Consider the following 576,716-nt stretch of genomic DNA (forward strand, 5'->3'; position numbering starts at 1 on the left):
GCTTTCAAATTTTAGTGAGCATAGCAGATATCTAAGGAGCTTGTTCAAAATACTGATTCTCAATCCCCTCTTATCCTTCCCACCCCTGGCAGTTGACTCATTAAGTCTAGGACAGCATCTGAGATTTAGCATTTCTAGGACCTGTTCTAGGTGGTTGTGATGAGGGTGGTTTGGGGACCACCCTTCCAGGATGTCTGCTCTGTTCAATGGCTCACCACCTCCAGGAGCTTCTCACCAGGAAAGAAAAGAGAATATTGAACAACAGTGCAACATTTGAATAATTCCTCCCAGAATGGATGTTATTTCACAAGGCATTACTGATTAGTGACCAGATGGGTGATTTCAGGGAGGAGACTCCTCAAGCTAGAGTGGCCAGACAGATGACCAATGGATTACAAAGCGCCCACAACATGCAACTCTCAAAGGAATCCATAGTGAGGCCATGACCGTTCCGCTATGTACTGTATTAGTGTCCTATGGATGATGTAAAAATGACCACAAACTGAGTGACTTAAAATAACCGCAATTTATTTTCTCACAGCTCTGGAGCCCAGAAGTGTGAAATCAAGGTGTCAGCAGGGCCACGATCCCTCTAGAAACTCCAGGGGGTGGTTTCATTCCTTGTCTCTTCCAGCTTCTGGTGGTGCCTGTCATTCCTTGGCTTGTGGTTGCATCTCTTCAATCTCTGCTGTCATCTTCACATGGTCTTTTCCTCCGTGCATGTATGTTTCCCTTTGTGTCTCTCATAAGGACACTCGTCATTAGATTTAGGGCTTGCCTGGCCTCTTCTGCAAAAACCCTTTAACCAAGCAAGGTCATGTTCACAGGTTCTGGGGATTAGGACATGGACATATCTTTTTGGAAGCCACCATGTGGCCCATTAAAAGTACACACTGCGGGCTTCCCTGGTGGTGCAGTGGTTGAGAGTCCGCCTGCCCATGAGGGGGACGCGGGTTCGTGCCCCGGTCCGGGAAGATCCCACATGCCGCGGAACGGCTGGGCTCGTGAGCCATGGCCGCTGAGCCTGTGCGTCCGGAGCCTGTGCTCCGCAACGGGAGAGGCCACAACAGTGAGAGGCCCGCGTACCGCAAAAAAAAAAAAAAAAAAAAAAGTACACACTGCATCATCCTTTACAAATTGCTTCCTTACATACAAGCTTGTTTGAAACTAACCTCACAGCAACCCATGAAGCAGCTAAGGTAGATACTGGCGCCCCCATTTGTCAGTTAAGGGAAGTGAGGTGAAGCCCAAGGTTGGGTTGCCAGTTAGTGGTAATTTCCTGACCTAACCCAGTGCTGGGAGATCAAGTCCCTGGTTAGTCTCATCTTCAGGCTGTAAAGTGTGAGGGACATGGAGATAAACATACGTGATCTTACAAACCTCTGCGGGAACGACAGACAGTACTCAATTACAGTTTAATTTGCAAATCGGTGACTCATGGGCCAATTGGGAAGCGCAGATGGGATTTATTCCCCCTCCACTGTATTTTAGAAGAAGTTTTGGATAGTTACTAAATTTTAAAAATCAGAAGAAAAATTTTGGATTTTTAAATTTTTCAGTTCTTTTGAAAACATAGAATATTCAGCTAATCTAGGCACCCTTTTCATTGGGGGAAACAGAGGGAGTTGAGTAGTAGTAGCATGTTTTTGTTGTTTGTAAACTGAGTTATAAATTGTCTCCAAACGTAGTGACATAAATCAATCATCTCATTAGGCTGAGATTTTGCAGGTCAGGAATTTGAATAGGGACGCAAGAGGGGATGGCTTGTCTTCGCTCCTTGATGTCTAGAGTCTGAGCTGGAGGTAGCTCTAACATCTGGGGGCTGGCAGAGCTGTGGATGGAGGTCCACTACCAACATGGCTTCTTTACTCACATGTTTGGTCCTTGGTCAGGGATGGCTTGAAGGTGGGGCTCAGCAGGGAGACTGTTGACCCAGCATCTCCATGCTGTATCTCTTGTGGCTTGGGATTCCTTTTTCATGGCATGACAGCTGGGTTCTGAGAGGGAGTGTTCTGGGAGGGGAAATCCCTTTGATGGCCTAGTGCTTCTAAAGTCATGTAGCATCACCTCTGCTGCATCATTGGAAGGGGTGTCAAAGAATTTGAGGTCTTTCCCCCCCAAATCTCCAAAGAGCATGTGCTACTTTTCTTCTTAACCTGATCCTCAGATGCAGATGGTCGAGTTAATTAAACTCTTTAGTTAACTGCACACTGTCATCCTAACACCATTGGCTCCTGCAAAGCCGCTCTCATTTATCTTTGCATCTATTTATGTTTTTATTTGCTTTTCCTTTCGATGCCCATCCTCCTCTCCCCATGGGCAACATTCTAATGTATTTGACATTTATCTTTCTGCTTGTAGGTGTTCTGGTATGATATACAGTGCTTTGCATGCACAGAACTTAATTTACATAAACAGTGTTATTTCAGAGATCTTATTCTGTGTGTTACTCTTTGGACTCAGCCTAGAGTTTTTTTAAATATTTGGTATTGGTCAAAGAAAAGGAGATGTTGTTTTTCATTTGGCATTTTTTTAAAGCATCTATTACATGCCAGGCACTGTCCTGGTGGATAGGAACATAAGAGTGAATGAGACGCAGTCTCAGTGATCATGGGTCATGTCAGGGGCGATCAGTACTATGGAGAAAATAAAGTAATGCAACCAGGATGAGAAGTCTTGGGAAGGGGAATGGGATTGCTATTTTATGCAAGTGGTCAGGAAGGAGTAATGTGAGTCGTTATGGCAGACTTTCTTCACCACCGAGCTGTGTGACCTTGGGCAAGTTACTTACCCACTTTGTGTTAATTTTCCTCCCTCTGCAAAAATGGTGTGGTGGTTTCAAAACATGGCTGCAAGTTCTTTGAGAGGTCCGTGTCTCCCTTGAATTTGCATGGAGTTGAATTGAATTGGGTGAATTGAATTTGGATGAATTCAATGTGACTGCTTTGACCAACATAGTGCAACAGGAGTGATGTGGTGACTTCTGAGATGGGGTCATAAAAGGCCAGGCAACTTCGGCTTCATTTGTTGGTACTTTTTTTCGTGGAGCTCTGAGATGCATATAAGAAAACTAACTACCAAGAATGATGAAAACGCCAGTTTGGCCAGGCCTCTGGTCCACAGCCTTCAAGTCATCCCATCCCAGGAGCCAGACACGTGAATGAATAAGCCTGCACATGACTGCAGCCCCCAGGTCTTTGAGTTGCTCCCAGCCATTTGCATTTTCCCAACTGAGGCCCAACAGACACCACAGAGCAGAGACAAGCCACCCCACACTGTGCCCTGTGTGTCCTGACCCACAGATTCTCTTTGTGTGATAAAATAGTTGTGGTCTTATCCCTATATTGAGGCTTGATTGTTACACAGCTGTAGAAAAGGGGCAACAGTTATCTACATCTCCAGGCTCTTGTGTGTCTTACATGAGTTAATGGATGTAAATTTATTTTATTATTTTATTATTTTTTTTAGTGCTGTTTCATTCTTTTTTTCCCACCTGTTATCTATGTTCTATCTACCTATCTATCCATCCAACTATTATCTACCCATCCATCCATCTATTATCTATTTATCTATCTACCTATCATCTATTTTAGAGCAGTTTTAGGTTCATGTAAAATTAAGAGTGGGGTACAGAGATTTCCCATTCACACACAGCCTCCCCCATTATCAATATCCCTTGTCAGAGTGGTACATTTATTACAACTTATGAACCTACATGACACATCATTATCACCCAAAGTCCAAGTTTACAGTAGGATTCACTCTTCAGGTCATACATTCTGTGAGTCTGGACAAATATGCAATGACATGTGCCTACCATCATGGTATCTCACACAGAATAGTTTCACTGTGCTAAGAGTCCCCTATGTGCCACCTATTTATCCCTCCCTTTACTCCCAACCTCTGGCAACCACTAATCTCTTTACTGTCTCCATAGTTTTGCCTTTTCCAGAACGGCATATAGTTGGAATCATACAGTATTTAGCCTTTTCAGACTGGCTTCTTTCACTCAGTAACATGCATTTAAGATTCTTCTGTGTCTTTTCATGGCTTTATTTTTTGTCGCAGAGGTTAGCAGAACCTGACATATGTACTGATTACCTATCTGCAACCGCTGTATTATAAACCCCCTGAGGGAGAAAGTGCTTGTTTAAAACTAGCTGTATCCTCTGCGGCTAGAACAGTGACTGAAACGTAGCAGGCGCGCAAGGGGAATCCGTTGAATGAGTAAATAAGTCAATCAAGGAAAAGATTCCTTTTTGCAAAAGTCCAGGTTTGCAGAGTATTCTTGTAGATGATATATGAAAGAGACGTGTAAACTGCAAAAAAGCTTTGCAAATTCTGATAGTTTTTGCTGCTGCCTACTGACAAAAGCCCATGTCACCATGTCAAAGGATGATGGGGTCTTAGATTTGAAAGCAGTCTGAGAGGTTACCTAGTGTAACTCTTGAAAATGGCTCTGCAGATCCAAAAAATCTCCGAATGCTGCACGACCACCAGGAAGTCCATCCCCCACCCTTTTTAGCAGCTCAGTTCCTTTTATTTTTATATTTTGGGTTGAAATCTGCTGCCCTGTCACTTCTATATTTTTATCCTAACTCTGCATCAGGAGCCACAGAGCACTAATTGAATACCTTGTTCTCATGACAACCCTTCGATTATTGAAGATAGCTGGCCTGGTCCCTTTCGGATTCAGTTCTCTAAGGAAAACACCTCTCATTCCATCAGCTACCCCAGATGTGACATGATTCTGAGACCCTGACCTCTCTCCTGAATACAGCTGAGTTTGTTATTGTTTTCCTCCATATAATCACTCCCCAGAAGCGAACACAGCACTTAAGTCTCGACCTGATTGCTGCAGAGCTCAGGGCTCCTGCCTTTCTTGTTAAGCGCTTGTACGTCTAATAAATATCATTGACATTCGTTCAGTTTCGGAGCTTTTGTGTCACGTGGTTGACGTGCACTGGGCACACACTTGAGCTTCCCCAACTCTCCTTCTCTTCCTCCTCCTTATTCTTATTCCTCTTTCTCAGTGAAAATTGCTGTTAAGCCCTTTCATCCAGACATTTCCCAGTCTCCGTTTTCAAAATCTGTGTGCAGGACTTTGATTCCTGAACATTCTATCCTTTAAGTTTGTCCCTCTTTCCCGATCTGAAAAGTTATGTCCTTTTGAGGATTTATGTCGATCATCCCATATATTTGCTTTCTTTCCTAGTTTTGAGTCACCTGCCTACTGGACGAGCATGCCTTCTTTATCTCCTCCGGAATTAGTAAGAAAGCCGATGGTTGGTTTAAAGCCCCATCCAGTGATGACACGGATCCATCAATGGACTTCTACAGGTGCATCCTTCTACCTGTTGTGAATCCACTGCCTGCAACACTTGTCCAGATCACAGTGCTTCCTGTTGCTACCAGAATATCATAGGAAACCTCAAAGCTTTTTTTGCTATGCTTAGAACATTCCCAGTTTGAAACCCTGTTAAGAAAAGGAAATCCATGTATTTCCAAGCCTTACTGTAGGTAAACCAATATTATCATCTTCCAAATCGCCATGGCTCCTTGAAGAAGCTCCTCATGAGTCTTGACACTCAGCTCCTCATGAGTCTTGACACATGAGTCTTGACACCTAGCCTAGCCCACCCACCTTAGCAATGATAGTAGCTAAAATAGCACTGGGGGATGCCAGATACTGTTCCAAGTACTTCGCACTCTATTCACTCATAGATTCCTTACAACAACTTTAGGAAATACTTTGCATTTTTATTCCCATTTTATGGATGAGAAAACTAAGGGACAGGAACATGAAGTAACCTGCTGAAGGTCACTTAGATAACAAGGAATAGAGCTGGGGCACTCTACTTCCAGATCCTAATATCTTTTCTCTCTTTTGACTGTTGCCCACCCACTCTCTATTCATATCTTCATCTTGGCTTCCAGTTTAGCTCTCGATCCTCTAATATGTGCAGAGTATCATAATGATTACGAATATGGACTTAGGAATTGGACAACTGAGTTCAAATTCAGGTTCTACCACTGCTAGCTGCGTGACCTTGGGCAAGTCATTTAATGCTTCCGTGTCTTGTTTTCCCTATCTTCATCTACTGGTGATTAAAATATTCACTCTGATTGTGATAAGGATTAAGGCGACTCACATATGAAAAGTACTCTGTATAGCGCCCGACACACTCTGAGTGCACCCACACAGCAGGTATTATTGCTGTTGTTATTATTATCATCTTTGTTGTTATTAGCTAAGTACGCTATGATCTGTTTGAAGCTCTGAGGCCCCAGTGGAGGGGCTTGAGGATATCACCTGCCCCACTGGCTCCACCAGACCCTTGGGAGCTCTTCTCCCAGCCTGCCCCAAAGATGTCCAACCCTTGGGTTTGCCCATCTATCCTGGCCTCATGGATTAGACCTAGGCAGCCTAATACCTGCCATCTGTATTCTTCAGTGTCAACAATCTACTTTAAATAATGTATTCTGGAATGTTGCTAGAATTTAGTATCCAGGTCACTCTTGCTTTTGGTCCTAGTGTCAGATGAAACAAGACTTGAGTCACCTCAAAGCCTACCCCAGCCCTTCTCTGTTTGCTTTTCCAGGTCAGGGGTGGTTTTTTCTTTGAGGTTTGGGCTTTGTAAAGTTAGGGGGATGCTCTCCCACAATATCCTCTTCTCTTCTGGCCTTTCATTCTCTCCTTAATGTTCTTGTTCTACTTTCAGTGGGAGGAACCTCTTTTTTTTTTAACATCTTTATTGGAGTATAATTGCTTTACAATGGTGTGTTAGTTTCTGCTGTATAACAAAGTGAATCAGCTATACATATATATATACCCATATCCCCTCCCTCTTGCATCTCCCTCCCACCCTCCCTATCCCACCCCTCTAGGTGGTCACAAAGCACTGAGCTGATCTCCCTGTGCTATGCGGCTTCTTCCCACTAGCTATCTATTTACATTTGGGAGTGTATATATGTCCATGCCACTCTCTCACTTCGTCCCAGCTTACTCTTCCCCATCCCCATGTCCTCAAGTCCATTCTCTACGTCTGTATCTTTATTCCTGTCCTGCCCCTAGGTTCTTCAGAACGTTTTTTTTTTTTTTAGATTCCATATATATGTGTTAGCATATGGTATTTGTTTTTCTCTTTCTGACTTACTTCACTCTGTATGACAGACTCTAGGTCCATCCACCTCACTACAGATAACTCAATTTCGTTTCTTTTTATGGCTGAGTAATATTCCATTGTATATATGTGCCACATCTTCTTTATCCATTCATCTGTTGATGGACACTTAGGTTGCTTCCATGTCCTGGCTATTGTAAATAGAGCTGCAATGAACATTGTGGTACATGTATCTTTTTGAATTATGGTTTTCTCAGGGTCTATGCCCAGTAGTGGGATTGCTGGGTCATATGGTAATTCTATTTTTAGTTTTCTGAGGAACCTCCATACTGTTCTCCATAGTGGCTGCATCAATTAGCATTCAGCGGGAGAAACATCTTGATGGAAGAAATGGACTTGAGCCTGCGGGGGGTGACCTGGCTCTCCCGAGTCTTTTGGAAACCTTCTGCCTCACCCCACCCGCCTTTTAAAAGCACTTCCCAGATTTCTAAGCATTCTCACCCATGTGCTCGTCTGTTACTCTCCAAGGGCCACTCTCCACAGGATGTGGTCCAATCATACTCCTATTTTCCCATTTCTTTAGAGATTTTCAACAAATATTTTGATCCCAACATCACTGATTTGTTTTTAGTCAAGAAAGGAGAATTCCTAATTGCTTTTAGCTTGGGGGCTAAAGTATGTTTGCTCCTAGAGACCTGGCACCGTTTCTCATTTGTTTCCTAGGGTCTCTAAATGGAAGATGATCCTTTATTAAAGATGCATGAGGATGTCAGGCTGACAGACAGCAGCCTCTGCAGAAAGAGAGATGTGCCTCTGAATCCCAGGTCTTTCTCTCGCTAGCTTGGTGACTTTGAACAAGCCACTTAACTTCAGTTCCTTGTGCTACAATCAGGCTCACTTGCTCCCTGTCTTGTGGGCTTTGTATAAGGATTAAATGAAATGTCGCCTAGAAAGCATTTGACACAGTCTCTGACCCATAGCAAGCACTCAAAGATGGTTTTTAAATTGTTACTGTGACTATGTGTCAATCATTTACTCTGATAAGCCCTGTGGCAGGTGCTTTGTACCCGCTGTTTCCATGAAACTTCATATCAACCTTACCGGTTAGGAATGATAGTATTTATTTTGCAACAAGAATGCTGAGAGTCACAGAGGTTAAGTAACTTGCCTCTGGTCTACAGTTAACCCAAGTGGCAGAGCTGGGTCCACCTGCATCCATAAGTCCCTGATGTTCATGCTGTTTCAGCTCTGCTCCTCGGTTTCCAGTCTATAGTTCTCTGTGCTCCAAATATTTTTTTCTTCCCAACTTAGCTCCCAATCCTTCCCTAAACAAATTCTCTTCTCCAGCCAGGTTGATGTCTTAATGTTTGAGGAACATGCTTTGTATAGAATTCTCCACTATCTATCAGTTCATTTGTTCATTCATTCAACCAACAACTCTTGAACCGTGTGTCTGGGGCTGGGCTACAAAGATGAAAAGGTCGGGACTTTGCTTGTGGGGAATTTACAGAAGAGTAAAGAGTTATATAGAAGGACATTAACATGGATGTCTTGGCTTTGGTTACGATACATCATAATGTTCTATGAGATGGACCATCCAGAGGAATTTGTAAAAATTATGCAGTAAAGAGTCAGTTAGCTATCTCATAAGCTCCTGACCCCACATCAGGATGTGAAAGTGTTGGAAGAAGAGGTGATTTAGTGGAAAGAGGACTTCCTGGCAGAAGCAGCTTGTGTGCTGGGCTCTATGATGCTCCGAAGTGATGGGGCGAGGTGCTTCCCCTCACCTTATGTCTTTGGAGAGGAACTTCAGCAGGGCCACCAGGACAGTGGTTAGAAGTTAGAGGTTGCATCATTAATCATTAGAGAAATGCAAATCAAAATTACAATGAGGTATCACATCACACCGGTCAGAATGGCCATCATCAAAAGTCTACAAACAAATGCTAGAGAGGGTGTGGAGAAAAGGGAACCCTCTTGCACTGTTGGTGGGAATGTAAATTGATACAGCCACTATGGAGAACAGTATGGAGGTTCCTTAAAAAACTAAAAATAGAACTACCATATGACCCATCAATCCCACTACTGGGCACATACCCTGAGAAAACCATAATTCAAAAAGAGTCATGTACCACAATGTTCATTGTAGCTCTATTTACAATAGCTGGGACATGGAATCAACCTAAGTGTCCATCGACAGATGAATGGATAAAGAAGATGTGGCACATATATACAATAGAATATTACTCAACTGTTAAAAAAAAATGAAATGAATTATTTGTAGTGAGGTGGATGGACCTAGAGTCTGTCATACAGAGTGAAATAAGTCAGAAAGAGAAAAACAAATACCATATGCTAACACATATATATGGAATCTAAAAAAAAAAAAAATGGTTCTGAAGAACCTAGGGGCAGGACAGGAATAAAGATGCAGACCTACTAGAGAAAGGACTTGAGGACATAGGGAAGGGGAAGGGGAAGCTGGGACAAAGTGAATGAGTGGCATGGACATATATACACTACCAAATGTGAAATAGATAGCTAGTGGGCAGCAGCCACATAGCACAGGGAGATCAGCTCGGTGCTTTGTGACCACCTAGAGGGGTGGGATAGGGAGGGTGGGAGGGAGACGCAAGAGGGAGGGATATGGGGATATATGTATACGGATAGCTGATTCATTTTGTTATACACCAGAAACTAACACACCATTGTAAAGCAATTATACTCCAATAAAGATGTTAAAAAAAAAAAAAAGAAGTTAGAGGTTGCATTGGACCCAAGTCAGACTCCCATCTGGGATATCTGAGTGGTTAGAGATGGGCCGGCCAGCTGCTGACGGCTGATGCAAAGGAAAGGTGGCTGCATTGGCAGCCTGTCTTCTGGGAGTTTGTCAGGGATAAGGGTGCATGACTATTCTCATGGATCAGACAGGGATACATGTGCAAGACAGCTGGTGTGGGACTGTAACTGTCTCTGTTCCAGAGGGCTGCCTAGAGCTGAACACAGATCTCAGTTGGCACTATGGCCACATTCCCGGGACATGTGGAAGGAGTAAAACATTAGTGGGAACTAAAGCACTCCATCCCCTGCATCAAGAGAGCTGTGGGCCAGAGCTCCTCAGCAACTGGGGAGAGGCCTCCAAAGGACTCACAAAAGCATCCCTTAAGAAAACAAGTCAGCTTTAAATGCCTGCTGTGCTCGGAGAGCATGAAGCCAGTCTATAGAAATACCAGACAAGCAAGAACTCTCACGTACCTCTCACCTTCCTCTCTCCTCTTTCTGACTCTGGGTAGGGGCTGTGTGGCAGAAACCACTTAGCAAGTTGACGGAAGAGAAGCCCCAGGTCCAGGCTTCTCATTTAGCGCAAGCCTTACCTAGGGATGGAGAAACGATTTAACCTGGAGTCAAATTGGGAGCAAGGATTATTGTATGAAGAGGCATTCTAATATCTGAAGGCAGACTCTGGTGGCATAAAGGGACATCAGCTTTTATGAACTAAGAGTGATCAGAAAACTCACTGGATCGTATACGCTTTCCTCCTAGGGCGTGAGTACCTTCCCCAGCTGAATACATTTTAAAGCGACAGTGAGAGCATGGTGAAGTTGCTTTCTGCTTGCACCCCATGAAGCCAGCTTGTTCAGCATCCATGTCATAGCTGCCACAGTGGTAGAGGAGGAAGCTGTACCACGCGTGGCAGGAGTATTACAGAGCCGTGCATAGCACTATCTTAGCTGCCTGGAATTTTCTCTCTATTCTCTGCTTTCCTGAATGAACTCAACCTTCAAGGCTCAGGTCAATTCCCACTTCTTCCAGCCTTGATCACAGCCAGGTCTCTCTCCTCTGATCTCCTCTACCACTCACTCAGCCCTGCTTTATGTTTGTTACTGGTCCTCCTGACAACTACGGCCGACTCAGGGGTCCTGATGAAAACTTTTATGAATGTACCATTTTTCCTTCAGTGGGGATGCACCTGAGACAATGATGTCATAGGACCACCTGTGTTCTTTCCTCATACCCTGGGAGTCAGGCACATCCAGTTAGCACAGTTTATTATGAAGCTGAATTGGTAGAAAACAGAGTATAACAAACATGGTCAGTGGTTGTAGGTAGCGCTGCTTTGGTCTTTTCCCAGCATTCTTCACCCCTCACCTGTCGCAGGATGGCTAGAGATGGTGTCCACCCTGCGCAGCGCTCACCTCCTCTGCACTGACTCTCTTGCTGTTATTTCTGCAGCATCATAGGGACTTTGTTTGCTGGGGCTGCTGGAACAAAATACTGCAAACCGGGTGGTTGAAACACCAGAAAATTTTTGTCTCACAGGTCTGGAGGCTAAAAGTCCAAGATCAGGGTGTCACCAGGCTTGGTTCCTCCTGAGGGCTGTGAGGGAGACTCTGCTCCATGTCTCCCACCTAGCCTCTGGTGATTTGCTGGCAATCACTGGCATTTCTTGCCCTTATAGAAGCCTCATCCTGATCTGTGCCTCCGTCTTTACATGGCATTTCTTCCTGCATGTGTGTCTGAGTTCAGATTTCCCCTTTTTATAAGGACACCAGTCACATCGCACTAGGGGTCCACCCTACTGCACTATGACCTCATCTTAAATTCACTAATACATGTGCAATGACCCTATATCCAAACAAGGTCACGATCTGAGGGACTGGTCGTTAGGACCTCAATATGCGAATTTGGGGGGAAGCTACAATTCAGCCCATAAAAGTCAACTATGTTCTCCTCTTGGTACTCTTCCCAAAAGTTCTTGTTCCTAGATTTTTGAGCCAGTCCGACCTGTGTCCACACTATACAGCCACTGGCCTCTAACGATGGCCCAGGAACCTCCATTAGGATTTGGGCCAATTGTGCTTGTACCCTTCCCCGCTTTTCCCTTCTGAATGGCTCTCATTTCTTCTCCCAACCACTACCCTTCCTCTTTTCCTTCTGCTTCTCCTCTTTACCCCCCACCCCCCACCCCCACCCCGTCCTCTTTCTTCTTCCTGTTTTTTGATCTTCTGGCTTTGTAACTCAACTTGCAAATTCCTCCCTCTGGACTCTGGTCTTTTGGGGATTCAATTTCAGCTTTCCCTCATCCAGTAGCCTTTGGCTTGGTTGTTCTTCTGGCTCCCAGTTCCAGCCTTATGGAATCTAACCTTGACCTCCATCTACTGGCCAGAATCCTGACTGGGCCAGCCAGGAGTCCTCTCAAGGCTGCTTAGATCATTTGGCAGACTCTCACTGAGCCACTCTGAAAGTCAAGGACCAGAACACCAAGCCCCTGGGACAGAACCTGCTATATCCTCATGACAATGCATTTGCTCTTTCTTTGGAGCACACAGCGAGATTACATGTCCCAGGCTCTGGGCAGTTTGGTGTGGCCAGGTGCCTAATTCAGGCCAACGGACTATAAACACAAGTGATGTGTGTCACTCCCAGACCTGCCCAAGCCTCCTGTGCAACCCTCCCCATTCTCCCTGTCTCCATTTGCTGGGCACAGAGGACTGGAAGGCTCTGCGTGGCTGTGGAAGGGGAGAGGAGATGGGCTGAGGGTTGTGGAGCCATGAGATGGGAAGGTCCTGGGTCCCCGAATCACAGTGCCAATAGCTGCCCACTGAATCCTTGCACTGAATTGTTTCACTGAAGAAAAAATAAACTCTTGTGTAAAGGCATTGAGATTTGGGGGATGTTTGTTAAGCAGCTAGAAATAATTACCCAAACTGAGAAATCTTTAAGGAAGTAAAGGAGAAAACCTGAATTTTTTTCTCTCCATGTTGCATTTTCCTCTCATTCGTTCCCAAATCTCTATCCTGCACCCCCTGCTAGCTTGCCTGTTCTGAAGAACAGAGAAACAATTACCGCCCCCATCTTTTCCCCTTTGTTGATTAAACGCTCAAGGGTCCTCCTCATGTGTGTTGGGGTCATCTTTCAGGGTGTCAGGGCTATGTTGAAATCTTTATCGTTAATTATGTACGCACTCTGACTTTACTTCTGTGTGTGTGTGTGTATATATACACATAATAATTTATACACTCACACATCTATAAATTATAGTATACTATACTATTAAATATAATATAGAAATATATACATAATATGACATAGTCTATGTCTATAATATATTATAAATAAGTTACAATATATTATTAAAATATATATTATAAATATAATTATATTTTAGCCTTGGTTAGCCCATATGTCATTTTTTTTAACATCTTTATTGCAGTATAATTGCTTTACAATGGTGTGTTAGTTTTTGCTGTATAACAAAGTGAATCAGCTATATGTATACTTATATTGCCATATCTCCTCCCTCTTGCATCTCCCTCCCACCCTCCCTATCCCACCCCTCTAGGTGGTCACAAAGCACTGAGCTGATCTCCCTGTGCTATGCAGCTGCTTCCCACTAGCTATCTATTTTACGTTTGGTAGTGTTTATATGTTAATACTACTCTCTCACTTCGTCCCAGCTTACGCTTCCTCCTCCCCATGTCCTCAAGTCCATTCTCTATGTCTGCATCTTTATTCCTGTCCTGCCCCTAGGTTCATGAGAACCTTTTTTTTAGATTCCATATATATGTGTTAGCATACGGTATTTGTTTTTCTCTTTCTGACTTACTTCACTCTGTATGACAGACTCTAGGTCCATCCACCTCACTACAAATAATTCATTTCATTTTTTTAACAGCTGAGTAATATTCCATTGAATATAAGTGCCACATCTTCTTTATCTATTTATCTGTGGATGGACATTTAAGTTGCTTCCATGTCCCAGCTATTGTCAATAGTGCTGCAATGAACATTGGGGTACATGACTCTTTTCGAATTATGGTTTTCTCAAGGTATATGCCCAGTAGTGGGATTGATGGGTCATATGGTAGTTCTATTTTCAGATTTTTAAGGAACCTCCATACTGTTCTCCATGGTGGCTGTGTCAGTTTACATTCCCACCAAAAGTGCAGGAGGGTTCCCTTTTCTCCACACCCTCTCCAGCATTTATTGTTTCTAGATTTTTTGATGATGGCCATTCTGACTGGTGTGAGGTGATACCTCATTGTAGTTTTGATTTGCATTTCTCTAATGGTTAGTGATGTTGAGCATCCTTTCATGTGTTTGTTGGCAATCTGTATATCTTCTTTGGAGAAATGTCTATTTAGGTCTTCTGCCCATTTTTGGATTGGGTTGTTTGTTTTTTTGATATTGAGCTGCTTGAGTTGCTTGTATATTTCGGAGATTAATCCTTTGTCAGTTGCTTCATTTGCAAATATTTTCTCCCATTCTGAGGGTTGTCTTTTCATCTTGTTTATGGTTTCCTTTGCTGTGCGAAAGCTTTTAAGTTTCTCTCTAGGAGGTGGATCAAATAGGATCTTGACGTGATTTATGTCATAGAGTGTTCTGCCTATGTTTTCCTCTAAGAGTTTTATAGTTTCTGGCCTTACATTTAGGTCTTTAATCCATTTTGAGTTTATTTTTGTGTATGGCATTAGGAAGTGTTCTAATTTCATTCTTTTACATGTAGCTGTCCAGTTTTCCCAGCACCGCTTATTGAAGAGGCTGTCTTTTCTCCATTGTATATTCTTGCCTCCTTTATCAAAGATAAGGTGACCATATGTGTGTGACTTTATCTCTGGGCTTTTCTATTTCTGTTCCATTGATCTATATTTCTGTTTTTGTGCCAGAACCATACTGTCTTGATTACTGAAGCTTTGTAGTATAGTCCGAAGTCAGGGAGCCTGATTCCTCCAGCTCTGTTTTTCTTTCTCAAGATTGCTTTGGCTATTCGGGGTCTTTTGTGTTTCCATACAAATTGCGAATTTTTTTGTTCTAGTTCTGTGAAAAATGCCATTGGTAGTCTAATAGGGATTGCACTGAATCTGTAGATTGCTTTGGGTAGTATAGTCATTTTCACAATATTGATTCTTCCAATCCAAGAACATGGTATTTCTCTCCATCTGTTTGTATCGTCTTTATTTTCTTTCATCAGTGTCTTATAGTTTTCTGCATACAGGTCTTTTGTCTCCTTAGGTAGGTTTATTCCTAGGTATTTTATTCTTTTTGTTGCAGTGGTAAATGGGAGTGTTTTCTTAATTTCTCTTTCAGATTTTTCATCATTAGCATATAGGAATGCAAGAGATTTCTGTGCATTAATTTTATATCCTGCTACTTTACCAAATTCATTGATTAGCTCTAGTAGTTTTCTGGTAGCATCTTTAGGATTCTCTATGTATAGTATCACGTCATCTGCAAACAGTGACAGCTTTAATTCTTCTTCCGATTTGGATTCCTTTTATTTCTTTTTCTTGTCTGATGGCTGTGGCTAAAACTTCCAAAATTATGTTGAATAATAGTGGTGAGAATGGACAACCTTGTCGTGTTCCTGATCTTAGTGGAAATGGTTTCAGTTTTTCACCATTGATGAAGATGTTGGCTGTGGGTTTGTCATATATGGCCTTTATTATGTTGAGGTAAGTTCCCTCTATGCCTACTTTCTGGAGGGTTTTTATTGTAAATGGGTGTTGAGTTTTGTCAAAAGCTTTTTCTGCATCTATTGAGATGATCATATGGTTTTTCTCCTTCAATTTGTTAATATGGTTTATCACATTGATTGATTTGCATATATTGAAGAATCCTTGCATTCCTGGGATAAACCCCACTTGATCATGGTGTATGATCCTTTTAATGTGCTGTTGGATTCCGTTTGCTAGTATTTTGTTGAGGATTTTTGCATCTATGTTCATCAGTGATATTGGCCTGTAGTTTTCTTTCTTTGTGACATCTTTGTCTGGTTTTGGTATCAGGGTGATGGTGGCCTCATAGAATGAGTTTGGGTGTGTTCTTCCCTCTGCTATATTTTGGAAGAGTTTGAGAAGGATAGGTGTTAGCTCTTCTCTAAATGTTTGATAGAATTCGCCTGTGAAGCCATCTGGTCCTGGGTTTTTGTTTGTTGGAAGATTTTTAATCACAGTTTCAATTTCAGTGCTTGTGATTGGTCTGTTTATATTTTTTATTTCTTCCTGGTCCAGCCTCGGAAGGTTGTGTTTTTCTAAGAATTTGTCCATTTCTTCCAGGTGGTCCACTTTATTGGCATATTGTTGCTTGTCGTAATCTCTCATGATCCTTTGTATTTCTGCAGGGTCAGTTGTTCCTTCTTTTTTCATTTCTAATTCTGTTGATTTGAGTCTTCTCCCTTTTTTTCTTGATGTGTCTGGCTAATGGTCTATCAATTTTGTTTATCTTCTCAAATAACCAATTTTTAGTTTTATTGATCTTTTCTATTGTTTCCTTCATCTCTTTTTCATTTATTTCTGATCTGGTCTTTATGACTTCTTTCCTTCTGCTAAATTTTGGTGTTGTTTTGTTCTTCCTTCTCTAATTGCTTTAGATGTAAGGTTAGCTTGTTTAGTCAAGATTTTTCTTGTTTCTTGAGGTAGGATTGTATTGCTATAAACTTCCCTCTTAGAATGGCTTTTGCTGCATCCCATAGGTTTTGGGTCGTCGTGTTTTCATTGTCATTTGTTTCTAGGTATTTTTTGATTTCCTCTTTGATTTCTTCAGTGATCTCTTGGTTATTTAGTAGCATATTGTTTAGCCTCCATGTGTTTGTATTTTTTACAGTTTTTTTCCTGTAATTGATACCTAGTCTCATAGCACTGTGTTTGGAAAAGATACTTGATATGATTCAGACTCTGTCAGCTGAAGTTGTGTTTATGGTCAGGGAGAGGAAAAAATAAAAAGTGAAATCAACAAAATAAGTGAACATTCTTATGGGAGGACAAAACAGGAAGACTATCTAAGGAAACCCATTCTTCTGTGTGGTCTCTCAGAAGGGTATTGAATGAATAGAACATGGACAGTAGGTGAATGCAAAGCGGGACATGACATCTAAGCACAGGATAAGGACAGCTAGAGACTTTAATTAGCAGAACATTTCAGACTTGCAAAAGTTATACAAATAGCTTTACCGAGTGTGGTTTAGGATATTCCAAGAAGGGACGAGGCAGATGTGGCCCAGTAGAAGGAGCACAGAATTCAGTCAGGATTCGGGAAGCAGACTCATAATCTAACCCTAGTTCTGTCTTCTACTATCACATACATCCTCAAAGTCAGTTACACACTTTGGGTCTTGGTTCCCTTTCCTATCAAATAACTGTAAGACCTCACTTGTAAGCTTGCAACAGGTAAGTGGCCTGAGCATTCAGAACCATTAAATACCAAGCTTAGGCCTCAAATGTGACTCCTCTCATTTGGGTTGCTCTCACCTTGTGACCTGACTTTTGCCATCATAATATCTTCCCTAGATTTGGGTCAGATTCTGAAGGATTTTGAAAGCTTGGCTGAGGAATTTAGACCTGACTTTCGAGTTAAAGAAGAAACTTCAGACAATGGAGACCATTAAAACCTTGAAGATTGGGTTTGTTAATCCCCGTGCCTAGAGCATTTTCTGAATTTGTGTCCTTCATTTCATAGCGTTTAACCTCACTGAGTAGTATGACTAGAGTCAGCCCCCCTGGTGGGTTGTTCTGAGTGGCTGTGACCCTCCCCTAGTCCAGGGAGGGATTCTTAGGTAAGGGGATCTGAAAGCGGGAGGAGGGTAGAGCCAGCAGGCAGGAGCCCAGGGCTATCCTTTGGGACCTGTCAGTCAAGAACTGTGGGTGTCAAGATGTCACTTTTCCTCTTAAAGACTGATTTGAATGATCTGCAACCTGATGTTTTTCAAGTTATCATCTATTAACAACTTATCATGTGCCAAGAATTTAGGGGGTTACAGAGCCTGTCCAGGAAACCCAGGCACCTGTTCATTGTAGCATTGCCCAGAGATTCCAGCACAGGGTGCTTCATACATACATAACTATTTCTCAAAATCATATGGATGGAACTTATGTCCACACAAAAACCTGCACATGGACGTTTATAGCAGCTTTATTCATAATTGCCAAAACCAGAAGCAACCAAGATACCCTTTAGTAAGTAGGTGAATGGATAAATAAACTGTGGTACATCCAGACCATGGAATATTATTCAGTGCTAAAGAGAAATGAACTATTAAGCCATGAAAAACATGGAGGAAGTTCAAATGATTATTACTAAGTGAAAGAAGCCAATCTGAAAAGGCTACATGCTGTATAATTCCAACTATATGACATTTCTCGTATGAGCAAAACTGTGGAGACAGTAGAAAGACCAGGGTTTGCCAGGGGTTGGAGGGAGGGAAGGCTGAACAGGCAAAGCACAGAGGATTTTTAGGGCAGTGAAACTACTCTATAAGATACTATAATGGTGTGTGCATGTCATTATACATTTGTCCAAACCCATAGAATGTACAACACCAAGAGTGAACCCTGATGCAAACTATGGATTCTGGATGACTATGATGTGTCAACGCAGGTCCATTGATTGTAACAAATGTACCACTCTGGTAGGGGACATCGATAATGCAGAAAGCTGTGCATGGGGGGGAGCAGGGGGTATATGAGAAATCTCTCTACCTTCCTCTTAATTTTGCTGTGAACCTTAAACTTCTGTAAAACTAAAGTCCATTAAAAGAAGGAAAGGAAGAAAAAGGACATTGTGATGACAAAACCACAAATTCATTTATACTTTACATGATTAAAAAAAATGCCATAATGTGCCAATAAAATGACAATATAAAGAAAAGCAAAATCATGAGGAGACTATGTTAAATGGGGTTCTCATATCTGGAAAGTTGGTGAATCACTGAAGTAGATAGTCTTGGAGACCTCTCCCATCTCTCCCATCCTGAGGCCTTACTAAAACCTGTAAGGCTGCTATCTATAAATATAGTGGCTGTTGGGCAACCTGATGAGGGTCGCTGTCTATTTAGCTTCATCTACTCACCTCGTTTTTCTTAAGGGGGAAGAGCCAGCACGTGTGAGCAACTGCACTGGGTCAGGCACATACTTCATCTCCACTCCAAATCTTCACATGTGAGGTTCTCGCTACTTAAGAGGTTTTCCTTCTCAATTTGTCAAATCATGCCCACTCTCTCCTGTCCTGGGTCCAGCTCAGGTGCCTCTGCTCCTTGACTCCTTGTATACTTTCCAGTCCACCGGCCTGACCCCCTTGGAGGTACTCCAGCTCTCACTGCCAGCAGCACTCCCTCTGCCCTGGAACTAGAGAACTCAGCATCCCCTGGGGACCCCTGAGCCCCTTTTCTTCTTTTTCAGAAAAGCCAATGGAGGCGACTTGCCCAAACAGTGCTGGTTAACTGGGCAGAGCCAAGATGGCATGTGGTCTCTAGACACCATGAACATGTGTCCTCTCCCACACGAGTGTGTCAGCTCTTGTGGAACAGGAAATACATAGACCTCACTTTTCCTGTACCCTCTTTAGAAACAGAGTGGGATTTGGGACCTCTTAGGAATGCAGATACTTGAAGATTAAAAAGTGGCAGGACAAAAATGCCATGATAACTTGTCCTTTATTAGTAGAAAGATCTCTCTTTCCTTTTCTTTTTCTTCCATTCTATAAAGTTGGGTTTCTGAACCTCAGCACTATTCCATTTTGAGCCAGAGAAGTCTTTTATGTGGGGTGCTGTCCTGTACATTGTGGGATGTTTAGAAGAATCCCTTGGCTTCTACCCACCAGATGCCAGTGACCTCTGTCCCCCAATCTGTAACAATCAGAAATTTCTCCAGACTTTGCTGAATGCCCCCTGGGGAACAAATCACCTGTGTTGAAAACCACGGTTCTGAACTCACAATGAGTACCTGCTTTGTGCCTCGTCTTCCATTCTTGAAACCTGCATGGGGTCCCCACTCCATACCAAACAGTACTCTAATTGCTAGGAAGCCACTTGGTCTTCCCTTCCCAATCCTGGACCCCTACTTTCTTTCTCTCGCATCATAAGAAATCATGGCTTTGGGGAAGGCTACTTACGGGAAGCCATAAAGTCATTCTACACTCTCTCACCTTGGCTGCAAAGATAACACAATCACATTACAGAGGCAGAGTTTGGGGAACTTCAAAGCTGAGCCAGAGGGAGTGGAGGGACAGGAGCTGGGGAGCTGAGGTCTTATCTATGGCTTGAATGTTCTCACCCTTATCAATCCAGAAGGAGGGGTGCCTAGGGGAGAGGAAGGGGGAATTAAAAGACCAGATTGCTTTCTTTCTCCCACCCATCATTAGATTGAAAAGGACCAGGGAATAAGGAAGGACAGAAGGAAGAAATGCAAAGTAGGAAGAATGCTGACAGGAGAGTGGATTTTGGGGGAGTGTGGAGGGGGCTTTTCTGACCCTACGCTAACCCATGCTGACCTGGATTGGACACCAGGGTTCTAGAACCAGAGAACCTGAGAGTTAGAAGGTCTTGGCAACAGCTTCATGAGTATCACCCAGATGACAACTGGGCCTCAAGCCCAGTTGACAACTGGACCTTCACTGGGGTAGGTGTGGAATGAGGTGCAGCTGCTTTGAGAACATTGGCCGTAGAAAATGAAGGCCTGAACACAGAGAGCTGCAACTGGAATGCAGAAGCGAGAATCTAAACGGGATGAATTTGCTGGAGTTGAGGGCCAATCATTTGTAGGGGTTTGAGGGAGTAGGAGGGATCTAAGATAATAATAATTGCAAACCCTTATATATCACTCCCTGTGTTCCAGACACTGTTTGATGCACTTTTTATAGATGTTAACTTGTTTCACCCTCCCAACAAATTTATAAGATAGGTCCTACTAAAGTACTCATTTTATAGGTGAGAAAACTGAGGCACAAAGATGTTTACGAATTTACACATCACAGAGCAAATCAGGGGGAGAACTGGGAACTAAACCCAGATAGGCCAGTTGCTAGCACTTGTGTTTTAACCAAGTTAAACACAAGTTTGTGCTCTCTACCACTTGGTTAAGAAAACTTGGGCAGCTAAATGGACAGTAAAGTCATGAACCTGGGTATGGCCTGAAGGAGGAGTAGGTTTGAAGGAAAAACAATGGATTCAGCCTTGGAGATATTGTGTCTGGCATGTGTGTAGGGCACCCAAGCATTGTCGCCTGGAAGATGGAGTGGCAGTTCCATTCTAACCTCAGTATGGAGGTCCAGGTAGCTGTCCATAGACTTGGAGCTGTGGATAAGGAGCTATGTGCAGTGAGAAGAAAAGAAGATCAAAGAACCCTGGGGAAAACCAACAGTTAAAGACATGGAAGAAGAACCAGGAAAAGAGGCTGGAAAAAAATGCATTAGCATAAAGAGTGGCTCCCTGGAAATTAAGGGTGAAGTGAGTTTCAGGAAGGAGGGCAAGGTCACCAAGGGCAAAAGCTATAAAGAAGTCTAAGATAAGAAATGAAAAGAGGTATTGTTCTTCAATGGTTTCATGGGCTTCTGATTTATCTCCCCAACCAGACCGGAAACTTCTTGAGGTCAAGAGCTACATCCAACACTTTGCTGTGTTCTTCTTTGGGCCTCCATCCTTTCTGATGCAGGGCTAGGCAGGCAGAAGGCAACCGCCGAATACCTATGTGCTGATTGCTGTTCAGGCTCCTGTTGGTTTTTCTCCTTGTTAAGTCAATGCCACTATTTATAAGCCGCCCTCATCTGACGAAGAGGTTGTATGGTGTTCCGAGTCTTCCACAATGTTGGGTGGCCCACAGCCCCTGGACTTGGCATTGCCAATGCCGATGATTCGCAGGTGCGGCATCTTGGTCTTCTGTTCTTCAACAATAGGGATAAACATAAAAGCTATCGTGCATGCACATGGAATCTAGAAAAATGGTTCAGATGAACCTGTCTGCAAGGCAGAAATAGAGGCACAGACGTAGAGAACAAACATAGGGACACCAAGGGGGGAAAGGCACGGTGGGATGAATTGGGAGATTGGGATTGACATACACACAAATATGTATAAAGTAGATAACTAATGAGAACCTGCTGTACAGCACAGGGACCTCTACTTCACTTCGCTGTACAGTAGAAACTAACACAACATTGTAAAACAACTATGCCCCAATTAGAGAAAAAAAGCGATTGTGTGTGGAGGACCTCCTGCGTGCCTGACTCTGCACTGGACATTTGACATTTGTAGCTCAAATCCTCACAATCTGGCAAGCTGGGCATTATGATCTTTTTCCAGATAAGGTGCCGGGATTCAAAGCTGGTTGCCTTGCCCAGGGCCACACCAGTAGGCAGAGCGCTGCCAGGATAAGTATCCAGGTCCATCTGACTCCAAAGATGCTCTTAACTAAGCTCTGCTCCCTTCCCTCAGCAGCACTGCCTTATTCCAGGTGTCACCGTCATTTAGGTGGGTTTTATCACAGCTCCTTCTTTGTTCTCCAATCTTCCATCAAACCTCCTTCCCCAGAATCCAAACTACAGCTGAGGAATTTAGCTGTTTAATTTAAATGCATTTAAATGCAACCCTTATCACTTTTAAAGTCCTTCAGTGGCTCCCTTTTTAGGATCTAGGGGATATGCCCCTTTGTTTTATGACATCAGCCCCAACCCTTCAGCACGCCCTCCTAGGCTTTCCTTGTCTGACCCCATTCGATTTTCCCAGCCCTCCTTGGCTGTCGCCTCCTACTCACCCTTCTCTCAGCCAAACCAACCCCCTTCACTTCCCTGAAGATGCCCTACTCTCATTTAGCTCATTCTCTTCTCTGGGGTTGCAGCGCCCTTCTTCCCTTTTGTCCTGAGTTAACACACACTTGTTCTTTAAGACTCAGTTCACCCCCTCCCGTCACGTGCCTGCCTGGACCTTCTGAGGCCTTCCTGCATGACCCTCCTCAATTTTCCTCCTCTGAGCACCTCGGTACCCCAGGAATAGCTGCATCACCCTGCTTCCTGCTTGCTATTTTCTTGTTTCTCTTACTTGACTCTGGGGTCTTGGAGGGCACCATCACATACGTTCCCAGCTCAGAGCAGAAGCTGAACCCCTGCTTGTTAAATAAGTAACTGGATTTGGACGTTTGGACCGCACTGAGGTCAGAAGGTAGGAGAATGCAGGGCGGCAGCTGGAAGGGCAGGCAGTTGGGTTGACTGGAGTGTGGGCGTCGTGGTAGGGAGCTGGTATCATGCTTCTTCCACATTTCCTTCTTCCCACCACTGCTAAAGGCACAGGGGATACCCCTCCTCTGCTTCCAGGCAGTGATCATACTGCTCGACCAGTCTAGGCCAAAGCTTTGCCTTGAGTCTTATCTTTGGAGTCTAGTTTTCTTTTGGCAGGACTGCAACAGGAAACACTTGCACGGTGAGGCTCTTCTCGCATGGAATGTGTGTTGTGTGGGGACTGAGAGCCAGATGGAAAAAGCCTCCGAAGTCCTAAGCCAGCCTGGAAAGATAGGTGGATGACAGTGAAGGCCATTCCTCCACTTAAAGAAGAGATGGCCGTGAAAGTAATCCAGGATCCTGCATCTGAAGCGTTGCAAAAATTAACAGGACTTGGGGGCTGAAAGGAAGGAAGCTGAGCAGAAGAGAAAGAAAGCTATCTTCTCCTGCATTATCTCTACCCTCCTGTCTTCACACCGAGGGAAGCATTTCTGTTTTAGTGGAAACACGATGCCTTTACTGAAAGGAACGTCTAACGGTGGAATTTTTAGACAGTCAAACAGTAAGGGAGAATCTTTCTGGGGAATCGGGGTCTTCAAATCACACTCAAGGGGCAGCCACTGACTTTCTCTCCTTGTAGGACCAGCCCTATGGGAGTGTTATGGCACCATAACCATGAGCATTTGATGAAGTTATTAGCTGGTGACGTACTTCCACAGACGTCGTCTGAGTTGACCCTTACAACAGCCTGGTGAGGAGGGAATTATTGTCCCCTCTCCCCATTCTACAGAAGAGGACAGCAAGGCTCAGAGAAGTTAGGTGATGTGTCTAAGTTCTCACAACCACTTACTTATTCTTTCATTCATTCTCTCATTGCTTATTAAGCACTGCCATTGCACCAGGGCACCATTTCAGCCCTGGTGATACCACGCTCCACAAAACAGGCAAGGTCCCTGTGCTCACAAAGCTTCTATTCTAGTGAAGCAGACAGACAGTAAACAAGAGACTAAAGAGGTAAACAGAGCCATGTGCTGTAAGGAAAATAAAGCTTTGGACCTGGATAGGAAGTGCTGGTGGATGGCGGGTAGCGGTGGGGTGTTTGTGCTGTTTTGGGAAGGAAGATGGGGAAGGCCGGTGGAGAAGATAAAGACGGAATTTGGAGGAGCACAAACACTATACTTCTTTCATCACACCCACACTGCAGTGGGGTGGGGTCCTGAAGGGACCTCCCTGCCCCACACCTTTCTCTTTTTCTGTTAGAAGTCCCCCAAAACCTCTCATAGGAAGTGATACAGCCAGAGGCATATTTCTCAGGGACCTGTAAAGAGGACACTTGAACCCTTACCAGTGACAGCTCAGAGATGGGAACATGCAAGTGCCAGCCTCACCCTGGCAGTGTATTGGCAGCTGTTCTGAAAAATAAAAACACAGGCTGTTGACCGATGCAGGAAGCTGAAGTGTTTTACAGGCACAGTCATCGAGGACAAACACAGCCACGTTTCTTGATGACATCTCCCAGAAGCCATTCATCTGGACAATAGCAGGCTGTGAGGAAACTTAACAGTCTTCAAATATTTGAAAGACTCTCAAGTGGCAGGAGGCAGGAGGGAGGTCGGTGTCAGCCTGGTGCTGGGAAAACTTTTCTAACAATCTCCACGGCTCAACAAGGGAACCAGATTTCCCTGGGTGGGAGAGGAATGCTTCCCTCCACCACCAGAAGTGTTCAAGGAGGGGCTCAAAGATCCCCTTCCACCAGTTCAAGGAATGATTTGTTGACTGATACATTCATTTAGCTAGTATTTATTAAGTAGCTTCTGTGTGGTTGGTATACGGATGCAGTGCTGGAAAAGACATAACAAGATCCTTGCTTTCATGCAGCTTCTATTCTTGTGGTGGAGACAGTCAAGAAAGAAGTGAAAAATAGATACGAAGATAGTTGCCGTTAGTCATGGGTGTTATAAGCATAAAAGAAGGGGGTGTACGAGAACAACTGTGCGTGTGTTAGCCTGTGCATGTGTGTGCTTGTGTGTATGGAGTGCATCGTACTTTATATCACGCGGTCAGAGAAGGTGTCTCTGAGGAGATAAATTTTGAGGCAAATCCTGAGTGACCAGAAGGGCCAGCAAGATCAGAGGCCCAGACTGATGGGCTCAGGGATGAAAAGAGGCCAGTGTGATTGGCTTAGAGAGCAGAGGGACGGGGCAGTAGGAGGTGAAGGCAGGGGCAGATCACACAGGGCACTTGTAGACCATGGCAAGGCAGGTGGGTGCTTTATAAAAAGGGCCATGGAGAGCCACATCAGGGACATGTTTTTTGGAAGAGAGCTTGGACTAGATGAGTGGTTTTCAACCCTGGTGGTACATCAGAATCACCAGGAGATCCAGAGTTGGAATCCAATGGACTAAGTGAGCTCTACAGTTCCTTTCATGAGGAAGATGTAAAGTACCAATGTGAGCTTCCCTGTGGGATCACACATTTTGCTGAGGACATATGAGAAGGTCATGGCCCAAAGGAATTTTGCTAACATATTTTCTGTCAACCACTTCATTAGTGTGGCTGGGTTCTAAATAAGTTTAATTCACTTCAACAATTACTTGGTGGATCATCTTCTGTGTGTCAGTTTCTAAGCATGCACAGGGGGAAAAGGGCTGTGTCTGGCACACAGCAGGTGCTCCATAAATACTTATTGAATAAATGAATGTTTGAACATGTCTGATATTCCACTGGGCACTGGGGAAAAGAGATGGGGGGAAAAGACATGGGGAAAAGATAGAAAAGATGCCTCTCCCTTTACTATCTCATAAGAGGACTGTAATAGGATTATTTGCAAATTGCTACAAGAAGGATGAACAGGTAGAAAGTGCAAAGGAAAGACTTTTGGTTTGAGTTTTTGTTCTAGCAGCAGGATTCCACAAGGTGCTCACAGGGAAGGCAAAATGCAGAGTCAGCCCTGGGACCATTTGGAGAATCTGATTTCTTCACTTCCCAGGCTAGTGGGTTCTGGCTCCTGTTTCCCCAATGGAGTTTGCCTCCCAATTCATAGGGACAACACATAAAAACCCCTGGATGGTCAGAAGCAGGGACGCTGAGGCCCCTCGGGAAGATCAAGCAGCTTAGAACCAGAGTCTCCCGTTTCTCTGCTTCGGCAGGAAAACGAGGGTTTTGCCAAGGAGCTCAATGCTCACAACATTAGCAGCTGGTGTAGCCTGTCACAGGGCCAGACCTCTGTGTGCTGCAGCCTGTGTTAACTTAGTCAAATTACCACCAAGTGGCTGGAAGCCATAGCCAAATCAGCCCCACTGTTCCCTGACCCTATTTTAATCATCCAGGAGCAGATTTCCAGAACTGCCCCTAAACTAGTGAACGCATGTTAAAGAATCTAAGCTAAACAATTAACCCCTTTCCAGGGCTAAGGAGCCATTTATAGAAGGTACAGTTTTGGTTTCTGCAACTGGATTTAAACTTGTTGCAAATTCCAGGAGGAAGGGAAGGAGAAGGGCTTTTGATCGCTCCTATGATGGTCCAGAAACTTGCTAGATGTTAATATCCATGACTTACACACACCAGTTCTAAGATAAGTATTACTATCTCCATTTTAAACACAAGAATCCAGAGCTTCAGAGAGGTTAAGGGTCATGGCCAAGACTATGCAATTTAGTTAAGTGGCAAGATTTGATCCCAAGACTATCATCAAAGCCCAGGCTTTTCTCATTATATCCCTTTCTGGTCCAGGAGTGTCCAGTGATCACAGACCCTTTCTTTGCTTTTCTTTTCTTTTTTTTTTTTTTTTTTGCGGGGGGCGGGGGCAGTGGTGCGTACATCTTTATTTATTTATTTATTTATTAACATCTTTATTGGAGTATAATTGCTTTACAATGGTGTGTTAGTTTCTGCTGTCTAACAAAGTGAATCAGCTATATGCATATGTATATCCCCATATCCCCTCCCTCCCACCCTCCTTATCCCACCCCTCTAAGTGGTCGGAAAGCACCGAACAGCCCTTTTCTTATAATGCCTGCACAGTGGATTGAGCCCTATGGACGATCTTGAGGATTTCAAGTGCTTGTGGATGGGGCAATGCCATTCTTGAGTACTTACGCCCTACAGTAGAATGCCTAGGCTTTACTCCTAAGAAATTCTGATTTAATTGGCTTGGGGATGCAGCCTGGACCTTATATATATATATTTTTTTTTTTCTTTCTTTCTTTCTTTTCTTTTTTTTTTTTGAGGTACGCATGCCTCTCACTGTTGTGGCCTCTCCCGTTGCGGAGCACAGGCTCCAGACGCGCAGGCTCAGCGGCCAAGGCTCACGGGCCCAGCCACTCCGCGGCATGTGGGATCTTCCCGGACCGGGGCACGAACCCGCGTCCCCTGCATCGGTGGACGGACTCTCAACCACTGCGCCACCAGGGAAGCCCTGGACCTTATATTTTTATAAGCCCTACTGTTAAGGATCGGAGGCATGCTGGTCCCTCAACTGCAACCAGGAGAAAAGCGGGAGCCTAGTGGAAAGAATGGGACAGAGGAAGCTGTGGGACTGCAGAGGGTCAGCTCTGTAAGGGCATCAGGGTGGTCTAGGACATGGGGTCCAAGGGATGAAACAGGATCTGGACCCCAGGTCTAATATCTCAATAGTTGGTGGGACCCAGAAATGGGAGGCTTCAAGCGGCTGGTGGTGATGAAGGAGAAGAGCTGCAAAGGTCCAGTGAGAATCCAGTTAGGAATGGGAGTGGAGAGGACAGGGCACACCAGGGGAGCTCCAGCCTCCTCACAGCGGAGGTGGCCACCAGTGGGTAAGGGAGGGGGAGGGATACATCGGGAGATTGGGATTGGTATATACACACTACTATATATAAAATAGATAACTAATAAGGACCTACTGTATAGCACAGGGAGCTCTACTCAATACTCTGTAGTGGCCTATATGGGAAAAGAATCTAAAAAAGAGTGGATATATGTATATGTACAACTGATTCACTTTGTTGTACACCTGAAACTAACACGACATTGAAAATCAACTATATTCCAATAAAAATTTTAAAAAATAAATGCTATCGAATGCATTAAAAAAAAGATAATAGGACTTCCCTGGAGGTCCAGTGGTTAAGATTCTGTGCTTCCACTGCAGGGGGCGTGGGTTTGATCCCTGGTCAGGAAAGTTCTGCATGCTGTGTGGTGCCGCCAAAACCAACATACAAAATACATAATAAATACAGTAAAATATGTGGGAAAAAAAAGGAGGTGGAATGTTTGTGGCCTGAAAGGAGCTCCTGTGAGTTGAAGATTTTAACCGGCTGCTGTCCTACTGTCCTAGGACATGGCCTAGCTGATAATGAGGATGACAGCCGCGACAAGGATGACGACGATGATGATCATGAAATACCTGACATTTACTAAGTGCCGAAAAAGAAACCTACCTGGATTATCCCCTGCACTAAGTTGAATGATGACCCTTCAAAAGATACGTTCATGTTGTAATTCCCAGAACCTGTGGATGTGACCTTATTTGGAAAAAGCGTCTTTGCAGCTATAATTAAGGGAAGATCATCCTGGATTATCCACCGGGGCCCTAACTCCAATGACAAACATGCTTATAAGCAAAAGGCAGATGCAGGTTGAGACAGAGAAGGACTGGGGGAGGACCATGTGAAGAGAGAGGCAGAGATTGGAGTGAGAAGAAACATCTGGAGCCAATAGAAACTGGAGAGGCAAGGAAGGACCCTTCCCTATTGCTTCTAGAGGGAGCACGAACTTGCCAATACCTCGATTCCAGATTTCTGGTCTCCAGACTGTGAGGGAATAAAGTTCTGTTGTCCGAAGCCACCTGGTTTGTGGTCATTTGTTATGGCATCCCTAGGAAATGAATGCATCTCCCTTGAATCCTCACAACAACTCTGAGGTTGGCATTATTATTCTTTCCGTTTCAATGGGGAGGATTCTGATGCTCAAAGATTTTGAATGTGTTGCGCAGCGATCACAATGGCACAAGATGCATGCCCAGAGAAGCTAGCTCTGGAATTTGGGAGTACTGTGACCATCTGTGAACTTCACAGGGTAGGAACTGTTTTCTGTATTTCTGCTGGAAACTGAAGGCTAGACAGGTGCCCAGGACTCCTGCCTGGCACTGTGGTTTCTAGGACTAATTTCATGCCAACCAGGGCCAGGAAAAAAGTGAAACCTGATTTATGAAAAATTCACATAAAATAAACCATTTTAAAGTGAAAAATCCAGTGGTATTGAGTACATTCACAAAGCTGTTCAGCCACCATCTCTATCCAGAGCATTTTCCCAAAAGGAAACCCTGTACCCATGAAGCATTTGCCCCTCATTCCCCTCTCCTCCACCCCCAGGAACCTCCAATCTGTGTCCTGTCTCTATGGATTTACCTATTCTGGATATTTCAAATTAATGGAATCCTACAACACGTGGCCTTTTGTGTCTGGTTCCTTTCACTTAGCCTATTGTTCTCAAGGTTCACCCATGTTACAGTATGTGTCAATATTTCATTCCTCATTATGGCTAAATAATATCCCATTGTATAGATAGACCACAGTTTGTTCATCCGTTCATTGTTGATGAACATTTGGGCCACCTTTTGGCTGTTGGGAATATGCTGCTATGAACACCCATGTCCAAGTCTCTGTGTTCACATGTTTTCATTTCTCTTTGGTATATACCTAGGGGTGGACTTGCCGGGTCATATGATAACTGCTAACTCTATGTTTACCTTTTTGAGGAACTACCAAACTCTTTTCCACAGTGGCTGAATTTTTTCTTAACCGCTTAAATTGAGTCCTTATAACATGCCACACAGTGTACTTGAAGTCTTATTAAGTTGGATCTTTGCAACAAATCTATGAGGAATGCATTATGGTCTCCATTTTACAGGTGGAGAAACTGAGGTCGAGAGAGAGGTGGAATAACTTCCTCGAGATCACACATGTAAGGAACAAGGATGCAAACTTAAGTTTGTCAAAGCCAAAGCTTGTATGCTTGGTCATGATGTCCTATTGTCCCCTGTGCTGTGCCCACTGAGGCGGACATGTTTAAAGTAAAGGACAGGATTGAAGGCTGACTTTGTATTTTCTGCACAGAGTTGGATATTGAATAGACTCCCAGCAAACATCTGCTAAAAAGGGCTAAGAGTTCATTGGCTGTGTAAAATAGCATCTAAAAGTGCAACATTTTGCCTATAAACCTGTGGAAATCTTAACAGAAATTAGGACTTAGCTAAACCTCCTTGCAGGACGACAAATCTGGTCTTCTAGAATAGTTTTTTTTTTTTAAATAAATTTATTCATTTATTTATTTTTGGCTGTGTTGGGTCTTCGTTGCAGTGTGTGGACTTCTCATTGTGGTGGCTTCTCCTGCTGCGGAGCACGGGCTCCAGGCACATGGGCCTCAGTAACTGCAGCACACGGGCCCAGCAGTTGTGGCTCACGGGCCCAGCTGCTCCGCGGCACGTGGGGTCCTCCCGGACCAGGGCTCGAACCCGTGTCCCCTGCATTGGCAGGCGGATTCCCAACCACTGCACCACCAGGGAAGCCCTAGAATAGTTTTATGGCCAATAACTTTAGGCTATTTAGCAGGATTGTGGGGCTCTGCCTACCATTTTTAAGAAACTGTTGGAGCTTTGAGTCCAGGGTTCCCCCTCAAGGTGTTTAAATGTTGAAGCTTAAGATGTGGATGAGATCCCCAAGAGATAGAATAGAGAGAAAAGGAAGGCACTTGGCTTTTGGCAGAAACTTGGGAGACATTTACATTCAAGAATTCCAGGAGAAAGAGAAACTGAGAAGGCAGAGAAGACAGTCATGGAAGCAGGTGATTGTCAAGCTTGTGGTCAGCCCCAGAGCACGAGCAAAGAAGGAGAGGTGGCCTCCAGTGACAAATGCTGCTGAGAGCAAGGATACAGAGCACAGCCTCATTTGAGTGGGTGTAATGAGTTCACGCTTGGATCAGAAATGCTCAACCTGTTCCTAAAACACAGAACTAATTGTATCACAGCCCTGCCTAAAATTCTTCCGTGCCCACAGTTGTCCTCAGGATGGAGCAAACTGCCCACGAGGCTTGCTCAGCCTGGCCCCTGTGCCTCCTCCAGGCTCACTGCTCCCAGCTCTTTTCCCAGGTCCACCATCACTGGTCTTAACGCTTCCTGCTCAGCCGTGCCTCTGCGCCTGCTTCCCCTCTCCTGGGGACGCCCTTTCCTTCCTTGTTCACCCAGTGAAGTCCAGCCCAGCTCCAGCCTTTCCCTCTGGAGGAAGTTCCCTCTGATCCCCCTTCTTGTTCCCAAAGTAGCGAAGACCTCTCGCTTCATTATCTCCCAGGGGAACCTTGGGCAAATCTCCTTTAAGACCTGCATTGCTTTATACCAGGATTATTTATTTATAGGTCCATGTTGACTGGTGAACTGTGAGCTTCAAGAAAGCAGAGCCTGAATCTCTTTACTTTTTGTCTCCTCTGTGCCAGGGTTTGCAGTGAATCCTCGATGAATGAATGGATGAATAGATGAACTACCAGCGAAGATATTCCAAAGGTTAGGGCTGGTAACGCGGGGCACCTCAGATGATGACAGCATACCAGGTGCACCTGCCTGGACCTGCTCAGTAACGTGAACACACTCAGCCCTCTTCACCCCTCAGACAAAAGCCTGCCATGACCTTACCTGTCCCTCTAAATCATTTCTGGAAATGAGGCAGCTTAGGGTAGCTGTGGCTTAGTGAAAAGTCACGGGCTGGAGGCAAACAAACTGGGGTCACCTTGTTCCTCAGAGCCTGGCAGTTGTGATGACAGGGATGATTCCAGCTACCTTTTCATCTTCAGTTGACATCGAGTGGGTGCTACAATGTGAGATGCTGGGACTGCAAAGAAATCAGAAACCAATTTTGCCTTTCGGGTGCTCCCATTTCTTGGAGAGAGCTCAGAGGATAGCCGTGCAGATGAGCATCAAAAACGAAAATCAGGGGCTTCCCTGGTGGCGCAGTGGCTGAGAGTCCGCCTGCCGATGCAGGGGACGCGGGTTCATGCCCCGGTCCGGGAAGATCCCACATGCCGCGGAGCGGCTGGGTCCGTGAGCCATGGCCGCTGAGCCTGCGCGTCCGGAGCCTGTGCTCCGCAATGGGAGAGGCCACAACAGTGAGAGGCCCGCGTACCGCAAAAAACAAACAAACAAAAACAAAAAAAAAACAACCCGAAAATCATAATAGCAACCGCTTATGGAGCGTTGCTAGTGAGCTGGGCAGTGATCAGTGATAAGCACCTTCATACATTACCTCACTGAAGGCCCACAGTAACACTATGAGGACGGCATCATTAATAATCCCATTTTGTGGATGAGGAAAGTGAGGCTTAGAGAGATTGAGAAACTTGAACCCAAGTCTGGCATGTACTCCTGAGCCAGGGCTTCCTTACATGTTCTATGGGGAGCGGCACTGCTTGGCTGTTGTATTTGGGGCTCAGGAGGGTCAGATCTCAGCTCCCCTGCTTTTAGCCATGGCTATCGAACTTGATGGGTTGCAGTGACGTATACGACTCAAGCCCTAAATTGGTGTTTCTTAGCAAAATTTTTATCTTTCAAGTCTTAAACCTTCTCTCCTGTGTGTGTGTGTTTTCTTCTCTTAGTTATCCCTGGTCCTGCATGAGAGTAGCTGAGCTGATTCGCCTAATATGGTCCTCCAACCCCGCCCGCTCCAGTGTCCCTCTATTTGGAGAGGGGAGCTTCTCCCTGCTGGTTTATAGGGAAAGGGAAATGATCGGTGCTGGCTGTGAACCAAAATTAGGGAAAGACAGGGCTTGGGGAGTAGGGAAGAAGAAACAAGTTCACGGAGAGAAGGCTGGACTGTTGGACTTGCTGTCTGGGAGCTGCAAATATTTAGGTAAAAGGGCCTCAGAGTGCATATCTTATTTGTATCCAGACACTTGCCTGTTTCTGTTGAAAAGACCTGGCAGCCAAGAAACTTGGGAGAGGCATGCAGGAGGCCGGAGGATGGCTAAAAATGAGGCAGGCCGCCAGAGGACTGGAACCCACTTTGTATCTGACACATAAATACTTCCTCAAACTTCTGCTAATGGAGGGGGAGGGCGGGAGGGGGAGGGGAAGTGGAGAGGGGCTGTGAGCGGGGTTTGGTGGGGGAACAGTTGGGGCGCTGATAGGAGTGCCTGGCCCACAGCAAGCAGCTCAGGCTCTCGTCTGGGTGGAATGGGTGCAGTTCAAGAAGGCTGGGAGGTCGGAGCTTTCGGTCCCAGTGAGGGCTCCTGAGGCTGGTTCTCTGCAAGGTGAGCCCTGGGGTAGGATGGAGGGGGTGATGCAGGGAATGAGGAAGGGCTAACAGGAATCCAGCATCCACTATGACCAGGTATCATACTGCCCAGTCCTGAAGTCAAACTCTCATCCCGAGATGCCATCACTCCCCCGTGACAGCTGCAAACCCCGACGTTTGAAAGGTCTCATGACTTGTCCCAGGCCCTGCAGCCAGGTGGCAATTGGGACTTCAAACTCTGGATGTCACCGATACAACTGGTAATATGAATACTTGTGTAAATACATGCAGGGACCTCTGGAGCCCAGAGGAAACGTGCCCGACCTTATTGCAAAAGCACAGCCTCTCTGCTGGGAATGCTTCTTTCCTCTTTGTCTGCTTGGGAGCACCTGCTCATCCTTGAAAAGTCAACTCAAGCTTCACTTCCACCTTGAAGCATTTTATTCCATCCCCAGGTAGGTTCAGGTGTGAGCTTCCCTGCACAGATTTTAGACACAGCCCTTCCTGTGCTTCTGTAATCATCTATTTCCATCTGTCTTCTGCCCCCAAGACCGTGAAGCCCTTCGGAGCAGGGCAGAGTGGCCATTTCTGCATCTCTAGCACCTGCCATGAGTGATAATCATTAATAATGGCTGACAGTCCTTGGGCACATACTGGGTGCTAAACAGTTTGAGTATGGCATCTCTTTTTTTGGGGGGCAGGTGCTCAAATAATTTATTTTCTTTTTCTTGAAAAACAGTAGATTTATTAGAACGTTGCTATCTTGGGTCTATTTTTCCCAGGCACGTGGGTCTCTTTCAACAGCTGGTTTAAAAATTTTTTAAATGAAAGCTTTTATGAACTGTAATATTATTCTGATCATTTACTCTCCAAAAGATTTTTTTGCAGCTTTATTGGCAGCAGAATTGACAACCAAAAAAGCTGTACAATTTTTTTTAATATTTATTTTATATTGGGGTATAGTTGATTTACAATGTTGTGTTAGTTTCAGGTGTACAGCAAAGTGGTTCAGTGATACATATACGTATATTCATTCTTTTTCAGATTCTTTTCCCGTAGAGATCATTACAGAATAAGCTGCACATATCACAATCAAATAGCATCTCATTCAATCATCACACAACTCCCAGAGGGAGATATTGTTTCTTATGTTCATTACGGTGAAGCATAGAAACCCAGGAATCTCAGTGGCTTAACAAGGAAAAAGTTAACTGTTGCTCACATAAAGTTCAGGAGGAATCCCTGACTGGGAGATGGGGCCTGCTGTAGGCGCTACTGGCTCCCACTCCGTGCCCATCCCCTGCTGCTGTGTTGGCTGCAAATGACTCGTGGTTGCCCCCTTTTCCAGAAAATTGACTTCTGCAGAATGGTGGCGGAGGGGAGAGGAGGCTTCCTTGCCTGGGACTTTATACTCCCCACCTCCTAGGGTGCTGGCGGCTATCCTCGGTCAATGACAGGTGCAAAGGCCACACCCCCGAACACACATCCCCCAAGACGGGACCAGATCTGTGGTGTAATTCATGCTTCAGAGGCCCCCATACAATCAGGCCAAGGCTAGTCCCCTGCTGAAACCTCATCCTTGCCTATGTCCTTTTCCTGTCCTAGCCTGCTTTTTCCTGCTCCCCTTCCCCTGAGATCCCTTCTCCAGGGAATCATATACACTCTAATCTCTGTCTCAGGCTCTGCTTCAAGGGAACTTGACCCAAGACAGGAGCTCTCTGATGCACGCAGGTGATCAGGAATTCCAGCTGATGGAGGCTCTGTGTTCAACACAGACCTTCCGAAGTCACCCCGGGTCTCAACATCCTGCCAGCAGACTAGGAAGGCGAGACAGTGGAGGATGGCGATAGAGGGTGATGAGTCAGGCCTGGAAGTGGCACCCACTGCTTCTTCCCACGTTCTATTGGCCAATTCTCAGCCACAGCCGTACCTGATTACAAGGGAGGCTGTGTAATGTAGTCTAGCTATGTGTCAGGAGGGGAGGAAAATGGGTTTTGGCTGGTTAAACCAGTCTCTGTAGTGATCTCTCAATTTAAAGGTGAGAAAACTGAGGTTTAAAGGTTTTAAGCAATTCACCCAAGGTCACAAAATCAAGACTGAAAACATGGTCTGATGCCAGAATGTGTGCCCTTGACCGCACCTCTCCATCATCACGTGCAATCAAAGCTCACGGGATGCTGTCAGTGACTGAAGATGCTGAGGTTCCTACTTGTGGCAGAGCCCTTGGCCTCACAGCTGTATGGGCAGGTCCTTGCATTGCCAGTGTGTGGAATCTACTCTGGCTCGCCTGAGACATCTCTCATTTGAATTATAAATCAAATTATGGTAAAATGCCGCTCCTCTACTTCTTTCCAGGGACCACTTGAGCAGAAAGTTCCCAGATTTCAAAGATGAAGGAACAAGACACTTGTAAAGATGAGGGTGGGAGCAAAGAGGCAAACTAAAGAGAGCTTTAACGCGGCACCATTTATCCCCCTTCAAGGCTCTGAAATTCCTGCAGAGACCTTCGCAAGGCTCGAACCTCTGGCCCCATATCTTACCCCCCTTCACGTTAGCCTCCTGATGGCTCACTCCACTCCAGCCAAAGTACTTTTTCCTGGGTGAGAAAGCTGAAGGATTTCCATAATGGAGTGGGCATGAGATTGCCTGGGTTCACATTCTAGCTCTGTCCCTTCGTGGTTGTGTGACTTTAAACAAGTGGCTTAATCCGTGTCCTAGTTTTTAATCTTTAAAATGAAGATAATAATAACTGCCTCATAGGGTTTGTGGTGGGGATGAAATGAGTGTCTGTTTCACCGAGCACTGTGCTCTCCCTATTAGGCTTATATATATTTGCCATTATTGTTGTTATGCTTTAATGAGATTCTTCCCAGATCACACCTTAACTGCAGGCAGGACCCTCTCCAGACCTCACAGTCTCACTCCCTCTACAGGTCTTAGGTTCAAAGTCACATTCTCAGGGGAGACTTACTTAACCCCCAGCCTAAGACTGGCTCCTCTAATCTTCTTTGGCAAGGCTGGGATTAGGGTAATGTGAGTGAGGCACCCGCTTTGTGTACAAAAGATAAGTGAGAGCCCCCCCAAACCCCTCAGTAACCGAGATAAATAATATTCTAATGCAACACTTTAAGATACCAAACTTAACACAAAAAAAATCCACGGTGAACAAAATAGCAAATTCTAAATAAAGGTCTATTTTGTGCTGAGCCCAGCTGATGCCTGAAGCCGGAGGAAAAATGTGTGTGCTCCTGGCTTTGTTGAAAGTAAAACTCTCTGGGACTTCGCTGGCTGTCCAGTGGTTAAGACTTCGCCTTCCAATGCAGGGGGTGCGGGTTCCATCCCCAGTCAAGGAGCTAAGATCCCACATCTCTCGTGGCCAAAAAAACCGAAACATAAAACAGAAGCAATACTATAACAAATTCAATAAAGACTTTAAAAATGGTCCACGTCAAAAATAAAAATCTTAAAAAAAAAAGAAAGTAAAAAAAAAAAAAAAAAAAAAAAAAAAAAAAAAAGAAAGTAAAACTCTCCGTAATATTTTCAGTGTCTATTTCTTTGTTTCTCTTGCTGTCATTGGAAAGGATTGTCACATGTGACAACTTCTTGTGACCAAGTGACAACCTTAATGATTTTTTAATTAATGCAAGCTGAAGTAAAGTGACAATATATACTGTTTTGGAATACATAAAGTATTTAAACATAAAATAATGTTGTGAGTTTTAATACACCCACTTTTAACATTTTCAATAGTTTTCAACCACTTTAATGTTCTATGGAAAAAATAACCATTAAAATATGCAAGAATATGGGTACAGGGCTACACATTTTGCTTTTCTCTTATGTTCTAACATTGCTTGGCATGGCACTGGTCTATGTTTACATTTTGGATATTTTGTTGTGCATGGATGTTTTGGTATCAATTTTGATTAAAAAATATTGCATTGAAGTAGCTATTTTTTTGTGTGTGTGTGGCAACTCCTTAAATTTTGCAGCCCAGGCAAATGTACCTCTTGCTTCCCCCTCATCCTGGCCCCCCTCTTTGGTGGCACTAATCACGGCGCCGTTGAAGTAAGTAGCTGTGCCATTGTTTGTTTGATTTGCCCGCACATAATCATCCTGAGGGCAGGAACAAGGCCTGTTTGCTCACCACTGTGTTCCTGGTGTTGTTTCTCTGCATACCCCTCAGGTATGCAAAAACATTTGCTAAACAAATGAGTGAAGAGATTTCTAGAAGGGACCGCTCTGGATCTGGTCTGTAGATTCAGTTCATTTCTTCACGTTGTTTAATTAGGGAAGCATTTATCGTACATCTCCTGTGGCTGAGTGCCTGCCATGCAGCTGTAAGGATGGTAAAGACAAGGCCTCTGCTATCAGCGAGCTTGGCTGGTGGTGAAGACTGGTCTGAAGCAGTTTCATTCCAGAGGATAAGTACTGAGAAACAGAGGTCACGGTGGGGGAGCTGCAAGAGCACAGAAGAGGGGTACAAGCTCACCTAGAAGATTCAGGGGAAGGTTGGCTTAGAGACAATGTGTGAGCCAAGTTATGGAGAAGGAGTAAGCAATAGGCAAGTGGACAAGCAGGGAAACAGAGTTTTGGACAGAGAGCACAGCACGTGCAAAGGCCCAAGGACATGCTATGTACGTGTGGGAACTCCTAGCAGCTTGGTGCTCTTGGAGCAAAAAACAAAACCCTAGAAATCATCTATGACAGCCTCCTAGAAATGGGCTAGGCAGACTCCCACAGTCTGCAATGCAGGGTCTTCAACATTTCTCTGTGGTGGGCAATGTAACTCCTTTCCAGAAGGCAACAAAATAGGATTCCACAGTCTGTCAGGTCGAATGCACGCCCAGTTGTTTTCTGGAATGGTTAGACCCACAGCCAAATATCAGGAATTGCAGGGAGTCATTTGTTATGGAGAATAGGAAAGCCGGGAACCAAATCTCTGTGGAAGCCTGGTTATAGAGCTCAAAGTGGAGGTGCCCCAACCCAGAACTCAACCGCAGCCAATTCAGCTGGTGTCCCTTCATCCCTCTGACATGTATCCAGGGCTGTCACCTGCCACTAGGTTGTCACTCACACCAAGTAGGGATTTAATAGTATCTATTTCCCTCTTGAAGCAATCTCAGCCTGGCCCTAACATCAGATAGAATGTTGTTACCGGCCCATGCCTGTTACAACTCTCTGGTCCAAAGTCACAGTTGAAGCAGTGGACACCACCCCTTTGCCAAACAACTGTCAGTCCCCGGCCATGGGCCTGGAGAGCTTATCGCAAGGGCCTGGTGGGGCTTCCTGTCATAACTTTGCACAAGGCGTGGGCTTATCTTTCGGGAACCTTTGGAGCTGTGGGTTGCAAACCCTTCCCTGCGGCCCATTTCATCCTGGGATGAGTGTCCTCGCTCACAGGGAGATGAAAAGTGCCCTGCCTGGGTTATTAAGGTTTACATTATCAGCTCCTTGAGCTTGTATCAAAAAGACATTTGTGGTGGCATTTGACCTCAAGTAGGAATCTGGGTCATCCGATGGTAATTATGGCACTTTTATCTGCCTCTGTTGAGCATAAACTCTCCAGGGCCGAAGGCTCCCCCCAGTAATCTGGTTTCAGCCATCAGAGCTAGACAGAAGGTGTCCTGAAGACATTCTGCCAGGGAGGCAAGGTTTGGCCATGTCTTTCAAGCTAAGAGGAATCCAGTTGGTCCAGGCGAAAGAAGTCCTTTCTGTATTTACCCACTGTAACCCTCCTCCAGTACGGAGGCCTCTGGAGCTTGTTCTTTCTAGATGCATGACTGGGTGGTTATACAGTCAACCTCAGCCTCAGTTTCCACATGAGTAAAATGGGAATCATTTTGCCTGTCAGGATCCTAATCAGGAGGAGAGATGACAGTGCACCCAGGGAGCCCGATGCATAACTGTTGCTTGCTCTGGGGTTGGTGACCTCTGCACACGGCTCTCTTCTCTGTCCTCCACTCTCCGATTCTCTGGTCAATCAAAACTGGAGAAGGAAAGGGAATTCCCTGACAGTCCAGTGGTTAGGACTCCACACTCTCAATGTCAAGGGCCCGGGTTCAATCCCTGGTCAGGGAACAAAGATCCCATAAGCCACGTGGCGCGGACAAAAGAAAAAACAAAGAAACAAACAAAAGAATGAGAAAGATCTTTATAGCAGCTTTCTCCATAATTGCCAAAAACGAAATGAAACTCAAATGTCCTTCATACAGGGAATGGATAAACACATGGGCACACACTCATGCCTTGGAATACTACTGAGTGTTAAGAAGGAAAGAGAATCAATTATATTTCAATTAAAAATTTTAAAAAAAACTGGAGAAGAAAGTACAACTTGCACAGAGAAAGTAAGTGGCTCTCGGGCTCTAACTGCAAATAGTGGGCTCTGAAGTTGGGTCCTTCTCATAACATTTCCTTTCCAAACAGATCACAGTTTTATATACACAATTTATTTCACAAATATTATTTCACTGGTCAAATACTAAATTTATTTTATCTTCTGGAAATTTGGGGAAATAAGGGCAGTGGATCCATCTCAGTTTGGCCTCTGACTCACGGATTATCTCCTACTTTGCCCAAGTGGAACTGGAATCCACCGGCCAGAGCTCATTCCTGCTAGTGAATTGTCTTCTGGCTCAGTTTCTGCAGCAGCCCCCAGCTCCCATCTCTTGGGGTTGATGATGTGGTGGTTTCGACATCTCATTCTGACTGACTGGATAATTTTGGGCAAATTCTCTCCTATTTTCCCTCTCCCCTCCTATAAAATGAAGGGCTTGCATGGAGTATTTTTTAATGTCTCTTTCTGCCTTTGTTGAGTTCTCTTCTCCTGTTTGTACATTCTACTTTATTTATTTTTTCCTGTTTGTACATTCTACTTTATTTATTTTTTATAAATTTATTTATTTAATTAATTTATTTTTGGCTGCATCGGGTCTTCATTGCTGTGCACAGGCTTTCTCCAATTGTGGCGAGCGGGGGCTACTCTTCATTGCAGTTCGTGGGCTTCTCATTGTGGTGGCTTCTCTTGTTGCAGAGCATGGGCTCTAGGAGCGTGGGCTTCAGTAGTTGTGGCATGCGGGCTCAGTAGTAGTGGCGCACAGGCTTAGTTGCTCTGAGGCATGTGGGATCTTCCCAGACCAGGGCTCTAACCCGTGTCCCCTGCATTGACAGGTGGATTCTTAACCACTGCGCCACCAGGAAAGCCTCTACATTCTGCTTTAGATTCCCATTGTTCACTGATTAAAGGTGAGTTGTGTCTCAGGCCTGTGTTCTTGGTCGTCCGTATTTTTGCCCCCACCCATCCACTCACCTGAGAGGCAGCTTCTTTGCCTCCTTCAAGATGAAGACTTCGGAGCAACTAAGCCCGTGAGCCACAACTACTGAGCCTGTGCTCTAGAGCCTGCGAGCCACAACTACTGAGCCCATGAACCACAACTGGAGCCCACACGCCTAGAGCCCGTGCTCTGCAGCAAGAGAAGCCATGGCAATGAGAAGCCCACACACCGCAGCAAAGAGGAGCCCCTGCTCACTGCAACTAGAGAAAGCCCACGCGCAGCAACAAAGACCCAAAGCAGCCAAAAAAAAATTGTATATAAATGCATATATATTTATGTATATAAGTATATATGAATATATAAAATATATATATAAATATTTATATAAGTATATATAAATATACATAAATATATATAAATATATAAAAAATATAAAAAATATATATAAGGGTATATATGAATTTATATATAAGTATACATATAAATATATATAAAAGTATATATAAATATAGATATAAATATATACATATAGATATAAATATAGATAATAAATATATATAAATATATTACAAATATATATAAGCATATAAAAATATAGATGTAAATATATAAATATAGATAAAAATATATAAAATATATTGAAAATATATAATAGATATAGATATAAATATAGATACAAATATATAAATATATAAATATATAAATATAGATAAATATATAAAATATATAAGCATATATATTAATAAATATATGAATATGTATAAATATATATAAGTATAAATAAATATATATAAATATAGATATAAATAGATATAAGTATATTAAAAAATATAAATACACATAAGTAATATTAATAAATATATAAAATATATAAATAAATATATAAATATATATTAAAAATATATAAGTATATATAAGTATATTTGTAAATGTATGTCAATATATATAATTATAAAAATAAAAAATATATAAAAGTATAAGTACAGATATAAATATGTATATAAATATATATAGAATATATATAGAACTATTAAAAAAAGAGAAAGATTCGTCAGAGTTACGATGTTTCTGTTGACGGGTAGATCTGGGCTCAGCCTATCTGGGGATAACTTATTTATTTCACTTTCCTGGACCTCAGTTTCTTCATCTGTAAAATGGTGAACAGCCATAGACAAAACAAAAACGAATGGCCTTGGCTGCGTTCCAATAACATTTTACTGATGGGGACTGAAATTCGAATTTTGTATAATTTTTACACATTACAAAATCTTCTTTTTTGAGTTTTTTGATCATTTAAAAATGTGAGAAATGTTCTTAGCTTGTGGACTGTACCAAAATAGGTGGCAGGCCACATTTGGCCTGCCGGCTGTAGTTTACTAACCATGTTCTAGTCTTTTCTCTCTTCTTGGGGCTCTGTACCTGGGACTGCAGAAGCTGATCCCATCCTTTGAGAATTCCTTGTCTTCACAGCCCAGCGCTCGAGGCTGGCAGGAAGGCAAGAGGCACTGCTCTTGGTCCTGTTTACGCAGCTCTGGCCTCCCTCTGCTAACAGTGCAGGGACAGGTGCATCTGGGTGTTGCTTTGCTCCCAGCCTCAGCTGCCCCCAGCTGGTTAGTGCCACGTCAGGTAATTACACTAACCAGTGGCTAGTCCCCACAACCTCATTTACACCGATCCCTGCACATCTAGAAGCAAATCTCTAAAGTGAGAGGCCTCTGTGGCTATTAGCCTCTAAAAGTTTGTGCTTCTGAAAACAAATTTGCAGACAATGCATATACACATCACCCAGAATCACACCCACCTACCCCGTTCCTATCATACACATCCCGAGAACATGAAAAGTTAGATGGTTAAAAAACAACAACTTGGAAAACCCCAAACTTTATTTCAGTATTAAAATGCAACTTCCTAAATTTTTTTTTTACATCTTTATTGAAGTATAATTGCTTTACAATGGTGTGTCAGTTTCTGCTTTATAACAAAACGAATCAGTTATACATATACATATGTTCCCATATCTCTTCCCTCTTGCATCTCCCTCCCTCCCACCCTCCCTATCCCACCCCTCCAGGCAGTCACAAAGCACTGAGCTGATCTCCCTGTGCTATGCAGCTGCTTCCCACTAGCTATATTTTACATTTGGTAGTGCATATATGTCCATGCCACTCTCTCACTTTGTCCCAGCTTAAACTTCCCCTTCCCCGTATCCTCAAGTCCATTCTTTAGTAGGTCTGTGTCTTTATTCCTGTCTTATCCCTAGGTTCTTCATGACATTTTTTTTCTTAAATTCCATATATATGTGTTAGCATATGGTATTTGTCTTTCTCTTTCTGACTTACTTCACTCTGTATGACAGACTCTAGGTCCATCCACCTCATTACAAATAGCTCAATTTCATTTCTTTTTATGGCTGTGTAATATTCCATTGTATATGTGTGCCACATCTTCTTTATCCATTCATCTGGTGATGGACACGTAGGTTGTTTCCATCTCCGGGCTATTGTAAATAGAGCTGCAGTGAACATTTTGGTACATGACTCTTTCTGAATTATGCTTTTCTCAGGGTATATGCCCAGTAGTGGGATTGCTGGGTCATATGGTAGTTCTATCTGTAGTTTTTTAAGGAACCTCCATACTGTTCTCCATAGTGGCTGTACCAATTCACATTCCCACCAGCAGTGCAGGAGTGTTCACTTTTCTCCACACCCTCTCCAGCATTTATTGTTTCTAGATTTTTTGATGATGGCCATTCTGACTGGTGTGAGATGATATCTCATTGTAGTTTTGATTTGCATTTCTCTAATGATTAGTGATGTGGAGCATTCTTTCATGTGCTTCTTGGCCATCTGTATATCTTCTTTGGAGAAATGTCTATTTAGGCCTTCTGCCCATTTTTGGATTGGGTTGTTTGCTTTTTTGTTATTGAGCTGCATGAGCTGCTTGTAAATTTTGGAGATGAATCCTTTGTCAGTTGCTTCATTTGCAAATATTTTCTCCCATTCTAAGGGTTGTCTTTTGGTCTTGTTTATGGTTTCCTTTGCTGTTCATCTAAATTTTTTTTAATTTTTATTTTTTAATTGAAGTATAGTTGACCTACAATGCTGTGTTAGTTTCAGGTGTACAGCAAAGTGATTCAATTATACATATATATATTCGTTTTCAGATTCTTTCCCATTATAGGTTATTATAAGATATTGAATATAGTTCTCTGGGCTATAGAGTAGGTCCTTGATTTTATTAAAATGCAAATTCTTAAGAAGTTTGCATTATTGACAATAACTCCTATGGTCCTGGGGCACGTGAAGGCAGGACAATGTGTGTGCCTTTCCAGGCTGGGAGGGAGCAGGAAGGAAGGACTCAGCCCAGACAGGGTGTCATCATTGTTTCCTCCAGGAATTTTTCTTGGCTCTCAGAAGGTGAAGCGTTGACGGGGACAATGAACTCAAGGAGCAGGTGGCAAAATCTAATTAAGCTCATTAACAGGGCAGCCTTGCCTTGGGTCAGCTCTGGAGCAGGACGTGGGAGAAAGAGGAAATGCCTTCCCATGCCCAGGGCCTCCGGTTCCCCATCGGTATCTAGGGAAGCTGTGCGTAGGGCATTTCCAGGTAGGGCGGGGCTGTGCCCTCACCTGGAGTCTGTGCTGCAGGATCTAGAACTAAGGTGGCCAACTGTCCTGGTTTGCCCAGAACTGGGCAGGAAAGGGGTCTTCCCTGAAAAAACCAGGGAAGTTCCAGGCAAACTGGGACAAGTTGGTCACCTTAAATCATGCACTGGGGTGGGAAAAAAATGAGGTCTGTAGTGTCCTTGAGTCTGGGATATCAGTGATACTTTACCCTGGTCCTTGAGGACAGACATCAGCAAACTTTCAATAAAGGACCAGATAGTGAAGACTTCGGACTTTGCGAGCACGTGGTCTCGGTCACAGCTACTCAACCTGGCCACGGTCATGTGAGAATAGCCACAGACAACACGTAAAGAAATGAGCTTGACTGCATCTCAGTAAAATGTTATCTATAAGTGCAGGCTGGATTTGGCCCGTGGGCTGTACTTCACTAACCCTTGCCGTAGGAGGTATATATTTTTTCTACACTTCCCTCCATGTCACACGTACATGTACCCTCAGCACTTTTGTTTAGGAGGAGAGATACACAAGTGGTTATGGAGGGCTTGGACTTTGGAGTTAGACAGACTTGGCTCAAATCTTGGCTCTGCCCCCTAATAGCTGAGTGACCTTGGGCAAGTTCCTTCACATCTCCGACCCTCGGTTTCTTCTCTATAAACTAGGGATAACAAGAATGACATCTGCCTGCCCAGACTGAAGGGAAGGGGACATAGACGCCCCCCACCCCGCAATGGGAGAAGTCTCAGAATACAGGGCCGTCTTTCATCAACAACGAGTGGTCCTGGAGAGGTGATGTGGATGCCCAGCACACACTCCTTTACACCCGGCTCCGAGCTAGTTACTGGAGCCGAAACACTAAATAAAATGACACACAGCTCTTCTCCACAATCTGGTGGAATATATAAGTAGGTAAAAAGGCAATTAAAATAAATAGGGTTAAATTCCAGATAGAGAGGAGGCAACGAGTGGAGGAGGCGTCAACCCTCCTTTCATGAGAAGGAAATTTCAGCGAGGGGAATATATATCTTAAACTGTCTGGAAGAGCTGAGAGCAGCCACCACTTGGGAGCTGCTGGGGTCTGACACCGATGCTGGTAGTTTCTCCTGGTGTGGGAGCCTGGGTGGGGCTGTTTGCTGCAGGGGGGTGGGCTCAGCATGTGTGTGTGAAGGTGTGTTTTTCTGTCTCCCGGTGGGTAATTTGTGGGTGTGTGGCTGTCTGATGACAGATGAAGGGCGGTTCTGATGTAACAAGGGACATGTCTGTATCTGTGACTTGAAGAAACACAGAAGTTTATGGCTGGAAGGGTCTTAGAGATGCCTACTCACGTTCCTCAGCCTCTTCTCCTGGTGCTATGGGTGGCTAAGTGGAGGCTGGTCCCAAGACGCCCTGCTAGCTAGTCTCCTGACTCCTGACCCAAATACACTGCACAACCTAGGTCAACTAGATTTTGGGTGAACTTGGCCGTTGAGTTCAGACAACGCTGTCTGGCTCCGCCTGGTTTGGGGTTGACAGAGGAAGGCAGGGTGAGTACTGGGAAGACAGAAATGCATATTTATGGCAAAGAGCTAGGCACAATGCCAGGCACTGTTCTCAGTAAGGGTCAGCTGAATTTGAACCTACATTTTATTTATGTTTCCTTGAAAGCAAATTCAAGACCTGCTATTTAAACATTTCAACTTGCATTAAAATGATTGCATTTCCCTTTCTGTTAATAAAAACTCCAATTTAAAACTTCATAAGCTAGGGGTGTGATCTCAGGAGAGATGCTATTGTATTCTAAGAGGCCCTTAATGCGTTTAAAGTATGAACTGGTTTATGAAAGTCTTGGAGGAGTTTCAGAAGATAGAAAGGACCTTTGACCAGCATCAAGTTTCTTCTGTCAAAAGAGGTAGGCAGTATTTTTGACCTGGGGCTTGTGGTCACAGTTCTGTACACCAAATGCCAAGGCACAGTGCTCGGTGACTTCCTGGCCTCTTCATGCCCCCACCTGTGACGTGGCACATCCAGGAACTTCTCAGCCAATGTCAGTTCCTCTGCTTGGCATGATGTCTGATTCAACCCCACAGTGTGGGAATCTCCTCTCTCAGACAAGGTCATGCCAAGCACGCAACCCTTGGTACGTGCCTGGCAGATATTTGGCTTGTGCTTCCATCCAGGAGATGACACCCCTGGGCTTGTCCTGAAAGAGGTCAAGTCCAAGGGCTTATTAAGGTGCTTTGAGAAAGCTTTATTAAAAAAATACTTTTAATGTATCAGCAATGCATAAGATGAAATCAAAGCACACGGATAATCTAATAAAGTTAAAAAGCACACTATTCAAAGACAACTACTTCTAAGACTTCGAAATGTATTCTTCTAGACGTTTGTCTGTATGTGGTGTGAATGGATTTTTTACATGAAATTGAGATGGTGCTGTAAAACTCTGTAGAACTGAGAAAATGGCTGAGACTTCCTGAGCTTAGGTTTCCCGTTGCGGAGCACAGGCTCAGGACGCACAGGCTCAGCGGCCATGGCTCACGGGCCCAGCCGCTCCACGGCATGTGGGATCTTCCCGGACTGGGGCACGAACCCGCGTCCCCTGCATCGGCAGGTGGACTCTCAACCACTGAGCCACCAGGGGAGCCCTGTCCCTGGCTTCTTGAGTCACCCTTAGCTATTGGAATCATCCCAAATAAGACCCCAGACACTATGGAACAGAGACAAGCTACCCCCTCTATGGTCTGTCAGAATCCTGACCCACAGAAGCAGGGAGCATAATACCACCCTGTTGTCCTGCACTGCACTTTACATTTGGAGCAGCTCGTTTTTGCAGCAATTGAATCTATCACTGGGATATCAAGTATTTCTGTTTGAGAGGCACTTCAGGGAAACCCCTCACGGTGCGTGGCCTCTGCCTCTGCTCACTTCTCGAGGAATTTGTCCCCGGGTTTGTTTCCTCTCTTTCCTGATGCTCTCACTCACTCTTACTCAGCCTCCAAGCCTAGTTGAGGCATTTCCAAGGGGAAAAAGCCCTTCTTCTTGTCTCCACCATTCTGGCAGGTTACTAGTCTTTCCCTCACTATTCTTTATCAACTCCGTTCATTTTTTTTTTTTTTTTTTTGCGGTACACGGGCCTCTCACTGTTGTGGCCTCTGCCGTTGCCGACCACAGGCTCCAGACGCGCAGGCTCAGCAGCCATGGCTCACGGGCCCAGCCGCTCCGCGGCATGTGGGATCTTCCCGGACCGGGGCACGAACCCGTGTCCCCTGCATCGGCAGGCGGACTCTCAACCACTGCACCACCAGGGAAGCCCCTATCAACTCCGTTCTTGAAAGGACTTTCCTTCCTTCCCACCTTGACCCTGTACAGTCTGGCTCATTCTCTGTCAAGTTCATCACAAGACTGCACCCAAAGGCCACTCCATTCCACTAGCTCCCTCTCAGCTCACTGAAACTCTCCTTCGCCTCGGCTTCCAGGCTACCTGTGTCTGCCCTGCTACTTCTCTTTGCTTACTGAGTGGTCTTGGGAAGTTTCTTAGTCTTCTGTGTTCATACATTATCCCTGGATAGTTTCCTTTTCCCTTCATTGTGGGGACAATTCCTGAATCTTGTGAGGAATTTCCTCTAGCTCCAAAATTTAACCTGCCCATCTGACCTCTCCAATTGCCTGCCGGATGCTTCAAACTTTCTTCAGTGACTTTCAGGTCCTTTTTATGACAGCACTGGGTATTCAGTCAGATCTTAGTGTCTGAGTCAAACAGATGATGGGCTCCAATCATGACTTGGCTGCTTAATAGATGTATGTGGTCGAGAAGGTTACTTCACTTCTCTGAGCCTCAGCTTTTCCTCTGTAAAATGGGGATAATGTCCTTACCTCATAAAAATGTGAGGATGTAGTAGTTGTTCAAAAATGTAACTATTATTATGGGTAGTAATTTTAAAATGTTACCGTTTCTGATTATAATATTGATACATGTTCATTTTAGAACATTTGGAAATTTCTGGAAAGTAGTTTGTCATTCAAGGCTAAGTACAGCTAACACGAGGGTATGTTTCCATCTGTCTCGTGTTATTGCATTGTGTGTGTGTGCTTGGGTGTTTGAGAAATTGGGTGTTCTCAATGACCCTACTGGTTTCCCAGCCTTTCAAGGTAGAAGGCTTGCTGTCACCTCACATAACCTCATCCAATTCATCACTAATTTCTGTTCATTGCAGCCTCAGATTTCTCTCAGAGGCAATATCCTTTCTGTGCGGTTGCTCTCATCATTTACCTGAGTTTTCAGTTTCCAGACTCCTTCCCCACTTCTTATCCCAAATCCCACATGGCCTGTCTCCTCAAATCGCAAAGTGGAATGTGGCAGCCCCTTGCTGGAAACACTTCCCTGGTTGTCTTTGCTTCTGTTGTCAAGTCCAGCTTCCTCCTCCCCAGCTTCCTCTCTCATCTGTCCCCTGTCCCCGCTCCTAGCCACATTCCCTGGAATCGTCAAGCCTGGCCACATCTGTGCTCTTGTCCTTTCTGCCTCAAATATTTGCACTTCTTGGTTGGCCTGGAAAACTCCTCCTCTCCGTCACGTCTTAGCCCCGGTGCCAGCTCTTTTAGGGAACCTCCCCATTTTCCTATGCCCCCATCACCCAGCCTTTGCTGCTGCTTCCTCGGAGTACCCCAACCCTTAGCATTTTGCTGCCACCCTGGTTATAGCCCCGACCATGTGGTTCAAGAATGAATCAGGGTGTTTGCTCCTGTGAATTCCTTAAAAGAATTACATCTCCAGTTCTTGGAAGAGTGCTTGGCACATAGGAGTTGCTCAGTAAATATTTGTTGAATAAATGGACTAAGGGATAATGTGATGGGGTGTATCAAAGAGAGGAAGGGGTTCTCTGGAAGAACACCTGACTTTTTCCTCCATTGTTTTACCTGAGTAGCTTTGGGCAAATGACATGTCTGAGCCTTGTGGGGTTCTGTTGCTGTCGTTGTTTTTTCTGGTTTTTATAACAGAGTTGTTGAGAATGCTTCAATGAGATAATAGAAAGGAGAGTGCTTTGGAAAATAAAAATGAAACACGAGGCAAGCATTCTTTATATGGTTATTATTAACTGAAAAATAAGTAGCAGGTGAGTTTCGGTAGCAGCTTGATGGCCGTGGTCTGTGTCTGGGGCCTTGGTTGAGGGTGGAAAGTCCCGTATCTAATCCCAGGAGCTGGGTCCGTCTGGGAGAGCCCTCCTGTCCGGCCCCTCTGGGTGAGGTGAGGATATTTCTGGCCACTCCCACCTCCCTGTTGTTTGTCATGAGGCTCAGATGAGATAATGCATGTTAAACATCCGTACTTAAAGTGTCTGGAAAAGGTACTGGAGCTACACAAATGCACGGTGCTTCTTCCCCGAGCCTGGCACCCTCCTGGGAGTTCTGTGTTCTTGGCCCTGGTCTGAGATTTCCAGTCGCAGCCCTGTTTTGAGTCTCACTTGATTGATGCCACATCTTCTGGCTACAAATGAAGCTGCAGGCTAGTTCCTGCTTTTGATTTCATCCCGGTGCTGGGGCGGCTTGATTCCAAGACTAACCTCCCTCAGGAGCTGATTGTTAAACTAATGTTTACCCCGTATCCAGGAGGGGAGAAGCCCTATTCTCATACTCACTGTCATTCGCACAGATTCTATTTCTAAGACGCTTTCCCTGTCCTTCCAGACAAGGCGAGCCCCCTACGCGCCACGATCTCGTGTCCTTGCTTACTAACTTTGTAATTTTATCACAGCTATTGTGATATCAAAGTGTTTGTTACCAAGCTCCCTCCTGGACCGTTTCTGATTCTTTGCCCTTTCCCTTCTGCCTGATACATAGACGATGTCAATAAATATTTGTTAAGCAAGGAAGTGAAAGAATGTTCTGAACTTATTCAGTCTTCTTTACATGCATTGCACGTTCCTACCTCAGAACATTTGCTCCTGCTGTCTACCCAGCAGGAATGTTCCCTCTCTGTCTCTCTCTTTCTCTTTCACACACACACACACACACACACACACACACACACACACAAACACCTATTAAATGAGATAATGCACGCAAAGCAATTAACACAGCAGCAAGCACGGTAAAAGCACTTAGTAGGACTTAGAAGCACTGCTGCACGTCTTCTTGCTGAGCCTCTAATTATTCCCATCTCCCTAATTGTCTGTGCACCGCTCACAGACTAGCACCCACAGCTGTGCTCACTCAGCCCTTGTGGCATAGACGTGCAGGCCTTGTCTTCTCTCATGGAAACAGAATGGAATTTGTGTCATCATGTGGTGGGTGTTTTTAAACTCCATTTTCCAGATGAAGAACTGGTGGCTCAGAGTGGAGAAGAAACTTGCCCATTGTGCCTGGTCCACTGCTTGACTGGTGGGTGGATGGGGAGTTTGTCAGATAAAATGACAAGCAGGACAGGACAGAGCCCCTGTGCTTAAGGGTCTGGAAGTCTGTCCCTACAAGGACCAATGCACTGTGGTGAGTACCCACACCAACCCTGGAGTCAGACAGACGTGGCTTGAACCTTGAACCTCAGTGCTGTTGCTCATTATTCTTGGGACCTCAGGGACTTGCTAAACCTATCTAAGGCTGAATTTCCACCTACCTAACAATGGGATAAAAGTAGCCCAACACCTCCCGGTGGGCGTGGCATGGGATGTTGTGCAGTAAGGGCTAGAATGAGGCCAGTTGCCTATTGTTAGTGATCCTTCCTGCCATCCTACGAAGAGGGGCGTTGCATTCCCTCTCCTACCCAAATGGAAGTGGAGGAAAGATTCCCCTGTGATCTCCCCAGACTCGCTCCTCTCTCCATCGCTCAGTGGGTGCTCGAGTTCTTCTCCCCGGTATTTCGAGCACGTCAGTGAGTGCAGCAGGGAGAAATCACTGTGTGTGAACCTAACTGAGACGCTTTTGTTGGCAGCGGCCTCGGCATACAGGTGCCTCAACAGAACTGCCAAATGGCTTCTGGGGTTTAATGGTCCTCTCGGGGGTAATCTAGGCCTCCATAAGTTCGTATCTTTGAGAACTGTCCCTTGCTGCCTAACCAGCCGTCTGTTGCTCAGAGCCCAAACTAAAGTCTGTGCTATGGTGCCAGCATGGAGATGGGAAGGTGTCATTTTTGGCATTTGAAAAGTAGAGTTTTGACTTTAGAAAGGCCTGAGCCAGGGGACTGAAGGCATGGCAGGGAAGAGAACCCCTCCATGATTAAATATTCATTGAAGAGTCATGCCATTAGTGTCAGAAGATGACAGATAAATTAAAACGATGGATGCAGAGGCTCCAGGAGGTACCGAGGGAACCTTGCTTCCCTCCCACTCCTGGTTCCCGCCCCTTTCATCTGATGAATATATTTCTCCCTGAGCTAAAATATTCTTGGTGTCTGAAGCAACTTTTCCAAAGGCTAACTCCTGACTTTTCAAATTATGTCTAAGAGACAGCTGCATGCTCGTTGTGTCCCGATGAGCTGAGTTCACTGGCTGGAGGGATGGGTGGAGGTAAGAGGCAGTGGGGAGGTTTCCCTTGAGCAGTGGGTTTGGGCTGAGCCAGACCATGCAGTGTGGCTTCTGCCGCCACCACCCCACCCCTGCCCATACCTCCCTCTTGCTAAGGTTGCTGGTGGGCTCCCACATGACATGGCATCCCTCTGCCCTCTCCTAAGTTCTGAGAATTTGACTCTGTGCCTTAAGAGTTTGGAAATTTTCTCTTTGAAGGCTTCTGGGATAGAACTCCCACTTGGTTTTTCTGCAACTTCTTTTTCTTTCTCTGCTAACCCTTCATTTATATGCTTTCTTTAAGCTCTGTTTTCATCTCATGTCTCTTTTAGATCCAAACATCCCCTCTAGATGATCTCATTTATCTCCTGGATTGTAATCAATAATTGTAGTGGGCAGAGAAATGGCCCCACAAAGATGTCCACATCTCACTCCCTATAACCTGTGGATATGTAGCCTTACATGGAAAAAAGAGCATTTGCAGATGTGATTAATTTAAGGATCTTGAGATGGGGAGACTACTCTGGATTAGTGGACCCAAAGCATGAGGGCCACCAGGGTCAGGCCTGAGGTTTTTGAGTTGTTTTCACTGTTGGCTTGGTGAATCCACTGGCATCCTCAACCGTGCTGGCCTCCTTTGCATCTAGCACTTCCATAATTAGATAATAAAATCAGCCTCCCAGTGGATCCATGTATATGCATGGCTGAGTCCCTTTGTATGATAAAAAGTGTCTTTGCCAACTTCCTCCAAGCAGGGAAGTGGGCGTGGATGATCAGAGATCAGATTCTTGGCGATGTCAGGTCCTGTGGGAAGAGGCTAGAGTGAGGTAGGGGTGAGCAAGTGAGACCTCTCCCTCCTCTCAACATACACATTTGGAGCTCCAGACAGAGCTGGAAGTGACTTTCCTCTTCCATGTGCCCTGAGCAGTGGTGTGGGGATGGGATAAGTTCAAGCAAGACGAGCCAGGATGTTGGCTTTAATCACGTAGCCTGGTGACCTGTGACATTCAAAGAAGAAGAATTTGTATCAAGGGCTTCTCCTGATGGGCCGTTGCCTTGGGCTCTAGGACACAATGCCTCAAATACTTTGGTTCATCCTCTCTACTGACACCCATGAAAGACGTGTTGACCTTTTCGGAGCTTCATTCATCAGATAAAAATGAGCATATAGCTGATACGAATTTACTGCTCACTATTTGTCAGACTGTGCCCATCACTTAGCACCTCCTGAAGTCCTCATGACAACTGCCTTACAGATGAGGGAACTCAGAGAAGGAGCTTCCCCAGGGTGACAGAGTTATGAGATGATGGAGCCGGGACCCAGACCTTAAAGTTGGCTTTAAAACTCATGATCTCAACCAGGATTACTTTGTTGTTTGTTTAGTTGTAGCTCTCAGAGAGGGAAAGAATAAGCACAAATTGGAGGTGCAGACCTGATCCACAAACCTTATAACAAGAGCGAGTGCTTTTAGCCTCGTTTTACACATGGTGAAATGGAACATTTTACGGCCATGCTGTGATGAGTGGCCGTGGTGGTACTGCATTGAAGAAATTCCCATTTGTCCACTGAACCCCAATCATGCAGAAGAGGCATACACATCCTTGGAGGGAACAATAATGAGAGTGTGATTTCTTTTTTGTTCCCTCCTCTGTTTATCTTTCTCATAAGTGCTAAAAACAAGCAAGATGTAATATAAAATTACTTTATAAGAAAATAGCTTTTCAGTGCAGATATCGCCTGTTAAATAGTTATAGCTTAGGGCCCAACACCATCAATCTGAAAATTGTTGTCCAGCTCTGCAATTACTCTGAGCTTTACGTCTGAGCTCTTTCTGACAAAACAAGGAAAGAGAAATAGCTCCAGATATGGTGGTTCCTGACACTCTTATTTCAGCCTGCTATTCGTGATGGATTTAATTGGCTTCAGGTTCTTGAAGAACCCACTGAGCATTTTGTCCTTTTCACACTACCGCACTATCCTTCAGAAGAGAATTCTATCAACTCGAGATAACATGGTGCTTTCAATCTTTTCAGGAGCTCTGTTGGGCAGTTAGTCCCGTCTCTAAGTAACACATGATACTGAGGTCTGTAATTATTACTTAATAAGGATTTATTGGATACATCATTTCAAAGTATGTTGTATAGGGGAAAGAAGACCCAAAAGGGTTATGGAGATGGGGAAAGATTGTGATCACACTAACTTAAAAAATGTGAGAGCCCATCGTATGTAAAGTTTACTTTCTTTTTTTTTTTAAATTAATTTATTTTATTTTTGGCTGTGTTGGGTCTTCGCTGCAGTGCATGGGTTTCTCATTGCGGTGGCTTCTCTTGTTTCGGAGCATGGGCTCTAGGCTTGCGGGCTTCAGTAGTTGCAGCACCTGGGCTCAGTAGTTGTGGCATATGGGCTTAATTGCTCCACGGCACGTGGGGTCTTCCCAGGCCAGGGCTCGAACCCGTGTCCGCTGCATTGGCAGGTGGATTCTTAACCACTGTGCCACCAGGGAAGCCCACGGTTTACATTCTTAATAACTCCTTTCTTTGGTTTCTTGTCCCTTCATGCCTTCGTTGGTCTTCTTCATAGTCTACCAACATTTTCTACTTCTTTCCTTACTGTAGACGTAAGAACAAAATCTCATCACTTTCATACAATTGGTGGGAAGAGAATGTGTTTTTGAATAGCGTTACCCTAGTTTTACCCTGTCTTTGTTGCATATACTGTAACAGAGCTACCTGCTGAGATAGCCCACTAAAAATGATGATAAGATTAATAGCTACCACTTCGACTGTTGAACACACATTGTGTGTATGAACTTGAATTAAATCTCATAATGACTCCATGAGACAGAGAGCATTACTGCCCACATTTTCTAGATGAGGAAATGAGATACATAGAGCTTGATTTATTCAAAGTCACTTGGATAGCAAGTGGCAAAGCTGGGATTTGAATCCCAACAACCAATACCCCACATCACCTTTTGTTAGGTGGGATTATTGTGCTAACCAGGCCACCAGTGAACCAGCCCGTATTCAGTTACACGGTCTAAGCCTCTGTCACTGTTGTTTTTTTTTTGACACATAGCATGCATTGTCAAGCACACAGTGTAAAATGTTTCCAAATTAGAGTTCTTCCCTGTTCTCTCTCTGACAGCCTGGTGTCAACACCCCCTACCTCCCGAAATAGCTCTTGGAAAGTTCTTGTAGCAAAATTACAAAAATATTCTTTTCCTCCCTCCTCCACTGTCTGGTTTCCAAGTCTTGGGTTACGGGTTTGGGAGTCTAAACAGCGTGAACCTATGGGATGGGACCCATTGTGGAGTCACAAAGGCAGTCTGCTCTTTAGCAGTTGGACCCAGAAGGGTGCAGAGTCATCCGGCCTGTATCCCTCTGGATTTTCCCTCTATAGAGAGGATGTGGGTACTTACACAACACCTATCCCCCAAACACTCAGACAAATTGCTCTGTACAATAGTCAGCAGTATTATCCAAAGTAGAAGCTGAAATCCTTGTGTGGAGTGTTTCATCATGGAAAATTTCTGAGCTTTGAAGTCAGGCAGACATGATCTCTTCTCAGCCCCGCCCTCTTATTAACTGCATCAACTTAGGGCAGTTATGTAACCTCTAGGACCTCAGTTTCCTCATCTGTAAAATAGGAGAAGGTTAGCTTTCTTAAAGGGTTTATTTTAAAGCCCATGTCAGCTATTATACATTAAGCACCCAGCTAAGAGCCTGATGTATAGTAAGCAGTAAATGTTCCTGCCTCTCTCTTTGATAATATCCCTGTTTCTATTCCTTCTACATTCAGATCAATAGGCTTTCTCTACTATTCAGATACTTGTCCACACAGAAACTGGTTCATGGGGAATAGGACCTAGATAAACACGTGTTGGAGTCACATCCACTTCTACAGCCATTCCTTCTGTGCCTAGGGTTGTAGTAACTTCTGGGAGGTGGTGGTGGGTGACTGGAAAATGGGAGACAATGTCATCTTGTGCACAAAGAATTTATCCTCTGATCTAACCATATGTAAGGGAAATAGAAAAGGGTTAAAAAAAAACTTGGCAGGAAATGGATGTTGTGGAAACGATGTGAACTGTGTAAATAAGTGATGGCTATACTTTCCCCTCTTGGAGTGCTGCCCCTCCCCCCATGATAGGGAATTGTGTCTAGTTCAATATGTGTCATCATTTGACTAGCTTTGTGTGTTGATTCCATGCCCACCTTGATGAATTGACCAGTACTGTCCAACAGGAATAAAATGTAGGCCACACATGCAATGTGAGATTCTCTAGTAGCCTCATATAAAAAAAGTAAAAAGAAATAGATGAAATTAATTTTAATAATATTTTTAATTTAACCCAATATGTTAAAAATATGAATCAGTTCAACCAGTAATCAGTGTAAAAATTTCACATATTTTTTTCGTCTTAAGTCTTCAAACTTTGGTGTATATTTTACAGCACATCTCAATTTCAACCAGCCACATTTTAGGTACTCCTAACCACCTGTGGCAAGTGGCTTCCATGTTGGCTGGTGGAGAGCTGGACAGTGAGTTCCTTAAGGGAAGGGATAGGTCTTCTATTCTTCTTTATATCTCAATTCTGCTCATCTTTGTGCCTAGGACATGCCTTCTTCTTACTCAGCATTTGATGCTTTTGTTGCATGGGTTTGAGTTCCATGTTCACACTTGTGCCCAAGACAGCTTACCTCTATCTACCTTTCTTGCGAGTGCTTGAGTGGCACTCTTCACTTCTTCAAGGTTTCCCACATGCTCTCTCTTTTTACCTTGAACCATTAATTGACACCTTCTCATTGCTGGAATCAGTGAGACACGTGTTCACGATGCACCAGGTAACAGCTCAACTCAATGCTGGCATGGCTTCGGATCTCCTGGCAGACAGCCTTTGGTCCTGGACACTCTGGCAGACGCTGAGAGATTGGAACCAGTTAAAAGGAGAGCAGTAGAGAGTGATAAAAGGTTTGGGGAGTTGGATTTATGTGAGGAGGTTGAGAAAGATGGGCCTCATGGGTCTACAGAAGAGACTGAGCCAGGTGAGGTGCTCAGACACATGAAAGGATGTGCTGAAGGGGATGAGGACCAATTATTCTCATTAGCCAGGAAGCAGGGGCTTGGTCTTTGACAGGACAATTGAGATAGTGAAGGAGACAAAATTCAGCTATTCTGTGGTAGAGAAGGAAGAAGAGAGCTGTGACATCAAACACACTTCTGTCCAAACTCTACTCTGCCCACTACAAAGTCTGTGACCCTGAGTAAATTACTTAATATGTCTGGGCCTTGTTTTCTCCATCTCTAAAATGGGAATAAAGTTTCAACCTTATTGTTGAAAGTTATCTTGAGTATTAAATAATACAGAATATATATAGTCCCTAGAGCTGAGCTTGGCCTACACTCAAGATGCAAAGAAATATTCTCTTTCAGTCTCTTAGAATTCCATGAGGGTGGGCACTGTGGGGTGGTCAGAAGCAGTCAGGGATCCTCAGACCCAAACTACAGAACCCAGTCTCGTAACTGGACAGCTTGTGGAACGTGTAGGGAGAGGGTTTTTGGATGTTTTTGCTTGTCTCAGAAAACAGCTAAAGCATTTTCAAAATTAGAACATGTCTCATTTGTTAAGGGCTCTAAGAACAGGTAAGGAAAGATAGTATTGAGGGAGTTCAAAAACAGGAGAAATCCATTCTGGCTGGGAAAGCACAAGGGAGAAGGAAGGAAAATTACCTTACTGGGTGCCACCTATATATCAGGCACTTTCTCATATGCTATCTATTTAATTCTGTCTAATAGCTATCGTTAATTACTCCTGCCTGTTTTTTCTTTTTTTATTATTACTTTTTAAATTTAATTTTATATTGGAGTATAGTTGATTTACAATATTGTGTTAGTTTCAGGTGTACAGCAAAGTGATTCAGTTATACAAATACATATATCTATTGTTTTTCAGATTCTTTTCCCACATAGGTTACTGCAGAATACTGAGTAGAATTCCCTGTGCTATACAGTAGGCCCTTGTTCTTTATCTATTTTATATATAGTGGTGTGAAAATGTCAGTCCCAAACTCCTAATTTATCCCTCCCTCCTTGCTCCCCTTTGGTGACCATGAGTTTGTTTTCTATGTCTGTGAGTCTGTTTCTGTTTTGTAAATAAGTTCATTTGCATCATTTTTTTAGACTCCACATATCAGTGATATCATATGATACTTTTCTTTCTCTGTCTGACTGACTTCACTAGGATAATAATCTCTAGGTCCATCCATGTTGCTGCAAATCTGCCTATTCTTTTAATACACAAGAAAACAGACTCAGAGAGGATACATAACCCACCCAAAGTCATGCAGTCAAAAAATGGTAATCAGGACCCAAATTCAGGTCTGACTCTGATATCCAACTCAAGTACATACAGTGCCATTTCCATTGGGGCTAACAAATAGCGATCATGTGTCTGCTATGCATGAGACTCCAACAAGGAAACTACAGGGATTTAATCCCTTTTAGGAAGGGGATCTTTCTTTCTTATTTTCTACCCACTATGCCCAACTCTTTGGCTGGCTTTGTAATTCTCATGAAATCAGATTGTCTGGTTTTAGTGTTTCCCAAATATCTGGGGAGACTACTACTAATGGTATGAGATTTTGAGAAAGTTACTCTTTTTAAAATTCTCTTTCTATCCTTCTGGAGAGAGTCTCAGTTTGGTGTTGTTCCTAAAACCTTTCCAACATTTGCTCCATTCTTTCTACAGGAAGAAAGAAGAGGGTTCAGGAACAGGGCGAACCGTGTTATCTACCTCGAATTGAATAACATTGTTATAGCCACATAGTATTTTCTATTTAGGGTAGCTGACACTGATTTTCCATTTATGGAAATGGTATAGTTTCTTTGTACAGTAAATTAAAACAAAAGTGACTCAATTAAATATATGAAGTCAATGCTAGTATGTGCAGGCCACAGACCCGTCAAAATTGTAAAGGTGTTTCAGAAATGTCTGAAGGTTGGGAAACACTGATCCAGGCTTGTATTGTCCTTTTAGGGCAGAGATCAGGATGCCAGTGAGAAGTCTCTTGTTCGCTCACTGCTCAGACTCACACTGGAGCAAGATCTGCTCTGGGCTTTGGGGACGTGGGTGATAACTTCTGTCCCATCATGGCCACATGAATTTGGGCAAGTCACTCACCTTCTCAGAGCTTCTATTTCTGCTGAATGATGTTGATCTCTGGAGTCCTTCAGTAGTTCCATCCAACTTTGATATCCCCCCTTCCCTTGCACTTTGATCTCAAGACTTCTAATGAAAGGCTTCGTGCTCCAAGCTTGCAGGCTGGTCGTGGGAAGGAGGGTGATTGGGCAGTGGGACACTTACCACTGATTCAGCCTCATCGGCATTTTTTCTTGCCTTAGTGACTGGTTCAATTGCCACACAGAATGGGTTGGGGGGCAGCTCTTTTGAATTAATATGCCACTGACTCCTTCAGGTCTTGGTGTGAGACTTAACGCTTCGGAGAGTTACTTTACTTACGATGGCTCTCCACTTAATGTCTGGTTTTAGTTTACTGATAGCTTCAGCTCTATTAGTTGTTTCCCGAATACAGGAACTATGGCTGCCCTATTTGTCCTGAAAATGGATGTTAATTGTGAATATTATTTGGTAACTTTCAAATTCTTTTTAGTATTTTAACAAGGCTCTCTAGAAAGTTTAATTATATATTTCTAGTCTCAGACCTGCAGTTGCAATAATACCTTATATTACCGTGGCCTTATAGAGCAGGAGCTTACAAACTTTTTCTCTAAAGGGCACGATGGTCAATATTTTAGGCTTTGCAGACCATATGGTCTCTGTTGCACTAGTTGATTCAAGTACGGTAGCATGGAAGCAAACATAGACAATATGTAAATCAATGATCATGGCAGTGTTCTAATAAAACTTTACAAAATCAGGTGGCATGCTGGATTTGGCCCATGGGCCATAGTTTGCCAGCCCCTGCTCTAGAATGTATTTACTTTTCTACCCTTTCCTCTATGACACATGTATACACACACATGCACTCACGCCCTCAGTGACTCTGTTTAGGAAGCAAGATAGCCTAGTGGTGAAGGAGGACTTGGACTGGGACAAGACCATTCTGGGTACTCGACCCAATGTTCTGTGAATCATAAAATGAATTAAAAATATGCATACCTTTCAGGACTCTTAGAAGAATTAAATGAGATACAGGTGAAACATACCTGATAAAAGGCAAGTACTCAGCAAACATTAAATACCCAGCTGCAGTCCCCACTGTGCTCTCCCAGCGTAATATGAAGCCAGAATGGTGGTCTCTTCTTCCCTTTGTTGCATTCACCAGGTCCTTGCAGAGCTGCCCCTTCCGCTCCCACAAGAGCCTGGGTCGTACAGATGCCATCACCTCGGGTGCAGCGTGTGGTCGTTCTTGGCTTTCTGGCCAACTGGGCTCCTCCGAGTCTTGGGCGTGGAGAAAATCAAGGAGCCTCTTCCAGGAATTCAGTGCAAAAGAATTTCTAGGCAGACTGCCTAAAAGCTACACTGTGTTCTTAGAAAGCAGCTGTTGTATCTGTTAAGAGCTGACTATGTGAGACCATTGGCAGGAGCCTTTCTCTGAGGACTGACCCCGAGACTTAAGGCTGCAGAGACTGTGGATGACCATACCACCACCATCTCCATGAACAAAGACCCACACCACCACCAAAACAATCCTGGGATGGTGGCGTGCTCCAGAGCTCTGACAATTGTCCTGACAGCTTCTACCTGCTCCCTAAGGACTGGAGACCTATCAGCTCTGCCCAATCTGAGAATGAAATCCAGTCCCAGACAGGATTTCAGCAGGTGGCATAGTCTTCCTTCCTCGGTTCTATCACAAAAGGCCCCTGGGTAAGCCAAGCTGAGTTCCATTCCCACCTTGCTCTGTTTGTACCAGACCTTCGCCAAGCTCACTATCTTGGCATCATTGGAAGTTAGAGTTGACAAGACTTTGAAAATACCTTAGTCTAACTCCTTTGTTTCCTACACAGGAGGCTGAGATCAAGGGAGGTTTTGACACTTGCCTAAAACTGTGCTGCTCTAATGCTAACACCAGGGCTCCCAAACTTCCCAGTTTGGGGCCATTGTCACAGTGAGATATTTGAATTCTTACTTGAGAGACGTATAAGGACCTAAGTATTGAATAACTTAGAAGGAGTGTTTCTCCTCTCTTATTTCATAATCCAAATGATCTGCCAGCCCCTACATCTGTATATATTTATGTATATATATACACAGAGAGAGAGAATTTATATTATTCATTAATTTACTAGTTAGCCATTTTATAATGTTGAGGGCCTTCTATGTTTCCAGTGCTTTAATTAGGATCCTTGTATTGTGTGTGTGCATGTGTGTGTGTGTGTGCGTGCCCTATGCATGTGTGTTGGGGAGAGTGTGACACAATACCAAGCAATTCAGTTTTCAGGAATTTAGAGTCTCATGGTTTCTGTAGGTTAGAAATTTGGGAAAGACTCAGCCGGACAGACTTATTTTGTAGCCTCCCACTGGATTGTAGTCAGATGCTGGCTGGAGCTTCATTCTTCTGAAGTCTTAACTGGAGGATCTCCGTCCACGTTGGCACTCTCACAGGGCTGGCAAGTTGGTGCTGGTTGTTGGCCAGGCACCTTAGTGCCTCTCTGCAAGGATGCTTGAGTGTCCTCATAGCATGGTGGCTGGCTTTTCCCAGAGGGAGCAATTCAAGAACCTAAGGCGGAAGACCCAAAGCCTTTTATGGGCTAACCTTGGGAGTCACATATTTTCACTTCTGCCATATTTTATTGGACCAACCATGATTCAATGCGGGAGGTGCTACAGAAGGACATGAACACCAGTAGGTGAGGGTCACTGGAGGCCATACTGTAGAATGGCCTCCATTTATTCTAAGTGGGAAACATATGGATAACTATTATAACTCTCTGTGTTAAATACCATAAAAGAGGAAGTATAGAGTTTAAGAGAACAAATAATAAGTATAAATAACTTTCTTATAGGGGTTGGAGGGCAGTGACAGTAGTGGTTCTGTTAAAGGCTTTCCGGAAAAAATAATATTTAAGCTGAGGCATGATGACTGAGTAGTAATTGGACAGGCTTGGGAGTGAGCATGTGGGGATATATTCCAGGTAGAGAGAAGAGCATTCTTTAGGTTGCAGCTTGAATGACACTTCCTCCAACACTCTAGTCCCAGGAGATGTAGGATCAAAAAAGAGTCCTGTGCTTAAATAAGTTGGGAAAATACAGTATATTTCAGCTTTTGTGAAAGATCTACAGTTCTTACTGATACACTTAAGGTATGAGAAATTTTGCACTATAGAAACCTTTTAACAGTTTTACCCTAAACTTGTAGGAATATGGGAAAATTTAATATTCTGGGGAGCATATTTTGGAAAAAGTTTTTTTAGACAAACAGATCAGTGCTTTCAGTTGTCACCATATCCTTCTCAATAATTTCGAGGGCAAGGGGAGAAGCCATGCTTGTTTCCTTTAAGTTTTCTTACTTGAAGAGTAAGGAGCAGATAATTCATTCACTTGTATATTAGTGAACACTCTTTTGACTATACGAGTTGAAATCTGATTCAAATAGGCTTATGTCAAAAGTGGAAAATTATCAACCCACATAATGAAAGGATCAAGAGTAGATGTTCAAGCCCACCTGGATCAAGTTGTTCACATCAGATCATCAGGAATCTACCTCGGCCTTATTCTCAGCCAGAGTATCCCCAGTTGATGGCTAATAAGTCCACCAGCAGCCAGCAACTCCAAGTTACCATATGTCAGCTGAGTAACCAGGGGCAAACGTGATGTCTGATTGTTCTAGGAAAAGGTTACGATGGACATTAACTGGCCTGGCATAGGTCATAGGCAAAGAGTATATATACAGTGTTACACATTAGCCTGATCTGGGGCAGGTGACATCTTTTGGAGCCAAGAGGTGGAGGGTAACCCTATCAAAAACCACAAGGATATAGAGAGAAGGAGGAAGAGGTGTTCTTCAAATGGTAGAGAGAATTCTTGGAAGAAGGGATCCAGGTAAATCAAAGCAAAATGTGTTCATTCCCACCTGCATTTATTAACTGATCACTTATTTAGTGTCAGTTTCTTGGCTACGCACAGAGAATGTGGAGATCGATGTGAATCCCTTCTTCAAAGGGCATGGAGTCATGGATACCAAAGAATCACCCAGGCTGGGTCACTCGCTAGCTGATGACTTCGTTTCTACGCTCAGGCTTCCAATTCAAGAGTTCCAACTCACGCCTTATAGAAGCTACAAATGGCCGCCTGACTCACATAGACAAAATGACAAGGATCTTTCTTGTAGGTGCCAAGGGTCTCCTATAATTATAATGAAGTGTTCTAATGAATACTCTGCCAAGAGCAGAGGGAAAGGGCGATTCATTCATTCCGGACCAGTGGTACTCAACTCTCTCTAGTAACACACTCATTTAGGGAGATTAAAAAATACAAGTGCCGGGGTCCTACCTTCATAGATTTTTGATTTAATTGGCCTGAGGCGGGGTCACTGGGCATTGGACTTTTTAAGTCTCTCAGGCCATTGCAGTGTGCAGCCAGGATGGAGAACCACTGCTCTAAACAGACATTGAGCTGCTTAAGAGCTGTTTGAAGGTGTGTTTTACTCACCAATGCCTCCTTAGCACCTAGAACAGTGCCTGGCATATAGTAAGTGCTCAAGAATTGTTTGTTAAATGAATGAATGAATGAATGAGAGGCTTATGCAAGCAAGAATTGGTGACAAACCTTGGCTTTCCCTTTCCTCTTACACCCCACGCATCCTGATAATCAAGGGGCAAGTTTTTTTTGAAGGGAATAACATACCTCCGAAGTGCAGTGTGTAGGTATCTTGTGAATTCTCACAGTACTGTGGTGAGGAAGCTTTTTCCCTTTTCCCCACTTAACTAACAGGGCACTCAATCAGAGAGCACACAAATGATTTGCCTCAGGGCCTCAGAGAGAATAATGATAGGTTTGTGGGGTCTCTGATGCAATTATTAGTAAGCTGATGGAAAGAGATTAAGGTTGCAATTTGGAAACGTAAAAGGTTAATATAGGCTAGATGTTTTGGACCTGAATTTGACTTCTGGGACAGTTGACCAGTGCTAACTCCAGTTCAGAATTGTTATTTATGTTGATGCTGTCTGAGGCCCCTGTCAGGACCAGTCAGCTGCCCCTACCCCAACCATTTCTCAGGAGCATCCAGTGAGATGCAAGTTATTCCAGTGTTTTCCAGATTGACAGAGGGCACTGTATCAACGGTCCTGATCTCATGAACTGTTGGGTTCCGAATTAGGATTTTGTTGCATTATTCCCGAGAGGATGGCTGTGTGCCCCAGGACCAGTAGGCACAGCAAAATGTGCTGGTCCCCAAACTGAGAGGAGGGATGCTTCTCTTAGCCCTTCTCTGCTGGACCACTTAGGTCCTTGGTGATTAACTCTCCCTTCCCAAGGCACTTTTTCTCATGGACTCCGGAGCTAAACTTCCTGGTTTTTGCCCAGCCCCATTCCTAGCTATCTGACCTTTGGCAGCTCATTGTACCTCTCTCAGTCTCAGTTTTCTCATCTGTCAAATGGGGATAAAATAGTACCTATTTTATAGGACCGTTATGAAGATTAAATAAATACTTCTACACACACAAAAAAATGAATATCTATTTTAAGATACATATGTTGAATGTTTTATTCTAAGATATATGTACATCTTAGAATAAGGTGGGCACATTGTAGGTGTCAGGAAATCTTAGCTGTGTTATTGTTGATTTTTGTACATGACTACCCACATATAGGCCAGCATAACATTCATGGAGCTCAATTCTGTTCTCCCCTCCATGCCTTATCCTAAAAAAGCCCCCTTGGCTAACTTAGCACATATCTGCTACCCCTGTCTTTTTGGCTACAAAGCCATGAATGGAGGTCTCTGGAGCTGTACGCACTGATGTGGCCGTTCATGGTGGCTCTGCTCCCGATCACCCTTTGTAAGCTGAAGTCTCACGCTGTTCCCCAGAGAAAATCTTTCTTAGCTCTGATGACTGGATTGCAGCTTGACTGCACTTGCCATGCTCCTGAGGGCTGGGGTCTCTACCCAGGCTCTCCCTCCAGCTGCTACCTCTGTGTCCATCAGTCCCATCCCAGTGAATTGTCTCCTCTTTGTGTCCACTCTCCCTTCACTCCCAGCGCTTTACCAACAGCAGTGTTTTGAAGAATTACTTGTAAGTGCCTGTCTTCACAGCCAGCCATAAGTTCCGTGAGGGTAGAGACTATCCCCGTCTTTTCAGCTCATATTTCCCTTGCCAAGCTCAGTGCATGGCACACGACAAATCTAAGTTTACATTTATTAACCTTCTGATGGGGGCTGTGCTTAATCCTGACTCTGCACTGAGTATCACAGTCAGAAAGAGGGAAGGGCAAGAAGAGTAGTTAAAATTAGAGAAATTTGAAGTCATATGCAATCATGCCTCTAATCTTTCATGCAGTCATTCAAATTGAGTCTCGTGGACCTTTCCTGAGCTAGGGATCTACAGAAAGCAGTAATGACTCTGAGAACTTGTTCTTAGTCACCTGAGGGCCCTCAGTATCCAAAGGTTTAATAACTCAGAGAGGTTCCAAAGCTTTCCCAAGTCTTGAGGACTTTCCTCTCCCTTCCAGATTCACGGTGTCTCTTGTCATCTAGCGGTCCCTGGTTGTAACGCATTCCTAGCTCCGGGTTATCACCGGTATGGAGTGTATGTTCATTCCTCCATCTTGATCTGATTTCCATCATCAGCTCATGTGTGCTGCACCGCTGACCCTCATTCATACCTGCTAATACCTTCTTGTCTAAGACTCTAAAGTTGGCTTCCATTCCTGGCCGTACTACTCCTAGCTACATGCTCAAATCCATTCCTCCATGGCAGCTTGGCACCTGCTTTAAAGAGGATACTGCAAGAGGATGGCTACTTAACTCAAAGGAATGTACCTGGTATTCGGGAATACTTAAGATCCAACTCTGAGGTTCTGCATCAGAAGAGTGAAAAATAGACAACACTTGTCACCTCAATACACTACTCGTAGCAAGCCCTTGATAAGTCATTTAAAAATGGTGTAATAAAAAAAATGGTGTAATAGTGTACAGTTTTCAAACACGTACGCATTTTTTTTCCATTTGGTCCATATGTGTAGTAGACATTTACAGTCCCATATCATGGATGAAGACGGAGTCCCAGAGACACTGACTGATTTACTTAAAGTCAACAGAAGTAGAAAGTGACGAAACCTCAGCACGTGAGCACAGAGCTTCTGTTTCCAAAGTTCATTCTCTAACGTTGTTTACACGGCAACATTTGAAGAGAAGGGAGGAAAAAGATAATTTGGGAGGGGAGAGAGTGATCCCCTTTATGACTTTGCTAAAATGTAAGAAAATCCTTAAGATATTGTATCGTTTCCCAAGAATTGACACCACATAAGTTCCACGTTTAAATGTGGGGAAAAGTCTTCATAACCTGAGGCCAAGAAGCCTTGCTTACAGAAAAAATTTCTTCTTTAATTATGCTGTTACAAAAAAAAAAAGCATATATTATTACACTTTTACCTATACTGGCAATTAAGATTGTAATCTGGATGACTACTAGAGCTTGTAATGAGATTATATCCCCTATTCAAAGTGATCCAGTAGTGTAATAATGAATGTTTCATTTCTACTTAGTATGCTCTTGGCCTTGGGGGGGAGGTGCTAAAAGGCATTGAAAGGCATCATATATATACGTATCTCTTTCCAATTCAGTTGTTCCAGATTTGGAAACTTTTACTGTCTCTTTTTTCTTTTTCTTTTTTTGTTAGTGTATTCCTGAAAGGAAGTACTATAATTTTTAAAAATAATCACCGGAACCAGTAGAGAAATGTGTTCCCCTTTGATGCCTGGGGAGGTGCTTGCTAAATTCTCTCAGTACCATTATGATGAAAGGTTTCTTTGTTACTATTATTGTCCAGGTTTATTTTAATCTTTTTAGCATGTCAAATATTATTTTTTATTTTTTTAACCTAAAGATGTCCAATTGTTATAAAAATAGACTGGTCTCAAAGCTTCATTGACATTGTTCTTTTGTCTAGAAACCACCTCTCATTTTATGCTTGAATTTCCTATACAGCGTCCATGTTAAGGATTCTTTGGTCGGCAAATGACAATAAACCTATCTCAAACTGGCTGGCTAAAGATCAAAAAAGGTTTTTTCTTTTTAGATACAGAGGTGAACTCTTGGGGTACAACCAGTCTGAGGGATAGCTATACACGGGGTTCCCTTGAAAAAGGTCTTTAGATTTTTCTCTCTCCCTCTTCTTCTCTCTCTCCCCTCCCTCTCTTTCTTTCTCTCCCTCTCTCTTAACCTTTCTCTCTCTCTGATTCTCTAATCTCTCTTTCCCTTTGTCTCAATCTCTCCTTCTCTTTCTCTCTGTCTCTCTCTCCTCCCCTCCACTTGGCTTTCCTGTGTGTTGCATTCATTTCCAGGCCACTTTTCCTAGGTTGTAGCTGGCTGGCCCCCGGGGTACCTCCACACTTATTTTCTGTCTACCACAATAGCGGTTCCACAGGAAGAGTGCAAATCTTCCTTATGATTCCTCCACAGATTCTGATGAGGACCCTTATATGCCTGGTTTGGAGTATGTGCTCACTTGATGGCCACTTTTCTTTTTTCTTTTTAACATCTTAGTTGGAGTATAACTGCCTTACTGTGCTGTGTTAGTTTCCGCTGCACCACAAAGTGAATCAGCCATACGCACACACACATATCCCCATGTACCCTCCCTCCTGTGTCTCCCTCCCACCTCCCCATCCCACACCTCCAGGTGGTCACAGAGCACTGAGCTGATCTCCCTGTGCTATGCGGCTGCTTCCCACTGATGAGGTTCACGGCCATTTCTGAGACTCTCCACGGTGCAGACTTGGACCGCGGACCACCCTTGGAGCAGGAGTGTGGAGCATCTCACCTGCATCCCATGGATAAGAAGCAGAAGGGGTGTTTCTCCAAAGACAAGCAGGACGCTACCAGAAGAAGTGGGATGAGGGGGGCAGTCAACCTCTATAGATGTCCTCTAGGCTAGCCACCCAGTGTCACCCTGGTTGCTGTCTTGATGAGCTCACCACCTCGTGCAGAACACTCATGGTAGTTTTTGGATAGCAATGCATCTCAGAAAATTCTTCCTGCCATGCAAGAAAATTTTTCTTAACTTCCAACCCTGGTCCTAGAGTTAACCTTTGGTACCACACTAAACATACCCAGCACGTTTTTCATGGGATAAAGTCCTTTATACATGGAAACAACAGGCTTACCTCCCCGAAGTCTTCTTCCTGAAGCCAAACTTCCCATGTTATCTCATCCATTTCTCACGTTTTAAGCTAGGGTTATCCTGGATGTCTTTCTCTCCCCTTCCTCTGTCATATTTATCCAATCACCAACTTCTCATGATTCTACCTTCCAACTGGTTCTTAACACATCCCTCCCCTCCATTTCCGTTACCACTGCTTTAGTTCACGATCTCACCACTTCTGTCATCTTTCTAAAACATAACTCTACGGAGGCCCAGAACAGCACCCCTAACTCAGGAGTCGCCCCTTTATACATTTTTGTTTGTTTGTTTGTTTTGTTTTGTTTTGTTTTTTGTACACGGGCCTCTCACTGTTGTGGCCTCTCCCGTTGTGGAGCACAGGCTCCGGATGCACAGACTCAGCGGCCATGGCTCACGGGCCCAGCCGCTCTGCGGCATGTGGGATCCTCCCGGACCAGGGATCGAACCCGCGTCCCTTGCATCAGCAGGCGGACTCTCAACCACCGCACCATCAGGGAAGCCCACCCCTTTATACTTTTTATTTTGTGCTTCCCTAAACCTCATACAACACAGACCTGTTATTCAAAATAACCCTTTATGTTTTGTGATACTGTTAGCACATTTGCTCCCTTTACCAGAATGTCAATTTCTAAAAAGAAGGGTCAATGTCCCATTTAGCTCTGTGTCCACATGCATGGGCCATAGCAGGTGTCCAGTTACGCTTCTTGGATTATTGGAGAATGGAGTGGACCCCATCCTGACTGCTCTCCTTTGCCCCCGTTACTCTTGAAATGAGATTACCAGAACTGAATCCAGTATTCCCTGGTGTGCTCTGATGAGTATAGAACAAAATACAATGACCACCTCCCTCTTTCTGGATTCTTTGCTTTTACTAAAGTAACTGGAGATCAAATTAGCGTTTATGTCAGAATCATCATGTAGTTTCCTTATACTGAGATATTTCTATGCTCATGACTAAGGTTTTTTTCCTTCCTCCTTGTGTACTCCAACTTTCACACTTTTTTTGCATGGCTGATCCCTAGTTGTTTCAGACTAGTTTCTAGAACACACTATCTTATTTTTAGGGGAAAAAATGAGACTGAGGGAGAAAAGAAATTTTAACTTTGGAAGTAGATTGTTTTCCATAACTAGTAACTTTGTCTGTCTCTGTCAAGGGGTCTTCACTGATTTTTATGGTATTCTTTTATTTAAATCCACTTCCTTCTTGTTCTATAACAGTTGTTTCCAACTGTGTTCATTTGTGGTGGGGATAGGGGAGAATTTTATCTCCCAGGGGACATTTGGAAATGTTTGAGGACAGTTCTGATTATCACAATATGTGTGTGGGTATGTGTATGTGCGTGTGTGTGTGGGGGGGTGCTATTGGCATCTTGTGGCCATCATATAGTTCTATGACAGCAGTATGCACCAATTCTTACGATAACTCAGCAAAAGGTACCTAACACAGCCAGGAATGTTAGGAAGGATGCTTGCAGAAAGTGGTATTTGAACTGAATCTTGGCAAGGGGAAGAAGGAGCAAGACAAGATTTTGGAAAGAGAAAATTGTACCATCAGAGATGAGGAGAAACGGGTTGCAGAAGGCAGTTAGCACTTCCTGGTCCCTTAAAGGCTTTAGCAGAAGCTTGGTTCAAAGACAGGCCATTCCCTGACTCATCCGTGCCCCTGGGGAATCTGGATCCCTTTGCATATGTGGGTTCTAGGGGAGCACACTCCCATTACTCTTTAGAGCATTCAAGATTCTCAGGAACTTTCTCTTTTTGTCCATCAGATTCAGTCAGCGGTTACCGAACACCTTCTATGAGCCAGACATTTTGCTAGCTATGTTACATCCATTACTTCACTGGCCTTCCATAACAACCCTTTGAGCTATATCTTGGATTAGAGATAACCAGGTATCCCCCAATTTCCATTCTCCATTTTCATACAGTGGTAAAGCCTCCCATCCTGTCCAGAATAACACTACATTTTCCAGCCTACCTTGCAGATGTATGTGGCCACATGACTAAGCTCTGGCCAATGGGATGTGAGCTGGAGTACTGTCTAGAAGCTTCCTTAATAGAGATCTGGTGTAGATGCTTTGCTTCTTTTTCTTTATGCACTTATTTCCATTGGATTGAATGTGGGTTTGAAGGCTGGTGTTGGAGCAGCCTTTTTAGACTATGAGGCCATCTTGGAATTAGAGGCTTATTGCACAGAAACAAAAAAAGATAGAATGAACCTAGGCTTGGAAATTTCTGTGGAGCTGAGCTACCATCAGTCTTCAACTGTCTACCTCTGGATCTTTTACAAATTAGAGAAACAAACTTCTGTCTTGTATAGACCACTCTTATTTTTGTGTCTCTGTCACTTTCAGCTGAACTGATCATCTTCATTTTACAGAGGAGAAAAGTGAAGCTCAGGGAAATCAAAGTATCTGTCAACAATGTCCATAATAATAAATGTTTCAGACATAGGTATTCTGATTTTAAGACCAAGGCTCTTGTCACTATTGCAGACTGTTTCACTTGCTGTGATTTTTTTTTTCCTATTCTGCTTTAATTAAATTATGATTGACCCAGAAGTCCTTTAATGTTGATCTGATTTAACTCTAATTTTCAGAAAATGGCTCTTGGGTTTCTTTACTTCAGAAATCAAGGCACTGAAAGATTACTAGGACAATAGGATAAAGAACATTCATTAGGCACCATGACAGTAAATTTCACTATCTTCATTTTGTAGTACAATCTAATGTTTATCCAATCATCTCTTAATTAATTAGCAATTAAGGTTACTAAGAATGTGAAGATGCTCATTAATAAAGCTTGGCAAATTACTCTCATGGTCTGAGGAAAGTTGAATTTCAGTCATCTCTTTTTTTTTCAGTCAAAATCAATTACTTTTCCTATTAAAATTGCTGTTCATTTTTGCCAGTAATACTCAATATGGCAAATAACCTTGACAGAGAGCTTCACCCATGTCTATGTCCTAGCTTATGTCATGAGTATCCTTCATGACCTTGAGTCTCCTTCATGACCTTGAGTCATACGCTAACCTGAATTGCTAGTTCAGATGACACCCAAAATAACTGGGTAGTCAAATGAGATAAATTATTTTATCCTATCTTAGGAGAAAATCATATTTACATAGAATAATAAGGACCTAAGAGTTTGTTCTCCCCAATGTCCTCATTTTGGAGAAATACAAAACAACAAACAAAAGACACAAAGAAAGAAAATCAGAGTGTGTCAAATATTTTAAATGGCTGGCCACCCAAATTGGCCTCTATTTTAGTTAAATTGCATAGACATATCTCTGCTTTCCATTTTATTTAAATAAGCTCTAAAATGCAGTCTCCACAGGCTAATGGAAGCAATGCACCACGGGAAATGAGATTAAAGTTTGTTCCATGACATCTCAGCAGGGGTCCTTATGCAAAGTGTATTGACCAAAGCACAGATCTTTCCTCTCAACTCTCTTTGATCAGCCATGTGGACTCTGACCCAGTTAGACTGTGTTAGTCATGATCCAATTTCAGACTAGACAAGCTAGAGTCTTCTTTGACATTCTCGTTCCTCATCTTCTTGTCCCAACAGCAAGCCTTTCTCAGTGTCTTGGCTTATGTGACTTTCTCCAGATGGAAACACTTCCACCCTTGCCCAATCCGAATCTGACTCTTACTCTGAGGGTCTCTCAGATGAAATAAATGGAAAGTAGGTGGCTGTGTAATTCTAAACTTTTGCCACTTTTTTGGCTCTGGGCATGGTCAGACAGAATGTGCCTGCTGATACTGGACAAGGATTCTGTGGCTAGAGTGGAATTACAATGCCATCGACACAGACTGGCTAGAAGGTGAGATAAATATCAGTTGGTTATTTACTCTGTAAAATTTAGAGGTCAGGGGTTTATTAATATTTGAGGGTATTTCTGCCCTCTATCTCTTACCTTAATGCCAGTCTGTTTGAGATTTTCAGGTTGATCTCCTTGTATTTGTGATTCCTAAAAAGAGAATGTACACACCCATTAGGATGCCAAAAATCCCAAACACTGACAACACCAAATGCTGGTGACGATGTAGAGCAACAGGAATTCTCATTCATCACTGTTGGGAGTGTCAATTGGTACAGCCACATTGGAAGACAGTTGTGCAGTTTCTTATAAAGCTAAACATACTCTTACTATGCAATCCAGCAATTTTGCTCCTTGGTATTTACACAAAAGAGTTGAAAATATATGTCCATACAAAACCTGAAGAAGGATGTTTACAGCAGCTTTATTCATTATTGCCAAGACTTGGAAGCAAATAAGAAGTCCTTCAACATGTGGATGGATAGACTGTGGTACCTCCAGACAATGGAACATTATTCAGTACTATCAAGAGATGAGCTACCAAGGCACAGAAATACATGGGTGTGGGTGGGGGGACTTTAAATGCATATTGCTAAGTGAAAGAAGCAAATCTGAAAAGGCTACATACTGAATGATTCTAACTATATGACATTCTGGAAAAAGCAAAATTATGAAGACAGTAAAAAGATCAATGATTACTAAGAGTTGGGGGGAAGGAAGGATGAATACGTGGAACACAGAGGAAATTTAGGGCAGTGAAAAACTATTCTGTGTGATACTATAATGATGGAATACATGTCATTATACATTTTCCAAAACAATGAAAGTGCAATACTAAGAGTGAACCTTAGTGTAAACTATGGTCTTTGGGTGAGAAAGATGTGTCAGTGTAAGTTCATAGATTGTAACAATGTACCCCTCTGGTGTGGGAAGTTGATAAGGAGGAGGACGTGGGTGTGTTGGGCTGGAGTATATGGGAGCCTTCTCTACTTTTCACTTAATTTTGCTGTGAACCTAAAACTCCTCAAAAGAAAAAATTTTTTTTTAAAAAGAGAGGAAATTAACATTTTTGTACCTACAATGTTTCAGGTATTGTGGTGGGCACTTTACACACACTACCTCATTGATCCTTTCAAAAGCCTTGAGTAGCAGATTAAGGATTTCAGGCTCAGAAAATTTAAGTGATTTTTTTCAAGGTCATAGAAAAAATAAGCAACAGAAAAAAGATATGAATGCATGACTGTCAGGCTCCATTCAATCATAGTAACCCCTCAAACCATGAAGCTTGTAAAAAACAGCCCTCATCTTCCACTCTGCTCCCCACGAGTAAGAGTCTGCTTCACTACATGACAGCGTGGATCCATGGTCCATTGTGACTCACAAACAGCAGCCAGAAACTGGTACCTGAGAAATCTTATAAAAATCAGTCTGGCTTTTTCCCTTCCTCATTATTGCACCCAGGATAATTATAACAGCACTTTGCCTGTGGAAATTGACATCAAAGGTCCTGACAAAGAGTATCTCTGGTGGGAACTATGATTATCCTCATTTTATGACTGGAGAAACTGAGGAATGGATTTGCTAAGTGGATTGCCCAAGGTCAGCTGGTGAGTCAGGGAACTGAGTCGACATCTGTTGGACTCCCAGGCTACATACAAGCCATAATCCTGCTCTTGGCTCCAAACATCTGTCATGTTCATTAGACTAATATTACCATTCCCTGGGTAAAAATTAAGGGATCAAATGTAGCCAAATGACAGCATCTGTATCGCTGTGAGGTCCATAGGAAAGAAAACTCTGTCTCTCTGCAAAACAGGTCACCAGACCTACTGTTTTGCTTAAGATTCTGGAGCAGGGATTGTGGGAATGAAATCACACCAACTCAAGAAATCCTCAACCACAATCATCAGTGGCCATTTTTTTCCTCCAGAGGGGGTCAGCTTTCTGGACATGTAGGAACCCAAGACCACCTTGCTTTTGACCAACACTTTGCTTTTGAAGCACACCAAGTTACACACCACCGTGTAGAGAGGAAGAGGCAGAAACTTCAATGTGTTGGAAGATTGAGCTGGCTTTGTAATCTTCATTCACGGTCTGGAGTTGTGTTTGAGAGAGGGCAGTATGACTTGCCCTAAGTGGAATTTGCATATCTGAACATTAATGAAGCATGTATATGTTGAGTGGTTTAATGTGTTAGTTAATGCGGAATTCTAGAGTTTTGGTCACAAGACAGGTTATACGACAGAAGCTTGTCTTTAAGACTCAAAGCTATATAAAATACATTTGCTAGTATTCTGTTCCCAGCTGGGGAGGGAGACTGCCAGGCAAATAAATCTCACTGTGCAGAGAAACTAGCCTCCTGTAGCCCTGGGCCAAGGAGTGAGAACAAGGCTGTCATAGTCAACCCATGAAGTCTGGAGACTTAAATGTCTCCTTGAAAGGGAGCTGGAAAAGGCTAGTCTGAATCGACCTAGATGTGAGATCCCAGGTGGCAATCAACTCTTTTTGCTACTTACTAGTTAGACGCTATTTCACTCTGCCTGCAAAATTCTCCTCATCCCTCAAATGTCATCTTCTCTGAAGTCTTTGCTTTAAGGTGGAATTAAATTCTCCCTCTCCCATGCGCCTTTCAGCACTTTGTTATTTCCACAGTTGTGGTACCTGTCACAGTCCTGCATTGCCTGTTTATGACATCTCTGTCTCCACCATAAGACTGTGAGCTCCTTACATAACACACCCCATTTAGACTAGAGCATATGGAATCAATAAATCTGTGTGGTATTGACTTGGCTAAACAAAAACCACGTGGGAGATCCCTGGTGCTGTCTTAGGTTCTCACCCAGCTCTGGTTCTACTCTGATCTCTGCCCATCTTCTATTTGGATTTTCCTGTCACTTGTATCTTTAAGGGTCTGCACAAGTACCCAGTGGCATATGCTAATTCTGTAATTGGGGAGAGTTCCAGAAAGGGACTATTTATATAAATGTGTGAAGACACAGTATCCCTGTGCAGTATCCTGAGCTAGCACAGTGGGGCCGTGTTATCTCATGGCCTGAACAAGTGAGGTGTGCTTTTAGGACATGGAGAGAGAGCATCTCCAGACAGGAGCTGCTGGATGCAGCCAGCACTTAACCCAATGCGTTCACTTCACTGTCTCCTCCTTCTGGTCTCTTGCTGCCTGGTAGCCAGATGGCAAGAGATCCATTGATGCAGCCCACACAGGAAAGCCTAATGGGCTGAGAACAGGTAGAGAAGAGGTTGAGTGGAGGTGAAAGGGCACACAGGAGATACCAGCACATCATCTAACCACAGGTAGTCTCACCTATGACCTCTCTCCTGAGCCTACACTCTGGGGAATAATGGCAAGAATTCATAGTGGAGTGAGTTAGATAGACTTAGTCAAGGCATGCATCCTTAGACACTTCACTCGAGACTAACTGCCTCAGAGCCTCAGTTTCCTCCTCTGTAAAATGGGGATAGATATAAGTGTCTCATAGGGTAAGTGTGAAGACTGTATGAGAAAATATATGTAAAATGCCCAGGACAGTGGCTGGCACACAATGGGTATTCACAATTCATCGATTATTCCACATATGACTTATTCTGCCCCTTCCTTCTTTTCTTCATTATAAGTCATTCTGCAATGAATATTTCTGTGCAGATTTCCCCCTATATTTTGGATTTTATTGTATTGCATAGTGGATTTTATTCTAAAGAAAGAGTTGTACAATAGGACTTGCTAGGAATATAGACAAGCATCTACAGCACTGCATCCTCCCTCCATTTCCCCCTCCTATTTCCTAAGACAAGGATATGACCTCACTGGAATTAGACACGGTGCTCAGTGTAAGTGCGAATCTGATCTTGCTTTGGAAGGCAGTAGGTTGCAACAATCTTTGTCATTTCCCCTTAGATATCATCTGCTGTTTTTCTTCCAAAGGGGAAAGGAACCACCCTAAAATTTTATTTTGAGACCCCAGAATTTAAGTGTACATGATTGCCCATTTAAATTGGTCTAAGCCAAAGATGTCACAAAAAAAGAAAACCACAGGCCAATATCACTGATGAACATAGATACAAAAATACTCAACAAAATACTAGCAAACAGAATCCAACAGCACATTAAAAGGATCATACACCATGATCAAGTGGGGTTTATCCCAGGAATGCAAGGATTCTTCAATATACGTTAATCAATCAATGTGATGAACCATATTAACAAACTGAAGGAGAAAAACCATATCTCAATAGATGCAGAAAAAGCTTTCAACAGAATTCAACACCATTTATGATAAAAACCCTCCAAAAAGTAGGCATAGAGGGAACTTACCTCAACATAATAAAGGCCACATATGACACACCCAGTCAACATCGTTCTCAATGGTGAAAAACTGAGAACATTTCTGCTAAGATCAGGAACATGACAAGGATGCCCACTCTCACCACTATTATTCAATATAGTTTTGGAAGTCCTAGCCATGGCAATCAGAGAAGAAAAAGAAATAAAAGGAATCCAAATCGGAAAAGAAGAAGTAAAACTGTCACTGTTTGCAGATGACATGATACTAAACACAGAGAATCCTAAAGATGCTACTGGAAAACTACTAGAGCTAATCAATGAATTTGGTAAAGTAGCAGGATACAAAATTAATGCACAGAAATCTCTTGCATTCCTATACACTAATGATGAAAAATCTGAAAGAGAAATTAAAGAAACACTCCCATTTACCACTGCAACAAAAAGAATAAAATACTTAGGAATAAACCTACTTAAGGAGACTAAAGACCTTTATGTAGAAAAGTATGACACTGATGAAAGGAATTAAAGATGATACAAACAGATGGAGAGATATACCATGTTCTTGGATTGGAAGAATCAACATTGTGAAAATGACTACACTAGCCAAAGCAATCTACAGATTCAATGCAATCCCTATCAGACTACCAGTGGCATTTTTCACAGAAATAGAAAATAATTTTCACAATTTGTATGGAAACACAAAAGACCCGCAATAGCCAAAGCAATCTTGAGAAAGAAAAACGGAGCTGGAGGAATCAGGCTCCCTGACTTCAGACTATACTATAAAGCTACAGTCATCAAGACAATATGGTACTGGCACAAAAAAAGAAATATAGCTCAATGAAACAGGATAGAAAGTCCAGAGATAAACCCACGCACATATGGTCACCTTGTCTTTGATAAAGAAGGCAAGAGTATACAATGGAGAAAGGACAGCCTCTTCAATAAGTGGTACTGAGAATACTGGACAGCTACATGTAAAAGAATGAAATTAGAACACTCCCTAACACCATACACAAAAATAAGCTCAAAATGGATTAAAGACCTAAATGTAAGTCCAGAAACTATAAAACTCTTAGAGGAGGGCTTCCCTGGTGGCGCAGTGGTTGAGAGTCCGCCTGCCGATGCAGGGGACACGGGTTCGTGCCCTGGTCCAGGAAGATCCCACATGCCGCGGAGAGGCTGGGCCCATGAGCCATGGCCGCTGAGCCCGCGCGTCCGGAGCCTGTGCTCTGCAACGGGAGAGGACACAACACTGAGAGGCCCGCGTACCGCAAAAAAAAAAAAAAAACTCTTAGAGAAATCATAGGCAGAACACTCTATGACATAAATCACAGCAAGATCCTTTTTGACCCACCTCCTAGAGAAAGGGAAATAAAAATAAACAAACGGGACCTAATGAAACTTAAAAGCTTTTGTACAACAAAGGAAACCATAAACAAGATGAAAAGATAACCCTCAGAATGGGAGAAAATATTTGCAAATGAAGCAACTGACAAAGGATTAATCTCCAAAATTTACAAGCAGCTCATGCAGTTCAATATCAAAAAAATAAACAACCCAATCCAAAAATGGGCAGAAGACCTAAATAGACATTTCTCCAAAGAAGATATACAGATTGCCAACAAACACATGAAAGGATGCTCAACATCACTAATCATTAGAGAAATGCAAATCAAAACTACAATGAGGTATCACCTCACACCAGTCAGAATGACCATCATCAAAAAGTCTACAAACAATAAATGCTGGAGAGGGTGTGGAGAAAAGGGAACCCTCTTGCACTGTTGGTGGGGATGTAAATTGATACAGCCACTATGGAGAACAGTATGGAGGTTCCTTAAAAAACTACAAATAGAACTACCATATGACCCAGCAATCCCACTACTGGGCATAGACCCTGAGAAAACCATAATTCAAAAAGAGTCAAGTGCCACAATGTTCATTGCAGCTCTATTTACAATGGCCAGGACATGGAAGCAACCTAAGTGTCCATCGACAGATGAATGGATAAAGAAGATGTGGCACATGTATACAATGGAATATTACTCAGCCATAAAAAGAAACGAAATTGAGTTATCTGTAGTGAGGTGGATGGACCTAGAGTCTGTCATACAGAGTGAAGTAAGTCAGAAAGAGAAAAACAAATACCGTATGCTAACACATATATATGGAATCTAAAAAATAGAAAAAAAGTTCTGAAGAACCTAGGGGCAGGACAGGAATAAAGATGCAGGCGTAGAGAATGGACTTGAGGACATGGGGATGGGGAAGAGTAAGCTGGGGCGAAGTGAGAGAGTGGCATGGACATATATACACTACCAAATGTAAATAGATAGCTAGTGGGAAGAAGCCGCATAGCACAGGGAGATCAGCTCAGTGCTTTGTGACCACCTAGAGGGGTGGGATAGGGAGGGTGGGAGGGAGACGCAAGAGGGAGGGGATATGGGTATATATATATACATATAGCTGATTCACTTTGTTATACAGCAGAAACTAACACACCATTGTAAAGCAATTATACTACAGTAAAGATGTTCAATATATAAATAAATAAAAAATAAATAACTTGGTCTAAGCTTTTTTGCTATCTGTTTGCTTTTTTATATAATAAACCATTTGACACACACAAAACCCCATAGATCAGTGGGGCAGGCATTGTGTATGATGATACAGAGGGGCCGTTCCCTTCATTCGTTTGCCCAAAGTAACACAGTTGCTGACTTACAGTGTTTAGCCTAGCACTCACTTCTATTTCCCCTTCTCTGTGCTATGGCCGGCATGTAAAACTGTTAGAAAATATTAACCTATGTCTAATAAATATAGAATTAAATGAGTTTACCCAGTATTGAAAAATCTGGCATATACCTAACTTCAGGGAGCACATAAATCATCTATAAATTGGTGATTCTTCCCTCTGAGGACTTGTTGTATATGGAAAGTACATTTCATTAGGTTCTCTAAAGGCCCATTTATCTCACAGCTTTCTACCAATCTAATATCTCCCGGCTAATGACCCTGGTGCTGTGGTAATAGACATTGTGGAAATGTAGAGCGATAGAAAGAGGTAGATGAGTATACCGGTTTATACGGGGTAAGTTATACATTAGAATTGTCCTTTCTCTGTTTACTTGGAAGTTCATTTCTTTACTTGATTCACCTCTTAAATGCTGTTCCCATTTTAAGGCCATCTTTCACATGGCAGAATGTTTGGATGGTTTGGGGCAGAATGAATATTGGTAACAGGCTTATTCCTCTAAAACAGCTCTTTCCCTTTAGAACAGTGTGCTTTGAGGGGGTCATTACCAACATGTGAATTGAAATCCCCAGAACCTAGGGCAAAAGTGATTAGAGCTTATGTAGAATTCAGTAAAGAAGACATTAGGTACTTTAATCTAAAACAATGAATGTCAATGTGCTTATCTATTTTATTCTCTCTCGCTCTCCATTGCTTCCTCGCCAGCCACTCTTCCCCTGCATCCCTCCATCCTCTGCTCCATTTTTTTTGTATGTTTAGCTTTTATTCTGCTCCATTTTTATTTGACCAAATTTTTAAAAAATTTTATTCTTTATTTTTTACAGTAGATCCTTTTTGGTTATCTATTTTAAATAATATTTGATCAAATTGCAGGCAAATGCAACAGCCTCTATTTTTCTTTGCTTATTTAGTTATTTAATTAATTAACACACATTTTTGAAATAATAAAGAACATTTGTGTATCGACCCTCCAGCTTAAGGAACACACCATGATTTCTTTAGAGGGCAGCTGCCACCCCTCTCCTATTGCACGCCTCTCCTTGCCCTGTGTTCACCGTTCCATTGTGTTTCTTAATGACGTGGCTGCCTACATGTAATTCCCTAATGATTTAATGCTTAGCTTTTTCTGTTTGAGGGTTTTAGTGACCAGAGTCATACTTTATACATTCTTCTGCAACTTGTTTCTCTTTCTTGTCATTGTGATTTTTGAGATCCATCCATAATCATGCACATAGTTGTAGTTTGTTTCTTGTTACTACTGTGTAGATTTCAGAGTGTGGCTAGACGACCATATATTGTGCTGGTGGTGGGCAGTTGGATGAGTTTCCATTTTTTGCTATGATGAGCAATACCGTGAAGAACATGCTTGAATGTGTGTCCTGGTGCGAAGTGCAATTCCTATCCAGTGGGGATTCCTAATCCTTCTCACCTCACAAAAATGATAATACTGGTAGTGGAGCACAGGGGGTAAATTAGAAATTAGGGATTAATGCTATATCCATGAATTTTATGTAGGGTATATAAATATGATAGGAAAAGTAAGTCAAAGGAAGTATTTTCAAAATTTTAATGAGGAACGTGAGCCTGTTTCCATAAATACAATTTCTTTTTATCGGGCTTTATGCCTGAAATAGTTATATATAATTTCCCATGAAATCTTTTAATGGCAGTCTCTTCAAATTCTTGATGGTCACTATATACAAGAAACTGCACAGGTAGGTGATATAAAATGAACAATATATTTTCAACTCTAAAATTTTACAACAGTGACAGGACCTAGTAACTATCTTACTGATCTCATTGCTTGTCACAATGCAAATAAGTTTCAAATCCTAATAACAGTTTCTTATCAAGTACTTCAAAATAATGGTGAACTCTAGTTTTAATGTATGTGGAGGTTCAGGATGAATGCACCAGTTAGGGTGCACGTGCAGCTGATCTGAGCTGGCTTGGGTACTACTGAGAAGGCACAGCAGATGCAAACGGACATGAGTATGTGATGTCTGTAAGGAATGGTTGGAGATGTGGAACCACCATTGGAAGCTGTTCCCAGTGGGACTTCATTCCCAGCCTTCCTTATTCCAGTCTCTGACAGCCAGTGGCCACATGTTGGCCACGTGTTGCTGGACAGTGGCCCTGAGGCACAGACCCTGTGTCCATGGTAGCATCTTTGTCCTTGCTAAGCATGTCTTTGTGGTGATCACCAGCTGTCACTTATTTGCTCTTGTGCAATATCTATAGGGATCTCTCAGAAGGAATATGGAGCACGCTACTGGAGGGGGGTGGGCTGGGGGGGGGGAATTTATGGCTACCCCAGGCCTCACCTGGTCACCACAAGGTCTCAGGGTATCAGAATCTTGTAGTACATACACTGGGAAGCTCTTTTCAACAACGTACAACCGATCATAGAGTTACTAAGGAGAAGAGAATGCACATGCTCAACTTTACTGTTTAATGCCAAAAAAAATTCCCAAATGGCTGTAACAATGTGCCCTCCCAGCAGCAATGGGATAGAGGTTCCATTGCTCCGTAATTTCACCAACAGTTGGTGTGGTACACCTTTTAAATTTTTGCCACTTTGTTACGTGTGAAATGGTAACTTGTGGGTTTTATTTGCATTTCCTTGATGAAAATTTCCCTCAGCCAAAGAGACTGAGTGTCTTAGGTTTTTGGATCATTTCTTGGTCCTCTTCTGTGCAATGCTTATTTTGAATTTTTTCTCATTTTCTGTTTGGTCATTCATCTTTTAAAAAATTTTGATTGAAGGAAACATTTATATTCACTAGATACAAAGCCTTTATTGGTTTGTTTCAAAAATCTTCAGCCAGATTAAAGCTTTTTCTTTTTTTTTATTGAGTCTTTCTATGAACAAAATTCTTGATTTCAAGATAGTGATATTTATCAATATTTCTTTTAAGGTCTGTGATATTTGTGTTTTGTTAAAAAATACTTCTTTAAACCCCAAACTGCAAATATATTCTCTCATATTGCTTCTAAAAGCTTTATAGTTTGATTCTTTACATTTAAATCTTTATTCCACCAGAACTGATTTTTGGCTAGGGATCAAATATCATTTTAGTACTTATGAATAGCCATCATCACAATATAATTTATTAAATAGTTTATCATTTCCCTGCTCACCTGCAATGACTATTCTTTGATAATGAAGTTTCTGCTTTTGTGAGTATGCCTATTCATAGGCCCTCTATTTTCTTCCTTTTTGTTAGTTTTCTTGTTTTTTGTTCATTTCTGCACCGGTACCATGCTTGCTTAATTAGTGTACCTTTATAACAATTCTTTTTTTTTTTTTTTTGCTCTACATGGGCCTCTCACTGTTGTGGCCTCCCCCGCCGCGGAGCACAGGCTCCAGATGTGCAGGCCCAGCGGCCATGGTTCACGGGCCCAGTTGCTCCGCGGCATGTGGGATCTTCCCGGACCGGGGCACGAATCCGTGTCCCCTGCATCGGCAGGCGGACTCTTAACCACTGTGCCACCAGGGAAGCCCTATAATAATTATTGATGTCCAACAGGCAAAGTCCATAACTTTGTGCTACACCCTCAGGAGCGTCTTGGCTATTCTTGGACTTCTGCTTTTTCATACAAAATTTAGAATCAGTCAATCAAGTATATGAAGAAATGCTGTTAGGATTTTTGGTGAAATAACATTAAAGCAATAGATCAGTTTGGGGAGAATTAACATCTGTAAGATATTGAGTGTCACTCAGAATATTTTATAGCTCACATTTATTTGGACTTTAATGACTTTCCATTAAGTTTTATAATATCCATAAATGGCATACACATTTTTGTTAATTATTGTATACATTACATTTTATAATGCTATTGTAAATATCTCTTTAGAATTATATTTTCTATCTCATTTTTACTGGTAAAAATTGATTTGCTCTTTTTCTGTGCCTTTCAGACTCTTTTTTGTTTATAATTCTGACCAAAATATTAACCTTTCCATAGTAAGGAATGATTTAATTTTAGTATATCACATGTAAATAACAAATTTACATCGTATTTTTTAGAGGATAGATGATAGGATGCTTTTTCTTTGATAAGCAACTGAGTATGTCCCTCCCAAATTAATATGTTGAAGCCCTATTGGAGATAGGGCTTTTAAGAAGATTATTAAGATCAAATGAGGTCAGAAGGGTGACCAATTCCAATAGGATTGGTGGCCACAGAAGAAGAGGAAGATCAATCTCTCTTTCTCTCTCCAAATGCATGTACCAAGGAAAGGCCGTATGAGCACACAGCAAGAAGGTGGTCATCTACAAGCCAGGAAGAGGGTCGTCACCAGAACCTGACCAGGCTAGCACCCAGGTCTCAGACTTCCAGCCTGCAGAATTGTAAGAAATAAATTTCTACTGTTTAGAAAGCCACTTAGTCTATGGTATTTTATTATGGCACCCAGAGCCAACTAAGACACTGATATCTTTAGATTTATGTTTATAATTTGGGTGTCCACTTGCAAATTGTCCTGTCTTTTATGTTTCATTTTTTTCTATCTTGAGTTTACTGTGATTGATTCAATTACTTTTCTTTTTCTCTTTCCATTTTTTCCTCTACTCATTTTGCAGTTATATGCTCTATGACTGTAATTTTAGTAGTCACCTAGCTCTTTTAAAACAAATGTGATGTTAACAAAGTCGCAATTTAGTATCTTTACTATACCCTAGAACAACATAAAAATATGTAACACTTTAATTCTGGTAAATTCCCATCCAACTCCTTTGTCATAGCTGCACTATGTCTTAATTCTATCTCGTCCATCTCTACTTGGCTCTCCTCCTTCTCCTCCTTTTCTTTTGCTAGTATATAAATAATAGTGTGACGAACATTCCTACAGAGACATCTTTGTCTATGGCTCTAATGTTTCTGTATTGTAGATTTCTAGGAGTAGAATTATTGGGCCAGAAAGTAGAGATACTTTCAGGGCTTTTAATTGTACTGATAAATGGCCTTTCAGAAAGCTTAACACATGTACATTCTGACCAACTGTGAATGGATTGCCTCATTTTGCCGTACCCAAGCCATCATAGAATGCTATCAGTTTAAAAATCATTTCAATTTGATGGTGAATAGTGCTTTTAGTCAGCATTTATGTTCATAGAACTGTGGGTTCGTTGAACATTGTTTTGTTCATATACTTTTGGGGATTTCAAATTCCTCTTCTCTGAGTTTTTCTTTCAATCCTTCGGCAATTTTACTATTGCAGTCTTACCACTATATACATACTTCCTCTACGTGAAAACTTGTTTTATGCAGGCTTGTATTCTTAACATCTACCTGTGTCGTGTATTAAATTTCTTAACAAATTTATTTACCTAATCATTCAACAAAATGTCCTGAGCACCTATTAGATGCCAATCAGAGAATCTGGGGAAAATCTTGAATACTAATAGGATAACTATCTCCTCAAACACTTCTTCCAGTACACTAAGATTTTCAGGTTGCAGGGTTTTCATTTTTATTTTTTTAAGTATATCATACTTGATCAAGTTGGGAACCTGGGAACTCATCTTGTGCATCAAACTTTCAGGTGGAGGCGTAATTTCAATAATAAGTATACTATGCTGGGCACATGCTAAATACCGTGCTGTGCACTTAAAATATGTTACTTAACTTTATAACGTTGTATAAACATAAGAATCATTCTCCTCATTTTATAGATGAGGAAAGTGAGGCTTAAGAAAGTTTGGCAAGTGGGCTAAGGTCACACAGGAAGTGGGGCTTGAGATCTAGCTTTGGATCCCCGTCTGTCTACCCGTAAGATCCACACTTTCCTATTTGAGGACGCAGCCTCTGAGTGGCAATGAGTCCTCCTTGGACTTCTGTGCATGGCAGACTGCAGCCTAGTTCTGTTCCCTCCTCCATGACACTTGGAGGTTTCAGGAACAAAAGTAGAAAACTGCCCTCCTTGGTCAAGTGGTCCCATTAGCAGAGGGGTTATTCAGGAAGAGAGTTTGGCATCGTCTCAGAAGACAACCTTCCCTCAGCAATTCTTTCTATATTAATCGCTTCCTAATCCCCTTTTTCTTAAGGTGAAGTAGATACCACGGAGGTTTTGGGAAGTGAGAAAACAATACAAACCCTGACCCACTGCGTAAGCCCACATCGGAAAATTATCTTTCTCTTTCCATCCTCTCCTGAATAACTTGATTATCTCTTCTTCTGCTTGACATATATTGGCTGCACATATCGTGTTTGGAGAGGATCCAGGCTTGGGGAATGTGAGACATGGCACTGATGTAGGCATGTTTTCTTCTCATAGGTGGGTGTCCCAAGGTCAGAGATCACATTAGGGGGATTATTCCAGGGTCTTTCATGTGCTATTATTCTTGTCTCTGGTCCAGTTGCTTTTCTGCATTGGCTGCAAGGACCATGACTATGAGTGGTGATCTTGGGTTGCCTGGGACAAAGAGGCCACTGGAAGCTCTTCCATGGGCCATTGTCACACTGCAGTACCTCATTCTTACACAAAAAGAACAGCTGGAAACTCACCTAATAGCCTGATCAATTGAGGCGTTCAAGCCGCAACTCTGACCAAGTTCTTTCCGGATATCAAATCCTTCAATGGCTCTCCACTTGCTATGGATCAAGTCCAAGTTCCTTATCACAGCATATAAGAACCTGTTACATTCAACTGCATTTTTCTGCCTCATTTCTGTTTGCATCCACAATCAGCTCCTAGGTGCCGCTCATGTGAAACCACGCCGGGCCTTTGCACGTAGGTTTTTTTTTTGAGAGTTGTGTTCTATTCGATGGAAATTTTTAGGACTTCAAGCCCAGCATGCAGCATCTCAAGTAAACCTGAGAGAACTGCTTCCAGGAGGCAAGGCGGGGAGCCAGGATATATAAGAGTTTTGCAACAAAGGGCAGGTAGTCTGAACATCAAAAGATTATTGTTAATTAAAGAAAACCAGCTATGTCAAGTTAAGGAACTCAGCGCTTTTCTATGTATGGGAAGATGCAAGAGTGCGCTCACTGAAATCATTCCTTTGATAGGCGCCTCAACTGTGTGGGGCCAGTATCCTGTGTTTCCTCATGGCTCACCTAGGGAATGGCTGCAGTCTGATGGCTGCTAAATGGCAGGTATTCTTTCTCTTCCTGAGTTCCCTCAGGGTTCACCAGCTCTCCCTCTGCCGGAAATTAGCACCTGAAGTGGCATATCAACAAGAATTTTCGCTTGACCTGGGATGAGCCTCCCAGAGCTGTGGGACAAAAATCAGTCATGAAATGTCTCCCAAATATCGTTCAAATTTCGGACCAAGAGGAGGAACTGGTAAATGGAGTATTGCCTCCCACATCAGTAAACAAAGGATGTCACAATCATCAGCGATTGCACGTGTTTTTTTATCTCCTTCACGGTGGTGAATTTTTTCTCCTTGTTAGAAACCCCTCCTTGTGACCCTTTCTGGATAGCCCACTTCCTCCTAAGCAGAGTTGGTTTCTCCCTACTTTGTATTGTATGTGAACTCGTGACAGTGCTCTGACACTCTTGTTTGCATGTCACCTTTCCTTCTAGACTGTGGATCTTAACCTCACGTGTTTCTGAATCCCCGTTCACACAATACACTTTTTGGTTGAGCAAATGAATGAATAATCTCTGATATTTGCAAGGGATTTTATTCATGTCACAATTTTTTTTTCTCTATTCTCTAACATCATTCTTCTCAACAAGCCTAGGGGGGTGAGATTATTTCCTGCATTTTGGACATAAGAACACTAAAGGCCAGAGAAGTGATGCTCTAAAATGGCAGACTGGTGACCAGCGTACAGTTCCTGAGTCTTAATGAATTGAGGTCAGAACAGAACTCTGCTGTTTAAACATGCGGTGACTCTATTGTAATACCACACTGGTTGAAGTGGTTGAACTCTTTGGGTGACTTTGAATGATGCTTATGTAGAGCAGAGTTTTGTACTTTAGGCTATTTGGATAGGTCTCCATTGCCTGTAGAAAAAAGTTCAAACTCCTCTACAAGGTTTCAAGATTCTGGCTTCAGTCAAGAATTTCACTTTTATCTTGAGCTACTCAAGTGACCAGAGCACAATGCTCCTTTACTGTAAACCAGAAGTTGACAAAGCTTTTCTGTAAAAGGCTACATAATTAATATTTTAGGCTTTATTTTAGGGCCAGATGGTCTTTGTTGCCACAACTCTGTTGCTGTAGGGTGAAAGCATCCATAGACTTGACTTAAATGAGTGGGCATGGCTATGTTCTAATAAAACTTTATTTATAAAACAGGCAGTGGTCCGGATTTCGCTTGTGGGCTGTAGTTTGCTGATCCCTGTTATAAACCTTTCCTGAAAATGCCCTATATTATTTCTTTTTCACCTTCTCTTCAGAGTCCTTCCCTGATTTGTGTTCCTCACTCCTACCTCCTTTCCTTCCCTCATGAAGATAACTACAACCATTTCAGCTAACACTGAGTTTTGTCTTATTTCTAAGAAGTTAGTAAACAAAGGCCTAGAGACTAGTACATTTATCTCTTGACTATATTCTGTTGTGTGGGCTATTTCATTGAGTTAGATTCAGATAGACTTGGGTTTAAGGCCTTGCTCTGTCATTGTGTGGCTGTGTGGTCTCAGATAAGTTATTTAATTTCTCTAAGATTGTATTTCCTCATTGGTAAAAATTAGGCTAATAATTTTTCTATTACGTAACATAAAGCCTCCTTTCAGTTCTCATTCATTATCTAATGTGATTACTGTTTGTCTGTCTTTCTTTTAACATCAGTAGGCAATAGTTGATAAGAGATCAGTGAGTTTGCCTAGTGTGTTCGCTGCTATACACCGGGTGCCTAGAAGATCTCATTGAGTATTTGGTGAATGAAAGATAGTAAATTGCTTACAGGTGGGTTGTGGGTTGAACGACTACCCAGTACTTGGCCACCAGTGAGTTTCCAATAAAGGTGAATTTCCATAGCACAAACTTTGCCACGGATTTCTACCACTACCATTGCTATTGCTAGAAATAAGGCAGACATAACACTCTCCACTCAAAGGCAATTATGCTTGTTGGGAAAAGAAAACCCATCCACAGAGGAACGAACCTTGGAGCTGAGAGAATGCACCATGTGGATCTTTGAGTGAATACAAATGTTAATAAACTAAAGCGAGCACCAACAAACGGTGTGATTAAACAGCATCCAGAAGCATCAGGAGAGTCAGAGAGGCCATGATTTCATTCAGTTGGTTCCCTGCCTTCTTGTTTCTCTGTTCTTTATCATTCTGGAACCAAATGACCATTTGGATCTAAACCTGAATGTACCACTCAGCTCAATGACTGAGAGACCCTCCTCTTATCCTATCAGTTGATACCATCTTCTTTTCCTCTTGATTTATCACTTTGTAGCAATGGATTAGTGCAGCTAAAAGTACATGTTGGAAATTACTTTCATGTCCTTATCAGGTCACCACTGACACATTAACCAACTAATCCCCCCAACTTTTCATCATTTAAATTTGACTTTAGTTATATGAGATAGACAACATACTCCCACTGTCTAGATGGGTCCTGAATACTTCAAGCTTCAGATCTAGGCTTCCTTCACTTCCTCACAGTTTCCTTCCAGCCAGATTTTTGTCTGGGATTTACCATCTTCCACAAACATTTATTGAGAGTCTACAACACAGCAGGCAGTATGGTAAGTGTGAGGAGAAAACAGAGAAGAATTAGACATCATGCCTTCCCGTTTGACTTTCCAGACCAGTGAGGGAGACAGACAAGGACACATATTATTTCAACGGAATGTGACGTGTGCTATAGCAATGAGACATATAAAGCGCTGTGGTTGCAAAGTGAAGGGAGTGGCTTCCTGATGGCTGAAAGGACAAGCTGAAGAAATTATCATAGATGAACTGTGATTGAACGTTGAGTATGGAAGATGGATAGGAGTTTGTCAGGTGGAGGAAGTGGGAGGGGCCTACTAAAGAGTGGAAACTGGGATCATGTGCAAGCCCAGGTACACGGTGAGTGATGGGTTGAGAGGCTCCTATTGGTGGAACATGGAGAAGGAGGAAGTATAAAGAAAGATTTCTGAGGTGGACAGGGACGAGGACAAAGATAGCCTATATGTCATGATGAGGGTGTGGACTTTATCCCTTAGGATCAAGGCAAACTGGACTTCATTCTGTTTCCCATTTCCATTGGTAGCTTCACCCAAAGAGGAATCTTGCCCAACTGGTCCTTGTGACTGTTGTAGTTCATCCCATGGAAATGCTTGGCCAAATAGGCCATAACAGGTCTTTATTCCACCATGATGTGGTGTTTCTCTGCTCCACTGACCTCCTGGGAGAGCCTGCTGCAGGTGTGGGCTGTGTACATACATATATGTCACATACTCAGATATCTTCTGTTTTTCAGGAGCTTAATGCCTTAGCTGCCTATGAGTCAAGATGACAAATAGAAGGGGCCCTGGGAGTCGGGGAACATGACCCCAGGTAGGAGCCAAAATACCTCCGAGCCATCCACAAAGGGCCGCTCTATTCTTGGTCACCTATTCTATGTCTAATTCATTTACTGAACCTGATGGAACTGACAGCCCTCACAGTTTCACTTCCTTTACTTGTCGGGATGGTGGTGTTTTAACTTCAAAGCTGCTTTCCACCTGAGAACTGGATGGAGCAATCCTCGGGGAGAGCTTTCATTCTGTGGCTTCCTTTCTCTTGCCCCTGGCTGGGTTATCCTTGAGCCAATAGAAATTTTACTGTCTTTGTGTGGAAAGGTTTCTCCCGACTGCTGTTTGCTTTGGAGTGCAACATGAGTTCTCTGTGACTACCTCAGTGTCAGTCTTTCAAAGGACACTCTTTTTTAATTTTTAATGGCAATGTGGTAGAGTTGAAAGAGCCCAGGATTAGAAATCAGGAAAAGAATAAAAAGTAAAAGAAAAAGGAAAAAGATAAATCTAATCCTTGTTTCAGGCGTACTGTTCCCCTCACAAGCTGTGTATCACAGAGCAAGTCCCAACCGCTTACTGGTTCTCGTTGAAAGTGAGTTAGTCCTGATGACACCGAATTCACAGGATTTTCATGAACATGAAAGGATATTGCACAGTGAGAATGACTTCTCAGTTGTAAAGCGTTTTTCAAATTTTATCAACTTTCACTCTTACTTTAATTCTTACAGAAATCACACAAATCATAGTGGCTTTTTTTTCTTCTCCAGAAAGTGGATCTCAACCACCCCAGTCCTCATGGTCTATTCTTTCTCTGGGCTGGTGAAAAGATAAACCGCTACCCTTTTTCAACTTAGAAATAACGCTTCTTTTGTTATTTCTGTATTTGTGTATTTCATGCTTAAGATGGGGTCCTGGCAGGTGCCTGGTGTGTCTTTATTTTCCTTTCTACTTAGCACAGCACTGAGCATAAAGCAGGCATTCATATTATTGAGTTACACTGAACTTCCAGTTAGGCCCTTATTTGAACTAATAAAGAGTATATAGCTCTGAGAAAATTCATTAATTGGGGTCATGTTTATTCTACTATTATCAACTAACATAATACATTTGTTTAAACTGAGGGCTCAGTAGTTTATGTTGGTCATTAATGTGTCTCAGTGAGATATGGTTGTTTACAGCACTTTGCAAGAATATGTGGGTTTACCATTCTAAGGAAACCACAGGATGATAATCAAGCAAGAGGAAGTTTTTCCAGAGCCATGGATCCATGGCATGGACTGGTAGTTCCCACCCTTAGCTGTGGACTTCTCCATATCTTCCAGCTTCCCTTGCATGGGAGGGCAGCCATGTAACAAGTTCTGGCCAAAAGGTGTATGGCCCCAGAAATGTTTTACACCATGTCTAGGCCTGGCTATAAAACCTCTTGGGTGATCTTTCTTACTTTCTCTTATTAACCATTGGTTGATTGAAGGGAATTCAGTAGAAGATGCCAAGGAGAACTTTTTTCTGTAAAAAGACAGTGAGTAAACATTTTAGGCTTTGCTGGCCATATGGTATCTGTAGCCATTATTCAACACTACCATTGTATGTGAAATCGGCTATGGATGGTATGTAAACAAATGAATGTGACTATGTTCCAATAAAACTTTATTTATAAAACAGGCAGTGGCTGGATTGGGTCCATAGGCTGTAGTTTGCTGACCTCTGACCTAGAGGATGATGGCATCACAGGATGCAAGGGCTTGGGATCCCCAAGTTACTACATCTAAGTCTTCCGGCCAAACACCTGATTGGATGACGATGTGAGTGAGAAATAACCTTGACTTTGTTAAGCTGCTGAGATATCTGGAATGTTTATTAAAGCTGCTGTTGTAACTATTGTGACTAATGCTGGATCATTCTAGGATCCTCCGTTCTTTTTTCTTTTTTGTCCTAGTTTAATCAATCACCAATCCTGAAAATTTTGTCTTCAAACTATTTTCCATATCTTCATCTATATCCCTACCCTCAGTGGTCAAGTGCAGAGCCATGTCACTTATCATCAAAATGACTGCAGTAGCCTCTGGACTGCTGTGTCCCCTCTCCAGCTCATCTTCGATAGCACAGAGAGAGAAAGGGCTAGAGAGATGTTCCCACAGACGTTAAGACCAGTCCTCTCTCTGAGTCTCAGCTCAATAATCCTATCCTTTGAAACATCCTCTGCTTGAGGCATGATGTCAGACAGGTTAAAACACAGCTTTGGATGAGAAAAGCTTGATTTATATAGTGATGCTGCCACATCCAGCTGTAACTTGGCTTTGCTCCTGTTTCTTTATCTGTTCACTGAGGATAATGGTTTTTTCCTGACCCAGCTGCTGTGGGGATGGGGGTTGTGGGTGTGTGTGTGGGTGCTGTTCTCTTGGGTTGTTCTTTGCTATTGTGACATCTTGCACTTCTTTCTCAGGTGGTGGGAGCGGGGGCCTATTTTGCCCCCCAGGGTACATTTGGCAACGTCTGGGGATGTTTTTGGTTGTCACAGTTATGGGGGTGTTTATGGCATTTGGTGCATAAAGGCCAGGCATGTTGCTAAACATCCTACAAGGAACAGCCTCTTGTAACAAAGAATTATTTGGCCCCCAATGAGAGCAGGGCCCAGGCTGAGAAACTCTGTTCTAAGGAGATCTGTGTGAGGTTATGAAAATTCACCACCCAAATGGTGTTTATTTGCCAGTCATGAATTTTAAAATATTTCTGACATTGAGGACCTTTAAAAAGGGTGTTCACTCTCTGGTTTTTCATAGGTCCTCCCAACTTCTTAGTTACAATTTATATTATTGCAACTGGAGCCCCTGAAGGCATTTGAATTTGTTACTCCTTGTGGACTTTCATTCCCCCAGTAGAGGGTACCTTACTCAAGGGCGGAGACATTTTTTTTTTTTTTGCAAAATTAGCGTTGGTTTAACTGAAGCCACTGTGACTCCATAAGAGGTCATTTCCTACCCATGAATGTCAATGTGTTGGCTCAGAGTCCACTGCCTTCCCAGTGTTCTCAGCGGAACTCAACCTTCTCTGACTTTCTTTGGGTTTAACTTCTGAATATCTCTACTCTGTCCAGTTACACACAGGAAAACTCAGACTTGCAAACACTTGGCTTAAGAGCATCCTCATCTACGGATGGTGTTGAGCTGTATTGGGAGTCCTAGATGGGTAATGCAGCTTTTAAGGTATCTGGTTTCATTCTTGATGCATCTTAGGACTTTGCTGAACCTAAGGGTCCATGGCTGTCATTCTTTTGGGCTCCTAGGATCTCTGTGTTTCTTTATCAACTGCCTGATGCTTGGTGAGCCTATGTGAGGATGATTAGGAGGACAGAACGTTCCCCTAAAGACCTTCTGGTCTTTCCAACACTGAAGTCTAAAATTTCCCTAAAGATCTGGAATTAGCTCACTCTTCTAAGTCTTCACCCCTTGAGCTGCATCCAATAGCAATCCTAACCCCATCATGGGCCTCCTGGCACCTAATCATGGGTTCCGTAAGCCAGCACCTTGACTAAGAGTCCCAAGAGAGGCAGGGAATACAGGTAAAAACCCTGTTAGGTTGGCATTATTATTTTAGTTTTTCAAATTAGGAAAGTGAAGCTTAAAGAAGTAGTGTCATTGCCCAAGGTCTCAAATCTAGCAAGTGAAGTTGCTATAACTAGAGCTTCCATCTGTCTGACTCCAATCCCAGCTTTCAGCCCACTGCCGTCCATGTCCTGAAAGGGACAATCTGAAAGTTCAAGTCCATGGAACCAAGTCAGGGATGAGCCTGGGAATGCTTCAGATATTAGATACAGGCTGGCTACCAATTTGGGGTGGACAGCTTTTGGGTAGGTGGGTTTGTCTTTTAATGGCTCTGGGTCATATCTTTCCAGAAGAGTTAAAGGACTCCCAATCAAGGTAGAACAAGAGGATGAAGAACAGGAAATGCATCAGAAGGAAGGGGAAAAATATCAAAGAAAAAACTCTTTCAGATAAGGGTAGAGGACAAGTCAATGTATTCATTTTGGGTATATGGGCTAAAGTAGGCTAGTTTCAAACAAGTGTTCTGCACATGGAATTTTATCTCCCAGCCTGCCGTACTGAAAATTACTATGGACAATCTTATTTCTAACCAATGCTTAGCGCTTTTACAACCTGACCATTCCCAGCATAACTGCAAAACTGCAAAAGATCCCGGGAAACAAAATCGATTGTCACTTCTCATGAACTTGGGAAAGTTACTTCCCACCTCTGTTCTTCTCTCTTAGCTTCTCAGCTTTTATTTATACATTGGGTGATTATATTTTATTGTGCAAGGCTAGACACTTTTTTTAAAAATTTATTTTATTTTTGGCTGCGTTGGGTCTTCGTTGCTGCGTGCGGGCTTTCTCTAGTTGCAAGTGGGGGCTACTCTTCCTTGCGGTGCGCAGGCTTCTCATTGCAGTGGCTTCTCTTGTTGCAGAGCACGGGCTCTAGGTACGTGGGCTTCAGTGTTTGTGGCACCTGAGCTCAGGAGTTGTGGCTCACGGGCTCTAGAGCACAGGCTCAGTAGTATGGCACATGGGCTTAGTTGCTCCGTGGCATGTGGGATCTTCCCAGACCAGGGCTCGAACCTGCATTGGCAGGCAGATTCTTAACCGGTGAGCCACCAAGAAAGCCGCCTAGACACTTTTGACAGTAAGATAGGGAGCTCTTAATGATTATTCCAGGACATTTCCTCTGCCTTTGATAAACAATCCTCGGAAACACCCTTATCTAGTGTCTAAGCACTCTCAGATTAGAAGCGAAGCAGCACAGTTGGAGTTAAGGAACCAGTTTTAAGGGGCAGGTGCATGGAGCCTTGGGAGAAGTGACAGTGGACAGACTAGCAGTGTGAAAAATGACAGAAATGCGAAAACAGCAGATGTAAGCACACGGCCAGTGCGGGCCTTTGAGAGAGGATAACCTTGCACCATATTTAAATATAGTGAAAAATTAATGTTTTTAATGATGCATCACTAAGATAAAGTAAAATCATGACCACATCTTCTCCTTAAGACGGCAAGGATGGGACTTCCCTGGCGGTCCAGTGGTTAAGACTTGGCCTTCCAATGCAGGGGGTGTGGGTTCCATCCCTGGTTGGGGAGCTGGGATCCCACATGACTCCCAGCCAAAAAACCAAAACGTAAAACAAGCAATATTGTAACAAATTCAATAGAGACTTTAAAAATGGTTCACATTAAAAAAGAATCTTAAAAAAAAAGACGGCAAGGAAGTGTTTTGTACAACTGAGAAGGATTTTAAAATGTTTAAGAATACAATTAACTTTACCCCTTAAAGATTTGGTAAAAGAACAAAATCCAAGGCAGGGAAGTTACTCCAAGTGTATAACCAGCTTTCAGCATAATGCTGGGAACTGAATTAATGGCTGTTCACTAATGAATCGATTAATATAACCAGGACTATAATTTATGATTTAGTATTTTCAGTAGCCAAGATTAGCAAGGTTTGTTTTGTCATCCACCCCGACAAGTTTAGTCTTTTAGCATTGTAAACTAGCTTCTGCTGACAAAAACAGACACTTTAGGAGACTAAGCTAGATCTGAAATAGATGGGGCTTAGAGCAAGAGGACACATGTGGTATTTGCCTAAGCAGAATTGTCCTTTTAGAACCTGATTCTTCTCTTTGTAATTTTGGCGTCCTCACCAACGTTCTGGGACATGCTGTAAGGCTTTGATGAAAAGGTTGCGGCTGTCACTTTTTCTGCCATGCTCACTCAGACCTTACATGACTGAAGGGATCAGACCCCATTCTGTGAATCACAGCCCTTTGTTCCTATCTCCAGGATAACACTCATCACTTCTCATTTTTTGTCTCTGTTGGTTTTCCCTGTTTGAACCCGAGCTCCTCAAGGAATCCTTCCTACTGTTGACCAGGTTCGAATCCTTGTCTCCAATATCTGAAACACCCAATCCCTATGAATTCTACTTCTGCATTGCCCTGTTGATCCATCAGCTTATTTCTGTTCACAATGGCCCTCCCCTGGCCCAGCCTCGTTACCACGCAGCTATGGGAGTCATTAGTCTCTTTATTGGTCTCCGTGTGCTCAGATTGCTCCTTGTAGTATATCCTGCTATTTCCAGTGGCAGAACTAAGAGCTTTTTCTATTCTGCAATGCCGTCGACATGGTTAGAATATAACCACAGTGATGATAGCACTGGCCATCACCTCTATAAAGCTTCTCGTGTACCAGGTACCGTTCAAAGCATTTATCGCATCGGCATCAAACTCTATAAAGTAGGCATTTCTATTTCTTCTATTTCCTCTATTTTAGAAGCGATGATCGAGCCACAGAGAATTTAAGAGACTTGTCCAGAATCGTAGACCCAGTGGTGAGAGTGGGATTCAGAATCACTTCTTTAAGAAGTTTTTCTTCACTATTTGATGATCTGGGATGAAGAGGACGTTACACTTAGTAATAGATTAAAGAACAGTAGCTATGGGATGTTGGCTTTCGTGTAAGCTTGAGTCTTGTCCTTTCATTCATTCACTTAGGAATACATTAAAGAAATACTGATTGACATTGCCAAGCAATGTAGTAGGTTCTGGGGATAGAGCTTTAAATGAAGGTGTCAAGGTTTTTGATCTCTTATGAGTTTTGTTTTCTTACGGAGGGAGACAGGCAATATAAAATGATACATTTAAAAGCTAGTAATAAATATCGTACAGAGAATGGAACTGGGTGATGTGTTAGAGAGTGATGGGATGGTCAGGGAAAGCCTATTTGTGGCAGAAAGCAGAAAGCTTAGTACAAGCCAGATAAGAGAAGATCGAGGGATGGGAGGCAGGGTGGGGAGCCTTTTGGGCACTGGAGTCATCAGTGCAAAGTCCCTGAGGTAGAAAGGAACTGGGTATGTTTGCAAACAATGTGGCTGAAGTACAGCAAACGAGGTGAGTGGCTCAAGAGGACGTCAGGGAGGCAGGGCAAGTCATGTAGTCCTTGGAAGAGAGTTTCGATTTCGTTCCCAGGAAGCCATTGAGATATTTTAACATAGAAGAGTGACGTGATTATCTCCTGCCTGTTTCTGCAAGTGCACTCTGACTGCTGGTGGATGATGGACTACAGGGACAAGGGCGGGGACCGAAGTGCAGGAGAAAGGTGGGGAATGCTGGCACCTTAGACCCGAATACTAAGAATGGATATGGAGAAAAGCAGGACCATACGTTTGAGGTGTGAGGGCCAGCACTTACTGAAAAGAAGCCAGAGAAGATTCATAGCTTTTCCTCAGGGCAAAGTGGCAAAAGGGGTGGTCCAGAGAAATCATGCTCCTTTTCTGTACATTGTCATTTCTGTGGATGCTAACCCAGTCCTAAGAATGGCTGTTTTCAGTTGCAGAGGTTCAGACTGTAAAGTGCTGGCACAAAGTCATGTTAATAAACCAGAGCAAGGCATGTGGAAGAGATGGGAGTAGGAGGCTCCAGACCATTATTTCAAAGGCGAGCATCACTCCGTGCACTGATGGAGCCTACAGCATTCCATCACTTTTATGAAATAATCACCCTGAGTATATCTGCATGTCTCTATCTTCTCATTCATCCACGCTCAGCCCCATCTTCCTATCCTCTTTGGCCCCATGCAAGATGTATTGGGGATTTCAGATATGTGTTTATTTATATAATATGGTAACAAATTGAAGAGGCTGGTGATGGAGACACAAAGTGACTGCACAAGGAGCTTCTAGGTCTGTGCTTTCCTTTAGATTCTGGTTACACGTGACACATAATCACGGCTGTGGGGTTTAGTGGTCATGCAACTGCAGCTCTTGTCACATTCCTGACAGTGCCCTCCCTCCCGGCATGGGTCTCTGGAATGATCTGCACTGAAGAGGCAAACGGAGCTTTCAGCAAGTGTGTTGTGCCTATTGGGGAGCAAGGGGTTGGAGAAGGCAAGCACATGTTCATAACATGGCTGGAAAGTAGGTCCTAGGACTAAGCATCCACGCTAAAGGCAGGAAGTGGGGCAGCTCACGGCTAAGATCCCTCTCTCTGCTACTTCTGTGCTTTACGTCTGTTTTGAACTTTGATTCTTGAGTGGTTTGGGGAAGACTCTGAAACATTCAGCTGAAGACTCACAACCTGGCAGGGGAGACAGGCATGGAAAGCAATCATACATTGGGTTCTTCCAGGATCTTATGGATGTTCCAAGAATTATGGGGCCAGGAGCAGAGAATGACTGGGTTTACCTCGGTAACACCACACAATGAGCGCTGTGAAGCTATCACAGAAGAGGCAACATTTGAGTTGGGAGATGGGGAGGATTTTGTTGGGAAGAAAAGATTCTGTGACACCAAAGAAGAGTTTTGGAAGGAATACTGGGGTATTTATTGTACTCCTGCTGGGTTCACTCCTCCTATTATCCTACGGGTCTAATACATATGCTTGCAGGTTTGTGCTGGAAGCAGCAGACCTGACGTTGACATCATTTCTTATTTCATTCTTTAGGAGAGACCACTCTACAGGTAGGGACCTGGGGCTGGGGAAGGGGAAATACACAGTGGGGGCAGAGCTGGCTGCAAATTTCTGGTTTTGTACTCCTGCCCTCAAATGTAGCTGCCTCTTGTTGCCTGTATTCTCTTGCCAGATGCAGTCTTGGAGTTTCCTGCAGGCGCAGAGAGGATTTCCTTTTGGGTGATGCTCCAATGGGTCGGGCATGTTGCTTCCTTATCTACTGCTGTTGCTGAAAAGAAGCCAGCTGGGCCCTTGGGTTTCCAAGATACATCTGAACAGCAAGAGAAGACCTAGGAGACCTAGTCTCCCCTAATAATAATCTCTCTGTCTCTCTCTCTCTCTGGTTTACATTAAGATTAGACAATCCTAGACTGAGACCAGAGCCTTAGTATATGGTCAAAGAGATAGGAAATGAGGAGGTTCAGGATGGCTATAACAGGGAATTGTGCCTTTTGGTCAGCTGTTTATCAGGGTCATGTTTGTCCTGTCCCCAAATACACACCTTACGTCACTCACTCACGTGCATAGGCACAAACGTATGCTGCATCTGGGTTTGGTCCAGGGCTGTTCTTGGGAAGTTAATATGCAAATTAAAATGCAAATTGAACTGTACAAACAGATATGAAAATAAGACAGTAAGAAATAATTTAGCCTAGCACGCCCCACCTCCCTTTCTTTGCAGAGGTGTCATATTACACAAAGCAGCGTGAGCAAAGTCCTTTGATTCTTACCAGACTCCAAACGAGAATCTTACTTTTGAGTCTTTCCTTATAACATCGCTGCCCTGTCCCCTCCTCTAGGAGCAGGGCAATGAGAGAAAGCCTTCATTAACTGAGCACTTACTAATTGTCAGTTCCTATTCTAGGTGTTTGACAATTCTTGTCTAATTGAGCACTCACCACAACACTATAGGAGTATATAACTACCTCTGTTGTACAGACAAGGAAACAAAAGCTCAGAGAAATTAATGGCCATTTCCGAGTTCATTCAGCCATTAAAAGGCAGACAGGGAATTTGTATTTGACTTGATTTTAGGCTAAACTGATATGATCAATATCCCATTTCTCTTTCCATTTTTTGGTTTTGCTTCCATGGCACGTGGGCTCTTCTCCTCTCCTCCACTCGCTGTTTCCAAGACCTCTGTTAGCTCTGGAGGTTCCAGCTGTCCATCCTCACATCCAGTAGGAAGCAGAAAACTTTGCCAGGGAAGATGAAGGTCACTTCTGTTCCCCAGAAGCTCTGACAAATGTCTCATTCATTCTAATTGGCTCATGCACTTATTAGCTAAAGGCTGTAATTAAAAATTAGAAAGAGTGATGGTCCCACTTGGAAATCAGGATCCTGTTACAATGGGGAAGGGAGCAATGCCTGTTGTGTAGGCAACCACAGGTGTCTGTTACAGAGTTTTTGAAAGATACCAACAGTGGGGATACATTTGGGGAAATAAATTAAAAAGCAGAGGCTGATAGAGTATTTAGCTTTCTGTAATGACACCATATTTAAACTAATGTGAACAAATTAACCTCTTTTTACTAATGTATCAATATTAGGTTTTTCAGGTTACAAAATATTTTTATAACGCTTACTTTGAGTCTCACAGTATCACTTTGATGCAGGTTTTGTTTTCTCCACTTCATATGATAAAGTCAGGAAGCAAGGCAGTAGAAACTCAAATTGAGATTTTTTTGGCGGTACGCGGGCCTCTCACTGCTGTGGCCTCTCCCGTTGCGGAGCACAGGTTCCGGATGCGCAGGCTCCGCGGCCATGGCTCACGGGCCCAGCTGCTCCGCGGCACGTAGGATCTTCCCGGACCGGGGCATGAACCCGTGTCCCCTGCATCGGCAGGCGGACTCCCAACCACTGCACCACCAGGGAAGACCCTCAAGTTGAGATTTTGACTCCTTCTTACCTGGTCTCTACCCTAACACACTTGACTCCCAAGTTTAAATACTACAACTGTTTCCAGTCAGTCCAGAACCATGATGACTGGCTGGTCATAAAACAATCCAGTTTAAAAGCAGTCTGCACCTCCTCTTCCTGAGAATGTTCAGGATATATTGGGAGTCATGTGCCGGGCAAAGCAGAGACTCTGGATTCAAAGCACCCTGGGTGCTGACTCCAACACATGTTGTCTGTGTGACTTGGGACACGTGATTTTGATCACTCCGAACTGGGTTTCCTCATCCTGTGAAGTGGAAATAATCATACCTACCCCACAGATTTTTTGGAGTGAATAGGAAGAATATGAGTACTCAGCAAAGTGTCTGGCACAATATAGACATTCAGTGAAATGTGGAAATTAGGGTGACTAACTGTCTCAGTTTGCTTGGGGCTGAAAAGCTTCCTGGGAACTTTCAGGGTTAAAAGATGGAAAGTCTTAGACAAACTGGAACTAGTCAGTCACTTGAGTGACAATAGTAACTGTAATTCTGAGAATGAGATGCTGGGGAAAAGAAATACTCCAATGCTTTGGTTAAGTGATTTGGTTTAAAGTAAAAAAATCATAAGCCTGGACACTCTGAGGTTAGCCATCTAGATGTTGACTGCTGGGCTTGAGGAGATTGGCCCCCCAGACTTGAATTTGACATCTTAGATGAGCGTAGTTCCATTGGAGGGGGTTTGCATAATTGGAAGTTTCTTTGCACACTTTTGTGTGAAAGATTCCTGACCTGGGAGCAGACCTCTAGATGGTAGTCAGGCTGCTGACTTGAGTCCTTTCCCCTCCTCTGGGTCCCTCTTCCTTTTCAGAAAGAAGGGGGTGAAACTGGGTACCAATAACAAGATCCATTTCTGTAGTTCTTTACAGTTCACAACTACCTTTTTTGCATCTCACACGATCTTCAATACAATTCAGTGAGGAAAGTAGCATATTACCCTTAATGTTTGCTGTCCCCAATTTACAGATGTGGAAAACGAGGCTCAAAGGAGACAAAGCATCTTGCCCAAAGCCACACAGCCAGGCAGTGATCTCAAGCCTAGAACTGCTGACTCCAGAGCCCATCTCTTTTTCATGACACCTCTCTGCCTAGATGAGCACAACATTCTCTTCTTGCTTCACAATCTGATGACATTGAGACTCAAATGCTGTGGTTTTAGTCAGAGGAATGAAGAACCACAAAGTCAATGTCTTGAGCTTAGGTTCCTTGGCTAAACATCTTTTATTTGAGCACTCTCTTTCTACTGTCTGTTCTTTACAGGCACAAGAGAAAATTGACAAACTTTCCTTCCACCATCAGAATAAAAAAAAAAAACAAAACTTCTCTGTGGAATAAGAAAGCAAGATGGTTTTATGGTCAGCGGTTGCTTTAAGCATAAGTTAGCAGAATGGAAACAGATTGTCTAAGTGAAGATTGTAACTTCAGCAAACTTTTAATTTAGCAGAAATCCAATTTCTCATGTATGCATGATACACTTTCTCTTTCTTCCCCAGCATGTGCATTTGTGTGTATGTGTGTGTGTGTGTGTGTGTGTGTGTATACACACACACAGAACAGAAACAAAGGAAGCTAACTATGATACAAAGAATCCTCTGGAAAGGATAGTTAATTCATTCTAAAAATACCTCCATCAACAAAAGCAGTGACACACTTGTCCAAGGCTCTGAGAAGTCAGCAGGAAGCCTTGCCCATGAATTCTCAGTTGCAAAGTAAACCTTTCTTTCAGTACAACATGCTTTATAGTGCCATAAAAGAGAGTCAATAGCTCTATCTAGTATCAGTGGACCCGAGAAAATACTGATTCTATATTGTTTGAAGGGCAAGAGAATATATTCATATATCCATACTTACCCTTGATAAGGTACTTGAAAATCTTAGTGCTTTTGCTCAAGAAAATTGAGGTGGCTATACTGAAACATATAATGGCTGATTACTTCCTCCAGTAACACCTGATTACTACCCTGGGAACCAAGACAAAATTTTTTGTTGAAGAGTTTTGACAGTGACTTGTTTCTCCAATTCTCCTCAACTACCAAATCTTTGAGCTTCATTAATTAAACAAGTATTTATTTGCGCAAGAATGTTTTCCATACTCTAGTGATTTGGTGTGAACAGGGAAAGGAGACCAAGCTCAGATAGTATTTCTGTCAACAGGACTCCAAGCTCGACATGTGGGAACCACCTAGATATATTTCCAATACATCAGATATATTGCCACTATCATGGCCCCAACTAAAACATCAGCATTGCTTCCTGAGTCAGCTTCCTGCCTTCAGATCTGTCTTCCATTCTCCCTATACAGGCAGAGTGATCTTTCCAAAATGAACATGCAATCATGACTCTCCTTGTGGATTGAGACTTTTTCTGGTTCCTCAATGCCCTTAGAATAAAGCACAGAATCCCATCCAAGCCTGTGCAGCTTAGCCAGTCCCCATCTTTCCTGCTTCCTGCCATTCCCCTCACTTCTCTTCTCTCTCCATTGCAACCCTGTTGATCTCCTTTTAGTTCCCAAAACACATTGTTCCCTCCAGGTCTTTGCTTCCGGATCTTTGCAGGTGTATCTTCTAAGAAATGTTCCAAGTGTATCTATGCAGGTTATGCATAGATGGAGGGTAAATCAGAAAGACTTTGCAATTGTGGTCGTGGACGTGTGGTGAGGAACAATGACACTCTTTGCTTATCAAACTATTTTAATCCAACCTTCTTCTCCTTCGGAAAAGTATTTATTGGTTCCTGTAACTAGGGAGGCAGCTGACTTCATGCATAGTTAAATCCAGGGCCCTCATTAGGTTGACCATGTCATTTACTACTTTTGAAAATGAAAGAAAATCCCATCAATTATCACATCAGAATAACAGGTAAAGACTGAGATAGACCCAATGAATGGGAAAGTATGTCATCAGAATGCTCTCTTGGTCAACACCCTCAACTCCGCCCTCTCTCTCTCTCTCCTCTCTCTCTCTCTCTCTCTCTCTCTCTCTCTCTCTCTCTCTCCCCCCTCCATTGTGTTGCTCTTTGACTACATTCTCAGTTGGCTGTCCCACAAGGTAAAAACAGTTCTCTGACAGCTTCTTGATTACTGAAGCCATAGTGAGGGGTGCTCTGATTAGCCAGGCCTGGGTCACCCCACCGGGATGACAAGATGGTTCCTCATACTGGAAGTCAGCTGCTTGTACCCCATTAGAAGAAGGTGCTGGGCAGTCATAACAATCTACTGTGTACACAGCTTTGGTAGTTATAGTCATGGATTGGTGGTAAGAACACAAAAAGCCATGATAGCAGTACAAAATAAACATTGCACATTTTGTTGACTTCTATAAATTGAGAGAGTCTTCTGTTTCAAATAAAATGTTGCAATATTACATCAGAAAGCCAGAAAATGGCAACGATAGGGGGAACGTGGTGTGGGGTATGTGGGAACTCTTTACTATCTTCATGAAATTTCTGTAAATCTGAGACTGTTATAAAATAAAAATTTATCTTCAAAATCTAGCAACCAATAGGAAAGTGTGTCTTATTACAGCAACTCAAAGGCATATCACACAGCTGTCAGAGAAACAAGGTAAAGTTATATGCCTCGTAGGGGAGAGGAAGAGAGAGAGACTCCATCCTTGTTGATGGTAAGAAATGTATAGCAAATATTCTTATAGAGGGTAGTGGATATTGAAAGAACTTTTAAAATTTGGTTCAGATGGCTGAAGTTTAAGAAAGGCTCTCTTCTTATTCTGTACTCCTGTGTTTGTCAGAGAAGGCAAGGTAGATATTTGGGACTTAATTCTGTACTTGGTTGTGTTTGTGCATACATTTGTTTATGTCAGCTGTGCTATTTATTGTTATTATATCAGTTAGTTATTACAAAAACTGATGAAATACGAGTGTAAAAAGAGAGTTGATGTGTCTGTGAAACTTAAGCTAAATGTTCTGGAAAGCCTTGATAAAGATTTGCTGATAAAATTGCCATTGAATTAGGTGTAATTGAGACAACAGTAAATAATTAATTAAACAATCCATACAAATCTATAAAGAAACTTATAAGAAGTCTGTACTCAAATTTATTCCCAAGTATTTTAACTTATCCTCCAATCCAGGGAAAGATTAAGACTAGTAGACAAAGCAAAATGGGTATATTTTACATAAGAAACATAATTCAATCTCCAATCGCTAGACCCATAAAGGGAAAACTTGGCCCTTAAATTAAAAGATTGGTGACTACTTGAACATTTATGTATTTTCAACTAAAATAAAACATATACAAGATGTTTACCCATTTTAACAAATTTTTCAATTAACCGACCAACTTTTGGAGGCATTCATATTGAATAAAAGGGTTCTATTGTGTGGTTGAATTGCAATAAATAAGGAAAACTTAGTTGCTGAATTTTTCTAGTTTGCAAAACCTCTTCTAGGTGTGGTGTATTTTCTCTGACTGCAATTAAACTAGGATCAGTGTGTTGCTCTTGATGGCATGAAGCAGAAATTTAGAGAGATATAGAAATTGTTGGTTTGTAAGCAATAAATGTCCACCGATGTTTATTCTTCTTCTATCCTTATTATCCGGAAAGTGTATTGTTTCTCCCCAATGAATTCACTGAAATGAGAAATATAGATTATCTGAGCTGATGTGTATGACATAGGGGTATGGAAATTGACAAAAATCCCTCTGCTTTTATATTTTTCAGAACTTCCTGCCATTGGCTTTGTTCTGGACTGGAGCCACCTTGTCCAAAATTTGTTTTGTGACTCATTCACTCTGCAGATCACCCATATGGACCCCTCTTATGCTACCTCCTCACCTTCCTGATTAATAATTGTGCTGACTCTCTCACCCTCTCTCTCTTGCCACCAATGAGAGGTCCTTAGATAACATACAGTTCTTTGAAGATAGGTCTGTATTTGCTGCTGCAAAAATAGCAGCACATTACCAAGGCTATTTCTACGTATATATACTGTTTGGCTTACAAGTGCTTGCACACACATTATCTCATTTGAGCCACATAACATTACTCCCTTTTTATAGGCAAGAAAACTTTAATTCAAAGACTGGAAATAATTTGCTTGAAATTCCTTAATCAGTCATCAGTAGACCTGGTGTTTGGATTAGAAACTTCTGATTTCAAAGGCAAAGCTCCCCCTGAAACACCAACACAAACAAAAAATATTTCAGGTTTATTTGTTCCTTTTGGATCACTCACATCACACAAGTCTTTTATTAACTTTTATTAGTTCATTTAACAGAGTTTATTGAGCATTAATTGTGTCCTAGGCAATTGGTTAAAAATAGACGTACATTATTAAAAAGGAGAAGCTGCCTTCTGGGAATATTTGGGGACTGGAACGTGACCACAAAAAGTGCTCACACACATACTTGAGGTTCACCCTTGAAACTCCCCATATGTGCTTTTCACATGCATCCCACATAGCTTACGAAGCTCGGAGAAGAATAAATACCCATTTTAGCATGCTGCCATGGGTTAATCACACAATTGTCAGTAAGCAGTATGATGGTGTGAACATGTGTTCTTGATAATTGCCACCGCTTCCCACGGAGTGAGCAGATATCTATTTGCCACATTATTACTGCAAAAAATGTGTGTGGTTTTGCTGGTAACTATGTAATTAACTTGTACCTCACTGTGTTATTTTAGCTTGAACTGCATCTGGGAACTTCTAAAGAGCTATTAGGAACGATGCAGAGCGCTCCTTGTGATCCTGTCAGGGAGAATGCTTGTATATTGGACGTACTTGTAGTTGATTATTTTTGAGCCAACTGTTGGTGTCAATTTCAATTTATTGTGGGTTTGTGCCAGAGAATAAGTGCTTGTTTCTCTGCTGATTCTGTTCAAGTGTTTTCCACTGACCATATTACTCTCCTCATTCAGATACCTGCTGATTTGGTCAACATAAAGCAACCTGCCATACCTGTCTTTATGTAGCTTTATGCCATGCATAAAGCAACCTAAAGCCATACCTGTCTTTTATATACTTCAAAAAGGGTGAGGTTTACAATGGAGTTTCATAAATGTGTAACACAGCCACCCTGGAAGGGAGCTCTGTGCAGGTCCCATTTTAAAAGAGCATCTACTTTACATGTGACTGAATCATTTTTGTTATTCTTTTAACTTACATGTTTAATGTCATATTGCTCTCCTATAGCACATTGGAAAATAGAGGAGAAAAGCTTCTCTTTCATTCCCTTTCACTAACTCATTATCCATTGACATTTGGTATATTTCCTTTCAGTCTTTTTTCTTGAAGATGTAATTAAAAAAAATAGTAACCACAGTAGGCAGAAAATCTGGAATCTTTTTTCTTCTCTTGATGTTACATCTTTGTTTTCTTGTGTTCCAACATGGTCTTATAAAAAAAAAAAACTTTTGAAATGAAATGTATAGATACTTTTCCCTAATTCTCTGGGTAAGTACAGATAAAAACTCTGGACATTATATATAAGACAAACATAAGAGGACTCTAAAAGGTGGAGAAAAGAAGAGACTGGCAGAGACCTCAAGACTCAGTGAAAGGACTCACTGGCAGTGAGTTCTCCGGATTTTCTTTTTGCTTCATATATCCCAGGGAGCTGGAGAAGCTAACATTCGGGAAACCCCAGTGGTTCACTCCAAAACACAGCCCCAATTAAAGAGTGTGCTGTCTAGCCAGAGGACCAGGAAAGGGCAGCCTAGCAAGAAAGAAAACTTTTAGACATTGATCATCACATACCACAAGGAAAAAAAAAAAAAGCCCCATGACACCTTTTTAACTAAGGCTATGTGGGGAGCTGAACTTCCACTCTCACCAATCCCGTAGCTGGAATGGGGTTAGGGAAGGCAAAGTAGGGACCCAGAATTTTCATCCTTGCTGGGCTGGGTGGTAATTAGGCCTTTCCCCACTGCCAGCCAGAGTGGTATCAGCAGAGACCTGGAGGGAGCCTGAACTGAACTCTCACCCCCAGCTGGCAGTAACAAGGGGGCCTCCCCCTTCCTGAGTGTCAGCAGAGGCCAAGTGGGGCACATAGATTTCCACCTCCATCTGTCAGTAATGAGGTGGTGTCTGTCTTCTCTCTGGCCTGGTATCAGAGGAGGCCTGCTAAAACAGAAGATTTAAATAAGACCCAGAATTTCAGAACCCTAAATGTCTGGGATTCAATAAGAAAAACATCACTCATCATTCAAAGGACCAGGAAAATCTTGAATGGGAAAGACAATCACGAGACATCAGCACCCCTAGAGCACAAAGACATTAGCTTATCTGGCAAAGAGTGTAACAAAGTCATTATAAACGTGTTTCCATGAACAATCATGAATATGTTTGGAAAAAGTTAAAAAATAGAAGGTCTCAGCAAAGAAATCAAAGATGTAGGGAATGGTTAGAACAGAAAAATATATCTAAAAGAAAACCCTCAACAGTAGAATAGAGGGATAGACAAAAAATTAGTGAAACTTTAAGATAAAATGATAGAAATGGCCCAATCTGAACAACAGAAAGAAAATAGAATGAAAAAAAATGAGCAGAACCTCAGGGATCTGTGAGACTAACATAAAAGGCCTAATATTTATGTCAAAAGAGTCCCAGAAGGAGAGGAGAAAGAGAGTGAAGCTGGGGAAGCATTTGAGGAAATAATGGCTAAATTTCCCAAATTTGACAAAAGGCAAACCTACAGAGTTAAGAGACTGAGCATATCTTGAACAGGATAACCCCAAAGAAACCCATACCAAAATACATCATAATACAACTTCTGAAAACTAAACAAAGAAAAAATCTTGAAATCAGTGAGAGAGATATGACATTTTCCTATAGGGGAAAAAAAACGACATGAATGACAACACGTATCTCATCAGAAACCGTCTCCATGGCCAGAAGGAAGTAATAGAATATTTTTTAAGTGCTGAAAGACAAGAACTCTTAATCCAGAATTCTATATCCAGAAAGAATATCTCCGTAGAATGAAGTTGAAATAAGATGTTCTAAGGTGAAAGACCACTAAGGAAATTTGTTACCAGCAGAAGAAATTCTCTAAAGGAATTCCTCTAAACAGAAACTAAAAGACAAAAATAAATAAAGGAATCTTGGAAAATTAAAAAGGAAGAAAAAATAATGGAAAAAGTAAAAATATGTCTAAATATGATAAGACTTTCCTTTTTCTCCTGAGATTACTAGATTATGTTTGGTTGTTGAAACAGAAATTGTAACACTGCCTGATGTGGTTATCGAGGATGTCACAGCAGGAAATAGTTAAAAGTATTGTTTTATCGATAAGAGAGGGCAAAGGAAGTAAAGGTGGCGGTGTGTTACCATGAAGGGGAAACAGAAGGGAGGTCATGGTGGTGATGGAATAGTTCTGTATCTTGATTGCAGCGGTCTTACAGGGATCTACACATGTGATAACACGGCTCACACATTGTCGGAACGCTGTACACATGCATTGCACTGCTGCTACTTTCCCGGTTTTGATGTAGTTTGATATAATTATGTAAGGTGTAACTATGGGGGAAATCTGGCGGAAGGGTACAGGAGACCTTTTCAGACCTTAATGTATTGATAGATAATTAATAATTATAGATTGTGAATCTGCAATTATTTCAAAAATTTTAAAAGTTAAAAAAATGAAATGGATAGTGAATGAATACACGCATTTCAGCGCATTCATATAATGAATTGCTACTTAGCAGCAACTTGGATGAATGTCAAATACATGATGCTAAGTGAAAGAAAGCATACACAAAAGTTTATGCACCCTCTGGTTCTGTTTACATGATCTGGAAAAAGCAAAATTACAGGGAAAGAATCATATCAGTGGATCACGGGGGTTGGTACTGGCTACTCGAGGGACATTTTAAGGTGATGGAAATGTCCTATATCTGGAGAGTGGTGGTGATTGCACAACTGTCTACATTTTTCAAAACTTATAAAACAGCATGTAAATTCTACCTCCGTAAACTCTGTTTAATAAAAACAAAAAAGAAGCATCACACACTACTTAACTATACCCGTAATAATGAAATGTTTATGTTGTTTTTCATTTTTTACTATGCAAAGCAGTGTGGTTACAAATACCTGTGAGCAAATAACTTTCATTTCTCCGGGGACCTATATTATTTCTGTAGACCGTATTCCCAGAAGTTATATTGCGAGAGTAGATAGAGAGGAGTCAAGGGATAAATGTTATGAACATTTTTACAGCTTTTGAGAAATAATTGCAAAATTACTTCCCAGAAGTGTGCTTTCTTTTAACTGGTTTATAATGCCACTAAGAGGGTATGAAAATACCCTTGCCCTCGTGGATAACAGGAGTTTGGCTGCTCTGGTTGGTTGCTTCCATTTGGTTCAGATACCTCTTCCTGATAATCGAAGGGCTTATATTTGCTTGAGGCTTTATAATTACGTCATATAGGATTAGCTGGGTAGAACAGAAGCCGCACCATTTACAGCTCACTAAACACCTCTGAAACATTCACACTCATGTATGACAAGCTATAAATGCTATTTGTTTATAACTAGAGTGTGTGGTTATGGTAATTACCACCAATTTTCTTCACCAGAACTTTGGTGACATTCGTAGACAGGAGAATTAGGGAGGTTATCTCTGCTGGTTCTGGGGTGGCCCCCTCTTAATAATCTTTATTCTCTGTCCTCTACCTCTGTTATTCTCTGCTGAATGTCCCATTCAATTGCATATACCTTTCTAGTCCACATTTTAATAATGCCTTGATTTTGCTTTGGGTTTGAGGTACTGGATTAATTGTCCCTCTGTCACAAATGGGATGCAATCTTTCATAAACTGCTGAAAATACACATTTTAGGATCTAACATCTTCATCTAGTCTTATTCTACAGTTGCAGTGATAACTTTTTCTATTTGCTGTTGTTGGGTACGTGCAACACTTTACCCCAAGGAGAGGTGGCTTCTCCTAATACGTTTATTGCAAAATATATCGGCTGCAGTAGCTGCATTTTAAAGTGCCGGGGCCTCCGCACTGCAGTGATGGGCCATGTTTTATAGCCTCTCCTGGCTCTTGCCTGAATATTGAACAATTTATTGTTGGGCATTACCCTAAAAGATAATCCCCTACTTAATGAGAAATCTTCTGCTCTTTTTTCATTCCTCCTCTGTTCTAATATATGGGTACATTTTCATTTACTTTACCCCATTTAATTTTCAGATCACTCTTGGAAAGAGATGTTACCACTCCCATTTTGCATGTACATGATATGATGACAAAGCCCTTCTACACAGGCAGTACAGCCGGAAGTTGTCCCCTAAACAAGGTGCGATCCAGCTCTACGGACAGTCAGCCAGGGGGTCTCCACCTGAGCTCAGGGGAGATCTCTGCTGCTGTTCTGCTCTGGCCTTGCCTCTTTCCCATGCTGGATTTGAACTTATTCCTTCCTTTTTCCACTGGAACATCTATGAAGTGCTAGCTCCATTCCAGGCTTTCAGGTCCTTTAGTGAACAAAATAGATTTCTGCTCTCATGGTTTTACATTCTAGTGCAGAGAGACAAAGATAGACCCTAACTCATAAACATTAAAAATTAGTAAATGAGGGAATTCCCAGGCAGTCCAGTGGTTAGGACTCTGTGCTTTCACTGCCGTTGCCTGGGTTCAATCCCTGGTCGTGGAACTAAGATCCCACGTGCCCTGTGGTGTGGCCAAAAAAAAAAAATTAGTAAATGATATTGTATGTGAGAGGTGGGAGGCTGTAGGAAAAATGAAAGTAGAGGCGCATAGAGGCCATTAGGGGTGTTGGAGCTTTTGGTGCCTGCAATTTAAATGCGTTGGTAAAGATAAGCCTCGTGGAGAGAGTGATGGGCGAGCAAAGTCTTGAAGTCTGTGCAGAGAGCATTCCGGGCACAGGGGTCAGCTGGTGGTGAGGACCTCAGGTGGAATATGGGTTGTTTGTGGCTGAGTGATGAGCTGCAAAGAGGTAACAGAGGCCAAATCACAAGGGGCTCTGGAAGCCACTGGGGAATGTAAATCCAGTGCCATTTCTCCAAGCCGGAACCAGCAAGTCAATTTTCACCAGCAGCTTCATTCAATATACTTTATAAGAATACCATCACTTAACCAGTCAGTGTGGATTCCACTGGCCAAATCTTGCCGTACAAATGTGCTAGAAACATTCAATCTTGTTTCTAACAAGACTTGGCGTAATTTTGAAACTGTTCAATCAACCCAGTAAATGTGAATTAAACATTTATAGTTGTATTAAATATTCGAAAGATAGGAACCAAAACAGTCTATCTAGTAATTGTACATATTTGTGCATTTACAAAATGCATATTCATGAGAGCTATGTAAATATATATTTAGTCATTTCCTCTTCCATGTGAAGAGCCATGGCTGAACTACAGATGGTAACTTTCTTGCATATCGTTACGAGAATTGCACCGTAAACCATTTTGAAATCGATCTTAGGAAAAGATCATTGTCTCTTTGGCCATTCCATGAGTTCAGTGTTCTTAGAACTGGGGAGAAGAAAGTTCTATTAACATGCCTGTCCTTGTGGCAGGCATCTGAGAAGGAAGTGGCAGTTATCCTGCAGCTACGTACCCTCCTGCACCATCTTGTTCCCCACGGAAGTCGCTCTCACACTATTTTCCACCGAGAGTCACAAGAGGGAGCACGTTTGTGTGCGGGACACCCCTGGGGTTAAGTGCAGCTCTGCTAGCCCAGCCGTAGCCCCACCATCTTTCTCCCACTCAAAAATGCATGCTGGAATGCTAGGGAGTGAGAATAATGATATTTGGGGGTTAATATTTAATTCATTCTAATTTATTCAAAAATGTGTCCAACTTCAGAATGGCAACTATTCATAGTAACATGACTGGCACCCCTCACAACTGCTTGTGACAGCACTTGTGGGTCCTTCTGCCACATCTGAGGACTCTCTGGATAAGGAGATTGCCGAGAGTATACATGTTCTAATTTTGTCTTTGTGTGAAGATCTGATGTGAAAATCTTTCTGAATATCAGAACTTTCCAAAGGCAGCTCCATTTCCTAAGGTCCTGATGTGCTCGCTAGCACCTGCCAACTCATTCCCTCAGCAAAGATTCTGTGAGACCCAATGTTTGCCAGGCATGGGCACTTTCTTTCAGAAACGAAGTATTTTCCCATGTGCTCCATTGTTCCTCAAGTATTCTGAGGAGTTGGAGGAGAGGAAAGATAGAGGTAGAGTGAGAGAGAGAGTCAGAGAGAGAGAGATTGATTAAGAGCTATAGCTGGGTCTCCATATCCCCATATGGAGTTCCATGTCCCCAAACTCTGACTAGATGATCCCATTGCTCTGCATTCTGGAAAGGAACAGGCAGAAATGACACACTCATATACAGACCCTGGCTATCACCAGATGGGGCTTTAGTGGGACTGATGTTTGGGTAAGGCTTGAGAGCTCAGGATGACTCTGGATGCAGAATGGACGTGAGCCATTGTCTCTTGGAGCCTCACTTTTGAAGACAAAGAGGTTTTGATTCTGGAATAAGTTATCAGTAAGAAACGACCACTGGATCGGGTGGGCCATGGAGTAATGCAGCTTGAGTTAGCCTCTCTGGATTTTCCCATCTCACTCAGAGTAAAAGCCGAAGTCCTCACTATGACTTACAAGGCCTTTTGTGATCTGTCCCCCAGACCTCTCGCTTCGTCTCTCAGTAGTCCTCTTCTACTCATTTGTCCCCTACTACATGAGCCTCCTTGCTGCTCTCTGAACCACCTCAGGCTATTTGCATTTGCTGTTTCCTCTGCCCAGTGTGTTCTGCCTGTCATTTGTGGGGCTACTTCCCTTCTGTCCTTCAAGTCTTTATTAAAACATGACCTTGTCAGTGGGTTTCTCCTGTGACCAATCTATTTAAGACTTCAACTGCCTTCCCAGGCTTTCATTTCCCATCTCGATCTTCTAAGCACTTACTGCTTTCTAACACACTTCCACAAGGGCAGGGATTTTTGTCTATTGTTTTCATTGTTATATCCCCAGCATCCTGAACAGTGCCGGCCACATGGTAGGATTCAATGTTTACTGAATGAATCAATGACATCATGCTTCAAAGCAAGAAGACTTCATAGGGAAGCAATGCACAGGCAGGAGACCATGTATTGAGACAGAGAGAGAGAGGAGATGCTGCTGATTTTCTGAAAGCTTTCCAGTTCCCACTTCCCATCTCTAATGAACTTCCTGTCCATGCCATATCCTTGTAAAATCCCCCTTTCCTTAAGTGATCTTAAGTGCATATGTCTTTAAGGCTACCAAAAAAATCTCTAAGCAAAAAACACAGAGTCAAACGAGGAAGGTCTGTTTTCTCAGCATGCAGGGTGCCTTGGAGGATGGGGTTCCCGTGCAGTGAACAGTTTTGTGAATTCCCTTCCCTGCTTCCTCTCCCAGATAACTAGGTCACAGACAACTGGTGTTTCCCCATGTGGCCAAAGGGAGCGGGCACAGAAGTCCCCGCCTCCTCTCCCTTTGCTTTGCAAGCACTGCTGAACGCCTCCTAATGATTTCATCCGCTTGGAGGTCTGCTGGCTTTTCCCCTCTCCCAGAAGGTGACGGTGCTGGGGGCTGAAGCATGCTCTGACTACCGACTTGAAACATGCTTTGATGAATTAGTTCAACCCGGCCAGCCATTTACTTTAAATTTTACCCTTGATTCTTTCTCTAGCAAACAATTAAGGAGCAGCAGTGGCTTCCTACAGCGGAGACCAATGCCTTCTGTCCTCTGCAGAAACAGCTTGGCATCTTTCTAAATGATGAATGGCATGGACCAGGAGTGCCAGTTTTCCTCAGCTTTCAAGCGTCCGAATAAGTAAATATATAACTGCATCCAATACAGTAACATGAATTCAAATCACAAATGGTGAAACCAGTTGAGGTTACGGGCAAGTCCTGCGACTCAACTTGGGGGCTGGGAGATGCATCCTTGAACTTGGCAATACAGCAAGCCAAAGGGCAATGAGAAGCCACAAGAATAACTGGGCCCACTGACAAGGCACCACTGCCTCTTCCTCCCTGGGTGAGTCGCCCAGTCCAACCTCAAAAGCTCCTGAGTAAGAGGAAAATGTCTCTTTAGCAGTATTAAGGGACAATTTATTATGTGTATCCTTCCAGGGAAGCACAATGTCAGTGCAGGCCCATTGCATTTGCATTATTTCCAGACAACAGCAGCAGCAGAAAGGGACACTGATTTATTTCAGAGCGAGCACAGGTGAATTTAATGTCTGTTGGGACCGAGCCAGGAAGACTTAACCCACTCTGGGCTCCTGAGTGCTTGAGGGGCATCTGCAGGCTTTGGGAGTGGTCCTACCTGCTTCTTTGGTTGAATTCAGCCTCCCTGAGCCTATGCTTCTCAGTCTCTTGGTCAAAAACTGCTCTTGCAGGGTGGAGGGGATGGAAACATTTATGTTTAGAAATAGAAAATCTGGTTTTATGCTCTGGTCCAGCTAATTTCTTTCTCAGCGACCTAGGCAAATAATTTAGTCCTTTTAAGGCTCAATTATTTCTCTTGTAAATGGGTTTAAGGATACTATCATGCAGGGTGGAAGTGAGGGTCCAGTAAGCCAATGCATTAGACAGTGCTTTGTGGATTGTATAAATGCCATTGTTTTGGGGGTATCATCAGTTTGGGATTCCTAGCAGAGAGCTTTACCTCAGAAGAATCTTCCAAAGGAGGTAATCACAGTTACGCTTTGAACCCTGGCACTAGAGAATTAGATGAGAAAGGTCATGGTGGAAAGTGTCTTGGCGACTGCTCTTCCAAGCTTCTTATCTGGCACACAGAGAAAGCAGGCATAGGGGAGGAAGTAGACTGAGCATCACAGGAGATGAGATGCATCTTAATTACCTTTGCTCTCTGTTCCTTATCAGTAGGCTTCTGAATGCCCCATACACAGTAAATGCTCCATGTTGGTGGAAGTGACAGAATTCACTCACTGTCAAACACAACCAGTGTTGCTGTAGACAGTGGTATGCTGGAGTTTTTCTCTTTGATCCACCCTCCAAACATCTCTTATTTAGGTATCACACCTTGCAGGGAACGAATTTACTGCTCACCTAGGTTGTTTTGAAAAGAAACATGGTGCATCTAAGCCAGAAACATCCTGGTAAAGCCTCCAGTGTTAACTTCTGACAGCAATTCCTTGAAGTCTTGAAGAGTATTTCATTCTAACCAGACCATCTTTCAATAACACTTTTAACATATACAGTTGGACAATTTTACAAAACGTCATCTAATGCATCTTATTTAATTCTCCAAACAACCTGGTGAAATAGGTGCTATTATTTCCCTTTCTCAGAATAAAGCATTGAGGCTCTTAGAGTGTGAATGAGCTGCTCTGTGAGGTACAGGCACTGCCAAAACTTGAACCCAGAACTCTTGAGTGCATTCCATTAATATTACCTCGTAAAATATCAAATAGATACCCTCTGTTTCTGTTCCTCCTTCCCTCCTTTTCTTCTCTCCCTCCCTCCCTTGTTTCCCACAAACGCTTATCAGCATGGTGTTAGGTGCCATGCTGGGCACTGATGCAGGTGAAAAATTAACAGAGCAGTCTGTTTTTTAAGAGTTGGCATCTACCGAAGAAGAAGATTTACAGGTGAAAAGTGCCGGTGATCTTTGTTAAGCACTAATACTGACTGAGTACAGCCCAAAAGGGTTAACTGACAAGCACCTAACCTCCTGGAAGATAGGAGAGAGAAAGAAATCCCTGTGCAGGGCATTGCTGCTGCCTGGACAAAACATGGTCCTGGAAAAAACATTCACTGGAATCCCAGATCCCCCCCTTCACAATTTCTAGTCTTTCAAAGTCTATGCCTTCACTTTTCCCTGCTCTCTTTGGTGTGATGAATGAAAGATGGGTGTGACGCATCCAAATGGAATCTGCAAATCACTGATCCTTTAAAACCTACTTTTGTAAATACCAATAAAACAAGTCTCGACACTCTGTCCTCAGTTCAGGGAATTCATTCAACCAGGAGACCCAGAGGAGGGAAGCTACTCCCTAAGAACTATCCTCTTTTCAGAGCTCTCACCTGAAACTGAAACTTGCCTCCCCACTCTTCCCCTTTTCCTGCCTTCCTTTGATTCTGAGTCAATTAGTCTGTAATCCCTTCTGTTTTCCCTCTTTAGTCTGCCTTCATTTTGTCTAAATGCAGAATTGGTATGTTTGCCAAATGAATGATTCCACCCCAAAGTGTCGAAGTCTGGAAGAAATACCTCATAGGCACTCAATAAATACTTGTTCAGTGAATGAATGAATGAACGAACATGGCCAGGTTCAAATACTGGCTCTGTTATTTACTGCTTGCTTGACTTTGAGAAAGGTATTTAACCTGTTTGTGCCTCAGTTGCTTGTCTTTCCAAATTGTGCGTGGGAGATTACAGTAATGCGTATATTTACGTACTATGTAAGTATCTGTGATTCATTCTCATACTCAGAACTTGTAGCCACGATGATTATCTTTATCACTGTCAAAGAGACCTGTATGTGACCTGAGAGGAATGTTCCTGAAGGGTGAGGAGGGTCAGGGGGATAGTTTCTGTTAGCTGTGAGGAGTATAGGATTTAAAGGAGCAGAGGAAAGGGTTCAGGGGAAGACATTTCAGCCAGTAATACTAGAGTAAGAGAGTAAGGTCTGGAATCATCTGAAGGTAAGAAAAATTAGGTGAAAGGTGGGAACTCAGGCAAAGCTGTAGAAAGAGGTGAGGGAATGTAAGAAAAGTAGATGATCAAATGGGTGCCTAAAATTAAGTAGTTAATGATTATGTATTGGATGGTTATTATCTGTTGCTGATACAGAAATATGGCACAGACTGTCGCCAAGAAGGGAGGCTGGCCCCGAATGCCATGTGGGGTGATAAGGTGACAGCAGAGGGGTATTTGACGTGGAAGCACAGGGGAACGATTGTGACACTATTCCTAGAGATCCAGGAGTGGCTCCTAGTGAAGGTATTGGCTCTTCAAGGATTCCTTCCTTCTCTCTTGCTCCCTCACTCATTCAGCATATGTTCCTGGACACCTGTTTACTTGCTAGATACAGAGTTGGTCCCTGGGGACACAGCCAGAACAAGACAGCCATAGTCATGGAGCTTTGTGTTCAGTAGATCTCCCGGTATTGATGGAGAAGTTGCCATTCCGGGCAGAGAGAATGGCATGGATAAAAGCATGGTGGACTTAAACTAGGCATGGGCTTGCCACCAGCAGCCCCCTGGGAATTGTGCACAGCCCAAGTGTCACTGGCAGTTGAAGCTGTACAGCATGCCAAGCTGTAGGATACAGATGCATGCCAAGCAAAGGATACAGATGGAAGAAGGCAGGCAGGGGAGACTCACAATTTAGAATGAGGCCTCCGGTGGCAGATGGGTTGAAGAGATGTGAGATAGCTCTCTTAGAGAAATAATGATGGGAGACAGTGCAGGGCTTCTGTGGGGAGGCGAGGAGCACGGCAGAGTCAGATGGCAAGATGAAGGATGTTTCTGGATGCAGAGCTCTCTTCACAGCCAGGGGTTAAGGAGAAAGCACCAGGAACTTACCGGAGGCTGCAGAAGGGCCTGAGTGTGAGAAGGAGGCAAATTTTTGCTTCCCAATATTTGGGGTCAACACTGAGTAGCAGGACTGATGGTCCACTTCTTTGAGGTGCCGACCCTAATGCTTCCCCTCCACGGGCACTCACCCTGGCCCTCTGGGAATGAGGTGTGTGTTTCTCGGTGTCAGTTCCATTCTTTTGCAGTGAGGTAACTTTAGAATATCTGAGGAAGAGTCAATTGGTCTACCCAGGGCTGAATTTGAGATGGAAAATGACTTTGGGTGGAAAAAGGTAGGGATAAAGAGCTCATCCTTCAAAATTCCATGCATAAAAATAGACACTTCTTGACCACTTTTGTGAAATCTCTTCTATCCAGTTCTTGTCTTCCCGTGCCAGGGAAGAAGCATGAGGGGAAGTCAATGCGAAGAATTCTGCAAAGTTTCTGCCCTTCACTTGAGTTTCTTTCCCACTCAGATTCTCTTTTGGGGCCCCCAGGCCCCATTCTGAAGAACACAGACAGAAATTCCCCAAAGATTTCTTTCTCTCAAACTCTCCCTCTCTCCCATAGCTCCTCTTACATATCTCCCCAATTGTAATGCCGTCATTATTATTTTATTTTACTTGGAGGAGGCACTGTAACTCTTTTTAAAAGTAGCTCCATCATCTAAAACAGGGTCTGGCATGCATCTGAATAAATGAATGTTTACTGAATAAGCTGAATTATTGGTAGCAGTTTATATGTGTTTGTCATCCTGTGGTACCTGCCTTTGTGAAGGATACTAATGGAGGCCAGGGGAAGAGAGGGTTTTAGGCAAGGCCTCTCTGCAGTCTCTCCTGCACACTGCTCATGCCATTGCCCACCCCGTGTGCTTGAAATGAAGAATTTGTTTCAGAAATCCTCCATTTGTTGTCCTGTGGTGGCTCGTAAATTCCAGTTGGCAGAAGCAGCTGGGATAGCTGCCTAAGAATCTCTAGAGTTTCTGATTCAGTAGTTTCGGGGGGCGCCTCTAGAATAAAAAAATATTTATCTCTCTATTTCTATCTATCTATTAATCTATTGATCTATTGATTGATCAATTGAGACATTGAGAAAGGAGCCCTAGAACTGGAGTATGGAGACTTGGGTTGGAATCATAGAGACTCTGCCACTGATTAGCAACTGGGATAGTAACTTTCTTTAAGCCTCAGGGGACCCGTCTGTAAAATGACAACAATAATCTACCTCCTGGGGCTACCCGGGGATACAATTAAATAATATTTGTAAACATGAGAGACATATAGTCGGTTCTCAATAAATGTTAGTTAAATATGGATATACATGATGGTAGAAAATGCAGGGAGACTGAGGTTTTGGGGTCAGTTTGTAACCAGGAAGAAAAAAAAAAAGAGGATTTGGATGTAGATAGAATGTGATGATTCATTCGCTGTGTTTTCAATTGCTCTGGCTATGGCAATGTAGAAAGAGGCCCTAGCCAGTGGATCTGTTTCCCAGGGGCATGAGGAAATCCTTTTTCGGCAGCTCTTGGTCCAACCCAGGATGTAATAGGATTAACAACCAGAGAAGTCAAGAGCAGATAAATCTATCAATCACAGTGTGGAAAAAAGTTCTTTGCTTGAGCAGGAGGGAGATGGCTCCTGTATGTGCTGCCAAAGGGTGTGTCCACGATGTGAAGTGGCAGGAGGGGCAGATGGCAGACTGGGCTGCCTTGCAGAGGAACAATTCAGACACCTGGGTCCAGAGAACAGACCTCCCGTGCCTGTGTCTTTACATTGAGCTGTAGGGCTAGCTGTAATCGTGTCCTTTGCAAGAAACAAATATTCTACAAGCTTATGGCAAAATTGACGTGAACCTATCAGTGAAAAACATTTGTTGTGTCCTTATAGTGTGCAAATATGAAAGGAACCCGGAACTTAATTAACGTGGGCTGGGTATCCGCTCTTTTCCTTCCCTTGGTCCCCTGTGGTGATTTTGGGCCTGGCTCTTACCTCAATGGATATAAATCATTTGAGTTTGCCTTCTCCACGATACCATGCTTTGTTTTTGTTTCTCCAGTGCTTAGCACATAATAGGTACTGAGGACATTCAATCAAAGCAGCCTCGAAGGAAATGAACTGTGACTATGGATCAGGCATTTTAAATTGGGCTTATATCCTGTGATATAGTTTGGTGTGCTAGGAGTTATTCATCTCAAAGTCTCAACAGTTCTGAGAAATTGGTGAAGAAAAGGCAAGGGACTTAATTGTTGAATTATAGGGAAATATATAGCAATCTTAAAATGGACCTCAATATGTTATAGAGTAGGATGACAAAGTTGCATGAATTTTGAGGTAAAACACATGACATCAAAGTCCTCCTCTTTTTCCTGTGACTGCCCTGAATTGTTGGATGTGTCGTGTTTCTAGGCTTATGTTGGCAATCATGGGCACCCAGCTATGTGAAGGCAAGGACTATATTTTTGCTTCTTGATGAATCACTAGCATCAAACTCAGTGCCTGGCACATAGGAAACACTCAGGACAAAGTTGCTGAATAAATGAAAGAGTGTTTTCTGAATTATTTTTCATGTGCTTCTCTTCTCTCTTTAAGTAGAGTGTAAGCTTCTGTAGTGGTCCCCAGTGCCTGGCACATAATACGTTCTAGCTACACGTTCATCCCATGCTTCATTGTATATCCCCTGTGTCTAGAACAGTGCTCTGTAAATATCAGATACTGTGTGGATTTTCATAAATTATGCCCGCTTTGAGGTCATGGAAAACTGTGATGAAATCATGCCTCTGCAACTTACCACTTTGAGCAACTTCTTACTTAATCTTCCTTCAACCTCAGTTTCCCTGTCTGCAGAATGAAAACAACAATTCTTATTTCACAGGATGGATGCCAAGTATCAATGCTACTTTATATGTAAGACACTTGACACATAGCAAGTCTGCAACAAACGTTAGTCCTGCTGCTTCTGTCTCATTACTAAATAATTGTTTATGTACATTAGGATGGGATTTGAAAGGGCTAAGCTTTGGTGTTAGTTTTAAGATTTGCCTCTTGCTTTGCAGAATGAGGTTCTTACTTTGCCTAGTTCTGAGAAAATCCCTTACTGCCTTTGAGGTTTAGTTTTCCTAAAATTCAGCAAAATGGGTATGATGCTTGCAAACATTCTCTGCTGGTGTTCTGGGAAGATGAGATAATGTCTGGAAGGAGCCTTGAGCGTCAGAGATGAAAGGTGCTGTATAGATTCAAAGCATAGAAGCTCAATGTTATTACTCTTCTGTGGCTTGTTGGATTCTTTTAGAGCAGGAGGTCGCCTGACCCACAGACAGAGTCGTTAGCTCTCTCCTTCCTAAAAGCCCTTTGAAATGATTTGAAGGCACCTTTGAGTGTGGTGTTGCTTTGCTTTCTCGTGCTTCCTGCCCCTCCTCTACTTTAGTTGCTTGCTCTAAGGTTGAAAGTAATTGCTTTTGGGGTGGGAGGAAGAGTGAAGCAATCCCAGGGATAATTGTCTGATGGTGAGAAGATCTGGGTTCAAATCTCGACTCTGATTCTCATTAGCATTGGTCACAGCAATGACTGTCTCTGGGTCTGATCTGAAAACAAAGAGGTTGGACTAGATAACCCCCAAATTCCTAAGCAGCCTTAAGAATGTGAACCAGATGCCTGCCAAGAGCATATTAGGTGTGGACAAAGAACTAATAATAGTGGAAGATCAGAAAGAGGAGAGAATCTCTTCACTAGGAAGGTCATTGGTGAAGACTGGAGAAATTAGAGGGTGGGAAAGGCCATGAGCAATCAGCATTCAGGGTCTTGAAATCCAGGGAGAGGAATTGAGAACTGGTGCCACATATAGGTTTTTGTTCTTCTGAAAGGCAATGTGGTGACTCAAAAAGAGCAGCACCATGGCTTTGGAGACAGGCTGACCCGAGTTTAAATCATGGCTTTACCACTAATTAGTTATATCTTTGGGCATGTTATTTCACCTTCAGAATCTCAATTTTTATTTTTTGTGAAATGGCAATAAAGATACCTGCCTTATGGAGTTGATATGAGAATTAGGTGATGAAACACAGACCAGTACAGTGGATCTTCATTATTCATGGATTTCATTTTTTGTGAACTTGCCTACTTACTAAAATTGACTTGTAACTCCCAGGTCAATACCGGCTGTGCTTTCACGGCCATTTCTGGACAGGCAGAGTGTTGAAAACTTTGAGTCACCTGACTGAGGTTAAACAAGAAGACCCTCTGCCTTCTTGTTTTAACTCTTACATTATGAACAAGTGTCCCTTTGGCAGTCTATTTAATGCCATGGCTTTTGCATTTTTATGCTTGCTGGTGATTTTGCTGTATAAAAACGCACAGGGCTGAAATGCTGTCTAGTGTTCCTAAGTGCAAGAAGGCTGTAAGGTGCCTTATGGAGAAAACACATGTTAGATAAACTTCATTCAGGCATGAGTTACCCTGCAGTTATCTGTGAATTCACTGTTAATGAATCAACAACATATATTAAATAAGGTGTCTTTAAACAGAAACAAACATAAAACAAGCTTATATATTACTTTGTTGATGAAAATGTCTTGACCGGAAGCTTGAAGGAACCTAACCTTGTATTTACCCTAAGAGCAATGGTCTAGTATTTGCTAATTCAGTGTTCATAGCAACTTTATAGAACACAACTACTGTGAATGATGAGAATCGACTGTATCTGAAATATAATTCCTTTATCAGGCAGGCTTCGACAGGTTATGCTACAGTAACAAACAACTCCTAAATTTCAGTGGCTTAACATCTAAAAGTTTTATTTCTTATTCATGCTATATGTCAACTGCAGGTCAGCTGTAGCTTTGCCTCAAGTGCCTTCTCACTATGGGGTCAAGTCTGATGTTCTATCCAGAACACGCCGGTTCCCTGTCAGAGATAGATCTAAACTAGGCAGTTATTTTATGGCTTCTGCTCAGACATGCACACAAAATTATGCTCACTCACATTCTATTGGTCGAAGCAAGACATGTGACCAATCCATTATTCTCCCAGGGAGGCAACGCAAGCACACGTCAGTGGGTGGGGGTGGATAATCCTCTTATGTATACAAAGGAAAGAGAGACTAAATACTCGGGGAAAAATACAAATGCAATTTACCACAGTTCCCTTTTCTTGGCTCTCTTAGCTCTTCCCTATTGCCTTATGATTAGGCAAAGGAGATGATGAACATTTGTCTACAGAGAGAATGTTTGTACCAGTTTTTCAGAGGGAGAAAATTTTTATACATCGAGCTAATGGATAAGACCATTAGGTAAGGTTAGTGTGTATGCACATGTGTGTTTCTTTGGGTGTGTGTTTGGAGAGTATATCAACACAATTAGTAAAAAGCATTTTATCAGACAAATAAACTTTAAATAAACTATCTGAAGGGACCCTTCAAGACTTTTGTTCCAATACCCTTGTTTTACAGATGAGGAAATTAAAGCCTGGGAAACTGGAGTATACAAAGTACGTATGTATTTGGTTGTGTTTGGTGCCAGGGCCAAGACAAGAAACTGGATCTCAGTTGACAAGCCCATACTGATCTTTCATTGTAGTCAAAGGATTGTAGTCACTGCTGAGGTGATAGAGAGATGATTGTCTAGATTCTTTGACTGAAACTGTGATGCTTTCATTTAGTGGGTAAGGAGAGGATTTGGTAGATGAAGTTGGGAGGAAGAGAGATGAATCATGATATAGCAAAAGAATAATTGGCTGTGAATTTAGACAGACTCTACTAAGATATTGCTGTGAGATCTGAGGCAGATCATGTATCCTCCTAGAGCCCCAGTTTCCTCACCTATAAAATGGTGCTGCTATACATTATCGGGTTACCATTGGAGATTAGAGAAAATGCAAGGAAAGTATCAGGTGCATATGAGGCATAAGATAAGTGGTTGCCATTGCTTTGTGTATAATTGTGATTTTAGACCCTATTGCTTGGGTGATTGGATTGTTGCTGTGAAACTAACCGCTCAGATCCACAGCCTCTGTGATTATCCTAGTTCTGCATGGACTATGGCCAGAGTTCTACTCCCATTCTCTCTTCTAGCAAAAGGTGAGCAGGTGAGCAGAAGATGAGCTGGAGATTGATATGTCAGCCCTCCCCCAAAGTAGCAAAGACAAAGAAAGTGGTGCATCTTCCATGGGTTGGCTCTCCTCCTTTCCTGTCGTAGGGCAGATTCTCAGCAAGCTGGGGGTTATAAGCCACTTGAACTAAACTTCAAGGTAGTTCAAAGACAGTCTGGCTTTAAAATCTTTATGGAAGTTTTCTTTTTCCACTCACCCTTTCATTATCTTTCCCTCCCTTCTTACTAAATTTGGTATGAAAGGTTGAAAGGCGGTTTACAATTCCTACTTCTTGTGCTTGCAAAATAGAGACATAAACACGTAGGTTGTATTTAGGGAAGATTCCTGGCTGGATGGAGCTGTGGGCTACTTTATAGAGCTGAGAACAAGGTTTCTTCTTTTGCTGTTGATGAAGTTATTAAATCTCTGCAGTGGTTCTTTTTCCCCCCCATGCAATGCACAATAGGGTGTTTTGCTGTGTTCGCAGTCAAGGTGATTCTCACCTCAAAATAAAATGATTGGGTGAGCCTGTGAATGAGATCTCAGTAAATGCAAGAATATCCCTTTTGGATCATATATCGACCATGAATATTTTTCTGTTCACTATTATCAGACAGTGAAAATGATAACAGAATCATTTTAGTGGAGTTAGGGGAAAAAACCGAACTTACTAAACTATATTCGATAGTCTTCTGGCCCTCTGAGAGGCTAAAGTCACACTTGGAGGCTCTATGGACAACGGTCACTTCCAAACCATTATCATGGGAATGTACCAGCCGAGACCACATCACTGCCATTGAGTGCAGAGACTACAGCTCACATCCCGGGCTCAGAATGCCAGGAACCTCACTTCTGCTGCTCTTGAAAGTCAGCCATTTCTTGCCAAAAATGGTTTCCACCCAGCACCTGCTTTCTCATCTCTTGGTTCTCAGTGAAGCCCTTAGGGGCATGCAATTGGTGGGGCTGAGGTTGAACATTGCAAGGGAGGATGGGACAGATGTGGGACATTCTCAATCATGGGAAACTCCAAATGTTTACTATAGATTTTTAATGCTGGATAACACTGGGAGAAAAAACCTAGGAAAGTAGAAATGCTGCTTGGATCTGCTATTAGACCTAGACTGTAGACCAGGGCTTCTTAACCTCAGCACTCTTGAAATTTGAGACCAGATAATTCTTTGTTGTTAAGAGCTGTTCTGTGCGCTATAGACTGTTTAGCCTCTTCCCTGACCTCTACCTAACAGCACCATTCCCCTGTTGTGATCCCCAAAATATCTCTGGGCTCTACCTGGGCTCTACCAAATGTCCCCTGGAGGGCAAAATCAATCAGCTGGTTAAGAACCACAGATGTAGGCCATAAGATGTTTTGTGCACTGTGTGTATGTAAGCATGTATGTGTGTATAATTTTTATGCTAAAAGTATTGGGGGGAAGTTGATTAAACCAGGTATGAGGGGCTGTAGGGAATGGCACCGGGGGAGGGGGAGCTCTATTAAGTCTTCCTCTTGAATATAAACATCACAAGTGTAAGGATTTGTCTCTCTTGTTCACAGCTCTGTTCCCAGCCCCTAGTGCATAGTTATGCTCAATAAATATTTGTTGAATGAACAGAAAACAAAAAGAAATCCAAGATTTTTTTAAGACAGTCTCAATTTAGATATTCTTTCATTAAGCTAGGATTTTACTTCCAAAAGTATAGCCACTCTACCCTTAAGGTTTGTACTAGCTGAGGGGAGCAGCATTCAGATGGAAGAAGCCCAGGTATCAAAACATCCTGGATGTTATACACTCAGTACCCACGAGTGTAATAATGGGCACACCCTCACTCTTCTTGCTTCTCCATAAAATATGCATAACGTGTCCTGATGCATCCTTTAGCTGAATTTTGGCAACCTTGTTCAAGGAGGATGCTTGGCAGCCCTAGTACAGTCAAGAGCCACAAGCTGCCTTTTAAGGTTTATATTCAGGCTGAATTGAAATTTCCTGAGGACCACTGGGGTCCCTTTACTAGTTGATTACATATGTATTGAGTCAAGTGCTGAGGGTTCAGCCATGAGCAAGATAGACCAAATTGTCGTCCTCATGGTTCTTACACGCAGGTAGTAGACAGAGATAGTACATAAGTAAATGCATAAATAGGGTGATTTCAGATACCTGTGAAAAAGAGCACTGGAATAAATTTACAGGGGGTAAGGGGTGATGATGAGTGGGCATCGAGGAAGAAAGGCTGGGAGACACAGCCTCTCTGAGGAGACTTCTCAAGAGCAGTGACATCAAATTTGTAGCCCTCAACCTTGGCCTCTTCCTCCTTCTCTGAATTGTTGAGTGTAGGAAGAGGACGTGTGTGTGGAGGGTGAAGAGGACAGAGAAGAAGCAGGTGACATGCTCCTGTGGTGCCCCAGGAGTGGGTATCCCTATGGGTGCACATGTCTTTCTATTAAGAGTTTTCTGGAACTTGCCACAGTTGATATAATTTTGAGCCACAGTGGTTCTTAACATTTTTGAGTCCCATGGATCCATTAGAGAATCTGAAGTATGTTAAGGAAACTCTCCCCAGAAAAATGCATATTAAATTTAAATTTTACATGCAGTCTTAGATGTCCTTGAGCCCACTGAAGCCCATCTACAGGGGGGCTCTTTTGTCCCAAAGTTAAGGTATTCTGGGGTAAAAATAATAGTAATATAGCCATTTATTGGAGCAGAGTATGTGCAAGGTAAGGTGCTAATTTACTTAAGTACTTTACATATACTATCCCAATCAAACCCCACAGTGACCCTATGACGTTGATACCATAGTCAGTCCCATTGTACAGATAAGAAAATGGAGGCACAGAGTAGGTGAATATTTTTCCCAAAGTCTCACAGGGACTAAGTGTCTGTCTGACTTACCCTCTTTAGCTAGCTTTATAATCTACCAGAAAATGGTTTTCTTGAGAACTTAGTCCACCTAAAGACTTGGATAGCTCTTGATGCATTATTTCAGGAAACTTCGGTGGTGAATCTCCAGGGTGAAGACGGCATCTTCTACCATTGTATTTGCTTCAGCACCTATCCTAGTTGTTGGTGCCTTCTGAGTGCCCAGGGCATTCGTGGCCCTGATTGACAGGCCATCCTGTGCACACTGCCACCCACATTACACCACACGTATTTCCCATAATATGTTACCCATAATCAAGCGCAGCAGTGGAAGAGTTTGATGATGTCATTGTTCTGCTTGATAGTAAATGATTTTAGTGCTGTAGGCTGCCGATTGTATTTGTGGCCACATGGGATGATTTCAAAGTTAGAGAGGAACAATTTCACAGTGGTTGAGACACTCAAGAGCAGGGAACCACAAACTCTTTCTATAAAGGGCCAAAGAGTACATATTTTAAGTTTTGAGGGCTAAGAGGCAACACTGAGAAGTTTTGGTAAATACTTACTTGGCTATTTAATATACATTCATTTAAAGATGTGAAAAATATTTTAAACTCATAAGCCACACAAAATCCAGAAGGCTGAATTTGCCTCATAGACCAATTTGTAGTTGGCTGACTCTGCTCTAGAGCCAGGTTATCTGAGCTCAATTCTAGCCCTGACGTTGGCTGGATGAATTAACTCAGTCAGGTTTCTTTGGTCTCACTGTGCCTCAGTTTCCTCTTATGCAAAATGAAGATAATCATGGCACTTACTTTACAGAATTACTGGGAGGATTAGAAGAGTTAATATATGTAAAAAGCTGAGAAGAGTTCTGAGTCCTTCGTAAAGATTCTATCCGTTTGTTATTATGATTTCTTGATTGTTTGATAAAGTGTGTATCTTTAGACACACCAGTGCTTTGGAATCCTTGCTGGAACGCTGAGTGTGAGAATTGATGTAATAATGACACTGGATGGTTTCTTTTAAAAACTGTCTCTAACTTCAGAAAATGATACACTAACACAGTTTGGTCCCAAGAGTTTTTCCTTGTTTTTTATCTGTCTATGTACAAAAGGAAAAATACATTCAAGTATAGGTGGAGGAGCTTGGTGGGTAGGTTATTCCATGAGAAAATGACCTCTTCAGTCAGTTCCCCATCTCAGTCTCCTTCCCCTCCAATGTTTTGAGAGCTTTGGGGCAGAGACAGGAAAGATGTGGAGGGCAGACACTGTAAGTAGGGGTGGAAAGGGGGATAACCTTCTCTAGCACCTATTACTTCTTGCAGTTCTGCTAAGTGCTTTAAGTATGCAATCTTATTTCTCCATTACTGTGCATGGCTGCTGGGTGAGGTGGGCTCAGTTACCTCTATACTACTGATGGAGAAGCAGAGGAAAAAAGAAAAAGTAACTTGACTAGGGTCATCCAGCCAGTAAGGGACAGAACTGAGATTCAAATCCAGACTTGCCTGACTCCAAAGCACCCAAGTCTATTCTTTCTCCAGGACATTCTGCTCCCTTCCTGGGCAGCAACCACAGGAGTGTGCTCTGGGAAGGCAGTTATCTCTGAGTGTCTGACCTCCCAACTCCAACCACAGCGCTTTAATCAAATTAGAGCAGAATCAAATCCTTCTGCTGCCTTGTGCTGTACAGAGGTCGCTGAGATTTCCTCCCTGGGGAGGATGTGTTGTATTAGAGAAGCAAGTATGAGAAAAATTACAGCAGCCTGAAAATCCCTAGAGTCTTTGGGGAAGTGTTAGGCTAGGGCAAGAGGAGCAGAACAATGGCAACAAATTGGTGAAGCCAGACTGAGAGGCTGGGATGGTCAGTGGGTTTCTCTGCCTTCCCCAGTCCAGGGTCTCCTTGTAGCTGGGCTAGATGCTATGAAAATACAGACTGTCTAGTAAACCCTGTTCTTAAGTAACAAATTCTCTGTAAATACGGCATATACACAAAGTTCTGTGCAGAGGCCTCTTGATTATATGCAAAATAGGTTGCCATTAATACTTCTATTGCAATTTGCTGTTCTACCAATGCAATTTTTAAAATGTCTGTTATAAAACCGCCTATGGCAAAATGTCCTCCAGTGAATAAGACCAAAGCCATGATAAGAGGGATTCACTGGCTGTCTCTCCCCACATCTCCACCCTGTATACCCAGAGGACCCTCTCTCTCTGCTTCTTTTGCCTCCTTATCAAACTTCCTGCTACTAACACAACATCGTAAAGCAATTATATTCCAAAAAAGATGTTAAAAAAGAAAATAACAACATCCTTCTAGCTTCAGTTGCGAGGGACAGCTCTATGCTCATTGGAAGGTTTTTTTTCCTAATAATATATTTTTTCTCACTATATACATAATGATACACAGTATAGGAAGTTTGAGGGGAAAAATCAGGAAAAATATAATGAACAAAATATAAATTAATTCTAGCCCCATTGCAGAGAAATAACCATGGTTAGGGTTTTCATGACTAGCCTTTCTGATGATCTGTTTCTTCTTCTATAGACCTAATATATAATCCAGGGCTCCATGTGGTCCAGTCTCAATTCATGTCATACTCAAAGAATCACCATTCCATTAGCTACAGATAAATATTAGAGAAAATACAGGATTTACCTCTGGTTCTCAAATAGTGTTAAACTGATTTCAACTCAAAACCCACAGTGAAACTTCCTTAACCTTCATTTCTATTATTCTCCTATTTTTCCATACCCCAAATCTACATAGTAACTTATAGATTCTCCCACATCCCTGTCTACTTCTCTTTGCAGCTGGTTTTTATATAGTCTTATGCAGTTTCTCTGGCATCCTTTTTACTTTTTTCTTTGCTCATTACCTGGAACCTCAACAAGAGAAGTATCTGCAACCATATCCAGAAAGAATGAAATATATCTAACGTTTCCCTACATTTTCATCCCAGATTTTCTCTATCCTTTCTCCTGATGTTGTCTTACAAAAATGCCAGAAATCATGCCTGGGAAGAATGGGATTCCCCTCAGAGGGCAATGGAGGGAATAGTAGGACAGGAGGTAGAAAGATGGGGGAGGGTGAGAAGAGAGTAAGTAAAGACAAAATTTACTTTACAAGGTATAAGCACATAAAAACAAGCCTCAGTTTATATGCTCTACTTTGAATACATTCATTTACCAAGGTGTCAGGAGCATTTTCCTTAAATCTTTGAGAATGACTTTTATTGGATATATAATATTCTATCATGTCAGTATAACAAAATGTACTTAAACAATTCTTTTTTGTTGGCCACTTTGACCAGCTCCAATTTTATATTAATATGAATACCGCATGATAAATAACCTTGACTGTATTTTGTGTGTTTTGTTATAGGCATGTATCTCAAAAATGGAAAAGTGAGGATTTTGCTTTGTTGACCAATTTTGACAGTCTTTGCCTTTTGCTAGATGTTTTTTCTGTTTAAAGGATGCATGTTCTCATTTACAATTTGCATTCAAGAATAAACAAAAATTCCCCAAGTTATTTTTCTCCAAGATACCCTTAAAAAACAGATGATCTTTTATTCTCTGTTTTCTGTGAGGATATGGGGATTTAGTTCACTCCATTGCCTCAAGCTACAGACTAAATGTGAGTAGGAAGGAAGAAAACAGAGCCTTTCAGAAGGTGCATAACAAGGTTTTACAACTTGGCAATTTACTCTGAGCCTAGAACTTTCTCCCTAATTTGTAAAACCACATGAATTTCGGGAAAGACTAATCTGTTTTTGAGTCATTGGCACTTGACTAACATAAATGTGGTGTGGTAAGAGTTCAATAAGCTTTACAATCTTTTAAACACTCTTTGCTTAAAAGGGGAGATATGTTGAAACTGGTTGGTGAGTTATGGAGGAGGAAAAGAGAAAGGGGAAGCCAGAAGGAAGAGGATGTGGGTTTTTGCCACCCTAAAATTTATCTGAAATCTGCAGGAAACTCAAGTAGGGAAATTAAAGTGGTGGGGTGAGTTTTTGAAAGAAACAAACAATGTTGGGATCCTTCAAAATTTAAATGTCTTGAGCAGACAGATGGGATGAATCGTGAGAACAAATGCTGGCCGGTTGGCCAAGAGCTTTAAAATATCATGTTTTAGTGCTTCTTCATTCCCTCCATCTTTCTTTCACAACTCCTTTTCCTTCATCATTCATTCATTCATTCATTTATTGAACACATATTATTGATAGGGCATTAAGTGTCAGGCTCTGTTTTAGGAGCTGGAATTCAGCTGTGGACATATCAGAGGAGGTCCCTCTTCTCATGGAGTTTTTATTATGATGGAGAAAACAGACATACCAGTAAATAAATAAAATTTTACAGCTAGTTGACAGTGGATAAATATAATAAAATCGAGTAATGGGCTAAGTATTGGGACAGCCAGGGAAAGAATTCTGAAAAGGCGTCATCTGAGCTAAAAGTCTGAACAATGAAGCCAGGATTGGAAGATCTGGGTGAAAAGAGAATTCCTAGCTGATGGAACAGCAAAAGCAAATGCTCTGAGTTGGTGTCTTAGTTATTTATTGCCGTGTAACACATTGCTCCATAACTTCATGGTTAAAGCAATAAACATTTATTATCTCACAGTTTTTATGGGTCTGGAATCTGGGCCTGGTTTATTTGGATCCTGTGGCTCAGGGCCCCTTACCAAGCTACAATTAAGGTGTTGGCCAGGGCTGTAGTCATCGTATGGTTGAACTGGGAACTGATCTGCTTCCAAGCTCACTTGCATGGCTGTTGGCACAATCCGCATTCTCCTGGGCTGTTGGACTGAGGGCCTCGGTTCCTTGTTGGCTGTTGGCTCTGGATGAAGGGTGGCCTTCATCCAGAGCCACATGGACTCTCCATGGGGCAACTCACAACGTGGCAGTTTGCTTCTTGAGAGTCACTAAGTGAGGAGAGAGAGAGAGAGAGGGAGAGAGAGAGAGAGAGAGAGAGAGAGAGAGCTAGCAAGATGGAAGTTACAGTCTTTTGTAACCCAATCCTGGTTGTGGCATCTCATCACCTTTGCCTTGTTCTGCTCTTTAGAAGAAAGTCACCAGGTCCAGACTACACACAAGGGGAGAGGATTACACAAGGGCATGAATATGATGGTAGGGGGGATCATTGGGGACATCTTAGAAGCCTGACTACAACAGGGAAGAGGAAGCCTGGCATATTAAAGACACAGATAGAAGGCCAGAGAGGCTAGAGCTTAGTGAGTGAGGGAGACAGCAGTGCAAGAACTGGTCAAAGAGGGAGGTGGGGGACGGATCATGCAGGGCTTGATAGGACCAGGTAAGGCATAATAGGAAATCATTGGTGGGAAGTAAATGTATCTGGTTCAAACTGTGAATAAATCATGCAAGCTGTCACATGCCTATGGGTAGTAGGAGGTCTAGAAGTGACAGTGAAGAAACCACTTAGAAACAACTGTAGCTGTTCAGTGAGAGATGGTGATGGCTTGTACTGAGATGACGGCTTAGCCCTGGAAAGAGCAGGACAGAAAGGGACATATTTTGGCAGTAAAGTCAGCAAAATTTGCTGGTGGCTTAGACGTGGGTGATGAGGGAAAGAAGAATCAAGATGACTCTTGAGTTTTTGGTTATTATTATAATTCCCTTCCATCGTATCCTGCATTTGCCAAGGAACTCAAAGCATGAGCTGGGAGGAACCTTAGAAATTACTTCGTGCAATTCTCTCATCTTACAGATGAGAAAGCTGCAAGCCATGTCACCTTTCTAGTCCTCAGCTTCCTCTTGTAATGTGGGGAGGCTGGGCTAGATTTTCTTCGAGCACTAAGGGATGTCCTCTGAAAAAAACCAAAGCCCGAGTCTGCACTGACTTCCACCTCTTGCCTTTGTTCACATCCCATGTCTTTGCCTTGATGGAGAAGCTGGGAGGAAAGAAGGTGGGAGTGAAGAGAGAGCAGCATGGGCAAAGATGCACTGGTGGTGAGCTTAGTGCATACCTGACGGGTCAAAGGGGCTTTGGGTGGCCAATGGGCTTTGAAGACCACTGTGCTACCAAGATTCTGTAGTTCACTTGTTGAAAATAGCCTGGCCATGTATTTTCTGAGAACGCTTAGATGTAGGGCAAAGGTCGGCAGAAATATTTAACCAGTTGGGGCAGATTCAAGACTGTTAATAATATCTAACTGCTATGGAACACATGTTCTGTGCCAGACACTGTGCCTGGAGAAAATGTACGTTCATTTCTCAATTCATCCTTACTCTCCAGAGCTGCTCTTCCCTTCTCAGTGAAAGGCAGCCCTTTCCTTCTAGTGACTCAGACCAGGAAATGGTAACGTTCCATTCTTGACTCCTTTCATACCCCACATAAAATCTATCAGCAAATCCTGTTGACTCTATTTCAAAATAAATATGGATTCTTGCCATTTTTTTCCACCTCCATCATCACCACTCTGGTCCAAGCCACCATCCTCTCTTTTCGGCTACGCATAGTAGCCTCCTCACCGGCTGTCCTGTTTCTACTCCTGGCCCCTCCACTCTAGTCTGAACACAGTAGCTAGAATGATCCTGGTCAACTGAAGTCAGATTATAGCACTGCTCTGGTGAAAGTCCCCAGTGGCTCCCAATTACTTTTAGATGCAAAAAATCTAAGTCTTTATAATGACCCCATAAAACATGACATAATTTATGCCCCGCCCTCTGGATCTCCAGTTACATCTCTGATCTTCTCTCCTACTTTTTTTCTCCCTTGCTCACCCCAGTGCAGCCACGTGGACTCCCTGTTCCTGGATCATGAAGGCACTCTTCCATCCTCTTGCCTCAGGCCTTTTGGCACCTGCTGTTCCCTCTGCCTGGAGAGTTCTTCTTCCAGTTATTTACAAGGTTTGCTCCATTGTCCTTTTGAGATCTTCACTGAATCTCATTTTCTCAGTGACGTGTTCTATGGCTATCTTGTCTTGAACTGAATCCCAATACTTCCTACTCTCTTTCCCTATTTCATCCTCCTTAGCACTTATTACCTTCATACACAACATATTTTATTTTATGCACTCCCCTCCGCCCCTAGAACATAACCCCACTAGGGCAGGGATCTTTGTTTTATTACTGTATCCCCAGAGCTTGGAACATAGTAGACGCTGAAAGAGAACGAATGAACTTCCCTATGAGGCGGGTACTCTTTTCCTCTAATTATCAGATGTAAAAACTGAGATGAGAGAAAATATGCATCTTTCCTGAGGTCACAACATTGGAAAGTGACAGTTGGGACTTGAAACCAACTTTGCTTGACCCCAGAGCAGCCCAAGGGCTGTGGGTTCTTGGCCATCTGACATGTTACATGAAATGTAAGCCTCGATTTTTTATTACTAAAGAGGGGATGACTATTTACCCCACAAGATTATTGTGAGAATCAAGTGGGAAGATAAGTGTGGACGTGTTTGTAGGGTATCTAACAGTTTCCTCATATGCCCAATGTTATTATTTCTATTATGAATGCTGTATAGATTATATGGGTACCTTGAACTTCTGTATAGATTATATGGGTACCTTGATATTCCCAATCAGAAAGCAGTCCTGCATCATAAAGAGAGAAGGACTAGATGGAAAAAAATAAGAAAATCTGGCTCTGGTCAGTTTCAGGCTTGGTGGTGATACTCAGCCTGTTTCCTCAGCTCTAAAATGAGGTTGCCAGTTTGCAAGGCAGAAATAGAGACACAGATGCAGAGAACAAACGTATGGACACCAAGGAGGGAAGGCGGGTGGTGGGGGGTGGTGGGATGAATTGGGGGATTGGGATTGACATGCATACACCAATATGTATAAAATGGATAACTAATAAGAATCTGCTGTATAAAAAAATAAGAATTTTGATTATCCTAATCATTTATATGTAAAAATAAACACTTTAATCAGAAAAATAAATAAAATAAAATGAGGTTGCCTACCCTTTCCTGGAGGACGATTGTGAGGCTCATTTGGGACAACGCATGGGAGGTGTGCAGTAGGTCTTTTGTCTCTGTCATTATGATCTACACTGCCCTGTCCCGAGGCACGTTCAGAAGTGATTTCATGTTTTTCCTCAGCTTTCATTGGAGAGCTTATGTGTCTTAAGGAACAAGGCTGGTGGCCCTGGGGCAGTCTGCTATGCACTTGTGTCCTTCCTAGAGCCCAATCTGAATGACCAGGATGATATTATTTCTTGTCTCTTTCGTCTGAGGGAGTTTTCTCATTTGTAATCATTTCTCCATCAAGTCGTTCTAGGGATACATTCTATTTTTTCTAGAATATAAGCCCATCTTGGAATAGATTTGAATCTTTATTTTTCTGCAACCTCTACCTACTCTTTTAGTGAGAAAATTCCCCCAATTCCAGTTGCATAAATAAAGGTTTTTTAAAAGCCTTCATAAAATGAATACAATAAAAAATTTGCAGCAATAATAAAAATCAATGCCTGGCAAATTCTCTAGTGTAAGGCAGACCTGTTTCTCCTGAAAATGGAAATGATATTTTCCTGAACACTAGGAGAGATGAGAAACTCACGGTAATGAGTGAAGCAGAAAGCCAGTAACGGGATTTGGGTCATTGACATTCAGGCTGGGCCCTGGGAATAAGGACATTGGTGCAAAGCAGGCTGCCTGGTCACCCGTGTGACTGCTTCTTGAGATGCATGAGGTCCCACTGAAGGTTGAGGGGATACTTGAGATTACTTCTGATTGTGCTTCCAGACCGGGCAGGCAGAAACAGACTAGAAGACAAATCCTTTCCACAGAGATCAGAGCCTAGATTACGCTCAGCCTAACCAGGAAAAGAATAGACAGCTGGCTTCTGACTGACTTGTTAGGGAGCATCTTTGCTGTCCTTTGAGATATGAGTGGGGATCAGTAGTGAGGTGTGTGGAAGATGCTGCTCTGAGCCTAAACCTGTGGGTTTACATGCTAGGATTTCTTCATTTTGCCAGTTTCTAAAGCCTCATGCAATCGTATTTATTGTGGTGAGGAATTTTCATCTTGGCCTCGTAAAACTGCTGCTTCTTCTTCCTCCTCTTCTTCTTCTCCTTCTTCTTCTCCTTATCTTTTTATTCCACAAACCCTTAGGCTATAATTATAAAATGTTAAATTGGAAAGGACACCAAAGCCTATCCTGTGCAATCTTTCATTTTGCACAGGAGAAACAGACCAAGAAGGGGGAGGTGACTTGGATGTCCTAAGTTTTGTCTGATCCTGGCTCTAACAGTGGGCCCAGCTAGGAGGGAATTTTATCCTGATGGAAAGAACTGGGAACCCCCAGAGGGTGCATACATGTTATTCCTTAGAAAGAAAGGAGAGGAGATCTATTGTCAAGGTACAGAGGATACCTGAGGATGTAGGCAGGCCCAGGATCTTATCTGGGCTGAGTTCAAATGAACCAAGGAGTGAGAGCCAGGACAAAGGAAAACAAACGATTCATATTTATCATTCCAAATCTAATAAGGTTCCATCACGTCAACAGCCACCACCCTGAACTTTGTCACCATTATTAGTTTTTTTGTTTTCCTGGGCCACCGTAGTAGCCTAACTGATCACCTTGATTCTCCTCTGAAATTCTAAAGCCTATTCTCCACACAGCAACCAAAGTAGTCCACCTAAAATTACATATAACATCATGTTACTTCCCGCTTAAAGCTCTACTGCTGACTTTCCTGTACACCTAGAATAAAATCCCAAGACCACTGATCTAGTTTCCTAGGGCTGCAGTAACAAAGTACCACAAACTGGATGTCTTAAAACAACAAAAGTTTATTCCCAATTCTAGATATTAGAAGTCTGAAATCAGGGTATTGACAGGCTATGCTGTTTCTGAAGGCACTAGTGGAGAATCCTTCTTCACCTCCTCTTAGCTTTCGGTGGTGTTTCACAATCCTTAGCATTCTTTGGCTTATAGATGTATTACTTCAGTCTCTACTGTGGCCTTCACATAGACTTCTTCCTGTGTGCCTACGTCTCTGTGTCCAAATTTCCTTCTTCCTATGAGAATACCAGTCACTTCCAGAAAAGATGAAAACTGTATACAAATTATATATTTATTTGCATATTCTTTTAATCTGTCTCTCCTATTATATGTGAGCTTCATTATGTCCGAGATTTTTTCTTTTTCAATGATAGAACCCAGAGCCTAGTAACATGCTTGACACTTTTAAAGAACTGAATGGACATTTGTTGAAGGACTGAATGGATGGGTGAATCTCCCAGATTTAAAGGCCCTGGATTAGAATGCATACCTCGTGGAAAAGCCTTCTCAGCACACCAAATCCATACTCTACAACCTGGCGGTCTCATTGGTTTTAACTTCAATTCTGCGTCATCTACTTGATTCCTTTTCCATTACCCACTGGTTTGCAGATGGCAGAGCAAGAGGCCCAAACCAGAGGATTTGGGAAATAGTACCCTCGTTGAGTTAGAAAGTCAGGGCAGCAGTGGGGTAAAAAGCTAGTAGGCCTGAAATCAAGAGTCACAGATGTCACAGAGCTGAGCAAATTAGGGTTTCTAAAGTCACTGAAGACACATTACTGGTATTTCCTTGGCAAATGGATGAGTAGATCAAGGGTAATAACCATGAATACTAAAAGTAATAACGATAGCAAGCATTTTTATGTTTCCTTAAAGTCTTGCAAGCTACCAAGCCTTTTGGCATCTAATAACTCATTTGGACCACATATGATCTCACCCAATTCAGCAGTTATAATGTGCAATGCCCCTGCTAGGCACTGCAGCATAGGAAAAGACCTCGCCTTCAAAAATCTCAACGAAAGGAGGGATACAGGTACAGTAAGAGATAATTATTCAAAGAGAGGTAATTGCAGTGTTAGACGCATGCCCAGTTATTATGGGATCACAGAAGGTGTGACCCTAACCCAGCTCTGGAGGAAAAAGAGGATCAGGAGAGACTTTCTGGAGGAGGTAACAACAGAAATGAAGGAAAGGAAGCTGCTAGAACTGCACTGTCCAATATGGTAGCCATTAGTCACATGCAGCTAGTGGCTACTGGGTAACACAGATATAGAACATTTTCATCATTGCAGAATGTTCCATTGGAGGGTGCTGCTACAGAGTTTTGCTTTTCCAAGGTCATTGTCCAGTTAGGAAGCTCTCTCTTGCAATTGACAGAATATTCTAAGTCAAACTGGATTAAATACAAATCAGCATGCATTTGTGCATATAACAGAAGAGTCCAGAGGTAGCGGGTCCTTTAGGTGAGATTTGATGGAGATTCTGGCTTCCTTCCTATGATTATTTCGCCTTTGCCCTTCCATATGTGACAGCTTCACTCTCATGCTGGCTTTCCTCACAGTAATAAAATGGTTGCAGCCGTTCCAGGCTTTTCGTTTTTATTCCATACCCTCTGGAGGAATCTGTTTCTCTACCCATGGATCAAAATGCACGGGTTTCACTCTGGCCATGTGCGTACTCTGGAGCTAACCACTGTGGCCAGGGGCAGACCATCTGTTGACTGGCTTAGGTCTGAGTTAAGTACCTAATCACTGAGGCTAGAGATACGGAATTACACTGATTTGCTTAATTGAGTCAGGACAGGACCTTATCCTGGAGCTGGAAGTGAGGTGCCAAGCTCAACCTTTTGGCTGTAACCCAGTGGGGGATGGATGCAAAGATGCTGGGGTGGCCTCTGTAGTCACTCAGATAAGTAGATTTTTGCCTGTCTATATCTTTCTGGGATTCAGTTTCTTCTAGGCCAGATTAAGAGGCCAGACAAGCTCTGTTTTTTGTTGATGCCTTGATGTGAGGTTTCTAGCAGAGCTAGGACTAGAGAGAGGCAAGTGAGGCTACAAGGATGCCAAATTTAAGGAAGCACTCACTCCCTGGGTCATGCAAGTACAATGTAAGCACCTACAAGTGAGAGCTTTCTTAAATCTGGTGCCCTAGGTACCACATTTGCCTCACCTTAGTTCCTGCCCTGTTTCTTAGGAAATGAATTTATCAGAAAAGGTGGATTCTATCCTTCTCTTTTAATTCAGATAAGAAGAAACTCTTCTTTGAGTTTATAGCAATGATTTTCAGATTCAAAAAATCATAGCAATGATTTTCAGATGCAAAAATGCATACAGCTTGTTCAAAAAAAAAGGCATTGCTGTTTGCACCAGGCCAGTCCGTCTGTCAAACGGTTGTTCTGATGAGTTGGATGACATCATGACACAATAGAAAAACATACTGCCCATTACAAATGGCATTGCATTTTAAACTATAAATAATTGATAGGCAATGATATAGAATAATAACTTTCCCCCAGAGCTATTTGTCTGAGGTCTTAACAATTTCAGTCTGTTGAGTCATAGACTGACCCTGGAGTGACAGGTATAATAATAATGTTAGGCTGAGCAGATGTGGAGAAAGAGGGATGGTGGGGACTCAGGGGCTAGGTGAGGAGGGATTAGGTTGGTCAGGTAGGCCACATTTAGCAAATAAAAGTACAAGACACACAAATATTGCATAGAACACATTTATACTAAAAAAATCATTTGTTGTTTTTCTGAAATTCAAATCTAACTGGGCACCCTGTATTTTTTGTGGTAACCCTAGTATATTAGTTTCCTGTTGCTTCTAGAAATTTAGTAGCTTAAAACTATACAAATTTATTATTTTTAAAGTTCTAGAGGTCAGATATCCAAAATCAGCTTCACTGAGCTAAAATTAATTTGTCTGCAAGACTGTGTTCCTTCTGGAGGATCGAGGAGAGAGAATCTGTCTCCTTGCCTTTGCCAGCTTCTAGACGCCACTTGCATCCCTTGGCTCCTGGCCAAGTAAATGGGAATGGGTGGAGTGGGCACCTAACAGTCATTCTAGACTAGGTTGTGCTGTGTAACAAACGTCTCCTAGATCTTGGAAGATTTAAGTTTTATTAAAGATAGACTAACGTTTCTTTCTTTCTTGTGGTAGGTCTACAATTGGTCAGTTGACGATTTTACTTCTAGTCTCTTTACTCCAGAACCCAGGCCAATGGAGAATTTACCAACTGGAAAGTGGCAAGAAGAAGAGAGAGAGTGAGACAAAAATAAACATTGGGTCTCATGGCTTCTGTATGAAGGAAGAAACATTGCTTTCACTTATATATCATTGACCAAATCAAATTCCATGGCCATAACTGAGTTCAAGTGGATGGGGAGGTGCAATATAACCATATGCCTGAAAGAAAGGGAATGAGAAAACTGGCGAAGAGCCCTAATGACCATGTCCAAAATAGGAAAAGAAGGAGCACATTCCGGACCAGAGATCTACATGTGGAAAAACTGGAGGCCAAGAATGCCTTGTTCTTGGAACTGCAGTGTCTCAAAAAGTCTTCACCCAAATATGTTTCCCATTTTAATTATTCTTAGCATCCTCATATATAACCCATCATCATCTCTCTCACCAATACCTAGCACAGGGTTTGGCACAAAATCACTGAAACAGACTTGAGCGTCTAAGTCAGAATTGGTTATGTCTGAGACCAAGCATGGAGGTCCTGCCTTTGGCAGTGAGGCCCACGTTTCTTATATAGGCCTCTTTCCTATCCCCATGCTTAACTAAGTCAGGGCAAAAGACATTGACTTTTTGGCCAGACAGGGTGGTGGAATATAATTATTATTTATTTAAAACTCATTACTTGCAAGCCTTTTGCATGGAACCAATTTAGAAAGCTCTTAAAGAAAAATAAAAATATTATCCTTGGTGTAGCACAGTTTTGGGGGGCCCTCCTAATGTGTTAGAAATCCCCATAGGTACTGATAATTTTTTCATCTCTCCCTTTTAAAAGCAAGGCTGCTGCCAGGGATTTGGCTCCTGGTGATACGTACTGGTTGTGGTCCCCCCTCCCAAATAAAGTTGTGGACACGTTGAAGGTGGGGTGAGGCAGGAAGTGGGAATTGAGAGGGAGTGTCGAGCACTTATGTCAGTTCAGGTGTCAAATTTTACATGTCTGGGTTCTGTTTCCACCAGGCTCTGCTCTCTGCCATCACAGCTCTGTTATGTATGCTTACTGGAAGGGCTGTCTCTGTTTCCAAGAAATCTCTCTGAATTGGAAACATCAGAATGTAAAAGCAACGGTGGGAGGAAGGGCCAGTTTTAGATGGAGCCAGTGAAGGTGTTATGGTTTGTAAGGGCAGCGTGAGAATCTTCCTTCTTGAGATTCAGCAGCCTGGAGCTGGAGGTCCAGAGACAAGGCTGAGCATTTGCTCGACCACCTGGCCACCGTGTTATATAGAGATCTGTCTCTGAGCTTCAGTTTCCTGGTAATGGGTTAGACTCTATGACTTGTAGGGCTGAAATGTCCCTTCTGCCTAAAACAGTCTGTTCTTAGACTAAGAAAACCCTTGTAGATGTACCAAAATGTCAGCATTCCTTCACATGAGACTCATTTGTGTGGATTAAGACCTCTCTTCCATGTAGAGACGTGGATGGACCTAGAGACTGTCATAGAGACTGAAGTAAGTCAGAAAGAGAAAAACAAATATCATATATTAATGCATACATGTGGAATCTAGAAAAATGGTACAGATGAACTTATTTACAAAGCAGAAATAGAGACACAGACGCTGAGGACAAACATATGGATACCAAGAGAGGAAGGAGAGGTAGGATGGATTGGGAGATTGGGATTGACATCTATACACTACTATGTGTAAAATAGATAACTAATGAGAACAGGCTGTAGAGCACAGGGAACTCTACTCAGTGCTCTCTGGTGACCTAAATGGGAAGGAAATCTAAAAAAGAGGGGATATATGTATACACGTGGCTGATTCACTTTGCTGTACAGCGGAAACTAACACAACATTGTAAAGCAACTATACGCCCATAAAAAAAAAGACCTCGCTTCCATAAAGAGTCGCATTTATTAGCAGCCTTTAGCAGCAGAGTGTAAACCACAGCACGCTATTCCTTAGCAGAGCTCTGTGGAAACACTTTTAAGCTTTGACTGGAGAAGAAATGTTGTCAAGGAAATGTGCACACACAGGCCCATGACTGGTGTCCCTCTGTGTTTCCAGAATTTTTTAAATGTCTGCCACAATACAGGTGCTACTCCTTTTCCCCATCTTTCTAGCTGTTTCGGGGCTTATCTTCTAACAGGAGCTGGACTCTGTACAAATGGCGGGGGGTACAATGTGACTTGTTTCTACCTTTTCAGAAACCTACAGCCAGAACGAGAGATAGGTCTGTGCATTACGAGTTACTGTCACAAGGGTTTTGGTTGTATTGGGAAGTAATATTACATAGTGTTTCCGAGTTCTGGAACCTGCTTGAGTTCAGTTCCACCATTTGCTGGCTGTAAGGTCTGGGTCAAGGTGCTATGACTCAGTTTTATCATCTGTAAAATGGAGAAACTAATAGCAACTATCTCAAAAGTGTTGGTGAATATTAAATGAGAATGCATGTGCCTTGCATACCTACTAGTTAACATTTACTTATTTCTTATTAACATTAAGCCAGGGTCTGAATTAAGCATTTTATATGTTAATTCATTTGGTTCTTCCAACAATCTCTGAGTTGGTACTAGGACGATCATTCCCCATTCTACAGCTAATGACACAAAAGCACAGAGAGCTAACTAACTCTGAGTTGACACAGTCACTGAGAGGAAGCTTTGGGATGAATCTAGACAGTCTGGCTGCAGAACCTGTGCCCTTAACTTCTAGCTCTGACAAATGCTGGCTATTAATGTTAATATGTGTGTTATCTTATTTGAACCTCATTATAGCCTTAAAGAGTGGTTACTATAAGCCACTTTTATTGAAGGGGGCACTGAGGCTCGGAGAGGTTAGGTGTCTAGATTCAAGTCTCTCTGTGCATGGCAAGATGGGTGAGATTGCCATTGACCCTGATTTCATGGACTGCCTATCAAACGAAGCAGAGTATGCTAACCACCCAAAGTGTTATTCTCTTGAATTGGGCCAGATATGCACCCTTGGGCTGTGAACCAGAGTGTTTCGTACCTGTTACCTTGTGGCGCTTCATAGGAAGGCAGGAACCTGGAGGACCCACAGCTACCCAATGCTGACCCTGGGACTGGTCTGGGCTGGAAGCAAAAGTCCAGACCCTGGGGCCCATGCCACACCCATGGGATCAGAACCTCTGAGGTGAGGCTTAGAAATCTGTGTCTGAGAAGCTTCTAAAGTGATTCTGATACGCAGCCAGTTTGGAAACCACAGCCCCAGCAGAGATAAACTCAGATCTCTGAGTGGCTTTCCCCACTAAGTGGTGCAGAATGGGGCTGTGGGAGAAGCCTGGTCATCGGGGCCCGAACTCTGATGTCAACTGTTGACTCTGTCCCTTCGGACTTGTTGACAATAAGCAACTCAGCCAACTTCACTGTTGGTTTCTTCATCGGTAACAGGAAGGTCATAGTGCACAGGGTCATAGCAAGGAGTATATGTGTTAACACATTAAAAGCCTAAACGTGAAACCTGGCTCCTGAACACGAGTTTTCTTTTCCTGCCAAATCTTTGGGAAAGCACTTTCTCAATTGTGAAGGACTATGCAGAAAAGAGAGATTGACTGTGAACTGTTCTAGACGCTCAATACAGACTTTTTGGGTTGAAACTTTGCTTTCTTGTGGCCTCTCTGAAATCACCATGGTTTCTAAATGCTTCTAATGTTTCTTGATGTTGCTGATGATAAGGTATTTTCACTCATCTCTGAAACTAGGTATCTGAAACATCGTTATCTATAATAAAGATTGGTTTTTTGCCCACTCTTTTTTATTTTTAATTAATTTATTATTTTTTTAAACATCTTTATTGGAGTGTAATTGCTTTAAAATGGTGTGTTCGTTTCTGCTTTATAACAAAGTGAATCAGCTATACACATACATATATCCCCACATCTCCTCCCTCTCGTGTCTCCCTTCTTATATAGGACAGGAATAAAGACTGTTGTTAGAATACACAGGTCCTCAGTTTCTCCTTCTAGAGTCAGAAATCAATATAGTGGTAGATTTCCTCCCTACATCTGCCTAAAAGAAAAGAGAAACCTAAATTAGCCCCTTTAGGTTATACACAGTGCAGGGAGAGCCTCATTGTTCAACATTGTTTACTGAGCATCTTTTTCAGCTTAAAGAGACTAATCTGATAAGCTCTAGGGGGTCATAAATCAACTCCAGTTAGCAGGAATCTGGATTCCGTAAAATACACGGGAAATGGCAAAGGTTACCCAGGTTGGAGAAATAAGTCCATTAGTTATAAATGGCAATTTATGATTCCTCTTACAGAAACTATACTATATTGTAAGGAGTTAAGTTATTTCCTCGTTCCTGCAGAAATGACTTTTTATAACAATAAAATAAAATAATAGAATAAAATAAAATAATAGATAAGATAAAATGGTTTCCGATCATGACTTAACTGCCCTGTGATTTGGCTCCAGGGAAGGAATCATACCAACTCAGAATGGCCAACATGAACATTTTGGTCTATTTATTTTTCTCACTGGAAATGAACTGACTTTCTAGTATGCCTCTAGGGTTCATGGGTACAATGATTATAGATTGAGTCAGGCTGAACTCTGGGTACTGATATGACTTTGTTTCCAAACATCTTCCTTTAGATGACGTCAGGCAAGGTCTTCAGTTCACAGTCTCTCAAATGATCTCAGTGTCAAGCACTGTGCTGTCTTTTTGGGGATACAAAAAGCAGAACAAGGGATCGTCCTTGTCTTGAAGGAGTTTGCAGTCTTGCTGGGAAATAAGCACTAATATGCGAATGAGCTAAATCAGTGCTAATAAGTACTAGTACACTAAATAAGCATTAATAAGACATATTTCAGAATTGTACGAGGTGAGCCATGATCAGATGCTGAATGGAATACATCCAGATGGGGTTGGAGAGGTAAATTGGAGACTGGAAGTAGGGTTTCTGCAGAAGTGTGGTGGTCAGAGGATGAGGTCCTTACAGTCTAGAGTTGAGATATTTCCTATTGGATAGGCCCATTGGGGTAGGGAGTCAGGGAGGAGAGAGGATGGCTGGTCATGCCAGGAAATGGTCCCTAGCAGGGGTATGAGAGTGGAGCTGAGCATGGAATGCTTGGACTCAGGGCTCCTCTTCCAAGGATAGTGAGTATGTAACAGGCCTGCAGCATAATGGGTGGCCTCAAATCTGAGTCTTGCCATGATGGCCAGTCCTTGAAAATAGCTATCCTCTCTGCTCCAGCCCAGTATAACCTTCCCTAAGAAGCTTGAGGGGCAGTTCTCTGAGATTACATCTAGGGATATGCCCTGTACTTCTCCACTGGTAATTAAGTAAGCAGTTGAGTAATTATTTGTTTAATGGCTGTCTCCCCGACCAGACAGTAAGGTTCATTAAATGAAATACTTAGCACGGTGCCTGACTCTTGGTAAGAACTCAGTAAATGTTGTCTGTTTTTCGCTCCTTGAGTTTCATGAGTATGAAGCCTATTTTTGTCTAGTCATCACTGCATTCCCAGTGCTTAGCATGGTGCCTGGAACAAGAGAGAGCCTCCACAACAAATATAGTAGATGAGTGAACTCTTGATTTCTCCCCCCAAACTACTTCTCCTGTAGTCTTTCCAATCTCAGTAGACAATAGTTCCATTCTAGGAGCTTCTCAGTTCAAAATCCTCATGGCCATCCTTGACTTCTTTCTCTCCCAGTCATGCCTGTCCCAGTGGCAACGTCTGTCAGCTCTGACTTCAACAGTTATCATTAATCACTGCCCTCTCAAGACTTCTTTCGTGACCACTTTAGTGCAGGCAACTACCGTTTCCCAGCTGCATTGTGGGTAGGGCCTTACTAACTTTTCCTCTTGCTCCTGTACTTGACCCTTTAGTCTCTTCTCCACAGAGCAGCCAGAGTGAGTCCTTAAAAACACAATTCAGAGCACAACAGATCTCTGTCCACACATGTCCATCTGGCCTACAAAGTCCCTACCTCTCCGAACCTCTTTTACTGGCCCCCTTGCTCTCTCTCTTTTTTTCTTTTTTAGTGTTTATTTATTTTTACTTGTTGACAGTTTGCTTTATTTATTTATTTATTTTTGGCTGTGTTGGGTCTTCGTTTCTGTGCGTGGGCTTTCTCTAGTTGCAGCGAGCAGGGGCCACTCTTCATCGCGGTGCGCGGGCCTCTTGCACGGGCCTCTCACTATCGCGGCTTCTCTCGTTGCGGAGCACAGGCTCCGGACTCGCAGGCTCAGCGGCCATGGCTCACAGGCCCAGTTGCTCTGCGGCATGTGGGATCCTCCCAGACCAGGGCTCGAACCTGTGTCCCCTGCATCGGCAGGCGGGCTCCCAACCACTGCGCCACCAGGGAGGCCCCCCATTGCTCTCTCTTGTCCTCCTTACTGTACTTACTCTCCAGGCCAGGTGGCTCCCCTCCCCTCGGCCTTTGCACTGCTCATCCCTCTGTCTGGAAGGTGCCTCCGCCATAGCCGCAGGGCTCCCTCCCTCCCTTCTTTCAAGTCTCCATGCACATGTCCCCTTCTCAGAGAGACCTCCTCTGGCCACTCTATCTAAATTAATACCTTAGCCCCTTCAGCACTTGTTACTGCCTTTCCACACTTCATTTTTCTTCACAGCTCATGTTGGCACCTGTCAACGTGTATGTTCATTTGTTTACTGTCTGTCTCCACTCTAGAACAGGAGATTGAACTTTATCAATTTTATTCAATGTTTATATATCCAGTACCTCAGTTAAGTCTGTCCTTGTCAGGATGTCAAGGCAGGATGTCCTTGTTGAATGTATATATGTCCATTAAGGCAGGATGTCCTTGTTGAATGTATATATGAATGAATGAGTGAGTGGACATATATGTCTGTACACAGACACATGCACATAGTCTACACACATTTCTATGTAAGGCATTTTTAAATATTACTTACCATGTCCCAGGAACCCTTATAGGTGTAAGCCCTTTACTTACATATTTTCAAATCCTTACAACAATCCAATAATGTGGGAGTTGTCAAGCCCATTTTGCAGAAGAGAACGAGAAGCTCATTGAATAACTTGGCCAATATCCCAGAGCTGGAAAACGGGGAGTCTAGATTCATTTGAATGACTCCAGAGCAGTCGACTTTCACTGCCCCAGAATGTCTGTCCAAGCTGATCAGAACACGGAAAACATGGGTTGCTGCCTTGAGGTTTCGGGAGGGAGGTTCCAGAGAGTGATGTTGAAACAACACGCTTGTATGTCAGTCACAGAGAGTGGGGCTGAAGCAGTATTTACTGTCAACAAGTCAAAACGGCTCACCCTGGGTGACTAAGCTGAACACCTACCTTAGACTTTCCCTTTAGGAGGAAAAGGGAAGCAGAGGACAGCCAGAGGAAAAAAGTGAAAAGATCCTCTGGCAGGTGACCACACTTTCCTGTCAGGACACTTCTGACTTGCCCCTGTGATGAGTCACAGGGCACAGGCTCTTGGAAGACCCCCAAGCGAGAAGCTGAGGGAGGAGGAGACAAAGTCTCCAATCGGAGGACCCAGAGTTGGCTTTGAGAATTTAGCTTTTGTATTAAAGCCATCCTGAGAGGTTGCTTGGCAAATGCCAATTTGCTGGGAATCCACAACATTGATGTACTCGGTCGGCTGTTCTTCATTTGGGGTTTGAAATTCTTTTCCTAGTCTCCAGTTCTCAGAACTAGAAGGGGTGTGGACTGCAGTTTTGCGATGACCAGATTCTGCGGCTTGGCTGACGGCTGAACTGGAGAGCTGCTTGGGATAGAATTTAGTATCAGTGGTTGGTAGACTTCTGAGCCCTAGTAAATGGCAGAATTCCACGGCTTAGTGAGTCACAGAGTTTCATTATAGGCCACTGAGGACCCAGGCATGGGGGGAGGGGGAGTGTGAAATCTGACAGAGCATGATGTTTGGAAGAAGTCCCAGAGCGACTGAGCCAGCCTGGGACACTCACCTCTAGACATCTTGCTAAATACATAATATCTTTCCATTAGGTTTAAATTATTGTTCTGATTTCTTTTAGCATTTTTTCTCCCTCAGAAGCTTCCTCATCTTCCGCGTGAGGCTTATGTAAAACAGCTGTGAATGTGCCAGTTTCTGCTGGGAACTGGAACAGGTTAAGGGTTAGAAGATTTCCAGATCGTGGATATTGAGTGGCTGGGAGTCAACTCTCTGAAGCCCAAGATGGCAAAGCACCACGCATTTACCTTCCCTCTCAAACTCAAGCTCAAACAAGGTTAGGGAACATTGCAACTGGTCACTTGATGGGTTCAGCAAAATCTGCTAGACAGTGAGATATTTGTGGGCAGGAACTGTGCTTTAATCATCTCTGTATTCACTGGCCCTGGATCATTAATACGTGCTCAGTAAATGTTCACTAAGAGGCACTGGGTTGGGTATTGGAAGGTTTAAGTTTCAGTCCCAGCTTTATCATTAACTTCCTCCACGACCTCAGGCAAGGCACTTGACTCTTCTGGGCTTTACTTAGCTTCTCTAAGGTAAGAAGAGAGTCTTGGGTTAGATTATCTCTGTAATTCCATGACTACAGCTAATAGGGAATGGGGATGGGACAGGTGCTCATCTACTCTAGACTCTTACTCTCCAAACCATGTAGAATAAGTGGATTAGAAGTCAAATTGAGCAAAAACTAACCAATGCATTATAGGGTATACCATGAAGATCTAAGAGTATAACGAATCTTCTTGAGACGGTGACCCCTGCTCAAGAGGCTTACAGGTTAAAGTGAGACAAATAACACATTTGGCAAATGAGGAAACAGGCATGATCAACCAGCTTGCCCAGGGGCCACACAACTAGCAAGAAGAAGGGCCGAGATTCCACTGTTTGACCCTAGTGCCCACACACAGTACTGCAATTAATATTACATGGTATGGTTTATTCCTATTTTCTTTGGCTCAGAAGTTGCTGAAAATTTCTTCTTTTATTGTTTGCTTTGGTAAACTCGTGTGTGTGTGTGTGTGTGTGTGTGTGTGCGCGCGCGCGCGCGCGCACGTGTGGTGGGCCTGTATGGTGTATGTACGCTGGGTACGCACATATGTATGTGGTGGTATTAATCTTTGTCGAAGCAGCAAAAGAAGAGTTTTTACAGATCTTTTAAAATATCAATAATTAAAACAAACTTGTTTTCAGTTTTTTGATAAGTTCTAGTTTTTATGACAATAAGCATGATGGAATTACCCAAATAGATAGTACAGAATGCATATGTCACCTTCCACTTTTGCCTTTATAGCTCGTCCTGGGGAAGTGCATGTGCTTTGTGGGCCTGTTGTTCCAGCCCTCTGCTTTTGCTCATGGTGTCTGTTGTGTGTGATTGCCCTTCCCAACCTCTTTGGCTTTTATTTATCTTTCAAGTCTTATCTAGGTGTCACCTCCTCCAAAAAGCCCTTTTGAGTCTACACTCTGAGTTCATTGTCTCTCCCTTTATTCCCAGAACACCCGTGGGATCTCTCTCTCAGCATGATGGTCTGTTTGTGCATCCGTTTCTCCTTGCAGCCTAGGACTCATTGATAGTAGGGCCCACGTTTTCTTTGAATAGACACTCATCAAATGCCTGGTGGCTAGAACCCGAGAAGCTCTTTGAAAGTAATGAGCTGGGCAGTGGTGGATTTCCCACCGCTAGTGGGGAACAGCCCTCCCAGTGTCCTCCATGTCAGCTACTGGCACCCCTTTTGCTAACTGCCAAAGCTCCAAACCTAAGAGTTATCCCTGAGTCCTCAATTTCCTTTTCGGCCCATGTCATATCCATCAGCAGATCCTGAAATGTATTCTCAATCCCACAACTTTCACCACCTCCAAATCTACCTGTATAGTCCAAGACATTGTTTCTTATCTCCTAATTGGTTTCTCTGCTTCTACTTTTGTCAATTCCCCCAAAGTTTATTCTGCACAGAAAGAATGGAGTGATTCTTACAACAAAGTAAAACAAAACCCCCCAAACAGACCATAACTCTCCTCCACTCACTCTCCTCCCCCAACAGTTTTCTATTACACTTAGAACAAAGTTTAACTCTTAAAGTCCTGACTTATAGGCTCTAGAGGCAGTGGAAACACCCCGGCCACCTTTCCACCTCATGTTCAACGTTTCCATTGCAACCCCACGGGCTCAGGTTATTCCCTGAGTTTCCCCAAACCATCCTGATCTCCAGGTCATTGCCTGGAATACTGTTCTGAATACTGAATATTGATCTTCATGTCTGGAATACTGTTTACCTGGCCCACTCCTTCTCATGATTTGCGACTGTTTCTTTTCTTTTCTTGTTTTCAAGTGAAGTACAGTTGATTTACAACATTATATTAGTTTCAGAGGTACAACATAGTGATTCAATATTTTTATAGAATATACTCCATTTAAAGTTATTATAAAATATGGCTATATTTCGCTGTGCTGTACAATATATCCTTGTTGCTTATTTATTTTATGCATAGTAGCTTGTATCTCTTGAGCCCTTACCCCTCTCTTGCCCCTCGCCCCTTTCCTCTTCCCACTGGTCACAGTCGGGGCCTTTTCTGACCACCTATCTAAAGAGCCATGTCCCTCTCCCATATCAGGACACTTTCCAACATGCCACCTGGATTTGATGTCCTTTCCACCCCTTTTGCCTTCAGTATCTATCTTGTTTTTTGGTTGATAATGCATGCATTGTCTGTCGACCTTGAGAGCCATCCTTGAGGGCAGGCACAGCGACTTCCTCACTGCTATGGCCACAGTATCTCATACTTAGTGAATGACGAAAGATCAATAGAATCTTACGATGATAATCTAATAGTGCTTGGAACTCTTTTTCCTGCATATTTTTTTTTTCATCTGGGCAACATGTGATGAGAAAGAGAGCCATGGAGGTGATCAGTAAGCTGAGAGTTTGGAACTTTTTCTTTCTTTCTTTTTTAACTTTTTATTTTATATTGGAGTATAGTTGATTGACAATGTTTTGATAGCTTCAGGTGTACAGCAAAGTGATTCAGTTATACATTTTCCTACTTAGGGTGTTACATAATATTGAGCAGAGTTCCCTGTGCTATACAGTAAGTCCTTGAAACTTTTTACTTACTGAGGCAGGATTCAAACACATTGTTTTTCAGTCTTGAAATGACATTTGTGTCAACCTATTTTTACATGAGTCCCTCAGGTTACTTGTGTAGGAAAATGTTAACTTCAGGAGACACTTTCTCCAAATTCCTGGATCACTGGAAATGCCTTTAAGGTGGAAAAAAAAGGCGATGTCGACAGGTCAATACTTATTGAGTAGTGAATCTGCAGATTTACAGAGCAATGCAAAAAGTTCCACTGTCTGTATTCTCACAGGGTGTGTGCTGACACTATAAAACTCACATGCAGGAGAGAGAAATCCACAGAAGTGCGAGTGGGGAGAAGGACCTGCAGTCTGGGTAGAGGCTCAGGAGACACGGGACAAGTTCTAAATTCAGAGGATAAGGCAAACAGGGTACTTCATCAAAATTACCCTTGAAATTTCTAAAAGGGACTGTAAATCACAGAATGCATATTTTTGTTCATATCATCCCGTGACTGTAACATTGCTGATTAAAGGTATAAATATACGTGTGTGTGTAATAAACAGGGACTGAGTGGTAGAAAAATGTGTATCATTAAATGCTAGAATCATAGAATCATGTACAGTGAGACACTTAAATTATGAAGGCAAGTGCTCGCTGAGAGGGGCTGAGGCAGGTGTTGTTCCCATTTTGTTCTTTCCCAAGCAGATGCTCCCTTGACCAAATCTACCAAATTATGCAAATTGTTCTCACTCGACCTCTTTTGTCTTCTGAACTCACAGAGTTAACTCTTGTTATTTGATGCACATCTTATATATACACAGTGTATACCATGAACTAGAAGTCTTTTAAGTTTGTTTTTGTTTTTGTTTTTGTTTTTTTTTGCGGTATGCAGGCCTCTCACTGTTGTGGCCTTTCCCATTGCAGAGCACAGGCTCCGGATGCACAGTCTCAGCGGCCATGGCTCACAGGCCTAGCCGCTCCATGGCATGTGGGATCTTCCCGGACCGGGGCACGAACCCGTGTCCCCTGCATCAACAGGCGCACTCTCAACCACTGTGCCACCAGGGAAGGCCGACTTTTAAGTTTTGAATGAGAAAACTCTGTATTTGAGCCTGCGAGGTAGACACTGACCAGCTCTTCCCCAAACCCTTTCTTTTATCCTCTTGGACATGCTTCTCTGGGCCTGTTGTAATTGGACAGTCACGTGACTGAGCTCTGGCAGACAGAATATAGGTGGTAGAGATGGCTGCCACTTCCAGGCCGGGCACACCGCTTCCTTATTCAAGCCCCCATAGTCTTTCCCTCTTTCCATCTGATGCCAATGACCAGGGCCACCTTGGAAATCATACGTTGCTTATGGTAGAGCCAGAAAATTGAAGGAGTTACGTTCCCTGAGTGGCCACTTGGAGGAGAGCCATCTGCCACTCAGGGTCCCCCATGCTGGACTTGGGTGAGTGAGAAATCAATGTATCTTGATTGAAGTCACTGAGATTTGGGGGTTTGTATGTTACAGCAACCAGCATTGCTTTAATTAACACCCTGCTTGTGTGACTTTGTATCAGTTACTTATCCTTTCTGTGTCTTGGATTCAGCGTCAGTCAGGGCCCCTCCCAAAGTAAACAGCGCGTACACTTAAAAGAGGCAACTGAGGACGTTCAAACAGAAGACTATTTACAAAGATGCAGGCAGAGCTAAGGGAGCCGCACAAGGGATGGTGAAGCATCTCAGAGCTAGTGACAACACAACCATTATCACTGCAAGCCTGGGATTGAGGGCAAGGAGAAGAAGCATTTAACAGAGCCTGGAGAGATGTTACTGCTGTAGGAAAGAGCTGTCTGAAGGGAGCTGTAACTTTCAATGGAAGATTGCAGCCAATCCAAGTTCCGGCAGGAAAGGAGTTGGAGCAATAAAAAGCCAGATGTCATTCTCCTATCTTCCAATCTTCCTGCCGATGGCTCCCATGGACTAAACCCTACTGGAATCCAGAAGGCGAGGAGCTCATTGATGTAGTCCATAAATGTCAGTCTCCTAGGGTAGGGGCCAGCTGGAGGAGGGCGGAGAAAAGATGTGGAAAGGCAAATGAAGGCTTTGAAGATAAGTTTCCTTATCTACACATTGGGAATCCTAACCACCTACCTTACAGAGACAGTAGTGGAGTCTAGGGGTATAGATAGTAAGTTATGAGTAAAATACAGCTCTTGTTTGTCACACGCTGCCGAACAATTGTCCACTGATGTCTCTTTTTAAAAAAAGTCTTTCGCTGATTTTGTTTTTTTTGATGTTGTTATTTGGTTTGTTTGAATCTCCCAGAAATGTCGACATGCTCCCTAATGCATAGGAGATTTTTCAGCATGAATTTAACTCTGGTGCTTCCTTGAGGCTGGCATCTTCACTACATGGTTTGTTTTTGGTCATAGGTGAGGCTTGAGAAAATATCCAATTTCAGGGTCCTTGGAAGATTCTTCCTTCTCAGTTTCAGCCACATTTTTATTTTCAGGGTTATGTTGCCAGGAGCTCTTCTGTTCCCCGCTACAGACAACAGCCATGCCTGAAGTACTGTGTTTGCTGCTGCCTGGGTTCCATCATTTCATATTTCATGTCTGCTTCTGGGTTTGTTAGATAAAGTTACCTTTTCGTGAATGGGAGAGGAGCAGACCCTTCCAAATTAAGCAATGGGAGATTAGCATCCGTGTGAAACACGCTTGGTGTAATGAAGAGAATCCAGCAGTCTTAGGTTCTAATCCTTTTCCTGTCTCTTACTTGCAGTATAACCTTGAGAGATTCCTTCTCTTTCTCTGAGCCCTATTTTCCTCATTTGCAAAATGAGATTGCATTGCACCTGTCTCACTGGTTAGATGTGGAGAGATAATGAAATATGCATGCATAGAAGTCCAGACACGTTGCTTGGTACATGGCAGGCATTCAGCAATTTTTGTAGAAAAATCAAAACCTCTAAGGTGCAATGGGGATCCTCAACTTCTGATTATACTGGAGCTTAAATGGAGCTGACAAGGTGCTCTGGGCCCACAGGTATTGAGTCCTCCCAGGTGAAAAGTGTGCTCTCTATTCTAACTGACAGTTTTTTGTCTGCTGTAAACATTACTAAAATTTTTCTCTGGGGCAAATTGAGTCCACAGATATCAAATCTGTTTCTTAAGATTCTGCAATGGTAAGATGGGAGGTGGAAAAAAATGACATCAAAATTATACAAGAAATCTTAATAAATCATGTAAAATCATATTAAAATACTTTTGGCTGAATATTATTTTTTATTTTTATATTCTTCATGTGTGACATATGATACCACCCTTTCCCTGAGTATTTCTGGAATAACTTGGTAAGTCTGGGATCCAGAATCTCTTAGGTTAGAGCAGCCCAAGACCTGAGTCCAAACTCCAGTCCTGCCTCTTTCTTTGGGGAGATCACTCACCAAAACTTCTGCGCTTATAAAATAAACATCATGATGACATTTATCTCAGGGTTTTTTTAAAGATTAGAAAAATAAGATAAGGACTTCCCTGGAAGCCCAGTGGTTAAGACTTTGCCTTTCAATGCAGGGGGTGAGGGTTTGATCCCCGGTCAGGCAGCTAAGATCCCCCATGCCTCGCGGCCAAAAAACCAAAACATAAAACAGAAGCAATATTGTAACAAATTCAATAAAGACTTGAAAAACGGTCCACATCAAAAAAATCTTAAAAAAAAAGAAAAATAATGTAAATAAAGTTCAAAGCAGTGGGTAAGGAAGAGGGCTCAATAGTGATAGCAATTAGTGTTGAACAGGGACTATTATCATATCATTTCAGATCTAGGAAAAAGGCTTATGGAATCCATTGCCTTTATTTTATGTCTGGGGAAATTGACACTCAGAAAGGAGAAACGTAACTCACCAAAGAGCAACCCATTAGTTCATAGAACCCGAGTTTCCTGAGGTCCACTGTAATTTCCTGGCCACAGCACCACCATTTCATATAAAAGCATCACCAGCAGACAAGCAGCAGGAAGCCATCAGGAGATGTAGAACAGTCATCTGATTTAGATACTATCAGTAGAACACTGCAAATTTGAACAAGTCTCCTGATTGCCAGCAGTATTGTGTTTACTACTCCACGTCAGGTTTCAGAATAGCCTCAGGATTTTGTTGCCACTTGAGTCACATCCGTTGGAAAATGTCTCAGTTTCTCATGAAGCAATTTCAGAGCAAATTCGGAAAGAAATGGTTCTCACCCTCCTTCCCATGGCCTTCTGGGAAGCAGGTCTGGAGTGAAGTTGTGCACATCCTTGAATCAAGGATTGTGCATAGACCCATGATTACTGTGCAGACTTAAGTTCCTAATATTCATTATGAATAATGGCTCTCATGTCAAATCTTAGTGAACTGGAAGATAAATATTATGGTCCCTTAAAAATAAAGTATCTGGATCAGGAAGAATGGTTAATGCTCAAATTTTTGTGGAATATGCCAGAAATTGGAGGGAGACTGTGACCATGGTTTCAGGGGTCAAATAAGATGTCTTGAAGGAAAACCACCACCATCATGTGGGACTCTAGGAGGAGGTAAAAGAGAGGATAAACCAAATGTTTAGTGAGTACCTACAATGTGCAACACATTTTACCATACTTTAAAAAATTATTACTTCATTATGTTTATTTTCCACTGAAAGATCTGTGAGGATATGACTATATCTTATTCTCACCAGTAATTAAGTGCCTAAAACATCATTAAGTGTTTATTGAGTGAAAAAATGTGCTAGGAGATCTCTATAAGTGATCTTTTCAAATAATTATAATCACTGTGTGAACTGGAAATTATCCCCACTTTCTGAATGAGAACACCGAGATTTAGAGAAGTTAACTGATATAGCCATTGTGCCTGCGGCAGATCTGGAATTCAAATCCAGGTGCCATGACTCCTGAGTCCATTCTGTCTCCACCATGACACGCTGCCAGATTCTTCATGGGAGACATCTCTACTTGTGTTTTATGCTATAGAATGGTGGGTGTTCTTTCCAATTGTGATCTCCTGTAGATTGAAGGGAAATGGCTCTACCATGGACAAGCACAAGGCACAGTGGCTAGAGACAAAAGGAACTCCTTGGCCTGAGTCTTTACTCTTGGTGGCCAGTGTGGAGTAGTGAGGGGAAAGAACCCTGCATGAAGATATAAGAGTGCTGGTTCCACCTCCTTTCTTGACTGCTGGGTGCTATATTAGTTATCCATCATGTGTAATAGGTCATTCCAAGCTTAGTGGCTTAAAAACAGCAAACATTTACTATCTCACCATTTCTTTGAATCAGGAATCATGGAGTAGCTTAACTGGGTGGTCCTGGCTCAAGGCTCGTCATGAGGGTGTGGTCAAGATGACCACTGGAGGTGTGGTCATCTGAAAGCTTGACAGGGGCTGGAGGATCCACTTTCCAAAATGGTTCACTCACAGGGCTGTTGGAAATGGCCTCAGCTCCTTGCTGGAAGTTGACAAGAGACCTCAGTTGTCACCACACAGACCTCTCCACAGAGGTGGTGAATTCACTCATTCACTTCCTCTTCACATGTCGTGAAGACACTCAAGACTCAGGCTGCTTGAGTGTCTTCACAATATGTCAGCCGTTTTACCCCACAGTGATCTAAGAAAGGGCAGGAAAGAAGCCACAGTGTATTTCATTACATAGTCTCAGAAGTCAGACACTTTTACTTTTGACATATTCTATTCATTAGAAGTGATTCACTAATCCAGCCTACACTCAAGAAGAGGAGAATTAGACTTCACCATTTGAAGGGAAGGATCTCACAGAATTGGTGGATGTATCCTAAAGCCACCACAATGGGTTAGGTAGACCATGTGTTGTAGCTGACTGTCAAATACTGTATTTCCATTCCTCGTGGGTGTTGCCAAAAGATATGGGGCTTTGAAAAGGGGGCAGTGTTGGAACCCTGGGTAAATGTTCAATGTCTCCAAGCCTTGTTTCTTAACCATACAATAAATTTCATATCAAATCAACTTCCCAGGCTTTCTGGGTGGATCAGAGGTCATAGAGATAAAGCTGTTAGTACAACGTCTGGCACAAAGTAAGTGTTCAAGCAATGGGCTCATTTGTGTTCTTTTATAAGGCAACACTCCCTCTCCGCAGTCCTCAAATATGTCTGAGTCAGGATACTGAAGTCACACACACCCACTCACTCACACAGATTTCTGAGTCCCTTCTGTTTCCACCATGCCATCCTGCCAGCTTCTGCATGGCAGTCATTTTTGCTTCTGCACTATGAAATACAGTTACTGGTCACAAAAATGAGATTCCAGAATCACGATACGAGTTGGGAAGGGAACTTAGATGTTCTCCAGTCTTGCCCACATTCTCATGCTTATTTGCTGTTCTTGACTATTTCCAATAAGCTAGACATGGGATTAGATCCAGACTCTCCCACTTGTTATCCTGAAAACCTTTTCTATCTCTTCTCAGGGTCATGAGCTCTCTCTCAAGTGTGTTGTGAAGTTTTAAGTCAGATAATGCGTATAACTTTCTCAATGAATGGTAGCTATTACTCTCACCATATTTATGGCTAGCTTCAGTTCCTTTAAGGTCTAAAATATTTAAAATACCACCTGGAAAAAGTGTGTAAGTATTAGGGAGTGGGGCCGGGCGTGCTAACTCTTCGTAAGAACCACAAAATGTGCTTGGGCTAGATATTGGAATACAGAGAGGTAAAGAGGATTCTATAGGAATACTGAGGCAGAGGAGGGGTGTGAAGCCCGCTGTAATGTTCCATTTTTGTCTCCAGATTATGACAGACAGACCACCCTGGCGAACTGGCTGATGAATGGAAAGCCAGCTCATGCTACTCAGGTACATACTGGTAGTAAACACAGAAGACTGGCAGCCTTGACATTGGTGAAATTACTGATGAAACTGTGTTGGATGACTATGAAGTCAATCTGCTTGAAATCAGGATATCACAGTGGAACAATTTCCTTGGTCCTGTTGTGTCATTTATCACCATTGTTCGTCTTCCTTGTTGATATTAACATCAATAATTTATCATAATGCACATTTTCCTTCCTAGCCCTCTTTCCTGTCTGACATGTGGAATCTCTTGCTGTTAACTTGAGGGGCAGGTGGAAATATTAGTCCTTCTTACATCATTGTTCCTTCTGAACTAAGAGCTTTTTCAGGGGGACAGGCAAATTGGAAAACTCCATTCCACGTTGGATAAAGACTGTTTCCCTTGCTCTGTACCCATTTTTCCAGTTGACATTTAAGGTGCTATTCTTCTGGGGTTGGTGATGTAGGGAAGCAGGCAGGTCTGTTAAATCTAAATCAGGTAGAAGCAACAGTACTTGGGATGGCAGAAACAGCTAGTTGCCTCCCCAGATCTGTTCTCCCTTTTTGCCTTAGTAACATAACCTCATTTTTTATGGGCTAACAAGGCACATAGCTGAAAGATTATATTTACTAGTGTGCCATGGCACTAAGTTATGGCCGATGAGAATTAGCAGGAGCATAATGTGAAATCTGGGGGGGAAGGCTGATTAAAGGAAACAGAATTAGCTTGAAGCGCCCTGGCATTCTACCCCATTACCCTTTTCCTTCTAGCCTACAACATGGATGTGACGGCAAGCACTCCAGTAGCCATCCTGGACTGTGAGATGACATTAGGATGGAAGCTGCAGGTTATAATGGTAAACAAAGTGAAGGAGCTTGGACCCCTGATGATCATTTTACCAGCATAGCAAGCCCAGACTTCCTACCTCGGGAAGATATTAAACAGCTGAGTTATTTAAATCATTGGGTTTGTTTGCTTAGGTTTTCTGTTCTATGCAGCCGATTTTAATTCTAAGAGAAAAATTTGGGAGTGACTAGATGGGAGGGAGAATTGGAGATTGGGAGGGAGAGGGAAGAATCAAAGAGGACTCCCATGTTCTTGGCTTGGGTGACCGTGTGGGTGTCGATCCCATTCACTGAGAAAGGATACACAAGAGGAAAGACAAGACTGTAAGAAGAGGAGTGTGCGTGGTCTTAGACATGTTTGTTAAGTCAGAAGGGGCTGTGGGACATGAAGGTATAGGGTTCTCATAGGCAGCTGGATATGGGTGTTAGGGGTTATGAAGAGATAGTAAGGGAGGAGATACAGACTTGGCCATAACTAGGATGAGTGAGATGTGTAAAGCTACTGGAGTGGATTAGATTTTTCAGGGAGACCTAGATGTGTTGAGAACTAACATAGAGAGCTTGAGCGAGATTCCTGTGGGGACAGCTGAGGGTGGGATACAGATACACAAACATGTAATTATGATTCAAGGCAGGATGTGGTACATGCACCACCAATCCATTTTATTACTCTTCCCCACAGGTAGTCATATTTTGATAAGGTGCCAAACAAACAGAAATCTTAAAGCGATTAGTTTCTGCTTCTAATGAATCAAATACTGCTGCCAAGCACAGGTTCTCATCAGCATGAGAGAACTGGTGTTGCCATAGTAAGTTGATACTATTTCCGCCACATCAAAGCCTCATGATGTCTGAACCTAGCGCCCTAATCACAGGCAAATAAGTGATTTCCAGTAGGGTTGCACAATATTCAAATAGACTAATGGATTCCCCTGAACACCTTGAAGGAATCATCAAGCAGTGGACAGAGCATGGATGTGAGACTCGGTGAAGACTGTGTGAGTGTGTTAGCTCTAACAATTTCTACCAGACTACCTTAATGTCTCAGCTCCACTTCCTCATAGGGAAAATGCAGGAATACTTCCCACCTCATGGTACTGCTGTGAGAAATATGAGATGACATATTTAAAGCATTGGGAAAGTAGCTGACATATAGGAGACCCATAATTCTTCATCTCACTTGGTTAACAGGAAACTGAAGCCCTGGGAAACGGGATCATCTTACAGAGGCCTCCTGTGTGAAGGTTCCATTCTCATGGGGTTTTCTTGACCAGAAGCAAAAGAACTTCAATGAAAAATTTTTAAAGGATGAAATGGGGATGAGCTGGTACATTGTACAATCCCATGGGTTGCCACTTATGTATATTGCAAACAGCTGCTCCTGGAGTTGAACAGCACACAGCCTCTGCAACTGTAGACCGGCCCTGTTTGGGAGACACCTCTTACAATGTCTTCTCAATAATAATGGCTGTTTTCTTTGGAAATAAGAGGTATAATCACCACTGTGGTTTGTCATTTGTTGTCCTTTGTTGAGGTCCTACTTCCCAAGGCCTCTTTGAGTCTCACTTTCCCTGCTCTCTGCCACACACTTAATGTGCTTCCCTCTCTCATTTTTGCCTTCTCTCTTTGGCACATTCTGTTCCCTTTTTATGGAATTCTCTTTCCCTGGTGTGGCTTCCTGGTGAACCTCTACTCGTCTTTAAAGACCCTGCTTAAATGTTACCTCCTTTGGTTGCCTTCCCCACGAGCTCCAGGTGGTATTAAGGATTCTCACTTCTGTGCTGCCATGATAGCTTGGACTTTGTCACTGACTTTGGGATAAAGCCCAAACTCCTCAGCCTGTCCTAGGAGGCCCAATACAAGGATCACCTCTTCATCTGCATTTCTAGCTACTTCCCTCCCACGATATACCCAGAGTCAATAGGTTCTATTCATGTTGATTAGGAGCTTGGGCTTTTGCCAGGAGGAGAATGCCTTACTGTGAATTGGGGCTATTCCCAGAGGGGATTCCATGTGATCCTGCGCATGGGTATACAGTACAAACACCCTTTCTTAGCCCTGTCATATGCTTCATGTTTTAAAACCTCTTGCCCCAGGTGGCTACTTAAGTTAAAATTAATTAAAATTAAATAAAATGAAAAATTGAGTTGCTCAGTTGCACCAGCCACATTTCAAGGGCTCGATAGTCCCATGTGGCTAGTGGCTCCTGTACCATATTGGACAGCATAGATAAAGGACACTCCCTTCATAGCAGAAAGTTCTTTGGGACAGTACTGCTATAGACTTTGCAAATGCTTGGGAGAAAAAGTACCTTAGAATCTTGCTCCTCAAAATATTTTCCCAAGACTAGCAACAGCTGTATTATTAATACCTGGTTGCTTGTTAAAAATGCAGCATCTCAGACATATTAAGTCGGAGCTACTGAGTCAGAATCTGCATTGTAACACGATTCCAGGTGACCTGCATGTACATGGAAGGTTGAGAACCACTGTCTTAAAGATCACCGATTGCAGTCACCTCACTTTGGATGTCCTCAAGGTTTTCAACTGCACCTTGAAGCCTGGGAAGCCTAAAAAACTGGATATCTGGATCTCAGCCCTGGAGTTTTGATGTAATTTTTCTGGAAAGTGGTCTTGGTACTGGTAGCTTTAAAAACTCCCCAGGTGACTCTAAGGTGCAGCCAGGATTGATAACCACTGCTCTAGAAACAAGGCAGGAAGTCTCAGAGAAGGAAAGTGATGGATATAGATCTCTAGTTATGGGCTCACTTCTTTTCTGACTCCGAGATCAGTGCTCACTGTGCTATACTATCTAGCCTCATTCTCGTCAGACGGAATTCTAGAGCAGCACTCTGGACGGATCAAGTCTTTTTGTTATTGTTGTTTTGATTTTTTCTCTCTCCTTTTAAAACAAGCATCCTGATATCCCTGAGTGAAGGTAACACAGACACTGCAGTATAATTGCTTGTTAATATCAAACTGATGGCTGATTGATTCACCAGCTGCAGAGGCTCTGCTTTTAAGGTCCAGTGCCTGGCGTACAGGTCTTGCAACACTCCTGATGGAGATCAATACTCTATCATGGAAGCAGCCGCTGGCAAACACCACGAGGGCCTCACCTCCTGCCTTTAGGCATATCGGCTCTGCAAAGAACTCAGATCAGATCTGTGAGGGCTATAGGTGAGGGAGCCGCTAATGAGCCCATCAGAGCCCTATACCAGCACTCCGACGGGTCCTCGTACAGGGACACAGCTGTGCAGCCATTGCCCTGCACAGTAAGAGGGCCTGCAGACCTTCCCGTCATGTCCAGTCGGCCACATCTGCCACTGTGGTCAGCCTTAAACTAACCTACAAGAGGCAGCTGAGAGGCAAAAAGAAAAAAGATAAAAAGAAAGAGAAGTCACAGACACTGCCCATTCCCTCTGCCTACCTTCCTCTCTCTCTCTGATTTTATCTCATTCCAGGTGAAGTAGAATCGAGGGCAGATTAGCAGAATATTGATAATGATATCAATTTAGAGAATTTTAAAAGTGCCAGAGAGTCTGCTGAGTGCTTTTATTCATTTTCTCATTTAATTCTCACAACAGTGCCCTAAGTTGGGGCTTGATTTTACAGATGAGAAAGTTCAGGATCAGAGAGGTTATGTGATTTGTTCAAAGTCATATCAGGAAGTGGCAGAGCTGGGATTTGAACCAAGATCTGTCACTCAGCAATGCCCATGCTCTTTAGAGCCATGCAGTTTGGTCTCCCAAAACATGTGTGTGAAGGCTCCCAGGGTTTCCATGTGGCAGAGGAAACTGCTGGGAGGCCAGCATTGTAATGACTATGTGTATTTCACTGTAACAATTCCTATTTGATTTTTTAAAAATTGGGTATAAGTTATAAGCATACGTTGCATCAACCTTAAGGATACCACTTGATGATTTTTTTTTAATAAATGTATACACCTGTATAACTATAACTCAGTTCAAGGTATAGAACGTTCCTATCATCCCAGAAGCTTTTTCACCAACAGTAACTAACATTATAATTTCTATAAACATAGTTTGCCTGGTCTTGAGCTTCATATAAATCAAATCATACGATATGTACTCTTTGTGTCTCGTTCCTTTTGCTTGATTTACTTTTGAGAGTCACCCATGTTGCAGAATGCATCAGAAGTTTGTCCACTTTTACTGCCGTATAGTATTCTATTGTGTGGATACATCACAACTTGTTTTCCACTATTCTGTTGAGCATTTGGGTTGGTTCTGTATTAAACTGTAAATTCCTGTAGGGCAGGATAGATTTTATCTGATATCGTATTCAGTTCAACCCAAACTCTTCACTACTTCACTCCATCCTGTTGCTAGTGTGGTGTCTCTCACAGAGTCTAAAAAATATCTGTTGATGGATGGACTTGCTGAGTGAATCTAGAGTCTATTTTTCAATATTTTTATTTTTAAATTATTTTTTTTATTGAAGTATAATTGATTTACAATGTTCTGTTCGTTTCAGGTATACAGCTCAGTGATTCACCCCCACTTTCCGTTTTGGTAACCACAAGTTTGTTTTCTATGTCTGTGAGTCTCTTTCTGTTTTGTAAATAAGTTCATTTGCATCTTAATAAAGTATCTGAAACTAAAGCTTAAGAGCTTCCTATAAGTAGTTCCTCAGAGAGATTGTCTTAGTCTGTTTGGGCTGCTATAACAGAATACCAGGGACTAGGTGGCTTATACCCAACAGAAGTTTATTCCTCACAGTTCTGGAAGCAGGGAAGTCCAAGATCAAGGCGTGGGCAAATTGGGTGTCTGATGAGGACCCTCTTCCTGTTTCACAGACCGCTGTCTTCTCAGTGAGCCCTCACATGGCAAAAGGGGTAAGGAAGCTCTCTGGGGTCTCCTTTAAAGGGCACTAATCCCATCATGGGGACTCCATCCTCATGACTTAATCACATCTGAAAGGCTCCCACCTTCTAATACCATCACACTGGGGATTAGGTTTCAACATATGAATTTTGAAGGGGGCACAAGCATTCAGTCTATACTAGAGATCTTCCTATTTTCAAATTGATTCCTCCCAAGGCAAGCTAAGAGGTGGAACTAGACCACTGGCATTCAAGGCAACGATGTCTAAGGACCTTAAGGGAGTCCAGGGACAAGTTTTTCATGGAGCTTTGTGAACTAGGTTGAGCAAAAGGATTTTTTTGTTTCCTCATCTGGAAGGTGAAGATACTATAAACCATCTCTGCTCCAAACCACAAATGTTTGTAGGATAGTGAATGTAAAGCAAAATTATTTGTAAATCACAGTGGACCTTTGCCAGTCATTTGTATGATAGACCCAGTCCTCAAACCTGCCATCACAGCAGCACTTCTCAAAGCACTTTCTTTGACTTGCTCAGTAAATGTGCCTGCTGTCACATCAGCTGGGAACTGCTGCCTAGTAGATGCAGCTCTCAAAGGATCCCAACACCCACTAACCAGTAGTTAAAGAATGTGAGGCAATTGAGCTGTGTATCTTCCATTCACCTCTCTGGATGCCAACTCCACCCCTTCCACCATGAGTTATTCCCCAGGAGACCGACCTGAGCAGAATAAATCAACAGGTTTCTGTGTCTCCAGTGTCTAGAGACTCAGACAGGGGTGAACACCAGCAGGAGATTGGAGAGAGGTAGAAAAGTGGAGTTGGTGTGATTAATCCTCAGGATCCATCCCTGCAGGCTCGTCTTGACCAAAGCCCTCCACTCCTGTCTCCACCTAGCCCTCTTTGACTCCAGGTTTTAGTAAATATTCTATACTTGTGCCTCTTCCGACATTAGGGAGTTGTCTATAAATAACCCTAAGGTACTGCAATATTCCTTAGGGTTTCTTGATACCTTGCTCACATCTTTGTAAGCAGTATCTTTTTAAAACTAACTTCGAATTATTCTATTTTGAGTGTGCCCTCTGTTGTCTGCTGGGACCCTGATTGATGCATCAACATGGACAAATTTACAAAGCCCTGTGTTTCCCAAACATACTCGATGATAGCTTCCCTCTCTTTACTTTTCTTTGTTTATTACATAAGAGAACCCTGTTGAATTAGCAGGGAATTCTGGGGAATATGTTCTCTTTTTTTCTACTCAGATGTTTATCTTTCAACTTTGTGCACAAGCACAGACGTTTGTGGAATGCAGAAGGGAAATTCTTGTTGGAGGTAGCCATGCTGGTTGACCTATCCAGTTCAGAACGAATATTTGAACTCATCTTAAGTTCAGAACTTTCAGATAAGGGTGGTTTCAAGAGGTGGGGATATCAAAGATAATGTATTTCTCCCCTAGGGAAAGAAAGGAAAACACTTTTCTTCCAATTTCCTGTTCTTGTATGGTTTCTTCATTCACTGTACATTGAATGTATACCAGCCTGAGTGCTGGGGTACAGAGATAAAAGTGCTCATTCATGTCTCTGAGGAACTTTTTAGTTATCTTGTGAGAAAGATGCAAACAAATTACTGCAATACAGTGAGACTGGCACTGTAATGGGTGGGCATGTATGATTCTCCAGAGTCCAGAGGAAGTGGGGAGGAGGGGAATGAGTAGTATTTCTGGAGTGTCTATTGAGAAGCAAATACTGTGCTCCTTGCTTTATGGATGTTCTTGTTTCATCTTCACACCCCTCCTGGAGGGACAATATAATTTTCCCCCGATTCTCAGAGAGGTAAAGCAGTCTTCCCTGAATCACACAGCTAGGATTAAGAACTCTTATTAAAGTTGCACTTGTCTGGTTCAAAAGCTTTTGCTCTTATGGCCCAGCCTTGCCAGAGGGTCTGGGACTACAGCCATTCACATGGAGACTGTGTGCTGAAGGCTAAGGTGGGATTTGCCAGCTTGGGAGGGGTGACGGGCATTCCAGGCAGAGTGGGTTCTGACTGTGAGAAGTCAAAGAAGCCAGGAAGTATGGAATCTTTGGAAAATGACTTTCAAGTCTTTCTCTCTGGCTGGAGACTAGAGTCCATTGGCGAGGGATATGGGGGGAGGGGAAAGAAGTTGGAAAGGAGAGGTGAGAGGAAGGACAAACCATGTAGGTGGTGTCTGTTTGCAAAGGGCTTTGCATCTGCCATGGCATCCTTCTTGTGCTAAGACTCCAGTCTTGGGATTTTGGTTTGTTTTGTGTTAGCAGTTATCTTACTATACATCCCTCCTAACATTTAACAAACTGAAGGATATCATGAATGCCTGGAGGCCAATGAGGCAAGAATTCAGTGCAATAGAAGGGAAAGCACCCAGATTTGGATTCACAGGATGTGGCCTTTTTCTTGACCCACCGTTTAGACGTGGGTGAACTTTGGACTGCTATTTAACCCCGTGGAGCTTCCGTTTCATCATTTGTGAAGTGGAAACAAGCTTCAGTCCTACTAATAGAACCAGGGTTTCAAATTGCATCATAGAGAGGAATCTGCCTTGTAAACTATAAAGTATTGGGGCAACGATCGTTTGCCAGCTTTCGGCATAGCAGTAGCTGATGGTATCAAAGGCAATGATTTTCTCCGTGGCTGGATATCTACCAGAAAAAGAATACAAATGGCATTTGTGTTTCATTGTTTTTTGTTTTTTTTTTGCAACTGTTTTGTAAAAGCTCTCTTCTTCTTGGGCCACTATTAGACTGCCTTGTTCATCCTTTGAAAGAAGGCCAGCCCAGGAGGCGTCTTGGTCCTTGTGTGGCTGAGTCATTTGAGATGTAAGATGTAAACTTGCATGTGCCTCACCCTGTCATGTGAGGGACATGTGAGAACGCTCACCCTGACATACTGGCTCATGGATCAGGAGACTGAGGCTCAGAGATGAAGGATTGTAACTGAGTTCACATGGTGAGGATGTCCCAGAGCCAGATGCCAGCCCAGGTTTGCCAGGTTCATATGCCTATTCTTTTCACTACTTCGTGTTGCCTGCAGCAAAAGCTCCTCTGAGCAAATAGGTAAGGCTGTCAGTTAAGTTCGAGCCAGGGTTGAGGCAGAAGTATGCACAAGGGTGATGAGTGCTTTGTCGGAGACTTTGCTGTGGCTTTTACCAGCCAGCCACCGGAATAAAACCCACCCAGAGCCAGTTGATATCAGCCTGGGCCATAATGAGCCAACACCTTCCAGAGTGAGAAAGCCTCTCTTGTTGGCTTCAGTTGACATCAAGAGAACAAGTCAGGAATGAGGAACCAGGAAGCCACTGGGGGAAGACTTTGCCACCTGGACCATTTCCTGCAATATTATAGTCAAATAAGGCAAGCCCTGATAACGCTTACAGATTTGTGTGTGTGTGTGTGTACAGTTTTAAAGGAAGCCTATTCAAGCACATCAGACTCAAGACTTAAGCAAAAGATGCCTTCAGTTTTGATGAGATCATCTTTGTGGACAGTGGCCACCTCTTCTGTTGGAGACATCTGCTAGTAGCACACCTGTCCAGCAGGAATGCTCTGTCAAGATGCATTAGTGTCATCTGGGAGGATGTTGCCCGTGGCTCCCTTCCCAGATTAGAAAGAGGGAAGCTGAACACCTCCAGGATATCTTGGGGAGTGACATTTAAAAATCCACAGCTGTCCCAGCTGAGCCTGGAGCCTGAGAGCATTTGGAGTACACATTATTTATGTCAGCAATCTCTTTCAGCGCCACATCTGGGGATAAAGAATCAAACCCCGACAAATTTAATTAAGGCTCATCACGTAGATGAAATTGAGATGCTAGACTAGGCAATTTGTAATGGTTAGAAAATGCCCTTCTAAGTTCCATCAATGCATTGGCTTCTTGGCATCTCCCAGAAAATGCTCTCACCAGATACACCCCAGAGAGATGACACCTTTTAGAGGTTCAGGGACCATATAAAGGTTGGTGATGGATGTTTTCCTCAGAGGCGATTATGGCTCTTTAGTCTAATAGCTTCCCTATTCATACCATATTAAGGGCTTAATAAGAACTGAAAAGGTGCTGGTAGCTTTAAAAGCTGACAGATTCAAGGGCTCTGTAGAAAACATTATATCCCTGGGAAAATATATGGCATAAAACCATAAACAAAACACAGCTCACCAGTGCATTGATAAAAGCCACACTGGCATTACAGCCTGCTGAGAAAGAAGGCTCACTCCTGGTGGGGACACTTGTATATTTTGGGGGTAGGTTGGAAACCAGGAGAGAGAGAGAATGCCTTCTTGTTGGGACTTGTGGTAGAACCTATGTAGGGCATGCCAAACCCTTCCCTCATTAACTATTTGACTCTCCCTGCAGGCTCAAACATATTACCTGGGCAGTTGCGAAATGAGAGCAGTTGTGGGACAAAGAACACATTGTTAAACTGCAGAGTTGCACAGTTATTGCCTGGAGCACCAGGTTAAAGGAAACTGAGCTGGAGGATTGGCTGGCTCTGTCAGTATACACAGCTCAGTCTAAGGCCCTGATCCTGAGAAACTTGCTGGGTTCCTGCCCTTTGATTCAGAGAAAGCAGCTTTCCAGCTGGGGCAGACTCCCTCCCCCACAGAAAATAAAATAAAGTCAAGAGCACATAAAAATTCTTTGTACTTTTTTTCATGCCTTTCATCTACTGAGCTCAAAGGACCATGAGGGTATTAACTCTGACTACATCCCTTGGTGGTAGGTGGAGAGTCTGCTCGTCCCTCTGTTTTATGGGTGGGGACCTGAGATATGGAGAGGTTAAACAGTTTGACCAGGGTCACACAATTGGTCAGGGGTGGAGTTGGGAAGAGAAATCAGGTTTTCTAATTCCTAGTCTAGTGCCCCCTGCAGGCTATATTGAGAGATGCAGTTAGTAAGAAAAATAAAGGCAAAACCTGGAAATAGGATCACACATTAAGATCAGGGGAACAACAACAAAAAAAAGAAACCATTTTTGCCAATGTCCTCATTTCCCACATGAGGAGATGAGGTTTGGGAAGTTTATGTGATGTTCCAAGGTCCAACATTTGGTTAATTACAGAGCAGAGTTTAGAAGTTGGACTCTTAACCTCCAGTCTGAGGTGGCTTCCACTTCATTGTGCTGTAGTCTCTCTGTCTAGATCACCTTTGCAAACTTTAGAGTACCTAGCAATTTAATTGGTGTTCAAGAAATGTTTGATGGTGATTTGATAGTCTTATACTAGCTATCCTCTTCTCTATGCTGTTGTATTCATTTTTTAGCATTCAGTTCAAGACCTAGCCATCCAAGAAGCTCTACCTGATCACCTCCAAACAGCTCTACCCTCTACCCTTTGAATCCCACATGTGCCCTGTGCCCTGGGATCAGACTTAATTTCCTACCCTAGTTGTCCCTGTGCCTCCCCTTGATCTCCAACCTCCACAGGCTATGTTCCTGCAATTCTTTGTATCTAACTCTGCCATGTGAATCATTGGTCATGATTCATGATGCACTTGTCTCTCTTCCCCACCAGACCTTTTCTATGCACTGTATCATACAATCTTACAGCAATTTTGAGTTGCAGATTCATACTCCTTTTTAAGAAGTGAAGAAAGAGACAGGTAGAATAATTTTACTGCTGGTGAGTCACTTAGAAGCCAAGTCTTTTCCACTACAATTCCGTGCTCTTTCTACCTCACTGTGCTGCCTCTTTTGAGGGCACTAACCATGTTTTTTACATCTCTCCCTCTCCATAGGGACTAGTATAATGATCACTAATGACATTCTGATTGCTCTGAAAGGAAATGGATCAAAACACATCACCTGATTCTACTGATAATGAACCACAATTTTTGTTACGTCTATACCTCTTATGCCCACACACATGGGTGACTGTGTGTGTTCCATACATCTGCTAAGCTTCTAAGCTAGTCAAATATATCTTTAAATCCCTGCTTTCATGGTAAACCATGGGAAATGTGTAGGACAGTGATTATAATGGGGGACATGGAGGTGAAAGTGTCTTAGTCAGTTGGGAAGATTTTTTCCAACCATTCCTTCTCCCACAAATTATAATATGGCCTCCAAAGTCTTCTTTAGTTTAATCACTGGGAAGAGGTGTATTAGTTCAAGTAACACTAACTGCTGTAACAAATAGGTTCCATGCACATAAAGGCTCACACTTATTAGAGGTTTATTTAGTCCTCAACATAACAATTCTGGAAATGGGTAAACATGTTGTCAGGGTGGCTGTACCCCATGTAGTTACTGAGGGACATTCTTAACACTTGCTTCCACGGTTGCCGTGATAATCCCCATCCTAGCAAGCCACAAGGAGAAAAGAGCTTGGAAAAGTATGTGTTGGAGATTGTTACAGGCTAGACCTGGAAGTCATGTTTCATTGGATTGAAAGTCACATGGCCACACCTTAACTGCAGGTGAGTCTGAGAAATGCAATTCAGCTGTGTGCCCAGGAACAGAGGAATAAATTTGCTCTGAGCTCAGATCACTGATACCATCTTGTTATAATGCCTGTGTTATGGGCACCTTTTTAATTCACTTGTTCATTCATTTACTCATAAACTTAACAACTATTAATTGAGAGTCAATTGTATATTTGGTATGAGAGTCACTAGACAGAGGCAAAAGCAGACAAAAGACCTGATTTGGGGGAGTTTACAGACCAATACAGAAAATAGGCATAATTCAAACAGTAATGAAATCAATGTACACGTACACTTCTGATAAGGGCGAAGTTTGAAAGGAAGGCATATGGCGCTTAGGAGAGCTTATAACAGAGGCTCTTATAACAGAGCCTGTGTGGCCAGGGCTGACTTCCCTAAGACATGCTTTCTGAACTGAGAATAGGAGTTAACCAATCAGTTGAAGCATAAAAGTCAGGAAAGTAGCTTTCATTGCCAGTCCATAAAACTGTGTGTAATACATAAGGCAACTTCTATACTGGGTAGGTGGAGAGAGATGCTGCAAACATGTGGCTTAATTCAGTCACGCAACTACCAAGCCTTGAATGAAACCGGTTGCCTATCTTTAGTCAGCTGGCGGCTTTTGCAGTGACCAGTGGTGAAGCCCTCCAGGTATGGACAATTGGCTTGAGTCCGGAGTGGGTGAACAATCTCCCCGACACTCTGCCTGAGCATATGCTGCCAAAGACCCCTTTGGGTTTAGTTTCTGCTCAATCTCCAGGGGTAACACTTGGCTAGGTGTGGTCATGAGTCTTGGGTGTGCTAAGAGTTAATTAAATATACATCACTGCCTGGCTTCAGGCTGTTCTGCCCCCGAATTAATATCAAGAGTCTTTAGTTTGCTCTTCTTATGCACATGTTTTTTCCATGATTATGGCACTTTGGTTGTGTCAATATTCACTGAACTGTACTACATGTCAGGACCATACCCTACAATAACAGGGTACAGGAAGTCTGGCACAATAAGAGGGAAACATAAGCCTGAGAAAAAGAGAGAGAAGAACAAAGTCATTTATTTGTAAGATAATGAGCAGGTTGGACATTTTTCTCTTTGGAAGCTCCTGGTTTCCCAGGGCTAACACCCCACAGAGAGCAGAGACCCAGGTACTGTTTGAAATGAGGTGCCATCCCACCATGACTATAACTTGATATATATAATGTACAGGTGTGTCCTGCCAAGATATTAATGAGGTATAGCATTATTTCTCTCCCTATCACTTAAATGGAAATGTGGTGTCCAGTGAGATTCCTGGGGGTTTGAAATTTAGGCTAGAGAAGAATTACCCTCACAAGCTATTTTCTGATACAAGTTCTGTGGTGGGAATGACAAAGCTTACTTAAAATGTGTACTTGTCAGGCTACCTTTTCTACAGTCAGATTTAGTTTAAACCAGTGAAATATTAATAACTAACTTCACTCCTCTGGATCTCAGTCTCTCCGTCCAGGAACTAGGATGCTTGTAGGTGAGACTTTAGAAGTCTGTAGACCCAAAGCTGATGAAGAAGGCCTTTCTAGCTGTTGAGTGTGGGGTAGATGTATTAGAAGGTACTGGTCAGGCGGGCTGAGGGACAGGTGTACTTTTGGCTTCTGTATCCCCAGATTTTAGCTGTCCCCCCTCCTTGGTGGGGTCACTAGGCATTTCCTCCTCAGAAGCTTCTTCCTAAATGAGTCCTGAAATCAGAGTGCCCCGATCCCATTTCACTCATATGAAATTTGTTTAAACTCACTCTAAACAAAGCAATAGTATCTGTGAAAAGACAGGTTTGACAGGCTAGAAATTTAGCAGGAACACATGTTTAAATGTAATTATTTGCATTGAAAGTATTCATCCGTACACTGTGGGCAACTGCCTCCCATAGCCTGTGGCCATTCCTGGGGAAACACACGGTGTTAACGGCATTGGCAATAAGGTTTCTTCAACAAAGTGGAAGTGATTTCTTTTCATAGCGGTAAATATACTCCAGTGAAACGTTTGGCAATGGAAGTATTTCCACGCTCTCAATTCACTTCTTTCTTCTCTCCTCCTTCCCTTTTTTATTTCCTCCCTACATCCCTTCCTTCCCTCCCTCCCTCCCTCCCTCCCTTCCTCTCTCTCTCTTTTTTTTTTTTCCTGGCCTTTCTTCCTTTCTTCACTGACTTCCTAATAGCTGCCAAGGACTCTGATAGGGGCAGGAGCTCCTTCCAAGTGCCAGCATACTACTGCATTTATTACAACCATAGATTTTAAGATTATTTTCCTGTCTGCATCTTGAGGGCAGGGACAGTGAGAGGCATGGTATCCTCAGTGCCTGCCGCAGTGCCTGCCACAGGGCAGGACTTCAGTAAGGCTGGGCTGCACGTGGGGACACTGTCCTGGGCATCGTGGCACCCTGGATTTAATTGGGGAAATGGGCACTAAACCAGACCCGGTAAATTCCGGTATCAGGGCACGCACATGTGAGACAAATGGGACAGGGGCCAACTTTGCCTGGGTGAGGAGCGGTCAATGGTGGCTTCATGAGGGAGACTTGAGCTCTATCTTGAAGAAGGAATAGACAAAAGAGAAGGGCATTCAGGGCAGTGGAATAGCAGGGAGACCTCAACAGGAAGGATGAATTCAAGGGCTATGAAAACCTTGATATCATAGAATAGATATGGGGCTGAATAGAAAATAACAACAGCAGCAAACACCTTAGCTATCGCGCGACGGTGTGGCAGCTACTGTTCCAAACACTGGATGTATTACCCTCCTTAATTCTCACGACCACCTTGGATCCGCTTTATGAAGGAAGAATGGAATCAACACCTGGTTGCTCAGGTACAGCATCAAAGTCCGTGACTGAAGACAGGTACCCTAGTTTCAGAGTCTATGCAAGGATGACATTATATTGGCTGAGACAGTAAAAGGCTGGAGAGGTTAAAAAGGTGGTGTGTGCTAGGAATGAAACGTGTCACGGTGCAACCTCAGGTACTGGGGTAGAGGGTAGTGGTCGTAGTAAAATTTTGTCACGAGAGAGACCTCTTAAATGTGTTTGTGTAGGTAGTCACTGACCTTGCCCAATGCCCAGAACAGCTTGGAATGGGAAAGTGGCTTTTTTGGGAGATGTGGACGTAGGTGTCAATCAACAAACATTCAAATGTACCTCCTATGTGTGTCAGGCAATGAGTTAAGGATACAGAAAATAATTTATTGCTCTCCTGTCCTTGAGGCTGTTAGAACCTCCCTTTATAAGAGAAACAGATAAGCCAACAATGATTCCCTAACATGGTATAAGTTATTGTCAATCTGTGTACAAATGGTGGGTAGGTGGGCGAGGAGAGAGCTCTCTGGGACGTGTTTGTGTGTGTGCACGTGTCTAGGTTTCTCTTACGCAGGCTTCACAGAGAAGACCCCATGGAAACCTGATCTTGAAGGATGGATGAGAATTTGATGGAGGAGGGATGCAGGATTTCCAGGCAAAGAGAACATCATGAGAGAAAGCAGAGCTGTGCAGGGGCAGGGAGTATTTGGGAACACGAAGCTTAGCATGGCTGTGTATACAGCATGATGGCTGGTGGAGAGTAGGTGCTTCCTGTTTTTAAATGAATCAGTGAAAAGATAAATGAATGGTATCAGTGGTAGGGGAGGTAAAAGTTTGTGAAGGGTCCTAGTATGCATGTCCAGGGAGGATGGTTTTTATCTTGTGGGCAATGGGGAGAGCCCATTGTACTTTTTGAACAAGGATAAAATATAATCAGATTTATGGATCAGAAAACACTAGAAACATATTCTTGCAACTGTATGGAGGGTGCACGAGAAGTGATTACTTTTGCAATTGTCCAGGCAAGAGAGGCAGTGAGGCTTAAGAGCGGGGGTGGGGAAGATGTGAGAGATACCTGTAAGGAAGAAGTCAAAGGAGAGGCATAAATACAGAGGATAAAGGAAATCACAAGTAGTGTTTGACCTCATTAGGCAGTGGTTTGTAAAGTATGACCCAGAGCACTTAACATTTGACCCTGTGTCTTACATATGTACCCACGGGAAGCAAAAATTTAGAACCTTTCCATGTGTCACCACTTATCTGTTAAACAGGAAACCTTAACTGTATGCTGAATTTTAGAAAAGGAGCAAAGTCAGGATTTAGAAAATACCAAGAGATCGTGTGTGTTTAAAGTTAAAATACTTAGGAAATACATTTTGGCAGAAGTAGACGGACGAGGAGTCTAGGGAAATAAAACTCTTTTTACCAGAACTTACTCAGGGCTGGAGTTTATTCATAGGAAGTGAAATTCATATGAATAGAAACAGGGACCTCTCACTCACAGGTTTTACTCTATCCAACTTGCCTGGCTTTGGGCAGTGGGTGGGAAAGGGCTAATCCTGGGGGTGGTGGTGTGTATGGGATCAGAGGTATCACCATCTATCAACCATGGTCCATTGATCTTATATTTTTACTATATCCAGGATTTCTTCTTTTCAAATTGGCAGCTACAAGCAGCAGAAGGAAATTGGAGTCTCTGTGATTTTTGCTTCACTGGTTTAAGCTTTGACTTTATTTATGCCTTTAATTTTCTATTTAGCGAATAATTGTTGCCTTACATTCTGTTTCACGAAACGTCCTGGAATTGAAATTAGATTCTGCCCTTGGCTGTGCATCTCTGATTCTTGACAGTGCCCATGATATCGGGCTTCGAGCTGAGCCCTTTCCAGAGCAGGTCAAGCTTCCAGGCGTGGAGTTTTTCACATTTCCCCCTTTGCTGCTGCAATGCTTTTTTGGAAGAGTCTCAAATTGCTCACCGCCTCTTCCGTCATTGTTCTTTTAACACCTGGGCTAAGTCAACCGCAAGGGAGGCCATATTGCAGGGGAAATAATCTGAGCACCGGGTTAGCAAACTTGTTCTGTCAGTTGGGAGCAAGATGATGTTGAGAAATTATTTAACCATCATGGCCCCAGTAAAATGGGACTAAAAATCCACTTCCTTGAAAGATACTTATGATGGCTCAAAACACAGAAAGGGTTTAACGTGGTGCCTAGTACATAGTGAACACTAAATGTTGGCTATTTTCAATTTTATAATTACAAGGGCTTCAGACAAGAGAGAGAGCCCTGGGAGCTAGGGGTGGGTGGAGTGGGTGTTTTCACTAAAGAGGAAGAGAAATTTAACTTATGTCTCGAAGGATGAGAAGACTTCACCTGGCAGAGCTGACTCCTCGGCTGGGACTGACACCTTCAAGCCTCCTCCTGGACTGAGGGCTCAAGGCACCGTGTGCTCAGAGGCACCAGGTGTAGGTCTGTCCTCTCCTGGGAAATGATTTCCACTGTCAACTGCTGTGATGTTCAGCATGCTGGGTGCTCCGGGTGAGGCTTGAGAGGGCTGGGATGCAGTTCTGTCCCATCTCCACCACTTCTTTCTTCTCCCAACACACATCTTCTCCCAGTAGGTTGCCCTGTCTTCTCTCAGTGGGTTCAAACACTAAACTCTTGGACTTTAAAATATGGGTATGAGTTATTTAGTTTGTTTTTGCCATAACTTCAAGTTGCTGAATTAGAGCTGCCTAAAGGATTCTCTTTCCTTGTTTCCTCTTTTTCTCCCTCCCTCACTTCCTCTTTTCCTTCTTCCGTCTCATCCTTCTTGGGATAGTGAACTTTAGAATACAATGAGCCACACTGGCTTTGAATTCCAACTCTGCCCCTTAAGCAAGTTTAAATTCCACCTCTGCCACAGAAGCATGTGTCATGTTTTCAAACATCAGTTTCCTCTTCTGGAAAATAAGACAAATAATTATACTTGCATCATAGAAATCTCAGGGAGATTAAATGCACTGATGTATGTCAGGGCATCCATCAGCATTTCTGGCCTTAAAGAAAAGCTCAGTAAATGTCTCCTTTAGTTATTACTCAAAAGGCATTTGTTTGTTGAAAAAAATATGCATGTCTGTGTGTGTGTGTGTGTGTGTGTGTGTATACACACATATATAAATGATATAAATATATATAAATGTAATTAGGAAGGTATAGGAGAAGAGTTGTAGGTGCTAAGACCATTGAAATCCTCAAGCAACAAGCTCTAGCGAAGAGAACCTCATGTGTTTGTTAACTCTGTACCTTCCCTGTGGAATGCCATATTGACACTGCTTCTTTTAAAAATACTACTGATGCTCTGTGGCCACAATCACCCTGAAGCATTGCCTGAATCTCCCCGTCTGCTCCTCTTTTCCACCGCAGAGGTCCTCACAGCGTCTGCAACGAGAGAGACCTAACGCAGATTTCCCCAGCTGCATGTACTTAGACAGAAATAAGTAGGTGTCAAATTCTACAAGGCTTTGTTCGGTCCCCTCGGTTAGAAGGCCGAGATCAGAGCATTGTCTTCAAATTCTCCAGCATTCACTAGTAGAACTCAATCAAAGCTACCCAAGCCTGTACAATGCCTATGGTGGTCCAGCTGGAAGTACAACCAGTGAAACCTTTTAGCCACACGAACGGTGAGGTCAAACCAAAATCACACTAAAATCATAAAATGGATAACTAATAAGAACCTGGTGTATAAAAAAATAAATAAAATAAAATTCAAAAACAAAATCACCATTGGAGAATGACCCACATTTTGTATGAATTAATTTAATAATAAGAAATAAGATACATTCCATAAATAGGAATGGCCTTGTCTGTCTTACTCACTGCTGTAGCCTTTCTGGACAGCACAGCCTATGACACTCAAGGCTGTCAATAAGTACTAGTGAATCAATGAATTAACCAATGGGTGGCTGTAGGAAAAGGAACTGGCCTAACAAGAACTTCTAAACTTTATTGAATGTTTATTTGTGTGCCAGAAACTTTAATGTACTTTAATTTATTTAATCCAAACAACAAGACATTATGGTAGGCTCTATTTTTATTTCCATTTTTGAAATGAGGGAACTAAAGCTTAGAAAAGTTAAATCCCAAGGCCAAGACCATACAACCAGGTCTAATGCTTTTCATGATCATAACACGTGGTCTTCAATGCCTTTTTTTGGCTTTCACCAAATAGTAATAGAAAAAACATTCAACTTTGACATTTTAATTTAGCATAAAGCTCATTAAACAATCCAGTGTTTCCACAATCAGGTAGAACATGGCTTCATATTCCATAGGGCTGTACCTCAGTTTATTCATTCATAAGGTAGAAATGATGAAGCCTGCCTCTTCTCTGGGAGATTATGAGATTTAATGAGGGCAATGGTTATTATGCTTTGAAGTTAGAAAGTGCTTATTAATATCAGGGATCATGATTATGTTTCCCAATAAGATATCCTTGTCTTTAAAGCCAGTTGCCTGGGATGAGCCCCAAGGTTCCCCAGAGGGAATGGTAAAGGGAACATACACGTTGGATGCCTAATTCAGCCCATATGGTTTTGCAGTGATTCTGTAATGAGGAGGAGAGGAAATAATCCCATCTTTTTAACTTTCAAGTGTGGGAACATTAGAGTTTGCTCCTTAATGATCATAACATTCAGGAATGTTGGCACCTTTTCTTCCTGACTTCACGTTACGAAACCCAGGGAGTGTTGAGTAACAGGATGTACGTTCATGCCATTTTCAGTTTCTTTGGGGGTTCGTTTTGGGAAACCTTCCTTCAAGCAAGAGCTTCAGTGGTTAGACACAGAACAGCCCTTTAACCTCAGGGCTGCTGTCTCCAATGTGGTGTAAAGGTCCTGAAGTGTGGAGTAAGAGTTGGATTCTGTTCCTGATCAGTTAGGAGCCATTGTTTGCAAATATGTTCCCCGATGGAAAAGGATCAGATCCCGGACGGTAGGGAATATTATGTTCATATTGCAAAATCTTGGTACGATCTGGTCTTGGGGCTGATGGGAATTTGATAAAGAATTCTTCTTGGCTGGAAGTGTCATCACTGGGCTCAGCGTGTTACCGTATCCCATCCTACCCCACCCCACCCCCATTCAGGCTGCAAGGCAAGATTTAGAGAAATCCCTTTGGCTCTGTTGGAGTTGCCGCAAGGATGTGAGAAGACCACAGGACTCTGGTCAGAAAACTGATTTTGCCTCCCTAATACGTTACTTTGGGCAGGTTGTGTTTTCTCATCAGAAAGTGGGGACCGTAATACTTGATTCTCTTTATCACCCAGGGTTTTGTGATTATTAAATCAATCTATCTCTACCTCTAGCTATTACTCTATCTATTGATCTACAGTAGATAGACAGATAGATTGATAAAAATATAGGAACATATGGAAATGGGAGGTGGTCTAGCATGGTAACCACGACAGAGATTCTAACTCTGCATGGCCCTGGGAAAGTTACTTAACTTTTGTCTTAGTTGCTTCCTCTGGAAAAGAGAGATTAAAAATGACAATACCCACCTCAGAGTGTTATGAAAATTAAATGAGATGATTTATGTTGAAGCACTTAGCCCCAAACCTGGCACATGGCAAGCTCTTAACAAATATTAGCTATGGTCAACAGCCTCAGTGTTAAGAGAATGATTAGAAAATTATAAAATGTTATACACATGCAGAAAATATGACTATCTTTTAAATTTGCTCTTTATTTTGGCAAAAAGCAATCCTGAGGCTTACAGATTGTCCTTTGGAAAAATGAATTATTCACCAGGTTATTGGCCTCAGCACGTTTCTTCCTCAGCAGGAACAAGAGAAATGCAAAATCTGCTGGCTGCAGCTGTGGCCCACTTACAGGGGTGCACTTGAGGAAATTCAGCACAGTGAGAACCTGGCTGTGACTCTTTCTTGTGAGGTCAATGTCTTTTGCAGAATAGGATCAATGTTGAAGAGATGCCTGGAAAGTGAACCTCTGCAAATTGAAAGCTATCTTCTTATTAAGTTTCCATATAAATGTACAAATACCTTCATCCAGAAATTGGGACATATAATCACACTGGGAAACTTAGCAGATATTTCCAGTCACTTCTTCAATAGAAAAATTATAAGTATGTGCTCATAAGATGACCCATAATTGCAAAAGAGCTAGGTTTTCCTTTCAGGGTGGTATCTTGAAACCTGAGAGAGATAATTCGCACTGAAAGAACAGCAGAGTCACCTGTGGATCTTTAAAAAAAAATGTAAGTGTCCAGCCTTACCCCTCATGCTTCTGATTCCTAGGTCTGGGTGAAGCTCAAGATTTTTATTTTCTGGTTTGTTTTAGCTCCACATAGAATTTTTATGTGCAACGAGTGAGAACGACTGGAAGGAAGATTGTAGCATCCTGACTAGAGCCCAATCTCTAATTTAATAATTCAACTCTTATTCCTCCGCCTTGATTTATACCCACAGTTGGTAGAAAACAGATCCTGTTTTCTAGCTCGTATTTTAGGACGGACTTTTTCTTCCTGTATAAACCTATCTGAGCTAATGAGAAGGAGATGTGGTGGGCGGAAAGGAACAGGTGACAGGTACACAGAGGTGGAAAACACAGAGAACCTTAGTTAGAATGCACAGAAGAGTTTAAAGAAAGTGAAACAAGATTGTATTTTTGGAACAAAGAAGAGGTGAGGATTTCTGAAGACGGAGATTTTAGACAATGACTATGTAGCCACTGAGTTATAAAGGCTTGACTTTTGAAAGATCTCCTTTTACTCATTCAAGATCGGTAAAATCTAATCCACTTAAAACACATAGATGCACATACTCAAAGTAGTTTCCATAAAGAGTAGGGAAGGCTCTGTATCCAGTAAATGTGATCTCCCTGGAGAACCAAGCGATCTGCCTGTTTACAGGTGTGGTAGACAGTATCAAAGATGGCTGCCGTCAGCGCTGCTCCTCGCTTCAAGAGGTGGAGCCTTAAATCTAGGCTGACGTTAGCGATTGCTTAACAAATGGAATGTGGCAGAAATGATATTCTGGGACTTTCAAGCCCAGGTCAGAAAAAGCCTTAAATCTTCTGCCTGAATCTCTTAGAACAGTCACTCCTGGGATGCCTCAGAACCCAGCTGCCATGCTGGGAGAAACCCAAGTGACATGGAGATGACAAGTGTAAGTGCGTGCCCTGGCTGACAGCCCAGCTGAACTCTCAGCCGACAGTCAGTATTAACCACCAGCAAGATGAGTGAGCCGTCTTGGATGCTCCTTTCTAACCTAGCCCTTGGATGACTGCAGCCACCCTAACATCCTAGGCAATACCAGGTAAACCAGAAGGGTCACCCAATCAACTACCTGAAGATGAGAGATAATCAACTAAGTTTTGGGCTGTTTTGTCATATTGCAATAGATAACTTAAAAAAGAGAGAAAAAGAGCATGATTGCCACTCTATATTTGCCAGTAATGGGGAGATATTAAATTGGTTGATTTTATATATTTATCTATCTGTTCATCCATGCATCCATTCATTCACCCATTCTTCCACCCACAGTTCCGTCCATCCAACTAACCATCTGACACTTACTGAACATCTACTGTGAAAAGAACAGTGGGAGACAAGAGTTTATTTTTTCATTCAACAAGTATTTAATTAGGCTTTACTATAGGGACTTCCCTGGTAGCACCATGGTTAAAAGTCCACCTGCCAATGCAGGGGACACAGGTTCGAGCCCTGGTCTGGGAAGATCCCACATGCCGCGGAGCAACTAAGCCCCTGCGCCACAACTTCTGAGCCCATGTGCTGCAACTACTGAAGCCCATGTGCCTAGAGCCCATGCTCCGCAACAAGAGAAGCCACCACAATGAGAAGCCCACACACCGCAACAAAGAGTAGCCCCTGCTCGCTGCAACTAGAGAAAGCCCACTCGCGCAGCAATGAAGACCCAACGCAGCCAAAAATAAAAATAAATAAATAAATTTATTAAGAAAAGAATTTACTATTGCTAGATATTGATCAAGGAGTTGTAGACAGATGAGAAAATGAGTGAATATTGAAATAAAAGAAATCAGAGTGATGTGGTACCTGCTCATACTCCAGTGGGGGAAGATGGAAAATAAAGAGGTACCTAGATAGCCACATGGTGTAACTTAGAAGAGTACTATAAAGGAAATAAAACAGCATTATAGAATAAAGATTTTCTGAGGTACCAAATTACTGTGACTGTTGTATGTGTAGGTAGAGGAGTTCCTTAAGAAAGTGGTATTTGAATAGAGACTTGAATGGCAAGGAGACAGCTGTATGAAGAACTGGGGTGAGGGGAGCAGTTTCTCATGAGAGAAAACTGAGCAAAGGCTCTAAAAGGGGAACAAGATTGGTATGGAGGAGGGACGGCGAAAAGACCAGTGTGGCTGGAACATCTGAACAAGAGAGAGAATAGGAGAAGAGAGGATGGAGAAGTAGGAGGAAGCAGGATCATGTGGGCTATAATGGGGATTTTGAATTTAATTTAGAATATACTGGGAAGCTCTTGCAGGATTTTAAGCAGGGGAAGAGTATGATCTGAATGTAGATGACTCTCGCTGCGATGTAGAGGATGAACTGCAGGGGAAGTGAGGAAGCCATTAGGATGCTCTTCCAGTGGTCCAGGTGAGGACTGGCGGTAACATGAGTTAGGTTGATAGCAGTGGGGGTGGTGAGAGAAGGTCCTATTCAGAATGTGTTTCGGAAGCAGAATCAACAGAAGTTGCTGATGGTCTGGATGTGAAGTGTTAGGAAAAGCAAAGAAGAAAGGGTAATTCCTATAACTACAGTCTTAGCAACTGAGAGAATAGTGGTATCATTAAATGAGATGGGGTAGACTGGAGAGAAATCAGTGTGTAGTGGGGGCGGGTAAGTTCTCTTTCGACCCTGGTAAGTTCAAAAATCTCAGGCATGCTAAGGAAGGCACTGAATAGGCAGATGGAGACACAAGCCTGAATAAAGAGGGAGAGTTCTGAACTAGAGTAGTCAGCATCTAGATTTTACATAAAGTCATATTTGTGTTTCCCCAGCGAGAGTGTAGAGTGAGAAGCTAGCCAGGCACATTACTATATTTGAAAGTTGTGAACAAATGGAGGACCCAGCAAAGGAGATTCAAAAGGAGTAGCCAAGTAGGTAAGAGCAAAACCAGCAGAATATGTCGTGACAGAGCCAGGTGAAGAAGAAGTTTAGGAAAGGAGTTGCGTGCAATGAAGTGTCAAATGATGCTTAGAAGTTAGTCACATGAAGACAGGGAATACCCATTGGATTGGGCAAGATGGAAGATGCTGGTGAGCTTGACAAGAGTAGCTTCAGTGGGGTGGTGGAGACAAAATCCTGATCAAACAAGGTTAAAGAGAGAAGGGGAGATGAAGAATTGGAGACAGCAGAGTTTACCCTTTTAATAAGTTTGTCTAAAAAGAGAAAAAAATGGGGCAGTTGTTGGAGGGGGACATGGGGTTAAGGGAGGTCCATATTTTGTTAAGATGGAAGAAATTTTAGTATATTTATATGTTAATTGGAATAATCCAAGAAGAGGGAGAAATCCTTGATATAAGAGGCAGGTGAGATCATTTGAAATGGAGGGCATGGGGTCTACAGCATAAGTCATGAGGCTGGCTTAGATAGCAGCAGGAATGATTTATATATGTTAATAGGTAGGAAGGCAATGTACACAGGAACAGAAACAAGCAAGCTTATGTTTTGTTGATGAGAAGAATTAGTTATTCTTATCTGATCTAATCTGCAGGTACTCAAGGCTTCGTAGGGGAGTTCAAATGAGTTGCCAGGGAGATAAATGGTATGAAGGGGCTACAGATGAAATGATATGGAAATCAGAAGAAAGGACAGATGTTGCTTCCAAGAGGGGACTAAGAAAATAGATTTTTAATTTCTCAAGTTTAAAAAATTTCACTTCGATTCAAAGTTCTTTATATTGAGCATATCTGCAGTAGTAGTTACTGATTTCTTTCCTCCGCCTTCCCCACATAGATACACACACATGTGCAAACCTTACTACAGTCACACCCAAATTGCCTTTCTGCTCCAAAGGTGGGCACCTGACCCTGCCTGGGCCAATTATAATACCCCATACTCTGGGCCTTTGAGATTGAACCAGGAAAGAGCATATGACCTAAGGCAGGCCAATCAGCATCTTTCACTGTGGTCATTTCAAATAGAACTGAGGCAGGGATCTGTTTCTCTCTCTTTACCCAAGAATGCAATTCTTAGTCAGCCTCTGGCTGTGCTCTCTACATCATGGAGGAAGCCCATCTTAGTGGAAGTGAATGTGGTCAGCACATTGATAGAAGCAGAAATGAGACATGAAACCAAAGTCCTGTTATAATTTTGGTGCTGCCAGAAACCCATCATATGGTTGAAGCCCATCTTCTTACCTTCTATGTTTTATAGGAGCCAATTGCTTCCTGTCTTTTTACTGAAACTAATTCAAGTTGAGTCTCTGTTGTTTGAAACTTAAAAAATCTCAACTAACAACCTATCCCCTAGCACGTGTAGGGACAGTCACCCCTCCTGTTCCTGTGACAGTCATTACCCCTCTTCTGGCTTTCTTTCCCATGAGCCTTTACCCATTCCCATTGTTGTTATCAACACAATGAAATGCCCTGTTCAACTTCGACTTGTTAAAGAGAGTTGGAACATGGAGAAAAGGTAATTCCCGTCCCTGATCTCATATTTGGGTGTGAATTTCAACATGCCCCTTAGATTTTAAGGACTTTTTGCTTTTACAACTTCTCCCTGGCTCTAGTACATGAGCCAGTAGCTATACGTACAGAAGAAATAAACTCTCTGGGTAGCGCTTACTCCCGGTCTTCTTTCTATGGAAGTTTCCTTTCATTAGACATACTGAGATAGGAGCCTCTGCAGAGAATGCTTTGAAACTGTGACGGTCACTATTCTTCCTGAGGTACCTATTGGGATAACCCAATCTGACCTTTCTTTTAGGCTCTCTTTTGGCTGCTCATAGCATCTGACATTTGGGTTTGGATTAGGAAATTCTGTCTGAAAGCCACCACTCACGAGGAGGCTGTGGTTTAGAGAAAACAATGACCCCAACATTCAACCTCGGGCAAGTGTCAGAGGGATAAGTGACAGCTCGCATGCTTGATTCTCTCCTCATGTTCAGTTCTGGAAGGGGACCTTGGGAGCCAGCAGTGCAAACTGGTCTGGGAAAGCAGACATTCCTTAACTTGGTCTAAGTGTGTGTGGGTTTGTTCCTCTAGGACAGGGGTTGGCGTGGGTTCTACAGTCACAACCAGGGTCCTTTCAGAGGAGCTCCAAGAAACTAACCTCCCTGGGACACAGGGAGGTACTGGACAGCTCGTCTCCTTGGTTCTGATATTAAGCTCTCATTTCTCTGTAGCCTAACACATACAAGAAAGAAGTTCCTCTTCTTCCCAATCCAATCCTTGTGGTTGGAAAAATCAGAGTAACTTTTTGATAAAACAGGAAAGTCTGTGCCCCTTTTTGAAGGGGAGTGTGGCTAGAATGTCTGAAGAGTTGCTAGCTGTTGAAGGGTCACCATAGAGCAGCCCAGATATAAGCCTCAGAATCATCTTCTAAAATTCAGTCAACGGATCCTGGTCTCCTTTCGTCTGAATCTAACCTGGTCCAATTCTGATCTCTTGCCACTGTCTGTTCTGTTTTGTACATCCATGAAAATCTGTATTTTTGTATCGTTCTTAATATGTTGGGCTGTTTTCTAGCACAGTGTGCATTTGTTTTGGAAATCAGTTCCTGATTCTCCTCCTGTCCAGTCTCCCATAAACTTTATAGGGCCAACTTCTGGTCACCTTTCATTATGCTACTAATGCTTCACCTCCACCCAGAATGCCTCCTTTACTGCCTCAGCCTGGGTCACATGCTTTCTCTAGGTTCCCATGTAACCTCACCCTGATTTATTATGATCATCTACTTATGGGGTTGTCTCCTGGTGTTTCAGTTTAGGCTTGATGAGGACAAAGTAAGGAAAAATGGATTTGCTCTGGACTGTGTATGTCCCATGTGCCTGGACACAGGAAAGGTTCTGATGTCAGTCATTGAGTGAATATTTTTCTGGGGACTCAGCATCAGTTTACATCCCTGTGATGGAAGCCGAGATTCCCGTTCCCATTGCCAGTCGTCCTGGAAGTAGGTGGCTCCTGAAGTGAGTGTTGCTCTGGACTTAGAGGAAAGCATCTCCCTTGTGTGAGCCTTGGGTGCAAGTAGGGGACACAGTTTGGACAAATTTCAATGAAATGGACTTAACTAGAGAAATTCTGGGGGCAGAGCACTCCACCTCAGGTCCCATTGATAGAGGCTAAGAGAGAGACTGAGAGCCAGCCCAGGCCTGGCCAGGGGCAGTCAAGGCAGGAACTGTCGGTTACCCTATTATTATAATTCCCTGCTAGTGTCCTTGAGCTCTCAGTAAAATCTAATCAACAATTATGTTTGCTTCTCTGACCTACCGTGTGGAGTTAGACAGGAGGGCATGGCATATGCTTGAGATGAAGCAGGTGAGGAAAGAGCAGTGGCATCTCCCAAGGCCAGGGTGGGGACAACAGCAGCGCCAGCCCTGGTAGCCTGGAACCTGTGCCTGGGGATGCAGCTGTTTCTCACAGGTCACCAGTAGCAACCAAAAGGCAAGAGCAAATAAATGAGAGCATTCTATTCTTTCTCATATATATAGGAGGCAACTGGGAAATTCTAGTTTCTGGGAATAAAGTCGTTAGGAGTCCGTGCCACCATAATTTGAGTTATAATATTCTGACTTAAATTTATTGATTTAAACCCATGGTTCTCAGTGGGGGGTGATTTTGTCCACCGGGGGACATTTAGCCACGTCTAGACACATGTTGGGATGGGTGAGTACTATTGGCATCTAGTGGGTAGAGACCAGAGATGCTGCTAGACATCCTATAATGCACAGGCCAGCCCCTCGACGAAGAATGATCCAGTCCCAATGTCAGTAGTGCTGACTTAAATAGTGCCTGACTTAAGAGAAATAGAATAAAGAAAGCATTTGGGTTAAAGTCATTTTATTATTTACTTTTTAAAAGTTGAAATATAGTTGATACAATATTATATTAGTTTCAGGTATACCACGTAGTGATTCAATATTTTTATAGATTATACTCCATTTAAGGTTATTATAAATTAATGGTTACATTTCCCTGTGCTGTACAATATATCCTTGTTGCTTATTTATTTTACACATAGTAGTTTGTGTCTCTCAGTCCCGTAGCCCTCTCTTGTCCCTCCCCCCTCCCCTCTCCCCACTGGGAACCACTAGTCTGTTCTCTATATCTGTGAATCTGTTTCTGTTTTGTTATATTCATTTGTTTGGCTTTTACTTTCCACGTATAAGTGATGACATAGAGTATTTGTCTTTGTCTGACTTATTTCACTCCTGTTGATCTGTTCAGTATTATGACTGGTTAAGGCTCCCCCTACAGCCCCTCATCCCCGGCGGGAGAGTCCGCTTTCTCAGGGAATTCGGCTTCCTGATGGCCGAGCTGAATATAGAACCTGCCAAGCGGAGATTCAACCTTGTTTACATTCTTGCTGGCAGCTCATGAAGAAGCGGCTGTGTACTCCAGCCATTATCTGAACCAAAAATAACACAAGAAAATGATTAATTTCATCTAAAAATAGTCAGGCGCTAGCTCCGTCAGCCATGATAATCAGACTCTGAACTGACTGTACCGCAGCGCTGGGGTGGAACCTGAGAACCAAAGTGAGGCACTAATCCGAGCCCATAGCCATTATCCGCTTTTTCTTTTCTTTTTTCTCTTTCTTCTTCTGTCTTTTCCTACCTTGCCCCTATTTGTCTCCTTCTCCTCTTCCCCCACATTTCTTCCTTGTTCTGCATGATTCTTTCCCCCTCTTTCCTCCTTATCCGCCTTCTTTAAACACCCTCCACGCCCTTTTCATGGCCACTAGTGTCACCACCGCCTCAGTCTACAAGGGATCCATTCAATTGTTTAGAGCACAGTTTCTGACAGCAGGACCTGTGTCTGTCCACTTGTGGCACATGATATAATGGTAAGTGGTGTACGGATGAGTGTAAGTTGTGAAGAATCCATTGTTTCAATGTTTTAATCTTTTTTTTTAAGAAAAAAAATTAGTACACTTAGCCCATTATTTCATGGATGTTAGTGTTTAAGATGGGACCAAAGTTAGGTATTTAAGCTAAAAAAGAGTATCTCAATTGAAAGAGAAAGTTAAACATATATATGTATAACCAAATCACTTTGCTGTATACCTGAAAGTAACACAATATTGTAAATCAACTATACTTTTTTTTTAAAAAAAGGAAAAAACAAGAGAAAGTTAAGTAAGTACTGCCTTATATTAGGATGAACTCTATGAAGCTGTTAATTGGCCATTTTTGACTTACAAAAATGTCGATTTCATATGATTTCACCTAATAGAATAAAACCCACGTTCTTCAGTGTATGCAAAGTCCCTTACTGTCTGGCTCCAGTTTATCTTTCAATTTTGAGTTTCCAATTTTGCCCTAGATGAGCCTTCTGCTTTAATTAGGTCAGCAAATATTTACCAAGGACCAACTGCAAACTCGGCACTGGGCTAGGTCTTAGCAGTGCAAGGATGATGTGAGATCAACAGTTCCCGTCCTGAAGGAGCTTACCATCAACAAGAGGAGACAGATACATGGTTTTAGGAAAAACATAAGTATTAGTATGTGGCTTTCAACTGGTATTGCCCACTTAGAGACATTGGGAAAAATGTGTGGAGATTTTTGGTTGTCACGATGACTGGGGAGTATATTTAGGATATTTAGGGAGTGGGGGTCAGACATGTGAGTTTTCCTACAATGCATGAGGTAGTCCTACTGGATTGCTCAACGACGAACAGACTCATCCCAAATGTCAATAGCAACCCCACGAGAGACACTGATGGGAACTACAGGGTCCACAAAGGAACAAGGAGAAGGGGCATCTCGCCAAATCTGGGAGTTCAGAGAAGTGTTCTCGGAGGAATTGGAGGCATCGCGCTGAGTCGGGAAGGAGGAAGATCTGGTTTGTGAATCCAAGTGCGAAAGGCCTTCCAGGCAGAGGGAAAATGCAAATTACTTCGGGAGATTTGAGTCCGCTTAGCTCCTGTTTGTTCCTCACCTGGCTTCTACTGTGTCCTGCATTCGGACATATCCATTCTCTAGGAGATTTTATCTCCGTCTTCAGAAACTGTTCCCATCCTTCAGTAAGTAGCTCCTATCCTGTTTTCTTATGAAGTCCCCTTATTGATTCAATTGAGGGCAATTTCTTTCTAGGCCTTTTTGACCCTTCCAATGCTTCTTGCCTTTGCCCCTTTCTTCCCTCCCCTTCTTGGTTGTGAATTTTTTGAAAGGAAGAGATGTTTTATGCTCTTTTTTTGAACTTGGCAAGCAACAATTAATAAATGATATTAAATTTGTCTTGTAATATATCGGCAAATGCATTCTGTTTCTTTCTTAAAGATAAAAACATATTTATCAAATTCGTTCCTCAGAATGGCCCAGTGAAACCGTTTTGCAGGTACTTTAATCCTATTGTGTAGGTCAATAATTCTCAACTGGGGACAATTTTGCCCCCCCGGGGAACATTTGAAAATGTCTGGAGACATCTGTGATCATCATGATTGGGGAAGGGGTGCTACTGGCCTCTAGTGTGTAGAAGCCAGGAATGCTCCTAAATACGTTACAATGCACAGGACAGCTTCCCACAAAAAGACTTATTTGGTCTGAAGTATCAGTAGTGCTGAGGTTGAGGGATTCTGGTGTTGATTAAGAAATGCGACTAACTTCCCGAAGGCTGTGCATCAGATTGGTGACAGATCTACCAGACTTTAGGACATGAGTACCGTGAAGGAGTGGAAGACGAATAAACGAGGAGCCCGGTGACCAAGCTCACAGTTTGACCGACTTACTAGAAGGTCCCTGACTCATATCTCATAGTCCTGCTTTGTCTTCCATTGCCTCCTTCTTGCCTCAGTTGTATCTCTAGTCGCCATGCTGTTTTGGTTTTTTTAAATTTTTTTAACATCTTTATTGGAGTCTAATTGCTTTACAATGGTGTGTGAGTTTCTGCTGTATAACGAAGTGAATCAGCTATACATATACATACATCCCCGTGTCTCCTCCCTCTTGTGTCTCCCTCCCACCCTCCCTAACCCACCCCTCTAGGTGGTCACAAAGCCCTGAGCTGATCTCCCTGTGTTATGTAGCTGCTTCCCACTAGCTATCTATTTTACATTTGGTAGTGTATGTACGTCCATGCTACTCTCTCACTTCGTCCCAGCTTACCCTTCCCCCTCCCTGTGTCCTCAAGTCCATTCTCTACGTCTGCGTCTTTATTCCTGTCCTGCCCCTAGGTTCCTGCGTCTTTATTCCTGTCCTGCCCCTAGGTTCATCAGAACCTTTATATTTATATATATATATATATACACACACACACACACACACACACACACACACACACACACACAATGGAATATTACTCAGCCATAAAAAGAAATGAAATTGAGTTATCTGTGGTGAGGTGGATGGACCCGGAGTCTGTCATACAGAGTGAAGTCAGAAAGAGAAAAACAAAGACCGTATGCTAACACATATATATGGAAGCCATGCTGTTTTTATTTTGTCTGTGACATTGGACATATTCTTTAACCTTTGAACCCTCAGAATCTTTATTCATAAACCTAATAAAATCTCCATCATGGAATCAGTAAGAGATTAAATGTGATAGTGTGCATGGAAGTGTGCAAGTGATATTTATTATGTACCTACCATGTGCTGGGTACAATTCTAAGCACTTTGTAGGTATTAAGTCATTTACTCCTCCCAATAACCCCGTAGAGTAGGAACCATTATTAGTTCCATTTTATAGATAAGGTAACTGAGACTCAGGGAGGGTAAGTAACTTATTGTAGCATCACAGCGCATCCAGTGGTGTAGCTGGGATTGGAACCCCGGATCCACGTGCTGAGTCACTATATACACCACACACTTCGTATTTGTGTCCGGGCACCATATTCTCCTGCCTCTTCCCACTGGCCACTTCTGCCCTCTGCTATTAAATGCTTGCATGCTGCTATGCGGGGGAGGGTGCCTGGCTCACAGCCCACATTTCTGTTCTGCCCACCGTAAGCCTAAAGTGGGTGTCCAATTGCCAGGTTATATCTACTTGTTCCCTACATCAGTAAGACCCAAGCTGTAACCAGTTCTAACAACCTAAAAGGTCACCAAGGAAAAGTCACCGGCTCAGATCCACTCAGCTCGCCACAGCGGGTTTTAGAGTATATTAAGTTTCTAGCTAGGACTACCATAACAGAGTTCCACAAACTGGGTGGCTTACCACAACAGACATTTTGTCTCACAGTTCTGGAGGCTAGAAGTCTAAAATCAAGGCATGATCAGGGCCACGCTCCCACTGAAACCTGTAAGGGAATCCGTCCTCAACTCTTCCTGGCTTCTGGTGACTCCCAGCTTTGGCACCCCTTGGCTGGCAGCTGTATCACTCCAGCTCTGCCTCTGTCATCACATGGCACTCTGTGTGTGTGTGGCGGGGGGGCTTGCTTCTTTTTGTAAGGACACCATTCACATTGGATTAGGGCCCAGCCTATTCTGGTATGGCCTCACCTCATCTTGACAAATTACATTTGCAATGACCCCATTTCCAAGTAAGGTCACCTTCTGAGATATTAGGGCTTAAGACTTCAACATATCCTTTGCTCTCAGTGGGGGACACAATTCAAACCCATAACATAGGACAAACTTCTTTCTGTCTCTGTCATCCCAGAGGATGGCTCTGCTCATGACTTGGCCACCTGTGAGCTTCCCTCTGCCTCCCTCAGTCTCTCTGAGGCAGGTAGTATGTTTGTAGCTTCTTAATCTTCAAGGAAATGAGGTATCGCGTGTCCTTGTCAGAATACCTGCCATTTCGTATGTTAGTTGATCCAAATAAATGAGCTCTTGAAGAAATGCCATCTGGCCCTGCTGAGTTACTTTCTCAAGTGGCCCCCGTCACTGCCTCCCATCAGGGGCATCCGTCTCTACTGATGCCATGGTTACCAGAGCTCGTGGGTAGAGCCCAGACTGTTGCCCACTCAGATCCAGTTCTGTGCATCGTAGGCTTGAGAGGTAACCCCAGGAGGCTATGATCCAACCTTCCTCAAATAAAATGTTGCTCAGTGTCTCTAAAAGTGATGTTACAAAGATCAGTCCTCACTCCTCCTTTCCCTTGTCTTCTTTTATAAAAATGTGGGTTTAATAGTAAAACAAAGAGTTTATTACAATAACTTTCATGGAAATTAAAACAGAAAAATGTTCACCCCAGGTCTACCAGAGAAGAACTGTTAGAAACTTCATTTCCCAATTTTAGTTAAAGGCATGCATATTTTTATATTAACTACAACATGTATAAAATGTTCTGTTCTATTTTTTCTACTTTAATATTTATTTTTAAATGGAAAATTTTACATGGCAACATGGTCATTCTAATGACTGCAAGATATATCCATTGGGTTAGTTTACCCAATAGATATATCATTTAATTTAATTAATCAAGACATTTTATCAGGCATATAAAGTTTGGGGTTTTTTTAATTATTAAATAGCAAACTGTAAATATGCTGCAATGAGTTTCCTTGTACAGGGTTTTGTGTTTTTTTTTTCCTTTTTTTAATTTGAATCTGTGCCTTGGTTCAAGTTGCCAGGGAAATTCCTTGGTCAAAGGCATGACTATATTGACTCAATTTATTTTACTGATTTGATCTCTGAAATTATTTTTTCAACATATTTGTGTTCCTTTCCCCCTATAATCCTACAAGCACTGGGCTTTATAATTTTCTCCAGAATTATTTTAGGGGGTCAAAATTGATACCTTAATACAGTCTTAATTTGCATACCTTTGGTTAGCAGTGAGAACAAACACCTTTAAAATGCATCTTACTGTCTCTTACTCCTGATGCATGTAAGAGACATTGGTTGATGCTTCTGTCCAGGTGACCTCTAGCGATGAATCCTTTCTAGCAATCCACACCTGCACCAAAGAGAACAACCATCGTTTCCTCCTCCTCTTTCTGCCCTTCTAGCAAGCTGTTTGGGACCTCAAGTAGCTGTGAGGCAGTGGAGTTGTCTATGTACTTTAGCTCTGCTCCTTCTGTAACCCAGACTTTCATGGCCCAAAGGGACAGGAAAGGTGCAATGCTTATCATCTAGCATATGCTACCTTTGGGAGCGGTAAGGTATTCACTCAAGTTCCTTCTGCTGCACTGACTATATATAGGATGCCGTTAGAAAAGCAGATAGGAGTTTGGGTGAATCGGGAAACTGACACCATAGTATTAAGTCACAAACCAAAACACACTAGCATCGAAAAGCAAACCTGTGGTCTCAGTTAACTGTATTCTAAATACAAACCTATAGTAAAGTTTTGCTGGGAAGGAGAACGGGGACAGAGAAGAGAAGGAAGACGTGAAGGAAGAATGAAGGCATACATCGGACTCTTGGATATACAAGAGTCAGCAGACATTTCTGCAAAGGGTCAGATTGTAAACATTTTAGGCTTTTGGCCACAGTCTGTCACAGCTACTCAGCTCTGCCATTGTAGCAACAAAGCCGCCGCAGACAATTCTTAAAAGAGGGTGTGGCTCGTTCTAACCTTATTTATGGACACCGAGATTTGTATTTCATCTGATTTTCTTTTGTGGCAATATATTATTTTTCCTTTGATGTTTTGACTTTCACCATATGCGAATGGAAAAACCACTCTTGGCTCACACATCATACAAACACAGGCAGTGGATTGGACTGGGCCCATGGGGTGGAGAGGCTGGTCTCTGGGCTGTAGTATCAGAGAAGAGAGCATGGTGTTGTGAAGTAGTTTTCAAACTTCTTTTAGCAGGAGACCTATTTAAAAATCCTACGTATAGGGCTTCCCTGGTGGCACAGTGGTTGAGAGTCCGCTTGCCGATGCAGGAGACACGGGTTCGTGCCCCGGTCCGGGAAGATCCCACGTGCCGCGGAGCGGCTGGGCCCGTGAGCCATGTCCGCTGAGCCTGCGCGTCCGGAGCCTGTGCTCCGCAACGGGAGAAGCCACAGCAGTGAGAGGCCCGCGCACCACAAAAAAAAAAAAAATCCTACGTATGTAGTAAATGAAAGCATCCCTGCTCTGGTAAAGAAAAGGAGGGCCTGGAGGCTGCTTCTCTTCCTTCCTCTTTCTCTGCTCCCTCCCACACCTAAGGCGGCCTCTGGATCGCCTCTGGTTACAGAAATGAGGCTGATCTAGAAATCCTGAGGCCAGATCTTAGTCATTCTTCTCCTACTCTGAGTGCGTGCAAGTGATTAATCCACTGAGTGGATGGAGGACGGGTTTTGTGAGCTCACTGGTTTCAGTTTCCTTTTTCTTAAAAATCAAGTCAGAGTTGAAGAGGGAACAGTGGAAGGATCTCTGCGGTCTATTCCAGCTTCAGTTGATTCTAGGTTGTATACTCTCCAATACTGCGAAGGGCCTCATTGAATTTGGTGAATATAGATCGTGGACTTAGCTTCACTCAATTAATTGTTTTTGGTTTTTTTTTTCTCAAACTCTTGCTCCTAGGTTGATTAGATAGAATTGGAAATCATACAGGAGGAAACGGTGGGTGTGGTCATGAGGATGTATTGATCGTGAATTATCTAAATTTTTTTCGTGTTCCACTAATTGAAAAACATGGAGTGCTCTTCAATGGAAAGACCAGTTCTTTGAAATTTGGAACAATGCATTTTCTTCATTGCCAAAAAGACCCTGAGCACCGTAGGTATTTTAAAAACTGTTTCTGATGCTGTTAGTAATGATGGCGACCCTTCTGACTACTTGCTGGTTCTGCTACAACCACACTAGCTTACTTTCTTTTTTTCAAATACGCCAAGCTCATTTCTGCCTCAGGGCTTTTGCTTTTCCTCTGTCTGGAAAAGCAGACCCCTATGTCTTTACAACGGTGACTGTTTATCTTCATCTAGGTCTCAGTTTTCACAGCAGCTCCTCGGAAAGGTCCTCCCTAGACATCCTGCATAAACAGGATTACCTCCTTTCCCTATCACTGTCCTGTGTGGTAGCCAGCATTCAATGAACCTAACCTCTGGGTGACACACCCACGTTGTAGTCCCATCTCGCGCTGAGCTGGCGTTTGTCTGTGTGACTGATTGCATATGTCAAAAGTGATGGTATATCACTTCTAGGGTTAGGTTATAAAAGACCATGGCTTCCATCTTGGGTATGTGCTATCTCTTTGGGATCATTTGCTCTGGGGAAAGCCAGCTGTCATGTTTTGAGGACATTAATGCATCCTATGGAGTGGTCTATGTGGAGAGGAACTGACAGTGACCAGTGAGGAAGTAAGACCTACCACCAACCATGTGCGTGAGCTTAGAACAGCTTCCTCCCCCAGCTGAGTTTTCCGATGAGGCTGCAGCCCCAGCTGACTGATTGACTCTAATTTCACGAGAGAGTCTGTGAGCCAGAACCATTTAACTAAGCTGTTCCCAGATTCCTGACCTGCAGAAACTATGAGCTAACATTTGTTGTCTTAAGCTAAGTTTTGGGGTAATTTGTTACACAACAATAGCTAACTAACACATTGTGATTTACTTTCCTTGTAATGCTTTTCATTATCTTATACTGCCTGATTAACTGAGTGGAGGAGACGGAATTACAAACACGTAATTTATAACATGCTCTAAGTTCGATGAAAGACTTATGGTTGAGGTAAGTGTAGGCGAGTAGTTCTCAAAGTGTGATCCCTGGCCCAGCAGCATCAGTATCACTGGGAATGTAATAGGATGAAAATTCTTGGGTCCCACATAAGACCTACTAAACCAGTAACTCTGGGCATGGGGACCAGAAAATTGCATTTTTACAAGTCTTCCGGGTTATTCTGAAACACACTAACATTTGAGAGCTACTGGGGTAGCATTATGGGAGCATGAAGGAGGGCAGCTATGCTGGCCTCAGACCCAGGATAAAAAGCAAGGACACCAGGAAGACATCCTGGAAGAGGAGGCACTTGAAACAGCATGCAGAGATGAGTTAAGCCCTCAAGATGTGTGAAATAGCAATAGCAATCAAATCATAAAAGTAAAGAGCAGAGGATTTTTTTTTTGAAAAGTTTATAAAAGTGACTCTATTCCTCGGTACACTGGGAAGTGTTTGTAGCAGAGTTGACAACTGTGCAGGAGTTTTCCAAGAGAAGGAAGGGCAAAGAGAATCCCAGGCAGAGGGGCCTATGTGAGAGAAGGCCCGGAGCTAAGGGACCTGCTGTGATTACATCAAAGGGTCATTAGCTGCAGGTCATGGCAACTGATGAAGCTGAACGTGTAGGTTGGAAACAAATTGCTCCAAACTAGGCAAAGGATCCGGGGTGTGGCCAAAGCGAGATGAACACAGAATTGCCTGAATTTACAGCCCGATGGTGGGATGGCGTGCATCTCTGAAGAGGCAGGGATGCCTCTGTACCAGGAGGCTGTCAAGGTGAAAGGGGGGAAAGGTGGCTGTTCTCTTCCCCTTCAGTGACTGCACTGCCTCGGGCACTGGCTGCCTTGTCTGGGGAGAGGACAGCCTCCCCCCAGTCCTCCAGGAGCAGCTGGCAGGTTTGATCACAAGGGGTGAGTTGTTCTTGGGACCAAGCAATACAAAGACACTCCTTTCACTGCGCCCAGGAGGTAAATCTTGTTTCTCCACCAAGACTGCCTTTGCCCTTCTGTCTTTCCCAGGTACTCCTTCCCCAAAAGGAAACCCTACTTGCCCCTGCCTCCTAGGCTTTAACCAGCTTAGGAGGAAGTGCTTTCCCATGTAGCTTGCCTTTTAGGATCAGAGGGGCAGAATGGACTGCTCACAGCATGACTTATATGGCATGTCCTTTTGTGAGGAGTCACAGGGACCATGCTGTGCCCAGAACAAAGAGGTGTGAATATTCAACCACTGTCTTTGCAGCCTGGGATGGCTTAAAGCTGGTTTTTTCCAGAGGGATTTGTTCTTCACACGCAGGCCCACGTGATTGTGGTCACTATTAATTTCTGTAGATACTCTGTGTTCCAGGAGCTAAGCCACACACTTCCTCTAAACACTAACTGAAAGAATAACAGACCAAGTGACAATTAATGAATGGATGAATGAATGAATGTTGTGATAAAAAGAATGTGGACTTCGGATACATAGTTTACATCATAATCTTAAGGGAAATTCAACATAAAAATTACTCACCTGAACACATGCACGTTTCAGAATATTGTACCATTGTGAGATGCAGTTGCTGTTGATGAAGAACAGTATTATTTCCAGATCCTTCCTCATCACTGCCTGGCGAGGGAAGCCAGAGACACTGCTTGGTTCTAATGTCCACATAGCAACTGTGTAAGAGATAAATCCAGCCAGCCAGCCACCTGTCCACCCATCCATCCATCTATCCATCCATCCAACAAACATTAATGTCCACCCTTTCAACAAAAATTACGTGTTTTAAGTACTTAGCTTTCTGAGACAAATAAGACAAAACTCCTCGGCCCCCAAAAGCTCTGAGTCTCAAAGGGACAGGCATCTGTGAACTACCCATAACAAAGCATGATAAATTCTTTGCTTGAGGGGTGAGCAAAATGCTGAGAGAGCACAGAGCAAGGGGACAGTGCAGTAAAGCAATGTGATCCTCAGGAGAAGAAAACCTGCATTCACAGGTGCAGATGCATGCCACGTTCTGGTGCTTCTTCAGATCTGAGCAGTCTGTGGCTTACTTTCATAGGAGAACAATAGCCTTCCTTATCCCACTTGCTTTGTCTTGTCTCTGCAAAGCCCAACAGCCTATGTGAAACAGCCTGAAGGTTGCATTCTTTACCAAAAAAAAAAAAAAAGAAAGAATAGGCAGCCAGCAAACAAGAAATCTGTGCCTCAGACAGGTCGTCTCTGGGCAAGTCACATAATAAATGTGTTCCAGGGGTGCACCCGGATGGACATGGACATATACAATAAAATGTAAGAGGCGTGGGGATCCTTCTTTGCTGGTGTGCCGACTCAGGGTATGAATTTGGAGGACAAGGAAGGCTGACTCTCTGATTCCACTATCAACACTATACCTTTTCCTAACATTTTGATATAGTCTCATATCTCCTATCTGCATGTAAGCTGCTAGCAGTCCTTTCTACCTCACTGCGGCTGAGATGACTGGTCAGAGGTGAGTCTGGAAAGAAAAAGGTATTTTTATTCCACTCAGTTAACATTTATGGAGAGCCCTCTACGTGATGAAGCTTTGGAGATGTCAAGATGAGTAAAATACTCAATGTGTGTTCTCAGGAATTCTTGGTCTGGTGGGGAAATGGCAGGAAACAGTCACACTGCAGGATGGAAAAGGGCAAGCTAGAGGTGACACAGCATCATTTCATGCCGGCTGGTGGGGCTGGCCTACTGAAGAGTGGAGTGACCCAGGTGCCTGCAGGTGTTGGCATCTCTCTAGAATTTTGCTGAGGTTGAGCCTAAACTGGGAGCCTGAGCTAATTGCAGTATTTTGTATGATCCTGGTATTTTTCTAGAGGAGTGAATTCAGGACTTTTTCATGCTTTATTCAAAGAAGTGCATCTCTCAAGAATAATCCTGAAAATGACATCATGATGGATAGAAACAACTGAAGATTAGTTTGTTGGAAATTTCGACTAATGAGGTTAAGATTCAGCAGATGTCAGACATCAACATAGAAGAATTTCAAAAGAAATATCTGGGAATCAGTTTTATTAATTTAAAAAGCCTTTTCTCTCCAGTGGAATTTAAAATGACCAGGAGCAAACTGAGAGAGAGAATTACACTAGGGCGATTCTGGAGAGCTGTTGAAAGGCTGTGAGTCCCTCTCTAAGAAGGGGATTAGGGGTGTCTACCCCTCATTTCAAGCTAAGTGAGAGGGGGCTTCCGTGAGACCATGCAGAAAGCTTGATGTGTGTCCCTAGGAGTTGTGGATGAGTTGTGAGTTGATGACTGACTCCCTCCAGAGAACTCCAGCATGAAAGGGGAGTGACTTCACCTTCCTGTACACAGCTGATGTGTCAGGGGCAAAAGATACATGAATGTCCTCTGGATCAGATGTGGGCACAGGGGAGAAAGAGCTGGTCTCAAGCTCTTTTGCCACCTACCCATGGGACAACCTGGTTGTGTGTGTGTGTGTATGTGTGCATCATGCGTGGAGTAGGAACAGGTATAGAATTCTATCCGTGGGCTTGGATTAATCTGTGTCCCGTGTAACTGAGGTGGCAGTGGACAGGCTCAGTTACGGCATTAGGTGCATTTTGGAGATGACCTTCTGAAAAGTATAGAGTTCGCAGGGTTTGTCTTTTGCACCCAGCGGGAACAAAGCTATTTTGCAACAGTACCAGCTAAGTAAGGACTTTCTTACCCCCCTCACCTCTCTTTCCTCTTCCACCTTCATCTGAAAGGGAAGCAGGATCAAAAATAACAAGTAGCCAGTAGAGAAGGTGACCAATGAGAGAGTGGGACAGGTTACCTGTGGACCACAGACTCTAGATATTGGGGTGAACCGGGTGGAAGGGGAGTCTTATCCTTGAATAGAAGCAAGGCTTTTGATTAATGTATTTGACTGGATATTTTAATTTCTGAATGGAGATTATACATTTGAGACTTATGATAATTATCAGACCACGGGATGACCTGAAATTTCACCCAGTGGCTGAGGAAGGCTTATTATCCCCACTGAGGAGGTTTAAGAGAGCAGTTGGGGACAAAAGCAAGAAAACTAATTTTATGACTAAACCCTATGTGTTCTGCGTGTTAAGTGTTCTCATTACACATGTGTCCTCATCCATTAAAAGAGGACCCATAAGAGAGGAAGTAAAGTTGCCCTGGGAACACCCACTAGAACGCCCATGTGCAATGAGCAGTGGGTGGGAATCCATCTGGACTAAATTAGCTGCAGTGTGGGTTTGGGCATCGGAGCAGGAAGTGATTTGAGAGCAGCCTCATGAGACAGCTGTCTGGAGGAGGAACTCTTTAGGTTCCCAGTTTCTCTCGACTCCATTAAAAGCCAGAGCAGGTCTTTCTTGCCTGAAGGGATTTCTCTGACAAGAGGAGATTCATAATTCATACCACCAGCTCTCATCAGGCTTGTCACGCATGGTGTTGGACACAAATTCCCTGTCTCTTTCGGAGTCTTTGTGACACAACGTACAGAAACAGGGGGTGCTATCCCTACAGCAGCAGTTCTCAAATTTTAGGGTTCATCAAAATCATCTGGGGATCTTGTTGAAGAGTCCATCTGGGGAAATCTGATGTTCCCCCAAGATCAAATTCTGTTTTAGAAAGCCTCGGGTGAGGGCTTGGAATCTGTATTCATAACAAAGCCCAGGGTTTTCTGAACCAGGTTTCCTGGCGATCATACTTTGAAGAGCACTGTTCTGGAGTTTAGATTCTGAAATAATGACATTGGCCACATCCCACCAGACCTGGCAGAACTTCTGTGTACATAAGGCGTTTGTACCGTTTACTCTTCTACTTGTCTTGTTGGTCATTGCCTCCCTTTATCCTCATAATACTTTGTGAGATGGGTCTTAACGTTCTTCCCATTGTGCAGGTGAGAAAAATGAGGCACCACAAGGTTAAGAACTTCTTAAGTCTCTTTCAAAAGGCTTCTTTTGAGTCCTACCCCTTGGTGTCTCAGAGGATGGAGTGGCCCTGAAAGTCATTCCAGGAAGAGAAGTGGGGCTGGGGACAAGCTTCATTCAAGGCCGTGCACACTCCACAGTCAGGAAGTTAACTACCCCAAAGAAAGTAAAAAGTGGCTCCATCCAGCAGAAAGCTTAGTATCACATCTCAGCACATCTGGAATCAGATGAAAAGTGGGGATTATGGCAATGATTTGTAGGCTCCGCAAATATTGAAATGCCTTCTCAAGGGAGAGGAAATCAGGTTCAATAATAGTGTGCATTATTATTATTATAGCTAACTTTTATATAGAGCAGTGGCCTGCAAAGTTTTCTTAAAGGGCCAGATCATAAATATTTTAGGCTTTGTGGACCATATGGTCTCTGTTCCAGCCACTCACCACTGCCATCATAACGTGAAAACAGCCATAGTTAATACATAAAGAAATGGATGTGGCTGTGTTCCAATAAAACTTTATTTACAAAAGCAGTTTGCCATAGTTTACTGTCCATGTTTCAGAGCATTACAGTTTACAGCACACTTTCCAATCTCTTACCCAGTTGGATCTAGAGGAATAGGATTCCTAGGGAAGTGTTCAATAAATGACTCACTTGAGGTCACCAGCAACCCGACGACACACTTGCAAATCACGCCCAAATGTGATGCTTCCAGGGCTAGTCCTCCTTCAACTGCAATCCCAGCTACCACCAGAGACAGGGTATTGCAAAGAATTTGAAAATGGTTTCCTGCATATGGTAGCCATCATGACAGATACCAGATGGCTTTACTGTAAAGAATCTTTAATAATCCAGAAAGCCTAATTTTCCTTCTTTGCTAGAAATTTAGAATTTACTATAGTAAACAGTTATACTACTGTGAGTACTTTTAAGGCAGGGCCTGGAATCCTATTTTCTCACGTGTGTGTCTTCAGAACCTGAAACAGAGATCTCAAACTGGAAATCCTACAGGGCCCAGCTAGTTCACAGTAATGAATGACATAATGGAATGGTAGGGATGGGGCAAACTTGGGATCACATGGCCCATTTCCAAGAGGCAGCAGCTACCCAAGTCGATGCAAACGCTGACCTGCAGAAATGCTGGCCCAGTGCTGCCGAGTACTGATTTTTCCACGAGATGCTAGAAATCTAGATTTGAATGTACAATATTCTGATTTTAAAGATTGGCAATTTGCTTCTGATTGTAACAAAAGGATGGTGCAGATTAACTAAGCAGGACACCCAGACAAAGGCTGAGGGTCATATTCTACTTGGAAATCACCAGTTTCTGACCTCTGATCTTATATGTAGTAGGTGCGCCACAAATGACCAGATGAATCGCATTTCCGTTTTATATGTGGCCGTATGGAGTTCAGTGATTGTCTATAATGCGGTTCAATGCTCCTGCTGTTAAGTAAAATCTAGCTCCTAGGAGCTCCAGCAATCTCTCCCCCTCACCTCTCTTTTTCATTAGAAAGCTATTGACAAATGTTTTCTCAATCAATTACCATAATCAGTCAGCTGCAGCGTTTACAGGTCAGGAGAGCACATCAACAACTGCCAGGAGGCCAGACAATCATGACTCCCATTTGCCAAATATGTCATCTCTCCCTATCACTATGCAATGCCATCCACAAGTGCAGAACCTCACAAATACTTGGCTGCCGCAAGGCCCATGAAGGGAACAGCCATGAGAAACGACGCCATGATGGACATGGACCCAGCTGAAAATCCCGTGGTTTCTCAGCCACTTAAAACAATGCCCCGTAATGGAATAATTAAAACAGGCACTGGGATATTAGAGGAGCAACTGAGCTGTCTTGGACACAAAAGAGTAATATCCAGTATAGGAGGCATTTATCTTTTACAACCCTCCTAAATTCACTGCTCTCTAAACACCTACCAGGCTGTTGTGAGCTGATTCCCTCCGTTTCATGGACCACCGACAGTAAAGGAGAGAACAGGAGAACGGAGGTCTGCTTTTTATCTATTTCAGTCCGTATTCCTCGTTGAGTGACAGAATTTTCAGGGAAACCATATGGTGATTATTAAACATTTATATAATGCCATCTGTATACTCAGGGCCTCATGAATCATAAATGCGACAAGAGCCCTTCTCAGCAAGCTGAGGATTTCTGTAAAAAATAAGCAGAGAAAATAGAAGGGAGGCAAGTGTGCCAACTGTGTAAAAGCAAGAAGTGACTCGGACTCCTGAGAAAATCTGAAAACACCAGCAGCGGATCGGCTTGGGGATTAGCGGGGCCAGGGAAGCTGTGCTGGAAAACTTCTAGTGACAACAACAATAACAATAATAGCAACTCTTTATTTTTGGGGCACTTATTATGGGATGGATAAAAAGTTAAGTGCTTTATAGCCACAGTTTTACTCAATGCTGTCTACCACCATAAAAAGTTGGGATTACCACTTTATTCTATAGCATTTTGAGCATCTCTGAGCTCAGAAAGGTTATATGACTTTCCCAACCCCAAGACCTGGTAAGTGGTGGAGAAGGAATTTGAGTCCAGGTCTGTGGGATCTTAGTTTCCAGTGTCTTGAGGGCCCTGAAGACTCAGTATGCTTCTTAATTCCCTTTACCACTTGCTGGCTCGGACGCTGTATGATTGAAATAGATATAAGGAAAGACTCTTGCTTTGATGTCCTCTCCTCCCTGGAGCTTGTGATATTCATTTTTTTCCCTTTAATGTCAGGTTATTGTCTAGCAGAATTTCTAGCATGAAAATGTTGGTAATAACAATAATTATAAAAATAATAATGGCAACTACTTTTTACTGAGTACTTACTTTGTGCCTGGAATTGTGGTGAGTACTTTGCGTATGTTACCTTGTCTAATCTTCCTGATAGTTCCATGTAGTAGGGATAATTATCTCCAAATTATACCTGGGAAAATTGGGAGTCAGTGAGAATAAATAACTTGCGAAAGGGTTTGAATTTAGTTTGCTGCACTCTAAACATCGGGCTGTAATTGGCAGTGAAAGAAGGGGATTTAGGAGTCAAATAGGCCAATGCCTTCAACGTAAAAATCCCAGAGAGGGCAAGAACTTAGCACAAGGTCACAGGGCAGGAAGAGGTAGAGGTCAAACTAACTATGAGTCAACTGATTCCTCTCCAGGTGCTTTTTATCATTATCGTGCATCATTTTTCTTACCTGCCTCTGTTCTTTTATTTTTTGAGAGCACTAAGCAAAGCCCAAAAGCAATTGTGTCATCTGTACATATAAACAAAAAGCACAAAGAACCCAGAATAATACTTATGTCAAGACTTTGGAAACCACCTGATTAAAAATAGTTGATCTAGACATTAAAAAAACCACACCAGGTTACCTCTACAGCTGAGCTGATGCAGGCGCGTCTGACAGCGGTCACTGAGATGGGAAAATGAATGATTGGACAGAAAGGAACAGTAACTATTGATTAAGTGGTAGCAGAGAGACACAGACCTAGGTCTGGTTCACTCAGTGCATTTTTGCAAGGAAGAAAGCCATCAGTCCTGGAGATTTCTCCACCCAATATGAGGATCTCTAATTTATTACATACATACATTAGGCTGGATTTTTAGAGCAATATGATTTTTTATTTATAGGGGAATTTAAATACGGCATTTTTCAAAGCGTAAACTTCAGATCTAGTCTATCAGCTAGAGTCATAAATCATGGCTGTTTCATTTCCAAATCATTTAGGGAGACTGAAAGCTTAAAGTATTTAATTTATCCAAACCACATGGGGTAGTTTATCATTGTGCATGATGTACCTTTTTTTTTTTTTAAATTTCGATGCTGACTTGTAAAATTTTGAACAAATCATGCTGAGTTTTGGGGGTGTATGAAGGCAGTGCAAATCTTCTCAATCTCTAAGGAGTAGGTAACATGGGAATCCCGATGAAACATTTGCAGAAATGGAAGTTTATATAATACTATGATATCTCCCTGATGTGACAGGGTAGCTCATATTAGAACCCGTTCTTCATGGAATAAGTTGAATGTTTTTGTCAGAGGGTAAAATGTAGTGGTTTGATTGAAATGGATGACATGACTGAATAAGATGGATGCAAAATGGGCTAGTCCCTTCTTGGTCAGAAAAGACATATTTTTTTCCCCTCACTTACAAGCCTTTCCCTGTAAATAAAGTGAATCCTACAGCACCTGCCTTGAAAATTATCTTGCATTAACAAGAAAGCGTCTTGGATTCCTTGATGAGTAAGTCTTTTTTTAAATGACTCAGAATCTCACTCAGCCTCAAGTCCAAGCCTGGAGTAGTTGGGTTACTTATCTCTTTGTAAGCTTAGGGGATAGGTATTTATTAGGATAACAAAGATTTAATATGCTAACAACACCCCAATCTGGGATTTAAGCCCAGATCTGTTTTGGCTCCAAAGCTCCCAAAGTGAAGCAATCCCAGTGGCACTCAGTACTTTATCTTTTAGAGGACAACAGACAGCTCCAGGCGGGAGTAAGCTGATGTGAATGTAATTTTCTCCGTAGTTTAAAATGGGTTAGTTTGTCTCCTGAGTGTGACTCTGTATTTACCCATTGTTTTTACTTTTGCATTGCAGCTTTCATTTGTATCTGCACTCCCATATTCATGGCAGCATTATTCACAGTAAGTGAGATGTGAAAACAAAACCAAGTGTCCATGACAGATGGGTAGATAAAACGTAGTATATATTACGTACCATGGAATATTATTCAGCTTTAAAGACGGAGGAAATCCTGCCATTTGTGACAACATGGATGAAATGGGAGGACATTATGCTCAGTGAAATCAGTCAGTCACCGAAGGACAAATACCTCCTGATTCCACTTATATGAGATTACATGTAGTAGTCAAACTCATAGAAGCCGAGAATGCAGTGGTGGTTGCCAGGGACTAGGGGACCATGGAGATGGAAATGTTGTTATTCAATGAGTATAAAGCGTAAGTCATGCGATGAACAAGATCTAGAACTCTGCTGTACAACGCCGTGCCTGTGGTTAACACACGGTATTGTGTGCTTTAAAATCTGTTGAGAGTAGATCTCGTACTTGTTACCACGAAACAAGAACAACAACCATAACAAGGGGACATAAAGAAACTGGGAGGTGTTGGATATGCCTATGACCTTGACTGTGGTGATGGTATGAGTGTTTGCATATATCCAGACTCATCACATTGTACACAATTATTATGTGCAGTTTTTATTATGTGGAGAATCAATTATTCTTCAACAAAGCTGTTTAAAAGAGAAGCAATTCTAGAATTCCTGCAATAAACTTAGTGTTGTGTTAGGTGACGGACATTCCATCCTAGACTTGCATGTGTTAAGATCCAAATTTGGTGTGGACAGTACCTGAAGTTACTCCCCGGGCTCATACTGTAACTCGAGGCAACTCTAAAGCCTTTACATGCAAACATCTTCTATCTGTTTTCATCACTTTTGAAATTGAGGAAGTCAGGAGGCAGATCTGAGCCTCAATTTCCTCAGCTGCAGAATGGAGATAATAATAACTCCTTTCTAATTTGGGGAGATTAGAGGAGATAGGGTAATGCAAAATACAAGGAATAACTTTAGTACTAATTACTGGGCTTAAAGTTAACAGCTAAATTTGAGTACTTAGCGTGACCTAAACAATCCACGTTTTTCATTTCACATAATCTTCACTACACCCTAAAGCTAGAGGTAATAATATTATTCTCATTTTCTAGATGAATAAACTGAGGCTTCAGAGAGATTAAGAACTTGCCCAAGATCACGGTCTATCAGACACCAACATCACATAATTCTCATAATTCTCCATGACTTGGTAGTACAGCCTGAGAGTCCTGAAGAGCAGAAGAAGGCTGCAATCTTTGCACCAGCTTTGAAACAGGTTGGGGGATGCTCCTGTGTCTGTGGGATATTTTAAATTTGGCTACATGTTCCCATGCCTCAGAGCTGACACATCTGATTGAAAATGCTTCAATGGACCATACATGGCAGCCAACTCTTTTCAATCTCAGCAAGGGAAGGGGAACACTCATATTTAATTAGGCATCTTCCATATTCAAGGCTGTGCTAAAAACTATGTATTTGATCTCATTTTGCCCTTATAATAATGCTATGTGGTAGGTGCTTATATCCCTATTTATAGGTATGAAAATGGAATGCAGAGAGATTATTTATTAATTTATACTATGCTACTATGGTTTGATTTATAAAGATTCAAAAAAACACATTTCCATGCTCATTTAATAAAAGAGGAAATTATGAATATAAACATAAAAAGTCATAATCCTGGAAAATATGAATAGGGGAAAAGATAAAACCAGAGAGTAATTTAGGATTGATGTAGATATCATTGGTTCCTATATTGTTATTTAAATAGAGTTCCAGACAAACCTGTGAGCTTTCTGGTGGCCAGGGCAAAATGGAAAACATAATTTTGTTACATGATTTGCCTTGTCCTACGCGGGGGTATATTTCAGTACCTGGGAGCGGCAAAGCTTTTGCTGGAAGACAAGATGCTTGTTTGCACAGAATCACAGAGTTAGGAAGAAGAGGGAATGCTGGCGTTGGAACCCACGTCTGCCTATTTCCCAACCCTACCCCACTGCTCTACAAAAAGCTGTCTCCTACTATGTCTTGCTTGGGAAAAGGGTATATTTGCTCTGGTTTCTGTCAATACAGCTTTGTCTTCAGCACTCACCTTGCTCCAGTATAAAGTGCTTTGTTATTGGCAGGAAGGAAAGATGTTAAATTTTAATTCCTTGTGTGGCATAAATAATGTGGGCAGGTGTACTCCCCCCTTTAGTTAACACAGGCATGTGGAAGGATAGGGCTGAAGGACAGAGAAGGGGAAAAGGAAGAGGTGGCACCTAATGGCAGGTACCTTTATAAAGGAAATGGGCAGATGTGTAGGGATGTCAAGGGCAGTGAAAGGGGAACGTGCACTACGGAGAAAAAGGGAAGGAAAGAAAGAAAGGTAAATGAATGGTGGCTTCTGCAGTAGCCCTGCTCTAAGGAGACAGAAAGATTACAAGCAGGGAGACCTCTAGATGTAGATTCCAAATGAGGATAGCTGCCCACTCTGGGGATGGGGGAGGGGCTCAGCCCTCTGCCCTATTGTTCTCCATTAGCTTGAGAGCATGGTCACCAATTTTTCTCCAACACATCCTTCCCACATCCCCAGCAGAGAATTCTGGCTGTCTTACCACCACTTGATGGCTCAGGACAGAATGAACTATAGAGCTGGACACATCTAATTTGATTCGAGCCCCAACTTTATTATTCTAGCCTTGTGCAAGTCCCCAAATCACTGCCCCTCTTGGATCTCCCTTTCCTCTCTTGTGGTGTGGATATAACCATCCTTGGCTTCCAAGAAAGGTCAGTCAATTTATGTAAATGGAAGGCTTTGGGAAGCTGCATGTCGCGATGCCAGAGTAGTATAAAGAATTCACGACTGAGCTTTCTCCAGGATTTCTGCTTTCCATGAGGACTCTGCAGAGCAGAATTAAGCCTTGTGACATTCATGCAAGGAGTAAGCAAAAAATAAAAGAAAAAAAGAGAGGCAAGTATTAATATGAAGGAGAGAGCCAGTCAGTAAATATGGAGTTGGTGAGCACAGCAGACTGATCTCTTCTCTCCGGGACCTTGCATTCAAGTGAGCTGAGCTCCATGTCAGGTGTCTTACAGACTTCATTCTTACAACCCAGTAAATTACCTACTATGAGGTACGTATTGGGATTCCCATTGTACAGATTAGAAAATGAGGTTTAGAGAGTTGACATGACTTTCTGAAACGAGTAAATGACAGAGTCAGGTCCAACCCCAGTCCATGCTATATTTTTCACCATCTTTCAATCCAGGAAGTTATTCAGAGATGCAACCAAGCGCTAGCCACTAAGCTTCCTTAAATAGGGCTTGAGCTCTGGCGGGAGTTAATGTCCGAGTATACAAAGACATAATAATGAGAAAAGACACTGACCAAGATAAGATTTGAAGAGCCTCCTGTCAGAGTGTCCACTACTGTTCTAGGAGGAATAGAGAAGAGTATACAAGACCTAGAATATGAAGCTGGCTGGACTGCCTGCCCGCCTGGGATGGGGCCACTGCTAGCACTAAGAGTGGCAGGCAGATGGAGGGAAACTGAGAATAACCCTGAATTTTCTATTGGGATTCCTTATGTTTCAAAATAACTTCTCACATATCATCCCATTCAGACCTGCCCCTTCCTCCACACACCCCTCCACTGCCCTACTTCAACCCTCATTATCAGTCCCTGGGGTTCCATTCATAGCTCAGCTTCCTACCTCCTTCTCTGGGGCTGAGAGGGAGTGATCTCTGGAAAGGCAGGTCTGACCATGTTGCTCTCTGACCAAATTCCTTTGATGACACCCCATTACTGTCAGGAGAACAAGAGTCCAAATTCTTTTCATGCCATCTGAGGGCTCGCCTTACTCTTTCTGCCTCTGTTCCTGCACTTTCTCATCACCTACTCAATGTTGTTTCTACTCTGCTGAGCTCCTCACGTTTCCTTGACATTCTTTTTTTTTTTTTGAGAAAGAAAAACTGATACTTATTGAGCCTTTTTATGTGCCCGGCTCTGTCCATGCATCTTCTCAATACTCCAGTGGAAGCGCGGAGTCCTAACCGCTGGACCACCAGGGAATTCCCACCCTCTTCGTTTCAATGTAATCTACAGGGCTCAGGTAAGTTAAGCAACTTGCTACAGGTCATACAGCTGGTAAATAGCAAAGGCAAGTGTCAGAACCAGTTCTGTCTAACTTCATAACCAGCGCTCTCTCCTCTACACCTTCATTTTTAGTTATGTCAATTCTATTGAGACATATTCATTCCCTTGACATTCTAAGCACTCCTGCTCTTCTGGGCTTTTGCCATTTCCTTTGCCTCCATCCATTCTCCACTTCTCTTCTCAATTAAATCCTATTTTCCTTTCAAATAGTGGTCCCATCACCAGCTGTTAGGATTCTTCCAGTCAGAATCAGTCACTATCCCCTCTGTGCTGCCACTACACTTTGTTGACAGTACTTGCATTTTAACTTGTAGATGGGCTGTTGGTTTATAGGGACTGAACGTGGAAGCATGTGTCTGTCTAGCTCATTAGAATCCCTGAGGTCAGGGCCTCGGTCTTGATCACCTTTATGTCTCTAGCACTTGGCGCGTTGCCTGGGACGTGGCAGAGATATGACACTGCGGAAGCAAATGGGGATTCACTCTATGAGTAGAAAATAGAAACCACTTTAGTTATTTCAACAGGCAGAATTTAACAGAGTAAACTGGTGACGTGTGAGTGAAGTGTGAGGGCACTGCAAAGGCAGAAAAGAAAAAAAAATACGAGTGAAATAATCACAGGAAGCAGTTATTAATCTGAAGTGTGAAGGAACAAAAAGGAGGTTGGGGGTCATCAGATTTCAGAAGTTTGGAAGAAGGAGGTGAAGAGAAAGTGCTACCCGGCTGGTACTGGTAGGGACATGATGAGGCCTTAGAAAAATAATGCCTAACTGGTGGAGTTGCTTTGAGAATTATATGGGAAAGTTAATGTAGGAAGGTTTAGCACTGTGCCTGGCACATGCTAAGTCCTTCATAAAAGTAAACTCTTATTGCCCAAGGTTACGGAGGTGCTACTGTGTGTGACACAGAGGGCTTTGGGGGCAGGCAGGATCTTGTTGATTCTCGTGGTTCCACCATCTTGCCTGCAGGGTTGGGCTGACATGAAGATTGTAGATAATTTGCGTAAATAACCCAGAACAATAACAGTCCTGGAATAAATGGAAACTCCATTCTTTCAGTGGCTCAGCAATCCCCACTGCCACCTCCCCAAACAAAACAAAACAAAACAAAACCCTGGAGTCACCTTTGGCTTCTCTTTCTTTCATACGTCACAGATACCAACCATCAGCAAATCCGTTTGGCTCCGCCTTTAGAATATGTCCACGATTGGCCCACTTGTCACCACCTCTGCCGTTGTCTCTCTAATCTCACCTGGGTTACTGCAGTTGCCTTCTCCCTGGTCCCCTGCCTTCACTGTTGCAGCCTAGTCTCCACCCAGCAGCCACAGTCAGTTTGGAGAATGCCAGTTAGATCAAGTCACTCCCCTGTGTCCTCCCTTGGCTTTGCAATTCGCTCCAAATAGAAGCTGAAGTTCTTATGGGGGCTTATAAGGGCCGCTGCGAGCTGCAAACCACAGCCAGCCCCAGTTCCAACTGATGCCATATGTGGCCTTTACTTACTGCCCTTCTTTTTGCTCATCAGACATCTTAGAACACCTCAGAAATTTTGTGTTTGCTGTCTCCTCTGCCTGCAAGCTTCGCTCCTCTGATATTTGCTAAATTAATTCCTCATGTTGCTTGAGTCTCTGCTCAGGGACTACCTCGTTGATGAGGCCTTTCCTGACCACCCCATTAAAGACTGTGTGTTCCTCCACCACTGCCACTATCACTGTGCTGAGCCCTGTGCCTCCCACCCCTTCTTTGCTCTAATTTGCACTGACCATGACCTCACCCATTGAATATATCAATAATGACTTGGTGACAGATACAATTTATCGTCCCAAAGTCCTGGGATTGAATCCCGCATTATTGCTTTACTAGCTGTGAACATTGTGCTTAACCTTTCCTTGGCAGAGAAATACGGACAAAAATACACACTTATAATGTTTTGCCTACCTTTATTTGGCTGGCTGTCTTGTGAGAAGTAAATGAAACACTGTTTCCAAACAGTTTAAACAGGTTGCCTGGCATACACCAGGAATCAATTAATGTTAAGTATCCTCCATATGATTCAATGACTTCCATTCTATTTGGTTTGACAAGCATTAACTGAGTTCTATTTTTAAGTTAAAAAATAAATTTAGAGGCTCCCTTTTAAAAACCTTACAAAATCATGAATACAAAGTGTGAAAATGAATATTTTACTTAGAATGAAAAAGAAATCACAACAAATCACACAATAAATCTGACATAATTACTGTCAGAGAAGTCTACAAGAAATAATATTTTAAATAATTTTTAAATACAACTTTATACTTTTTCAGGCTGTCTACCTTTTGATACCCCCTGCTGATGACAATGATTTCTCAATATCATTTTCCTTTAGGGCACTGGGAGCTAACTGAGTCTTTCCTCTAGCAGGGCTGACAGGAATTTGTTGTTTATTTTTGATAGTTGAGACGCATAAGACATTTGACCTCACTCACACGGAGACATACTATTTGTAGTACGGCTGGAGATTTGTGCCCTAAAACATTGAAATTGCTGATATGTTTTATTTTATGTGATTTTAATCAGAGAAGAAAAACATGCAAGATGCAGTTATAACTGTATCTGCTGTGAAATCTGTATACCGTATCATAAGAGTTAGTCTACTTTGACTGGGCGTCTTGATGGTTCTCCACGACCACCTTGTCTTTCATGGTTGAACTACTGCCAATTTACCAAATAAAGGCTTGTCTCTCATGGCCCAGGATTGTACTATAAAGGATTATCCTGAGGTGTGGAAACCTCAGAGGGACTATTTGAAATATTGTTTTTTGAAAAAGTTTCATACAATGAAGATGCCACGATTTGCTCTCTCTCTCTTCCCATCCATAACAAAGAGATGTCTTTTCAATAAAACTTGATTTTTCAGTTTAAAAATGCTTATAAAATGTATAATATTTCAGCTCTATTGCTCACTTATATTAGTAGTATTAACAATTCTGATATAGAAGAGTGAAGGAATACTCATTCATCTCAAATCTATGTAGACAACTGTTTGAAGTTTTTAGAACCAAGGTTATCAAACTTTAGCAGGTACCAGACTCACCCAGAAGGCTTGTTATAACAGAGATTGCTACACCTTATCCCCAGAGTTTCTGATTCAGTAGGTCTGGTGTGGGGACCAGTACTCTGCGTTTCTAACAGCTCCCCAGGTGAGGCTGATACTGTTGGTCTGAGGACTACACTCTGGAAACCACTGATCAAGAAGTAAAGGAACCACTGAAAGAGAGACATAAAAGGCTTCTTGAAGTCAAACCCGTGTTAGGAAGTTCATACATGATTACTTATATGCTTTATTCACAAATGTGTCTCTTTAGCCCTTACTCAGAGCTCTGAGTAAAAGAGTCCTGTTTTTAGACAATTATTTTATTACCAATTTTCCTAGCTTCTAGATTATCAGAATACATGAATAACGGGAGGCACTGGCATTTACTGGAGAAGCACATTTGTGAAAACACCAGAAGAAAAAGGGCTGCCTGAGAGTGAGGGGGAAAAGTGAGAAACAAGGTGAAGCAGACTTATGAAGTTAAAATATTTAAGTGCCTGCTCTGGTTTAATAAAGGGACAATTAATCATGAATACTTTATTAGCTCTCGAATTTTGATGTCCAGAATAAAAGCCTCTGGCCACATGTGTCTATTGAGCATCTGAGATGTGACTGGTCTGAATGGAGTTGTGCTGTGTATGTAAAATGCAAGCGGGACTTTGAAAACCATGAAAAAATGTAAAACGTGCCATTCATGATTTTTAAATACTGAACACGTGTTGAAATGATAACATTTAGGATATATTAAGATCTATTATTAAAATTAATTATAATCTGTTTCCTTTGACTTGTTTTAATATTAATTATTTATTTATTTATTTTCCATTTTTTTTTCCCTTGACTTTTCTTAAACATGGCTTCTGGAAAATTTAAAATCACCTAAGTGGCTCACATTCGATTTCTACGGAAAAGCACTACTTTGGAAGGCATCAGTATATTACAGCGTTTGCAGTATATCGGTACTAGCCTGAGTAATAACGGCAGGATGGGGGGCTGCTGGTTCAAGCCCGCTGAATTCCTTGAGAGCAGAACGACTTATTTGCTGGGTCTACCCCAGGGCCAGAGCCTTTCAGTGCGTGGTCCATGAGAAGTATTTATTTTATATTTCTTGAAAGAATGAATATATAAGTGAAGGGAAGAAAGAGTAAAAATGTTTGAAGTATTCTGCTTAAGAAAGTGGGAGAGTGCTTTCAGAAATATTTCCAGCAAAAGTGGGTAGGATTTTAGAATTCTTAGTCTTGTTACAGTAAGCTTCGGTTTTCTGAAAAATGCATGAAGGAGAGGTGCCTCATTCTCTAACAATTCAGGATGGATGATCTGCTACGGTCTTTAGATTTAAAATGCCTCTTTCCCTCCAAACAACACATAAATATTTAAATAACAATTGTACTGTAACTTAGTAGCTCGTGAATCATTTATTGAATGTACTTGGATTTGACATACTTATCATACTTGAATTAAGAAGTGGTAAGATACGAAGTGAAAAGTCCTGGGCTTAAAGCTCAGAAGGTTTGAATTAGAGCCTCTCAAATCTCCCATTTATTAGTCACGGATGCCCCAAAGTCGCGCAAGTCTTACCTTATACAAATGGTATCTTAGGTGCATTGTTCCCTAAAGCACATGCTATGGTTTTAGGTGTGCAGGATTTTTTTGCTCAGTGCGTGCAAGCACAAAATGGTCTTGTGTCCAGGTGCAAACTAAAAACATGAATGCAAGGTATGAAGAGGGAGGAGAAGCTGTCCTTTGTTCTGTTGCTGTGAAGTTTCTTGCTGCTTCAGCCTGTATAGTTATTCAGGGCTGTTTCTGGGTGAGACCCTCCTTCTTACATGACAGTTAAGACCGGAGAACAACCAGAAAAATGTATGTAAAATAGTTTTGCTTAGAACTAAATCTGTAAACAAGAATGAAATATGGAGAAAGTCAACACACTTCTTTCATTATACTTCAATAGTGAAAAATACTTTGAATACAGTATATTAAAAAGATACAGTGTCCATTGCTGCTTTGTTCAATATGGTAGCCACTAACCATATGTGGCCATTTAAATTCAAATTAGATGCAGCAACATGGATGGACCTAGAGATTATCACACTAAGTGAAGTAAAGTCAGGCACAGAAAGACAAATATCGTATGATATCACTGATATGTGGAATCTTAAAACAATGATACAAATGAACTTATTTACAAAACAGAAATAGAAAACAAACTTATGGTTACCATAGGGGAACAAGGAGGGAGGGATAAATTGGGAATTTGGGATTAACAGATACATACTATTATATATAAAATAAATAAACAACAATGACCTACTGTATAGCACAGGGAACTATATTCCATATCATGTAGTAACTTATAATGGAAAAGAATCTGAAAAATAATACATATATATATATATATATATATATATATATATCACTGAATCACTTTGCTGTACACCAGAAATATTTTAAATCAACTATACTTCAGTTAAAAAGAAACTTAAAAAATCAACTCAAGTTGGAATTCATTAAAACAAAAATAAAATAAAAATTCAGCTTTTTAATCATATGAACCATGTTGTAAATGCTCAATGACTGCATGTGGCTAATGGCTACTATACTACACGATGTGTGGAATGTTTATTTCCAGCATCAAAGAAAGTTCCACTGGACGGTGCTGCTTTAGGGTAAGTGATTCTTTTAACTTAACTAAGCTCTGCTTCCTTATCCGAGAAAAGGGAGGAATAATAATTCAGTCTTTCGTTACATCACCAGAGTCCTGTGAGTCAAATGTCCATAAAAGTCCTATACGAACGCTACACAAAGGTGAGTTTCGATCATTATTGTAATCAGTGGAGGAAGGTTGGAGTGAGAATTGCGGGTAGGCAGCTGGCTGGCTGTTCACTATGTACAGAGCATAGATCTTTCCTTGGTGCACCGGCTATATTTTGGCTGACTGTGTATACATGACTGGACTTGACATCTCTTTTGTATCGTCTTACCTCCTCTTGGTCTACATTTCCTACTCTACCCATTGCTGCAGTAACCAGCTACCATTCAGGTCAAACTTAACAGGATCTGGCCTCAGCTGCACCCTGTAGCTCTTACTTTCTGCCCTGGAGTGTCTATCACATGGCCAAGGTGAGGTTCCTGAAGGCACCTGCTCAGACATTCTGGAGCATATGCATCCCTGAGAGCATGAGAGAGCTGGCACCTCCTGGGATAAGCCTTGGCCAGTGGGGGATGGGAGCAGGCGGGTAAACATTCCCCCATCTTCCCCTCAGGTCGCTGTTACGAGCACACTGCACAAGGCTGCCCTGGAGGGAGAAAGCAGGACTGAGCTGTGGATGCCCACCGTGCTGACCAGCTCAACCGGGTGCCCTGGACAGGCTTTTCTTCATCCCTGTTTCCCTCTTCACAATCCTTCTTCTGTTCCTCGGGGCCACTTCTCCAAAATAAACTCCCTGAAAGCCCTTGTCTGGCTCTACATTTCTTGTGGGGTTGAGAGGGGGGACCTAGGTTAAGATAAGGTTTTGAGGTGATATACTGTTTTTCATCAAATTTTCTCAAGGTCATTTGAGTTTCAGAATTTGAACGAGTTGCCTTAGTATTGCCTATGGCCTTGAAACCAAGGACAAAATTAGTCATGTCAGTTAGCCTGCCCCTTTACACTACCTGTGCAAAGAGAAAGGAGGTTGTAGTGATAGGAAAACGCAGGGATATTCAATAGTCTCCATGACAACCTAAATCCCCTACTGTCACATTAAAGTCCGCAAGTTCTCATTGATGTGATTAAGATGTGCCCGGTACTGTGCCTGGCAAAAAGATTTAATAGGAATAGAAGATTTGTTTCTCACCCTCTGGGAGCTTATAAGCAGTATTAGTTCTTGACCTTTGATGTTAGATTGTTCTTTATCTCAAACCACATTTTATCTCATATTGCTTCTTATTTTGTAAATACTTATTTAGAAAGTAGACTGTAAACTTAGTAAGGGTAAGAACTATACCCTTTCACTCAATATTTTGCCCCAGGATGGGGTCTGGCGCATAGAAGGTGCTCAGTAAATATTTTTAGAATTAATGACTAATAATAGTATTTATTGAGTTTTTACTTTGTGTTAGGCCAGGGGGTGACAAACTACAGTCAGTGAGCCAAATCCATTGAGGGACCCATTTTTAATAAACCAAATTGTATTGGAACACAGCCATACTCATCCATTTCCATCTTTTAAGTGGCTGCTTTCAAGCTACAGGGGCAGAGTTGACAGTTACAACAGAGACCACATGGCCTACACGGCCAGACATATTTACTATCTGGCCCTTTATTGAAACTTTTGCCAATTTCTGTGTTGGGTCATAGGGTCTTAAGAAGCTAGATTTTCTGTGTGTGCCAAGACATGGAAAATGTTGGGAAGGTCTGTATTAAGCCTCCACCGAATGGAAGACATTGTTCTAGAATACTACGTACGAAGGTGCAGAAAGAATAGCCTGTATACATAATTTTAGCTATGGAGGAGAGAGAGCTAGGAACCTTTTCAGCAGGCCCCAAACAGGGACATAGACAAGCCTTCTACTGCTCTTGGGGTAGTGTCTTCCTGGCCTTAGCAGTGGGTAGGAGGAATCATTCTTTGTTTCTTCCACAAATCCCCTTCTCAAAACATTTGAGTTCTAATTAAATAAAATAATCATAGTTACCAATTTACTGAAAGGGAGTAAACTCCATGTGTCTATTTTGCGTTGTATCTGTACTGAATCCCCAGATTGTGCACAATAAATGTCTATGGAATTCTCACCATATTTCAGATGAGGAATATTTCAGTCAAGAGAAATAGTCCTGTTTATTGAATGTACAAAAGCCATGGTCAATGTCACACAGCTAGTACATAGTGGAGGTGGATTCAAACTCAGGAACACCTGACTCAATATTTGGATTCTCTGCCCTATAACCTGTCACTAGGTACTGGGCTCTTGGACCAGCTCCTTCACCATTCTAGGGCTTTCTTTGCTCATCCAGAAAATGGGTGGAGAGTTGAGAACTAACTGAATGATTGCTAAACTTACTTCTTAATTTTGGAATGTACTGAAGCCATAGGCTATTGTCTGTAGCGGTGAACTGAAAGACTAGGTTGGTTTAATTGAGGTGGGAAAACCATTTTTAAAAATAGGGAAAAAGTGAAGGAATTGCACAGTGGCCAAGCAATGTAAACAAATGAGTTCTGTTTTATGGAGCTTCAGGTCCCCATGCCACAGCTAGGTCAAAAATCACTTGAGTAAGACTCAAAGGTCAAGTTAACCAGAAAATAAAATATCAAATTGACCAAGTGGAAGAGACAAAGCCCCCTTTGCTTTCGAACTAATACCCTCTATTCGGAGCTGGAAAGGGCTTATCTCAATTGCTTCATACCACAACAGCACTTTGCATGGGTTCTCTTTGGTTTTTCCAGGGCAGTGAATCTTATCTTTCTTTAACCCATGCTGTGTTTTTTTAATTATATTATTTTGTCTTTTAATTCTAAGAATCCTTTTCTTTCTCTGTTCATTTTGAAGTTCAAAGACAAGCTCTTTAAAATCTTCTACAGTCAGGTCACCTTATCTGTGACCTACCATCTCATCAGTTTTATTGTCAACGCAGCAGTGTGGCTTCAGATCACATAGTTTATTTTATTTATTTATTTATTTTTGCGGTACGCAGGCCTCTCACTGTTGTGGCCTCTCCCCTTGCGGAGCACAGGCTCCAGACGCACAGGCTCAGCGGCCATGGCTTACGGGCCCAGCCGCTCTGCGGCATGTGGGATCCTCCCGGACCGGGGCACGAACCTGCATCCCCTGCATCAGCAGGTGGACTCTCAACCACTGCGCCACCAGGGAAGCCCCCACATGGTTTATTTTTACTTTTATGTCTTGATTTGCCCTGGGCCATACGAGTCATTCAGAAAAAGGTGGCCCAGGGACATGCAGGCCATTCTCTTCCCTTAATTCCCATAATTAATTGCTTTTTAATCGGTGGCAATGACTCTGGTAAATGAGCCTGCCAAATATTTGCTACTCCCCTTATGAATCGTTCTGCTTTGGCCAGTGAACCCACACACTTAGTTGCAGATGTAGTGTGATGAGCTGGCTTGGAAATAGCAAGCCAGATCTTGATTTTGCTGGGCTGTAGAGGGTTGTTCTGAATTATGAGGGCTTTTCTGATATACCAGAGTTCTTATGCTCAAAAATTGTGAATGAAAAAAAAAATCGTGAATGTATTTCAACAAACTTTTTTTGAGCAGTCATTAATGCATTTGTCTTCAACTAACATTTACTGCGTTTTTTATTTTAAGTGCTAGGGCAGAAGGATAAGGCAGACAGATTACGCTTCTGCCTTATGGGCACTTTAGTACAGATAGAAAATATACAATAAATAAGTAATATGTACATGAATAAACACATAAGTAAACGGTGATAAGTGAAATATGAAGGAAGTAAAACAGGATGATGAAATTGAGCTGGGATGTGATGTTCAAGGTAGACGGTCAAGTGAGGCATCGATGAAGTGATGACATTTGAGTACAGATTTGAGTGATAAGAAAGAGCCAGGTATGTGAGAAACTGGTCGGGGGTAACTTGGGGGTGTCCAGGCAGATAGCATGGTGGGCATATAGATTCTGAGGTGGGAAGGAACCTGGTGGGTTTGCGAAACACAACAGAGCTCGGTGTGGTTGGAGCTGGCTGAACACGGAGAGTAGTAGTTTAAGATGAAGTAGGAGAGGTGGGCAGAGGAAGATAATCCCTTGTGTAGCATAGGCTCCAGCTCTGTGTTGGAAACCAGGCTGGGTGCTAGATGCTGGGGCTATAAAGACCAAAAACACATTTGTGGACCAGATCACTTGCCCTGAGGGTCTCCCATCATTGCAGGTATAAAGCTCCTCCCAGATCCAAGACTCCTGTCACTGATGCTCCAGGACTTGTCCAATCACACCCCCCCATCCTTTTCTCCTTAGTCACCATCATAGACAAGTGCTCCCAGCTAGCTCTTTATCAATGGACATGCCTCTAGGCTTCCCAAGTCTGATCTATCCCCGCCTCTCCTGTGCTTTTAAACCCCTGTGCTTCCCTGGAATTCACAGTGAAGAATGAACAAATCCTCTAATGTCCCAAACTTCCTCTCTAAAAGGTCCCATCACCTTCTGGATCTACATAAAGACTTTCTGTCCCCCAGTGAAGCAGCTTCCCCACAAGCCTCCCATTGGTGGATGTTTTAGCTTGCACACCCCAGATACCTCAGGGTCTGAGGGTGAGGGAGTTATCTCCCTTTGCCCGTGGTGTCTTTTTCCTACTTCAAAAATTCCAGCTGCTTTGAAGCACATCATTAGACTTTTTTACCCCAAATTATTTGGCACAGAGGAAGTATTTCCAAAGTGTTGGCTTTAATTATATATTGTATCATTTTATTTTTGTTTTTTTGAGCAGTGGGGGAAAGATGTAGTTAAGGGCATAGACCTTGGAATCAAATTGCCTGGGTTGGATCCAGGCTCTGTAATTTACTAGTTGTGAGATTAGAACAAGTTAACTAATGGCTCTGGGACTCAGTTTCCTCATCTTTAAAATGGGGATAGGGTAGATGTGAGAATTAAATGAGGTAATATATAAAGTACTTTGAATGGCAGTTGGCATATTATGGGTGCCATATAAATTTGTTATTATTTTGTTATTAATTGAGTGATGTCTTGGGCATCTGGGTTGCTTCTTTTCTTCATGTCTGCCTTATATAATTCTTGGCAGATTCAGCATCCATGAAGGTGGGCCATCTATGCATGACTCTGACCTTTCAACCTTTGGCCTCCTCAGCTCTAACCATTTCTTCCTCCATCGCATCTCAGCCACCTACACATGGCCACACCCTAGACTTTGCCATCTCCAGCGGTTGCCTCCTCTCCAAAATCATGATTTCACACATCCCACTTGTATACTGTTATCTCCTCTCCTACTAGCTTATTCACTCCAGCATTTGCCCGCCAGAGACTGACATCATTGATCTTAAACCCACTTACCCTTCTGCAGCTTTGTCACTATCTCTTTCTCCCCCTCTCATCCTCACTTCTCTCATCATCCGGCTCATATTTTATGGTCCATCATTAAAATTACTCCCTTGCAAAACTCCCTGTCTTCCTTTCCTTGCTCTCCTTTGGCCACTCCTGCCTAGAAAAACCCCTGGATAAGCCCAACAAGTCACTTTGTCTGAGCTTGCTCCTGAGAAGTTGAAAAAAATCACAATGTTGCTTAGAAGACTCACTTAAACACGTGACCACGAAGTTCAGATGTGTACAGAGAATACCTATCAGAATCCTACATTCCTCTATCAAATTCACTTGATCATTCTCTGAGATGACTGTTGTACATCTTCTCTCCCCTCACTGGCACCCCTCCCTACCAGCTGATGTTTTAGTTTCATACTTTACTAAAAAGTTAGACAAAAACAGACATTCCCTCCAATATTCCCTCTGATTACCTCCACTGATTCCACGACCCTGCCTTCATTTGTACCTTCCCTCCTATAACAACTGAAGATCGGTCTCTACTCTCCTCCAAAACAAACCATTCCTCTTGGTCTTTGGATTCACCCCTCTAACATTTTCAAATACCTCATTCTTCTAATTATCTCTACTGTCAATCTCCCTCTGTGGGATCAATCTCCTTGGCACATAAACATCTTTTAATATCGTTTATCTTACAAGAAGCGTAAAAACCTTGACCTGAGCCTGGGTCATCTTGCCAGAGAGCTTCTCTTGGCTCCGCTGGATCCATTCTTGACCTTTCTCCACACTGCACCCTGCCTCAATGGGTTCCTTGTGTTTGGGCTTCTAGTTGGATTTAGTGACCAGGCAGCCTCTTCAGGATATCGGAGAAAGACAGGTGAGTAGGGTCAGAGTACTTCCTACCCTAGAAACTGCCTTTTAAGTAGAAAGCTACTGTACCATCCCTTGAAGTTACCATGCCCTGTATATATCTTCATAGGCAGCACCTTTATAAATAACCTCTCCCAGGATTAACCTAATTTGACTGTGCCATCTATTTTCTGTTGGAACCCTGCCTGATAAGATCATCCTTTAGCTACAGCCCCATTTCTCTGATGTAACAGTATTCTGGGTTTTCTCATATTTTCTAGATGTACCCTCTCAGTACCCTTGCTGGATACTCCTCTTCCTGAAATCTAACGACCTCTACATGTTGAAATACCCCAGGACTTTATCCTCACTCCCCTTTTCTTTCCTCTATCCCTTTTCCCTCATGACCTTATCTAGTTCATGGCGCCAGATACCATCTATATGTATTAATTATTTTCAAATTTACATCTTTAACTACAACTCAAATTCTAAGTTACATACATTTATGTAACTACGGAATGGATACCTTCACTGGGAAGTCCAGTGGGCATCTCACACTTCACCTGGGCAAAATGGTACCAGTAATCTCATTCGCTTCAGTCTCCCCAACAAATCTGCCTCTCCATAGCCTTCCCCATCTAGAGTAAGACTACTACAATCCACCCAGCTTCCCAGGCCAGCAGTCATCCTTAATTTCTCTCGTTTCTTATATCCCACATTCAACCCATCAGTAAGTCCGATCTCCAATATATCCTAACTGCAACTACTTTTCACCATCTTCACTGCAATACCTGGAGTCCAAGATGCCATCTCCTTTCTTCCAGACTCCTGAAACAGCTTCATACCTGGGATTCCTGAACTACTTTGTATCAGTCCAGTCTTTACCTTGCGCTAGAAAAATCTTCCTGAAGCATAAGCCACACCCATGCTTTAGAGCTGTCTCACTGCTCTCAGGATAAAATCCAGACTTATTATCATAGTCTGCACAGCCTTGCTTGACATAGACCCTGCCTTCTTACATGGCCTCACTCTCTCTTCTATCCCCACTCATTCACCAGGTTTCAGATACGCTATCTCTTTGTCTATCCCTTGAACACTTCCAACTCATTCCCATCCCTGAGCCTTTGCTCATGATGTTGTCTTCTAGAGATGCCTCTTATGATCTCCATCTGGTTTGCTTCTTCCCTGAACTAAAGCAGTATTCCCTTCCCACTTACTCTGTCACATCACCCTATTTTATCCTCTTCATAGCATGCCTCAGTGCCAAAAAGTATCTAATTTATTTATTTGTATATTTGTTTATGATCCATCTCTTTCCACAGCTGAGAAGACAGTCACTACACAAATACCCCAGCTTTGAAAACTGTACCTGGCCCATGACATTTGCTCAATAGATATTGATAGAATAAATGGATGAATGTAATAACTCAAAGAACATAGAATTAAAAATAGTGGTAAATGTTATGAATGAAAACAACAGGCGTCATGAAAGCAGTAATTGAAGAAACCTCCTTAGGACTGAGTGGTTAACACATGACTTTCTGAGGAAATGACATATAAGCTGAGACCTGAAATGTGTGTCAGGTGAAGTATGGGCAAAGAACTGGCTAAGCAGAGGAAAGAGCATGTGTGGGTGACAGAGGCCATGAAGAACTTGGTGCTTTAGAGAAATGAAAGGTCAGTATGGCTTGACTGGAGAGAGGGGCCATGGGATGATTTTGAAGGTGTAAAGTAGAGGCCATTTTATGCTGGGACATTACAGAAATGTGGGTAAGTGCTGTGAAATACAGGCATGAACAGAGGGGGAAATGTCCAGGGAAGGGCAGCTGCTGAGGCTGGAGGAGTGAAATTCAAGGAGGACCTCTCAGAACCCGTGATATAGAGGCTGAGACATAAAGAATGTGTAGGAGTTCATCTGAAGGATGGGAATGGAGAAACAAGGGGAGAATACCACGGAGGCATATGCAAGGGCAAACAGGCGTGAAAGGAGAAGCATCTTCAGGGAACCACAGGTATGATGTGTCCAGAAAGGCAAGTCTAACAGGAAAGTTCTTGTGACTGTCTTGCTCTACCTTTATATCTCTAACTCACAGCCTATAGGTAATAAATATTTGTTGAGCAACTGAATGAAAGAAGGGGAGTGTAGGAGATGAAGAGAATTAGTATGAGTATCTAGGTCATGAGTATCCTTGTGTACTTGCTAAGGATATAGAGTTTTATCCAATAAGAAACAAGAAGTAATGAGGACTTTTAGGAAATAATTGACATGATGGATTGAAAATCAGTAGATCTAATATTTTCTCACAATTTTAAAGAGGAGCTCACTTACTGATTGACTAAGGAGAACTTTAGCACTAATCTACTTGATTCACACACTCACAATTGGCTGAAAATAATGTTACCATGAATCTTGAGCCTTGTGATAATTTTCCAGAAGATATTGGGTTCTATATTCTAGGATTTGGACTTGGAGTTCAATTTCAAGCAAAGTTTCCCTTTGGGAAAACTGGGAATTAAAAATGGTCACTTTTATAGAGTGGTAGTGTATATATGGACATATATACACTACCAAAGATAAAATAGATAGCTAGTGGGAAGCAGCCGCATAGCACAGGGAGATCAGCTCGGTGCTTTGTGACCACCTAGAGGGGTGGGATAGGGAGGGTGGGAGGGAGGGAGATGCAAGAGGGAAGAGATATGGGAACATATGTATATGTATAACTGATTCACTTTGTTATAAAGCAGAAACTGACACACCATTGTAAAGCAATTGTACTCCAATAAAAATGTTAAAAAAAAATAACTACCCCTATTCGGTTCTTCTTTTCAGGATGCAATTTTTTGTCATTAAAATCCTGAACAGAGACATGCCTCTGCAAAAAAAAAAAAAAAAAAAAAAAGGGTCACTTTTAAATAGAGCATTGTTTCCTAACATGAATTCTTTTGGTCCCTAAGTGTTTGTCACTGCAATAAGAAGGGTTTTGAGCTATTTTAAGTATTTCAAAAGCGCAACACACTTAGCAATGATTAGGCTGTACATACTAATTAAATTTCAAGGTTCTTCAGTATTTGCCGACATTATACCAATTCACTACGGTGACACTGATGAGCAGGAGTGGCTGTTCCATGTGGTGATAACCTCTTTGCTGAGTAGTGGCCCTGTGTTAGGACCCACATCTCCCCAATCATCTTTGGAGGACCTGAGATCAATTTGCATGAAACACTAGCCACCAGTCATTTCTGGGAAAGAACTCATCCCAAGGAAAGTTTTAGTTAAGGAGGTCAAGTTCAGGCCGATGCAATGGAGGCGTTTTGAAGGGAAGGCAGGATTCAGAACACAGGGCTATCTGGGTAGTTTTACAACTTAGTGATTAAGAGACAAAGCTCCGAGATGATACATATTTGGACTTGAACCGTCGCTTGCCAATTCCTTTTGGGTGACTTTGAGCATTTGAGCAATTCTTTAGAGCCTCAGTTTCCTCATCTGTAAGACTGAAATGACCATGAGAACTACATAAGTTTGCCCTAGGGAGGAGACTATACATGAAAACTATTGCTGTAAGTTCTCCAGGCTATAGCCCATCTTGCCCTTCCCAGCTCCTTTCAGAACTTCAACCCTTGTCCACATCCACAGCCTGGTCATCATCACATCATCACACTTAGTTGCAATATGACTACACAGATGCCCCACTCACTCAACCTCTGTGCAATGCAGCGTAGATCCTGGGTGTAACACGGATTGCTAAAGGCAGTGTGTGGTAGGCAGAATTCTAAGATGACCCCCATTAACCCTTGCCCTTTGCTAATCCTCTCCTATTGAGTGTGAGCTGAACTTGTGAGAACGATGATATATAGCAAAATGAACTTAACAGTTATAATCAGGATCCTTATCTTTTGAATTAATCAAAAGGGAGATTATTCAGGTGGGTCTGACCTATTACAAGAGCCCTTTAAATTTGGGTCTAGAGGTTAGGGACAAAGTCAGATTCAAAACATGAGAATTATTTAACATAATGGAGGCTTTGTTGTTGTCTTTTAAGATGGATGGTACACGTAGCAAGGAACGTGATTGCCTTCTAGCTGCTGAGAGTGGCCCTCACATGACAGCTGGCTGAGAAATGGGAACCTCAGTCCGACAGCAGCAAGGGACTGATCTCTGCCGAAGTCTAAATTAGCTTTTGGAAGAGAACCCCAGCTCCAGATGAGATGAGATGAGCATGAGCTTGGCCGCACCATGATTTTGCCTTTGTGAGACCCTAAACACAGAACCCAGCCAGGCCACACACAGACTTCTGACCCACATAAACTGGGAGCTAACGGAGTTGTTCTAAACTGCTAAATTTGTGTCCACTTGTCATGCAGCAATAGGAAACTAATACACGCTATTCTTCTACCTAGAGTTTCAGAGTAATTAGAAATATAAAATAATCTCACTGGGGGCTTTTTGGCACCTGGCAGGACTTCACTGTGGACTGAGAATACTGTAAACCCTCATTTATGGGAGTCTCCCAGAAAAATGGGGATCCATGAAAAGTTCTATTCACAGACTATCCCCAATCTGATAAATCCTGGTAACATTTGTTAACTATGCAATCATTACACATATCAAACATGTATTAATCATGCAGGGGACAGATACCACCCTCACCTCAGGTAATGGGGAAGTTTTGTAAAGTGACTCGATGCAAAGGTTTGGAGAAATAGACATGAAAGAGTGTAGTATCCCAAGGGTTAGCAATAGCAGTGAGCTGTCAGTATCCCCAGGTCTGGAGAGCAATTCCCTGCACCCAGAGAGAGGATCTGAATAGAGAAGGCTGCTTCAGTAGAGAAATGAAGCCAACAGAGCAGAAAGCAGTGGGCATGGGTGCGGTAGTGGCTGGGACTCAGTAGCCTGAGCTCCCTTCCTCTGTCCACTGACCTCTGGCAGCTCACAACCAGAAGTCAGAGGGTGATGAGCTTGCATCCACATTGGCCAGGTTAGCAGGATGGAAAAGTGTACAGAATGAATCTAAAGGGGCAGACAGAGAGTATCTGATGGATGAATTAAGCTCTCATTTCTACACAAGATGCATGCCTCAGAAAGCTAGTTTTTGCCAAGTCTCCCACTTGGTCTCCCATGACTTCTGCAGGCAGTACTAGATCCAGGACACCATCTTTGTCAGCCTGTGACACAGAGAACTGCACATGTCGGACTGCGAATGTCCCAATGTCCTTTTCCCTTGGAGGATATTCCTGGAAGACTTTGGCAGGCCCTGTTTATCATGTTCCTGAGAGTTGAAATTGTAGTTAATTTTTCTTTTTAGAGAGTTTTGGATAGTTTGTTTATATTTTTTTTCCTTCCCACTCTTCTTGTCATTGTCCTGTTCCAGGTCTCCATAAGAGAACTTCTTGGAAATTCAAGATTATGAGAGCTGGGAAGACAAGTTGGTGGAACATAATATGAGAATTTAAAGTCTCATGTTAAAATTAAATATTAAATATGAGAATTAAAATTGTCATTAACTCTTTTGCTAGGTCCATAAACAAGTGAATTAAGCTCTATTCAGAATTAACACTCAAACCCCCTTTAAGTATGTTCAACTTTGTTTTCTGTACCTGTAGATTGAGTTAACCCCACCTTAGCAATTGAATATTATATTTTCATTCATTCATTCATTCAATAACTATATTTTAAATACCTATTTTTTGCCTGTTCTCTGTTACATTGGAGTGGTGTTAGGTAATGGTATATCAGGAAAGAGGAGAAACATGGTTTCTGTCCTCAGGCAGTTTACTAAAAACCTGGTATCTCCTAGGTTCTGGATTACTAATTTTCCTGACAATGCACAGCTAATTCTGGGACTTCTCTCCTGAAATATATTAACAAGAATGATAATAAGAGTTAATATTTAGTGAGCATTTTCTCTATGCCAGAAACTCTATTAAGCACCCTATATTTCATTTTCTTTTAAAAATTCAAATAATTCATATAGATAGTTTAAACATTCATGTAACACTATAGGCTTATAAAACTCAGGGGCCACTATTTTTAAAATCACCTGACCAGGTCTTCTATTTATCTCCTTATTTCCTGATAACAAGTTTATATTATCATTTCTTAATTTTTCAATTTTAGATTATATATCTTTGGCTTCCAATTTGGAAAATAAGGAATTAGGTCTCTTAAATGCCACAGCACTAAACCCCTCTCCTGGTTCTGCTGTACCAAAATCCAGTGTTTAAATTTGTATATATGATATATTCTTCATGGGTGAGCCACAGTGTGCTATTATGACATTTTCTCTCTTTTCTCTTTTTTTTTCATTTTGGTGTGTATTACTGGAGATAAAAATTGCCCTACATTTTCATTTGTTCCATGTAACCATCACAAATTCATCCACAAACTTCCTTCCAGGTGGCAAAACTCTGCATATTATTGTCAAATGCATTAAGTAATATGTCAGTTAAATTTTTTTCCCTTGGAGACGTCCTCCTGGAGCCTTGTTTCTCCTGATTCAGTCTCATCGTGTTGCTTTCCATGCTGGCTACATCAGTGACCTTGGAGCTTGTCTTTAACATCATCTTAGAATAATCTCCCCCGCACCGCCCCCCACCCAGGCTGTTTCTCCTGTTTCCTCCATCTTTTTCCCTGGCTGACTTTCTCACTTTGATGGAGTATGGCTTCCAACAGCTTACTGAGTAAGGTGGTCTGGTAGGCAATATTTTGGGACCTTGAATGTCTAAAAATATCTTTATCTCCTTAAACACTTGACTGATAGTTTAGAGGGTTTTGGGATCCTAGGCTGGAAATCACATTTGCTCTGGTGTTTGAAGATATTATTCCATTGCCTTGCAGTCTTGAATGTTGTTGTTAAACCCAATGTCATTCTAATTCCTCATCCCTTTTGGGTGATTTTTTATTCTTTTATTGCCGCTAACTGGACTTTTCTGTGCTAATATTCTTAGAAGAATGATCTCACTCACTCCTCACACCAGCTATAAGAGACAGGTACTGTTATTGCCACCTTCTTAAAGGTGAAGAAATGAGACAGAGAGACGTCAGGCTAATATCATCCATCAAGTAGGTGCGACGACTGGCATTTAAACCTGGACCAGTTCTGACTTCATCACCTGTGCTCTTCATTATGATGTCCTAAGACTCTGCATGGAATTCATGCTTCAAACACCATGCTTTGTCTAAGACCATTTCAGTTCAGTTTGGACCCTCCCCTGGGTCCAAATCGACTGCTAGGGCAGATCTTATGCCCAGTCAATGCCTGGCTCCCCCCATGTCTCCTATTCACCACTCTGTTGTCTCAGTATTCACTGGGGCCCACTGTGTGGTGACCACGACGTCCCTGGAAGCGGACTCCGTTCAGAATCTGTGTTTTCCACCTTTTAACAACCTCTCTTTTCAGACATCTGATATTTGAAAATGCAGGAGTCATGCTTACAGTATTTTCCTTGAGCTATATTTGTGTTTCATATTTCTGCCACATTCTATAAGCGGACCGTGTTTATGCTTCAGTGATTTGTTGTCTTTTCCTTAGCTATAGATCATACTTTTTCTTAATTTGACACACATTCAAACAACCTGAGATGAATTTTTAAAAATGTCTCTTCATTTTACTCATGCGTCTCTATCTCACATTTATATCTTGAGTTATGAAGGATCATATTTAAGTACATATGGAAGGAAAGAGTGTCACTGTCAGGAAGTGTAAAAAGTAATCCAGGATCTACCAGCTACTTGCTGTTGACCTTGGGTAATTCATCCAACCTCTCTGAGTCGTAGCTTCCTCATCTCAACAGTGGGTTAACTAGCCCTATCCTCCCTGCTGTTATGTCTCAGGGAAAAATGAAAAAAACATATATGGGAAAATATCCTGAAATTCTACAGTAGTCTTTGTCACACTGTCATACATGTACAAGCATTAAAATTTTGACCAAATCCACATTATAACTACACTATTTAGTAAATACCTTTGAAGTCAGCTTACTTTTTGCCTTAACTTACATACATTTATTTATAAAGGGAAATTAGTGGAAAGGAAATAAAGAGAGAGAGAAATGTAGGATGGATCATGGCCCAGAGAGAAAGAGTTGCTCAATGTGTGTTCTAGAGAAGAACAGACAGGAGTGAATCTCTGACCTAGGGACCAATTTTCCACTGTATTGGATCAAAAGGTGGGATGAGTAAGGACAAGGGAGACCTGAGGCAGTGGGTTGACCCATTGAAGGAAGCGAAATCTAACCTGAAAGGGGAGACTGAGGAAGGGAGGGACAGGGACTGAGAGGTGTGGGGTGTCTGTGGCTTATGGCTGAGTGGTAAGATGAGGCAGTGTTGGTAGGAAGAGGCCTTGACTGAGGAAGAAGAGTTAGGGGGTTAAAGAAAAGTTTGGTTAAAGAAGGTCATATAAAGGTCAAGGTTGAGGGACTAGGGGAACCTGAGGAGACCTAAAGCTGGTTTGGTAATGAGGGGGTGTTGAGAGAGTTAAGGGAAGGGGTGCTGATGAGGGGTGGTGAGGGATGCTGAATAGGACTTGAGAGATCGAAGTTGCCACGGTGATGCTGCAGCAGGATAAGCCAGGGTACCTGTTTGGAAGTGGGCAGGTTATTGAGGAGAGGTGGTAACGGAATATGTGTCCTCATTATTTCAAGTTTCATAGGTTTTCTTCCTGGGACTGGACTCTAAGAGCAGGGGTGGCCGTGAACAAGTGCTAAAAACACGCAATGTATCACACATGTCCTACGTTAAATTGTTTTGTATATTCGATACTACCATAGGTATATGTACCACACTTGGGAAATACCTCTTTTAAACATTCCCCAAATATTTGGAATTATTTATAATTAGCTCTTCAAACACACTTTGACTTTGCCATTCTCCTTCATTCTTCCCTGGTAGACATATCCTGGTATCTAGCAACTCAAAATGATCCCATGGGCGCAGTTGCCTAAGTATCGATATGGTGGCTCAGGGGGCAGGTAGAGGATTGGCCTTGGTAAAGTTATAAACTTGTTGAAGTTCAAACTCAGAATACCTTTTAACATCTGGTAATCGGAAATCCTCCCCCCTTTGGATTTGCATTTGGGCCTTTCTCAAAAAAGTGAAAAGTTCTTGTTCTCACAACTTTGGCTTAGATAGGAGAAGGTTTGAAATAAATGCAGTGGAAACAGTTACATCATAAACTATTTCAAGACCTGTCCTAAAATGGGAACTCTGGGAAATTGCTCGGTGCTCCATCTTGCTGGATTCCTACACTGGAAAGCTGAGGACAAAAGAGGATTAAGTGTCCTAAGCATTACCTTGGGATTTGCGTTTCATGCCTGGGAGGCCCACGTCCACAGTTCTGCCCAAGCACAGGAAGATAGCCCCAGCTCTAAGCCTGACCTATACATCTCTGGCTAGAGCAGGGTCACGTAACAGGACATTGGTCATGGATGATTCTGAGCTGTTGCATCAACAGGGGGAAACAATGAGAACATGGTTTAACAAGAGAGAAAAAAAACACTCCTGCAACTCTCCCTATTTTCCCCTTTTTTCCTTCTCTTCCTTTCCTTCTCCCAAGGCTAAGATTTAAATTTAAATTTGGGCTCCTTTGCAGAATCCTGTAAAAGTCTGCTTATTTAATATAAAACTAACCACTGTGCTTTTGCATATCCATGATCAGTGCTTGGGCTGAGATGGTAAGGTTCTGAGGCTGGAGGGGAGGTCAAAAGTCATCAAATTCAGTCCCCTCACTTTGAAATGAGAAACTTACAGGCCAGAGGGGTGCAATAACGTGCCCAAGGTCACCCAAATGGTTTGCAGCAGCATCAAGCCTGGGTTGCAGTTCCTTCCCTCCATCTGTTGTAAATCCTCTTGGACAGGCTTTGTGGCAAACTACCAGGGAAGCTTATTGGAAAGCAGTTAAGAACGTTAGACAGTCTGCAGATGTGATTTTAAAGGTTATTTATTTGTTTTACTGCAGATCATGACTTCCCTTCCATCCGTCTTCTTGTTCCAGGGCCAGATTCTGCCCTTTGATGTTCTTTGTGGCATTCTCGTTGCCTTTGGCCTGAATCAGAAGTAGGGCTTGACCCAAAGCTACTGGTGCCTTTATTTGCCCTCAGAGGACTTCCCCTCCCCCGAGGAGGCTCTGAAAAATCGGCTTCTTAGAATTACTTTCTACACAAGATGTGTTTTGCTGTGTTTGTGTCATAGAATCTTGGAGCTGGAGGAGACCTCTAAGGTCATTAATCCAACCCCCAACCCAGTTCAGGCATGTCTTCCAAAAATTTCCTGGCATATGGTCACACAGTCTTATGACTGGGAGGTACCTTGGGGACCAAAGAATATCTTGGTTTCTCTTTGTAGGTAAAGAAGCTGAGATTCAGAGAGGTGAAGTCATTCATCCCCATGCAGGCAGAGGAGCTAGAATTGTAATTCTGGCTTCTGACCCTGAGTCTGTAGCTCTGTCTATTGTGTCATGCTCCCCTTGATTAAATGCTTCCAATAACTGTTCAGTGAGTCATCTGTGTATTAATTTGTTAATCATCATTAACGTACTAAGCCCTTATTTTGCCCAGTACTAATAGTTATAGGCAGATTGACAGGGCAGCGAGAAGAAAAACCCATACATTGATGTCTTTATTCCCTAAGACAGTCATTCTTTTGGAGGTTGTACTAGTTTTCTTATGCTGCTATCACAAATTATCACATACTTGGCGTTAGACAACACAAATTTATTATCTACGGTTCTGGAGATCAGAAGCCTGAAATGAGCCTCACTGGGTCAAAATCAAGGTGTTGGCAGAACTGTGTCCCTTCTGGAGCCTGTAGGGGAGAACCTGTTTCCTTGCATTTTCTAGCTTCTAGAAACTGCCTCCACTCATTGGCTCTTGGCATGATCCCTCTCTCCATCTTCAAAGTGCATCACCCAATTCTGACCCTTTCTCTTTTGCCTCCCTCTTTCCTTTATAAGGCTCTTGTGATTACATTCAGCCCACCTGGATAATCCAGGCTAACCTCCCCAGCTCAAGATCCATAAGTTAATCACATCTGCAAACTCCCTTTTGCCATGTGAGGTAACACAATCATAGGTTTGTAGGGTTAGGATACAGCCAAATGTGGAGGACTATTATTCTGCCTACCACAAGTCACACACAAAGCAGTCCAGAGATGTCACCAACAGATATGAAAAAGGGAAGCCTTTGTGGAGAACTGATCCTTGAGCCAAGTTGTGAGGGATGTGAGAAGTTCACCTGCCAGGACAGGTGACATTGAGTGTGACAAGTTGAAAGAACAGTATGTTTAAAACTGCCCAGATATGACACTGAGCACATGGCACTTCTAGGGACTGCCCGGTCGCTCAGTTTTCCCTATGAAAATCTCAACAACTTGCAAACATAAGCCAATTAGGATTAGAGGTGCAATGTGATAACCCAACTAACTCAAGGTAGTATTGTAAAAGGTGCATATTTTCATAAAGGTTGAAAGAGGAGGGATATAATGAGAGAAGGAGGTTTGCATTTCAAGTCTGTCGTTGAGGGACTTGGATAATCAGAAAGGGTCAGGTGGTCGGGACTGACCAAGTAGATTGACTAGAGAGAAAGAGAGAGAGAGAGACAGAGAGAGAGAGAGAGGAGAAGCCTAAAGGATAAGAAATAGCTATTTTAAGAAAAGGGAGCATCTACAGCAAATACAATCTTTTTTGGGTTTCGACTATGTGATTTCACAAATCATACATGTTCATTGTTGCCAACCAAACCCTAGAAACTGCTTGGTTTTGATACATCCAACAATGATTCTCAAACTTCATCATTATTTGAAAAATAATTATTTGAAAAATCCCTTTGGGTGGTCTTCGGCTATACTTAATCATTATGACTTTTTCTCAGTTCACAGCAAAGAAAATAAACAGATTGAAAAGAATTTTTTTCAATTTAAAAGTTTTCTCTCATAATTCTTTTTACCTTCCTTCAACTTTCCTGCTAGCAAGTACATCCCCAAATGAACGGATGGTAATAAATGGAAAAATGCTGCTTTAGTGCTAGGTTTTGGGATGTGAAGAACCACAATATGTACGAAAGAGTCCTATTTCTGATTTGCTGTGAAGAGATGTGCCCATAATTCTTTGGGCTCCACAAAGGACATCATGATTCCCACATGTTCTGTTATCACAATTTGGATGACTACTATATTTTTATCTAATTATGTTCCAGGTTGTCATAAAATCAAGGGATTTGAGAACATAGAAAATACTCTGAAAATACAGTTTCAGATCTGGGACCTAGAGACAAATTAGATGAGGTTAATTTTTTCAGCATCCTCCAATTTACTACGAAGTGATTTACTTTATCCTTTATCTCTTTTAATTCTCTAGCCCAATTGTGTACAAAAAGAACCAAGAAGAATGCATAGCACACGGTAGTAGTTCAGTCAATGATTATGGAATAAAGAAGGAAGAAAATGAAGGGAAGAGCTTGCAGTAAGTTGTGTAGAATCACAGAGCTACTACGGACAGAGCTGAACTTGAAGTAATGTCTAACTAGTTCCAAAGTCTTTGCGGTTTGCACCCCAAAAAGCTGCTGATGCCTGGAGAAGAATAATGGCTAATATTTACTAAATGTTTACTGTGTCAGATACTGTTCTAAATTCTTCACATACATTAAATTATTTCTTCCCGCTGGAAAAAAACAAAAACCTTTGTGGTAGATACTATTAATAGTATCCCCATTTTCCAGATCAAGTTACAGAGACTTTGAGAGTTATGGAATTTTTCCAAGATTATAAATTTTGTAAATTATTGAGAGGAATTTGGACACAGGCAGACTTACTCCAGAGCCGTCCTTGTTATTCAGAGTGAACCTGGCTTATGAAACAAGGACTACAGAAGTTTTAAGAGTGAGGGCACAGCCAGCTTGATGAGTGGAGAATGGTGGTCGTAGACAATCTGAGTTGGAAAGTATTTTAGTGGTCACATCCCACCCAAACCCGCTTATCTGGTAGTTTAAAACCATGTTCAGTGGAGCCTTAAATATCTCCTAATGGCACCTCAGGCCTCCTGCAGAGTCCAAGGGTACATCAGTTATGCCCTTGCCCATCCTGGTTTTCCTTTTGTCTGCTATACATTTTATGCTTTTCTATATGGTTTAATTTGAATAATGGTTCTCTAGCTTTAAAAGCTTGAAAGTCTCTCTCCTATTTATGACATCTGGGTGTGGTCATCCAGCCATCCTTCAATACTTCCACTAGTGTGGAATTTATTACTTAGTAAGGTTGTTTATTCCAATTTCTGATATATTGGAAAGCTCTTTGCTTTATAAGCCAAATTTTGTCTCCATATAAGACCCATATTTCCAAAGCAAATAGCATTCATTTGATGGCCTAAAGTGTGGTCTATCTTGATGAATTTTCCATGCTGTAGTATTCTGCTGTTGTTGAGTGGAATGTTCTATAAACGTCAATTAGGTAAAGCTGGCTGATAGCGTTGTACAGCTCTTCTGTATCTTTATTAATTTCTTGAACACTTGTCCTAGCAATTAATGACACAGAGGCGTTGAAGACTCCAACTTTAATTGTGGATTTGTCTATTTCTCCTTTCAGTTCTATTAGTTTTTATTTCACTTATTTGGAAGCTCTATTATCAGCTGCATAAACATTTAGGGTTTTTGTCGTCTTGGAGAATTGATCACTTTGTCATCATGTAACGCCTGTTTTTTCAACCCCTGGTGATATTCCTTACTCTGATCTTTGATATTAATATAGATACTCCAACTTTTTAAAATTAGTGTTTGCATGTTATATATATTTTTTCATCCTTCCACTTTAAACCATTCTGTTTTTCTATCTAAACTGTAGAAAACATACATTGGGTCTTGCTTTTCTTTATCCAGTTTGATAATCTGTCTTTTAATTTGTGTGTTTAGATCATTTATAGTTACTCTAATTATGTGATATAGTATGATTAATATTTACCATCTTGCTGGTTGTTTTCTACTTGCTCATGTCTTTTTTACCCCCTATTTTCTACTTTCTTTTAAATTGAGAAATTTTAAATGATCCTATTTTTGCCTCCACTATTGCTTTATTTTTGCTATTTCTTTTAAAAAATACTTTTCGTGGTTACACTAGAGTTTGTAATATACATTTTTAGCTAATCTGCATCTACGTTCAAATTATATGACGCCACTTCAAGTGTAGTGTAAGTACCTTAAACACACTATGCTCTTCGTTCCTCCCGCCCATCCTTTGTGCTGCTGTTGTCAGGTATTTTACTCTTACGCATTCTACATATACACAATGTATCGCTATTTGTTATATACTTTATATATTTTTTTATATACTTTAAAAAGAAAAAATGAGCTTTATATTTACCTTTATTTATTCCAATTCCAATCCTTTTCCCTTCTTTATGCAGACCCCAATTTCTGTCTGATGTACTCCTTCTATAAAGGAGAATTAATTCCTAGAGAATTAATTTCATTCAAGATGTCTTATACTTCAAACCTGCCAGCAATGAATACTTTCAGTTCTTATTCGACTGAAAAGGTCTTTATTACACTTTAATTTTTAAAAATATTTTCACTGGGGATACAATTTTGGTGGACACTTTTTTTCTTTCAGCATTTAAAGATATTACTCCATTATCTTCTGACTTGCATAGCTCCTGACAAAGTGCCTTTACTCTTATTTATATGTTTCCCACCCCTCTCGCTGCCTCCAAGATTTTCTCTGTCTTTGGTCTTCACAGTTTGAATATCATATGTACAGATGTGTGTGTGTGCGTATGGGTGTGCGTGCGTGTGTGTGTGTGTGTGTTTTGTATTTATCCTGCTTCATATTCTCTGAGCTTCCTGGATCTGTAGTTTTGTATCTTTCACTAATTTTGGAAAATTCTCATGCAGTATGTCTTCAAATATTCCTTCTGCTCTATTCTCTCTCTTTTGCATCTAGAATCTAATGACATATATGTCGGGCTCTTAATATTGTGCTACAGCTCTTGGACGACCTACTATTTTTCACTTTGTGTTTCATATTGTGTGATTTCTCTTTATCTACCTTCAAGTTCTCTAATTCTTCAGCTGCATCAAGTTTACTGATGAGGTCATCAAAGGTATTCTTCATCTCCATTCTAGTGTTTTCTAATTGATTCTTTCTTAAAGTTTCCATCTCCCTGCTGAAATGATCCATCTGATCATGCATCTTATGTATCTTTTCCACTAGACTCTTTAACATCTTAACCAATTGTTTTAAAACCCCCTGACTGACATTTTCAACGTTAGGTTTATTTCTGAGTCCAGCTCCATTGATTGCTTTGATTTTTGACAGAATGTTGTTTTATCTTGTTTCTTTGTATGCTTCATGACATTTTATATGACAGTAGAGGCAAGTATATAATCTTTACCCCTGGAAATTGGTATGCCTTTTCTTTTGCCAGGGCTTTCAGGGAGAAGGAGTGTTGTTTTGAGTCAATCAGGTCAGGAATTGAGCTGTAAAATGTATTTACAGTTGCTATCCTTACCCTTCCTGCATCACAGGCTCAAGTTCTAGTGTTACCTTGTGTCTAGGGTGGAGGCTGGTTTGCAAGATGGTTTCCCTCAAGGTCTGCTCCACTTTCAGCTTCAAGGCTTCTCTTTTCTCGGGTTCCTTGAGGTGTTCTCTTCCCGTTCTCTTGTCCTCTCTTGGCAGTAAATGGCTGCTGGTTGGTGTGAAGGCAGAGGATGTTCCCTGTTGTTCTGATTGAGACTCGGGTAGGTACTCTGTCCTTGACTCTTGGAACACAAGACTTTTGCGTGATCTTGCCCTTCCTTAAGCTGTAAGGGACCTCTTGGTTTGGGTCCCAGATATATTCCTGCCCTTCATCCAGGGATAGAGGGTCTTTTTTGTTTCCTTTCCCAGCTGCAATGAGTCTTCACCACTGTCCAAAGCCAAAACTCTTTATTGCTCTTTCCTACAAGCTTAATGTTTTTATTCTGTAAGGCAGGGTAGATGGATCTAGGAAGGGCTCATGTCTTTCCCACGGTGGCTGCTGGCTGATTCTCGGAGGCCTGTGCCATGAGGAAGACTTTCTTGGGATTCTCACCCTGCCTCCAGTCACTCCTGTGAGCACCTGATGAGGTCTGTTGAGGACAGCCAGTTAGTGGGTGGGAATTACCATGGTGCCAGGGGTTCTGTAATCTCACGTTAGCCCGCACTTGGCCTCTAGCAATTTGGTAAAGTTTTAGCTGAATTCTTATTAACAGCTGCTATGGCTCCTGGTAGCATTTGTCCTCAGTAAGCAACTGTTCATGCCCTGGCTTTTCTTGAAGGCATCTTCCTTTCTTTTGATTTGGGGTTAGTCGGTTGTCCTGTGGCCTCAGTACCCTGGTTCAAAAGACATTGTGAATTTGCAAATCTTTCAGCATTGTGTTTGTAGTACTTGTGGCAATGCCACTCTTTCCCACTTTCTACATCCTAAGTAGATGCCAAAAGTCTTTCACAGCATTCTTCTGGAGGAAGTCACAGACACAAGTGAGAGTTTTACTTTGGGCTTTCTCTCTGTCATTCATGGAGTTGAATTCAATAAGCACTTTTGGGCATCTGGAACGCCCAAATCTTACCTTCAAACAGTTCATAGTCTACTAGGAGTGATAAATGCAACAACAGATTATTTTTGAATAGCACATAGGTGCTAAGGTAAGGGTAATCTATGCTAGCAAATAAGGGGGGTGGTAAATGAGGCACAACCCAGGTAAGAGACAAAGGAGCTTTCCTAGGGGAGATGACACCTACATTAGTTCTTAAAATAAAAACATTTTCCCAGTGTAGAAAGCTGGGTAAGGCCTTCTAGGCAGAAGGAGCAGAATGGTCTGAATTATAGAGTTAGCATAATTTGTGCCTGAAAAAGATGAAATGAAATATTCCTGAGTCCTATTCATAGAAATTTTGATATAGTTACTCCAGGGCAAGGCTCAGGAATGTGCACAACACGTCCGGAGGACTCTGATCCATCAGCCCAGTTTGGGAAGCCCTGCTTGCTTTTCAGGCTTCATTTGCCCTCCCTGGTTATCATATTCAGCCTCTTAGTTTCTGCTCTTCACCTGAGAGTAAGATGGTTGAAGGCTACATTCCAGGGGATGAGCATGGAGAATACTGGAGAATACAGAACACTGTCTTTTCAGTCGGGTTTAAATCCCAGCTGTGGCACTAGGTCACACTTGGCTGATTTTAGTTTTCCTCATTTTTTTTTTTTTGTTTTTTTGCGGTACGCGGGCCTCTCACTGTTGTGGCCCCTCCCGTTGCGGAGCACAGGCTCTGGACGCGCAGGCTCAGCGGCCATGGCTCACGGGCCCAGCCGCTCCGCGGCATGTGGGATCTTCCCAGACCGGGGCACGAACCCGTGTCCCCTGCATCGGCAGGCGGACTCCCAACCACTGCGCCACCAGGGAAACCCAGTTTTCCTCATTTTTAAATGGGAAGAATAATATTATCTATGATTACTATTTTACTACTAAATTAAGGCTACCATTGAAAAGACTTTTGTAATGGTTCTGGGATAAGACAATAAGGGTCTGAGAAGAAGAAAGAAAAGATGGCTCTAAGAGACATTAGGATGGCAGAATTGAAAGGTTACACTTTAGTCACTTACTCTTGCTGAAAGCTAACTATGGCAAGTACTGGGTTGGCGAAAAAGTTCATTCGGCTTTTGGTAGCATCTTACAGAAAAACCTGAATGAACTTTTTGGCCAATCCAATACTATGAGATGCATTTGCCTTATGTTATCTCATTTGATCTCTGCACTGACTTTGAGATGGGTACAGTGCCATTTTACAAATGAAGAAACTGTAATTCAGAAAGTGTAAGTGACTTGCCTAACGTGACATAACTGGGAGAATGGAGTTATCATTTACTAGGATGAGAAAGACTCTAGAAGGAGCAGGTTTGGGGGTGAAGATCCGCAGCTCCATTCTGTATACGGTAACTCTGAGCTACCTGTTACACGTCAAGTGGCGATGTTAAAGAAGACACATATCTGTGACTGTGGAGCTCGAACGAGAGGTCTGAGCTGGAAATATACATTTGGAAGTCATGAGCGTGTAGGTCAACCCAATGGGAAAGAATGACCTCCAACCTCGTGGTGAGTACAGATGAGAAAGAGAAGGGGTACAAGGTCTGAGCTCTGGATCTGGTGTTAAGAGATCAGGAAGATTAGGAGAAAAACTGGCAAAGAAGATTGAAAAGAAGTGGCACATGAGGAAGAAAGAAAACCAGGAGAGGGTGGCATCTTGGAAGACAAGTGAGAAAGAGTATATACTTGGCAAGTATTTGTCACGTGAATGAATGCTGTTTTTAGACAGAATTCAAATCCAGACCTTTCTGACCCAAGAGCTTATACATTCTTATCCAATATAAACAGTAGTATACATATTCAATATAACGCGGTCAGCAAATTTTTAAAGGGCCAGATAGTAAATATTTTAGACTTTGTGGGCCAACAGGCAACATCAAGGCCAAAAATGTAAAATTGTAGCTCAAGGGGCATAAAACAAAACAAGACCAAAACAGGCTGGTTTTGGTCCATGGCCTCAGTTTGCCGACCTCCGCGTGCACTGTATTATCCCCTTTAATTCTGGGACTATCTATTACCAAGATGATAATACTCAGGCATCGTCCTCTTAATCAGCAATCTCGGCATCATATAAGACTCTGCAAAAACCCAAACAGACTCTCTTCAGCGGTACCAAAGTTTAACTTTTTTTCCTCTATATAAAGGTGGCCTGTATCTAATCCAGCAGTATTATTTCTCCCAAGACACTATTTCTTGTTCCATTTTGCTTAGCTATATAGCTGGTAAGGAAATAGAGCACGAAAGCAAGCACAGAATTTGCATGAGCGTATTTGTCATAGACTACGTAACCTCTCAAGTGGGTTTCTGGCTGACAGCATAATAGGAAAAAGGGTACTTCCGTCTCCTCTTGTTTGCTCTCTGAATGTCAAAGGAGACTCTGCTGAGAACTCAGTGAGGCACAGATATTTTCCCTGGGGTCACACCAAGGGTGTCATTATGATGCATTACTCCAGCATATGAACTCTGCCCACAGAAGCACTGTTTTTAGGAAGATAAAGTTCAAACTTGGTAACATTGCTTTCTATTTTTGCTAACGTTCTTTCTCTCCCAAATCAATCCTAATGACCTAAAATCATTACTGCGTTTACTCTCCTCTATCTGCAGTGCCTTCTACCAACGCTCTCTATAACCCCCTAAATCCTAGAGCCATGGAACCCATTCGTGCATGGATGGCGCTTCCTAGATCCCCGGGCTATTTGTGTTTCCTCAAAAATGTTTTCTTCCTCAGTGCTACTCTCGCCTAAACAGTTGTACGAGGGAGACTGTTTCCCAATCAACCCATTGGGAAAAAGCAGCAACACACACCCCTAATTCACCTGTCAGGGCGTGTGTATCTGCAGATATTTCCAATCAGTCATGAAGCGATTGCTACGAGAAATTCTCCCAGAGGTCAACCCACCTTCTCGGAATTAATCCTATTTAAAAAACCAGTTTAATTATCATAACCAACCACCTTTGCTGACCAGCCTCTGCATACAGAGGGTGGTCAAGGGTGCTAACCTCCTGGGCACAGGTGACAGGCCAGGCCTTGTCTGCTCATTTCTTGGGTCTTTCTGCAGCTATACTGTACCTATGCTCGCCTTGGAATTGGGAATGGGATCTTTCTCCCCTCCCTCTCCTCTTGTTGCCTGGCCGATGGGGCAGGCCTGGGAGTGATCAAGGCTGCACAAAACTCCTTCAGTCACTACTTTCTTGAAGAAAACCCTTTTTTTTTTCTTTATTCTTGGTTACTTAAGGTTTCTTTTGCTCAGATTCCTCATGACCAATTCATCTGAGATTTGTTATTTGTCCTGAAACCTTTGGGACTTAAGGAAAATGCTTTGTAAACTATGAGATCTGTAAATTTGTAACTTTTCTTCCTCAGGACCCAGAACTGTGCTTAGAACAAAGTAAATAATCAGAGAATGTATCTTAAGTTACCCTAAGGAGGTGGCTTATCAATATCGTCTCCTTGGTAGATTTGAAACAAACCAGAAAGAGGTGGGAAAGCCAGTTTAAAGCCCTGAATAATCGATTGTAAACTCCCTGTAGGCAGGGGATGAATGTTTTCTGATCCAGTAAATGGTGTCTACAGAGCTTGGCTTGCTGCGTTGGCTGTGGGAATGAAACAGAAAGAGACATCTCGAGAAATACGGTGGAGAAAGCAATGCCAAGCAGGGAGCTGGCCTCAGTGGACCAAGATCCTGGAAGGATCAAACCGAACTACAGATTGTTGGTCTAAAGACTGGCAAGCAAACTGATAGTCAAGAGACACAGGTTCTAGGTCTGCTTTCCTCTCTTCTGTGATGCTGCTGGGCCAGCCACTTCTATCTCTTGACCTCAGCTTCCCCATCTTCAAAATAGATATAAAAGTCCTCTGCACAGAGTTATTGCAAGAATTATTATTACTATTGTTATTTTGCCTGATAACAACTCTCTTTAGTGCACAACTCAAGGACTGACAAATATGGAAACTTCTCGCCAAAAGGCAAACTGAGAGGTAAGCTAAATTTGCTGGGAGAGGAGAAGGGCCATTCTTGGAACTCTGAATCCACAGTGTGCGCAAGGCTCGTCCCCATGGGACCTGAGGGCTGTTAACATGTACAAAAGAGCATTGTCTTCTCCGAATCTGCTTGTAATCTTGCATAGGCTCGTGTGTCACTTTAAAGGGTTAACAGGAAACGAGATATCATCTTGTCAGCCTTCCTGATCTCTTCCAGCTGGAAGTCATCAGGCTCAGCTCTGAGCACCCACAGCGCCCCATCTGTCCTCTTCTTGTAGCACCTTTCCCTGCAAAGCCTGGATATTACTGCACGCAGCTTGTGTCCTCCCTAGAAGGTAAGCCACATGGAGGCAGGAGCCGTGGCTTGGTTACGGATCATCAATTCTGCAGAGTCCTGCCAACATGTCTCACAATAATAGAAATTCAGTAACTGCTTGTTGAGTAGATGGGCGGGTGGATGGACTAATGGAGGGACAGATGGACCATCAGTCTTATTCAGTTCTGGAACCTGGGCCTCACACACAGCTTCGGCGTGTGATGGACAGTAAACACACGCCTACTCGTGCAGCGGACAGAAAGAGGCCCAGTCAGTCTTGTTCTCACTGATTCTCTAGGGCCTAGCACAGGGCCTGGCACGTCGCAGACACTTCAGAAGCAGCTCTGACTGGCTTACTGTGTTTCTGAACCGCAAGAAACCAACTATCGTAGAAAGAGATGTTCTCAAGGTGGTTTCTTTTAATGCATTCTCCAAAAGAGAATAACACTAGGGTTAGTATACATCACATGCTTATTCCTGAACCTTCTATCGACACTCTCTATGTATGCATTCTCCTCCAAAAGAGAATAACACTAGGGTTAGTATACATCACATACTTTTTCCTGAACCTCCAGTCTGTGGCTTAGAGCAGGGGTTGGCAAACGACAGCCCACAGGCCAAATCTGGTCCACTGCCACCTGCTTTTGTAAATAAAGTTTTATTGGAACATGCTCATGCGTATTCGTTCACATATTGTCTACACAGTGAGAGTTGCCGTGGAGACCATCTGACTTGCAAAGCAGAAAATGTTTATTCGCTTGCTCTTTATAGAAAAAGTCTGCCAACCCCTATTATAGAGAACTGGTTATCATAACCCAGAGAGTTATCCTGCTCATGAGCTGCTGTTGGCCCACGAACTAATAGTAAGTGGCTGGTATTCTTGAGTCTTTACTATGAGAGGAAAGGCCCTAATGTGTTGCCTTCTTGGGAGCAGTGCCAAGTGACTTGCCTAATGTGACATAACTGGGAGAATGGAGTTATCATTTACTAGGATGAGAAAGACTCTAGAAGGAGCAGGTTTGGGGGTGAAGGTCCGCAGCTCAATTCTGTATACGGTAACTCTGAGCTACCTGTTACACGTCAAGTGGCGATGTCACGAGGCAAGGCGCGTTTTAAGTTTTCACGTGCCCCTCCCCTTTCCTTCCACGGGCGTTCTCAGCTCTCGCTCACAGTCAGCTGTTCGTCTCTGTAAACCATCATGGCCTTCCTATGCAGGTTTTCCAAAAAAAAAAGGAACTTTAGTCCAAACCAAATATAATTTTCAGAGAATCCAGAGAAAGGTCATATGAGGTTGTGAAATGCGACTTGGCATAAAGCTGGCCTCTTAAGAAATGGAGAGAAAGAAGACATGATCCCTTGTCTTAAGGAGCTCAGTCTCCCGCATGAACCAGGCATGATAACCCACAACTACAGTCACGGCCGGATTGACAGTGCAGCTCCCAGAGGTTAGGATTCAGGATCCCTCACACCCATGGACCCTTTCCACATCCCTATTAATAGGTTCACATGATCCATATGTACTTATAAAATTTGCAATAGAAAGATATTTTAACCCGAATAAGTTGTGTCCAATTTTGTAATTCTGTTCTTGTCCTTAAAGAGAAGCCCCTAAAATTGCATAAAGCTTCATGTCCCACATCACCTGGATCTCCCCCTGATTCTCTTACAACGTGACATTGCGCTAATGTGGGTTTACCCAAAGTACAGGGCAAGGAACCCCTAAGGGTAACTGGAGGAATTTGAGCAAGGTGACATTTGACCTAATGGTAAGCAAGATTTCTCTAGGCAAATAGTGACACGGATGGAGGAAAGGGGTGGGGTGCGGACAGAGTTTTGCTCCAGGCATGAGGAACAGCATTCGGGGGTGGGAGTGCTTGCCATGGTTTAGGACATAGCATAGAAAAAGAATAAATGCTTTAGGACAAAGTCGATGGAAAAGTAAGTTTTTACATTTTTTTTTTTAACAGAAAATGAAGATGGGGAAGCAGTAGTGGCTAGATCAGGGGTTTGGATTTTGCCTCTTTGGTGATGAGGACCTACTGACGAATACTGGCTGGGGGGATGGTGTGATTATATCCTATCCTTAGAAGGATCCCCTGAGTAATCTTGGGAAATTCCTGGTGACCTTCTCAACACAAGATACACTGAGATGGGAAGAAAGACGTACTGCTGCTTTCATGACTGCAGGGATCGGGGCCGGGGTTGCGGGGCATGAAAGAGCCAGGGCAGCGGGACTCCTGGATTTTCTCAGTTTTCAGTTGCCTGGGCACAAGGGGAGAAAGAAGAGACTGATGCCTATTCCCTTACATTTCTTTCCTCCAACCTTGCCATTGGCAGTTCTTTCCAGGAAAGCCTTCCAACGCTACACTTTTCCTCATACCATTGAATCCATCTCTCTCACAACTGCCTTGCAGTTTAGCCACAAGCCACAAAGAATAAAGAGCATCTCCACCATTGGTCCCCGCTGCGGCTAGGAGTGTGAATGGGTCCTGCAGAAATGAAAAGCTATGAAGCACTAAGTCAGTAACAACAATGCAGATCAGATGTGTACTCAAAAGACCTTCAAGGAAAAAAGAGGTTTTTAAGTTATGTTTTTAAGCCTAGAGAAGTCTGAGACGTGATTCTTCCATGAACAGGAGTCCTTGTTTCCAACTTTGTCCCCTCAAAGCCATCAGGAAATGCCAATTTGTCCTAGTCTCTCTCCCCGCTTCATCCACAACTCCACGGAGTGGTCTCACATCTCCGCCCTCACCACCCCAGCTTCATACTCCTGCCACAAGGATCAGCTTACATCTCATCTCATCCCCCAGGTCCCTGTCACCTCACCGACCCGGCCAATTCTCCTTTAAGAATACATTTCATCCTGCCTTCTTTACCTGGCTCAGGTGCGGCTCTTCCAGGGAATCTTGGACTCTGGTATCCCTCCTCTGTGCTCCCATCACACGCCCCACATAGCTCCCTTTGCATTTATCACTGCCACCTCTAGTGTCCAGGTAGGGCTGGCCTTCTTCCAGGGCACTCACGTGGGCCATTCCCACTGCCTAGAACACCTGCCCTCCTGGCTTCCTTCAGTGGCCACTCTTACCCGTTAAGCCTCATTTGCAATATCCTGACCTCAGAAATGGGCTTCTTGAACCTCCCGCCTATACTGTCACCCCCAACCTATGTCCCTGCTCTATGTCCTCATAGTCCTTCTCCAAGAGACTTAGCCCAGTGCCATTTAGGTTACTTACAGCGTGAGTATTAATGTCTTCCTACCCATTGGACTAACAGCTTTATAAGAGCAAGAAAGACATCTGTCCTATTGATCAAGTTATCCATCTAACATGATCACACTAGGAAATCAGCATCTGGTCAATGAATAGACTTGTCTTCACTCTTTAAGTTAAAATACAGTAAGTCCGCTACACACGAACCTTCAAGTTGCAAACTTTCAAAGATGTGAATGTGTGTTCCGTCAACGACAGGCATGAGTGAGACTGCAGCTTGCCCTCTGTCTCCTATTCCTGACGATCCTTCAGCTCTACCATCTCCCACCTCCCCTCCCTCCTCCAGTCAGTAACTCTTCTCGCCTGTTCCCTCGATGTCAGCCCCTCTACGCCAGCAGTTGTACTGTTCTACTGCACTTTTTTTTTTTTTAATTTTGCGGTACGCGGGCCTCTCACTGCCGTGGCCTCTCCCGTTGCGGAGCACAGGCTCCGGACGCGCAGACTCAGCGGCCATGGCTCACGGGGCCAGCCGCTCCGCGGCATGTGGGATCTTCCCGGACCGGGGCACGAACCCGCGTCCCCTGCATCGGCAGGCGAACTCTCAACCACTGTGCCACCGGGGAAGCCCTCTACGGTACTTTTCAAGGTACTGTACTGTAAGATTAAAAATGTTTATTTTTTGCGTGTGTTTGTTTTTTATGTATTATTTGTGTTAAAGTATTATAAACCTATTACAGTACAGTACTACAATATATAGCCAATTGAATTAGTTGGGTACCTAGGCTACCTTTGTTGGACTTACGAACAAATTGGGCTTGAAAACAAATTGGACTTACAAACGTGCTCTCAGAATGGAACTCGTTTGTATGTAGGGGACTTACTATAATCAAACTGGGGATGGATAAGTTTTCTAAGACAGAAACCAACTTCTCCGCCAGTTAGTGGCACAGAAGATGGCTGTATTAGGCTTTCCTCTTAGAATAGGACTATGTCCTATTCAAGACAAATGAGCAACACCAAAGAGGAGGGAGTTTATCCAGGTGAAAGTTAAAGTACTCGTTTGTTTAATCAAGAAGAAGTCATTTGTCCCCACTTCTCCCCCAAACAAGAGAAGAGAACCCAGGATATTTATTGCCAACCAGCTTACATGCCTAATCACAGCCCTGGAAGCACGCCATTCTCTAATAGACAAAATTAGGTTAAAAGACTAGGGTTGGTCACATGGTTTCAGAAAATGGCCCTATATTTAGGAGTTTTGTTCCAAATATAATCAGATTCCAAAGGCCTGCGAGGGTTTATTTATTTATGAAAATGAGGACCCAGTGCCTTCTGAAGTCAGTGCATTAGCAGCCCCCGTGCGCTGGAGTGGCGTTTCTCTGAAAAAATAACAAGGCTGCTTTGACCCAGGAAAGTCACAGCCTGAGAGGCTTATTTTTGAAGCAGCATTTATTTTCTGCTGGTTTAAAACATGCTCCCCTTAGGAATACCCTTCGGAGTGCCCCAGAAATGTGGATCCGCTGACTGTGTAACGTCAGCCCTCCTGTGCACCCGATGGGGATCTCATTCCCCACAGCAGGCAGGCATCCAGCCACCCCTTCTCATTCCCCATCTTGCTTTCTTCTGAAAAATGAACGTTTTTCCTGAGAAGAGAGGAATGGAATAGACATAGAACATGCTCTCGAGTGGATGCGGAGGAGGGAAGAAATCTAGCGAAGATTAAATTTTAAAAAAAAGGATTTTTTTTCTGCCAGCCCCCCACTCCCAAACCCTTCCTGCCCAAGTTCATGTTTGCTGAGGCCTCTTTTAGTCAGCCCTACTTCCTGGGCTGCTTTCAGTAATGGAGAGAGGGGAGCTTAACAAATGTTTCCGTGTTTGCTTTTGAAGCAAAGACAGGTAAGAAGGGACCCATTCACAAGAGCATTGGTGAGCCAAAATAACAGGTGGCCGCTGGGCGGAAAGAAATGAAACCCTAGAACATTTCAGTCCTCAGGACCCTGTTATCTGCCCTTCTCAACAGAACGTGACTCCTGATTCATTTTGAGGAAAGTTCCAAAACCCCAGGCTATTTGCATCCTTCCCTTTTCTCACAGAGTTCTCTCAAGTGTGTCTGGTCATATGGCTTCTGATTTATACTGACTCCTAGTTCCTCTTTCTCAGGTGAAGACCTTCCTGACCTCTTGTAAAAATTTCTACTTCTGAGGAGTGGTTGGAGTTAACCTGTTTGTCCTGTGCTGAGCATCTCACATGTGTTAGCCCCGGGGTGGAGATGGGGGCCATTCAGAGAGAAAGGCATGGCCTTCCTTTCATCCTAACTCCATGTGTATATCTATCGTCAAAACCCGACAGGGCAAGTCAGAAGCTGTGGGTCCACGGTTGGTGCAACTTGGGCACGGTACCTTACCTCTCTGGGACTCGGTTTTCCTATATGTAAAATGGGGTAACCATCTCTCACTTGATATTTTATAGGGCTGATGTGGGGATCCAATGAAGTGATGGGAGTGGAGGCATTTTGTAAACTCTACATGTCTGTAATGCAAGCTACTAGGATTAAGTGAGTAGTTTAAGATTAAACAAGGCTCCCGTTTTGACCCTTGCTGTACGTTGGAATTATGTCAAATGCCATGAAAAAAATGCTGACGTCCTGGCATCATTTCCACATACTGGCATAGGGACTGTTAAGGGCCATTTTTTTCAAACCTTTTTTAAATGTGCAGTCACGTTCGGGAACTGCTAGTAAATAAAAGAGCTGTGGATGTTGAGAGAAAGGAGAACGTGTGGAGCGGGATGTACAGAAAGGAAAAGCCTTGAAGGAAAACATAGGAATTTGAGTGGCTGAAGGGATCTTTTCCAAGCGAAAGTGGTGACGGGGGTGGCGGGAGGGGGGGTGCGGTGTGGAGTGAAGACAAGTGAGAGCAAGGAGCTGGTAAGTCAATTAATCATGCAGTAGTGCCCTGCAGGGACTCAGGAAGGCAAGGCCTCCCCCACACCCCACCACGGGAAGCGCTAAGTGTCTCTCACTGGTGACTTCACAATGCCCTGTACTTCTCTATGTCACTGCGCTGCTACATTGTATTATAACTGTCTGGGCCTGTGTGTGTTTCCCCCAGTGGACCATGCATTCTCTAAGGACACAGATAGTTCCAGTCGTCTCTGAATCCTCGGCACTGAGCCAGGTGACTGTTACAGACGAAGAGCTTAATACATGATGGTTGACGAAACGACAGGAACTGGGCACCTGCTAAGGAAGTATTTTAGGTTTGACTCTGCCACTATTTAATGGGATGCCTAAGACCAGCTATTTTGCCTCTTTGGGTTTCAAGGTCCTCCTGTTGTGTGGTTCTAAGGCTCTAGGAATTCAAGTATTTGAGTAGCATGGGGTCTAGAAAGAGGTCGACATTCAGCGAAGTGCCAGTTTCAAATAATTAGAACCTTTAATTCAGGTCAGTGCTTCTCAAACTTTAATGTGTATACTAAGTTACCTGGGGATTTTGTCAAAATGCCGGCACTAATTCAGTAGCGATGGGGCAGGGGGGTGCTGAGATGCTGCATTTTTAACGAGCTCCCAGGTGATGTCAGCGAGGTCAGCCGGTGGACCCCACTGGAATCATACATACTCCCAGGCGAGGTGGAGGCTGCCGGACCATGAACTGCACTTGGAGTAGCAGGTCATTAGGCTACGTCTGTGTGATTCCACAATGACCTTCTGAAAACTTTTCACCCCATACCCTGAAATAATAGATTAAAAACAATTGTTTTTTGGCTAGAAAAATAGGATTTAGGACCACCAAACCTGGTCTCTAATCCTGTCTCTATCACGTCCTAACCATGTGATTTTAAGCACGTCACCTCAAAACTCTTCATCTCAGTGTTTCAATTTATAAAATGGAAGAATAAAATCGATCTCAAGAAGGAAGACTCCGAGGATGTGAGAATCCAGTACGACAATGTGATGATGTATGTACTGCAATTAGTATGCAGCCAGTGCTTACCACATGCTAATTCTCTTCTTACTGACTCAGCAACATTGCAAGTAAAGAAGTTTCAGGAATTATAGGTTTTCCTCTTCACATAGATAAGTTAAGCTTTGTAGGAAATGCAGTACCTTTCACTTCCTTTCTTTAGGGGGCATGAAACCCCCAGCTGTGTCTTAGCACAGAATCAGTGGGAAGAAAAGAGTAAAAGTGAAAAGCTCTCAGAGAGGCTGACTCACACTCCTTAGGGAAAAGCAGCCAACGTGTGAGGTTTTGTAGGGAAGATGCTAAGGCCAGTTTGGTGGAAACATGAAGTGAAAAAGACAAGAAAGACACAGGAACTTCCCCTATGATTTACCACTTTACAAGACAAGCCTTCTCCCTTCAACTCTCTGCTTTCAATACTGAACCCTGAGTCCTGCTGGGTTTTAGATCTTTAGAGCTTTAGACACATTTTATTTATATAATTAGGATGAAGGGATCAGGACCGCTTCATATTTTGGCCTCCTGGAAGGTCAGATGGGAACACAAATATTCCTATCTGGATCAATCTGTACCATGGTCCCATGTAGTAACTGCCATAATCATTTCTCAGGCTTGTAAATATCACACTTCAAAGGTAACCCCTGGGGGGAGAAAAAAAAAAGGTAACCCCTGGGGTGATTTTTAGTGACTTCCAATCGGTGTGGGCGTAATCGGCATTGTCAGCTTTCCATTGTCTTCTTTGTACTCTCTTCTGGTTTCCAGGTATCTGCTGGACACAAGCTGACCCTAGATTATTCACCTGGCAGCTCTGGGGGACCTGAGCAACAAACATGCAGCTCAGGTGTGTTCATGCTGCATATTTAGCTCTCTCATATGCTACATTTGCTAATCTTAGCCAGGCGTTAGGAAAACAATCTGATTAGGGATATAATCCTGTGACCATCTGCTTGATTTATCACTCCCAGAAGGAATTTGCATTTTAAAAGAAGCGCTTCTTAAAGTAAATGAGTCTCCCATTCTGTGGGTTACAGTGACTGCTCATTGCACAAATTTGGGGAATTGAAAAGTGTACAAATGTACAAGCTTAAGTTTTGCATTCTGAATATCTATATTAGGCCTTGAGCATCTCTAGTTTAGAAAGGTTTCCACGTGATTCTGATGCCAGTCAGAGTTGCAAACTCCTGTCTATTGGTGAATTATTATGCAATATTGGAAGGTTTTCCTCTGCCTATTCTTGACTTAAACATCCATTCAGTTATACATTTCTGTGTAATAAAACACCCCAAGACCTAATGAATTAAACAAAAATGATTAAATGTTTCTCATGATTCTGTAGATTGCCTGGGCTCAGCTGCGTGGCTCTTCTGCTCCACATAGCATTAGCTGGGTCGCTCGTTTGACTGCATTCAGCTGATGTCTGGGGCTGGCTGGGTGATCTGAAACGTCTTCTCTCATGTCTGCAGGGCCTGTTCTCTTCCATGCAGCCTCTCCACGTGAATAGTTTGAGTTTTCGCAAAGCATGGTGGTCTCAGGATAATGAAAATTCTTACAGTGTTGCTAGCTTCAAGAGTGAAAGCAGAAGCTGCCAGGCTTCTTAAAGGCAAGGCTTAGAACTGATACATCTATGATATGCCTCCCCAGGCTTAAGGGGATGTGACATAGATAGTACATTTTGATGGACAGAATGACAAGTGCATATAGGGAGGGAAGGAACAGGTAGTGTCATCTTTGGAGACTGCTTACCAGGACGTCTTCCTACCAATTTGCTAAAGAACAGGAATCTGAAGCATAGCACCTTCTTCTGAAGACTGTCAATCCTTACACTAAACAAAACAGCACAAAATGGATCAGATGAGCATCTGAGACTGCAAATGGCTGTCTTAAAGGGATTAGAGAGCTAATGGGATTCTTCCCTCTGTTATATTCCTGGAAAAGAGGCTAACTGACCAACTCTAATTACAGTAAGTCCCCTGCATACGAACGAGTTCTGTTCCAAGAGCGTGTTCGTAAGGCTAATTTGTTCGTAAGTCCAACAAAGTTAGCCTAGGTACCCAACTAACACAATCGGCTATATAGTACTGTACTGTAATAGGCTTATAATACTTTTCACACAAATAATACATAAAAGACAAATACACGCAAAAAATAAAACATTTTCAATCTTACAGTAGAGTACGTTGAAAAGTACTGTAGTCCAGTACCACAGCTGGCATACAGGGGCTGGCATCGAGTGAACAGGCAAGAAGAGTTACTGACTGGAGGAGGGAGAGGAGGTGGGAGGTGGTAGAGCTGAAGGATCGTCAGCGATAGGAGACGGAGGGCAAGCTGCAGTCTCACTCACGCCTGATGCTGATGGCACAGGTTCTGGTTCCTTGCTGGGTTCAATTCCATCTACCCTCTTGAAAAACGGTCCAGTGACGTCCAGGTAGTAGCTCTGTTTTTCTTGTCATAGCTGACACGTGCCACTGGATTGCATGCTGAACGGCTGCGGCAACTTTTGTATACCATTCTACGTTTGGGTCCTGTGCCTCAAACACTAACAGTGCCTCCTCAAATACAGAACATCCCCTCGCCATTTCTTGCGTCATGAATCTCTTCGGTTCTTCAGTTACTTCTTCTTTCTCTTGTCTTCATCCTTTCTTGGCTCTTGGCGCTTCTTAGCGGTACCAGCTACATCACTGCTGCTTTTAGGCTTGCTTACAGTACTGTACAGTAAAGGAAAACCACTTGTAGAGGATGCACGCACGGGGCAATGTATGCCAGACACATGAACTAACTTATGTGATTGGACATGCGAACGCACATTTGTATCTTTGAAAGTTCGAAACTTGAAAGTTCTTATGTAGGGGATTTGCCAGAGAGGAAACTCAGGCTAACACTCCACATTCGCTTCGCACTCCCCTAAAGCCCAAGGGAGCTTTGTGGGAGGATGGCACAATCAAATGGAAAGAACATGGGTTTGAGCCTAGCAGAAAGGGTTTAGGCTCCTAGATCTGCCGGGTGAGACTCTTGGTGGGTTCATTTCCTGAGCCTCAGATTTGTCTTCAGAACGGTGCACACGGTACCTTCTCTTAGGCTTTTTGTGAAAACTCAAGGTGGTGATATATACAGGCACCAACTGAACTGTTTAGCAAGTGTTGTATCTTTTGTACTAAGCAACATTTCTCATTCTTAAGAGACCTAACATTGTGGAGGTATTTATAGTCACAGGGAAGAGAAAACACTTATGGGAGAAGGAAGGAGAGAGAGCAAGCAGCTAAATGGATATTTAATGAGCAAGTGTGTATAATTTAAAATGTAGAGGTTCATTTGTTGGGTGAGTCACCAAAAAGAATTTCTCTGATATTGATAAGCATTGTGTGTAGTTTCATTTCATTTTCCAGAACAGTGATTCACTCTCCCTTGGAACAGTCATATCTGCTGGGAAGTTTAAGGAGGGAACCTTGTGAAAAAGCATCAGTGCTCTAAGCCAGGTGGGCTGTGGAGGTAGAATCTGAAGAAACCAGAGGAGAGAAGAAAGGAAGAATGGATTACAAAAGATGGGCAAGATGCCCGGAATTTCGTACCTACGTCATCTCTTTTGTAGTAAAGGGGAAATTCCAGGATGCATCGCTACCCCAGATACTCCAGTGCATCCTTTACCTATTGGAACAAGGACGGCATTGTTTCACAAAACACCCCTTGATCCAGCTTAGAACACCCGTTTTCCTTGCTTCTGTCTAGAATGATGTAATGATACTCTGCTTTCAAACCCATAGCCCGGTAATTAATAGGAAAGAAGAATACCAATGATCTGGTCTCTAAGGGGCCGTAAATAGAAATCAGAAGGGATTTTTCCATTTTCAAGATTTTATTCTTGGGATTAAGAGAAAACTTACAGGGCAGGAAGGAAGAGAGCTAAAACGAGGTAATGTGTACTGTGCAGTGGCTGCTATGCTGGCTATCCGATCATGTTTCTCTCATTGTATATTTTTACAGCAACATTCCAATAGCGGCACTATTAGTCCTAGTTTATGGCTGAGTAAATTAAGGCTAAGAGTAGGTAAATCCAGTGAAGATGAATTCAGAGTCCAAAGTGTTCAATCAGAGCCTTGTTATGTAAGAGTAAGATGAAAAATCAAGGAAGAAGATGTGTCACGCATCTTTTTGCCTGAAACAGAAAGACATCCTAGAAATATCACTAGATAAAGCTGCCAGTTTCAGAACGTGACAGAAAATTTTGACAAAAAATTTTAGAAAGATATGGATAATCTGAATGATTCAAATAGGTTTGACTTAATATATGCAAGGAGCCTACAAATAGATAATCCTAACCATTCTATCCATCCAGTATCAGTTGTAAAAACCCAGTACATATTTTGTCACAATAAAAAAAATACTACTTTAAAATTTTCCCAAAATAGAGATTTTTGAAGTTGCAATGTTCTGACCATAATTCAGTAAATCTGAGAATCAAGGACCAAAAGTTCATATGCCCAACAAATAGAAAACCAAAGCAAATATATATATTTTAAAAGTTTAACCACTGGAAAAGTATAGAATACTGTTCATTATAAGTCCAGGAGCAAAGAAGTAAAAACAGAAATTAAATCTTATCTAGGAATCCATGAAAAGATGACTACTTGTTACCAAACCCATTGAATATAAACATATAATTAGAGGGAAATGTATAGCCTAACATGTTTTAATTATTTCATTGAGAATAAATGAATAATTCCAATTAAGAGTCCAGAAAAAGACAGGTAAATCATGGGGGAGTACATGGGAATTGACAAATGCAAAAGGAAAAATTCACGATATAGAAAACAATACGGTAGAAAAGACAAAGAGGAGCAAAATCTGGTTCTTTGAAAAGACCAATGAACAAGATTGAGGTTAATCGTGGTGAGCCTGCTGAATGGAAAAACGACATTCATTTCCCTTGCTCCAGGGCACAGAGTGGAAAAGTGGAAAATCTATAATTAAAACCCAGCCTGTCGGGCTTCCCTGGCGGCACAGTGGTTAAGAATCCACCTGCCAATGCAGGGGACACGGGTTTGATCCCTGGTCCGGGAAGATCCCACATGCCACGGAGCAACTAAGCCCATGCGCCACAACTACTGAGCCTGCGCTCTAGAGCCCGCGAGCCACAACTACTGAGCCCGCGCGCTGCAACTACTGAAGCCCGTGCACCTAGAGCCCGTGCTCCGCAACAAGAGAAGCCACCACAATGAGAAGCCCATGCACCACAGCGAAGAGTAGGCCCTGCTCACCACAGCTAGAGAAAGCCTGCATGTAGCGACAAAGATCCAATGCAGCCAAAAAAATAAAAAATAAAACAAAACAAAAACCTGCCTGTCTGCATCCAGAGCCCTGTCTAACATATCATCCACTATGAAAAGGATCAAGAAAATAGGACATTAATAAACTGACTTGAAGATGGTAAATAAAGGTTTTTCAACATTTCCAAGATACATGGGCAGTAAGAAGTTCAGATAGCCTACATCCTTATTCCTTTCCCTTCATGGTCACAGAGCAAGTCATGCTTGGTTAACATCAAGCTATAGCTGGTGCCCAATGACTTTCCCATTTTCAGAACACTTCTGCAATTTTTCCATCAATGTTGAATATATGAGATCCAGGGAAAGGTGAGGAAACTGACACTAAGAGAACTAAAATGGCCAGGCCAAGAAGAGAAGTCAGAATTGGACCTCAGGGGCTTTTCTGAACTTGATTCATGTATCAGTCACACTTTTATATAGGTTATATCGGAGTAGATTTTATGATCCCCATTTTGCCAGTGACAATACTAGGGCACAGAGAGGTTCAACAACCTGCCCAAGGCCACACAGCCAGTAAGGAGCAGCATCTGACTCCAGGCTGCCTGACTCTGGAGCCCGCGCTTGCAAGCGCCTCACTGAGCCACTTCCTAACCCCTGCTGAGTGACTTCGGCTCTCTTGGTGTGTTCCCCTCCTCCGCATTTACTCCTGTGATGGTCCTTCACATTTCCTGGCTGGCCCAGAATCTGTGATAGGGTGTTATAAACTGATTAGGCCAGGAGGGGTGCAGCCGTGTGAAAAGAAAACACACAGCTGCACTGTTCTTTCCTTCAGCTGATCTTTCTCCTGTTACATAAATGGAATGTTATACAAATGTTTCCGCCATGAGTTTCCTTTCAAAGGATGAATAAAAGAATGAGGCGTTTTGTTTTCCTTTGTTCCCTGGTAGCACCTATGTTAAGAATTTGTGCTTAAAACATGACTCACTAATTCTTGGAGCAAAGCACAAGGAAGTGAACAGATCTAATGCTTCTGTGAGATGTAGGCTTGAGCTTGTGTGGGAAAAAATCAACTGGAAGCGCTTAGGCAAAGTTTCATTCAAAAACAACAATTCTCCCATCCCAACATGACTGTTGTGTTCAAGTAGCCCTGTTTGCTTTCTTGTATCATGGTCAAATATTTCAGGCAAGTGATGTCTAGTTCCTTTGCATGTGGGTGTGTGCTGAATTGTTCGAGTTTATAATTATTAACTGAATCATTGCTTTGTTGTTCGATAGGCAGTTTGGATTTGGGAATAGTTATTTACAGAACAAAAGTGGGAGGGACGTGGTTTAAATACAGTGCAGGGTAAAGAAGCTTGAAAAGTACCGAATTTCTGTGGACGTAAGTCCAATAAGCTTTCAACTCAGCCCGGTGCATTTTAATTCCCTGAGCCTGTGTATGCTGTGGGCAGAACATTTCCTGCTGGAGGAGTGAGGTCTGAATCTTAGCACACAGAAAGACATTCTCAGAATCTGCTTTCTAGAAAGTGACAGACATGGGCAACCTCCACTTCCCACCCCCTCCAGCCCCGGGAATTTGATTGCCTGGAATGTTCTCATTACAATTCCTTGGCTCCAGGGAGCTGCGCGAATGTCGGTGAGTCAGCTTGCTGGCTACTGAGGATCCAGAGCAGGCTGCCTGGGTGCCCAGGATGTTTTCTTTGGAAGAAACCCTCTTCCTTGAATTTCTTTTCTTCGCAGGAGATGATGAGTGGGAAGTCACTTTGGGTGTGACTGCTGATCTCTCTTCTTTCCTATTCATTGCTCAGTACCTTCAAAAACATAAGTCCTGGGGCAAAGAGGAATTTGGAGGATCAACTAGAAGAACACTCCAGAGACCATCTTTTCTGATGGTTGACAAAATTTCTCCCAATAGCCTCTGCTTGTCTATCCATCAGATCCCAAAGTGTGTTAGCGAACGTGTAATGTTTCCTCCCGAAAACTGTGGCATAGACAGAAAAATCAGGGCCATCACCAAGTTTTCCCTCATTATCAAAATGATATCACTCCTGGATAACTTAGCACCCCTCCCTCTGATCCAGGCTCGAAAGTACCATCACCTGTATTACCACGATTGCTGGTACTGCTACAACCACCATTGTTGAACCCTGACGCGCACCCCCTGCATCACTGCCATACCTCCACCATCACTGCCACTATCCCCACCATCAGCACCACCACCACCAGTAACTCATCCACCCAAAACTACATCTTAGCTGCTCCACATACACCACTACGCTAACAATGGCACCATCATCACTACCTTCATTTAATTCAGCAGTTTTCAATTGAGCAGTTATTGAAATAGTTATTAACTGAGTACAGCCTGGCACTCTACTAGGCCCTAGAGATATCAAGAATACTATACCATGATTCCTGCCCTGGAGGACAACAGTCTATTAGAGGAACTTAGAAAATTATATAAATGGCAATTATGCAAGATATAAGGAAATGCATGCTGTAGGAGAGATATAAATAAGATGCTGGGTTTACTTAAGGAGTAGGGTAGAGAGTATAGTAATTCAGGAGGATCAGCTTAAATGTCACTTTTTCTGGGGAGCTGGAAGCTGGGAATGATTTTAACTCCAAGTAACACAATAGCCAAGCTAGAATAATTAAGACATAATTATTGCACGTGGCAAGATGTCTAGTGCTGGCTCAGTGGCTCAAGAATATCAGGGCTCTAGGCCACCACTGATGTAATTCCCCTTCCTTTTCATTCATGGCTGCAAAATGGTGGTCTCCTGTGGCCAACTGAAGTCAAAGTCAGCAAATGAGGGGAGGCAGAGCAGAGGGAGACCTCCCCTCTCAAGCCTATCTACTTTGACAAGGTAGAGAAAACATCTCCCATAAGACTAGCAAAGGCCCTTCAACGTGTCTTTGGTTAGAATTGAGTCATATGGCTACCCCTCGCTGCACGGGAGGCCTGGGCTAATGACCTAGCATTTGCAGCCCGAGGCCTGGGCTAATGACCTAGCATTTGCAGCCCGACTAGTTAAGGCAAAAAGGAAAAGGAAGAAATGGACTGAAATCGTTGGTTGTTACGAAGCCAAATGACATGCTGCAAAAGAGAAACCTACAGTCCTGCCCAAGGAAGCCTTCTGTGATCCTCTAGAAGGTTCTGGTGTTCTTCTTATAACACCCTGCACCACTGCTTGACAATTTCTTTGATAAATCACACCCAAATAATGACAAAAATTATAATAAAAATTTGCTTAAACATTTGTTTAACTTCTGTCTACCCATTAGATTTTAAGATCTAGGAGAATGGGGTCAAAGTCTGTATTGTTCATCGTGGTATCTTCGGCATCTAGCACAGGGCTTGACATGTAGGAGACAATCAACACTATTAAATGAATACATATAAGAATGAATGAATAAGCACAGTCCTTGGGCTCTGTTGAGATTGATGAAGAGGACTTCAACAATGGTAAATATTGAGATGTATGTGTATGTATGTATGTATACATGTATGGGGCATATATATATATGAATGCATGCGTATTATATTCTGGTATTTTATTTCTACAATGGTATTCAAAGCATGCTTAGAGTTTTTGTTTTGTACTCAGGCTTTATGCTAAAAATTATTTTGTGCTTTCTGTGTTTTATTTCTATAGTGTTTCACTTCACATGATAGGGAGTGAAAAAGCAAAAGTAGTTCAAGGTTAATTTTCTGAATAAGGGTTTGAAAAATGGCAAAGAATTACACAATCTTATTTATAAGCAAGAACTTCCACTCTAAATGACCTTCCTCTTCTTCCTCCTCTTTCTTTTTCTTCTTTGGGTTGATTATTGCTAATGATAAGGGAAATAGATAATGTAGCCTTGGGCCTCTTTCAAATATGACAAAATTATTCTCGATTTGAATGTGTAAACCTCCATAATCAATTGCAAATTATAAGCAGCGGGCAGAGTTTGGTTAAAGAGAAAAGCTTAGAATAACAGATAACAATCTACACTTGCTTTTTTAGGAGCATCTGAGAAGGAGAAATCATCTTTATTATAAAAATTAATTACAATGTTTATCATGAAGAATAAGCAATAATGATTCTCTTTTACATTTTGTGAAACAGGCTGTTCGATATGGGGTCATTTGAAGGCTTCTCTGTTCAGGGCATGATTGTGCACACTCATTCCTGGACTTCTAACATGATAACACCGTTTCCTCCTATTACCATTATCCCAAGAATATTCTATTGCCCACGCCTTGCCAGCTCTACACATTCATTTATCACGAGATACATAAAGGCATCACATGCTTGAAATACTCCTTAAGCCTGTCTTGCACCACTTAGTATCAATGAAAACTTCTTGTCCATAAACTTTTAAAACTCTGATTGAGGAGAGAGGAGGAATTTTTTTTTTTTTTTCCTGCGGTACGCGGGCCTCTCACTGCTGTGGCCTCTCCCGTTGCGGAGCACAGGCTCTGGACGCGCAGGCTCAGCGGCCATGGCTCACGGGCCCAGCCGCTCCGCGGCATGTGGGATCTTCCCGGACCGGGGCACGAACCCGTGTCTCCTGCATCGGCAGGCGGACTCTCAACCACTGCACCACCAGGGAAGCCCGAGAGGACAAATTTTGTCACAGGATTTCCTTCGGGAACTTGGCCTTACTTTGGCCATACAGCTATGTTCAAATTACCTCCAAAACTTAGTAGCTTACAAAGTAGCCATTTTATGATATCTATTTTGTGCAGCTGGAATTGAGGAGAGCTTGTCTGCTCGCGTCTGCTCAAAGCAGCACTGACTGAGACTGAGGTCACTCAGTGTGGATGGGGCCGGTGTCTTGGAAGGATGGTTGAAACAGCTGGAGGCTGGCTGGGCATTATTTCTACTTGCATCTACTGCACAAGGCTGGCTTGGGCTTCCTGACAGCATGGCAGCTGGGATTTGAGAGAGAGTGTTCTAAGAAAAAGCATCCTCACAGCATACATTCTAAGAAGCCCAGACAAGCTGCAAGGCTCCTTATCGTCTTGCCTTGGAAATCCCAGAAATTTCTTTCCCAGTAATGTACTTCTGCTGTACTCTATTCGTCAATCAAGTCATCACGGCCAGCCCATGTTCAGGGCAGACTTCCCCTCTCAATGGGAGAAGTAGCAAAGGATTTGTGGCTATCATTAATCTACCATAGAAGGAATATCAAGAGCAAAGTCAGGACATGAGGAAAAAAAGGGAGCCTTTTTTTTCAGAGAATTGAATCATACAGTGTGGATAGATTATAAAGTACCTGGGAGTTAAATCTGGGAAGGTAAAATGGAAGGCCTAGAAGGGCAAGGCTGAGAACTTCGTACTTAACAGACTGGGCGATGGGGAGCTGATGAAACGATGTGAGAAAAGGAGTGTCCAGGTCAGAAAAAAATGTGGGTATTGGTGAGAAGAGCTGAGTGGGGCAATGAGGAACGGAGTGGAGGTGGGAGACACTGGGATTAACTCACCCAAGGGGAGGCAACTGGAGAAGTCTTGGGGGATATGTAGCCCAGGTCTGAACCAAGTGTTACTGGAATATGTGGGAGGGAGAGGGTCCAGGACTCCCAGCTGACGGCCTCAGCTGAGCTCAGTCATTGCCCAGGACCAGCCTGTTCATCACGTGGATGAACTGTCTTGAAAGTGGATCCTTCAGCCTTAGCTGAGCCACCCCAGCTGATGCCACATGGAGCAGAGGCAAGTTGTCCTCACTAAGCCTTGCCCAAGTTGGAGATTCATGAGTAAAATAAATCATTGTTGTTTTAAGTCACCAGTTTTGAGATGGTTGTTATACGGTGGTAGGTAATTGGAATAAACCCTATTGCAGTGATACATCTATGTCACAGCCTCCAACAGAACTTTTTTAGTAATAACACTGATGTCTTGATTTTCAGATGCAGCTTTGAAATTTTTGTTTTGATCAGCCAGTTGTTTCTAAACTCAAGGTGGAAACTCAGCCTGTACATGTACCACAGACTATCAGAATAGTGTTTGAAGACACACAGTTGTGAACAATCTTTGAAAAAACAGAGTAGTGTTGGGGTCCTGGGATAATGGCAATTCTCTTTTCATAGGAGGAGCCTTCACAGAAGAAACAAAAGAACTTTAACAAATACCCAACTGGTGAAAATGGCCATAAAACCTTGAAAGCATTTTCAAATTCATCACTCGTTTATCTGTCTGTCTGCCCTATCTGTCCATCCATCCATCCACCCATCCATCCATTTATTACTAGCTCCTCTCTTAACAGAAAATCTAGGAATAAGCCTGACCAGTGAGAGTTTCATGGGATATGGGAAGAAGGAGAAAGTTCTCTTACTTGTAGAGTTCTGAAAATTAGTGAATGATGGATTTACTTTGGATAATATTGATAAGAAAGTTCAAAGGCTTTTGTCAAATGCATAGGCAGACCTAGAAAAAGTGTTGGGACCAACCAAGACAATAATGTCAAATGAGCCAGAAAATTAAAAAAAAAAAAAAAAAAGGACGATTAGGTCTTGGAAGGGTGGTATAGGCTAATATACCACCAATAATCCATCCAATAAGCATTTACTGAGTGCTACTAAGTACCAGCAGCATATTATGGATGGACTGAGGGTTCAATAGTGAATAAGAGACGCTAATATACTGCCTTAATGGAGCTGATATTCAAGGGGGAAAACAGATAACATATGCATAAACTGACAAAAATTAATAAGATCATTTAGAGTGTTGAGAGTTCTTCAGATAATAAAACAGGGTGATTGATAAAACAGGACTGAGCAGGCAATACTGGGGAAGATCCCTCTGAGGAAAATACATTTGAGCTGAGATCCACATTACAAGTATAAACAAGGAAGGTAAAGAACTGGTAGCTGAGCATACCAGGTAGCAGCCTCAGCGCATGCAAAGGCCCTGGGCAAATACCTTTCACAGGCTAATGCCCACAAGTAGCTTCAGGTGATGGGAGGATTGTGCAAATTCATTTAAAGGGACAGTGGCAGAGGAAGCCAGTTCAACTGGTCATTTATTTGTCTGTCCATCCATCATCAGGTTGGTTACCCTCCACATACCAGGAACTGTGAGAGGCATGGGGGCTGCAGAGATGAAAATATTAACAGTTTCTGTCAAGGGCATCATCATCAATTCCCACAATCACTCTCTGAGATGAACTGGCACCTGGCACGTGACTGAACGCTCGCTTTACTGATAGGGAAACTGAAACACAGAGTTTAATGACCTAACCTGACATCACCCAAGGGGTTAGTGGCAGGGCTTAAGCATTTTATCTTCCTTCCTTAATCAGGGAAAGCATGATGCATGACTTTTTTTTTTCAAACACTCTTCCTCAGTGGGGTAAGAGTTAGTGTTTATCTATTGCTAATGCTTGTCATTTTGGGTTTCTTTAATTAGAGTATTTTAAATTAGTGTTGTTTTAATTTTACTTATCTCCTGAGACACTCTAGAGGACAAATAGCAAATGAAATCATGCATATGAAAGCACTTTGTAACCTATAAGCCAATGAGCATGCATTAGCACTGCTTCCTCCTCAGGGATCTCCTCAGGGAAATTCAGAGGAAAATAGACTTCTGGATATGCATGCTTTAAAGACATTTTATACTTTCTTTAAAAAGGCGACTGTGGGTTCTGAAATTGACCCACAGTAGATGCTTAATAAATATTTGTTGAATGAATAGATGTGATGGAATATGCAAGAGACATGGATACCTTGTGGTGGGTTTCATTCAATGTGGCCACTTACTGTGGAAGAGGGGCTGATTTGGGAGCACACTGTCACGCTAAGGAAACCCTCTGATTACTTTACACTTTTGTAGAGAGAGTCCTATTAGCCACCTTAGGAATGGGAAGCATATGTCTCAGGGAAGGAAGATAATTCTTTGAAAAGAAGGAAATAAAATTATCTGGGGGTAGATTACACACTGCTTTCAAAGTATTATTAATCGTTTTATTTTTTTTTTTTAACAGTTGGGTTTAAAACTGTTGGGGTGACATAATATGACGTGTACTTTTGTTCCTTCAGCTGAGCAGGTGATCCTTTACATTGAAAGCCATGACCTCCTGCCTTAACCTAGAAACTACTCCACGGTTGATGGCTTAGGCTTTGGAGACAGGCTGACTCTGAGTTCAAATCCAGGCTCTGTCTTTTAGAACTGTGTGACCTTGGGCTAGTTTCCTAAATGCTCTTTGCCTAAATTTCTTTCTTTTTTTTTAATGGGGATAATAAGTAGTAGCTACCTCACAGGATCGATGGAAAGATTAAATTAATTAATACATGTAAAGTAGTTAGAACAACACTATATAAATGCTCAAGAAATGTTAACTGTATGTGTTTACTTGCTCGAGTCTACTGTTGGATTACAAAAGCTGAAGAAGAAAGGCTCCATCCTAACTCATTTGCGGATCCCTTAGTGCTAGGACCAGTATGGATCCAGTAAGGTGTTTGCATGGGCACAATATTCGGTGGGAAGAGGGTGGGCAATATAAATTAGAGGGTGGGCAATATAAATTACCAAGGTAAATACTATTTTAATGCATGACTTTAAAAAATCAAAATTAGTGCAAACATTCCACAGTGAACATAATATCAGTGTTTAAAATAAAGACAGGATCAGTAAACTGAAGTTAATTAAAAATTATTTAAGATCATTACTTGGTCAAGGGAAATTGTCAAACATAGGAATTCTCCCAGCTGAAAATGAGATAAGCAAGGAACTCTTTCTGAAATGCTACTCTTTCTGAACTCTTTCTGAAATGTTATTGATGAGTATGCTTCCAATAAAACCAGGAAGGTAAAATTATAATAAATTCAGTTTGGGGTATAAGTAAAACATTTAAACTTAAAATAATGTGAGTTTTAACACTTCTGTGTTTTGATTTTTCAGCCATTCTAGTGTTCTGCAAAAAATCAGCAATTAAAAACTTATGCTAAAATTCCTTTGCCCTCAAGCTCCAACACAGCTTGGTCTGGCTTTGATCTTCCTAGTGTCTGGCTCAGGTTCTAGTACGTAAAAGGGATTCAGTTCATGTTTGTGGAAGGAATTGGGAGCACTACCAGGGCAAGGCAACAGTGTATCTGTCTTTTGAACCTCTTCTTTTCAGTGCCTAATACAGTGAGTGGTACCCAGAGGGGCTTAAAAAATGTTAGCTGAATGTTAAATAAAAATAATTGGATTTCAGATTCACAGACACAGAAAACAAACTTATGGTCACCAAAGGGGGGAGCCAGAAGGGAAGGGATAAATTAGGAGTTAGGAATTAACATACACACACTACCACATATAAAATAAACAACAAGGACCTACTGTATAGCGCAGGGAACTATAGTCAAAATCTTGTAATAACCTATAATGGAAAAGAATCTGAAAAAGAATATCTATATAATCTATATGTATATATGAACCACTTTTCTGTACACTTGAAACTAACACAACATTGTAAATCAACTATACTTAAACTTAAAAAACTTTTAAAATAAATTGGAAACAAATATCCACATAGGAATAAAAAAAATGGATTTACTCCAGGTTGATTCAAACCTCAATTCCTATTATGTGATTGGATTCAGTAGACTGCGATGTTCAAAATGGATTTCAGAAGTCTGATCTACGAAGTCCTGTCCTGTGATGCCCCTACCTTGATGTGGGCCATGATGAGCCCTCCCCTCCACTGGAGATACCACTAAGGGCACCCTGTAGTCCCAAAGAGACCAATGAGAAGAGTTTGCTAGCAAGTAACTGTACCACTTAAATCTCTGTCTGCTGCTTGCAGATCTGCTAGATTAATGGCTTTCAAATACTTCTGACCATTATCTTTATTAGCTATATTTTGTATGTCACGATCCAGTATACGCATATACATGTTAATATACATGATTAAAACAAGTGTCATTACATCGCCGAATTATGTAAGATGCATTCTTTGTTTAAATTTGATTCTATATCATTAAAAATTGATTTGTGATGACCTCAAAGTGGTTTCATGAACTACTGAAGGCCAAGACTCATAGTCTGAAAAACACTGTTAAACTAGACTCTAAAGTTTTTGGGGAGGTAGGAATTACCTGTCTCTGTCAACGCACCTGTATGGCCCCCAGAGCAGGGAAGATGTCTAATAAGCCATACTGGCTGCAGGCTTTGATGCTAGTGTGTATGCTTTGGAAGTAGATAATCAGGTTTGAGACCCAGCTTTGTCACTACCAAACTATATGACCGTGGGCAAATGACTTCACAGCCATGAGACTCATTCTCTTCATCTGTAATAAGAATGATGACAACAACAGTAATAATAGCCAGCATTTGTTGAAGGCTCACAACGTATCAGGCTGCGTACAATGGGGTGATGACTGGAGCTTGACACAGGTGTTGTAGGGACCAGACGGGGTCGAGGTGTAGAGTACTCGCCACATACAAGGAACTTAGCCATTGCTGGGCCCTTTTTGTCCTTTGTGGATCCTCTGAGCCAGGACTCCCTACAAGAGTTAGAAGTGTGTTGCTAGCTCCTTTGGGTGTTTGGCACTTAGAGCTGGGAAGAGTCCAGTGCTTTGAAGAGCACCGTGAGAATGCACTGCCAGCCACCTTCTCAGAGATCCATCTTCTAGGCTTCCTCCTGGCCCGCTTGCAACCCTTTGGTCTGCATCGTGGCATTTGGGTCCAGCTGGCCCCTGTCCACCTTCCAGCCTTTCTGGGAAGGACAGTGGCAGTGTTGTTGAGGTCTGAGGCCCCCGGGAGGCACAGCTCATGTCCTCAGGCTACCTGTGGCGTTTCGCTCCCAGGACATTCTGATGTTCTCCCCATCAGTCTCACCGACACATAAGACCAGAGAGAAAAGAGGGCTGGGCAAAGCGCCACTATAAATACAGACCACTGGGGATGGATGAATTGTGTGCATCGGTCTGTTCTGATCAAGTTTTCTGTAAAGAAAGATGCATCTATGCTTGCTTGAAATGAGGTTCTCAAATTTCCCAGCTGTACTGGTCAACCTCATTGATATGGACTCAAGAGTGCCTCAGTTTTAGCACCTGAGAAGTCCTATCTTGCTTAGGAAAGAACCTGACAGCAAGATCAATTCTAACAGTAATACTCTCTAGATGTGTCTATTACCCTATCATTACATATAACTCCCATTTATTGAAAATACACCCTATTCCATTTGCTTGATATAGGCTATTTCAAATCTTCATAAGAACGCCTTGAACAGTGAATTATCATGCCCACTGTGCAAATTAAAAACCTGATATTGAGGAGTTAAGTAATTTCCTTCCAGTCATCCAGCTTATAAGGGTGGCATTTGAATCAGAGTCTAAGCCTGTCTGATTCTGAAGCCAGATTCCTGTGCTCCCACATCACCTGTTCACAAGCTGTGTTCTCATTAACGATCACAGTTCCCAGTACATTTATTGAATGTTTACTATGGGCCTGGTTCTTTTGTAATTACTTCACATGTTTTGCCAGTTACCCTTAATCCTCACAAGAACTGTGAAAAAGGCATCTTCTTATCCCACTTTCCAGACGAGGACTCTGAAGAACAGCTACACTTAGTAAGACCATGTGCTGCTGTACGTGGTGGATCTGGGATCTGAATCCAGGCTGTCTTCACTCTTCACCACTAAGCTATGCTGCTTCATGTTTATTTCTTTTGGATCTCACACGACGTATGAAAGAGAGTGAACATCACCACTTTGCAAGTAAGGGCACTAAGGGAATTTATTTGCCCAATATTATGGAGCGGTTAAGTGGAAGGCGGAGTCAGTCTTGGGTCTTCTGGCTGCTGGTTCAGTGCTCACTCCAGTAGGTCAGGATATTGCTATCCATGTCATTGAGGCAAGCACAGTGATCCTTACCTACCCTGTGCTTTACACCTGGGTATGCTGCAAAGGTGTATGGTAGCATCTGTGAGCTTCAGGACTTGACTAGGCCGTGGAGCTCGGGCTCAGACGGAAGATTCCTTTCCTGCTGGTGTGCTTTTCTAGTTCCTGTCATCTGACTGTCATAGCCTGGCTCCAGCGAATCCCTTGCCCTTCCTCCTGACTACTTGCTGCCATCATTTTTCCTCGGGGGCTTCCTGCTTTCAGGGTTATCTCTCCAGTGTGGCAATGACCCGATTCTGACTTTTCTGGCTCATTGGAGATCTTATCTGTAATTCTTGCTGGTCATAGTCTAATAGGATAAACCCTGAAGAAACCTTAACCAGCACTTTTCAAAATTCCCACCTTCTACTTTATACACATAAAAGCACGAAGTGCAAGAGTGAATGTTTGGCTACATCCTCTCCCCTGAAGTTCTCTAATCTGCTTATGAACAATTTTGGTTCCCCAACAGCATTGTCTTTGGCAGCAGGTAGGATTTTATCTACTTCTTATGGCTCCTCCAAAAAGAACAGCATAAGGCTAGACTCATGATAAGCGGGAACAGAGACAAAAAGAGAGGTCAGAGGTGGATACTCTGTATTACAGGTCCCACATGATTTAGGCACTTTAATATATACCATCTCATTTAATTCTGACATCTCCTTGAAACAGACACAATTAAAATTATCCCCATGTTTAGAAAGGAGAAAACTAAAAGTTCAGAGGGAGAAACAAATTTAGCCCAAAGTGCTTTCATCATGAAATCACTGTTTCTAGGAGTTTAACATGCATGTATGTATGTGTGTGTACATACCTGGGTGTGTGTCACACAAATACTGTTTCCTTAAGTTTTTACTGGTATAATGTTTTTTGACCTCATGAGTCTGCATAAAGCTTAGACAGTGGCTTTTTGTAATTATATTGTACATACTTGTTCACAGAATGAACGTATTTCCCACATCGACAACAGTCCAATTTCAGATAATTTTATTCTTTTCAAATACATATACCTGAATGTGATAAATTTGTATTGACTAAGACATTAATTTAAGGAAATTCATAAATTAATAAAATCCCCTATTGAACCATTTATCTTAGTATTGGCCTCGGAAGACAAGGCCCACATATTGAGACGCACATATATGAATATATTAAATGCTATGAGTCTATCACATGTTTACGTGTGACTAATCAATATTTGCCAAATCTGTTTCAATGCCATCAAATGACATTAACTGTGCGCGTGTGTCATTGAGAAGTGACAAGATATGAAATACGATTTATGTTTCCAAATTAAGTAGGGGGTTGCTTAAATAACCTCTTTTAGCTTAGTATATGGTTCATTCACCACTTCTTCCTCCAACTTGTGTGTAACACAAAAGAGAAAACCTAATGTGTAAAAGCTTGGCCCCATGCATACTTTCTCTCTCCTACATTCTGTGTTCCATGTCAATTCTGCCCATGCTATCCAAGACCTCCCTCTATGAATATTTCCCCAATTTGGCCTCAGATAACGTCATTGCTGACTCAGATTTCTAGATACATACATTATATATTGAAAATGAGCTTCTTGTTCCATGGTCTCTAAGCCTTATATTAAAATGAGTATGTAAATAATAGTTGTTTACAATAAAAATAGCTTAAATTAAAAATTGAATTCTCATTGATTTTCTACTTCTAATCATCTAAATTGAAAGAGACATCCACTGTATTCTTCAGAATCTTGTGAAAATGCTATCTAAGAAAGCAAATACTTACTGAGCATCTAGTATGTGACAGGCACTATATTCTAAGCAGTGCAGTTAACATTTACGTCCTGAAGCAACAAAGGTTACCCGCCTTCTGTATGCAGTGTATCATATTAGATGCTGTGGGATATTAGAAAAGTGTAGGAAAAATGTTCCTTAATTTCAAGGGAAGTTTCAGTTAGTTACTCAGGAGAGACAAGATTTAATATAGACTAAGAAGTTATCATGATCATCACAAATTAGAATTGGTCCTGGAAAGTTCTTTGATAAGGGAACCTTAAACTGGCTTTGATAGGCAGAAGGCTGGAGAGGAGGCACAGAGGTAAGATGAATGTTGCTGGTGTGAAAGAGAATGGCCAACTGAAACCCAAGGCCACTGGGAAGTGTTGAGAGATGGGTTATATAGATTTTGTGACACTGAGATCTTCTTAGAGCAGGATGGTGAAGTGGATATAGTTCAGGCTATAGAAACACACCAGTTTAAAGCCTGGCTCTACTACTCAATACCTAATAACTGAGCATCAGGAAACTGTTTAACCTCTTTAAGCCTCAAATGTCTAATCTGTAAAATGGAGATAATAATATTATCTACACCATGGCATTACTGTAAAGATGAAATGAGACAATCTGTTACAAATTGATATGCCAATTTGGCTGTTTACAATTATTAGATTATTTTGGTAAACAATGGTTTACGACAATTAAAGATAGATGGGCGTTGTTAATCTACTCTTCAAGAATCTTACTCCTGTAAAGAATATTTTGACCAAAGCAAGTTTCAGGCTAAATTCTGTCACTTGTATAAATATTTATTATATTATCAAATAGGTCCCAAACAGCCATACATTCTGTTCATGGATAGGTCCCTTCAAATATCAATGAACTACATCATGGTGTATTTTCCTAATGTCTGTTTCCCCAAATAGAATGTCAGTTCCATGGAGGCAGATGTTTTTGTGTATATTATTTATTACTGCATCCCCAATACCTAGAGGACTGCAAGGCACATAGTAGTGTTCACTAAATATTAGGTAAAATCAATGAATAAATTAGTGAATAAATGAAATTATCACCCTCAAGGTACAGAATAAAGGTGACATAATACATGTACATGTATGTATATACTGTATAATACAGCACATGCATGTACATACCGTATAATACACGTACATGTATGTACATACTGTATAATACAGGTACATGTATGTATATACTGTGCAATGCATGTACATGTATGCGCACACCGCACAACACATGTATATACTGTATAATACGTGTACATGTATGTACATACTGCATAATACATGTGCATGTATGTATATACTGTATAATACATGTACATGTGTGTATATGCCGTGCAATACATGTACATGTATGTATATGCCGCACAATACATGTACATGTATGTGCTGTGTAATACATGTGTATGTATGTATATACTGATATACATATAAAAGTAAACTGCAGATAAGATTGTATGTAAAGCGCCTGGAATATTTGTGTACTTTTCTTCGTCCTTCTAACACAAATTCATTGCGCATGTCATTCTTCTCTACAACTTCTAGCTTGAACAAATTGGATGTCAGTTATATTAAATTAGATTAAATAGACATCCTTATGCATTTGTTTTCCTCATCCATAAATTGGAGATAATAATTCTCATTCTATTTACTTTCTTGGGCTGTTGTGACATTTGAAACAATGACTGTGACAAAAATGTTTGAAGTGCTATAACATAAGCCTATATTTGCAAAGTGAGAGCCACGAAATGTCTACATCAAAATCCTCTGGACTGTTTTGAAAACGTTGAGTCATGGGACCCATCTCAAGATTTGCTAGTTCATCGCACGGCAAATATACTTGGACATTTGCATTTTAATGAAATCTCCAGGTGATTATTTTTCACTGTTTTATTTTTTTAAGACTTTATTTTATTTTTTTAATTTTATTATTATTTTTTTTGTGTGGTACGCAGGCCTCTCACTGTTGTGGCCTCTCCCGTTGCGAAGCACAGGCTCTGGACGCGCAGGCTCAGCGGCCATGGCTCACCGGCCCAGCCACTCCGCGGCATGTGGGATCCTCCCGGACCGGGGCACGAACCCGCGTCCCCTGCATCGGCAGGCAGACTCTCAACCACTGCGCCACCAGGGAAGCCCTAAGACTTTATTTTTATGTTCATTTTTTTCCATCCCTACTCATTTCAAAAGTACACTTAAATTTTAAACGTTGCACTAACAGACAAGAAAAGAGGTGGTTAGTGACGATAGCAATGATGATGATGACAAGTTGAATGACAACAATGAGTAGACCAAGAGTCCTATGGGAGAAAGAAAGGACATTGACTCTTTGCTCATTATTTTAAGCCTGGCACCTAGGGTAGTGACTGTCCCACAATCAGTGCTCAATAAATGGCTGTTGAATGAATGATGCTGACGGTTGTGATGCTGTCTTTCAAACTCTCTCTGTGACACCCAACCCAGAGAAGGTGGGACTTGCTCCTTGAGACAAAAGATGCAGGTCAAGCATGAGAATTTCTGTCTGTGTCTTTCCAAAAGGAAGACACAGACACTTGTACTTTCTTCCCCTCCCATTTAAACAATGTCTACAAGGTGGGAGAAGGTATATAAACGTATAGATTGTGTTTGCACACCCACCTCTCAGTTGATAATGGTCACCTTTCCTGCCTTATGAAAACTGCCAGACTCTCTCTTGTCAAAGTTCTCTTTGTCCCCAGAATGCAATTCATTAACCCTTCCCTGAGCTGAGGAGGGTGCCCAGGTGCCTCACCCTATATTATTGACCTCTGGCTATCTCCTTCCAATCTTTTCCCACAGCAGTTCAGAAGGGGCAGTGAGGAGTTCCTTGAAAATTTGTGCATAAAGCTAACTGCTTGAAAAGGTAGCTGATTGAAGGTAGGCTTTATTTATTTCATTACCCCGTAAAAGAATCAAGTGATTCAAGAAATTGTTGTGGTTTACAAAAAGGAAAAATAAAAGAAAGGAAACAGGTATGAATGTGTTGATTATTACAAAGACATTTCAGCCTCCCTTTCAACACACACACACACACACACACACACACACACACACACCCCGACACACACACGTTGCTGTCTGTCAACTTCCAGTGTATAGCAGCTGGAGGGGTCCTTGGGCTTGCCTTTAGGTAAAATTTCTAACTCATTACCCAAATGAGAGGTCTGTGAAGCCACCTGCTCTCTTGTGTTAAGTCTCCCCCAGCAGACAGCATTGGACCAGAGGGCAGAGAGGTGTTTGGGAACAAAAGGGATAAATTCTGGGCCCTGGAGATGGAATGGACTTCTTGATTGCTATTACCACCTGTCAAACCCACTGTTTTCCTGTTAGTTCAGATCATCAGGGCTTCCCATGTCTCTTATCTAAATAAACTTGGAAGATAACATGTTTCAAATGGGAGGAGAAAGTATACAGAACATCCCCAAGTTGTTTGTGTGTCTATAACTGGTTTGTGTGTCTATAACTTGCCAGGCATTCCTATCATGAGTTGTTAGCAGGGCCCTGGCCTTGTACTTCACAGAGTTGGGTAAGCCTGGCTCAATTCGCAATCTCATGGTCCACGGAAGTCTAATGTCCTTCCCTGATTTTTACTAATTCCCAGGGGCTTACCCTCTCATGGTCACCCTCCACCTGAAACTTCTTTCTGGTTTGCCCTAAGTCAAAGCGGTTATAGGAATTGCCTTTATCCGTTTCCATAAAAAATACACTCACACTAAGAATATATAAATTTAGAACTCGCTCCTACAGATTTGGAAATTCCAGGGAAGTTCACATAACTAAACTTGCTGCCTTCTGCTATTCATTGGCCTCCTCTTTTTTTCCCCATCCAATCTTTGCTGCTTCTTCCTTCCAAGATTGGGCCTGTTGGCACCACATCTTCTTCTATAATGTGAAGAAGGAAGTTAGCTATCCACAGCTCCTGCCACCATGCAATCGTATGGATGTCCAGAGCAGAAACACACTAATGTGAGTTCTTTATCCATCTCCTTGGAAGGCTGCCTTGCTTATCAACAATAGCATTATTGTCTTTGTTATGATTTACTTGTTTGCTTCCTACCCCTTGTGACAATGCTGAAAGTGAGATGAAATGACTGAATCCAAGGGGTGGAGCTATTTGTCCTAATGCATGCTACTGATAAATAACAGAACTAAGGTTTGAATTCAACTCTTTTTGATTCTGAAGCCCATGTTGTTTCTATCTGCCAAATCACATCCAAGGCACAAGGAGGAGCCAGGGAGATGATGAGGAAAGATTTACTAGAGGTAAAAATTATGTTTCCCATCCTTGGCAGGACCTAACACCACTGACTAATAGAAAAAGCAATGCAAGATGACATTTATAAAGAGGAGACATATATCTAAGATAGCTCTGTCTCTCTACCTTTCTGTATTAGTCTCGTACTGCTGCTATAACAAGTTACAACCAATTTAGTGGCTTAACGTAATAAACATTTGTTGTCTTAAAGTTCTGGGGGGTCAGACTTCCAAAATGGGTTTCACTGGGCTGAAATCAGGGTGTCAGCAAAATTGCATTTCTTCTGGAGACTCTACAGGAGCATCTGCTTCCTTGTTCTTTTCAGCCTTTAGTGGCTGCCTGCATTCCTGGGCTCCAGGAATCTTCCGTCTTCAAAGCTAGCAATCGTATAGCTCCAACCACTGATCCTGTTGCCACATCGCCTCTGACTCCTACCCTCCTGTCTCCTCCTTATAAGGGTATCTATTGTGATTACAGTGGGCACATCTGGTTAACCCAGGACAATCTCCACATCTCAAAATCCTTAACTTAATCAAGTCTGCGAAGTCTTTTACCATGTAAGGTGACATACTCATACAGACCAGTGCTACAAAGGAAGTAAATGGTGATGTCTCGGGAGGTGGCCAAAGTTAGAGTGAGTGGTTAGGGAAAGTTTCTTGGAATTTCTACTAAGAAGAAGCCTAAAGGATGACAAAGTTCTAGAGGAAGGGTTTTCTGGGGATTATACGAGTGTATTAAAGGCATTTTGGGGGTGACAAAAACTCCCCTGTAGGAGGCAGGTCCACACAAATGAACTGGGCCATTCTCTGGTGCCACATGACTCTCTGAGTTATGCTTCCCTCACAGAGGCACTGAGAAGCAAAATGATGAAGCTAGACATTTCTTACTATCTAGCCTCCTGGCCTCTCATAAGCCCAGCGGATGAGGTACAACTCTAGATTATTAGCAAAAGGGTATTTGTTTTCTATTGCTGTGTAACAAATTACCACAAACACAGCAGCTTAAAACAACGTCAACTTATTCTGTACAGTTCTGTAGGTTAAGAGTTCAGGCAGAGCTCAACTGGCTTCTCTGCTCAGTATATCACAAGGATGAAATCAAGGTAGCAGCTGAGGCTGTAATCTCCTCTAGAGCAAGGGGTCCCATTCAAGCTCACGTGGTTATTGGCAGAATTCAGCTGCTCTCGGACCGAGGCCCCCATTATGTTGCTGGGTGTGGTCCAGAGACCATTCCCAGTTCCTAGAGACCACTTCAGTTCCTTGCCATGTGGCTCCTTCCATAGGCCCTCTCATACTTTATCTCTGACTTCAGGAAGGACCTGGTCCCTTTAAGGGCTCACCTGATTAGGTCAGGCCCACCTGGGTAACCTTCCTTTTGGTTAACTCAAAGTCCACTGATTAGTTACCTAATCACAAGAGTGGTACCCCATCCTATACAAGGTTCTGGCTGCACTTAAGAGTAGAAGATTATAAAGGGCCCATACGTGATGGGGCAGGAATCTTGGAAGAATCTTAGAATCTTGCCTCCTACAACCAGTGAGTGTTCAGGCTGACCCGGAAGACTAGCCTCATGTTCATCGGGATGGTGAGATCAGGTTTTGCTGTATCAGTTTTCCTCAAGGTGAAGCCCTTTACTCATAAAGACTAACACTAAGTGTTTCCCATACGCTAGAAATCATCTTAAGAGCCCTAAATATATATATTAACTCATATAGTCTTTACAACAACCCTATTAAAGTATTGAACATAGCTCTATTTTACAGACGAGAAACCTGAGAAAGTCATCTGAGGAAAGATAAGTAATTTACCCAAGTTCACATAGTTAGTAAGTGGCAGCAGTAGGTTAACCCTGCAATATTGTTGTGGGATATTAGATCTCAGAGAAACTGCACAATCGCAAATTTTACTAAAACCCACCAAAGCGGCATCTCTAATAACTCCTTGGCACTAGTAACTAGTTATAGATGCTTTCAGTGATGAAAGCCCAAACAAGATGAAGTTTGAATAGCAAAATTACTCTTTCTGTATATGGAGAAAAGTTAATTTCCTTGCATTTTCTTGAATAAATCATTATACTATGTTTTTATATAACTCTCAGCCTCTTGAGTGTTTCTCAAACACTTCAGCAACTTTGCCACTAAAAGCAAATCAAGTTTTTGAGAACTCTCCTTTACTCAAAAATATTAGATGAGAGAGCAAAAAACAAACAAAAAATAATATAAGAGCATTTACATGGGCCTCCAAAAATAAACTCTTTTTAGGCAGAATGGACGTACTTTTACTAATATTACAATCATTCCACGAAACAGCAGGATTAAAAGGTTTTTCTACTAAGTTGAGTTCCAAGCTCTTAAAGACACATATTTCTGTTAAGATGCTACTCAAACTTCAGAAAGCGGTCATGTAATGATTTATCTTTAGCTAAGAGACAGAAGGAAATGATGTTCTTTCAAATTTTGGTTTAGTATCTGTTTATCTAACCACCAAATTGTGTTTTTTTTTTTTCTCACTGGAAAGAGAAAAGAGGTAGCTGATCTCATTAAATTATTAAAAGATAATTTTATATAAATGAAGAGAGCAATGACTCACTTATTAATTATACATTCATGGCCAGAATCTACTTTCTCCTCTCTTTGATTTGGAATTTGCCAGTCTTCTGACCTTTCACTAGTCTACCGTGGCACAATGGTTTACCACGTGCCTTTCATATTATGCTACCAAATTTTGATCTGTACGTTAAATTTCTTTTCATTTGTCTTAAAGGTATCTTCTGCAACAGTGATGTCCTTCAGGAGAAAGCTGAGGTTACATGGTGTGAAGCTTTGCACAACAGTAAGAGGTAAGATGAATGGCATCGGATAAAGCCAGATCCCAAAGGAAAAGTTCATTTTCATTAAAACATACCAGAAGTTTCACTGGCAAATTTATAAGACACATGGTCAGGTCTACACAAACCTGTTTTTCTGAAGGATGACCAACTATCCATAAGGCAATAACTGTCAATGCTTTTTATGGACATCGTGAGACCCATATTACATGGGTTATTGTGCTATAATTATTGACAGCTTATTTAGTGTTATTTTGTGTCCTGTATTATTACGATTTCCCTCAATAAAATCTTTTCTAATTTTTAAGTAGTAACTACTTATCCTAAGTTTCTGAAACTTGCTTAAAACAAAAAGCAAAAAACTTGTACTCACGTTTTAATTCCTTCAAGCATGATGCCAATATTTTACTATTCTTCCTCGGACCATGGTTTGTCTACCTGTAAAATAAAAGAATTGAGTTAGATTGTAGAGCCCATCTACAGAGCCTTTTGGAAATTGAGGGAGTACATTGTGAGTGGGGCCCCAAGTTTCCTACCCTCATTTTAATCAGAGGAGTCTGGCCTTATCTTTTTTATATTGCTGGCTTTTAGACTCTTTTACAATGTTTTCATTTGCAAGTAACAGAAAATTCCACTCACACTGGCTTAAGTATAAAAGATAATCTCTTTATTTACATAACTAAGAAGTCTATGGTCAGTTGGCTTCAGGTACAGCTTGATCAAGCAGGTTAACTGTATTTACCTTAGAGGTTCATTTCTTTGTGTTTCTCAGAGATCTGCCTCCTGTGCCAGCTTTGGCCTCAGGCTAGAATTGCTAATGGCAGAAGCTGGGTTAGGGTCAATCCCATATGATATACATGGAGTAGAGGTGTTTTCTCCAAGACAATTAAGGTGTATTTTATCAAGAAGGAGGCAAAGTAGAAATAACAGATGCCTACCTCAGGGTCCCTTTAAGATATCGTTTGAAAAAGGGTTTCCATTGTTAAGAACAAGTTTGAAATCTCTAGAGAAGACCATTCCTAAGACCTCTCCAGATCTGCTTTTCTCTGATTCTACTTTTCTCTCATTTAACTCAGTGTCAAACTTCCCAGAATATTCTAGATCCACAGCTGATCTCATTAAAGCTCAGAATGGGTTAATAGCTTAAAGCAGAAACTGTTGAGTATTACTAATAATGTCTCATATGTTCTCACAAAAGTCCTGGTAGCACATCCTACAATTTGCATTAACCCAGAGGCCAATGTGTAATTATTTAAATGAGAATTTTCTTCTTAAAAGAGGAGTGATTCCCTGAGGGCTGATGCTCACAGCCGATTGCCATTTGGTGAGTGGAGCCGGTTATTGCCTTAAGTCAAAATTTAGTACAGGTATCACTGAAGGAAAAGAAAATCTTCTGCTTATTACGAAAGGACCTGGAAGGCCTGAGCATTCTGTCCACCCAAGCCTGGTTCCTGAAATAATCTCTCTCCTTGCCTGCTGGGGGATAAGCCAATGCCATCCTTATCACCATGACATCAAGTGGGGTTTAAGAGCTAATTCTACACTTGGGAGCTTAAAGACCCAGCGCCAGGGGCAAGTGCTGTGAAATCAAACATCTGAACCACAGAGAAGGCAATCAATACGTATATACCAGGTATATGTGCTCTGTGTAGGGTTATAGTGAAAACAGCCAGGATACTGCAAATTCGCTGTCTTCTTTCAAGACCCTAGGCCTTTCATTATGGTGTTACCTTCGTCTGTAAGCCTTCCTCTCCTTCGTTCAGCCCCCAGGCCCCGCTCAGAAGTCATCCTCTCTCAATAGGCCATCAATGGAGATGACGGTTTCTTTCTAAAGATTCCTAGAGTAACTCCTAATGCAGCACTTATTGCTAATGGCTCCTTTGGTCTTCTGCTTCCCTCATTGGGGTAAAATTATAACCTTCAGTTTTCTCGTTCAGAAAATGGGAGGATAGTAATCCTTCATCAGGGTGACAGTAAAGGTAAACGAGCAAAAGCTATACAAGTGCTTCACCGGTGTCTGATTTCAGTAAATACTCAACATATTCAGGTTTTAAATATAAACCCGATAAGGTTAAAAATGATGATAAAGGTTTGCGACAAGAACAAGAGTGAAGTGTTGACTCAGCTTTTGAAGCAGCCATGTACCTAGCTGTTACTGGAGAAGCAGATTTCTTAGTAGTTCAATAAACCATGAGTTTAGCCGTGTCACTGATCAGTAACCACCTGGGATTAACACTGCCTTGCAGACAGATTCCAGCCTTCCCCAGGCCTGCTCCATGTCTACTGAGGATCTGCCTTGTTCACGGGTAATATTTTCTTTGAAATATGGCATTCTACAAAGAGGAAAAAACATCGTTTCTTCTTTGAGCATGTTGAAGCAGGGTTTGGATGGCCATCGCCCAGGGATAGGATGTAGAGGATCCCTGTGATGGTGGCAACCATTGGCTGTAACATCCAATGTCTTGAGATTTCTGATTATAGGGCCCTGGATGACATGATTTTTCTTTCTTCTTCAAAAATGCTTTTTTTAAAAAAATCTATACTGCTTAGAGGAGTTGCTTCATCCTAGTTCCTCAAGTTTCCTACCTGTATGGGTGGGGATATAAATTCTAGTCTCTATTTTATTTCCCCATCAAGAGATGACAACACATGAGGCAATAATAGAAGATTTGTGTTATCAAATCCTTGGAAGCACCATTGAAAATCAATCTAAGATTTTACTCTACGATATGAATGATTCAGATGCCTAAAGCAGTACATATATCCCAGACACATAAATATATCTGTGCTCCAGAAAATACCAAATTCTTGTAGGAACCACAATGAATCATTTCAACCATTTTGGGGGGGTTCTTGGGACCACAGTCTGACACAGTCAAAAATGAAAACTTTTTTTTTCCCCTTAGATTCCATATATATGTGTTAGCATACGGTATTTGTTTTTCTCTTTCTGACTTACTTCACTCTGTATGACAGACTCTAGGTCCATCCACCTCACCACAAATATCTCAATTTCATTTCTTTTTATGGCTGAGTAATATTCCGTTGTATATATGTGCCACATATATGGAATCTAAGGAAAAAGAAAAGGTCATGAAGAACCTAGGGGTATGACGGGAATAAAGACACAGACCTACTAGAGAATGGACTTGAGGATATGGGGAGGGGGAAGGGTAAGCTGGGACTATGTGAGAGAGTGGCATGGACATATATACACTACCAAACGTAAAATAGATAGCTAGTGGGAAGCAGCCGCATAGCACAGGGAGATCAGCTCGGTGCTTTGTGACCACCTAGAGGAGTGGGATAGGGAGGGTGGGAGGGAGGGAGACGCAAGAGCTATGGGAACTTGTATATGTATAACTGATTCACTTTGTTATAAAGCAGAAACTAACACACCATTGTAAAGCAATTATACTCCAATAAAGATGTTTAAAAAAAATGAAAACTAAGAAAAAAATTGTTTCTTTCCTTTTTCCCTTTTTTTACAACCAAGAGGGAAGCTGGTGACTGAAAGGAAATTTACATAAAACTTTAAACGCTGCTTCTGACATTCAGCTGCGCTGGATTCCCTCCAGCTATAGAACTTTCAACAGTATCTGTTCCCTAATGATGCAAGTTCCCACCTGTCGACTGGGCGGACTTAACTTTTACCTGTTTCAACACCTTTGCTTCTCTAACCATGGTACCAAAGTAGGAACAAAGGCTAATGACTGTGCTTGTTTCTTGGCAATGTAATGGATGGGATTTAAAGTTAATGTACTCTTTCTTTTCCTGCCTGGTGTAGGAAGCCAGAATACTAAGCTTACAATGCTTTGCTCCTTGGGAGTGAGCCCCATTTGGGCTCCGCTTAAACAAGGAAGAAAGGGTTAGAACAGGGAAGTACAGAGGTCAGAGTTTAAATTATTGCTCTGTGTGCTCCGGCTGTTATGACTATGCATGGATGTGTCTCCATTTTCTCATCTGTAGGGAGGGGATAATAACACAGACCTCCCAGGGCTGCCTGTGAGATTCAAATAAGACCATTATTTAAAAGTCTTCTTTGTATATTAGGCACTCAATAATCATTAGCTTGTTTGCTTCCTCATTCCAAGTTTATCCTGTTGATAGAAGGGGGTATGATCAGCCACAGTTAAGTGAATAGGAGCCTGCGTAATATAATTTCACAAGCACAGAGCCAACCCTGGGAAAAATTGGTGAGCCACTGACATATGTCTTCAGGTTGGCCACTCCTATTCCTCTACCCTTTGCTTCCTTGTTCAGGTCTGTTCTTCTTACCTAGGGCACCTAGATTCCTCACGTGTCTTTCTTCTTCCTTTTATCAATCCTTATCTCTAGAATATATCCAATAAATTCATTCCAAATGTAGGTGCAAAGTACTGGTAAAGCTCAATATATATTTTGGGATGGAGATTTAATCCCCAAACTAATGAACCACTTACTGAGGGACATTGGGCAATGGCCAGGTCAATGGTTGATTTCCACACCTGTGTTTCTTACTTATTTCCAAATATGCACAGAGTTCCTCCTGGGTGCCAGGTTGTGCAGGTTTGGAATACATGGCTGGGTGAGACATGACCATTGCTGTCAAGGGCCTCCCAGTTTTGTGGGACACAGCCATGTAATTATAAATAATAATAATAACAACAACAACTATAATAGCAAACATTCACAGAGCAGTTACTCTCTGCTGGGTGCTGTTCCATGTGTTTTATATATACTAATTCATTTACTCTTGCAACAATCCTATTTGTTGGTGACTATTATCAGCTGTGGTTTCAAGTAAGCAAGCTGAGGCTCAGAGGGGTTAAATATCCCACCCAAGTCTCAGAGCTAGTCAATGTGGTCTAGCCCTAGAGTCTTTGTTGTTGACCGCTTACTGCCTCGTCATACACAGGACAGTGTGATGCCGACTTCCAGGATTCTGCTGTGAGAAGTAATCAGGGATGCAGACAAAGACTAAGAAGAGTATTTGAGAAAGCAAAGGGAACAGAAAAAATTATAAACGTCCATCGGTAGTAGAATGCTTAAGTTAATCATGGTATATCTAGATGATGAAATCCCTGCAACCGTTAAAAAGATAAGAATACAATTCTAAACCTCAAGAGAAAAAAGGAAGGTACAAACCAGGTTAGAGCATTATTCTAAGTTTGTAAAAAGTATGCTTGTGTACGTAAATATCTCTCTGTGTCAGAGAGCGGATAAGGCACTTACGTGCTGCACGAATACAACAGGGTCCTAGAGGAGCTGTTGTTTAGGAAGAGTTTTCAGTTTAGGAAATGACATTTCAAGAATGGATTTTCAGGCAACATTAGAGGCCATGAATGGGGCAGTTGTGCCCAAGGGATCCGGGCTCTGCTGCGGCACCGGGAAGGGGTCTGGGAAACAGTCACAGAGAGCAACCGCCTTGCCTCTTGGCCTCTAGAACTTCACCTCCCAAGGACAGACTGATTTGCTTTGTTCACTCTTGTCTCTTGAAGAGGGAATGATGGAGAGTCAAAGCACATCTGTCTCTCTCCAAACCCCCAGAGGCTACCAGCGAGTCCATCTCTGACCCCTACTCCCATGTTCCCATCCCGGAGGCCCGGTGCCTTCCAATCCTCTCCCAGTGTCCCCTGCAATGCATCATTTTCATCCAGGAGCTCCTCTGGTCTCTGGAATGGTTAGCGAGTTGAAGCTCAAACCCTGGTTTCTGACTCCACACTTTAGCTGGGCTTCTCTCCAGAGTTGCAGCTGGGTGTTTGGCCCTCAAATGAATGGCTCCTGTTCTCCAAGATACCATGAAACTAGCCCTTCCCAAAGAGTGAAGAAGAATCATCACTCTGTTGGCTGCGTGTGACAGGCACGGTCCCTGAATTATCTCCTCTCCTTATGACAATTATATGATGTAGAATTTATGATCCTTATTTTAAAGGAGGAGAAAGCCTAGCCCTGAGCAGGTGATGGAGAGTCTGCTGAGGTCTTATGGATGGTTATGACTGCAGTGCCTAAAACAGTTCTTGGCACACAGACTCCACGTGTAGTTGTAATTTTTGACACTCACAGGTAGTAAGTGGCAGGTTCGAGACCATAGTCCCTCTCAATAGGATCCTGAAGCCTTTTCTCTTTCTGCCATGCCAAGCCTGGGCTCTCTCACCTGCCAGTGTTCTTTCCGTGGATACCCTTCCTTCCCGGCTGCTATTACTTTTGGGGCAGCGGTAAGTGCATTTACCCTGGCCATCCCTCAAACTATCAGTGCTTCATGATGGCCTCTAGAGCGAAGGGTGCGGGAGCCCAGGTGGAGTGCGGGAGCTCTCTGCATGTTTGCAGGAATACTGTTTCACAGGGTGTACCTGGAGAGTAATCTTTCCCTCCTTTTCTCTGCCCCTTAGAAGCCTATCAAACAACCCCAGGCCTTTGCTTTCTCCTTTTTCTCTCTCTCTGGAACACAGCTGTGACTTGGGCAACTGCAGGGTTCTTTTCTGTGGGAACAATAATCTCATTTCAGTGATTCCCAATCAGCTCAGACTGGGAATGATTTATCCAAAAGTATTCCATAGTTTGGGTGGTAGGAGTGGGGAGGGGGAAGGAATTTACCCTACCCCACCTCCTAAAAAAGAACGGCATGTGATGTACTCAGAGGAGTTGAAACTTTTTTTCTTTTCTTTTCTTTTTTTTAAGTCTTCCTACTCCTTGTGAGGAAGGTCTCTAAAATCATGGAGACAATGTGGCAGGTAATAGATACTGCTTTAGATTCTTTCTGGGTATGGTATTCGCAGCATGTGTTAGAGGGAGTAGACGTTTGGAGATCTGCTGTCAGGACAGGAGATTTGAGACAGGAGTCAGGTCACCTCTCTGGGTCCCTGTAAGGGGCAAGTTGGATTAGATGTCGACGGTATCCTGTAGGCTCCTTCGTTCACTGAGCACCTATTAGGGTTAAAGAAACTAGTGTTGAGGGTCTATCAAGATCCTTCTTGTTTCTTGCCTGAGTTCAGAGCCATTTGAGAGGAGGACACGTACGTTACTAGGCAGAGGGAGATTAGCACGTTACTGCGATTGTAGATAAACAAGGATGAGGGTGTAAAGCCAAACTTGCAGCACAGAGGACCAGTGGAGGCTATATGCTCTCTGCTGTCAGATACACCCCCAGAGAACGGAAGCAGGAGAGGGATTTTGCCAACAAGTTCAGCTCATTCTCCCAAAAGGCCCAGTAGCTAAATTACTCCCCCTTCCAACGGGGGGTAAGAGAGAGAGTCGAAAGAGGCCTTGGGGTTTAGAGTACTTTCCTTCCCATGGAAACCAGAGAACGTAGGAATAATTGTGTAGTTGAGCCAGTAGACACTCTCCACACATCTGTCAGCACCTACATTTCCCAGCCTCCCTTGCTGTTAGATTGGGGCCATGCGACTTTGGCCAATGGACTTAAGTGGAAGTTATGTGTATTACTTGTGAGTTGAATCAGTTAAAGCCTTTCTCTGTCCCTCTCATTGTCTGCCTTGGCGATCCTAGAGGCTGTATGTTCTAGATGGCATGCCTGTAAGACGAAGGAAAGCTGTCCAAACTGAAACAGACTTTGCGTGAATGCGAAATAACCTTTATTTTTTAAAGCCACTGAGATTCAGAGATTTATCTTTTACCACAGCAGAGCCTGTCCTATCCTGACTAAGATAATGCTCCTCCCCAAACATCAGGGACTGGATATACTGTGAAAACAAAGCAGACATGATCTATGTACTCATGGAGCATTTAGTCTAGTGGGGAAGATAGAAAACAAACAGGTAAAAAAAAAATAGTTGCGAGCTGTGGTAAAGGCTGTGAAGGAAATGGAGAATAATTGGCAGGGTATAAATTTAAGTCTGCTGGTCAGAGTAGGCATCCCTGAAAAGGTGACCCTTTAGCAAAACTAAAATGGAACACTTCAATACAAAGTAATAGACCTTTTACATAATAATCTCTTGCCACTGAAGTTCTAGTATACGTGTCTTTCATGGTGGGAGCACCTTCCTCTTTTTGGATGATATATTTGCTAGTACATAGATGCCAAGTATTGGTTCAACCCATTGCCACTGGCTAACACAATGTTATCTTCCTTTTCCTGTTGTGGTTTTCCAAAAATAAGGGTTTGATTTTTATTTAATAGACATGTACTTGTAATAATATTAAGTATGCATTTCCATACTACATCAAAACCCCTTCTCAACAATATTCAGTTACCTTCCCCTCACCCTCACCCTGTGTGATATGTCCTTCCTGGTTGAAAATTACTGATCCAGAGTGTGACTTTGAAATCTCAGGATTCTAACCCCTGTGACCAGTATATTAGAGAACCAACAGGTATACCCTTCATTAAGATCAACCTGTGCATTATTTTAAAGGAAAAACCTGTACTTTTCTTCAACTGATGGTCCAGACATAACCTAGAGATGACTGTGGTGGACAATTGCTCTCACTGGGATGTCCAGGCTTCCTGCTCCCTTATTTTGGTAACAATTTGCTGATTTTCCACTGGGGCACCACCCCCTCCCCACTCTCCATCCACATGTGATTCAGGTCTTGACCATCAAAATATGGCATTGTCCTGGTTCCAGTGATTGGTCCACATATGGGCATGTGACCTGATTCAGTCCACTGAAAGTCAGACCCAAGTCAGATGCGGGAATCTTGGGGGAAGAGAAGCATCACCCTCTCTGCAGGATATAACCCAGAAGAACACAGGACTATAGCCGCTAGCTTCCATTTGGCCTTAGAATCAGGCAACACTAAAGAGGGTGAGTCTGCTTCAAGCCATAAATGAATTCAACGCTCATGCCAACTTCTTCCTGGTCCCCATGCCAATCTGATTTGGGTTTCTGTGGCCTTCAGTGAAAATAAATCTGATATAGACACTACAATTCACATGAGGAAAAGAAAGATGTCAATGGACCAACTGTCAAATATTTTGCTGATCTCAAATCTCTTCACTGTTTTCTCCAAAGCTCTGGGTTCTTCAGAGTGGTTCTGATAATTGCCTGAGGAAGGAGCTCACATTCCAATGGCTTTACTTCCTTAGTGGGGAACTTACTTATTGAGAATAAAAAAGCATAATGTCTATCTAATTATTATTCAAGGTGTAAGATGGAAAGAGAAAAAAAAACAACTATGATCATTGTTAAAAGAAAAGAAAAGGCACAGGAAAAGCATTTAAAAGCCAGGAAATAAAAACAAGACAAAAAACCAAAAAACAAATGGCAACAATAACAAAAGTCTTACTGAATTTCTTTGCCCAGTGGAAGCTTAAATAAATGTTAAGTGCTTGACCCCTCAAAGTAGACTTAACTTAGTCAACTCACAAACTCACATAGCTGTTTAATTCTCTCTTATCTCTGTCTCTCCCTGGGTATTGCATTGTTCTTAAGGTGCAGAGTTTTTGTTTTTGTTTTTGTATTTGTTTTTTGCCCCACAGTGAGACTTGAGGGATCTTAGTTCCCAGACCAGGGAAAGCGCAGGGTCCTAACCACTGGACTGCCAGGGATTTCCCCTTAAGGTGTAGTTTTAATTCTAGATGGTTCAAAGGAGAGGAAGCAGTTCAAAATTGATAAGTAAGTCAGATTTGCCTTAGATGGTCCTCAAATTTTATTTGACAGCCATTTCCTCACTTCCCCATTCTGGAAGGAAGGAAAGAGGAAAGGAAGGAAGGAAAGAATCATCAAATGCATTGTTAAAAACCTAATTGTCACTACAACCTTAGGAGTTGAATTATGTCCCTTCAATTTTCAGAAAACTGAGGCTCAGAGAGGGTGACGATTATAATTAATCTTTATTCAGTGTTTCATATGTCACAGGTGCTTTTCTAAGTGCCTAATAGGAATTAGCCTATTTAATTCTCACAACAATGCCATGAGGAAGGCCACAGAGTCCTCAATTCATGGAAGGGGAAACAGAAACACTAGGCGGTGGAATAACTTACCCACGCTCACATAACTTGTGTCAGAGCCAGGGGTCACCCAGGTAACCCTGCTCCAGAGTCCGTGCCCTTCCTTAATCATTAGGCTGTTTTGCCCCTGAAAAAGCCAGATGATCTGTGCAGGTTGATTTGTTCCAAGTTTCAAAGTAAGTTAGTAGTTATAGTAGTCTTGTTTCTTTACTACAGACTACATAATTAATTCTAGCTGTTTTAAGAAGAAAGGGATCCATTAAACAACGTAGATAGCTCCCACAATGGATGAAGAGGCTAAAGTAACAGACTCTAGGCTGAAGTTCCAGGAAAGAGTCCCCGAGTCATACCATGGAACTAACCCACCCGGAGAGAGGCCGTTCCCGTCACCATCAGGGCACCATGAACCAGGAGCTGCCAGCCCAACTGAAGATTCCAGAACCAGCCTCCATCCGCATCAGTCTGGGCCAGAAGAATGGATTCCCTACATCCTGCCTCCTTCTCCGTGAATCTATCTCATTGCCCCCAAAATGTCCTCCAGGGCCCCTCTGATTAACAGAGGCTGTGCTGCATGTCGGTCCTGCAACAGCCAGGAAAATGAGTCCTGTGCTGGAAAGGAGAGCCTCACGCTGTAGACAGCTTCCAAAATGTGGAGAGGGTGTCCCCACGGGCTACCACGTCACCAACTCACATTCTGCAGTAAGCATTACCCCCGGCCCCCAAACCCCATCCAACTCTCATATTCTGTGGTACCATAAAAACCAACTCTCTTTTCCTGGAGTACTTTTACATTCTACATTCATCCCCAAGCCTCCCTTTCTACAACAATTCACACTCCCAAGGAAACCCCATCCACTCCCCCTCACAATCCCTTCACAATGCACGACAAACCCCTATCCATCTTCCCTACACCACTTTACACTCCAGAGTTAATCCCAAGACAGAATCACTCTCCACAGGAACACCAGTCTTCTGGTCCAGCAACCCCATTCACGAGAAACCCCAATCCTCCTTCCCTGACGACCACTTCACCCCCCAGAGTGATCCCTGCTCATCTCCCCTACGGCCATTTGACAGCCATGGTAATTCCCATCTCCCTCCCTAGCCCCAATTCCCACCCCACACCAAACCCAGTCCTCTCTCACAGGACCACTTCACAGCCACACACACAGCAATCCACAACCCTCCCTCTCTACAAACACTTCACGTTCTGCCGTGAACCCTCAGCCTTCCCTCCCACAAGCCTTTCACACTCACAGTGAATGGCAATCCCATCAGTCCTGCTATCCCCTCATGCTCCATGGGAAATTCTTTTCCTTGAATCCCACCATCTCTGAAACCACCACCATTAACTCCAATCTTCCCACCTCCGCGGCCACTTCACAGCCCACTCCCAGCCTCTGTCCTGCTTTCTGCCCCAGTGCCCTTCGTACTACAGGGTAAGGCTCAGTCCCCTCCCTTCCACTCATTCCCCGCCCCATAGCCAGCCCCAAACCTCTCCCTTTCAACCACCTCACACTCTACCGTGAGCCCCTTTCCCCTCGATCTCCATCAGTTCTCCAAAGGACATTAGTGGGAATTGGAATACTGTTCATCAAATTAAGTCTATAATCCTGAGGGCCTATTCTAAGCATTTAGAGTGAAAGCAGTGTCACATTTTCTGCTTTGCCATACTGTTTATATATTGGTAGCAATGTAAGCACTTCAAAGATAATGCCCAAATACTGGTCTCTAGCTATAACAAATTTAGTTTGTAAACATGGCAATGTTCCATGCTATATTCAAACAAGAAAATGATAAATCCAGAAATGGCAACTTTACCCCGATCATAGCTCCTCCAATGTCATGTGTGCTTGTGATCAATTGGAGAAAGAGGACATAGGCAAATGAAAGTAGGGTTTGGGGGAGTATATTGAGACTATGAATGAAATGTATTTAGGTTCTATATAGTGCTGTAGCACTGCTCATGTAATACAATATATATGTTATTGAAACAATCCAGAGGCTCCTTCTGTCTTCCTCAATTTTTAATCCTTTTCCTCATCGAGTACCTTCGGTATGCCAGGTGTGTTATGTGATGTGCAATATCTTCCTGAATCTTTCCAGCAAACCTGTCAGGTAGGTCCCATTAGAGGCTTAGAAAGGTTAAGGGAGGAATATGACCCAAGTCCTAGAGAGGCTAAGTGGTGGTTTTAATGTTTTCGTCCCAAACACATGCTCTTTTAATTCCACCTGATTTTGATGTGTTCATTTGCAGGTAAACAAAGGAGATGAAGGGAAGCTGCCTGTCACTCTCTCTAGCCCTGGGTGGAATGAACCTGACTTCCTGGGTCTGGGTATTTTCCTATCTATGAAGCCAATGACTTTGCTTGTCTTATTCACCACTGTAGGCCCAGGGCCTAGCCTAGAAGGAGCACAATAAATGCTTTGGGGTAGATAATCATTTCTCTTTGGCTTTGGAATGAACTCCCTTGCCTTACATACACACCTTCTTCTCAAACTTCATTCTCTTTCAGTTTAGTTATGTGGTCAAGTCTGGGAAATAGCTGGGAGAGGTGGAGCGGTGCCTCTAGACAAAGTACCATGAGAGCTCTGTAAGTATCTTGAAAACTCCGAAGTGCTATTAAAAATGTAAGGCATGGTGCCATTTCTTTTATTTATTTATTAATATTTGTTTTTATTTCCATTACTCTAGGAAGTGGATCAGAAAAGATCTTACTGTGATTTATGTACAGGAGTGTTCTTCCTATGTTTTCCTCTAAGAGTTTTATAGTGTCCGGTCTTACATTTAGGTCTTTAATCCATTTTGAGTTTATTTTTGTGTATGGTGTTAGGGAGTGTTCTAATTTCATTCTTTTATATGTAGCTGTCCAGTTTTCCCAGCACCACTTATTGAAGAGACTGTCTTTTCTCCACTGTATATCCTTGCCTCCTTTGTCATAGATTAGTTGACCATAGGCACGTGGGTTTATCTCTGGGCTTTCTATCCTGTTCCATTAATATATATTTCTGTTTTGGGGCCAGTACCATATTGTCTTGATTACTGTAGCTTTGTAGTAGTCTGAAGTCAGAGAGTCTGATTCCTGCAGCTCTGGTTTTTTTACCTCAAGACTGCTTTGGCTATTCGGGGTCATTTGGGTCTCCATACAAATTTTAAGATTTTTTGTTCTAGTTCTGTAAAAAATGCCATTGGTAATTTGATAGCAATTGCACTGAATCTGTAGATAGCTTTGGGTAGTATAGTCATTTTCACAATATTGATTCTTCCAATCTAAGAACATGGTATATCTCTCCATCTGTTTGTATCGTCTTTAATTTCTTTCATCAGTGTCTTACAGTTTTCTACATACAGGTCTTTTGTCTCCCTAGGTAGGTTTATTCCTAGGTATTTTATTCTTTTTGTTGCAATGGTAAATGGGAGTCTTTCCTTAATTTCTCTTTCAGATTTTTCAACATTAGTGTACAGGAATGCAAGAGATTTCTGTGCATTAATTTTGTATCCTGAAACTTTACCAAACTCATTAATTAGCTCTAGTAGTTTTCTGGTGGCATCTTTAGTATTCTCTATGTATAGTATCATGTCATCTGCAAACAGTGACAGTTTTACTCCTTCTTTTCCAATTTGTATTCCTTTTATTTCTTTTTCTTCTCTGATTGCCATGGCTAGGACTTCCAAAACTATGTTGAAGAATAGTGGTGAGAGTGGACATCCTTGTCTTGTTCCTGATCTTAGAGGAAATGCTTTCAGTATTTCACCATTGAGAATGATGTTTGCTGTGGGTTTGTCGTATATGGTCTTTGTTATGTTGAGGTAGGTTCCCTCTGTGCCCACTTTCTGGAGAGTTCTTATCATAAATGGGTGTTGAATTTTGTCAAAAGCTTTTTCTGCATCTATTGAGATGATCATATGGTTTTTCTCCTTCAATTTGTTAATATGGTGTATCACATTCATTGATTTGCATATATTGAAGAACCCTTGCATCCCTGGGATAAATCCCACTTGATCATGGTGTATGATCCTTTTAATGTGTTGTTGGATTCTGTCTGCTAGTATTTTGTTGAGGATTTTTGCATCTATATTCATCAGTGATATTGGTCTGTAATTTTTTTTGTAGTATCTTTGTCTGATTCTGGTATCAGGGTGATGGTGGCCTCATAGAATGCGTTTGGGAGTGTTCCTTGCTCTGTAACTTTCTGGAAGAGTTTGAGAAGGATAGGTGTTAGCTCTTCTCTAAATGTTTGATAGAATTCACCTGTGAAGCCATCTGGTCCTGGCCTTCTGTTCGCTGGAAGATTTTTAATCACAGTTTCAATTTCATGACTTGTGATTGGTCTGTTCATATTTTCTATTTCTTCCTGGTTCAGTCTTGGAAGGTTATACCTTTCTAACAATTTGTCCATTTCTTCCAGGTTGTCCATTTTATTGGCATAGAGTCGTTTGTAGTAGTCTCTTAGGATGCTTTGTATTTCTGCGGTGTCTGTTGTAACTTCTCCTTTTTCATTTCTAATTTTATTGATTTGAGTCCTTTCCCTCTTTTTCTTGATGAGTCTGGCTAATGGTTTATCAATTTTGTTTATCTGCTCAAAGAACCAGCTTTTACTTTTACTGATCTTTGCTATTGTTTTTTTTGTTTCTATTTCATTTATTTCTGTTCTGATCTTTATGATTTCTTTCCTTCTGCTAACTTTGGGTTTTGTTTGTTCTTCTTTCTCTAGTTCCTTTAGGTGTAAGTAGATTGTTTATTTGAGATGTTTGTTGTTTCTTGAGGTAGGATTGTATTGCTATAAACTTCCCTCTTAGAACTGCTTTTGCTGCATCCCACAGGTTTTGGATCGTCGTGTTTTCATTGTCATTTGTCTCTAGGTATTTTTTGATTTCCTCTGTGATTTCTTCAGTGATCTCTTGGTTATTTAGTAACGTATTGTTTAGCCTCCATGTGTTTGTGTTTTTTACATTTTTTTCCCTGTAATTGATTTCTAATCTCATAGTGTTGTGGTCAAAAAAGACGCTTGACATAATTGCCATTTTCTTAAATTTACTGAGGCTTGATTTGTGACCCAAGATGTAATCTATCCTGGAGAATGTTCTGTGTGCACTTGAGAAGAAAGTGTAATCTGCTGTTTTTGGAAGGAATGCCCTATAAAATATCAATTATATCTATCTGGTCTATTGTTTCATTTAAAGTTTGTGTTTCCTTATTAATTTTCTGTCTGGATAATCTGTCCATTGGTGTAAGGGAGATGTTAAAGGCCCCCACTACTATTGTGTTCCTGTCAATTTCCTCTTTTATAGCTGCTAGCATTTGCCTTATGTATTGAGGTCCTCCTATGTTGGGTTCATATATATTTATAATTGTTATATCTTCTTCTTGGATTGACCCCCTTGATCATTATGTAGTGTCCTTCCTTGTCTCTTGTAACATTTTTATTTTAAAGCCTATTTTATCTGATATGAGTATTGCTACTCCAGCTTTCTTTTGATTTCCATTTGAATGGAATATCTTTTTCCATCCCCTCACTTTCAGTCTGTATGTGTCCCTAGGTCTGAAGTGGGTCTCTTGTAGACAGCTTATAGATGGGTTTTGTTTTTGTATCCATTCAGCGAGCCTGTGCCTTTTCGTTGGAGCATTTAATCCACTTACATTTAAGGTAATTATCGATACATACGTTCCTATGACCATTTTCTTAATTGTTCTGGGTTTGTTTTTGTAGGTCCTTTTCTTCTCTTGTGTTTCCCACTTAGAGAAGTTCCTTTAGCATTTGTTGTAGAGCTGGTTTGGTGGTGCTGAATTCTCTTAGCTTTTGCTTGTCTGTAAAGCTTTTGATTTCTCCATCTAATCTGAATGAGATCCTTGCCAGGTAGAGTAATCCTGGTTGTAGGTTCTTCCCTTTCATCACTTTAAATATGTCATGTCACTCCCTTCTGGCTTGTAGAGTTTCTGCTGAGATATCAGCTGTTAACCTTATGGGAGTTCCCTTGTATGTTATTTGTCATTTTTCCCTTGTTGCTTTCAATAATTTTTCTTTGTCTTTAATTTTTGCCAATTTGATTACTATGTGTCTCGGTGTGTTTCTCCTTGGGTTTATCCTGTATGGGACTCTCTGCGCTTCCTGGACTTGGGTGGCTATTTCCTTTCCCATGTTAGGGAAGTTTTCAACTATAATCCCTTCAAATATTTTCTCGGGTCCTTTCTCTCTCTCTTCTCCTTCTGGGACCCCTATAATGTGAATGTTGTTGCGTTTATTGTTGTCCCAGAGGTCTCTTAGGCTGTCTTCATTTCTTTTCATTCTTTTTTCTTTAGTTTTTTCCACAGCAGTGAATTCCACCATTCTGTCTTCCAGGTCACTTATCCATTCTTCTGCCTCAGTTATTCTGCTATTGATTCCTTCTAGTGTAGATTTCATTTCAGTTATTGTATTGTTCATCTCTGTTTGTTTGTTCTTTAATTCTTCTAGGTCTTTGTTAAACATTTCTTGCATCTTCTCGATCTTTGCCTCCTTTCTTTTTCCGAGGTCCTGGATCATGTTCACTATCATTATGCTGAATTCTTTTTCTGGAAGGTTGCCTGTCTCCACTTCATTTAGTTGTTTCTCTGGGGTTTAATCTTGTTCTTTCATCTTGTATATAGCCCTCTGCCTTTTCATCTTGTCTATCTTTCTGTGAGTGTAGTTTTTGTTCCACAGGCTGCGGGACTGTAGTTCTTGCTTCTGCTGTCTTCCCTCTGGTGGATGAGGCTATCTAAGAGGCTTTCGCAAGCCTCCTATGGGAGGGACTTGTCGGTAAAACCCAATTTTACTAACCCTTGAAGAACTCCCATAAGCATTTAGAATAAAGTCATGCAGAAATTCAAGTCTATGGGATTGAAAGTCATTTACACATAAGAATCAAAGAGTCAACTTGGATTTCACAACAAATGCATGATCCTCATCAAGACACACACCAAGGGACCACCAAAGGTACACTGAGTGGGAAAGAAGGGCATGAGTAGGTATCAATATTTTAAAAAGTCTAAAAGATAGTCCACATTAATTGTGTTAATACTTTATAAACTGATTAAAGTAGTAAATAAACTGTGCTTCAAGCTGGAATTACTGTCTGATCCCTGTTGATTAGTAATTTTGATCAGTAATTTGTGTATCTTCAATCAGTATAAAAATGGGAAATGAATTAACTACTAATTGAAAACTGCCATCATTTATTTTTGGATGAAATCCTTTTAAAACATCAGATCTGTGAGGCAAAAGCAAGAGATATTTCTTGTAGTAAGACATCTTGTAGGTACCAGGCCTCTAGTCCAACTCCAGGTTTTACAAGTGACCCTAAAGCAGTGAGTGACTTCTCCAAAGCTCAGGGCTGGGCAGATCCAGTTCTCTCTGAGCCTGTACGCTGGGCCAGGGCAGGCACACTCTCTCCTTTGCTGTTCTATTTCCCCAGTGCCTGTGTATTGAATAGCAGTGAATTAACATCTTCTGATTTAGTCTATGGTCCTAGAGAGTATCTTTTTCAACCTAGCATTTGCTGATACTTCTATTTTCTTCTTTTCTTTTCTTTCCCTGCAGTTTAACTAACACGGAATACTGTGTTAGAATTAGTCATTTGCTGGCTGTGCCAGCCGGCAGCCTCATAATCAGAGCCTTGTCACAGAGCATGGCTGCCACAGTGACTGGAATAAATGGAATAAATGTTCCCCATCCTGGCATACCAAAGAACTGCCTCAAGCTTACAAATGTGAACTTGGAGGAAGCTTTTAAGTCCAGCAAAGGCTTTACAGTTAGTGAGCCTGGCTGGGAGCTGGGTAGACCCAGTTTGATGGGTTGCATGGTGTGAATATTGGAGCAGCACAGAGGCAACTCCCCGTGAGAGTGGAAGAGAGCACTGGGAAAGGAGAGGAGTGAAGGAGCATGATGGTGATGTTCCAAAGGATGATTGGAAGTGAAGGGAGATGTCTGGCAGTGATAAGTCCCAGGTGTTTGTTTGTACTTTATTGGAAAGCCATGTAAATATACAGAAACTTCCTGGCAAAATACCTTGACTTGTAGCAACCTCATCTGCCATATTTGGGTGATAATCTAGAAGTGGCATTTGCCCACACCCTATTCATCTCAACCCTGGAAGCAGTGGTCCCCCTGACTGAAGGAAAGTTCATGTTTGTGAATGGAAGCAAGAAAGCTTTGGATGTGGCATTCAACTGGACACCATAGAGAGAAGAGGACCGTGCATAAGCTGCCTCACAACTCCTAATGCAGAAGGCTCATTTCTAGCCACAGGCTTCATTTCTAGCCAAGTCATTTTCATTAGGAAATCCACCAAGAGCTCCAGAAGCATTGTAATTATCCAACTTGTGGACCAAGTCCACAAGCAGTGATCCAGGGTAGCCTGTGTGCCTGCCATTGTGTTAGGCGTTCTCTTGCTAATTCATAAAGACCTTCACTCATTCAATAAATACCACACCTGTGTAGATCCTGGCAGATATGACAGCGAGCAGAGCCTCAGATCCTGTCCTCAAGGGGCCCTAAGTCTGGAGGAGAGACATAGACATATAAACAGAATATTACATTACTGTGTGTGACAACTCAGCCCTTGAGCTCCTCACCCAGCCTCAGTGGATAAAGAGGGGCAACTTACAGAGGAGGTGACAATCTTGAACTTGGTTGTAGAGATGTTAAATTTTGCCCTGGTTAAGGAGCAAGGAGGCAGGAGAAAGAAAGACATGTGAGCAACTGCACCTAGATGAGAAACCACCGGCTACGTGGTAGGGTTTGTTTGGTGCTGCTGGCAGGGAGAGAAGAAGAAAGGGGTCAGGCATTTAAGCTTCTTATGCCAGGTTGAGGAGTTCTTCATAGAACCATGTAGTGTGTGAAAGAGCCAGAGAGCAGAGAAATAAACAGGGCATGATGTTAGGAAGATACTTGCTTTACAGTGCATCAAGGCTCTGAGAGAAATGAAAATGTAATGGAGATTATGGCATGACTTGTCACGTTACCTGAAAACTGGGTTCGCCTCTTGATGAGTGTTGAGCCAAAAGATACAACGAAGCCAAAGAGAAGGAAGGATTTATCATTAGTTGCAGCAAGTAAGGAGAACACCGGGGATCTTTCCCAAAGGAGCATCTTCCCAAACAGCAAAATTGGGGACGTCTTAAGCGATAGGTACATGCATATTCGTGAAGGGGCTTGGGTGGTAGGCAGAGTCTAAGTTTTAGTTGATCAAAGTCATGAGGGTCAGAAAGGGTCACCATCATCATCCCTTAGATTCCAGCCGGTCAGGTGGTTGAGCAACTGAGGGGGATTTAAATTCTGCAAAACACCTCAAGACAGTGTTTTAGGATAGCCTTTACCATTGGAATAGAACTGGGAGTATTTACAACTGATTTGTTATCTTTGCTACTGTTACTTCTCTTGTCTGATAAGTTTGTCCTTTTGTTCTCTTAAGATCATTATTACTGAGACCTGTTCAAGGGCAAGCATTGTGGCCAGGCTTAGATCACAAAATGGCTTAGACCAAAAATGGCTTCTATTATGTCAAGAAAGCCAGGCCCAGTTCTCCTTCTCCGGGGACCATCCCCCCAACCCTAACTGCTTACATTCAGGGTGTTTTCATGTGAGGAAAAAGTGAGGTGAGCATTTAAGAACATTTGGGCAAAAAGGAGTAAATTCAGTGCTCTAGGTTGGGGCAATAGCATGATACAAGTAATAAGAGCTCCAGTTATTGAAATGCTACTCAATGCAAAAAGTATCCATTTAATTCTCACAGCAACTGAGAAAGGTTGATATTATTGTACCCATTTTACAGATGAAGACATGGTGGTTTACAGAAATCAGTGACTTGCTCAAGGTTACAAAGTAAGGTAAGAAGTGAGACGTTATATCTAGAGTTACCTGGGTCCAATACTTGTGTTTTTGATGACTCTGATGCATGTCACAGGGACATGAGTGAGCATGACAGGTGTGGGACATGAGTTAGAAACTGCTCTGCCTGGAAGAGCTGGCCTTGCTGGAGCACAAAGAAGATGCAAACATGGGTGAGGTGGTTGTGCATTTTCCGTGATAGGTTCAGGAATTTAGCAAGATTCTGTTAGAAAATGAAGAGCTGTTCAGGCCTGAGGCAGGGCAGTGTGAAATGGTTAGAGTACAAGTTCTGGAGATAGACTAGATGGGTTCAAGTCTCAGCTTTAAAACTTGCCAGATATGTGATGCTGAAAACGGGTAAAGTTATAGAGGAGAAAGGTTGAAGCAATACTGACAGAACACAGCTCACATCATGTTTACCTGCCCTGGTTCCTCGGAAGGAAGAGTTAGGGACCAATTAACTTCAGAGAACTAGTGTCAGGAAATGTGCTCTAACAGGTACAAAACTTGCCTTTAGACAAACAGAGGGAACAGAGAACAAAGTACTCTGATAAACTGGCTGATAAGCCCTCTGCTAGGATGAGAGGAAGAGAACAAGGGAAAACATCACCACCACCTTGATCTTGCAGCCAGTAGCAAAAATGCCTTGAAAAACAAACTTGTTGGTTGTCTCAATTTGTAGTCATTTTTCACGGAGTACCACCCAGATCTTTTTCATCAAAATTTGGGTTCTGAGGCTATAAAACAGCTGCTGAGGGGCTGAGATCACACTGGCCCTAGAATGAAAAGACTGGAATTTGCAACACAGCTTCTACTACCAGCTGGTGATGGTGTTCCTCAGGATACTTTACACCTCTGAAGGTAAGGTTTCTTCGCTAAAATGGGGCAACAACCTCCAACTTATCACTCGTGAGAAAGTTACATTAAATAGAGGATGGGAAGGCACTTTGAAGCTTGTAGCAGGATACAGAGAATGGTAACTATCATTATTATGATAAGAACCTCAGCATAAGCACCAACATTCTTGCATCTGTTGGGTTCTTTCTGTACGTCTAGTCATGATCTACGCACAGGAAAACAGAGAAATAAATAATTGATGTAACTGTGAGCTCTTTTACTCAAGCACAGAGTTGGAGAAAGCAGATTTCTTGGAGTCTAAAGCAGTCATTCTCAAAGTGTGGTCCAAAATTAGCAGCATCAACATCAACATCACCTGGGAACTTGTTAAAAATGCAAATTTGGGGCCACACCCTTGAACTACTGAATTAGAAACTGTCGGTTGGAACCAGCATCTGTTTTAACAAATTTGATAATCATGGACCTAGAGAAAAGAGAAATGTGATCATCTGGCGAAAGTCATGACCAAATGACTGTTCTATGTGATCACAAACATTCCTAATGAGAAAGAAATTGGGACTTTAGTGATGAGCTCAAATTCAGTGATCTAAAAAACTGGAAGGTATTGGTGCATAATCAAGGTGGAACAAAAAAGGTTTGTTATAATGTCACCTTTTCTTACTGTAGTGGGTTGAATGGTGTCCTCCCAAAATTCATGTCTACCCAGAGCCTGTGAATGTGACCTTATTCAGAAATAGGGTCTTTGCAGATGTAATCAAATTAAGATGAGGTTGTACTGGAGTAGGGTGGGCCCTAAATCCAATTACTGGTGTTCTTACAAGGAGACCCAGAGAGATGCAGAGGCAGAAGGAGAAATGTCATATGAGGCAGAGATTGGAATGATGCCTCTACAAGCCAAGAACACCAAGGAATGCCGGCAGCCAGAAGTTCGGAGAGAGGCTTGGAAGAAATCCCCTTCAGAATCCTAGGAAGGAATCAACACTGCTGACAGCTGAACTGTGAAAAAATAAATTTCTGTTGTTCTAAGCCACCCAGTTTGTGCTACCTTTTTACCACAGCCCTGAGAAACTCATAGACCACCCTCCCCCCTTTAAAAAGCAAATATTTCTCAACACAATACTCTGGAACCCCTCTGATTTCCCCCAATTTCTCAGACTCTTGATAGTTCTGTTCTTCTATGTGTAGATTTTTTCCTTGGGTCATATTGTCCCTGATTATGGCTGAAGCTTCTATTTCTGGCCCAGACCTCTTCTCTGAGGTGTTAGATATTCAGATACTTAAGCATCCCCTAGGGAGACAGCACAGAATAGAGGGTGAGCCAGGGACTTTGGGATGGATTGACAGCTAGTGTGACCCTGGAAGTTAAGTTATCTAATCAGTCAGGGTCTCAGTTTCTTCCTTTATGAAATGGAGAGGAATTTCTACCACCCTTGCTGTAATATTGTGGGAGTTAATGACTTAATAACTGTTCAGCACTTAGGAGAGGGCCTGACGCATAGCAGAGTATCTAACAAATATTAGGTGTTAATATTTTTTGATGACCAATTTAACTCCATCTGAATCTCTCACATAAATTCACGATTCTCTTCCCCTAAAACTGGTCATCCCCAGTGTTTCCAGTCTCAGTGTATGGCATCATCATTCATTTGGCTGTTAAGTCAAGTATCTAGAAATTGTCTTTGACAACTACCAAGTCCTGTGGTTTTTACATCTCACAAATATATTTCAAATCCATCCACATCTCTCTATTCCTATAACAGTTGCCTTGCTTCTCATTTGGACTCTAACTCTGACATCCTAACTGGTTTCTCTGTCTCACTCTTGCCCTACCTGAATCCATTTTCCACAGTGAAGCCAGATGAATCTTACAGAGAAAAATGCAAATCTGATCATATCACCCCACAAATACTTGCTGACTGAATGAATGAAGTCAGTTTTCCCCGATACTCTGAAGGCTCCATGAGAGAAGAAACTGTTTCGTCTCACTGTCGTATCACCATCTAGCATTCAGGTTTAGTAGGCCCCAAATAGATATTTGTTCAATGAATTGATGAATGAACAAAGCAAAGAACATCAGCAAGAATGAAAAGGGGCTCAGGCTTCATTGTTCCCAGTAACACCATGTCCTCCCTGGTTTCCATAAACGATTGGTAGGAGAGAGAAGAGAGGGTTCTAGAGTTCTAGGTGCACCAGGAAAGGCCCTACGCCCTACTTCCCACTGTGCTCATAGCCTCACCATCACTGTCTTGGAGGCCGTCTTGGTCTCCATCTCCATCAGACACTGTAAGAAGCCCAAGATACCTAGGTCATTCTTTCTGCCCCAAACGTTCCCCAAATGTTGGTATACAGCCCTGTATGTAACCTTATATGGCCCTCCTCTTCACCTCGTCCCAGTTCCCAAACCTTCCTACTGTGCCCTCTGCAAGTCCAGATCAGTCATTAGCAATATTCCCTATTCCTTACCTCTTCCTTGTAAATTCTTTTTTTTTTTTTTTTTTGTGGTACACGGGCCTCTCACTGTTGTGGCCTCTCCCATTGCAGAGCACTGTTGTGGCCGCTCCCGAACACGTAGGCTCAGCGGCCATGGCTCACGGGCCCAGCCGCTCCGCGGCATGTGGGATCTTCCCGGACCGGGGCACGAACCCGTGTCCCCTGCATCGGCAGGCGGACTCTCCACCACTGCGCCACCAGGGAAGCCCTCTTGTAAATTCTATTCTACCTTTTTGCTCTAACAGAAACTCAGACTCTCCTGGGAACCCTGTCTCCCCATAAAGCCCTTTTAATTTGTAATTTTTTTGCCTCCCTCTACCATTAGCCTGGAGATGGGAGAGATGTCCTCCTGTTTTCTCATGATAGCATCCAGACTCTTCTCCCTCCTTTGTCTCTGAAAACCCACTTTGAAGTTTATGTCATCAATCTATACCACCTGTTACCCCTCCTCGTTACAGGCATCTGCAGACCTGTGATTCACCACCCCCTCCCCCTCCTTATTCTTTAAAGTTTTTAACTCCTGACTCATTCTTATAATCGTAATTACTATTCATATCATAAACTGTGATTTCAATATCAGAGAAGATAATCCTGGCAGTAATCTGGTCTCTTATGTCTTTTACCTCCTCTCTATCCTCCCCAGACCTTGGCATTCACACAACCATCCCCTCTGTAATCTCAGTTTCAAGCATCACACTCTCCCACCACCACACACTGTCTTTCCAACTTGTTGCATTCCAAGACCACAGCTCCAAAAAGGTTTCACTGCACAGTGACCTACAATCTCTTGATCTTGTTTCCTATTTAACTGGGAAAATAGAAGGAAACAGAAGACAAATTTCTCACAATCCCCCCACCACTTCTACCTTGTATGTACCTGTACTATTACACTCACCTTTCTCCTAGTCAGCATGAATGACATAAATCTGTGTTTATGTCCAAGAACCTTCTCTACACTTGCACCAGAACCCATCCCCTCTTGCCTATTCAAGGACATTGCCACAAAAAGCATCCCTTATCTCTTCTGCACAAATATTTTTATTAGCAAATGAAGCTGGTGAGTAATTCCTCCTGTCCTCAAAACTCCTTCTCTGGATGCTGCATTTCCTGTCAGCTGCTGCCACGTTTCCCTGCTCCCCTTTTAGCAAAACTCCATCAAAGAGATACTTATTGTCTTACATCTGTCTCCGTCCTCTCTTGGACCCGCTCCATTCGGCTTATCTCCTTACCACTTCATGAAATGTCTCCAAAGACCTGCATGTAGTACATCTCATTCCTAATCTTACTTAACCTGTTGGTAGCATTTGACCAAGTGACCACTCCCTCTGCAGTGAAAGATTTTCTCATTTCCAGGATACCATTCTCATTTTTTTGACTGCTTCCATCTCAATCTCCTCTGCTCTTCACTGCCAGCTCCCCAACCACCAAACTTCGGCGTGCTCTAGGATTCAGTTCTTGAATGTTTCTGCATCTATACTCACTGCACGGAGTCTCATGGTCTTAATATCATCTATACACTGATGACTCTCCAAATTACATACCAAGTCTGGGTCTCCTCTGAGAATGCCACAAAATTATAAGCAACTACCAGTATATCTTCATGTGAATGTCTAAAAGAGTTTACCCAAAACAGATTCCCAACTTCTTCTGTCCCCACCCCGGTCCTCTGCATCCTTCTCCACCGCAGTAAATGGAACTCCATCCTTCTATTAGACCCAAAACTCCTAACTCCTTTCTTTCCGTCACACCCCACATCTTTTTCACGAGCAAATCCTGTCGGTTCTGTCTTCAAAATATGTCCAGGATCCACCGACTTCTCACCATCTCTAGCACTACCACTCTGATCCAAGGTACCGTCATCTCTTATTTGGATTATTTCAATAGTCTGATACCTGACCTCCTTGCATGGTAGCAGTCAGGCCATTCTCTTAAAATGTAAATCCTATTATGTTACACATAGCTCAAACTCTCCAGTGGCTTTTCCTTTTACTCTTAATAAAAGTCTAAACTCTTCCAGTGACCTGTACATCCCTATGAGATGTGGCTCCTACTACTTCCCTGACTTTATCTCTTTACTCTCTTCCCCCTTGAGCTCTGATCTCATTGGCCTCCTTTGCTATCCTTGAAAGAAATCATGCAAGCTCTTGCCTTAAGGATCTTTGTACTTGATGTTTCCTCTGCTTAGGACATGACCCTCCCAGATGTCCCTCACCTCCTTCAGGTCACTGTTGAAATGTCACTGTCTCAGAGGTACCTTCCTTCACTTTATTTTAAATGGCATCCTCTCCCTTCCAAGAGGACCCTTGTCCCTTTTTTACCTGCTTTACTTATTTCCATAATAGTTATCGTCATCTAATGCACCACATTTGGATCTGCTTATTTTATTTGATGTGTGTTCTCCCCTTTGCAAGTAAACTCTATAAGGGCAAGGAGTTTTGTTTGTTTTGGTCTGAGCCGTATTCCTAGTATTTTGAAAAATGTATGTGGGGCACATATTATTGGCTGAGCGAATGAATGCATGAACCTATATGCTATTTTGCTCCATGTCATACATTGGCATATGTGTAGAAAGAGAGAGATCTCATTCAAAATATGAGATACTTACTATCTCTGTCACTCCTGCATTGGCTCTGTGTTAACCACTTGAGCGCCCCCTTTCCAATGGAGCAGTGAGCATTCTGAGATATCAGTAGTTCCACGATGCTTTCTCCATATTCTTCTGACTCTCATTTTCATTGTACTCTCTGCTTTGGGGATGAGAAAGGGTTTGTGTCATTTTATTTTTTTCTCAGAACATTTAGTCATTTTAAGACTTAACTTGGGGTTGGTTTAGTCTTCCAGACACTGGTCATCAATCTACTTTGGTTTTCTTTTCTTTTCTCTTCTCTTCTTTTCCTTTCCTCTCCTTTCTTTTCTCTTTTCTTTCCCTTCTCTTCTTTTCCTTTCCTCTCCTTTCTTTTCTCTTTTCTTTCCCTTCTCTTCTTTCTCCTCTCCCCTCCCCTCTCTGAGACTAGATCGGAGCTTGATAAACCATCCTTCTGTTATTAACATTTAGATGATACAGAGAAGAAGAGAAAGTGAAGAAATCCCATTAAGCCTTTTGGAAACCTTCACTCAAGTCATGTCATTGTCACTCCTCTGCTTCCTGGATTCACTGTTTATTCCTTGGTACACCAAATCTCTTCACAAGTATAATAGGAATTAAACTTTTAAGTTTTTTTATTGTGGAAATTTCAAACAGGCATATATGTTGAGAGAATAACATCATGAACCCCCGTGTACCCAGCCCGTCTAGTTCCTGGGTCCTTGTCCCTTTTTTCTCTGCCCCGATAAAATCAATGAATTTTTATTCTTCAAGTGAGAGCTGAACCAGTCTGAAAAGAAGGACTTCATTGCTTTGACTTCTGGAAAACTGTTTTAAGGAATACATTGAGACAACGGTGTGAAAGCAAATGCTTCTGATGTGCAGAGAGCCGGTTTCGTGGACAGAGAGAAAACAAAACAGAGAAACGACTTCCACGGAGGTGGAATCTGAAGGCTACTCATAGAAGAAATTATAGAGCATAGTGAGAATGCTGACCAGATGCAGGGACATTCCCACAAGCAGGAAAGAGGGGGCCCCTCCAGTGCTTGGGAGGAGCTTAGGGACAGAAAAAGCGAAGCAGAAGAGACATGACACAACTGTTCAAGTTCCAGCTTACCCCTTAGTGTGAAGGGTCATGTTGGAGAATAAGGAAGCCTAATATCATTTAAGAGAATTTGACAACATCAGAGCCTGGTTACCTGCATCCTTGGGCAAAGCCTTGGGAGTCTGCCAGCCCCACAGAGAAGCACAGTCAGCATGAAGCTAGCATCCAATGCAGAGCAGGAGTAGCGGGGAAGCAAAGAGGGGGCTGAGGCCAACTCCCACACCACCACCCATGCAGAGAGACCCACAGTGCACTCGTTGTGCCACCAGCCCCCAGAGGGCAGGAAGATCCTGAGCCTGCAGGAGGCCTGGGGTTGAGAGGAGGGCCCCGCAGCAGGTGGACTTCAAGACGGAGGCCACAGCAGCGTCTGGTGTTGGCAGAGGGGGCCGGCATGATGCCAAGGGACTGAATGAGGGCATTTGCTCTGCCAAGAAAGCCTGCAGAGGAAGACAGCCCTCTCCTGACACCACTAGGCCACATAACCTTCTTTCTCTATACAAGTGTCCTCTTGGGGTGCTGAAGAAGAGTATAGAAGAAACCCCCAAAGAAGTATGTATCTAAAAGAGGCCAAGGTTACCTGAAAGAGATTTCCATAAACCACAGCCTCAGCCAGGAACCTACAAGCTCTTCAAGGACCACGGCTGGGTTTCGTACATTTGTGTCCCAAGCAGCTAATACAAAGCCTTACATTGAAGAGTATCTCGGGAGAGGACCCCTGAATGATAAATGAACAGACTAGACAACAGTATCAGTGTTTACAGGCTTGCATCCGACAGGAAAGATGGGCCTGAATTCACAGAAGAAATAACAAGAGAAAAAGGCAAATGCCTGCCCTTTGGCTTCAAAACAATTTGCACAAATACAGGGGTGAGAGCCCTCTTTCAGATCATTTGCTATGGATGAGAAACCAAATTCAATTTAATGCAACAAGATTTTAAAAAGATTTATAGACTTAAACACTATTATAATGCTTAAAGAGAAGGTGCAATTTTATTTTATTCAAAGTTTTTTATTGATGAACGATTCTTTAAATTCTGTAGTGTTGTACAATTTTCAAAAGTGTCACACACAGGATTTCATAGAATCCCATAACACTCCTTTCTCCTCTACCTATATATTGCCCCTCCCTCCTTCCCTCTCCCCACTGGTAACCACTAGTTTGTTCTCTATATCTGTGAATCTGAAGAAGGTGCAATTTTAAAAGGAAGAGGAGGAAAAGGAGAAACGAAACAAAACCAAACCCAATTTGGGGCTGTATTAATAAAACCACAGTGCATAGATTGAGGGATCTGATGGGCCCGGTAGACCCCAAACTTGTGAGACAGCATTCAGAGTATGGGGATTGCTCTGGGCACGCCATTGGGGAGAAACTTTAATAACCTGGGTACATATGAAAACAAACTTGTTCTAGCCTCCTGGAGGATGAGACCGGCTGGTGGAGAGCCCAGTTGACTAAACTGAGAGCATCCTAGGCTAGCCAGTTGCCAGTTGACCCCAAACATGCAAATGAGTCCAAAAGAGATCAGTAGAGCCATCTACCCAACCTATGGCTGCCCACAGATGCATGAGCGAGCCCAGCTGAGGCCAGGAAAACGGCCCAGCTGCCCCATAGCCTTGTGAGCGATACACATGCTTAATGTTTTAAGCATTGCCTTTTGAAGGCATTACTAATATACCACTAGACACAGGGAGACCTGCATCTCACTGTTGTGTGAACTTAAAATGTTGATGCCATGTATACATGTTTTCTTGGGAGGAATCAATGTAATAATTTGTATTAAGTAGTTTGCATCGTACCCAGCACACAGTTAACACTCAACAAATTCTACCTCTTGTTAGTATTTCATGAGTGAGTTGGGGAAAAGTATCAGCGGAGAAATAAAAGACATCACTTGGGAATAAATTCCATATGACATGCATTCTTTCACACATCAAAAAGATGAAACAGTTATTTTCTTTATCTTTTTTTGATTGACATGTTTATCTTGAGAGAAATCACTTCCTTTATATTTCTGTGTATTGGGCATATGTCCCGAGGAACACAGAGAACTTAAGCTGGTGACACCCCCTCACCTACTTCTTTGTGGCAGCTGCGTGTGCATCCTTTGTTTTATAAATTATTTTGTGAAGGTTCTTTCTCTGCCTGGATTATGGTGGGTGTCAAAATTTAAAACTAGTCAGGACCAAGGAAATGGCGCATTCTAGCAACCCTGAGCACTTCCTAAGCTGAGGAAGAGCAGAGCAAACAAAGAAGGTCATTTTTTAAGAATGTGCCACAACAAAAAAAAGAGGCTGAATATCATACTTTCAAACAACCTCTAGAAAAAAATCCTCCCCAGAGAACTTTATGTATTATCTCATTCATAAGTTTCAGAATCCAAAGCATGAACTTAAGGTCTCTTTTTCTGTAAGGGTGTAGTCAAATAAATAATGATTCAACTTAGCACTAGAAAGGACAGCAAGGTCTAAATGTGGTTCTTTCAATCCAATTACCCATGTTATTCCTGAGCCTCCCCAAATGCCTTCTTATATTCATGAATGCTTCGACTGCCAAGAATCTCACTACCACATGAAACAGCCTATCTCCTTATTTTTGATTTGTGAGATAAGGATTAAGGTGCAGTTAGTTTCTTTGGGAGGTTATCCTGGTATATTCGGTAGGGACATGGAGAATTGACATGGGAGAATTGACAGGCAAATAAGTAAATGGTATATTTTTAATCAAGTTATTGCTTTAGATCATTGGGGCTTAATCCTGCAGAGGAAGTCTAGGAACCTCAGAATTATCTAACCCGAGGGATGAGGTTGCTGGGGTGTTTATCCACCAGGCTATCTCTATGGAGAGGAGTTAACTCCCATGCAAGTGAGACGCCAGAATTGCAGAACGATCTTCAGCCTTCAGCAGAGGGGCACAGCAGTAGCAGTTGGTTGGGCTGGTGTGAACAGACATTGTAAGAGCCAAGGAGATATGAGTAGGTCTCCAACAAAGTGTACTACAAGATGTAAAAATCTACTCTTCACTGTAGGTGGCATCTGGCATGTTTGTCTTCCGAGGATCTCTCAGTCTCCTTCTGCCAACCCCTCATTTGGAAAATCTCCCCTCCCCTTGTCTCAGCCCACATCATTTGGAAGGAGCTGATCCTAGCTCCTCCGAGCTGACCTCCTAGCTCTGGAGTCAACACATTACCCAGTCCTGGCCAATAACTGTAGAGCATCTCAGAGTGACTGGTTCAGAGGTGGGTATCTGATGGAAGCCAGCTTATTTAGACACAATCCTGGGATTTTTCTAGAGCAGTTAGGAAAGGGCAAATGCTGTTCCTGGCGGAGCTGCTAAACTGATAGGTTGTGAGCCTCGATGTTCTTGCGGCCATCTTCGTTTAACCCTGAGAATAAAGCCAACAGAAGAAAGCATATTCCTGCCCACGTGGTTTGAGCATCTATATCCAGCTGTGTCTGACTGTCCCTAGACTTTGGACTTTGATCGGTTCGAATTGGGTACTGCCCAATACGCTTAAGTCTCTATCTGTCTGCTTTGTGTAATTTCTTCTCATTTGTCCCACTACTAACTCAATAGAGCCATACGAATTGATTACCCTCTCTCTTCCAAATGTTACCCCGTCAGAGAGATATTTTATGTAGGCAGTATGTACGTGCCTATTGATTACATTGTAAGCTTTATTTTCATCACCCATAAAATGGAAGAGGGAGGGGGGCACCTACTCTGCAGAGCTCTTGAGAGAGAAAGTGCGGAATCTGCTTAGAGAAATGATTTCTGAAGAGTAAACACCCAGTGGATTAGGTGGCATCTGAAGAAAAAAACTGCAGAATGAAAACAGTAGTTGTTTTCCAAGGTTAACAATCTAACAACATAGGTATTTGTCTGGGATGGAGTAAGAACACCTAAAGGTAGCTGCACTTGTCATGTCTCACCCTAAGTCTTCTCTAGGGTGAAACTCCCTGCCACTTCTAGGCATACACTGTTAATATCTGTCCAACATAATCTCACCAAAGTTATGACAATGTGGTAAGATGTTTTAAACTGTGAGTGATGTTTAGAACTAATAAGGAATGTGTGATGGCTGAATGGGTATACGGCATGATTTGGGGTTCCTAGTTATATTCTTTACTACTTTTATCTGAGCACAGTCCAAGTTAAAAATACATCTACTTAAAATCTTGTCTGGCATGCATAGCAGTGGCTGGCTCTGCTGAGAAAGTGCCCTTCATTTTTCTGGAAGCAGAGGTCGCCACTACAGGTGCAGAGATGGGACTAGTTTGTGCAGAGCTGCTGCTTCTCATGGGCTCTGCCTTTCTAACCACAGGGGCACACCTGAAAAGCTAGCCCAACACTGTGCCAGTGGGGAGCCGTGCAAAACAGAGGCTTGGGAAAACTACAACACCTGGGTCAAGTGATGACATTCAGGGGGCTGATCTTTCACCCCAAAGTAGCGAGTGGGGTGCTTTTCCAACTGTATGCTCTATGGCACTTCCTGGGCCAGAGATTATGCTCCAAGCATCCTCTCTGAACCATGCATCCCATCCTTAAGCCACTGCTAAAGGGCTGCTTGCAAAGTCTTACTCTGATTAGTAATTTGTAATCAGGGACCTCCTATCATCCTCTCTATGGTTGGGTTTCCTGAGAAACAGACTCTGAGATGGAGATGTGCCTGCATCTCCATTTATTGAGTAGTATCCTCTGGAACAATATTTATAAGAGACTGAGAGAGGCAGGATTGGGCAGAAGGCGAAACTGAACTGCAACACAGGTGCAGCTGAAGCCTTAGCAGATCCCAGGGGCGCCGGAACGGGGATGACCCTGCAGATTTTTTCCGAGTTGCAGCAGAGGCCTTGCCTTTATACGTCCATATAGACCAGTTATTGGATCAGGCTGAACCCAGGAGGGAGCGTAAAAATTCTGCCAAAAGGGCAAAGGAGCCGCCTTCAAAAAGGGCAGTTCCCATCAGCAACCAACATTCCAGCAGCTGGAGAAATGAGTACCTTGATTCTGGGTGATATACCATAGCATCCACAGGTCAGTGTTCAAGGAAATTTGTAAGTGCACTTGGCATTTGGCTGAAACCAAGCTGAAAAAAAAAAAATCCTTAGAAGTAAAGGGAGCAGCATAGTGATATAGAACTTGTTTGAGATTCGAAGTCAGACAGATCTGGGATTCTCTTCTGAATATCCTGCTCTTGGTATGACCTTGGGACAATCTCGCTAAATTATATAACTTCTCTGAGAGGCAGCTTTTTTATTTATAAAATGATGATATTGGTAATAATATCAGTTTCAGGGCAGATTTGGGATAATATGATGAGATAAGTCACCTGAAGTGACAAAGCAAAGTGCCTGGCTTATTCAAAGTATGTAATAACTAGCAGTTTTCTTCCACCTTAAAGACACTGAATGATTTGTCTGCGTGTCATTCTTTATTCAACGTTTGTGGAGGAGAATATATCAGAATGTTTGAAGCATTCACAGTGGGCTGAATGCAAGGGAATGAAGGAAAGAAATGGAAAGATAAATACAGAGACGGAAGCCAACATGGAGTGCATTGGGAATACAGACCAGGAGCCCCCAGAACAATCTGAGGAATCAGAGAGCTTCCTGGAAGAAGAAAAATCTGACCCATGTGCAAAATCATAAAGAGGTATGAGGGTGGTGATGGAGCAGTGAGGATGAGAATTTAGGGAGGGGGGCTCTCAGGTCCAAAAGCATGGAGGCAACCGAGACCATGGCACATCTGGACATCTGTAGGTGTTACAGTGCATTTGGGCATAATCTGGGAAGGGATGGGCAACAAAAAGGGAAGTCTTCATTTCAGTATGCTTGGTAATGGCAGCTCTTAATTCATCACTTGTTTCAAATTTGTTAAGAAGCATTAAAGAAAGGAGGTAGCTGAAGGAGTTCATGGTCTTGTTTGAATAAAGTCTACCTGGGGCTGAAAACCCCAGTTGGCATGGGGCCCACTTGCTCTACCTTGTTAACAGCCCTGGCTTTCAGGTTTAATGATCCAGCCGGTTTAGACCGATTTTGATATGTAGCCCGTGTTTACTTTGGATGATTGGGGAAGTTATTCTCCCAAACTATATGGTTCATGGAACCAAGCTCCGGTGTTCTAAGTTCACTGTAAGCCCGGGATGTTGTTCACAAAGCCCTCAGCAGGAGGAGCTGTGTAAAGTGAGGTGAGTATAACCTCTGAGGCCAGACTCCATCCTCCATTCACCGAGCTCTGGTCAATTGGTTGGGGAGCAAAGAGTCCCGGGCCTGTCTACAACATGATTTCCACTGTAAACTTTGTTTTTATTCTCTGTGAAAGAATACCTTATACTCAGAACTTTATGAAAGTTGAAAAAAATTTTTTTTCAGATTAAATTTTTCAATTTTGGACTCAGCCCAAGTAGGATTAATAAAAATTGTCAAGTGAAAGTAAAATATTCCAGGAGGCTGTTAGAAATGCAGAGTGTTGACCAAAAAATAATGAAAACTTCAGAGTACTTGGTTCAGAGACTTCAGTGAAGGTGGTGCGTTTACTTCCACACATGCCTTGTTCTGGTTCACTTCCACACCTCCTGAGCTCTCCTAATAATACTCCAGGCTTGTACAGAACTTTGTACGTTCAAAGCTCTTTTCCTTTCTTAACTCATATTTTGATCATATTATCACTGTGAGGTAAGCAAGGCCAAGATATGAAGAGATTGAGGCACAGACAGGAAAGTGACTTGTCTAACATTGACATGGCTAATTTTTAGTGGGAAGAGTATAGTCAAGACACAGCCGGGGTGCCTGGAGGGTGCTGCTTTGGACTAGCTAAGTACCTAAGCCTTGATTACTTACAAACCCTGAGCCTTGACTTACCTGTGAAATAAGGACAGTAATATTACAGAGGAATATAAGAATCGAATGAGACGGTGGTAAGATTCTTTGTAAATTATAGTGTCACTTAAATGTTAAATGATATTTAATGCAATTAAACATCTAGTTAGGGATGTAAATGGGAACTCAACCCATGTCTCCTCGGTCCTGGGTCAACAATTTTATTTCCAACGGGTCATCATTACCAACCTCACGTCACCATCACCAGTTTATCTGGGAGACATCAGGTTTAAGACTTCTTCCGGGTTCTAAGTAAATTACAGGATTAATTTCAGGTTTCTCTATTAACCCCCTAATCACTTTTGCCCCTTGTCAAGTGAAGTTGAACAAAATTCATGTGGAACGCACTGGTTTTCTTTTTTTCTTCTTCTCACACTAACTCACTCTGCTTTCTGAAGGATGGCCTCTTACGTAATCTGGAGCGACGCTGTTTAATGCTCACAATCTGCCTCACTGTTTGTTAGAAGATACAGTCTACAGAAGGACATCGTCCAAGCCCTCAGGGACTGGGTGTCCTCAAAGACATCAAAAGCGAGGCACAGCCACTACTCTAAACCTCTGCCAAATCATGTCTGCTTTCGAAACTCTAACAAAATGAAACCAACCAAACCCCACAAACCAAAAATCAAAACACTGACCAACCACAGAAAACTCTGAAGTTCCCCAGATGTACCCTGTCAAGGAACGGAGCACATAAACATGATGAACAACTTCCTATAAATAGATGCTGGCTCTTGCTCATTGTATGTCTCTAATGCACTGATTTTAAAGAAGTAGGTATGCCTCTGTTTCCTACCTTCTCAAGTGGACTGTGAAAGCTGGGATGGGTATCTTATTAATTCTTGTACCCTCACACCACTCAGGTGACATGGGGAAATAACACTTAGTAAGCTCCTATTCAGTGCAAGGTGCTGTACCAGATTCTTCACATTGATAATCTCACTCACTCTTTAAAAAAATTCTTAAGTGGGAGGTATCAGCAACAACCCCATTGACAGACAGGGAAACAGGCTGGAGACGGGTAGAGTAACTTGCTCAAGGTCACATATTTAGTAAGTGGTAAAGCAACAATTCATATTGAATCGATTTCCTACTAGACCTCTTTGCCTTTCATATAGTTTAGTGGCTGATAAACAGTATGTGCTTATGGGCATAGGCTAAATTGTCAAATTACCATGCCTAAAATAATGCTCATATATGATGTAGCATCCTGGATTGAAACAGACCTTATTATAGAATTCTTTAAGGGCTAATTCTTACTTAGACACTAGCTCTTGATTATAATTTTCACTTACCATCTACTCATCCAGATAGAGACAAAAGGCATGCATTACGGTCATAACTCATAACTGTTATAAGGGATTGACATAAATTACTTTGTCAAACACTCAAAGCAACATTTTGAGGTAGGCAATATTGTTACTTCTATTATAATTATTTTTCCAGTTAAGAAAATGAGGCTTGGAAAGTTCGCCAGAGCAGAACTGAGATTCAACCTACGCAGCTCTGGTTCCTTTATGTCTATGGTTCTCAAACTTGATTGCACTTTAGAATAACCTGGGAATCGTCTATGCTGTGGGAAGCCTAGACATGGCTTCCAGAGGTTCAGATTCAATTGATGGTGGGTGAGGTCCTGGTACTCATACCTTTTTACAAGCTGTCCATGTGATCCTACTGTACAGACAGGCCTGGGAGTCCCTGCACTAGACTAGACCACCTCTGAATCTCGCTGTGCAGATGCCTTGCTATCCATGAAAGCCAAAACTGAGTGGATACATATTAATAAGCCCGCCCTTCTCATTGGCTTCTGCAAACCAGGTTGTCTGAAGTTTTAATATGAATTGAATTTTTTAGCCAATTGGTTATTGGTTAAGAATGAACCCACCCCTTGGAATGAGAACTAAACGTGGTTTATGTGCCAGGCACCACGTTAGGAACTTGCTATGGCTTATTTCAGTCAATCCGCAGAACGGCCCTGTGAGGTAGGGATTATTACTATAGGTAAGGTATGTCAAATATATATTTCATCTTGCTTCCTCCCAGTCTGGTTGGTTACTGGGGCTTGCAGCCTTGCCACTCACAGTGTGGTCTGTGGAGCTCACCTGGGGGCTGGTTAGAAGTACAGACTTTCAAGTCCCTCCTAACCCCCTTCTACCTAATCAAAATTTGCATTTCAACAAGATCCCAAGGTGATTCCAATTTGAGAAGCTCTGGTCTAGGGCCATGTCTTGAGCAAATTCTGTGTCCCCGTTGAACCAAAGATGAACGAGAAGAGTTCTTTGACAAATGTGCCATGTCTGCCTGGGCAGAGGATGGATTGGGGCCATGTGAATCAGGCTTTGATCACTTCAGCTTCACATACCTACATACAGGACACTAGAGAGACTATGTAATGGGTTCACAGTTTAGTCACTGTTTCTTCCTTGCTAGACAATTACCAATGTCCTTAACCAGCGTAGTTAAGGGGACCATCTCAGTTTGGTCCTGGCGGCTCCTGTGTGTCCAGCACTTCTTTTGATTTATAGCATCTATATTGGCTTCATGCTTCTAGCTCTCAAGGCTTGTGTCACTGATGACAAAGTCTCTTGATCTTTGCTTGTTACAGAATGGCTGCAAGATGCTGCAACTGGGGAAGCCAACTGTCCTGGTTTACCCAGAACTGAAGGGTTTCTGGAAACATTGGACTTTCAGTGTTGAAGCCTGGACAGTCCTGGGAAACTGGAACCGTTGGCCATCTTAGCTTTAACTCTGTCTCTCTCATGTATGTTGAGTCTGTTTTCTGTTTGTTGCAGGGATGCTTGTTCTTCTGTTAGAGCCACATTCTGTACTCTCCAGCAGTAGGTTATTATTTTCAGCTTGTTTTTTTGCTGAAAAATATCACTTCCAATATAGCCCATGTTAAAAATAAATACCCTGCATCTTAGAAAAATGAAGGCATATTTCTGCACAGTACCATTAAATGTCCCCTTCTCTCATCCCACTTCCCTCAACAGCAATAACACGGGAGTATTTGTTAATTGCTTCATGGCAAATGTTATGTGATTGAGGACTGCTTGTATAAGAACCTTACAATCCAATTTGAGTGACCTGTTTTTTTTTTTTATCTTTTTATAATCAATATTAATTAAGATTAAGGACCTATTTTTAAGTTGTACTCCATGGTCACACTGTGTTCAAGTCCAAGTGGTAGGACTTATGACACCAGAAATTTATTTATCTTTTTACATTATTTGATTTACTTTGATTCTTCACTGTGGAAGCTTAGGGTTACCTTTTGACATCTTTGTTTGTAACATCCTGATCTTCATAAGAGGAAGTGGCAGATTAGAATTTCAACCACAAAGGTAAAAGAATTGCCTTAGAAAAAAGGTCTAAGGTTTTCTTAAAATCTAATGTTTTATATTGTACATTTTAGATTATTGCCTTGGGTATTTCCATATTAATCCATCCAGCCTGTTGGATACTTAGTTAAATAGATCATATTGAAAATAACAAGACAGATTCTAAAAACATGTGTATCTGTCTTTCCTGTGTCTGGGAGAAACTGACATCGGCCAGTTAGAGATGTATTAATTTGTTAATTTAATTATATTGAATTATATGGAATGTGGCTCAGTAATGTTCAAGAAAGGAAATAAACATATTTTCTGTCCATTCTCCCACACTGAGGGATCATTAAGATAACAATCTAATAGCTTGGGGGTGTCTATGTCACAAAACTTCATTTATTGTTTATTATTAACTGATGCTACTGATCTACTGATATTGGCCATTTATCATCTCTCTTATGGATATGGGAAGACTGAATGATAATTTGTATAATCAAACCGCATTTTTTTTTTAAAGTCATATTATACAGGGAGTTGACAGATGTGTCAGTTGGACTTCTAGAAACTGTGCTTAAGATGCTGGTATCTTCAAGATGAAAGGGACTCAGAGACAATTTGAAGCAACTTCCCTTAGTTTTCAATTAGGAAACTGACATGTACGAAGCTGAAATGACTTGACCAGGCTCACCCAAGGTCAGCAGGTGGCAGGACAATGCCTGCTGACTCCTAATTCCGTGGGTTCTCCCTGGCAACCATTTTGCACTGAACTTTAATACCTCCCCTGCCTCTTTCTTTACACCAGATTCTTACTGATAATCTCTCACCTCCAGTAGCAGGAAAGTTTCAAGCAAGCACGAGCTCTAGAGCTATGCTTTATTGTGATTTTTTACAACTGAAAGGAAGCTCATACGATTCTTGATTATTGTTACTTTTTCCTCAGTCGGGAAGGCTGTAGACAAGGACGATTTGCCATTGTTCTACAACGAGCTTCCATAAATGTGTGTGTATACACTTCACCTTTTTATTTATCACAAATGATCGTGTGATGATATGCTAGTATTGTGTAATCCCAACGTTCCCAACTGCCAGTCATCTAATGTTATCCAATCTTCTTTTCTTAATTTTTAATAAATTTGGGGACTCTTTTTAATAAATTTTCCACTCTTTAGTGAAAAAATATTTTTAATTTGGATTTATCTCCTCAGTACAAAGGATTCTAACCACTAATTGTATGCCACCTGTCACATTCAACATCAAGGCATGGGGCACACATCTTTGGAATGTGTTGATTTTAACATTTCTATAAGCCTATGGTTTCCATGGTCTGAACTGTTCTTATTTCCCTTGATGTCTCAATTTTTTTTGATAAACATACCACAACAGAAAGAAGACAAAATTATCTCTAGGTATAATAAATTTGCTTATTGGGAATTATTCAGGACTTGTGGTTCAATGGGGGATTTATACTTTGATTCTATAAAGATCTCGAATATTTTTAATGATGCCTCTAATTATAATGTTGGACTCACAGTAGGCAATGAATATTTTGTCCATTTACTGAATATAGCACATCAAAAATGTTGATTTCCCTCCACCATAATTTTAGTGCTAAGTATATTGTATTCTATTGCATCAAACTATATATCACTTTTAAGTAGAATCAAACTTGCTAGATATCAGAGTTGAGTTTCTTTGTCCTTGGTGTCCCCTTCCATGGGGGGATAAGTTCTCTCGTGCTAACATACCAGTCTTATCTCTCTCGGAGGGGAAACTGTTACTCCCCAGAGGAGGAATGTTTAATATAATTTGGGAGTCTGGGAGGGGAACCCAGGCACATGTAACCTAGTTCCTTCAGTATGACCCACACTGTCCAGGAATGGAGTGCTCAGAGAGCACAACATTTGCCATTGTTCTTGGTCATGCAGGGAATTTTATGAAACAGTTATTGCTGAAACCTGGGATATTCCAGCGTTCCCTCTGCCTGATAGGTAAGTCTATCCCAATGTATCGGGCAGGCACATCTATGCCCAGAAGCAGATGCTTCTGGGGTTTAGATGAGGAAAGTCCACTTGCCTGCAGGTATAAAACCACTTTCCAAAGCAATGTTTTGTACAATGAAGGTAATATTTTCATGTTACATTCATCCAGAGGCAGAAAGACGTTATGGGTGAGGGCATAGGTGATGGCCTCCAACAGCTAAGATTCAAATCCCTCCTCTGTTACCTGCTCCATTAGTGTTGTAAGGATTTAATGAGTTAATATACATAAAGCATTTAGAACAGTGCCTGGCACAAGGTAAATCTCTATAGCTGTTTGATATTAATAATACCCTTTTGTTTCATTGTTGAGTCGGTTGAGAGCACAGACGTGGCAAAAGGGGTGATGTGTCAGCTCCCTGCTCGTGCCTCAGTAACAGGAGTTCTAGAGTAACTTGGAAACACATTCCAGTTTCAAACGACTCAGTGATTAGGCTAATCCTACACCATCATAGGTCTCATCCCCAGAATTATCTTTCCAATATTAGAACTAATAATGTCACTCTAAAATGCTTAATGAATGCAGACCTCCCCAGTAGAGTTTCAAACCCGCCAAAATCCAACCTCAAGCCTACATTTCCAATCTCGTCTTTCTAACACACTCATCAAGTTGGCCCAAGTCTAATACCACTCATGGTTCCTGAATCACAGCATGTGTTTTCATACCACGCTGGCTCTGCTCTCACTCCTTCTAGTGTTTTTTTTCTCCCTCCTCTGCTCGTTAAACCAGAGCCTATCTTTCACGGCCCAGCTCACAGCCCTACTCCTTTGTGAAACCTTTTCCTCCTCCTCTGTTACAGATGCCTCTCTCCTCTGTGTTGTGAAAACAAAAGAATGTATCTATTGTAACTCTATTGTACAACAGATTGCTGTTGGAATTATTGAAACTCACCTGCTTCTGTGACAATTATGTGAACTGTGAGCTCCTAAGGGTCTGGACATGGGGCCGCGTCCTCTTCACGCTTCTCCGCTCATTGTACTTAGCCCCTAACTCAGTGGTCGCCCCCCTTTCCCCCGCAAATGACTACCCAAACACCAATCCATCAAGAGGTTCTGTCAATGCCTTCTCCAAAATATCAATCAAACTCATCTACCTTTTTCCACCTCAACTTGACCACAGTCATTTCGTACCAGGTCTCCTTCAATAGCCTCCTGAAATAGCTCTCACCTGTGCAGGCCTCAATTCGGGTTGTTCCCCAAACAGCCATCAGAGTCAAACTGTAAACCACGTTGTGTTACCTTCTCACTTAATGAACTCCCTTGCAGTGATATGGAAACCTACATTCTGACCTTCTCGTGCCTACCTCCTCCCCTTCTCACCTCATTTTATACAATCCCCCTCCATTCCTTTATTCACTGTCCAACAGTCACACGCGTCTTCTTTCAGTGTCTCTGACAAGCCAAACTTTTTTTCCCCCTTCAGCCTCTTGCACATTCTGTTCTCTCTGCCTCGAAAGCTGAAGCCTTAATTTTTTATTTGCTAGCTTTTTATCCTTTAAGTCTCAGCTTAGAAGCCCCTTCTTAAGAGAAGACATTCCTGACCTTCCATCTAAAATGAGTGCCCCCCTCCATCACATAAGGAATTACATGTGTGTAATTCCTTATGCTATGGAACAGAATACCTCAGAACCTCATTATTTCTTTCATAATGATTGGTAACAATCTTTAATGTGTGTTTTCCAGTGGTTTATTGTCTGTCTATTCTCCGCCAGACCTGGAGTTCCAAGATGGCAAGAACCAAGTCGGTCTTGGTGTCATTCCCTTCTGGGGACCAACCACACAGCCCAACACACAAGAGGCAAGAGGAAAATGTGCTAAGTGAATGACAGTTCATGAGTGGCCTCGGAGACCTTAAGGATTCTCAGAGCAGGAAGGAGACCCAAAGGGTATCTGGTCAAAGCCCTTCATTTTACAAGTGAGAAAATCAGGATCTAGGACTTGTCATGAGTTCTCCTGAGGCCCCCTAGTTAGCACCTGTGGGACCTTTCCTGGTCTTTGGAGACACCCACCATCATCAAGTTCTCTTGCCCTAGAGGCTTCTGGAAACTATGCAGTAACTATAGATCATTAATGAAATAATCTGACAGGAGGACCAAGTGCTTCATGCATTTCAACATTTCACTGAGAAATGAAAGCAAAGCCTAAGGAAATGCCATCTGACTAATTTCTAACCAAGGCAAATCTTCTCTCTTAGTCACCCCCAACAGAAATGTCAGTGTTCCACAGGCACAGTGAGAGCTGCCAAGGTCCACAGCAGCTTCCCAGATCTGCTCTGCCCTACATGGGGAGCTGGGATCCAGTGCAGAGCCCAGTGGCTCAGGGCTGTGCCTGAGTGCTTCTTCGGCAAGCAGAGAAAAGCTAGCACTTTAAACAGATGCTCCCTTTCTTCTACTAGGGACTGTTTTCTACCATCATCTGTGGCATACCTGTGAATCTATTGTTTAGACTCGTGTTCCTGATTCTTTCCCTCTCTGAGTCTCAGTGTTCTTGCCTCCATAATAGAGTGGCTGATATCGAGGTCTCTTCGGCCTTGGCATTCTATAATTTGGCTTTATGGAGTTAGTACTCAAGCTTTAACGCAGAGCATTTTATTCAGTCCTACCGTGTTCAGGAAAGTAGATGATGATTTCAGCACCTCCTAGCATCCCCTGCTGATCTGCGCAGGTGTGAGGTCCTAGTGAGTCCTGAAGCTACTGCCTCCTGTTTCCTGTTCCCTAGGACTTTGCTGTCTTTGCTAGACCAAGATATTCAGAAGCAGAGGAGGATGTTCTCAGAGCTGATGACAGGGTCCGCAGCAATGCCGGGGAGCCTGGCTATCTGATCACGTGCACCCTTTTCAGGACTGCCAACATCATCACCAAATGCCAAGTCACCCAATGCACTTATTATTTATTCTACAAATATGTACTAAGCAACTCTTAAATGATATGCATTGTGCTAGGTGCTGGGGAATCTAAGAAATAGATTAGAAAATGATCCCTGCTTTCTAGAGATACACAGATTAATGGGGAGATAGGCAAGTAAGCTATTTCCGTGTAGTAGCGAGATATGCTGCTCTTTCTTGGTGTGCTCACAGGAAGGGTATAACTTAACTCCATCTGGGGGCATCTCAGAGGGGCTATGAGAACTAGTTCATCAAGGGTGAGAAGGAGTTTGCTCGGTAGAGACAGAAGAGATGACAACACCCGGTGGAGAAGCAGCAGTGCACAAAGGTACTGAGTTTGGGCTTGGTAGCTTCTGGAAATGGTGAGGAATATAAGATGATTTTGTGGTGACATCAGGGAAGGGAGAGGATGAAGAAGATAGCGGAGATGAGGCTAGAGGAGCAGGTTGGAGTTAGATTGAGAAGGGCTTCTTAATGGGCTTGGACTCCCATTCTACATGCAAAGGTGGAGATCCTGATTAATGCGGGGGGTGTGCATGTGTGCATGTGTGTGCGCGTGCACACAGCATAATCAGGTTTAATTTTTTAGGAAGATAATGGTGTCCAGGGAATGACGGAGAATGTAAATGAGAGAAGCATGAGAGGATACAGCTTCTGGGGAACTGTGAACATTCTGACAGCTACTCACTGATGAGTGAAGGGGAGGCAAGCTTCGGAAAATTGTTTTGGGGCCGATCAGTGGAAGGTCGTATATTTATACTAAGGAGGTTGTGTCAATAGGTACAGCTCGGGAATGCTACTCATAGCTTTTCCCTGTGGTTTCTACAACAGTGATTAATGGAGCACCTACTGGGAGACTCTCCCACAACTGAGTAGTGTGGATTGAAGTAATCTATGCTGAAGATGTGACTTTTCTGGAAGAGACCGATTTCCCACCTCCTGTACACACTTATGGCTAAAGTCATTTCATGTCTCAGGGAGTGCGCTGTTGGTTTTCTCGGACTATGTGGCTTTGACAAACTTCTGGCCTCTCAGAGACTCCTTTAGCCACTCAGAACAGGAGAGCTGGCCTCGTGTCTGGCTCCATCACTGCTGGAGAGAAGTTCGACCCCATTTTCAAACAGCAGGCTCAATACAGCTGTGCTCCTGAATGTAACAGGGATAAGAGGACCAGTGTGAAATCCAGACCTTTGGAGGGAAGAATGCATACATGTATAAATGAAGAAACAGAATTTTTCTATCTTCTTCCCACTCGCAACATATCCGAAGGCCTTGACTCAGCATTATCTGGTCTTAATGTTCACGCTTGTCCATCCGTCTTGGTGATGACTGATTTCATTGTTGGCTTGTTTTCACGACACGAATGTGGGATCTTTGGAGTGCCTAATTCCTTGCAAGTTCCATTCGAGGGTGGAAGAGCTAGAACAAGCTCTAACCAGTAGACGGCCCAGTGACTCAGGAGCTTAAGCATTTAGCTAATTGGTAAAGAAAAATGTGGCAAAGATTTGCAGTTAATAAGAGTGAAAGAAGACTCACTGGGGCCTACATTATGCAAGTTTCTATTTCCTTTTGGGACCATATCAGAACTTGGGAGAAGAAAGGCTACATTTTACCTTTGAGGAATTTTCAGAACATTTTTTTTCATTGGTGACTAACAAAGGCAACGGTTTCACCACCTCGGAAAAATGCCTCATTTCCTTTTGTGAAATCTGGGTGCTTTTGAATAAATCCATGTTAGGAATGTGGATCTCCATCTGTGATGGTCAATGTCCATTCTCATTTCTGAACAAAACCTGGTACCAAGTGGGGTCCTGGTTAGAAATAACAAGCAAACAAAAACAAACAAACAAAAAAACCCCAAACCAAAAAAACAAAAACAACAACAACAAAAAGGAAGAAAAACAGAGAAAAGAAATAACAGAGCACTTGCTTTCCCCAGGCATCCTGGAACCTATATTTATCCTTGTAAATCAGGAAAATGCAATAATTGAGAGCACAGTCTTTCATTGGAGGAATTCAAATCCCAGCTTGACCTCTTTCTAGTTACAAGACTGTCCTCTCTGAGCCCCAGTTTTCTCATCTTTAAAATGGGGTCAATTATATCCACTTCCCAGGGGCTTCTAAGGATTAAATAACTACATATGAAAAATATTTAACTTAGTGTCAGGCACACAGTAATCATTCAATGTCATGTCAATTACTATTAACAAAAATAAAAGAAACACTTACATTGTTATATTGTTAACATTTATAGTAGAATCTACTTAGTCTGTAAATGGGACTTCTCTAAGTAAAGGGAAAAATGTGATTTCTATGTGTATTAGGTGACAATGGTAGGTTAAAAAAATTACCGTTATGAATGATGTTTTCTAATTTTGTAGAAAGATGGTATTTCAATACTTGATTTTTAGATTTGTTTTATTTCGTTTCTATTTATTTTTCTTGCCTTATTTCAGAAAAAGAATTCAAAGTAGCTTATAAACCCATAAACAAAATAATACAAACTAAATAATTATATTTTTCACCTACAATCTTTTCTTTTCTCCTACAATCTTAGCAACATTTAAAAAAGTTGTATAATTCCCAGATTGACGTGTAGGACTTACTCAATAAGTGTTTATTGAGTTTAATTGAAATGAGAGGGAGAGAGGGAAGAAAATTCAATAAATGTTGCTCCTTGAGACTTTTTTTTCTTTGTCAACATATATTTCTTAAATTTGACCACTATATTGATTTGAACCATAAATAACCAGATTTATTTTTCTTATTTAAATGTTTCTGTTAATCCACTTTAAAATTAACTTTGACAATTTAATTGTTTTGAATAAGTACTAAAGTCATGTTTCAAAATTGCAAAGATAGAAGAACACTGATGGGAATTTCTCTCCCATTCCTGTTATTTAGCCACTTACTTCTTCTACCTGGAGACAACCTCTGTTAATAATTTCTGGTTTCAATCCACTGTTGAAGTTTGTAAAAGAAAATCAGGTCAAGATCAGCATGTAGAACTGTGATCACCGCTTGGCCTTTGAGGTTAGAGATGTATGAGCTCCATCACAAGTGCTTCTTAGTAGCTCAGTAGTTTTGGGGCAAGTTGCTTAACATCTCCAAGATCCAGTTTCTAACTCTATAAATGAATACAGTTCTTTGCAGAGAGGTTATGAGGTTTAAATGAGAAGATGTATGCCATGACGTGGCACATAGTGAGCGTTCAGTAAATACTGCATTCTGTCATCTTCTATGTACTTCAGTCTTTGGATCAAAAATCTTCTTTGATTTTTATGTGCATTAGCGACCTGAATGTATATTTTAAATGTTCATACTGCGCATTTGAAAAATGAGGGAAATACTGAAACACTTCTTCCTCCTCCCATCTCCAGTGTTGCTGCGTGGATGCTGATACAGTCATTCATTTAAGAACCAAGGATGGGGTCCTTCTGTGTACTCCTCACTGCTATGGGTTTCTTCTCCCCACCCCGCCCCTGCACCATGTCCTTCTTATTCTTACCCAATGCCACTGACTTCAGAAAATAATTCGTTTGCCAAATGGAGCAGGGATTAGATTTCCCTCAGTTCAAGCCCACCTTTTTCCTACAAATGTAGGAAATGTAGGTTATGAGTGTTAGCTTCAGAGGTACATAGGCCTCAGTTGGAATCTGGACTTTGTCACTTTCTAGCTAACTAATCTCAGGTACCTAACTTACTATTTCTCAACCTTAGTTTTCTCACCTGGAAAATTACACTAGAAATACCTCCATCACTGAGATGTTTGAGGATGAAAGAAAAAATATAATAAAGTTCCTGAAATGTGGCAAGTGACCAATAAACTATGGCTTTTGTAATGATTATTCTGAGACACAGGAAAGGCTTAGATATTTTCCAAATGTTCTGCCTTCTCCACCCAGTAAAATGCAACCAGGCTTGCAGATAGGCAAATCAGCCAGTGTTTTATAATGGTGCTTGATGATAAATGGTATATCTACTTGCTATGTGTAGACTTACCCAATGATGCATTTAAGATCATCTATTCTACTTGATGATCTTAAATGCATCATTGGGTAAGTGTTGACTATTCCCATTCATGATGATCGGGCTGGAAACTAGCCCTCATGGACCTGCTCCTATGTTAAAGGAGAGTGGATCAAATCTATTTGCAAACTTAGCTTTTTGTTCATACTATGCTTTTCTTTTCTTTTTTTCAATTTCCCTTTCTCACTCCTTCCCTTTGTTTCTTTCATAATTTTATGTCTATTGTAAAGAATAAACAATAGACTGGGTCTGCTCTCAAAGAAGACACAAGGGAAAAAATAATCATCATTCATCAGATGGCATCCACACCCCAGGGCCAGTGCTAGACTACATGCTCTCATTTAGTCTTCACAGCAGCCCTGGAGCTACTAGTTGCCCAGACAGGGTAACCAAGTTGTCCAAAGTCACACAGCTAACAAGCAAATCTGGGGATCAAGTGTAAGACTGTGTGATTCCAAATGTGATTGGTTACTGTGGGGGTACTGTGTGGGGGTACTGTGTACGTACGTGTGCGTGTCAGTGTGCGTGGAAAATTCCAAATATCACAACTTTCCTATAGACGCTAGACTCACTCTTTGACTGACTGCGATGCTGTCCCTCTTCACAAACTCCACTGTGCTGTCGATTGCCGTATCTGCAGAAAGCGAAGAAGCTTCGGGGTCCACTGCCTTCACTGCTCTTCCCTTTGCTCTGAGGACTGGGCAATAATCTTCCTACCCTTCCCACAGGGCTTCTGGTCTTGTCATCTGCTCAGACTCCTGATGTGTGCTTGCCTCAACACCAAACATGGGCAGCGACGGCATCGCTGGTGCCCAGCAAATGTTTGCCTGATAAATAAATGAATGAGTGAATGCGAGTGAAGGAGAGTAGCTGGCATCGGGTCATCTATATCTTAGTCTTTGTCTTGGATTTGTGATATTGGCTTCTAGCAGAAGCCTCAAATCTCTCTTTTGATTTCCTGTTCTTCTAATTTCCACCCCCCACCTCCCAGCACCCCCCCACCCCCACCCCACACACACACAAAGATGTGGAGGAAGGATGCCCTGAGCATTCAGGCTTCAGAATGTTCACTGGGCAGATTTTTAGAAGTGGAACCATAGGGACTGAATTAGATCTTTCTGGGTAGATGTGGATATGACCTTTAAATGGACAGGTTCAATATCAGGGGAATAGAGGAGTAGGGCCTTGGGGGTAGTTGGCAATACTTTGTCCAGGAACGAAAGTAATTTTCCATATAGTCCTGTATGTTTTATTGGAGTTCCACATTGGAGTTTGTGGCTAACAATCCAGCTAATATATAGCACTTTTCTTTGCTTTCAGAGATATAATGGGAAGGGGTGGTCATGGACAAGGGCAGGATTCAGACACTTACAGGTTCCTGGCTGAAATATCATGTCATTCTACACTGGCATCCCAGTCTCACCAAGACCCTCAAAAATGACTCATCTCAAGGGCATTTCTCAATATTCTGTTTGATTGTTTGGAAGCCATGAGACAATCATATTCTCCATGTCTAGGTCCTCATCTCATTTCTCATATGATGGTGTTAGGACAATCTGTGGGGATTCTGGAGAGGAGAGGGGGAGTTAAGGCATTGATCCCATTCACTGGATGAGTTGGGTCTCAAAGTGATCTATTAATGAGTGTTACTCATTTTGACCACTTTCTTGGAGGGAAACTTCTTGGACTTGGCCCCTTCTCCAACTGCGCTTTTTCTACCCACAGATATCCAGGCTGGAAAAACCATACTAACAGAGAAGTCACTTAGTTCTCTTACTGCTCCCATGATGTGTTCCTGATTCACCAAATTCATCTTGGTCAGGTGTATACTTAGCACTTAACCCATCAATTCCCCCAAACCCCTTGGGGTTCAGGATGACTAGTGCCACTAAATACACTAAGGTAAAGCATGGTGAGTTTGCAGAAGAGGCTGTGGGTCTGTTCCTGGGTACATGGAAAGGCCCTTAAATTGCAGCTCCTATCTATTCTTTACATAGCAGATTCTCTATAATCATTTCCCTTGCTCGGGTCAATGATTTTAGTCCCTCATCTCTGTATGACTGAACATGTCTAATTCCCATTTTAATCACATTACCTGGATGAGCAAAAGTAGCTCTAGACTGATTTACTCATTCTAGCTGCCAAGGAAAAAAACCAATGAATGTGGTGCTTAACCTATTTTGAGGGCCGCTACAAGCCATACTGGTGTTCTTGCAACTATGAGATATTTTATGTTCTGATAAGGGACAAAAATTCCTGTCTCAAATGGCTCCCCATCGCATCGAGATCTTGCAACAATAACACTAGTGATTCAGACATTAATCTTAAGTATCCGGGGAGCTCTAAAACATTGTAACCCACCAGCAAGGCCCATGGTAATTGCCACGTAAATCCCCTCCATAATGTGGCCCTTATTATGTGACCAGCCAGCTAAGGCTTGCTCTTAAATCATCCCAATTGAACAGAGCCTTGTAGAAACACCATCACCTACACATACCTCTGCTTCTTTTCATTAATCTGTTATCCTCTTTACAAATGAGGTTCTTCACCCACTCCCTTCCTCCAGATTAGTAATGCCTGTTAAGTAAACGAACATGAAATTTCAAAAGGAAACAGAAGCAATAATCATTACCAGCTGCTGTGGTAAGCACTGCAAAAATGCTCACACTTCACAGAGAAAAATCCATCCTGCTCTTTGAAGGCATTCAGTTCTTTAGAGATGGATACATGTATAACTTCTAGGCCAGCCTCCATTCTGTTCCAACAATAAGTTCTGCACTTTGGGAAAGGTGCTGAGAAATGAACTTTGGCCTTCATGATCCATCTGGAGAATTCAGTGATGACACTGACTTTGAAGTTACACTGACCTGGCCAGCCCTGCCACTCACTGGCTTGGTATGCTATTCATTTTTTTTTAATCCATTCATTCAGACCACAAATACTTTGTGTCATATACTTGCTAGGCACTGCCTATTACTAGCCCCCCCTCCCAAAAACTAAATACCAGAAAGGCAATGGGAACTCAGAGAAAGAATAACCTAACCATACTTGGAAGGTCAAGGAGGGCTTCTTGGAGGAAACAGTAGCTAAGATCAGACATGGAGAATGAAGAATATCAGCCCCAGTTTTCTCATCTGTGAAATGGGTATGAGGGTACCTACCTTCAAAATAGTTATAACGTTAAATGAGATGATGTTCCTTAAGTACACAACTGCATTGGATGCAGATTTGGCATTTTCTAAATCTTACCAGTGTTTTTATATGATTATAACAATTATATTTTCCACTTTATATAAAGTGGAAAAAGGCATAAACATATTAAAAAGGAACAAAATAAAAGCCACTCATATGCCATACCCTAAAAATGTTTATCTTCTATTAACATTTTAAGATATTTCCTGCCAAACATTTTTGTTCCTTTGTATACTTATATATTTGGGGTTACCCTTTTTATGTATTTTGGACGCTTATTATTTTAAAGTTAGCTGTGTATCAAAGTGCTTTCCCACATCATCAAACAGTCATTGTAAACATTATTTTCAATAGCTATGTATTACATCATATGGATTTATTATAATTTAGCTAAACATTCACCTATTTCTGTTCTTTTAGGCCGTTTTCAATTTGTAGCCATTATAAATTGAATTTCTGACTATTGTAAATCATGCTTAAATGAACATCTTTGTGCATAAATCTTTGTGCCTATTTTTGATTATTTCCTTAGGCTAGCTTCCCAGAATTAGAACGACTGGGTCATAGGCTATGAATATTTTTAAGGCTATGAAGTCATATTGCCAAATTGTCTTCCAAAGGGGTTATAACAATTTACGTTCTGACTGGGAGTGAATGAGCTGGCCTGTCTCCACATAAGCTTGCCTCTAAATTGAAGTTACTGTTACTGTTATTTTTGTTACCACGTGCTGTTAGATCCTCAGGGCCATATCAGGTTTTCAAAGTTCAACCTAGATTTTTTTTTTTTTTTTTTGCCTCTAAATTTAAAAGCAGTACCTGTACTTTCTGTACTGGTAAAATAGAGAAAAACAACCAACTAAACAAACAAAAGAGAGCAAAAGCATGAATAATCCCACTAATCAGAGACAACTACTCTCAAGCCAATATTGTTTTTATTATTTCCAATGTAGAAATTTGTTCTTTTTCATTATTGTTTAGTGCTGTATGTCCCTTTTTTTCATTTACATTTGTGTATGTCTTGACATTCTTCTTAAAATGTCATTTTAAACAATTGTCTACATTACAATTAATGTTGTCGATAGATGAATTTCATTTTTTTTTTCTCCCAGGCATGGGGATATTAGGAACTAAATATATTTGTCAAACTCTTTACACTAGGGATTCTCAACCTTTGTACATTTTGGACCAGATAAATCTTTGCTGGTGGAGGGCTGTCCTGTGGATTGTAGGATGTTTAGCAACATCCCTGGTTTCTACCCACTAGAGGCCAGTCGTACCCAGAGGCCCTCCTACCCATCCCTAGACTTGTGACAATCAAAATATCTCCAGACATTGCCAGCTGTTCCCTGGGCGGCAGACTTACCCCAGATGAGAGCTGCTGACCGCATCCAGTACACTGTGCTCCTGGAGTCACCGCTGTTAACCTGGACTTAAAACATTCCTGGCAACGGCACATTCACAACTGACACGTGCATTCAAATTTTGGACAGCTCCGTCCCAAAAGTTCTTTCTTACAGGAATCTTTCTGTAAGAGTCTGAGTCTTTCTGAACTATATAGTCACAGTCTTAGCTTTTCCTATTAAAAATGTATGCAGACATATTTTGTCTTTTGCACTTATCTTTCAAATATTAGAAGACGGCTAACATCTCTAAATTAAAGAGCCCGTTTATTTTCTTCCCCATTAACTGAATACCCTTTCAATCCCTTCCCAACCTCGTCCCCATCCACTGAATGTGTTTCTGTCTCTGTCCATTACTCTCTTTTCGTACAGCATCAAACATGAGCTGAACTGAGCAGAACGGAGAAAAGCAGGGTTTTTCCTATCTTACTTGACAGACCATGAACCTTATGAAATTGCCTTTATTCAGCAATTTTTGATCTACTAAAATGGAAATTTAATACTCTAAAACTTAATGTATTTCTGTGTATTCAAACATCAAATTTGCCTTTTTGGAGAATGTATCACATCAATGACTCATATTTCATTTACTGTCATCTAAAGACTAAAACTTTGTTCACAAATCCCTCAACTTGGCTTGTCTGATTAAGCTAAAGAGAGTCACCTGGAACATTACTAATGACCATGTGCCCCACAGAAACTAGATACAAAACTATAGAAATACAGAGTGATGGAGTAGGAAAGGACCAAAGAAACCATTTGATTTCACATCCTCCTTTCACAGATGGGGGAACTGAGACTCAGAACATAATACCTGCCCAAGTTTCACAGCTACTAACTCCTAGTAAGATTTCTTCTAGAAGCCTGATTCCCAGACTGCTGATCTATCCAAGGACACCAAGAAGAACAATGGAATGGCTTAAGAAAAAGTATCTATGTACATAATATGTTAGATAGAAAAATAGAGCAGGGAAATAAAGATGGAACGACAGGCACAACCTTGTAACAGTGACGTCTGCAAGGACAGACAATGGATGGGAAGCTCAGGCAATTAGCTAATACTGTTTTGACAACAGTGGCCAAAGGCAATAAAATATATTTGACTGGGTGAATCTGAATGGGGAAGGGAGTGGGTCAATTGCACACTGCAACTTCTAAGTGTCTGGGTTCTCCCTTTCCATATGGCCACTTCAAATTAATCTTATTAATTGACCACAGGAGTTTTGGGCAGACAAGTTATTGCTACTCTAGATCTCTGAGTAAATTATTCCCAGTCACAGGAGCCTCCTTTATTTTCCCATCTCTTCTGCTTCTCTCTTTGCCTTTAACTAGTCAAGGCTCTATTCCGCTAGAAAGAGGAAACAATTTCTAAAATGAGTACTTGATGAATTTCACCAAAAAGTAACCGCCACCACCAACTTTAAAAAAATAATAATTTTTTAAAAAACCTCATTATTTTGTTTTTAACTAGTTTGTTTCCCAAGCACCTTTTGAGTTCAAAAAATGGACGGTATAAATAAACAACGTGGATATTTCGGAAGACACTTGTGATCAGCCTGGTACACTTATCTATACCTCCCTGCAGCCTGTTCCCTGTCAACTCGTAAACCTCGTTTGCGCTCTGTGACTCAGCATGCCTGCGGCAATAACCGAATGGCTCCTTATGATAGCAACAGGATGTCTGATTTAGGTTAGCCATGAATAAACGCTGATATTCCTAATCCTGAGAACCCCAAGTACGATAAAAATAAATATTCTGACCTTGTTGCCAGTGAGTAGTTGGACGTGAATTACATTTGTCCCTTTGATAATGATGCAAAGCAGAATGGCCAAGTGAGGGGACGTCCTGTATTTATGTGCTTCCACCACAATGGGTAATTAAGTGGAGGTGAATAGTTTAAGGTCAAACTGTGGTCCTGCCCTTGATGTGCTGCTTTCAATAGCACAGCTGAAACTGAAAAGGTAAACAGCAATGCCCTCCAATGGTAAGGATGTTTAGGATCATGGGTTTTAGAGCCAGTGAGAAAAACTGCACTCAAATCCCTGCTCTGTCTGTCTAGCCCAGTGGGTTGTCCTGAGCTTAAATGAGGTTGAAATATGAACACGTCATAACAGTAAGAGACACACACATGGCAGATCTTAATATTATTGCTTCCCTATAAGTAGGTGAAATTTCTGAGTTCATTTCTTTGAGCAAATGTTTCCTAACCCTTTTAAGGGGACATGAACCTCTTTGAAAATATGATGAAGGCTATGGGCCTGCTTCCCAACAGAAACACACTCACACACCACACATACGCATGCACTTACACACACTCACACGCTCAACATTCCAGAAGGCTGATAGAACTTCAGCAAGCCTATGTACTCTAGGGCTCCATAAAGCCTAGATAAAGAGCTCTTAATCCAAGGTGTTTGGGGTCAAAAAGCTTTAGATCCATTGTCCTTTATAAAATGTGTATTTCCCAGTTCCTTCCCATTTAAAAATGGAAGAAGAATAAACTGTAATAGGTCAGGGCCGGCTCATGGGCGTGTGACCTGTGTAACTGCACAGGACTCCACACTTAGAAGGGTCCACACTTGGTTTAATGCTCGACTTGAAACTTTGCACTGACTCGAAATTTTGAACAGCAGGCCCTACATTTTCATTACGTACTGGTCCCCACAATTACGGAGTTGGTCCTGCCCAGGTCACAGTCACACATCTTTTTTTTTTTTTTTTTTTGTCCAATTTATTGATAAATTTATTTTTTAATTTTTTATTAACTTTTTATTTTATATCGGAGTAGAGCCGATTAGCAATGTTGTGATGGTTTCAGGTGCACAGCAAAGCGACTCAGCCGTACATACACATGGATCCATTCTCCCCCAGACTCCCCTCCCATACAGGCTGCCACATAACATTGGGCAGAGTTCCCTGTGCTGTACGGTAGATCCTTGTTGGTTATCCTTTTTAAATATAGCAGTGTGTACATGTCGGTCCCAAACTCCCCAACTATTCCTTCCCCCCACCCGTGCCCCCGGTAACCATAAGTTCATTCTCTAAGTCTGTGATTCTGTTTCTGTTTTGTAAATACGTTCAATTTGTATCACTTCTTTTTAGATTCTGCATATAAGCGATATCATTCGATATTTCTCATTCTCTGCCTGATAGTCACGCATCTTGTGGGATGCAAAGCAGAGATTCAATCTCTCTCAGCCTCCACCTACCCCCTACCCCAGCCTTTTCCAGCACGCACTTTCCTCTTATCCTTCGTATCCCTCCATCACACTCTTCCTCGTTTCTCATAAAACTTTCGTACATTTATTATTTGATACTCTGTCTTCCCTCGGCAGAAATGTCTGCTCCATGAAGACAGACTTCATCTGGGTTGTACCTCATGCCTAGCACAGTGCCTGGCACATGGCCAGAACATCATAACTATGTATTGAATGAATTCAACCCAGGCGCCTTGAGAGCAGAGCACACTTAACACTTCACCAGTTAACACACTTAACTAATATCCTATAGTACCCTGTACACTGAGCAAATTCAGTTTTCTGGGGGTCAGCCAATAGCCATGACTTTCCTGAAATAAGAATCTGTGTGTTTGACTGGAGGAAAAATTAGGAGGCACTTTTATTTTTTAAAAAAGGCATACTAGGGAGAAAAAAAAAGATCCCTAACACTTCTTGAAATCTACTCTGTGCTACGAGATAGGTACCAAAACATATTTTACCTCATTTAAATGAATTATTCCTCCACACACATGGGTATGCTTTATTATCCCCATTTTACAGAAAAGAAAACTGAGGCTCCGGGTAAATCACTCCCTCATCCCAGCTTCCTCAGCCAACAAGGGGTGGCTATATAAATTAGCCATCAGCAATGATGGTTATTATTGTCAAAATGCATCAATTTTTATAACTTGTGAAGCTCACATCTTCCAGGAAATAAAATAGAAAACTTCTTATTTATGAGGATATTCAGGCTTGGGAGCCAGTTTTCCTCCCATCTGCTTGTCACTCTTTCGCTGGGTTTTGTTTTCTTTGGTGAGAGTTGAGGAAAGGGGGTCAGGAGGCAATATGGCGTCCGTTATTCATTTCCTCCCATATTCCTCTACTTAGGACTTACGGTGCCAGACTCCGTGCTAGCTGCGTGTGGGGGGCTGCAGAGGTGAATCAGACACTGTCCTGTTCTCAAGGAGGTCACTGCTTCCTGTTGGCAACAAAACACCCAGTCACTCCATAAACATCCCGTTAGCGCCTACCCTGTGCCCAGCACAAGGCCAAGTGACAGACAGAGTATCACCCTTTTCCTCGGGAGCTCCCAGTGTGGGAGGAGGGCCTCTGGCTTCTAGTTAGTGTCATAGTCAAAATGCAAAAGCTATTGCAAGTGGCGTGAGAATGACAGGTATGTCTTGCCCTGGCTGTATTCCCAGTGCCTCGCACAATTCTGGGCACACACTTGTCGACTGAAAAAAAAAGCATAACCTAAAAGTTGAGAATTACGTTTTATTCGGCAGATTTTCTGAGGACTTAAGCCCAGAACACAGCCTCTAAGATCGGTTGGAGGGACTCCTCCAAAGAGGTAAGGGAGGAGCCAGGATATATAGGAGTTGTGCCATGAAAACCAGGTAGCTGGAACATCCTTAATTAAAGAAAACCAGATATCTCAAGTCAATGAATTAGCACTTTTCTGTGTATGGGAAGATGCCAGAATCGGGGGCTCATTGAAATCATTCCTTTGATGTGCACCTGAACTATCCAGGGCCAGGACACTGCTTTTTTCTGCCCTGCATCCTTTTAGGGTGCACAGCTGGGGGCGGCTACAGTAGCTGAGGGCTTAATGGCCACAACATCCTTCGTTCGCTGATATGACAAGAGACATTTTTCATCCGCACACTAGACGTTCGATAAATATCTGTGAGAGGACTGAAATGCTCCAGTGCAGTGGTATGTAAGGTCGGCCAAGTGTGTGTGGGGGGTGATAACTGAGAAAGATGTAATGTCAGAGAGCTGATATCTGAGCTTCCTTTAATTAAAAATATTATCAAGAAAAGGACATTTGAGAAAAAAGTATCTTCATGAGCAAAAGACTAGTGGTGCTAAAATGTGTGTGGGACAGCTGAGTCTAGCAGGGGTGTGGGTTCCTGGGGCAGCTGGAGCTGAAGGAGGCAGCGCAAGGCTGGCAGGGGCAGGTTGTGAAGGCCTGTGTGCGTGGCTAGCATGAAAAGGCACTACCAGGCTCGTGCTGCACTAGTTGTGACCCAAACTGACTCAGTGGCAGTGAGAATAAAAGAGAGTAGATAGGCACAGCTATAAGAAGGTGGAATCATACTTACTTCTCACAGTAAGTCATGTATTATCATCAAGGTATTAATATCCTAACTCCAGGAGAAAGGTATTACCATCCCCACTTTACCGTTGAAGAAATAGAGGCTTCTGGCGGTTAAGTGACATTTCCTAGGTCACAAACCGAATCAGTTTCATAGTCGAAATTTCAGTTTATCTGACCCTAGCCCAGTATCTGAGAAAAATGCAAAAGACATAAACGGGTAGAAGAAGCTTACTGGTAGAATCATGATTGCAAATGTGAGACCCTATACACTTGGTCTAGTCCATACACAGGCCTTCTTGGGCTGGTACTTGTTGAAAGATTTTTGAATTTGAAGGGATGCACCACAGACCCCACTACTCCCCAGGTGTCCACAAAGCCTCTTCACATATTCATGTGAATGGTCTGCCCCAGTGATGGCAAGTAACAAGAGCTGCCAAATGGGGAGACTTAAAAGAGGTAGAACTCATTCAAACTCATTTGAGACAATAAGAAAATGTCAATAAAGAACTTGGAATTGAAGTGAGATAGAGAAGCAAAAGCAAAAAAAGGGTTAATTTGGAATTGACATTTGGGACCTTTGTGAAGAGAGAAACAGGAAGCCAGGGAATTTGTATTCAGTCCAGATGTGAGATGGGCAGGAAGAGGGAAGGAACATTCAGAAAGATAATGGGTTCCATTCTCTGCCCTCTGCCTGGAGCAGGGGAGGGGGTAGGTCTGGAGGGTGCAGGAACGGGGGAAGAGCTAGGCCTGTGACCTTCCAGCATTCCCTTCTGTTGGAGTCATCTGTGTGAGTGAAGGGTGAGGAGGCTTCGCCACCCGAGTACCATGTTTACACAAGTAAACATAAGCCTAAGACATTCTGCTTCTTATCAAATTAACAATGATTTACAAAGTGGTAATATTCAGTGTTGGTGTGGTGATGGAGAAAAGAGCAGTTTAATACATAGCTCTGGGAGTAAATTGGTGAAGCCGTCTGAGGCCAAAAATAATGGCCATATTTTCCAAAGGTATGAAAAGAATTCCACCTTCAGAAATCTATCCTATGGAAGCAATCTGAAATGTGGACAAAAATCTAATGTATAGAGATGTTCATTACAGTATGTAAAATAGTAAGAAAACTGTAAAACATCTAAATGTTCAATGGTCATGAAAATTTTGTGACATTCATAAAATGAATAACAAGCAACAGTTTAATGCAGAATATTGTATAAAGAATGTTCAATAACCTGAGAAAGTATTTATGATACAGTATAACATAAAGTGAAAAGAGCAGGATACACAGCTGTATACATGATGCGATAGGCACAGAGAAAATTCTAAATTCTATATGCCAGGGGTTGGCAAACTATGGTTCCTGTTCCAAATCTGTCCTGCCACTTCTTTTTGTAAATAATTGATACACAGACACACTGGTTCTCTATGTATCCTCTAAGGCTGCTTCCGTGCTACAATGGCAGAATTGAATGAGTGAGTGCATAGATCCTCAAAGCCTAAAATATTTATAATCTGGTTCTTTAGAGAAAAAGTTTGCTGACTCCTGCTGTACGCTAAAAGTTAATGGTGATTTTTGTAATTGCAGAATTATATTTTTGAAAAAGCATTGTTATATTTATCTTTTATTCTCACAATGGGCATGTATTATTTTTATAACATGTAAAAAAAGAATACTTAAAATATCTGGCTACAAACGAGAGCAAGCACTCAATATGATTTTGCTCAGTTTTGTGTTTAGTTATGCAAAGTGAAGCAGTTTTGCTTACGTTGCTCTGAGTATTAGGAAGTCCCAAAGCTAACCCCCAGGGGTGACCTTTTCCACGTTTGTAGCACACCCTTTCAAAGGTGTGTGTGCAGAGGGAGAACCTCCTGTTTTCCACAGCTTTAGGCTTGGCTACAATGCAGATTTTATGTCCTTTGCTGATTAGTTGAGGAGGTACGTGTGATAATGGAAAGATAATCGTTCTCCACTGTCAGAGCCTGCAGCCCTGTCTCTGGATCTGACCTTTGGACCGGAGGAGAATGCCTGAATACCTCTGGGCCCCAGTTGCCTGGCCTCTAAAACCAGCATAATAACCTATTACCTGCTACTAGTCAGAGGGTTGGCTCAGATGTCCCGTTGACCTCCTGTCCAGCTCTCAGCTCTGTGATTCCATGATTCATCGTAATATGTGATCACCTTTCAGCACTGATGATCTTGCTACTTGACCTCCTGAATTAGTGAGATGCAGGGATAGCAGTTAACATGCAGGAGAGAAAAGCCTCTCTCTCCTCCACAAAACTCTGACACGACACTTGACGTTAGCTGGTGACCTCTAGAAAAAGCTCCCCAAGCGGGATGGCGCCCACTGCCTCTTCCCTCTGCCCCAACCCGTGTCCCCTCCAGTGATAAACCATAATGGAAAAGAATATTAAAAAAAAAAGAATGTATATATATATGTATAACTGAGTCACTTTGCTGTACAACAGAAATTAACACAACATTGTAAATCAACTACACTTTAATAAACAAATAAATGTCCTGTCATATGTGCCATTCCATGTACAGTTCAAAGAAATAGGATGTCTGTGAGAAAGAAACACAAATTGGTTTGCTATGCTTCAGCCACCAAGAAAATATACTAAAATAGCTAAAAAGGCAGTTCACCGGAAGAAAAATTCAAATAGATATTTTTCTTTTGGTTCATAGTTCTGGTTTCTGTTTGCAATGGGGATTTCATGGGGGAAAATATTTAACCCAAGAGCTGGGCATTTTGAGACAGCAGAGGTGAGGACACCCACATAGCTCTTCACTGTTGTCACAATTTCCCAGCCCAGCTCAGGCACCATCCCTTGTAGGCAGAGAATTTTTTCTACAAGTCATGTGGGGTGATATAGGACAAAAGGCATATATTTTCACTTACAAAAAGAAATTCTGAAGAGCTAATGTACAGCATGGTGACCACAGTACTGTATACTTGAAAGTTGATGAGAATAGATCTTAAGCCTTCTCATCACACACAAAAAAGAGTTCTATCTACGTTAACTATGTGAAGTGGTGGACGTGTATTTATCCTGACTTTGGTAACCATTCTACAAAGCATATGTATACCAAATCATCAGGTTGTACGCTTTATTTTTTAAAGTGTCATGTGCAGATTATTCCTTTGTAAGTACAGAATGTAGCAATTAAGAAAGCTGATGCCTAGATAAACTTAATGGAGAAAAGGACAAAGAAAGATATCATGAATATTCCTCCTATTGGATCGTTTAAATCTCCCTCCAAAAAAATTATGTTCTAATGGGGCACTATTTTGTTCACAGCTCTGTATGCCTAGAATGTATCTCCTGAGATCCCTTGATAGTTGGGATAGGAAGACCATATCTTCAACCCCATTTCACAGGTCATGACAAGCGGGTGAAGGTCATCACATTTCTGGTCAAACGTAGATAGTTGGGAAAGGCCCCCGTCTTCCCCCTGCCCCCAACTACTATCCTGGAACTTATACATTCTTATCCATGGTTCCACATGGAGCATTGAAATCCTGATGCTTTTGCTGAAACTCATTGGACTGACCTTCGACACCATTTTCTAAGGTCACACCTGAGCCACACAGGAAAACTTGCTTTATATCTATGGAGGCATTGATCTGATAATCACCCAATGCATTCACATTTTTAACTCTAAGTAACCGGGTTGTCTCAAATCAAAAGCACACGACTATTAAGGCCCTCTTTAGCACTGAGAATATGGCCATTCAAGTCTTGATTGAAAAACTTTAGACTCTTTCTAGGCTCATTTCCACTCACACCCCTTCACCATCACCCAACCCCACTGGGAGGGTGTTTGCCAATGAGTTCGGCCTTACACTCTCAAGATATCATAGGAATTTTTATAATTCCAAGCTGTTTTGTAAATGCTGTCTCTTTTGCCAAAAGTCCCCTCACTTCTCTTTAACTGCATGCTTCTATTCATCGTTCAAGACCCAGCTAAAATTATACTGCACCATTCTCCCTAAACTTCTGTAGTCATTTAGGTGGCTCTGTGCCATTTCATCTATTTCTCTTTCCTAACACAGAAATGACTTGCAATTTGACAGTTGGACTGTTTAAATTTGAATTTTGAACCTCTCATCAGTAACTTGAAAGTTTTAGGCAATTTATGTAACCATCTTACCCTCAGTTCCTCGTCTTTAAAATGGGTCTAATGAGGATACGTACCACACGGAGCTATGGCAGGAAGTAAATGAGAAAAAGAACCTTACAGCCTTTGCCTAGAAGAAACACTGGGAACAGAGGAAGAAAATGATAAAGCTAGTTTTTACAGTCACTGTATCGGTGAGCTTCAGAAGGAAAAGAACTCTGTCCCATTTATCCCTGAGCCTTGAGCTCCTAACCAAGCCTGACATACACTTACTGGGGAAGGAGTGTCTGAAGCATAATTGAAATTAGGTCACTTGAGGAAATTACAAACCAACCCCCAAGCAAGGAGAACACTGTACTACAATGACTGCAAATAGTTCAGGCAAGCTGTGGATGGCTGCTGGAATCCAAACAGTGTAGGACCTGGGATGGGAGAAAGGATGTGTGACCTGGGATGGGAGAAAGGATGTGTAGGTGGCTTGCTCTCCTAAATTTATCTAATCATCTGGGAGAGTGATGAGTATTTCGGGTACTCGGGTGGGTAGATCCCCACACTTCTGCCCTTTTGTAGGAGGGCTCACCGGAACACTTGGTGATGTTGGATATCATTAACTCTGTGTTCCGCTGCATGTTTCATCTCCATGAAATTGCGTCCCTCACTGTGCTTTTTTCCTGTATAAATACAATCCTGTCAATACCAGGGCCTGTGTATTTACTGGAGTAGGAATAAAAACCCAGATGTGCCTGAGCTGCACAGTCTCTATCTTCCCCCCCTTGCTGGGCAGGTGGCATCAGTGTCACTGTCAAGCTGAAAAGAGGGGCCGCTCCTGTTGGTCAAATGAGGGATGTGTTTATGAGAGCTGCAAAGGTACAGATGGGTGAGGGGGTCAGAGTAGGGAAGGGGGATATGAAGAAGGAGGCGGGCTCTGTAAGCATGAGCTGGCCTCAGTTTGTCTTGCCGACTCTAGCCTCTTAGCTCGCAACCAGACTATCTCCTTCCTTCTTCCCAAGCTGTCTTGAAAAACCTGTAGAATACAAATTTGTAGAATACAAATTAGAGGAATTCTTCCCTACTTCTTCTCCTTCACCATTAGCACCAAATGACTTTATAGTAGCACCTAATGGTTTATTTTAAAATTGTCACCTTTTAATATATTCATTTATTCATTCAACAAATATTTTTGTGGTACCTATTATGTGCTAAGTGCTGTGTTAAACACTAGATAGAGATGAACAAATCAGGAGTATTTCCTACTTCCTCAGAGTTTACAGCCTGTAAGCTATAAGCTTATGTTCATCTGATGCTCACAGCAACTACTCTGGAGATAAGAATCGTTATATCCATTTGACAGATGAGGACGCTGAGATCATTTAGTGAAAGGAAGAGAGGGAGTTCATGGTTACTGGTTTCTCCTGTACTATGTATGTGTTGGGCCACACTAGGAGATAGGACATGAAAACAAAACAAAACAAAAGCAAAATGGTGAGAGAAGATATTGAGTATAGATCCATCAGTTTTCTCTCGAAATTATTTATGAAAGTGGAATTTGTGCCCTTGACTCCAGGCATCCCCCACTCCATCCCCTTCTCTTGTAAATGCCTGGTCATTTTCTGGCCACCTTTCAAACTCTAGGGAACACTCTGGAATTCCAAGCTAGGAGGGGTTTCCTCTGTAGGTCTGGCTATTGTAACTTTACGAGAAACTGTTCAATACTTCCTTTCAGCAGTTACAAAACACAGTTTTCTGAATGAATTTCATATTAATTAAACAGTTAACCCTTCACCTTTCTGACTCACACTTTTTACATTATTACTCAGCCCTTAGAGTGAGATAAAGCCTCGGACAGCTTCTATGTACACCCCCACACATACACAAACACAAATCACATATATACGCATCCTTACAGGCAACCACTAAGAAACATGCACACACACACACTACACGTACACAAAATAAAATATAGAGCGATGCACATTCCCTATACATGTAAACATCCTTACCCACTCAGGTGTGCACCCAAACACTCACACTGGCATGGTGTTGACTTTGTATTCTTCGTGAGAGGAAGGAAATAGAAAGACCCCAAGTACTCAGACTCCCAGCTAAACACATAAGAATCCTGTCAGTCCGATGTGTTTGGGGCTGTTTTCTCTTTTAAGAGAAGCAGGACATCACTGCTGCTGTTGCTTGTGGAATGCTCACTTCCCACCCCACTCCCCCCATTGCTAGGGTGTGAAGATCAACCTTGCATCAAATGAATGATCTTGTTTTTTTTTTTTTTTCTTTCGTTTACTGGAGGTAAAATCATAGTGTTATTGAATAAAGTAGAAATGAACTCCTGAATTCCAACCCCTGATATAACATACCTGGTTTATAGCAAGTACTAAGTAATACTAGCTACATGAAAGAATGGATAGAGACTATTTGTATTTCATTATAAGAAAACAAGATACCTAAGAACACTCAGTCCAGCCCCTTCATGTTTCAAGTAGGGGCTCAGAGACCCAGAGGGCTATATGGTCATCCTGGCATCACACTGGTAACTGTGAGAAGAATGGGGCTGGGGCTATAATCTTCAGGGTCCAGTGAACTTGGTGAGTGAAAGCCTCTATTACTGGGAAGCTATTCTCTTCTGCTGCATCTCCTCCTAAACGTTCATACAAGAAGTCAGTAAGGTATACGACACAAAGTCAAGTGGGATTTGGGGCAGTTATCCAGTGAGTCTTTGTGACAGCTATCCAAAGCAGGCAATTCAAGTCTCAACTTGATTTTGCTGTCTTTATTTTGATAAGCTACTTGAATGCAAATTTGTCCATGTGGATTTTCTTTGCTTCTCTGAGGTTTGACTTACCTTTCAAGGAAAAGAGAGAGAGAGAGAAACAGAGAGAGACAGAGAGAGATGTGGAGGCAGAGTCTTCGGAAATGTGAACTATAATAATTTTTTTAAATATTTAAAAAATTTTTAAATTGAAGTGTAAAATACGTCAGTAAGGTACATAAAGGGCTCAGATCTTGTGTCCAGCTCACTAATTGCTTAGATGTCTGCATATCTGTATATACCTGGGTAGCCTCTAACACCTTAAAAGCTTCCCTTGTGTCCCTTTCCACCTACACCTCCTGATATAATCACTATTACTAAAGATTTGCTTTACCTATCCTTGAACTTTATAAAAATCCTATGTCATGCATTCTTTTGTGTCTGACTTCTTTCACTCAACATAATAGTTGTGCACTTAATCTGTGTTGTTGCATATATCAGCAGTTTGATTTTATTGCTGAGTTGTGTTCCATTGTATGATTGGACCATAATTTATTTATACATTTTTATGTTTATGGACATCTGAATTTTTCCCAGTCTTTGGTTGTTATGAATCAGGCTGGTTATGAATATTTTTGTGCATGTCTTTGCATATATTTTATTTCTCTCGGGTATATATTTATGAATAGGGTTTCTGGGTCATAGTGTAGGTAAACGTTTTACTCTAGTAGATAGTTTCAACAGGTTTTCAAAAGGGGTATACCTATTTACACTCCAGCTAGCAATGTATTGAGTTCCAACTACCCCTCTTAACTTAACAATACTTGGCATTGTTAGTCTTTTTAAAAATTTTAGCCATCCTGATGAGGATGTAGTGGTAGTGATAACTCATTGTAGTTTTAATTTTCATTTTCCTGAGTGATCTGTATGAAGTGTCTGTTGAAGGGTTGGGTTTGTTTTTTTGCCATTTTAAAGTGGGTACTTATCCTTTTGCTATCAATTTGTAAGAGGTATTCTAGGTATGAGTATTCTAGTAAGGTATTCTAGGTATGAGTCCTTTGTCAGATATAAACATATATGTACAATATTATAAAAACCTTATCCCAGATTTTGGCTTGCCTTTTCACTTCCTTGTGTCCTGTTTAAGAAATATCTGCCAATCCGAAGTATGAAAGTACTTTCCTTTTCTTTTCTAGAAGTTTATCTTCACATTTGGTGTACATTCCATCAGTGATGAATTTTGGGGTGTTGCATGACATATAGTCAAGGTTTACTTGCTTATATCCAGATATCTAACAGTTTATTTAGAACATCATCCTCTCTCTTCTGAATTGCCTCAGCACTTTTGTCATAAATCAGGTGACTGCGCATGCATGGCTGTTTCTGGATTCTCTCTTCTATTGCATTAGTCTATTTGTCTATTCTTGTAGCAATATATACTCTTTTAATAATTGTAGCTTTGTAGTAGGTCTCAAAATCTGACAGTTTAAGTCTTCCAATTTCGTTCTTCTGCAAAATTTCTTTGGGTTCTAGTTTCTTTGCATTTCTATAAAAAAAAAAACTTCAGAATCAGCTTGTCTATTCCAACAATAACAAAGAAGAAAGTTTCAGAGACTTTAATTGGTATTGCATTGAATCGATACGTAAGTTTGGAAAGAATTTACATCTTAGAGATAATGAGTCATCCATACCGTAAACATAATAAGTCTCTCCATTTATCTAAGTCCTCTTTAATTTCTCTCAGCAATATCTTCCAATTTTCAGTGTAGAGATCTTGGAAATTTTGATTAGAATTAGCCTTAATGATTTGATATTTTTTGATGCTATTGTAAATGTTATTGTTTTAAACATTGTTTCCAGTTTTCAGTTGTTAGTCCACAAAAATAAGTTAACTTTTGAATATAAACTCTGTTACCAATGACCTTCCTAAATTCACTTATTAGCTCTGAGAGTTTGTACACTGTTTTGGATTTTCTCTCTACACAATCATATCATCTCTGAATAAGACAGTCTTACTTCTTCCTTTACCTGTATGCCTTTTACTTATTTTTCTTGCCTTATTGTGCTGGCCAAGACTTATTTAATAACAACCACAAGTTGTGATAGGGAGAGAGAAATAAGAGAGCTAGAGTTGGAATGTGAAGAAAATGTACTGTGAAATATAGCAACTGAGGGGACTAAAACCCAATTTCTCTGATCCTATAACTGGCCTAAGATGAAAGAATACTGGCTCTGGAGCAATTTTGGTGAGGTAGATCTCGTGGTTGTATTAACAAACCTCTGTCATTCAGGACTGAGTTAATCATTCTGGTGGGGTTGTGTCCCATGTCCTACGTGACTCCCTGGTCCAACCTTGTGAAGGAGTGATTGATTGAGGTTAGACTACCTCAAAATTGCTTTTCCTAAAGCCCTCTACTGCCTATGCAATTTTCATTAATCCCATCCATCCTTTATTCACTCATCAAACAGGTGTTGATTAAGTGACTCTTATGTGCTAGGCACTTTGGTAGGAACTGAGAAATACATTTTTAACAAAATGGACATAACCCTGTCTTTATTAAGCCTACAATCTTGTGGCTTTTAGCTGCAAGTAACAGAAAACCTACACTCTTAGATTTAAAAAGCACCTAATTTTCTAATACGACTGGACATCTGAAGGCATTTGATTTTAGTATTAGTGCAGAAAAAATGTTATGGAAGAGCAAAGGTTTTCTACTCATCTTCTCTAATACACTCATACTGTTGTTGTTTTAATCATCGTAAGACCACTATGACTGCTGCAATTCTAAACGTCATAACTTCCCAATGAAATGCTCAAAGAAGAAAAATGGTGGTACGGCAGTCTCTAGTATTAATCTCTTTTATTAAGATGTAAAATCTTTTCCAGAGGCTCCCCTGAAGACTTTCCTTATATATCAATGACTTTCTTTATATATCAGGTCACTTTTAGCAATAAGAGAGGCTGGAAAATGAATATCTGGAAAAGAAGTGTGGATTTACCATGGAAAATGTAGATTAGCCACAGTGATTCCACTGGAGCTGTTAATATGGTCACCCCAAACTAAGCTGGGCTCCTACTAGTAATGAAAAAAAGGAAATGGCCAATAGATGGGCGATAAGCAGTGTCTGCTACAGGCAGAGGTAATGTTTACCATATACCATAAACAATTACTTTGGATTAGGCCATCCACTTCCATTATTCTCTCTCTTAGCACATTGTTCTTTTCTTTCCTAGTACAATACTTACCTCCATTTGAGATATGGATTTGAACATGGTCTCTCTACCCACCAGACTATAAGCTCCATAACTGCACAAAGCACGATTGCTTTGTTCACCACTATATGCCCAGGTCCCAGTCCAATACCCAGGTCCCAATAAGTGCTTAATAATCACTTGTTGAAGTAATAAATGCATTCTTTGTATACATTTATATTTAATAGGTAAATGGATGACTAATAAATGTGTTAATTAAAAATTGTAACCCTTAACTACAACATTACTGCTTGATTTGTTACAATCATATCATCGTCAAATTCCCCAAAGACACTATTGTTCATGATTCAAACATGGGGGAGATCAAAAAGTATAAAGAGCACTTTGGGATTTAAACAAAAGCTTGAATCAATTGCTAGACAAAATCAGGTTAGAAAAACACAATTATGGGGACTTCCCTGGTGGCCCAGTGGTTAGGGCTCTGCACTTTCACTGCCGAGGGCCCAGGGTTCAATCCCTGGTTGGGGGGCTAAGATCCCACAAGCCGCCTCACAGTGTGGCCAAAAAAAAAAAAAAAAAGGAAAACACAACACACAATTATGTCAAAACTACCTATTTGAACGTTTAAATTCGTCCCCAGCTTTCCCACAGTTTATATTGCCACTGCTATCTTCTCTAAATCTTACACAATCCATCCTGGAAGAATTAATTTTTTTATGCTTCTCCAAATGTTCATTCATTCATTCATTCATACATACATACATTTATTCATTCATAAAACAAATATTTAACGCGGCTGCTCTGGGCTAGGCATTGTGCCATTTCATGACTCAGCGCCTTAGGACGGTCTCTGCCTTGAACACACTTCTCTACCTACTTTATCTGATAAATTCTAACATATTTTAAGGCTCACTCAAATATCTTCCCTTCACTGAAAACTTCTAGACACCTAGAGAAAGATATTCTCTCTTTCCTCTGTGATCACATTGCACTTTTCATATATCTCAGTAAGAATTTTTGAACTTTTTGCTAAATTCATTGTTTGTTTTCATGCTTTTCTCCTTCACTAGAAGGTGACTCCTTCAGTGCAGGAATTTGTAGTAATCAAATCCTTGTGTGTAAGTGTCTTGCACAATCGGTGATAGATACAGGTTTATTTAGTGAATGAATAAACGAATGTGCAGACATTTAGTGACCCATTTTGCAGGTGATGGAACCGGCTTACAAAGGATATTAGCAATCAATAGATCTTGGGCTACAATTTGGATCTTCTGACTCTGACTCTGGGTACAACCCACAGAACCCAGCTACCCTTTCGTATTCCTCTCTGCAATGTTCCACCTCTGTCACTTTTAAGAAAGGTGTGGTCCTTCTGCAATGGAATCGTATCTCATTGGTAGACCCAATTCTGCAGTGTTTGCTACCTCATCTAGATGAGCATGTGCCTGTAGCAATCTGCGCATTCATCTTTTCCGTCTTCCGTGGGCGTCTGTTCACAGGCAGCACCTGAACAACAGTGGGACCAACCAAGGGAGCGGAAGAGGGCATTTGCTAGTTCTGAACATAGATAAGCATCACTAGCTTTTTCCTTCTAACAGTAGTGGCCTCAAAAGTGCCAAATGAGAAGAAAAAGCCAAAGGCTCACTAAAGTGTCTGAAAAGTTAGAGCAAACCTTGCTTTTGTCAGGACCCTATTTCCCTCCTCTGGAAATTCTTTTTGCATTTTGCACTTTTGAACTTTTAGGCAAATATTAAATGTGTATCATCCTGTCACACACAGTGTCTGGTACATCATAGACACTCAGTAATCTTTAGCTTCCTCATTTCTTCCTCTAAGTTCTAAGCGACAAAAAAAGCCCTACTTGAATACGGGATTTATTTTTTTACTAGTTTATTTCAGATTGTAATCATACAATCTAACATTGCAACAGTGTTTTGCTATTTTTGAAGCATTTCAACCTGATTTTTTTGCTTAAGAACCCTGTCCTCTTCTTTGCATGTCTCACAGGAGTGAATACAGAGACTGAGAAAGGTTAAATGACCTTTTATTCAGAGACTATTTATTCAACATTTAATCTCAAAGTATTTATTAAGTGCCCACTACATATGGTTAAATATGATAAGATTTATCATGGGTAAAACCCATGTTCTGAACTAAACCAACGTGGGAGACCCTGCAAGGCCTCTCTGTGAAAGTGTCTCTTAAACTGCTGCTTGGATATGGCTACATGCCCAGAAAGTGGTTGAGCTGGGATATGAACTCATGCCCGCTTGACTCTAAAGACCATGCTTTTGGCTTTGTACCCCACTCTCTCTCAAGCTCTGGCCCCAAATCATAAAAGCCAACTTTTATCTCTGTCCAACTTCAATTGGCATGATATGACAAATAGCCTGGTGGTCTCAGATGCCCAGTGGACCTGTTAGTGGAATTTTCTGGGCTAGACCTAGGCAAAATGCCAGAGCCTTATAGACCCATCACGTTTGGGCTGGCAAATGTCTTCAACAAAGAGAAACAGTTGTACCAGCTAAGAGCAACAGGCCTGGCAACAACATGAGGACAAAATTTGTTTCCCTAAATTATAATAAACCATTTATTGGCCAAGATCCTATAAAACCAATGATTGGAAGAGAGAGAAGAGGCTTTAGTATTCTAGCCTTCCTTATTTATAGATGTAGATATTAAGAATCAGAGAAGTTACATGGTCTGATTAGTGTCACTCAGCTAGATAACAGAAGATTCGGGATTAGAACCCAGTTCTTCTGACTCCCAATGCAGGAGGAAACATGACGTAGCATCAAGACATGGGCTGTGGACTCACATCTGATGCTGGATTCGGACACTTTCTTTACTAGTTGCATGACCTTAACCTTTCAGAGCATGTAAGAGTGCCAATCTCAAAGCAGGTTTTCAAGCCACCCTAGACATTTTCACCTCTTCCTCTTTGACTTGATGCCCCCTGTTCATTCAGAAATACCCCAAAGATGTTACATTGATTGATTTTACATGCAGAGTACATGTTACTTCAGGATATATTGAAATGAAAATATCATCAAGTCCCAGTCAATGTTTTATTTACACTGAGTAATATTTAATAGCTAGAAATTTAGGACAGTTCAAAGAGTTTTCCCATCCCCGAAATAAATGTAATGGGATTTGACTCTTGGAGCTAGCTCAGGGTAGTGGCAATTCAGGATACAGACAGAAGAAATAGGAAACATGAGAGAATTCACAAAACTCATCGACGCCAAACATCTAGCCTTTTATGTCACCAAAGGTTTGACTCAAAAGGTGGAAATGGGCAAGATAAGTGAAAAGGCAGCTTAGCCCTTAGCATTTCTTTTTTTTTTTTTTAACATTTTTATTGGAGTATAATTGCTTTAAAATGGTGTGTTAGTTTCTGCTTTATAACAAAGTGAATCAGTTATACATATACATATATCCCCATATCTCTTCCCTCTTGCATCTCCCTCCCTTCCACACTCCCTATCCCACCCTTCTAGCTGGTCACAAAGCACCGAGCTGATCTCCCTGTGTTATGCGACTGCTTCCCACTAGCTATCTATTTTACATTTGGTAGTGTATATATGTCCATATACACACTACCACTCTCTCACTTTGTCCCAGCTTACCCTTCGCCCTTCCCATGTCCTCAAGTCCATTCTCTAGCAGGTCTGCGTCTTTACTGCTGTCTTGCTCCTAGGTTCTTCACGACCATTTCTTTCTTTTTTTTTAGATTCCATATATATGTGTTAGCATATGGTATTTGTTTTTCTCCTTCTGACTTACTTCACTCTGTATGACAGACTCTAGGTCCACCCACCTCACTACAAATAACTCAATTCCGTTTCTTTTGATGGCTGAGTAATATTCCATTGTATATATGTGCCACATCTTCTTTATCCATTCATCTGTTGATGGACACTTAGGTTGCTTCCGTGTCCTGGCTATTATAAATAGAGCTGCAATGAACATTGTGGTACATGACTCTTTTTGAATTATGGTTTTCTCAGGGTATAGGCCCAGTAGTGGGACTGCTGGGTCCTATGGTAGTTCTATTTTTAGTTTCTAAAGGAACCTCCATACTGTTCTCCATAGTGACTGTATCAATTTACATTCCCACCCACAGTACAAGAGGGTTCCCTTTTCTCCACACCCTCTCCAGCATTTATTGTTTGTAGATTTTTTGATGATGGCCATTCTGACTGGTGTGAGATGATATCTCACTGTAGTTTTGATTTGCATTTCTCTAATGATTAATGATGTTGAGCATTCGTTCATGTGTTTGTTGCCAATCTGTATATCTTCTTTGGAGAAATGTCTATTTAGGTCTTCTGCCCATTTTTGGATTGGGTTGTTTGCTTTTTGATATTGAGGTGCATGAGCTGCTTGTAAATTTTGGAGATTAATCCTCTGTCAGTTGCTTCATTTGCAAATACTTTCTCCCATTCTGAGGGTTGTCTTTTCGTCTTGTTTATGGTTTCCTTTGCTGTGCAAAAGCTTTGAAGTTTCATTAGGTCCCATTTGTTTATTTTTGTTTTTATTTCCATTTCTCTAGGAGCTGGGTCAAAAAGGATCTTACTGTGATTTAAGTCATAGAGTGTTCTGCCTAAGTTTTCCTCTAAGAGTTTGATAGTGTATGGCTTAACATTTAGGTCTTTAATCCATTTTGAGTTTATTTTTCAGTATGGTGTTAGGGAGTGTTCTAATTTCATTCTTTTACATGTAGCTGTCAGGTTTTCCCAGCACCACTTATTGATGAGGCTGTCTTTTCTCCATTGTAAGGTGATCATATGTGCATGGGTTTATCTCTGGGCTTTCTATCCTGCTCCATTGATCTATATTTCTGTTTTGGTGCCAGTACCATACTGTCTGGAATACTGTAGCTTTGTAGTACAGTCTGAAGTCAGGGAGCCTGATTCCTCCAGCTCCGTTTTTCTTTCTCAGGATTGCTTTGGCTATTCATGGTCTTTTGTGTTTCCATACAAATTGTGAAATTTTTTGTTCTGGTTCTGTGAAAAATGCCCGTGGTAGTTTGATAGGGATTGCATCGAATCTGTAGATTACTTTGGGTGGTATAGTCATTTTCACAATGTTGATTCTTCCAATCCAAGAACATGGTATCTCTCCATCTGTTTGTAACATCTTTAATTTCTATCAGTGTCTTATAATTTTCTGCATACAGGTCATTTGTCTCCTTAGGTAGGTGTATTCCTAGGTATTTATTCTTTTTGTTGCAATGGTAAATGGGAGTGTTTTCTTAATTTCACTTTCAGGTTTTTCATCATTAGTGTATAGGAATGCAAGAGATTTCTGTGCATTAATTTTATATCCTGCTACTTTACCAAATTCATTGATTAGCTGTAGCAGTTTTCTGGTAACATCTTTGGGACTCTCTATGTGTACTATCATGTCATCTGCAAACAGGGACAGCTTTACTTCTTCTTTTCCGATTTGGATTCCTTTTATTTCTTTTACTTCTCTGACTGCTGTGGCTAAAACTTCCAAAACTATGTTGAATAAGAGTGGTGAGAGTGGGCAACCTTGTCTTGTTCCTGATCTTAGTGGAAATGTTTTCAGTTTTTCACCATTGAGGATGATATTGGCTGTGGGACTGTCATATATGGCCTTTATTATGTTGAGGTAAGTTCCCTCTATGCCTACTTTCTGGAGGGTTTTTATCATAAATGGGTGTTGAATTTTGTTGAAAGATTTCTCTGCATCTATTGAGATGATCACATGTTTTTTCTCCTTCAATTTGTTAATATGGTGTATCACGTTGATTGATTTGCGTATATTGAAGAATCCTTACATTCCTGGAATAAACCTCACTTGATCATGGTGTATGATCCTTTTAATGTGCTGTTGGCTTCTGTTTGCTAGTATTTTGTTGAGGATTTTTGCATCTATGTTCATCAGTGATATTGGCCTGTAGTTTTTTTTCTTTGTGACATCTTTGTCTGGTTTTGGTATCAGGGTGATGGTGGCCTCGTAGAATGAGTTTGGGAGTGTTCCTCCCTCTGCTATATTTTGGAAGAGTTTGAGAAGGATAGGTGTTAGCTCTTCTCTAAATGTTTGATAGAATTCACCTGTGAAGTCATCTGGTCCTGGGCTTTTGTTTGATGGAAGATTTTTAATCACAGTTTCAATTTCATGACTTGTGATTGGTCTGTTCATATTTTCTATTTCTTCCTGGTTCAGTCTCAGAAGGTTGTGCATTTCTAAGAATTTGTCTATATCTTCCAGGTTGTCCGTTACTGGCATATAGTTGCTTGTAGTAATCTCTCATGATCCTTTGTATTTCTACAGTGTCAGTTGTTACCTCTTCTTTTTCATTTCTAATTACTGATTTGAGTCTTCTCCCTTTTTTTCCTTGATGAGTCGGGCTAATGGTTTATCAATTTTGTTTATCTTCTTAAAGAACCAGCTTTTATTTTATTGATCTTTGCTACTGTTTCCTTCCTTTCTTTTTCATTTATTTCTGATCTGGTCTTTATGATTTCTTTCCTTCTGCTAACACTGGGGGTTTTTTGTTCTTGTTTCTCTAACTGCTTTAGGTGTAAGGTCAGGTTGTTTATTTGAGATATTTCTTGTTTCTTAAAGTAGGATTGTATTGCTATAAACTTCCCTCTTAGAATTGCTTTCGCTGCATCCGATAGGTTTTGCGTCATCGTGTTTTCACTGTCATTTGTTTCTAGGTATTTTTTGATTTCTCTTTGATTTCTTCAGCGATCTCTTGGTTATTAAGTAGTGTACTGTTTAGCCTCCATGTGTTTGTATTTTTTACAGATTTCTTCCTGTAATTGATATCTTGTCTCATAGTGTTGTGATCAGAAAAGATATTTGATAAGATTTCAATTTTCTTACATTTGCCAAGGCTTGATTTGTGACCCAAGATATGATCTACCCTGGAGAATGTTCCATGAGCACTTGAGAAGAAAGTGTATTCTGTTGGTTTTGGATGGAATGTCCTATAAATATCAATTAAGTCCATCTTGTTTAACGTATCATTTAAAGCTTGTGTTTCCTTATTTATTTTCATTTTGGATGATCTGTCCATTGGTGAAAGCAGGGTGTTAAAGTCCCCTACTATGATTGTGGTACTGCTGATTTCCCCTTTTATGGCTGTTATCATTTGCCTTATGTATTGAGGTGCTCCTGTGTTGGGTGCATAAATATTTACAATTGTTATATCTTCTTCTTGCTTTGATCCCTTGATCATTATGTAGTGTCCTTCTTTGTCTCTTGCAATAGTCTTTGTTTTAAAGTCTATTTTGTCTGATATGAGAATAGCTAATCCAGCTTTCTTTTGATTTCCATTTGAATGGAATATCCTTTTCCATCCCCTCACTTTCAGTCTGTATGTGTCCCTAGGTCTGAAGTGGGTCTCTTGTAGACAGCATAAATACGGGTCTTGCTTTTGTATCCATTCAGCCAGTCTATGTCTTTTGGTGGGAGCATTTAATCCATTTACATTTAAGGTAATTATCGATATGTATGTTCCCATTACCATTTTCTTAATTGTTTTGGGTTTGTTATTGTAGGTCTTTTCCTTCTCTTGTGTTTCCTGCTGAGAGAAGTTCCTTTAGCATTTGTTGTAAAGCTGGTTTCATGGTGCTGAATTGTCTTAGCTTTTGCTTGTCTGTAAAGGTTTTAATTTCTCCATCGAATCTGAATGAGATCCTTGCTGGGTAGAGTAATCTTGGTTGTAGGTTTTTCCCTTTCATCACTTTAAATATGTCCTGCCACTCCCTTCTGGTTTGCAGAGTCTCTGCTGAAAGATCAGGTGTTAACCTTATGGGGTTCCCTTGTATGTTATTTGTTGTTTTTCCCTTGCTGCTTTTAATATTTTTTCTTTGTATTTAATTTTTGATAGTTTGATTAATATGTCTCTTGGTGTGTTTCGCCTTGGATTTATCCTATATGGGACTCTCTGTGCTTCCTGGACTTGATTAACTATTTCCTTTCCCATATTAGGAAAGTTTTCAACTATAACTTCTTCAAATATTTTCTCAGACCCTTTATTTTTCTCCTCTTCTTCTGGGACCCCTATAATTCGAATGTTGGTGCATTTAATATTGTCCCAGAGGTCTCTGAAACTGTCCTCAATTCTTTTCATTCTTTTTTCTTTATTCTGCTCTGAAGCAGTTATTTCCACTGTTTTATCTTCCAGGTCAGTTATCCGTTCTCCTGCCTCAGGTATTCTGCTATTGATCCCTAGTAGAGAATTTTTATTTTCATTTATTGTGTTGTTCATGATTGCTTGTTTGCTCTTTAGTTCTTCTAGGTCCTTGTTAAATGTTTCTTGTATTTTGTCCATTCTATTTCCAAGATTTTGGATCATCTTTACTATCATTATTCTGAATTCTTTTTCAGGTAGACTGCCTACTTCCTCTTCATTTGTTAGGTCTGGTGTGTTTTTATCTTGCTCCTTCATCTGATATGTGTTTTTCTGTCTTCTCATTTTGCTTATCTTACTGTGTTTGGGGTCTCCTTTTTGCAGGCTGCAGGTTCGTAGTTCCCGTTGTTTTTGGTGTCTGTCCCCAGTGGCTAAAGTTGTTTCAGAGGGTTGTGTAGGCTTCCTGGTGGAGGGGACTAGTGCCTGTGTTCTGGTGGATGAGGCTGGATCTTGTCTTTCTGGTGAGCAGGTCCACGTCTGGTGGTATGTTTTGGGGTGTCTGTGGACTTATTATGATATTAGGCAGCCTCTCTGCTAATGGGTGGGATTGTGTTCCTGTCTTGCTAGTTGTTTGGCATGGGGTGTCCAGCACTGTAGCTTGTTGGTCATTGAGTGGAGCTGAGTCTTGGCGTTGAGATGTAGATCTCTGGGAGATTTTTGCCATTTGATATTACGTGGAGCTGGGAGGTCTCTGGTGGACCAATGTCCTGAACTTGGCTCTCCCACCTCAGAGGCAGAGCCCTTATACCTGGCTGGAGCACTGTCATCCACACGGCTCAGAATAAAAGGGAGAAAAAAAAGAAAGAAAGAAGGAAGGAAGGAAGGAAGGAAGGAAGGAAAGAAAGAAAGAAAAAAAGAAAGAAAGAAAGAAAGAAAGAAAGAAAGGAAGGAAGGAAGGAAAAGATAAAATAAAATAAAAAAGTTATTAAAATAAAAAACAAAGAATAATTATTAAAAAAATTGTTTTAAGTAATTGAAAAAAAAAAAAAGGAAGAAAGAAAGAGGGAACAACCAAACCAAAAACCAAATCCACCAATGATAACAAGGGCTGAAAACTATGCTAAAAAACCCCAAAAAACAAAAAAAATGGACAGAACCCTAGGATAAATGGTAAAAGCAAAGCTATACAGACAAAATCACACAAAAAAGCATACGCATACACACTCAAAAAAAGAGAAAAAGGGAAAGATATATATATATATATAGTTGCTCCCAAAGTCCACCTCCTCAATTTCGGATGATACGTTGTTTATTCAGGTATTCCACAGATGCAGGGTACATCAAGTTGATTGTGGAGATTTAATCCGCTGCTCCTGAGGCTGCTGGGAGCGATTTCCCTTTCTCTTCTTAGTTCGCACAGCTCCTGGGATTCAGCTTTGGATTTGGCCTCTGCGTGTAGGTCGCTGGAGGGCATCTGTTCTTCGCTCAGACCGGACGGGGTTAAAGGAGCCGCTAATTCGGGGGCTCTGGCTCACTCAGGCCGGGGGGAGGAAGGGGCACGGAGTGTGGGGCGGACCTGCGGCAGCAGAGGCCAGCAGGACGTTGCACCAGCCTGAGGCGCGCCGTGCGTTCTCCCGGGGAAGTTGTCCCTGGATCACGGGACCCTGGCAGTGTTTAGCATTTCTTAAGGGGAGGAGAGCTACTGACCTTTTGGGAAGGACATTTCCTCATGGTGTGATGGTTCCACTGGATAAAAGATGTTTCCCCTCCCTGCCCCTCCCTGATGACAGTGGTGCTCCTCCATCACTAGAATGAGTCAAAAGCTCCCCTCTTCATCTACAAATGCTTCTTGGGGTTATATCACTCCTGACTGTAAGCCACAAGACTTGGTTAAGAGAACCCAGTGGTGCCAGGAACATAGTTTTCTGGATTCAAATCCCAGCTTAGCCAACACACACCTTTGAGACCTTAGACCAGTCACTCGAACTTGCTGTGCTCCAGCTTCCTCATCCTTAAAATGGAGGCACTAATAGTACCTACCTCATTGGTTTGTTGTGAGAATTAAATGAAATAACTTATATGAGCTTTAGGACCCAAACCATGGGAGTTAAAAATACATATGTATGCTTTTATTAATTTTTTCTGCCTTTGACTACAAACTTCAGGAAGGCAAGCAGAGATGTTTTATTTATCACCCACTATAGGAAGAGTGATTAGGGCTAGGAGCTTTTCCGTGGGCTGCCTGAGAGCCAAAACAACAAACGTATGTTCTGAAATTTGAAAAGAAAACTGAAGAATCAAAAATTAATAGATGGTAATGAATTGTCTACCATATATTGTCTACAAGGTCAACTTAACTTTTAATGGTTTACATTAAGATGTAGCACGTTTAAATCACAAGAACATATAGGAAAATTTATTAATAAAACTCAAAAGTATAATTATTTCAAATATTTTTAAAGTAAAAGAAAGCTGCAAGCAGAACTCCACTGTCTTCTTTTCATGTCCTCAGGTCAAAATCTTGGATCATCCTTGACACTATTCTCTCCTACCCAGCCTTTCTTACACCCAGAGACCAGTCACTTTTCACCACCTCTGCTGCTCCTTCCCTGGTCTAAGCCTCTGCGCCTCTTGTCAGGATTATTGCAACAGTGTCCTCACTGGCCTCCTTGCTCCCACTCTTGCCCACAAACGATCCAGTTAAAACCTGAGTTAGGGGCTTCCCTGGTGGCGCAGTGGTTGAGAGTCCGCCTGCCGATGCAGGGGACACGGGTTCGTGCCCCGGTCCGGGAGGATCCCACATGCCGCAGAGCGGCTGGGCCCGTGAGCCATGGCCGCTGAGCCTGCGCGTCCGGAGCCTGTGCTCCGCAACGGGAGAGGCCACGGCAGTGAGAGGCCCGCGTACCGCAAAAACAAACAAACAAAAAAACCCCACCTGAGTTAGATCATATTATCCTCTGCTCAAAGCACTCCAGGAACTTCTCTTCCCCTCAGGGAAAACCCAAATCCCCAGTAACCTAAAAAGCCCTTGTTTTCTGTTTCACTGACCTCATTTCCTACCACCTTTTCTGTTGATCAGTCTGCTTTAGCCATACTGGTCTCCTTGCCACTCTTCAAATATGCCAAGCACACGTTCCCCTCAGGGCTTTCGTGCTGGCTGGTCCCCTTTCCTGGAATGTTCTTTCCCCAGTTCAGCTTGGCCAAGTCCCTTATCTTCTTCAGATGTTTTCTCAAACATGACCTTCCAACTGAGATCTTCATGAAGATTCTATTAATGTTGTAACCTCTCTCTTCATACTTCTTGCTCCCTTCCCTGATACATCTTCCTGCATAGTATGCAACATCTCCTGAGATAACATATAATTCACTTATTTTCTTTATTGTCTGCTCACGCTAGAAGGTCATTCCAAGCAGGACAGTGTTCTTTTTTGTGATTTGTTTTAGTACTGGGATACTAGATGACTAGGAGAGTACCTGGTACATAGCAGGTGCTCAATAAATACCTTTTGAATTAATGTGTCAATGTGTGATGTAAGTACACTGTATTAAGTTTGACATGATGTGGGATTCTGCCTCCACAGATAGGAGTGTTTAATGAAATGTCGACCAAAGCTCTTAAACTATTCCACCAAGGTCTTAAAACATTCCACGTAAGTGTTCTTATCTTTATATTTACAGTAGCACCTAGAGTTTAGCTTATAAAGGACCCTTATCTGTTTAGATTTATTTCTCCCCTCTCTAGACCTCATACATTATTTTCCAGTACTGCCAGATTAGTAGCAATTTGCCCAAAGAGTTCAGGCTGTTTCATGCCTCTTTGCCTTTGTTCATGTTACTTCTCTCTGGAATCCCCTTCCCCCCCTTTTCTTTTCTGTCCAATCTTACTTATACTTTAGGATTCTGGGGTTTCTCCTCAAGAGGCTTTCATGAACCCCCATGTTAAGTTAGGGGTCCCCAATCCTCTGCCCTTCGTAGTTGCTAATGCATTCCTCTAGTTTTGCATTAACCATGTTACATTAAAGTTATTTCCTCATGTGTCCATCTCTCCTCCTAGATTGAAAACTCCTCTAGAAGGGCCCAACAGTAAGTGCTGACTGCACAGAGGGAGAAGGTGGAGTGATGATAGAAATCCTCCTAAGGGGATATGTTCCAAAAGCCAGCCTCTTTTCACGTGGGACCCATGCTTTTAAACCTAAATTATTTGGAGAAACATCTGATGTAGCTACAGAAAGAATGGGGACATGGGTACCCGGCTGACATGACTTTAAACCCTGGCTCCCTGATAACTAGATGTGTGCCTTAAACAAGTAGCTGGGCCTCAGTGTCCTCATCTGTCTGGTGGGGATAATAACACTGCATGACATGTAATGCAGCCAGCATGTAGTAGATGTTCAATTCATGTTGATTCCTTCACCTCCTTCTTGTCTCTGGGAAGGAAGTGAAATAATTTCCTCTTGGTGCACTTTCTTCATCCCCCAGTTGGAAGGCAGGAGACCTAGGTGAAGAGCTGCCCAACTTTGGGTAAGGGCTGCCAGCAGTAGGTGGTGTTAGATGTGGTGCAGCTTGTTGACTTCCTCCTGGGGGCCTAGTTAACAACTGGTGTGTTCCTTGATAGTCAATTTCAACTTTCACTTCTTAGCTCCTAAGAAAAAGTTGAAAGTTAACTGAAGTCTTTTTCAGACAGGAGACATCTTTGCCAGATCCCCAACCGTCCCACCTTCATTCCGTCTCTTCCCAGTGGGCATCTGGGGAACTGCAGGCTAGCCTTGCCCCTCCTTCAGCACACTGACGGGCAGGGGCACTCATATCTACCATGCCTGAGTCCTGTTGTATGCTAGGAGCCGAACCCAACAGTGAGCTCTCACTGATGCTTCAGAGCAACCCCATGATAAAGAAGAGAAGCTATGATCATTGCTATTTCGCTTGTGATTAGGCTCAGCGAACTTAAGTCACCTCCCTTCCTGGTGCCTAGCAGTAGGGGTCATGTGTCAATACCATCAGTCATTCTATTACTGGGATTCACAGTTCATAATCATGGGGCTTCGTTTGCAGACACAAGTTTATCTCATGTTTTCTAAGTGTTCATTCTAGCAACAATGGGGGAAAAAAATCAAAGGGAGAAATATAAAATTTTCTTTTACATTCTTTGCTCTCCTAACCTTTCACTTCAGTTTCCCTAGCAAGGCTAGAAGGATGAAAACAGTGACCATAGTGGGACAGAGTGGATTTGATGAATCTGATTCTGGTGGCATGAGATGGATTTTTTTTTTTTTTAATACAGAGGTAATATGATATAGTGGTTAAATTCATGGTCTCTGAAGCCAAATTTCCTGGGATGATTCTCCTTCCTTTCACACGTGTTGGTTTTCAATAAACATCTTGCACCCAAACTACATCTCAGTGTCTACTTGCAGAGAACCCAACTAGTGAAAACTAGCTATCTGCAGTTGTTCTTCTTCCTTTTTGTTCCGTGAGCCACTGCAGTCATTGCCACCTACGCCCTTTCCACTGAAACCATATTTAACATGGGTTCAATGGTCTCATTGTGACACTAATGTTTAATTATCAGATTTGACTTTCTTGGTTTCCTCCCTGCAATGAATGTAGTTGACCACTTACTCTTAATACTCTCGATTCCTCCAGCTGCTCCTTTAGTCACTGTCTCTTCAACAGTCTTCTCTCCCTTCTATACCCCTTTAAATTTTTATGTATGTATGTATTTATTTATTTATGGCTGCGTTGGTCTTTGTTGCTGTGCGCAGGCTTTCTCTAGTTGCAGCGAGCGGGGGCTACCCTTCATTGAGGTGTGCAGGCTTCTCATTGCAGTGGCTTCTCTTGTTGCGGAGCACGGGCTCTAGGTGTGTGGGCTTCAGTAGTTGTGGCACGCGGGCTCAGTAGTTGTGGCTCACGGGCTCTAGAGTGCAGGCTCAGTAGTTGTGGCGCATGGGCTTAGTTGCTCTGCGGCACGTGGGATCTTCCAGGAGCAGGACTCGAACCCATGTCCCCTGCATTGGCAGGCGGATTCTTAACCACTGCGCCACCAGGGAAGCCCCGCCCTTTAAATATTAATGTTTCCCAGGATGTTTTCTCAGCTCACTTCTCTTCTGACTCCACATACTTTCCCCAATCCAGTTCTTCTAATTTCACCTGTTTTGATAACACCCCAAATTGTGTCTTCTGTCTTGATCTATTCTCAGTCCCCAGACCTGATTATCCAAGTGCCTGATGGATAGTGCTTTCTGGTTTCCTCCCTGTCCTTCAAAGGCAACATGTTCTAAGGAAATTTATCATCAGCTAAACTATACATAAGGTCCCTTCTTGCATTCAAGCTAGAAATTGAAGAGTCATTCTTGGTTCCTTCGCCTTCCGTGTGTCTCCACAATCCCTTACCAAGTCCTGTGGGTTTGGTTCGTAAATATGTTCTCTTCTTTCCTCTCTTACCTTGTCTCTATTGTGTCTATGTTCCTCAGACCATCGGTATCTTTCACATTGGCTTGGCAATGATCTTCTCATCAGTCAATCTGACCCACAGGCCATCTGCGCTCCTTGTAAATGTGAATCTGGAAAATGAAGGGCAACAGAAACTCTCTCATTGATCATATATATATATACCTTAGTATAACACCTGTGGAAATTGAAGATTTGCATAGCCTTTGACCCAGCAATATACTCCAGAATACATTAGAGAAACTCCAGCACATGTGCACAATGAGATATGCACAAGAATGCTGTTAAAAATAATGCTGCTCTGGGCTTCCCTGGTGGCGTAGCGGTTGAGAGTCCGCCTGCCGATGCAGGGGACACAGGTTCATGCCCCGATCCGGGAAGATCCCACATGCCACGGAGCGGCTGGGCCCGTGAGCCATGGCCGCTGAGCCTGCACGTCCGGAGCCTGTGCTCCGCAACGGGAGAGGCCACAATGGTGAGAGGCCCGCGTACCGCAAAAAAATAAATAAATAAATAAAATAATAATAATGCTCTGAACATCTCTTTGGGGGGGTGGTGGAGATCTATCTCTCTTCTCCTTCTTACAAATCCACCAATCCTCTCAGATTAGGACCCCACGCTTATGACTTCATTTAACCTTAATTACCTCTTAAAAGCTCTATCTCCAGGTATAATTACATTTGGAGTTAAAACTTCAATATCTGAATTTCACTGGCAGTGGGGCGGATACAATTCAGTCCATATCAAGGGTCTAGCATTTTAGAGGAACATCTTAGAAACTGTTTTGTAGAGATACTACTCAAACGTAGTTCTCAAATCTGCAAATTGGATCGGCTAGGAGCTTGTAAAAAAAAATGCAAGTTCTCAGACTGTACCCAAGTCCTCTTGAATCAGAATTTCTGGGAAGGAGCCAAGGAATGTATTTTAATGACTTTTCCAAGTGATTTTTATGCATTCGCAAGTTTGAGGATCACTCTTTGCAAGGACATTCAGTCCTCAACAAGATTTTGTGAGTAAACTTGTTTCATGATGAAATGTTTAGAGATGCTGGCTCCACAGAGCTAAAGAGGTTTTCATTATTTTTGCGGGACTTTAGAACTTGGGATGGGTAGTTTGTGCACTGTCTGTCTCTAAGAGAAGGATGCCTGTATCGCCATAGAATATCTTCCCACCATGAAGCACACCGTTCCCAACACCCTGTTCCCGAGTTTTTAAAGGCAGAACAATTATTAACACCTGGAAGAACCAGGAAGAAAGAAAACTTACAGCTTAGGAAAAGTTGATCTAAAGTAATGGCCAATTTTCATACACTATTATTTTATGTGTTAACAGGCTTGTATTTCTCTTCGTAATTAAATTGTATGTTTCATCTCTGTGAGCGGACACTGGGTCTCATATTTCATATTTACCCCTGGACTAATGTTTGTTTCTAGGATGTGCTCAGTAAGTATTGCTAAATGTCTGGCATTCAGTTTATTTTATAAATAGATGACCCTAACTTTTAAAACTTGAACTTCATATGATATTTATTTATTATTATTGAGATGTTATCGATCTTAATCATTCTTTAGGTACTCCTCACAGTGTGAAAAATGGGAGATACGGAGAAGGAAGACGGTATCATTCCTGGTTCTTAGTCTTACTGACTTGTTGACCTTGGTTAGATAACCTCTCCATGACTCAGTTCTCCCTTCTGTAAAATGGGAACATAATACTGCTCCCTTTGCAGGATTAGTGTAAAGCCTGGATGAGGAAATGCTGGTGAAAAGAATTTTCAGGGTGATATACAAAGGCTAATTGTAAACTTCAGGCAAATCTTCAATTGTTTAAAATAGGTGACCCTACCAATACACTATTAAGTGCAGAAATTGTCAAATTTAAGTGATTCTTTCCAAAGGGTTTTTTTTTTGTTTATCTTTAAGAGTGCTGCTAGAGTGGGGTCATTCCACTTGCCCATTCCACTTTGCCCTTGGTATCTCCATTCACTGGGATACAATGCTGCAAAGCTTCATGGTATTTAATATCGTGGGAGAAATGAATCTGAAAAAAGAATCACAGTTGACTCATTGCTAACTTTGATGAATTAGCACCGAGGAGCTCTTCAAGATGTCATTTTTTAAGCTTTTTGAATGATTGGTTTTCAATGGGTCCCTCTAAAGAATTTTAATTTTGAGAGCTGCATAGACAAATGCACACACACAAATCATTTAGTGTCCACCTCCGAGAGAAAAGAAAAGTGCTTATGGAGTGAAATTTCACCTTTCTACTTCACCAGCTTCCTGTAGAGCAGGAAGCTCCGTAGTAGAGCAGAGTTTTTCTTTGCTTAAAGTCTAACATTGAAGAATTTCTTCTAAGTAGGTAGTTTTAAGAGTAAGGAGTATACGTTTAAGAATAATAAAACCCAGCTGAGGAATTATCTATATTTCTTTCCAATAATGTGAAAAAGAAAATCAACTCCAGCAATAATGGAGATGATCTTACCAATGATAACAAATATTTATCACAGACTTGCTATATGCTATGAACTGTGTAAACTGTTTTACACATATAACCTCATTTGATACACCAGCAAACCCACTGGGCAGAAACTATTATTATTCCCACTTTATAAATTAGGATATTGGTTTAAAGAGGTTTTGAGGGGTAAAGCAACTCCCTCAATAACACAAGCTGTTAAGTGGTGAGGCTTGCACCGTTAAGTATGGAGTCCTTGGTTCTGACACACACTCACTGACTGATATTGGTCAAGACTCTTAAGCTTCCGGTCTCAATCTCTCCAGCTGTGAAATGGAAATGATTAGGGCCCATCTCATAATGAGACAGTATGCATGTAAAAACATTGTCTAAAGAGTGTGAAATGTTTAGGGAGTTTTAACTTCTTTTTGGTAATTCATTATTATTGATATTCTTTTGGATAACACTGACGAGGCTGGCCCTAGAATCAGAGTGTCTGGGTTAGAATCCTGCAGGTACCACCTACTTGCTATATGACTTTGGTCAAGTGACTAACTTCCCTGTGCCTCAGTATCTTCATTCGTAAAATGTAGATAATGGATTAACATGTTATGTTTATATCTTTATTAATTTATTAACTAATTAACGCTTGTGTATGTGTGTCTGTCTGAGAACAGTACTGACACGTATGTGCTAAATACTTTTTACCTATTACTATTACCGTTGTTGAGGCTTTCCCTTGGAAGCATACTGCTGACACGAGCTTGGGAGAAGACACTGGCAAAGCAAGCAATGAAGACAGAACACTTCGGCTTCCTTGTAAACATTAAAGGTACTTCCTCCAGATGAATTTTCCTCCAGGAAAGAAAGAGGAGATACACTGCCTTTTTTTGCTTTTCATTTTCCCCACTTGTCTACTCCATTTACACCCTTCAAGTAAGGACAAATCAGCAAAACCCCAAGAGAGTCACTGTTACGAGGATAATTATGAACTCGCCGAGTCCTTGCAATGTTTATTATTTAAGTTCTTAAGTGCAGATAATTAAAGGCCCAACAGCATCGAATCTCACAATTATAAAAACCTGGCCCACAGAAGCCCACACAGTGCTTGGAGCTGTGCATCTGCTTCGACACATCCTCTTGGTGAACTGATGCCCTAGTGTACTCCCTAAGCATTTCATGACAAGGTGAAATCCCTTATTGTTTAAAATTTACATTCTTCCTGAGTTTGCATATTTTCGTTGCATTTCCTTTGCTACCAATGTACCAAGTCCTTATACCTTCTCACTGCATTTACTGCAGTTTGAAATGGTTTCTCAGAAATGGGACATTGAAAATCCTGGGTGTGACCCTGAGAGCTGGAGAGCATTAGTCTAGACCATCATTTTCTCTCAAGGTCCTCAGGTGGAGACCCTATATAGGGGCTGATTATTAAGTATAAGAACCCACTAAAGAAACCGTCTTGATTACTAGAAACCCAAGTTTGTAGTAAGAGGCGAACTGCAGTGATTTATTCCGGGAGAAGGAAGATGTAATTGTCTTCTAAATACTTCCTAAGTGCTGGGCACTGAGTCAAACACTTTCATATCCCTTCTAATGTGTGATTTAGTCTAAGGTAATAATTTAATGTAATTCTCACAATCATTTGGTGAAATGGATATTATCTCTATTTTATAAATGAAGAATCAGAGGCTGCAAGAAACTTAGGCACAGAGAGGTTAAACAAATTAGACATGACCATTCACTACCTTATCTACTGCTGTGTGACAAATTACCCCAAACTTCAGTGGCTTAAAGCAACAAAGGTTTATTACCTCACGGTTCCTGGCACATAGGAAGCTCTGTACAAGTGACTGCTATCTTTGTCGTTGCTGGCGCTGGTCTTGATGCCATGTTTAGCTGAGCTGGCATGTGTTTTAACAGAATTATGGAAAGTAAGGCTACAGAATAGTAACAGTTCAGGCAAGTGTTTGCTATCCTAGGTGCTGTACATATATAAGGTCAATTAACTTCACAATAACTCAATGAGGTAGATATTCATATTATCCCCATTTTAGACATAAGAAGCTGCGTTTTTCCCATTGGGTGTTTCTGGCTCAGCGTCGCTCATAAGGTTCCAGTCAAAATGTCGAGTGGCCTTGTAGTCGTCTGAAGGCTTATCTAGGGCTGCATGATCCACTTCTAAGATAGTTCATCCACATGACTGTTGGCTGGAGTTCTCAGTTCCTTGCTGGCTGTTGGCAGGAAGCCTCAGCTCCTCTTCACCTGGTCCACTCCATAGGGTTGCTTGAACATTCTTACGACATGGCTGTTGACTTTTCTCAGGGTAAGTGTTCCAAGAGAGAAAGCAAAGATTAAGCCACAATGTTTTGTAAAACTTAAACTCAGAAGTCAAATATGTCACTTCCACTTTATTCTATTCATTAGACATGACCCAGTATGTTTAGCCCATGCTCAAGGGGGACGGTAATTAAGCTCCACTTCTTGATGGAAAAAATATCCCAGGATGGTAACAGCTCCACTATTCCTAGCCTGAATATCTGTATTATTTCTTGTCATTCCCTTATGCCCCCCACACATATTTGGGTTTGTTTGTTTTGTTTTTTAAAGATTTTTTTTGATGTGGACCATTTTTAAAGTCTTTATTGAATTTGTTACAATATTGCTTCTGTTTTATGTTTTGGTTTTTTTGGGCTGCGAGGCACGTGGGATCTTATCTCCCCGATCAGGGATCGAAACAGCACCCCCTGCATTGGAAGGCGAAGTCTTAACCACTGGACTGCCAGGGAAGTCCCCCCACCACACACATATTTGTAATTAGATTCTAAATATAAAACCTCTTGAAATTATCCCAATTTGAGTCTGTTGTGTTTCCTGATGGGAACCTGACTGATACAATAAGTAAGATTAATGCAAAAGGGAGAAAGTTGGGAATTTTTGCATAAGCAAGTATTGGGACTGAGGGAAATAAGCACTCATCTTGGCACTGAAGTTCCAAGATAAATGGTTAAAAAAAAAAAAAAGAAAAGAAAAACCTAGGCTAGTGGGAGAGACATATATAAATTGATATCCCAGAGTAAATTCTGAACCAATATACGCCAGCAGAGTAAAGCCAAGATTGATTAACTGAATTTGAGGGAATAAGGGAAGGCTTCAAATGAGAGGTGACATTGAACCAGGTCTTGATGGATAAATCTGGATTAGCCATGAAGACTAGAAGGCATACAGGAAACAAAACGTACAAAAGAGCAAAGTCACAGCATAATAACTAAAAGCCAGACTATCTGGATTGAAACTCTGCCCTGCCACCAGCAAGCTCTTTGACCTTGGAAAAGTTACTTAACCTTTCTGTGCCTCGATTTCCTCATTTGTTATAGGATAGTTTGGAGAAGAAAATCAATGCCAAATGTTTAGAACAGTTCCTGGCACGTAGGAAGCACTGTGGGTGGGATTATTATCCTTTGCTGCTGATGTCCCTCTTCCTGATGCTCTGTATAGCTGAATCGTGGTGTACGTCGGATAGAATTATGGAAGGTATTAATTAACAATAATTCAGACAAGTGTTTGTTACTTTGAGTGCTTTACATATATGAATCAATTAAAATTCACAATAACTCAGTGAGGTAGACATTAATATCATCCCGTTTTAGAGATAAGGCAAGAACTCTGAGAGACATTTAGTCTTGCTCAAGGTTAACACAACCAGTAAGTAGCACAGAAAAGTCAAATCCAGGCAGTCTGGCTGCAGAATTTGTGTTCCCAAGCTTTACATCATACAGCCTAAGGACTGGGTTAGGAAGGAGCCTGCATGCCATGACCGTATCATTTTATCTAGGGAGTAACTGAGAGCGAGTAAAGAATAAGGGTAGAGGAGATTGCATTTATGTATTAGAAAAGTTACTCTGACCACTGTGCACAGTATACATTGGAGGGATGGAAAAGCTGGACACAGGAAGACTGAAAAGAATTCCCTATTGTGGAGGAGAGTCAGGCTGAAATCTGGTCTAGGGGTGAGATAAGGGTCACTTTGAGAAGTAATGGGAAACAATGTTGAAGAACAGTGTCCTCATATTCAAAGCTTTCATTTTTTCTCGGGTCAACACCTTGTGTCAGATACTGTTTTCCAAAGTGCATCTTCCTCTTGTTTCTTCATATACAGACATGGCATCACCCAGCTTCTCTTACAGGTAGTTGTGGCTGTGAGATGGAGCTTTGCCAGCAAAACGTGAATGGATGTGATGTGGGCCACTCCCATGCATTCTTCTTTATTCCTTTTTCTCTTCTGGCTGGTTGTGATGGCAACCTCGAGAGTGACTTTGGAAGCTACATATTCAAGATGGCAGAAGTACTACCAGCTTGGATTCCTGAATGACTGTGGAGCAGAACACCTCACCACAACACACACTTTATTTGTCACCTCCCTGGACTGTTACATAATGATACAATAAAGATTTTTGTTGAGCCATTCCAAATTTGTAGCTACTTGTTATCACAGTGTAGCCTAAACTAATGCATATCAGACCCAAATAATGCTGAAATTAAGGTAGCCTATTGCCCAGAGATAGTTTAAACCTTTAGTGTGAAAGATTTCTCTTTGGTAGAACTCTCTCATGCTTTTTGAAACCTCTTTCTTTCACAGTACTTTTGAGAAAGTCCTTTTGTACACATCTTGGCTTAGGGGAAATTAAAAAGAGAGCATGTGAGAGAGGAATAAACTACTCAGGTTTCAGGATTTACAAGAGACGTCATCTGCCCTGGTGGAAACAGCATGCTGGTCAGTCATTTGTAACCCACGGAGCATTGAATTTCTGAAATTAGAGTATTTTTGATTTATGAAGGTCAATTTCACTGAAGAGGTTACTGGGGTGATAACCCCAAATATGTAAAATCCAAAAAACTTGATGGCAGGAAACCAGAAATGGGTAGGCATACTTCTGATTCTCAGAGAGTACAAAGTAAAGAGGGGCCCCTGAAGGCTGACAGCACTGGAAAAACAGAAGAAACAGGTTTTTTTTTTTAAAGAGCAGGTAACCTCAAACTTAACTGCTAATGACTGTGTTTCATTTCAGTCTACCCCCGTGGTTTTGTTTCTTATACTCTGTAAAATGTGAGACTTTTTGGTCATTTTGACAGATTTTCCAGAACTAAAAATATCAGGGGCTTAACTGAGAAACCATGGGTATTTTTGACAAAGCTGTAGATTAGCCTGGGAAATTCTCTCTACCTGCTTAAAGAAAAAAAAAAAAAAGAGACACCCGAGAGTTACAAAGACTCTTTCAGTGGTTGATGTAAGGTTTCTGTCTTTCTTTACCATCTACATCTGCCCTTATTTACATATACAATAATGGCACACGATGAGTTACAGCAGTATTTTAAAATGTGCTGATATTAATTAATCAATAGAGGAGTTAATAATTCCATTTCTCTGTGAGTTTTTATGCACTAAAAATATATATGAGGATGAAATGCATACTTGTTTTTCACTAAAAATTAAGTCATTAGTCTCCTATTGCTTTCAAAGGCATTTATTGGCACCAACTATGCGTATGCACAGCTTCCTGATGTGAAAACTGAGTGTAACATCGTTATGTAACTTGATGACATTCTCACCGCTAGGAAGTGGTACTCTTCCTTCTAAACCACTTTACTCTCAACTTACTTTCACATGCTCGTGTTAAGTCAACAAGCACTTATCGAATGGTAACCTTGGGCCTGGCTTTGTGGTAAACACTGAGGACCCAGATGCTGTCCCTGCCCTCATGGAGGTCACAGTTGCAGAGAGAATCTAGATATCATCAAATAACCACACAAATAAATATTTGCTTATAAAATGAGATAAATGCTACAAGAAAAAAAAAATCCAGAACGATTTGAAAGCATGTAACGGAGAATCTGATCATATCCAGTGATTCAGAGTAATGTTTTCCTGTAGAAGGAAAATGAGAACTGACATCTGAAGGAAATACGAGCCTTCATCAGTCAGCGGTGGTAGATAAAACATGGTTGGCTTCTCCAATCAAGAGGTAGAATCGGCTTCCCTACCGAATGAATCTCAGCTGGACTTTGACTTCCTGTATCCAACAGACCATGGAAGAAGCAAAGGCTCTGCTTTTGCTTTCTTGGAATGCGTCCCTGAGATTGCCAGTTGAAGAAGCCCAGTCTTGCCTACTGGAGGATGAGAGGCCAGTGAAGAAAAGCTGTCCCTGCTGTGTCCCCTGAGCCCCACCAGCTGACATCCTGTGCCAAAACTGTGAACAAGGCCATCTTAGATCATCCATCCCCGGTCCAGATGCCAGAGACGTACAGTAGCAAAAGTAACTCCGACTGATACTAGCAGAAGATTCCAGCCCAAACTGTTGACCACAGAATCATGAGCTAGTAAAATGGCTGTGATTTTCAGACACTAATGTTTTTTTTTTTTTGCGGTACGCGGGCCCCTCACTGTTGTGGCCTCTCCCGTTGCGGAGCACAGGCTCCGGACGCGCAGGCTCAGCGGCCATGGCTCACAGGCCCAGCCGCTCCGCGGCATGTGGGATCCTCCGGGACCGGGGCACGAACCCGTGTCCCCTGCATCGGCAGGCGGACTCTCAACCACTGCGCCACCAGGGAAGCCCCAGACACTAATTTTGAGGGTGGTTTGTTCCATGGCAATAAGTTACTAACACACCAGCTGTAGTTTGGAGGCTGGGACTGAATTCTAGGCAGAGGGAGAGGGTGTGCACAAGTCTAGCAGAGGGAAGAAAGCACTTTTAGGGAAAGAAAGACAAGAAGACAGAAGATTTTGGAGGGATAGACAAGGTTCAAATCAAGCAGAGTCTTTTAGAACCTGTCAAAAATCTCTATTTTTATCTTGAAAGCAAAGGAAAGTTACTGGAGGGATTTTAAGCAAGGAATTGAAATGGTTAGATTTATGCCCATGCGTGGCTTTTTTCGTTTACTAGACTGCAAACTCATCGTGGCAGGGATCTATATGGAATACCCACAGCAGAAGCTCAGTAGGTCTTACTTTTTTCTTGACTGATTGGATCATCAAGCTACGCAGTAGGAGAAAGTGAAATAGCCCATGTGTCTGGGCAAGTTCAGAGGGTTGTACAGAGTCTGAAAATAGAGGGCTTGGTAGATCAGACACTGCACCCACCTCAGTTTGGTTGGGGGGAGGGTCTATCTATAGCTGAAAAAGTCATTATTTCTACCAAAGTTTCCCACTGAAAATCTGTCTTTGATTCATCTCCTGATCAGCTGGCAGCCACTGCCTTCTTTGCATTTGAACTAGAGTTCCCTCAACTCAGTTGGCTGGTAAACAGGTAGAAGAGACACAGGAAAACCCAGATGAATTACTGAGCTGAGTCTCTAAATCCATTAAAGCTTTGTCTCTAGTGGTTTGTGAGGCTCAAGAAGAAGTTGTTAATGAATCAAAGGAGACTCTTGGAAGTCTGCTGGGTATTCTGTTTCTTAATTCGAACTCAACAAGGTGTCATGGAATTACCCATGGGATTTGGAATCAGACAGTCTTAAGTTTAAATCCATGCTACGCTATTTACAACTTGCATGATCTTGTGTTAATAAATCTACTTCTGCTTCAGTTTTTGAAACTGTAAGGAGCATAGGGATAATAAAGTCTACCTCATTTGGGTGAAGATTAAATGAAATGTATATAGAAAGCACCTGCACAGAAGTGGTCAATTAACCATATTTTACTTTCCGTTACTCTTCAGAGTTTCGGGAGAATTTTGGAGGACAATTACCAATGGCATTTTGGTTTTATGCTGCATTTTTTTCATATGTATTTTAATTTTATATTTAGTTTTGCTGAAGATCTGCTTGACTTTAAACAGTAACATCATTTTTCCGTGGCCCATGTTTCAATCTTCTCTTTACTACAGTTCAATGATTCTCAGCATTGGCTGCACATTGGAACCGCTGGGAAGCTTTATCAAAAATATCGATGCCTGTTTTTATCTCCAGAGATAACGATATAATTGGTCTGAATTGTGGCATGGATAATGGGATTAGTTAAATAAAATAATCTTTTGTAAATAAGTATGTGCACGAATCCATTGAACTACAGAGATTCTCGAAGGGTCAAAGTAGTTATTCCTAGAACACTGCTGGTTTAGCAGTTATTTCATCTACACCAGGCCCATAAAAATGACATATTAAAACCTTTTAGTCAAGATGGCAGCTGAATAGGCCTGGGGCCACCTTATAGGTAAAATGGCTTTGTGGCTCATTAAGTGAACACTCTCGATATAGCTTAAGGGAAACCAGCCTTGTACCCAAGACCAGGGAGTTGTGTTTCCTCCTCACTTGAGACAGAAAATGAAAAATAAGTATTATATTTAAATTACATGGGCTTGTGATCCTCTAATATTTCACTTGTGTTATCTCATGCGATGTGATTTCTGTCTCTATACGTTTAGGTTTCTTGATTTCACTTTTTAAAAAACTAATTCTTCAATTAGGGTATGCTGCCACCAGGTGGCAATGGGGCCTCACTTGCAATCACCATCTATGAATAGTAATTGTTCATTCATACATTCACTCATTCATGGTTATTTGGAAAAGTTGATATACCTTTTCCCTTACTAGCATTTAAAATTCAAAATGTAAACTTTAACAGTACAACTGAACTTGTATAGTTAATTTTAGTTTTAATAATTATAAAGATGCTATGTATGGGTGTCCATAAATAATTGTACATGAATGTGAAACTTTACAGTTTGAAAGTAAATGAATAAATAAATTAATTAATTAAATAAATAAAAAAATAAAAATGAATGCTTTTAGAAAAATTAAAATTGAAGGCAAAAGTCAGTACTTTCTTCAATATTCCCTATTAATTGGTCATAGCATGACCATGCACGCTCATTTCTGTGCTCTGTAGTCAAATTTTGCTGTAGCTTTATGAGATGGAGTACTGCTATGAAACTTCAGATGAACTTGGTATTAAAATTCATTCACATGGATTCTCAAACATTCTAGCAATGAGTATTTCCAATTAAAGAATTATTAATGTAGCTGTCTCCCCACAGCCTGCTAATGAAATTATTTCTATCAATGTTACCTCCTGATAAGTTATCTTTCCACATAGAAGAAATAGAACAATAACATCACTTTGTGTTATTTCTGGATATACTGAGTCCTCATGACTGATTCTTCTTAATCATAAAAAAGACACTTTCTTTCTTCTACCCATGGAAAAGGGGAACATCATGATGATGTAGCCATTAGCTCTGTGTGACTTGAAAGCTATGTACAGTGATTCTCCTCTGTCACATGAGCTTGACTTTAACATCACCTTGAGCTTTTGACAGATTATCTTTGACTTAATGGCTTTACTAAGAAGCAACTTAGAAATTACTTTTAAAACATCTTGTTGTCCATAAAGAGGAAATGATAGTTTCTTTATATCTCCCTCTATGCAGATACCTTCTGAAGAAAGGAATCTCAATGATTCTCCCTCCCTCCATTTGATATCACCAATGCCAGGACACTTGTAAGGGGTCACAGCAAACTGAAACAGTGCATTTATATGAGCTAGAATGCCCCCATATCTGAGCTGAACATGCAACATTTTTACTGCTTCCAAGGTGACTGAGTATTCTGACCAACAGAGCCACTTCATGCTAACTGCTGCCTGTGAAAGCTAATCGTATCTTCTTTTATACATTTAGAAAAACATGGGAGGGCCACTTAGCCCAAGCTATCCACAAGGAGCCAAGCTGAGCAACTTTATGTGTAACTTCTGAAGCCTACACAACCAAAAGCAAGGAGAACTGGACTCAGGGAGATGGCGCTGCTAGCAATACTATTTCTCTTTCTATCTTGAGCTCCCCTGATCCTTGAAATCATTTCCCATCCCTTTAAAGAATCTGTGAACCTCAGGAATCTGTTCAGCCTAAACTGGATCAGTCATAGCACTTTTAAGATAGCCTTTTAAATGGCATTTTTACGCAAGCTTTAAACTGAGATTGATAGCATTATCAGATAATAGATATCTGTGGATTTGATCTTTGTGGGAAAAGATCCCAAAGACCCATAGAAATTTTTAGAAAGCTATATCAAACCCCATCTCTAAAAATTCTGCAGCGGCCACTCCACACAACTCTTTTCTTTCATTTTCTGCATTCATTATCCAATTAAATAACCTGATTTAAGATGCTAAAATGTTCATCATTTTCTAAAACTGTTACTCTGTTACTTGATCCTTGTATCTTTATGTAACCCTTCCTATGTTTCTGCCATCTTTCTTTGGTTGGTTTGTAATCTCTTCTGAGGCCAGGACCACATCATGGCACTCTACTTTGGTCAATTCCTGATGCAGAGTTAGGTACTGCAATCCTCCATTGAAGCCTTTGTCTATCCAATTCACTCATGCATTCATTTGTTACCTGGTACTGTATTCATTTTCTCAACCATTATGTATTCATGCAATAAATATTTATTGAGTGCCTATTCTGTTACAGGCACCCCTCTTGATGCTCGGTATCTAAGAGTAAATGAAACAGACAAGAGTCCTTTTCCTCTTGGAGCTCATGTCCTAGTGGCTGGAGGAAATGAAATGTATAGGAAGCTATAGGTAGTGATAAGGAAAAAACCAACAGTTCCTGAGGCCATCTTGACAAGGTCAGGCTGTTGACATGGAACCTTAGCCTGACTTCAGCTGAGGTCAGGAATGGTTTTCCTGCCTATGGCCGGCTCCTGGTGAACCCGGTGTGGACCCTAAACAGTGGAATGCTGACTGCACTGAAAGCTTCCTTAAACCCCCTCTATATTCCCAGCCAGAATAATTGGGCTCCCCTCATACTTCCTGTGCTGAATTTTAGTTCACCAAGCCTAGGATTCTGCCCTAAATGTCCAAGTTGAAAACCTTTCCCTGGTCAGTTCTTCCAGACCCTGCTTCTCGGGGTTTTAGCTTGCCTTTCCTTCCCCCCAGTCCTGGCTAACATATTGCTCCACAGTGGAACCATCACCTGGTACCATGGTGTCTCCATTGCTTTGTTCTTTTAAAATAATTTATTCATATGTTAAAATGTAAAATGAATTACCTACTATATACGAGATGTTTTACTGGGACATTGGGATACAGAAGTAAATAGATAGAAGTGGAAGAAGAGATACTTTTTATCAGACACAGTTTATCACCTTCCACATACTTTTACACAACAGGTATGCCATCTTTTTTTTGTTGATATGAGATTATTTTTAAAAATTTACATTTCTTATCTATTGTCCAAGGACTCTCTTTGGCTTTAGAAATTACAATGTGTATGTATATATTATCTCCTTCTAGGATGCCAAGTATAGCATTTTGTGAAAATAATCTATTTTGAATAAGAAGATATACACGTAATAGAAACTACTGCATTTTTTTTTTTTTTTTTTTTTTTGTGGCATGCGGGTCTCTCACTGTTGCAGCCTCTCCTGTTGCGAAGCACAGGCTCCGGACGTGCAGGCTCAGCGGCCATGGCTCATGGGTCCAGCTGCTCCGCGGCATGTGGGATCTTCCCGGACTGGGGCACAAACCCGTGTCCCCTGCATCGGCAGGTGGACTCTCAACCACTGTGCCACCAGGGGAGCCCAGAAACTACTGCATTTTAATAGCATATATCTTTGTACCTACAGTTACCGTCATTTTTGAAGACGGCAGTTAACTTTTTTACTCTATTTTTGTGCATAAATTGCATGGATTCTGCAGAGGTAACGGGTGTGCAAAAGTGCCTGAATGGTTCAACTGGCCATTTAGTCTTACTATGAGACAATTAGAGTCTTCTTAAGGACAGAATGGTTGGACGTGGAAGGAAGCAGTTTGGAAGGGGAACAGTCTGAAACAAACACACATTTACGGGTTTAATCAGACCTTGTCTCAAGCACCTGAATCTTACGTTCTTACCTTATTTCTGCAAATATCCACTGGCCTACATTTTTTTCTTACTCCTTCAGGCTTTTGAGTTCCTGCTTCCACCCCCTGCAGTTGTTCTGTTCTTCTTGCTTTGTGCTGACTACGTTGTAGAACTGAGATAACTAGTATGGGTTAGCACTTGGGCTTGAGACCCATCACTTCTAGGCCTTGCCGTTCAGAGAGTAGTAAGCGGACTGACACAAATAAACATTCCCTGGGAGGCTGTTAGAAATTCAGAATCTTAGGCCCTACTCTATCCCAGATCTGCGTAATCAGAGTATGATTTCACAAGATCCCCAGGTAACCCATATGCAATATCAAAATTTGAGAAGGACTGAAAGTCTAGAGGAATAGTAAATGGAAGACAACAAAAAGACACACCTTAGCACTGTAGGGAGATACAGATTCCCACCTCTCTTCTCACTTAGATTCTCCACAAGAAGAGAGCTAATAAGTTAACTTACTGATGTAATTGGTTTGATTTCCGGGGCCAGAGTGGCAGAGCCAGGACTAGGGAGAGGCAAGTGAGGCTTGCAGACTGCAAGATTTCTGGGGGCATTCACTCTCAGGTGTAGACCCTGCAGCTGCAGGAATCTGAGGGTTTGTGGCTCCTTAAATTTTGCCCCGTGGGGACACTGCTCACCTCGCCATGGTCCTGGCCTTACTGAGTGTCAGGCTCATCACTGAATGGCATCAGTGTCTGATGAAAGGTTAGCTACCCGAGTGTGAGTATCTATCCTGCATTCTTTCTTTAGGATGAAGCCCCACTAGATGTATTTTTTTTGTGTGCTCCTCCCCTACTCTTTTGCATCTATCCTCTGTGGTTTGATGGTAAAAAAACACATTTGGGAACAAAATGTAACGTAATGAAAAGGGCTGCAGAGGTCCTGCAACTCCATTCACTTTACTAAGAGTTCAGAGCATCAAAGCAGCTTGGGACAACCCAGACCCTTGTCAGTCTTTTGTCATGGGTCCTTGTGCATACATCTCTCTTGATTTGAGAAATGGAGTAGGACTCAGGCTTTCCTGCAATTTCTTACTAGAGAGTTCCACACTGAGAGAGATTAGACATGTGTCTGGTTATGTATAGAGTGTTGATGTATTTTCTGCTTAGCTCATGATCCCTGAGGCACAGCTTCCACAGTAGAGAACTCTGAAGGGAGGAAGTTTGAATGACTGGATCACCAGAATACCACAGACATCTCCAGTGGCCATGCAGGACCTGAGGCAGGCTCCTACACTTTCAAGCCTTCACTTTTCTCATCTGTAGAATAAAGATGATAATAATAATTCCCACTTTATGGGATTATTGAGAGGATTAAATCAACAAGTACGTGTGATAAGTACTTCATAAAGTACCATGTAAGTGTTTTGTTTTTAACCTTGTAATTAAGTTTAAGAGGTACACAGGAAACAATGTGTTTTTTGGGTGAAAGAGGCTCAGAGACCTTAAGTACCATCTCAAAATCCCACAGTCTTTAGGTACCAGAGCTGAGGCTTGAACCAGAGTCCTTAACTCTGTCTCTTTCCTCCCCCATCGCACTGCCTCTCAGACATGTAGTATAGGCGTCTTATTGTTTATGTTCTCTGAAATTTAAATGACATGCCCTCCACCCTCCGTTTACTTTCCCTTTTTATATCAAGGTATCTTTTCAGATTCAGCCCCTCGGAATCGAGTGTCTTAACTGAAATCATTATTGATGGACTTCTTGCAGACTTGGAGGTAAGGCAATAGCTGAAGCGAAGCAGGCTCTTTCTATCTGCATTTCAGGTGGGTCAGCAGAATGTGGCCCTAGAGTTGTGCCTGTATGGTAATAAAACATCTTGGAAAGCACAGTGCCTCTGCAGCAGGCTTGGGCTCACATTCAGGCCAGCCATGGGGCTCCACATGGGCTAACAGTCCTCCAAACTACCCATGTGAGAAAACCAAAGCCAACTTGGAAATGCCTCCCATACACCCAGAAGCCTTGCCTATCCCAGACTCTGCACTGCTCAGCCTCCTCAGCTGCTTGGGGCCACCCGACACTCCACTGGACACCCCCCCTCCCTGTTTCTAAAGTCAGTCCTCATTAGAGACTGGAGAAAGTTCACAGGCTCCAACAGCTTCACATAAGGCACCAAGCGCTCCACGTGTGCCCTACTTTTGAACTCCAGATTGTTCCCTCAGCTCTGTCCCACTCTTCTACCCAGAATCTAATCTGGGGTCTATGAAACTGGGATATTTATTTGTTCTTCCCCCATGATCTTCTTTGGTGAAAATTAACCAGGCAGAATGCCCTGTTTCTGAACCCTTTCACCACACATCTTATGATCCTCATCCCACAATCAGTGAACTGCCCTAATCATTCATTCATTTATTCCCTATTCCATTTATTCATCAACCAACAATGTTTATTGAGCATCTTCTATGAGTCAGACTCTGCTATGCATTGCGGGGCACACTGGTCCACAACACTAGTCTTGTGAAGCCATACCTTCTTGGAGTAGGTGGATATTCATTTACTTATTTATTACACAATGCAGAGAGATGATCATATTAAAGCTTTGGAAAGCTCATGTTGACTGCAGGTTAGAGAATAGATTGGAGGAAGACTAGTGTAAACAGAGGAAGACCCGTTAGGAAACGATTGCAGAGATCAGGAGTGAGAAGGTGGCAGCTTGGACTAGAGCAGTATCACGGTAGATAAAGCCTGGTATTGCAGGACCACACTGGAGGCACTAAGTTCTAGGGTTTTCCTAAGTAACCTAGCTGTCGTGTTGGCATGGCTATCATTGGTAGCACAGAAATGACTTAATTAAGGTGTGGTAAGAGAAAGGTAGGAGGCAACCTGCAGGTGTAGATGAAATACAGGAGGAGGTTAAATGTGGTCTTTGGGTGGGGCCCTCAGGAAGCTATGAGATATTTCCAGGAAGAGATGACACATCTCTTTGATGCCCCAGTGGTTTTAAAATTTTTCTGCATGAAGTTCACAACTTTCTACCCATGTACTCCTCTCCCTTTTCCATATCCCTCCCCCTTCCCAGACTGCATGAAACTTCTTATTCTGCCCAGGTGCTGTGGTCCTTGTCTATGCTATGGTTACCTCCTAACAGTTTGAAAATGAGGCAGGATTGCATAATGGTTAAGAGCACTCGCTTTTGAGTTGGACTGACTTGGATTTGAACCTCAGCTGTGCTACTTGCTAACTACATGGCTTTGGGTAAATTACTTAAATTTCCTGATATCACAGGGCCATACTGGAGGCTAGGGCTAATGATTTCAGTTAAGACACTAAATTCTAGGGGTTTTTCACGAGAAAAGTGAATGTTCATATCTGCAAAATAGCAAAACTTATAGCACCTACCACATGGGATGGTTATGAGGATTAAAAAAGATAATGCCGAGATTGGTTCAAGATGGGGGAGTAGAAGGACGTGCGCTCACTCCCTCTTGCGAGAGCACCGGAATCACAACTAACTGCTGAACAATCATCGACAGGAAGACACTGGAACTCACAAAAAAAAAGATACCCCACATCCAAACACAAAGGAGAAGCCACAAGGAGATGGTAGGAGGGGCTCAATCACAAGGCTCCAGTGTTGGGCCACCTCAGGCCAAATAACCAACAGGGAGGGGACCCAGCCCCACCCATCAGACAAGCAGACAAGCAGATTAAAGTTTTACTGAGCTATGCCCACCAGATCAACAGCCAGCTCTACCCACCACCAGTCCCTCCCATCAGGAAACCTGCACAAGCCTCTTAGCTAGTCTCATCCACCAGGGGGCAGACAGCAGAAACAAGAAAAAGTACAATCCTGCAGCCTGTGGAACAAAAGCCACATTCACAGAAAGATAGACAAGATGAAAAGGCAGAGGGCTATGTACCAGATGAAGGAACAAGATAAAACCCCAGAAAAACAACTAAATGAGGAGAGATAGGCAAACTTCCAGAAAAAGAATTCGGAATAATGATAGTGAAAATGATCCAGGACCTCGGAAAAAGAATGGAGGCAAAGATCGAGAAGGTGCAACAAATGTTTAACAGAGACCTATAATAATTAAACAACAAACAAACAGAGATGAACAATACAATAACTGAAATGAAATCTACACTAGAAGGAATCAATAGCAGAATAACTGAGGCAGAAGAACGGATAAATGCCCTGGAAGACAGAAAGGTGGAATTCACTGCTGAGGAACAGAATAAAGAAAAAAGAATGAAAAGAAATGAAGACAGCCTAAGAGACCTCTGGGACAACAATAAACACAACAACATTCGCATGAAAGGGGTCCCAGAAGGAGAAGACAGGGAGAAAGGATCTGAGAAAATATTTGAAGAGATTATAGTTGAAAACTTCCCTAACGTGGGAAAGGAAATAGCAATCCAAGACCAGAAAGCTCAGAGAGTCCCATACAGGATACACCCAAGGAGAAACACGCCGAGACACATAGTAATCAAATTGGCAAAAATTAAAGCCAAAGAAAAATTACTGAAAGCAGCAAGGGAAAAACGACAAATAACATACAAGGGAACTCCCATAAGGTTAACAGCTGATTTCTCAGCAGAAACTCTACAAGCCAGAAGGGAGTGGCACGATATACTTAAAGTGATGAAAGGGAAGAACCTACAACCAGGATTACTCTACCTGGCAAGGATCTCATTCAGATTAGATGGAGAAATCAAAAGCTTTACAGACAAGCAAAAGCTAAGAGAATTCAGCACCACCAAACCAGCTCTACAACAAATGCTAAAGGAACTTCTCTAAGTGGGAAACACAAGAGAAGAAAAGGACCTACAAAAACAAACCCAAAACAATTAAGAAAATGGTCATAAAAACATACATATCGATAATTACCTTAAACATAAATGGATTAAATGTGCCAACCAAAAGACACAGGCTTGTTGAATGGATACAAAAAAAAGACCCATCTGTATACTGTCTAGAAGAGACCCACTTCAGACCTAGGGACACATACAGACTGAAAGTGAGGGGATGGAAAAAGATATTCCATACAAATGGAAATCAAAAGAAAGCTGGAGTAGCAATACTCATATCAGATAAAAGAGTCTTTAAAATAAAGAATGTTACAAGAGACAAGGAAGGACACTACATAACGATCAAGGGATCAATCCAAGAAGAAAATATATAACAATTATAAATATATATGCACCCAACACAGGAGCACCTCAATACAAAAGGCAACTGCTAACAGCTCTAAAAGAGGAAATCAACAGTAACACAATAATAGTGGAGAACTTTAACACCTCACTTACACCAATGGACAGATCATCCAAAATGAAAATAAATAAGGAAACAGAAGCTTTAAATTACACAACAGACCAGATAGATTTAATTGATATTTATACGACATTCCATCCAAAAACAGCAGATTACACTTTCTCCTCAAGTGCGCACGAAACATTCTCCAGGATAGATCACTTCTTGGGTCACAAATCAAGCCTCAGTAAATTTAAGAACACTGAAATCATATCAAGCATCTTTTCTGACCACAACGCTATGAGATTAGAAATGAATTACAGGGGAAAACAATGTAAAAAACACAAATACATGGAGGCTAAACAATACGTTACTAAATAACCAAGAGATCACTGAAGAAGTCAAAGAGGAAATCAAAAAATACCTAGAGAAAAATGACAATGAAAACACGACAATCCAAAACCTATGGGATGCAGCAAAAGCAGTTCTAAGAGGGAGTTTATAGCTATAGAAACCTGCCTCAAGAAACAAGAAAAATCTCAAATAAACAATCTAACCTTACACCTAAAGGAACTAGAGAAAGAAGAACAAACAAAACCCAACGTTAGCAGAAGGAAAGAAATCATAAAGATCATTGCAGAAATAAATGAAATAGAAACAAAGAAAACAATAGCAAAGGTCAATAAAACTAAAAGCTGGTTCTTTGAGAAGATAAACAAAATTGATAAACCATTAGCCAGACTCATCAAGAAAGAGAGAGCACTCAAATCAATAAAATTAGAATTGAAAAAGGAGAAGTTACAACAGACACCGCAGAAATACGAAGCAGCCTAGGAGACTACTAAAAGCAACTCTATGCCAGTAAAATGGACAACCTGGAAGAAACTGACAAATTGCTAGAAAGGTATAACCTTCCAAGACTGAACCAGGAAGAAATAGAAAATAGGAACAGACCAATCACAAGTAATGAAATTGAAACTGTGATTAAAAATCTTCCAACAAACAGAAGTCCAGGACCAGATGGCTTCACAGGTGAATTCTATCAAACATTTAGGGAAGCGCTAACACCCATCCTTCTCAAACTCTTCCAAAAAATTGCAGAGGAAGGAACACTCCCAAACTCATGAGTCCACCATCACCCTGATACCAAAACCAGACAAATTTACTACAAAAAAAGAAAATTACAGACCAACATCACTGATGAACATAGATGCAAAACCCCTCAACAAAATACTAGCAAACAGAATCCAACAACACATTAAAAGGATCATACACCATGATCAAGTGGGATTTATCCCAGGGATGCAAGGATTCTTCAATATATGCAAATCAATCAATGTGATACACCACAGTAACAAACTGAACGATAAAAACCATATGATCATCTCAATAGATGCAGAAAAAGCTTTTGACAAAATTCAACATCCATTTTTGATAAAAACTCTCCAGAAGTGGGCATAGAGGGAACCTACCTCGACATAATAAAGGCCATATATGACAAACTCACAGCAAACATCATTCTCAACGGTGAAAAACTGAAACCATTTCCTCTAAGATCAGGAACAAGACAAGGATGTCCACTCTCACCACTATTATTCAACATAGCTTTGGAGGTCCTAGCCATGGCAATCAGAGAAGAAAAAGAAATAAAAGGAATACAAACTGGAAAAGAAGAAGTAAAACTGTCACTGTTTACAGATGACATGATACTATACATAGAGAATCCTAAAAATGCCACCAGAAAACTACTAGAGCTAATCAATGAACTTGGTAAAGTTGCAGGATACAAAATTAATGCACAGAAATCTCATGCATCCCTATACACTAATGACGCAAAATCTGAAAGAGAAATTAAGGAAACACTCCCATTTACCACTGCAACCAAAAGAATAAAATACCTAGGAGTAAGACAAAAGACCTGCATGCAGAATACTATAAGACACTGATGAAAGAAATTAAAGATGATACCAACAGATGGAGAAATATACCATGTTCTTGGATTGGAAGAATCAATATTTTGAAAATGACTATACTACCCAAAGCAATCTACAGATTCAATGCAATCCCTATCAAGCTACCAATGGCATTTTTAACAGAACTAGAATAAAAAATTTTAAAATGTGTATGGAGACACAAAAGACCTCAAATAGCCAAAGCAATCTTGAGGGGAAAAAAACGGAGCTGGAGGAATCAGACTCCCTGACTTCAGACTATACTACAAAGATACAGTAATCAAGACAATATGGTACTGGCATAAAAACAGAAATACAGATCAATGGAACAGGATAGAAAGCCCAGAGATAAACCCACGCACCTATGGTCAACTAATCCATGACAAAGGAGGCAAGGATATACAATGGAGAAAAGACAGTCTCTTCAATAAGTGGTGCTGGGAAAACTGGACGGCTACATGTAAAAGAATGAAATTAGAACACTCCCTAACACCATACACAAAAATAAACTCAAAGTGGATTCAAGACCTAAATGTAAGACTGGACACTATAAAACTCTTAGAGGAAAACATAGGCAGAACACCCTTTGAGATAAATCATAGCAAGATCTTTTTTGATCCACCTCCTAGAATCATGGAAATAAAAACAAAAATAAACAAATGGAACCTAATGAAACTTAAAAGCTTTTGTAAAGCAAAGGAAACCATAAACAAGACGAAAAGACAACTCTCACAATGGGAGAAAATATTTGCAAATGAATCAATGGACATAGGATTAATCTCCAAAGTATATAAACAGCTCATGCAGCTCAATATTAAGGAAACAAACAACCCAATCCAAAAATGGGCAGAAGACCTAAATAGACATTTCTCCAAAGAAGACATACAGGTGGCCAACAAGCACATGAAAAGCTGCTCAATGTCACTAATTATTAGAGAAATGCAAATCAAAACTACAATGAGGTATCACCTCACACCAGTTAGAATGGGCATCATCAGAAAATCTACAAACAACAAATGCTGGAGACGGTGTGGAGAAAAGGGAACCTTCTTGCACTGTTTGTGGGAATGTAAATTGATACAGCCACTATGGAGAACAGTATGGAGGCTCCTTAAAAAACCAAAAATAGAATTACCATATGACCCAGCAATCCCACTACTGGGCATATACCCAGAGAAAACCATAATTCAAAAAGACACATGCACCCCAATGTTCACTGCAGCACTATTTACAATAGCCAGGACATGGAAGCAACCTAAATGCCCATCGACAGACTAATGGTTAAAGAAGAAGTGGTACATATATACAATGGAATATTACCCAGCCATAAAAAGGAATGAAACTGAGTCATTTGTAGTGGCTGGATCTAGAGACTGTCATACAGAGTGAAGTAAGTCAGAAAGAGGAAAACAAGTATCGTATATTAATGCATATATGTGGAACGTAGGAAAATGGTACAGATGAACCAGTTTGCAGAGCAGAAATTGAGACACAGATGTAGAGAATAAAGGTATGGACACCAAGGGGGCAAAGTGGTAGGGGGTGATGGTAGTGGTGGGATGAACTGGGAGATTCGGATTGACATGTATACACTGATGTGTATAAAATGGATAACTAACAAGAACCTGCCATATAAAAAAATAAACAAAATAAAATTTAAAAATTAAAAAAAAAAAAGCCTGGCCAATTACAATAGTTGATATTGCAAAGTCCTTCATTTGTGACAATCAGTGTTCTAAGTGCTTTATGTGTATTAATTCATCTTATCTTTCAAAGTATCCTCTTCTCCCCATTTAATAGATGAGGAAATCTAGAGGCAGAGAAGTTTAGTAGCTCCACAAGGGCAGAAAGCTATGTAGTGGCAGAGCCAGTGCCAGGATCCGAACCCAGGCAGCCCCTCTCAATCAACAGACTATACAGCCTCTCCTAAGTAGTAAATACTCAACAAAGGCAGCTGTTAGTATCCTCACTGGACATTTTCAGGAATTGAAATTGAGTTCTAGGGCCTCAGTAGGGGGTAGGTTCTAGTTACCCAAACCTCTACTTGCTTTGCCTTCTTTCTTTGTTGTTGAGAATCTTTCTCCAGTAACTGAATTACTTTCTTAGAAAACTAAGGGGAAAGAATAAGTGCTCAAATGTTAAATGAATGATTAAATTGTCTGCAGTAGGCCCTTTGGAAAGGTCTGATGAACCAATGAGTGTTAGGGTTAGGAAGGGTTAAGAGGTGACGGAGCCCCCAGTGAGAGCTGGTCTAAAGGGGGATGGGATAACTGTGGTTCTGGATGTGTTGAGTATGGTAGCAGAGCTAAGTGGGCTTTGGGACCATGCCCTGTTTCATCATATTTGTATCAGAATAGTACCTCTACCAAGTTTTCCAGCTTTTTTGTAAGTGACAGTTTGTGGTTAAACCATAGTTTATACGGATCCTAACATTTCTACTTGCAGTGTCATGGGTTATAAGCCCCTTGGATGGTGAGAAGCAGTGTGTAGAGGGGGCAGCATGCAGAAGCTCACAGCAAACTGTCTGATGCTTGAATTCAAACTCCACTACTTTCTAGCTCTGTGGTCTTGGGCAAGTCGCTGAAACTTTCGGTGCCTGCATTCCCCTGTCTGTAAAATGGAGATCAAACACGACTGGTGAGAGAATTAAATGAAATAATACATACAAGGGTTTAGCAGAGTGCCAGTAATGTTGGTTGTTGTTACTACAGAGTGCCAGTTGTATGCCATAATAACAAAGCAGGTGACCCCTTGAGGAATCATTTAATGAAGGTGTCAGGCTTTTAGGTCCCTAAGTATCTAATCATCTGGACTAGAATTATGATGGCAATTTCCTGAGCCTGATAATTACTTTCATGCCAATTAAACACAGCACTTCACTACATGTCTCAAAGCATTTAATGAAAAACTCCATCCCATTCTATTGCATTCTGTATCCCATTTCAAAATTTTGACACAATGTGTTTCATATCTTAGCCTATTCTAGCTCATTTCATTTTTTGCATTCTCTAAATAGTATATTCCACACCTAGTCATTCTACATCATTTAATGTTCCATTCCATTCCATTCCATTCCATATTCCATCTTAGATCATTTCATTTATTTTAAAGAATTAAATCATAGACTTTATTTGTAATTCAACATATTGTGGGTTCTCCAAAAATACCCATTAGCTTGTTGGCCATCATGCTCCCAGAAAAACTGGTTATGAATTACATGCTGCTTTCTAATATATTTTAATATTTAACTATCATAGCATTTTTTCTTTTTTTAAGCTCATCTCATTTTTTACTGCATTCTCTCTCAAATTCCATGTTTTTCTACTACCTGCCATCTCATATTCCATTCCATTCCATTCTATTCCATTCCATTCCATTCCATTCCCTAGTCCATTTTATTTCATTTCATTCCTTCCTATCCAATTCCACATGTCTCCCAGACAATGTCAGCCTAAGGGTAAGAAAATGGTAACAATTTCCATGCTTCTCTTGTTCCATCCCCATGTTTTCTATGAGTATATTCCCCTCTCAAATTCTTCCTGAATCACTCCGTGGGTTTCTCAGAGATCTATGGCCTAAACTAGTTATCTGGTGTTTCTGATAATTTGCAACATTTGTCCTTATTCCAGGTTGAAGTACTGGCACCTCTGGCTTGAGCCAATTACACTAGTGGCAACTGGTTAGGGATAGTGAAGGCACTTAAAACTCAGACTTCCTCACTCTATCAACTGAGATGCCTCCCATGACACAATGCTATCTCCTACAAATGGAAATGATTATAGTTTCTTCCTCCTATTTGCCCCCTTTTATGGGTACAATCAGGTCTATGGTTATGTTCAGTAACTAGGTCTTTAAGAAAAAATATACTGGTGTTCTTGGAGGTTTGCAATGGCTACTGGCACAGGGACAACAGAGATAACTTACTTGGATTGAGCAGAGGGTGGGCTTTGTAACCAACTAGGACATTCAGCACCAAAAAGATGGCGTGTGGGGGGCATATTTATACTGCTCAACAGTGACACCTGTTGACCCAGATGGAAACGTTTGTATTCCAAGTGGAGTTAGAGCAGGCTTTGAGATTAAACATAAACAAACAGCATGAACACAAATGGACAACAAAGCAAAAAACATACAGGAAAACAATCTGCTCCCATTTGAGTTGGTTTCCCTGCTGCCAGAACTGAGTTAATGTTAGCCAGGATAAAACAAAATGTTAAAAAATTTGATGAGTGAAAAACTCTGCAGAATATTTAATCAACATTCAGAGACAAACAAAGTACGCTGGTCAGTTTATGGGAAACTGACATTTAAATGCCGTATGAGTTACCATACAGTGAGAGAGGCTGGATCAGGAATCAATTTGCTGAATCAAAAACCAGAAGACTTTTTACTTCAGAGCAATGATTCTTATTTAAGCTTCTTCTACTTACAAGAACAGTCTATCTGTGAGCTTCCCTCTCTCCCTCCCTCCCTTCCTTCCTCCCTTCCTTCCTTCTTTCTACAAATATACAAAATAGCTTTATTGACACCATGAGTCAGACCTAGGCTCGGCACTGGCGATGAGGACGATGTGGTCTAGATGTGATGAAGTTCATCAACTAACAGACAGCCATTCTTGCTCATTATATAGTATGATCACTGGCTCAACTGAGCTGTCTAGAACATGCATGGCATCACAGAAGTGGGAAGGATGGTATCCAGCTAGAGAATTTGGGTGGACAATGGTAGGTCAGTGAAATCTTAACTGAGGACAGAGTTTTTGCATTAGGTCTTGGAAAGTCAGTAGAAGTTGTCCAGCAGAAGTGAACAAGCTCGATGGCATGAAGATGAATGGTGTTTTGAGGAATGGTCAGTAGTCTCCTGTGTTCTTGATAACTGGCTGAGTTTTAGGGAGAAGATGAGCTTAGAGAAGCAGGCTGGCAACAGGCTGAGAAGGATCTTGCTAAGACATTTTCCATTTATCTTGTGGGAAATGGGGAACTATTGAAAGGTCTTTTAGGCAGTCAAAGCTTTAATAGCAAATATATTTTAGAAGGAGAACCTTCTGGCTGCAGTGTGGAGGATGGATTGGAGGAAAGAGACACTGTAGGTAAGAAACTAGTTGGGAAGTAGATGCCCTTATTTGGAGTTGTTGACCTGAAATAGATTTCCAGGTATTTCTCCAGCAAAGATGGGTTTATTTGGGATCAGCAGAGAATTGTAATTTGGATTTGGCAACCATGGCAAGTCACACGCAAGTCCCTTCACACGGTAAGGAAAGAAGAGCACTTTTATAGAGAAGAGAAGGAAGCCAGGAGTGCTTTTCATTGGCTGAGTCCTTGCCAAAAAAGAAGAGGAGACTTTCTTCTTCCTGTTGGGCTCTATAGTCACATGGTATGAGAGATCCCCCTTCTGGTATCCTAACTGTAATTGAGGTTTCTGTTAATTTTTTTTTACAGAGTCTATAGCACAACCCTTTTTGATGATTTACTTTTTTTGTTTGTTTGTTTTGGAGGGAAAAGGGGCAATGAAAAGAACACAGGTTTTTAAACAATAGACCTAACGTAAATCCCACTCAGTAGCTATGTGGCCATGTGAAATTAGTAAACTAATCTGGATCAGCCTCTGAATCTATAATGTGGAATTCATGACACCTACTTCAGGTGATTGGCTTGAAGGTAGATAGGTAAAGTATTAAATGCATTAATACTGCACCTGGCACATGGAAAGTACTAGAGAATTGGGATGGCCTCCCAACTCTATGGACCTGGTCCTTCCTTGATTTGTCAAGATGTAAAAGTTTTCAGGAGACCATAGTATGCATTTAATAGGCTGCCTTAGGCTTGTGTAATTTCATATATTTATCACACACACACACACACACACACACACACACACACACGTGACACAAAATGGCCTGAAAGCAGAAAATCTCCCTATGGAATATCACAGAGAGAAATAGGTCTACAAACAAGGGACCCTTCCATGAAAACTTCCAGATACACCACTTGGTACATTCTGAAACACGAGGATCAGACCAACATTTCCATCACTCTTTTGGCTTCCAGTTTCCAACCATGGAGGCAGACATTTTGCCACCTCCATTTGAAATTTAGATTTTGACGTCATCTCCTGGACTGAACTTGGATCATGGTAGACAGCCAAGTTCACATGGCTGTTTTCTCCAACTTCAGCTTTCCTCTGATCTGTGCTCTCCTGACAGTTTTCACTCATTCCTTCACAGAGAGCCTACCACCCACCCCACTTTTTTTTTTTCTTCAATTCATGGAAATGAATCAGGTTTGTGATGGCGTCATTCAAAAGAGAAAGCTAATTAAAAAGGTCCTCTTTCCTTCCTCTTAGAGACCTTGCAATAGTTTCCCCTTTTTGGAGACACAAGCCAGGAAGGAAGCTTTTCAGTGCAGCTGTGAATAGAGACGCCCGGCTTGGGTTTTGGGGAAACTGGGTGATCTTTCCCAGTTAAACCCTAAGCTCCCTAAGGATGTGTTTTATGCCGCTTTGTCTTTCCCAGGGTCAGGATAAACAGAAGAGCCTCAGGCTACTCTAAGCAGAAGGAGTGTATGATAATGTGGCACTAACACTGACTACAGAGTGAGTATGACCATGCTGCTATGTGGGGAAAGATAATTTTCTAGGAGATGTTCATAGTGAGATGGGAGCTCTAATAAGCACTGATGTGTACATAGCTCTTATTACGTGTCAGGAATTGTTTTAAGTGTTTTATATATATCAAGCCATTTGATATTGACAGCCATCAAAAGAGGTAAGTACAGTTAAAACCGCCATTTTTCAGATGGGAGAACAGAAGTATAAGGGAGGTAAAGTGATTTGCCCAAGGCCATTCACCTAGTTAATGTCAGAGCTAGGACTTGAACCCAGAACATTTGGTTCTGGAGTACATGCTTATAATCACTGCACTACAGTGTTTTCTCAAGGTATACTAAAGTGGCCATAACTTGGTTTGAAACAGTATGTGAGAGCAGGAAGCATACTGTCTCCAGAGCACGTGGACCAGAGATGTATTTTATCTGGAATGTACAGTGCTGAGTCAAAAATGTTTTGCATTTGAGTTAATTGCCCATATTTTCAAATTGAGACTATTCTGCATAAAACTATAGACCAATGGCTTCTATTGAAGAAAACTGGACGTTCTGAAAACTCTGGACCTAATGTTTCATGGCAACAACTGGCTGGAGCTGAGTTGCTGTTACTCTCTTTTAACTGAGCCATACTTTCTCCAGTTTTCTACAGGCCCCACCCACTCCCTATTGCCTTCCTAATACTAAGCCATTTGCCATCTTATTGCAGCCCACTTCATTCATTTATGCTCCCCATCTGGCAACATAAACCCTAAGGGTATCCAAGTTTGTGGTTCTACTCTAGAGATAGAAGACTTTGCTCTAACTTAAAGGTTAATCTACATCATATTGACTTTGGATGAAACCCCTTAACATACCCAAGCTCATTTTTTTACTTTAAGAAATGAGGAGGAAAAAAGAATATTATAATATCCCATACCCCGCCACCCCCGCCACGCCCCCCCCCCAGAAATGAGGAGTAAAAATAACACTTTGTAGTTCCCTCATCTGTGGACTGGAAGGAAGTGATGCCTGTCCTGTCTAGGTTTCTTGTGAGGGTCAGTTGGGATACATGCCCGTGAACACTCCCAATAAGCCACCAAGTACTCTCAACATTTAAGATGGTGCTGGGGTTCATGAAGACACTTTTACCTAAAAAGTCTCATTGACTCTCTGGAAAACTGTCATGTAATGTAGGCAGTGTAGACTTTATACTCTCTGCAACTGTACCTTTCATTCTACAGATTTGGAAACTGAGACCAAAAAAGGTTAAATTACTTGTTGCTAAGCCATGTAAGTGCAGAGATGGAATGTACTATGGACTGAACGTTGATGTCCTTCCAAAACTCGTATGTTGAAGCTTTATTCCCAACATAATGGTATTTGGAGGTGGAACCTTTGGGGAGATTAGGTCATGAGGGGGGAGTCTTCATGAATGAGATTAGTGCCCTTATAAGAAGAATCAAGAGAGAGATGATCTCTTTCTGCTATGTGAGGACACAGCAAGAAGGTGGACATCTGAAAATCAGGAGAATTCTTACCAGGAACTGAATTGATCTTGGATCTGGCTCCTTGATCTTGGACTTCCCAACCTCTAGAACTGTGATAAACACACTTCTGTTGTTTAAGCCACCTAGTTTATGGTATTTTGTTATAGCAGCCCAACCTGACTAATATAGGATGAGACCCCAGATCTGACTCATACATGGAGGCTCTTTCCAAGATCCTGTGATACCTCTTCCCAAGTAGATCCGTCTTCTGACTCCAAAGCCCCAACTTGAGTTGTATTTTGACATAGGACTTTTGTAATCTTAAAGCAACCTTGACAATCATTACAGTACACTGGTTGAAACACTAGACTAGAAGCCAAGTACACTGGGTTTTATACTAGGTTCTGCCATTCACCATCTTTGTGACCTTGGACTAGTGACTCAACCCTTGAAGCCCTATTTAACTCATTTGTAAAATGAGGATAATGTCATCTCCTCAATCTGCATCATAAATTTGCTGTGAAACTCAACTGAGGTAATATCAGTGACAATATGATGCCAATGTAAATTAACATCAGGATGTGTATACCTCTTAGCCTTCTGACGAAAGACTAAACTTACTGAGAGTATGTTGTAGACTTTCCTCTCTATTCTATATGCTTTTGTAGTTATCAGGTGGCTCCAGCCAGAACAACAGGAGTAGCCAAAAGGAGTGATTCTTTTGGGGGATTGTTCCAAGATGAAGGAGGATGTTCAAGGTGAGGGTTGTTTTGCTTCTCATCTGTGTGAACATCAGTCTATGAGATTTCAAGACCTTCCTGACCATCTTTGGTCCGCAGTCCACTCTGTCAAAAGCCAAGACTTAGTGTTGGGGTGAAGGAACACTAGAGTTGAAGTCAGAAGACACGACTTTAAATCTTGGCTCAGTTCTTTAGAAGCTCTGTGTCCTTAGGCAAATTACCTCTCAGCCTCAGCTGGGCTGTTACGATTAAAGGATATTTTTGTTAAGTATTGAGCATTTATATTAGTTCCATTCCTTCTCAAGAACTTTATTACAGCACAGGAATTTCACTGAGGGCTTTTTCTAGCTTTGCATTTTACTTCTTTTCTTTTTCTCTCTCCTTTTCCTCTTTTTTTTTCTCCTCTCATGGCAAGCCAAGTTGATTCCCCTTCATTTCACCCCAAGTCATCTGGGTTGAGGGCATTTCTTTCCCTCAGGGTGAAAATACCCAGTGAGTAAACCCAGGCCCTTAATAGCAGGAAAGTCAGATTCATTTAATTTAAGCTGGTTTCTGCCTCAGAGTTAATGCCTCAGGAAGAATGTGAATAAGCTCTGCTGTCTCCTTTTTTCTGACAGACTCTCAGACTGGATCTTAGAAAAATTCTGGTGAGCTTAAACAAATGATTCACTGAAGAACGGAAAAAAAACAGTCAGTGTTTGTTTTCTCTTTCTAGTTAATGAATTGAATTGATACAGGAACTTCATCGTGTTCTCAGGGAAATCCTGTTGGCTGGGGCTCCCTCCTCAGCACCACTAAATTTAGGTCACAGCTCGGTGAAGGACAATTACAGATCCTTAATAAAGGATAATTTACCCAGTGACATCAAGCGGGACAGCTGGGCAGGCATTCTTATTTTCTTGTTAATGCTGTGGGGGGCAGGGGACGCAGAATGGGGATGAATGTTGACAGAAAGTCACTTTCTGACCTTGCATATCCGCTGGCTGACCTGCTTTGTGGCATATGCCAGTCCATGCTTTTACAGCAAGTGAAAGCTGAACCTAATGGAATCCCCACAAAACATTTTCCGAAACTGGGCCAGGACGAAAAAGAAGCTGGGAGGGAGACACGGTGGGAAGAGGCAATTCTGAAGTCCTGCATTTGAATCCTGATTGGTCATGTTTTCTGCCCTCTACCCACCTCATTCTCTACTCTTCATCTATGCTGAATTACTTTACAGCTTTTCATAAACTATGCTTTCTCTGTGCTTTGTGTCTTTGCCCACCCTGTTCTTCCAGTATGAAATGCTTTTTCCTCTACTTTGAATGGCTTGTTCTTGCTTATCTTTTCAAACTTAGTTATCACCTCTTCCTGGAAGCTTCCTGTGACCCTCCAAGGGTTGCCTTCCTTTGAATCTTTGTCTGACTTTTTGAGCTCCATCGAGGAGGCACTGTGCCATACAGTTCTTGGTGCCCCATTGGTAACACACACCATTGAAACTGATTATCCTAAACACCTAATGACCTCCTTGTTGCTGAATCCAACAGACATATCTTTGCCCTTTCAATGGAATCTTACACTGTTTACAAATTCTTTCTTCTTGATACCTTCTATTTTGGGTTGACTTGTGCCCCTCAAAAAGATATGTTGAAGTCCTAACCCCTGGTACCTGTGAAGTTTGTCCACTTGAGTTCCTAAATGATTTCACCAAGAGGAAACCTGATCACATTGTTTGTTTCCTGAAAGTCTTCAATGAAAACTCAGTCTTTAGTTTAAGATCTAAACTCTCCACTACTGCCATCTTGCCTAAGATCTACCTTGTGTCAAATTCTCCATCCTCTTTCTCACCATTCTCTACCATTTTACCCGTTCTTCAGCCGGATTAAGGTTCTTATGAGTTTTCAAGTAAACTGTATTTTTCATGCTTACAAATGCTTTTTCATGATATTTCCAGTACCTGAATCCTCTTTCCTATCTTATCTGCCTAACTCATATTTATCTTTTAAGATTTGACTCAGTCACGATCTTTCCCAAGAAGTCATCTCTGATCACCTCTCCAGATTCAATAAGGGTTTTTTTGTTTTGTTTTGTTTTTTGCGGTACGCGGGCCTCTCACTGCTGTGGCCTCTCCCGTTGCGGAGCACAGGCTCCGGACGCGCAGGCTCAGCGGCCACGGCTCACGGGCCCAGCCGCTCCGCGGCACGTGGGATCCTCCCGGACCGGGGCACGAACCCGCGTCCCCTGCATCGGCAGGTGGACTCTCAACCACTGCGCCACCAGGGAAGCCCAAGGGGTCTTTTCTTTGTGCACTGCTAGCCCTCCATGCCTGCTTCTACCATCATTCATACCACACTATGTGCAAGTGTTTTCACACTAGATTCTGTTGAGAGTTAGGAATCCAGTCTCACTTACTACTATAGAACCAGGATCTCAACCATAACACTTGCCAGGTAAATGTTTTTCAGTAAAAGATTATATAAATGAATTAACCAAGTGCTATGGAAGCAGAAGGAAGATAATGATCACAATAAAAATGGCTTCACAAGTCTGAATATAAGACTTGTTCAGGGACTAAGCTAATCTCCCTATTTTGGTATGTATGCTGTGCGGTGCTGTACTCAGACACATGGTTTGAAGAGGACAGAGCCACATTTGTGTGTGTGTGAGTGAATGAACCAGCTAGAAAATTATAAAACCGTGGCGGAGATTAGTGGTGGGGGAGGTGAAATTCTACCTAATTCCTCTGTCATAGTCTCTCAGTAAACTGAAAAGTCATCTGGAGTCCAAAGCTCAGTCCTGGATCCATTGCTTATTGGTTTTGGGGAAGGTCTTTTTGCCTCTTAAGACTTAGTTTCCACCTATCAAATGGGAATTAAAAATACTTTGCAGAGTTGTTTTGAGGATCAGATAGGACAACGTTTATGAAAGAGACTACAGTGTCTGATCAGTAGTAGTAAATTTCAACTCCTTTCTTCTCAGGATAGAACAGGCCAGAGTGAAAGGGAAAAAAATAAAACAGCCAATTTTAAACAAATGATTGATATAATTAACAACTTTTTTTTTGGTTTAGAGGGACAAATGTGTCAAAAGCAACCTTTAGCAGAAGCTCTTTGTAAGAAGGAGGCATTGCTGAAATTTTAGGAAGCTATTGCGAACAATTAAGGAACACTTTGTGTCAAATGTTTTCAGTCTGAGAAAAAGAAAAAAAATTGAGTTAAATTAAAGAGCAGTAACTGATTCTTGGATGCATAAATTGTGCCATTAAGTTTTCTAGTAGAATATCCTTGATTCTGATTGGTTTAATGCAACTCTGGTAATGAGCATAGATGGCATACTTTAGATATAGTTTTGCTTTTGAGTACTGTATATTTTACCATTTAATTTTTCCCTAAAGTTTTCCTTTTTATGTCACTTAAGTAATGTATGTTTCCAATCAAAGACCAAAAGAAGAAAAAATAAAACAGCTACAATCTTACCCACCTAGAAACCGCTATTAACATTTCATGTTATACCTTTTGGGATCTTTTCCTAACATATATTTATATTTTCCCATAATAGGACTAGACTGTACATGTTTCACTAAAATGTACTTTTTTCATTCAAAACATCATGAATATTGTTACATGATGGGAAAACATGTGCTGTCAGCCATGAAGAAGTAACCTTTTTCAGACTTCCCTATCACAAACCACTAGAAAATGGTATGAAATATTTAAAACAACAATTTCAAATACTGGACCACAGGAAGTATGGGACTGTGATTCCCCAAATAAGGGAAACAAATTAGGTTAGCCCTACAGTCATCCTGGCTTTTTGCCTAGGGACAATTTATAAACTGTGGGGTAAGAGGCAAGCTCTAAAAGAGACTGGCCGTCTCCTGAGTTGAGGAGGAAGAGACCATTTAGGGGAGAAGAGGCATCTGGGATTTGTTAAAGTACGGGAGAAGATGAAGTGCTCCAGAAATCTGCACGAGGTCCCCTTGTGACACCATGAATAGCAATTTCTACTTGCATATGATGAAACTCCATGAGACTAGGCAAAGAGCAACTTTATGGAAAGAAGAATTATCAGGGAGCTCTAAGCTAAAATATTGCCAAAGCTCACATAGAGCTGGGGAATTGGTTGAGTTCATGCCAGCCAGAGTGTAGAGACCTTGTTGAATACACAGGGATTTTGTTACAGATGTCAGCAAGGGCACACCGTAAGGGGGTGCGAAACAATCCCCAGGTCAGCCCTAATAAAGCTTAAAACAAGCTTAGGAGAAGTCAGATGGATCCACAAATCTCGTGTGATTCTGGGCAAGTTAATTAACTTTCTTAGTCTCAGCTTCCTCACCTGCAAAATTGGGGTGATAACTATATCTACCACCTAGTGTTGCTTGGGGATTAATTAAAGCTCTATAAGAATAGTTAAAGAGGGGTGGGGTAGGAAGGGTGGGAGGGAGACGCAAGAGGGAGGGGATATGGGGATGTATGTACACATATAGCTGATTCACTTTGTTATACAGCAGAAACTAACACAACATTGTAGAGCAATTATACTCCAATAAAGATGTTAAAAAAAAAAGAATAGTTAACATTCATTGAGCACTTACTGTTAGACATAATTGACTTATAACAAGTACTCTATAAATTCCGGCATCATTTTCAATGGTTGTATGACATTCTGTCCTCAGGAAAAGAGCTGTGGCTAGTATCAAAGCTCGTGTGTGCAAGGTATTTCTTTATAGCCACCAAACAAAAAAATCACACTCAACAGCCATACCTAAAAAAGACTCGTTACTCTAGCGGTCAGCCAATTCAGTATTTATGGATGGTTTTCAATGACTTGTTAAGTGAACCCAAAGATCTTTATTTTAACCCCCACTGCACAGAACGCTGTTCACTTACTTACTGACTTTACTCAACTGAACTGTCAAGTCTAGAATGCAGAGACTGTGCTTACTCATTTTTTGTATTCCCTCATACAGCAGAGTCTGTTGCAGAGTGGACTCACAATAAATGTTTGTTTAGTTGAATTAAATTCAGAAAGTGTTCATTCATTTACAGAAGAAATTAGGTGGTAATAAAATACTAAGTCCTGTTCCATTCTACAGAGGAACAGGTAAGCTGCCATATGAATGCAATGAACTTTCCTGTTTAATAGCTGGTAAGCAAATTCTTCCTTTATCACCGGAAATTAGTGCTAACCTTTCCTCTACCACAGTGTGCATTCAAGCCCTCAAGACACCCTGCTGAGGCAGATGGGTGACATGCGAGCAGGAATGTTGTAATATGCTCAGCATGAAAAGAACCCAGAAATTAAAATAAGATTGAAGCCGAGTGGAGAAAAAGGTTATTAGAATATGTTCTAGAGAAAAAGCTGGAGAATGCTCCATGATCCCTTCCTGAGGGGAAAGAAAAATGTAACTTTCGATTAACTCCCTGATACCTTAATTCTCCCTTCTCCCACATGCTCCTTTTAGCAAAAGGAAACCAGCCAATGGCATTTATTTTCACTCCAAGTCTTTGTCAGACTCTCAGGATGTCCAGTGGCTCATTCTGACCACTTGGTGGACATGGCTTGGGCTTTGGACTCAGATCATCTTGGGTGTGATCCTGGCTCTTCCCCAGACAAACTGGGAGACCATGAACAAATCCTTCACACTTTCAAAGCCCCAATTTCCTTACCAATAAGATGGAAATGTTGGTGCTCACTTTGAGAATGCTTGTGAGGACTAAACCATCAAGTGTTGAGTATTCAAAAAGATGTGGTACCCTTGCTTCCTGTTTCTTGAAAGAAGAGTAAATAAAATCCGATTTTGAAAGCCACGTGAAGGGCATGTATTGTTTTCTTGGTCTTTCTCTTTATGTTTATTATGAAGCACTGCCCAAGAGTCTTTTCTTTCTTCTATGAATGGAGAAGACCCTCTTGTCCACCTTTTCATACCAAGGGAGGCGTGGCTTTCCCTCTGGCTCTTTGTGGCTGCTCCCGCATGGGTTTGTCTTAGGGGCTCACCACAAGACCACCCTCTGACCTTTCTGAGGTCAAATCGGCCTACGGTCAGTGTTCCCAGATGCTCTGCTCTGTCTTTTCCTTCAGGTCATTGACAGCCACACTGCAAGGGAGTATCATGGATCAGAGAGTGACTCTGAAGCTCCAATAAGCCAATGTAAAGGTCATCAGATTCTTTTGGGGTGAATAATTTAGCTTTTGGCCTCCAGATTATTCCCAAGGGGTAAGGAGTACACTCTTTCATAATTCCATGCCATATGCTGCTCCTCTGCCTGAATTGTGCTTTCTCCCCCCCCCCCCGTTTCCCAGAACAACTTGGCAAAATCTTACGCTTTTTTAAAGTTTTAACATGTCATTGCCTCCATGAAAACTTCTCTTTCTACATTACATTAACATTTAATGAGATCACATTACTATAACTAGAGTTTTTCCCTGTAAAGTTTGTGGTACAATGAATGTACCCCTTTCTATACTAAGAATGCATAAATTTAGAGTTTCTATTCTCCCTCACCTATCTAATAGCTAGAGAACCAGCAGTTCAGACCTCTCCAAGTTTCTTTTGTTCTATCTTCTACAAAGTTTGGGGTCTCAGGTGACTCTAAGTGCCTTTGGATGGGAGGTGGTCCACTTGGCTTGGTCTCACTTCAGTGTATTTTCTGTGGCATAAGGATGCTCGTGGATTGACAGAAGCTGGCCTGGGCAGGTTGCGTCCAAACCCCAGCTGCAGGGAATTCCAAGGTTCCAATGATGGCCACAGATGTTATAATAACTTGGTGTCCTGCAGAAGAACTCCAGCTGAATTGTACAAGCCCTTTGGAATCAAAGACTTTTCATCTTCCTCTTTCTTTAGTTGCATAAGGCAGTGGGGATTGGGACTGTTGTAGGACAATACTCAGGGAAACTGTGTTGCTGCTTGATTGTTTCAAGTCAGATCAGAAACACACAGGTATTCAAGTCTCATTAGCAGAAAATACAAAGGGCTTGGGACCATGTAACAAAGGATTGGAGAAATGCTTGGGGTAAACATGGGAGTATGGCAGGAACAAATGCTACGTGTTCCCCACACTGTTTTCTCTCCTTGAGAAAGTAGCAAGGCATTTCCCAATCTCTACTGCAAGTAGGTTGGGGTCATATGACTGACTTTTGGACAAAGCAATGTGCATGGAAATGATGTAAGGCACTCTAGGCATGGTCTTTAAAAACCTGACCCTCGGGACTTCCCTGGCAGTCCAGTGGTTAAGACTTTGCCTCCCAGTGCAGGGGGTGTGGGTTCGATCCCTGGTCGGGGAGCTAAGATCCCACATGCCTTGCAGCCAAAAAACTAAAACATAAAACAGAAGCAATATTGTAACAAATTCAATAAAGACTTTAAAAAAAATAAATAAATAAAAATCTGACCCTCCAGCTCTCTTTTCCTTTCCAAGGCAATGTAAAATGAGTTCCAGGGGCAGGGTTTCAGGATGAAGGTGAACAGCTCAACTCTCCCTGGACTGTGATATGGGTGAGAAACTTGCGTTAAGTCACTGCTATATTAGTGTTTACTGTTACCCTAGCATAGATTAACTGACCTAAGAAGAGGGAAGGAGCTTTCCTTGCCTTTCAGTCTATTCTATAGTTAGGTCCAGGAATTAAAAAAAAAAAAGTAGCTCCAGAAAATCCCAAGGAGCTACAGTTTAGTAGGAAAGCATCTACTAGGCTACAGCCAAAAGGAATGCAGCCCTAGCAATTAGGTCTTTTGGTTTTCACACGCAGCTAGCGGCACAGGCTAGTCTCAGGGCACCTAAGTGAGGACAATCTCTAGAAACCTCCACACTATCAACTCAGAGACAATCCACTCCGTGCCTTTCTGGTGATGCTCCTCTCCCAGGTCTTGGCTCTCTTTTCTTCCAATACAGTCAAGCCTTCTTCCCTTGTATCCTCCTATAAGGGGAAGTCATCATTGGTGAGACTAATTGAATTATGCTCTTCTAAGGGAAGCTCTGCTTAGCGATTCTGGATAATTTATCATTTCCATCTATAATCTGAAGTAGATGACAACTTCTCTTGCTAAAATCATAATTTTAATCTGTAGGCAAATGCCCATGATATTACGTATTACAGTAATACGGTTGCCCTACTTACTGGTACACCTGCCCTAGTAAACTGTGATCTCCTTAAAAAAGGGGACCATAGTTTTGCATGTTTGCCATCTCCGTATGTCCAGCACCCAGCAACCAGGCTTGGTATAAAGAGATTTATGGTCCAAAAAGAAATGACCAAGGTGCTTACCTTCCAAAAAACACCCAGAAGCTTTTTTCTGCTTTTTCTATTTTTTTTAAAAAATCTTTATTGGAGTATAATTGCTTTACAATCGTGTGTTAGTTTCTGCTTTATAACAAAGTGAATCAGTTATACATATGCATATGTTCCCATATCTCTTCCCTCTTGCGTTTCCCTCCCTCCTACCCTCCCTGCTTTTTCACTTTGCTTGTGGTGGCTCTTTGCCTGGAAGTTGGAAGCTACAGTTCTGCCACACATTTCTACCAATATTTCTCCTTAGAGAGCCTTTACCTAGGATAACCTCTTTGGGGTGGGCACAAGGATATGCCCTAGGGACATGCCCCTCCCCCACCATGTCCAAGAATTATAATGAAACAGTTGCCTCAAGGCTGGAATTATCCTCCATTCCTGCTGGCAGTAGCCAATGGCTTTGTGGGGCTAGCAGGCTGAAGTCATACTTGGAGCAGACTTTGCTCATGGAGATTCGTCTCAAATGCCATGTGCAAGGGTGACTGGCCATTACACCCAAAATAAAACTGGTTAGTGGCCCTCCTCCTAATTTTTTCTCAACTGAGGAAAATAGCTCAGGAAACAAAATTCTGAGGACTCATATGCTGAGAGAACATAGAATCGTAAGAGTTTAGAGATGAAAGGAGACTTTAAGATCTTTTTCCAATCTCCCCACTCAGAAAACTGAGAACCAGAGAGCAAAGTGATTCACCCCAAATCAAAACTTTTGAGAGCAGAAAAGCCAGAATTAGAACTGGGCTGCTGGAGAACGTGGAGGTACTCTTTTCATCTTACTCTTAAGCTGCTAAAACACTTTTTTTCCTGACAACGTGTGGGAGCCGAAGTTGGGCAATACCTACAATACATACTGTATACTGTGTTCAAAGCTTCACAGGGGTCACCTAATCTCACCTCAAAAACACTATTCCCTGTTCTGCAAAGGAAGCAGCTGAGACTTCATTAAGCAGCACAGCAGCCGGCCCAAGTCCACCCAGCCACTCAGGGCTGAGGAGACTGAAGATCTACCTGCCTGTTTCTAGGGCCCCAGGGTCGTAACTGCATTTTACGGCAATTTGGTGCCCCTGAGAAATGAGTATGTTGTAACCCCCAAATTCAAGACCTTCCTAAATGCCAGAGCATGCCCTCGGCCGAACTGTGAGACACACCACTTGTCTTTAGGGCACAGGACCACATCACTTGCCCAACCTACATCAAGCCTTCCAGAGGGGTTCCTTTTGCTTTGGAACCACTGACTGATTCCCTCAATTTTGGTTTTAGCTCTGCTGCCAACTTCTGTGTGATTTTTATAAAGTTACTACATCTCTCTTTACTTCACGAGTCACCTCAATGCCAACTCCAATAAGTTGTGAATCAAAAGTCTGAGTCTCTGTGTCGAAAATCATTTTGAAGCCACAGACAGGCTTGGTGGAAAAGTATGTATGATTAGTGATGCTTGCCATAGATACTAAGGGGTTGGTATCATATATGATATGATTTGCCATCCACAGACCAGAGGATTTTGGGGGTCCCTCTGAGGTACCTCCAAGTTAAAATGAAGTCCTCCTTGAATTGGCAGTGAAAGAATTAATCAGTTAGTTATTCCTTCCCTCCACCTCAGAAACCTGCAGTCTGTGGAAAAGATCTTTGATGGTGAATCTCAGGAAATAGCAAATCCAATACTTTGCCCAGTGGGCAAGCACCCTCCTACCACCAGCTGGAAGGGCACATGAGGCGCCCTCCTTAGCTATAACCTGAGGTGATCCACAAGTGCTTAGAGCAGAGAGACAGAGGGAAACTGAGATGCCCCAGGACTTGAGAGGTGATGTGTCTAGGTTTAAAAAGTTTCATTATAAAATTTGAGACCTAGACAATCTCCCTGTCTCTGTGTGATTAGGAATAGGGCAAGCAGAGCCAGAGGGGTAAAGCACCATTTTATTTCACATATTTACTGAGAATCTCCTCTGTGCTACGCACTATGTTAGACAGAGAAAACAAACAATAAGCGAGGCACAGTCCCCGGCTTCATGGAATTTATCAACTGTAGTAGAGATGACCAGCTGTCCATCAGAGATATACGCTTCCCCTTCCAGAGACGAGAGGTGTTACTGGAAAGAGGCTGTCGGACAGAGATTACTTTTCTCAGCCTCCTTCAAAGTCACATGAGGCCTTAAAGTGAGTTCTTGCCAACAGAATGAACAGAGGGGATGTACTGCACTTCCAGGGCAAGCGGCCTAAGGAGGAGATGTGCCTTCTACACTTTCTTTCTGCTCCTGTCCTGGATGAACACAGTCTCCTAGAGGACTTGGGTACCACGATGACCTGAATCACCTGTGGAAAACTAACTGCTGGTGATTAATACCTGCATCCAACTGCTAACATGGGCAAAAAATACACTTTGACTGCATGTGAAAATATAAGCCACTGAAGTTTTGGAGTTTATTTGTTACACCAGCTAGAGTTTCTTCAACAAATACACCCTATAGTGTTTGGAGCAGATACATAAACCAGAAATTACAATGTCACTTAATTTTGTCTCACGATAGTTCTATGTGCTATGCGAATATAGATCTGGGGATCAGGAAAAACTTCCTGCTAAAAACTAAACGGCCCATAGGAATTAGCTATGGGAAAGGGTGTGGGTAGCATGGAGGTGGAGGGGTCAGAGGAAACGGCAGGTGCAAGGGCCCAGAGGGAAGAAGGCACATGGCACCTTCTGTAAAAAGCAGAGTTAAAAGCTTGCACTTAAGGTTGAAACAGGGAGTGGGGAGTAAACAGGATGGAGTGGTGAACAGGGCCAGATCATGGCATGCTGCAAGTTTTAACTCTGACGTGAAGACAGTGGCAATCCATTATTGCTTCCCACTCTCTAGCACAATGTCAGCTCCAAAGGAGTGAACATATATTTGTTGCCTGGTAGATTAACAAATGAGTGGACCATTTAAGAGCCTGTTGTACTAGTTCAGATGAAAGATGATGGGGTATAAACAAAGGTAATGAAAGGTAATTGATGTGGATATAGCTGAGAAATTTATTACTTAGCAAGTGATTGTTTGTGTGTGGGAGTACAAGGATGGTTTCCAGGTTAGCTTGCTTGGTGAGTTGCTACTGGTATATATAATAATTGCCATGTACCAGGGACTGTTATAAGTATTTTATGCATGGTCATTTATGTAATCCTTATAAAACCCTATGAGTTAAAGTTAAGTAATATAAATATCAGATGAGAAAAATGTGGCACAGAGGGATTAATAGTTTACCCCAGGTCACACAGCAAGTTACCATTGGAGCCAGGAGTTAAACTCAAACGGTCTGGCTTTGGAGTCTGTGCTGTCAATGGTAAGAAGTTTTTATCTGCTATTATAAGACACAGGAGGGGAATCTGCATTGGGAAGAAGAAATTGAGTTCAAATTTAAACTTGTGAAATTTAAGCTGCCTGTGGAACACACAAGTGGAAGTATCAAGTAGGGAGGTGAGTACTTGTAATACAATAGATGAAGACTGTGCCTAAAGTTCAAACTCTAAGAAAATGATCACAGAAAGACTGAGCGTTTATTGCAGTTAGTATAAAACTGCTAAGAAAGAAAGCAACCATATGAGTGTAGACAATATGAGATGAAAATGTTGGGTGGCATAAAAGACATCAGTGGGCTTTACAGGATGTGCACAAAGAAAGAATAGGAAGATTGAAATGGAGTAAAGACAGAAACATTTCCCTTAGTTAAACCTGACTAAGGGTCCCATTGATTTCCTAATGAGAGAAGGCCCGGAAATCACCAGCAGAGCTAGAGTATATCACTGCTTTTACTATAAACAATGGTTAACATTTATTTAGCACGTGCCCCTGTTCTGGACACTTTGAAAGCACTCCATGCACATTTTCTTTTTTGATCTTCTCAACAAATCCATGCAGTAGGTATACTTTTTATTCCCATTTTACATATGGGGAAACTGAGACTTAGGTGAAGGAAGCTGCCCAAGGACGCAGGAGTGACAAGTTTTGGAGTGACACTTCACTCGAGCCTTCTGACTCCTTATCCTGGTAATGCCCTTTCTCCTACTCTTCACATACAGCCTCGTCTAAGCCAGACTGTGTTTCTGAACTAGGAAGTTTCCCAATGTTCACAGTATGTTCTTCATGTGTGTTGTTCAAGACAGTCCATTGCTTTCTAGCTGCCCTTTTCCCCATTGACTTATCTCTGGACTGACTGGGAGGTGGATGCTGTACTTGCATGTGCAATTCCCAATTCGTTACTTCTTGGTGGACTTGATTTCTTATTCTGGGGCCCAGGAGGGTGAAAATTGCCCAAGAACATCCTAGGGTTTATTTGGGGCAAACTATGAAGAAGGTAAATTGTGCCCTTTCTTCCTTTCATTTGACTTCAGTAACTGCCTTTTCGCTAGTACTACCCCAACTCTCCAACTTTCTTACTATTTAAAGTAATTTTAGTGAACCTCTTCTGTGAACCTGGATCTGTGCTCCATGTTGTACATATAAAGATAAATAAAATATGTTTTATTGTAAATTCAGGAATGTAAACAAGTAAGTAGAGTGTGATATGATAAATGCTACAAAAAAAAGCTTCTTCAAGGTAGAGAGAAGCACAAAGCAGGGAGTACTAAACCATTCCTAAGAGTGAGGGTTTGATAGTTCTAGGTATACTCCCCAGGGCTAGAGCAAGTTGAGCTGGTTTTCAGAAGATAAAAGATTCCCTGGGCTGGATGTGGAGGTCATGTTGAATAACCGGTGAAGAATCAGGCAGTCTGGAGGTACAGAGGTCTGATTTACCAGGGGACAAGCTGGAAACAGTGAGGAGTCCATTATGACTGGGGCAGAGTCTGTAAGATGGAGAGAAGTAGGATGCAAAGCTGAGGAGGCAGGCCAGAGACAGATTTAGAGAGGGCTTGGATATCATGCTAAAGAGTTTAGACTTTCTCCTGTTCTGACCAAGAAAAGCCAACAAAGGATTTTAATCAGGGCAGCAGTATTATGAGACTTTTGTTCTCTAGGTTCATTCTGGTGGCTTCTTGGAAACTGTGATCCAATAGATTTTAGAGACACAGTTTGAGGGGAGGGTAAGATTGAGAGATAATGAGGGACTAAATGAATGTAGATGCAGTGGAAAAGGAAGACAAGGGTTCTGAGAGCTATTTATGAGACATTTATGAGAACCCAAAGGGAATGTTGACCAGGGTTGTTAAGGTTTCTGACATGAAAAAATATGGATGGTGATACCATGCAGCAAGAAAGGAATTCCAGGTCCAACAGGTTTCCCGAAGGGATGAAAATAAATAAGTTTGTCTTTGAATGTGTTTTCGTTGGAAATTCCATTTGTACATCCAGGCAGAGATAGTGAATGAGGGATTTAAAATATAGGTTTGGAGCTTACGAGAGCAGTTTGGGCTAGAGAGAGAGATTTGAAAGTTATTAGCACACAAATGGTAAATAGATGTGTTTTTTGTAAGAAAAAAAAAGGGGTAGACTTTATTCTATAGAGTGAGAAGAGAGCTAGGTAGAGGATGGAAACTCCTGGCATGCCAACATTTAAGGGTGAAGAAAGGAAAAAGAGAGAGAAATTGTTTACTGGATGATTAAGGGAAACCAGACAGAAGGAGTTCACTGAGGCAAGGGACAAAAGAATTTTAAAGAGTTAAATGTCAACAGAGCAACAGGGAATAAGACACGGAGTGAAAAAGAGTCAGCTGGCTGTGGCAGTTACTAGGTCACCAGAGACCATGGAAGAGAAGTTTTGTGAAGTGATGAGGCCCAAAGCCAAATGGCAGTAGTAGGTTAGGGAGTAAACAAAGCTTGAGCAAGTGAAAGCAGTAAATGCAGGCTACTGGCTTAAGAAGCTGAGGTTAGACAGGGTAAGTGGCTTTGCTCAAGGCGGTGAGGCTCATGCGGGGTGTAGCCAGGGCGTCATACCAAGTGGCCTGAGGCATTAAAATATCCTTTGAGGGTTTTCACTTAGTCATTTATTTATTTATTCAGGTGTGTATTGGTCACCTACTCTATTCTAGATGACCAGGAGTTAGACCCCTTAGATATTGTATCGTGCAAAGCAAGGTATGGGTAAATGTCAAGAACAGTCTAAGATTTTACTCTACTTGCAAGCTAACAAGTTAGCCTGCCATGGTTTCATGGCAGCTGGCTGAAGGGAGGAGACTCCTGGGTCAGAGAAAGAGAACAGTTGATTGCTTATAGCAATAACAGTAACCAGAGTAACATCGTTTTCTTAAGCCAAGTTCTTGAGCCTCAATTCCCATAGGGTGGGTGACACAATTAGGGCCATGTGATGTCTACATACACAGCAAGAAGCATTACAGGGGAAGAATTCTGAGTTTAGGGAACTTGGATCTTTTATAATGGGCAGCAAGCATTGCCTAACCTTTGCCCCAATATTTAACTCTATTATATTGGACAGCAAATAAACCTGCCTTCTGCCTTCTACTTCTAGCTTCCACAGCTGTTTGCTATACAAACATTCAGGAAAAAACAGTCCAGAACAAAGGGAAGCAGAGTTTCTACTTGTAAGATGTGCAGAAATACAAAAAAAACCCATGGAAAATTGTCTCTGAACAATGATGTGGTATAAACTACAAAGTTCCTACTTAATATTCATTTTCTTCCACTTAGTAATAAAACCCAAATAGATACCAGACAGAAATGTACCTAACTGAAGACTGCGTGAGAGCTGGAGCTCCAGCAGCCTTCTTGTGACTGAAGGTTGTAGCTACGCATCAAAAGGGGTAGAATAGAGTGACAGGAGGAGTCTGGGTCCCTGATAGCAGCTATGGACTGACTGCCTATCTCTAGATTTTATGTGAGTGGATAAATCTTTATGTGTTTATGACATTATATTGGGTTTTGCACGATAATGGCATATTAGCAGCCATACACGAATAGTTACTATTAGTAACTGAATGCAGTTACTAACTAACACAGATGAGGGAAAGAATCCTAGACAGAAGTCAAGATAACGAGGGGATTAGAATTACAGCTTTCAGTTTGCTACTAACTTACTGTGTTCCCATGAGTATGCAACTTGACCTCTGTCAACTTCATATTTCTCAGCTAACTCTTAGGTACTTCCTAACTCTAACATTCTTTTGGTTTTCAGTTCTTAAAATATCGATCCTTTTTTGTTTTTCACTACTCCTTTGTTCTGTATCTTATTTTCTTTTGGACAGGTGCCCATCTGAAGAGTAACTGGATGAAAAGAAATCAGATAATATCTTAATTTGTTGTCTCCCTTCTCCTAAAACGGAAATATTGCACTTTGGAGATGTCTTAACCTAGGGGTACGACTTTCTAACGGATTCCCAGGCAGTTTATTTATTTATTTATTTGGCCGTGCAGCATGTGGAATCTTAGTTCCCCAACCAGGGATCGAACCTGTGCCCTCTGCAGTGTAAGTGTGGAGTCTTAACCACTGGACCACCAGGGAAGTCCTCAGGCACTTTTAAGCTTAGTAGGTGAAGGGCTTAAATGAAAATAGCTCATAATAATGAAAATTATCTGTTATAACTTCTCTATTCTTAGTGCTTAGCACAGAACCTGGCATGCAATAGGTCCTCAATAAATGCTTATTGATAAACGAACCAACACCCTCATTTTAGAGAATAGAAAAATTAAGGGCTAGAAATGGGTGGGGGATGATCTCCTTTGATTATATTTGATAAACTGCTACCTTCACTACCATGCAGAATGCGGCCCAGAAGTTTTCATATAAAATAAATCCTTGATAATCTAAAATAGAAGAGGTCAAAAAGAAAAAAAGTGATATTTGAGTTAAATGGTTTCTGGTTATCAGTTTTTCTTTTTTAAAGAACAGTAGGTCATTTGTTCGTTGGAAACATAGCTGTCAGTTTAAATTATGCCCTCGTTTGAGTAAATTGATATTGGATAATGAGATTTCACTGAATGGCTATATATATTTTTTTCTCTGGGCTAAATAATTCCAGTTCCTCTAACCTTTTCTCATGAATTGTATTTTCTAGGTTCTTAATCACTCTCTTTGTTCTCCCATGAGATTGAATGAAAATGTTAACCAGTAACACATATCATAGGATGAGTTTTACATGAACATTAGCTCTACATCACCTTTAAGTACATCACGTCATTGGTGACTATAGTGTCAGATCTAGTCTTTTATTATATACTAGAATACTGTTCTTCATAACTAATGTGTGGAATTGCCTCTGAGTTTGTATTAGTCTGTAGGTCCATGATGCTAACTCTCTGTATATTACCAAGAATCTAAATAATTAATATTAAGCAAACCAAATGGCAAGTTAGCAGGCGGGATTTTCTCATTTTCAATCTGAATATTTCATCTGTTCACTCATGAATCCATCCATCGATTCTTTCAACTAGCATGTATTGTTCTCTTACTCTGTGACAGGCTCTGTGCTAAATGCTGCTGTAGACACAAAAGAGAGCCCAGAGGCTCAAGGGTCAACACCAACTATAAACCAGCAATTACAATAGAGTGTGGTCAACACAAAGATATAAAGACAGGATGCTATAAGAACATGACTGCCCCCGAATGCACTTGCGTTCAGATATCTTGAAGGACACGTAGTTAACCAGGCAAAAAGAGTGGTTGCTGCACTATGTAATACTAACATATACTATAAAATAGTTATTACTCCCAAAGGATTGTAGATTGGGGGAGATGACTTTATGCGCTTGCCATGATACAGGACCATGATTGAAGTAGAATGCCTTTCCTGTGTCAGGTACTATGTGAGATGCTGGAGCTACAGCAGAGAATAAGCTAAATATGTTGGGGAGCTTAATGTCTAGAGGAGGATACAGGCAAGGGAACTGATGGTTAAAATTAGTGACCTATTTTTTCTCAGGACAGTATCAGTTTATTCCCATTGCCCTGTCTTAATTATTAACCATATTCCCTTTCACTTTCAAAACTGTCCCGCTTTGAATGATAAAATTTTATATGGTCATCCTTGTCATGGTACAATGTGACAATTGCTACCCCAGAGGTAATAGAGGGTGTGATGGGAGCCTTGATGAAAGAAGGACAAGAAGAGGCTTCTAACGCAGTCAGTGAACCAGTACACTGATGTTACTGATGACTTATTTCTAGAAATTTACAAATGATAGCGATGAGGTAAATTCCTTATCCGAGAAGAAACACTCAAAAAAACTACCCAAGAAACTGTTTTAATAGCCTGACCCAGGGAATTGTTGATAACTCTGTTACACTGGTGCGGAAATGAAGGTGTCTAATGGAGCATCAAGCTGTGTCCATGAGAAGTCAGTTTTTCTCATGTGCAATTAGCAGAGCTGTACAATCAATAGTGTGTCCCTTTGGAGGGGTAACATAATCAATCGGTTTACAAGATTAAGCTTGTCTGGACGGCTGTCCATTCTGTTGGAAGAATGTTTGAGCTGCTATCAAAATGAATCCTGAAGTCACCCAAATGAAAATGTGTCTCAGAATTTCTTGAAGGTCCAAGTAAAGCGCTTGTGCATGTTTGGAAAGAAATGGATACACACATAATCATTCAAGGTATTTTTACTTTTTCCCATTAAACACATATATATACCTTGGAGGAAGAATCAGGAATATTTAAACTCAAAAGGCAAAACATACTCTGAGAATGGATTGAATTGATAAACAACAGATTATGTAAAAATGACCCCTTTTCTTGTATGTGTGAGGTTGGGGTTCCTTAGTGGCTTAGTGGCGTGTCATCCAGTCAGGAGGACTCAGAAAGCTAAAGAGAGAGGAGGAGGGCTGAAGAGATACCTATTGTCATGCATCCATTTATCATTCTCAACTGTCTGTAACTACAGGTCCAGGTGAAGAGAAAAAGGAAAGTCTCTGAGAAGGTAGCATGACTTTTGAAGAGCCAGGATTGGAAGAAAGAAGTAAGGGAGAAAACCAAAAATATTTAGCATCTCTACATGCCAGGCACTGGCTGAGTGCTTTACTTATGATGCCTCCTTGGTTCCAACAATGATCCAGGTGTAAATATGACGAAACCCGTGAATATGGGAAACCCGTGACTTAGGCAGTTTCAGTGATTGGTCTAAATGTAGGCCACATACACTGATGGTGCCTCAGCTAAAGCCCAGTTTAGTTAAACACCAATGACTGTGTTATTTCTTCTATTTATTCTTCCAGTAATATCTTGGGTGTTAAAAAATGGATATTTGTGATATGGGAAGTTGGTGAAAGGAGAGGAGATTCCTAAGGGAAAGACTGGCATGAATGGAGGTTCTATTTTAGCCGGGAATAGAGCATGTTTACAAAACACATACCATAGACTCTTCTTCCATCATGGCTAGAGGTAGCCAAAATACAGCATAATCTTTTTAGCAGCAGAACAAAGAAATAATAATAATAAAAGATGAAATTAAACAGAGGAGATTATCATGTTCTCTGTAAAGAATAACCAGAAAATTCATCACGGGCCCTGTATCAGTTGGAGTTCTTGGTTGCAAGCAACCATTACCACTTTTGGTTAACTAAAGCAAATGAAGAGGGGAAATCCAAAGAACTGACTTTCAGGAAGCGTAAGAACCAGGACGGCTCCTGGAATCAAGGAAGCAAAAACTGACAGTTTCTTCTAGGAGCTGCCACCAGCATAACGATCCAAACTCCAGTTTGGCTACGGGCCCACTCTTTGATGAGTGCAGCAAGGCTGTTTGATTGAGAACAAAGGAGGTAGTTCCACAAAGCAAAAGCCATGTTAAAAACTACATGATGTTATAAAAAAGAACGAAATAACGCCATCTGAAGCAACATGGATGGACCTAGAGATTGTCATACTGAGTGAAGCAAGTCAGACAGAGAAAGACAAAAATCATATGATATCACTTATATGTGGAATCTAAAACAAAAGAAAAGGAACAAATGAACTTATTTACAAAACAGAAATAGAGTCACAGATGTAGAAAACAAACTTATGGTTACCAGAGGGGAATGGGGGGAGATAAATTGGGAGATTGGGATTGAGATATACACACTATAGATAACAAATAAGAACCTACTGTATAGCACGAGAAACTCTACTCCATACTCTGTAATGACCTATATGGGAAAAGAATCTAAAAAGTCATGGATATATGTATAACTGGTTCACTTTGCTGTGAATCTGAACACCTGAAACTAACACAACATTGTAAATCAACTATGCTCCAATAAAAATTTAAAAAAACCTACATAATGTCAGCAAAAAACAGCCTATTGCCTTTAATTCTCACCACTATGGCTTTAATGCCCTTCCCCTATATATTCGTTTCTTAGAACTGCATAACAAATTACTATAAACTGGGTGGTTTAAAGCAATGGGTTTATTCTCTCAAAGTTTGGAGGTTAGACATCTGAAATTAAGGTGTCCTTAGAGCCATGCTCCCTCTGAAGGCTCTAGGGAAAATTCCTTCCTTGCTTCCTCCTAGTTTCTGGTGGCTCTAGTGGTTACTAGCATGCCTTGGCTTGCAGCTGCATCATTCCAGTCTCCCACTCCATAGTCACATGGCTTTCTTCTCTGTGTGTGTCTTCTCTGCGTGTGCGCTCCTCTCCTTATAAAAAAATGTGGCCATTGAGCTTAGTGTCCACCCTAACTCAGTATGACCTCATTGAAACTCAACTAATTACATCAGAAAAGACCCTCTTTTCAAATAAGGTCACATACTGGGGTCCCAGGTGGCCATGAATTTGAGGTGGATACTCTTCGATCCACTGCACCCTGTCATTCTTTGAAACCATTTGCTACTTTCTGTCAGAAACTAACTACACTGACCTTTAATTGATGACTTAAGTGTGTCTTTATATGGGGCTGTGGGCCTTTAAGTATATAAACATGTCGTGTTTATGTTTTACTCAGCATCTAGTACAGCGTCTGCTACACTGCAGGCACAAAATCAGTTTACTGAATGAATACGTAAGTGAATACACAAATGAATTACTAACTAGTAGAAGACATTAAAAAAAAGCTATAAAACTCATGAATGACACTTGGCATGTAGCCCTACACAAGATTAGAGTCCCATGGCTCTGTCATATACCAGAATAACACTATTGCAGAAACAGCAAATAAAATTATGTTTCCTATCCCCCAGGAGGGTTTATAACGAATCGACTATTGAGAAAATTGACTTTGCTTCCACTTTGATTCTTACAAATTCTCAGAAAAAACAGACAATTTCCAACTTCCATGTATTTTCCTTATATTTCTCATCTAACTGGCCTTTTCACAGTGTGATTACATCATGCAATGCTGTTTATCTCCTCCCTTCCTTGGCCGGCTTTCTTTACTTTCACACCCATTGCAGAGGAGTTTGCTTTTCCTTCAAGGATTTTATTTTTGTACCCTGCTGGTCTGCACTTAATTTACATCTTCTCCTCCAACTTCAAAGGTTTGCGGAGGCTGTGGCTTCACCTCCTGAACAGTGGTCACTTTACTCTTTGAAGTTGAGTTTTCATTGGAAGAGAGACGCTGTGTCTTTTGGCTCTTTCTCTTCACCCACACTGTCCGGAGATGAGGGCAAACCACAGCTGCCCTAAGGATTTTATGGGATAAACCTGATACTTTCTGAATATAAGGAGATAGTCCGCTTCCCTGCTATGACATGGAACAGGAGAGAACAATGATTCTAAGTTTAGGCAAAATCTTTAGAGGCGCTGATCCTTAAGTGTTGCTCTGTCATGGGAATGTTTTGGGCATAAGAGGACATATGCACATTCCCACAAATCACCAGCGAGAGGCTGGCAGCGCTGTCTTTTATTGTTGACCCCCGTTTCCACAATATAACCTTCCTCCTTTGCTGTGCCTGCCCTGATCACACTTCAAGTTTACAATACAAGATTTGTTTTCCATCCTGTTCCTCGTGCTTTGAGAGAGCTCACTTTGATGACAGTGCCAGGAACTAATTGTGAGGGGAACCAATTGTATGGGAGGATAAAGTCCATGGAGGCCAGAGGTCCACTGCATCCTGAAGAGAAGGGAGGTGCCATAAGAGGATGTGATTCCAGGGAAGATTCCCGACTTCCTTTCCTTGAGAACTCTCAGTATAGGATGTCCAACTCTCCCACTGGAATTAATGAATCTTATGTTTGGAATGGACTATAGAAAAATTCAAGCTATTTTAGAATATGAATTCCTTGGGCAATTGTTATAGAAAAGAAACAGCTGAGAGTCAGATCAACAGGAGGCAGAATCTTAGCTGTGCCTCTGGTTGGGGTAACTTAGGCTAATATTAACAATACTGGCAAGCATTTATTTAGCACATACTATGGGCAAGGCAATGGGATGAGTGCTTTGCCCTCAACAGCTTATTGTATCTCAATTAACAGTTCCGTGAGTAGGTATTATTATTCTTACTATGTCTTACACAATAGAACACAAATATACCAGGTCAGACGTGTCTCCTACGGTTACAGAATTACTAAAGCGGATAATCGAGTCTTAGGGCAAGGCGTTGTGTGCTCAGGTGCTGAACAGCTACATAACACTGTAAATAACTATACCTTGCCAAGCCTTGTTTCCTCATGTGGAAAATGAGGCTAATAATCCTACTTATAGTTTAATAAGATTAAAAAAAGTTGTGGCTGGATTGTGAAAGTGACTAGCTAATTACCTAGAACATACGTTTTCAACATGATTGTTAATGCTCTTCTTTCTGCCTTTCTCTCTTCTGGAAACTACAAACCTTACATCTCACCTTGGGAGACGCTGGACAAAAGGCTTTGCTATTGTCCAGCATGGCTTGGTGACTTGGCCCAGTGGTTCCACAGGGCTGACTTGCTCATTCCCAGCCAGCCCCATGAGAGCAAAGTCACGGGAGCGGACTCTGCAAGGCTGCCAGGCATCGCTCTCTCCTCTCGGCACATCCTACTTAGCACAAGGCCTCATACATGTTGGCCAGAGGAGCCTCCCTTTTGCTCCCTGTTTCACAATATCTTGATGAAATGTGGTTCAAAAGGGCACCAACCAAGAGTTACACAACCTCCCACTCCTGCAGCATTAAGAAACTAAAGCATCCTTCTGACTCTTCTGCAGCTCAATTGGGGAATCCGGTCAACCTCTTAGCCCCTTAGAATTCCCAGTGCAGATAACCTAAACCTTAGCCTCATTTCTCTAGGGGGCTGTTATTAGGCCTGCTTCATTTATATAATTTTCACAGCCATCCTCCAGCGTCAGTGCCCAACTTTACACAACCGAAGCTCAGCAAGAATCAGAACCTCATTCAAAGTCATGCATGAAGAATTCAAACAAGATCTGTTTGATTTCAAGGCTCTTTATATTATTCCACTTTTCATTATTACACTGGACTGGCAGTCCAGGGAACAGTATCCAGAAAAAGCATTCATTCATTCATTTACATATATTTATTGAGAGTCTATGATGAGCCAAATAGAGATGCTGGGGATACAGCAGTGAACAAAGAAAACTCTTCTGTTCTGGCACAGAGCTTGCAATCGAATTGAGTAGGAAACAAACAATGAATAAACATATAAATGTGTAAATGTCAGGTAACAGTAAGTGTCAAGAGGACGATAAAACAATAAATGCTGGAGAGGGTGTGGAGAAAAGGGAACCCTCTTGCACTGTTGGTCGGAATGTAAATTGATACAGCTACTATGGAGAACAGTATGGAGGTTCCTTAAAAAACTAAAAATAGAGCTACCATAGGACCCAGCAATCCCACTACTGGGCATATACCCTGAGAAAACCATAATTCAAAAAGAGGCATGTACCACAATGTTCATTGGAGCTCTATTTACAATTGCCAGGACATGGAAGTAACCTAAGTGTCCATCGACAGGTGAATGGATAAAGAAGATGTGGCACATATATACAATGGAATATTACTCAGCCATAAAGAGGAATGAAATTGAGTTATTTGTAGTGAGGTGGATGGACCTAGTGTCTGTCATACAGAGTGAAGTAAGTCAGAAAGAGAAAGAGAAATACCGTATGCTAACACATATATATGGAATCTAAAAAAAAAAAAAATGGTCATGAAGAACCTAGGGGCAGGATGGGAATAAAGACACAGACCTACTAAAGAATGGACTTGAGGACACAGGGAGGTAGAAGGGTAAGCTGGGACGAAGTGAGAGAGTGGCATGGACATATATACACTACCAAACGTAAAACAGATAGCTAGTGGGAAGCAGCTGCATAGCACAGGGAGATCAGCTCGGTGCTTTGTGACCACCTAGAGGGGTGGGATAGGGAGGGTGGGAGGGAGGGAGATGCAAGAGGGAAGAGATCTGGGGATATATGTATATGTATAGCTGATTCACTTTGTTATACAGCAGAAACTAACACACCATTGTAAAGTAATTATACTCCAATAAAGATGTTAACAAAAAAAAAAAAGAGTCAAAGCAGGCTTCTCTGTTAAGGTGACTTCCGAACGGAGCCTTGGATGAAGTGAGGAAGCGACTGACGTGGGTCCTGGGAAGGAGCATTCCAGGAAGTGGAGACAAAGGGTGCCAGGTCCCCGAGGCAGAAGTGTGCGCCACATGTTTGAAAAAGAGCATAGCGGCCCACATGTCTGGCCAGAGTAGGTCACATCACAAATGATCCCTGCCGGGCCATTGAGGGGTCTTGGTGTTTTGCTGTGAGAGAGATGAGCTGGGGGAAGGGGTGGAGTGGAGGGGGCTCTGGCCTTCAGAAAGTCACTTCAGTCTCACCACTGGAAAATGAAGGGCTCGGACTGCATAGATAGTTCCCAAGCCTGGCTGCACGTCAAATCCCATAAGCATCCAGTTAAAGATCTAATTGACTGGGCTCCTGCCTAAACCCACAGACCAGGATTCAGTAGGTCTGGGGTCCCAGCTTCATTGGAGGTTCCGATACCCAGATGTATTTGGCACCGTTTTCCTAGACCCATTCTAGGATTTTCCTGATCAACCCCTCCATCCATCATCTTATGTCTGTACAGGGAAAGAGCAGTAAATACAATATTAGCAGGTGTGAAAAGGCTTCTGTTATTGTTATCTGTGTAAGCAATTACAGTATGATCTCATTACCTTCCTCTCTCATGACTGCTTTCTTTCTTCCTCTGAACATGAAGAAGAGATTAAATAGCTAAAGAGAGCAAATTATTACATTCTAATGCAGAAGGCTCTTGGATCAAACCCACTATTTCTCTGTGTACTTTTCTGATGGCCTGCGAATTGACCTGATCAAGCTGGAGACTTGTGTGCTATCTAAATAATCTGCTTTATATTCTGTAACGTTACTCCAATTACTCATCCTTTCAATAAACTTAATCTATTGATTTGGATGCCTTATTCTATTTCACACTCTTTCTCTTGCTCAAGAAAAGCCTCAGTAGTCTCATAATGAAAGTAAAATAGACTTAAAACGCTCAGGGAATTTTCCTTCCCCGACACCCTTTATACCAAACCCAGCCATGATAATAAGCATGAAAAACTGCTACAGCTTCAGGTGAATGAGTTTTGAATTTGAGAACTGACATAGATCGCTTTGCCTACTGATTCGTGCTGTGTTCTAGATTAGGAAGAATGCATTTCACAATGTGTAATCACAAGTGGAAACTTTGATGCCCAATCTTTTAGAGGATCAGTTTAGACCATAGATTTCTCTGGCACTAGCTCAGCAAACTTTTTCTGTGAAGGACCAGAAGCAAATATTTTAGATCTAATATTAGACCATGCTGCCACTACTCAGCTCTGCTACTGTAGGACAGAAGTAGCCATAGATAATATGTAAATGAATGGGTGTGGCTGTGTTTCAATAAAACTTTATTTACAAAAACAAGTGACAGACTGGATTTGGCTAGCAGCCAATTTCATTGAATTCCAGTCTAGTCTAATTCCCCTGCTTTTGTTTTTCCTCCTCATTTTAGATTATGACATTGAAGCCCAGAGACGGTATTGACTTAAACTTGCAGCACAGCCGAGAAGGGAACCTGGGTATAATGCTCCTTAGATTACACCAGACAGATCTTTCCCAGGGGTTCATGTTGATATTCAGCCACATGTACTCCCATCTTCAAATGCAGAGCTGGGAATGAGTTGAGTACAGGCTGGTGAGGTATTGGTATGTGCATGAGGCCACTGTCAGTGGCTCTTGTGCCTGCTGCCTATCTTTCCTCTTCCCTTTCTGGTTGTGGGGCTGTGGAAGGTACTGTTAATCTGTATTAAAGGTACATTTATACTTTCTGCAACCATAGCAGGTAAGAACCAAGATATTAAAGGAACTGAGAGTAAATATTTGAGACCAGCTATGAGGATGGCATCAGTGTTGGACCCGAATGCGTTTACAAACATACTCCATTATCCAGCTTTTCTGTAAATAGACTGTCTCCCCCAAAAGCTTCCTACTTACTTTCCTCTGAGAATAATTTGTACTCAGTACCATGGATTCCAACTAAAATTTTCCTCTTTTGGGCCTAAAACACCATTCATCTGACTTTTTTTTGAGAAGTGAGATAAAAGCAAGTGGGTTGCTTATAATGAAACAGAAAGTTCCAAACTCCAATTTCCTGTAGCTCCCCAAATCTTGCTCCAAAAAGTTGAATACAGTTTTGTCTTCTTGCAAAATTTTGCTTATAATAACAAAACCCTCACATTTCTCTTATATTAACAAAGACCCTACATTTTGTTCCTTATTTTACTCTTTTCTACAGGAATCTCCCATACTGAATTGACTTTTGGTCAGAACCTGAAGAGCTATGGAATTTGCTGTGAAATTGCCACTTCCTATTTATTAATGAAGGTTGAAGGACAATAGTCCTTGCTAACTGGAACTTTCTCTACCCTATGCTACTAACTCCTCAACCATGATTCCAGGGTTACTTAATGTTCCTTTCCCCTAATTATAGTGACCACACCCATATCTTAAGCTACATTTTGTTTGTTTGTTTGTTTGTTTGTGGTACGCGGGCCTCTCACTGTTGTGGCCTCTCCAGTTGCGGAGCACAGGCTCCAGACGCGCAGGCTCAGCGGCCATGGCTCACGGGCCCAGCCGCTCCACGGCATGTGGGATCTTCCCGGACCGGGGCACGAACCCGTGTCCCCTGCATTGGCAGGTGGACTCTCAACCATTGTGCCACCAGGGAAGCCCTTAAGCTACATTTTAAATCCCACATTGGTTGACTTCAGACTCATCTCAGGAATAAAATGGACAGAGATGACATGTGTGGACACTTGTGCAATACTGTTGACAACATATTACATTTAGTTGTCACTTTTGTTTTTATTTTCAGCATTTCTTCCAGGGTACTTTATTTTTATGGCAAATATCTGGATACTAGAATAAAAAAAAAAATCAGTAGTTTTCCAGCATCTGGTTATCAGGCCCCACTTTTCTTAAGTTCTAGGAGGAAAATGTTCTTCTCTCACTATTACTAAAAATCGATTCTCTTTAGTGATTTAAAAATATTTTAAGGGAAATATATCCCTGCCCTTTTAAGGATCAAAAGCCATTTGTATCAGCAGAAAATAAGGTTGTAAAAGTCCCATAAGACAAAAATTATAATTAAAAAGTGACCTTAAATAATTCTATGCAAAATAAATTCTACCCAATTAAGTAGTTCAAAGGAAGAAATGATGTAGACCTGTGATTTACTGCAGACCTTTTGAAAATTGGAAGAATTGGAACAACTACTGCCATTAAAAAAAAAAAAAAAGAAAAATCAGAGATGAATTGTGTTACTAGAAACTGTCCTTCCCTAATTACACCAGCCTTTGAAAGAACAAGCTGAGGCCATGAAGAATATAACGAAGGTAAAGTCAAAATACACTTTGGTTGTATATTTCTACTAGAAGTCTTCAAAAAGAAAAACTCACCTTACAGGGAAAAGGTGAATGGCTAGCAGGGTCTCCTTAGAGACTTTAAGGCACCTTGATTTCAATGTTTGTACCAGTTTCTGACTGACTGATTGAGCCACTGACTGGTTGATTGCCTGTTACATGCTAGGTATTCTGCTAAGCGCTATAATGGTAGTCTCTGTTTTATGGGTCAACATCACTGCCACTAGAGTTTGATTTTGCTGCAGGTACTCAGATGACGTTATCTTCTCACCATCCCAAGGGCCTCATCACTTCTCCCTAAGTTATTCATTTCTATGGTCGAAGCCCATTCTGCTGACAATACAGTGTAGGAATATACCATATTTCCACGAGTCACTCAGTGTCACACTTGGTGAGCTTTCTTATTCTTCAAACCTCACCTACATCTATTGGGCCTGATGACATGTAGACACTAGGAATACAAGATGAATGAAACACGAAAACCTCTGCTCTAGCTGGAGAAACACGTATGATCAAAATGTCTTATACTGGGACAAAGACTTCAGTCAAATATAAGAGTCAGTGGGGACTCAGGGGAAGAATTTGGCAGCTTTGTCATGGAAAGCAATCTTCCCAGAAGTGACACTTGATGTGAATCTTGTAGGTAAACAGGGTTATTATTACCTTTGTTGCGAGGCCAGCTGCACTATCTATGATAGATCCTTCTTTCAAACATGTCATTTCTGGCATCCAACCCCTGCCTGAGACTCAGAAGACATTCAAATGTGTCTTCTACCCCAAAGTCCCCACTCAAAGGAAATTTAGTGCTATACCAACACTAGACTAAGTACGAAACTCCTTTACTGCCAGCAAATATTTTTATCTACTTGTGATACTATCCCTGAGATTGAAGGGTACTTTTGATCATAATTTACTTGAAAGCCCCCAATATACATCTTTATTATTTCTCCATTGGATCTCTCTGGAAATAGATCTCCTTGTCGTTTGCCTGATTTGACAGATACCATCCTTGTACAGTAAATTCTATACACTGGGTTCCTTAACATCTTTCTGTGAGCTCCATGATTTTTCTCTCTTTCTGGTCACTTGACAGAATTAAGGAGTTGGTTGCAGCTAAACAGCAAAAAAAAGTATGAAGGAAGAAACATGTAAAAGGGACCAGAGAAGGAATTTCTCTGATATAAATGGAAGTAAAAAGTGGCACACATGAGAGGACACCCGCTTAGGAGACACATCTACTGGACTATAAATGTGCATGGGGAAGAGGCAGGAGATAAAGCTGGGGAGACAGGCAAGAGCCAGACCGGGAAGCCATGCCACGGATTTTAAAGCCAAGCCATTACATGCCATGCCGAGGATTTTGAGCTTCATCCTTCACGTAATAAGAGACTCATGAAAGATTGTAACCACTTCAGTGAAGCAAGGAGATAATGCAATTTTTTCTTAAAGTTACTTTGGTGGCAATAGGTGAGAATAAATAGAAGGGGCTCAAAAAGAACACCAGGTTGGAAGCTATTAGAAAAGCTCTAATGAGGAGGAACTAAATTGAAGCTGGAAAATAAGGAATTAAGAACAAGAAGGAAATGAGGAATTTTTTTAAAGACGTGAAAATTGAGGTCATAAAGACATTACTGACTGGTTTCATTTATTCATGTGTTCATTCATTCATTCATTTGACGAATATTTTTGATTGCTATGTGCCCAGCATGTATGTGCAAAGCCGTGAACAAAACAAACACTCAGCTCACGTTTGGTTTACAGCCTAATGGGGGAAGAAGCAAATATCAATGGCGTTATTAGAAATAAAGTAATTTAGGGTTAAAGGGGGCTTTTTTAAAAAAAATGGGGCTGTCAGAAAGACCTTTCTGATAAGGTGATATTTGAAAAAGCGCCTGAAAGAAGTGAAGGAATGAAACTGTAATATAGTTTGGGTCGGAGTTTTCTGGGCAGAGCCAATAGTATAACCACAGTCCCTAAAGCAGTGCATGTCTGAAGAGTGTTGTAAGAGGAGAAGCATATTGAAAGGAACTGCATTTTCAGAAAGTGTCCTTTGCCTCCAGTGTCCCTTTTCCTTTGGGCCCCAAACATGACACCTTCCTTACTCTCTTTTCTGAGGCCCTGGAATGTTCTATTGGCTTATTTTCACCTATTAGAGTCCTAAAGGCACAGGGTAGGCTGGTTGTGCTTAGCCCTTAGAAACAGCAGGCATTTGAAGGGTCTCGATGCTTCATGTTTGTTTTTAGTGCTGTTTTTTGCTTTATTTCTTAGAAATAAATCCCTACAGAGGCTATTTATTACACAGCAGCAGTCAGCATGCACCAAGCAGGATTGCTGTTCATAACAAACCTATTCATCTTCTGCCATGTCAGAAATTTCTCAAATTGATAATTATAATAAATATGATTAATACCATATTATATTTCAGTTGTTGCTGTAACATAATTGGGAACAAATATCGTATTGTGATGTTGACAGAGTCGGGTTGGTTGGTGCCAAATGGTGGGAACAGCCAACTGCATTTCATTAACAGCCACGTTCCTACAATGCTATTAAGTTTTTCATAATCCCTTTACTCAGGGTTGATCATCCATTCTGTTAGACAAATTATTGCAACAATCACCCTGGAAGTAAATCTGCTGGTGATAATCTCAGCAAGATGGGCTCCCACAGGGATATTAGGTGCCCTGCCTGTGAAATATGCTGGGCAGGTATTGTGATGTTGCGTTTGAGGATTAAGGACTCATCAAAGGGTATGGAAAAGGGGTTGGGACTAACAGAAATGTAAAAGGTGAGTCTGCATTTCAGGTGGCGGGAGGGAGAGGAAGGTAAGATGCCTCATGATCCCTCAGCCTTCTCCAACCTTACCTGCTTCTCCCTTGGTCATATTTACTGCTTCTGCCATACAATTACTGGTAGTTCTCCAAACACATTAGATTGTTCCCAGGCTCGACTTCTGCATTTGCAAAATGCAATTATCACCTCTTTATATGTCCTCCCAGCTTCTTTGAAAGTCTAACTCTTATTCATCCTTCCAAATCTGATTCAAGTGTCATTTCCTCCTTCAAGCCATATTCAACACTTGCCCATTTTCCCTCCACTGGACTTCGATGATACCACATGTACTTGTCCATGACTATGCATCTTACAGTGTATTGTATTTACTTGGTTTCATGCGTGTCTCTCAAGTTCTCCTTGAAGGCAGTACTTAGACCAGGCAGAAGATGGCTTGGCTTAGAGAAAGTGCTCAGCAAGTAATTGTTGAACTGAACTAGAATGAGGGGTACTTAGAAACAGTCTGGGTACAATGGGGCCAAAGCTGCTGACCACTCTGGTGGCATACACAGAATGCCTCTAATGCACCGAGTGCGAAAGGCACTGCCAAGGGCCCTAGAAAGCTTTAGGACACTTTCCATAGATATACCCATAAAGGCACACACATGAAATGTTGAGGAATAACACATTTCCTTAGAATCATGGGTTCTCAGCTTGAGACAAATTTTAGATAATTTTCCCCAAGCCTGTACCAAATCACTTAGATTTATAATAGCAGAGATTCCTGGGCCCAGCCTTGACCTTACTACATTATTCATGTATCCATTCAACATTTAAGTACCGACTGAACACCCATTATTTGTCAGGATGCTGGGCTAGGCATTGAGGATAGAATACTGAGTAAAGCTAACATATGCCCCCCATTCATGTGGCTTATTATCTTGTGTATATGGGGGAAGGGGTTGCAGACAGCCACCAACCAAGTCATTACACAAATAAATATGTAATTTATATATATATATATATATATACACACACACACACACACACACACATATAAACTGTGACAAAAAGTTTCAAGGTGATAGGAGTATGTCAATGGTCAATGGCAGGATCTGAACTGAATTCACCCAAATGAGTAGAAGTCAACTTGGTGAATAGAGGCTGGAAGGCAGAAAACATTCAGGCAGAGGGAACAGCTTGGGCAGAGGCTAGTCGGCCAGAAGAAGCAGGTGACATCTGAAGAACTGGAGACAGGCCTGGGAAGCTGGAACACAGAGAGAGGAAGCTGGAGAGGTCAGCAGGGATAGGACCAATGAGGGACTTTGAGACTAGATTATAGTTTGGGTCTTGGTTCTCAAGAGTGATGGGAGGCCTCCCAATAGATTTCATTTGGATAGTAAATGTTTGGTCATATTTTATCTAAAGAGATCACTCAGTCTGCAATCTGCTGCAATAGGAAGGGGAACAAGTGTAGCAGCAGATCAACAAGTCAGGAGGCCCTGGCAGTGGTCCACGTGCTCGTATAAGGATAGTAACAGTGGGGATAGCGAAGAGTTGGTGGATGCAAGAGATATTTAGGAGGATACAGTGGCAGGAATTGGTGATGGATTGAATAAGGATGAAGCGGAGGAGAAACTACTGAGGATGACCAACCTTTCTGGAGCAGATGGACAGATGTGATGAGATTAGATGAAGGTTTGTGGAGAATCAGACTAGATTTGAGGAAGCCTCCAGGATCTGCATTTTCAACAAGAATTCCAAGTAACTCTTAGTCAATCTTGTACAGGTATAGCCAACTGGAATTAGAGAATTTTTGAACTGATACCTTATAATAACCAGACAAGTTGCCAGTCCATAGTGAGTGCTAAATGTTCCCATTTGTCACCTGCAAAGTTTTGCATCTGAGTCTCAGTTCTTGTTGGCATTTTTTTTCCTAGCCCCACTTGACTCTCTAGCTCAGGGTTGTGGTGAGAATTAAATGAGGCTCTTCATTCACTCGAATATACTTATTAAGCTCCTAATATGTGCTAGGCTCTGCCCTAGACATGGGGGATTCAGAATGGAACACACGTGATACATACCCTTAAGAAGCTCAGGGTCAATGGAGAAAGGCAAATGGGGTATTAGTTTCATTTCAACATAATTAAATGCTACGCCATAAGAAAGCCCAGAGGAGTCAGCAAGCCCAGAGGTGTCCCAAGACATGGAGCAGACACTTGAAGTTAAGTCTTTTGGAATAAGCAGGACTGAGCCAGAAAAAGTTATGGGAGAGCGTGTGAGTCAAGGGGAAGCACAAAATCTTTGGACAGAGCGCAGACAGTTAGCATTCCTCCCTCTCTTCCTTCCTCCTCCTCTCCCTTCCTTTTTTGCATGTTCAAGTCCCCATCTTGTCCTGTCTACATTACCTACTAGCTTAACCTTTTTACTTCCAGAGTATGTACAAGTTATTTAGTTCAAGCTCTTTTCACTTCCTTCCTATCCATGCCAAGACATCTTACTGCACCTTGGCTACTAACGTTATTACTACCACTTCCTACTTTCCTGAATCTTCGTCTTCTCTTTCCTGTAATTGTCCTTTCTCTGTACTAAGGTTCATGTTGCCATCTGTAATCCCAGGATCCTATACTGACACTCACATTCCAGAATTTTGCTTCATTCATTACTAGAAGCATGTTCTATCCACAGTCTCTCTGGCATTGGACAGTGAAAGACATATATTCTTACCATAGTTTTTCCACGATGTTCAGAGATTGGGTGACTTCTGTAAGTTCAACTGAAGGGTAAGGGGCAGAGCTTAAATCCAGATTTTCAAACACCCAAGTCCAGTTCACTTCCAAACACATCATGCTACCTCAAATATATTGTTTCCATGCCACCACAATGATCCCACACAATCTAGGAGTGCAAATGGCTTCAGGTGCAATTGCTAAACACCGAACTTTGTATCATTTAAATTGTTGTTACTTTTATTTTCAGGGTGGAAACAGCTGCTTTACTAGACATTTGGGCCCTTTCACCTTCCTAGGACTGTCTCCACCAAATGTAGCTGTTCTCTCAAGCGTTTCAAGGTCGAGTTAGGGGCCACCTAATGATGTCATCCAGGAGCGGGGATCTGGCTTCTCAGTTCAGTTTCTTCTCTCACCAAGTGGTTATATGAAGTTGCTCCCCCAAATGCAATCCTGTCTCCGCAGTCCCCTGCTGCGGGAAGGGCTGGGCGGCTTTCTTAACCTCTGCGTGTGGGGTGGCACCCCTGGCGATAGGGTGGGATGTCGCCGTGCATTCTGTCTCAGACACTCTGGCCCACATTAGCTCAGGATGTGCCCCCCACGTCAGGGTTTCCTCAAGAGCTAGTCGGATGCACAACACACTCTTGGATGCGGCTCAGCTAGAGAGCCTAAGGAAACTGCAACTTTAGCCTGTGGCCTCTGTCCTGTCATTCGCTCTTCTGGAAAGTCATTCTGCCCCTTCAGCTGCCAGAAATCTCCTCCCCATATGTTCTGGTCTTGTCAAAGGCCTGTGTACTGGTGGGTCTTGTTTCGAGCGGGGCCCCCATCTCTGTATCAGGGGCCACATGGTTCACATGCCATTCGGAATATAATGTATGGGGAAAGAAAATCACATTGGACAGATGTGGCTATTTTCAACTGCTTTGTCATTTCTTGTTTTTATATATAAGTATTATTTTTCCATTTATTAAGTAAGTCAATGAAGATGTTAGAATGCATCCTGCATGTCCATATGTCAAGTTATTTCCATATCACTCTCACTCCGTTGATGTCTACATTGGCCAGTACGCTCTTTATGATGAATGCCAAAACCTACTTGAACTGATTTAGTCAAAAGGGGACATTTATGCGGAGAATACTGGGGGAATCTCACATAACCACAGGCTAGACAAGATGACTTGGCCTCAGGGTCTAAAGGACTTGTGATCTGAGCTGCTCACTCTTGTCTCTATTTCTCTCTGAGGGCCGGATTCATTCCCTTCCAGCAGGGTGGGCAATGGGATGCCAACACATTCTGAGCTTCATATGCCATATCTCCTGCCATCATAGAAAATCTACACCTCTTCTCTGTATTAAAGTTTCAACAATTCCTGGGAAGTTCTTTAATTGGTCAGTCTTGGGTCAGCTACTCACTCATAGCCCAACTGACTGTGACCACAGAAGGAGGCAGGGTACTGGTGCGTTGCTAGAGAAATACATTTCATCATGATGCTTTCTTGAGTAGGAGAGAAAGGGTTGGAGTTACTTAGATCAGGCACACTAGGAATATAACATTTTAGATATAACTAGGGAGTGAATTATCTAACTAAACATTATTTGTACCATTGCCAGGGTCATTACTTTGTTTAAAATAATTCAGGGACCTTATTTGAGCCAGCACTCCTCTAAGCACTGAAAACAAAGTGGTGACTAAGACAAAGTCCTGCTATCGTGGAGCTTATATTAAGTAGGGAAGATAAAAAATATTTAAACAAAGAAAGAAAGAATAAAATCATAGATAGTGATAAATACTAAATAGAGTATTGAAATAACGAAAAGGGTGAGTGAGTGCTTTAACTAGAGTAGGAGGGAAAACCTCCGTAAAGAGGCGATGTTGAGCAGAGACTTGAATAATTTGGTGGAAAAAAGGGTGTACCAGACAGGAGGAGTAGCCAATCAATGCAAAAGCTCTGTGGCTGGTATGAGCCTGGCGTGTTCAAGGGATGGAAAGAAGATCACAGTGGCTAAGAAAGATCATAGTGGCAGTGCTGGGGTTCAACCGCAGATCTGTGGGGCTCTAAGCATGTGTTCTTTCTACTCTAGCTCAGCTGTTCTGCTCAGAACTGAGGCATGAATTAACAAGGGAAAGCTTCTCTGACTCTCTTTGTGCTTCAGAGAAATGTTGAGAATTGTACATCCCAAATACGTATTCCTTCAGCCCCACTCCACCTTGCATACTTTCAGAATAGAAAACTCACAACCATTTAATTTTCAGATAGGTCTGGTTGTTAGAAAATCCTTCCCTCTTTTGAAAATGCAAATCTTACTTTACCTTGTATTTCCTGCACACAGGAGCTTGTGCTGCTTTTCTTAACAAGCAGGATAAAGGTAGTCCCTCTTCCCAACTGTTGAGTATTTGAATTTAATGCCTATATCTCCTTCAGTTCTCTCTCCTTCATGAGAAGCACCCCCAGATTCCTTTATTATTTCTCAGGCCTAAGGTGTAAAGACTCTGACCACCCTGGATAACCCCACACCATCCACTGAACCCCTTAAGAGTCTTGCCTTATGTATCTAATCCTTGTGCGCTGGGTTTTGTCATCAGGAAACTCTCTCTGGCATCTGAGTTGGGGAAATCAGCCCAAATATTCTGCAGCTGTGGTGCATGCTCCACTACACTACCCCACATAATTAGAACCATTGGAGCAGTGAGCTCCTCAGTGATGTGGGCTCCAAGTCTCTCATCCCCAAGATTAGAGGTTCTTGACAAGGAAAAAAGTTGGCAGGAAGGGTAGAAAATATATATTTTCATATATATATAGATGTAATGTATATTCTGATAGAATATATATATTCCGTTAGAAGAGAACATATATATATATAACATATATAATATATATATATACACACATATAGTCTATACGTATATATACACAACACATACATAAGTATACATACTTATATGGCTCAATATAAGTTCAGCCTATTTTATTATATTATGCAAGGGACAGCATAACTAAATAATTAAAATTACAACCCTGACAATTTTCAGGGGTCACAATAATCAAGAGGAAATTATCTACAACAGTGAGTTTAATGAAGTTGGGAAGTAGAATCATTCACATGAAAAAGGACAACAATTGCAGGGGATGGAATAAAAAGAGACTTTGGATTTCTAGTGCAAGCTCAAATATTCGAGTCACTGTTGTTAGTTTCTTTCTGTGTAGAGAAGGAATTATTGCCTGAATTTCTTCTGTGACTGTGAGTCTGGATGAGGCTGAGAAGGAAACAGAAGGAAAGTGATATTAACTGAGCTAGACTTGGTGCATTCATACGCATGCTCTCACTTCATCTCACCATTACCCTGTTTGGAGATTTTACTATTCCTATATTCCAGATGAGGAGAGTGAAAAGCAAAGGGCCCCAGACGTGTCTGTGTCTGGGTGAAAGCTGAGTCCCATGACCCCTGCCTGGCTCGAAGGATCTTTTAAGCATCCCATTTGTCAGTCTATGGAATCCTCTGTCAAGTCCTGCTTCCTCAGCTCCAAGGAGCAGAGGTTATTAGAGTGGGACTGGAATGACTTCATTTCCAATTTCTAATTTTTCTTTTCCTTTGTCTCTTTCCTCCTTCATTTCACCTTTCAAAATAATTTCTCCAATCACATTTCCTTTCCAAATTTCCTCTTGGCCTATGCACTGTTTCCTCCTTTATGATTGTTACAAATAGCTCTCATCCCAACTGGTGAATTGGAAGAAATGTTACTCCCTGAGAATAATTAACTCTTTGTTAATCATATGTTTGGAAAGGGATAGAGAGAAGCCTTTTTTAAGCCTACCTAGGAATTGCAATATGGCACTTAATTTATCAGTACAAATGGCTTTGGTTTAGCGGGTATCTGATGATGTTAAAAGTGGCGAGAAGAGAATGGACTTCAGGACACGGGGAAGGGTAAGGGTAAGGGTAAGCTGGGATGAAGTGAGAGAGTGGCATGGGCATATATACACTACCAAATGTAAAACTGATAGTGGGAAGCAGCCGCATAGCACAGGGAGATCAGCTCTGTGCTTTATGTCCACCTAGAGGGGTGGGATAGGGAGGGTGGGAGGGAGGGAGATGCAAGAGGGAGGAGATATGGGGATATACGTATATTTATAGCTGATTCACTTTGTTATACAGCAGAAACTAACACACTGTCGTAAAGCAATTATACTCCAATAAAGATGTTAAAAAACTAAAAAAGTAGTGAGGAGACCTTGATTTCTTTCTTTTTTAATTTTTTTAAAATTTTATATTGGAGTACAGTGGAGTCACAAGGTTGTGTTAGTTTCAGGTGTACAGCAAAGTGATTCAGTTATACATATACGTGTATCTATTCTTTTTTAAATTCTTAACATTCAAAACTGCATTACTAAAAACCTTTCTAAGGAATCAGTATAGAAGTTCTTTGAAATACAATCCCTGAGATTTCTGACTTCCCACACATTTTATTTCAGCATTTATCTGTTGCCACGACTTTATCTTCCTGTTTGATAATACATTTTCAAAAGTCTTAATAAATAGATATATCTTCAATGACAAAGGACATTTTGCTAAATTCCCATGCCTTTCACATGCCATCTGCACCATCTGGTCGACTCATTCACTGATTTAGTTATTTACACAATTAATATTTGGGGGGCACCTATTATAGGCCAGGCATGTGCTAAATACCAGTGATAGGGTCATGATAAGAGAGATGTAGTCCCAGTTTTCATCGAGTTTCAGCCTCTGGGAAGAGAGGCCATAAGAGTGTAATAATAATGATAATAATAACAGCAACTAATAATAATAATAAACAAACCATTACAAAACCATTATAAATAAGAGCTTATGCAGGAAATGAGGGAGTAATGGGGCTGGGGACATGCCACTTTAGCTAGGTGGTCAGGGTTAGGACGTGGCATTAAGAATGAGACTTTAGGAATGAAGAGGACACTCAGTCATGTAGCAGAAAGAGTAGGTAAAGAGCATTCATTCCTCTTGGAAACAAGGATAAGCCCTTATTCAACAGGCAATGCCAGGAGCACAGAGACCACCACTGAATTTGTACAAACCATACAGCAAAGCAGCTGCACCATGGAGATTAGAGTCTGTAAAGAGCCTGCTTCCTGACTCTGAGCATTTTGACTCTTCTCACTAGGCTGTTTCCTGTTTTCCCCATTTTGCCTTTTTTTTTTGCCTCTCCCTCCCTCCCTTGCTGTCATCTCCACAGTCCAGCTAGATTTCCCTTCTCTCTACCCTGGACAATAGAGTTCGAATAAACAAACTGAACAGGACGGCCTCAGACATGTTTATAGGGTGTGCTGGAAAATCTCAAAAGCAAAGACTGGTGGAGTCCTGGGGACCCTCAGCCCCGCAGGCTTTACATTGTTTCTAGGAGAAAAGGCGGGTCCCCTGCCTCAGTGGGCTTGCGCCTGGTTCTCTAATAATGGAGTGTTATCTAATTGGTGCTTCCTTTACATCAATGGAAGTAGGAGCACAAGACACAGAAACAAAGCAACCTGTCAGCGCTTAAGTATAAGTGAGGGTTCAGACCCATCATTCCATGGGCTTTGCGGTAATATTTAGAACACATCCTAATGACTAAGGCATATATCCTTGGGCGGGTCAGCTTCATATAAGACATCTGGCATGTATTTTCTGGTCTAAAATTATAGCACTCCCCCCCCAAGCAATTTATATTTCTAAGAAGATGGGAGAGAACTTGATAAAACACCATCCAACAATCTCTTTGTCACTTAAATATAAAATAAAAATTAAAAGTCCAGAACTGGTATTACATTGGGGTTTAATAAAATACACATGAGTGAAGGAAGTTTGCCAAAATAGTAACTGCAGATTTGTTTCATTTTCTCACCATTCTTGTGGATATTATGCATTGAGAGGGCATCATTGAAGTCATTTACTTTTTTAATTAAAGTAATTCTGGAGTCCGGGGACATTATCTGCTACATGAAAAGCTTGACACCTTCATCCCCCATTTTTTATCACCTAAAAACAATCAAGTCAGATGGTTCCTCTCCGTTTCTCCCTAAATCCTTATGGGAAACATCACAAAGCAGAAGACAAAGAAAACTGACCAAATTCCGGACTTGCCCAGAGAACTTCCTGAGGCTCTCACAAAAGCTTCTAGTCAATCTTTGTCAGGAGCAGCTGCCAGATGGGAATTTCACTTCATGAATGTCAGAAATGGAAGAAAGGACAGAATCTTGCCTCTGGTTCCCTATGTTGGAGGAGGAGAGAGTGGAGAAAATGATGGCAAAGATTCCTTTGGCTACATGATAGCACATGTCACTTCCTGTGGCAGCCCCCTGCTTCCCATGAGACCCATACTGACCAGCTGTGTAATCAAGGTGATTACTGCTCAGAGGACACTGCCCTTCCTGAAGACATTGGTTACCTGTATTTAGGTTACACCTGAAGTATCTCCCCAGGAATCCTGTCTTGCTCCTTTGTTAGCTCTCAAATGTCTTAGCTTGAATTGGCTAACAAGGGGAGAAATGGATGTGTTCTTCCCTTCCTTAAGTCAATGGCTTTGAAATGATGCTTCCCATTGGAATCCTGCTTCCAAATCTTCCATGATGTCTCCACATGTGACTCAGAGACGAGCAGAGTTGCCTGGATTAGGCTGGGGAGGCATTCGGTGTTAGCGCCCTCACTCCCTGTGGGGACCTCTGAGGCACCCTGGGGTTTTTTGGAATATAATGTAAAACCTTAGAGAAGCACTGGCTCTCTGCTTGTGGTTTTTGTAACTGGTTCAAATCAATGAGTTTTTGAGCATACTGTCCACCTGTGAAACCCTGAATGAAGATCTTGAGGGCATGCAGACATGAAAAATGGCCTAGACCTGCTCTTTATCCCCTCCTTTGCTATGTGGATGAATTATGGACTTAGTTCTACTGTAATGATAATCCTCCTCTTCTCCAAATCAGCTCCACCACGTGCCCCATCACAGGCCCCGTTCTGCCTATGGGTGTGTCCGTGTGTGGGGGATAAGTGTCCTCACCACCTGAATCCTGACCCTGCGCATCTTTCCTCACTCCACTCCCAGGACCAGGTAGCTCCATCTTCCCTGCTCTCTGATTCTGGTCCTGCCCTTTGCATCCCCTTCCCTGGGCTCTCTCTAATTGCTCCCTTAGACTCTGCAGCCTTTGCTTCCTCATCCCGCCCCCCTCAGGACTAGAATACCAGTTCTCTTTGGCACCGTGCCCAAAGATCAACACCGACTATTCTCACGTTCAGTCCTGGACTCTAGGACTCCATCCATTATTGCCATAAGGTTTATACTTGCAACATTTACTTTAAAAGTCTTATAGGGTGAGTCAGATACAAAGATTTGTTTCCCTCCTTTTAGAGGTTTGAATCTCTCAATACTGTGCTTCTGAACCCAGCATGAACTTGGACCAATGGCCTTGCCTTTACAGAGCAACCCATATGCATGACAGGCAACTTGCCAAGCAAAAGTCATGGCCAAATTCTTGTGTTAGACCCCTTGAGGGTATGTGTGTGTCTCTGTGTGTGTAAGTACCACTTAGTTTAACTGTACATGTCCTTAGCACATTTTTCTTTTGCTTCTGAGATGACCAATAACTGTAGGGTTAGTGTCAGAACAGGTGAAAATTTGTCTCTGGGTCCACGTAAAACAACATAGTCACCCTATGACTAGATCATCACACCTCTCTTGCAAAGGGTAGAATTAGCTCCAGTCAACTCCAACACTTTATGTTTTGAGAAGTCTATGTAAACTATTAATATCAGAAATGCACCGACTCTCAGACGCCCCTTCAGCCCAGGCCATCTTCCTGACTCCTGCGTGGTCTGACGCCCACCAGCTTCTGCGTCCTCCTCTCATGCCTCATTCCCACCCTCAGTCCCTAGGGTCCAGTCACCTCATTATCTGTCAGTCCCTAAAGGGCTTGCTGTTCTTCTATCTGGAGTGTTCTATTAATGACTGGGCTGTTTTCCTCCATATAATTTCAATTCAAATGTCACCTCCTCAGAAAAGTCCTTTCAAATCACACCATCTGAAGTAGACAGCCCATCCACACTTTTTTTGTAATCACAAAAATTATATATATGTAATGTATATATACATACATATACACATACATATGTATATAAATAAATGTGTGAGTGTATGTATGTGTATAGTAGAAAACTGTAAAGTATAAATATATAAAAAGGAAACAGCATATCAGGATACACTGTTACTGTTTTGGTATATATCCTTCCTTCTACTTATACTGCTATACTGAGTGGATATTCTAATTCAAATATAGTTATGTCCTTTTTTTCCACTTAACTTTTAATCACGGCTTCAAAAAATCCCTGGAAGAACCTCTTTGTAGTTACAATTTTAACAGTATGTGTAATGTGCTATCTTAGGGAATTATTGTAATTTGCCTAACCCTCTCACTTGACATTTAAGTTATTTTCACGTCTTTTAAAAATAAATATAAATAAATAAATAAATTACACTGCAAGAAACAGCTCTGCATATAACGAAAAGTTAAAGGCAGAGTCTGGTATCCCTATTTGCTGATATTTGAATAGGACTGACTTTTCTAGATGACCTCTTGTAGGTTAAGGTATGCAGTCCTGAGAACACTCTTAGAGCTTAAAGACATGTGCATGTGTGTGTGTGCGTGTGTGTGTGAGCAGTAGTGGGCAGGGAGGGGCAGGGGGAGGGGGAATACACCTATAACTGAGAACCGGAAATGTTAGCTCTGGTTAGGGAATATGATCATCTGAACGATAACTTAACAATTACACATGCAAATATACTGAAAGTAGCTAATTTGTAATGTGATTTAAACAAACAGGTACGTTTATTAAGAAGATACTCCAACTGCTGAGCCCAATCAATATTCATATTTTAATGGAATGGACCAAAACAGAGAAAGACATGTCTTCTATCCTAGCGATAGCACACATGTGCACAGTTACATGTACACACACTCACCTACACAAAGAGCAAAGCCTTCACAAAAGAGGCATATGTATCATATTTCAATTTATGGATATACTTAACTGAAATACAATTATGAAATAATGTTGGGAGAACAGACTCTGGAGTCAGACTGTTTGAATTCAAATCCTAGCTCCACCCTTGCTAAATCTATAAATTTCATCTGATTCTTTGACTTCTTTACACCTCGGCTGCCTCATCTATAAAATGAGATTTAGTGTTACACAGGTCATAGTTAATTCTTTGCTAGAGGTATAATGAGATAATACACGTAAAGGCCGTAGTCCTAGCTCATGAGAACTCCTCTATTGATGGTAGCTATAATTGTTATTTTATTAGACTCACTTCCTCCATTTATTTTTACTTTGGTATGTGCTTTGATTTCAGTAAGTCAAAATCCTCCAGGAATTATACCAAGTAGCTTCTGAGAGGGAGAGGCAACTGATCTGCCTTTATCCTCCTGAGCATCACTTTACTCTTGAGTCATGAGTTCATTCATCAAACTACTATTGGTTGATGAATGAATAAACCTACGATGTTCCAGGCACTGTGCTCTGTGCAAGGGGTTCAGAGAACAATAAAGACCTGGTCCCTGGTGTCATGCAAGTTTCATCCTATCAACATTTAAAACATCTCTCAGTACATATCAGCACGTCTGTTTCTTGGAGTCATGCCATGCTCCTTTTAAAAGCCTGGCTAAGCTTGTGCAAAATTTCTCTGTGTTCCCAGGGCAAACACGAGGTGCAATGAACTTAAGAAAAATATTTACTAAGAAGAACATATAAGAATTTAAGGCAGAAAGTATAAGCAGTGTCTAGTTAGATAACTTTTCCAGGAGCATGTTACTGTATTGAAGGAAACCATCTCAAGCCCTGGTCCTGGAATCAGCACTTTGTCCAGTTCTTGTCCTCTAAGATACCAGCTCATTTCTCAGAGATCACTAATCCCTGTCTCCCTCTCAGGCCTCTGGCGTCCATGAAGCCAACAATTGTCTCTTTTGCCCTGTCTCTAGCTAGATGCAAAAGACTTTTCCTCCCCTGAATGCAAAACCACTTCCTAACTTATTTTCCTCAGCATGGGTCCTCTAAAGTCAGGGAGCAATGTTGCCAGACATCCTCTGAGTCCTACCTAGGTTACAAGTCCCATTCACTCTCACACCAACAACTATGCTAGACTTTTCCATCGCAACAGAGATCGAAAGGCTCAAGGTAGTGCTCCCCAACAGAAATTATAATGTGAGCCACATATAAAATTTAAATGTTCTGGGGGTTTCCCTGGTGGTGCAGTGGTTAAGAATCCGCCTGCCAATGCAGGAGACACGGGTTCGAGCCCTGGTCCGGGAAGATTCCACGTGCTGCAAAGCAACTAAGCCTGTGTGCCACAACTACTGAGCCCGTGTGCTACAACTACTCAGCCTGTACTCTAGAGCCCGTGCTCCGCAACAAGAAAAGCTACCACAATGAGAAGCCCGTGCACCGCAACGAAGAGTAGCCCCCGCTTGCCACAACTAGAGAAAGCCCGCGCACAGCAATGAAAACCCAATGCAGCCAAAAATAAATAAATAAAAAATAAAAATAAATAAAAGAAAGCTGCCTGCTGACTTTAAAAAAAATAAATAAAATTTTCTGGTCATCACATTAAAAAAAGTAAAATGACCCATGTAAAAATTAATTTTAATAATATGTTTTATTTAAATCAATATCAAAATTTTACCATTTCAACATGTAATCAAACATAAATTATTAATGAGAGTTTTACATTACTTTTTTCATACTAAGCCTGAAATCCAGTTTGTATTTTACACTTACAGCATATCTCAATTCAGACTAGCCATATTGCAAGCGCTCAATAGCCATGTGTGACCAGTGGCTACCATGTTGGACAGTGCAGACCCAGGAAATACAAAGACCTTCCCTACACAGCAATGCAAACATACACACTGCAAGAATTCTCCCACCCACCATTACAGGAGGGTCATTCTCTCATAACCTCTTACTTCCTCTCTCCCATGCACCCTTCCAATACTAATAAATCAACTCCTTGTGCAAGTATCATATCCAAATGATGTTTCCCACAATGCTTTCAGGAACGTTCCATCTGTATTACTCTGCCTCAATCCAACTCTCCCTATTGTAAGTCACTGTTTCACATTTCTACAGCAAATGCCTCAATACATCATTTTTAGTGGACATCATTAAGAATCTTATTGTACATAATTCTGGGTTGATTATGGATTAAAATAAGAGAAACTGGAGGGCTTCCCTGGTGGCGCAGTGGTTGAGAGTCTGCCTGCCGATGCAGGGGACATGGGTTCGTGCCCCGGTCCGGGAAGATCCCACATGCTGCGGAGCGGCTGGGCCCGTGAGCCATGGCCGCTGAGCCTGCGCGTCCGGAGCCTGTGCTCCGCAACGGGAGAGGCCACAACAGTGAGAGGCCCGCGTACCGCAAAAAAAAAAAAAAAAAAGAAAGAAAAGAGAAACTGGAATATTCTCCATCTACTTTAGACCTGATTATGTCTGCAAACACAACCAGCTTTGCTTGGGTCTTTGCTGATCGTTTCCTTCTGTTAAATACAATTTGTGTGCAGTTAGAAAACTGACTTGAAGGATGAAAAGAATAAACGCACAGGGCTGTTGTGTTACTTGGTTGACCTGATTGGTCCATAAGCCCAAATAATCAAGCCAGTCCTATGAGCAGATAAAAATTAATACTACCAAGACAATCTCCTGGGACTTGAGCTCTATCACACACTTTTACAGAGCTAGTTCTCATTTACCTTTTCTTTCATCTTATTTTTCTATGAGAAAATACGCAGTGGTCAAGATCACACACAAATATGTGAAAAATAATTTGTGTACTTTCTCTTTCAAGCTTTACCTCTTCTGAGAACCTTCCTGAACTTACTCAGGAGTATGGCAGGTACCCTTAATCTGTGTCCCTGTAGATTTCTGAGCATATCTTCCAAATCTCCCTCTACCAGAGTCTGATGTTTAAAAGTGTGAACTCTGGAGCCAGACTCCTGGGTACAGTTCTTGGTTCTTCCATTTATTAGTTGTGTGGCTTCATATCAGTTGTTTAATCTCTCTGTGCCTCAGTTTCCCCATTAGTAGTGCCTATTCTGAGCTCTTATGAATATTAAATGAGTTAACGTACAAAAAGCACTTATGGGGGCTTCCCTGGTGGCGCAGTGGTTGAGAGTCCGCCTGCCGATGCAGGGGACACGGGTTCGTGCCCCGGTCCGGGAAGATCCTACATGCCGCGGAGCGGCTGCGCCCGTGAGCCACGGCCGCTGAGCCTGCACGTCCGCAGCCTCTGCTCCACAGCGGGAGAGGCCACAACAGTGAGAGGCCCACGTACCGCACACGCACACACACAAAAAAAGCACTTATGATAGTTGTCTGGTAAGTATTGAAAGTTGGCTGTTATTACTTCATAATCGTTTTTTGGATTTTGTTCTCTCAGTGACCACAGTCATCTTCAAGTATAATTAGCCCCAATATTAACAATTTCCAAACAAAACAATTTCTTTCATTGCCTTTCCTATTTATATCAATGTTGTCATCATTCTCCCTTTTACATCTGCTCAGAACTTTGGAGGTGTCTTTGATCCCTCTCAGTGTTATCCTATGTTCAGTCTGTCATATGTCTGTTGATGCTTTGCCTTCCTTATTTACTCCAGGAAAAATCAATAAGAAGATTCCAGGACTTAGAGTCCAATGAGCCACCCTAGCTTTGAAATTCATGAGCTGAGTGGTTTGAAATAATTCTTCAGCCTTTGATCCTCAATCTCCTCTGAAATACAAATTATTTTATTGCCTATTTCATATACTAATTGTACCACATCCTTAAACATACGTTAAAGATATTTCTTAAACACATACTCCATATACAAATTGGAGATTGCTCTTTGTAGCTGTCAATTCAAGGCAGGGAACAAGCTGCACTGAAGAGCATTTTATTTCTTTCTTTCCCACAGACTCCTATAATCTCAGTACTTAAAATGTCCTTAGAAGTTATTTATTAAAATTTACTTATTCAATGTTTTTTTCCCTAAAAGTCACCTGCAAATTGATTTGTCCAGTCTCTAACTAGGAACTCTTTTTACTTTAGCATCATTGTTGTCAAGAAGTTCTTTCCCTACACTTTAACCCATCAATGAATTGATCCATACTTTTTCCAGTGTCTTTGAATAGGACCTGCCTATAAGCACCACTCTACAAGCCTCCCGCTGTCATCTTAATGTACCTTAAAGCCAGCACTATGTGTGAAGAAAACATCTACACTGAGTAATGCCAGGCGTGGTGGGGCACAGCACTCAACGTGTGCATAATCATCAGTATAATCCAGTACACTTTATAATCCAGTTGCACAAATGCTAAGATAAGTGATTAGAGGTGAAAGGGCTTATGTGTTAGACTGCAACCTTTTTAGTGCCCAATAATATTTGTTCTTCAAAATTTATGAAAATATTTTAAGAAATGTAGCCAAGCTGAGTGAGTCTCAAGAACTCTGATGAACTTTTTTCTACTGCTGGAAAAACATTAAAATACAGATTTTCTTTCACCCAAATCTCACTAAACTGTCAGACATTTTTCTGTGTTTTCCAGTAACTTATCAAGGGGTGTGTGTGTCTGTATCATGATAATCAGCTATAACGGAAGAGGAAATGCTGGAAAAGTGCTTGACAATTTAATGAGAGTTTGTGACATCTGTCTCCCAAGGCTCCACCAAGTGTTAAATTCTGGTGGCACTGCAAATTCGAATCTTCTACCTCAGACCCGTCCTGGGTAGAGTCCTGAGGTGGTCGATTTGTCTACGCTGTGCTTTGTTCTGTGATCTGACCTTCTCAAATTCCCAAGTCTTTATGGCATTACCACATCTCTTGACCAAATCTTACCCTCTCGGAAAGGTTGAAGCTCCTGATGTTTCAACCAGGCATAAATGTCATCATTTAATAGGCATCCCAAATTTCAAGCTAAAGGAGGGGAGCTAGCATGGTAGAATTTCAAGCACAGCTGTTTTATCCTTTCTTGGCTTCTGTGACGACCCTATTAAATCATCTGGCACTGGCTGTCTAGGAAGCTTCTTCTGGCCCCATTCAAACCCTCTATTTTCTGGAGAGTTTCTGGAGACCCCAACAGTGCTTGCGTTGGGTTGAGGTTCCAAATTATAACTTCAGGTGAGGAGTGTCTCTGCTCTTTGGTACTGGAGGTGAGACGAGGGAGTGAGGGTGAATGCTGATGGAGGAGGTGATGATGGAAAACCACAAAGAGCAGAAACACGCAGGCAGAGGGCTGACTTAATTGGGGTTCCCGACAGACATCGCAACAGGTGCTTGATAACACATCATGTCCTTCCATTCCTTTGCACCCCTGACAAGTGAACATTATTGCCCCCATTTTACAAATGAATGGAATAAGCTGAGAGAGGTTAAATGACCTGCCTAAGTGATAGGATTGCAATTAGGAAGCAGGTCTGAGGAACTCTGTCCATCCTGGTGAACTCTGGCTGACACTCACCTCCCTTTCCTCTGCAAAGGCTCAAGACTACCTGGAGGGCTGTACCAGCACCTACTTGGAGGGCTGTACTAGAACCCACCTGGAGGGCTGTATCAGCATCCCCTGGGGGGCTGTACCAGCACCCACCTGGAGGGCTATACCAGTGTCTTCAGGTTATGCCCCCTCCTCCTAACCCACAGATAGCTGCAACTTGACAACAAGGAGGAAGACCTGCTGCACTTTCCTTTCTCACCAAACTCCCATTAGCAAGGGAGCATTTCACAGGCCTTGTTCTCAAGAGGAGGAAGCAGGGAAAGAAGCAGCAGCCCGGGATTAAACCGCTGTTTGATTTGCTCTGTCTGACCCCTCACCTAGAGAGAATGTGACTTACTGATCTCTGTCATAAATTATCAAGCAGGTTTGAGATAACGGGAAGATGAACAATAGCAGTAGGTGTACTGAGTACAGTCTCAGTGTTCTTATCTAGTAAATAAAGGTATTAATCCCTACATCTGGGATGTAGTGAGGTCTAAATTAAAAGCTGTGTGTAGTACATGGGAGGAGTCCAATAAATGGTATGTATGTATGTATTATTAATGACATGTTCGTAAAAATGAGATGCTTAACTATGTGTCAGGAAGCATTCTCAGTACTTTATAGATTTTCAGTCATTGAATCCTCTCAACACCATGAGGAAAGTACTATTATTATCATCATTTCTTAGTTGAGCAAACAACATGCACAGTGGCGATTTGGAACGAAGAGTAATAAATAGTAACAATCTGCTATTATCAACTATTAGTTATATACAATTAATTATTATAATGCCATAATATAGGTGATAAAGTACCTCCCTTGGCCCCACATGATCTTATTTAATCACACAAAGTCTATGAGACACAAAGCAGGCAAGTTTCACCTACCACCTGATGTAGGAACTGCCTCTGCAACTTCTTGGCAACTGCTCATTTGAATGTTACAAGATGATCTTTCCCCCTATAGTACATCTCCAAATACCAGAAAGTTCTTTCTTCTGTATGAAACCTGTCTCCCTTTCACTTCCTCCCAGCACTCCTGGATTCACCCTCTAGAGCTACATTATCTCAGTTTAATCCCTTTTCCACTAGAAGAGACTTTAAACATTTTAAGGTTGTGATTCCATCTCCCTGAGTCTCCTTCACTCCAGGCCAGATGCTCTCAGTCTCTTCAGCTGTTCCTCATGCCACGTGGTTATGAGGCTACTCAGCGTGCTGGCCACATTGTTCTGGATACTTTCCAGTTAGTCATACCCCTCTTCATCTGAGATAAACAAGGCTGAGAGTACCAATCTGGATGGGCAGTGTGGGGTGAAGGAAGGGAGGGGCCATCCGTCCACCAGCTGTCTGACACTGGAGAAAGTGCTGGACCTTTCTCAGCCAGTATTTTCTAGGCTTTGCATTGGGACTGCTAGTAGGTCTGTCGTGATATGATGTGAAATAATCAACTATGTGAAGCCCCTGACCATAAAATTCATTCATTTATTTATTCTACAATAAGAATAAAGACTATTCTACAAACAGTTTAAGGAGTCAATACCATATGTCATTGAGAATACAGAATGAGAAGTTAGAATCTGTAACCTCATGGGACATAAATTCCTCTGTTTAGGGTAGAATAATTTGTATCATATCAAGAGTCCTTAATATGTAATGGTCATTCTATTATTATAATTATTGGTTCTACATAATCTATACGTTTGCAATTCCCTTTTTGAAACCAGGAGCCAAACTTTGTTTTTCCCCATTTTATAGCACCTGAGCTTTGTGAACAGACCACCCGGATTGTAACTCGGACAACTAACTGTATGATTTGGGGCAATTTCCTTCACCCACATCTATAAATTAGGGAAACTAATAGTACATTCCTATAAGATTGTAGTGAATATTAGATAAGAAAATACGTACTAAGTGTTTTGATCAGTGCCTGGTGCATAGTAAACATAAACTAGTTCAAGTGTTAGTCATTGTTTTGATAATCATTACTGATACTGTCAGTATTAGTATATTATATTGGCCAATTATTTCAGTCTGCTGGTCTATTGCATGTTTGTCTTTTAAATCCAATTGCCAAATATTTACAGAGCATCTTTGAGGAATTCTGTTCTCATCCTGGTAGAACAACTGCTTTGTTCCTGATTTCAGTAAACTCACAGCCTAATGGAGGAGATGCACATACAAGTAACATACTCTAATATCGTGTTATAAGTGCAATACTAGCATGTGTACAGGGTGCTAAAGGAGAGGAACCAAGGACAGGGTTACCTAACTCACAGGATGATCAGAGGAGACTAACTGTAGGATCATGCCTGATGCGTGTTTTAAAAGATAAACCAGAGTTAGCCCAATTAGGCTTTTTTTTTTGACTCAATAAATAAATAAATCACATAATAATGTAAACCTTTCAAATACATATTTTCCAAATGCTCTCTTCATAGTATGATTTTCTCTTGAGAGCAGTTCTTTCACTGTGAAATGCCACCTTTACCTTGCAGGGACAGATCGAGTGGGTTTATTTTTACAAACGTATCTGCTGGCTACCAACAATCACTTCTCATTACAGAGAAGGTCAGCAAATTTGGAACACTGGCCTTTTTTGTAAAAAAGAAATGCACATCTGTCTTTATTGTTCTGCAGCCCCTTTAAAATTTTGCCATGAGGTAATTTCCACAATAAAATCCGTAGTGTAAAAAAGACTGTGGTCATTTCCTACCTCATGGAAAATATTACTTATTCTTTCTTGTTTTAGAGACACTGATGGCATTAATTGCATTCCATATGTAAAGCATTTTTTAATGTTTTCCACTTAAACTTTGATGCAATAGGTTCTCTATAACTTATGCAGTAAATAACTTTTAAATGTGGTGCCCTCTTTGTGTTACTTATGCAAACTTAACAAAATTTTTTCCCTTTACTTCTAATGTAAGAGCTTCTGCTCTGACAATGGTTACAATTTAGGCACTTCTTCCATAAAGCATTGTGTTTTATTAAGTCAACTACTGTGTGTGAGGGCATTCTTGCTTTCTAGGATTGCATGCAAAAAATTTTTTCATATGCTTTAATATTAAATGAGAATCTAGAAAATTCTATAAACAGAAACATGTTGGAAACATTTGTACTGTTATTCCACTGTAAAACATACATTCTGTTGTGTAACTGTTTGAATGTTTATTTCTTTAAATATTTAGCAACATCATAGTATTTGTTGACAAAGGAATACATCTGGCTTGTTACCATGCTGTTTTCCATCTATTACATCAGCTTTTTTCACTGGACCAGGATATAGCCACAGTGATATATGACTTTTTATCTTTTAAAAGTCAATTTAAGATCCAAAGTATAAGCTTCTAAATTATCATTAAGTTTTATGAAATTTCGTGAAATATTAGATTGAATAATGAATAACTTTAAACATTCCTGAAAAAAACACTGTTAACATTCATCCTCATGTTCTTCATACTTGCTCACTGAACGCTCTGCTCATTGTGATGGCTTTGTGCCGTCACTCACTAATATCTCAGGGCACAGATATACCTGAAGTGAGATTCACAGTCAATGTGAGTGAGTGTAAATCCATATTTCACACAGACTTCTTGATAATGTCAATGTTTGGGGCTAACTTCCTGTCAGATCTGATTGGATCATCCTTACTTTTCCTTCAGAATTTGGATAATAAAACGTCGCAGGATTAGGAGTGATGCCAGCTCTGCTATTTTCTTGTTGTTGCTCAGTCTTGCATGATTAGTGTTTTGCAGTTTCTTTATAGGAAGATTTTTAAGCCACTCATCCACTTTGTGAGGGGCAGCTTAATTAAAACCCGATAATATCATCTCTCAGTCCCCAGAGCAGAGCCCAGGTAGCTGCAGAGAGCTGGCAGTGCATCTGCTGGAAGGCTGATCTGGGAACCCTAGGGAGGAAAGGAAGGGACCTGCCATTTATTGAGCCCAGCTGGGAGTTTCCCTTATGAAGATTTTAATTATACGAGAATTTACATCTGTATATTTTTTGGCAACTGCGGATATTTTGGTTCCAGTAAATGCAAAATTTGTGACTCCTATTATAGTTAGAAGAAAAGGGAGAAATGATAGGAAATGGAGAAAAAGCTAGCATCAGTGCAGTTAAGAAAAATTTTTGGAAGCTTTGAGAAAGGCCATGAGGATGAGGAAAAGTAAAACCTAATTTTAGAATTGCAGTAATTTTAGAATTAGAGTAAGTTTAAGAGGAGCTATTAGAGGCGGGACCCAGGGAGGCAGAAGGACTGGGGACTATTGAGGGCAGTATGCATTCTTGGAGGTACTGAATCCCACACGCAGAGATTGGAGGACCAGCCTTAAGGGAAAAACAAGCAAGTGTCCTAGTACGTGCAATGCCTCAATCAAGCTGAGGATGTGAAACAAAGGAGAAGTTATCTCCCGAAGACTTTCTGGTGACATGGAATTCTAAATGCCCACGAATACTGAAGGACTTACTATTGGGCCGTTAAAATGGTAAAATACCAGCATTGTCTTATTTACTGTAAAATCAAGGAGTTGGCTGCATTCTTCTGCAGGCAGCAGTGAACAACCTGTTTCCCTGCCTTTTCCTGCTTCTAGAGGCTGCCTGCATTCCTTAGCTTGTGGTCCCTTTCCACCTTCAAGGCCAGCAATCACATCACTCCAACCTCCCCTTTTGTTGTCACATCACCTTTTTTAAACTCTTTCCTGCCTTCCCCTCACTTACAAGGACCCTTGTGATTTCATTGGATCTACCTGAATGATTCAGGATAATCTCCCCATTTTAAGACCCTTGACTTAATCACATCTGTAACGTCCCTTTTGTGATGCAAATTAACAGTCACAAGCCCTGGGGATTAGGATGTAAGCATTTTGAGAGCCATGATTCCATCACATAAACCCAGGCTGGTCTAAAGTAGTACCTAAGAAACTTCTATTTTACATTCATTTATACATTCAATATTTTTTCATTCACACCTGCTATTTGCAAGATAATGTTCTAAGCCCTGAGAGTATAACGTTGAACAAGATAGTCACAACTTCTGCAGCTCAATTATCTCCTAGGTTAGCTGATGGTCCCTCACCTCTTCACCTCTCCCAAGATATTAATCCATTAAAGCTCACTGAGTCTGTTAAATGGACACATCAGGCTAAGTGGAAAGGGGTAGAAAAGAAATACAAACTAAGATCTGTAGTCTCAAGGATTGTTCAGTCTAGCTGAAAAGATGAAATGCATACAAAAAAAAAAGATAAAAGCAAACAGATGGAAGAAAAAGGTGTCATGAATTTGCCTTGAGAAAGAACTTTCCTTGTATGAAAAACAAAGTCTTTGAGAGTACTTGGGGTAGAAGAGATATATTCTGCAGTTGTTGAGATCGGCAAGCCAAAAGGTTCCAAGAGGTAGAAAGTTCTGCTTTCATTGCATGAATGAGAAAAGAATGTATTAATTTGATCCTGAAAAGGAGGTGCAAATGGATAGAGGAAAAAAGTGGAATGAATTTGTACCAGAAGAGAATGTCTCAGGGGTTAGTGTCAGGGATGTGCCTATATTTGAGGTCAGGAGACCCTAATAAGGGGGAAGAAAAAAAAAAAAGATGAAAAGATTTGACATCATGAAGGCAAAATGAAGATAACTTTGAATGGAATCAATTCCTTCAGAGGGTAAAATGTATCCACTGGCAAATATCTGAATGAGTAGAAAATCTATTTTTCAGTGTAATTAGTGTTAAAAATAATTTTAATTAACAGCATTTACAAAGCCTGGTCTATCAGCAGTACATGTCACAATCGTGCTACTAAGCTGCCCTTGGCAACTAAGTGGGATATATCAACTTCGAAAGTCCTTGTATGGCTAATGGAGACATTTGATAAAATCTCCTTAGGGAGGGAGTAAAAGTCAGGATGAAACCTGCCAGCTTGGTAGACTCAATCCACAGTGAAGCCCAAGAGCTAAGCCACTTCCAGTTAAATCCCAGCACATTGCCATGTGGGGCTCAGAACCCGTTTCTGACTGCAGGCAGGAGTATTTGCTCATTGACCTCCCTGAGGATTTGGGAACTCCCAGAAGTTAATGATGGGCTTGACGACCAACATCCAGGTGAAGTAAAAAAAGCTTTATCAAACCAGCTATTTAGAATACACGACACAAACATCCAGAGGTTTGGAGGTAGCTGGTATTTGGGGTGAAGCTTTCCCCACTCTACCGAGCTACCTAAGAAAGATCAATCTAGCAGTGGGGTATCCATCTACCCTAGGGGATCCCGCACCTGGCATATGGCCTGCAGGCAGGTGATGCACAATGAAAGGGTGTTCGGTGTTCGGCTTTGTTGGAGCAGAGTCTCGCTCACGGATCTTTTCTATAGCAGACAACTCAGGCTCACTTCTGGACTTACATCCACGATGACTCTGCAGGACAAGCCTTCCAATCTGATGTTACACCCTTTCAAACTATCCTCAGACTTTAGTATTTCCTATGTTCCAGGATGCTTCCTATTCCCTGGAAAGCTACTCTACTCTGGCCTTGCCTTACTAATTTTTCTGCTTTCTGAACTTTCCTAGCATTCACTTTTGTGCTTGATTTTATACTATCACACATCATTTATTGATCACCTCCCTGCACTGCCTTAGCCTTTCTTGCTGTATGTAGTTTCCATTAACTCACACTTTCCATGTAGAAATGTCTTATACTATGGGATTCTGACATTGTATCTGGGAAGAAAATGCTGTGACCCAAGCGCATTGGTTAGCACCACAGTATTTTGGGGGTAAAGCTTGTCAAATGATAACATTAATTATAGCCCTAAAGCCATCCCCAATAATTTCAGTCTCATATGTAGCATGTTTTATTTTGTACCTTGGGTCTATTTGCTTCTATTTAATAAAGCAATAAAAACATTAACACAGAAGATACCTTGCCTTAATTCCATATCCCCAATGTTGACACTCGAGCAATGTTTGTGGTGTTAATCAGTTAACAGAAAGCATATTGCTAATAAAAATTAATTATAAAAAAGATAGCTCATTGGTTTCTCTATTCTCCTTTAAAAGTTAACATATTATTCTTAGTTTTATTTACTAATTTAAATTTTCATACCAGTCTATGTTAAAAAATAAGATGTCTTACTTCTGGTGGGGTGGGGTGGGAGTGTATGAGGGACATCCTCCTAACCCTTTTGTTTACCATGATTTCTTACAGGAAAACCTGCTTTGGTTCACTTAAATTTCTTTATACATGCATTTCCAGTTACTTGTGCAACTTATACATCAGTCCTACCTCTCATCGGTAGTTTTATCTTTAATCTCTACATTAGTCTATCTCTCCAAGTAGCTTTTAAGGTACTGGAGAGGTTTTCTTTCTACTTTTTATCATTGGTCACAGTGGCTGTTAAACTTATCTGAACAATGACTTATTAAAATGCAAACTCCCCCCTCATCCTAGAGAGCCCAGGAATCTGCAGTTCATAACAATCCAAATGGTTGTAATAAGGTGGTCTCAGGGGAAACACCATCCCATGGCCTGGCATCTAGCCTCCTCTGGATTATAGTAGAAACGCATTGTTTGTTCCTTTCTCTTTTTATCATCTATTAAAAGATAATTTTCAAAACAGGTAAAATTAGGACTCTCATGCTGACATAAATATGAACATGTGTTAAAGATTTGATTTAACTCATCAGTGAGGAAACTGACGAACTGTTAGGAGTTCATGGGGGGAATCAAAAAAAAAAGATACATTTATATATCAGGAATATAGAAATAAATGGGCAAATGAAGGTAAAACGGGCCTTTTCCATAGGGGAAGGAAGTCAACTAAATCTCCACTGGACAGAATTCACATAACCATAGAGAAGAATTATAAATTATATGCATTACTATTAGTTTACAGAGCTGTAAAGTGGCTCCAAGGCAATGAAAGACCAGAAGCATATAATTTGGAATTTAAACAATGTGCTGTTTTCCATTGAAGCACAATATTTTCCTACTCATGCTGGAGAGGAGTCCTAGATGACAGCCTGAATCAAAAAGCATGGAGGCCAGAGTCATCAGAATGTGGAAGGAAACCATCTTATGAGGCTGGAGCTCAGGGGCGGAACGTCAGTGGAACAGTAAAGAGGTGGTGCAGAGGAGGGAAGGGAAGCAGAAATGTAGAGGTAAGACAAGACAGTAAACATGCATGAAATGTAATGCACGGTCCTGGACCACCTAGGATTGGGCAGTTTTGTGTCATTGCTAGCTCTTCCTCAGAGAAAAGCCAACTCATTTCTCTGGTTCTTTAGCAATACCATTACATAACTGTCCTGATGACAAGAGGGTCATGACTTTCCCTTTTTTGAAAGTTTGTGGTTTGAGTCACCTCTGTTTAGAAACCTCACCCAGAGGACACAGATGGTAGCAAGAGATGACTTCTGTGGGACATAATTTAGGTCATCAAGTCCCCATTTGACATTTCAATTATATTCTTGCTTTTAAAGCCCTGGGTGTATCTGTATCTTAATATGGCCAAGGAATTATAAAGTCATCTTGTGTCCCTTCTGTGGGCACAGGGCATTGCAGAAATAAAGCTGATGGAAATAGTCACATGGTTTGACCAAATGGCATCGTCAGCCTCTTCAATCTGCCACATCCTTAATGCCATCAGCGTGGAGGGGCAGCTGCCAAGAGGTTGGACATTCCTTGAAACAGGTGCCTCCTTTTCCAGGACCCAAGTAAGAGCCGAAGATGCTTTCTTTAATGTCAGAAAGCACATCCTTAGGAAAACATGTTTGAATCGCTCAACAGGGGCATTCGGGTCTCAGTTCCGTAACCTAATTTTAGTTTGGGTTCTGAATCAGAAATTGTGACAATATTTAGAAAATCTAGACTTGAGAGATCCAAAAAGGAGTAGTCAGGGAATTAAAAGAAAACCCTATCATTGGAGGGAACAAGTAATTTTTGTATAATGCAAACTTGACCATTTTATTCCCCTTCTTCAAACACTTAGTGGATGTTCATTTCAGTTAGGATAAAATCTAAACTCTTTGACTCCGCTGACAGAGCTATGGCATTTCTGTGCCTTCTATGCCTCAGCTTATCACTCTTCTTTCAGTTTTTGAAACACTCTATTATTCTCTCTCACCTCCCATACCCCTGCCCCACACCCTGGCCTTAGCACACGTTGTGGCCTCTGCTTGAAACGCTCTCCCAGCCCCGTTATTGACCCTATTGACTCCTACTTGGCTTCAGCTTAGATGTCCTGCCCCCTGGGAAGCATTCTCTCCCTCCTCCAATCTGGGTTAGGTGTCACCCTGTGTTTTTCTATTGCCTTACATTTCTCTGATCAAAGCATTTATCACCCTGTATTGAAATGTGCCTCCCAGCGAACTGTAAACACCAAGTGGAAGGCTAGGATTTGTAGTTATTTTGTTCAACATCACATCTTCAATTCTGGAAAAGTACCTGGAGTGTCACTGGAACTTACAATATTTGTAGAATGAAGGACTAATTGAGTGAGTAAGCAAAAAAATGGATGAATAAATAAATGATTGAGTGAATTAATGAATTAAGTGAGTGAATGGATATACAATCAAGGGAACTGGATAGTTTCCCTGAGGTGAATAGTAAAAAAGAACACATGGGAAAGATGATCTTATAAAGGAATCAGTAGGTTTATTTTGCTCCAGATGGCAGAGTTAATCCCCAAAGCTAGAAGATGCTTGGAGTGAAGTTTCTGCTCAAAGGATTTTTTTCTAAAAATAGAGCAGCTTAACAATGGAGCAGATCACCTCAAAGGTAGCTATGCATGCAGAAGAAAAGATGAGATGTGTGGGAGATGTATGGGATGCTGTGTGGGGATAACCAGGGACTGAGGATGGGGAATTAGGGGGCTGGGGTATCTGCTATATAGAAGAAACTAGAGGAGATAGCTTATTTAATCATCATTCATTCATTCAATGAACATTTACTGAGCATCCGGGTTCCAGGTACCGAGGTAGATGTCGGAGATTTAAAGTTCTATAAGATCCAGTCACTGGGACCCTGATGCCAAAGTACATATATTCTAGAGGAAAAGAAGAACACACAGCCAAGCGTGTATAAAACTGCTATGATAGAGGTATGTGCAGGATAATAGAGAGGGGACCTTAACCCACCTGGTGGGGGCAAAGGAAGGAGGAAGATACCAGGGAGGGCTTCCTATAGGAGCGGCTAACTGAATTAATCCCTGCAGTGCAAGACATGCTAATAGATACAGTGGGGGTCATGGTGGGAGGGAGGAGGTAAATGTGGGAGAAAAAGAGGAGAGACTTTCAGGCGGAGATGAAAGCTTGTAAAAACAGTTTAGTCTTACTGTAGTGAAAAGGTCAAGGTCAGAAGGAAGTGGCTGCAAAGTTCATTTAAACTCACAATTCTCTGAAAAGTGGATGGGAGTCAAAGACAGAAGCTCCAAGTGTAAAGAGCTGACTTGCATAGGTCTGGATCTTGAGGGTTCAGTGTACGAATGCCTTAGGGAAAAGCCCTTGTACAGAACTGATTCCACTGGGGCCACCATAACCTTTTTAGGGCTCCTGTCCCATGCCCTTACTCTGTGGCCATCTGTCTGAGGACAGGACATCCTAGTGCCACTTGTGAAAATAAATCTTTTTTGGACAAAGGCCACAACAGACCCATGTTGGCATTCACACCCTACAGCAACGCAGCGAAGGGCGAATACCTGCAGATCAGGGTCACCACTTGATGTCAGCTGTTTGGTGAAAGGTTGGGGAGTAGTGAAGAACTGTTTTCATGGTGAGCCTGATAGGAATGAAAACTTGATGATTTATTCAAGTAGCAACTCTTTCACAATGTGGTCTAATAGAAGCTAACACTGTACTAGCATAAGCGACAGGCCCAGTTCCAAGTGCTCTGCACACATCAGCCACCTAAGAGGTAAATACCATTATCCCCAGTTTATAGGTAAGGAAGCTGATGCCCAGGGCACATAGCTGGTGTAGAGCAGAGCTACTCAGCTACTTTTCAGACTCAGGCCGTCTTGGTTCAGAGTTCAGCTTCCTGATTGCTACTACATTCTGTTTTTCAAAGCAGGAAGAAATGAAATCTCATGAAAAAAGATGCCATTTTCAGACAAAATGAGCAAACTGGATTGGGAGTGAAAAGAAGAATCAGTCTCAAGAAACTTGGGGAACCAGCCTTTTCTTATGCCACTTCTACCCTTGCTCCCTCTACTGTCACCCCAGCAGCCTTCTGATAGATTCTGGAACATGCCAGGCTCTTTCTTGCTTCAGGGCCACCATTCTTGCTGTCGCTTCTGCCTGGAATAGTCTTCCCAAGCAATGCGTGGCTCCTTTTCATCTTTTAAATATTGGATAATGACTTCCCTGGTGGCGCAGTGGTTAAGAATCCGCCTGCTGATGCAGGGGACACAGGTTTGAGTCCTGGTCTGGGAAGATCCCACATGCCGTGGAGCAACTAAGCCCATGCGCCACAACTACTGGGCCTGCGCTCTAGAGCCCGTGCTCTGCAACAAGAGAAGCCACCGCGATGAGAAGCCCGCGCACCACAACGAAGAGTAGCCCCCGCTCGCCACAAATAGAGAAAGCCCGCGCACGGCAACAAAGACCTAACACAGCCATAAATAAATAAATATATTTATATATATCGGATAACATGCCACCTTCTCAGAAGGGACTTCCCTGATGACCCCTGAGGGAACTGCCCCCTTCAACTCAAGTCCATCGCATCACCATTTTTATTCCTTTTGCTAGTGTATTTCATACTCTGTATTTACTTTTGAATGTGACAGCTTGTTATGAACTGAATGTCTCTGTCCCTCCCAAACTCATATGGTGAAGCCCTGACCCCCGATGTGACGAAATTTAGATGTGGGGCGTTAGGGAGGTAATTGGGTTTAAATAGATCATGAGAGTGGGGACACTATGATGGGGTTTGTGTCCTTACAAGGAGAGGAAAAGAGACCACTAGAGCACTTTCCACCGTGGAAGAACACGGAGAAACTAGCTGTCTGAAAGTCAGGAAGTTCCTTTCTAAGAACTGAAGCTGCCAACACCTTGATCTCGGACTTACCAGCCTCCTGTGAGAAATAAATGTGTGTTTGTGTAAGTCACCCAGTGTTCAGCATTTTTTTTACGGCAGCCCAAGCTGAATAATACACAATTTAACTGTACATTGTTTATTTGCTCCTCTATATTATAAACTCCCCAAGGCAGAGACCACACAATTCTTTAAAGGAAGGTTTCACAGCTGTAATTTGCCACTATTTCCACAGCACCTAGGAAGGAAGAATGACTAGCCTCTGGGGGGTTTGTCTTAAGAGTGTCTACTAAAATATCCAGTTGTCTAGTTATCTCCTCAACTTCTCAAATAGCACAAATTCTATAATGTTTAAAATTTAAAGTATCTGTTAATCCAAGAGGGATAGATTAGATCATCTCTCTGGAACTTTAGACATCCCTTCCACAACTTTTCAAATAGGCCATCCATTCCCAGACCATCCCAGCTTCAACAAATTTTACTTTCACTGCATGTCAGCCACCCTCAAAATGGCCTAACTCTTGCCCTTGTTACCATTCATTATTTCCTTAGAGTTCTCAAGCACTAGAATCATAGTTATTTACTTCAACTTCCAACTCTTACAGGTCTCTCAAGCTCTCCCTCATTGAACCCTTACCTTCTTCTGTTCTCTGAGAAATTGCAGGTTCTTTCAAGTCAGGTCTCTCCAAATCTCAAATTTGAAACCAAACTTTCAATCCAAATTTGGCCCTGTGATTAATCATCTAAATCAAAGGTCAGCTAACTATGGCCCGTGGCACAAATCTGGCCTGCATCTGTTCTTGCAAATAATGTTTTATTGGCACACAGACATGCTCATCTGTATACATATCTTTTACGGCTGCCTTCATGCAATAATGGCAAAATTGAGTAGCTGCAGCAGAGGCTGTGTGACTCAAGAAGCCTAAAATATTTACTATCTGTCCTTTATGAAGAAAATACCAAACTCTGATCTAAATTATGATTTCATTATGAACAGTGAAAGATGATCCTCTGGTGTCATAAAGAAAAATTTTTTAAATTTTAGTTATTGCTGTCTAAAAGAAAAAGAAAAAAAAGCAAATTGAGTTTTTATTTATATTTAATTACACATAGGCATTGATGCTCTTAGTTCATCTGAGAGACAATCATCTGTCATAGGAAACAGAGAAGATACCCCTGGGGAAGAGGAGAAGGTCCACAATCTGAAGAGGCTTCCAGAGGCAGCCTCATTCAGTCAGTCACCGTCAGCATCTTATAACACTGTCTAGTTTATGTGTCCCTGGTGAGACTGATTTAGATAAAATATTATCTAGCAATACCTTAGGTAAACTTCAAAATGGACAACTATCTTTCAAATATTCCTGCAGGGAATGATGAACAATTACAAAAATGATGTGAAGAGTAAGAACTTGGAAGGGCACAAGTGCTTTATCAGCCATATTATGAGGTATATAAAACAGTAATGATATAATCATACATGACAAGAAGTCAGTGAAAAAAGTCCTGAATTATTAGACTATTTGATATGCAAAACTATATCTACTATCATTAATGTTGAAATTTTCCCCACTTGTTATTGGTGCCTTGAGCAAGGACAATATGAAGCTAGTACTATTAACAAGACATTTACATTTCAGTATCCATGACATGAAAACAACGTTCTATAATTTAGGGGTGATTTTTAAATAATTCAATATTTGATCCAATACTTCATTTTACTACACTTTGTGATATTTAGCAGTATTTTTGATAACATAAAACAGAAGTTTCATACCATTGGTCAAACATTTTTTTTTCTTGCTGCCAAGAAAGGAGTTAAAATAACAGATGGAAAGTAATATGATGATAAACTAAAATACATTTATTTTTCAACAAATGTTTTTAGGAAATTCCATAAATAATTCTGTGGGGCTTTATTCTATATGCATTATATGAAACTACAGATGTTTCTGAACGTCTCAACTAATGGTATTTTTTCTAAGTTCTATTTCAGAAGTGAAACAAAGAAAGTACATTTCAGAGGTCCACTAAAATAATGAATCAGATAAAAAGATCTATTCTCTACAGAAAATTACTTCTATGACAACAACAACAATAATCATAACAATACTAATATTGTTTTCTTGCACAAACTGTGTTAAGTTCAATCACCACTGGAGTAGTTGAGACTGAAACAACAACAGTTACAAGTCAAAAGGATTCTGGAGGATACTTCTGGAATTTCGCTAAAAATTCCTCCCTACATCACTCATATTCAAATGAGTAAGCCTGTTTCTTCCTGCCATAAAGGAACCAGAAGAGTTCAAAGGATTATACGTGTCCTTAATAATGAAGAATGATGCTCATCAGGTAATGACAGTGACGATTCAAGACCTTTAATATACAGGGTATCCTAAATACCGTTTGCAAAAATCATAAGAAACTGATACTAGATTTTGATTATTTAAAGATTTCCAATGGATTCTGAATAAAATGCAATCAAATTTAGAAAGTTTATTTACAAAAGAGCTTTAATACTATTATAGAATACTTGATACGATTCCTAAATTGTTCTTAAAAGGACCCAACATTTCTAAAGTCTGATTTCACACTGCAGAGTCCTGAATATTTTAACTCACCATCTGCTTAAGCACAAAACTTTTAAAATTTGTTAAGTTTTTGCCTCTCTCTGTTTCTGTCTCTTCCTCTCTCTCTCCTTCCTCTTTACTATGGACAATTTCAAACACCCAAAGAAAATATGTAAAACAGTTCAGAAAGTCCCCATGTGCACACTGTTCACCTACAACCACCATCAATTCACAGCCACTGTTGCTTCATTTGTATCCACACATACTCCCTCATTCTAACATTGGTCTATTTGAAGCATATCTCAGACATAATAACATTTTACTAATAAATATTTCAGTGTGTATTTCAAAAGACAGAGGTTGCTTTTAAAAAATATAACCATAATGTCATTATCACAGAGAGAAAATTAATAATAATTCTTCATAGGTCTCTTGATCAAGTATGTATATTGTTAATACACTAAGGCTATGCTCCACCAAAATTTGTCTTCATATTACTACCACAAAACCCAATACGCTTACCTTTAATGTCGAACTCTTTTACTGAATTTGCAACAGCATTCACAATAATGTAGAATATCTCACTTTTGGTAGAATGCACTTCCAAACGCTTTACTTTGATTCCATAAATTGCACAAAAGACTCAAATAATTATTGTAATTATGTTAACGGATATTCTATTGAAAGCCTCTGATGACACTAATATAAAGCTGACATCACTTCCTAGTTTACTAAGTTTTTCCTATGCTCATGAAACCAACACTTATATAGCAATTACTTCAGCTTTCATAAGTGCACAAGAAAATGTGGAATTGAAGGTACGTAAAACTAATACAGAAAATAGAACCATTTGATCTAAATGAAAAGTCATGCTTTTATAATGCATGTAAACACAACTCACTCAAACAGAGGATTTCTGAAAAAACGTCTGTCCTTTGAAGTAGATGCTGACATTTCTTCGGCAGATCTGAATATCCTGGATTTCAGACAGTCTGTGATATCATTGCTGCTCTCCTCAGATGAGACCATGGCAGGGACTGGAAGAACAGAGTGGGTGGCTACCAAACCCATCCTGACTTACTTCAATGCACATTAAAAACAACGTTTCAATTCACAAAAGGAAAACTATGGGACAAATACTAAACCAGACAGGGAACTAGAACGATAGGCATGAATGGGACCGTCTCAGACAAACTAGAATGTATGGTCATTTACTCTTCAAATTTCCATGAATAGAAATGCAGAGATAGCTCAGACCAACTTGTTTGGCTCTTGGATAGAAGAAGCTAAAAGTGAAAACTATTGTTTAAAAGGAATGCTGAAGTTTCTCTAATCAACTTCACTGAAAAAATGGTTGATTTCAACTAAATGTTAGGTATTAAGGGAAAACAATTTGAATACATTACTTCTTACTCCGGTGAGAATGACTAACAGATAACACTCCTCCCAGAGTCAGCTTCTTTCTAGATCTTTAGTTCAATTATTTTTCTCATTGGTGTACTGGTATAGCTTCAGGATTAGTTAGAGGAACAGTTCTTATTGAGTTCCTGAAACCATCTCACTTAAGCCAAGACCTATGCTTTCCAAAATAAAACAACTGCACCAAAACCCAAAACATCTGCATCTTCCACTGTGCAAGCGGCAGTTAAACTGTTTTCACTTGCTCTGCTCTTCTACTTGTCAGCCTCAGGCTTGCTGGTATCTGCATTCTCTCTGAGATTATTCTATCAATTCTTTGTAGTTTATTGAAGCATTTCTCCGAGAGATGTTTCTTCACCTAGTTGACGTGAGGGCATGACATCCTGATTACTTGCTCTTGCCCTTTCTCCTGCCTTTCCTTTCTCATCCTTTTGCCTCTTGGAGATTAACCCATGATGAAATGAAGCATCCAGAGAACTTCAAGCAAAGGTCCTAGCTCATGAAAATCACATCACACACATAACACGTTGCTACTGCAAACAGGGGCAATCCCTCCACCAGAGAGAAGGGATTGGTTCACACACTAGATCATTATCTGGTAGCGGCTTTGGACCATGCTGGGAAATCGCCCAGTCAGTGGAAATAATAGTAAGAGGAGAAAACATGTTGAACACACTCAATAGTACGTGGCGCTGCATCACCTCATTTAGCCTCACGATCTTCAGGCAGAGTGAATAAAATGAGCCAAACTTTACAGACGATGAAACTAAGCCTTAGAGCCTTAGTGTGAAATGGAGCAGGCATTCCATTACAGAAGAGCCTTGGAAAATCTTCCATTTTATGGGCCAAGGACTCTTTTAAGATCCACGTGTAAAACTGTTCCTTCTCATGGCAAACAATTAGATTGTGACAATTTTGAATTCTGCATGAGCCTTGTGTAAAGATTAAGAACCCACCTCTGCTCCCCCTACCTGCCACCTGCCCCCACGATGTTTTTGGGTTCTGGAAAATGGCTTACTACAAAGAACCACGCTTCCTCAGATGAGTTAGATAAGACTCATGGATGCCCTCCTTGTTTGTCTGTGACAAGACCAGACACACCTCCTCCAACTCCCATTCTTTGCTTCACAAATGATTAGCTGAACTGTTTGTCCCAAAAGATCAATTGGGACAAAATGCCCATTAACTTGATGAGATCAAAGTTTGCTTAATTAAGCTTTATATCTTCCCTTCAGATTCCTGAAATTTGATCCATTCTCAATCCCAACGAGCCAACAGTCCCCTTCTTAAAGGCCCCTCCCAGGAACAGGCCGGCCTCAGCGTAAAACAGTCTCTGATCTACGGTCCAATCAGACCATCTCCACCTTCTCATCTCACCTCCCTACTGGGTTCTTTCTAGCCTCGTTCATTCCTCTTTTCTGCTTGAGATTTGAGATGCAGATCTACAGTCAGGCAGTGCCCCTACTGCAATAGTCCCATCCTCCCTCTTGTGATAATCCTTTCAAATAAAGTCTCTACTTACCTAAGTCTGGGTTTGTTTTGGTTTTAAATAGACTTGATTTTTTATAGCAGTTTTAGGTTCACAGAAAAATTGAGCAGAAAGTACGAAGAGTTCCCATGCCCCCCCGTACCTAGAGAGGTAAACCTCTCCTATTATCAACATCCCCCATCAGAGTGGCAAGTTGTTATAACTGATGAACCTCCACTGACAAATCATTATCACCCAAAGTCCATAGCTGAGGTTATGGTTCACTCCTGGTGTTGTACATTCTATAGGCTTTGACAAATGTGTTATGACATATATTCAACACACAGTAACATCATGCAGAGTAGTTTTACTGTCCTAAAGAATCATCATCTCTCCTTCTTCCCTAACCCTGGACAACCACTGATTCTTTCACTTTCTCCACAGTTTGCCTTTTCCAGAGTGTCATATTGTTGGAATCATACGGTACGTAGCCATTTCAGATGGGCTTCTTTCACTCGGTAATCTGCTGAAATTTTTTTTTTTCCAATTTGGCAATTGGTAACTGACAACACTGATCCTGAGTCGCATATCTTAAAGATACTGAATTTATATTTCTAGAAGATGCATTATGCATATTGCAACAAGGGAAGCATTTGCAAAGGTCCTATGGAAACTCTCTTTAGATAGAAATTGTGCTTACCTGCTGTTTAATGTTTCTATTTGAAATTGAAGAAGGAGCTCCCCCTTCGTGTGTCAAATGAAAGACAATAGTTCTGAGGGGAAACTGCTTCATGGCCAGCATTTCTGCCCCAGGGGAGGCTATAAAAGGGGCAACCGGACACAGTCACTGGGTTATGCACACAGTCCGTGGCAGTGGGGAGAAGTGGGTTTGCTGTGAGTCTAATGAAGCATAAGTTCCAGGGCCTCTCATTTTATAGTCGCAATTTTGTATTCTTTTTCTTAAGCGCGTCTCCCAAATGTACATGCTTCATGTCCTCCTAAACCATGGGTCCACCTCTGACTGTAGGTTATGACAAATTCCTCCCTGCCTGTGTCTTCATCCCAATGAGCTTTACCAGCTTGTGGCCCAGGATTTCTCAGACAATCAAAATAAGCCAATGTCAGCATTGAAAATCGAGCAGGTAAGGGAATGCTGTGCAGTACCATCTTTACTAGGGGATACAGAGACAGAAGAAAACTCATCAGGGGTCCTAAATCTTCCATCTCATCCTGTTTAAAAGCATCAAAGTGAGACTCGGCCCCAGGAAGTACTCACTTCTATTTCATTTGGGTCTAAAATTGATTCCAATCTAGGTCTATCTATTAAAGTAACCATGCTAGGCTCTTGGAATAATTATAGTCATAGATAAGCCAATTAAATTAAGAAAAAAACCCTGTTTTTATGCCTCCTGTAGACCTAAAATCTGAAGAAGTGCTGTTGAACTTCAGGATAGAATCAGGGTAGGTGGGACGCCGTCGAATTCTGATGCGTAACCAAATCATCAGCACTACTCTTAGAAAAAAGCAGAGTTAATGCAGTTTGCAAAGTACCTGCTATATGGATGGGCCACACAGCAGCCCATCCTCCAAGCACTCCCACCCCACTGCCATCCTTCCTGCCCTTCCAGGAATTCCTCTGGTGCCTATAACCCAAGAAGCCACATAGCCAAGCCTGAGAGTCATACTTAACATTTACAGATACTGATAATGCTACAGACGCTATGATTGATGCTTTTCATGTAGTAACTCATTTAATCTGTTGAGGCTGTGGGAAAGGTACAATAAATATATATCCTTGTCTCCCAGTTTGGAACCAAATGAGAAATAAAACCCAGGAAACAGACAGAAGGACCTTATTTGTTTTCTCTGTTTTAATGTCAGTGTTGTTACCTATGACTGATCTGAGGACACGGCTTTAGCCATCTAGCCATGAACTTCACCCCTGAACTCACTAGACTTGGTCCTTCAGGCACTGCCTCAGCTGGTCAGTTGAGCTCTTCCTGCTGAGGTTGAGCCTGGGCTGTCCAAGTACCATGTGGCTGAGGAGAAGGGCTGGTCCCCCTGGAAAGAGCGTGGAGGGGGAGGACAGGCGGAAGAGAGGGAAAGAAGGAGATAGAGAGGGAGATGGGGCAGAGAAGAGAGAGAGGACTGGGTATCCGACTTCTTCTCCCACATTCACTCACTCAGAGAAGTCACCCCTTATTGGGATTGATAGTGGAGCTTCTGATGGAAGCCAGCAGTAAAACTTTACCCAAACTCCCCGTGTATGAAGACGAGGAGGCCAAGAGAATGGAAACCTTCCCTATTATAAACCTTTAGCTAAAGCCACGGGATTAAAAAGATATTAATTTCTCCAATTTAGACACGAAAAAAACTGAGGCTAATGTGCCTTTAAACCTTTGTCCAAGGGTGGCATTTGTAAATGGCAAAAGCGCTCAGGTCAGTCTGACCCCAAGGACCATGCTCTATGGTCACTATATGACACAGCAGAAGCATATCACGATGCATAAAGTGCTGTCACCCTGCTTAACTCATTTCACTCTGTTGAGATGAAGACTGCTATGTTGTAGAAGATCCTGAACGTTGGAATCGCCCACCCATGGCTGGGAGTCCTAGCTCCAATCTCTCTACGTGTCAGCAAGACACTCCTGGAAATTGGCAGAGGCAGTGGTTAATTCACTGGGTTGCTGTGAGAATCAAATAAGATGGTGAAGATTAAACCCCTGGCACATAATAGTGGACCAATACAAAGATAACGTTAATGATCTTTCCTTTCCCCACTATTTTATAGGTAGACATATCTCATCATTCCCTTTCACAGATGAGTAAACTGAGGCTGCGGAAGATTGAATAATGTGCTCATAGCACTTACATCTGGGCTTTGAACTTAGAGTTTTTGATGGATTTTGACTAAATCCATTTAGTCAAAAAATGCTAGGACATAACTACGTATTTGAAATTAGACTTAAATTTTGAAAGATGTAAGAAAAATCATGATTCCCTGCTTTTGAGGAAATTTAGTTCTGAAGAGCCAAACCAGAAAGCTTTTTTAGATCTTGGAAGCTCTCTTTGCTAAGCCACAGCAGGCAGGAAAGTTAGAAGTGGCTGAGTCCTGGGAGCCTACCTCATGCAAGCCCTGGGTTTTGCAAATGAGGCTCAGAAGCTCCAGCAGAATGGAGATGGACCTTGCCTAGGATTTTGCAGGGATCAAGTTGGGACTAAAACTCAGTATCACCTAGCATTTTCCCAGACCCCTGGGAGGCTTCATCCTCCTTTAGGTACTCATGTTTGGAATTCCCTTTGCTCATTAATGGGCATATATGGTTCTTCTTGTATGAGATGGCCCCTTTCATTAAAACATGTGTCTTCCTTTGAGCCATCAGTCTGGAACATTTACCTCTGGTTTCTCTGATTCAGTCCAAAGTGCTTCAGCTTCTTTTGCCTCTCACAATCCTTTCCCTAAATGCTCATATGCCTTGGACTAGACGGAGTACATCAAGATTAGATTAGGGGACACAAACGCTTTATTCTCTAAAATTAAACTATGAGGCTGAAGTCTCCTTTCCCTCCATCAGGGTTTCCTCCCCACCTCTGCAGTCAGAGATATCCTTATGGGTTCTAATGATTTCTGAGGTGATCATAGTAATCAGATGATAATCTTATGCTAATTCTGCTGCAAAAACAGACCAGACGTCTCTACTGCATTAAATGTCTCCTGACACTCTGTTTAGTTCTGTGTTCCTATCGTTGTCGAAAACATCCATTGCAAAACTGTCCCCATGGACCATTCTGTCATCATCAAGCAGTATTTAAAGAAAATAGATTAATCAGGAATCTGCAGTTATAGGTTTCTCTGGGTAGTCCCCAATGATGGTTCACTAGGAAAGGGAAAAAGCTGTCAGAAAAATTGTAAGATGCCATCTCTTTGGAGGAAGAAATTACTATTTTCAACTCAATAACTTGTAATTTAATCTCTCGGTGATGTACAGGATCAATTCAAGTGCTTTGGGAGTAATAGTATCCATGATTTCGGATTTAAAGAAGAGATACAAAGAAAGGAACATGTGGCTTGTATTTCAGATTACTTGATTTAGTGGGAAGTAACACAGGCCTTGCGATAGAATAGACGTGGGTATAGCACCTGAGTCAAAGACTGTATAACCCTGGGCAAGTCTCAGTTTAATCATCTCTAAAGTAGGTTTATTAACAGCTTATGCCCTCTGAACCACTGAGGGATGAGATAGCATATACATATGTGTATCGTATATACAAGCCCTGAACAGAGTAGGTCCTAAAATAGTTTCCCTTCTCTTTAGAAAAATCCCAACTTATTTGCAGGTTGAAGTACTGCTACTAGTTTACTATACTACATTAACTATCTCTCAGTTATCCTTTGATCAAGATATGAGGTGGATGTTAGAGATAGGGGAGGGTTCAAATAAGAATTTTGAAGTTCAAGTTTTATTCCTGCCCTGGAATTACCTTCCTTGATTCTGTAGCTTACTTTATGCCAAGCATTTTTTCCTGAGTATTTTACAAATATTAGTATGTTTGATACCATAACAACCTTAGAAAGTGGTACTTTTACCTCACCCACCTTTTAAAATGAGGAATGAGGCACAGAAGTAACATGACCAGAATCACAAAGTTCATAAACGGTGTGGTCAGGATTTGAATCCGGGAAGGAAGACTTTGCTCTTTGTCACTCTACTTTACTGCTTTAATTGGAATTTCCCCACAAGAAAAACAAAAGTTAATAGTTTTCTCTACTCACCTATTTTAACCTACTTCTCTATATACAGTACTACATTTATCTATCTGCCATATGAACATATTCAACTATGTTCCCATTTACCTGGTTGTCTATAGAAATGATTTCTACTTTTATTCCTTAATATCTCTTTTTATCTTTGTAACAATATTCATTCTGAAAATTTAAAGTTGATTCTATTACTAATAACTGTACTGGGGAGGTGGGATTAAGCCTGCAGGCTATGACCTGTGATGGAATGGCTTGCAAATGACCACACCACCTACAAACTTTGTGGTTTTAACAAGTTCCTCAAGGCTGCTGTATCTCAGCTTCCTCATCTTGAAAATGAGGATAACGCTACCATCTCTCTCCATGGGAGATTGTAAAGACTAATGAGTTAATAGAACTCTGCCAGGCACATGCTTGTTCTCAGTAGAGAGAGAGCTCTAATTATGTATCTTTGTAGCTATCTCATTACTGCCTTATTTTCATCCAGAAATATTCAGCTTACTATAAGTGCTTTTACATACATTGACTAATTTTAAAATAACAATGTAAGGTAAAAATACCTGTTTCTCAGAACAAATGATCATAATATATTAAAAGTTGAATGGTGTCCCCAGATTGGTATCTTGGAGTCCTAACTCCCACTACATCAGAAAGTGACTTTAGCTGGAGATAGGGTCCTTACAGAGGCAATCAAGTTAAAATGTGGCCATTAAGGTAGGACTGAACTCATACCACTGGTATCTTTATAAAAAGGGGAAATTTGGACACAGATGTGCATAGAGAGAAGACAGTGTGAGGAGAAACATGCAGAAGATGGCCATCTGTAAGCCAAGGAAAAAGCCTGGAAAAAGTCCCTTCCTCACAGCCCACGAAAGGAACTAACCCTGGTGACAGTAGCAAGATGTTGAACTCAGAGCAGCAGAGAGTAGAATGGTAGTTTCCTAGGAGCTGAAAGATAGGGGAAATATAGAAATGCTGGTCAAAGAATACAAAGTTTAGTTATGCAGTATGAATAAGTCCTGGAGAGCTAATGTCCAGCATGGCGACTATAGTTAATAATACTGAATTGTATACTTAAAATTTGCTAGGAGAGTACATCTTAAGTGTTCTCACCACACACACACACACACACACACACACACACACACACAAAGACAAATGGAAACTATGTGAGGTGGTGGAAATGTTGATTACTTTGTGATAATCATTTTACAATGTATAAATACACCAAAACATTGCATAGTGCACCTTACATATACACAGTTTTTATTTGTCAATTATGCCTCAATAAAACTGGAAAAAATTAAGTTATAATTTAAAAACAAAAAAAGAAGAAATCAACCCTGCTGAAAGTTTGATTTTGAACTTCTGGCCTCCAGAATCATGAGACAATAAATTACTGTTGTTTAAACCACCCAATTTGTGGTACTTTGTTACAACACCCATAGTAAATTAATACAGAGTAATAAAATGAATTACCATGCTGGGTTTGAATAACTTAAAGAACCAGAACCAGAATAAGACTTAGTTTTCTGGTTCTGTCCCATGTGCTTTTTCTGGTAACCTGGATGCCTTCTGTCTAGCAGTTCATTAATTCTCCTCTGTTTTCACCTTCTGATCCATCCATTTTTAAAGTTAGCAGGAGCTGCCTGGTTTGGAATGTTGTGCATAAGGCAAATACCACAGGACAAGGTAAGAGTTCACTTTATGCCTGTAGGTTGCTCACACCTGTGTCAAGGATACTCCCTAATGTATTCTAACGTGAGATGTGACATTATCGAGTACTAGTTAGTTTATAATGAATAACAAAATCACAGTATTAGAGAGCTTAGATGCTCACAAAAATATCACCTTCAAAGCCAGCCTCTTTGACCATTTCCATCCCTTAAGTTGTTCAGGTATCACTCAAGCTGAGATTTCTCGGGATGCACCCCGCCTCCACGGCTCTAGCTCACCCAAGGAAGTATAGATACGGTAAAGGAGCCAGCACCTCTCATCTCCTCCTGGTTGTCTCAGGATTCAGGCCCCAAATGCTTTGTAAACCAAAATTCTATACAAATGTAGTACACTGTTTTCATAAATGCAGATTCAGACCTTGAAAATTATGTAATATAGACAGACTTAGAAATGATTAATGGCAGGCTAATGAGATTGTGTAAGTATGCAACCCATGAATAGAATCTTACAAAAAATGAACTGTTAGAAGATATTGCGTTTTGCCAAAATGCCATTCCTGTAAGGGCATCATGTCCTATTATCAGCTCAGCAGCATCAATCATGTGGACATGATTGTCAAAGGTGTCATCAGAATGACTCTAAATTCTGATAAGCTAACGCAGTCCTTTTACAAGACTTATTTTAAACTGTCTTGGTTCTTTGTCTCATTCTGGATCTTGAGAGCACTTCTTAGAAAAGTTTTCTCACATGGTCCAGGACCTAAAATCATTCTGTTGTCCTGAAAAATTCTCCAATATTCAGCATAGGTTCTCTTGTTCTAGAAGGATGTTTATATTGCCCGTGTGGGACATATCTTTGAGTTCTAGGCTTTATTACTCATATCTCCAAAGAGGGTTAGACCTGGTTACTAGCATGTCATGACACTTGATCAGGGGTCAGAAGCTAGGATTTTTTAGTAGTTTCAGGCCCAAGATCTATGGCTTTATTACCTGACTTCAGAAAACTTGGATTCTCAGCTCAGCACTGTCATATTTTGACCCTATATGCTTAGTAAATCATTTATATATTATGAATTTTTAAAAAATCAATGAGTTTTGGCAAGTATACACATATATATGTAATATATATTGATCCATGTTGGTACATGTCCAGTTATTTTTCATTTTTTCCCCTTTTATGGCTGAGTAAAAGTCTTTTGTATAAAAGTATGTGTGTATATATAAATATATAAAAGTATGTCTATAGACATACTTTTATATATATACATACAACTTTGTTAATTAATAAAATAAATAGAATAATTTGAACTTGGGACCTAGGTCCACTGCAACTAGCTTGTGATTTGAAGTAGGGCATTTGGTCCTTCTAACTTGTTTCTTTATCTCTATAACATGAAGAATAACCTCATTCTTCTCTCCCTGTTTAAAAGTTTGCAATAAGAATTAGACAAATTGAAGGCCTCAACCACACTAGTCCAGCCACCATCCTCTCCTGCTTGGACTACTGGTAAACACCACACAAATCAATGCATAGAATATTGTATATCTACAATGTATAGACATCAATGTATAGTACAGGATGTACTCTTTCATGTCTGGCTTCAACAGGTCTGTGAGATTCATCCACATTAGCCTGCTGACAGATCTTCTAGCTTCTATCATTCTCCAATCAGAAGCCGGGATGAACTTTTAAGTGTGAATTAGAATATGTCATTCCCTTCCCTAAAACACTTCAAGAGTTCCCCATTTCCCTTAGAATAAAATAGAAATGTTTACCAGGGCCTACCTGGACCTACCTCCCCTTCGCCCACTTGTCCTCACTTCTTCCCACTCTCCCTCCACTCAATATACTTTATTACTGTGTTTCCAACATGCTCCATTCAATCCCACTAGAGGATCTGAAGAATACTTCCCTTCTCTACCGCAAGTCTGCGTGTTTCTACATTTGGGTCTTGGCTTATATGTCACTTTCTCAGAGAGGCCTTTTCTCTCTCTGGCTAGGCAGACGATCACGTAGGGCACCCAGAAATTGTGCAATAATGATTTATTAGATTGATGAATAAGGGAGGGGTGAGAGTGTTTTGTACACTATAAAGCATAAAATGCATGTGGATGTTGGTTAGATTTTTAATAACAAATATACTTAATAAAATGTATACTTATAAATGAGACCATATCTTCATGGTCCTACGAATAAAAGACTGGCCTAGACCTTACATTTCAGAAGCTTACACTTCAAATGTAGAATAAAACAGAGAAGACTGGAAATTAATGATCCAGGAATGATAACTGAAAAGCACATTAGCCACGTGTTCGGAGGGTGAGCACCTGCCAAGTGGGAGGCTTCCTACAGGAGGGAAGAGGAGCGAAGTCCTGGGATCTGTAAGAGGATTGGATTTAAGTTTCAGGAGATAATGTGAGGGCAAGGACAACAAAATTACTGTTGCTGATTTCTTTTTCATTTTTATTTTTATAAATCAGAACGTTAGTGTATAAATTGTAAGTGAATACAATTTAGGATATTTCCTAAATAGACTCCATTTTCTTCTCTTGAAATTAGCAACTTTCTACTCTCCTGGTACTAAATGTGCTGGCTGCTACCCATGGCATGCTCGACATTCCGGGCCAGCAAACAGCTAGTCTCTAATTCTCCTTTACTTCCCCCAGCCTCACCAAGAGAGAATTGTGTTTGTTCCCAAACTTACGTATTCATGTTGCACTTATTTATTTTTTTTGCGGTACACGGGCCTCTCACTGTTGTGTCCTCTCCCGCTGCGGAGCACAGGCTCCGGACGCGCAGGCTCAGCGGCCACGGCTCACGGGCCCAGCCTCTCCGCGGCACGTGGGATCCCCCCAGACCAGGGCACGGACCCGCGTCCCCTGCATCGGCAGGCGGACCCTCAACCACTGCGCCACCAGGGAAGCCCGCACTTATTTATAAATTGATAAAATGTAGGTACAAAAAAAAAAAAGAATTGTTTCCATGAAAACTAAGATGAACCTTTTGGAAAGACTCAATAAGCGTGGTTTGCCTTTTTTTTTTTTTTTTCCTATTGACACAGGTATAGGTAACACAGTTGTAGAATATTTGGATGGGGCTGTAAAGAATCTAGACATATTCTGCATTAAAATGACCTTAGGTGTCTTCATGTTCTTCTATAACTTAAGGAAATAGAAACACAAATATTTGCTTTTAGGCACCTTATTTCTAGGCAAAGACAAACTTTAGATCTACATCAAAAGATAAGTGAAGTATAACTCTTCTGATCAATGAACCAACTAAAGGTTCTGACTCACAGGAGAAAAAAGTGCTTCCACTGAGCTGAATGCCGTCTTTTTTCCTGCTTTTTTGGAATTATAGTCAGTCATCAGAATGGAGAAATTGAGACTCTCAATTTAGCAATTGGTCACTGCTACATTCAATGGTCATTTCTCAGTCCTCTTCATATGTGAACTCAAGCTTTTGAAACAGTTAATTTCTTCCTCCTCCTAGAAATAGTTTCTTCGTTTTGCTCCCAGGAACCACTCTTTTCGTCCATGCCCTACCCAGATGCTTCCTCCTCCTCAATCTGTTTTTTTTCTGGTTCCTCCTCGTCTTCTCTACCCCAGGGCTCAATTTTTAGACCTCACCTCTTCACTCTCTAGACTAACCCCCTTGGTGATCTTATCTGGTCTCATGATTTAAAATATTATCTATACACTGACTCTCACACTTATATCTCCAGCCTAAACTTCTCACCTGAGCTCTAGATTTGTACATCCAGTTGCCTACTCTCCATCTCCATTTGAGTGTTTAATAGGCATCTCAAACTTAGCATATTAAAAACCTTGCTTCTCATCTTCCTCCACCCCAAACTGCTTTCCCATAGTCCTCTTCATCTTGATAAACAACAACTCCATCCTTCTAGTTATTCAGTCCAAAAAGCTTGAAGTCATCGTTAATTTCTCTCCTTCACAGCCTACCCTTGACCTGTCAATGATCTGACTGGCTCTACCTTCAAAAACCATCTCAAGTCCAACCTCTTCTTACTACTTCCTCTTCATTCAATTTACCATCATCTTGAACTCACATTTATGCAAAGTCTTCTATCTCCCTTCTTCTACTCTAGGTCCCCTGCATTGTATTTTCAACAAAGCAGCTGGAGTAATAATAAAAAGAGAAATAATAAAATATCTTCTTTCTAGGATTGCTGTGAAGACTAAATACAAGGGATTTAGAAGAGTGTATGTGGAGAGCAAGCAATGTATCTTCTCTAATGTTGTTTTTGTTGTTATAGGACAGAGCTATAGCAGTTTTTCCATTTCTCCCATGATTCTTAAATAGCAATTTTTTCCCCTGCATCCATAAATATGTTCATGTCTCTCAAAATATTTCCTTGAACCACATTATTCTTTAACCTTCTGGTCCAACTCTAATTTCCCTTTAACAAACAAGTTTATTTCAGAACTAGTATCTCCTGGTAATGGTTCCTCATCTTGCATTCATTCTTTGTCTGATCTTCTCCTCTTCTCTTCCATGAACTGTTATTCACTAAGTCACTGATGATGATGCTACAATAAACAAATCCACCCCAATGTTCTCTGCTTTCCAAAGTATAGGCTATACCTTTCTTTAAAGTCTCCTCCAGTGACTTCCCTTCTACGACTCTCTCTTGATTATTCTCTTACTCTTAGACAACTCATTTAATGTTCATACTTTCATATATTAATTGTTAGTGTTTATGAGGACTCTGATTTCAAAGCTCGGCCTTCTTCTATATGCTTATGCTGAATCATATCAATCAAGCTGGTGGTCTTTAAGTACCACTTATCATTCCTCAAAGATTTTCAGCTTCATATATTTATCTCAGATGTTTCCCTTGACCTTTAGAACACCTGAATGTGTTCCTCAGGATCAAAATTATCAAAACCAGGAGATATGTAGAATAATATTTATAGCAATATTATTTGTAATAGAAAAATAACTGGGAATAATTTATGTACATCAGCTGAAGTGGGGATAGTTTGTAGTATATACAACTTATATATAAACAGAAACTGTATTATCATATGTATACATATATTGATTGTACTGTCAATATATACATCGCATATATATCAATGTATAGACACTGACAGTACAGCCAGTCAATATACTGTTACACAGCAGGGAAGATGAATAAAGGATAGCTATTAAATCAACTTGGATAAAGCTCAAATAATAACAACAATACAATTGAGTGAAATAATTAAGTTATGAAATCCTATCTGTTATAGAAAAATTAAACATTTTATTGTGTAAGAATTATGTAAATGGTAAAACCTGAAAAGAAGGGAATGATTCTGGATGGTGGGACGGGATTGGAAAAAAGCATCAATATTATTGGTAACATTCTAGGTGTGTAGTGAGTTCACAAGTATTCTTTTCCTTACTATGATTCATAACTTGCTTATACATTTTACATACTTTTATATTTTACATAATAATTTTATAAAAAACCCCAAACCGAATTTATATTACTCCCAACCTAAGAGGTTTTTTTGTTTTGTTTGTTTGTTTTTTCTTTGTTTCCTGTCTTGGTTTATGTCAACATCATCCATCTTTTTGCTCCAGTTAGGAAATTTAACTGTATTTGTAAACTTCTTTTTGTCTCTCACATTCAGTATAACATGTCAATTTGATATGTTAAACATGATAACATAATCAATTTGATTCTACCCAGATTTAGCTCTTTAGTCTAACTTCTTATCTCTATTCTTTATCTTTATTCCCAGGGTAACTGCCACACTCAAGTTCTCATCATTTCTCCCACAGGAAATTCTGATAACCTATCAAATGTGCTCCCTGTCTCAGTAATTTATCCAAGGTCTTATTCTCAAACACAAGTTTGATTATGTCATTTTTCTAACTGAATCTTAGCCATATTTCCAAGTATCACAGTCTGATCTAATATACCTGCATCCCTCATCTTTTACAATTTGATGGCCATTTCTTTCTTTAAATTCTAGACCCTATGGTCCACCATTCTTCAAAGCACGGCCATTCATATCTTTGCCTCTTTTTGGAGTGCCTTTTTCTTCCTCCTGCACTGGCCTGGCATCTTCTTGTCATTTAAGGCTCAGACTAAGTACAGTCTTCATGAAGTCATCATTGGCTACCTCTGTACATTCATCATTCTTTCTCCTCTGTTCCCATTGCTCTCTGCATACCTGTATTACTGCACCAGCATCATTGTATAAGTTCATTCAATTATGATTTTTTTTTCTGCCTCCCGAACTAGACCATTAGCTTCTTGAAAATAGAGAGATTGCCTTATTTGTCTAATTCATCTCAGTATGTGTCAGTCTGTGTGTATGGCATGATTGCCCTCAATTTTCAATGAATATTCCAATTTCAAGATCCTGTTACTCTGACTGATTGACTGAACTGCTTGATGTCACGGAATACATGTTTACATCTTCTTAAGTGTCCTTTCAAAAATCTTAACTTACTTATTTGTAAGAAGCTCCTATTGGACGTAGGATACTACTAGGAACACGTTCATAAATATTGTAAGGGTTTATTCTTTATGAACAAAAGTATGCCCATATTGGTGAGAAAGACTGCAGGGACAAGGAAAGAAACCAATACACAGTCATTGCCTAGTATGTGTCAGGAACTAGGCTGGCCTCTTCTACACAATTTTGTTTAATTTTCCCAGTAACCTTTAATTACAGACCTTGCATTTTTCATTCAGTTGAGATGATAATGAAGCTCAGGGATCTTAACTACCTTGCCTAAGGTCACATAGTGAGTTAGTGTTTATAAATAAGGTTAGGTTAGGTCCTGCTGCAGTAAAAAGCAACCCCCAAATGTTAATGTCTTAAAACAATGAACACTTCTTCCTCACTCACTGTATATGTCCACTGCAGGTTAGCAAGAGTTCTCTGCTCATCATAGCCGCTCCGGGATCTAGGCTGACCAGCCCCATCTCAAATGTTGTCAGATACCACTGTTCACATTTTGTTGGCCAAAGCTCCCTCCCTGGCTACACCTAACTCCAAGAGGCCAGAGAAATACAATCCGAACATTTTTCCCAGAAGGAGGAAAGCAAGAGTTATTTTTGAAACAACACTAATGAGTGTGAAATTAAAAATTAAAACCACATCTGCTTAAGTTTATCCCCTTTTCTACCACACCAACCTTTTCATTTTTTTTCTTTATTTGGAAATATATTGAATTAAATTTTACAATGAAACCTAATACATGGTCCTTGAGGAAAGTAAGGTATATAGAGTCTCTATATTAGTGATTCTCGAAGTGTCAGTGTCTCGAAGTGTCAGGATCACCTGCAAACTCTAGGACTCCACATACAAAGTCAGAATCTTTAAGAGGGGGGAGAGTGCTCTTGTATTTGGGACAAACTTCCCTGGTGTGTGGCTTACTGGTAGGGGGCCACATGGGAGAGAACAGTGCTCTAGGTCTAAGGTTTCAATCCCCCACCAACTTATTCTAACTTGTCTTACTTATTACATATGTTTTCCCTCTCTTCAGTGCAAAATGTAACACATGCTTCTTATGAACATATGGTCCTCTCAGTCTCTTCTAAAGCAGAGTCACTCCTTCTCCCGAATGTTTTTGGGCACTGGAGAAGACAGAGCTTACTGAATAATGCATTTCATCGCTAGACAACTTGAAAGGGGCTCTGCTTAATGCAGCAGAAATTTTCAGATGATTCACTCTGGAGCCACTGATCAAAAGTACAGCTAATGGGGACAGGGGAGCTCAGGTGATTGATATCTTTCAAGGGACAGTGAGCCAAATCCCTATCACTAGGAAAGAGGCTGAGTAATGAAATCAAGTGTCAGGCAGGCAGAGAAGCCATTTTAGGCTTTAAAATAATTTAGTCATAGTACCCTGTAAGACTCAGACTAGATGTTACCATGTCCAAACGGATTCTACAACATTGGCATCGTGTTTCTGGGTCTGAGCTGATAGAGCCTCGTGGTGTTGGTGAATGAGGCAGGCAAGGAATGAAACTGACAGGGCCAGGAAAACATCAAAAATCCCTCAGAAACACAATGAAGGGGAAGAAAGTCAGCCCTCAACAGACAGAAAGGAGGCGATTCTCACAGAACTCCTGCATGCATGGCCCTCAGAGGGACTGCTTCGTTTCACTTGGCTTCTGTGACGATCAAAATGCCCCCTTAAAAAAAAAAAAAAAAAAAAAATGCCCCCTTGGCAGTGGATAAAATAAAATAAAGAAGGCAGAAATAAATGCCAAAACAAATTCATGCACAGGATGACCTTCCAAACGCTGCAAGGCCCAGCTAAGCTGTCCTCTACTGAAATGAACGGAAAGGGCAAAGAAAAAAATCTATAATTTAACTTCAACTAGAAAAATCTTTAAAATGAGCTGAGGCACTAAAATATTTGCCAGTCTCTTCTTTCTGATGATGACCTAACATTCAATGAATGTCTCATAATGTGTCAGGTGTTTTATATGCAGTTTCTCTTAGTATTTCATAATAGCATTGCAAGATGGATGTCATTGCCTCCAGTTCACGTCTGAGGAAATAAAGGTTAAGTAAATCACTCAAGGTCACATTGGAAAGAAGAACTGAGTCTGAGATATTTATTTTATTTTACTCTAAAATTCATCACATTTTTTCCCACACAAGACAACCCTTCAAAGTTGTATTAGAGTTAGAAAAATCCATTTGATGCTTCTAAAATGTCAATGTCTTCTCTGTCCTTTCTTTGATGTCAAGAAATGCACTTCATCCAAAATGGTTGGCTGGATATAAAAATGGCTGAAGACAAATGTTGTAAAAGCATACAAATGCATTTTTCACATCTTTAGTTTAATCAAGGTACAAGAACTTTGGTCCACAAAACTAGACTCCAGGTCTAGTGATCTAGACCTCTGATGTTCAGAAGTTATTCAGGGGAGTTGATGCTTCATTTCACTCTGCTTGAGTGTTTACCAGCAAGGACAATACAGTTGAGTTCCCAGAACCACCTGCCAAGGCATACGAAGAGCCTTACATAATCCCAGTAGATAAAGCCATAAAGAGTCCAAGGGCAACTACAGAAAGGAAAACCTCCTGTCACCAGACCTATTACATCACGTCAGCCTTGGAGAAAGAAGGCCATGGTTCTTTCATCATTCCAACATGAGACCTTGACAGAAATTCACTCTGAGAGGAGAGACTGCCTGTGTACCCTTACTTTGCCCCATAGGTTCAGATGGGACTAATCAACTTAGTACCTGCCATGGTGACATTGGAACTGGCACAACCCAGCAGGCTTCTCTCCACAAGACACCTTATCACCCATATGGTACTGTTTGATAAGAAAAGGTATGCCCCTCCTCCATCCCACTAAACAAGAATAAGACAGAGCAAGGAGTTTGAAGAGTGAGGTAAATCAGAAGGCTCTAGTAGTGATAGGTCATTAGATCAAAAACTGAAAAGCACACAGGTTCAGGGGTCAGACAGACGTGGGTTGTAACCTGAACTCTGCTACTATCTAGCACAGTGATCTTGGACAAGTTACTTACCCTCTCTGCACTTCACAGGGTTCTGGTGAAAAACAAACAACATAATGTTTTCAAAGAGAAGTGATAAACATGTACACACTGCTATATTTAAAAGAGATAACTAACAAGGACCTACTGTATAGCACAGGGAACTCTGCTCAATATTCTTTAGTAACCTAAGTGGGAAAAGAATTTGAAAAAGAATAGATACATGTATACGTATAACTGAATCACTTTGCTGTACACCTGAAACTAACACAACATTGTTAATCAATGATACTCCAATATAAAATAAAAATTAAAAAAAAGAGTAAATACATAATACCAAAAAAAGGGAAGTGATATAGTGGAGTAGTCAAGAGAACTCTCTCTGGAGAGAGTTCTAGAGACCAGCTCTACAACTTAATATCCATGTGATGCTGTGTTAAGCAATTAAGATTACTTTCTAAGCTTCAGTTCCTTCATCTGTAAAATAGAGCTAACAGATATCACCTTGTGTTGGAGGTACACAGAGCGACATCAGTGGCACTTAAAAACAAAGCTTCAGTGAAAAAGAAACACACGTTACACATTATGTAAGACCACATCCAAACAAAACACACAGATGAATACAATGGAATGGTTATCTGTGGAATGGGGGAATGGGAATGGGGTGTGGAATAAAAAGGGATAAATGAATTAAATTAAAGGGGGGGCCTGTAGAGATAAAGATACAGGCCCTCTACAGGGGGCCTGTAGAGAGGGTTGATTGACTCAACCCTTTGAGTCAGAGGACTTCACAAATGTAATAACTGGGCGTATTTCCTGGGGTTGTTTGAAGGTTAAATGTGGAAAAGCTTGGAGAAAGTTTAGCAGAGAATCTGCTGTATATGCCCAATGGTAGTAACAGCTTTGTTAGATGCTTAAGTATGTAGCAATCCTCCCTCTTTTTGTCCCACCATGAAGCTTGGCCTATTTTTTTTTCTTTTATCTATCTATCTATCTATCCACCTATCTATCTATTATTTATTTTATTGAAGTATAACTGATTTACAATATTATATTAGTTTCAGGTATACTGCATAGTGATTCAATATTTTTATGGATTATACATCATTTAAGTTTATTATAAAATAATGGCTATATTTCCCTGTGTTGTACAAATACATCCTTGTTGATCCCAGGTTCTTTTTTTGAGAAGCAGGTTATTGCCAAGAGTGTCCGCCAAATTCAGTTTTCCATCTTTTTCACAATTCAGGTTTTTGAAAGTGGGAGACTACCTCCCCAAATTCACTATTCCTTTTGCAAAGGACACAAGCAAATAATCCTCTGGTGTAACACAGAAGACTAGACTTTGGCCTGTATAATTATGAGGATGATATCAGCTAAAAGTGAATTACATTAACTTGATCATTTCTCATCTTTGAAATTCAAAATGACTTGGCCTGGTTACATTTATTTATGCCTCAGACTATTAAGAGGGCACAGTGGTCTTGTCCCATCTAATCCTTTATTTAACTAAAATTAAAAATAATTTCTGAATTCCATTATTAATATCTTCCCTCTGTGAAAAGTATCTCCCTTGGCAGACCCTACTGACATTCAGTCTAGACACTGCTGGGGGAACTCACTTCATGAATATCAATAAATGTGTGGCATAGAGATGGGAGAATATTAAATTATTTCTCAGAATTTGACAGTTGATAAAATGCTAGTATAATAATTAAAAGTGCAGGATGTTTAAACGCTAGGTAGGTGTTCCTCAGTGCAGCGATGCACATTGGTCATATGAGAACAGCATCTTTGTTAGAAGGTAGCTTAAGGAAGAAACTTAACCTTACTTTCAGCTCGTTTTGGTCTTATACCTTCAGTGAATCCAGAAAGAGAGAAAAGGGCTTCTTTTCAAAATGCCATTGACAGATAAGGTTATGCTCTTGATTTAGGAAAAAAAATTAAAAATATATTTATATAATTTCTTGCCATCATTTTCTTTTTCCTCCAACAGCAGATGACTTTAAATGCTAATGGATTAATTAGAGGGCAAAAGAAGTCTGCCTGGTTACTGTCCTCGCCTTCACTTCCACCATCCTTCCTAACCCTCATCTGAGGTCTGCCCCTGCCCCAAATATTCTTATTCAGTTGTCCTGGGTAGGAACTTGGGCTTCAATATTTTTAAAGAGTTCTCCAATTCTTTCTAATGTACCATCAAGGCTGAAGCCAAAGGAGCTAGAGCAATGGTTCTCAAACTTGAGTGGGTGTAAGGTTTACCCGGGATGCTTACAAAAAATACAGATTTCTAGGATACACCCCATGGGAATCTGGGCAGGACTTGAGAGTCTGCATTTTTAACAGACACCCAGGGATTCTGATTCAGGTAGTCCAAGAATCACATACTGAGACAACTAGGCTGGTCATATTTTTCATTTTCAGCTTAAACAAACCCATGACTCCAGCTGTTGAAGGAATGCAGATCAAAGGGCAGGACTACATTCTGTGGCCTGCAAGCAAGATACGTTCAATGCAGACAGCCAAGTACATCTGATGATGTTTGCAGGAGCCAGCCCAAAAGAATATGGGGAAAGAGATGTAATATTTATCAGGCACTTAGCATGCTCTAGGCATGTCACAAATGCTCTCTAACTTAAGTCTCAAAGCATACAGGTAGAAAGAAGTTACATAGCCTTCCCTAGATCTCCTGCTGAAAAGAAGAGAGATGGGGTTCATCTTAGGTTCTCTCTAACTGCAAAGTCCCTGAAAATGAAGGGCAATGGGCCAGGGGCTAAGATATCTCAATACCAGTCTCTGATTCTTACTCTTCCTCCTTCCTGTATGTCATGAGGCAATCACCCAAACGCTCTCAGTTACTATCTCAGCATCTGTCAGGTTGGGAACGGGGTGGGGTTAGGGTGGGGGTGGTACTTGCCTCTGCCTGCTTCAGAAGGATCATGGGAAGGGGAAGATACATGAGTTGTTACCCATGAAAGCACACGAGGTTTGCTGGAAGAAAACTATTATGTAGACAGAGTAAGACTTTGTGTATGAGAAGAAAAATGCTAACAGAGTTGGACACCCTTCTTCAATTTGTTACTTTGCCTATTTACTCATTCATCAGACATTATATCTAAACACCCATTGTTTTCAGAGCCATGAAGGCTGAGAAGGGTACAGGCTCTCTATAGACGAAATATTTTCAGTTTGATGGGAAGAGGAGGAGATGAAGTGGCTGGGAGACAGTGAGGAACAGAGGAAGTAGAGTAGGGAAGGGAGAGAGCACGGAGAAGAGGAGGGAGAATGTGGGTGGGGGAAAGTTGGACAGAAATAGAACACATTTGTTTGTATGAATGTTTTAACATTCACAGAATGCTTTTTTATCCATTGCATCATTTAATTTTGTTCTTCTCAGACTTTCACATGCAAAAGAAATCACCTAGAATAGTGTTTAAACATATTCCTAGGCTCCACCCCCAAAAATTCTGATTCAGTGGGCTGGGCTGAGACTAGTGGTCATGGGGCACATGGTGGTCCATGGACAGACCGCACTTCAGGTGGCAGTGATTCAATTATCAGTCCAACTTTACGAGGCAGGTAAGGCTGGCGTTAGGATCCCTATTTATCATTCCCATTTTTTAAAAAAGAGGAAATTGAAGTTCAGAGAAATAAGGGAACTGGTTTAAAGTCCCAAAGCTACCAGGACTTTTTGATGCTAAGCTGTGGACTCTCCTCTATGTGAATGAGTTAAGCTCAATATTCTTTGAGGCTGTGCTTGGGGAAATCTAAATAATGGTCATTGCCTTCCAAGTGGAGTGAGTTGCCATGGATACAAATATTGTCTTAATACATTGTAAGGAATTTCCTTTAACCATAGATTCTATAAGAAATAGTCCCAGCAAGGTATAATCTATTCTGCTTCTTAAAGAATCAACATTCCCACATCAGGAGAACTGGATACCAGTTCTCTTTGCGAAAATTGGCAAGATCTATAACCTCCTTGCAGGTAAGTTTTAACCACCGTTTGGGATTGTAATGAGGATCAACTTGACCTAAAGTACTTTTGGCAGTTCCTGACACATAGTAGGTGTTCTAAAAATACTAGTTTCCATTTTTCCCTTTCCATCATTAATCCATTAATCCATTACTAATAATTGAGCACTAATAAAATAGTGAGAACTTAACACACTTAATTTATAAGTTTAATTTATAAACTTAATTTATAAGTTTAATATAAATTAAACTTAATTTATATTAGTTCTCATCATGACCCCAGGGAGCTGGTCAGCATCCCCATTTCATAAACAAGGTAACTGAGGTTCAGAGTGATGAAGATCTTTTCCCGTTCTCACACTAATCAGAGGTAGAGCTAGGAGTTAAGCCCAGGCAGCCTGCTCTCCTAAGTATGCTGCGAAGTTGCTTTCCCATCTTGTCAATCAAGATGTTTCAATTAGTTAATGGTGGAAGTGAAGGGATAAGACAAGAAGAGTAACTCCAGAGCTTGACTGCCGAGCCTGACTTTTTCACAAGCACCAGTGCATGGCTGGTAAAACAATGTCCACTGAATGTTGTTTATGCTGTGGAAACAGCACTTTGTCTATTTTTCTGGGACAGGACAAAAGAAAATGACTTTCCGCTTACTCCTATTCTCACTTCTTTTGGACCTGAGTCTTTCTGACAGGAAGTACACACTTCTGCTATTTAATCCCTGCAACCACTTGTTACCTTGCCTGTCAGCTCTTGTATTGACAAAGGGACCTCTCTCTGCTACTTATGTATCCATCCTAATAGTTCTTGGATGCAATTAGTTCTTTTGCCCTTTCTGTATGAACTTCTGGAGGTGCAGGAGTGAACACGCACACACACTGTGCCCATCCTTATGGCGCTTTCTATCTGGTGAGGGAGATGAAGAGACCTACTAAAGAAATAATTGCATTTCTGACTATAGAATTCCAAATTTATATAAGGGTCCCAAGTGAAAGAAACATGGTCTCATAAGAGAGTACGAGGAAAGAAGTGGGCTTAGGTTGTCCATATCAGAGACAGGGCCCACAGCAGATGTCTAGAAAGGCATCCAGGGGTAAGTGGTCTTTGATTTACGGGTGAGTAGAAGTCAGCTAGGCTAAGAGAGGTGGGAAGAGGGAAGGTGAGGAGTGCAACATCTCTACGCTGAGAGGGAGCAGGGAAAGTTCAAAGAATTGAAAGGATGCGAAACTATAACGGAACACTGACAGGTCCTAAAGAAAGAGGACTTAAGAGGAAAAAATCAGCCTCAGAATATATATCTATGTGCTGTAGGAAGAACATGAAATCACTCATTAATGTAACAAATGTGTATTGAATTTCTACCATGAGCCAGTGTCTGTGCCAGATGTAGGGGAAGCTACAAAAATGAGTAAGACATGATTTTTGTCTAGTGGTTGAAAGTTATTGTAAATCCCTCCAATGGTTGAAAGTTGCTGTAAATTCCTTTAGGATAAGGCCATGTTTTACTCATCACTACATCTTGAATTTAGTAAGTAGTCAGTGAATGTCCATTAAATAAAAGCAATTTCAGGTCTCACTAATTCTATTTTGACTATTGATCAAATAAACATCAATGCATGAATACTACCATACTAACTTTAAACATATATATACACACACACACACGTGTATATGTATATATACGTATGTTTGTATATGTATGTATACATACACACATGTACATTGTATATCTACACAAACACATGCGTGCACATGCGCACACACACGCATGCACACACTAAAGGCTTACTCCAGAGTTAATAAAGTACAATCCTCAGGGAAGGGACTTCGGCTCCAGAATTTTTAAAGTAACCAGAAATGATTCACATGTGCAGCGATGGTTGAGAACCTGGCGGATATCAAGTTTAAATGAATAGGTCTAGGTTCCCACTGTAATATACAAGAATTAAAATTTAAACATTTTTCAGTATCAGTATTTAGCCAAATTTCTTCTTCCCCCCAAAACTTGAGAAATACCACTATAGGACACCAACAGAAGTAGTGAACCCGCTGTCTCAGGCAGAGGACATGCCATCCTTAGGGAGGTATATGAGAACAGTCTGAACCCTGTGCCCCTGACTCCCTCAACGCATCTGCTAAGGCCCCTCAAAGGGACATGTGCTCTGCCTAGGAACTATTCTTTAGGGAAATTCACTTGGTTGCTCATTTATCCTTGTATCCTGGTAACTTTAATGAAAGCAAACCTTATGCCAAAGAAACAAAACAATAAGCTTTGACAATACACATAATAGCTGAAAGTTACCAAACGAGTCTGCTTCTGTGCTGATGACCTTAGCCTCCACTTGGTCTTTTGCCATGGCAGGTGAATGTTTATATGTAGTTTAGTCAGTTAACAATAGTTAAGTGCCTCAAGAGCTCATCAACTTGGCATTAAAGGACAATTACCCATCATCACTGGATTCCCAGGCTACTTGATGAAGCTGCATCAATCTGTCCCTGAGTGAGGGAAATTAGGCAAGGGCAGAGTGTTTTGCTAAATCCCTGAAGCTCTCACAGACATACAGTGTGGTCTAACCCACCAATGAAGCTTTCAAAGCCAATGGCAAGGAATCTTTAGAATAGGGAAAAATGAGGTGAAAAACAAGCATAAGCTCTTTTTTAGCCCAATCTCACCTCAGCCATGTAAGCTTCTGTAATAACCTGGACTGGCTCCACCAGTGACTGGCTCCATTTGTTTTACAGGAAACCTTCCTTTTTGAAAGAGAGATGCTAAGCTTTTCAGTGCCTCCAGCAGAACATGTTAGTGCCTTGATTCCAAGGGTGTGGATCACATAAATCTGAAGTATCTCTGGTTTCGGTGGGAATAATGAAAACTTTCTCGGCTGACGCATCTAGGAATTAAAAAAAGCATAACAGCTTTGAACCATTGTCAAAAGCTGCATGGAGTCTCATTTCTGGAAGGGGTGTTTCATTTTTTGTGATTTAGCTTGGAAGCATCTACTTAAATCCCTTCCTTGTTTCCTCCACCTACTTTATTTCTACTCCTTTTTGGCTCTGCCAAAAAAGTTTATAGTACAGGAATGTAGAGACAGAAAATAATTTAGGGAATCTGCCTGTCATTACACTGTGTTGGCAAAACATGAAATTTCAATATTTTATCAAGAGCTTGTTTTTGAAAAGATTGATGTCTACACACATATACACACATCTCATGTACACCTCATTTTATGGGGGTTGTTTTTGTTTGCTTTTACAACAGGAATTTGCAAGTTTGAGAAAGAAATCTTGTCAGTACAAGTGACTGGAGATTTTTCTTCTAATTGGTATTCTGAGACTCCTGTTGGGTAAAAGTACATTGCTGAGGGAAAGTACTGATTTTCATAAGCTCAGCTGAGTCAATTTCCAACTTATGGTGGTGTTACTGAAGAAAGCACTGACGTTTTGTGTTCATTTGTTCATTCATGCATTTAGCAAATTTGCATTTGGGGCCTACTCTGTAGCAAGACCAGTGTCTAGGGGATAAAGAGAGTAAAGACTAAATAAATAAACCCTGTTTTTATTTTTATTTCTTTTTATTTAATTAATTTTTATTGGAGTATAGTTTATTTGCAATGTTGTGTTAAGTTTCTGCTGCATAGCAAAGTGACTCAGTTATACAGATACATATATTCACTCTTTTCTAGATTCTATTTCCATATAGGTCATTACAGAGTACTGAGTCGAGTTCCCTGTGCTCTACGGTAGGTTCTCATTAACTACCTGTTTAATCTACTTTAGGGTGTATATGTCAATCCCAATCTCCCAATTTATCCCCCCCTACCTTTTTCCCCCTTGGTAACCATAAATTTGTTTTCTACATCTGTGACTCTATTTCCGTTTTGTAAATAGGTTCATTCGTACCATTTTTTTAGATTCTACATATATAAGCGATATCATATGATATTTGTCTTTGTCTAACTTGCTTCACTCAGTATGACAATCTCTAGGTCCATCCATGTCACTGCAAATGGCATTATTTAGTTCTTTTTTATGGCTGAGTAATATTCCATTGTATATATGTACCACATCTTCTTTATCGATTCTTCTTAAAGGACTACAAAGTTGTGGAGAAGATAAGAACTGTACAATATATTCCGAGGAAGAATGTGCAGATGCCCCATGAACTGGCAGGAGGGAGGAACTGGTCATGGCTGGGTGGTGGTTTCAGGCAATATTTCAATGAGGAGAAGGCAACTGGCTTGGCCTTGATGTATGATGAAGCATGAAAATACTGAAATGGTAAGGGAAAGGAGGCAAGTGGAGAGATATCATCAGGTCAGGAAGCAGTGTTGAGGAACAAATTGCTGTTGGTGACCCTGACTTTATAATAATGCCTGTCTGATCAGTTATGTAATTTATTCTCAGTATTCTCAGAATGCAGGGGGCAAGCACAGAAAAAGTAGTAGGGATTCACCCAGGCATAGGGTGGATGCCACTGAAGTTCAAAGAAAAGGACAGACAAAAGAGTGGTTGAGCTTTGGTAAGGAGATCTGGCAGCTCCAGTATGGATTTTGAATTCCTTTCCTCTGATCCTTGGGTGAAATATGTCCAGTGGAAAGTAAAAAGGAAGAGAATTTAGAAACAATGGTGTAGGTTACTGCTCAAGAAACCTTGGGTATGATAGGCAGAATAACATGCCCCCCCCCGCAAAAAAAAGGCCACGTTCTAATACCCCAGAACTTGTGAATATTTTACCACGGCTAAAGAGACTGCACATGTTGACTAAATTAAGGATCGTGAGCTGGATATGTTATCCTGCATTATCCAGGCGGGCTCAACGTAATCGTAAATGTCCTTACAGGGGAGAAGTAAGGTATAAGAGCAGAGAGAAAAGGTTACGTTGCTGGCTTTGAAGATCGAAGAAGGGAATATGAGCCAAGGAACGCAGGCACCGTATGGAAGTGAGAAAAGACAAGGGGATGAACTCTTCCCTTGAGCCTCCAGAAGGAATGTAGTCTTACTGTCATTTTGACTTCAGCCCAGTTAGATATATTGAACTTCTAACCTCCAGAATTATAGTGTAACACGGGCATACCTTGAAGATACTGTGGGTTCCACTCCAGACCACTGCAATATGGCAGACATCACAATAAAGCGAATATTGCAATTGAGCAAATATCACCATAAAGACAGTCACACAAGGTTTTTGGTTTCCCAGTGCCAGTCATGTTTAATCGATACTACAGTCTATTAAGTGTACAGTAGTACTATGTCTTTAACATGCACATATCTTAATTAAAAATACTTTATTGCTAAAGAATGCTAACCGTCATCTGAGCTCTCAGCAAGTCATAATTTTTTTTGCTGGTGGAGGGCCCCTCCTTGAGGTTGATGCTGCTGACTGATGAGAGTGGTGATTGCTGAAGGTTGGGGTGACTGTGGCCATTTCTTAAAATAAGACAATAGTGAAGTTTGACAAATTGATTGACTCTTCCTTTCACAAAAAGTTTTTCCATAGTGTGCAATGCTGTTTGGTAGCATTTTAGCCACAGTTGACTTCTTTCAAAATTGGAGTCAACCCTCTCAAACCCTGCTGCTTTATCAACTAAGTTTATGTAATTTTCTAAAACCTTTGTTGTCATTTCACCAATCTCCACAGCATCTTCACCAAAAGTAGATTCCATCTCAGTAAATCACTTTCTTTGCTCATCCATAAGAAGCAACTCCTGATTGATTAAAGTTTTACCAAGAGATTAGAGCAATTGCAATCAGATCTTCAGGTTCTACTTCTAATTCTAGTTCTCTTGCTATTTCCAGCATATCTGTAGTTACTTCCTCCAGTGAAGTCTTGAACCTCTCAAAGTCATCCATAAGAGTTGGAATCAACTTCTTCCAAACTCCTGCTGTTAATGTTGATATTTTGACCTCTTCCCATGAATCACAAATGTTTTTAATGGCATGTAGAATGGTGAATCCTTCTCAGAAGTTTCCTCTTTACTTTGTCCAGAACCATCAGAGGAATCACTGTTTATGACAGCTATAGCCTTATAAAATGTTATTTCTTAAATAATAAGACTTGAAAGTTAAAATTACTCCTTGATTCATGGGCTGCAGAACGGATGTTGTGTTAGCAGACATGAAAACAACATGAATCTCGCTGACCATCTCCATCAAAGCTTTTGGGTGACCAGGTCCATTGTCAATGAGCAGTAATATTTTAAAAGGAATATTTTTTTCTGAGCAGAAGCCCTCAACGGTGAGCTTAAAATATTCAGTAAACCATATTATAAACAGATGTACTGTCATCCAGGCTTTGCTGCTCTATTTACAGAGCACAGAGGAGATTTTGCATAACTCTTGAGGGCCCTAGGATTGTCAGAATGGAAAACAAGCACTGGCTTCAACTTAAGGTGATCAGCTGCACTGACTCCTAACAAGAGAGTCAGCCTGTCCTTTGAAACTTTGAAGCCAGACATTGACTTCTTCTCTCTAGCTGTGAAAGTCATACATGGCATCTTTTTTCAATATAAGGCTGTTTCATCTACACTGTAAGTCTGTTATTTAGTGTAGCCACCTTTATTAATTATCTTAGCTAGATCTTCTAGATAACTGTCAGTGCTTCTACATCAACACTTCCTGCTTCACCTTGTGCTTTTATGTTATGGAGACGGCTTCTTTCCTTAAACCTCATGAACCGACCTCTACTGGCTTCAAACTTTTCTTCTGCAGTGTCTTCACCTCTCTCAGCCTTCACAGACTGAGGAGAGTTAGGGCTTTACTCTGGGTTAGGCTTTGGCTTAAGGGAATGTTCTGACTGGATCATCTTCTATCCAGACCACTAAAATCTTCTTCATATTAGTAATAAGGCTGTTTTCCTTTTCTTATCATCCATGTGTTCACTGGAGTAGCACTTTTAAATTCATTTAAGAACTCTTCCTTTGTATCCAAAACTTGGCTAACTGGCACAAGCCACCTAGCTTTCAGCCTATCTCAACTTTTGGCATGCTTTCCTAACTAAGCTTAATCACTTCTAGCTTTTGATTTAAAGTGAGTAACGTGTGACTTCCTTTCACTTGAACACTTAGAGGCCACTGTAGGTTTATTAACTGGTCTATTTTCAATATTGTTGTGTCTCGGGAAACAGAGAGGCCCGAGGAGAGAGAGAAATGGGGGAACAGCCAGTAGGTGAAGCAGTCAGAAGACACACATTTATTAAGCTTGCTGTCTTGTATGGGCATGGTTCATGGCACCCTGAAACAATTACAATAGCAATATCAAAGATCACTGACCACAAATCACCATCACAAATATAATAATTAATGAAAAATTTCAAAATATTGCTAGAATTACCAAAATACTACACAGAGACAAGAAGTGAACAAATGCTCTTGGAAAAATGGCACTGATAGACTTGCTTGATGAAAGCTTGCCACAAACCTTCAATTTAAAAAAATGCAATAAAGTGAAACACAATAAAAACAGATATGCTTGGCAATTTATGTTGCTTTGAGCCACTGAGCTTGTGTATTTTTTTTTTTTTTTTTACAGAAGCAATAGGAAAATAATACATTGGGTTTAAGTGTAATGTTGGAAAACTTGTTCTCAGGTAGCAGATGTCTGCATTAGCTGGTGCCAGGCTAGACGTAGATGATGGTGGCTGTATGGTTGGAGAAACCGAGTCGGGTAGGCACGGTGGCAGGTGTAACAGTAAGGGAGAAGAGGGAGTTAAACTATTAATGCTTGTGTCAAATAGATGCTCTTAGCAGAGAATGGGGGAAACTGCTTAGCACGGTAACCTGGATTGTAAGTACTTAATACATGGTTTGTTAGGGCGTTGACTCTTCTGTGGGCAAGACAATCCTTTGGTGGGTACAGACCTGAGAGAACACAATGTTTGGTCCTCTCTAAAGACAGTTTTCTATAGGTAAAACTGGATTATGTTGAACATCGAGGAAAGCCTTGAAGTGGGGAAAGGATTTGTGCGTGAACAGGAATGGTTAGAAGTACGGAGAGCAAATGATAGGCAGCCTTCTCATCCTGGTCCTGCCTGTTTGCCTGGCTGGCTGTGCTCAAAAAGCTTCTACTACTTCAATCCACCTCCAGCTGCCTGCCTCCCTGACACATTGCCCCATCTTCTACCCTGGAGGAATTGCCTGAGATCTCTTTGAGATAGATCCTGTGCTTACTCATCTCCGTACTGCCATCACCTAGTGCAATGCCCAGCAAATAGCAAGTGCCCAATAAATCTTCATTAAGTGAATGCACAAAGGGACAGGGTTCTACTCTTAACATATTTAAAGATTCATTGCAGGGAGAGGGTATTACAAGGCAGTGAGTAGTTCTGTACTCAGATCTGCTGTCCAGAAGAATGGTTTCCAAAACCTGATCCACACAGGTCCACCAACTGATGCCAGGCCAGTAAAAATGGGTGGTCCCCACCCTACCCATTATGATTCAGTGGGTCTGGGGTAGGGCCTGGGCATTTGTTTCTTTAATAAACTCCACAAAGATTCTGCTTTTCAGGCAAGTCTGTGAACTCTTGGTCTTAACCTCAAAGAGGACAGAGATCATTATGAACTAAGGTAATCAGAGAAGGATTCATTGAGAAGTTGGGATTTGAACTGAAACTTCAAGCATGGGCACGTTTGGGTAGATGAAGATGAGGAAGAAAAGACAGAACAAAATTATAGAGAGGCAGACACTGTAAGAAACAGTACCCTGTATCACTTCGACTTTCTACTCAAAACACCACTAACAATCTGTATAACTTATTTCTGCATAATAAATTTTCCTGTAACTTACTTTCTTAAAGAACAATCATCACCTATTGTCTCTCAGTTTCTGAGGGTCAAGGATTCAGGAGCAGCTTGGATGAGCTTTCCTGACTTGAGGTCTCTGAAGAGGGTGCTGTCAGATAGTCATTGGGCTGAGGTCATTTCAAAGAATTCTTTGGTCTGATGCTTGGAACAGAAAGACTCTAAAAGCTGGAGACTGGCAAAGCTAGGCCCCCTGTGCCTATTTCTCTACTTTATACTGTTTTTGTATATGATCTCCATAGCATGGTGGCTTCAGATAGTTGCACTTCTTACATGATGACTTGGTGCTCCAAAAGCATGCGGTCTGAGAGAGCACACTGGCAGGAGGAGAGACAGGCGGGGTGAAGGAGGAGCTGAGTAGTGGTGTGCACCTGCAAACGTGCATGCAGGCGAAGAGAGAAATAGTCGATGGCAAAGGAGGCATGACTTTCAGGAGTGCTTAATTTAACTTTACCCAAACACCAAGAGGTTATTCAGTGCTTCTTATTGGTCAAGAGTATGGATTGCATACCATACAGAAGAATTATCATAAAAGATACTAACTTCAGAAATATGATTGAACCTAGCTTTATCACAAGAAATTGCAATACATCCTTCAATTCTTTCAGCAGTTTTCAATATTCTCTGAAGGACAGGGAGCACATTTATCAAAGAGTTAGTTTGTATAGTTGACATTTTCCCATAATCGAAGGCAGAAGACTGGTGTCCCAGATCTAACACTTGGCCAACTGCGATCCTGGGCAAATCTGTCACCTCCTTCCTAATCCAGCTATTTATTTCTCCAACTTCACTTCCTTTTATAGATTCCTCAAGCTTCACTGTCCCAAATTTTGGATTACTTGCTTTTTCCCAAAGAATAAAACTCTTTCAAGCCTCTTTACTTTGCACCTGGTGGTCCTTCTGTTTGAGGCACCGTCCTTTCCTGCCTCTTCCTGTCTCCAGCAGGTGCCTCCCCCTGCCTTTCAGCTTCTTACTAGAACTGTCAGATTCTACTCCTGGTGGAGACCACTCTCTGGGTTCTCCCAGTGCCCTGCATGTATCTGTATCATTGTCCAGGTCTTGTTGTTTTCACTACTAGACTAAGAGTCTCTAAAGGAGAGGCTTATGCCTTACTGATCTCTGCCATGTCTGCCAAGAGCATAATGCCTGACATATAATAATCTATCAATAAATATTTGTGTTTCAGTGAACAAATAAGTACATGAAGGAGAAAAAGATATTTTAAAATGTGAACCATCCATTCTTTGGCTTAATTGGACTTCAAAGGACAAATTATCTTCTCATGATCATCACACCGTCAAGAATTAAAAATAAACAATAAGAATAAAACTTATTGTATCTGGATAACACAGCAAAAGTCTTAGACTTTTGAGTCTATTGTGTTCTTTCTCACTGAGAATCCTGTGCAAAGATGAAGGTGAGCTTACGAAGCTCCAGTGTTTATCTCTTTGTACCAAGTGTATAGCCCCTTCTACTTTTCAGCTACTAGGGGTGGTGTACACTTTTTCTTGCTCCAAAAAGATAGAACTGAAGGCAAACTCATTCCTGGTGGGCTGTGGATGCCTATCAAGTGAAGGTCAATAGCAATCTGACTCTCCTCTCACACTATCTCACTGGGACAAGGCCAAACAGGACTTGAGGCCTGGCCCTGTTTCTTTCCAACTCCAGCAAGATGTTGAGCTAAAATGTGGACCTGCGGCCACATAGATATCACTCTGAGCTTGCCCCTGCCATTCACCAGCAATTTGATTTCACTTTTCTGAGCTTCAGTTTCTCCTCCCTAATTTGAGGATAGTTTGAACTCATAATACTCAGCCCAGAAAATGGGAACTCTTGTGAAGATTGAGAAAACCTTAGCAAAATCATCCAGCCTGTTCTCTAATATACAGTAGATGCTCATAGATGTTAATCTCTTCCCTTCTCCCAGCAGACCCCCCTAAGAAGAGAACATTCCAGCCATCCATGATAAAGAGGTCATTTCTGGCTTCCTTTTTCTGCTTAGTAAGGATAGGGTAGGGCTCTGGTATCTTGTGTGTATCTCTCTGGCTTGCATACCCAGGCACACCCATCCACAGGGCTTTGTTTCCTTAACCTCAAGTTATGTAATGAGTAGGTATAGGGCCCTGGATCCATTTCTACAAGGACCTGTTTCAAAATCCCTGCTGATTGCTCTAGGCTCTGAGTGTGTGTATGAAAGAGAGAGGCCCACACATGTTTCCCACTTGAAGTACCAGGCCTGAATTAGATCATGCAATCATTGCATTTCTCACCATTTCACAAGCTGCTGCTATGGCACTGAGAATAAGGAAAGAACAGGGAGTTGCTTAACCTTGCCCTGTATTTACACATAGATGCTGGCAGGGAAATGGTGACTCATTCCCCTTGCTGGAATACAACAGGTAGGCCAGCTCCTAATGACTTTAGTTTAAAGACTACTTTCCCTCACCTTCAGATAAATCCTCTCCAGCTGAATTTAATCTCTGGAAGTACAAGACATGTTAGGAAAAGTATTAACCTGTTCTGACCCCTCGGGTACCATTGGGTAACACTTAGGGAAGTACACCGGCAGTATCCAAAGAGCCCTCCCAAAAACTGTGGGAAGTGAAATAAACAATAGTTGATGATTCAAAGATTGGTGATAGTACCAAATGGAAGTTACTACCTACTATGTGCCAGGTACTTTGTCTACATTTTCTCTAATCCTCATGTCAACCTAGCTCATCTTGTAACTGATGCTCAGACATGTTAAGTAATTTCTCCAAAGTACCAATGTTAATAAGCAGCAGAGTTGGGACTCAAATCCAGACATGTCCAATGCCAAAGCCCATGTACTTTGTACTGTGTCACAGCACCTCCCTGCAGTTGAAATTGGGTATTTTACTTCCCTGCCACCCATCTCCCTGGACCTGCTACTAGGTATGGACATACCTCTCCTTTCTCTGCCATTTGTATTCTCTATTCTAACATTCTGGACTTTAGTGAAGTCATATTTGTACAGAAGGCAGTTGAAAGATCATCATCTTTAAAACACCCCTTGGGGGCTTCCCTGGTGGCGCAGCGGTTGAGAATCTGCCTGCCAATGCAGGGGACATGGGTTCGAGCCCTGGTCTGGGAAGATCCCACATGCCGCAGAGCAACTAGGCCCGTGAGCCACAACTACTGAGCCTGCGAGTCTGCAGCTTGTGCTCCGCAACAAGAGAGGCCGTGACAGTGAGAGACCCGTGCACCGCGATGAAGAGTGGCCCCCGCTCGCCGCAACTAGAGAAAGCCCACGCACAGAAACGAAGACCCAACACAGCCAAAAATAAATAAATAAATAAAACACCCCTTGTAAGATTCTGTGTCCTTGGTTACTTTTCCAGAGATCTGGTTGTTTCTCTCTTTCTTTGATCTGGAAATTACAAATAGGTATACTTCCAGTATAATATTTTACTTTTATTTTTATCTTTTTACCGAAGTCAGCCTAAGACAGTTTCTGTTGCATGCAACCATAGTCCCTAATGGATGGATACACTTGGCTGAATGCAGCAGCTCCACATCTTAAGACAGTAGTTCTTAAACTTTGGCAAGTACATTAGTATCACCTGGAGGGATTTAAAACACTGATAGCTGGGCCCAATCCCCAAAGTTTCTGATTTAAAAGATCTGAAATAAGGCCTGAGAACTTGCATTTCTAAGAAGTTCCTGGGTGATGCTCACATGGCTGGTTCAGGACCACACTTTGAGAACCACTGACAAGACATCCAAACAAGTATACTCTGAAAGTCTAGTGACTAGAAGTAATTGACAGGTATGGCTATGCATTCCATAATATTAGTTTCTCTAAAAGTCACCAATAAATATGTAAATTCAGAACCTAACTGCCAGGACTCACAGTCCCTCTGTTCTCAAACTTACACATCTTTGGTATCTCTGAATACTTTGTCTTTGTAGAAAGCAAGACCCAAAGCTTTTTTTTTCCTTCTGAAACAAAGGATTTTTAAAACTAATACTTTACTTTTAAGAGCAGTATTAGGTTCACGGCAAAATTTAGTTCTCATGTACCCACTGTCCCCACATGTGCACAGCCCCCCTGCTGTCAGCATGTCTCACCACAGCAGTGTACTTGTTAAAAGCCATAACCCTACAATGACCCATCATTACCACCCAAAGTCCATAGTTTAGATGAGAGTTCACTCTTGGTATTGTATATTTCATGAGTTTTGACAAATATATAATGAAATGTACCCATTATTGTAATTTCATATAGAATAGTTTCACTGCTCTATAAACCCACTACACTCTATTCATCCTTCCCTCCCTGTTAACCCATGGCAACTACTGATCTTTGTATTGTCTCCATAGTTTTGCCTTTTCCAGAATGTAATTTAATTGTAATCATTCAGTATGTAGACTTTTCAGATTGGCTTTTTGCTTAGTAATATACATTTAAGGTTCCTCCATGTCTTCTCATGGCTTGACAACTCATTTACTTTTAGCTCTGAATAATATTCCATTGCCTGGATATATCACAGTTTATTTACCCATTTACCGACTGAAGTACATCTTGGTTGCTTCCAAGTTTTGGCAATGATAAATAAAGCTGCTATAAACAGCTGAGTGTTTTTGTGTGGATATAAGTGTTCAATTCTTTTAGGAAAATATCAAGGAGAACCATTGCTGGATTGTATGGTAAGAGTACAGGTAGTTATGTAAGAAACTGCCCAACTATCTTTCAGAGTAGCTGCATGATATTGCATTCCCACCGGAAATGAATGAGAGCTCTTGTGGTCCCACATCTTTGCCAGCATTTGAGGCTGCCAGTGTTTTGTGTTTCAGCCATTCTAAGAGATATGTAGTATTATCTCATTGTTGTTTTAATTTGCAATTCCCTAATGACATATGATGTCAAGCATCTTTTCATATGCTTCCTTGTCATCTGTATATCTTCTTTGGTGAGTTGTCTATTAAGATCTTTAGCCCATTTTTTAATTTGGTTTTTATCTTCCTATTGTTGAATTTTAGAAGCTTTTTATATATTTTGGATAACAGTCACTTATCGATGTGTCTTTTGCAAGTATTTTCTCCCAGTCTGTGTCTTCTCATTATCTTGACATTGTCTTTCATTAGAGCAGAAGTTTTGAATTTCAGTGAATTCCAGCTTATCATTTATTTCTTTCATAGATCATTCCTTTGGTGTTGTACCTAGAAAGTCATCTAAATACCCAAGGTCAATTAGGTTTTCTCCTATGTTGCATGGACTGAATGCTTCTTTCCCCTGAAAAATTTGTATATTGAAGCCCTAACCCCTAATATATTTGGAGGTCGGGCCTTTGGAAATTAATCAGGTTTAGATCAGGTCATGAGAGTTGGGGCTCCCATGACAGGATTAGTGTCCTCATAAGAAAAGAGACCATATCTCCCTTTCTCTCTCTACCATGTGAGCAAACAACAAGAAGGCAGCTGTCTGCAAGCCAGGAAGAGGACCATCTCCAGGAAGTAAATATGCTGGTCGCTTGTCATGGACAATCCAGCCTCCAGAACTATGATAAATAACTGTCTTTTAAATCTACAGTATTTTGTTCTAGTAGTCTGAGCTAATCTATCTATCTTCTAGTACTTTTATAATTCTGAATTTTAGATTTAGGTCTGTAATCCATTTTGAGTTAATTTCTTGAAGTATATATAAGGTCTGTGTCTAGATTACATTTATTTATTTGTTTATTTGATGCAGATGTTAATTTGTTCCAGAACCATTAGTTGAAAAGAGTATCTTTACTCCATTGTATTGCCTATTATCCCTTGTCAAAGGTCAGTTGACTATATATATGTGGGTCTATTTTGGGGTTCTCATTTTGATACCTTGATCTATTTCACCAATACCACACTTTCACTTTTTTCAATACTGTAGCTTTATAGTAAGTCCCGAAGTCAGATAGTATCAGTCCTCTGTCTCTGTTCTTCTCCTTCAATATTTAGTTGGCTACCCTGGGTTTTTGCCTCTCCATATAAACTTTGGAATCAATTTGCTGATATCCACAAAATAATTTGCTGGCATTTTAATTGGAATTTCTTTAAATATATAGCTCAGTTTGGAAAGAACTACACCTTGACATATTGAGTCTTCCTATACATGAACGTGGAATATCCCTTCACTTATTTATTTTTTTCTTTGGTAGCTCTCATCAGTTTTGTCATTTTCCTCATGTAGATCTTGTACATATATTGTTAGATTTGTACCTAAGTATTTCATTTTTTGGGGGTGCTAATGTAAATTATAATGTGTTTTTAATTTCAAATTCCACTTTTTCACAATGGTATATAGGAGGATTGACTTTTGCATATTAACCTTGTATCCTGCACCCTTTATATAATCATTTATTAGCTATAAGAGTGGAGGTTTTTTTGGTCAGTTCTTTTAGATTTTCCACACAATCATGACAGAGTTTTCAAGAAATAGAACAACATAATGGTTAAAAACATTTGTTCATGCTAAAAGTAAATTAATGCATTACAGAAAACTTGTAACCTTAGGGGAAAACATAGAATTTACTGAGTACTTACTGTGTTCTGTGAACTATACAAAACACTTTACTGGAATCTTCCAATTGAATCCTATTGACAACTTTCTGATATATAGGTGCTACCATCCTCACTGTATACATAATAAATCGATGAGACGGTAATTAATGTGCCTCAAGACACACAGTTAATAAGTGGTAGTACCAAGCATCTTGCTGAGGTAGTCTGATTTCAGGGCTATGCTTCTAACTACTGTATAATACTGACTTTCATCATATCTGTACATCTTTCTATCACCCCACTCCACCGCAGAAAATAATCAGTAGCAATATGTTACACTTCCTCCAAATCTGTGTTTTCTTGAAAACCTATAAAAGAGATAAAGAAGAAGAAAAAAGTACCTAAGGGGCCATTAATAGCATTAACAGGGGCATGATAAATTCCTTTATTTATTTTTGGAAGGAAAGCTACAGTATTTAGTGGGGTAGTTTGCCACTTAGAGCCTGTCTGGTCCATGCATGACTGGGTCATGAATGGTCTTATAGACATAAAAGCTTTGAACCTCTCTCTTCAAGGTAAAACAAGAAAAATCGATTCCAGCTATATGCCATTCTGAAAAAGGCAAAACTATGGAGACAATAAAAAAAATCAATGGCTGCCAGGAGCTTGAGGGGAGAGGGGAGATGAATACACAGAGTACAGAAATTTTTATGAGAGGTGAAAATATTCTGAATGACATTATAATGATTTTATGTCATCATACATCATACCCATAGAACACGCCACATTATTCACTTCGTTAAAGTGAACCCTAAGATGAACTGGGACTTTGGTGATGATGATGTGTCAATGCACTTCATCCCTGGTTAAAAAAAAAAAAGTTTAAAAAAAAAGAATTAACAGGGTAGATGTTTTTGGCAAAACTTTTGTTTCACTTTTATGTATGTGTACATATTATATATGTGTGTGTTGGATTGTGATGTAAAATGTACTTTCTAGATCAAAAAAGTTTGAAGACCACTGTAGTTATACTGGCAAATAAAAGCACAAATTAATCTAACACATATATACATATATATATATATATATATATATATAGAGAGAGAGAGAGAGAGAGAGAGAGAGAGAGAGAGAGAGAGGGAGAGAGAGAGAGAGAGAGAGAGAGAGCACATCAACCTTGTGCCAGGCACTATTGCAGGAATAAAGCAATAGACAAAAATCTCTTCCTTAGTAGATCTTGCTTTCTAATGATACTGTACTCCTCTTTTGCATATTACTTGCTAGAGTCATTTCACACCTCTTTGTATAAATTTTTAGTGGCTGGTCTATGAATTACAAATATATATATTCTTAGTTTTTATAATATATTTAGAATCCATATTGTTACATTTCATACAAAATGTAGAAAATGAACAACCATGCAAATCCATTTCTTTCCACCACAGTTGTCATATATTTATAATGTCTCTATATATTATAAATCCCACAAGACAATGTTATAAGTTTTGTTGTAAACCAATCATATGCACTTTAAAGAAATAGAGACATTACTTTTTATATTTACACAGATATTTACAACTTCTGTTACTTTTGATTTGTTCCTGGAGATCTGAATCTCCCTCTCTTATTTCCTTTAGTATAAAGGAATTATTCTAGCCTTTGTTATAGTTTGAGTGGTGACAACAAATTTTCTTAGCTTTTCTTTTTCTGAAAATGTCTTTATATAACTTTTTCTTGAAGGATATATTTACTGGATATAGAATTTTGTGTTGACAGGTTTTTTTTCCAACACTTTAAAGATCATGTTTTTGGGGTTTTTTTTGTCTTTTGACCTCCATAGTTTCTGATGAGAAGTCAGCTGTCATTTAAATTGTTGTCCCTCTATAAGCAATGTGTCATTTTTTCTCTGGCTGCTTTATATATTTATCTTTATATTTGGTGTTCAGTGGTTTACTTATAATGTGCCTATGTGTTTTCTTTGTATTTATTCTGTTTGGGGTTTACTGAGCTTCATAAATCAGGAAATGTAAGTCTCATGAAAATGAGGAATTTTTAGCAATTTTTAAAAAATAAAATTTCTGTGTCATTTTTCATTTCCTTTTGTCTGACTCCAATTACATACAGGTTAGACCTTCTGATATGGACCCACAGGTTTCCTTCAGACTGGATAATTTCTATTAATCTATCTTCAAAAACGAGAAAGACTTTTTTCTTTTATCTTCATTTTGCTGTTAAGCTCCTCCACTAAAAAATTTTATTTCAATTATTTTTAAAATTTCTAGCATATTTTTGTTTCTTTTTTCTGGTTTCTATTTCTTTACTGAGATTTCCAATATTTTCATTCATATGACCATATTTTCCTTTACTTCACTGAACATAGTTATAATATCTGCTTTAAAGTCCGTTTACTTGGAATTCTGGCAGTGGGGTTATCTGGGGTTGGGTCTCCATAATTGTCTTTTTTCTTGAAAATGAGAATATTTTCCTATTTCTAAAAAATACATCAAATAATAATATTGGATTGTATCTTGAACTCTGTTATATTCCTCCAAAAGTTTTGATGTTTTAAGTAGAAATTAACTTAGTTGAACTCAAACTGTAAAGGTTGTCTCTTGAGTAGCAGTTCTGTTCAGTTCAGTTCTTTAGCTATGTTGTTTTAGTCTGCCTAACACTGGAATTGTTCAGCCCTCAGCTAAAATTGTGGACTCCTTTTCTCTGGCTCTCTTGTTTCCAGAAATCCTTCAACCAGTCACTTTTAAATGGCCTTGGTTTCCCTGAATTCTGCCATCATCAGAAGTACTACATATTTCCCACTGGAGTGTTAACTACCCTATATGGCACTGATTCAGTCTTCCATCAAGCTAAAAGCCATAAAAAGTAGAAACTCACCCCACACCATTCCTTCCTCCAAGTTTTATTTACCCTACAGAATTAGCCTATGTTCATTTACTCTCCAGTGTCTTCACATCATTGTTGTTTTATTTTGTTCTATTTTGTTTTCAGTTTACAGTTGTTATCAATAGGTGTTTGGGTCCAGTAGGAATTTGCTGGAAACATTTGCTCTATTTTTGGTTTTTAACTTGGAAAGATTAAAAAGTTGTAGCGTGGGTGGTTATCAAACTCATTTTGAAAATACAGAGTGCATGGTGTAATCCATAAAGGTAGATACTGCCACTGATATAGGCCAACTTCTCATTCATACATTCAAGAATTATTTCTAGGGTTTGCTATGTGCTAAGGCACATATATGGCCCAAATTAAAAAAAAATACAAACTCTGTACCCTCAGATAGCTTACAGTGAATAAAAGGGACAAGTTAAATCAAGAGTAATTTAAGTAGTGCTATGTTTCCTGGGAACAGATACAAGGATGAGACTGTCTGGGAAATCTGTTGCTGAGAGGACTACAGAGGATGTGTTCAATCATTATGAATTTGATGTCAACTTTTTAAATTCTATAGAAAAAGGATAAACAACTGGCCCTTTCCAATGATCTTGTACTTCATTATGTTTGCACAGAAGGCCTCATTCCAGTCTCTCAGGAACTATTCCTCCATATCTAGTCTTACTGCTTGATCTCTCTAAGCTTAGTCAGAGCCATCAAAGGATGGTAACTGATTACTTATCCACGTTGATGTAACTCTGGACAATAAGTATATCTCAGACAACTGACAGAGCTGAAAAGATGACTTCAGCTTTAACGTATCTTTGCAGTCACCAAACATCCTATTTCCTGGGGTAGAGCTTAAAAAGGTCTCCATTAGTGACAGCTGTTTTTCTGTAGCATTTTGGTATGTGAGTTTCACAATAGTAGATGCAAATGCATAGTAATTTTGGAAATGATATGAATTCTATAGGAACATCACTACTAACCACAACAAACAATCAAATCAGCAAAGATAAATACCAACCATTCCAAACTGCACCTTAAAAGTAAAGGTCAGAAAAGAAAGATGCTGGATAAGTAGTGTTCCATATGTTGAAGGGATCATATCCTCTGAATTGAGTATAACATATTAAAAAGTTACCATTGTTATTGGCATTAAGCAATAAGACTGGCAAACCCAATATCATTTAAAGGTGCGTATGCCAGGAGGCAAGAGGAGAGTGTGTTTTTTTGTTTGTTTGCTTTAATATCTGAGTCTTGAAATCAAGAACAGTAGTTGATATGAGTTTAAAAGATACATTAAAGTAATGAACCAACTATTGTATCCCAATCAATTCATGCTAAGGTGATTATTAAGAGCATTAAATAGTCTGTTGTAGCATTATATATAATAGCACAAACTGAAGATCCTAAGTAGCTTACAAATTATGGTAAACTATGTAGTTTAAGAATAATAATCATGCAGGCTATGGAAGCATGAGGAGATGTTTGCAACGCAACATTAAGAGAAAATAGCAAATCATATAATATGTTGAAAATATGTAAAATGGGATTAAATTCAAACATTGGGATACAAATAAACAAGGATAGTAGCATTAAGATGGTGAGACAATGTCTTCTTGCTGCAAACATCTCCTTAATGCTACTGCTTTATATTTTAGAGAGAGATAAAGAGGGAGAAAGAGACATACTGACTGAAACAAAATTTTGGAGGAATTTAAATTTCATTCCTCTCTAAAATGCACCACATGAAGCAAAATAAACTTTTCAGTGCTAAGGAAAATAATGGATGACCAATGTAAAAGTCACAATTGATGATGATGTTCAATTTTGGCACAATTAGCTCTGTATTGGGATTGGAAAGCACTTTTCTGGCCGTACCAGGAATTAGAACACTTAGTATGGGCAACTAGTTCTCTATCCACACAGTTTTGAATGAGGCATCTCAGCCGAAGCCTTCAGTAACCTTGGAGTAGAGTGAAGTCATTGCAGCAAATGTCAAGACCAGAGCCACTGAACAATTTACTTGTTTATGTCATGTTGCACTATCTCTGGATTGCATTAGTTTCCTTCTTCCCACTTGGAGAGGGTCCTGAGATTAAGCTCCTACATGGAAAAGTAATGAGAAATGGGAGTGGAGCATCCCAAATGGCACCACTGTTATTTTATTTTTCTTGATGGTGCAGCAAATAAGATAAAATGTTCATTTCTGATGTGATTTTCTTAGTGGATCCTGATTTTCTTAGTGGATCCAGATGTCAGGTGCCAATATTTCAGGTTACTGAGGTCTCTGTGTCCTTTACTGCCTTAAATAAAATCAAGACTTGATATCTCACAGAGATGGAAACCCAAAGTTCTCTCCATCCTAACCCTTCCCCAATTATTTCTTGGACCATCAGGGGGTGACTATCCCATTTTCTATAATTTTCTTTTTCTTCTGCTCTGTGTCTTACCTCTTTCTAGTGACGTCTCTTTTTGGTCCTGTAGAATTTAAATGCTCCTCCTTTTCAACAGATTTAACTGAAGTTTTGAAGCAACAGAAATAGGAGCAGGAAACATCTCACAGGTCACCACAACAAGCAACTTAATGTTGGCTCTTAGACACCTCCATTTATCTGTCTCTGGGTCATTCCAGCTCTTGGGAACTTGACGCTGGCTACTATTTCTCCCCAGTCCACAGCTTCCCACTGTTTTGCTTAATCTATTTTGTCTATCTTAATTTCCACATTTCTCATCTTTCTGGGCCCCTTCAACCCATCTACTTGGACTCTCTTGAAGTTAAATATTCTTATGTCAGTTTTACACAATAATTTAATTTTTTCTGTATTACTCTTCCACCTACTATATCATTCCATAAGGTCTCTTACGTAAGTAGATAGGCTGAGAATGTCCTAAATCATCAAGTCCTGGAACCTGCTTGCTTAACAGTCTTCCTGCAATCTATCTCTCTTTTTTTTTCACATTTTATTATGAGCAGCAAGATGAAACCAAGCTGAACTTTCAACATCTTGCTTGGAAGCCTGATCAGCTAAATTTCCAAGTTAATTATTTACAAGTTTTGTTTTCCACATAACTTTAAGGCACAATTCTGCTAAGCATTCTGCTACTACGTATGTTCTTATTTTACAGTTCTGAAGGTTGAAAATCTGAAATGGTCTTACTGGGCTAAAACTAAGATGTTGATAGTGATGCATATTTTTTTTTTTGAAGTCTTAGGAGACAACTGAGTTCTTTGCGTTTTCCAGTTTCTAAAGGCTGCCTATATTCCTTGGTTTATGGCCCCTTTCCATCTTCAAAGCCAGCAATGGCTGGTTGAGTCTTTCTCAAGCTGTAGCCCTCGGACACTGCCTCTTCTGTCTCCCTCTTTCACTTATAAGAACCCTATGATTATATTGGATCCACCCAGATAATCCAAGATGATCTTCCTATTCAAGTCAACTGATTAACAGCTTTAATTCCATCTTCAACCTTAATGCTCCCTTGCCATGTGACACAATATAGTCATAGGTTCTAAACATGGATATTATGGGAGGCCAATATCCTGCTGACCACACTAATCTCTACATAATTTCTAGAAAAATAGTAATTATCTAATAATTGATGGTTATCATCACTATTATTTGATAAATAATTATTGAATACCTACATATAGCGGGTAATGAATGCAAAGTACAGTAGAGAATTAGATATGCATGGTTTTTGATCCTGAAGTTTACAGTCTAATAAAATATATAGCCCATTGGATAAACAATTTAAATACAGGGAGGTTAGGGCTTAGGGGTGGGGAGAATGATGGAAACACATAGGGAAAGTACCTAATCTATGCAGGGCTGCTAAGAGTAATTTCAAAAGGTGGAAATATAAAGATTATACTTAAAGGTTAAGTTAGGTAAAAGAGGGCATGACCATACCCAAGACCATACCCACGTGGAGAAAATTAAAGAAAACTAGGGCTAAATAATAACAAGAAAGTGCAGGAGCAGTGGGAGAGAAGTAAGCATAAGCCATATCAGGAAGAGCCTTTAAGTTACATTAAATACTTTAGACTTTATTTTGTAAGCAGTGGGGAGCCCTTTAAGGGATTTTAATCCTTGAATTGATGTGAATAGGTTTCCATTTCAAAATTGTCAATTTAGCTACAAGCTAGAAGACCTACTGAAAATTCTATTAAATAGGAAATAATAAAAATATAACTACAAATCACTTGTGTGTGGAAATTTAGAAACCCACTTAATTAACTCATAAATAGAATCAATAAAGATACTACACACCAAAACTAGTTGGATGCAGCTAAAGCAGCATTTAGAGGAAAGTTCAGCCCAAAATGCTTATATTAGAAAAGAGGAAGAGTAGACAATTAATAAGGTAGATATCTAATTCAAGAGGCTAGAAAGAAAATGGAAAAAGTAAAGGAAGAAAATAATAAAGACGTGTTGATGAAGTGATGCTTCAAGGAAAGATACATTTCCTGGGAATGTTGCTAGCTGACTGAATACACATATCATCTTCTATGATTGCCTAAGCTGAAGAGACGTGCCTCATCCAAGGTCATACTCCTTGGGGCAGCCCACATCCAATGACTGATTAAAGCAGAGTACATAGACCCAGCCATTTTGGCCCAATGTAGGACAACTCTGCAGGGCCATTTTAGCTCCAGAGATCCCCATGGGGTTGGTGGAGTCTCTGACGAAGCTGGAATTGCTTCTCAGTGTCTCCCTCTGCCCAATCCTGTTTCTTTCCTCACTCCTTGCACAGATGTAGATCCCTAGGTTACTCCCTAGGAAATATTTGGCACACTAAATTAGGAAATATGTATATAATAGCAAGACTTAACAAAGTCAAGGGTGGTTCATTAAAATAAATAATAATAAAATGAATAAATGCCTAGCAAAATTGGTCAAAAAGTGAAAAGGGGATGCTAAGGTCTGAATGTATGTGTCCCCTCAAATTTATATGTTGAAATCCTAATTCCCAAGCTGATGGCATTAAAAAGTGGGGCCTCTGAAGTGATCAGGTCATGAGGGTAGAACGCTTATAATTGAGATTAGTGCCCTTGTAAAAGAGGCCGCAGAGAGCTCCCTTGTCCCTTCCACCACATGAAGATACAATGAGAAATCTATGATCCAGAAGAGGGCCCTCACCTGACCTTGGTGGCACCCTGATCTCAAACTTCCAGCCTCAAAAACTGTGAGACATAAATGTCACTTTTTTAAAAGCTACTCAGCCTGTGGTATTTTGTTATAGGAACCCTAACGGACTACGACAAGGGGATACAAATGCAGTTATTGAAGAGATTTAAAAGATAATGGGAATACTAAGAACAGCTGTATATTAATGAACATTGCAGTCTAGATAAAATAGACACATCCTTAAAACATGCATAGATAAAAACCCTATAATACATCCCTATAAATGCATAGATAAAAAGACAGATTCCTACAAAACTTATAAAACCTTACCCAATAAGTAGAAAACTTAATTATTTCTATAAACATTAAAGAAATCAAACCAGTAGTTTAAAATCTCATTACAAAGAAAACATCAGGTCCAACGGTTATCTGGATAAGTTTTACCAAATATTCAAGGGACAAATACTTCTAATCTTAAATAAATTCTTCAGAACATAAAAAGAAAGAATACTTCTAAAACCATTTTATGAGGCCAGAATAATCTTGATAACGACACCTGAGAAAACTAAAAGAATAAAGGAAACTTACAAGCTGTGTCTCTCATGAACATAGCGCAAAAACTAAACAAATTATCAGCCAACCGAATCCAGTAATATATAAAAATAGGAATATATCATGATGAACTTGGTTTTTTTTTTCCCTCGGGGAAATCAAGGTTGGTTTAACATTAGAAAAATAATTTAAATAGTTTATCATATTAATAGATTAAAGGAAAAAATCCTATGATTATCTTAATAGATGGAGAATAATTATTTGATGTTTCAATATCCACTCATGACAAAGTTAAAAAACACAAGAGAGAAGTTCCATATCTTGGTAAAGGGTATTTACCAAAACTGTAAGACAAACTTCAGGTCAGGAGCTGTTTCAATTTACATACATAACATAGTTAGCGTCTTACATTAGGGTGATGGCTTGTATTTGGGGTGGTGGTAGAAGATGGCAAGAAATGGATATAAGGTAATTTATCATCTCCTTGTTGGAAAAGACTCATCATACATAATTTTTGAGTAGCACCTCGCCTAGTGCTCTGCACGTAACAGATGTCCAAAACATGCTTATTGACTGATAGATAAAAGAGTGTCGTAAGACACTGCCATCATTTCAGAATGGTGTAGCTTGGAGATTACTACAGTTTCCAGAAGATTCTTGTTTGGAGTTGTGCTCTGGTCACAATCCAGCCAAAGTGCTCATTGTATCAGTCACCTTTCACATTCAGCTGCCAAAAAACCTCATTTGTCCAAAAACTCAAACTAGCTTTTTCTAAATTTGTTCTGGATAATTACATTCTTTGAATAGTACCCATAATAACAGATTGCTCTAAATGATATAATTTTTCTTCCAGTGATTAGAAAATATTAGAAAAAACACTGGGCCTTAATGGGCATTATGAGATGGAATAGGCAAAGTACTAGATAAAGCCTGAAGGGGCTGGGCCATTAGTCCTGCCTGCGTTATTAATAACCAGTGATGTGACCTTTGATGGGATTCAAAATTTTAGGCCCTTATATCCTATTCTAAAATGTACTACATGATTTACTCATTATTCAACAAATTAAGAACTTATGCCATTATCAGGCATTATGTTCTTGCCTTTGCTATTTAGGTGTTGGGAAAATCTATACTAATAGGATTTATGAAAAGTGTACTGTGAAAGTAACTTACTATACAAAAACTTGTGGGTTGGGGGAGTGTAAGAATCCAATAACTACTGATTTACCAAATAAGTTTCAATCATCTCTTATGTATTCAATATTTGCACAATGCTAGGCTCCAGGGGGATGCTGGCAAAAACAGAGTTAAGTACTAAACTCAACATTAAGATCACGCTCTTTCTTTGAAATATAGAAGAAAAAGAATGGATCCTAGTCTGTCTTAACTATATGTACAACCTTGATCAAATCACCCAACTGTCTTCTTATGAGTTCCTGAAACAGATCTTATAACAAAAACTTGGAGCAATGAGTTTGTTTGGAGCTTGATCCCAAATAACAGTGGGAATGCGGAAAGTGAGATAGGAGAAGGAAGACAAAGCAATAAGGAGTGTCAAAATGAGCCATTACCACTGTGTGCCTCTGGCGCTCAGTCCTTCTGGAGACCATCTCAGTAATCCTGTAAAATGCAGCTCAGAATTGTCCTGCCAAGAGACAGGGCAGCTGGGATACTTATCCACTGATGCTTTTCTCTCACTGTTTGAGAATTGCCCCTGGCACTTTAAGGCTGCCTTGTCTGTGAATGGAAAAGTACCTGGAGTGAGAAGTTGTCAGCTTCAGGTGAACTCAGTGGTGAGTTTGGGGATGTGGAATAGGAAATCAACAGCATCTTTTATAGTAATCAATGTTAATTTTGATTTTCTGATTTATAAATAAAAATTTCTGATACATTACAGGACAGTTGTGGGCATTAAAATGGCCTATATCCATTTGTTCTGAAGAAGAAATGTTTGCTGTAAATGCTTTGGGAAAAGGGTGATAGCTATGAAAATATGCAGCTGTGTGGTTCTCATAGCACATGAATCCTGCGACCTGGGAAACAGGAGTTATAAGCCTGTCTTGTCTTCATAATCTCCTGTGAGTGCTGTCCAAGAGAAGATTTTGATAGGGACTTGATGACAGAGGCCAAGTGAAAAAGTCTGGGTTCACTGCAAATGTTTATTTAACTCAGATACTTCAAAAGCATTTATTGGAGAAACATTTGCAGATGCATGTCAGATGAATCAACATCCTTCACCCATATCAGAGTGATAGCCTGGGGCAGTGAATTTAGTTAGCTACCCTGTAGCTTACATGGTATGAGACCTATTTGAAAAGCTTTGACAATCCAGTGTCGAGTTCCTGCGCTGCCTTTCCCACCCTGGTGCAGGAGGGACAACCTGAGCTGTGCTGGTGAAGGGCAGTAGTTCTCAAATTTGAGTGCTCACCAGCATCACTTGGAGGGCACTTTACAACATAGATAGCTGCGTCCCACTCCCAGAATTTCTGACCTAGCAGGTCTGGAGTGGGGCCCCCAAACCAGCACCTCTAATAAGTTCCCAGGTGATGTTGATACTGCTCTTCCAGGGATCACATTTTGAGAACTAATGCTTTAGAAGAAGCGAGAGTCACATGAACGAGTGGGGGAAGGCAGGGATGGAGGTCACTGAGTACTCTGGTGAGAACTGGATTATAAATCTGCAACCCAAACTCACAACTGCTTGGTCCTCAAAAATGTCACTGCATGTTCATAATCTCAAAGGACATTTCTATTTACTTTCCATTCTGCATTTTGCCTATCCCTAACCCATAACAACAACTTTACCACATCACAGGATTCATATTAGCTTTCCAAAGCAAGGCTCTGCTTGGTAGAAAATGGTGGATTTCACTAATAACTAGACTTTGCATGGAAGAAATATGCAAGGGTTGAAAATGAAGAAAAGAGAGAAAGAAGAAGCGAGGGGAGGGGATAAAGAAAAGACAGGCAGGCAGGACATATTATGAATATACTTTATGTTCTAAGTCCTATGCTTTGAATATTCACATACTTTAGAACGTTGAAGCCTCACAAATATTCTGCCGGTCATGTATTATTATCTCCAAGAGGAAACCAAGGTTTAAACAGATTACAGGATTTTCCCAAGTAGATAAGACTTATAAGAGGCACAAGCAAGACTCAAACCTAGAGGCATTCAGTTCCAAGTCTAGCGAAATTTCTGCTGTTCTCCACCATCAGAAAAATTGTGTGTATGTGGAAGGATCATAAATGATTTGGAATTGCAAAGCAAAGTCACATGGGTGAAGCGGTGATTGCCTCAAATGTTCCACCGATTCTTGTATTTAAAATCATAGTGTGATCTATGGCCCTTGTTCCTGGCTCCCGGAACTTGAGATAAATGCAGGGTATCTTGTACAGTGTTGTTACAAAAAGGAAGTAACACTGTGTAATCTCACTGCCTTTGTATATGATAATCTCACTGCCTGAGGCTCTCTCCATTCTAGGTAGATGTTATTATGTTGCAGATACACTGGGAATAGTACTCCTGATCCAGGAAGAGATCCCTCAGTGCAGGGCTTCTCAGAATGCCCAGCATTGGTCCAGGAAGATAGACTCGGGGACACAGACCTACCAGTGCTGAAGCCTAGGGAGACCTCACTCTAGTCTGGATTGGGCCATGTTGTAAACCAACAGCTTGACCATTTATGGCACTCAACCTAGAGAAACACTTCACCATTCCATTAGAAAGTGCCTGTCAAATGATGAAATGGTGATTTTAAGGTGGTTATTTTTCTGTTCCAATTTTACAACTTCTACACAAACACCTCTAGATTTCTCTGTTTAAGACAGGCCATTGACAATATTTGATAATAGTCAACTTATCTTGGCAGTATGTAGAGTTCAAAAGAAACACACAAGAGTGAGAACTATAGAGGGGACAGCTTTCACTGAAAGATAGGGGTGATTCCTAGCCCTTGACTTATACAGACACGGGATGGTGTCACTCAGGCACCTTGATCCCCCTTGGATGGTATTAAATCAGAGACTGGTCAAATGTTTAAAGGGCATATTGTGGAGAAATAGCCAGAGGAGCTGGGTAAGTGCAGAGCTCTTTGCACCTTGTAGTCTAGGCTGAGTGGGTGAAAACACGGGATCCAAGGAGGAGAGGAGAGTCAGATGAGGGACCATCACTGACCTTTGGGGATACCCAAGTCATTTACCTTCAGCTACCCCCCATTTCAGATGTAGAACAGGCACCAGTTCAATATGACCCAGACTCTGAAAAGAGACTAGACTGAAACAAGAAACAGCCTCTTTGAACTTGGAGGTAAACACAAACTGCAAAAGTGTACCTTTCCAGTATCAGGCAGTTTTTCTAAGTACAAACCACAAGCACATTTAAAACCTAAGTCATAAATGATATTCAAATATGCGGTTCCTTACCTGGTCCAAAAGGAAATTAAGAAGAACATGAAAGGAGATACGAAAGGTAGGGATTTGCAATACCATTTGTTTGAAGCTTATTTGCATAGAGAAAAAACAGATTTGACTATGAAGTCCCTGAAACATGTAAAATAGAATGCCAACCTTATTAAAGTTGTGTAATATGATCTGTAAATTAAAACAACGATACCATTTTTTTACATAATTCAACACAGATTTTTTTTCTTTTAACAATAAGCTCTAGTGATGGTAAACTTAAAATCCGGGTCCACCTTATTTATGTAAATAAGAAGAAAGAATACTGCACACCAACAGGAAGGTGGTATTTAATGAAGAAGTTAAAAAAAATCTAGAACTCCTTCAGTGAAAGAACTCAGACATTAAAAACTGAGTTCCACATAAAACGGCCTTGCTGCTTGAAGCCCAGGCTCTCCTATCCTGGAAAGCAGTCTGGAACAAAATGTTTGTCCCCTGATATTGTGAACGTGTGTGTCTGTGTGTGATATGCATATTTGTGGCAAAACTAGATGGCAGAGCAAAAAGGAGTCATTTTAGAAGCTGGAGCCCAACAAGCCCCAAGAGGCATTCACTAGGATCCCCAAAGAAAAGTATAAGAAACAGATTAAGAAGAACACGGTGCCGAAAAACCAAAACCTGGGGAGCTGGGGGAGAAGACAGAGGGCTCCCAGCAGCAGTGTTTAATGACGGGCTTTGCCAGCTGGCACACCTGGATTCCCACCTATACAACTTACAGGTCATATTGACTAAGAAAAACTATTTCATTTCCCAGAGGCTTGGCTCCTTTATTGGTAAAACAGGAAGAACAATAACCACGTTATGGAGTTATTGCGACATTTAACTGAGATATTAATACAGGTAAAATATCTTGCACAACTCCCTGATGTAAGTGCTTAATAAATGCAGGCTAGTGTTATTGGGGGGTAAACAGAAATGCGTGCAGGGCAAATGCAAACGAAATCCATTCTTTGAACTTTGTTTAATGCGCCACTCAGTGCGTATGGGATAATGTAGGCTGATATTCCTATGTTAAAAGGGAGATGCAAGAGGGAGGAGATATGGGAACATATGTATATGTATAACTGATTCACTTTGTTGTAAAGCAGAAACTAACATAATTGTAAAGCAATTATACTCCAATAAAGACGTAAAAAAAAAAGGCTCAGATAGCAGGCGTATAGTGTTACTGTGAAGATGAAATAAAATCACACAAACACGATTATGTATAACTGGCACATGGTAAGCATGCAACAATTCTTAGGCCTTATTTTTATTATGAAACTATCTCTTACCTTATGTTTGTACCTGACATTAATCACCATGCTAGAAAACAATGCTATTGTGAATATACAAGTCACAAGAAGGAAAGTAAAAAATGAACAGTAAACATGGGAAAATGCCTAACAAAAATATAAATTAAAGCAAAGATACGGTTTTTTTTTACATGATGCAACACAATTTTTTTTTTAACTCAATGATAAGCCCTAGTGATGCTAAGTATTCATTAAAATAAGCTTGGTTATATGTTACTGTTGGGAAAGCAGATAAAAATGACCTCTTAGGGCTTCCCTGGTGGCGCAGCGGTTGAGAGTCTGCCTGCCGATGCAGGGCACGCGGGTTTGTGTCCCGGTCCGGGAGGATCCCACGTGCCACGGAGCGGCTGGGCCCGTGAGCCATGGCCGCTGGGCCTGCGCGTCCGGAGCCTGTGCTCCGCTACAGGAGAGGCCACAGCAGTGAGAGGCCCGCGTACCGCAAAAAAAAAAAAGGCCTCTTAGAAAGTCATTTAGCAATATGTAATAAGAGCCTTCAAGTGTTCAAAACCTCTACCCAGTAATTCCATTTCCTAAGGTCTAACCTATGGAAATACTTAAAATACAGGGGAAATATATATAAATGTGTCTCTGTGGTATTTCTTCCAAAAGTAAACAATGGGAAACAACCTAAATAGTTAACAAAAGAGAAACAGTTGCTTATGTAGTTTCTACTCTGGCATATTTATTCAATGATTTCATTGAATCAGCTATTGAAAATAATGCCAATAAAGTTTAAAATAACATATTAAAAGCTTACACTGTCATGTTAAGGATAAAAGCAGAATATAAAATTGTTTAAATAGCAGGTTCGCAGAATATAAAACAACTTACTAATAACTGAAAGAAAATATACTGCCTTGATAGTGATTACTGAGTATGCTAGCAATTTTTCTGCTTTTCTATATTGCAACGTCTTTCCATAACAAACATAAATTTTTTTATAGCAGTGATAAAAGTCCAATGACATTTCCTTTAAACATTCCAGCAGCAAGATTCTCTAGTGCAGGGGTCAGAGAACTATAGCCCATGGGTCAAATCCAATATGCCACCTGCTTTTGTAAATAAAAGTTTTATTAGAGCACAGCTCCACTATTTAATTTATGTATTGCTTACAGCTGCTTTAGCACTAATATGGCTTTTGAGTAGGTGCAATAGGAACTGTACAGCCCACAAAACCCCAAATACTTACTATCTGACTCTTGACAGGGAAAATTTGCCAACCTCTGATTTAAAACACTGCACCCCGAAGGTCTGACATAGCCTAACAGCTTGAAAGTTGATGTTTTAACATTCCAGTAGAAAGTGCTTGTCCAAGGATAAAATGGCTGATGATTTTCAGGTTGCTGATTTTCCTTTCCGATTTTACAACTGCTACACAGACATGTTTAGATTTCTCCACTTAAGGCAGGCCATTGACAGTATTTGCTATTAGTTAGTTTAGCCTGTAGTATATAGAGTTCAAAAGAAGCGCGCAAAGTGAGAATTCCAAGGAGGACAGCTTTCACTAAAGGATAAAGATGCTTTCTAATGCTTGAATTATCCAGGTATGTGACTCTTGCTCGGGCATCCTAGCGCCCCCTGGGATGGGATTACATTTGAGACAGGACAAACACTTAGAGGATATGTTTCAGAGAAATAGGCAGTGAGGCTGAGTAAGTACTGTACTCTTTCCACCTTGCTATCCAAGCAGAGTGATTAAAAATATGGGATCTGGGGAGAGATGGGAGTCAAAAGCAGGATCCGTCACTGACCATTTGGGATACCCAAGTCATTCAACTTTGGCAACATATTCACAATCTGATTCTGTATCTTTTGTTTACATATACCATAGAAAGGAAGCTCACTTTTTTTTCAGGCAGCCCATTCTATAGCTGCCCTTTATATATAAATATAAAAAGAGCTTACCTTGCATTTTTGCACCCCTTAACCCTTGGCACGATATTGGGAAGTTGCAATAGATTTATGTTCTCACTTGTAATGATCAAAGGCCATTTAAGCATTACCTCCTCCTCCCTGTAGCTCCACCCACAGGGCCTGCACTGGGACTTGGAGGTATGTGAGAAGAAGAACATAAATGTTTCTTAGCTGCCGGTGTCTCTCCCTCTTTGGGAACATCTACTGTTCTTCCTGGCCTGTGCTAAGCAGAATCCAAATGTTCGGCAGAGCCTATGTGATCTCTTCTTTAGGCCTGTCAGGTCTTCCACAGTTGCCTAAGGTAAGACATACTAGTCCATCTCTTAAGTCTCTCAGGTCCCCCACTGACTATATACCTTGTAGCCTTTGATGCTGTGGCCTTCTAGCTCTAGCCCACCATCCTCGGTGGCTATTTGTACTCAAGGGACTCCCTTCTTTGTTCTTATTTGACCTTTGACATCCTCACTAAATGGTGGGGGTGGAGGATGCTTTCTCTGTCGTCCTGTCACTCTCTCATTTCTTCTCACCTGCATAGGTAGACACCACTGCAGGGTAAGCAGCCTAAGCAGACATTCAAGATTTATGAGTGGTTCCCTTGGATCCACTCCCTTCTCTTGGCTTCAGAAAAGTATAAGAAGACTTCAGTGTACATTCTACTAGTCCAACAACTCATGACTCTGACAAATTTCCTCCTTCTTTTACCACTCGCTCAAAGTGTCTTTTTCACACTGATTGATATGGGAGGTAGGTGGGGGTCTGGGGTGATAGTGGGAACAAGCAGAACTACATGAATACCTCTTAATAACCCCTCAACGGAGATTTCTGCCTGTGATTATTTGTGGCTCTACACAGATGTTTTGGTTACCTAATGATTCCTTAGGGCTCTGAGTCCCAGTCATAACTTTGGAGCAACAGCCAAATCCCACGCAACAGTTTGTTACAGTCATTGACTGGCCTTAGCATGGTTAGCTAACATGTGTTCTAAGAAGTGCAGTCCCAGGAAATGCTTCACCTGGAATTCCCTTCATGAAGAATCACTGTGAATACAAAGGGCTTTGACAAGTCTCATAGTTTAGCTTTTTTAAACTGAGCACTACTTTACAGTGTATAAAATGTTTTCCTTTATATATTTCTCTCATCCATTCACCCATTTATCCATTCAACCATCCTACGTTTATTGAGTACCTGATCTACACAAGGTTTGCATTAAATGCATGTTTTGGAAAAGTTATCTGTAATCTCATTCATTCTTCACAACAATCTTTGGAGACAGATGCAGCAGATAATTTACTAGTTTTGTATTGCAGATGAGGGATGTGAAGGTCAGAAATGTTGATTACTTCTTCCAAGGTTACACAGCTATTAAGAAAGGGGGTGGATTGGAAGAGGAGAAGAAGCTGGGACTTAATTAGCATTGTGACATCTTAGACTACTCAAGAATATTTAGGAACAAAGCACATCTACAAGGAAGGAAAGTATGGGAACAAATTCTGAATTCTAACACAAATCTATCATTAGGATTGAATGCCAGGACTACATCAGATTTTCAAATATAATTGTGAGGCACTGGTCTGCATATTGCAGTGACACAACTGAGTAAACATGGATGGAGTCTCAGTTCAAAACTCTTCAATTCTTCTCTCTTTTAAATTTGATAATGTGATTTTAAATGCCAAAAGTCTCATTTTGGACACTGGTTAGACTGTCTGGAACTGGAAAATAAAGTTTCACACAATACTAAATATAACTTCCTGCCAGGCAGGTAGGAGCTACTCACCAAACTGTGATGGTTGTCAAGATCCAAAAACCATGAATAAGGTCGATGTTTTGACAACTGAAATTGCTTTCAAGATGGGTAGATCTGCCCTATTTCAGGGGAGACAAGAATTGCAGGAATTTGTTAATTTCCTCTCACCTCCAAACTTTCCAAACTTCAAATATGGCAAGTTCATCATTTACTTTAGTATAAATTGAATTTAAACCAAGATAATGAAATTACATCTTTGGCTCACAGCAGACTTTTCCATGAAAAGAAAACTTGGAAAATCTATTTGCCAAGACAACTTAGAAAGAGGTAAACAGGAATGGTCAGAGGAAACTCGGTGTCATCAAACAACACAGACCAGACAATGCCTCTTAGAACTTCTACTTTTCCTGTTTTCTGTCAGGTAGTAAAAGGCCTGTCCTCTTCCTTGCTGTATTACCAGCTCCCAGGACAGTGCTGTGTCCTGCACATGAATAAAGGGACTCTCAAATCATACCTGCTGGAGCCCATGAACAGGTAGTTCCTATTTCTGAAAGTAGCAAAATTGTTGGTGTGACTGAGATGTTCACATTCACAGGGTAAATATGTAGCCCTGAGGATGAAATCAAGTGTTCTTTATTTCTTCAGAAATGAAGTTCAGATCTCCCCAGAATGAAAGCAAGCAAGTTTCTCAGAGTTTGGCAAAGCTGAACCTTGGCAAAATTGTGAGGTATTCATTTTGGCTACATTTTTTAGGAGGCCTTGTGTCCCCAAGTACCTAACTTTGGTATGATATCCTTCTACAGCTCAAGGACTGGGAAATGCATTACCTCACTGTTTCTTGGAAAAATCCTGCTTCTCATTCTTTTAGAGCCTTGCTGACTCATGGTTTCAAGTTCAAGAGTGACACAGAGCTGGAGGAGATAGTCCACATGATAGGCAACAGTGTCAGGGTGACAAAATTAGGTAGAAAAATCAGGCTGAAATATAGTACATGACATGGATGATGATGCCCCACAATTTGACTTAAAAATTTCATGATTTGATGTCAATGTAGAAGACCAGGGTGGTTTGCAGATTATGTTAAAAAAAATCTAGAAGGAGGAGAGGTAAGGTAAGTACTGTACTGCAAGTTGACGCTGGGCCAAGAGTGTAATGTAACTTAGTAGACACAGGTTGGGGTGGGGAGGTGGGTGGCTCTAGAAAGAAATACTCGGGGACATTCAAAGAAATTGAATGGTCATAACATCACATCACATCACAGGAACATCACAAGCAAGTCTGCTATGCCACTTCCTGTGTCATTTAATATCTCTAAGCCTCAGGGTTTCCATCTATATAATAGAAATAAGAAAACCAACAGTGCCTTATTCCCAGTGTTATAATGAGGATTAAATGACATAATGCAATTACAAGTTGTTCTGATCATTAGTGTCATTTTTTAACTGTAACAATAATAAACTCAAAGTCTGAAGAATACTGGGACATTTTGAAGAGTACTGAAAGAATGAAGATGGATACAAAAGTTTCAGTTTCATAGAAGAACTTGGTAGAATATGTAAATTATAAATACAAATGTACGTAACACAAGTTAAAAATGTACGTCAAGCTAGACTTTCTTTTTTGAACCAGGGATCTCATTCTTTAATAATAATCCATCAGAAAATTTCAATATTAAAGTTATGGTTGGCAACAGAAATTCATAGATATTTGGTCATTCAATTTAATTTTTCTGTGTTGTGTTTTGCAATAAAACATATACCTCTCTGAAATACTATAACAGGATAAAGAAAACCATCAGATTGGGCTATATCAAAATACTCTAAGTTGCATTAATAAAATCATATACTTACCTCAACAGTATATTAATTAAGTACCTAATAGCCTCTCATAAAATCAAGGAGGGAGAAAGAATATGTTTACATTCTCCTATGGTAGGAGTTGTTTTGTAATTCCTTCTAGGAAATGCTTCCCCCAAGTCAAGCTAGACTTTTTGATTGGATGGGATTTTCCCTGGACACTTCAGATGGATCTCTTTCTCACCAATTTTGTTCTCATGTGTTTGCTGTCTACAGCTGATGTTCCAACAACCATGATGCCTTTTTTTTTTTTTTTGCGGTACGCGGGCCTCTCACTGTTGTGGCCTCTCCCGCTGCGGAGCACAGGCTCTGGATGCGCAGGCTCAGTGGCCATGGCTCACGGGCCCAGCCGCTCCGCAGCATGTGGGATCTTCCCGGACCGAGGCACGAATCCATGTCCCCTGCATCGGCAGGCGGACTCTCAACCACTGCACCACCAGGGAAGCCCCATGATGCCTTTAGTCTTTGGGCCTTTCTATCACCAGACCCCTCTGACCTGGAATGTTCTTCTCCATCCCTTTTCCTTTATCTCTTACCCCCAAAGAGAAACTGTATGTATGTATTTTGTAGTTGACAATTGTTTATATATTTTATTTTATTTTGGGGGGGATTTTTTTTTTTTTTTTTCTGCACTGCGAGGCATATGGGATCTTAGTTCCCCGACCAGGGATCAAACCCATGCCCCCTGCAGTGGAAGCACTGAGTCTTAACCACTGGACCACTAGGGAAATCCCATTGTCTATGTATTTTAGACATAGAGGATCTGAACTAATTTTTGACCATTGGCTTTGCTGCAGAAATACTATAAAACAGAGTTTCAGGGTCTTAAACAATGAAGATACAACTTCTCACCGGTGTGTGGGAGCCTGGGGAAACTGACCATTTCCTGCATGTAAAATGGCATATTATTTCAGGGAGAGCCCCAGGAGAAAATCTTAAAAGCACCTTTCAGCCAGAAGTTTCGAAGCACTTTCAGAGCATGAATACCCGTATTCTTATTCATAAATCGCACACACATCTATTGATGCTGATCATTATAATCTTTTCTTAAGCATTCCTCTGTACCCACACTTGCTGATGCATTTTCTCAATGGAGTCTAGCCTTCCTTGTGGTCTCAATTTCTGGGCTGTAACTCAGTAACTCTACACTTCAGACTGTGCTTTGGCTGCCTTCAGGAACAGCAACGTCTCTGTTCAAATCAAGAGAGCATAATGAAACACTGTCTGTTAAAATATCAAACATGAGAGGTTTCCACTAAACTAATTGGTAGGGTAAACATTTTGCCTTCGTCAAGTGGCAGGGCTCAAAGTCAGAAAAATGGAAACGGGCTGGGGTGAGCAGGCAGGTCATCTGAATGGGGCTGGACGAAAAGTTTGCTACAAACTGAAAACCTTCAGTTGGGGGCTTAAAGGAAGATACTGTTTTGGTTAGTTCCACAGTCTAGGAAGGAGAAGCAGATTAGGGCTCAAGAGACTTGAAGTCTAGACAAGATTCTTCCACTAACCAATCTTGACTCAGTTTACCATTTACTGTCAAATTATAATACTGTTGTGTATATAGACTCAAAAAAATTCTATATAAAGCTCAGTTGAGGCACTAAAATAGATATGAAAATGCAACTAACTTTTAAAGCAGTGGTTTTCAACCAGGATAGAAGTAGAACACAATTGAGTTTACATGAGAATATTTTTACTAAAACATATGCCTCCTTTACCCTGGCATTAATTATAATTATCTGAAACATTATATGCCAGTGTAACCAGAAAACAACAATAGCAACAACAACAATGCAGCCACAAACTATTTATCGAGTGTACCCCTGGCACTGTACCTAGCACATTTACGTACTTTACATCACTTAATTCTCACCACAACCTCATGCGCTGTGCGCTATCATCATTCCCCTTTCACAAATGAAAAAGCTGAGCAAATGAGGAAGTGTGTGTAACTAACTAACTATCCCAGTTATATGGCATCACTCTGTATACTTTAAAAATTGGGGGAAAAAATAATCACATTTTTCATTTGGGAATCCCATACCAGAACAATTATTCCAAGGCTCAATGTCCATCCCCTCCCCCTCCCCGAATCTCCTCATCTTCTTCTGTCAGTTAAAAACCACTGAGAAGTTTCCTTTACCACAACCTCTTCTTAAGATTAGGTCTGATTTTGGCTAATTTCAATGTATAGATAATTTAAATGAGTGTTTTTAAAGATACAGTAGCAGTTCACTGGAGTAGGAGTTCATAGACCCAACCTTGGCAACCCTCTTCTACAGACTATGTGAGCTTCAATGGGTCACTTAATCTTCCCGAGCCTTAGGGTTTCCTCTTCTGTAACATGAGAGGGCTCAGCTGGATGGTCTATAAGCTTTTTCCCCTACAATTAACATCATCTGTTGGCAGGTTTGTCTTCTTGATCCAGATGTTAGGAACTATCCAGATGTTAGGAACTATTCTGTCCCTGTTAAAGGACAATATTGGTAGTAGGATGGGGCTGGTGGTAGCAAAGAGATTTCCAAGCACCCTCACGATCTTACAATGTCATGGCTTTCATGCCTTCTTATGTATCAGTAGATCATAATAAAGCAATCAAATAGGAATGACAGAAAGATTCAATCAAAGAGTAAACTATAAAAGAATAATGTGAATTCTAGTACATAGTTATCTAACCTCTATTATTTTCAAATTCATCTGTAAATCTAAGATAATAGTAGTGCCCACTTCTTTGGGATTTTTCAGAATAAGATAATACACCTAAGCTATGATAACATGATAGGTAAAATAAGAATAATATGTCTGTGAAATCAGTCACACCCTCTTCCCTCCACGTGCTCTGAACCAGCTGTGTGAAAGAGACAGTGGGCCATTGCTGGTGAATCCGGAATGAAAACTGATTAAGCCCCAAGCCAAAACAGGTCCCCATCCACTTCTCCCAGATTCCAATGAATCAAGACAGGCAAAAGCCACTAATCATCATCTGGCCTGTCTACCACAGGAAGAAGCTCACAACATACAACTGAGACATGAACAACATGTCTTGTTCATGACAAGAGTTGGCTGGATATAGAGAAGATCGGAGAATAGAGGTGCTCTCCGTGTTCACAGCTCCTTTGACAATCTCTTCAATGCCAATCTGATTACACGTTCTGCATTCCTTGGAGAACAGTGAGTAGGCGGGGAAGAGAAAAAACAAAAACAAGGATTTTCAAATGTTCCTTATACTTCCAAGAAAACAGAAGTCCTTATTTTATGGATCTACTCAGAAACACTGTAAAGGAGTGAATGGAATCCTTCACAAACAATAGTACTTACCTCACCAGATGTGTCCTGACATTTGTATGTGAAGTACAGGGGAAGTTCTTTTAACTGACTTCTTAACTGACCTCCAGTCTCACTCCTTACTCTCTAAGCTACTCTGATTAATCTGTAATAATCTCATGCTGGTTTCTGGTAAGCCAGTTTCAGGTAATCCCTTATACTCCTCTTTTTAGCAGTTAAATTTTATATGTGCCCAGAATCAGCTGTATTGACTTTCAGAATAAACGTTCTAATGGAATGGATTGATCAATAAAGAGCTATGTAAACACATCAGATGTGATTTTGTAAAGGAAGAGGGTTTTCTTCAACAAAAATAAGTGAATATTTTGGAAGAGGTGATTAAAGCCAACTTCCCCAAAGTGGTGTGTGCAACGTTATTGTAAAAGATTAGGGAAGGACTTCCCCGGTGGCGCAGTGGTTAAGAATCTGCCTGCCAATGCAGGGGACACAGGTTCGATCCCTGGTCCGGGAAGATCACACATGCCGTGGAGCAACTAAGCCCGTGCACTACAACTACTGAACCTGCACTCTAGAGCCAGCGAGCCACAACTACTGAAGCTCACGCGCCTGACCCATGCTCTGCAACAGGAGAAGCCACTGCCATGAGAAGCCCGCACACCACAACAAAGAGTAGCCCCCGCTCACCGCAACTAGAGAAAACCCGTGTGCAGCAACAAAGATCCAACGCAGCCAAAAAAATTAATTAATTAATTTTTTTAAAACGATTAGGGAAAACTTAAAAATCTAGAGGAGTTTGCCTTCAGATTGCTGTCCATGTTCCTTACGTTTTTCTCTCCATTCAACTGCAGCACAAATAGAAATCTAATAAATGTATTAACAGATTATGGATGTAGCTTATGAAAGAAAGATGACAGAGAAGTCTTATTTTATGGACTCATATCTGAAGGCAAGGACTTAGCCCTTCGTTGAAAGACTGGTGAAAGATATGTTGACTTATATGTTTGAAGTTAATTATTAAGATCTATTTGTATTTTTATGAATCATTTAAGAAGGCTTTCACTAAGTGATGCAAATCAACTGTAAAGTGAAATTATAAATATCGTAGTTCCAGGGAAGTGACGTGCTTGAATCATATTCAAAGACTTTACAAAAATCTGGCTTAGATATGTTAATGACTGAAAAAGAAACAATTAACCAAGGTCATGATATCACAGAAGATTTAAAAGTGGTTGATTTTAATCTCCAGGAATTCAGAGAAACCCTCTGGAAAATTCATGACCCCAGGAATGTTTCTGTAAAAATGAATCTCATTTGACTATGCTGGAAAAGTTCTGATTTTTTTCAGATAAAATGGCTTCTACTTTAGTTTTAGCTCAATGCTTGGTGTATATTAAGCCCTTAACAGTGATATGTATTTATATATGAACATATTACTATTAGGAGTAGTACTTGTTGCATTTACCTTTGCCCTCTACCTAAATGTAGTTATTAAGGAGCCAGTTTACCATTGTAACTTCTTTCTTTACATGATTGCTCCTATAAAACAACCAATGGTTATTACTGACTGCCCAGAATAAAAATGTTCCCTTATAAATCTATTTTTTCAGGTGAATGATCATCCAACTGCTTACCTAATCTTTCCCCAAGTGCTCATGTGTCCAGCGATGAACAATATTAAGAGTTGACCTGATGGCCCATCACTTAAGTTAAGCTGCCCCATATATCCAACTAAATTCCATAAATATTTGATGGGACTCATTCATTCAGTTATTTGCTAGGCTCTCACAATTCAAAAAGAAAGTGGGAGGAAAGGAAGAAAGGAAGGAAGGAAGGAAGGAAGGAAGGAAGGGAGGAAGGGAGGGAGGGAAAAGGAAAGGAAAAGAAAGGGAAAGCAAAGAAAATTCCTATCTTTCCGGAGCTTATAATTGAGCTAAGTACACCAGCATAGAAATGAACATCTCTAATTTAGGGTTTTACGGAAGAGGCAGTATGAAGTGTCAACCGAGAAAGTTGCCCACGATTCTGATCCTGTCTAGAAGTTTGGGAAGAAGGGTAGTTCGGAGATGGGCCAAGATTCTTTCAAGAAGAGATTTTGGTTGTTTGTACTGGGCCTTTAAGTAGAATTTTGACAGATTAAAGTCAATGAGGAAGAACATTACATATCAAACAGATCTGGGAAAGAATAGGGAATACAAGAAGAATGGTTGTTGGTTTGATGTAACTGAGAAGAAAGCTGTGTGTGCCTGAACTGAGAGGACAGAGGGTAGAAGATGGATCTAAAAATGTATAGTATAAAATTTAGTATAGTATAAATATAGGTTACCCTAAATGGCTCAGTAAATTTCTCACTGAAGAATTTGGTTTATTACCACAAGCTAGTGGTTCTCAAAATGTATCTCTAAACAAGCAGGATCATCAGCACTTGGGAACTTATAAATGCCAGTTACTAGACCCTATGCCAAACCTACTGAATCAAAAATTATGAGCGTGAGTTCCAGCAATCCATGTTTTCAAGTGTTATCCGGGTGATTCTGATGCAAATTTGAGAACTACAGTTATAGCAAAAGGATTATTTATAAAATATTAAATAAGGAAACAGCAGGATCAGATTTGCATTTTCAAATGATCGCCCTTTCTCCTGGTAAAGAGTGAATTGAAAAGAGCAACTCTGGAGATCCCTTAAGGCGGAGATCCCCAACCCCCAGGCCACGGACCGACAGTGGTCCGTATTCTGCTAGGAGTGGGGCCGCACAGCAGGAGGTGAGATGCGGGCAAGCGAGCGAAGCTTCATCTGCCGCTCGCCACCGCTCGCCACCGCTTGCCACCGCTCCCCACTGCTCGCATTACCGCCTGGACCACCCACCCCCCCACACACCCTCCGCGGAAAAATTGTCTTCCACGAAACCGGTCCCTGGTGCCAAAAAGGATGGGGACCACTGCCTTAAGGGGCTTTTGCTGTAGTAAAAGGGAGAAACACTAGAGTGGAGGAGGGGGATAGGAGGGAAAGAAAGGATTGATGGTGTGTAGTATTCAAATCTATCAAACTACATCATTAAATGGGAGTGGAAAACTGAGGTGCTACAGAAGATGGAAGAGTTCAAGTTGAATTCTTTCCCCTAGTCTGAGGGATTCAGTAGGTGGTGGCACCCTTTCGGGAGCTGCAGGTGGAGGAAGGGAAGCTCCTTCACTTAGGCAATTATGCAGCTTTTCATCAGGCTCACGAGGAGATGTACCATGAATAGAAATCTACTTCACTATACTCATTCATTCATTCACTCATTCATACAGGCAGCATTAATTATCCATCATGTGTCAGGCGCTTTGATGGTCACAGAGATAGAGAGTTGAATCAGATGTCCCTCTCCTCAAGGAGCTTTTGAGCAACCTCAAAAGACATATATGAGAGAGAAACAGATACATAGTACAGAGGGGACCAATCCACTTTGGGACAACTCCCATTTGGACTGAGTGTGATTCTGCTCGCATTCTTGCCCCTTGCTGTTTATCCAGCCCCTCCTCTAAGTTAACATCTCCTCTCAGGTTCTTAGAAGAGAGACCATGCCTACTGGGAGTTAGATGAGTGGGCATCAGACACTCAGAGAACTCTCAGCTTCATAAGGCCAACAGTGACATCTTACATAAGTGAGCTTTGCATGAGTCCACACATCAGAAGTTTGCTTTGTCCTTTCACCATGATAAGTTCTTCTTCACCCCTTAAGGATGTGAAGTGGTAGAAAAGAGGACCGCAACTTGCTCAAGCTCATAGATTAAATCTTGGGCAAAATGGCAAACTCTCATACATGCTTGGAATTTATTTATAAGCAAACAAATGGAAAGATCCAGCATAGGACCACAAAATCAGCCCAGGCTTCTTCTGATTTACAAATCTTAGAGAGAACTTTAGTAAAATATTCTAAGCACTTTAGAATATTATTCATTCATAAATCATAGCAATATTTTCTTAGATCAGTCTTCCAAGGCAAAAGAAATAAAAGCAAAAATAAACAAACGGGACCTAATCAGACTTAAAAGATTTTGCATAGCAAAGGGACAATCAACAAAACAAAAAGACAACCTCCTGAATAGGAGAAAATTTGTAAATGATGTGACTGACAAGAGATTAATTTCTAAAATACACAAATAGCTTATACAGCTCAATATCAAGCAAACAAACAACCCAATGAAAAAATGGGCAGAAGACCTAAATAGACATTCCTCCGAAGAAGACATACAGATGGTCAACAGGCATATGAAAAGATGCTCGACAACACTAATTATTAGACAAATATAAACCCAAACTACAGTCAGAATGGCCATCATCAAAAAGTAAACAAATAGGTGCTTCCCTGGTGGCGCAGTGGTTGAGAGTCCGCCTGCCGATGCAGGGGGACACGGGTTCGTGCCCCGGTCCGGGAGGATCCCACGTGCCGCGGAGCGGCTGGGCCCTTGAGCCATGGCCGCTGAGCCTGCGCGTCCGGAGCCTGTGCTCCGCAACGGGAGAGGCCACAACAGTGAGAGGCCCACGTACCGCAAAAAAAAAAAAAAAAAAAAAGTCTACAAATAATAAATGCTGGAGAGGGTGTGGAGGAAAGGGAACACTCCTACATTTACATTTATTTAGAATGTAAATTGGTGCAGCCACTATAGAAAATAGTATGGAGGTTCCTTATAAAACTAAAAATAGAGCTACAATATGAATGTATATATACCATTCCTGAGTATATATCTGGAAAAACTGAAAACTCTAATTCAAAAGGTACATGCATCCCAATGTTAATAGTAGCACTATTTATGATAGTAAAGACATGGAAACAACCCAAGTGCCCATCAACAGACGACTGGCTTAAGAAGATGTGGTATATATACACAATGAAAAATTATTCAGCCATAAAAAGAATGAAATATTGCCATTTGCAGCAATTATTATACTTAGTGAAGTAAGTCAGACAGAGAAATACAAATATTATATGATATCACCTGTATCTGGAATCTAACAAACAATACAAGTGAATATTTATACAAAAGAAAAACAGTCTCACAGACATATAAAACAAACTTATGTTTACCAAAGAGGAGAGGGAGGAGGTGAGGGACAAATTAGGAGTATGGGATTAACAGATACAAACTACTACACATAAATTAGATAAGCAACAAGGACTTGCTATATAGCACAGGAAATTAAATTCAATATCTTATAATAACCTATAATGGAAAATAATCTGAAAAGAATATATATATATACACACACATATATATGTATATAACTGAATCATTTTGCCGTACACCTGAAACTAACATAATATTATAAATCAACTATACTTCAGTAAAAATGATGTTCGTACTTATTAGCATGAAAAGATCATGGTAAGTTGTAAAGTATGAAAAGATCATGGTAAGTTGTAAAGTGTGAAAAAATCAGATTACAAAGCAGACTGTGTAGATATATACACATATATACGAGGGGATTAACAATGGTTACTCTTAAATGATAAATTACTGATGATTTTGTTTCCTTCTTTATTCCTTTCTGTATTGACAGATTTTTTCGCACTGAGTAAGCAATATCTCTATAACCAAAAGAAGCAGTCGTTACTGTTTTGAAAATAAAATGCCTTAATAACTTCTAGACATATGTTTAAAAAAAGAATAATGGAATAAAAATAGTAAAAGGTCCATTATCAAAAGTAGAACAAAATGAGAATCATTTCTCTTTATATAACATTATCATATAATTTCATACAACTCCCACTTTAATAGTATTAACTATGTAATAGTGATGATATAGAGAAAAATGCCTACCTCATTGAAAAATTAGGCAGTATCTATAGCATCCTATTTCAAATTACCTAATTCTGCTTCTGTGGAAGCTATTTTACAATTCTGTACATTATAAATAACTGATAGCAATTTAAAGTGATTCTTGTCCACAGACATGTGAATTTGTCAATTGTGTCCAACAAAAGTCAATCTCCCTGGCCCACTGTAGAAGAGACTGATTTTTTCAGCCATTTGCACATTCTTTTTAACATTCCTGATCTATAAATGTGTCTGTTCTTTGGAATCTCTTTTGAACTGGTTTTTAATGCCTCATTAATGAGTTAAATGAAATTAATGAGTTAAATGAAATCTTTAACACATTTATTTTTATATCTGTATGAGGGTCACGATTTTACCATTTTTTGAAAATTATCTTTTAACAATTACTGTAATGTTAGTTAATATTTACTAAGAATTTTCCATGTGTCTAGTCCTATTTTAATTTAGTTATGTGCCTTATTTCATTTTCTCATCACCATCCTTGTGAGCAGCTAATGTCAACTCCACTTTCCACATGAGCACCCAGCATCCCCTAGAAGTTAAGGGATCTGTCCAGAGGAAATAGGAGTATGTGGTGGAGCAGAATTCAAATTATAGCTGAGTCCAGATATGTGCTGAAGCATACAGTATCATTCCAATTTTTCCAGATGAGGAAACTGAACCTCAGCAAGATTAAAATGCCTCTTATTCTTCCACTTATTCAACAAATATTTTGAACACCTACTATGAGTCAGACACTGAGCTAGTTTTGGGAACATAGAAATCAAAAAAGGTAAGCAGACAAAACTTTTGATTTTTATGCAGTCTAGAACCTTGTGATAATTGACTCAAGTCCAGTGCTGGTGTAGCTAGACAACCTATTTCCTTTAAAAGGTTATTTTCTTCCAGCTTCTTTTGTACCCACTTCCAGGCAGCTGGGAACATTCAATGGACTGGAACTTCTAGTAAAAGCACGCTGATGTCATCTTGTATCCTCTTGTCACTTGGAGAAAAATGTATTCATATAAATCCAGAAAAGGAGATGACTAATGAATTCTTTGTAAGTCTCCAAGATAAGCTTCCAATCTGACTTCCCATTGAAAATGCCATGCCCTTTGTCTGAAATGCACTTTTCTTCCCTACCTAGTGGATCCCTACCTAGTGAATCCCTGCTCAACCTTGATCTTCAAAACCTTGTTCAGTCTTCAGAGCCTTTCCGAAGTCTTCTCAGACTTTATCTCCTCCCCACAAGTTTATGAATTCGCATCTCTTTTCACTCCAGCATCCCCTGCCTCTTGGTTGTTTCTAAATGTTGCAGGTATCATGTGTCATCACTTTTCTTCATGTCTGTTTCCTTCATAAAAGCATAAACTCCCCACAGAGAAACACCATGGCTTATTCATCTTTGTTTCCCCAGCACCTGGTATGTTAAAGGCTAGCAGTGGGGTGAATCAGTGATGTGCTGGTAAACAATTTTTTCCTTACAATTTATGTAGAACAACTTTCATTTCTTCCAATGTACAGAGTTCTCTCTTGTCTCCAAATCTTTGCATTTACTGATCCCTCTGTCCAAACTCCATCTCCATTTTATCTCCCACACTTCTGTTCTTCCCAAAGCACTTTCTAACCCCTAATTGAATGCCTCTTCTGTGCGCTCTATCACCTCAAATTTCCCCCATTGAATCACTTTTCACCCTGGGTATATTTGCCTATTTATACAGCTGAATATTAAAATCCTTGAGGGCAGGAACTATCTCTGTTTACTTTATTGCTATATCTTCAGATCCTAAGCTAATATAAGTACATATAATTATGTGCTTATTTACTTATATGTAAATATGTGTCAAATGAGGGAAAAGGCTGATTTGTTCATGTTTGCTGCTGTCCACAAGGAATTATTCTTAGGGTACAGCGTGATGAAATAGAAAGACCAACTTTGGAGCTATAAACATAGATTCTATTCCTGGTTCAGTCATTTATTAGCTGTGTGACTTTGAAGAAATCACATCCATGTGTTTTACCTTAATTCTCTTATAAGTAAAATGAGAATAAAATCTCTACTTTGTGTTGTGAGGACTAAATGAGATAATTTGTGTTGAGGGTCTGATGCTAAGTAACCTCTCAATACATATCCATTTCCTGCCCCTTCTATTTGTGGCCAGTGCTAAATTATAAAGGCAGCATTTGGGCACAAAACAGGATATCCTACATGAGTAGGAATGGCTTCCCAGAGTAATAGATGATGTTGCCAACAATAGTGAAGAGAATGAGAGGAAGCCAGCACATAAACGAACCTTCTCAAGGTTTCACCCTCAAGGGTTCAATGTAAGGTTCAAAGGATAACTCTGAACATTAAACAGCATTGTGAAAAACCCAACAATGTTCCCAGCTGTGGCAATTAACCAAAACACATTCCTAAAGTCAAGGGGGCCCAGTAGAAAGGCAAGAGACCTGGAGTCAGCACTCAGTGAAAGGTTAATACTGATGTATGGTATGCAAAGCATGTGCCAGTGACAACATCAGAGGCACCTTCTTCCTGCCCTGGAATAGGGACTGTGAAGGGGTAGGGTAAGCTTCCTGCCTTGTACTGTGACTGAGTGTTCTCTCTCCCCCAGGGATGTTTTAAGGCTTCCAAGTTTCTATCAGGTCTTTCCTGCTATAGCACCCATGAAAACCGTCCACATGTTGTTACTACAAGTTAAGTGGCAAGTGAAACTTCTCCAGGCAAATATTATAATCAGGACCAAAATGAAGGAGGCAATAAAGGCAATGCTTTCTGGGCTGCTAAAAGCCCACCTTATATTTCCAGGCAGTAATCTGATCTTCCAGTTCTCTTATTTTAAGAGAAGACCCACTTTTATGCCATCAGCAGCTGTTCAACTAAGGGAAACACTGAATTCATGCTGAACAAGTCCTACCCGCATTTTCTGGTGACAAAAGTCTGGAAACTTAAACATTTTGCTTACAGGAAATAAGTTCGTTCCTGGAGGTGTGTGATCCCACTCCCCAAATTTTATCCTTGCTGTGGCTATTATCACAACTTTCGAATGTTGTGCTACAACGCTGCAAAAAACACTGCAAAGTAGGAAATTCAGCTAACAAGGAAGTGGTAAAAGAGAAGTAGCATGGTACTGTTTTAGAAAGAGTGCTCGTCTGCGAATGTAGAGACTTGGATGCTTTTTGTACCTGACTGTTCTATTAACTTGGTGGTGAGCTTGGCAAAGAAAATGACACATATTCAGGGTCTACTTCACTCTTGGTCCTATGCTACATCCCTAAATATATACCTTTTATTTTAATCTCTTGCCAGCTCTCATTATAATACGAACTGCAGACATGAGGAAACTGAGGCTCAAATTGGTTGATTAATGTGTCCAAGGTCGAAACTGGCGGCTTAAATTTTGAACCCAATTCCATGTTCTTTCTACTATATCATGCTGCCTTACAAATATCCTGCAATGTTTACCTTATTTTACATCATCTTTTAAACACTAATGGCCACCATACAATCAACCTCAAATAAAACCATTCCAATCGGATGGGCATGGATGGGGTAATGGTAAGGCAGACATAGCACACTTTTACCTGCTGGATGACTTCACATGCATTTTCTCATTTGACTTTGGAAAAATCACTTGCCTGGTCTGGACTTTGTTTTATACTTTTGTGAAATATGAAATTTAAACTAACTCCTTATATTCCTTTCAACTCTCACATTCTAAAATGAAAAGTAACCAGCCCAGGGACATATTTCATATATGCATACACGCCTAGGTTTAGTGTTTACATCCTTTCCTTTTAAGAGGGATTAGAGTCCTTCTCCTGACTGTGGCCTTTGCTGCTGTTCATCCTGTTTTCACCATCCTTTCTTCATTCCCCCTCTCCTAACTGGGAGAAAGGGTTCTTATATTGGACTTCTCCTATTACTTTATCCATATCTCAATTTTGGCACTTACCACCCTCTGCTTTCTATGGTGGTTATGGTGGATATATCTTGTCTCCCCTAGGACCTTGTAAGTTCCATGAGTTTCCTCCACTTCCTTGCCAAGGCTGATATTCCCCAGGACACCCAGCCCAGTGTCAGCCCAGGGGGAACAGTACTGATATTCTCTGCCTATTTTTGTTGAAATTGAAATCTGAAGTATCATAAGATTTTTATCTAATTTAAACTCAAGTTCCACAGACACTCTTTTAAGAGACAATAACCTGAGAAGTTAGACAGCAAAAAGTTTGGTTAACAAATAACCCATCTATGTTGTTTTACAGCAGGGCTTTTCTTGTTGTCTGGGTTGAAGGATCCAGTTTTTTTAATTAATTATCAATCTATCACAGTCTAGTGCTTTTGTAAAGTGTAATAAAATGAGTTACTAGAAAAATTAAATTTAAAAGATATGAAAATATGAATTCAAAATGTGTATTACTAGGTTCAACAGAAACAACCCCCCCCCATCAAACTGCTGTAAATTTTATAAACATTTACCCTCAATTTCAGTGCTTATCTCATGGACCAGCAACAAATGGCTACTATGACACCAAACCTGGACCATGCTTGGGAGACACTGACTGTTACACCGTTTATACAGCAGTTTCAGAACCCTAATAGGGGCTGGGTTGTTTCTCCTAGATGAAAATTTTAGGGATCAGATGGGAAGAAACTACTAGAGGCCAGATATATATCTTCAGCCTTTCTCTCTGGTCTTTGTAAAGGAAGACCAAGATAAAGTTTGAAAAGTCAAAGGATTCTGGAAAATAGGATCAGAAATCATCTCCAATAAAGCCACAGTTTTGGTGGGGCAAGTGTAACTGTCAATGTCTGTTCCATATTCTTAATAAAGAAAAGAACATTTATTGTCTACTTTGGTGGCTATAAATGGATCCTGCACTACCAGCTCATTTGTAAACTTCCTCTGTTACTAAAATGTTTGTATTTCTATTTTTTTTTAACCCTTCAAGGCACATTAACAAACATTTTATTTCATTCTCCCAAAGCCCAATGAGGTAGATATGAATGCTGTCCTTATCTTGCAGGTGAGAAAACTGGCTCAGAGATGTTAAATTATGTTCCCTGGTCACTCAGTTACTAGGTGGTTGAACTGAAATTCATACTCAAGCCTGTCTGACCCTGAAGCCCCTTCTCTGTTCACAAAATTCATTGCTTTTCTAGTAAATTTTGCCTTATAATACTTAGAAGATCTAAAAATACAGGGAGGAATGTATATGAGGAATGTGCTTTTTTTTCAATAAGCAGAAAAAAAATCCCTGGGATAAAAATCATAAACATGCCTTTGTGAGTGTTACATGGTAATATGACCTCTGTATTTATCTTACAATTTTAACCTCCACAGAATGTAATCAGATCTATAAGTATCATAAATAGATTCTTAATAATTAAGCTGTAACTGCTATACTTGCAATCTCTCATTCACAGAATCTAATCATCTTTAATGAATAGTTGAGTATTCGATGTGATTGTCTAAAACAATTGAAAAATGGACCCATTCATTATAATGATTCACCTGATGTATATTAAAGAAACATCTACTATCTGAACTTCCCTAAAACTGACCGCATTGTCCTAATATACTGCAGAAAACATCCATCAAGAAAGGAGGGATGGTTTTGTGAGCTACTCATGTGTTGTGATTGATTTGCTCTCCTTCCCACCCACATAAGTTTTCAAAGAATGGGGCAAAAGTGTTCTACATAAGTCTTAGGGTGAGGGAATTCCCTGCCGGTCCAGTGGTTAGGGCTTGGTGCTTTCAATGCTGTGCGCCCGTGGTTCAATCGCTGGTCAGGGAACTAGGATCCCGCAAGCTGAGCCGCGCAGCCAAAAAAAAAAAAAAAAAGTCTTAGGGTGAGCATCTCTTTGTAAAGCCTTTCATGAAACGGTGATACCATAAAGGATGCTGCTTCCCATGATACGGAAAGACACAACCTCCTGCATAAATGCTACTTCAAGAGCATGGATTAGCTGCTATTACTTCAGACTCTTTCAACCCAGACTTTGGGTCCCAGTTCCATCCTTAGAAGATATTTTTCCAACAGAATAAACTTTAAATTCTAAGACACATGAAGACTGACAGAAGTATAAAATATTTGGGCTCAAAGAGGTTCCATTTATAGGTGAGGAAATTGAAGCTTAAAGGGGTGAACTGACTTGCCCAAAGTCACACAAGCAGTTAGCACTGAAGGTGAACTGGAACTCTGTCTGAGTCCACCTGCTAGGAAGAATCCAAATTTAACTTAAAACCTAAACTGACTGCACATGCCTCTACTTCTTACTTCTATTGGCAAAGACCATGTCTACTTTCTTATTTTTCTATCCCCTGTATAAGGCATGGTGCCAGGTACTTAAAAGATGCCCAGTAAATGTGTTTAACTGTTTAACTCTGAATTAAATTAGCAAGTACCGAGGCGAAACTGCTGGAACTCAGTTTGCTACTATGCACACTTGTAGGCTTTGTCTGTCTGCTGATGAGATGGGGTAGAAGCATGTATAATTCCTCTCGCCTTTTATAATCTTTGCTGTGAAGGAAATATACTAGCTCCCAGGTTTCCTATTACTACTGTCAGAGGATGAATGACTCAAAGACCTATAAAACTGAATATACAATTAATATCAAGCCTCACTTTTGTCATGGACTCATTGTTCTACATTTTGACTGTCTAGACAGGTATCTCAACTTTGACCTTCTGAGCTAATGAGACTACAAAAGAGAAGATGCACAGAAGAAAGAAAATCAAAATCATGGTAAATTTAAAAGCCAAAATGCAATAGTCTATTACTGTTCTGTCACTCAAAGAACCCAGAGCATTCTTCCTTCCTTGCCTCAGAAGTGAAATGTAGGCAAGGCTGAGCCACTGCATACATCACATGGAATTGCTGATAGTGGGGATTTAAATCAAGGGGGTAGTTAACCAAAGCAGCCACAAAGCTTGTCCAGACCCTGTTGGCTCCCCACAAAACAGGATATGTTCACATGAAGGCACTTTACCTTTTTAGCTGTCTAAGGGAAAGTTTGTGTCTCCTGTACCATTCTCCTTCTATCCTCTTGTTCCAAGGGGATAAGCCAGTGAGTATAGACACACACACACACACACACACACACACACACACAAACAAAAACTGAAAACATGTTGAGAGGAAATACTTCCAGTGAGTCGAAAGCTTTCAACCAAAGCTCATAGTGAGAAGGCATTTGATTTCTAACTGCTACTACATCAGATCAAGTCTTTTTTTCCTGTTCTTAGAAACATCAGAGGACCATACGCTGGGCCAACAACAAAGAATATTATGAGGCAAAGTTGTAGGAAACATGAACAAATTCATGTTGTCTGAGACTTGTAGAAGGTGTCAGGTTGTACATATTCAAGGGAGAAACTACATATTCATCCACTCATCCATCCAACCATTTATCCATCCATCTAACATTTTTGACCCTCCATCTATATATCAGTCATTGTGCCAGATACAGGGAATAGAATGATGAACAAAGCAGACATGGTCTTTGGCCTCCAGGAAAGACAGGCATACACACAGAAATAATGAAATCGGAGTGTGTGGTTGATAAACAGGGGCTTACTGTGGGAGCATATAAGAGGTAAGTTTCCCTGGAGTAGGTGACATTTGATTACAGATGAGGAGGTATTAGGCAAAATAAAACAAAACAATACAAAACAAACAAAACATGAAAAGCAGGAATATATTTGGGATTCCAGGATTAGTATGTGTTTCATGTCAAAGCAAAAAGCTTTGAAAAAATACATCTGGGGAGCCACAAAGAGTTCCGTCTGGTGAGAGGCCTCGGCTTCCTCATCTGTCAACTGTGGAGGCTTGTTTAGATGACACCTCACATCCTTTCCGGTTCCTGCCTTATGAAATCTCTTACAAACAATGAACTTCTTAAAATGTAGCTAGCCTCTAAATGAACCAGAAAGCCTGCAAGTAAAGGGCTGAAGTGAGCCTCTGAACAGAATCATTCAATAATCACACGTACTAGTTCCACTTGCCTCATTTACAGACAGGACTTTTCTTATGGAATAACTAGCTCTCTTAAAATGTTTCCTGTTCCAGAACTATCTTGAGCCACTGCTGTGATACAGGGATGGCTGAGAGTGAGGGGAGGGGTGGGAAATAGGAGTTCAGAGGAAAGAGCCTCCTAAATTGTCTTTAGATAGGAGAAAACCCAGAATCACTGGTTCAGTGGGGGTGGTATTGGAGAAATGAATATGATTCAAGTGTTCCTTCTTCCCTTTTGAGTCTCCCCATCTCCACTCTAAAATGACAGAGATATTTCTCACTCTACAACATCCTTTTGAGGGCTTTGGACAACACACCTTATTAGCCTTAGCTTCCATAGAATGGTGATAGCAAAACCTGCCTCAGAGAATTGCTGTGAGGATTGAAGTAGGTGCTTCAGGCAAAGAATGTAGCAGAGTGACTCACCCTTCTAAGCACCTTCCATGATTAATTCATTAAATATTCACAGTAGCCTTGTGAGATATTGCAGATTTTATCCTCATGTTTTAGGTGGGACATGGAGGCTCAGAGGTTAAATTACTTGATCAAGATCACATGGCTTCTATAGAGTAGTGTGAGGATTCTCTCCAGATTGCCCACCCCAGAGTCTGTGCCTACAACCATTATGCTAAAATATCTCTTACTAAATGTTGGGCTCATCTTCCCTCTACTTATCATCTGAAGACAATGTGTCCTTTGTCCTAGTGACAGGGATGTCATGTGTTACCTGTTGCTGTATGTCCCAACCATTGTATAATGACCCCTCTAGACCATCACCACCAAAAATAATAATTTTAGCCAGGATTGGAGGACAATTCCCTTCCATGGAGCATAACTATTGGCTCCCCTTCTGGTCAGAACTATTGGCTACAACATAACTAAACTTGATGCCTAAATATGGAATCCGTGTAGCACACACTAAGATCATTTCAACACTTCATCTTTCTCCCTCCAGAATCGCTTCTGTGAAAATTGTGTTTGCTTCCCTCTTTGCATCACAATGGTAGTTTCTATTTTGGATTTTTATTGTTTGTTGCAGCTTGGAGAAATTCTTATTCCTGCTCTGATCTGGCCTTGGCTATGTTTCAAAGGTTCTAAAACCTCTAGTCAAGCTGGCTTAATTCATCTTCTGACAGTGGCATATGTATTTCCAAGAGCGGAAAACAGGCTCTCTAACCACTCCTTAAAAACAAGTAGGTGAGAAGGGAAAAAAGAAGTCTCCCTAGATTACACCAGAAGCAAACTTGGCTAGGAATAAAACAAATGTAAAATCTAACTCTTGTCTGGTAAAATTAGCTCAAATGATTATCTTGAGATTTCTTTTTACCTCCAAAATTAGAAGTGTTAATCATCAATGTTATTCTGTAAAAACATTTCAGAGTTTACAATTAAAACCATAATACTGTTTGCTTCCATAGCGCAGTTCATCGGTGATTCTCAGTGGTCTCTCTACATTGTATAAACAGCACATCAGGTACCTTCACACAGCTGCCTGCAAGGGGCCCAGGGAAAGTCCCCCTATTCCGATACCTGTCCTAATAATGGTACTTAATAAGACTGCATAATTTTTTAAGACCTCATTTAATCCCCATCATAACTTTGTAGAGTATGTATTCTCATTATGCAGATACATCAAACTGAGGCTCAGAAAATCAAACTATGTTACTCAAAGCCCCAGAGCTAAAAATGGTCAAACTCTCGGTTTTTTTCCGGTATCCCATGCTGCTGCTTCCATGGTGCCCCCAAGTGAAAGTTCTAATTAAAATAAAACGCTAGATAATATTTATTGAGCACTATCTGCCAAGCACTCTACTAAGAATTTTAATATATTTTAATCACTAATTCATCACAATAATTGTATGAAATGTTTACTATAATAACTGCTAAATTACAGATGAGAAAAATCAGGCTTTTCACAGTTAAATAATTTCTCAAGATCTCATGAGCAAAATGTGGCCAATTTTTCAGCATTTTCAAAAAAAATTTATATCCTAGACAGTCTTGTAGGCAGTGGGGATACAGCTATGAACAAAGCAGACTAAACACTTTCTGTCTTCATGGAGCTTGTGATCTAGTAAAGGGAAACAAATGAAGTATAATACATATAATGTCATGGTTTGAAGGACCAGAGAGAAAAACCAAAGGAGGGAAGAGGGATCAAGTGTTAGTGAGCTATGTCTAAACTGTCCAATTACTGCATATGCTACCTTCTTCTTTCTGGAAGGTCAGGACACTTACAAGATGCTGAGAATTTTATCCCTCTAATATTAAGGGGAATCATGTTCAACAGGGGATAAATGGCATATATGTTAGTAAGTCTTGTTTAGGTGAGGTCCAAGTCTTTAGACTATGGTGAAATCACAGGAGATCACACTGAACAGACGAATTGGGACCAGATCATGCATAGCCTGCAAAATCAGGTAAAAGACATTGGACTTTATTTGGCAAACAAGAGGATCTTTAAAAATGGAAATGATTAATCTGGAATTATTTTTCTGAATGACAAGACGGGGGCAAAGACTTCAGGTGGTAAGCTTAGAAGAAGTTTGCAATAGCTCCTGTGTAAGGTAATAAGGTCTTTAAAAGGCTGGTGGAATGGAGACAGAGACCTATTATGAAGAAAATATGGAAAGTACAATGACAACTGATTATTTTTGGAAAAGTGAGTGAAGGTGAACACAGGTAAACAAGAGTAGACTTACCACAAAATTAATGAAATCTAAATTCAGGGCCCCTCACTTGCATAGACTCCTTTCTAAGGTCTTGGCAGGGACTCTGCTTGTGTTAACAAGCGTTGCTAGTTTTTCAAAGAGCATTTCTTCACTTCAAAAGAAAATATAAAATGCCATAAAAGCACTTTCATAAAAGTTTTCAAAATCAACAAAAAATTCTGAAAATTTACATAACATGATCAGCTGAGAAGCTGAAAAGACTCCAACAAACTATCAATAATAAAAACAAATTGCTATCAACAATGATAGAAATAAGATTAAGTTATCTTTAATTTTTAGGCAGCTAAAAAATGTAAGAAAAAATACTGCAGAATTGTGTCACTTGTGTTATTTTTCTGAACTGTGTGACTGTGACATTTGTCAAGATTTTGAATTTGTAATTTGTTTTAATTCCTCTCCTCATTCTAAATATTTACTTTTGAATCGAATTTGTATTCATAATGCTGAATTAAAAATGACTGTTAAAGCTTCAGGCCCCATAAAACCTGTATCTACTGATGCAAATGAATCCCAAGTCAATGACCTACTGACTAGAATGATGACAGTAGAAACATGTTTCCAGAGGAAAAAAAATAAATTTCAAAGTTTTACATGTTGACCATAGGAGCATGTGGGGCACTGACATGGTGCAGTTAGTTTAAAAGAGAGGATAGAAATGATGAAAATATGTGTTGGGGGGGTCAACCATATGGGGTTTATAGTTAAAACAATGAAGTAGATAAAATTTCAAAGATGAGGCCATAGAGATGGGAAAATAGGCAGGGATGAAAATCTTCCTAGGATTCTATCTTGCATCATAAATACAGTCCAGTCAAATACCTCCAAAAAACTCCTAGGTAATGTCTGAGCTAGACATGCACGAGATCTGGAAAATTCAGTCAAATATTCAAATGCGTGTCCATAAAAGCAAAATAAGGCATTAAAAAAAATCTGTATGACTTTTCAGTCTCTCTTTTTGGCCTCAAGCAGTGGTGTGTACCTCTGCCTGCCCTTGTAATTTGGATCAAAAATCATTCAAGGAGATGAATCCCACAGCTTAGTGCAGTGGAAAGAACATAGGATTTGGAGCTGTAGAGAAGGGATTCCTGTTCTTCTCCTGGCAAGTGGCAAAGATAATGCACCAGGGTCACCAAACCCATTTCTTTGTCCTCCTAGGCACACAGAGAGACTACACTTCCCAGATCCCACTGCAGTGGGATGAGGCCATGTGACTGAGTTCTGGCCAATGGAATATGGGCAGAAATGATGTGGGAAAGCCACTTCCAGGCTGCCTGACCTAGAATTTTTGAGGAGATTCTCAAGGCTCTCTCTTTCTTCTCTGCAGACCAAATGCAGATGATTCTCTGCAGTCCTCTGAGTTCCTAAGATGCTGGAGCCATTAAATAGAAGGAAACCTGGGTCCCTGAATCTCCACTTGGAAGGCTGTCTACCAAATATCCAATCAGACAATAACGTAAGAAACAGATACTTTATTGTGTTGAAATACTGAGTTTCTGAGGTAGTTTGTCACAGAAGTCAGCCCACCCTGCCTAGTAAAGCAAGTTGCTTAACTTCCTTGAGCCTCAGTTTCCTCATCTGTATTATATTTCACAGGGTTCTTATTATGATTAAAATATATAACATGTCTACATACATATATATTCTGTGTTGATTCTCATTCCGTTTTATTCTATGTTCACAATCAGATACTGTCAGGACTGGCCCACTGAACACCTGCAGAGGGCCCTATCTCATTCTATTTGATGAATATATGTGTAGAGTACAGTATGAACCATGCCCGCTAGAGTTGTGTAGCTCAGCAAAACTCCATAAAGTAGAAGAAAAAGCAAATTTCCATCTGAAGTATCCACAACAAAAGAACTGGGTAACATCTTTAATAAAAAGATTAAAGCAACAATAATTTTAAAGGTAGAATAATTTATAGCTTTTCTATCAGTGGCTTTATAACCTTCTCATGCCATAAAAAGGGGACTTAATCTTTTCTTTAATTGTTTGCATATTTTTTCCTCTCCTCTGATAAAAGAAGACAGGCTTTAAGTATCTCAGCTGATATAAAGTAGGCAAAAGAAAACCTCCTTATCAATATTCAGCTTTGGTACTTACATACATTTTATGTTGATTGGGACTTAAACTCCTACTAGCAGCTCTTGCTGCCAAAATCACATTTTCTCTTCAGATGCCTAAGGTTGGAATTGAGTGTATACCAACTGGAACTGATTGCTTGAAACCTGAACAGTTCAGAATTTAATTTCTCTAATTTGGGTAAATACTACCTACCACCAGGCTGTCTGCGTTTTCAAGTGTTCAGAGTCACACAGGAGCCAATATTTTAGACAATGCACAAGGGAGGCAGTGCTGCAGTCCTGTAAGATTGTGAAAGACAGTTATACTTTGGTGAACTCTCAGAGAGTATGTAAACCCCCAGTAACAAACTGGTAGATGCAAGTCTAAAGAAATGTGTGTTGGTAGATGGTTCCTGCAGACATTTGCTGTCCATTTGTATGAACATCTGAACAGAAAAAAGAAAAATGACAACACTACAAGATTCTGACATCTGGAAACTGTGAGACAGTTTTTATACTAATTTAACGCATATTCTCATATTAGTCATGTTTACCAGTTATCCATGTGTCACTGAAAAAGATGCACTGTATGAAAAGAATTTTGGCAACACAGAAACTCCTCGCTGGAGCACGAGGTAATAATAAATGAAACACTTGTGCATAGACTGTCTACCTAGTACTTATTCATAGCTACCCTCATAGAATGGTAGAATGAAAAGAGAACCCAGCTATTTCTGATCCTTTTAATTAAAAGATTTAGAAACTGAGATTCTGTGAGGGAAAGTGACTAGGCAAGGGACAAAGAGAAGTGAGTAGAAGCAGTAAAATTCCTGCCCAGTCCAAGATGTGTCCTATAACACCACCCTGTGTCTTTCTACAATTGCAAATTCTCATTCCATTGCCCCATTTCCCTTTGTGCCTGGACCAGACAAAGAAGAAAGGCAGAGGGTAATCTCAGGTCATCAGGCTAGTTCGTAATTCTTATTTGATCAGGCAAATGCTGGGCAGAAGGTCACATTTGCCTTCCGGCAATAAGCACTGGCCAATCTGCTGCGGAGGATGGTGGTTTTACATTTTTAAGACAGTTTTTAGAATCCATATGCTGTGATTCTTGTTTTTTTCTAAATGTCTGCTTAACTGATGGGTGACTGGGGGTACTGTGCTAGAAGCCAGGGGACTTGGGTCTGAGAAAGAACTTCTAACTAACCAGGTGTCTATGGGCAAGTTCCAACCTCCCTGGGCCATTTTTCTCACCTATAAAATGAGAAGAAAGAAATGCCAGTATAGCAAAGACCCTGAGAGATTTAGCAGTTTGTAGTTAAAAAGATTTCATCTTATGCCAATTCCACAACATACTTCTCTAAAGTAGATGCAATAATGACGGTGTCCCAGCACTATGCTAGGAGCAGCAGAGAAGGAAGAAAGAAGCAAGACCCTCGTTCAAGTAGGTCATGAAGAGAGACGGTACCTGATCATGTGCCTAGGAGAATGCCTTTGGGGCAATCTTCCTTGTGTCAGGACTTTCTAAGAACTAGGCTAGACAGATGCTAATAATAATTAAAAAGTAGACATTAACTTCACTTGAGTTATTACCTGTTAGGTACTATTTTAAGCACAACACATATAAACTCATTTAATCCTCATAATTGTATGAACTACATATTATTATCCTCATTATTGTGAGGAACAATAGCAGAAAAAGGATAACTAACTACCCAAGGTCACCCAGCTGGTTGAGTCAAGATTCAAATCCAGAGAATTCAGCTTTACAGCCTAAGCTCTTAATCACTCTGCAAAGTTCTTATGACAAGGAAGCAAAAGCAAGAGGCCTGGACAGCTATCTGGACTGAAGCAGTACTTCAGCTACCAGTAATAAATAGCCTTGTGCATTGAGCACCTACTTTGTACCATTCACTGTGCTAAGTATTTTGCTGGCATTATCATTCATTCCCCACCTGATCATTCATTCAACATCTATTAAGCACCTACAGTTCAGTAGCTACTTGTGCAAGGAACTATGAGGAAAGTTCTGTAATTATTCACATTTTCTTGATGAGGGAACTTCAGCTCAGAGACATTTTGTAACTCATTCAAGGCCAAGGTCTATCGCAAAGCCTGGGCCTCTGCCATAGGTAAAAGGCTTTGGGATGTCTTTCCAACTCTAGGAAATCACTTATAGCCTGGGACTTCTTTGATTAATTTGATACAAATGCCTCCTCTAGCCAAGCACTGAGGACACGTTCTAGTTTTGGTTTGTGCATGTGCGTGTGAAGAGATAAGGCCACACAGGAAGGCAAAGTTGCTGGAGACATTGACAGAAGAGAAATCATTCCAATCCTCCATCACCTGGCAAGTCAACTGCCATTTGCTGTCACTGCCTTGCTGCCACTGCCGAGGTGAGAGTCAGAAAGGATGAGGAGAAAGTGGTGAGTGGGAGCATAAGCAGGTGGCAAGGCACTGGGTCAAGTAGAGAATGCCTTCGAGGCCACGGTGTGACTCACCAAAAGGGAGTGACTGGCAAGGTGTCCAGCCTCCGAGAAAAAGAAAGACCCTTGGGTCGAGATGAGCAGCAGCTCACCAGGAGTCAATCACGCTCACTGACTTGTTCACAGTCTGGAAAGTTCTATGCATTTAAGGCCCAGCACAGGACAAACTTCTAGTAGAAAAGGGCTTTTTGTACCACAGCAAGTCAATGAAGAAGCCTGAAAACTGGAATTGAGATTAATGAATAGGGCCTTTGGAGGAAGTGGCCATTCCTTGTAAGCTCTGTATAGTTTCATAGTATTTACGTATCTATGATCTTAGACAACCCTACCAGGAAGATAGGGGCATATTTTTTCTCTCGATCATACTGATGAGGGAATGGAAACTCAGAAAGTTTACGTGATTTGCACAGGCTCACAGCATCGGGTCTTGAGTCAGAACATGATTTATCTTAGTGCTTTCACTTTTTTAAATTGAAATATAGTTGATTTACAATATTGTGTTAGCTTCAGGTATACAGCAAAGTAATTAGTAATACATATATATATATGTATATATATATAGCGATTTCACTTCTTTATTATCTAAGATGAAGCCTCCTATTGGAGGAGTGGGACAATTTATATTTAGTGGTATTTAGATATAAAACTCCAATTAATCTAAAATCTAAAATGTGTATCACCCCCATGTTCATGTGCTAAGCCTGGCTGCGTGGGAGTGAGTGTCTCTCATTGTTCAACTAGCCTTGATGACTGTTGTGGGTTCAAGTGCATTTCCCACACAGATATGCCCAAGTTGTAACCCCCAGTGCTGATGAATATGACCTTTTGGAAACAGGGTCTTTGTAGATGTAAGAGCATTTCACTTATCAATAAGCTTTAATTAAGTACCTAAGAATGCATCTACCCTGTATGAATGCAGTGGTGGATACATATATGCATAGCATATCACGGGCATACAGAGTATTTGACATAATATCGGTAAAGCTCACAGCATACTGTCTGGCACAGAGTAAGAACTTGAATTTGGCAATTATTATATAATGTTAGTAATGGGGACATACCTGACCCACTCACAATGGCCTTCTGCCCATGTCCCTTGTTAACTCCTCCTTTAAAAGGAAATGTTTTCAATATGGTTGGGCAGAGCCTGGGACATTCATTGAGCCATGTTTTACTAATGAGCAGAGATGCTGTCTTAAAGTGCAAGACCCATGCATGATCTTAAACATCTTCTTTCTTCTTAGAGGGCTCACTTAAGGGAGAAAATGAGACATGAGTATGTGTCTTGCTCTTCTTATAACTGAGGAATCAACAGAATATTTTAGGAAGCAATATCCTTTTCAAAGTAAGGAGTATGTGTCTTGCTCTTCTTATAACTGAGGAATCAACAGAATATTTTAGGAAGCAATATCCTTTTCAAAGTAAGGAGACAGGGCCAGATAGAAATAAATGATCGTCATTATTGGTACTCGCTGGATAGAATACATATACAAATACTCAGGTTCATTGTATGGTTTCTCGGTTTGGTTATCATGTTATTGTCTTTGCAAATAGGGAGGATAATTACCCATTTGGCCCCCCAAAGATGTTCATCTCTGAATCCCTGGGACCTGCGAATATGGTAAAATTAACTTTGCCAATGTGATTAAGTATAACAAACTTATCCTAGATTAGCCAGGTGGGACTGATAAAATTACAAGGAGCCTTAAAAGAATCAGGCAGGAGGTCAGAGAGGAGAGAAGAGGTTACATTGCTGGCTTTGAAGATGGAGTAAAAGGCAATGTGCCAGAGAATGTAGGCATCCTGTAGTAGCCAGGAAAGGCAAGGAAACAGATTCACCCTGGGGCCTTCAGAAAGAACACAGCCCTGCAAACACCTCAATTTTAGACGCCTGACATCCAGACTGTAGCACAACAAATTTTGTTTTGTTTTTTTTTTAACATCTTTATTGGAGTATAATTGCTTTACAATGGTGTGTTAGTTTCTGCTTTATAACAAAGTGAATCAGCTATACATATACATATATCCCCACATCTCCTTCCTCTTGCCTCTCTCTCCCACGCTCCCTATCCCACCCCGCTAGGTGGACACAAAGTACCGAGCTGATCTCCCTGTGCTACGCGGCTGCTTCCCACTAGCTATCTATTTTACATTTGGTAGTGTATATATGTCCATGCCACTCTCTCACTTTGCCCCAGCTTACCCTTCCCCCTCCCCGTATCCTCAACTCCACTCTCTACATCTGCGTATTTATACCTGTCCCGCCCTTACGTTCTTCAGAACCTTTTTCTTTTCTTTTTTTTTTTTAAGATTCCATATATATGTGTTAGCATACGGTATTTGTTTTTCTCTTTCTGACTTACTTCACTCTCTATGACAGTCTCTAGGTCCATCCACCTCACTACAAATAACTCAATTTTGTTTCTTTTTATAGCTGAGTAATATTCCACTGTATATATGTGCCGCATCTTCTTTATCCATTCATCTGCTGATGGACACTTAGGTTGCTTCCATGTCCTGACTACTGTAAATAGAGCTGCAATGAACATTGTGGTACTTGACTCTTTTTGAATTATGATTTTCTCAGGGTATATGCCAGGGATTGCTGGGTCTCATGGTAGTTCTATTTTTAGCTTTTTAAGGAACCTCCATACTGTTCTCCATAGTGGCTGTATCAATTTACATTCCCACCAACAGTGTAAGAGGGTTCCCTTTTCTCCACACCCTATCCAGGATTCATTGTTTATAGATTTTTTGATGATGGCCATTCGACTGGTATGAGGTGATACCTCACTGTAGTTTTGATTTGCATTTCTCTAATGATTAATGATGTTGAGCATCCTTTCATGTGTTTGTTGGCAGTGTGTATATCTTCTTTAGAGAAATGTCTATTTATGTCTTCTGCCCATTTTGGGATTGGGTTGTTTGTTTTCCTGATACTGAGCTGGATGAGCTGCTTGTATATTTTGGAGATTAATCCTTTGTCAGTTGCTTCATTTACAAATATTTTCTCCCATTCTGAGGGTGGTCTTCTCATCTTGTTTATGGTTTCCTTTGCTGTGCAAAAGCTTTGAAGTTTCATTAGGTCTCATTTGTTTATTTTTGGTTTTATTTCCATCTCTCTAGGGGGTGGGTCTGAAAGGGTCTTGCTGTGATTTATGTCATGGAGTGTTCTGCCTATATTTTCCTCTAAGAGTTTTATAGTGTTTGGCCTTACATTTAGGTCTCTAATCCATTTTGAGTTTATTTTTGTGTCTGGTGTTAGGGAATGTTCTAATTTCATTATTTATATGTAGTTGTCCAGTTTTCCCAGCACCACTTATTGAAGAGGCTGTCTTTTCCCCATTGTATATTCTTGCCTCTTTATCAAAGATAAGGTGACCATATGTGCATGGGTCTATCTCTGGGTTTTCTATCCTGTTCCATTGATCTATCTTTCTGTTTTTGTGCCAGTACCATACTGTCTTGATTACTGTAGCTTTGTAGTATAGTCTGAAGTCACAGAGCGTGATTCCTCCAGCTCTGTTTTTCCTTCTCAAGATTGCTTTGGGGCTTCCCTGGTGGCGCAGTGGTTGGGGGTCTGCCTGCCAATGCAGGGGACGCGGGTTCGTGCCCGGGTTGGGAGGATCCCACGTGCCGCGGAGCAGCTGGGCCTGTGAGCCATGGCCGCCGGGCCTGCGCGTCCAGAGCTTGTGCTCTGCAGCGGGAGGGGCCGCAACAGTGAGAGGCCCGCGTACCGCAAAAAAAAAAAAAAAAAAAGATTGCTTTGGCTATTCAGGGTCTTTTGTGTTTCCATACAAATTGTGAAATTTTTTGTTCTAGTTCTGTGAAAAATGCCCTTGGTAGTTTGACAGGAATTGCATTGAATATGTAGATTGCTTTGGGTAGTATAGTCATTTTCACAATGTTGATTCTTCCAATCCAAGAACATGGTATATCTCTCCATCTGTTTGTATCATCTTTAATTTCTTTCATCAGTGTCTTACAGTTTTCTGCATACAGTTCTTTTGTCCCCTTAGGTAGGTTTATTCCTAGGTATTTCATTCTTTTTGTTGCAATGGTAAATAGGAGTGTTTCCTTAATTTCTCTTTCAGATTTTTCATCATTAATGTATAGAAATGCAAGAGATTTCTGTGCATTAATTTTGTATTCTGCTACTTTACCACATTCATTGATTAGCTCTAGCAGTTTTCTGGCAGCATCTTTAGGATTCCCTATGTATAGCATCATGTCATCTGTACACAGTGACAGCTTTACTTCTTCTTTTCCGATCTGGATTCCTTTTATTTCTTTTTCTTCTCTGACTGCTGTGGCTAAAACTTCCAAAGGTATGTTGAATAATACCGGTGAGACTGGACATCCTTGTCTTGTTCCTGACCTTAGAGGAAATAGTTTCAGTTTTTCACCATTGAGGATGATGTTGGCTGTGGGTTTGTCATATATGGCCTTTATTGTGTCGAGGTAAGTTTCCTCTATGCTTAACTTTCTGGAGGGTTTTTATCATAAATGGGTGTTGAATTTTGTCGAAAGCTTTTTCTGCATCTATTGAGATGATCACAGGGTTTTTCTCTTCAATTTTTTAGTATGGTGTATCACATTGATTGACTTGTGTATACTGAAGAATCCTTGCATTCGTGGGACAAACCCCACTTGATCAAGGTGTATGATCCTTTTAATGTGCTGTTGGATTCTGTTTGCTAGTATTTTGTTGAGGATTTTTGTATCTATGTTCATCAGTGATATTGGCCTGTAGTTTTCTTTCTTTGTGACATCTTTGTCTGGTTTTGGTATCACGGTGATGGTGGCCTTGTAGAATTGAGTTTGGGAGTGTTCCTCCCTCTGCTATATTTAGGAAGAGTTTGAGAAGGATAGGTGTTAGCTCTTCTCCAAATGTTTGATAGAATTCACCTGTGAAGCCATCTGGTCCTGGGCTCTTGTTTGTTGGAAGATTTTTAATCACAGTCTCAATTTCAGTGCTTGTGATTGGTCTTTATATTTTCTATTTCTTCTTGCTTCAGTTTTGGAAGGTTGTGCTTTTCTAAGAATTTGTCCATTTCTTCCAGGTTGTCCATTTTATTGGAATATAGCTGCTTGTAGTAAATCTCATGATCCTTTGTATTTCTGCAGTGTCAGTTGTTACTTCTCCTTTTTCATTTCTAATTCTATGGATTTGAGTCTTCTCCCTTTTTTTTCTTGATGAGTCTGGCTAATGGTTTATCAATTTTGTTTATCCTCTCAAAGAACGAGCGTTTAGTTTTATTGATCTTTGCAATTGTTTCCTTTACTTCTTTTTCATTTATTTCTGATCTGATCTTTATGATTTCTTTCCTTCTGCTAACTTTGGGGTATTTTGTTCTTCTTTCTCTAATTGCTTTAGGTGTAAGGTTAGGTTGTTTATTTGAGATGTTTCTTGTTTCTTGACGTAGGACTGTATTGCTATAAACTTCCCTCTTAGAACTGCTTTTGCTGCATCCCATAGGTTTTGGGTTGTCGTGTTTTCATTGTCATTTGTTTCTAGGTATTTTTTCATTTCCTCTTTGATTTCTTCAGTGAGCTCTTGGTTATTTAGTAGTGTTTTGTTTAGCCTCCATGTGTTTGTATTGTTTACAAATTTTTTCCTGTAATTGATATCTAGTCTTACAACATTGTGGTTGGAAAAGATACTTGATAGGATTTCAATTTTCCTAAATTTACCAAGGCTTGATTTGTGACCCAAGATATGATCTATCCTGGAGAATGTTCCATGAGCACCTGAGAAGAAAGTATAATCTGCTGTTTTTGGATGGAATGCCCTATAAATATCAATTAAGTCCATCTTGTTTAATGTATCATTTTGTTTCCTTATTTATTTTCATTTTGGATGATCTGTCCATTGGTGAAAGTGGGGTGTTAATGTCCCCTACCATTATTGTGCTACTGTTGATTTCCCCTTTTATGGCTGTTAGCATTTGCCTTATGTATTGAGGTGCTCCTATGTTGGATGCACAAATATTTACAATTGTTATATCTTCTCAGATTGATCCCTTGATTATTATGTAGTGTCCTTGTCTCTTGTGATAGTCTTTATTTTAAAATCTATTTTGTCTGATATGAGAATTGCTACTCCAGCTTCCTTTTGATCTCCATTTGCATGGAATATCTTTTTCCATCTTCTTACTTTCAGTCTGTATGTGTCCCTAGGTCTGAAGTGGGTCTACTGTAGACAGCATATGTATGGGTCTTGCTTTTGTATCCATTCAGCAAGTCTGTGTGTTTTGGTTGGAGCATTTAATCCATTCACATTTAAGGTAGTTATCAATATATATGTTCGTATTACCATTTTCTTAACTGTTTGGGGTTTGTTATTGTAAGTCTTTTCCTTCTCCTGTGTTTCCTGCCTAGAGAAGTTCCTTTAGCATTTGTTGTAGAGCTGGTTTGGTGGTGCTGAATTCTCTTAGCTTTTGCTTACCTGTAAAGGTTTTAATTTCTCCATCGAATCTGAATGAGATCCTTGCTGGGTAGAGTAGTCTTGGTTGTGGGTTTTTCCCTTTCATCACTTTTAATATGTCCTGCTACTCCCTTCTGGCCTGCAGAGTTTCTGCTGAATGATCAGGTGTTAACCTTATGGGGATTCCCTTGTATACTAACTGTTGTTTTTCCCTTGCTGCTTTTAATATTTTTTCTTTGTATTTAATTTTTGATAGTTCGATTAATATGTGTCTTGGTGTGTTTCTCCTTGGATTTATCCTGTATGGGACTCTCTGCACTTCCTGGACTTGATTATTTCCTTTCCCATATTAGGGAAGTTTTCAACTCAGTCCCTTCCTTTTTCTCTTCTTTTTCTGGGACCCCTATAATTTGAACGTTGGTGCATTTAATGTTGCCCCAGAGGTCTCTGAGACTGTCCTCAATTCTTTTCATTCTTTTTTCTTTATTCTGCTCTGCATTAGTTATTTCCACTGTTTTATCTTCCAGGTCACTTATCCGTTCTTCTGCCTCAGTTTTTCTGCTATTGATTCCTTCTAGAGAATTTTTAATTTCATTTATTGTGTTGTTCATCATTGTTTGCTTGCTCTTTAGTTCGTCTAGATCCTTGTTAAACATTCCTTATATTTTCTCCATTCTATTTCCAAGATTTTGGATCTTTACTATTATTACTCTGAATTCTTTTTCAGGTAGACAGCCTATTTCCTCATCATTTGTTTGGTCTGGTGGGTTTTTACCTTGCCCCTTTATCTGCTGTGTGTTTTTCTGTCTTCTCATTTTGCTTAACTTACCGTGTTTGGGGCCTCCTTTTCACAGGCTGCAGGGTTAGTAGTTCCCATTGTTTTTGGTGTCTGCTCCCAGTGGCTAAGGTTGGTTCAGTGGGTTGTGTAAGCTTCCTGGTGGAGGGGACTGGTGTCTGTGTTCTGGTGGATAAGGCTGGATCTTGTCTTTCTGTTGGGCGGACTGTGTCCGGTGGTGTGTTTTGGGGTGTCTGTGACCTTATTATGATTTTAGGCAGCCTCTCTGCTAATGGGTGGGTTTTTACTCCTATCTTGCTAGTTGTTTGGCATAGGGTGTCCAGCACTGTAGCTTGCTGATCGTTGAGTGGAGCTGGGTCTTAGCATTGAGATGGAGGTCTCTGGGAGAGCTTTTGCTGTTTGGTATTATGTGGGGCTGGGAAGTCTCTGGTGGACCAATGTCCTGAACTCGGCTCTCCCACCTCAGAGGCTCAGGCCTGACACCCGGCCAGAGCACCAAGACCCTGTCAGCCACACAACTCAGAAGAAAAGGGAGAAAAGAAAAGAAAGAAAGAATGAAAAAAATAAATAATACAAAATAAAGTTATTAAAATAGAAAAAATCATTAAAAATAAAAAAATAAAAAATAATTTAAAAAAGAGAGAAAGAAAGAAGAGAGCAACCAAACCAAAAAACAAATACTCCAATGATAACAGGCTCTAAAAGCTATACTCAAAAAAAAGCCCCAAAACTAAAAACAGAGAGTCAGAACCCTAGGACAAATGGCAAAAGCAAAGCTATACAGACAAATCCCAGAAAGAAGCATGCTCATACACACTCAAAAAAAGAGAAAAGGGAAAAAAAGAAAAAATATATATATATATGTAAAAATTAAGAAAGGAAGAGAGCAACCAAATCAATAAACGAATCTACCAATGATAACAAGCTCTAAATACTAAACTAAGATAAACATCAAATAGGAAACAAGTTAGATGCAGAAAGCAAACCGCAAGTGTCCAGTTGCTCCCAAAGTCCACCTCCTCAGTTTGGGATGATTCATTGTCTACTCAGGAATTCCACAGATGCAGGGTACATCAAGTTGATTGTGGAGATTTAATCCGCTGCTCCTGAGACTGCTGGACGAGATTTCCCTTTCTCTTCTTTGTTCACGCAGCTCCTGGGGTTCAGCTTTGGATTTGGCCCCGCCTCTGCATGTAGGTCGCCTGAGGGTGTCTTTTGGGAAGTCTGAGGTTTTCTGCCAGCGTTCAGTAGGTGTTCTGTAGGAGTTGTTCCACATGTAGATGTAGTTTTGATGTACTTGTGGGGAGGAAGGTGATCTCCACGTCTTACTCTTCCACCATCTTGAAGGCCCAGTTTGAGCAATTTAAATAACTATTTCTTTGTAGTTCCATTTCCTCATAACTCTGCTGGGCCTCAGGGTCTCCTGAACATAGCAATGGTCAGTAGCACAAGACGATATCAGGAACTGAATTGGCCGCACTTTTCATCTTAGACTTCCCAGCCTCCAGAACTGATCTTCCTAAAGCCGGGCCGCCTGCAGCAGCCTTTTGTGTTGTTTTAAAGCACTAAATTTGTAGTAGTTTGTTACAGTAGAGATAGGAAACTAATACATGACCTAATGCACTTTGAGGGAAAGAAAGCCCTTTGAGGAAAGGGCATTGTTCCAAGTTTAGGAATCATATGGTTCATCTAGGTCACATACAGAACATCAAAATCTGTGTACAGGTTTCCCAGAACCCTGACCCAAGAGATCCAAGCACATATTTCACTTTTCTAATGACGTTTTCTATTAACTAATTAACTACAGAACTAAATCTGTTCCTTCCTTCCTTTCTGCAAAAAATATGTATTATATGCCTTCTGTGTACTTCATAAAGCAAAGTTCCTGCTCGCATGAATTTAGCTTGGGATGAGGTTGGGAGACTGAACAACAAATAAATATATATATTTGGATCAGGGTTAAGGAAAAGGGAAACTGAGTAGAGTTGACCCTTGGACAACATGGGCTTGAACTTTGAGGGTCCACTCATATTCAGATTTTTTTCAGTAATAAATACTACAAGGTCGGCAGTTGGTTGAATTTGAAAATGAGGAACCCCTGAATATGGAGGAAACACAGATACAGAGGAACCCTGATATAGAGGGCTGACTGTAACTTATACACGGATTTTCGACTGCGTGGAGGATCAGTGCCCCTAGCCGCTGCATTGTTCAAAGGTCAACTGTATTATGAGGAAACAAAACAAAACAAAACACTTAGTCCAGACAATGGAGTAGCAGGAGAAATGGACCAAGTACTGATGTTTAAGGTGGGGCCTGAAGGGAAAACAGAAGTTTCAGAAAGAGAAGAAAGACTGGGGAATGTACCAGATAGAGTGTATTGATCTCCTGTGGCTGCTATAACAAATTACCACAAGCTGGGTGACTTACAATGACAGCAATATTTTCTGTCACAGTTCTGGAGACCAGAAATCTGAAATCAGTATCACTGGGTTGAACTAAAAGGTGTTGGCAGGACCATGTCCCCTCTGGAAGCTCCAGGAGAAAATCTGTTCTTTGCCTCTTGCAGCTTTTGACGGTTGCCAATATTCCTTGACTTGTGGCTGCATCACTCCAGTCTCCAAGACCAGCATCTCCAAGTCTTTCTCGATCCACATTTACATCACTTTCTCCTCTGTATGTCATATCAATAGAATCTTCTATTTCTCTTTTACAAAGATATATGTGATTGCATTTAGTGGCCACTCAGATAATCTGGGGGTATCTTCCCATCTGAAGATTCTCAATCACAACTGCAAACATTTTTTGGTTTTGGTTTTGCCATGTAAGGTAACATTCACAGGTTCCAGGGATGATGACATGGATATATACGGGGACCATTTTCAGCCTACCACATAGATTAAAAATATTCCCAGAAGCCTCAGGAGATGGTGTGGTTGGCAACATGAGGAGAGGTGTGTCTGGAGAGGTACATGTAGCCAGCTCATAAATAAAACAATTATGATTATCTTGAAGTCAAGATGGAAGTGTTTTAAACAAGAGAGTTATTTTATTGTGTTTGTGTTAGAGCAAGGTCCCTTCATTGGCATGCTGGTAGATGACTGACAAGTGGCTCTGCAGCATTAAAAAAAAAAAAGAAAGGGAAGAGAAGGGAAGGGGAGGGAAAGGAAGGGAAGGGAAGGGAAGGGAAGGAAAGAGAAGAGAAGGAAAGGGAAGGGAAATTCTTAATCTGTGATGTTTTTGTTTTTCATGGTGTAAATACTCCCACCATGGCTGATTTCTAATATGCGGATGTGCACAAGCACCTCTTAGGAACTCAGACAAGCCAGCTCCAGCACAGTCTTGGATCCATCTGGCTGCTCACCAGAGAGCTGATCGGAAGGAAGGAGACCAGTCTGAGATCGATGGAAGGAATCACTCTTTGATATAATTGACCACTAACAATATGATATCTTGAGGAGAATCCCAGTGAGTCCTTAAAATGTGGCTGGCCTGGCTGGTGCACTTCTCCTAGGTAACCAAGCAGGTCCTAAGTGGTATCTTTGGAGGGCAAGTTCTCGGCAGCATCAGCGAGTGCCGACTCTTTCCTTCGCCTGTGTCCAATTCCTCCAAGTGGATGGAGCAAGCAGTTAGGGCCCGAGGCGAGAACAAAAGCTGAAGCCTCGGCACAGCCACTGCCCTCCCGCTCCTCTTTCAGGTTCTCGGAGTTCCCTCTCCCTAGCTTTGGGTAGGGACGTTAACCACTTGCAGGAGGGGGGAGTGAATTGTAAAGGGAAGAGAGCAAGAAAACAAGCATTTCTTTGCCCCAAATGCCAGGGAGAGAAAGTATCTGAAGCTTTGTAGCTTACTGTGGACGGGCACCTGCACGTGAATCAAAGGACAGCGAGGAAATAGAGTTCAGCTGGGACAGTAAATAGATGTGCAAGGACGTCTCAATACCTTCAACATTGTGAGTTCAGTGGCTTCTTATTGCCTGCCATGCATAGTTAGGGGGGCTTTCAGGCATGCACGTTTCTAAGAATTCCTCCAGGATAGTTTTATGAAATATTACTTAATGGCATATTCTTGCTTTCCCAGAACTACTGGAAATATCTGAAGTAGAGGACAATTACTTATAATTTTCTGTTAAGTTAGAATTACTTAATTTAACAGAAAACGCTATGTCATAGCAATCACAAGCATTAAATGAGGTGTATGCCCATAGACATTAGAAATTCCCAAGGGATCTCAGTGTGTAAGTCCTTTTGCTTCACTTACTACCACTGATCTTCATTCAATTAATAAAAGGGGGATTGCCACTTTGAAGACCTACTAATAAAAGGGGCAGAGTGGAATAGCAACTAGAGAAATAGGTCAATTGAACCTCCTTATTTTTTTTTACTTGAACACAGGGTTAGGGGTTTGGATTTTATTCTATAGGTTATATAGAAGCCATTATAGCCAGTGTATAGGATGATAAACAGATATATCTATATCTATATACATATTATCTATTTAACTCCAATATGTCTGTATGTCTCCAATATATCCATATATATCCAACATAGCAAGCGATTGTGACGTTTAGGAAGGGACCAGCATAATAAAGGAGAGAGCATCCACTTTATTCCATAAATTGTACTAATTGCTTAAAGTACATGATATCAACCCTACAGTAATCTTAGTATGGAAAATATATACTTTTTTTTTTAATAGAAACACTAAAACCTGGAGGTCAAGGGGGTTGTACCTGGTAATTATCAGGCCCTGTGAATCACGTATGTTTGACTGTAAACACATCTCCTCTTTCTTTAATATTGTTCTCTAATTTGGAAAACCAAATGGCAGGTGTGTGTTGCAAGATTATAGGGAAATCTAGGCAGAGGCCAGAGAAAGGGAGAGCAGGGCAGAAACTGATGCACAGCATGGGCAGCAGAGACAGGGAAGAGGGAAACGAGGGAACTGGAGAGGAGAGAACATATTGAAATGATGTCCTCACGTGATGCTGAGGGGTTGGCACCTGTTTGGTCCTGACAGAGTGAAAGGGGAAGGAGAAATCAATACTATTTTGAAGTCTGGGGAGTAGAGAAGTCTTGAGGGTTTTAAAGGTTCCTTGAGGCCCTTGTATGCCAAAGCTATAGGTCCCTGGAATCATGGGACCACTTATCAGGGCTTCCTTTGACTTCAGGCTGCTGGGACTGGACAACTTTCCCAGGCATTGCTATAGAAGACCAAAGGCCAGAGTCATCAGCATCTCTCCACAAGGTTACAAAGATCTGCCAGGGCTTTGCAGAAACTGATCCTTCTTATCTGCCAGCTCCCTCAAAGCCTAGAAGCTGGGGCACCTTGTTGTCACCAAACCCAACTGTGCACATGCAAATGCCAAGAAAGTCCACTCAGCTAGGGGACCTTGCTTCCCTCTACTCTGGACACCCAGTGATTGAGGGTCTAGTGTGCTCCTTTGCCATCTAACCCATGACCACTTCACCTCCTGGAAGCATATAGAAATATGTGAGGGAACTCTCCCACTGCTATGCTCAAAGGTAGCTATGCTATGCTCAGGGGCAATCAGGGCCAAGGCCAAAGGAACCATCTGATAACTGTGAACATCGCCTTAGAGATGGAATCACCTCTAGCTAGCTCACTAGGGTTTGGAGGTGAGATAATTTATAAGCTTGTTGTATATAGCACTTTCAGAGCCCCACAAGGCAAAGCCTGAAAAACGATTGTATTTCTACCCTCCCTGACTAATGTGGAAGAAAATGCAGTAGTACAGCTGTGACTTCTCAACCTCTGAATGACCACGCCAAACACAAGGAATCTTTGAGCTGCATGGGGCTTTAGATTCTATAGATCAGTGAGGAATTTTGTGGCCACACAGTTGAAGGTTGGATATTTTTTTTCTTAAGGGATTATAGGAAGGAAATCACATAGTAAAGGGGCAAATTCAGTTCATTATTTAAATTAACCACATTATTGGAGTTGCTGATAAGAGTAGATGAACACAGTCTTTCATTTGAAGAAAACAGACACGTAGACAGATATTTACCGCGAGGGTTGACAGGGCTGTGATGGAGTGAAGGAAAATAGTGCATACTTGCAAGGCATAATCTGCCTGATGATAGTTTCACAGAGGGGGAGACATTTAACCTGATCTTGACAAATGAATGATGGCTACAAAAGATGTCCCAGGTAGAGGGAACAGCCTGTGCAAGGCTTGCCTGATCTCGCGTCTCAGCGAGCAGCAGTAGTGTGTATCCACTAGCGGATGGATCATGATCACCCTTTCCAGTACACAGCATGCAGAATCAGAGGCCCCACTCCACACTCACTGGTCTGATTTTTGGCAACTCACTAAACCTTTCCCAGGCTCAGCTTCCAGATCTGAGTTGTTCCTTCCACTTCAAAATTTCTTAACTCTTAGAATTTTTGAAATGATGTATATAAACTACTTAACAAAATCCTGATTCTTAAGAGTTTAATCATGCTACATCTATTGAGATATGTCTCCAGACATTTGTTCAGAAAAGGAGGTATTTTTTGGATGCCTTATGTATACAAGACAGTATTGAAATAAGATACAAGGTAAAAGACATTGATCCTCAAGTAACTTAAAATCTAGGTATAAAAATAAGGCATAAATGTATTAATCATAAAAAGATTCAAAGAAGAGAGCAGGCCATAGTGAGGGTTGGCTAATGTAGCTGTTGAATTCCCAAATGAACTAGACTGACAATTATGACTATAGGAAAAGAGAAGAAAATGTTATATAAAGGGGAGTAACATTTAAATAAGAGTTTTATTATTTAATAAACGTATTTCCCCTCTAAGTATTAAGCCATACATTACTGGAGAATAGGGGCCATTGTTAATAAGGAGATGGTGGAATCCCATCCTACCAGGAGTAGGAAGGGGGAGAGGTAAAGCTTATATTCTAAAATCAATGCAAAGGAAGAAAACTGTGCTCAGCATTAATTCTCCTTGAAAATCTATTATCTATTCCAAAATAATTTTGGAAACCAGTACCCATACAGTTGTCAACTCTCTTATAGCCAACACAACCAGTTTTTTTTCCTTCAGTTTTTAAGGAGATTGTTGTTTCTTTGGTTGAGCAACGAAGTACTAGGCTTAGATTTACACACCGAAAAATGCAAATTTTAAGCCACCGGAACCATACCAAGAGGCAGAAGATGGTCAATAAGAGACAAGGTGGGCCTTAAGACTTGAGATTATCGAAGGGAAGCACAGACTCCAAACCACAGCTATGCTCACTCTAGGATATGCTGTGGAGTTAAGTCAGGGTGCCATTTTAAAATTATCAATTTCTTTCTGCCTTTTTTTGACAGATGCTGAATGAATATAATTGCATTCATGTAATTTACAATGCTCACAAGAGGCAAGTCTGCAGTATCTCATGCAGCTATAGAAAGAGTACTAGGCTCTGAGTTGGAAAATAGGGGTATAAGTCTCATCATGAGCAAGTAAGTGATTTTGGACATACTGCCTGACCACCCTGAACTTCCGATTCCTCATCCACAAATCAATGGAGTATGATGAAATGACTTCTAGGTAGTCTTTGATCCCTAGTAATCAATGAGTTTCTCATATTATCAGAAAAGTTTCTAGTAATCAAGTCTTTGGTTTGTGTGCTATATTAGACCAGTAACTACAGTGGGAATTATATGGCAAATTTTCTTTCTTCAGTATTCTAGGAATCTATGTGGGTGCTAAACTCTGTGGCTTCAAATCCACTGGCACTGAAAAAGAGAAATTCTTGGACCTCTGAAGGGCAGATGTTAGATAACTGACTCCTACAGGTGTGCTAGAATGCAGCTATTATAAAAGCACCAGTACACTAACAGCCTTTAAAAAGTGATGGTAATAATCACATCATTTAATTATTCCAAACTAGGCCCAAGAGAAAGCTATGGGTTTGAAATACAGCTGCAGTGCAGAGGCCAGAGCCCGGAATCCGGAATTCGGGTACCAGAATCTGACGTCCTGGTTTGAGACCCAGGTCTACACATCTAGCTGCATAATACATGGCAATTTACTGAATCTCTCTCAGTCCCAGTTTCCTGATCTATAAAATAGAACTGACAATGATCATGATCATGATGGTAATAACGGTAAACGACTCTTAGGGTTGTGGTGAGGATTATACAAAAAGAAGTACATGAACCGTTATTAGAGCAACTAGAACGTTGGAGGGTTTTGAAGGCAACAACCCCACCAGTCTTAGTATTTAATAAATGCTCATCACAATCTCACTGATTGATGGCCTGGTACACAAGCATGAGAAAAGTTCCTCTTCTTACTTCCTTAAACCTGGCAAAAAATTGCGGACATGAAACAAATATAATTTGTGAACAGAAGGAAACAAAAGTGTTTGGAGGGACATGGAGTGACAAATTTCTAACTTCCCTCTATCATGTTTAAATGATGTGCCCCTAACACAGTGACAGTGTCCCTGATTCTGCTGTTTCTATTTTTGGCAGTCATTACCTGGCTATCTGGAGCAGAGATAACTAAGGAAGCATAAAGACAGGAAAAAGGATTTGGATGGCTTTAGATAAAGGGTCATTGTGTCTGTCAGGACCCAATCTCCACAGCACAGACATCACAACGGGTGTTTTTGGTCAGCCCAGACATGAAGTCATTTGAGTGGGATGCTGAGTCAGTGACTTCTCTTCACAGAGTTCATACAGAGTTAATTCTGTTTGTCCACCATTGCTACTAAGGGTGCCAGGGCCAAGATTCCATATAATACAAATTAAAGTGTCCCCCAAACACGACAACATTGTTTGGGCAATACTATATCCCCAACCAAAATGCCAAAAGAACTATTTCAGGAAATCATCCAAGAGAGATTTTATATCTCTTACACGCCTCTCTGAATCGAAGCCACAGAAGAGCTGTTTCAAGGACAGCCCATGCGTCCTGCACCATTCAGTCACCCCACGCCCATGTTCCATATCTTCTCTCCCTTACATTGCTTTCTCTGCTCCATGTGTGCAGCCATATTACAAAATGCTTATCATTCTTTCTCACAGAAAAAAAAATCCTATAGCACAGAAATTGACACAGCCTAGGTCAGGAGTCAGTAATTATTTCTTGTAAAGGGTTAGATACTAAATATTTCAAGCTTTGGGGGGAATGCATGGTCTGTGCTACCTCCTCTTCCTCCTTCTTCTCCTTCTCCTTTCGCTTCCCCAACTCTTAGAAATGTAAGACCCATTCTTAGCTTACAGGCTATAGAAACATACAGCCAGTTGGATTTGGTCTGCTGACCATTATCTGTCAACACTTAACCCAGGTAGTAAAATATTAAACAACAATAGTGGTAATATGGAATTACAGGATTTCAGTTAGGACACGAAAAGTTATAAGAATCCATCATTCTCACAGTAGCAATAAGAACAAGCTGTATAAACCCCCAAATCATAGCTGCTATCATCAGAGAACCATTAGAAATCTGATACTAAAACCTAAGCAAATTCAATTCCAGATAGTGACAAGTCCTTCTAAATGAGAGCAGTGCTTTTGTTGCTTTCATCAGTGACGTATGGCAGGAGCAGGCAGAACCCAACACTGGTGGATAAGGAAGGAACAGCAAGATGTTTAGTGAAGTTCTAATAGCAGAGTGAGCTGATGTGAAGATTTGGAGTCTCAGCCACAGAATGAGTCTGCACTTACGGATCAGTATTCGGAGTGAGAACCGAGAAACCCCTTTGAGGCACTTCAAGCCCGTACCAAGCATGAGACAGTGGATGACAAAGACTGGAGCAGAGAAGGAGAGTGTAAGACAGAAGGTGTTGGAGATGGGGCAGAAGACTGAGAGAATCTTCTGGAATCCTCTCCAAACCTTCACAGCATGAACAGGTCTCTAAAGGCTGAAATAGGTGGTAGAAAGAGCTTAGTGTCCCAGAAAAGCAGAAATCTAGGAACATTCTTGAAAGAAGCTCCCAAATCTGTAATGCAAAGGGAGACTTTCGCATAGTCGGGAAGGCCAGTTGATGGGCTATCAACCACAAGGAGATCTCCAGAGTCGAGGTGCTCAGACTTCCAGCCAGTTGAAGAAAAGTTCCTAAATCCTAATCTCAAATCATTAGAAGCTGGTGGTGTTCAGTGTTCTGAATTTAAATAAAATAAACATAAATTCAAGACCCAGCTCAGCTACAGGTTAGATTGGCTCAGGCTTCCACATTAGCAGCCTGAGTGAAAAAGGTGTATGACCTTTTCTTGGAAAAACATTATCTCAGTCTCTACAGTTATTTACACATAATATCTGAAATAAAATAGCAATTAGGAGATCCGTGAAGAATCAAGAAAATGTGAGGTCAAGATAATAAAGAATCAAGATAACAAAGAAGAAGGTGCAAACATGTCCCAGATAGTGGTATATCATACAGAGACTTTGAAATATTTAAAGAATCTAGTGGAAAGCTGTAAGCACACTTTAAAAAGAGAGGAAATAGAATTTTAAAATGGGAACTACAAAAATAAAAATGAAAAATCTGATATGATATTATAGATGCAAAATCTATTTAAAGAGATTATCATGAGACAGGATTAGCAAAGGAAAAAAGTTAGGTCAATTGAAGGCAGGTCAGTTGAAATCACCTAAACTGAAACACAAAGAGCAAAGGAGTGGGAAAAATCAAGGGGATGAGATATCATCTGGACATCAAAGTCTCTAACATATGTGAATTTAAGCTGCTGAAAGAGAGGAGGGGCAAACTAGGAGAGAAAAATTATCTGACAAAATTATGGACAGTAGTTTTCCAAAAATGAAATATATCGACTCACAATTCCAAGAAGCTTAATAAATCTGAAGCAGGATATAACCAAAGCAAACCACACCTATAGGCACATCATATCCAAACTAATGAGAACCAAAGATAAAGAGAAAACCTTAATAGTAGCAAAAGGGAATAAAAGAGACATTATTTACTGATACACAAAGATAAGATTGTTAGTTGATTTTCTTATTAGCAAAAAATAGAATCCAAGAAACAATGGAAGAATGTAAAGAACTTAAAGGAAAAAACAAAACAAAATAAAAACTATCAAACCAAAAGTCTAAATATAGCACAGTCTCCAAAATAAAGGTGAAATAAAGTCATCTTAAGAGAGAAGGTGGAAAAATTTAACCCTTGTAGATCATCCCTATAAGAAATGCTAAAAGACCTTTTTTTTCAGTGTAAAGGAAAATAATCTGAGATGGAAACCCAGATCTACAAGAATGAATGAAAAACACTAAAAAGAGGAAATGCCAGAAAATATAATGGAATATTAAAGTATTTTTACGTTCATATTCTGGTATAAATTTTCCCAAAGTTGACTAGTAGTCCATGCAATTCTACCCCCCACCCAGCAGACACGTCTGTAGAAACTGACAAACTGAACCTAAAATTTATATGGAGATGCAAAGACTCAAAAGAGCCAAAACAATTTTGGAAAAAAAAAAGTTAGAGGACTCCTATTACCTTATTTCCAGACCCAATATAAAACTACAGTAATCAAACAGCGTGATATTGACATGAGGATAAATACACAGATCAATGGAACAGAATAGAGAGTTAAGAAATGGACACACATATATGGTCAAATGATTTTCAACAAAGATCCCAAGATAATAAAATAGGGGAAAGGATAACCTTTTCAATGAATGATTTTGAGATATTTGGATATTAATATGCAAATATTTTAACAAAGTCCTTACATATTAACAAAACCCTATACAAGATTTAACTTGAAATGGATCATAGGGCTACAACTATAAAACTTCTAAAAGAAATCATGGGAGAAAATCTTCATGACATTGTTCTTTAGAAAAGATGCAAAAAGTATAAACTATAATTTGACAAGTTGTACATTAAAAAGTTAAAAACTTGCTCTTTAAAAACCACTGTTGCATGCACTGTTGGTGGGAATGTCAATTGATACAGCCACTATGGAGAACAGTATGGAGGTTCCTCAAAAAACTAAAAACAGAATTACTATATGACCCAGCAATCCCATTACTGGGCATATACCCAGAGAAAACCATAATTCAAAAAGACACATGCACCTCAATGTTCATCACAGCACTATTTACAATAGCCAGATCATAGAAGCAACCTAAATGTCCATCAACAGACGAATGGATAAAGGAAATGTGGTACATATATACAATGGAATATTACACAGTCTTAAAAAGGAATGAAATTGGGTCATTTGTAGAGACATGGATGGGCCTAGAGACTGTCATACAGAGTGAAGTAAGTCAAAGAGGAAAACAAATATCATATGTTAACACATATATGTGGAATCTAGAAAAATGGTACAGATGAACCGGTTTGCAAGGCAGAAACAGAGACACAGATGTAGAGAAAAAATGTATGGACACCAAAGGGGGAAGGGGGGGTGGGGATGAATTGGGAGATTGGGATTCACATATATATACTAATTATGTATAAAATAGATAAGTAATGAAAACCTGCTGTATAGCACAGGGAGCTATACTTCACTTTGCTGTACAGTAGAAACTAACACAACATTGTAAAACAACTATACCCCAATTTAAAAAAAAAAAGAAAAAGATTATAGACTAGGGAAAAAATGATTATAACAAGATAACTTTTTTAAAAAGTGTACGCCACATTATATGTACCTCATTATTGTAAATATAAATAAATTTCATTTTTACTGAAAAAAACACTTCATGTTTTTCATGAAGCTTCATGTATTTCAAAGCTTTCATTGCAGAAGCACATATATTTATTTTTTTAATAATTTTTATTGGAGTATAGTTGATTTACAATGTTGTGTTAGTTTCAGGTGTACAGCAAAGTGAATCAGTTATACATGTACATGTATCCACTCTTTTAGATTCTTTTCCCATACAGGCCACTACAGAGTATTGAGTAGAGCTCCCTGTGCTCTACAGCAGGTCCTTATTAGTTATCTATTTTACATGTAGTAGTGTGTATACATCAATCCCAGTCTCCCAATTTATCCCTCTCCCCCTTCCCCCGGGTAACTATAAGTTTGTTTTCTACATCTGTGACTCTATTTCTGTTTTGTAAATAAATTCACTTGTACCATTTTTTTAGATTCCACATATAAGCAATATATGATATTTGTCTTTCTCTGTCTGACCTCACTCAGTATGACAATCTCTAGGTCCATCCATGTTGCTGCACATGGCATTATTTCATTCTTTTTATGGCTGAGTAATATTCTTTTGTATATATGTATCTTATTTATCCACTAGAAGCACATATATTCAGAATTCATATGTTTTCTTGAGGGGTTGACCCCTTTGTCATTTTGAAATGTTTCTCTTTACAGCTGGTAATACTTCTTGTTTTGAAGTTTACTTTGTCTCCATATAGCCACTTGAACTTTCTTTTGATTAGTGTTAATTCTAATAAGAAGAACATATTTTAAGTCAGTCCTTCAATTACTGTGTGCAAGAGACAAAAGGTCTTCATTTTTTACACATTATTAGGCATTTAGAAAATAGATCTTACTCCTTCCAAAAAAAAATTGTGCACTGTGAACTTATATAAAAAAAGCCCAGGGCTTCCCTGGTGGCGCAGTGGTTGAGAGTCCCCCTGCCGATGCAGGGGACACGGGTTCGTGCCCCGGTCCGGGAAGATCCCACATGCAGCAGAGCGGCTGGGCCCGTGAGCCATGGCCGCTGAGCCTGCGCATCCCGAGCCTGTGCTCCGCAACGGGAGAGGCCACAACAGTGAGAGGCCCGCGTACCGCAAAAAAAAAAAAAAAATCCCAAGTGACGATAAGACAGCCATTATGTCCCTTCCCACTCTTCTGTAGGAAATCAGACTTTTAGCTTGCCCCTTTTGAGAAGTGAGCAAGTGACGTCTCTGCTGTGTTGGGTGGAGAAAGGCAGAAACCAATGCCAATTTTCAGACTGTGGCAGTATGCTTAGCTCTACAGGAAAGCCTCTTTATGAAAGGTAGGTGTCAAGTAAATATATTTTCAAATAATCTTCTAATGGAAAGTAATCTGGCCCAAACTATCACATCAACACCGAAGTTACCTTAACATCATCTCAAACACATGGTGTTGTCAGTCAGAAAGGTAAACAATCTTCTATCACATGAGGATAGTCTTTTCTCTGAAACTATTTAGTTACATTGGCAGATAACTTTTATTAGTGCTTCCTCTATGCCAGGCATTATGTTATGCATTTTAGATACATCATTATTGATCACTCCTCAGAATAATCCCATAAAATAGGTAACTAACTGCACTGTTATTTCCTTTTCACAAGTTAGAAAATTGAGGTTTAGAGATAGAAAATAACTTTTCTGAATTTATCCAAATAATAAGAGATATTTTGTTTCAAAACTCCAGCTTGTAGCTATTTAGCTCTAATATTATTAATACAGTTAAAGTTTGCATAGATTTAGAGTTTGAGTATGTGTGTATCTGTGTGTGTGTGTGTGTGCGCGTGTGTGTATTGTGTGTGGTTGTTATTGTCAGAATGTACATTGTTTGTTCACACTGACTTTGCAAATTGGAACTTCCTAATATTTGTACATCATCTGTGTATTAGACACAACATGCTAATTGTATATATCCATACATATCTACTTATTTTTTTAACTTAAATGCAAAGCTTTATAATTATCTCTATCAATTTTAAGTAAGTCCTTGAATCATTCCACCTCTTCTGCCTTACTGAATCCTAATTTAATAATTTTCTCCCAGGTTTCTCTTTCACAAAGTTGGTATTTTAAAAAAAATACAGAAAAGATAAAAACTCTAATTTGAAAAGATAATGCACCCCAATGTTCATAGCAGCACTATTCACAATAGCCAAGACATGGAAACAACCTAAATGTCCATAGACAGATGAATGGATAAAGAAGATGTGGTACATATATACATGGAATATTACTCAGCTATAAAAAAAGAATGAAATAATGCCATTTGCAGTAACATGGATGGACCTAGGGATTATCATACTAAGTGAACTAAGGCAAAGACAAATATCATAAGATATCACTTATACATGGAATCTTAAAAAATGGTACAAATGAATTTATTTACAAAACAAATAGACTTATAGACATAGGAAACAAACTTATGGTTACCAAAGACAAAGCAGGGGGAATAAATTGGGAATTTGGGATTAACAGATACACACTACTATATATAAAGTAGATAAAAAACAAGGACCTACTGTATAGCACAGGGATCTATATTCAATATTTTGTAATAATCTATAATGGAAAAGAGCCTGAAATATATATATATGTATATATCTGAATCTCTTTGCTGTACACCTGAAATATTATAAATCAATTACACTTCAATAAAAAATAAATTTATTAAAAATAAATAAATTTTTTAAAAAATTTAAAATGAGTTCACTGGGCCTTTGCTTATTAATCTCATTTTGAGTTAGAGTATACAAGAATGCAAAGTGGTTAAAAGAAGTAACAGAAATATTTATTCGTGCCAAAAGAACATGCATACACACATATACATACATGTGTATGCGTTAAAAAATAAATAAAAGTCAAGATTACTGTCATGGTCCCCGATTGTCACCTGTGTGACGTGAAGTCTTTATAAAGTGACTCCTAAGATCCATAGTGGCAACACACAGGATAGGGTTATGTTCATGTACAGTGTGTCCCCATTCTCCAATCATTCTAGTGGTCAGAACGAGAACCATTAAAGCTTGAAGGAGTCTTGTATGTCAGCTAATCCTGTGTCATTTGTATCAGGCAGGGTAGGCTGTATTACGTTCCATTAACAAATAAATAAACACACAATCTCAATGGCTTAACTTGTAACCTGTATTTACTGTTCTCATAATAGGTTGTTCACACTGAAAGTTCAGTATCTCCCTAATGCAACTCTTCCCTGTGGTAACTCAGGTATTTCAATCTGCTTCCATCTTGTGGATTCTTTATCTCAATCCATATTCTCCACAACCACCACGGCAAGGGCAGAAATAATTGGAAGATCACACATCTTATCCTATATACACATGACTTCTGAACTATTCACAACTGAACTATGAGGGAAGCTGAGAAATATAAAGGAATACGAGAAATGTGCAGAGAATAGTAATATCTATTCCATAATATTATTTTAAATATGATTCTACGGACCCTTGGTCAAATGAAATATCTGCCTAAAATCACTATGGGAAAATGCTTGATGAATACCAGTTATCCTGAGTCTTCAGTCCAGTGTCCCATCTCTTTGTCTTACAAGTATATGACAAATATCTATTCTCTACTGACTTGAAGCCCACTTCATCTTTGCCACCATTGCCTACTATCTTTGTCCATATCTTTAGCTACTTCTAAGGATATTAGTATTTTATTTAATGCATTACTCTATACTTAATTCTTGAATTGTAATAATAATTGTTAATATTAAACAATAAAATGTCAGTTTATTGAAGACTACATACCAGCTACTATGCTAAGTGTTTTGCACATATTATTGCATTTAGTCCAATAATATATATGAATTAGGCGCTATTATCTCTACAGATGAGAAAATTTGGGATTAGCAAAGGCTAATTAATTTGTAATTCATCACCTTTTACTCTTCTTGGAACTACGACTCCCTAGGACTATCTGTTTTGAGCCTCAAATTAATTTTTCATCTTTTGAATTCATGACTTTCCCATTCTGTCTAGATTTTACCAAAGCTGGGAAACAAGCCCTAGGCCACTCAAGGCTTAGATTCATGTAGGAAAGGCTCAAGTAAGATCCAGGTAGCTGGCCAAAGGACATTGCTAAGAACCCGCTTCTCGTTTCTATGTACTTTTATTTGAGTTTTCACAAGGATCTGCCTGTGCCTGGATGGTAAAGATGGGGCATTGTAAATGAGAAACTGTCACTCCAGGCCAGGAGAAAGGTGGGCTGAAGATCCCATGTATGCAAACATGCATACACACATCCCTCAGGTGCAAAAAGAACAAAGGAGCAAAGCTCCCTTCAATGCCAAAGAGGAGAGACAATGTACAGAAGAGGTACCTTCCAAATCTAAAAAGAAAAAAAAAAATAACTCAAGCTTATGACCATGAAGGTGTACAGTGCTGGTTTAAACCAGGATTTAAGGGGAAGACAATGCAAGAGACTTCAAAGGCAATGAGGAGAGATTCATAAAATATAACAGAATATTCAGCTCTCTAGGATTTCAGCGGGGTTAGTTGGCCATTCATTCACTCAACAGTCATTTGCTGAATAATCTACTATGTGCAAGGCACTGTGCCTATATTGTTGGGTTGTCTGTCATTGTTCCCATCAGAAATGGAGGTCACTATTTGATATGATAATCTTGGTCACCAGTGTAGTGATTGATGGAAACTACATCCTATTGAGGCTACTTAGGTCCAAGGTTCAGAAGCTGAAAGCTAATTTTATAACCTCATCACTTTGTCTTCCAGTTCACCCACATGGCCCCTAGGCTCACAAACACTTCAGGCTGGACATTCTGGTGCACTGCCCAGATCTCCCTTCCATAGTCAAAAACTTATTACCCAACCTCATCTGTCAATCCCTTTTTTTTTTGCGGTACGCGGGCCTCTCACCGTTGTGGCCTCTCCTGTTGCGGAGCACAGGCTCCAGACGCGCAGGCCCAGCGGCCATGGCTCACAGGCCCAGCCGCTCCGCGGCATGTGGGATCCTCCCGGACCGGGGCACGAACCCGTGTCCCCTGCATCGGCAGGCGGACTCCCAACCACTGCGCCACCAGGGAAGCCCTGTCAATCCCTTTTGAGAGTACCTCTGCTGCAAGGAGTCACCTTGACAGAGGGCGTGCCCCTTCCTGGGGTGGCCTACATCCAAGGACTACTTGATACTTGAGGATAAAGGCTTATACCTTTTGGCCCAATTCAGGACAACTCTGAAGAGTCAACTCATCTTTAGACTTCCCCACAGGGTCAGCTGATTGCACTGAAGTATGACATCTCCCACTTCCCAATCCTATTTCCTTCCATTATTTTCCACGTGTACTGATTCCCAAAACACCCCACAAGAAAACATCTACCTGCTAATTTCCATATCTGACTGTTTCCTGAGGAACCCAAACTATCATACATTTTCTACTTTGGGTCATCCCTCTAATACCCAGCCTGCTCTTCTCCTTCCTTGCCCTTTTTTTCCCTGTGTTGGCTTAGTCATTAAGGTGTCTATGTCTGATTATCTCAACTGATCTGTTCTGCTCTCTTTAGTTGTTCTTTACTATTGTCCACATTCAAGGCTCATATTACCTCATTCCTTCTCAGAAATCCATCTCATTTTCATTTTACCCATCAAGTCAGCTAGAAAATCTACATTTCACGTATCAGGGCTTAAAAGAATATGTATTTTTTCTCAATCTCAGAAGACCTCCCAAAGTCTTGGGCAGGGGCTTTTATGGAAGAGATGAGACAGACTCTCTAGAACATTCTGCTTGAGTGCACTCAAACAGCTCTAAAAAGCCAGATAATTGCTGAAAATAATAACTACATGAGGCATCAAGTAATAAAATTTGTAAAAAGAAGTATAGATAACCTGTTTGGGAATTTGAAAGAAGAATTCCCAGTTGAAAGGTGATAAAAAGTTCTTCATAGAGTGGTTGACATTTTAGTTGAATTTCAAAACCCAAGAATGATTTATACATGAAATCATGAGAAGGTATTGTTTCAGGCAAAGGGGAGAAGAACAGCATGAACAAAGACACAGAGGGAGAAATATATGGAGTATGTAAAGGATGCTAGCATGTGGAGTATAAAGTGTTTATAGAGGAATAGTGAGAAATAAAATTGAAAAGATCAACTAGGATATAAGTATTCCAAAATTAAAGCAAAATTAAGAGTGGCCAGAGTGGAAAAATTCTTTGTACTTAAAAATATGATACCATACTAAAACATAAAAATCAAATAAACAAAACTGGGAGAGGTGTATGTTATCCCCTTTAACAAATAAATAGAATAGCACATATTTCTAATGTTATTTTCATCAGCCCCAAAGATCACCATTTCCAAATTTTATGTTTGTTTTGTTTTGAATGGAATCATTTGGAGGTACTTAGAGAGGTGTGAAGGCAAAAAAAAGTTTGACCTCTCACTAGAAGGGTACTTCTAGATTGTTTCTCTGAAGACCACAATTCTTGCCCATATCCAACAATACTTGATGGTACCACCATTCACCCACTCACTTCACCCAAACTCAGATTAACCTAATCCCTTTCTCTTCTGAATCTGGCACATAAATCTCTTGGCTATAAGACTCAAGCTCCTTGAAGGCATGAATTGTGTCTGAATCACCTGCATAATCCTAATACTTAGCAATACTAAAACAAAATGTGCTCACTAAAACCAGCTTAATAAATGAATGAACTACAGGACCTGCTTAAGAGCGGAAAACTCCACGATACAAGATTCTCCCTGAGGGAGCTCCATGGAGCGTTGAATCTATATATCTCAAAGTCTCCTCATTTGTTTGTTTGCAAGTCAAAGAAAGCAACTTTTGTTCTTCAGGTGAAAAGATAATTTATTGAAAAGATATTGGAATAGTTACAGATTCAAGTGAACAATTAAACTCGAAGTTCAAGAAAACAACTAAGGGAACTTCCAGGACTTCAGCATTAGGAGTTTGTGGGCCTTTTCTGCTAAGCTGATGCCACAAACGTGACTCTCCCCCTACTAATCTTAATTCCTGTGTCTCTCATTTCAATGTCAAATTCCTAAGTGGGAGAGTTTGTTCCAGCTTTGGTCAACAAGTCCCTCTCCTCAGTTCAACACAGCTAGGGTCACCAGGTAAAGAGGACATCACCACTGGGAGGATCAACTGGACACGGGCAGCCACCCCAGAACACAACTTCCCTACGTTACCTGATCAGTGCAAATTCTCACAGTTTCTTCTTAGTATGATGGTGTCTAACACATAGGGATTACTTCTATGTCTCAAATTCTTCTTAGAGTCTTACATATATTGACTCATTCAATCCCCATAACGACCTACAAGGTGGGACAATTACTTTCGTCATTTTAAAGATGAAGAAACTGAGATACAGAGAAGACAACTTGCCCGAGATTATCCACTGACCACTTGGCAGAGCCTGGATTCAAATCCAGTCATTTTTAAAATTTCAAAGCCTGCAACATTAACTGATATGCTGGAAGGTTTAAAGTCAGAGACATGTGAATTTTCACCGAGCCATATAAGGTCCTGACTCAACAACGAGATTATAAAGTCTTCAAGAGCTGTCCCACATTTTTCCTCTCTTCAAGTCCCAACAGTACAGAATATAGGGCTGGGTCTTGGGAGGTTCTTAATAAAACTTGCTGACTGATTCCATAAAATCTGCACACCACCCACCTTGATAATGCCCAATTCACAGCCTTTTTATAGCTACAAGATTTCCTTCTTTTCATTAAATACTGCATAGATAGGTTTTGACTCCCTCCCCCCAACCTCTACTTCCTGGAGATTTCCAGTATTACACTAATATTTGGAAAATGTAGGTGTATCTTTTAGTCATTCATCCATTCATTTAAATGTGCCCACCAAGTAGTTAAAACTGTCAGAAGTCAAGTAACTCTAAGCCACTATCCCAAAGGAGACTACATAGCTTGATGGGAGAGAAGAAAATGCAAGCCAAATGTAGTATGCAATAAGATTAACAGAGAGCTTCCACCATCTCTAACCCTACATCTACCCACCCATCAGCATCCGTAATCAGTGATGGACATCTGCCTTCCCCATCGCAGATAAACAGTGCATGCCTCAGGCTAAGGCCAACCCTTCACCTTGTGTATCAGATCGTCCTCTCGCCTACCCAAGGGCATCTCACCTACCGAAGGGCAACACTCTCTCTCTTTTATCATCAACTTTTCCTCTCTGTTGGATTACTCCCTCCAGTGCACAATCATGTTATTCTTCTTTCCAAACTAAAAGACACACACACACACACACACACACACACACACGAAAACCACAAAAAACCCTCTCTTAACCTACCTTTTCTCTACTGTTAACCCATATTCCTCTGTTCCCCTTCACAGCAAACTCCTAAATGGTATTCAATCCTTCTCTCATTTTCTCTTACACTCACTCCTAACAGGCTTTTGGTCCATTTTGAAACCATCTTGTCAAAGTGATTGCTGAGTTTCATGTTGACAAATTCAAGGATCAATTTTCAGTCTTCATCTAACTTGATCTATTAACATGCTCCTCACAAGATCCTAAGGCAATGACTCTATGATTGTTCTGCTCTAGCTGTCAGACTATTTCCTTTAAAGAACTGAAATCTGCCTACTTGTAGTTTGCAAAAATTGGTCCCGGCTATGACTTATTCACTGAACCAACCTATCCTTTCTTTCAAAGGCAGAGTTTTCCACTATTTAAGGGAGCCCTGTGCCCCTGCACTGGCATATCTTTTACCTAAACATCACATGTATTTGATGGGTTTCTGAAAATTAGAGAGTCAACTATGATCTGAAGGCAAGAAGTAACTTTATTACTTTACTTGTTCAACCAACAGATGTGTTTTGAGTGTCTACCATGTTTTAGGCACAATTTTGTACAGTGTGGGGTATGGCAGTGAGCAAGACAGACATATCGCCTGCCCTCAAGGAACTCACATAGTAAATTCTACTGAAAAACGATTACAATACTCTAGGCTGTTCTGGTGTTTTATAAATATTAATGCTTACATTTAGTGGGATAATGTCCTGAATTATGATCATTTTTATCTCCAAAATTCCCTTTTCCTTTCCTTCCCGAATTTTCCAGCCAGAGGCTGAAGAAAGATGACAGAAAATAATCCAGAAGGAACAGCCAGTCAAGCTGATGGCTTTGAGTTCCAAAGGAGATTATTTTTAGCCTATAGCAAAAACAATGGTCATGAAAAATGAGCTGCAGCTAATAAGCATTTGGTATAATTTCCCCAAATCTAAGTTTTAAATAATAAGAGAAACATCTGTAGAACTCAGAACGTGGAGTCTATATACTAAACCTAAAATAGGAAGCAATAGAGTGGGCAATTAGGGAAATTTTAAGCACCATTCACTGGCTTTTCATCCAAGCCTTCAAAAATAGTTCCCCATTATTTCTACAGGGCTCAGAGAATAACTATGGCTGAGTCTTCTCCTATTTCCCAGTGAGGACACTGGGATCTTTGACACCGATGAGCCATACGGTTTCACAGCTGCCACTGAGCTACATTCATGGCACACGTGTTCCCTCATACACAACACCCCTTCCTCTCCTTTCGGTATTCTGTGTCCCCCATTCTTTTTCTAGTTTGCCTATTATTACTTAGGACTCATTGTAATTAAGACCTATATTTGAGGAAATAATCCAATCTAGATTTGAATTCTAGCTCAGTCACACATTAGCTATGTGACCTTTAGCAGGTAACTTATTTGCTTTGTGCCTCAATTTCTCCATCTGTGATAAGTATACCTACTTCCCAAAGCTGTTGGGAATATTGACTAACATATAAATGTAAAGGCTTAGCTCACTGCCTAGACTATAGTAGTCTATCAGTTTTACTTAGTAGTAGTATTAGCTTCGTCTTGTTTACAGCATATCATTAGTTCACAATAGGAGATCTGATCACAACTCTAAGAGCATTAGTATGCATAACTTTAAGCAACCAAGGACTGAGCCAAAGCAGCTCACTTTCATTGAGAAAGATGATCACTTCTGTTAGGTTTGCTACCCTCCTGCTTGTTTTTGGTTTGTTATTGCGAAAACACCATAAAACAAAAACAAAACCCAAAACAAACAAACAAAAATACACTTGAGAATTTCCCACCCCATGCTAAAGCTTCTAAACTGACTTTCCTGTCTCCTGTTTTGTCTCTATCTCATAACCTCCATGTAGCCAGTTCCATCTGCAAATGGAACCTAGTCATAACCCCACAATAAAATCCTTCAATAGCTTCCCACCACATCCTCCAGGCAAAGGTCCAGGCTCCTTAGTGAGGCAAATACAGCCTTCCATAATCTGACCCCAGCTACCTTTCTAGCTTCATTTCTTTCCAATCCCTGCTTTTCAATCTATGCTCATCTCCCTACACAGAAATTGTTGTTTCTCATCTTTTTACCTTTGCTCACATTGCTTTTTCTACCAAGAAAGCCCTTCCCCCATCCTATGCCTGGCTAACTCATCCATTTTTTTAAGACCAAAGTCAGATGCCATCTCCTACATGAGCCCTTCATGAACCCTGGGTTGGACAGTGTTCCTGCCTGTTCTGTGTTCCCTTAACTCATATTCCCACTTCAATTCTCACACAATCTACTCAAATTATCTGAAGATGGGTCTAACAGATTGGAAGCTCCTGGAAAACTGGGGCATGTCTTGTTTTAAAGACATATCCAGTGTCTAGAATAATGATTTACACATAGGTAGTTATTTAATAATAATTTTAAAAGCTTTGGGCCATGCATCAGGTGACCTAGTATCTCATCCCAACCTCTTCCATTAATTAGTCATGTTATTTTAGTTAAATTACGGAAAATATTTAGTTGTTTCCTCATGTCTAAAATGAGAATAATTCCTTTAAGTCCTCACCACCTATCTGGTCTCCTTAAGAGTTACTATAGAAAAAGTAAAACAAATTAAATAATCTATGTTATTTTTTTAAATTACAAGATGCTATGCAAATATAAAATATTGTTAGAAAAAATATTTAATTTGGTTGGGACCATTTGAGATCGCCGTCATAGATGTAACTAAGCTCGCATTCCTTTCAACTGGAATTAGGAGCGACAATAACAACAAAATCAATCATAGAACTTGAAGTTTCTCAGAGAACTTTGCAAAGCTCAAGTAAATGAACTATAAACTTGGAAGGTTCTTAGGAATTATCCATCCTTGTTTTATAGGAAACAATTCTGAGATTCAAAGCTATTATGAGACTGGCTAGGGATTATTAAATTGGAACTTGTATAAGACCCAGGCCTCTGGATTCCCTATATGTTTCTCTCTATAATATACCAAGCTACATCTGGATTAGGTGCCCATTAATTCATGACTGAGCTACATACAATATTAGATAACTTTCATGCTTTGGGTTTTGAAAATGCTGCAGTCTTTTGTAATGCCACACTCTAAATCCTATCATTCATAAATGATTCATGTATACTCTATGAGGAACTGAAATATTCATACAAGGTCCCAAGAATGCCTCATCAGAGGGCAAAAACCTTGGGACACATTCTCCTTTTTAAGCAAATAATGGTCACATCTTATAGAGCTATTGGGACTGACTTGGAAACAGAGTATGTTTTTCAAGTGACAACTGTTTATCACCATGGCCCACAAACTCTACACACTAACCCAGCCTATTCATCACCATCTCACAGGTCAGCCAAGTTTCACTGTGAGGAGTCCTATAATGAGTCCAGTCCTTAGTGCCTTCTGAAACAGAAAATTCCCGATGATGGAGCTGATTCAGCTTGTGCAAGGAGCTAGGAAACTGAAGTCGAACAGCTGCTCTTGGTTAAAGCTTTCTGCCTTAGAGGAGCTGTTTGTGTGTTGACTCCCTGTGCAAGCCAAAATTATATTTAACCACAGAGTAAGCAGACTGAGGTTGGAAGCATTCAATAATTTCTTTCACTCAAGTGCTAGATATTGTTCTAGGTGCCAACAACAGAGCAAAGAATAAGACAAAGTTCTGGCTCACGTCTGGCTAGTTTGTGGTAGCTTGTTTATCTGTTTATCGGCAGTGGGCCTGAGTTTAGAGATCTGGATTTTGGGTCCAGTTTTGTTACTAACTACTGACATTCTATGTATGTAATTAAGTCTCAGCTTTAATTTTCACATCTGTAAAATAATAATTATAATCCCCATTAACAGGGTATCTGTGAAGATCAAATAAGATCCTTGGTGTTCCTGTTCTCTGAAACGTATGAAGAGCTATAAAATAGTATGTAAGAGCCTTCCTATATGTGTTCTTCATAGTCTAGCTCCATTATTCTTTCCAGATGCATCTACTCTTGCCTTCCTACAGAGATTCTCCTCATCCAAACTCATCTCTACTCTCCCTGGTCAAGCCATGCATTTTCTTACCTCTTATTCTTTGTTTCTGCGTTTTTTCCATCCTAAAATGTTCTTTCCTTTATCTCTGATGCTCTATTTGAGAGGTTTAAAACTCAGTTCCCAGGGGAGCTAGGTGGATAACACAAAGTTAGTGAAAACTGCCTGATATGAAAGAAGAGGGAGTTGTAGGAATGGTAGTGAAGGGAAGTGCACATTTTCTACAGTTGATACTCACTGCCTGTTGACTACTTCTAAGTGAAAAAACAAGCTTAGCAGGACTGTGTGTATTGGTACAGTTGATAGTGTCTCATAGGTCTTTGAGACTGCTAATTTTCATTCTTTCTTTTTTTTTTTCTGTTCCCAATGGGACAATCACAATTGACCTACCTTCAAGTTTGCTGATTCTTTCTTTGATAATTTCAAATCTGTTGCTGGGTTCCTCTCATGAATTTTTTAATTTCAATTACTATACTTTTCAACTCCAGAATTTTTATTTGGTCCCTTTATAGATTTGAAACCATACTAAGTATGTTCTCTGACAATAATGGAATAAAATTAAAAATTCAATAACAAAACGAAATTGGTGAAATTCACAAATATGTAGAAATTAAACAACATACTCCTAAATAACTAATGAGTCAAAGAAGAAATAAAAAATAGCTGAATAATAAAAAATTAAAACACAAGATACCAAAAATTATGCAATGTAGTTAGAATAGCATTTACAGGACATCTATAGCTTTAAACACCAGTATTAGAGAAGAAAAGACAAAAAAGAAGAAGAAGAAGAAAAAATCTCAAATAAATATCCTAACCTTACACATTAACAAACTAGGAAAAGTTCAGACTAAACCCTAAACAAGAAGAAGGAAGGAAATAATAAAGATTAGAATGGGAAAAATTAAATAGAAATACAATAGAGAAAATCAACAAAACCAAAAAAAGTTGGTTCTTTGAAAATAATCAACAAAATTGGCTAACATTTAGCAAACTGACAAGGAATAAAAGAGAGGAAACTCTAATTACTAAAATCATAAATTAAAAGAACCCATCACAACGAATCTTATAGAAAGAGTTATTAAGAAAATAATATAAACAAATATACGCCAACAAATTAGATAACCTAGATAAAAGGGACACATGCCTAGAAAGACAGAGCCTACCAAGATAGACTCAAGAAGAAATAGAAAACCTAAATAGTTCTATTTCAAGTAAAGAGACAAAGTTATTAAACAACAAACTTCCCACAAACAAAGCATATGACCAACCATATGTCTTTATGGATGAATTTTACCAAACGTTTAACAAATTAATTCATACATTTGTTCACAAGCTCTTCCAAAAAAATAAGAGGAGAAACAGTTTCCAGCTCATTATAAGAGACTATTATTACACTGATAACAAAACCAGATAAAGACACCACAAGAAGAAATTATAGACTGATATCCAGTATAAATATAGATGTAAAAATCCTTGACAAAATACTAGCAAACCGAATCCAGCAACATATAAAAAGAATTGTGCACCATGAAAAGGTAAGATTTATTCCATGAATGAAGAGTTGCTTTAGCAAATGAAAATTAGTCAGCATTATTCATTGTATTAATAGAATAAAGGACAAAAACCACATGATCATTTTAATACAGACATAAAAATCATTTGGCAGAAACAACACCCTTTCATGACAAAAACACTCAACAAAGTAGGAATAGCAGGGACCTTTCATTCTCAATCTTAAAAAGGACATCTATTAATAACCCACAGCTAGCGTCATGCTTAATAGTCAAAGACTGAATGCTTCTCCCCCTAAGATAAGGAACAGGAAAAGATTGTCTGTTCTTGCCACTTCTACTGAACATTGTACTGAAGGTTTAAGCCAGGGCCATTAGGGTAGATTAAAAAAAAAAACAACAAAAAAAACCCAGACATCCAGATTGTAAAGGAAGAAGTAAAACAATCTCTATTTGTAGATGACATAATGTCTTATGTGGAAAATCCTAAAGAAACTCCAAAAACTATTAGAAGTAACAAATGAGGTCAGCTAGGGTGCAGGATCTAAGATTAATATACACAATCAATTTTATTTTTATACACTAGCAATGAAAAAATCCAAAAATTAAACTACAAAAACAGTCACATTTACAAGAGCATTAAAAAGAACAAAATACTTAGGAATCAATTTCACACAAAAAATGTGTACACTAAAACCACAAAACATCATTGGAAGAAATTAAGGAAGACCTAACTAAATGGAACAACATGCCATGTCTGTGGATTGGAAGACAATATTGTAATGGCAGTATACAACAAGTTGATCTATAGATCCAACAGTCTTTATCAAAATCCCATATGCATTATTTGAAGAAACTGACCACTAATTCTAAAATTCATCTCACTCCTGGGCATATATCCAGAGAAAACCATAATTCAAAAAGATACATGCACCCCAATGTTCATCACAGCACTATTTACAATAGCCAGAACACGGAAGCAACCTAAATGTCCATCGACAGAGGAATGGATAAAGATGTGGTACATACATACAATGGAATATAACTCAGACACAAAAAAAGAACAAAATAATGCCATTTGCAGCAACATGAATGGACCCAGAGATTGTCATACTGAGTGAAGTAAGTCTGACAGAGAAAGACAAATAACATATGATATTGCTTATATGTGGAATCTAAAAAAAGGGTACAAATGAACTTATTTACAAAACAGAAATAGAGTCACAAATGTAGAAAACAATCTTATGGTTACCAGGGGGTAAGGGCAGGGAGGGATGAATTGGGAGATTGGGATTGGTATATACACACTACTATATATAAAATAGATAACTAATAAGGAGCTACTGTATAGCACAGGGAACTCTACTCAATACTCTGTAATGGCCTATATGGGAAAAGAATCTAAAAAAGAGTGGATATATGTATATGTATAACTGATTCACTTGCTGTATACCTGAAACTAACACAACATTATACATCAACTATACTCCAATAATAATTATATTGAAAAAAGAACTACCAAATGACCCAGCAATTCCACTTCTGGGTATATATCTGAAAAAAACAAAATCACTAATTCAAAAATATACATGCACCCCAATGCTCATAGCAGCATTTTTTACAATTGCCAAGATGTGGAAACAACCTAAGTGTCCGTTAACAGATAAATGGATAAAGAAGATGTGATTATACACACACACACACACACACACACACACACAATGGAATACTACTCAGACATAAAACAAGAATGAAATTTTGCCATTTGCAGCAACATGGATGGACTCAGAAGGCATTATGCTAAGTGAAATAAGTCAGACAGAGAAAGACAAATACAGTATGATATCATTTATATGTGGAATCTAAAAAATACAACAAACCAGTGAATGTAACAAGAAAGAAGCAGACTCACAGATATTGAGAACAAACTAGAGGTTATCAGTGTAGGGGGCGTGCACGTAGGAGTGGGGGAGTGGGAGATACAAAGTATAGGGTACAAGATAGCTCAAGGATGTATTGTACAACACAGGGAATAAAGCCAATATTTTGTAATAACTGTAAATGGAAAGTAACCTTTCAAAATTGTATAAAATGTAACAATTTAAGAAATAAATAAAATAAAATAAAATTCATATGGAGCTGCAAGGGGTCCTGGGGAGTCAAAACAGTGTTGAAAAAGAAAGACAAATTTAGAGGACACACACTTCCTGATTTCAAAATATTACAAAGCTACAGTAATCAAAACAGTGTGATACTGGCACAAAGATAGACATTTAAATGAATGGAATAAAATCAAGAGTCCAGAAACAAATACTTATATTTATAATAAATTAATATTTGATAAGAATGTCAATACAAGGAAAAAATAGTCTTTTTCAACAAATGGTGGAGGGAAAACTAAATATCCACATACAACGAAATAAACCTGGACTCCTACCTCTCTACTTGTAAAAAAAATTAACTTAAAGTGGACCATATGTAAGAGGCCTAAATGTAACAGCTAAAACTATAAAACACTCAGAAAAAAACATAGGAATAAATGTTTGTTACCATGGATTAGGCAACAGACTTTTAGATATAACACCAAAACCAAAATAAACAAAAGAAAAATATATAAATTGAACTTGATCAAAAAAAAAAAAAAGTCCTCCAAAAGACAACCCAAGGAAGTGAAAAGACAACTCAAATAAGGGGAAAAAAGTTTGTAAATCATATATCTGATAAGGGACTTATAACCAAAATATATAAAGAATTCATACAACTCAACAATAAAAAGACAAGTAACTCAATTAAAAATGGGCACAGGATCTGAATAGACATGTACCAAAAGAAGATATATATGCGAATGACCAATAAGCACACAGAATGATTTGCAACGTCATTAGTTACTAGGGAAATGCAAATCGAAAGCACGAGATGCCAGCCACTTCATGATCCCATTAGGATGCCTATAATCAGACAGACACTAACAAATATTGGTGAGGAGGTGAAGAACACGGAAGCTTCATACATTGCTGCTAAAAATGTAAAATGGTTCAGCCCTTCAGTAAGACAGTTTGACAACTCCTCAAAAAGTTCGAATCACTACGTGACCCAGCCCTTGTACTCCTAGGTATATACCCAAGGGAATTAAAAACATGTCTACATAAAAACGTGTACACAATGTTCACTGTGAAGTTATTTATAACAGCCAAAAATTGGAAACAACCCAAATATTCATCAGCTGATGAACGGATAAACAAAACATGTAATATCCATACAATGGAATATTATCTGGCTTTAAAAAGAGTTAAGTAAGCTGTACGTGCTACGACAATGATGAGCCTTGAAACATGCTAAATGAAACAAGCCAGACAAAAGAGGCTACGTACTATATGATTCTATTTATATGAAATATCCAAAATAGAAAAATCCATAGATTAGTGTTTGTCAGGAACTTCTGGGAAGGGACAAAGGGAGACAAACAGCTAAAGGTACAGGGTTCTTTTCAAGATAATAAATTTTTGGAGTTAGTGGTAAGAGTTATACAATCTGTGAATACACTAAAAACCATTTAGTTTTACCTTTTAATGGGGTGGATTGTATAGTATGTGAATTATATTTCTGTAAAGCTGATTTTTTTAAATGTCATTCATTATAATCACAAGGTCCAAAACAGTATTTGTGGCACACTGATGATATTTGTTGATAAAAGCTTTAAAAAATTATGTGAGTTAAATGCCTGGGAGTGAGGACCCTAAAGAAGGGTCAAGTTTGGTGGTTTAAAATACAAATAACTATTTCTAGTCTTTCTTCCAGAGTGGATAATAGAGAATGATGGACAACTGAAACAATTCCAAGGAGGGTTTAATACTTCAGGACAAGTGACAAGAGCCTCTTCTGACCTTTTAATGTCTTACCAGCAACTCACTAAATTTTTAGGTTTATATCATAGCTCTTAAGGCACCTGAGAGCAAGAAATAAAAAAGATAGAAGTTCTGGCACGGCTTTCTTTCACTTCATTTTAGAAAGAGTGTGACCTTAGAGAGTCATGGTACGTAGTTTCCTCTTTCTTGAGTTGTTTTGCAAAGAAGGTCAGAACCTCACGTGCTATAAAATTATGCCACAAATGTACTCTTACATTTCCCAATATTTAGGATGAATTTGGCTTTCTAAAATAGTGAAGGAACACTTGAAAGTAAGGAGACAGAAGAAGATGGATAATCAGGAGAGGAGAGACAGGCACAAGATAGTAACTATAGTCTTGCATCCTTTAATGCAACAACTGTACCCAACATGCACAGCCAGGCTCCCTACTGGTTCATGCATTTACGTGGTGTAAATATGTCTTGAATGAATGTAAATATTGAATGAATTAAACACTTATTCAAATAATCCATGAAAATTATAGCAACCATGAGTTGGGTTTTTTTTTTTTTTTTTTTTGGAGACCTAATTTTTTACATTGAAGAATCTCAGTTTTGGAAGGTATTTAGAATTTACCAGATTCAACTTCTCATCTGTGTTTGGATACCACCTTCTCTATCCCCATTAAGTGGTACCCCAACCCTTACTTTATTGTATTTTTTGATGCTGAGTTTATTAACTCTCAGGATGTCTCATCTTTGAATACTTGACTCGTTATTCTGCATTTAATTAGCTAACGCTTCCGGAGGGCCTCCTTCAGGCCACCAGGCATTAAGGACACAGCTGCAAATAAACCATGTAAAGATCCTGCCCTTGTGCAGCTTTCATTCTAGGGAGGTAAGGGGAAGAGACAGAAATAAATAACTGAATAAAATATACGATAAAAGCTGTGGAAAAAGTAGAGTAAATGGAATAGAGGATGCTGGGGGATGGCTGCTATTTTATACATAGTGATCAAGGCAGGATTCTCTGATAAGGAGACATTTGAGCAAAGAGTATAAATATTTAGACTAAACTCAGTTCTGCCACTAAGTCTCTGTGTGGCCTTTAGCAAATCACTTCCCCTAAGATTCAGTTTCTTTGTATGAAAAATAATGGAATTCTAGGTTTGCTTCCAACTCTAATTACTATCATTCAAGGGAAATGACCATTATTCAAGGACAAGTGAAATCGGAGTAAACAGTGTAGCCATATAAGGTGTGGGGAAAACTGCTGATCAGTTTCCTGGTATGTAATAAAATCTCCTTTATTCAAAGTCAGTGTAGCTCAAGGTCAGAGCTTCTCTCCTCTCTATTTCCTCTTCACCTAGAACATTTCTCTCCACAGCTTGTATTCAACAAATGCTTTTGTCTTGATGAATTTTTGTCCTTTTCCACAAGGATACAAGTGGCTTAATTTCAAATTCAGGAATTAGGAGCAAACACAGAGTGTGGTTAAATTCCACTGGGAAAGAATGCAGTTTGGGAGGGTCTATGTATAGTCTAGTGGTTCTCAAATTTGAATACATATTAGAATCATCTGGAAAGCTTTTAAAAAATCCCAATGCCCAGGCTGTTTCCCGGAAGAATTAATCAGAATCTCTCAAAGTTTATTTAATGTTCCTCAGGTGATTACAATGAATAGGTACAGTTAAAAACTTTGCTTTAGGGAAAAGAGCTTGGTTTTGACAATACGCACATCTGGGCTTGATATCTGACTTCAGTATTTGCAATATGATAACCTTGAGTACATGTCTTAACTTGATTCTCGTTTTCCTTATTTGTAGAATTGAAAAAAAAATAGTTAACACCACATAAATTCATGAACCAGTAGGCAATCCATAACTGACATTTTTTCACTATTTTTTATTTTAAGTTCTTATCTGTTAAAGTCCTAGCTTTATATAGTTCTGTCCTAGCTCTATGCAGATAATTGCGTAAGCCCTGTTTAGGAGCTAAGGATTTTTATACGAAGCCCTGAAAGACTTAGAGGGGATAGAAAGACAATGTAAATCAATGCCACTGGCAATCTATCAATAAGAAAGTACATCCTGAGAGCCTGAAGATGGTGGTCAGAATTTTCAAAGATAGATGTCTTGGTTGTTTACTGCTGCATAAATACTTACTGATAAACATAATGGCTTAAAGCAATAGTATTTATTATTTCAGTCTGTAAGCCAAGAATCTGGGACAGATTAGCTGGGTCCTCTGGCTCTGGATCTCTCACAAGGCTGCAGTCATCCCAAGGCTCAACTGGGAAAGATTTGCTTCTGCGCTCACTCACACGGTTGTTGGCAGGGTTCAGCTTCTCAGAGGTTGTTGGACTGAGGCTTCAGTTTCTTGCAAGCTGTTAGAGCCCTCCCTTGGTTCCTTGCCACGTGGGTCTCTCCAGAGAACATGGTACAACATGGCAGCAAGTAAGCAAGAGGACAAAAGAGAGTGCCAGCAAAAGGGAGAGTGCTGGCAATCACAGCCTTTTGGTAACCTAGTCGCAGAAGTGTTATCACATCACTTCTGCCATATTTGATTCATCAGAAGTGAGTCCTGAGACCCAGCCACACTCAAACAGACAGGATTACCCAAGTACATGAATACCAGGAAGTAGGGGTCATTGAGAGTCCTACCAGCCTACCACAGTAGATGCTTGGAAGTTCTGTTTTTTGCTATCAAAACATAATGGTTGGTTCTCAAAGACGAGATTGAAAACAGAAGTGTCAGTATTACTTAATTGTCATTTATATTTCTAAGAGCCAAACTCCACCTTCCCCCATAATTGTTCTTGGGGATTACATTGATTGAGCCCCTACTGTGTACACAGCACAGTTCCAAGGACCAAGGGGTGATTTTTGAAATGAATAAAAGTAGCTGCCTTCTAAAATCTCACCAGCAAATGAAGAAAACAGAAAAAAAGAAATAATTTCAAATCAAGATAGTAAATTTTATTACAGAGAAACTACGCACTGCAGTCTTGTGACTAAAGAAAAATTTCTGACTATTTGGGGATAGGTATAAAATTTGAGCTACACCTTAAGGATATAGAAGACTTTGAGAAATTCATATCTGAGAAGGGCATCTAGGGGAGGGAACAGCCAAGGCACAGTGGTAGGAAAATTAAAGGAACCTTCCAGGACTTGTGAGGATAAAATATAGGACTCAAGGTACTGAAGAGAGAAATAAAGCAGGACGTAGTTAGCTAGAGACAAAGTATAATTCAGTGGACGGACAAATGAATATTTGAGAACCAGATTCTGATATAAGGTCCATATATAGGGCAATCCCATGGCAGCAGGGTGAAAAAAATCAGAGTGGGGACAGCTGGTGAGGGGGGCAGGGACATTGGAGGCAGAGAAACCAGTTGGAGAACCTTTGAAATCATACAACCAGTAGGAAAAGGCATCTCTTCATAGACAGGGAAAGTGGGAGTATAAGAGAAAGTAAAGGTCTGAGGGAACATTGTGGAGATAGCACCAACAGTATTTAAGGAGATCTTTGCGAAAAGTTTAAGCAAGAGAAGTTGAGAATGACTGAATCTTCACACCTGGATGACTAGATTTGTAACAACTCGGGGGGAGTATTTGGAAACATGAAGTACGATAAGAATGTATCATTTGATTCATCCACTCTCTTAAAATGGTTCTGAGAAATGAGTTCCCCATTTGCCTGGGAAAAAAAGAACTGAAATGTCACTGTGGATTATGTGTGTTGTTGTTTGTTTGGAGAGATAATAAAACACAGGGCATAGAATCAAAACCACACAGGAGGGTGGTGAAGCAGAGTCAGTAATCAAATTTAGATCTGTTTGACCCTTCCCACTGCTTTTGGAGCTTGAGTCTTTGAGGTCCTTGATTGTCACACTGAGCAGATTATATTATACCCCACAGACAATCAGTAGCTAAGGCAACTTTATTTTTTCCTCCTCTTTGTGTTTCGTTTTATGAGGGCTTTATCTTTTTATTTTTAACATCTCTATTGGAGTGTAATTGCTTTACAATGGTGTGTTAGTTTCTGCTGTATAACAAAGTGAATCAGCTATACGTATGCATATCCCCATATGTGACGCAAGGGGGAGGAGATATGAGGGCTTTATTTTGAACTGGTTACAATTTAGGAGCTTCATAGGCATAACTGCTCTATTAATGGATTTAACACAGCATGTCTAATGAATAAGAATACACAAAGACTGCAGGAGAAAGGAATGTCTATTTTCATCCAAGGGCATTTGAAGAAGCCAGGATGGAATTCAGCCTTGGATCTCAGTGAAGAGCATATGTCTTTACTGTACTGCAAAGTCACCACACAGAGAGGAAAAGAATATTTGGCTGGTGATTCAAAAACCAGCACCAGGAAATATCTCCATGGAGAAAGCAGAAAAGGGGATTGAGAGTGGAAGAGCTGAGTAATTTATTTCTAGAAATAGTGAAGCTGGTAATGAGCACAGGGGTTTTCCCAAACGTCCAATATCCAGGTAACCAGATGACCTGGTCCAACGTGCACAGACCATGGGATGAGCCCAGGGAGAAATTTCTGCCTCTTAACAATCCCACACCAATGGGAGACCAATTTCTGTTCAATCTATCCAGAAAGTTCTCCCGTCCATTCCCTACTCTCCGTGTTTAAGCCTTTGTTCAGGCTCATTCTTTTTTCCCCTAGTAGTTGAATCTTAGACAAGGATTTTTATGGCAAATATAGTTGACCCTTAAATAACGTGGAGCTGGGGCACCGGCTTTCTGCACAGTCCAAAATCTGCGTATAATTTAATAGTTGGCCCTACATACGCACAGTTCCTTGTGTCTGCAGGTTCCTCCATACCCATGGCTCCATATCTGCAGGTTCAACCAACTGCAGATCTTACAGTATATTTACTATTGAAAACATATGCCTTTAGGTGGACCCACTCAGTTCAAACCTGTGTCGTTCAAGGGTCACTGTAGTTAATTTCAGAAGTGATCCCAAGAAGCAATGGTAGACAGTGCAGATGAAAGAAGGAGAAGGGAAGTAATCCAATAAGGGGTGTGTTAATGAGCAGGTCACTGCTATGGGCAGGTGGGGCTGAATTACACTGGCGACCTTTGGGAGAGAATGTGGAAGAAGGCTCAGAGTGGTTCCACTTGAGAGGCAAGGAAACGGAAATATTTATCTTCCAGCTTCTGCTAATCATCCACTCCGGGTTACACTTGAAAGGTGTCAACCTCCCAGCTCTTCTAGCCAGTCCCATGCAAATGCTGAGTGCCCAGAGGACAGTCTTTAGGAGGGGAGTCCCAGATGCTTGCAGTCAGAAACTATCGAGATGCAAAGGATGACTGGTGATAAGAGGGTACAGCAGAGCACCCACAGCTTAGTTCCACCTGGCCTAAGGGTCCTCCTTCTCAACTGACAAGGCCTAACCTGTTCATCTTTTATTATATATTTATTGAGCATGTACTATAGTACAGCTACTGGGATATAACAATAAATAAGGCAAAGCTTGACCTTATGCTTCCTACATTCAAGTACAGAAAACATATAATTTAGCCAGCAGCTGTAATCAGAATTTATATTATAAATTTTTTCAAACATACAGAAAAGTTGAGAGAATTTTATAATGAACCCCAAGTTATCCATCACTCAGTTGGATAACAGTTGCTAACATTTTATCCTATTTGTTTCATCTTGTTTTCTGGCTTTTGCTAAATTATTTAAAAATAAATTATAGCTATTATAACATTGGCTTTTATGTACTTGAGTGTGTATCTAAAAAAGAGACCATTTCCCTGTGAAACACAATAATATTATTACACTTAACAAAATCAAAATCAGTAATTCCTGGAATTGAATACCCAGTATTTAACATAATTGACATGTAATTCAATAAACTCAAAGAGTGTAGAGACTGATCCTCTGTCTAATCCAATAGCCTGATTTTATGCCTTGTAACTTATGACATGGTTGCGGTGACAGGGAAATAATTTGTCTGGAATGGGGGTCAGAAGACCTGTTTTTAGGATCCGCGGCTAACCTGATGACTAATCAATTTTGTCTGAGAACATTCTGGCTCAAAAAAGGATGGGATTTACTGGCACATATAACTAAAATGTCCAGTTATATCAAGAGCGGTAATAATACTGTTAATAAACAGTCACGTAGCACTCACTATATGGCAAGCCCTACTCTAAACACACACACACACGGAATCATTCATTTCTCACAGCAACCTCAGGAGGTAGGTTTCCATTCATTAGCTTCATTTTACAGGTGAGGTGACTGAGACATAGAGATCTAGTGACTTGCCCAAAGATGTCACATAGCTTGTTAGTGGCAGAGTTGTGACTCAAATGAGGGTTGTTTGGCTCCAACATCTAGCTTAGGACATGGCAGGTACAGGGACTCAAGTTTTATCTACAGGACTCACTTTTCCTCCCAGACCATGCTCTCTCACTTGTTCTTTGGCTCCATTTTGAAGCAGAGCTTCCTCCCATGATTGAAGCATGGTTTTCATTCACTTCACCTTTACTCTCAATCATCCCCATAGAAAATACACATCTTGTTTTTCCAACAATTCCCAATGAAAAGGTTTCTAATTGAGTTCCATTGTGTCTGATTAACCTGACTTGAGTTGTGACCTGCCCCTCAACAAATCACTAAGTCTGTGGAACCCTTTGCCCCCAGAGCTAGTGCCCCTTTTGAATGGATAGAGACTGAGGCGAGTGGGGGGCTTCTGCAAAGGAAACCAGGGTGCTATTTCTGGAAGAATGGGAACTGAATGCTGAGTGGCAAAATGTGCTGGTGAGCACGCCCTAGGATCCCAGCAAGAGCTCACTGCACAAACCCTCAGTTTTCTCACTTGCAAAGAGAAGAAAGTTGAACATCCTGCTTTCTAGAGAAGACTTTTAGCTCCAATATCTAAATACTATTCAATTTAGGAAATGAAGGCTGAGAGATGAGAAAGCATTTGCTCCAAGTGACAGAGAGAGTTAGTGGCAGAGCATGGGTTAAAACCTGAGATTCATCAATCCCAGGCCAGCACCTACTCCTCTAAGTTCCAGAGCCACTGAAACGTGGAGGACCCCAACAAAAACTCTGCAAAAAATATTAATTGCTGACATTGGTCCTTAGCTTGAAGGATCTGTGGCTTTACAAAAAAGAAAAGGATTATGATATAATTCTTGACCTCATTTGAAAGATAAATATTAGACCAGCAATTTTTAATTAAGCCCCCAAACCATACAAAATGAAATTTTCAGAGGATCCTCCAAGATTAACCTGAGTTACCTGGCTGATGTTGCCAGGTAATACTTGTCTGATGTCATCAAAGTAGCTAATGGCTATAGATAGCTTTACCTGGCACAGCATCAAAGCTGCTGACAAGCAAGCGAGAGAAAGTCCACCCAAGTTTGGCACGTCTGGATCTGTACAAACTCGTGTTGATCTTCATCTCTCAGACACTTTGAAGTAAACCTTCCTGGGTAACCAATTCAGGGACCCCGTCTCACCTTGGGGTTGGAAGAATAGAAGTCAAGCTCTAAGCTTTAAAGAAAAATGAGCAATGGGATATTTAAGCTTTGCCCTAACTTTTGGCTGGGAGGAAGACTTCTGTAAAGAATAGGCTGGGAATATGGAGGAAGAAGGATTAGTGAACTCCATATGCTACTTATATTCCTTTTATTTAAATACAGAAACTCAGTAGAGCCACACACATGCCGATACACAAAAGCCTTATGACAGCATGTCTTCTGTTTGCCTATCTGCTCTATTCTCCCTTGGCTGGCCAATTTCTTTTCCTATTAGCCCCGCTTACAAATGAAGCCAGTTTGATTGGTATTTGGTAACCGTCAATCACCCCTTGATATCAAACCTCACTGCGAGTTATTAGATACTGGCTTTTATTGGGTTAGCTGCCCACTCTATGTAGTACTGGCCACACCTGCACCAAGAGAAATGAAGATCAGCACGAGCTTGCACAGATCCAGATGCACCAAGCTTGGGTGGACTTTCTCTTGCTTGTTTGTCAACAAGTCTAGAAGTTCTTTCTAAAGAAGGATGTTATGGGTAGGAAAATTCAGATGGAATCGGATGTGAGAAAGGATAAGACATCATGACAGGCTGATCTGGTACCTCTTCTCTTCTGCAACCACAGCCAAAATCTGATTTCTAGTACTTTCTTCTTATTGACACTTCAAAAAGATGAAACTAAATGTTTATACAGGATTTGTGATCCTCTGCAGGCAGAAACTATGTAAACATCTGGTCACCCTGTGGTATAGAAATTTTGCTTTTGACCCCCTCAAATCAATGTTTTGGTGTGAAAAGGAGAGTTTCTCCCCTTCCTTATTGCTTTACACAAAACATTAAAAAACTTGATATTTACCAGTCCCACATCCCATTTGCCATCAGCCCCACTGCCATTTTTCCCTCAGTAAAGTACAAAATTACATGGTAGGAAGGAAGTAAAAGAAAAGACCTAACATTTATTGAGCACCTACTTAGTACCAGGAATATGGTACCATATGACTTAGGTCATATATTTTCTGTCTCCATATATTCTAACAACAATACACGAAGTAGATCTTATTATCACTGCTACATAAATAAGGAAATTGAGACTCAAAAATGTCAGTCAACTTTTCCAAGATCACCCAGCTGCAACCCTGGGATTCAAAGCCATCCATGTATAGACTCACCATCCATGTTTCATCTGTACATTTACTCCTTTTGTTGCTCTTCACAGTGTCCGGCCCAGTGCCAGGTGTTAGGAAAATGATAACCAGGATCCGCAACACATCAACACCAGCCCCCTCATTACCGTCTATATAAAAAGTTCTGTGGGGCCTCCCTGGTGGCGCAGTGGTTGAGAATCTGCCTGCCAATGCAGGGGACACGGGGTCAAGCCCTGGTCTGGGAGGATCCCACACGCCGTGGAACAACTGGGCCCGTAAGCCACAACTGCTGAGCCTGCGCGTCTGGAGCTTGTGCTCCACAACAAGAGAGGCAGCGACAGTGAGAGGCCCCCGCACCACGATGAAGAGTGGCCCCCACTCGCCGCAACCAGAGAAAGCCCTCGCACAGAAACGAAGATCCAACACAGCCAAATATAAATAAATAAATAAATAAAATATATATTTTTAAAAAGTTCTGTAATCAAATACCTTGGTTATTTCTGCATATAATATTTCTCCCATAAAGTTCATGATACCATTGACATATTAATGACTCTAAAGTGTCCTAAATAATACAGCTTAGTCTTGCTTGGCCAGTACTTCCTAAATTAACGTGATCACGGTATGCTTTCTCAGATAACACCATGAACATCTAATGAACATAAAATTTCACAAAAAATCTCTTTGGGGAACACAACATTGCATGATGCTATCTTTTCCTCATTTTATGAATCACAATATTGGATCAGAAATAAAATTGTCATTTATGAGAAATAATTCAGACTGAGAAGGAAGACATGATTTGCATTAGGACTCACAGCTAATGACTGGTAGAGCTGGAGGACCAGAGGTCAGGGTCCTGGATGCCAATGGTTACGCTGATGAAGCTTTGGCATAAAACAGTCATACATCTTTGTTCTTTCTTCCAGTTCTCCTCCCCTGGGATGTCATTCATGCATTTGTCCTCACAGCAAAATCTTACCACCTACCAAAGGAAATGTTTGACTGATCCGCTTTACACTGATCTCTCTCTTTCTCCCTCTCTCTTCCTCTTACTCTTTCTCCTTCTCTTTCCCTTTCCCTTTCTCTCTCTCTCTCTCTCTCTCTCTCTCTCTCTCTCTCTCTTCTCTCTCTCTCTCTCTCCCTCCCCCCCCTCTTTCTCTCCAAAAAATTTTTAAAGCATTTAGAGAATGGTAGATAAATGCAAAAGGAAAAACATGCTATTCCCCCATTCTATGACAAAGGCTGATATCTCTAATCAAATGCGTTACTTCTTCACCTTGAACTGAGGTATGATTCAACACGAATTTCTTAATACACACTCAAAGTAGCCTCTAAAGATCCCACTGCACTGACATGCAAGAAAAAACATATTTGCCATGTTAAATTTAGAGCACAATTTTGTGTGCTGTATGCTGCCTTTCTCCTTCCTTATTCTTTTATTTTGTTCATAAAGCTGGCAGGTAGAGATCATTTCTTCTGTCCCCAAGTCTCCCAGGGTACTTAGCACACAGTGTAAGAGGCTATGTAAAATTATGAACTCAAATCATAACACTTCAGCACTTTAATAGACGGTAACATTATAGAATCAAAAAGCTTTAAATCTAGAAAAAAATCAAACAGAGTGGGAGACAAAGAGTCAAATGTACAGGAAACAGGTGTGATAACAAGAAGTTGGAGTTTGGGGCTCACTGAACATGAAAGATTAAAGGAATTTGGGGATACAACTACTCCAATTGTGTCTTTCTTGTCAGTAGGAGTGTAACCCATAGTAAAATGAACAAAGCCCTGCAGCCTCTCAAATTCTTCTGAGACCAACAGGAACCTCCGGGATTTAGCACAGCATTGGTAGAATTTTTCTTTGACTTATGGTCACAAGACAAGTAAATCACTCAGGCACTTACCCTTCCCCTCAAGGCATGCTTTCCCCTAAGGCTTTCGAAATCCTACTGGAAAGTGCCAAATACTACGTGCATCTTCTTATAAAATACAGATCTGAGTATAAGGGTGGAAGAGATTGTTTTAATATCTGTGTGTGAAGCAACCATATCCACTAGGTTCTTCTCTTTGCCAGCTGGCCAACCCTGCCTTCTCTTTCTCTTTAAAAAGTTGAGTTGAGCAAATCTCCCAGGGGTAGAATCAAATACACCAAAATGGAGAATGGCAAAGAAACCACAATTTGAAAATCAATCCAGAAGGTTGAACACCTGAATACTAAGAATTCCATAAAGAAAGATTTGAGAAAGTGGAAGGGAAGAAAAATAATGAAATAATATGAGAATAATTTCTAGAACAGAACGACACAATTCCCCAGATTAAAAACTTAAGTGAGACTAAATAACCAAAAGATCACTGAAGAAATCAAAGAGGAAATCAAAAAAACCTAGAAACAAATGGCAATAAAAACACGATGACCCAAAACCTATGGGATGCAGCAAAAGCAGTTCTA

Source organism: Delphinapterus leucas, chromosome 17 (genome assembly GCF_059928025.1).
Source record: "Delphinapterus leucas isolate spDelLeu-1000000601 "Yukka" chromosome 17, BTC_Dleu_Yukka2, whole genome shotgun sequence".
In the NCBI taxonomy this organism is placed as follows: domain Eukaryota; kingdom Metazoa; phylum Chordata; class Mammalia; order Artiodactyla; family Monodontidae; genus Delphinapterus; species Delphinapterus leucas.